Source organism: Bacillus rossius, chromosome 6, assembly GCF_032445375.1.
Source record: "Bacillus rossius redtenbacheri isolate Brsri chromosome 6, Brsri_v3, whole genome shotgun sequence".
Taxonomy (NCBI): domain Eukaryota; kingdom Metazoa; phylum Arthropoda; class Insecta; order Phasmatodea; family Bacillidae; genus Bacillus; species Bacillus rossius.
In genome coordinates this window covers 3,399,630-3,976,345 of record NC_086334.1, presented here as the reverse complement: position 1 = coordinate 3,976,345, position 576,716 = coordinate 3,399,630, and the positions used below count along the sequence as shown (strand labels likewise).

At 40.7% G+C, this 576,716-nt stretch overlaps 11 protein-coding genes and 3 long non-coding RNA genes across 27 annotated transcripts in view; 6 read left to right on the top strand and 8 right to left on the bottom strand.

Annotated features, from left to right (window-relative positions):
- LOC134532524 (protein retinal degeneration B) overlaps positions 1-6,946 on the top strand; it is a 104,095-nt gene extending 97,149 nt beyond the window's left edge. For 5 of the 11 annotated variants that reach the window (XM_063368995.1, XM_063368994.1, XM_063368989.1 and 2 more), the window contains 2 exons: positions 1,936-2,160; positions 2,806-6,945. In XM_063368995.1, coding sequence (XP_063225065.1) covers positions 1,936-2,071 — 136 coding nt within the window. In that variant the 3' untranslated portion in view covers positions 2,072-2,160; positions 2,806-6,945. The other 6 variants (XM_063369000.1, XM_063368993.1, XM_063368990.1 and 3 more) reach the window with 5 other exon arrangements.
- Positions 6,947-8,464: 1,518 nt separating this feature from the next.
- On the bottom strand, positions 8,465-9,425 carry LOC134532526 (uncharacterized). The gene is made up of 2 exons (XR_010075150.1): positions 9,272-9,425; positions 8,465-8,716 (listed from the first exon to the last, which is right to left on the bottom strand). It is a non-coding gene; the product is annotated as an uncharacterized LOC134532526 (long non-coding RNA).
- A 3,092-nt stretch (positions 9,426-12,517) lies between these two features.
- LOC134532525 (FACT complex subunit Ssrp1) lies at positions 12,518-30,717 on the top strand. Its single transcript, XM_063369001.1, has 15 exons — positions 12,518-12,722; positions 14,262-14,447; positions 15,246-15,461; positions 16,229-16,327; positions 16,513-16,592; positions 16,910-17,045; positions 22,249-22,352; positions 23,003-23,131; positions 23,411-23,569; positions 23,646-23,778; positions 23,939-24,117; positions 25,155-25,278; positions 26,258-26,446; positions 27,277-27,534; positions 30,098-30,717. The coding sequence occupies exons 1-15, from the start codon at positions 12,672-12,674 to the stop codon at positions 30,242-30,244; spliced, it is 2,190 nt and encodes a 729-aa protein (XP_063225071.1). The 5' UTR covers positions 12,518-12,671; the 3' UTR covers positions 30,245-30,717.
- Positions 30,718-36,199: 5,482 nt separating this feature from the next.
- Positions 36,200-90,034, top strand: LOC134532523 (huntingtin-interacting protein 1). 2 transcript variants are annotated; one of them, XM_063368987.1, is made up of 21 exons: positions 36,200-36,445; positions 56,583-56,646; positions 58,745-58,944; positions 59,645-59,802; positions 61,475-61,536; positions 63,077-63,217; positions 64,367-64,500; positions 66,463-66,656; positions 68,045-68,183; positions 68,831-68,915; positions 73,175-73,263; positions 74,049-74,243; positions 76,747-76,924; positions 78,374-78,463; positions 79,604-79,804; positions 80,839-81,077; positions 82,891-83,043; positions 83,759-83,859; positions 84,299-84,528; positions 85,916-86,082; positions 87,571-90,034. In XM_063368987.1, the coding sequence occupies exons 1-21, from the start codon at positions 36,362-36,364 to the stop codon at positions 87,589-87,591; spliced, it is 2,925 nt and encodes a 974-aa protein (XP_063225057.1). In that variant the 5' UTR covers positions 36,200-36,361; the 3' UTR covers positions 87,592-90,034. The 2 variants fall into 2 exon arrangements, with proteins under 2 accessions (XP_063225057.1, XP_063225058.1); XM_063368988.1 differs by lacking the exon at positions 36,200-36,445 and adding an exon at positions 55,772-55,886.
- A 26,540-nt stretch (positions 90,035-116,574) lies between these two features.
- Positions 116,575-228,674, top strand: LOC134532520 (uncharacterized). Of its 3 annotated transcripts, none has more exons than XM_063368984.1 (6): positions 116,575-116,697; positions 221,484-221,616; positions 222,501-223,473; positions 224,889-225,253; positions 226,737-226,869; positions 228,210-228,674. In XM_063368984.1, exons 2-6 carry the CDS (start codon positions 221,490-221,492, stop codon positions 228,253-228,255), a joined length of 1,644 nt encoding a protein of 547 aa, XP_063225054.1. In that variant the 5' UTR covers positions 116,575-116,697; positions 221,484-221,489; the 3' UTR covers positions 228,256-228,674. The 3 variants fall into 3 exon arrangements, with proteins under 3 accessions (XP_063225054.1, XP_063225056.1, XP_063225055.1); XM_063368986.1 differs by lacking the exon at positions 116,575-116,697 and adding an exon at positions 147,337-147,447; XM_063368985.1 differs by lacking the exon at positions 116,575-116,697 and adding an exon at positions 147,337-147,497.
- Positions 225,490-231,815, bottom strand: LOC134532521 (uncharacterized). The gene is made up of 2 exons (XR_010075149.1): positions 231,738-231,815; positions 225,490-226,908 (listed from the first exon to the last, which is right to left on the bottom strand). It is a non-coding gene; the product is annotated as an uncharacterized LOC134532521 (long non-coding RNA).
- Positions 231,816-232,175: 360 nt separating this feature from the next.
- On the top strand, positions 232,176-258,970 carry LOC134532519 (acylamino-acid-releasing enzyme-like). Its single transcript, XM_063368982.1, has 13 exons — positions 232,176-232,333; positions 232,834-233,054; positions 234,648-234,817; positions 238,531-238,685; positions 245,019-245,292; positions 245,720-245,865; positions 246,512-246,689; positions 248,405-248,656; positions 250,057-250,191; positions 251,617-251,837; positions 254,078-254,157; positions 257,035-257,244; positions 258,670-258,970. The coding sequence occupies exons 1-13, from the start codon at positions 232,322-232,324 to the stop codon at positions 258,779-258,781; spliced, it is 2,166 nt and encodes a 721-aa protein (XP_063225052.1). The 5' UTR covers positions 232,176-232,321; the 3' UTR covers positions 258,782-258,970.
- A 410-nt stretch (positions 258,971-259,380) lies between these two features.
- On the bottom strand, positions 259,381-275,705 carry LOC134533373 (uncharacterized). The gene is made up of 6 exons (XM_063370893.1): positions 275,370-275,705; positions 270,550-270,627; positions 270,066-270,500; positions 267,899-268,204; positions 264,970-265,041; positions 259,381-264,371 (listed from the first exon to the last, which is right to left on the bottom strand). Exons 1-6 carry the CDS (start codon positions 275,703-275,705, stop codon positions 263,979-263,981), a joined length of 1,620 nt encoding a protein of 539 aa, XP_063226963.1. The 3' UTR covers positions 259,381-263,978.
- Positions 275,706-275,737: 32 nt separating this feature from the next.
- Positions 275,738-300,801, bottom strand: LOC134533372 (uncharacterized). Its single transcript, XM_063370892.1, has 2 exons — positions 300,217-300,801; positions 275,738-275,794 (listed from the first exon to the last, which is right to left on the bottom strand). Exons 1-2 carry the CDS (start codon positions 300,799-300,801, stop codon positions 275,738-275,740), a joined length of 642 nt encoding a protein of 213 aa, XP_063226962.1.
- Positions 300,802-314,518: 13,717 nt separating this feature from the next.
- Positions 314,519-379,886, bottom strand: LOC134533371 (serine/arginine repetitive matrix protein 1-like). The gene is made up of 7 exons (XM_063370891.1): positions 379,805-379,886; positions 377,339-377,466; positions 365,721-365,905; positions 349,557-349,769; positions 336,929-337,015; positions 335,632-335,809; positions 314,519-314,677 (listed from the first exon to the last, which is right to left on the bottom strand). The coding sequence occupies exons 1-7, from the start codon at positions 379,884-379,886 to the stop codon at positions 314,519-314,521; spliced, it is 1,032 nt and encodes a 343-aa protein (XP_063226961.1).
- Positions 379,887-514,918: 135,032 nt separating this feature from the next.
- Positions 514,919-528,412, bottom strand: LOC134532518 (alpha- and gamma-adaptin-binding protein p34-like). Its single transcript, XM_063368981.1, has 6 exons — positions 528,141-528,412; positions 524,677-524,867; positions 524,002-524,125; positions 522,878-523,036; positions 519,728-519,847; positions 514,919-516,111 (listed from the first exon to the last, which is right to left on the bottom strand). The coding sequence occupies exons 1-6, from the start codon at positions 528,205-528,207 to the stop codon at positions 515,933-515,935; spliced, it is 840 nt and encodes a 279-aa protein (XP_063225051.1). The 5' UTR covers positions 528,208-528,412; the 3' UTR covers positions 514,919-515,932.
- A 311-nt stretch (positions 528,413-528,723) lies between these two features.
- Positions 528,724-552,410, top strand: LOC134532516 (glucosidase 2 subunit beta). Its single transcript, XM_063368979.1, has 11 exons — positions 528,724-529,075; positions 531,529-531,741; positions 532,967-533,142; positions 535,747-535,970; positions 538,909-538,987; positions 540,795-540,929; positions 542,537-542,620; positions 543,680-543,818; positions 544,607-544,797; positions 545,220-545,363; positions 548,037-552,410. The coding sequence occupies exons 1-11, from the start codon at positions 528,940-528,942 to the stop codon at positions 548,172-548,174; spliced, it is 1,659 nt and encodes a 552-aa protein (XP_063225049.1). The 5' UTR covers positions 528,724-528,939; the 3' UTR covers positions 548,175-552,410.
- A 3,477-nt stretch (positions 552,411-555,887) lies between these two features.
- Positions 555,888-566,287, bottom strand: LOC134532517 (GTPase HRas). Its single transcript, XM_063368980.1, has 7 exons — positions 566,071-566,287; positions 563,841-563,889; positions 561,832-561,860; positions 561,385-561,469; positions 559,555-559,697; positions 558,007-558,167; positions 555,888-557,658 (listed from the first exon to the last, which is right to left on the bottom strand). Exons 1-7 carry the CDS (start codon positions 566,105-566,107, stop codon positions 557,587-557,589), a joined length of 576 nt encoding a protein of 191 aa, XP_063225050.1. The 5' UTR covers positions 566,108-566,287; the 3' UTR covers positions 555,888-557,586.
- Positions 566,288-572,299: 6,012 nt separating this feature from the next.
- LOC134532515 (uncharacterized) lies at positions 572,300-574,427 on the bottom strand. Its single transcript, XR_010075148.1, has 2 exons — positions 574,221-574,427; positions 572,300-572,425 (listed from the first exon to the last, which is right to left on the bottom strand). It is a non-coding gene; the product is annotated as an uncharacterized LOC134532515 (long non-coding RNA).
- Between the last annotated feature and the right edge of the window lie 2,289 nt (positions 574,428-576,716).

Genomic DNA, 576,716 nt, shown 5'->3' with positions numbered 1-576,716 from the left:
TCGGGTTTCCTCGGGAATGTCCGGAAACGCTATGATATTTTATATTTATGATACATTAGTTAAAAAATAAAAGTACATAAAACCCTCCCGGCCGATCTGCCGTCACGTTGCACTTAGGGAATTTAAAACAAACAACACAATTATATATATTTATGTTTTTAGGGGTGCGGCGCACTGGCTCGACAGCGCCCTCTTGCCAGGCGAGCACACACGCACGCACACGTACGCACGGGTAGGCGGGAGGTTTGAATGGAGGGTGGATGGTGTTTGGGCGGTGGCATATCGGACTTACAGGGGGCCGTAGGCCCGAACGATGTCAAGATCCTATGACTTAACAGCTAAGAGAAGTACGTGACAGTTCGTAGGCTAGGCACGAGTTCATAGCAGATACGCCGACGGTGATATCCGTGCACAGACTACAACTAGCCGCAGTCGGACGGCCCTGCCTGTATTCACGGAAAACAATACTCACGAATCGCTTGTTCACTGGAATCAACGCTCACTACTTGTGCACTCACTCGGTCCTGTAGTGTGACTGCGCGCAAGGCTGACGACGGTGTGCTCGGAGCTCCCGCGGCGAGGAGTGGAGGAGAACTGACTACATGGTCCCCACTGGGCTTCCCACGCACGCTCTAAGTGAACGGGACTGAGCGCCTCGACCTGTTACAAGAAAACACTACATAAAAACAAATCACATATTGATTAAACAATGATTAATTACAAAGATATACAAGTATATACAAGTAGTGCCTGCTGTGGCGAAAGAATACATTTATGTTTGATGCAATGTGGGTTGCCACCACTGCAGGCCCCTCGGGCCATCCGTCGCACTCACCGTTGCACTCGGGTGCATTCGCTGCTCTGCCGCTCACTCACTCACGGTGCGCACGGGCAAAAGGAGCAACGATGTGCAACAGCGACCTTAGCGACTGGGGAGAGCACGACGGATGTCGTCAGTGTGATTCCTTGCAGTGGAAGTTTGTTAAGTAATGATTAAACTGCGAGTTTCAGCTGGCGACGTGCAATATGTCAACATTTCCTCACAGCTTCTCACATACAGCATCATCTCTCCTCCTCAGAAGGACGAGGTTTACCGTGCGGTACGCGATGCCAGCTGCAAGTGGTTGTGGGCGTGAACCAGGGAGGGGCGAGAGACTTTGCACGTGTGACGCGTGTGTTTCAGCAACGAGACCGCAATGGCTTCGCCTGGCCGTGGCAGCATCTACGTAAAGAGAAAAGTGTACATTAGTCATGTGTAGCCAGAAGGCGGGGCTCTCCACACGTGGTAACTATCTCTGTCTTACACTGTTTGTAGCTCACCACTTGCTCACGCTTGGTTCACATTACTGCACTGTAACACCGCAACCATAACTAAAACTGAAGCAAAAACTAAAAAAAAAAGAACTAAATTGGTTAAAGTGCTTACGCACAAATTAAAATGAATCATAGTAGTGATGTAACTCTGAACCATAAATTTTTTAATGAGTTAGCACTAAAACAGTTGTTTAAAAACTGGGAAACTAACTGCATGGTTAGAGTAATGAGAGTGGCTTGGGATCAGTCTGCGACACTGATCCGTAACAGTTGTGGCTTGACTGCATGCGCTGGATGTTAGCAACAAGTGGCTGCCGTAGTGTGGACTGTGCTCACCATCCACCTCGGGCTCGGGAAGTCTCGGCAGCTCCGTTGCTCGGACGTTGCAGGGCGGTCAGAAAGTTCATTTCGTGTAAGGCTTGCATTTTAAGTATTCACTTTGTCCTCCGAAGCAAACTCACGCATGTCGAATGCTTGCTAAGTAGAAGGCTAGTAGAAGCAGGATCTGTGCACGCCTGCCGAGGGGTTGCCGTTCTTCCCGAGCTCGCTCGTTCAGCAGATGTGCCTCGGGAGGCTGGCGAGGGGTAGCACGCCAGGGCGCTGATGTCTGCCTGCCCGCAGGTCGGCCAAGCGGGCCACCTCGTACCCGCTGATGGGCGGCGTGGGCTCGGGCGAGCCGGGGGCCGGCACCCCGCCCCCGCGGCCCTCCCGCCAGATGTCCGCTCGCCTGCCGTCGCTGCCGGGGGACAAGCTCTGACGACTGCGGCGGGGCTGGTCCTCCTCCGCCACCCGCCAGTAGCCCCGGGGACCCTCTCGCCGTGCCGGCGTCGCCCGCAGCGTGCCCGGGTGTGTTGCGACACGACAGTCTTCTCTCCCTCCAGTCACTCTCGCATTCTTCCTCGAGCACTCGGTTCAGATCTAACTTCTGCTGTTCCTCAAACATAACTGATATTCTGTGATGATTCATATATGCTTATAAAAATTTGCAGCAATAAAGTGTGCCATTTGTATTTATATTTTTTGACATGCAAAAAAAAATTTCCATCTGGTTCTTTTTTCAAGTGTTACAGCTTCCTCTACCTTCACGCTCCCATTTATGGTTCGCTATTTCAATCACTTTCTTGACCTATGTTGAAATCTTCTTCTTGCATACTCTTCTTCTTCTTCACCTTTAACTCCGATCCAAAGTGCCTGCACCATTTTCTTTCTTTTACAACCTCATTCTGTATTCTTGTCGTCTTTGGTTACTGCCATCGTTCTCTTTGCAAATTTGTTCCCATTTTCTCTTTTCCTCTCATTTTATGGTCACTGTCCACAACGTTTGGAGCATACATTATTATGAAAACGTGTTATGCTGTGTGTGTATAGTATCTGCTTGCACACCCAAGACTTATCCGTGTGTTCTCACCATCGTTCGGATCGGCGCGAGTGCACGGCGCACCAGGTCCTCGTAGCTCCCGGGTGCGTTGTAACCGTGTGTCTTCCTCGCAGATGCTCGGGCCCCTGCAGTCCGTGCAACAACCGTCGGCCGCCCACACGACACGACCACGCCCGCGCGCAGGATTGTTATATCTGTCGTCAGCTGAACAAACTGTTACTGTACACGAAACATGACGCTTATCAGTGTGTAATTAACTGTATTTTATCGATAAGGTGTCGTGTCTAATAGATTTAAGCAATGTGCTGTGCTATACTTAAAAAGAGTCACCTGCAGTGTACGTGTGTCCCACTAGTCACTTAGTCTCGCCTCGTTGTGCCACGTTGCGATGTCGTTTGTGGCAGTCACGTCGTTATTTCCTCCCATTCCAAGGCAGAAACAATCTCGGTCAGTGCCACTTTACCAATTTACAACGTGGTGGACACTCTTTGAGTGCCTAGGGTAGGGTTTTTATAGCAATATTTCAGAAGAGATGGATGCTAATCTTTTAGCTCCATGTGGAGCACTAGAACATGGCAGTGTTGATAACTTCAGGTGGCCAAACTTACTAAATAAATCATTATCATTCTGTTTTAGAGTCACTGTTTGCCAGACTAAATATGAAATAACTAATTAATCTTGGATGGGGAGCCAGGGGGTGTTTCTCCTCCTCCTAGCATGATTAAGACTCACCATCAGTAGAAACAAGTTAAATGGGTTTCTACCGATTTCCTTGCAAACACAGGGCAAGGAGCTGTAGTAAGAAAATTTGTAACCAATCATCACAAAATTTTGTTCTAAATCAATTTTTTTGAACAAATAATAATGTTCTTCCTTTTCTTATTGTTAATTATCATATGGTACCATGGACCCTCCTCCCCTGTGAAATAAATTGAATTTTGAAAATTTTTACCCCTTGAGCTAGATATGCTTTTGATTCTAACCCTGTTCATGCCATCAAATTTTATAATCAAATAGCAGAAGAGAAAATAATTATGGACTTTTATTAATGGGTTGTATGTAGGAAATAATTCTTTTAAAAATTCAACAAAACTGTAATGATTTTAGAATTCATTAAGTTATGATTGTCTTGAAGAAGTTTTGGTCCCGGGAAAACATTGCGAGATGTTCTTGCTGGAGTTCACGCACTCTTTTTGCTACTGGGTGTGGGTGTGTGTGTGTGTGTGTGTGTGTGTGTGTGAAGGGGAAGGGGGGGCTAGCAGGTATCCTACTGGACTAGAGCAGCACGTACGTAGACCTATCAAACAGTCACACACTCCTGAGGTTTTTTTCATGAAGCAGGTCATCATTTGTTAGCATTTTGGTATTTTCGGCTTATTGTTCCTTGCTGTGTTGATATGCATCATGTTAAGCAGTGTTCCACATAAGTAACAAATTTTGCATCCCTTTCGGCTTAAAAACCATAATTTTGTTAGTGTGTAGCTGTAAGTGAAACATGAATTAATTTTTTTTTTATCCAAAAGACAGTATTCACTTGACACGCTGAGTAGTTTCTAGTCTCAAGGCTACGTCCTCGGCCATGTTTGAATGGTGTGTGCTTGCCAGTGTGGCACAACAGGCGAGCGATTGTCTTGATTGTTCCTTGTTGATGCGTTGTCACTAGCCTCTCTGTTGGCCCGAGAAGAATCGGCACTCTCGCCCCACCTTATTTATTTTTAAAATAGTTGTTAGCAGCATAGGTGGTTCCAGTTGTCAGAAACTATGACTAAGATTAGTTTGTAAGAGTTTAAATATATTTCTGCAAGTAGCTCCAGGTTGATGAATGTTAGGCATCATCTTTCTCGTCTGCAAGATATTTAGAAATTATTGTGGGACATCTCAGATTGTTTGTTTCTTATTTTAGTCTGGAAATTTTTTTCTACTTTTCATTTTTTTATACAAATGTGTTATAATAGCTTTTGAGCTCGAAATGCTATTATGATAATTAGCACTAAAAGCTCTAAATACTGTTCCGTGCTTAATATCCCTTAAATACTCATATGAATAGTTTTTTCGCATTGTATGTGGCCAATTATTTTAAACTGAATTCTTGTCAAATTTGTTATTGTAACAAATTCTGAAATTGTTTACAGCAAAGCAGTGGGAATAGCATGTTAGACGAGGCCCGTCCTGTAAGTGTGACTGGGCGAGGGATGATAGTGTGGTTTGGGGGCTTCTTCCCCAGAAAAATTTTAGAAAATGTTAGTGAAAATATGATTGTATATTGTTGTTACTTTCAAATTTTTATTTAAAAAAACATACTTAAATGGGGGTTTAGAACTAAAATAATTCCCTGCAATAATAAAGACAATAGTCTCATTATTTGATAATAAAAACTTTTATTTTCCCTGAATGTGTAAAACATACACACATTGCGTATTAAGTTTTGGCAGAACATAAAAATTTACATTTTTAAGCTTAAATTTGCAACCATGTATTTCCTGCAAATGCAGCTCAAAAACTTTTTCTGCATAATAGTGTGCACATAGTAGATTAATAAGTCTTCTGAGCATTTTGTAAGTAACAATCACAACTATGTAATTTATGTGTGTATTCAAAAATTAATACAGCAACAAAACAATAGATTTGTTGAAAAGATAAAATGTTACAAAGTACCTACTCTAAAATTGACTATTATTCAATGTTATTGTTTTAAACAATTTGAATGTTTTCCATCTTACCTTCTCATCCTTCCAAAAATGTGTTAGTAAAATCCAGTGTCACAGATGTACGGCCGATACCGATAATAAATTGCATGCCACTGTTGATATTTGTAAAAAATTACTTTTCACGCATTTATGAACCGAACATAAAGCAACAGTAAAAGCTAAACGGAGTTCATGCCTACAAATTCCAAACTTGCCATACTGCAGTGATGGAGTGGGGAGGGGGAAACAGTTGGTTTAGCCAGACTGCGTGAGCAGATCACCTAGACAGTACATCTCTGTGCAGTGTACTTGCATCAGGAGCACGTTGGGGGCGCTCATACCCAGGGTCGTCGAGAGAAACTGAGGGCACAGGAGGCCCCCCCCCCCCCCCCCCGGTTGTACAATTGCAATATTTAAAAAAAAAAATCCAACTGCTAAGCGTCAGAGTAGCTATAACTGCTTGTATCACAAGGTCAACAATAAAGCAAGGGAATTCTGTCGTAATTAATGTCGTACAGACAGGCGGTATAATCTTTGTTACAGCAGCTTTGTTAATGTTAAACCTGGTATAGACAATATTCCACAATCCACATGTGTAAATGTAGTTGGTGGTACTGGACGATTGCCCGCCTAATGCATCGCCGCAGTGGTGAAGGTAAAATAGATAACATTAATTTTGTTTTAAAATTGTGGAGTAATTGTTCAAAAAGTGACGGTTGAACTGGAATACATATACAATGTGAAAAAATGTTCTGTAAATGTTGTATTGTTTGTGTTTGTGTTTGTGTAAGTGAATTGAGTTACATATGTTTCAAGTGTAAAAAGAGATCTGCACATTCTATGATATTTTATTTGTGATTTATGAATAAAAGCTGTGTGCTAACCTTTTTGCAATTCCCTCGTAGTGCATTAATGGACTGTTCAACAGGCCTAATGTCAGAAATGTCGGCAGTGATCGCAAGGTGAGCTAGAATCGCTTATTATTCTCGAGAGCTATGCAACTCTTTGCAATAGTACCAGTGAGGTTGTGGTTGAAATCTAAAATTGTTGATATCATTAAAGTATATTTTTATCTTGTAAAAATAGTGTGTTTTTCTTGATAAATTTGTTTAGTCTAGAAGAAAAGTAGAGTTCAATTCAAAAGCGTACTCTTATATTTTAGGCATGTTTATTCTGTGTAAATGTTGTTTTGTAAAATATAAATGTGGTTCCTAATTACAAACTGGATTCAGCTGGAAACTGATGATGGTGGTTTGGAATTATGTGTAGGTGTCATCAGTGTGTAAAGTGTATATCAGTTGGTTAAGATATTTTCTTACAGCAGAAAAAAAAAATTTAAGAACTTAATACTGATATTGTTATAAAGTGTTGAATTTGTTGAGTGTTGATTTATTGTTTGTATAGAATATAATTGACTGTTGACCAGAGTACAATGTCTTTTTATTATTTATTTGCAGTGGGAAATTTGCAAAACTGAAAAGAAAGAAATATCTTTTTTCCCATTTGTTCACAACTCTGTATTTTTATGTATGAAATGGAAATACATATTTACAGTGCAAGTTTGTTCGTTATTCACTGAAAATGTTTTGCACACTCGTCCTATCCTAGTGACTGCCTGTTTACTAGTGATGAAACTCATAATAGGGGCGTGTCGACGGGCCCTCAGCATGTGGACCATGTAGTATACCGGCAAGTTTCCGCGGCAGAGTTCTCCGACGCCGGTACCCCCTCGGGTCAGCAACACTGGGCTGGACGGTCCACTCTCCCCTCAAGAGAGTGAGGCTGCTCTTTCACGAGTTGGGACCGGGAAAAGAACAATCCCATCCTCTGCAAAGCGACGAAGCAACGTCAGCCACGTCAGCCACGTCAGCCACGTCTTCACCCCTCTGTCCGAGATGGGCCCATGTCATCATGTGGTTTTCCTTGCTTTACAAACTGAGTCCACATCCTCAACACACGGCTGATATTAAGCAAGTAATGCTTAAGAAAAATTTAAAAAGACTTGTAAAATTATTTTCCTCAAATTACCAAACCTAAATTTCAATGAAAATAATATAAACAAGGAATTAAAAAAAAAAAAAAAATGCAGGATCAAAATGGGTTGCAAGTCAAAAAAAAATCAAAATATTTAATCCAACTTAAAAATTATTACAAAGAATTATTAAACTCTCGGGAAAAAAACCTGTTGTGGCAGCGAGATGGCTATGATATTAAAAATTATATACCCATAAAACTGATTAATTATTACACCAAAATTTTTATATATTTAAACACTACACATTAAGATGCTACCAAAACTTAAGTATAAATTGCACACGACTGTAAAGGTTAAAAATCTTGAAGCAGTAATACAGGTGCCAGTCACAAACCCCTGTGGTACACAAAGAAACTTTGAAAATTACTTTGTCCAATTAAAATGTTTTTATGCGGGTCCAGGGGTGTAGCCAGGGGGGGGAGGGGAGGTAGGTTAGGTGTTCAAACATCCCCCCCCCCCCCCCCATCAAGCTACAAATCTTTAATTAATTTCTTATTCATCACTCAAACAAATTTCATATTAAAATTAATAAAGTTTTTTACCATTACAATATTTAAATTTAAGTACTGAAAACTGCTAAAATAGCACTATTTTACACCTTAAAATCCAAATTTTCCCGGGGAAGGAGCCCCGGACCCCTCGCTTTAATACAGGGGGGGGGAAGGGGGGCATGCTTCTTAACACCCCCCATACACAAATCCTGGCTACGCCACTGCGGGTCCAGCTGCATCCATATTGTGTGGACGTGTAGAGCACAAGAGTTCTCAGAGATCGGCATCGGCCACGTGGCCAGAGACAGTGGCACGTCGTAGTAGAGCTCCTTGACTGTTCAGGCCCTTCAGGATGCTATAGTTTCTGGAATTGTTATGTACTGTCAGCTCGGTTGGTAACATGGGTAGGTAAGGCTGAGAGTGTTGTGTTGTCTATGGTTCGTTAGTCAGCAGCTGGCATCATGGCGGACAGCTCGTCAGATAACCTGTGTAACTAATGTATCGCATAATGCACACACAGTGCGTGTAACGGGTACATAAAAGGAATAAACCCCGCGAATAATGTGACGTGTTTATTGGTACAAACATCCTTTACAATGCCGTCGCCCGGGTTCTCGTGTTCGAGACTCGGCGGGGTTCCCAGCGGGAAGGCTGTTTTCTTGCGGGGAAACGTGTCCGGGAGGGCGCCAGGCTAACGCGGTGGTTAGCCACGAGGTGGGTCGTGAGGTCCGAAGGCCCCTGCGTGGTCCACTAGGAACGGCGGCGGTGGTGATGATGTTAGGGATCCCTAATGGCTGCTGCACCACTGGCCCTACACAGCATAGGACTCTGATCCCTAACTGGATTGGTGAGGTTCAAAAATAACGTACACGGTTTTGCACTGTCGTTTACACGTCGTGCACGAAGTGTGCGGAGTGGACGTTTAATTACGTAGTAGTTACACTTGCAATTACATTCACACGATTTCCCTACATAAAGCACACTGTCATTATACACTGGGCGCTCTGACACGCCATCACTAAAGTTACGTCCTCACGCCAGTCGAGGTTGAGGGAGAAAGTTTGATTGGAATCGGCCAATCCCGTAATTTGTGAACGGCGACGCGCGGGCCCACCTGTGTGGACCGCGGCTCGCTATTAAATTAAATAAAGTCTTCGATTAGATGTAGCCAGTGCCTGTGCACTCGGCAGTTAATTGAAAGTCTGGTATGGCGGGAGTCAGCCCGTGCCGTATATTGCACGGCCCCGCGCAATGCGTTGTGCGGGGCGTGTTATGTTTACGCGGCTGAGATAGGCCCTACACCAGAAAAGGACCGGGCGCACACAGGGAGTAATTAAAAAAGGTTTCGAAGTTTGACTATAGTTACCAGAAGGAAGTTCAGTGATGATGTCTCCCCGTGGGACGTGCGTCCGTCCCGGTCCACGAGTCGCTCTGTACTAGCGTCTGGCCCTGGCACCAGGGGAGGGGTGAGCATCCTGTCGCGCCAGTTTCTAAAGTTCCGTTATTCGTAAAAAATTATATTAATAACAAAATGTAAGTGGCTCTAAATTCACACAATAAAACTAAATAATTAATACAATATACATATATGTTTTAGAAATTAGATGTAACAAGTTTATATGAAATAAGTTTGAATAAACAGTCACACTGGAGACTGTTCGTCGCTTGATGACTGCTCCAGTGGCGAATGATAAATGATAATTTGGGGCAGTTTTATTTAAGTTACATATTACGTTACTGAAATCAGGCTGAAGGCCGTAAGGGGAGCACTCATAACTGTATTATTAAAAAACCACACGTGAGTGACCCGGGCACTCCTACGTCGCACTTGTGTTGCACGGGGTTGTTAATTTAAAGTGGCGTATTCTTTAAAGTGTATTGAATTTACCGTGTACGTGACTCGGTTCGTCTTGCCCATGGGGTGGAATCCCTCTGTATTCTGTGGTCTTGCCGATCAAGTTAAGGGCGTTGATTATACCTATGTTTCGCAGCGCTCGCCTGACGGGTGGGCCATGGCTAGGGGCGCGTTCCGTTAGCGGGGTCAGATACTGGCGGTTGCAGGTCGGGCTTTAGGGTGGCCTTCCGACGGACGACGTCAACATGGTGCTGTCTTCTTCCTTGCCTGTTCTACTTTGGAGTCAGGAACTCGTCTTGGTGCACTGCATCCTGCTCACTCGCGGTATATTTGAAGTACAGGTGGTTTACTAATCTCTTTTCCACGGGCAGGGGGCAAGCAAAGTCCACGGAGCCAAGCGGAATACGTGGTAAAAACAAATACGAAAAGTTCGCTGAGAATTAACATATAAAGAACTAAAACACAAATAGAGACGTTTCAAGGGCTGCTGACCTCAATGACATACAAATTATAAACGAAAACTAATAATCCGCGCCGACACTGTGCGATCGGCACCCTATAGGAACACACGAGGCCCGATTTAACTAATGAAATCATGTGAATTAAAAACGTGTACAGGAGAAGCCAAGCACAAATAGTTAAGCGACCGGCGGTGTCTGGCCGAGTTGAGGGAGGCTGGCTATAGAGCAGATGAAAACGGATTCGAAAAGAGTCACACTATTGCTGCGATTCAATATGATGGTAGGAAGATGGAGGCTCTGTGGTGTGCGGAACTGCGGATACAGCCGGCCTCTGCACCGGATGAAGGGCGACTGCTGTGTCCAAAGGGAAGCACATCGCCCGGGGTCACTTTCGCAAGGAAAGCGAATCAGGCCTAAATTTAGACGTAATCGCACAGTTGACGTCGACCCAAGTGCCGACCCAGCTCTCACAGCCCGTTATGCCACGCCAACGCCTTCTCCTGCCCTGTGTTGCGTGTGCGCCGATGTGCAGTGCGACTACGGCAGGGGGGGGGGGAGATTCGCACGCTAGGGGAATTTTAATGTAAAATACATAAGAAACATTCTTATTTGTAAATTGTTTATATTATTATTTGAAGGGTCGTGTTTTCTTTATTGTAAATAGTTCATTATATTGTATGAAATGTTATGTAGAATAAGTTCTCACGTGTTCACCGGGTGCCAAGGCCGTGGCTTCTGCCTGTGACCAATCAGCGTGTTCCACGGGCTCGGGAGGAGGGGTGGGACGCGGGCGCTGGGTCGCGCGAGGCGGGGAGGGAGGCAGTCGGCAGCTGGACTCAGGAGGCGACAGACGTGTCTACGAGAGCTCTCTGAGACGGTGAGGACGGGCGCGGTGTCTCGCTGCAGTTCATGCATTGCCGAGAGGAAGTGATTCCTCTGTCATAGTCGTGTGGTCATTTAGGTGTGTCATCGTGTCATTCTTTCGCGGCGTGCAGTCAGTCACTTCTCTCGCGTGCGTGTTTTCTCCGGTAGTTTACGAGTCGTGGAGTTATTTTGCGGACTGGATTTTCGCCTTCGTTTGCACGGTAATTTTCGGGTCTTGCTCCTCTCGAACGGGACATCACGTATTTTCCCATACAGCAACAGTGCGCGGAACCGGGCTCCGCCCTACAGGATCTGTCACAGGCGGGAACGTGGCAGCCCCTTGTAAAGGGTTTGATTTTCCGTATATAAAGAACCTGGAAACTGTCTTTGAGTGTATCAATTGCTATCCTGGTGACTAAGTCCCTTGGCCACGCGGCCCGAACCCCTCTCTACCGAACACTGAGTAGCCAGCAAAATACCATCATTCAGGGAATAGTCGGCCAGGCGACGACACAGTGAATAAACATTACATTATTAAATCGCTATAAAATCATTAAGTGTATTTTAAAAAGTTGGAAATTACATTCAAACGTAAGAACACAAACATACCATTCGCGGAGTGATTGCTTTGAGATCGATAGTCACATGGGCGGCTATCGACACATGGCGGCGCGCGGCCGTCGACCCACTACACACATGTAATATCATCTATTCCAAGCCACCATAAAATGGTTTTAGAGTAAGAAAATATATTTATGAATTGTAAATACATTTTAATATACTCTTATATCAGCAAAAGCCACTAAAAATTTAAAATAATTACTTAACGAAATCATGAAACAAAATCAATATTTCAATCAGAGATTTTTTTTTTTTTTTTTTTTTTACTTTTCGTGAAATGTTCTTCCAAGTAGGGTATCTTAAAATTTCACATGATGAGAGTAATTCCGTATTCACTACTACTTTTAGTACTACACCATAACCTTTCCCAAGAAACATTTTTTCGCACAAACAACATATTCTACTGGGCTCTGATTGCCGCTTCCCTTAATTGATAAGGACAAAGATAAAATATAGCCATCTATGTTAAGACTTAAGTCATATTATGGTTTGCACACGAACCGTCAAAATTCCTACACGACAATTATAAACCATTCTACTAATATACATAGAGTTTTGCGTTAAGTACACTACTAATTCTTAATTCATATTTATTAATTTTCAATGGAAACCCACTTTTAAGTCAGAGGATGACGTCGTTTGAAAATTTCTAATTATATGGTTATTACATTACATGTTTTCTAAAAATGTTCCCTTAAAATGAAAGACAGTGCATCTTTTTAAAGGCATAATAGCGTATTAAAAAAATGTTCTTGTGTTTTTTTTTTATATTTCGTTCGCAAAGGACCTTAGCAATGGCATACCTTAAAGTCAATACATTGGAAAAATCTCGTAAACAGATTTCGGAAAATAGGTTACCCGCCATTTTTTTTTATTCAATGTTGTGAGACCTAACGCCAAACTCACGCTGTCGCTGTGTAGTTGTAAATTTATTATTAGCTTATGAGTTGGGGGAATGAAAAATAATGGATTTTTTGGAATATAATGATATTTCAGCAGAAGTTAAGGGGTCAATGGTAAGATTCTTATTACAATTAGTTTTGTAGTTTATTTTTAGATAAATATAAACATGTTTCCGGCAGATTAAGTGGATAGTGGTATTTGTAAGAAGTCTGTATGGATATGAAACTGTTACATTGAATAAGCAAAATCCTAGACTACTGATTTTATATTAAAACAAAAAAAAAAGTTTGAAATTGGCAAATTTTTTACCGCTAATATTACTTTAATTATTCCATAAAACAATTCTAACAACCAACCGTTCAACCTACAGTGGTTTTAAAACGTAACTAACCTAACGTTTCAATTATTCATTACTGTTAATGTCTGCAAACTAACATACTAAACCCTTTATTTTTCTTTGTCTAGTACAAGTGTGCATCTCATAAATAACAAATCAAAATCAGTATTTTAATCTAATTCCTGTCATTTTTATAACTTAAATATTAAATGGCAATGCAGTAAAAATTGTGACATCACAGCTTTTGTGTGAATAAAATCCCTGAATTTATTTTTCTAACACTGAAGACATTCCTTTGTTCACCCTGAAAACAGCATTTCTAACTTCCTTCTGGTTTTAGAGAAACTACCATGGTAGATCACATTAGCTGTACAATGATAGGGGCAGCAGCCATTGTGCTTTAGAATTTCAACTTATTCCTATGGCTCTCAATATGCAAGTTTGTGTATTTGGATTTTGTCATGCAGTAGAAGGTAATAAAAATTTTAAAAAATGAGTTCTTACTGTGCATCCAAACTTGTTACTGTAAGGGAAATAAATATTGTAATTATCATAAGGTAGTCTGTGGTAGCCGAGCATGTGTGTTCACTTCGTCCTGCTCTGAGTTTGTCTCCCTCATCTTCTGCCGGTAGAGGCGTGCTGCTCAGTCGGCACCTGACGATTGTGTAGGTTCCCGTATGTGGTTGAACGAGAGGTCACTTCTTACCGTTAAGACTTACAGTTGGAGTGAGAGCAATGATAATCGTACAGAGACACGCTTAAGACTTACTTCAATAGTAGAATGATAATTATTGAGTATTGCGAATTACCTACCCGATAGTCTCAGAATGTCCTGCACTCGGCTCACGCACGCTGTAGGTCTCTATTTCGATGCTAGAGAGGGTGAAAGCATCCGGTGGCCAAAGTTGTAAAGAGCATATCCGTGTGTCAAGGAAATTAATAGCGTGTTTATGGAACCGAACAGACATGGGACTAGTTTTTGATAATATCTCATGACTCTGCAGACTAAGGCAAATCCTTAAACGATAAGTTAAAGGCTCTAGAGATCCGAATTCCACCCACCATGATCGTTGTGTCTTCCCAATCTCATCCCCCGCTCCTTCCCCGTTCCCCTCCTTCCAAAGTTTACTCTGGTGGAGTCGGACATAAGAGAGAAACACCTATCCAAAGTACACCATTGCAAAAACGACTTACTTTACGCAGGCATGTGTTTCATTGCTTTCCTGCTGCTAAAATACAGTTATTATAAGCTAGCATGGAGGGCCATGGGGGCCAGAGGCCTGCAAGCCTGTAGAGCACGGTGCGGTGCCTGCAGTGTCCCGGCCGGCTCAAGCTGACGGACCAGCACGTCATCTTCAAGAACAGCAAGACGGGCAAGGTGGAGCAGATCTCGGCGTCCGACATCGACCTGGTCAACTGGCAGCGTCTCTTCGGGGGCTTCGGCATTCGAGTGTTCCTCAAGAATGGCACGCTGCACCGCTTTGGCGGCATCAAGGAAGGGGTGAGCACCCCTTTGCGATGAGGCCAGGTGGCTACATCCATCGTAGTTCTTGGTTTGTGGTATTTGCTCTTGTAGGAATTGAGACATAGTGGATTGGACTGAACCCCAGTCAGGAATGGGAGTCTCAAATGTACCATTTTTCCATCTCACTGTGTAAATTCAGCAATAATTTTATTGATGCTTTGAAAACCAATACTTTATAATGACAATATTTTATTAGTCTAAATATTATTTCAGAATGGTAGAAATTAGACATATCTGTATTACATATCTTCAGTATCTGTTGATTATAAGGTCAAGGAGAAACTAATATAAGTCATCAGACTTTTGTACTCTTTATGTGATGTTATACACGGTTCCTTGAAATTCCTAAAAATCCAATCAAATTAGGATTAACTCTCACTTTAAAATTTGCAAAAAAAATAAATAATAATAAGTTTTTAATTTTTTTACCTACCTATAGAAATCTGTGTACCTGTAAACAATGCCATGTGCATTTGTTTGCAAATGTGAGTGCAAAGGACTCGTGTGTTTGTTAATGTTATTGGATGTAAAGTATATATATATATTTGATACAAAACACATTTAAACTCACGGCTATTTAAAAATCACACCGCATGAAAACTCGGACGTACATAGTGCTATGAGGTTTCATAACCTCTTACACGCTCCAGCGGTCTGCACTTCCATTAGTATTGGCCACTCGTTTCGGCAAAGAAGCCGTGGTACGCCGAGAGCCGCAGATTGTTGACTGCGCAACTCGTCCCTCAGCCGGGGCTGACGGCGCGGGTGTTGCAGGAGCAGGACAAGATAGCCAAGTTCTTCTCGGCCAACTACAAGCTGGACATGCTGGAGAAGGAGCTGTCCTTGAAGGGCTGGAACTGGGGCACGGCCAAGTTCCTGGGCTCCGTGCTGAGCTTCGACGTGGGCAGCCACACGGGCTTCGAGATCCCCCTGAACCACGTGTCGCACTGCACCACCGGCAAGAACGAGGTCACCCTGGAGTTCCACCAGGTGCGTGCGCGAGGCATCACGTGTGGGCTTTCTCTCGAAGCTCCCGTCCCATCGCATCACCCTTCGCAGTCTCCTGACGTCCGAGACATTTCACCCTCGTGCGTTCATTCATTGTGCTCTGCAATTCTGCTCTTTACCTTCAGGAAGTGTAATAGTTCCCGTAATGAATATACTTATGACAGCTGTTTGTAAACTAGGTTTTCACGGATATGACATAGGTTTGGGAAGGAATGCACCAACCTGTGAAACTGCTGTCACGTAGATTTTTGCCTGGTGTGCCATTGTAGACTTGTGAACCTGATGCTTTAGCTTTCGTGTATACTTCTACGGCTTCATGTAGCTGTTTAACTGTTATCTTGTCTTGTGGGGTTCTCTTTAAGTTCAATAATTGTAGAAAAATGAAATATATTCATGTATATGTTACCCAGAGATTGTTGAAACAGTTTTGTATGTGTTAAACCAGCTGTTGAAACACAGAAAGTCAACTCGTAGGAAGTGGCCATAAAACACAGGCAAAATTTTTAATTGTGATTTATTTGTTACTGGTTACAAAATGCTATGCTTACATATTTGGGACGTGAAAGAAATGCTCTTGGATTAAAAAAAATTAAGGCACGAAAGCCTTTAGCCAGGTTCAACCTTAGTCGTGAAAGGATGAGTGGCGTAATGTAAAGTAATAGCTGATAGGGGAGTCACTTGTAAGTCGTGCTGATGTGTGTGGTGGGTGCTGGCGGAGGGTGCAGGAGAGACGTGGGGGACTGTTGCAGAACGACGAGGCCGCAGTGAACCTGATGGAGATGCGCTTCCACATCCCGTCGTCGGAGCTGGCGGGTGACGTGGACCCAGTGGAGGCCTTCCACCAGCAGGTACGCTCACGTGGCGTGTTACACATCCTACCTACTTTCTTATCAGATAGTTTACCAATTGGATATCCAGGACGTACATGTTTAAATAAACCTCTTAAATAAACTTTATTTTGTTAGGCTATGAATATCATTATTCTTTCGGTTTGGGGTGGACTAGCGTGCCTTGACAACTTTTTTTTTTGCAGGTGATGAAGCAAGCCAGCGTGATCAGCCTATCCGGTGACGCTATTGCCACGTTTAAGGAGATACACTGCCTGACACCGAGGTAAGATTTTCCTTCACGCTATCGAAGCAAAAGAGCTCGTTTCTTTATTTCTTGCATTCTGTTGGTATTGCAAAGGCTGGGACTCCTAACGGTTACCTATTATATTTCATCAGTTAGTGATAGCTGTATTTTCTTCCCCAGATTGTGTTAAACTTGTAGTAGAGTATTCTGTAAGTGACTTGAGTGTGTTTTTGAGGCAAAGAAATGTTTCGTTCCGATAAAAATCTCATGAGCGTCGTCGGTAAATAATTGAGGGGTTGTCAGCACATTCTCATGCTAGCATTGAGGAGGCGTGTGTACGTGTGTGTGTGTTGCAGAGGTCGTTACGACATAAAGGTGTTCATGTCGTTCTTCCAACTTCACGGCAAGACGTTCGACTACAAGATCCCCCTGACGACAGTGCTGCGTCTCTTCATCCTGCCGCACAAGGATGGCCGTCAGACATTCTTCGTGGTAGGCAACTCGTGGTTTTAACCACGCAGCTTGAAAATTTTGTATTGTACTGGAGAGTTAATGTTAGTTTAATGCATAACCAAAAGTCAATGTCTCATTTATTTCCATGGAAATTAGTTTCTCTTATCTTGAGCATATAAGTGTCACAATAATCCCAACCTCGCTTTCCAGACATATATTTCGTATTGTTAATCCTATATCAGTTTGTAGTTTGAAAACTTGGTCAACCGATGCAGTAGAATAAAATCTATAATTAAGTTGTAAGAAAAGTTGTATTTGTGAAAGAAATAAAAATTAATTTTTGTATATTTTTCTAGGGATGGGGCGACCGAACCTTAGATACGACAAATCCATCCAATCCTTGGGATTCAAAGATTCTCAAGATTCAATGTAGGATTGGTATCAAGATTTGTTCATAAATCAAATAATTTTGATTATGTGGCATTGGGGTTATATTTGTACAAGAGAGCTTATGATTTGCATGGTCATGAATTGACATACCAACTTAGAAATTATTTGAAAATATATTGAATGCTTAAAAAACAAAAATTAATTTTTATATCTTCAAAACTTGGAGTAAAAATGTGTCCCTTTTGGTAGATATACCCATTGCTACCATTTAACAAGCGTGAAATACAATAAAATTACTTCTCTCTTTCTCTTTTTTTGTGTGTGTTTATCTATTCCATTTCTGAATGAATCACACGGTACGTTATAGATATGTAACACAAGATATAAATTTTGGTATATTGAATGTAGTATTTTTTCTACTGCAGAACAAATTGATGGTATTGGTAAATTACACAAATGTGATAAGTTACTCTTTTTGCTGAGTGGTAACACAAAAATCAAACATCTTGTATGTTGATATATTTTGTTATTTAGTGAAATAGCAGTATGGCTTTGATAACAAGAGAGACTACCTTTTTTTTATATTCATACCTGACTTTATGCTACTTTTAGGTACAGTAAAACCCCGATTTTGCGAACACGGATTTAACGAAAACAGCGATTTAACGTAAAGGTTTTCAGGAACCATCAAAAAACACCAATTTACGTATTAAAATAATAATATAGATTTCCAAAAAATGAAAGTAAATTGTAATGGAATCTTATTAAAAAATACACTCTGTGGTGTCAGTAATAGAATGGAGGTACTATATATTAATATATGCCTTTGCATCATCTGTCCAAATACGAAAAAAATTAAAAAAATTGTTCAAATTGCTTAAAAACTGGGCGCTGTAACTGAATTGCGTAGGTGCGTGTCATTGCGCGCGCCTGGATAGATAGACTGTCCGCGACACATGACGTCATGAAGGGTTTCTTTGTCCGCATCCCCCTCCCCCTCCTCTATCCCTGGCTCGACTCACCACGTTATCTTCCAATCACGCCCGCATAGTAACAGTGCTAGCCAATAATCACACGTTTCCAAATACTCCCTTTCCCATCCTCCAGGTTTTTTCAACTTGTGGCCACGTCACACCAATACGCCATTATCATTATTCTATAGAGGTGTAAAAGTAACGGAAAAAAGCGAACCCGTATTATTATTTACCCCACGTCGTACTGTACGCGTACGCAATACGACTCGATTCGTTGCTGCAACATAACATAGCATGTTATGCGGTATCAGAAGTAACGAGTAATGTAATGTGATACGATAGTAACGAGTACTAATTTATTGTTATAGTAACGAATAAATCTCATTAGAATGGCTTTTTTTATAATATCTCTTTTAAGATAAGAACAAAAAAAAGTGAAAATACGTGATAATAAAAAACAGAAACATACAAATTTCTAATTTGTAAACAATACTTTCTTACTTTGTTTCTGTTCCAATCTCAAACTTTGTCTACACACACAATACCTTTAATAAACAGTAAAAAAATTTGACAACGATTTTCCAAATTATACTTTACTTAATAAACAAACATCGTTCTTTGTAACGCAAATTATTCGAATATGCGCGCGCATGCGTAAAACATACGAAAAATTTGAGTAACGAGATGCAGCCGTGTGTGACGTTTCGTTACTTGTTACTAGATGGCGCACCCGTTACTCAGTACCGAATACATACGGTTTGCTACAGTTCTATAATTCTAAGTAAGAGCTTTGTGCGGGGTGTTTAGTTTTTGGAATACGTTTTTTATAAGTGCTGCGCAGCTCAGCGAACAAAGAGTCAGCCGGCGGCTACGCCGCGCTGTAACAGCAGCTGACCGCGAGTTCTCCGCGTACGGCGCGCTATTGACGGTAAATTTTTTTTTTTAAATTTTTTACTGTGACGCAATGTGTATGTAGCTCGTATTTTTTATAAACGTGCAGGTTGCGACTGTATTTTAATAAACTTTAACGTATTTCTTACACTTTACATATTTTTAAACTTTTTATTTTTATTTTATGCCTCATTTTTCACGGTTTCTGAAAATCTGTGTGTACGACCGAGGTGTACGTACGAACCGGGGGCCGTACGAGTGAGATCAAAAATGTTGACGATGGAAAGTTGACGAAGTCTGAGATAGCACGGCAGCACAAGATATCAGTGTCGACCCTGTCTACGATATGGAAACCTGGGACGCGATTATGAGTGCGGGGGTCATTAAAAATCGGTAAATCGGATTTAACGAAACATCGATTTAGAGTAAACATTTTCGGTAACCATAGCACTTCGTTAAATCGGGGTTCTACTGTATATTTCAAAGAAATACTACTTACCTATTGTAGCCGTTACCATGGTGTGACAGAAAATTTTTATATAGTTTTTAGTTTCATATTCTATAAAGTTTATATTTATATATCTATCTACATATAGGACACAATTTTGTGGACACAATAACATAACTGCCACTATTTTTAACCAATCACTTCCAAATTGATACATAAAATCTAGTAGTGGAAAATCTGGGTAGAATTTGTTAATGGGCATGTTTTTTTTAAAAAACAAAAATCGCTGCAAATCCCATAACGTGGATAATATCTCATCCGTTTGAATGTATTATAACTTGTAGGAGTAATACTAAAATCTTTTGTCTGAATAAAGTTTTGATACAACCAACCATAACTAAAAGAGGTTAAAAAAACAAGGGTTGGAGGACAAAAAAATTCATACCTATTTACCTTAGTAGACGTACTATAAAATCAGTTCAAATTGTTCATAAAATGTATAAATACTATCAAAACTTTTGTAGAAAAAATATTTTTGATACAGCCAACCATTGTTGCAAGGGGTGGACAAAGAGAGATTAAAATACAGAAAGGAATTAATAATTCCCTTAGTAGGCATACCATCACATTGTTTGTAAATCTTATAATTCATATTGTAAAAAAAAAGTAATCCTTTGAAGTTTGGAATTCAAGGAATTTCCCCCCCCCCCCCCCCCCCCCCCCCCCCCCCCCCCCGAAAGATTGTACCAAAGTGTAAAGATCAGAAAAATTAATTTAATTTGTTTGGTCATGCGTTTCTTATTGAATCACTTTTAAACCACAAATATGTAGTTGCCAATTCATTTTTATTGTTCTGAATGTATCTGTTTTAGACCATTTTATCACAATTTTTTTTTTACCATATAAATGAAACACATGAAATGTTGCCACTAGTTTGTAAAATAAGTAGGGGTGTGCGAATATTCGTAAACACGAATAGTTGCGAATAGTAACTGACGAACTATTCACATTCGTAAGTCGAATAGCAAAATTTAAAATTGCGAATACCGTATGCCCGAATATAAGGCGACCTGCAGTTTCAGGAGGCCAAACAAATGTAAAAATAATTTTGGTAGAAATCAATGTGAAAATTCATTAGACATACATTTTGTGTTGATAAATCCTTTTTGCATTTATGTATACCGCATTTAACTTTCCGTTTCACAGCTACGTATTACTATTTAGTAGTGTGTTAAACGTAACAAAGCAAACAAAGAATGCAGCTTGCCGGAACAAAACAAGTGGCTAGCTGCCATGGTGAAGCACAGCATACGGCCATGAATAACTTCGGTGACGTGACCGCGAATATTTTTCCATATTACTCTCTGACAGAGAGTATCTGTCCTATGAATTTTAAAGAATAATCTAAGATAATTATGTTGTTTGAGAGTTTTTTACATAAATAAAGAGTGGATTACTGTGAAATTATTAAAATAGCTTTTGAAGCAACGTACCAAATTCCTGTAAATATGGCGTCTTCGTGCGTGTTCGTCAATGTTCGTTTTACAACAAAGAAATATTGTGGAAAGACAGTTGGCAGCCATGAATTTCCAAACATTACTTCCGAAATGTTTTGTAAACGTAAACAATCGTTCTGAAAATAGCTGTGATATTTTAGTACAAATTTTCCGTTAAAAATCTGAAATTAAATTAACGTAAATGTTAACACGCGATTGTACACAAAGTACAAATATGATATGTGTAATAAAATGTTTCCATTTTGAGATGCTTCAACATTCACATTTTTACTTAAGAACAAATATTTTAATTTTCAACGTTAAACAATTGTGAATTTCTGCAATATTGGGTGGATTTATCGTTTTCCCCCGTGTGAGCTAACGAAGTTTTTGTTAATATAAAAATCGTGAACATTTTGTTTAAAAATGTTTCTACTGTAGCTTTTAGCTTGGAACTAATGTTTGTGGTGCTGACGTCTTGGGTGCGAAAATAAGGCGACTTCCAATTTTCTCATTTCTCGTTTATGTAAAAATGGTCGCCTTATATTCGGACCAATATTTGCATCAAATATAAAATAGATAACAATTATTAAATATTATTATATATGAAATAAAAATTCATGTCCTCAATAACTCTTAAAAATACTAAGTGAACTTTTTTTTGTGGTTTCATTCACAGAAAATATCTTGTATAAACTAAATATATAAAAACCCGCCATTGTTCAGTGTAGTAACATAAAAAAAATATATATATATTACAACTATTCGACTTCGAAACTATTCGCATTCTATTCGAAAATTGTACTATTCGATTCGAAATTATTCGACCATCAAAATCCACTATTCGCACACCCCTAAAAATAAGCATTACAAAACAGCATTTATAAAAATAAAAGCACGGAAATGTTCTGTTTTAAGAAGGAAATCGGGGTAAGAATAAAGCCATGGAATCTTGTCCGTGGTGATGGCGGAAGCCCGGTGGGTTCGGACTGCGAGGGTGAGGCCTGGCGTGCGGAGGGCGAAGGTGAATGGCGTGCTTGCAGGTAAGCCTGGACCCGCCCATCAAGCAGGGGCAGACCCGCTACCACTTCCTGGTGTTCCTGTTCGGGCTGGACGAGGAGGTGACCGTGGAGCTGCCCTTCTCGGAGTGAGTCCCCCCCTCCTAGTAGCGTGCTAAACATTCCTCAGCAACTGTCGTGATTGAAGTTGTAGCCGTGTCCTTGGCGAATAATTCACAGACGTTTCGGTTGACATTGCAGTCGCCATCGTCAGGCACCTACTGGCGACCGACTGCAATGTCGACCGAAACGTCAGTGAATTATTTGCCAAGGACACGGCTACAACCATCATCAGGGAGCAGTTAGTAGGTAACTGCTCCCTGATGATGGCGACTGCAGTGTCGATCGAAACGTCGGTGAATTATTCGACAAGGACACTGCTACAACCATCATCAGGGAGCAGTTAGTAGGTAACTGCTCCCTGATGATGGCGACTGCAATATCGACCGAAACGTCGGTGAATCATTCGCCAAGGACACGGCTACAACCCAGAAGCCAAGCTACTTCAGACAATGGCCGTGAAAGCCTGCGAACGTTATTAACTGTTTGGGAATTTTGTTGCACTTGAAATAATGCAGTGTAGCATTTTGCTAATTAATTTTTTATCATCTAAAACTGGATACAATTATATCTTGTCTTTCTGCTAAGAATTATAATTTTTTAATGCTTGCAGACTAAATATGAAGAAAACGTTAAAATATGCAGTAGTTTATTTACTGAAGTGGGTTTGTGCTCGCAGGGAGGAGCTGAAAGAGAAGTACGAGGGGAAGCTGAAGAAGGAGATGTCTGGACCGACCTTCGAAGTGATGGGCCAGGTCATGAAGGCAGTCATCAATAGGAAGATCACCGTTCCTGGTGGCTTTGTGGGGTGAGTTATGACTTCTCTGACAACTCTAATGAGGTGGTTAGCAGATACAGTGTTGGTAGTATCCACACTCTTATGGCTTTGATTGATACACCTGGATCATAAATTAACAACTAACATATCTGAATATTTTGCTATATCTTGGGGTTTTACATTGCTTCTTCCAGTTTGGTTACAGAACTACCTCCTTTGCACGTAGTGAACATGGTAAAGGATTGAGGCCTTACAGGTGGACGTTGTTGTGTACTGTACTGTAATTTGTTGCTTGCGTGTGTGGTGCAGGAATTCCGGCACTCCGGCAGTGGGCTGCTCCTACAAGGCAGCTGCCGGCTTCCTCTATCCTCTGGAGCGAGGCTTCATTTACGTGCACAAGCCGCCCATTCACATCCGCTTCGACGAGATCACCAGCGTCAACTTTGCCCGCAGCGGCGGCGGCACCAGGTGAGGGGCTTCGTCGGTGCAGAGCGGGGGTGGCGGCGAACTGTCGACCGCGCCGGTCACGCTCGTCTCGTTCCAGGTCGTTCGACTTCGAGGTGGAAACAAAGTCGGGAGTGGTGCACACGTTCAGCAGCATCGATAAGGGGGAGTACAGCAAGCTGTTCGACTTCATCACCGCCAAGAAGCTGCGTGTGAAGAACCGTGGAAAGTCTGTGAGTACCATCTGGCTACGCCTGTTGTATTTGTAAACCATTCTTATCGGTTTCATGAATTACTTTTTTAGCTCAATTTTATGATACTGGGTTGTATTTATAGGTCCACACATTTGTACACTGAGCTCTAGGCTTGAAATGTTCCTGACGTGTGTCGCAGGACAAGCCGTCCTACAAGGACGACTTCAGGAACTCTGACGAGGACGAGCCAGACGCGTACCTGGCGCGTGTCAAGGCGGAGGCGGAGGAGCGCGACGAAGGAGGGGAGGAAGGGGAGAGCGATGAGTCCACGGATGAGGATTTCAAACCGGATCAGCAGGAGAGCGACGTGGCAGAGGAGTGAGTGCCCCTCCGGCGGTTGTGTGCCCGTGCATCGCAGCCTGCGGGAGTGCTCGGTCCGTGTGATGCTCACACGCTGAAGTGCTACCAGCTTGTCAGTTCATGAGTCTTCGCCATCTTGCCGTACCGATATAATATGCCATTTTTTTTTTTCTCTATATACCACAGCACCTTGTTTTGTTCTAGTTTAACTATGAGGTCATATATCTGCAGTTACTTGCATCAAATAACCTCACATTTCCTCTTGGCAGTGAAATTCTGGGGCCTGTTAATACCAAAATTCAGCAACGAAAATAAAATTGGAAATACGTACTTTATTAATGCTTTGTCCTAACAGTAATATTTCTATAAAAATAAAATTTAGAAGTTTTAGCAAAAGATTTTGAATATTCTAGTTGCCAAGGTTCTGGGTCACTTTATTTGCTAATTTTTCATGCTCACGTGACAAGAAGCGTTGTTCAAACTCAACTCCCCGGCATCACACATTGATGAGCTCAAATGGACATTTGCACAATCGTGACCCTCGACACGAGTTTCACGCATCTTCCTTTGAAAATATTTATATTATTCATCTGAATTTTTCATCAAACAAACTGGGTTCCCTCAACCAAAGATTGGGAATGAAAGTCCATTTAGTCATACAAAGCTGTGACAGTGTTGAATGAAAGGTTAATTTTTTTTTATTGGATAAAATATTTTTGACTCCATTTTGCCTGTAAAAGAATTATTTTTATGTAAAACTTATATATATGAACCAACTTCAATTCTAATATATAATAAATAATAGAATATATTAAATGTAAGACCACTCGCAACTCCAAATGATGTTAAAAAAAATATCTATAAAAACAGCAAAACTAACAGTAATAACATTATTTACTTATCATTTTAATCTTGTGAAAAGTATATAATTTTTAATTTTTTGTTCTCTTCAGATAATAAAATTTATCAGCAAAATGTTATACTGCATTATTTCAAATGCAACAAAATTCCCAAGAGTTGTCTCTAATTGAAGTGTGTTGCGATGTGTGTTGCAGATACGACAGTAATCCCACCCCAACAGACTCCGACGAGGGCTCTGATAATTCGGGTGGTGGAGGAGAGGGAGAGAAGAAAAAGGTGGAGAAGAAAGAGAAGAAGCCTAAGAAAACAAAGACAGTTGTGAGTGGTTGTCAGTTTCACAGTGAATTAGATGCTTGTTGTGTAGTTATAACTGTTTTCCTTTCCCTTGCGAGAGTAGTTAAAAATTTAATTTAAAAATGTCTCCATCACAATATTACGAACATTTCTTTGCAGTTTGAGCGGTTGGTATATTCTTTTGTTTGTAGTGGCACCCATGCTCTAAATAAAGGACATTATTGTTGTTATCTAACTAATATATTTATTTACAATGTATTATACTCAAAAAGGTTATTAAAACACAGGATGTTTTATAGTTTGATATGTGGCTGGCACAAGTAGCTAAGAAATGAAGGTCAAATTATGTAATAGTACGAAAAATGAAAAGGGTGACAGTGAACTTTTAGGTTATGACAGACACTTATTTTTCAGTAATATCGGCCGAAAATTAGTAAGAGTATCGTTAATCTGTAGCAACGCCAATTAAACTAAATATTGGCAAAATCTGCTTCTGTCAATTCATATTGGCACAGCTCTTTAATTTATTATTAATAACACTTGTTACATGTACAAATTTGCTTATACATAAATATTAAATTCCAGTGTTTATTATTTTAGAAATTGCTGTCACTGAACTAGATTTAAAGAAGTGCAATAATTTAGTTTGGTTCATCCGGCAAGAAAATCGTATTGCATCAAAGGAAAAACCATAGTAATTCAACTATATTTCCAGTTAAATGACTGATGAATGATATTATCTTTCATAACCAAGCAAACGCTTTTTTCATTAATCAAACCCTTGTTTAGGTTCTAATTGAAGAATCAACAAGAGACGGGGTGAATTGGCCCGTTACGCTGATAAATAAAACACTGTCCAGTATAAAATCTTGATTAATTGTGCTGATTGTTCGTACCTTAAAGCAGTAGTAAAAACTGAGCCATCTCGCGCCTGTGAATGACATCCGGCGGTGTGACCGTGCAGATGTGTGTGTAGTTCACGGGGTCGTGCGCCGTGTTTCAGTCGGAGAAGCCGAGGAAGAAGCGCGCGAAGAAGGACAAGGACGAGAACAGGCCGAAGCGCGCGCCGAGCGCGTACATGCTGTGGCTGAACGCCACCAGGGAGTCCATCAAGGCGGACAACCCGGGCATCTCCGTGACGGAGATCGCCAAGAAGGGTGGCGAGCTGTGGCGGGAGCTCAAGGACAAGTCGGTGAGCGCGTCGGCCGAGAGTCGTGGTCGTGAGGCCAGGCCACGCCCAACACACGAGTAGCAGCGCTTATTGTGAGGCACGGTGTGCGATGGTTCCATCTCTTCTTCCCGTGTGGCTTGTGTTAAGCATGAGCATCGAGTCTTCTCACGTTATTAGTATCTGTGTTGTTAGTTATTGTGCAAGTACAAAATTATTGTCGTCTTGAGCTTAAAATATGTAATAATGTATCCCACACCATGGAACACACTCCATTAGCTCTGCTGCTCTAAACAAGTAGCAACCAGATATTCACGTTCATTGGCCATCAGCAGGTGCTAACAAAGAGAGGTGTTCAGTGTTAGGTGCTGTCAGAATCAGTATTCACTATGTGTTCTGATTAAATTAGAAAAAGTAAAAAAAAACTGTTAAAAGCCTTAAATGTTGGGTGATTATTTTTTTCTTCAATATAAACTTACATTTCTATTAAAGTAAATGTAATGGGTTATACATTGCAGTTAGCAGAGTTTTTTTTATGTAAAGAAAAAATGTGTTTTGTGGGCATTTTTCTTTGAAAAACGTTTCGTATTTAAACAATAAATACGTACTTTAAACCGCAGAAAACTAATATTTCATCACACACCAATGAAAGTAAAGTTTTTCTTGAGTTAAATTTATTTAATGTTACATGTCTCAATTTGTTTTTAGCTTTTCCTTATAACCACACGCTACTTGAAGTACACAAGTCTTGTTGGCCAGTAATCATAAGACTCTCTGTGCATTGCTACGAGTATTTAATTTGTGTGTTGTGTGTGAAAGTGCCGGATCAAGGGAATGTTTGCCCGTGGTTGCAGGAGTGGGAAGCGAAAGCAGCCAAGGCCAAGGAAGAGTACACGGAAGCGATGAAAGAGTACAAGGCGTCCGGCGGGGGCGCGGCAGACCCTGCCAAGAAGAAGGAGGCGAAGAAGGAGCCGAAGGAGGCAAAGAGGAAGGAGTCCTCTGCGGCCAAGTCGTCGTCGTCTCCGCAGAAGAACGTGAAGAGCAAGGAGTACATCAGCGACGACGACTCGTCGAGCGACGACGAGGCGGCCAAGAAGAAACCGACAAAGCCGGTGAGTGGAGCGCGCTGGCTGTGACCCCCCTGTGCAGGCCTGCGGTGCAGTGGTCACAGCGAAACTGTTCACTTGTAGACATTTTTTAAGTGACTTAACTTCTAATACCTTAAATAATATATTTCTTACAGGGTTTTGCTTGATAAGCTGTCAGTCCAATTTTAATATTTTTGAAAGAAATTTCTTAATTTATTGCTGTGTCTGAAGTAGCTTGTAGCATAAAATTTTTATCATTGAACATTTTTCTTCTTATGCCTATGTGCATAAAACTTGAGAGTTCTGATTTGTGTCCCAAAATATAACAAAATGTACTTTGACAACTTATTGTGCTAACAACGTGCATTTTTTTTTTTATTATTTCATGAAAGTCATTTGAGAATTCTGCAAATAAATAGTGTTTCATGTACGGTAACTCAGAACCTTACAGTACTTTGCTAATCTTGGTAAGGTAGATTTAGAATGAATTAGTTCTGTATTATAAATCAATGCTAGGAAACTACAGTCACACCTCATTAATACAAATCCTCTTAGTACGAAATTCCCATTTATGCGAAATACTATTACAGTTCTGTAATATGAAGTATGCTTTCGTATGTTATTCAGTACCCTCTTTTATCGCATAATGGTCGCATGCGCGTAATCGTCGCATACTGTTTTTTGGTCCCGCTATTCGATTCCGAGCGCTTCGTGTGGGTATTTTTCCCGTATAAAACGATGTATTTAAAAAAAAATCTAATATATATTCGGACATTACCACTTACTTATTTAATTAACGGAAATACGAAGTTGACGTGTAAATTATCTTTTAAAGACTTTATAAACGTTATAACCTTCATCTGTTCATCAGCGTCGCCGCGGTGTATCCCGTACAAAACTGTAGCCACCGCTCGTTGCAATCATTAATGTTTGGTTATGTTGCTTTACGTATAGAGCGCACGCACGTAGCCGAATATCGATATCTCACGGAGTGCATGCGACGCGCACTCTCTATCAGGTGCTGAGTTAACTACATTTGATAGCCCACATTCTTTTGTGTTGTGTACTACAGTAGTTATGCGTTCTTTCGGCTTGCATTTGGATCACAGATGTTTTTCTATTTAAAGTTGCATAAAGGTTTTTGTTGGATGACTTATTAATTTAAATTGTTTGGCGTGCTCTTTTCTATGTTCCTTTTTAAATAAACGTACTTTCTATGAATGGGTTTTGTTTTCATGAAAAACTTTATCTAACAAAAAAAAATTTTTACGCATAATCGTCGCACCTCTACTTTTCAAACTTGATTTTAGAATAAAATGTGCGACAATTATGCGAGAAAACATGGTACTTTTAATATAAGATATGGTTAATGTGAAATTGGAAGTTAGTTTGATCCCTCAAGTTGCTGTGTACATGTATAAGTAAATGGTTGTCAAGAATTTCACTGCCCAAGTACAAAAAATAATCCTATTTTCATCACCAACAAGTAAACAAATGTTTCTCCAAAGATAGATGTATGTTTGTTTCCTACAGCGCAAATGGTTGAAAAACAAGAAAAAATGTAACCAGTGGCAATGTTAGTAACTAAACTAGAAAAGACACCATTTTGTAAACTGAAAAAAAAAACCCTCTCTATAAATTAATAAAATTATGTATTCATCAGAAGTGCACATACGAAGAAGTTTAGATAATCTAAGTTCTATAAGTTCTAGAATTTTCTTTTGTTTGGACGTTTGCCGTAACATGAATTTAGTGTTTTTTTGTATTATGAAATGACTGCAAAACACAATGATCTTAAATTGCAAGTTAAACATAAAATTACCAAAGAAGTTGAAAAAACTGCAATCGCTAGAGACAAACATCTTGCTATCATCCTTGTCAACAAAACAAAAAAAATCATGTAAAAATTGAATCTACTTTTGAGAATTCTTGCATGGTCCAAAACTTGAAGAAATGAAAGTTATCTTGTAGTATCAAGAAGTGCATGCAGCAAACTTGACAATTTCTGGACCTATGATGCAGAAAATGGCATTAAGGTTAGGGATTTTGGACTCTTTTTTTCAGTTCAGCAGTGGTTGGCTACAACGGTTTAGGGATCGCAACACTCTTGTCAAAACTACAAGTGGGAGTTGGCAGCTGTAGATACAACCAAAGTTAAAGATTGGTTACAGTCTGTTCAGCTATCAGTGTACATAATTTTCTTATGTTTATAATAATGATAGGCATTAGAACTTACCTCGGTTTTTTTTGTTGAGATGATTTCCCAATAGTTTGGTTAATACAAACCTTGCTTAAATTACAAAGTGCTAAAATTATGGTCCCTTCAGGTTTGTAATAACGAGGTTTGACTGCAAACATCCATTGATGTACATACACATGTTTGACCTTAAATAAAAGGCCTAAGATGTTGTGAACAGTTTTTTTTAAAACAATAACTACAATGCTTTAGTGTAAATATTGTGCTGTGAATACGTAGTTATTTCTACCTGTTTGGCAGTAATAAACAGCACTCCAAAGCCACTGTGGTTAGACGGGTGTGTGTTGTGTGTGCGTGGGGATAATGTCATGTGGGTATGTTACGTTCCAGGCTGCAGAGGAGAAGAAGACGGTGAAGACAGAGCCGGCGGTTAAGAAGGAGAAAGGATCTAGTGCAGAAGAAGAGGAGGAGGAGATCGCCAGCACTCCGGCGTCGAGCGATGCCGAAGAATCTGGTTCAGCGTCCGGCGACGACTAGGCAGCGCTCAGGTGCCGGCCTGCTTACGCTCGACTCTCCGATTCATTGGCCAAGCCATCGGAAAAGACTGGAGAACTTAATTTTTTTTATTTATATTTACTTAAAAATAAACATATTTGTTGATGCTTCTGTGGTGCATTGAAGAGTGGTAATTTACGTAAAATCTCATCTGAACCCGTTATTTATATGAGGTAACATTCCACTTATTTGCCCTCAAGCTCAAACTTTTTTCCTTCAAAGTAATGTTTGTATAGTTTCATAAAATAAAGCATTAAACTGTGAATGTGGCTTTTGAGAGTTGTATGAAAATGTTTGATATAAAACTAACATAATTTTAATTAATGGTTTCTCCTACTGGTGTTTACTAACTTGTCACTTTTTTTTATTAACAATAAGAACCATCACTGCCATCAACTCCTGTGTAATCACTATGCCAGTGTGAATATTCAATACTAACATCACAAAATAATGAATATTCCTGTATTTTAAATTGCGTACCTCATACTTCACAATCAAAAACATGAACAATAAGCAACATTTTAAACATGCAACAAGTATTCAAAGATTTTTCATTACTGTCTCGCTAAACAGTAATGGAGAAATTGCATGAATGATTTAAAAGATTGCATATTTGTGACATTGGAAAATCAAAAACAGTATATTAGTGGTATTTGTTTTGTCACACGTACCAATAGTGAGAATATAAACATCAACGACCATGGACTACAACACCACAAAACACTGACACTCCATTGTGATGGCCATTAAAAGAAGTGAACGCCATAGTTTCAATGGCGTATAAATCAATAGTTACAAACTTGCTGTATGTATGTGATGTATGTGATGAAACCGATGTTACGACTCAGAAAAAAAATGAAAGAAACAACGGAGAATAATGGTTTTGGATATCTGATGAAATTAAAAGAAATTTTGTTAGTAATAAGGTGGGAAAAAAATACGGTTCACCTGGTTGTGATTAACAATGAAAGCATGTGTTTACGGTTCGAATATGTAAGTATGAGCTCATTTAATCTCTAATTTGGGAATACTGCATTTAAAAAAAAAGATTCACAGTGTTTTGTAAACTGGATTGGATTTCACTGTATTTTGCGGTTCACAAAAGTTTTCTGAGTCAATGTGTAGAGTATGTAGTTGGTTCCTGAAAAATAAGGTGAGTAGGAACTGAAATGTAAGGTGTGTAGGTTGGTTGGGTTATGTTAGCTGCATAATTTAAAAAAGAAAAAAAAAATTCTTTCATAATTTAAATATTTAACTAAAATTTTACATAGTTTCATAGTTATTGTAGCTGACTTAACCTAATCCCAGGTCTTATAAATCAATTAACGTTGGCTGCACGCACGAAAAAGCATGAACATTGTCACGTTCCACCTGAGCCGAGCGTGCAAGAACCGGCCGACCACCGTGCGAGAAAATCTTTGATTATATCAAACAGGTTGAGGCGGCTTTTTTAACTAATTGTTCGTGATTATATTTGAAAAATTATTTTAATTAAATTTGCAAAAACTGTAAATATTTGAAAATTAAAAAAATATGCAATTTTCATCAATGTTTTCTTGTGGCATTATCAGTTCTCACGTAAAATTATCGTCCGTAAACTGACTTTACAGACAACCCCCTTTTTTTTCTCTTATTTATTTATTTATAAATTGTGACATGCACACCAACACTCTGAGGAGAGATTACAGGGGTGTGCACGATACAAAAAAAAACACACACACAATACATAAGAGAGACAACAGACAAAGGACACAAAACAAAACAAACAAAAAAATAATAATAAATATTAATAAATTCAAAAATACAGAAAATTAGTGGATTAAGAATACACATTACTTTTTTGTGCTCATCAGCTTCATTCCACCAAGACTCAGTTTTAAGTAACAAAGTTATGCTCAAAAAGGTGCAAGATGACAATCACCAATATTGTATTGGGCTTTAAGTCTTGTACAAGTGACAGGGGGCTCTAAATTAATGAATGATAGCCATTCCAAGGGTAAGAAATGAAAAATCATTCTTTGGCACATGACCAAGACACCTCAGTGAACATTCTCTCATTGCGTCTAAAAAATTTTGTATGATAAACATCTTTGATTTCCTTAAAGTAAATACGTATTTAATCTTTTAGTCACAATTAAGTTATTATAAACTTTGAAAGTCGGTTTTCATTTGAACCAACTGTTTCATCAGACTTGGAACGTGTGTATCAAAATATGGAATCAAGAATGTTCTGTATACAATACAGCAGTGGCGAAGGGTGAATTTCAAAGTGGGGGAACCAAGTATGTTCACTGTCACCCCCTATTATGGTGGGGGGGTCCGGGGGTCCTCCCCCGGAAAAATTTGATTTTAAGGTGCAAATTGGTGCTATTTAAGCGGTTTAACGTATCTCTTTTGTAGGAAATTTTATGCTCTTTAATTTTGTATCAAAATGTTTTTTTTTTTTGTTAAAACCCATAGTTTGGAAAATACTTAAGCAAAAGCTATGAATTGTACCTTTAAACAGCCATCCCACCTCTCGTTCACCACCGACCAATGGGTCTATTAGTATGTTTTCATCTATTTTTCTTTTGTTGCCTCGACTAATAAGGCGGCTTTCGCAGCAAAACAATTTTAAGTGTCGATGAAAGCTAGGCCTAAGAGTTTCTCTTCAAAATGTTAAGTCAACATTTCCTATATTATAATAAAATTAAAAAGCTGGTATGACTAAAACTTGAGCAATCGTCGTTACACGAAGCAAGATATTTTAATCAGTGAAACAGTGAAAGATACGCTCGGAAACACATCACCAGCATACCTATATCAAAATTCACGAAATTATGATTTTGGTAGTCACTTTCAAGCATGAGCATGTATGGTCATTTTGTTAGGCTATTTCGCTTATTAGATTTGAAGTGTCTTTTGCAATGCACACCGCTTGATTTAGCATTTGTTACCATACACGATATGTCTGTGGGTCTACCTTGCAAAATTAAAACTCGTTTTTGTTCGAAACTTTTAGCACCAAAAGATGAAACAAGTAAATTTTCTAGAGCTGTAGCAAACCGTATGTACTCGGTACTGAGTAACGGGTGCGCCATCTAGTACCGAGTAACGAAACATTACACACGACTGCATCTCGTTACTCGCAGTTTTCGTATGTTTTACGCATGCGCGCGCATATTCGATGAATTTACGTTACAAAGAACGACGTTTGTTTATTAAGTAAAGTATAATTTGGAAATTCGTCGTTCAAGTTTTTTTACTGTTTATTAAAGGTATTGTGTGTGTAGACAAAGTTTGAGATTGGAACAAAAACAACATAAGAAAGTATTTTTTACAAATGAGAAATATGTATGTTTTTGTTTTTTAGTATCGCGTATTTTCACGTTTTTTTTTGTTCTTATCTTAAAAGAGATAATATAATAAAGCCGCTCTAATGAGATTTAATTGTTTCTTGGCTAACAAAAACTGTTAATTATCAAATATTGTTAATTGTATATAATCTATTTATTATTATTTACGCGACGTCATCCTGTACGCGTACGCAATACGACTCGATTCGTTGCTGCAACATAACATAGCATGTTATGCGGTATCAGAAGTAACGAGTTACGTAACAATACGATAGTAACGAGTACTAATTGATATACTAGTAACGAATACATACGGATACGCTTTTTTCATTACTTTTACACCTCTAAAATGTTCTACCACGCAGTCACAAGCGCGTCTGTTTCCTGCCGCTCCCTCCCCTACTGCGACAGCCTCGTCCCACCGCACTCCCCTTAAAATCCCCTCCATGGCCAGGGCCCGCAGAATAGACTGTTGGTTCCCTTGGCCAAGCCTACCGCAATGAGCGAGTTCAACAATGCTGTAGCTATGTGGCCACTTTTGAATTTGACGAAACTCTTCACCAAAAACTTGTGACGTAATTAAGTATTATAAAGTACGTATTCTTAATGTAGTAAATCTGCTTTCAGGCTGTCAGGCGAGTTATTTTACGCAACGCGAAGCACACAATTTCTCTAGAGAATACGCCATGCGTCACGCGATGGAACCAGCCGTCTGGCTTGGTTCCCCAGGTCGGAAGCCGAAGCCGAGTGCTCACGGAAACACCCGAAGGCGAAGGCGGAGAGGAGTCGGCCACCAATGAAGGCGCAGAAAGCAATTGTATCCCTGGGGGGGGGGGGGGATGTGGGAGCAGGGAAGGCAGAGAGAGAAAGAGAGGCGTGAGAGAGATGAAGCGATAGCTGAAGTTCAACGCGCGAACGCGCCCACACAAAGTGTGAGGGCGAGCTGTTCAAAAAATACGAGTTGAATTATTTCCGACAGTAGACAAGTAGTAATATATTTATTTTATTTATTTGTCAGCAGTAGGGAACCAATGGTTCCCTTGGTTCCATGGAATATTCGCCCCTGCAATACAGGTAAGCAACAAGTGTTCTATCATACACGTGTAAAATCCTGATGGTTTAATTTCAGTGAACAAAAAATTATGTCTTGAGTAATTTGTTGCAATTTGACAGTTATGGTGAGGCAGAATGTGTACCTAGCCACTTGCTTCTCTTATGGTCTTCACGAGCTTGTATTGTCTCTCTTCCTTTAGTTATGAATCCAATTCCATGTATCCGGCACAGTTGCTAACTTGATTGCAATGGCCTCTATTTTACTCTTTTTCTGATCCACCATTCATATCTATGCTGCTTGTATTGCAGTAAGAAATAAGAGCCAATGCCTTATACTAAAGGTACCTACAAAGTCTTGCACTTTGTGGTAGTATGTCTTCTGTGTGACAATGGATCTACAAGCCAGTTTTCAAAGGAATATCACTGAAGAATCCTGTTCCTGGAAATTATGGAACATGATTTCGCTGGAAATCTGGTAAGTTCAGTCTCAGAATTATATTTTGTTTGTATGTTTCACTTTAGATTTGTGGCCACTAAACATAGGCATATTTTCCTGCGGAAAATTAAGTTACAGCCGTCAAACAAGAAGCATATCACCTTCATGTTAAGAAGTAATGAGAACTTAAAAATAAATAGTACTTAATTACATTAATATTTCTGCCTCATGTCTACACAGAATGCTAATTAAGTGGTTCTGTGCCATGTTCTGATTGCTGATGCAATTATCATTTTCCCGTGCTGTGGGTGTAATACAGCCCATAGCAGTTCATAACTATGTACTGCAAGTAAATATGTATAATGTAATTTGGGGCCTGGAACAATACAACTACTCCGGCAGGCCTGAACTTTTGAGTTAATGTTAAATGGGACATTTTTAACCAGTACATATGTGCATACAATTAACATATTTAAAACAAACCTACTTAAGAATCAATCAGTGGCGGATCCAGGATTTTGGTTTGGGAGGGGCTTGACCCTGCTAGGGCTAGGCTTTATCAAGGCAAACACTAAAACAATAGTGGACCCAGATGCTTTTGGAGGGGGCTTGAGCCCCTTAGCCCCCCTTCTGGATCCGCTACTGACAATCCTTCAAAAATGATTTTGCATTTTACCTACTAATCCCATACGGTGGATACAGTCAAATGGTCTTAAGTGATACATAGGCTCTTACAGTCGTGAAACTAATATAGTTATGATTTTAAAACTGTTTTTAATTATTTTTTTCACAACCGCTGATTAAAAGGTCTAGTCGATAGCTATGAGAATGACGTTAATACCGTGTGTACTACAGTACACACAAAAGCTATCCCGCGTCATTCATAAGTTTCATTCAAGGTTTTTCATTCAAAGTGTGTAATAAGTTCCAGTAAGTTTGTCTATAAATAGCTTTACAGATGTTTCAGGAACATAAAAAACATCACTTGCGATGTTATATTATTAATTAAATATGTAAATATCTCGTGTTTGGTAATTATTTCTTCACGCCGCCGTTATTTTACTTTTGCTTTGTGTAGTTGGCGAAAGTGAGCAAGCTGCCTCGAAGGATTTTTTTTTTTTTCCTCCACTGTACTGAAGTCGCTCGCTCCTTGTTCCTGTACAAGTGCTAGGTTTGTGAAAGTGAAGTGAGTCAGTAGTCTTTTTGAAGCTGACGGACTGTTTGTACAAATAATCGAGCAGTGGTAAAGTGCGCTTTTTCGTTGGGACATGAAACATGTCGTCCCTCTCCCTACCGAGAGTTCTGCATCAGCGCAAAACGAGCCTTGAGCTGGAGAGGGAACAGTTCGAGAAAGGGCAAGTAAGTTTCAACACAGCCTACCGTTTTGTATCGTTTACTTTTGACTCATGTATGTATTCCGTTCGTGGTTTCTATATTTCAACAGTATTTACCAAGTGTTTGCGTTATTTGGTTCAGTGCACTCCTAACCTTTTCGTATGTTTATATTGTACGATTTTTTTTATCAAATTGACATTGAGTCAGCTTCATAATTGGTTATTTTAATTCTCTCTGCGTTAATTTGAAGAACATTTATAAGCAAAGTGTCGTCACCTTGGCTGTAGTCTCCAGACGGTCTTGTTCGGTGCGATTATGTTATGTGCAAACGTAATGTTTATGTACATTAGACTGATTCAGATTTTTATTTCATAATAACAATCGTAATTATAGCTGTACAATGATTTTTTTTTCCTTTGTGAACACACCTTAATGTAACTTCGGCAGTGACCAGGTTATTTAAGTAAATTAAAGTTCTCAAATATTGGTGGCCGCGGCTTTGTTCGCGTTGACGTAAACTGTTGCTTTTCGGAGTCAATGCGTCTAGAGAGCCGTGCGTGAATCCAGGCTGCATTTCTCTGGAATAAGTGGACGTGTATATTTAACAGTTGGTGAACGTTATGGCAATCTGTAGTAGCTTATTCTGTCACATTTTTACGTAAATGTTCTGTAATTCCTTATTGGACTGTACATGTATGACATACTCGTTGTGAAGGGGGGGGGGGGGGAGTATTTGTGAAGTTTTTCTCGTGGTCTTCTAATTGAGGTTACTGCAAAACAATTTTACTTGCTGTATTTATGTATTTAATTTTAAATAAAGGCATGGGATTGGTTCTGTCGGCGCACCAAGAAAAGAAAAGGGGGGTCGGGCAGGATTGTTTGAAATAGCCGGAAGTCAACCCGCCATGCCTAAAGGCGCTCTAATCGACACTTCCTGTTTCGGGTGTCGCACCCTCCAGCCGTGGCGTTACTGCGCGTGTCATTGGCACTTGAAAATGTAGCCAGGGGGGCAGGCAGTCCGTGTCTTGTTTAGGCATATCCTGTCTAGTGCAGTGCTGAACCGTACCAAATTAGCTGCCGCGCACACTTAATTACTACATAATTGCCACAAATACGCACTATTTGATTCTTTGCATTACAAGGATTCCTTGCTTACATACATACATATAAGTCATAGTATGTTTGATTTGATCGGCTGTCTGTATGTCGCAAGAATTGGACCACGAAAAAATTTAACTTATAGTTTTTAGTGAGTCCATTTCACACTTTCAAGAAGTCTACTAAACATCCGTGGTTTATACCCCGGGTCGAGTATCTCTTCCCCCTCCTCCTCTACTAACCAGTCACAGCCACATTAATTGAAATGTGAGTAGTGTACCGTGCTGCGGGAGTGTAGCGTACAGAACATGAAGGTGTAACAGGGTTGTAAACAGGCGAACAAGGACGCCCCGCAAAGAGCCGCCAGGTGCCACAAAGCCCCCGTTTGTCCGTGCGTGGGGGTAGTGGCAGCACATGCCTGCTAATTCGTCCGCTCGGCCGATGCCTCCACCGAGGTACGTCAAGGCAGGGACTGTGGCCTTGTAGGCGGAGGCGCTTGTAACTAAGAAACACCGCCCCCCCCCCCTTCCCCCCCACCCCTCCAAATTCACGATTACGTATAAAAGTCGGAACAACGAAGACGTGCTATGCGGCATGAAAGTTCCCCAGTTTCCTTTTATCAGACTGTATGTTAGTCGCACGAAGTCTGGATGTAACTTATTTTTCTTACTGATAAAAAAAATAGGTAGGCCTACTTTTGTTTATATTTACAGATATGACATAACTGCGCGTAAATATAAATTCTACAACCGTTTCAACACTGTGTGCGTGTGTGTGTGTAGTGATGGGAGGCCAATTATTGTTCGATGCTAATTTATAAAATAAAAAAAAATTCGGAGAGGCGCATTAAATTTCTAGATGGATACCTATGTACCTTTGAAACAATGCTGTTTTAGGTAATTTATTGACGACGCCCATTCTCGATAAGAAGTTGGTTTTCGATGGAGCGACTTGCAGCTTCGAATAACGATTACTTTCGCCGTGAACCATTGCATACCATTTCAAGCATGATGATGTGATATATTTTTTTTTTACATTGGCGGCAAGTTGTGATAGTGTTGCAGGTAGGCTACTGTTTATAATTCTCAGGGTCATGCATCATGCATGACAGTAATAAAAATAGCCTGTTTCGCTGGTAACTCATCAGTGAGACGCCAGTTACGAGGGGGGTGGGGGCAAGTAAGTAATCTTGAGGGGGTATAAAGCGTACCTCATGCCTCCTCCTTCCTTAATCACATTTGTATCTGGACGGTGTTATGTAAAAATGGTTCAACATTTTCAACTGAGTAAATTGAACTCAAAGTTGAACACACAATAACCGGTATTGTGGTAGTGCGTTGAAAGTTTGGTCGCAAGATGGCATAGTAGCAAGGAATGTCGGTTAAAATTTTTTAGCTCAATTAAAAGTGTAATTTTACTTACACAATTATTTCAATGACTTTTTTTTTTCCTTTTGTTGGTTAACTCATTTGTGCATAACACCATCCATTTATACTTAAAAAAATAAAATTTAAATTTTAAAAAAAAATTAAATCTTTGCTGTATTGATACCCTTAATACATAATTTAATAAGACATAATTAAAAATGACACCCTGCCATAAAAACACTAAAAGATACCACTATCCTGCCCCCGCCCGCCGCCACTCGGAATAGCTGGCGTGTGCCTGGGCCTGTGTGACACCACACGGAGTCTGGCGCCGCAGACAGGCGCGCGTCACGGGAGACTCCGCCCCCCTTATCGCCGGAAGACTGCGGCCGGAAGGGGCCGTGTCGGCCTGTACTTCTCCCAGTCTGCAGTCACGGAGTATGGCGCCCGCTGTTGCCAGATTTACACTACTCGACTTTTTAACATTACAAACCATATTTGTATACGATCGTTAATTACTTTCAATATATATATATATATATATATATATATATATATATATATATATATATATATATATATATATTAGGCTGTTACTGTTATTATTTCTAGGACCATAAAATAGTTTATGACAGAAAAAAAATCCAACGCTTAACATCAATTATTATTTCACAAGGGGAAAGAACTATTTTGTAGTAGTCTGTCACTGATAACAAAGCATTACATTAAATTATGGGCTTTGCTCGAATAATAAAAAAAAAACATTTGAAACCTAGATGTCTTCTTTCGCTTACATATCTTTAGAAATAATAAAACTTTCGCTTACATATCTTTAGAAATAATAAAATAAAATAAAGAAATATCTCATGTTCTTGATGAAATGCAACAAGAAAATGTACTTCCATGATTATCATTCCAATACTTCCTTTACAAAATACAATGCTCCAGATATATTATAAAACATTTTCCATGAATTGCAGCGTTGTGTCAAACGTGCTCTGTGGCCTGTATCCGACAGTGGAGCACGCCAGCGCTAATGCAAGAAATCGTGCATCGGAAAGAGACATGAAGTGCCCATTAAAGTGCACACTGAAAACTAAGGACGATACACGCTGTAGCAATTGAATCAGGTATTTGCAGAAGGTCGCATGTCCAAAAACATGAATTGTGAGAAAAACACAAAAAACTGGGCTTCTTCACTTACTATAACGTACTGCTTACATTTCGCAATATCCAGGAGTTTTTCCTTCCTGATTGCTACATGTACTTCTGGATATGCGTGTCTTGTTGCTAGTGTAGGGATGTCATATTTTTATGGGAGGCATAGGTAAAACGTATGCCGAATAAGTCCATTAATATGTTCGCTCACACTTACAGTACCTTTTGCGTCTGATATGTATGTACAGTCATAATATTTGGAAATAGCGAAGTGCTCATTTCGATCTCTTGGTACTTCTCGTTTGGATGTTTCTAACGACGTAACTGTTCTTTTATAACACGAAGGCCACCGTCCCTTAAAATCTAGGATATCGTTCGAGTCGACCATTTTCACTTCAAAGTGGTTTTTGGCGGAAGAGCTGACAATGGTTTCTACATACTCTTTAGGAGTATAAATTCTATCAATGTGTATGATAGCTCTTTTAACAACTGCAAAATTCCTGTCGCGTGGCAGGTATGAATGCCCACGTGTGGAAAGTACTGGTGGATGTTCTGAAATTTGCCTGTATCAGTTACAGCCATCATAAACCCTGAAACTGTATTATTTCGGTTTTACGTCCCAATATAATCGAGAATGAATAAACACACCTCGTTTGGTCATTTGTGTGCTTGGCCTTCGTGATAAATATAAAACACTGACTTCCCAGTCCTCAGATCGTGAACGTTGCATACAAAAACCCACAATTGTCGCAAATAAAATATTTCCTGAATAGGAATATGTGGCAGTGGTACATGTTTCATGAAATCAATAACTATTCCTGCAATACCTTCATCTTTCACACACATTTCTGTAACAAGTTTCATTTGTTGGTGAAATTTGTTTGCTTTCCTAAGATGCACTAGTTTCTCAGTCTCCGCACCACCCTTCATACCAGCAGTCAGATTTGGATTCTTTAATGTGGCTGACAGTTATTCACATTTCGAACACGTATCTACTTGCGGTTGCCCGAATGAAAGGGAAAATTTGTCTCTAAAATATTTTGTGTAGTACTTGTAAGAGACTTTAGAAGTTGGATTCTGTTCTTTAAACATACCATACATTTTGGTCACATTAAGCCTAGCATCTAAATAAAATACATCTCTAGACGAGTAAAGAGACTCATGTACCGGAAAGGATTCAATATGTTCGTGTATTTTTCACAGCTCTTCATCTGCTATTTCTCTTCCATTTCTATGTTTTCCACGTTTTTCTTTTGGGATTTTACCTTGTGAAAGTAATGAACATAAACGACGTACGCGTTTTGCCGTAATACCACGTAAGGCAATAAAAGCATTACGGCAAACTTTGATCCTTTGAGTATCGCATACTACATTATAAATGAAAGAACTTGACTTTGTTGAGCCCTCACCACTTCGGGGTCGCCTCCGTTGTATAGGTACTGATTGGATTAACCCATGGACGTAAATATCTTGCTCATTATTCGTGTCGTAGCCATTTATCCTTTGGATCACATCAATTTGCTGATATTCAGTAAAATGTGCACAGCACCGTTTCTTGCATCTGTAAGAAACATATATTTCATTAGAACAACAAAATAATAATTTTACAACAGCACACACAAAAATGTCTACAGAAACACGATGATTTAGGTTCATGCAATAACATAATGTTAATATATTTACACATAGGTTATGTTGAATATGATTGCACTGTTATCTACTAAAAGGTTCACTTACTTGCATTGGAATCCCGTTTGTCTGGCACCAATTTCTTTTCCTGCATGGTTTGTGTGAGGCAAACCCTTTATTTTTGCCCTTTTTTTTTATCGTATTTCGCTTATAACTAGCATCATTTCTTACACCTTTTTGTTTATTAGTACCGTTGCTATCCATTTTCGACTGTATGTTTTCCATTTAGAAAACAAAACAATGTTAACTAAATGTAAACAAAATAATTACGATAAAATTCCATTGTTGCCAACTGTTGTTCCTACAACCATGGAGGATTTAATATATGGAGTGAAGCTTACATAACCAGCAATCATAAACATCTTTTGCTTATTTGTATATAATGATGTTACCACTCCATAAAATAATATATCTATGAAAGAACCTCACAAATATTTCATTTGCAAAAATTCCACGACATATAGGTAATTTTCATTTTCAGAAGGTGCCATGTCCAGGACATGAGTCCTTTTGCAAATTCCCTAAATATTCATAGTGCATTTAACTGTGCTAAATGAACTGGACTTTGGACTTTTTCCTGCTGAACAGATAGCCCTTACTTTATAGATCATTTACATGGTCATAACTCATTTTCGACAAAAAGTGGACTTTGTACCTTTTACAAATTCCTGATTCAATTGTAAACTCTTGAGACCAAGACGATGGAACACAAATGTAAGATAAGACGTGAGTTCTGAATCAGTTTTAATGTACACGCGGTTGATTGGGTACACAGATTTTCAAATCCCGCAATTAAATTTAAAAAAAATATATGGTTTCTCTCGGTGGACGCGAAGCGCTGTGACTCACCTGCAGCGCGCCGGCCCCGGACTGCCGGCCGCCCCTCCCGCGACGAGCGGTCGTCGCTAATCTCGTTATCGCGAGCCGCGCTTATCGGCCCGTCGGCCCTGGCGACAGTCCTCCTGCCATGGCGACCCCGTACGACTCGCCCTCGCGCGTCTTCTACCGATACGTGAGTCTGGCGTCCAGGCCGTGTCTCTGCTGTCTGGGAAGCCTTCTTTTCACAGACGAGAGAGTCCAAACTCCCGATCGTGCATCTTCGGTTTTTTTTTGTTCATTGTAAATAAATATACAACTCATGATAACTAATGGTCAATTAGGTTAGGTTAGCTACATTATAAATACTTTAAAACATTGTGGACGGTTGATTTGGTTAGGTTAACTACATTAAAGATACTATGAAATCATGTAAACGGTTTCCCCCAAATAAATACACATGTTGTGCATGAACTTCGGGGAACTTCAGGTGTGGCTCTCTCGTCTGTGAAAAGAAGGCTTCCCTTGCTGTCTAGTGTAACCGGGTAGGCGCCAGCGACGCTGATAACGTCTGAGCTAAGGACACAGCCAAATTGTCTGGTCAGCTGAGCGGGGCAGGGGGTGAAGGGTGGTGTCTATGCTGGGATGGGTGGTCTCAGCCCCTGGACATAACCGGATCTCTAACACGGGGAAGCCTAAGATGTACATCAAGTTCTGTCTCTGCCCGAACACGCCCGAATATTCACCTTCGGCCAACCTCGGGTTCATTTATATATATATATATATATATATATATATATATATATATTTCTCTTGTTTATATTAATGTAGCTATACTAACCTAACTAACCGTGCATAGTGTTTTAAAGTTTTTTAGTGTAGCTAACCTAACCGACCACTTTTAATATTTGAATTCATTTTCCCTGCGCAAAAATAAAACAAATCCCGAGGTTGGCCGAAGGTGAATATTCGGACGTGTTCGGGCAGGGACAGAGCTTGATGAACATATTAGGCTTCTCCTCTAACACCTCTCCTGTCTCGCGTATACGGCGTATCCGCGCCCGTGGGGGCCCCAGGCCGGCAGGGCCTAACGGCTAAGAGGGCTGGGTCAACGAATTAAAAAGGGGGAGCGATCCCTCAGACAGTTTACTTATGTCTAGTGTTACCATTCTAGTTGATTAGTCGTCTGTTCAGTCATAGTTGTTGCCGGGTTCTAACTCGAACCTTCCACAGACCGCTCGAAACCACTCCACCTGCGGCTGCTGGGTCGCACGTCCGCGGTGTTTGTTGGCTGAGTGTTCTTTCGACCGCTTTCCTCGCGGTGCCCGTTGCAGGTCCCGCAAGAATGCACTCAGTAAGATTCATGGAAGTCGAAGACGTAAATTAATCTAGAATGAATCACCGGGTGTAGGCTAGCAACTGCCCCTGATTCACCAGCGAAGCAGGGACCAGCCTGTCGCCTCGTGTGTTCTCTTGCTGTGGGCTCGTGGTGCAGAATGTACCTGCACATTAGTGCCGCGAAGATGGGCGCTATGACGACACAACTACTTTGATTGCTATTGGGGGCACACCAGTTTCTTGGCTGCAGCCATTTCGGATTGTCGGAACTCTAAAACCGTTCCGGTTAAGGCAAATATGAAGACTTTATACTGCCCTAGTTCCGGTTTTGTCCGTGAAAAGAGGAAATGTCTGCCACCAGGATCAAACATTTTTTGTTTAAAATTTTTTTTTAATGGTGAGGGGAGATTTTTTTTTTTTTTTTTTTTTTTTTTTTTTTTAAACGTTATCAAAAGTAAAGACTTCTTTTGCTCCTTTGTCTCGGATCGTTTTCGAGAGTTATTACGTGAGTGAAGAGGCCTGCGCGCCAGTCACGAAGGCGAAAATGCAATTATTCTAAGTGTGTAGGTCGACCTTATAAACATCCTTGACCGTGTCCTCCTAGCTACTTTGACTTAGGCCCCATTAATAGTTTCTTTGAAATTATTTTATGTCTTTCCATTGTAATGTTTTGGTTTGATACATTTATCGGAGATAAATTGTAATTAGGCTATGTTATGAGTAACCAAAAAAATTTCACCTTTCTAATCCTTTTAATTGTACTTATTACTGTAATCTCAAAATGTTATAAATGGAACTAGATAATTATGCAAAAAATGTATGTATTTTAATTAAATTTAATATTATATAAGGTTAACTGTGTTACATGTAAATATTAAGTTTTGCTCTAAAATTTGCCGAGCAAGTTTTAATGGACATAACTCCTTGTTGAAATATCATAAATTGCACTTTTATATGTCAAGACTTGAAACTACTGTCCTAAGTTCGCTGCCAACGTATACACCACATGCTATATATCTGAAAACCTAGCGATAATTCTATCTGTTGACTGGGGACGGTAATTATCAGTCAAGGCTGAGGCCGGGTTTTTTTTAACTACGCAAGAAACCAAGAACGCAAAATGTTCAGCAAAAACATTTTAGAATATCGATTCATAAACTCAACTTCCAACTTTCTTGCGTTTTCGACGGCCATGTTTGAAGAGGAATGTTCCGAAAAGTTTCAAAGATGCAGACGTTATGTGCATAGAAGCTCGCGGTATTTTTTTTTTAATTATATACATTATGTTTATATTTGTTAAAGTTTCATTTAGTGAAAGAAAATAAGTTTAAAATCAAATTATTGAGAATTTCTTTCCTGTTTATACTTGTTAAAGTTTCACTTAGTAAAATAAAATAAGTTTAAAATCAAATTATTGAAGATTTCTTTTGTTTTCAGGATAAATATGAATTATCGAAACACACCCGGGGTGGAAAAATGTTTTCTATTTTCTTACAATTTTAAGGTACATGTTGGGTGAAGTCTTGCGACTAGCGTGCTTCATAAACGACGGAGATATCCTTGCGTTGTTTTGCGTGTTGCGTAGTTGGTACGCCCGGCCCAACGGTTATGAAAGGGAAGCCTTCATTTCACAGACGAGAGAGCCACACCCTTAAGTTCCCCGAAGTTCATGCTGGGTTTTTTTTCCGTACCACAACGGGTGTATTTATTTGGGATGTAGCTTACTCATACGTCATACGCCGTTCTATCTCATTGTATAAACCGGTGTGGCATTACATTTTGCGGTCGATTAGGATAGGTTAGCTACATTATAAATACTACTTTAAAACATTGTGGATGGTTGGTTATATTAGGTAAGTATAGCTACATTAAAAATACTGTAAAATCATTTTATGGTTGCTTAGCAAATAACTTTTTAATATGTAGCTATCCAGGGCTAGGAAACCGTTTACATGATTTCACAGTATCTTTAATGTAGCTACCATAACCAAATCAACCGTCCACAATGTTTTAAAGTATTTATAATGTAGCTAACCTAACCTAATTGACCTTTAGTTATCATGAGTTGTCCAAAATAAACAATCACGGACACACGGCAAACGAAAAATATGGCGGCGTACAAATAAATACCGTTGCCTTGTTTATGGTCTTTCCTTTTATCAACACCTCCATGTTTATTTACACTGGACCAAAAAAAAAAAACCGAAGATGCACGATCGGGAGTTTGGCTCTCTCGTCCGTGAAACGAAGGCTTCCCGTTTTGAAAGCCCGAGAGTTGAAAGTTGGCTCCAGTGGCGGGGCCTGGCGCGGGGGGCGGTGTCCGGGAAGTGTCTTGCGCGGGGCAGGATGCTGCAATTGGCCGCGGTCGGCCTCCCGTGACTCGTCGCGTCTCACGTACGCCACTGCCTTCCCCCCGCGGAGTCCAGGCTTCTGGTCGCACGTGTTCGAAGTTACCACCTGCACACGTATTACAACATACCGTGGCGTAGCTAAGGTGACTGGCGCCTCTGGCGGCCCCTTCTGGATTAAAAGAGAAGGGGGGGAGGGTTCAGTAACCGCGAAACCGTTGTGGCGGCAAAACCCCCACCCCTCCTTCCCTGCGCCGGCGCCCCTGGTAGGGGCCACCCCTGCCACCCGCTTGCCACGCCACTGAAACATATCACCCGGGGATACACACGAGGTTTGTTTGACTCGAGGTCTCTCATGCTCCTCGGGAGTTGAAAGAGTTGGGAGCAAGTTGACCTGAGAGCAAAAAGAGTCGGTAACTTTTAATACACGAAGAAAACGCGATTTGTTGTAAAACAATGATGGCGGAAAATATAGCAGACATCGTGAGAAATTTGTTTGGAAATGAAGATTCATCTGAAGATGAAGTAGCTATTTATTTACCATATATTGGACTACAAATTATGAGAGAGTGTTATGAAGGTAAAAAAAAAAATATAAATATTGCTTTTTGACTTTAAACCGCCTGTGGTATGCATAAGCTAACCTGTACTAGGAAACTATTGCAAATCTTTTGATTGTTAAATAAAGGATGCCAAATAAGTTATATTGTAATGTTTTTCCGCTTCAATGTCGTCATCTATTAAAATATTACCGTCATCACCAAATGTAGCTTGATAACATATTGACTCCATCGTCAAAGTCGCGCCAAAACAACCAGCAGACGACTTGCCCTCGCAACTCTTCCTCGAGAGGAGGAGCATCGAGAGCATGACCTGAGTGACCTGAGAGCAACTTGCCCCCGCGAGTAGAACCACCATCCGCCAACTGCTTCCGGAAAAGGGCGCCCCGAGAGTTGACAGGTCAAAAAGAGACCTCGAGTCAAACAAACCTACGGTGTACACAACTCCGGGGGGGGGGGGGGGGAACCTCGCGATTTGAAAACTGTTCAAGATATCAAGAGTTGTGTTCGTTTACGAAAAGCATTTTAAGAACATCCTGAGAGTAGTTCTGTTTCTCTATTTTGTTTTATTATTTGAAAGAGTGAAACACCCGGAACATAATCTGGAAAGCATTCAAGGGACTTGCATTCATCTTCATTTCTCCGCCACGTCATGTTGCGATCCCGCACAAGTCTCGTAGGTGTCCCATGCACTGGGAGAAGACTGCGCGCCGGTCCAGAGGAGCGACGCCGCGCTAGAAGCATCAGCTAGTTCAGCCTTACTGATACAGATACGCCCCAGCCTTGAAGAGAGTTGGTGTTAGCTGGATGCTTCATTGTCTGGTTGGTGGAAGAAGCGAAGAGTTAGGCTGAATGCGGGAGGGAGCAATAGGTTCGAGCATATTTTTAGAAGTACAGTACATTCGTCACTCGCGTTAACTGCGTTTCGTACTCGCTTCCGTTACCCTGTGATTCTGATATTACTCTATCGGTTACATGGAAAGTTGGATTTCAAAAGATTTTTTTTAAAACATTTCACTTCAAACATGGAGGGTAGATAATTTTATAATTTACAATTCATCGTCTTTATTGGTGGCGAAGTTAAGGCGGTACGCCTTTTCTTACACTTAACCACTTTTCTGCAATTATATCAAATAGTGGAATATTATAAATTAAGCATGATATAAGCAGATGTTGACTAAATATTAAGAGAACAAATTAAAATGTTAACTTAATGTTCAAATATTAACTGTTACAAAAGATTCAACCATAACTAATTTAAAGTAATTAAAAATTAAGCATAAACATGCATAAAAAAGAAAGTGATTAAACATACCAGCAAATAGTATCAATAAAAAATAGGTGCTGCTACATTAAAGCCAGTCACTCGCACATTCACACACAGATTCAAGCAATGCGCAAGCAGAAACGCGGGAAGTTGATAGTTGGCCTACGTTTGCGTCGCGCGGTGCATGTGCGAGTGTTTGAAAGCGTGGTTGTTGAGCCTGTGACGTGTCGCGTGTGTCGGGTGGCTAGAGAACCCGGGCCTGAGCCCCCACGACGTGAGACGTGAGTAGGCAAGCGAGCGGTCCAGGAGGCTGAGTCACCGCCGGCGCCATCTGGCCCGCATCTGTCCCCGGGCCCAGAGAGGCACAGTCACGTCCTCCGGCCTTCTTTTCACAGACGAGAGAGCCGAACGCCCGTGCGGTGTTGATGAAAGGATACTAATGGTAAATTAGGTTAGGTTAGCTACATTATAAATACTTTAAAACAATTGTGGACGGTTGATTGGGTTAGTTTAGCTACATTAGAGATACTGAAAAAAAAAGCGAGCGTGAACTTGGGGTGTTGCTCTCTCGTCTGTGAAATGAAGGCTTCCCCATTTTTAAAGTTGTAACGCGATACCTCTGTCCCTCGCACAGACATTTCACGTGGTGTGATATGACTGTGTAAAAAAAGGCGCCCGAGTGTTCGTAACTGGTGAGGTCCCGTCCACTCCACGACCACCTTCCCTTGACGGGAGAACTACCAGTCTCCGAGAGCGACTGGCCGGGCTGTAGCCGAGCACTTGGGACTCGGCGGACCTGCAACACGCCAGTTAGCCGATATGACCCCGTCGCACACCAGCACGTGTGTGCAGTGCTGCCCTGGACACAGGCCCGCGATGCTGCAGGAGTGTGGAGTGTGCGCCGAGACACCGAGGTCTCGCCACACGGATCGCCCCGGTTGATGGGATGACGGATGGGGGGGGGGGGGGTGAAGGCCAGGGGGCGGGGCCGCGTGTGACGTGGTCTCCGCTCCAAGAAGTAACCCCCCCCCCCCCCCTTCTTGTCATCGTCTTCTCTTCTGCAGGCTCTGCTACTCGCCATGCATTACTGTTTATCTAACGTAGTCCACGACGAATCCAACCATTGGATATATTATATTGCGTGATAGATACGTGTTTTTTTTTAATTACTTCGTATTTATGAATATAGTTAACTGAATGTATGTATTTAAACTCTTAGTTAGCTTAAGGAAAAAAAAGATTTAAATTCGTAAATCCAATAAAATCTTTTGAGTATTTTTTATTTTCGTATCAAACCATGGCTTGACTTAATTGTCCTCTAAATACTTCAATATATATATATTTTTTTCCTTTTTGGTGTGTCGTACAGTACGTTTATCCAAGTTCAGCTGTACTAACGTCACGTGTGAAGTCCTTCTTAACCTATCGGCAGTTTTAATAAACTAGCAGGTACTTGATTGTAACCACGTACAAAATGGGATCAGGCGGCCTTGGCCGTAGTTTCCTCTCTGAGGGAGGCGCTTGCGCTTGTTACTGTGGTTGTGATAAGCGTTATCCCGTGGTCCCCCCCCCCCCCCTCCCGGTGAAGGCGGCCGTATCGCGGGACTGCCCAGGAAGTGTGCGGTGTCGGCGCTGTGACCTTGACAGCGGCTGGCGGCCCGCGGTGCGGTGCAGCCGGTCTTGAGCGAGAGCACACCACCATGATAGCAGGCCGTGCACACCACCATAGCAGGCCGTGCACACGACTATGCACACCACCTGTGCACAATCGGTTCACAATTGAAACGTTAAATGTTGATTTTAACCAATGAAATGTCAAGGTGTATCCGACATACGTTGGTAAATTAACTACCTTATGTTTATCTCGTGACATGTGACCAGCCAGCAGTGTGTGTAAGCCACAGTGACTGCTGCTCTGCGGGTGTCGGAGCTTCACACGTGCCAGTCGAGCTGTGCCTTGTTTACGTGCTAGCACCAGCTCTTTTACCAGATCACAAGGTAAACACCCAGATGGGGCCTGGTCTGCGTATCGAATGAATAACATCATAGGAAATAACCTAAATGATACAGAACATAAACAAGACAGAACAAGTAAATTTTATTAAATTTATCTAAATGTAAATATCAAACAAACACGGGGGGAAAAACTTTCCATAAACAATACAAAAATTATCAACCTGAACTTATTACTTTTTTCAGGTACAGCGAAGTTGATTATTTTGTTTTTAATCATACGAAATTATCTCCGAAATATTCTCAACTGTTAAAGATATGTATCTCAAGTTACTTCATAACAAATGTTTTTGAGCGATAAGTTCTTAAATGTCTGAGAATTTACACAATATACAATTAAAAATAATTTCAAGGCTTTGGAGAGTTCAGTTATTTTTACTACTCTGAAACAAATATGGCCACCAAGTAAACAGCACAGAAGGTGCAAACAAGTGCAGAGTATTATGAGCACCAAAATAACTAACCTTTTATTTTACTTCACCAGGTGCATCATACACAAACCAAGGAAAAAGGTATCAGAACACAATAGTGTAATTTACAAGTAACCTTGCACAACAGCAAACCTATCAAATTTAATATATATATATATATATATATATATATATATATATATATTGGCCATTAAATAAAATAACTAATACAATAATTATACTTAGCTCTCCAATAACCTCCTACTCTCGTCTCACTTTCAGCAGTAGCCTGTCTTACGACTTGTGATGTCTCTAGATGATGATACCACATGGTATTTTATCTCGTGTCCTTAAATGTTTTTAAGGGTGTGCCTCCCATTTCGGGTCTAGATTTTATATATAGACTTTTTCAATTGTTTAACTTTCAGGAAATGAAAAATATATGCAGCGCATACTTTTTGCATAATTAGCTGTCAGTTACATTTTTAACGTTTTTGGGTTGTACAAATAAGGATAATTTAATTTATTGCAGAAATGAAACTTTTTAGTTTTAACTTCAATTCCACTGGCTACTTCAACAAATGGTTTTAATTTCTTTCAGAAAATATTAATTAATTTAATTGGCATTTCAAAATTCTCAAATTTGTTACGACTTTGACAGCCAAGGAACATGAAATGAGTATTTGTGATAGAAATGCAAACCATTTCTTGAAGTAGCCAGTGGCATTGCAGTTAAATCTAAAAAGTTTCGGTTCTGCAATGAATTAAATTCTCCTTGTTTGTACAACCCATAAAACGTTAAAAAAAAGTAACTTTGGCAGCTAATTATGCAAGCAGTATGCGCTGTATAAATTCTTCATTTCGTGAAAGTTAAACAATTGAAAAAGTCTAAAAGTTGATGAGTGATTAATATAAATGTATAATCGTGACCTGAAATGGGAGGCACGCCCTTGACGTATGAGATGAACACGGAGTGTCTCGTGACCAGCACACACGCTTGACTGAGATGACCGCTGGGTGTGGCGAGGCCGGGTGGGGCGGGGCGGGGCTAAAGGCCGGTCCACACGCAACGTTTTCAGCAACGATCTATAGGGACCGGAAAAATTCGCGGATATAATTACCTCTAGGATAGCCTCCATTATCCTCTGCATTTCTCAAGTAAACACGCGTGTTCATCGGGTACTAAATTGTGAGGCGTCTCCACTGGGTAGCTTGTGATTCGACGCTTCTTTGGTCGATAGTCTCTCATTGGCCCAGAGAGCTCCAGTTAAACTGCGAGCCAATAGCAGAACCAGCAGAATTGTACACATGTTTGAATATCAGCCTATCACGAAATGAATCCAGAATTTTTCCGGTCTCTAACGGTTTACTTGCGCAGGTCACATCGTTGTAGACAAGACGTAGCGTGTAGACAGGAAAACTACGCAGTTTTGTGAACGGAGACGGAACACGGAACACGGAACACGGAACACGGAACACGGAACACGGAGAAGGAAAACTGTGGCCAAGAGCATTTATGTCCGCGCAGTTTAGTCGACCTGCACAGACTTGTAGCGTGTGGACACTTCCTCCGTCTTCTCCGTACACGGGGCTCAGTTCTCCCTCGGTATTTGTACCGGAACAGTGTAGTCTGTTCAATGATGACCGATTTGCGACAGTGTTCACGTGAATTTCTAACAGAGTTCATTGGTCTGTACAAGTCCTTTCCGTGTTTGTGGCGGGTCAAATCAAAAGAATATAGCGATAGGGACAAAAAAAAGTCAAGCGTATGAAGCACTTGTGAAAAAATACAAAGAGGTTGACATCGCGGCTAACAGATATAAAATAAAAAAAAAATTCTTTGAGGTTGGTATACCGGAAAGAATTGGCCGAAGTAAGGAATTCTCGCAACTGATAGGATGAAACTTGGTTGTAAACTGTGTTGTGTGGACACGGCTAAACTGCGACCTTTTGTTCGCACAGTTTTGCTCCTGCGCAGTCAAAACTGTGTACGAAACGTTGCGTGTGGACCGACCTTAAGACCCCGGGGGCCGGGGGCGTGTCTGCCGGAGGCCCGCCCCGGATGTTGGCTCTGCAGGCGGCGACCCCGACTGCCACGGCCGAGTTGCTGCGGCGCGACCATCGCCGTCTTCACTGCGTGTCTTTCCGTTCCCCTCCCTTACTGTCGACTCGAGGGCCGCGCTGTTTGCAGTTCTCAATGGGAACCCTGTGTTTTCACCAGGGGCGCAACAACAGGGAGGGGAGGGCCCAGGGGATTTTGCCCCCCCCCCCCCCCCCTTCTGAAACCTTGAAGTGGGGGCAAACGGGGGCAAAGAAAGTGCTGTTTAATCAATTTTTAGATAATAAAACTGCTTAAATAGCACAATTTTCCACCTTGAAATACAAATTTTCCCGGACCCCCCGCTTCAATAGGGGGGATCGATAATTCTTTATAAAAAGGTATATTGCGCCCCCCCCCCCCCCCCTTTTGGAAATTTAGATGTTGCGCCCCTGATTTTCACAGATGTGTGAACTTAGCCGACGTTGCCGGTGGTTTGGGTGGTTTCTCCAATTGAAATAAATGGAAAGTCTTACAGTGCTGTGGAGTTGTAGAAGTTGTGTAGCCTATCTACCAGGCACATTTATAATTTTGTGAGGTAGAAATGATTCCACGATTCCAAAAGTTCATATTTGCTGGAATTTTTTGCATATGCCCCTAAATATTATGTATTATATTTTTTGTATGTGAGTAATCAGCCGAAATTTACGGAATGGTAATAAAATTACCAGTTTCCAAAGTGTCTCGTTAATATTAGTTGGTGTGATCGTATTGAAAAAAATTGGTTGTCTGTAAAGTCGGTTTACGGGCGATAGTTTTAATGTGACAACGTCATAACAAAACATTGTTGAAATGATTGCATACTTTATGAATAAAATTGAATCCTTTTTATTTTAATAATAAAAGAATAAATACTTAAAATTATACTAGTAATCAGATTTTTAAAATGCAAGAATAATTAACCTTTATTGCCGAAATTGTTGTTGTAATAAGCAATGAAAACCACATTAACTTTTCACTTCACTTTATAATCAGTCGAGTGGAAGAGCGATAGATGCGGCGCATGCGTACAATGAGAGCAACGGAACACAGCGTAACGGAACAATGTGCGTAACGGGACACAGCATAACGGAACAATGTGCGTAACGGGACACTTTTTCGTGCGTGCAGCCGATCGATTTATTAGACGTCACTTCAAAAAAATCTTTTTAACGTGGCCTTCACTGCATGTTACGTCCACGTTGCGAGTCTGCTCCGCAATGTGGATGTCATTTCTGATTTAGAGGCAGTTCGTTGTAACTGTTATCGGGTGCAATGTTATCTCTGCTGCCAGTCATTTCTTAACTGTGTGTGTGCTTGCTGATAAGCTGCCGCATTGTATCCATTGCAGTTTTTTTGCCTTTTAAAAAACAACATTCCGGTTTAGAACTAACGACAGATGAACTAACGCTTAGCCGTGGCTAGTTTGTTTGAATGGGGGAGGGATATAGTCACCAGTTTTGGCTGATGGCAAATGGATACTATGTTTTTTTCGCATTGGGCTTCCGAGTATAGACTGATAATGGACAAGGTGATTCACATTATAAAAATTTCAAATACTTAACAAAGCCTTTTTTGCCAATATGATTTTCGAAACAATGTGTCATTGTGGATGGCCTTTATAATATTCCGTGTTACTTTGTACGTTATAAAGTTTGTGTACCTAGAGTGTGATATTTCATTACTGTAGTTCATTTAATTATGTCTTGTGTCAGATGACTGCATTATATTTAAAACGTTTAACAGAAACGAGTTTGTTGGTGTGGCAATGGTAAATAAGCCCCATGTCGTTGTTGACATTAGATGAATTTACATTTTTGTTGGCAAATCTCGAACCAGTGATGGCCTCGTGCGCAGATGTGTCTATATCGAAGTATTAGATGTGTCTATATCGAAGTATTAGATGTGTCTATATCGAAGTATTAGATGTGTCTATATCGAAGTATTAGATGTGTCTATATCGAAGTATTAGATGTGTCTATATCGAAGTATTAGATGTGTCTATATCGAAGTATTAGATGTGTCTATATCGAAGTGTTAGATGTGTCTATATCGAAGTATTAGATGTGTCTATATCGAAGTATTAGATGTGTCTATATCGAAGTATTAGATGTGTCTATATCGAAGTATTAGATGTGTCTATATCGAAGTGTTAGATGTGTCTATATCGAAGTATTAGATGTGTCTATATCGAAGTATTAGATGTGTCTATATCGAAGTATTACTCAAGAGTTCGGAACCTACAAACAATCCTTAAAATATTTTTAATAAAGACCAATAGCATGAAAATAATAGCTAAATGCTGGTATTTTAATTTTTTTTTTCTGACTTGACAGCAAACAACGCTTTTGCGCAAGCCTGTTACAATTGGAAAATTTCGGGCAACGTGATTACACTTTATGTATAAAAAATTGATTTTTTTTTTTCTTCGCCTTTTTGTATATCACCTTTAAACTAAAGACGTTTGTTTTGTTTTTGTTTACTGTCTTACTGTAAACTTATAAAGTGAATTTAGTTTTATCTAATTAGATATGACACAATTAGGTAATAAACAAAACCAGCGTAGCAAATAAGTTGCAAGATTTGAACGTATAATTTTTCTAGATCCTATAATTATACAGTGCATAAGCCCTATAAAAAGGTGTTGTAAATATGGAGGGTAGCGGCTTTTCCGTAAAACTAGAGATCAGTGGGAAAATGGTATTTCTGAGTTCATTGCTACAAAAATTATAGTTATTATATTCTTTTATATATTTTCCTCGTTTTTAATGTTTTTACTCACCATTTCCCTAGACTTTATCGCCCTCCACACTTAGTATTTCAACATCCAGAAGGAATTTCGAAACCCTATTTAGGGGGGGGGGGGGGGGATCAAAGAAGATTATAGAACACAAATTTTCCTTCTTTTGTAAATTTTTTTCCGTGGAAAGACCGTGACTCTCTTGAATTACCTTATCAAATTTCGCTAGTGCGTGCAAATTCACAATGGACAAGGGGGTAAAAAAAAAATCTAAATTTTGCAATAACATGCACTTCTCAGCAAACAAAATTTATAGCAGGCAACATCAGTTACCAGAGCTAACTTCTTTGTAGAAGGCATACGGGTTTTCTGAAGTATTTAATGGCGCGTTGTTGGCAAGCTACGCTTGCGGTTCAAGCAGCGAATCCCAGCGGCACGGCGGACGCATAAAGTACGTGTGATTCGCATACAAAAAGTTTGGTATTTTAAAGTATTCTACGTTAAATTGCATGGCCGAGTTTGGTATTATAAATTTATCTGCATCGTGAACAAAATGAGAACACATGAATTTGCACGTTATCAAGGTTAGATGTTTACTTGTATATTTTTTAAATTTTATTATTATGCTAATCGAGTGATTTGTGTAACTAGCGCCCAATTTGCGGACAAGAAACCTGTTATCCTGCCTTCGGCGTATTTCTTTCTTTAATAATGCAATATAATTAGTTCAGTGTGTAATTATTCCCAATTAATTTGCAGGATTAATGCTAATTGCGCCCACATCTATATTTTATTTGTTCTTTGTTGTTTCCAATAATTGGTGTGCATTATGTTTTTTTTTTCTCCGAGTGTTCTGGTTTCCCCAGGGCCGGCACGTCCATATAGGCGAACTAGGCAACCGCCTAGGGCGCCAAGTAGCTGGGGGCGGCGCAGCACGACACATAAGACATAACAGCTCATATAATATGTTTAACCATTATGGAAACTAGATGAAAATGTATTTTTGTAACAGTATGGAATGTTAATATTGATATAAGTAATTATTTAAAGTCCACGGTGACCTGTTTATGATTTGTAATAAGTAAAAAAGAAAAAGAAAACACAAGCCTGCTTACATTTGATTGTTGACAAAATCTTAGGCTTACGTGATGTATTTAGAGGCAAGGAAAAAAATTTTTGGGGTTGCGGCTTGGGGATGGGAATTAAGGTTTTTCGCCTAAGGCGCCAATTGACCTTGCACCGGCCCTGGGTTTCCCTTACGCCGTGTCTTCTTGTTCCAGGCCACGAGCATCAGCAAGGCCATAAACGTGATCGAGAACCCAGTGAAGGAGAAGCATGTACGGAGTATCCTTTCACAAGTGGCTCATCTTTCAGTTCGCCTGCGCCTGGGGTGTGCGGCAGCTGGTTGTTGACTGTAGCACTTCCAGGTAGAGAGAATAATTTATTGTAAGGGTAAAATTTTTTTGACGTGATGACGTCTCATAAATCGATGAACGCCGGCTGCACGCACGGAAAATGCATGACTCATTGTCACGTTCCGCCTGAAGCCGAGCGTGCAAGAACCGGCCAATCACCGTGCGAGAAAATCTTCTATAATATCAAACAGTGTTAAGGCGGGCTTTTTAACCAATTGTTCGTGATTATATTTAAACAAATTATTTAAAATTAAATTTGCAAAAAACTGTAAATAATATTTGAAAATTAAAAAAGTATGCAATTTTTCATCAATGTTTTCTTATGACGTTATCACGTAAAATTATCGTCCGTAAAACGACTATACGGACCACCCCTTTTTTCTATTATTTTAATAACCTAGGTATGTATTAATATATATATATATATCAGCATCAATATTTCAATCAGTGACGAGCCTTTTTTTAATTGGGTAGATGGGAAATTGTAGGATTATATAGACTATGGACCGGACAAAAGTGTGGACGATTGTTCGTGTCGCGAGCAGGTTCTGCCTGCGAGTCCCTTGCAGCGGGCCAGTGCCTCGCTTCCTGCGCATAGCCGCGTCACGCCTGTCTCCAAGGCCGCGCGGCCTTATCCCTTCCAGCCCCGCTTAGTCCTGTCGCGAGCAGCCGCTTCTGAGGCCGCGTTCATAAACCACGCTCTCTGTCAGACGCAAAGAAAAAAAATTGGCTGTCTGTAAAGTCGGTTTACGGACGATAGTTTAACGTGACGTCATAACAAAACATTGATGAAATGATTGCATACTTTTATGAATAAAATTGAATCATTTTTATTGAATTATCACTATTTTGTATGGATACAAAGAAGGAGTGAAATGAAATCTACAATTTAATTGATAATTTTACTTTTATTTGCACTCATTAATTTAAATATGTTTATTACTTTAACTAAGAGATTATTTTAACTATAACTTTTATACATGTTTGCTATTTAACTTATTCCAATCTGTGTTATTCTGTTAAGGATAGGACGATGATATGAAAAGTAGGAAACGAATGGGAGTGTTTCAAGTTTAATGTGCCTCGAAAAAGTCAAATCGATGGTTGTTCCAATCGAGTGGAAGAGAGATAGATGCGTTGCAAGCGTACAATGAGTGTAACGGGACACAGAGTAACGGGACAAAGTGCGTAACGGGACACTTTTTCGTGCATGCAGCCAGCGTTCATCGATTTATTAGACGTCACGTCAAAAAAAACTTAACCCAAGCGCCTTAACTTTGAACTTCTTACGTGTCCACCTTCTGTGTGTTCCGAGAACTTATACAGATGCAGACACGTGTACCTATAGGAGGCTACGATTTTTGTTATCACGCGAATCGCGTTTTCACTTTAACTGTCGCTCAGGGAACGTAAACAACTCTTTTTTAAATAAAATTTTTAAGAATTTTTGGACGGGTTTCAAATATTCAAGTCGTAGAGTTGGTAACGTCTTGCTGCTTGCGCGTTTTATAAACTACCATTGTTTGTTTGTGTTTTGGCGTGTGTTGCGTCATGGCCCCCTCCACCCCACCTTCCTGCTTTTCCCCTGCAAGTAGGCGTCGAACTGGTTGTACCAGCAGCGCGCACTGCCCACCTCCCAGCGCATGGCTTCTGTGCCATTTATTTCCCTCTCATTGTCCACGTAACGATACATAATATTAATTCTCAGTGTTGGTTGCAGAGGCGCGTTTGCGCAACCGTTGTCCGTTACTGAATGTAGATGATCACGTCACCGAGTTCGCTATAAAAAAATATATACATGTAGTTTGTTTAAATAAATTGAAGAAAGGTTTCAAGAATCACTAACAATTATTAGAGAAACTATTGAAAATTAAGTCTGCAACAGGAACACAGGCGCCTGTTTACAAAAGAACGCAGATCTCGGAAACTTCCAACATGGTCTCGCAGTCGTCGAAGCGAGCTGCGGGATCGTGCATGGTAGGAACGAGCAGTGTGGGCGGGCGGTAGCGACCCTTGACGCAGCGCAGGCACCATCATCGGCACCTTCCACGAGAAGGGCGCCAACACCTTCTGGGCGTGCGCGCTGCGCCTGCCGCTGCAGGAGAACCGCATCGTGGCGTGGAAGTTCTGCCACGTGCTGCACAAGGTGCTGCGCGAAGGACACCCCCAGGTGCTGGGCGACTCGCAGCGCTTCCGGCCGCGCCTCGACGACCTGGGCAAGCTGTGGGTGAGTTCCCGCGCCTCCACCCCTCCACCACCTGGGCAGGCTGTGGGTGAGTCTCCCACACCTCCACCCCTCCACCACCTGACCAGGTTGTGGGTGTCTCTCACACAAATACAATTATTATACGAAACTCAAACACAAAATTTAACCAAGATTTTTTTTTTTTTTTAAATGCTGAGCATTGTAAATATCCGCAAATTGTATTTTCAACTACATTTCTGGACATAAATAAATCACATGTAGTTCGGCACCTACCAATAGAATTCGCTGCCAGTGTAGCTACGTCGACAATCTAATCATTAAATTAACAGACACAATTTTTAAACTAAATAATGAACCGGCTCCGATTAAAAATGAAAATTACTTTAAAAAATATTCAACCCCGGTTTTGAGCCTGATTTGTTTCATGGAATTTTATTAAAATATTCACCATCTCTTTAAAAATTCATCAAACATTTAATACTGTTACATTTCTTTTTTGTCTTTGTGAACTTCGGTTCATAATCCACCACAGATGGCAGTATCTTGGTTGTTGCTCATTTCCGTTCCTCGACTTTCAGCGCATAGACATAATTACCCCGACCACAGAATGCTGTTTATTGGGAACTAAGATGATGCACAGTTAGAATTTGAAAAGTAGATTGATATTGGTAGAATGACTCTCTGTGATGTGTGGCCGAGGGCAGTGGGTGGTGGGGGGCAGGTGCACCTGCGGGAGGGCTACGGCAAGCTGATCCAGCTGTACTGCCAGCTGCTCATCTCCAAGCTGGACTTCCACCGCCGCAACCCGCGCTTCCCCGGCAACCTGCAGGTCACCAAGGAGGAGCTGGAGAGCATCGGCGAGAACGACATCAACAACTAGTGAGTGCCTCTCCCGGCGCACCTCAGTAGCTGACCACACTGGCTTTCCAGTTAGTCACAGGGGCGTACGCAACTCCTGAAATATCTAAGCTCACCGGCCAAAAAAATTAGTCACCTTACTTGGTGCACACACACACAGATGGATGGATCGTTAAGCCTGAACAGATGGCCACGAAACACGACATCAGAATTGTGGTCGGAAAAAAGATCCTGGCCGAGAGGGATCAGATGTGTGTTTCACGGCTTGTGAATCAAAATCGCTTCCAAATCCGCTAGGAATTGCTGCAGTCAGTGAATGAAGGTCCATCCCTACCTGTTATCGAGAGAACATTGCTAACATTAACTGCATGTAATGAACATTTGGAGATGGGTTACCTTGCATGAGGCCATTGCTCACACAGTCGCATAAAGCTGCGCGTCTTCAATCATCAAACATGGACAGTAGCTGTCTGGCAAATCATGTTTTTGCCTGTATTACAATGACGCACATCGCCGAGTGCCGCGAAGGCCAAACGAAGCATTTCATCCTGGATGTGTGCAGGGTCAGCTTCAAGCCGGAGGTGGTTCTGTGATGTTTTGGGGGTGTTTTTCGAATCGTGGATTAGGCCTGCTCACTGCAGTGACCACCAGCAGGAACCAGCCATGTTAATTTAAACATTCTAGATTATCTATCAGGTGTTGCCTTTCAGTCAGCATCTGCATGATGAGTACACCCTGATTTTTCAAGATGACGACAGCAAAGTTCATCAGGCTGGACACACATGTGACTGGCTGTATGAACACTCCCCCACCATATTATATATTGATTGTCTTGCGAAATCACCTTACTTGAACCACATGGAAAGTCTGTGGATCATGTTGGAACAGCGAGTAAAACGCCGACATCAGCATCACCGCAGTTTGGTGGAATTGCGCTATCAAATCCTCGGTGGAATAATGGCTTAACCTGTATGCGACTCTCTTCCTAACCGATTCCAAGCAGTTACCTAGTCCCGAGGCAGAGTTACACAGTATTAATGATGCTTGTAATGATTTCTCCAGGGGTGAATAATTTTTTGTCCGGTGAGCTTATATTATTCCCATCATTAAATGGAAAGAATTTGAAAAAAAGTGGTTTTAACCCCTCCCCCCACTGAAATGTAATTCTGTGTACACTCCTGGCCACTTAGTCAATAAATTATCAGCTACTAAATAATTCATTAAAAAGAGCATAAAGAATGATTTGTTGGTAATAAAAATTCACCAGAAAGCCAATCAGTTATAAAAAAATTAAAAAATTAACTACATAAAATTAATAGAAAAAAATGGTCAGATCATTTGCTTCATTCAAGACTTTGATTACCGGCGGGTTTTAAAGTCCTAGATTTTTCGCAAGTTTGAAGTATGGTGGACGTTGGTGAGATTTGGTTATTTTTTCTTAGGACAGTGTTGTCAACAATCAGTTAAATTGTCTCTAAAAGCATTCCAAAATGTAATTTTAGATTTGTTATTATATCACTGAGCACTTCCAATAGTTCTTAAATAAGAAATTATTAATTTAAATTCTTAATGATTTTGTTTTACATTTAGTCCTGTTGTATCCATGGTAACAGTTTAATATTTATTTAATACCTTTTATTTTCCTTCTAATTTTAAGTATATATCGTAAGGATAATAATGTTTTCTATTGCAGTTTCCAGATGTCTGTCGAAATGTTTGATTACATGGATGACATCTTGAATCTGCAGTCAGCAAGTACGTATTTATTACATTAGTGAAGTAGACTACTGGACTGTTATTATTATATGTCCATAGTAGTTGTAGTATAAAGAGAATATTTTAGTGTCTTTTTAAAAAATATTAATTCTAGTGCATTTTTACATTGGTGAATAATGTACAAATATTCTCTTTAGAAGGTGGATCTGCACAGATTTTTTTTATGCAAGACATATTCTTAAGTGTCCTGTGAGTTATATATTTTGTGACCTACATCTTCCAATAGAAAAGTGTCGTGTTTGGGTATGTAAAGGAGTCAGGGTTTTCAATATGTCTGCCTGCCTGGGCGGTAATGTGTTACAAGTAACGAGTTACTGGTAATAATTACTTTTTACAATAATCTTATAAGTAATTTGTTACATTTTAAAACCAGTAATTTTACAGGTAATTTGTTATATAATTTTCAATAAAGTAATTTTAGTTACAGTAATATGTTATAATTTATATTCATTTATTAATACTATTTACAAAAATCATTGTGTGACATGATGATTATTGTTACAACTCTTCTCGAGTGTAACATCTAAGTCACCTACAAAGATGTAAACTCTAAAAGCAGTGCTGCCAATTTAGCAATTTTCATCCAAAAACATAGAGTTGTAATTGCAACAACAAACTTTTAAACAAGTAATTGGCCAGCCTTATACCTTATATATAAAAATTAATGTTTATGTGTTTGTCTTCTATACGCTCACGCATAGTTCATTCAATTGAGTTGAAACTTTGCACACTTAACCTTTTAAACCATGGAGGTATTAGTCTATGAAATAGTTTTCTGTTCTGAAGTACCTGATTTAGTAATTGTATAAAGGCTAAAATGTTATAAATTTGTTTAATAGCTTGAAAAGAACTCGTTGGGAAGAATCCTAAATATGCCATTATGTAGTGAATATTGCTAAAGAGACATAATGCCAACACATCTGCAAGAAATTGGGATTAAACTTCATTATAACCAAAAATTGTTTTGCTATGCAGAAGCAAAAAAAAAAAAAGAGGGTTAGAGGTCATTCTCATTTTGACTGAAGTATTAAAATGGCAAAAAATTTTATACTTCAACTCCCTTACTTCTTACCTCCAAGTTTAAAACACGAGGAAGGTCACTGTTCAGGTGAGATTTCGATAATACCAACCCTTAAAGCAAAATCTAAGGTAGCGGGCTAGTAGTATCGGATAATTACCAGTAAGTACTTACGTCAGTTCCTCTTTTCCATGGACCGAATAATAATGGTGGCATGCGAGTCAAGAGAGAGGTAGAGAGATGAAAGAGAGATAGATATAGAGGAAGTGAGAGAAAGAAAGATAGACAGAGAGTGAGGGAGTGAAATAGAGAGGGATAGAGATAGAATGATTGAGAGATACAGTATGATGGAGAGAGAGATAGATCTACAGATATACAGAGAGTTATAGAGATGGATGTATAAAATAATAAAGAGTTAGAGATATGGAGAATTACACAGCGATATATGAAGATACACGCAGATTTATGCAGATGTACGGACTCCCGGGGCTGCTGTTGCAGTATTCGGGTCGCTGGACATGTCGCGCTCCAACTCCATGACGAGCTGCGGGCAGTGTCGCCTGGCCCCGCTCATCCCCTGCATCCAGGACTCGTCCCGGTTGTACGACTACTGCGTCAAGATCCTCTTCAAGCTGCACGCCAGTGAGTGGTCTCCGCTCCTCTCGCTCCTCTCCTTCGTCTGCGGGGGCGGCGGTACTCAGAGTGTACATCCTAGATTACTTCCAGCCGCACCCTGTGATATTCCATAGTAGCACGTGTCCAGATATTAAAATTAATGTAGTTACTCTACTCTGGTATACCATTCAGCACAGTGCTGTAGTCACTCTTTACTGTTTGTAAACAAGCCTGAATAAACTTAAGTTGCGTTTAATTTTTTTCTGTAATTTTTGACTTGTTATAACATACTTCTCAGAAATTTGTGTATGGTGTGCCTACAATTATTTGTACGATTTTAAATATGCCAGACTTCAAAAAGTAGTTCAAGAACCAGTACTGTAATACTATACCTATGTATGTATGTATTTATGTATGTAATGTATTATACAATTGGTATCTTGAGGCAGCGATTCGCAAACCCGGAGTGGCAGCCTGGTCCGTGGGATATTTTATATAAATATTGGTATGGTGAAGTGTCTTTTACAAAGCAGTGTTCTCTGTCTGTAAAAACAATCCGTAGAGCCGGAAAAAAATAGATACACCCATTACTTGTCTAAGAGCTCACTGAAATTCATCATTGCTTCATTTGCTGCTATTTAATTAAAAATTAAAAATTCGATTAATTGTACAAAGTTGGTGCTTAGGGTGTAGTGAAAGAAATTTTTTAGGGCCATTATAAAAAAAAATGGGGAATTCTAAATAAAAGTAGTTCAATCGGCTTCCAGTAAATGAATTCTCAAAGTGGACAAACAAAATGTAGGCTATTTTTAAAATAGACCTATAATCTGAGGAGTGAAAATAAAACCAGATATTTTTTTGTAGTTGAAGGTCAGTAGAAAATTAAGTCTTGTGTCATGTAACTTAATTTGATGCTTCTCAAAAGCAGTACCAGTGGACCCACTTGCCAACTGTCACTGTCAGGATGAAGATCACATGAAGTTGTTAACAAACAGTATTGACATAACAGTGACTCAAGGATTCATAGACCATTGGTTCTGATCTTCAGAAATGTGGTTTTTGAGGCGAGTTACATGGCACGGACTGTAGTTTGTTTTAAGGCTGTTTCGGCGGTAGTTCCCGACGGTTGGTGGGAACCCTGGAGTGCGGTACTAGGCGTGTGCTGCCGTGTCGCAGGTCTGCCCCCGGACATCCTGGCCGGACACCGGGAGCGCTTCCTCAAGCAGTTCAAGGAGCTGCGGCAGTTCTACCTCAACGCCAACACCATGCAGTACTTCCGCACCCTCATCCAGATCCCGCTGCTGCCCGACGTGAGTGGCTGCGTGTGCCATCGTCCCACTCGTACCGACAAGATGGATTTTTTTTATTTTGTTAATCCTACAAAAATTTGTAGGTTAAAAACTTTAGATCTACGTGTAAAAGTTTGTAGGTTAAAAATTTTAGATCTACGTGTAAAACTTTGTAGGTTAAAAACTTTAGATCTACGTGTAAAAGTTTGTAGGTTAAAAACTTATGATCTACGTGTAAAGGTTTGTAGGTTAAAAACTTTAGATCTACGTGTAAAAGTTTGTAGGTTAAAAACTTTAGATCTACGTGTAAAAGTTTGTAGGTTGAAAACTTTAGATCTACGTGTAAAAGTTTGTAGGTTAAAAACTTAGATCTATGTGTAAAAGTTTGTATGTTAAAAACTTAGATCTACATGTAAAAGTTTGTAGGTTAAAAACTTTAGATCTACGTGTAAAAGTTTGTAGGTTAAAAACTTTAGATCTACGTGTAAAAGTTTGTAGGTTAAAAACTTTAGATCTACGTGTACAGTAGTATTTAAACTAAAATAAATCTGTAGAAAATGTTGTTTATATGTGGAGCATATAAACATGTCTGATGTGCATTTCAAGGCATAGGTATTCGGTTTAATCTGGACTTCCTTGATCCGGACAGGTTTTGATCCATTCCCATCTAGTCCCTTCTGTGTTACGTTAGTGGTGTGTGGACTCGTGTTGGTAGTCCATGTTTGGAAGGCAGTAGCTTTAAAACTTGTTCTGGCAGTGGTGTGTGAGCAATAGAGGCGGTCTCCCACGAGCCCGTGGCCAAAAATATAAATGTCGTCAGTCACTTTTTTCACGTGTGAGAAAAGGTTGTACAGTGTTGTAAACCGGTGTGCAACATTTTAAATAAAAACATTCAGAAATTCTGTGGCTACCAATGCATGCTAATTTGAAGTGTATAAATGTATCTGGAAGTAAAAAAAAAAAAAAATCAGTTTTTTTCTACCCTTATGTATGCTGAGGATGAATCGCAAGCCCAATTGTCGGGAATTGAGGTAATACCTTGGTTTGTAAAATGTGTTTGATTGATAATAGATGTTTTTAGAAAGATACCTATCCTGGTGATGAAATGCCAATGTAAGATAAATTAATGAATTTAAAGCAGGTTTAGTGTACAGGTTGAGTGTTGATCCTACGGTTGTTTTAATTATCATCTCTCTGCTCTGCAAGAGGAAGCCATTGCCGTGTTTAAATGGGCCATTCCTCTCTGAATAGTTGTACGTAAATGATGTGTTGACAGTGACAGTAGACATGTACCTGAAAGAAATCTACCATAGATGATGCTACAGTGTTTTAACTGTAGGCTAGTCTCAAAATATCCTTTCCTTTTCGCAAAAAAAAAAAAGTTGTTGTCTGTAAAGTCGGTTTACGGACAATAGTTTAACGTGACAACGTCATAACAAAACATTGATGAAATGATTGCATACTTTTATGAATAAAATTGAATCATTTTTATTGAATTATCACTATTTTGTATGGATACAAAGGAGTGAAATGAAATCTACAATTTAATTGATAAATTTACTTTTATTTGCACTCATTAATTGAAATATGTTTATTACTTTAACGAAGAGATTATTTTAACTACGTATAACTTTTATACATGTTTGCTATTTAACTTCTTCCAATCTGTGTTATTCTGTTAAGGATATGACGATGATAGGAAAAGTAGGAAACGAATGGGAGTGTTTCAAGTTTAATGTGCCTCGAAAAAGTCAAATCGATGGTTGTTCCAATCGAGTGGAAGAGAGATATATGCTGCACGAGCGTGCAATGAGCGTAACGGGACAAAGTGCATAACAGGACAATGCGTCATCCTTTTTTCGTGCGTGCAGCCGGCGTTCATAGATTTATTAGACGTCGTCACGTCAAAAAAAATTCATGAGACTGCATATTCGTGGATGGTGGGCGGCGTGCTACAGCCGTGTGTGCCGTGTGTGTGCGCAGGCCCCGCCCAACCTGCTGATCCAGGCGGAGCTGCGCAGCTACGTGACGCCGGTGGTGGTGCTGCCCCCCGAGCCGCAGCCCCAGGAGGAGGTGGACGGCCAGCTGGTGGACACCTCGGACTCGGGGTCGCTGGTGGAGCTGGCGGAGCTGGCCCAGCGCAACGGCTCCGTGTCCCCGGACCTGCTGCAGGAGAGGTGAGCTCGCTGCTGCGTCCCCTTCCCGTTACTTCATGTGCAGCCTCTAACTCGCTGCTGCGTCCCCCCGGCCGTACAGTCAGGCTCCCTTCCCGTCACTTCGAAGAAGCTTCAAGAACAATGGCGGTTAGTTACGTCACTCCGCGCGACGGTGCCCTGGAGACCTGCAGAACCTTCCGGGCGAGCAGAAGAGAAGCGCCCCCGGACTCTTCGGGGGAGGCCGCTAATGGGATTCTTGTGTAGCGGTAGGGGAGGTTTACGGGTGGTACCCCGTGTCTCTCACAATCGAAACCAGACTGCGCGTTCTGGTTTGGTCGGACCTCAACTCTGGCAGCCTCGCAAGCACTACGTTACTTTTATTTTGACGTGATTTTCATTTTACTCTGTTCGACTTGACGTCAAAGGATGACAAATTTTCATGTGTAACATCTCAGCTCACAGTTCAAACCAAAAATATTAACACTAAACGTTACTGTGATCGCAGCTGTAAACGTGATCTGCACGGATTAGATAATTTGTAAGGTTTCCTGTGAAATTAATTAGCAATAGAATTTTTATTATCCTCCTGTTTGACTGCACAAAATCACAACACATTTTTACCGGATACAAGAATGTATTTTTCATCAAAAATCAACACTATTTAAAGAATACACTGCCGCCATCTTGCTTAGATTCCTCTACCACTTTTTTTTATCCATGATGCAAAGTACCACTGACAGTTGGTCAACATGATTCATGAGAAGAAGAGTCTATCTTAAGTTAATATCACGCATGCGTGAACAACTCCCACTATCAGGGCGAACACGAGCATAAAAAGAGATTTCTGAACTCAACCGGGCTGCCACTTTGTGCTCAACCCCATCAAATCCCTCCCCCCTTCTTCTCAACCTTCCCTTTCAGCTTATCAACAGCACTAGTAGTACATGCTTAAAGTTGGAACTGCTAAGCAACTTCTTTGGCTAGAATGTTAGAAAACATACATAATTAGATAGCAGTTCTTGTTGGAATTCTTTTTTTTTTTTTTTTTATTGAATTAATTTTTAAAACTTTTCAAAAATTCTTTTAGGTGTGAAACGGAACTTAAATGTTTTGACACACTTTTCAAAAAGTGTTCATAAATACTGTTTCACTAGCAAGTATAGAAATCACTTTTAAGTTACTGTTTTTTAACTATCCTTTTCGTTATTTAAGTTTTACTGTCATACGTATCAATGTACCATACTCTTCCTACGCTTAATCACCGGAACGTATTACATGTTTAGTTGTGTGGTGTCTGTGCAGAGAACACTGTTGTTGTAATTGAAGAACCGAACATGTTGCTTGGTGCAGTTCCGATGGGTCTGGTTGGAGACGTAAGCCCAGCGTGGACTGTGCCGGGGGTGTTGCAGGGACAGCCTGATAGAGCAGCTGCAGGGGGAGAGGGTGCGGCTGAGGGATGAGCTGCTCCGGCTGACCCAGGAGCACCAGGCGTCCTCGCAGCGGCTGGCTGACCGGATGCTGGAGCTGGAGACGCAGTTGGCCACCAAGGTAGTGCACCCTCTACCGCTCTCCTCCTCTCTCCTTGTTCGTCCTTTCTCTTCTGCTTTTCTCTTTTTATCTACCTCCCTCCCTCTCCAAGGATTGATTCACAGGGGTTCGTGCCCACCCCTCCACCCCCCTTCCCGACCTGAAGACGGGTAAAAAGAATCTTGAAGTAGATTTTTGGACAAATTTTATATTAAACAATTATCAAAGATGGATGTATAAACTATTATTAACTTAGCCTAGATATAGGTACTTTCTAGACCAAGTTATTAGTATTTGTATATTAAGTCTCGTTCCCCTGTTTTATTGGGGAGGGGTTTTTCTGACTCCCAGTAGCCCCTCCCAGAAGTCAGTCATGTATCCATTCTGGCGCCCTCTCACCCCTTCGCTTTTTGTTTGTGCTTTGTTTTTTCTTTCTTTTTGTGGTGTTTTTTGTTTGTGTATTTTTCCTTTTGTGTGTGTTTGTGTTTTGTTTATTGTTAGTTTTTTTTGTGTGTTTGTGTTTGTTTGTCATATGAGTGCAAATAATTTTTCTTGTGGTTATAGATGTTTTCGTAGACTTGAGTAAGAAACAGTAGACAGTATGGTATAAATTGTGTTGTGTGTTAGTCTTCTATCCTTTGTGATACATTCTTCTGTTGTGTCGGCAGGATAGCGAGCTGATGCAGGAGCGCCAACTGAAGGAGGACTTGATGCAGCACACGGAGGTTGCAGCACGCTGCCAGGAAACTGAAGGTACTTTTTTTTTGCCTATGATTATAAAGGAGGGCGTTACAGGCTTGCAGCAGTTCCTCTGGAGATCCCGCCTGTAGGGGGTGTAGTTTCATATGTTCATGCTTTTGTCTACTGCGCATAATTAATTAATATTTAATTACATTTTGTATCTACCGAACTTTACTGTTCACCATTGCTAAAAAAGTTAATATGTTTTAATGTTTTTATAAATAACGTGCTGCTGAATTCTCAGAAAAGGACACCTATTTTTGAATGCTTGATCAATGGGATGAATTGTGTAATAAATAGAGCCAAGATTATATGGTTTTAAGCGAAATCGCGAATTTTCACGCGAAATTCATCCCAAACCGCGAAAAATGCGAAATGTTTTCTAACCACAAATAAACACCTCAATATTGATTTAAATCGTTAACTACCGACTATTGGTTGATTGACAAAAATTCCGTATCTGTTTGTAGAAGAAATGGTCGTCATCCAACTGCAGTGTGGTGGTTATTTAATGTGTTAATTATTCATCTTAAAAAATTACAAGATATCACAAAAATTGACGATTTCACGAACAAAAAAAAGATCGTTATCGGAGTTAGGTTAGGGTTTTTAAACGCATCTAGCCACTAGAGATCACGCAATATTAACAACTGACGATCGTAAACTAAAATTAACAAGTTAACAAACACAACAACGTGAAAAATCTCAGCGCCTTGTTTGCTGTATCCTTTGAAAAATACACGTGAACAAAAACTGCATTCATTAAATAAATACGTATGAAAATAAAATAAAAGCGAACATTGATATTTAATGATCACTTGATATTTAATGAAATTTCACTGTAACGCAATTTTGTGTGCTTGTTGAATAAGCAGTTTACCGTGAAGCCTTCATTTTCATTTCACACTTCACAGGCGAGAGAGCCAAAATCGTAACATAATCGAAGTTTTCCGATCGCTAATGAAAAAGCACCATATTGCAAGGATTTATTTATTCTACGGTCATTAAATATTTTAAATAACGCTTACCTACCCAACCCTCCCGGAAAATAAATAAAAACATTTATTTCACTGACCTGAAATAACCTAACCTTTTACTTCGGGTTGAGTATATGGCTCTCTCGCCTGTAAAAAGTAGGCTTCCCGCGGTTTATTTTTTCGCTACAACTTCAGTAAATATTTTTTTTTTGGTACCTCCGGGCTTTGTTTACAAATGACGTGCATACATGAAAGCTAAATTTCTTAATCATGCCGAAAAATAAAGCTACTGCGGCATCACGTGCTGACGAGTTTAAGAATGAGGGATTATATGTCAGTGACGGAAAAATACTTTTCTGTAAATATTGTAATTGCCGTTTGGAGCATGAACGTAAGGACACTGTAAACAAGCACATAATTAGCGACAAACATGTAAAAGCTAAACGATTCCCATGCACTTTGAAACGACAGCTTTCTATCCCAGAAGCAGGAGTGGCGCAAATATGCGCAAAAAAACAAAAGGAAGATTTTGTTCTCGAAACTGTTGAAGCCTTTGTAGCTGCAGGTATTCCTCTTGAGAAACTTGACAACAGCAAGCTGACTGCATGGATGCAGAAGCATGTAAGTGGTGCTGGTTATCTTCCAACAGCGGATTGGATGAGGAAAAAGTACATTCCCCTACTTAGAGAGAAAAAAGAAGTGGAAATCAAGCAGCAGCTCTTGGGGCAAGATGTGGTCATACTCGCAGATGAAACCACTGACAAGAGTAATAATTGTGTTTTCAACATCTTGTTTAAAATTCTGAAACCAGGTGCTGAACAAGATGTTATCTTAGGGGCTTCTTGTGTCCTTGATGCAGCAAATGCTGTTTGTTGTTCTCGGGCAGTGATTAATGTATGCTCCAAATATGAAGTCAAGGAAAAAAACATAATTGCGTATGTTACAGATAGTGCCAGGTACATGACGAAATCTGCTGGCACCCTTGAAGGTGTATTTGGTGACCACATGTACCACATACAATGTTGGGCCCATAAAGTAAACATTGTTGGGCAGATCTGGCAAAACAACTTGGAAGAACTGAACCTCTTCGTTTGTAAGGTAAAGATGGCCTTTCTTAACACCAGAAAGAGGAGGCATGCATACCTTCAATTTCTTCTCCAGAAACATGGAGAAAACAAGGCTCTGGTCAAGTTATTCCCCATGCCAGTTGTTACACGTTGGAACACATGGTTTGAATCTGTATCATACCTCGCACTCCATCTGCACGACATTGTGGAATTCTTTGAGCAGCTTAGCGAAGATAACTCTGGTGCTAAATATATCAAGGGACTCCAGAAGGAAGAGTTACAATGTCTTGAGGCCACTCTTACATTTGTGGCTCAAAACTGTAACACCTTTGTAGAGCTAATTAATTTTCTTGAAGGAACAAAGTATCCTACTGCTCATCAGTTGTGCACAAAATTGAGTAAACTGCAAACTACTCTTGATGTCTTGGCTAAGGGAATTATTTCCTGAAAATGTTGACATTTTGGCTGAAATGAAAACTGTCAACTCTGCAGCCCTTAAAGAGCAGTTCAAGAACACAGCTAAACTCAGAGTCTTATAAAACTGATTGATCTGGTGAACACTGATCCATCTCGTCAACTATTTCTGGGAATCAGCGCTCTAATGAATCCTCAAAATGTAGGAAACATTCGTGTGGAGGAAAAATAATTCCAGAAACATATTGGGAACCTACCTTTCCTTTGCAAGGTGCAGAAGACCTCTGTAGCAACAGGCTACATAACACTCCAAAACCTGGTTTCCCAAGAGCAGAAGAAACCGCATGTGAACTACATAGACATGGTGGACATACTATGTAAAATGAAAGCGGATTATCCTGAATTTGCAGCTGCTGCTTTAAAGTTAATATGGATACCAGCAACGAATGTGGACTCAGAAAGATCTTTTTCTAAGTATTCTGTAGTTGTAAGTGACAGAAGAAGATCTCTAAAACCAGAGAATGCTGAACTGCTGACAATGGTGGCTTTTTCCTGAGCTTAATTATATTGCATTTATAGAACAAAAGTTTAACTGTAGTTTCTATTTTAGTTAATTTAGACTCTCTCCTGAACTCAGGAACAGTACTTACCTGCATAAGAATACTGAATATTTTAGTTGTTAATTTTTTATGTACTCTCAACATAGTATTGTTTAATGTGCATATTTTAAGTCTCTAACCACGAATTATTGAAGCATTTGATCAAGGCAGCTCTGCTAGGTGTGTACACGTTATTACATGTGTTTTAATTTTTTATGACGATAAAGACGAAATCCACAATTCTTAATGACGAAAAGTCCTTTTTCATAACACCATAAAATCTTGGCTCTAGTAATAAAGTAACTTGAATATAATCTGAACAAATCAGTGAGATTGAAGTTTGTATGTGTTATAATTCTACACACTGCTGTTAACTCAACCCCAATGTGAACTAAGAAGCAGGCTCTGTATACTTCATAGTGAAGCTCAACAAATAATATTTTTGTATCATTGATAGAGCTTCTTTCTTTTAGTACAAGTGGGTTTACAGCATTATTGTAAAGACCTCGTGGCAATTGTCTAGTTTTATTGGTATCCAGGAAAACCCACAGCTTCCTTTTCAACGTTTGTAAGTCTTTACATTATATAATATATTCAAAATTCAAACCATTAAATGTATTTTCTGCGTACAATGATGTTAGCAAGCATATGATATGCAAAAAAATACATATGTATATGTGTTTTTTTTTTTAGAGTTATAGCGGTATATAACTTTTTCAACCATTTTTCAGATTCAAGTTATTTTAAGCCTCTGTTTAGTTTGTATCCATGTGGCACCTCTATAAGGATATCATTGCAGCAAATTTGAATTTTTACAATGGTTGAGAAAGTGACTTGCAACACTGTAAATTTTACCCACCTAATTATGTAAAATATAGGTGAAATATAGGTGGTTGCACTGAGTGGCATAGCAAGCGGGTGGCAGGGATGGCCCCCGCCAGGGGCGCCAGAGCAGTGTAGGGGGGGTGCTACGGTTTCGCGTTACTGAACCCTCCCCCCCATTCTCTTTTAATCCAAGAGGAGGTGCCATTTTCAGTTCTGGCCAGGGATGCCAGTCACCTTAGCTACGCCACTTATTGCACTAGGCATTCTAACGGGCTTGGGCCACAGCGCTTGTAGATGGAACTGCCCAGTACTAGCTGCGGTGTGGTCATGTGGCGGTGGTGGGCGGTGGTGTGGAGCGAGGGTGCCTGAAGTGTGGCTGCTGCCCGCAGAGAAGCACCGGGCCGTGGAGGCCAAGTTCCAGAAGCTGAAGGAGGTGTACACCAAGCTGCGAGACGAGCACGTGCAGCTGATCAGGCAGGTGGGTGGTCGACCGGCATCCATGACCCATCGTCACGTTCACAGCTGATTCTTTCAATTCTTCGTCTCAATCTCATGTTCCACCAAGCATTGCCACTGCCCAGATTTCAAGCCACCACAGGTTCATCGATACGAATGGCAGGAGAGAGATGAAGGTGGTGTTTGGTTATTGTTGGTAATGACATTGACGAGTTGTGATGTTTACACTTGCTGACCACTTGACGGCTAGAACTTGAGGACACAATTTTTTCTTGCATTTATTTGGTTAAATGTTAGCAATTTTTTTTGCATGATTATGAATTTTTTTTTTTTTTGAGACTGCTCAAATACATAAAAACAATCTACAAGTACAATGACAGGATTATGTTAGAAGTTGAAATGGTTTGAACACCGATGTTGATGCTTGCTTCTCCTGCAGACAGTCAGTAGTGTCCCTAAGACTCTGCTGGGCCCTGGAGACCTTCCCCTGGAAAATTTGAAAAATTTACCTTCAAACATTTTTAACCCCAACCTGGAACTCAAATTTCGACGATGGTTTTGCTAATTTATCTTGGAACATTTTGATATTCTTTCCTGTTTAAATTATCCAAGGGTCAGTTTTAAAAAATGCTTGATATCAAATCTCCGGTATAATTGTGTCATTATGTATAGCAATAAATTTGAAACGATGAATTGAACTAGATATTGACACCACATTAAGTTACAAGTTATAAAAGTGTAACGCCAGGGCGGGACCCCGGGGACGGAGGAGCGGAGCGTGACGGCGCTGCGCGGCGTGTGTCGCAGAAGGCGGAGGTGGTGAGGCAGCTGGAGACGGACCGGCTGGCCGCGCTGGCCGCCCAGGCGGCGCTGGACGCACGGCTCCAGGAGGTCTCGCTGGAGAAGTCGCTTGCCCACGAGACCTTGCAGCGGTCCGGCGACCTGGAGGGGGAGTTGCAGTCCGTGCGCGCTGTGCTGCTGACCGCACAGGCTGACGCGGAGGTCAGTGCAGTGTCGGCGATGTGTTCTCGAGTCGGTGGATGGCCAAGGAGACCCGACAAATGAGGTGTAAAATATTTTATGTATTTAGACCATATCTCATTTCTATGCAGTTTACAGTCGTGTACATTACACATTCGTTTGCAAACTCCTGCCGGATCAACTTTTCACACACACATGGAAGCCAAAAACTTCAAAACTAATCCTCACTCACTCGCTCCTTTTCCAGACCTATCTTCGTTTACCTACTTTCCATTCTGTTACCTGTTTTCACCTGTTGTGGCCTAGGTACTTTTTCTGTATTTGCAATTTCCCTTGCTTTAGGTTTTTTTTTTCACCTATTCATTTGCTTTATATCTGCTGCATATGTTATGAAACAGTCAACTTTTATTCCTCTTCCAATTCTCGACTGGCAGCGGTAGTGGTTGTTTAACAATTTGAAGAGCTTTATAAAACCACTCGCCATTATAAAAACTGCTCAGATTACAAATAATGTGGTTTGTCAAAAATCTAACCTCTGATAAAAAAAAACTAACTGATGTCCACAGCTGCGCTACTAAAAGAAATGGCGTCTGATTTGATTCCACTAGACTTGCACTTAGCGACTGCTAGAAGCTCTAAATTATTGGTGCCAAATTAAATTTAACATATGTATTTATATTTTACACAAAATTACTTGTTCACACTAGGGAAGCAGTTAGGCAATGTAATGCACAAGGTAGTTTCGCTTCTACGCGTCTGGACCTTGGAAAAGCAGTGCCCATCACCCATTCCACTTCATTGTACCCTGGCTTGGTGGGGGGGTGGTAGTGACTGGAGGCAAAGGTAAAGCAACTATGAGGCGGGGCTAGAACCACCTGGAGGCGGGGCTAGAACCACCTGGAGTCGGGGCTAGAACCACCGGGCGGCGGGGCTAGAACCACCGGGCGGCGGGGCTAGAACCACCGGGCGGCGGGGCTAGAACCACCGGGCGGCGGGGCTAGAACCACCGGGAGGCGAGGCTAGAACCACCTGGAGGCGGGGCTAGAACCACCGGGAGGCGGGGCTAGAACCACCGGGAGGCGGGGCTAGAACAACCGGGAGGCGGGGCTAGAACCACTGGGAGGCGGGGCTAGAACCACCGGGCGGCGGGGCTAGAACCACCGGGCGGCGGGGCTAGAACCACCTGGAGTCGGGGCTAGAACCACCGGGCGGCGGGGCTAGAACCACCGGGCGGCGGGGCTAGAACCACCGGGCGGCGGGGCTAGAACCACCGGGCGGCGGGGCTAGAACCACCGGGAGGCGGGGCTAGAACCACCGGGAGGCGGGGCTAGAACCACCGGGCGGCGGGGCTAGAACCACCGGGCGGCGGGGCTAGAACCACCGGGAGGCGGGGCTAGAACCACCTGGAGGCGGGGCTATAACCACCTGGCGGCGGGGCTAGAACCACCTGGAGTCGGGGCTAGAACCACCGGGCGGCGGGGCTAGAACCACCGGGCGGCGGGGCTAGAACCACCTGGAGTCGGGGCTAGAACCACCGGGCGGCGGGGCTAGAACCACCGGGAGGCGGGGCTAGAACCACCTGGAGTCGGGGCTAGAACCACCGGGCGGCGGGGCTAGAACCACCGGGCGGCGGGGCTAGAACCACCGGGCGGCGGGGCTAGAACCACCGGGAGGCGGGGCTAGAACCACCGGGAGGCGGGGCTAGAACCACCGGGAGGCGGGGCTAGAACCACCGGGCGGCGGGGCTAGAACCACCGGGAGGCGGGGCTAGAACCACCGGGAGGCGGGGCTAGAACCACCGGGCGGCGGGGCTAGAACCACCGGGAGGCGGGGCTAGAACCACCGGGAGGCGGGGCTAGAACCACCGGGCGGCGGGGCTAGAACCACCGGGCGGCGGGGCTAGAACCACCTGGAGTCGGGGCTAGAACCACCGGGCGGCGGGGCTAGAACCACCGGGCGGCGGGGCTAGAACCACCGGGCGGCGGGGCTAGAACCACCGGGAGGCGGGGCTAGAACCACCGGGAGGCGGGGCTAGAACCACCGGGAGGCGGGGCTAGAACCACCGGGAGGCGGGGCTAGAACCACCGGGAGGCGGGGCTAGAACCACCGGGAGGCGGGGCTAGAACCACCGGGAGGCGGGGCTAGAACCACCGGGAGGCGGGGCTAGAACCACCGGGAGGCGGGGCTATAACCACCGGGAGGCGGGGCTAGAACCACCGGGAGGCGGGGCTAGAACCACCTGGAGGCGGGGCTAGAACCACCTGGAGGCGGGGCTAGAACCACCTGGAGGCGGGGCTAGAACCACCTGGAGGCGGGGCTAGAACCACCGGGAGGCGGGGCTAGAACCACCTGGAGGCGGGGCTAGAACCACCTGGAGGCGGGGCTAGAACCACCTGGAGGCGGGGCTAGAACCACCTGGAGGCGGGGCTAGAACCACCTGGAGGCGGGGCTAGAACCACCTGGAGGCAGGGCTGGTAGTGCCTGGAGGCGGGGGTGGCAGTGACTGGAGGGGCCGGTGTTGCAGGCGGCCAACAGCAGACTCCAGTTCGTGTCCCAGGAGAAAGGCGTGCTGGAAAGCGAGCTGCAGGACCTCCTGGCCCAGAAGGAGGCCTTGGATGTGCGGCTGCGAGAGCGAGAGGAGCGCCTTGCCAGTGCTGACGTCGCCTCGGAAGGCTTCAAGACGCGCTTGCAGCAGTTGTTTGGTACATAGTTTGTGTTCACCCGTGCCTTTTGGAGCAGGCTACCGAAGACTCGAGTCCTCAGCGTGGACTGTTGGTCGCTCGCTAGTCGCAGCTCCAAGAGAAACTGCTTATGTGGATTTAGCCTTTGGCTTTTGAAGGTGTGAGATGTTGTACATTAAATATATTAGCTTTTTATTCTTTTTATAAAATGAAGCTGATAAAGTTAAGCCTGCTTCTTTTCATGCTTACATAATTATTATATTCATTTTTGGAAGTTCAACTTGTTAATTTATGTAGGTATATATGTAATATATATAAAATATAAAGGGAAGCTGCAAAATCCTCTATATCTTTTTTTTAATTTATTTAACTGGGATATAACGTCCAGTGTTTAGTGAGATCTTTCGAGATGACACTGTATCGACCATAACCTACTGTAAGGAACTATCCTATCTCTTGTTATATTTCCGGTGGTAGAGAAAGAGAACATTACTTGGAGGATCTTATATCAACTTATGAAAAAACTGAATTTTGCACTAAAATTAGTGTTTTAACCAATTTTTGTAGATTATCCTGTGTGTAGCAATCAAACCATAGTTATTAAGTAATACATCACTAAACTACTATTTGCGAAAGTGGTGATTTGTTTTACTTAATTTTTTTGAAGCTTGCATTGCATCTACAAATCGTTGAAACTCATCTTGCTATGTATGGAATAAAAACAAAAAATCTATTTCTAAATAAGAATTATGCCAACAAGAATTATGCCAACTAACCTACACTCTTCATCCTCCATAAAGACAAAAAACACAGGAGCCAAATAGCATGATAGCAGTCAGACATGCCTCGCTATAGAAACATAATAAACATAACCAATAAAACCACCACACAGTAGTCAGCAACTCTCCACACAGTAAGAATTAAGTCATTTTTTCACATGAGAACCTGTAAAACAACTGACAATGCCGGGATATGTACTATTGTTTAAATCTCATTGTTTTAACCTCCACACAAAAGAATTCATTGCTTATCATTTTACAGCATGTTTCACACATCACAAAAAGTTATCAAATACGTGAATAGTTGACACACGAGTAAATAATCCAGACTGTAGGACCAGAAACTTTGGAACACTCAACAATGTGCAAGAACATAAAGTAACTTTACTTCAAGGGAATTCATGGGCAAAATTTTGGCCGAAGGTTAATGGACATTTTAAGAAGCTGCAACTTTAGCCAATCAGTTGTACAAGTATGAAGAGTGATCTAATATTCTTTCTTTTCAGTAGGTACATGTGTACTTCTGTCAACTAAGGAGAGACGTTGTTAATTTGTTAAGTATGAGCTATTTGTTTGATTGAAGAAAGTAAGGCGTAGGTAGTTTCATTGTGGGTGTTCTGGGCCTTGATTGGCACAGTGTTTCAAGAGCAAGCCTGCGAAGGTGGAGTGCTGTAGAGCGTGTCTGTTGCAGAGACATGCCTGGCCACTGCGGAGTCCATCGTCAAGAAGTCCGTGGCACAGGTGGGCGACCCAGCCCTGTCTGCCCTCAAAGGCTCTCCAGGTATGCCTTTACCCTTGTTCTCCACACACTTGTGTCTTCTACTCGTTAGCCATGTACTTCCAGTAAGTACTGGGATTTTATTTTTATTTGAGTAGGCAATAAACCTATGCTGTTTTACAGCTGATCTGTGGAATTCTCACTACTAAGTGTTTTCATTTGCAGAGGTGTTACCATGTGAAACCTGTAACTTGTTCTCCTGTATATTTTGTTTGGGTTAGACGTAAGACAAGACTGTTGAAAAGTGGAATTATAAGCAATTGTCGACAGGAATACTAAGGTTTTTTAAATTTTCCTTCGATTCAAATCATGTTGTGCTGGAGTGTCTTGTCGTAAAGAGAAAATAATGTGAATAATAAAAACCTATTGAATTGAATTGACAGGAATGGTTCTCGGAAGTCGATGCCAAAAATGTTCAGATCATCTGAAATGCACTATGCCTAGTTACAAAACAGCAGGGTGTCTACAGGTCACAGAAGTCAGGAAACTGGAGAACAGGTCACGTATGCCATAAAGTCGTGAAGCTGGACTGAAGTCGTGAAACTATGATTACCAGCACCCTTTTTGCTAGCTTGCACGTTGTTTGTTTTGACACCTCGTACATTAAATAATAATATTTAGAGACTTTCTACTTAAATCAGTTAGATATACTATTCACAGTTTAAGTTTGACTATTTCATATTCAATTTGACATATTTTTGACGTGACAACGTCTAATAAATTGATGAACGCCGGCTGCACGCACGAAGTGTGTCCCGTTACGCACATTGTTCCATTACGCTCATTGTACGCTTGCGCTGCATCTCTCTCTCTTCCACTCCACTGTTTATAAAGTGATGTGAAAAGTTAACGTGGTTTTCATTGCTTATTACAACAACAATTTCGGCAATAAAGGTTAATTATTCATTCTTTTATTATTAAAATAAAAATGATTGAATTTTATTCATAAAAGTATGCAATCATTTCATCTATGTTTTGTTATGACGTCACGTTAAACTATCGTCCGTAAACCGGCTTTACAGACAACCAAATTTTTTATATAAAAAAATCACCTTGTGATATAAAAACCATTCGGGAGAGAATGTTATAATTCTGGGACGGTGACGGATGTGCGAGGGAAGAGGCCGGGCGCGGGGGTTGCAGACTACCTGCGGGGCCTGGCGGAGCCGCTGGAGCTCGCCCTGGGGGAACTGGCGGCCAGCCACGACTCGTACCGCCGGGACCCCGCGGCGGGGGTGGACGCCGTGTCGCGCAACGCGGTGCTGCTGTCCCACCTCGTCGCCGACTACCTGCTGCACGGACGAGGCACCGCCAACGTGTCCCCGGACATTGAGCTGGGAGAGCGTGAGTGCCTGCGTGTCCCGCCTTGCAGCGTTACACTGTTAGACTCGGGGGCGCAACAACTAACTTTCCAAAGGAGGGGGGCAATATACCTTTTTATAAAAAATCGTCGATCCCCCCTGTTGATGCGGGGGGGGGGGGGGGGGTCCGGGAGTCCTCCCCCGGGAAAATTTGTATTTCAAGGTGGAAAATGGTGTTATTTAAGCAGTTTTACTATCTAATAATTTATTACACAGCACTTTCTTTGCCCCCGTTAGCCCCCACTTCAAGGTTTCGGGGGGGGGGGGGGGGAAATACCCTTGCCCCCCCCTCCCCCCCTTGTTGTTGCGCCCCTGGTTAGACTGTAAATACTTGTTTGTGTATGTATATAGCATTATCAGTTTGAAGTTGGTTTGATCCAACCGAGCGCTGGAACGTCCACAGTGACAGGACAAAGCCACCCGTCAAGACCAAAAAACACCAGTGACAAACAGCACCAAGGCAGTGTATCATTGTACCCCCCTCCATATCTCAGGAGAGTTTAAAGTAATTTTTTTCGCAACTAGCATGGTTCCCACAATTGTTGTGCCTTGTGGACTTCACATTTTTTTATTTTATTTAATTTTTATTAATTATCTTACATCACTGTGCTAAATTTTTTTTTGTTTGATCTATTGATTGAGCATTAATTAAATCATTGTTATAAATTTTTGTTTTAAAGTCAGTTGTTTTTAATGTATAAAGTGTCACTGCACTAAACTTTCGTGACCCGTGGGTTGGTTATTCTGGATTCCTGTTAAAAAAAAAATAAAAAAAGGAAATATATTATGAAATAAACTCGCATTTTGAAAGACGTAAATACAGTAGCTAACTTCAGAAACATTGCATGTTTCAAACATTATTTTCACGTTCTCATTACTAAAAAGTTTTAATTGGCTTATCAAAATTTTTTAGGAAGAAAATAAAATGCTGCAGACTGCAGAAATGTGCGTAAGAGGGAGAAGCGCGTGGACTCTGTGCAGTGCTAGGACCGGCACGGCGGGCTGGCGTGTGCGCAGGGCTGGAGCAGGCGCTGCGTGCGCTGGGGGCGGACGTGCTGGGCGCGCTGGGCGCCGTGCGGGGGAGCGGCCCCCTGGACCTGGGCCCGGTGCGGGCACGCCTCGGGGAGCTGCAGGGCCTGGTGGGCGGGTTGGCCAGCCTGCTGGCCGGGCACAGCCAGGAGCGGGTGGCAGACCTGGTGGAGCGCGAGCTGGCCGACATGGACAAGGCCATAGAGGAGGCTGCCCGCTCCATACAGGTGCGCTGCTCGTGGGGTGGTTGCAGTGGCGTAGCAAGCGGGTGACAGGGATGGCCCCCGCCAGGGTCGCCAGAGCAGGAGGGGGCGCCGCCGCGACGGTTTCGTGTTACTGAAACACTTCCCCCCCCCCTTCCCTCTTTTAATCCAAGGTGGGGGTGCCATTTTCAATTCTGGCCAGTGGCGCCAGTCACCTCAGCTACGTCACTGGTTGGTTGCCAGGAGAAATGTCAGGATTACTTGTTGGGAGCTGCAAAGTGGGGGATTGGTTTAATGCAGGGCTGCCCCTGGTTTCCAGGACTCAACACTAAAAAAAAAAAAAAATATATTAGAAAATACTGGAAACTTAAAGTAGAAATCCTTCAAAAATTCCTAGAAACTTAAAAACTGAAATTTTTGCGAAATCCTTGTGATCTAAGTAAATTAATCATACACCAACATTTTAACAAAAAGTTTAATAAAAATGTACTCACCCTTGTTACTATAAAACTGGTAAACTGAAAATAGGTCAATTAGAATAAACAAAAAAATTGTATGATTTAAATTTTTTAAATAAATTTTTGAAACAATACAAAAAACTATAATTTTTTTTTTTCTAACTAATAGATTGTTTGTGTTCATGAAGCTGTCTTGTTTGTCTGACCCGTTTTTGTGCGACCACAATGAAAGTTTTTTTTTGCTGTGTCACTGTCTGGGTAACATATTGGACACTGGTTAAGCAAAGTTATTCCTTAAACATATTGATAGGTTTATTTTCACAAACAAAATTTTTCCAATTTAACTTGTCATCAACCACACCATTATTTTCTTTCACAACAAAACTGGACAGTGATGAACTCTGTTCTGTGCCCCTTTGATTTGTTTTCGTGGCATTCAGTATTGCAGTGACATCACAGACACATCCCGACCATATTATCACATTACACACTGTGCACACTGCCAGGCTTTATCCATTCTAGTTGTTGTTCACCTTCTCGTTAATATTTCTGCTAAACTGTAGCTCAGTCTGGTGATGCCTTACTTGTTTATTCATCGTAATTTTCGGGACTTTGAAAATTTATTTTTTGATGCATTTCGAGGAATTTATAAAAATTTATTTTTATATGAACTTAAAAGTATAAAAATAAAATTATATTTAGAAAAACTAAAAGAACTTTTTTTTATGAACTAAAAAGTAATAAAATTATCTTTAAATTTAAGTAATTTTTTTCAACAGCCATAGAATCAACTACAACTCTGTATAGCATAATTTTTTTTAATAAACTTAAAATAATCAAGTAATAAACAAAACAAATAATTTTAATTAAAAAAAGCAAGGTGTGCTCTCTTCATTCATTTTCTTACTGACTCTGTCCTAAAGGTTAGCCATTAGTGGCAGAAAATTTAAGACACTTGTATCAAACATCCCAAACTTTTTTTTTTCATTAAAAAAATTGTTTTTGTTTATTACTTGATTCTTATTTTAAACTTATTTAGAAAACAAAAATTACATTGTACAGAGTTGTAGTTCATGCTATCGCTGTTGAACAAATTACTTAATTTTTAAGATTATTTTTTACAGTTTAGCTCATACAGCAAAAATTAAGTATGTTTATTTAGTTTTTCTAGAGTATAATTTTTTTAATCAAAATTCTATTTAGATGGCTCGGACTCGGATAATTTGTAAGTGACAAATATTGTAGGGTTTTCCTTCCCTTCTCGAGGCTTCCCTTCGGCCTGGAAGTGGAGAGATGTTTGCTCTGCACGAAGAGGCCTGGCTTGAAGCGTGGTCGACTCGGCAGCGGACGGGGAGTCGGGACGCCGGGATGCGTTGCAGGAGCTGCTGAGGAGCTCGCGGGCGGCCGACTCGGGCATCAAGCTGGAGGTGAACGAGAAGATCCTGGACTCGTGCACCACCCTGATGCAGGCGATCCGAGCGCTGGTGCAGAAGTCCCGGCTGCTGCAGGCCGAGATCGTGGCCCAGGGCAAGGTCGGTCCGCGACACCAGCGCATTTGCGAGCATTTGTACATGGTTTAGCGCAGTGGCAATAACTGGTTTAAGTCACGCATTTAAAATAAATTACAAACAGAGTATGATCTTGAATTTTTTAGTACTCTTTTTTTTCAGTGGTTGCAAACTATTTATTTTAATTTTCAAAATGATTGAAAAATTACAGGTTGATATTGTTCTGCTGTTAACTGTGCAGGTGTTAAAATCAATTATTTCTAATTATGTATATCAATGTTCAGGTCTTCATATTGGGAACTGGCTTGTTTTCAACCAATTAGATGTAGTTGTGTTTTGAACACCTACAGGAGTAGTTCCACTTTTTTGATAATTTATATAGTAAAGTGAAAATAATCGTTAGTTTATTGGATCTGATAATATTACATTTATAATGGGACACTGAAATTTCTTCTTTGAATGTTTGGAAACTTTATGCTAAGGTGATATGCGTTTGATAATCGGGTTTGGAAGGGTCAGTTAGAAATAGCTTGACAAATAGGAAATTATTTTAAAACTGGGATTTTAAAACAAGAATGTTCACGTTTGTAATTTAATTAAAAATTATCAGCTTACAAAATTTTTTCAAAATAAATAGAAATATCAGGACACTAATCAAACCGTGATGTGGGATGCTTGTTTGAATGTGGGCAATGAAGTGTGGGCTGCTAGTGACCTTGACGAGTGTGTACGTGGACAGGGCACAGCATCGGCCAAGGAGTTCTACAAGCGCAACCACCAGTGGACGGAGGGCCTGATCTCCGCAGCCAAGTCCGTGGCCGTGGGGGCCCAGCTGCTCTTGTGAGTCTTCCCCACCATCCACCATGCACCGTACTCTCCTTACAAGGAAGTGTCTCGTTACATTTGATATTTAACCGGCTGTTAAATTATGATTAATGGCGGTTTAGAAGGAAAAATAGCCTGTGCCATGCTTGCGCCTATTGGTCAACAAAACTGTAGAGAGAAAAAAATTTCCTTACATGTACATAATATGACTGCAACAATATGTTTAATACTAGAACATTCAGTCAAATTGTAGTAGTGCAATGTAAGTTATGATGATCTTGCCTCTTACGGTTACCTTGTACTTTGTTTTTGTGTTTCACCCACTCACATTTACATACTTTGGCGTTTTTCTCTTCCGTGTTCATTTTTTTTTTTATCCCTTCTCATTCCTTACTTTATCATTTTTCTCTCTCATTGTTTACGTTGCTGCTTGTCCTCCCCGGTGTGCCGACAGGACGGCGGCGGACGGCGTGGTGAGCGGGCAGGGCCAGTTCTCGCGCCTGGTGGTGGCGTCCCAGGAGATAGCGGCCAGCACGGCCCAGCTGGTGGTGGCCAGCCGTGTCAAGGCGGAGCGCCACAGCCCCAACCTGGGCGCGCTGGCCCAGGCGTCGCGCACTGTGACGCAGGCCACCGGCACGGTGGTCGCCACGGCCCAGTCCTGCTCCGAGCTGGTGCAGGAGAGCGGTGAGCACCGTCTTGCTCTCTGTTCCTGGTTGCCTGCAAATGACAAGTTCATTAATGACCGTCATGCTCTCTGTTCCTGGTCGCCTGCAAGTGACAAGTTCATTAATGACCGTCTTGCTCTCTGTTCCTGGTTGCCTGCAAATGACAAGTTCATTAATGACCGTCTTGCTCTCTGTTCCTGGTTGCCTGCAAATGACAAGTTCATTAATGACCGTCTTGCTCTCTGTTCCTGGTTGCCTGCAAATGACAAGTTCATTAATGACCGTCTTGCTCTCTGTTCCTGGTTGCCTGCAAGTGACAAGTTCATTAATGACCGTCTTGCTCTCTGTTCCTGGTTGCCTGCAAATGACAAGTTCATTAATGACCGTCTTGCTCTCTATTCCTGGTTGCCTGCAAATGACAAGTTCATTAATGACCGTCATGCTCTCTGTTCCTGGTCGCCTGCAAGTGACAAGTTCATTAATGACCGTCTTGCTCTCTGTTCCTGGTTGCCTGCAAATGACAAGTTCATTAATGACCGTCTTGCTCTCTGTTCCTGGTTGCCTGCAAATGACAAGTTCATTAATGACCGTCTTGCTCTCTGTTCCTGGTTGCCTGCAAATTTATTTCATTCTTGATTATTAAATATGCCTGATTAATATTTAGGATTAACAAGATTAAAATTTTTGAGTGTTAGTAACTACTTAACTGTTAACTTCACTAGTGTATGTTTACTGTGGTGCGAGGTTCAGAAATCCTGTATCCTATGGAGCACTTTGGGTGTAAAGCATATAAACTTTGCATTTGGCTAACATATGCTATGTGGTTGTCAACATGCCACCCCTGCTGCTTGCTTCCCTACAGGCATTGCTTTCAATCAGCGCTGTATATATAGTCCAAGGAGTGGCATGTTGTCAGCTAGAGCGGGATAGCTGTGGTACTGAGGCAGTAAAGTAGCTTGTCAGCCACCCTGTAGTATGTGTCGTCTTGCTTCTGTTGCGCACATGATCTTCCGTTATTTTTAAAATGTTATATTAATTACATGTTTTATCAACTGGTTTTTTCTTGTAGTATATGTCTAAACAGAGAAAGAAAATTAATTTATGAACTGGGTCTGTTACAGCAAGCACATTTTTCACATTCGAGACCAGATTTTCGGAAATATTGTTTTCTATACTAAGTGGTCGAGGACTGAAAGACTTCAGCTAGAGCAAGTTGCATTTTGATTTTTTTATAGGGCACCAATATTTTTGTGATCTTTGAAAAGGATTGAGCATAACGTCTCTTACTCTCATCGATATGGAGTAAATTTGAGGCGATGGAAGGTGGAGCATTGTGGGAATGGTTGTATCGGGAAGACCCGCTTGTCGAGGCTGTGGGGAGAGCGGAGCCGGCCGGTGGGTTGCAGACGACCTGGACGTGTCGGGGCTGTCGCAGCACCAGGCCAAGCGCCTGGAGTACGAGTCGCAGGTGCGCGTCATCGAGCTGGAGACTTCGCTGCAGCGCGAGCGCGAGAGGCTGGCGGCGCTGCGCAGGCACCACTACCGGCTGGCGGCCGACGACGGCGAGCCACAGGTTCCTTTCCTTGTCTCTTTTATCTCTTCTATTTTCCCAGTTACTTGTTAGCTTTTCTCTCTCCCCTTTCCGTTCCTCCCTTTCCTCACTCCCCTTTCCACTCTTCTCTTTCCACTCTTCCCTTTCCTCTCTTTTTTCCCCCTCATTCCTTTTCCCTGTTTCCCCCTTAACTCTTCCCCTAATCCTTCCTTTTTTTTCTGTCTCTTTTATTTTATTCTCTTTTCTTTCATTACCTTCCCTTTTTTACTTTTTCATCTCAATCACTCTCTTCCCTTCTGAGTGGGGGTGCGACTGCTCCCTGACTACGCAACTCGTGAAACGCTTGCCGGAGTGCAGCGCCTGCTAGACCCACTGAGGCTGTAATTTACCATTGTACGAGGGTTATTTTTTTTTTTACCTCCGATCGGCTGTAATAAAAAAATGGGAATGAATTGGGAAATTATTTTAATGTCAAAAGAAACGTACATATTTACTCTATTTTTCCACATAATCACCGTGCAGATTGAGGCATTTGTCGTACTGATGCACCAGCTTTCCAATACCCTCTGCATAAAATGATGCCTCCTGCCTATTCAGCCACGTTTTAACACACAACACTCATTCGGCGATGGATTTCTGCTGCAGTGTGCCCTTCTGCCTGTAAGAAACGGATGACTCCACGCAGCTCGCATTTCACCGTACAGTTTATCGTTGCAGCCATGTTGACATTCCCATAACCAAGCTTCAACTGAGGTGTGAGTTGGCCGCTCCACCTGGTTGGTGGAAGGGAGTAAACACTACGAGACGTGTCGATTCGTGTACGAGCGATTAGGGTATCGATTAATGGGCATGCCATGGAGAAATGAAACTGTAATCACACTGCAGGGCACTGTTAAAACGTGGCTGAATAGGCAGGAGGCATCATTTTATGCAGAGGGTATTGGAAAGCTGGTGCATCGGTACGACAAATGCCTCAATCTGCACGGTGATTATGTGGAAAAATAGAGTAAAGATGTACGTTTCTTTTGACATTAAAATAATTTCCCAATTCATTCCCGTTTTTTTATTACAGCCGATCGGAGGTTGAAAAAAAAATAACCCTCGTATAACATCACATATCTTATAGCCACTCATTTTTATATGAAAATTTAGTGGACATGTTTAGTGTAACAAAGATTTTTACTTTTACTTTTTTTTTTAAGCATGTCACATCATTTGGTCATCCAACGATACTGCCACCGGAATCATGCACTATAATTTTTTTTTTTTAATTCAATTTAAAAATAAAAGTTTAATTTAACTTTATTTTGCCTAACTGTTATTAATGTTTTAAAGTAAAAAAAAAAGTTTTTTTTTTTTATTCTCAGGGGGGATATGGCCAGTTTGTTTCACTCAAAATTGTAAAAAGTTTCACATTGCACTGGATGCATCTACGTTCTGCTCTGTGCTCACAAGTTGAGCGTTCGGGTGGTTTCATGTTCTCTGGAGCAGTGCTTGTCTCTCTTGCAGGACGCCCCCAGCCCTGTGTGAGCGGGATGTGCCCCCTCCAGTCGAACAAGTTAACCAGTGTACAGCCTCCAGCGTCTCCGGCTATCAGCACACAGTTCTGTGTGCGAAGAGCTAGGGCCTACTCTACTTCGCAGTTCTTGTACCACATCCATTCATTACTGTACTTCGGTTGGTACAGTCACGCCAACATTCGAAGTTCAGATTTTCAAGACTGGAATGACTCTGAGTGCACTGCTGTGAGAACTATACCGTCGACATCCGGAGTAACAAGTACAATTAGATGTGAGAAATGCATGTTACATATGTCGCAAACTATAATAGGTATTTGATTAACCATGATAGTGTAATACATAATTGTTTGTACTTATAATTTTTGTGTCATCCATATTTATTTTGATATGTTAAATTGGTGTTTTCATACTTCAAAATATTAACTACTGAAAAAAATTAGAACTTAACACAACAATTGACTTTCAAGAGGTACTGTCGCCTATTAAAATGTAAATTTTGTGATGCATATAGTACATGATAGGTGTAAGTGAGGTAAAATTTCGGGGAATACTTTTTGTTAGTGACAATTTTGGTGCCAGGTGCTAGCTAGTTTGCTTCATCGAGATTCCTTAAGGATTCCATTTCTGGTGTCAACTGCTGTAACTCGAGCATTGCTGAGTTTTGATCTCTTCCACCCTTAGGCCTTGCCTTTTTGCAATTTGCATATCCCTCATTGAATTTAGTTACCATTGGGCCAGTTACGTTCTAGGTGTGCCTTTTTATAGACTCATTGACTGATTTTTTTTCCCAAACTTTGTATAGTATGTCTAGCTTTAACAAGCACCTGATGATGAAGTGATCAAAAAATAATCCAGAGCGTATCTGTATGCAAACCTATGATAAATGATGTTGCAGAATTTTTTTTTATTGTAAAACAAAACTAGTTTCAAGGTAAACAGAAGTAGGTATTTGGTTTTTGTACTCACAAAGGCAGTTGAGATGCTTGACAAGAATTCAGCGATTTCAGTACAATTTTCGTAATTTTTCCCTGCTAGCCTAATGCTTCTAGTCGCAAGTAACTTGAGTTCTGCGACAAGTTTTCCAGAGTCGGGAGTAGAAGTCATCAGACCAATTGAAATCCAATAAGTCATCAGACCAATTGAAATCCAATTTAAATTTAAGCCAGCATCACCACTTTGTGTTTATCTAGTCGCCATTCTCGTGATCACACGGTTCGTTTGCATTTACGAGCTCTGTGTCGTCACCGCAGGCCAACGAAACCGCAAGTGTTTATGAACAACGATGAAACTTTGTGTGTTGCTATTGTTTCCCTCAAAAAATTACATAGGTAATTGTAGCCAAGTTAAGTGCATTTCTGTTAGTTTTTCTTCTTATTTATTCCATGTTCCTTCAATAAAGCACTGCTTGTTCATTTTATTTATAAGCTACCAAAGTGCCACCATAATCACAAAAGAAAATGGATTCTTGGACAGATGTCAGATGCAAATTTTTTTTTACATTATAACAAGAGGTCAGTAGTATAGTGCATGCCTACTGTTCTCATGTTGTAATCTGCTACCAGCAGCCATTCTCTATTGGCGACTGCACTAAACTCACACACACCCTGTCTTGCACATTTTCAACTGGAAACATATCGGAGCAAGAAATACTTGAAACCTTTCTTGACCCTGAGAAAACACTTGGCAAGAATTGAAGTGTGTCGAGGTTGGCTGGACTGCACGTACGTGGAGTTCCACGCCATTTTACATCGACTTGTCGCTTGCCTGCTATTTGTGCATTGTGTTGCATACTTTACAAGCGTGCCTTCACTGCACCGACATTGTAGTCACGTGAATGCACTTCCGTTAGTAGCGTCCGTTCCGGCAAGTCTGTGAGGGAAAGACATGCAGGTAAGTTACTCGCGTGTTAAGAGTGTGGTTCTACATTAATGTGCTGTCAGATCAGAGTCAAGGAAACCATGTTAAATATTTATGCTGCGTTTCCAAGTGTTGAACTCTGGGTCGACACTGGCTGGACTGTTCAGCATTATCTGAGGCAGCTGTTCACATTGTTAGCTTACAGTCAATCATCTAATTCACTAAGTCGCATTAACATTTTACTGTATGTGTGTTTTACAAACGTTTTTATTACTTCATTTTGATGAGAGAAAAGACTACAGTTTGTACAATTAAGTGGTATAATCATTGAACTTTTTTTTTTTGCTCTGTAGATAACTCAGTTTCAAGTATTTTAAGTAAATCAGGTGTACTTTGTATACTATACACCTGAAGTAACATCATTAAAGTTATTTATCTTTCACTTGCGGAAAAAAATCCCAGAAAATTGTAATTATAACTGCTTAGTTTTTTCTTATAGATAGAATTTTGTTAAATAATTGTGTACAGCGTAATAATTTTATCATTTTATGTAGTTACTATATTTGTAACTTTATTATTAATAAATATATTTACAAATGGTATGTATTATTTTTTTTTATTTTCCATTCTGCCTTTTTTTTTTAGCATTTTCAGCTTGTCATAGTGTTCAATTGAAGATGTATTCACATTATCTGACAGTCTTACTGCCATAATTATTTGAATTTATTTCTTATAAAACAATGAAACTCTGTACCGTATGTGTTTGAGCAGTCTAGAGCATTAAGTTCTTATAGAATCTTGTTATATAGTTTAAAATGGAGAATGATTAAAAACGCAAAGTCTCTTTTCTCTCACCGTCGCTTGTTCTCTCACACTGTTACTGGAGCAGTGATGGAAAGTGAAGGCACTTGCGTGGATTAGAGTGAGCTTTGTCCTATCAACCAACAACAAACCTGTATGCGAGCGGTATGAGTGGTAGCCGGACCCAGTGTGGTCTTGCCCAACACTTGGAGATGCCAGGCGGTGCATCACCGTCTTGTTGCTGTCTGCCGCCACACAGAATGGTCCTGTCATAGCTGTCGACCTGCATCTGTAGGGCAGCTCACTGACATGCCAACAAACTTTTGAATATACATTTTTGATTTTATTAAAACAGTAGGGTATATTAACTCTCGTGTACAGTTTTTACTTAATTTTTAAAAAAAATACACTTGTACAAGGAATATAACACTTACCCTGAAAGAAATGAGAGGAATTTAAAACATTGTTTTTTTATTTTTTTTTATTTGACAGTTTATTGCTTGCTAAAAATTTATTCAGACAAAGATTTTCTGTCTCGCTATTACTGAAAACAAAACACTGGGCTAAGTGTGTGAAGATTAAATCAAATACTCTCTCTCTAATGCCTTTATAGGGTCTGTTGTGAAGTGCAACCTAACTGAGGGAAAAAAAGTTTCCTGTCCTATACCAACTGCTATATCCTCCATGGCCATCATCGAATAATCTGCAGCACCATCTCACTTCTGTCGAGTGTTTATTCCGTGGCTATACCTTGCCTGTGTCCCAGCTGCCCCTTGCCAACCAACCTCAGCTGTCACCGACGACCTTCTTCGCCAGGGCCAGTCCGCACACTTGGCGGGCTCTGCCGCTTCGGGAACACACTTTCTTTAGAAGTCACCTGGTTTCACTGCACTTTGTCCCGAGTGTTGACCAGCATGTGTGATGATGCCAGGAGTAAAGGCTGTAGTGCAAGAGTGCAGTTATACTGGGATGTCTAGGAATTACCCTCAGACATTCTGCATAGTTGTGCACACATCAAACCAAAGTTTTCAATTTTACGCAAGTAAACACAGGAATTTATGTTTGCATGTTTTCCATTAGGATCAAAAGAAATAAAGAAATCAACTTGATTAAAAATTACTTCAACATTGATTTTCATCTTAACGAAATAGTGACATCTTAGCCAATGAATGAAAAAATATGTTAAATCTCATGCATACATATACAACTATTTATATCTTTATCAATACCTATATATATGTATTCTATATCTCTCTTCCCCCTTCAGAATGACTTCAATTCATGAGCAGGGATGCATGTATGGGGGAGAATAGGGAGGGGATGTATGTATATATGTGTGTGTGTGTGTGTGTGTGTGTGTGTGTATACTAGCTGCACGACCCGGCTTCGCACGGCTATACTAATGGAAAAAAAAATAAGCCACATCTCCCATTTAGTATATAGTTATATTATTAATATGATTTATGTGATATAACCCATATGTTGCGCATGGTGCATTTAGTCCAATCGTGGTAATGTGAGCACTGTGTTTTTACAAATTTGTTCTCTGAAAATATTTTTTATAAAAAATAAATTATATATTGCAACTTACTATAATTAGAATATTTAGGAAAGAAAAATGCCTAAAAACCACCTTTTTGCACCAAACCCCAGATTTTCCCGGGGGAGGACCCCCGGACCCCCCGCATTTTTTCCCAGGGGATGGATATTCTTCAACAACTAAATCTATTGCAGTCCCCCCTCCCCCCCCCCCCTCCAAAAAAATATATCCTTGCGACGCCCATGCCCATGGGATCTAATTTTCGGAAAATGTCATCCTGCGTAACATAAGGAACATTACTGTGAAGTTTCAAGTCTGTAAAATATATATACTTGAAAAAAAGGGCAATAAAAAACAAATTAAACACAGAGAGAGGAAAAAAAAATAGTTTCTGTTTGCGATTTAAAGTGATAAAAATTATTTAAATGCTAATTGAACTCTTATGAGGGTAATGATTGCTTCGTTGTTAATATCACACGGGTGTTTTTTACTTGTATGGGAAAATTAAGAATGATAAGGCATCTAGTGCGTGGCAACAATGTTAATAGGCAATAGGAAATAAACTTCTAGCGCCTGCGGCATTGTCAACACACACTTCGTACGTGTACTGCATGTTGTGTCTAAATCCCTCCAACGTATTTAATTCTAAATTGGACTTTTAGTAAGGATCCCTAATGTTATTGATAATATAATATAGCCTATGGCCTCCTCGATAAATGTACTATCCAACACTGAAAGAATATTTCAAATCGGACCAGTGGTTCCTGAGATTAGCGCGTTCAAACAAACAAACTCTTCAGCTTTATAATATTAGTATAGATATATACATATATACACACACATACGGAAATCCTACAAAAATGCACCAATTAACGTGGTACTTTCAGCGGGACCCTAGACAAGCACCGGCCTGGGACTCCGCCCCCGCCTAGGGCAGGCACGGGACATGGCGGAGCGGGGTGGCCCGGCCGTCCAGGCGGTGACCTTGTGAGGGTCAGCCGGCCACGCGCAGTTCCTGGTGCCGTGAGCGGCGGATAACCAAGCTACTGGGTTTCCAGACCATCATGGGCATTCAGTCGCGGCCGCGTGGTTTAAAAAAAAAAGTGGGAAAGGGGGATATCCGAAATTATAAAAAAAAAAAAACAATTATCAGTGAATGCAATATGTTATTTTGGGAGATGCAGGGTGAGCTGTTACAACACCTGCAATCAACCTTTTGTTTCACTGCACTGATCACAGCTATAGGATAAGTTCTAAGTCCTTGTGCATCGGTCTGTACGGCCGGCTTGCACTCGCCGGCCGGTTAACTTACACTCTACTAAAAAAAAAACATTCGAGCTAGACACTACTGTCTCTTGGATTGTTGCGATAATAGTGCTCTCTTGCATAATGATGTACGAATTAAATATATAATACATTTAGTAATATAGGTATAAATTAGTTGAAAAGAAGAATACATAAGTTTTATAGTAGCGTGCTTAAAACTTGTAAAAGTTATAAATATTGTGAAATTAAGTAAATTGTTTAAGTAATAATGTAACTAGTCAAAAGATGGTGAGTGGAACGAGTATTTAATCAGGTGTGCAATAATCTTTTATACAAAATTCTGGTAGCCAAGCGGTTGGCATATTTGCAACCTAACACAAGGTTCTTCCTAAAATATGTTTAGTTTAAATTACGTTATTAAGGACGTTACTATCATAAGCATTATGGAACATTCGAGCTAGACACTACTGTCTCTTGGATTGTTGCGATAATAATGCTCTCTTGCATAATGATGTACGAATTAAATATAGGCTATAGCCTAATACATTTAGTAATAAATGTTAAAGACATAGGTATACTTAGTCGCCATCATGGCTTATATATCGTTTATAAGTTATAGCATGCAAAAATCTTAAATCAGAAGCCACAGTTCTCGTTAGTTGTGATGTAATACAATATGAATGCATAATAATAATAATAATAATAATAATAGTGGAACGATAGAGCATGATAAAATTAAATCTAAGATGGCAGAATGTTCGAGAAAACAAAATGGCAGTTGTATAATAATGTGAAAATCTGAATCCACAAGCCCCCAGTTCTCATCAGTAGCTAATGAAGTAATCCAAAATGGTAGAATGTTCTAGAATCCTAGATGGTGGAAGGTTATAGAAAACAAAATGGCGATTCCATAATGAAAATCCGAATACACAAGCCACAGGTCTCAACAGTAATGATGTAATCTAAGATTGTATAAAGTTATAGAATCCAAGATCGCTGAAGGTTTTAGAAAACAAAATGGCGATAGAAAAAACATAATCCAAGATGGTGGCCGAATGTAATCCAACATAGTGGCAGTGATGTCAGGGGTCAGAGATATGATACATGAAACACCCGGCGCAAATTCTTGAAACTTGAAAGCACACCCAAAATAAAAACTTTATCTTCATTTCTCCTTCATATAATGTTATGGTTACCACCCAAATCTCACAGTTGTCCTATACACGACGAGAAGACTGCACTTGCGCTTAAAGGCGACACCGCACTATAAGCACCAGCGAGCGTCGCACTAACCATCCCGCCTCACTAACACATAGGGGGAAGAGAAAAAAAACAAGATGCCCGAACGCGAATTTTTCTCGCATCTGACTCGAGTTCAGTGAACACAGAGGTGTGCCTTGCCACACGACTGGCTGCCATACAGCACCGAGCGAACCGTTAGCTGCCACGGCTGTAAAAAAAACGGTCGTAATTGTGTCGGTTGGGCTGTGCGGGCCGTAAAAATAAACTTTATATTGTATTTTACGAGGCAGATTTATCACGTCCTACAAGCTCCTTCGAGATAAAAATAAATTCACGATCCCGCCATCCGACGACAGACGAATAAAAGAGGAACGGTTTTCGGCTCCTGGTTTATAAGGCTATGAAAGCTCGCTGTGGAATAAATCACGCTAAGGCGAAGAAGCTAAGATAAAGACACGTTGGCAGTGTTTTACCGCAAGTGACGCGACCCAATTCCACGCGGATTGCTAACGGTGAATCCCAGTTGCTGCACTGGCCTAGTGCTCGTTCCAGGCCAGCCATGCACTCGCTATAGTCTCTTCCTAACATTTTCCAGGATAAATACGTCCGTTATAAACACTTTTTTTCTAGTTTTTTTTTGACGTGACGTCTAATAAATCGATGAACGCCGGCTGCACGCACGAAAAAGTGTCCCGTAACGTACATTGTCCCGTTACGCTCTGCGCTTGCACCTCATCTATCTCTCTTCCACTCGATTGGAACAACCATCGAATTTACTTTTTCGAGGCACATTAAACTTGAAACACTCCCATTCGTTTCCTACTTTTCCTATCATCGTCCTATCCTTAACAGAATAACACAGATTGAAAGAAGTTAAATATCAAACATGTATAAAAGTTATAGTTCAAATAATCTGTTCGTTAAAGTAATAAACATATTTGAATTAATGAGTGCAAATAAAAGTAAATTTATCAATGATATTGTAGATTTCATTTCACTCTTTCTTCGTATCCATACAAAATAGTGATAATTCAATAAAAATGATTAAATTTTATTCATAAAAGTATGCAATCATTTAATCAATGTTTTGTTATGACGTTGTCACGTTAAACTATCGTCCGTAAACCGACTTTACAGACAACCAATTTTTTTTTTTTTTAGTTTGTCTTTATTAGGCCTGTTCCACAATGACACGGAAACGGAACAGACGGAAACGGAGACGAAAACGGAGTATTGTTTCGTTCCGTCCGTATTTTTCTCGTTCTACAATACACGGACCCGTAAGAAATCTTGGCCAATAAGAAATAGCAAGCGTGACGTAACTGAAAACTACGAGTATCAAGTGAACTACTTGTTAAATCGAAATGTATGGTTATTAACTTGGTAATGTAGTAAGTCGATTTGTTATTTTTTTTTTGCGTTGTGGCGGTGGTAAAGTAGTCCTTCTCCGTCTTGTCATATATAGCAGGTATATCTTTAACCATGAAAATTAAAAGTTCATCAAAATTCGTCATGATGAAACCCACGTGCACAATTCAAATTTCAAAACAAATCTTGTTTTGTTGTTCACGCATAAAAAAGATAGTCGAGAAATACGGAAACCAACATTAGTAAAAACTAATATCTTAATTAACATGAACGCGCAACTGTAGCTTGACAACTGCAGTGAATAAATGACGTGCTCCTATTGGTCTAACGGAGTAACGTAAACGGAAGACTTCAAATGATAAAAAAAAAATTCAAAGCAGCCATGAGGACTGCTGACAGAAGTGAAAACTTTTTCGCAATTTTTACAAAAAAAAATCACACAAATTTGTTTTATCATGTTAGTAAAATAACTCCTAAATTACTATAAAAAAGCATCGTATAGTAATTGTAGGTATTAAACAAATAAATAATGATGTTCTTAATTTTTAAGGTTATATTGCTACAAAGACTCCGTTTTCTTCGTTATTCAAACTATATACCTATATGAGAATATTAATATATTTTGTACTCACTTTTTAATGCACAGTAATCGTATACTTAAGATTTAAAATAAAAACTGAACATAAACACAATTTGAACACTGTATACACACATTCGATTCACATATGCACAACACTGATGTACAGGGACTGAAGACGCGTACTGGCTGCACGCGCACCACTAGGTGTGTGTGTGTGTGTATATATATATATATATATATATATATATATATATATATATCTGTGTGTGTGTGTGTGTATATATATACACTCACGCATATATACACACACATTCACGTCACGTGACCATGTCGATGACGACTTCCATGAATTTACTCCCTATCCAAACCTTCCTATAGAAGTTTTCACTTCAATAATGTACCGAACACAATCTTCAATAAGTTTACATTTTAGTTAGATTTATTGACATGCTCCCATCTGACTCATTTGTCTACCAAGTAATGTCAACGTCTCAAAGTTATTCTGCCAGAGATGACCGATTCAGGAAAATAAAATAAAAAAACAGATAAAGGCGCTCTAGATTATTCGTGAAAACGTTGGGATAAATTCATAACAAGTGTTTCGTATTAATATGTAATTTAATCATCAATCTCTTTAATACAGTGGTTACGCCGAGCAGTATAATGGTTACAGAATAGATCAAGTATTGTTGTAGTACCCCTCGCAGTGCAGCGAGTCAAGTGTCTAATGAAAGTCGTGTAGGAGTTGTTGTTGGGGCAGGAACCGTCACGGGCAACGTACCGACTTGTCATCCTGTGAGGATGATGCCACACAAGAATTCTGTGTTAAATTTGGTGTCCGAGTGTCGTATTGTAAGTGTGTTTGCAACAACACCGCTGGCCGAGAGTAGAGACTGCAGCAGCACACACTCCCTTAGTCGCCGACTAGCGGGTTGTCTCCGAACTAGCGGTTGGACTTAACGACCAAAACTTTCGAACCATCCTGTGGGCCTGTTTTCCTCGTGGAGCGCTAAGCGATAGAGCACGTCGTGTAACGAAAACAGCGAGTTATTTATAATGCGGGAAAAATACGTTATAAAAATGAATGATGCAATGGGATTTTTTTTAATTTAATACAATTTCTTGAGCGTACGCCATTGCAGTTTTGCGTTGTTTGTCATAGAATAAAAAAATTGTGGTGAAAATATGGTTCCAAATTATAAACTGCCAGGAAACTGAAACCAACGTTATGCAATTTAAATATAGCATTGTTGGTAACAAACAGACTTTGAAGATGCATTATGAGCACTTTATAATGAGAAATTTAATTGTTTATAGAACAAAGGACGAATTTTGATGACACAAGAAGTTGTCAAGAAGCTAGTCATCATTTCCCACAAAATCTTTCAATTTTTAGTGTCTCTAAGAAACTAATAAGATTGATGGATAAAGTGCTTTGTCGATATCACTTCGTACTCCATGCCTGAGTTTTTAACATTGATAATGGCAAGCGGTGGGGCCAAAAATTTCTGTATTCCTACGCGCTACGCAATTGTGATATTCCCGCTTTGCTTTTTGGCAAGTAAGAATCGCACAGCCGACATACTGCACTTGCAACGGCTTCCAGTTGCACGCGTCCAAGCTATACTCTCTTCGGACGACTCGCCCCGGCCCCACTCTGTTTATAATTGAAATACAGGGCTGACTTTTTTTGTAGAAGACTCGGTCCCGAGTGTGCATCCCATCAAGTGTTTCCTTTGTAGTCGCGGCACGCCTGCTACGGGAGCTGTTAGTGGCAGGAAACTCGTGGGAAGAGCGCGCTAATCGGCAACAATGCCTCGCGCAGGCTGAGTCACGCGCCGCACCCAGCACCGCGCAGTTGGCAGCACCGCCGGCCGCGTGGGCCCTGCATCTGTCAAATATGACACACTATCAAAGTTTATTTACTACTAGTCTGAGCACCTCCGTAGCGTAGTCGGATGCACACCGGCTTACGGTGCGAGGGGCTCTGGGTTCGAGTCCCGGGTAAGGCATGGGTGTTAATTTACAGTAAGAGATTTGATTGCTACGATATGATAAAGATTGGAATGATTTAGTTCTGGTTGTGGGCGAAAGCCGTTAACCATACAAACAGCTAGAGGAAAAAAAAAAAAAAAAAAAAAACTAGTCTGAGCTATCTCAAACTTTCCAATTTTGTTTCCTCAATGTTTAAATTAAATAATGCATTACAGTGCTGGACTGAATTTTTTAACTTGTAATTATGCTTGAGCATTTTTTAACTTTTTGAATATGAATTTAAATCATAATAACATTCGTTGCATAATGAAATGAATTTTCTAAGATTTTTTAAATTTATAAAGACATATTTTGATTTTTACGCGTAAAATGTTTTCGCATACGACATTCATATTAATACGATTATTTTTTAGTTATTTAACTTTTATAACATCTTTATCGGCAATGTGCTTTACGCCGTTTTGAAGAATCGATGAGACGGAAACTGTAATTTTCATTTCCGCTAGGCACAATTTCGATTGGCCGATCGCATCCAACATCCAACTGATTTGAAAACCCGTCATATAAGCAAAATATTTTATGGAAACTCAAGTCGTCGAACTTGTCTAACAAATATGGCTGCGCTAGTGAAGTTTTCGGTGACGTCATAACCGCCCGACTTTATTAGACCTAAAATATTGGAAAATTTGACAGAGTTGCACACCGAGATCAAATACACTAGACATACCGGACATCTCCAAGATCGCTGTGTGAACTCCAGGCGTTGTTGTCACGTCAGTCCGATAGATGGCAAACGTATATCCAGTACGAACATAGTATCTGTTTGATACACGTGGTACCAACATTATTACCACGGAAATAACTTTATTTTATATTAGAACACTGTTTATGGGAGATAATAAATATCCAATGCTTTAAATGTCTTTAAAAAGTTAACCAACAGATAATATAATGTGATTAAACAATTAATCTAAAAAATATTTTTGTAATCACGCCTCTTTCCGCTAGCTTATTTAACACTGTCTCGCCTGTGTTGTTAGTATAGACTATAGAGCTGCCTGTATTGGTCTCTAGTGCATTTGCCGGGATCAGACTAGTCCCCGATATGGCGGATTAATTCATCAAGCAGCGGTCGAGGGTTAAATAAATTAAAAAATTAATTTTAAAACAAGTGTTATTATTAATATTGAATACCCAATATTTATTTTTTTTAATTTGATCGAATTTATACTTTAACAACTATATTAATAATATCACTTAAGTCATTTTATTGTTTTATTTCTGTTAATTATTTTCATGCAGAATTAAAGTTAGTTTATTATTATGCCAAGTAAGTATAACTTCTAACGCGCGTGTACATAATTAAAAATGGCGACCATAACATTCAAATTGTCAAGGTCACGACCTAAGCTGCTTAGGGCGATTTGTTTTTAGGACTCTTAAGCCACTTTTAGGATATTTAAAGCCAATGGCAGTTTTGAGGACCAAAATGGTAAATGTTTTCTTCAAAACGGGAATTTTCCCCCAAAATGGAAATTTTTTTATTTTTATGATTTTTGAGATTATTTGGCGGATTTTTTCCCCAAAAGTTTTGGTAAATTTTGAAGATCAAGGGTCAATGTCATCCAACTTGGCCGTCGTGACGTCACAATCCAAGATGGCAGCCGACATTACTGACACCACACCTGGAACTCTATTCCCGGAGCCCCCAATATATACTAATCATGTAAATCAAATATTTTTCCATACTTGTTGGGCTTAGAATCATATAATTTGACATACTTATGGCAGTTATATGTGCTAATGGGATTTCCAAATTTAATTGCTCCAGCTTTTAAATTCTAAAATATTTAACATATTATTTTTTAGCAAAATATTCAAACTTGCGATGTACATTCAAAGTTGGTGTAGACCTTATTTGGTGGTCCATTGTAGTCAGTCTGACCTCAAAGAAAATACTGATCACATCATCGTATCGGATTTAACAATATCTTCAATTTTGATCCCATAATCTTGGTTAAATCTCATCGTGCAGTTAGAAAAAATTATGAGAGTGAATTCATACAATGCGCGCGCAACATGCAACAAATATTTACAGGATGAAAACAGGCTACATTAAATATATATATATATATATATATATATATATATATATATATGCTTTATATTGAATATTGGTCCATATAATTTAAAACAATTATTTATTGTTAATATTAGTGATAGGAATTGTGTTTATGAACTTGTTCAAGTGTATTTATATAAGTGAGGTTATGTTCCCGTATGCATAACGATGTCAGGTTGCTTGTAAGCTTCCATTATCGCTGGCAGGGAGTGTCTGTGGAAGGTTTAGTAGTCTTCTGGCCATTTTCATGGGATTGCTTGTGAGGTTGTTCCCGTATGTATAATCTATTTGCATTATAAATTATTACATCAATATTTAATAATCAATTAAAATTATAAATTAGAATAAACATTCATAATATTAATGATTTATATTATATATTTAAAATTTTTTCGGTTATTTTACTAAATTAAATTATTAATTTTATACACGTGTTTAAATTAATAACGAATGCCTAGTATTTATATTATTTTTGATTTTTGAATTAATTTATACTTTACCAGCAGTTTTTATAATTTTACTACTATCCTTTTACTATTTTATCTCTATTAACTATTTTCATGCAAAATTAAGGTTAGTTTTTTATTACGCCAAGTAATTATACACACACATTTTTCATTAATGTTCTTAGTTCCTCTTCGACTTCGGTTCTCATCTTCAATCACCCTTCATTTTCTCTCTCCGACTCGTCTGTTTGTGTCGAGTGTGGCAGTCACGGATCATGTTCGCGGCGCAGGTCGGCACGCGGCGGCAGTAGCGCGGACCGGTCCAGCTGGCAGGGAGTGTCCAAGGACAGCGCGCGGCGGCAGTAGCGCGCACCGGTTCTCCAGCTGGGAGGGACGTCTCCAAGGTCGCCCGGCCGGCCCCAGGTGCGCGCCGCGTCACGTCTCCGCGCTTGGCAACACCGCCCGCCCGCCGCTGGTTCCTGCCCGCGCCGCCAGGGGCGTGCGTGCGCTCCAGCCTCGTGCATCCACGTAGTCCACGCAACCAGTCTCATTTCTTTCTCTTAGCTCTCGGTACACGATATCATGTTCTGTCCCTGCCCGAACACGCCCGAATATTCACCTTCGGCCAACCTCGGGATTTGTTTTATTTTTGGAGACACACTTAGGTCCACCCCTAACCTGGACCCTCCCCTACACACTTAGAATTAACTTAGGCTAGGAAAAAAAAAATCGCGCAGGAAAAATGAATTCAAATATTAAAAGTGGTCGGTTAGGTTAGCTACATTAAAACACTTTAAAACACTATGGACGGTTAGTTAGGTTAGAATAGCTACATTAAAATAAACAGAGAAATATAAATATATATAAATAAACCCGAGGTTGGCCAAAGGTGAATATTCGGGCATGTTCGGGCAGCGACAGAACTTGATGTACATCTTAGGTTTCCATGAGGCATGCGGCAGGAGTAATTTCGTGAATGGAAATGTGTAACCACGGTGCTGCCATTTGTGGCCCATGGCTTGAACCACAGTTCATAGACACACAGGGAAACATTTTAGTATTAACTGTTTAATGATTGTTAACAAGATGGACAGCACTTTAATAAAATTCCTTGTCGGTTATCAGGTCCAAAGCCGGTGTTTAGTTTATTTTTTTCAAGTCTTTTATCGCTTTAATCGCAGCTGTTTCATTATATATGTTTATCTTTCGCTCTGCAAATCGAATGATTCTACAGTCTACGTAGCTGCTCCGGTAGCGAATTCTAGCGGCAGGTGCGGAAACTATGTGTGATTCGCGTCAAGAAACGTTGTTGAAAAAAACTATTTTCGTATATTTATCACGCTCGGCTCTATTTTAAAGAATTTTACGTTAAATTTAGTGACTGAGTTTCATATTGTGAGGTCATTTGCAACATGAGAACACATGAATTATTCGAAGTTATTATTTTGGCTCTTTTCCTTTTTAAGTTGGATATTAAGCGTGTGCCTCTATTTTTTACTACGGAATGTCCACACTAATCTGTAAAAAAAACTCCTCTGACTATTTCTAAAAAAAATTTTACCTTTTAATAAAAAAAAAGCCATCATCTTCCCATAGATGGCCTAGTTTTCTCCCAGTTTTATTTCAAACAAATCTTGCATACGCCGTTTTATAGTGTGTACGACTTTGCACTAAAACACCATCTGAATAAAACAGAAGCTTTCTCAGCCTGAGTGATGGCAGACTAGGGCATGAATAATTCCCCTTAAATATACTGTCGCTGGGGAATTGCCAAGATTTCTCCAGGATTTAAAGCAAATTCCCTGACTTTCCCTGACTAATTACAACTACGCTGATTTTCCAGAAAGTGAACATTCTGTACTATTATAATATTTTTTTTTAAATTTAGGAGACAAAATTTATTTCAAAATTTATTGCTTGATTTTTTTTCACGGTGTTATTTGTCATCATTTAAATTAACCTTGTTTTTACGCGAGTTCACGCGCCATTAAGTTAAACTTCTTTTTTATTAGCCATAGATTGAGATAATTCATCAATAACTGTACTCTCACACTTTTTGACGTCTCTTTTGGCCGTTTATTCCCACGTTGCCTTTGATAATTTCTCTTACCTCCTTTTGCTTTTTTTTATTATTTTCAAGCAAGATGTTAAATCACGATCTCCAGCTGAATAAAATTACATATTAAAAACAGCACACCAATCGAACATAAATTACACTTAAAAAGTCTGTCTCACAAGATTAGGAGTCCTTTTGACATTTCAAATCACAAGTGTTCATACACCAAAAAATTAATTACACTTATAAAGCTAAACTCTTAAGTCTATACGTCCTTTTTTTTTTTTACATTTTCAATCACACTATTCACATAAAAATGAATGATAAAGTTAATTGCACAAATCAATGACTCATTTCCACATTAATAAATAAACCGTACATATTGAAATTCATTAAAATAAATATGGTATCGTCAATCGTTAACCGTTACGAAAACTGAGGGGTAGACAATTCCGTAGCATCACTGCTGCGTCATTTCTCCCTCCCCCCTGCTGACTCGTCAACCCGGCCGTTACAACTAGCATGCAGTATGGTACGGTGCGTACCAATCCCCCATTCGACCGCTAGTGCGTGCGTTGGAGTGGCGTCGCCGCTGACGCACTCTCCTCCTCTACCGGTTCCCCCACCACGCACCTGACTGTTCCCCTCGCGCTGTCGGAATTTTCGTAACGCTCGAAAGTAAGAAGTGTCAGTAAATAAGTTCCACTTCAACAATAGCTTCTTCTCGGGCACGGGGGTGACAGTAGATAGGACGAACTGAATCCTTAAAAATTGGATCATACCATGTTTCACCAACATCGGGAAAAATAGATTACAAGTTTTGATCTCTTTAGTTTATTACATGTCCAGTTGTTATTAATTTGTGTTAATCTAAGCTGTGTAACCCTTCTTCCTCCTTAATTGGAAGAGGGGTTGCGTCCCCGACTCACTCTGGGCGCGAAGGGAAAAAATAAATATTAAAACCAGGCATAAAAAGCTAAACAATATAAATTCCCCACACCACTGCCCAGGGGTCAGGCCAAAAAATTCAAAGGCTATAATAGCAGAGTACCCATTAAACAAACAAGAGGCAAGACTTTGGACGTATGTTATTAAAAAATAGAAATTTGCAAAAATAATTTTTACTATACATAACCATACAAGCTTAGTTACGAAAGCTGACGTTAATAATGGCAGCATCTTATCCCCATTTACGATACTAACAATAACCTTTAAAAAATCGTAAAAATATAAATACTGATAACAAGTATAAAAATATATAAGGGCGTGAGGCGTGGCCACTATAAAATATCAAAATTTACTGACTGCCCTAATACCAAAAAATCAAACAAGACAATCAATACAAATATATAAAAAATCTACAAAAATAATACTGAAGTACAAACAAATTATTTAAATAAAGTTCTTAAACTCTCAATCAATGGTTTAGTCTTTCTTCAGATGTTCGTTGCTAAAGACTTGCCAAAAAAAACAAAGTTAATATCCTAGGCGTGCGCTGGCTTCCTGACCTTCCTCACCAACTCCAGAGTCTAATGCCACGCCGGGCCATAGGTACGAATTCACAAAGGCGTGAACGATGACCAAAAAAAAATTATCTTATTTTTAAGGGAAATGTAGCAAAAACTCTTCACGTAACATAACCATGTTACCACAGAAGTATTTATCATCAGCTTCAAACAAAGTCTTACTTCTTTATTAACTTGCCAATGATTTTATAAAAACGTAGAATGGCCGCACCAACCAACATCAGGCTGCGCATGTAGTCCAATACCGATCGCATACATTTAATAATACTGCACAAGCTGATATATTAGCCAAATGCCAACTTTACGTATGCAAATTCCGATGACAAAGTCTCAAAAACAAATTGCAAAATGTTCGTTTCTTCCAAACTTATACTTTTATTGCAACTACAGGCAAACGGGCGACCTTATTAAAAAATCCCACACTGGAACAACGTGTGAAACAAATGGGCCTCTTCACCAAACAGGCTAATAAAAGTTCCGTCCAAATAAAATTTTAGTATGGGAAAATACACAGTTCACTAGGTTTGCCAAAAACCAGTGCAGCACCACGAGGGTAAAAATCAAAATCGCGGCCTCTCTTTACCTTGATTTCTTCTGTACCACAGGGCAATCCATTTGCCCTGTCACCCATCGTGGAGCCTCCAACCCAATACTCTTCGTCGCCCGTTGCCGTCCGGCATACCAGTCCGCGCCGTCACATGGCTCTGTCCTCGATGGTCGCTCGGCACAAACCCTCTCTCCGGCCCAGCTGATTTTTTCTTCCCGGCAAGCCGAATGTCTGACGTCATCAGCCAACCGCCGGGCGCTCACCAAGTGGTATTTACGTGAAACACAATCGATATTCTTAAACTCATAATCGATAGCTACCAAACGGCGTATAACTAATTAACAGAAACAAATATAATTAAAAAAAATTTACAGATAAATTAACATTAATTAAAAAAGCGTAAAAATACGTGAAATAAAAAACCATATAAAACTAGAGACCAGAAACAAAAATAAATTACAAGTAAAAATGTGGCCCTGCCGGCCACAACCTCCGCCTTGAACAAAAAAAAAATTTAAACAGCAACCTTAAAAAACTAAAACGTCAAAAAAAAACCTTGGACTTGGAGACAAAGTATTCTCAAAAACTTCTAATCCAACAAACCAGCCCAAACTCAAACAAACAAACCTGCAACAAGGAAAACTTGCCTCCAAAGCCTCAGTCAAAATTTCAACGCTCAAAAAAAAAAAAACAAGAGAAGGATTTTCCAACAAGTAACGGAAAAGACAAACTAAACTCACAAACCGAACAAACGGGATCTAAGTATGCCAAAACAAACAAACAAGCTCCAAAGTCAAGTCCGAAACGTATTAAACAAAACCTTCTCTCTTAAAACAAAAAAAAACAAAAACTAAAGACCACTATAATTCCTGGTGCTGTTCTTGCTCCCGCTTCTTTTTAAAGCAAACTTTTTCTGAATGACCATTTTTGCCACAAAAACCACAAACAAATTAATTAACCTTCGAAACCGAGCAATCCTTAGCAAAATGCCCTACCTTATTACACTTAAAACAAGTCTTATCAAATTTTTCACTACCGGGCGTTTTAAAACAAACCGGTTTAAAATTGATTTTGCCTTTACACTTATCGAATTCACATTTAGCGTAAAAAATATTATCAACCTGGATAGCCCAAGTGTTGAGTTCCTCCACACTATTAGGTCTGCCAATAAATGCGCATTCGTGTCTGATGGCAGGATTTAGATTTTCCAAAATAATAGCTACAAAACGGTGATCATCTAACTGCAGACCAAATACATTAACGTGATTTCTAATATCCTGTATAAATTCTAAGGTGCTTTCATTTTCCCGTTGAAAACGGAAAATCAATTCCTTAATTAGATCGTCCTTCACCCTCTTAGGGCACAAATATTCCCACAAATTCTCTTTCACTACCGACCATCCAACAGACTTATTTATACCTGACGTAATCACGTCTCTAGCGATCCCGCTACATTTAGTCGAAATACACCTTAACAATTCTTGCTCATTTTGTAAACAACAATTAGTTTTCAAACTATCTACCCCCAAGCAAAACTTTATTAAATCTCTTGGCCCACCGGAGCATAAAGATGGCAACCTATCCAGTTCCTTAAAAAGCAATTTACTTTGCATAGCAGTATTCAATGAATTTACTTGGCTGATCTCCGAATTCTCCACATTTTCCTCAACAGGTTTTTTCCTCCCTTCTTTAATGTGGGTACTTAATTTCCTGCGTAAGGTATCAATGTCATCCTCCAGACCACTCTCTACTCCCGCTGCTTGCAAATTAGCGTAAACCTGTTCTTTGGGAAGTTTATAAATCCAAGAAACTGCCATTATTAAAAAAATCAAAAAAGTCAGCAAAATCGCAAAAGTCCAAAGTCTCTGCCAAGCAGAGTGGCGCAGGTTGAGACCCTTCTTCCTCCTTAATTGGAAGAGGGGTTGCGTCCCCGACTCACTCTGGGCGCGAAGGGAAAAAATAAATATTAAAACCAGGCATAAAAAGCTAAACAATATAAATTCCCCACACCACTGCCCAGGGGTCAGGCCAAAAAAATTCAAAGGATATAATAGCAGAGTACCCATTAAACAAACAAGAGGCAAGACTTTGGACGTATGTTATTAAAAAATAGAAATTTGCAAAAATAATTTTTACTATACATAACCATACAAGCTTAGTTACAAAAGCTGACGTTAATAATGGCAGCATCTTATCCCCATTTGCGATACTAACAATAACCTTTAAAAAATCGTAAAAATATAAATACTGATAACAACAAGTATAAAAATATATAAGGGCGTGAGGCGTGGCCACTATAAAATATCAAAATATACTGACTGCCCTAATACCAAAAATCAAACAAGACAATCAATATAATATATAAATATATAAAAAAATATTACAATAATAAAACTGAAGTACAAAAAATTTATTTAAATAAAGTTCTTAAACTCTCAATCAACGGTTTAGTCTTTCTTCAGATGTTCGTTGCTAAAGACTTGCCAAAAAAACAAAGTTAATATCCTAGGCGTGCGCTGGCTTCCTGACCTTCCTCACCAACTCCAGAGTCTAATGCCACGCCGGGCCATAGGTACGAATTCACAAAGGCGTGAACGATGATCAAAAAAAAAATATCTTATTTTTAAGGGAAATGTAGCAAAAACTCTTCACGTAACATAACCATGTTACCACAGAAGTATTTATCATCAGCTTCAAACAAAGTCTTACTTCTTTATTAACTTGCCAATGATTTTATAAAAACGTAGAATGGCCGCACCAACCAACATCAGGCTGCGCATGTAGTCCAATACCGATCGCATACATTTAATAATACTGCACAAGCTGATATATTAGCCAAATGCCAACTTTACGTATGCAAATTCCGATGACAAAGTCTCAAAAACAAATTGCAAAATGTTCGTTTCTTCCAAACTTATACTTTTATTGCAACTACAGGCAAACGGGCGACCTTATTAAAAAATCCCACACTGGAACAACGTGTGAAACAAATGGGCCTCTTCACCAAACAGGCTAATAAAAGTTCCGTCCAAATAAAATTTTAGTATGGGAAAATACACAGTTCACTAGGTTTGCCAAAAACCAGTGCAGCACCACGAGGGTAAAAATCAAAATCGCGGCCTCTCTTTACCTTGATTTCTTCTGTACCACAGGGCAATCCATTTGCCCTGTCACCCATCGTGGAGCCTCCAACCCAATACTCTTCGTCGCCCGTTGCCGTCCGGCATACCAGTCCGCGCCGTCACATGGCTCTGTCCTCGATGGTCGCTCGGCACAAACCCTCTCTCCGGCCCAGCTGATTTTTTCTTCCCGGCAAGCCGAATGTCTGACGTCATCAGCCAACCGCCGGGCGCTCACCAAGTGGTATTTACGTGAAACACAATCGATATTCTTAAACTCATAATCGATAGCTACCAAACGGCGTATAACTAATTAACAGAAACAAATATAATTAAAAAAAATTTACAGATAAATTAACATTAATTAAAAAAGCGTAAAAATACGTGAAATAAAAAACCATATAAAACTAGAGACCAGAAACAAAAATAAATTACAAGTAAAAATGTGGCCCTGCCGGCCACAGCTGCTGTTACAGTACTATAAATTACTTCTTTTCTAATCATAAATAGTTTCTTGTGATGGAATTTTTATAATTTTGTTGCGTTTGATTCTCTGTTCTGTGGTCGAGCTTCGAATTATCATACGGCCATATTTGTATTGTCTCGTGGTAATAATGGGATTTGAAAGTAAAAGCCTATATTTTTAAAATGTCACTTAAAACTAGATGCTGCGTGGCATATTGTCGAAAACGAAAATTAGAGTACGTTGGCCTGTCGTTCTACAGATTACCTGCAGAACCTACAAAGGAATGTTTTATAAACCTAAGTGCTAGCAAAGTACCAAGCTTGTGAACAAAGATGCCAACTATCACGCGCTAAACCTTCCTCAGGTTTGTATTTGGCTGTAATTTTTTCGTTGGCAAGTTGCAAAGAAATGGTATGATCGCAAGGGTTTTGTTTACAAATTTAAGCGAACGATCATTACTATGGGAATGGCGCCTCTCATTTTACTTACTCTATGTTCTCGGGACGACTTCCCGCCGGTCTGTCCGAGCGTGGCGAGGGGGCGGGGGCACCAGCGGGCGTGAGGCACGCCGCACTGCGGCCATTAGCGCCCGTGTCGTGCGGCGGAGCGCGGCGGACTGATTACCCGCGGCGCTGCCTTGCGCAACAATGCGCGGCTCTCTTCGCAGCACACGGGCCAATCACTCGCACTCGCCCGGGTAGTATCGAGTAGTTTCGATAGGGAAGTATCGTATTTATAAAAAAAATATCGAATGAAGAGTAGCGATACCTTATGTATCATTAAATTTAATGGTGAAATTATATTATTTAATAGTTTTTTTTGGAGATTGTTTTTAGTACTTACTTGTTCTTAATTTTTCTTTTATGTATTTAGTTGACGATTAATCGTTAAAGAATAATATCTCCATGAAATCATGGTTTACTGAACTCAAGAAACTATGCAATCGTTCTTCTGCTAGATTTCTTTCCCTGTAATTTAGATTTTTCTTCTTAGTTTTTTTATTCTTGATGAGAAATAAAATGCTATCAAACTGTGTTTTGTTTATTCTGAAATAATCCATAAAGTTTGCATCATATCCGAATATTTTATTTATAAATTGAGTTCAGAACTTTTTTTTTTTTTTTTCACGTTTACATACTGCAAGAGCCTGCAGAATGTTATCACCGTCGGAATCACCACTCGAAACTCGAATCCCACGGCATGCGTCTCTCCGACGCCGACGTCGCGAACTAGCCTACACTTGTAGGGATGTGTGTGCTACGGACGCATACCTATGTATTGCCCACTTCAGTGGACGAATAGACAGAGTGGTTGTCCAAGCAAGGCTCGGCTGTACCAGAACTAGCAGCTCTCGCGGGCTCCCTGTTGCGACAGATGATGCACCGGCGCAAAAAGGCAGCGACAAAAACACCGCGCCGAGTTCTCAGACAGCAGCCCCCGGCTGTCAGGCAAATGGAGGAATAATAAAAAAAAAAAAACCTCGCCGCAGTCACGCACATGGGAGACAAGAGGTATGTATACATCCGGAACGCGACCAGGAGAGGTGGCTGCACTGCTGCACGAGACAAGTGTGCCAACTCTGCAGGGACAAACACAACCGTCAGCGAATGAAAAAAAACAGCTCGTCTTCGCCACGAAGACACTCAGCGGTTCCGATATTAGCAAGCAGGGGCGCAACAACTAAATTTCCAAAGGGGAGGCAATATACCTTTTTATAAAGAAGCGGGACCCCGGGAAAATTTGTATTTCAAGGTGGAAAATTGTGCTATTTAAGCAGTTTTATTATCTAAAAATTGATTACACAGCACTTACTTTGCCCCCATTTGCCCCCACTTCAAGGTTTCAGAGGGCGGGGGGCAAAATACCCTTGCCCCCCCCTGTTAGCAAGCCAGTGGTTTCAGCGAGCTGTCGATCAGCACCCTGTGAGAGGTTACAAGGGAAGCACCCCGTGCGAGGCTATAAGACTCCCACAGAAAACTGGAAAAGTGGAGGTTGCGCAATGTGTAGCATCAGCGAAATTAGCTTTTGGCGTATCATTCAATTTTTATTGTCTTCTCTCAAACATATTTCTAAGTCGCAAAGTAAGACTTGCATTAAAAAAGTTCCTCACGTCGTATTTTAAAATTTGAAAATAATCAAATGCTTTACAAACAAAAATAATTGCTTTTAATAAAAGTATTTATTTTGTATTAATACCAATGCAAACAAAACATATTAGTATTCTGAAACATTTTTTAAAAATATATTACAAAATAAATTCAAATAAATAAAAGTTATATATATTTTTTTATTCGTGCGTGTTAACGAAAATCACTGCCGGGAGTTTCTAAACGATAGATTGTTGTTTGTTGTTCTTGATTAGGTATTGTTCACTTCCCATCGGTTCGTTATAGCAGACCATCACTACTTTTTCAGTAGTGATTTCGGTGCTTGTCAGCAATAACGGAAACCTCTATATCTGCTCCCGACGAAACCAAAATAGCTCGGCTTCCTCCTGTGGAAATCATGTGAACTGCGTCAGAACCACTTAACCATCAACCTGTTTCTATCTGGCTCGTAGAGTGGTACCGTTTTTATACCATATCCGGCACTGAAAGGTCTGGTATGGAAGACATTAGTGAACACGATGCTACAAAGTTATTAAGGCATTTAAGACACATTTAGTTGTTTGCGTTATTTTTATCAAAGTTATTTCTGATAATTTCCAAGGGATATTTCGTTGTGTATTAAATGTAAAAAATCATTTAAAAAAAACAACAACGTAAGCGTGGCCGCTAAACGCATAAGAAGCTAAATTTTACAACATAGAGTTATGAGAATGTTAAAATATGTGTAAATATACTAGTATGCAAGTATACAAAAGTGCAATAATGCATGTGTAAATGTAAATATGCAGGTGTGCTATAATGGAAACATGCCATCGAACGCCGCAGTCCTAAACTACCTCCAAATTTTCGTTACACTCTGATGATGTCATCGTCTCAACTTACCTCACCGACTATAAACGAGTTTTACTTAAAAAAAACTTAATTACGTCTAATTTACGTCTGAATATTATAATAGTTTCATACAGCAGGTGCTCCGTGAAAAAAATCCAAAGATATTACTTTTCAGTATTACTTGTTCCGTTAATGGGCCCACCTAGTCAGGAGTGAGTTTGTATTAGTAATGTGTCCAAACACAATCTTTGTTATGTAACGAAAAAACAGGTTTTACGACGCCTCTGAACAATGCACTGAATTACACAGGCTGAAACTCATATTTTGGCCTAATAAACTTGTTGCAGATAAGTACCTACTAATTGTATTTTAATGACGACCTGCTGTGAAGAGGTTTCATTGAAGTTTTACAGATTATTTAATAAACCTGGATTTTTTTAATTACCAATAGCGCTGATACAACTGTCTTATTAAAAAAAAAGGGGGGGGGGGGGGGTTTGTCTGTAAAGTCGGTTTACGGACGATAATTTTACGTGATAACGTCATGAGAAAACATTGATGAAAAATTGCATACTTTTTTAATTTTCAAATATTATTTACAGTTTTTGCAATTTTAAATTAAATAATTTGTTTAAATATAATCACGAACAATAGTTAAAAAGCCCGCCTTGATATTATAGAAGATTTTCTCGCATGGTGGTTGTCCGGATCTTCCACGCTCGGCTCAGGCGGAACGTGACAATTTTTTCGTGCGTGCAGCCGGCGTTCATCGATTTATAAGACCTTATCACGTCAAAATTGCTATATTTCTAGAGAATTCAAGTTAATACATATCCGTACAGTGTATCTATCGGTTTAGTTACCGCCCATTGGACGGTAGGGATGATGGAAGATGAACACGGTACCCAGCCATCGATACAATTGTCGACCAAGGCCGAGAACCAGGGTTATGCACAGCATCTCTCGATGCATTCGACGCAGATCTTGGCAGTCGGACTGAATGCTGCAACAGGCCATGCTCGCTACGTGCGGATGCAGGCTGGTTGATGTTCGGAGGATGACTTCCGACAGCGTTCGCTTTGCTGGGAGCCGACTGCAACAATCAACACACGGCACAGCTGCAAGACAAGTACAGCCTGTGTTATGACACCCGCCAGAGCGTGGGGATAAACAAACGACACGGAATGAAGTTACCCCGTGTATTCGTGAGAACGGAAAGGAACTACTTTCCCAAGCCTCAGCTCCGCACTGCAGACACAGCATGTAAAACACGGTGAACAATAGGCCAATTAATCGAAACTGAAAGCGCTTTCGTGAATTCTCTGAAAAGTGTAATTTTTACAATTGAATATTAAATTTGAAATAAACAAGTTACTCTCTCAAATCCAACTATTAAAAAAAAAAAAAAAACCCCCGCAAGCATGACGACTGTCACATGTTTGTTGCGTATCTAACAGCAAGAAAAATTTTATGTGCAAACGTTTATTTTTGGTTGTCGCGAGGATAAAAACCACATGTAAACAATAACGCGATATTTTGCTGTGGCATCGCGTGGTCGCGTCATTGTGATTCCAGCATCAGCAGAAGCAGCTTGGTTCTGTTTGCGGCTCCAGAGGTTCGATTCCCTGCCCCGAGGCCCTTAGCCGTTATGGTGACACAGCTTGGGTGAGCGACTGGTGGTGATGGCAATGATATACCGATACTTTGGAAACATCAATATTCCAGTTTCAAAATATCGATATTTTGGCATCGATATTTCAGCGCCATTATTTTTTCGATATCCATATTTTGTTCCAATAATATCAAATTCAAATAAAATATATTTTTTTATATAAAAATATTAAAATTTTATCTCTAAATAAATTTGGCAGAAAAAAAAAATGATAAAAATTATGGACCGAAGGCTTCGGGAAGAACAAATTATTATTTAAAAGGAGGGAAAAAATTGGAGTTGCTGTAGGGAATCTCATTGATTGGTAAGTTGAAGAATTGCAATGCAAAACTTTTAATACATAAAAATTAATTTTAAGAAATTTTGGAGAAAAAACTATGGAAACATTTATAGAAGGTATTATTAAATAATATTAATATAATAAAGAATATAATATTAAAAAATTATTGATTTAAATTTTGCTGGAAAGAGCTAAATTTGTATTATGTAATCCTTTATATTAGTTGAAATGTACATATCTTGAACTGAATATAAGATATACTTGAATAATTAAGCATGGGTAAAAGATAGAGTATACCAATATATCGATGTATCGAAAGACCGATGCAGCGGAGCCAGCGCGGGAGACGGGAAGCCTTCTTTTCACAGACGAGAGAGAGCCAAACCTCCGATCGTGCATCTTCGGGTTTATTTTTTTTTGTTCATTGTAAATAAATATGGCGGTGTTGATAAAAAGGATACTAATGGTCAATTAGGTCAGGTTAGCTACATTATGAATACTTTGAAACATTGTGGACGGTTGATTTGGTTAGGATAGCTACATTAAAGATACGGGAAAAAAAGCGCATGAACTTCGGGTAACTTCGGGTTTTGGCTGTGTCGTCTGTGGAAAGAAGGCTTCCCGCGACAGACAGCGCCCTGGTTGGACGCGCGCCCGCAGCTTCGCACAAGCGCGGAATAAGGTCGGGCGCGCCCGTGGTCTCCCAACTCTCCCTTTCCCCCAGGAGGGGGGGGGGGGGGTCCTAGCCGCGAAGGGAGCGCCTGCCCCCGACCCAAGCGAGGAGGGTAACGGGGTCACAGCCGCCACCAACCGGCACCAGTCAGAAGCCCAGGGTTTTCCCCGTGTCTGTGCAGGTTTTACCTGGGCTCAACTCATCTAGTTTTAGCCATAAGTTACCGGTTCCGGTAACTTTCTTCATTGTTTAGTTAGCTGTTGCCTACGCGAGTTTATTTTCTTTGAAGTGGACGTACTTTTATTTGGATGGTTTTTACGAGAGGTGCAACATCAGCCACTTAAGGCCGTGATTGCTCGAGACAGACAACAAACGAGTTCAATCATAATACCGTAAAAGTGCGCGCACAGGAACTATAGAGACTCAAGGACCTTTCATTTAATATTTTGTTTTGCCAATCAAGTGAATTAAATGTAAATGTAAAAATAGAGTTATAGTTTAATGTTCTTAGGAGTTATTTTGAATCATGCTACTCAGTAACAGCCATGAGAGAATTAAAAATATGAATCCTGCTCTTACATTGTTTGTTTTAAAGCATTTCACACTTGTGGAATGAAAAGGGGAACTATATTTTGTACAGTCACGTGCGGTGGGATCGTGCCACCAGCGCGAAGTGTGACCCTCTTTGGGGCAAGAGTGTGAGGACGGATTGTTGACCGCGGTGTTGCTGGAGTAAAGCAACAGGGCGGTTACATAGTATAGTCAGCGAGGGGAGTTAGTCAAGGCGCCAATCGCTGCCATGGCTGGCCAATCCCCCTCCTAGCACATGATGCATGCTACCCCCTCCTGCATGGCTAATACCCTTGCATGATTAGAGCGTATGGGCTTCGGCCTGAGACGCACTTAGTCTCCCTCCCTAACCCGGAACCCTCCTCTAATACACTTAGTTTTTAGGTAGTTAGTTAGTCTGATGGCCGCCAGGCTCCAGGTGTCAGCGGTCCATTTACTAACTGAAGCGAACTAATTCTGGTGACGTATCCACTACCGATCTGTTGCCCAAATTCTGCGCATGCTCACAGCTCACACACTTTTCCTTGATATCGGCGGACGCGCGTCTGGTGCCTAATGAAACATTATAATAGCGAAACTATCCTGGAATACATCCTGTACACTCTAATGGTCATTTACAAGAAACAATCGCAATTAAAAAAAAGTACTTGAGAAAATAAGAAAGGCGATTCTATTTTTGTGCGATGGTGCTGCTGGCTCTAGTATTTTTGCCACCGAAGGAGCTACCGTAGTACCTTTGAATATATATACTGTATATAAGTCGCCAGCCCAGGTTAAAATTTCTAATACGGTTTTGAGGTAGTTGGTTAATTCACCGCCGCAATCGCCACCATCTCTAGGGCATCGACTTGTGGTGGTCCCTAGCGGACAAGTGTCGAACTCTTCAAACACCCCTTCCCCCTCCCGTTGAACGACCTTGAGCTGCAGTGTGAATGATGGGTTGGAAGGGGGGTGCGGGGGAATGACAGCGGGCGTCAGTGCTGCGCCCTAACGGGTAAATAACAACTTAAGACGATACAGGGTGTTACGGCAGCGCACTGCAGCGGTGAAGTTCCCAAGCTGCTCATCATACGCTCCTGAAAAACGTAGAGTAAATCCTATCCACTCGCGACTTCTATACAGTATATATATTCAAAGGTAGTACCGAAGACCTGACGCGCCACTGCGGGAGCCACCGCAGTCCCTACGGGAGCCACCGCAGTCCCGACGGGAGCCACCGCAGTCCCGACGGGAGCCACCGCAGTCCCGACGGGAGCCACCGCAGTCCCGACGGGAGCCACCGCAGTCCCGACGGGAGCCACCGCAGTCCCGACGGGAGCCACCGCAGTCCCGACGGGAGCCACCGCAGTCCCGACGGGAGCCACCGCAGTCCCGACGGGAGCCACCGCAGTCCCGACGGGAGCCACCGCAGTCCCGACGGGAGCCACCGCAGTCCCGACGGGAGCCACCGCAGTCCCGACGGGAGCCACCGCAGTCCCGACGGGAGCCACCGCAGTCCCGACGGGAGCCACCGCAGTCCCGACGGGAGCCACCGCAGTCCCGACGGGAGCCACCGCAGTCCCGACGGGAGCCACCGCAGTCCCGACGGGAGCCACCGCAGTCCCGACGGGAGCCACCGCAGTCCCGACGGGAGCCACCGCAGTCCCGACGGGAGCCACCGCAGTCCCGACGGGAGCCACCGCAGTCCCGACGGGAGCCACCGCAGTCCCGACGGGAGCCACCGCAGTCCCGACGCCCCGACAGGCGGGTCGGAAGCCCGAACCGCGCGTGTGCGGAGGTCCGGCGCCTCCAGCATTGTCCGGACAGGTTCAGGTTGTTGACGAGGACGCTGCCTCGCGGTGCAGCTATTTCAGCCCCTCCCCCCCGTCTCACAGCCGAGGTGGGGAGAGGTGTCTCCCCTCCACGCCAGCCGGGTCCTGCCTACTGGCGGCTGGTCGAGTCGTCGAGTCGCTCAGTGAGCGAGCGAGCGGCGAGCGGCGAGGTGTCGCGAGGTGCAGTGTGTGCTCGGGCATCTCCCTGCGCATGTGACTGGTGGACCGCCGACACTCCAGGTGGGTCTCGGAACAAGTGCTCACTGTAGGGACTCGCACTTGGCGGCGATGCTCCCTGCTCCAAGGGCTCCCTAGCCCTGCGCGGAGTCGACGTGGCGAGCGACGACACAGCTCCGGCGCTAGCCCGGACAGCTGGCTGGCCTCCACCGGACCACGGGTTCCCTGGGTCCCGGTGTGATGTGGGAGAACGGGGTAGGCGCCAGCAACGCTGATAACGTCTAAGAGCTAAGGAAGCAGCCAATTGTCTGGTTAACTTGATTTAGGCGGAGTTTGGAGGTTTTTGTCTAAGCTGGGATGGGTGGTCTCAGCCCCTGGACATGGCTGGATCTCTAACACCTCTCCTGTTTCGCATATTACGGCGTATCCGTATCCACGCCCGTGGGGGCCCCAGGACTGCAGGGCCTAACGGCTAAGAGGGTTGGGTCAACAAACAAAAAGGGGAGCAATCCCCAAACAGATACTTCTGTCGGGTGGACCTATAACTACCCGTTGAAAGAAGTAAAGATACTTGGACGGGAGGTTCATATCAGAGGTTTTTTTTTTATGAGGGGTGCTCTTTCGGGGTCTCCGTCAAAAATACATTATTTATTGTAATACAGGTACATGGAACACAATGAAAACAATACATGAGCTTTTGTGTTAACTATTTTATTTCAAAGTACAGCAACGGAGCTCATCCAACCAAATTCCTTCACCGAAGTGTATGACGACTAATTTCCTAGTAGCATAGGTTTTTTTTTTTTGCCTGAGAATCCCGAGAACCACACATGTATTAATTTATTTATCGTCTTTATTGGTGGCGAAGTTAGGGCGGTACGCCTTTTCTTACACTTAACCACTTTTCTGCAATTACATCAAATAGTGGAATATTAAAAATTAAGCATGATATAAGCAGATGTTGACTAAATATTAAGAGAACAAATTAAAATTTTAACTCAATGTTCAAATATTAACTATTACAATAGATTCAACCATAACTAATTTAAAGTAATTAAAAATTAAGCGTAGACATACATAAAAAGGAAAGTGATTAAACATACAGCAAATAGTATCAAAAAAATAAATAGGTGCTACTACATTAAAACCAGTCACTCGCACATTGACACGCAGATTCAAGCAGTAGGGTAGCGGCGAAGTGGTCATGGTAAGCAGTTGTTACAAATATGTTTTTTTCAGCCTGTACTTAAAGGAAGCTAGATTTTTTGTTTGCCTTGTCGCTTGGTCTAATTATGTGGGCCCTGAGGATCCTTTGCATTTTTTCTTTGGAGCACCTGACCAAAGGTAGTGTGCCGCGTGTCTGTGATGGACGTATGAGACCAGAAGAGAAGAGGTCGTCCCCGATACCGATACCCCCCCCCCCCCCCCCCCCCCGAGGGGTGCTACCGTCAGGGTGAAGACACGTTTTGATATTGGCAGTTCACTCGATCTGTCACTCAGATGTAGAAGGCAGTTTGGCGACGAGACACCAACCGATCAGCCGAATTCCAAATCGGGCCAATCACGTTGCGCGGCGTGGACATCGATTGTCAATTTTCGGTCAACGGTCGCGTCGCGAGCGACGCTGGAGTGAGTTGTTGTCGTCTTGTTGTTTCTGTGGGTACTGCGGTTGTTTCGGGAAAAAAAAAATTGGAGAGGCGTGTCCTTGTAGATATATTTATTGGATCTGGATAAATCTTTTAATTTTTGCGCGCTTGTTTCCAACGAGCACTATCACAGAAAAATGCACGACCAGAAAGCTCCATCCATATTATTACGAAGACGGAAAGAAGTAGACCTAATTTCAAACAAACCATGGTTGAGTTTATATATATATATATATATATATATATATATATATATATATATATATATGCATCCGTCTGATTCTAGTTCTTTTTAAAGATTTATAAGATTCATATGACTTAGTGATTTTCTGCTTACGAGCATTTATTTTTTTGTACAGATTCTTCTCTTTATTTTTCTTTCTCTTCGGCCCAATTATTAACAAAAAAATATGGTAGTTAGCTTTACCATATATATGTGTTAAGTGGATGCGATTACTAAGAAACGAAAAAAAAAAAAAAAAAAAAACTATTCAAGTTTTTAACCAATGGTAACCACTGCACATGGAACTTTCTTCGGCGTCTACCGAAAAAAAAGGATGAGTCCTACAAACCCCCCCCCGTCAGGGCTGCAGATGGATTGTTCCTGACTGATCAATTTTGTTTTTCCCTCTCCCAGATTCAGTTGTCCCTGCGTCTGGGCAGCAGCGAGGGACAGTAGCGACTGCGACGCACAAGTAGGGACCAGGGGCGTCTGTGAGGGGACAGGGGTACAGTCGGGGAACTGTCCCAGCGCGCGCCTGTATGTAGTCCACCCGCACCGGGCTGTTGCGCGTGATTTAAGGGGCCCGCCTACCTGGGCACACATACGGTGTGCAGAGCTTCAGGAAAAACAACGCGATTTCAAAACTACTCAAGATAACCGAGTGGGGCCTATTTACGAATAGCATTTAAGAGTTCGCTGAGGGCCGAAAAGTACTTTTAATTTCGGATTAAGTTTTTAAACTGTATTTTTAGAAGCGTTAAAATGCCTAAAACGCGTGTTTTCAGAGTAATTTTTAGACATAAAAGAGTCAGTACATATTCTTGAAAGCACTTAAGGGGCTTGCATAACACCTTTATCTTCATTTCTCCGCCATATAATGTTACGGTCACCGCTCAAATTTCACAGTTATCCTGTGACGACGTGACGAATGCGCGCCAGTTCAGAGCCTTGCGCTTAGAGGCTATACCGCGCTGGAAGCACCAGCGAGCGTCGCGCTTATCATCCCGCCTCACTAACACACATACACCCCTGACGAGGCGGGCCCCTTAAGGGCGTGCCTCCCATTTCAGGTCATGATTATATGTTTATATTAATCACTGATCAACTTTAAGACTTTTTTTAATTGTTTAACGTTCCCGAAATGAAAAAAAATATATATACAGCCCATACTTTTTACATTATTAGCTGCCAAAGTTACATTTTTAACGTTTTTTGAGTTGTACAAGTAAGGGGAATTTAATTTATTTCAGAATTGAAACTTTTTATGTTTAACTGCAATGCCACTGGTTACTTCAAAAATGGTTTGAATTTCTATCACAAAAACTCATTTCATGTGTCTTGGCTGTCAAAATCGTAACAAATTTGAGAATTGGGAAATGCCAGGTAAAATTAATTAATATTATCTGAAATAAATTCAAACCATTTCTTGAAGTATCCAGTGGCATTGCAGTTAAACCTAAAAAGTTTCAGTTCTGCAATAAATTAAATTATCCTTATTTGTAAAACCCAAAAACGTTAAAAATGTAACTTTGGCAGCTAAAAATGCAAAAGTATGCGCACTATATATATTTTTTTCATTTCGTGAAAGTTAAACAATTGAAAAAGTCTACAAGTTTATCTGTAATTACTATAAATATTAAATCTTGACTTGAAATGGGAGGCACCCTCTTAAAGTTAGCCTCGAATCCAGGATTCATTTTCGAAGAGGTACCGTAGTTACAGAACCGTGCCATAAAACTCGGGTAAGTCGACGAAAGACTTCCCTGCAAAAACCGATTAATACAACTTGGCGGATTATTAATGTTATTCCCTTACGAAATGTTAAATTAACCTCACTGTAAACAAAAAATTACGACGTTCGCTACGAAACGAAGCATTTGTGGAATATTGACGTAACTTAACCTCACTTTACACGAAAATTATGCTATTACTCATATTTAACAGCATATTAAAAAAATATACAACATATAGCCATTGTGTACCTACGTTTATACACGCGTGGGTGTGTGTAATCTACACGTAAGAGGGAAATAAGAGAAAAAAAATGGGTGCGTATACTCACAAACGCGTGTTAGAAGTTACACTTGGCGTAATAAAAAAAAGCTTACTAATTTGGCATGCAAATAATTAACATAAATAAAATAATAAAAATAACTGGAATTATATTATTATAAATACTGTTTCTAAAGTATAAATTCTATCAAATTAAAAAATAAATAAATATTAAGTACTCAAATTTAATATAAGCACATGTATAAAATAAATTATTTAATTTAGTAAACAAATCGAGATAATTTTATTTAATAATGAAAATCAATAAATACGCAGAACACAAAAAAAAAAAATTTTGGAGAGCAGATGAACCGAACTGTTTGTATTATTGAAAGATAACGTACATGGATATCGTAAAATATTTAAAAACCAGTATTTTTCGCGTACTATCCAACTTGGGATTCATCAAAAAATAAATGACTGCAAATAAATCTATTTGTCATCTAAGTTGAATCAAAGATATTTAGGATTAACAATGTGGTGGCGATATGGGGTGTTGTCGGGAAGCGTTTTTGTTTGATTGGTTTGAAAGAAGTGAAGGGGGGAAGGGGGGGGGGGTATGCCGCGGGTGGAAACCGGTCCAAATCAACCGCCCACAATGTTTTAAAATATTTATAATGTAGCTAACCTAACCTTTTACAATGAACAAAAAAAAAACCGAAGATGCACGATCGGGCATTTGGCTCTCTCGTCTGTGAAAGGAAGGCTTCCCGTCAGGAAGACACCTGTGTTGTGTTCGGCGTGGCTGCCCGCAGCTGCACCGCACAATCGCAGGAACACGGAAGCGGAACTGGTTGCAGGCGGCGTGGCTGTTGGCTCTGGCGGCACACCCCGAACACAAGCACAAACACAAACACTCACACACTCACACACACACACACACACACACACATACACACGTCGTCAGCAGAGGGTAATGGCCGCGCAGCAGCTGAAGGAATCGGAAACAGAAACTGTGACCGCCCTGTTGCTTTACTCCAGCAACACCGCGGTCAACAATCTGTCCTCACACTCTTGCCCCAAGGAGGGTCAAACTTCGCGCGGGCGGCACGAACCCACCGCACGTGACAGCACAAAATATAGTTCCCCTTTTTATTCCGCAAGTGTAAAATGCTTTAAAACCAAACAATGTAAGAGCAGGATTCAAATTCTTTACTTCATGGCTGTTACTGAGTATAGCATGATTCAAACTAACTCCTAAGAACATTAAACTATAACTCTATATTTACATGTAAGTTACACATAATTCACTTGATTGGCACAACAATATATTAAATGAAAGGTCCTTGAGTCTCTATAGTTCCTGTGCGCGCACTTAAACGGTATTATGCATGAACTCGTTTGCTGTCTGTCTCGAGCAATCACCCACTCAACACTTGGCGTCCATTTAGCAAACGATTTCAGTTTCATTTTGGCATCCTAACGACATTGCTTTAACAAAATGACAAAAACCAATAAAAATGAATATTTTCTAATTGAACACAAAGAAAATAAACTGACGTAGGCAACACCTAATTAAACAATGAAGAAATTTACGGAACCGGTAACAAAACCCACATTCGTAGCAAAGCCACGCTCTTAAACGCCCAATTTTAAATCGTCGAAATGAAACCTATTTTGGTTTGATTCACTGCCATTTATGTTTCGCTTCTCTTCAGGAGCTTGATGATCAGAGGTGCCAACTGATGATCCAAAATGTCTGGATGCTGGTCATCGCACGAATGCCAAATAAGAACAACGGTAGGTTAAAAATAATACACAAAATTACTCTTGTAAACGCTGACAGGCATAGGCCTAAACAGCAAACCCTGGAAAGTCCCAAATAAAATAAAAATTACTCTGTCCACGATATGCTACTGTTATTTTTTTAATTTAACACAGTTGAGTTCTAGAGGAGTGCTAAACGTCTTTCAGGGTGTGTTTAAAATCTTCTGCCAGACAGATGAATCAATTCACGTCCAAGACAATTAGAACAGCCTTAAATGATAAGTTAAAAAGATTCTTAAACTTTGCAAAACGCATGCGCACAACGTAACCATGACATTTAGTAAGCCGTGCCTTCAGATCATAGCACCGGATACAACAATGGGATATGGGCAGGGGAAAGGTTAAATCTATAATGTTACGAATTTCTTACTTAAACTAGATTTGCATGGGGAGAATAACTCTTTACTAAAATAATTTCATTTCAAATTCTGGTCCATGATATTAATTCAAAATATAGCAGGAAATAAATGCTATATTATTACAAATATTTTCAACTGAAACCATACGATAAACTAAAAATGTCTGTATAAAATATTTCGTACGGTCTGATATGGACGTAAATTCCGGTCCAACATCGCCTGATCGTCACACCAGGAGCTGTTCAGGAAATGTGACCATCCATGTTCAACATCATGCTCATCCGGTTAACAAGAACAACGCATGCGTATGTAGAACAGCGGGCCAATAACAGATGACCGTCTAAAAGCGGGATGGAGTGCCACTGAATATTCCGAAGGTTACTTTGACCACCAGTCCTTTTTTTCCGGTCTTGAGAACGTGCTTTTTTTCCCCCATCGAGAACAGTCATTGTAACATATTGAGCGAGTAACTTATCTACGTAGGAAATATCTTGCTGTTGCGTTGATTTCGCTGGCAATCTACAACGATCAAATTTAACTTGGTTGTTTATTTTCCTTCTGGCGAGGGTAGAAATGTTGTTCTGGCTGAAGTGGTATCCGGGAGTAAGTAATTGTGTTCCGTATGTTTTCACGGGTCACGTTCAGACTCCACGAAGTAAAACAACAAATTGTCATTGGTTAGCAACACTGCGCCTGTGTTGTGGGTGCGTACTGCAACTGCTCCGCACGAACTCGAACACATCTAATTCGTGTTTCCAGAGGCCCGCCTAGTCAGGTGTGTATGTGTGTATGTGTGTCAGTGAGGCTGAATCATAAGTGCGATGCTCGCTGGTGCTTCTAGCGCGGTGTCTCCTCAGTCTTCTCGTCGTGCACAGGATAACTGTGAGATTTGAGCGATAACCATTAGATGGCGCAGAAATTAAGATAAAGGTGAAAAGAAAAATCTGTGAACTGGAGTTTGTGCCATGGCAAGCAAATGATTGAAAAACGTGTTTTCGGAATCATTTTTAGACACGTGTTTTAGAGAGATGATGTCCACAAGATAGCAGCTAGTGTGGTCGCTGCCTCGTCGCTTTTGATATTTAGTTACCGCTGAAAACACACGATGACATTTAAAAGCGGTTGCTAAACAAACTTGTCTGAAATATAAAAATGTTTTTCTAATAAAAAGCGTGTATTTAATATAAAAGTAATTGAAAGGCATATTAATGCATTAAAACAATTTAAACGTGTATTACAAACACAAAATTTAGAATGTGGTTGTAACGCCAAAAGAAAAGGTTTTTGATACTTTTATTGTATATAAACTTTAATTTAGTAATTTTATAATATTTACGCATGATTACAAAAATAACCTCGTTTAATTCCTTGCAAATTCCGAAACATGTGTTTGTGTATTCATATGTTTTGTTGTTTCTCTATGACATACAGTTAAAACCAGCAATGGGGTATGTCTAGGTTTAACTCATAGATCCCAGTGATCTTCACTCGGAAAGAAAGTGCGTCCGGACCATGACCAAGCCAGTTATTGACACGTGATGACGCCTGATGCAACTGGCCATTAGCAGTTGAGCTGCAGGGGATGCGGATGTTACGTCGCGTGTGTCGGCGGCGGTGGTTGGCGGGCAGGAAGTTTGCGCGGTACCTGTGATTCCTGGCGAGCCGGCGAAAGGAAGGGTGTAGGAGAGGGGGGAAGAAGTGGGGGGGGGGGGGGGGAGGTTGAAAGCAGGAAGTGTATTTGCAGTGGCCGACGAGAGGTTCGACGTAATACCATCAGCTCACATGGGGGTCATCACTCATTGCATAACGCCATTCAGTTGTCTTGCGAAAGAATGAAAGTTCACCGTAGCGCGCCTCTAAATTGGTTTGAATTTTCACAAACGTATTTCGGGCCGGTATTTCAAGACGTTCGGGTGAGGTGGCGAATAAGCACTGCCGTGTTGGGACGCAACCATAACCTAACTGGCTGCCCGTATTCTAGAACGTGTGCAAACTGAATCCCAGTAAGATAACAGAAAGGCAGCCCTTTTAATAAAATGCGCCTGCACGAGACTAGAAACTGGATGTGGGTGCCTCCCATTTCAGGTCAACATTTTATATTTACAGTAATTACAGATAAACGTTTAGACTGTTTCAGTTGTTTAACTTTCACGAAATGAAAAATATATACAGCGCATACTTTTTGCATAATTAGCTGCCAAAGTTACATTTTTAACGTTTTTGGGTTGTACAAATAAGGAGAATTTAATTTATTGCAGAACTGAAACTTTTTAGGTTTAACTGCAATGTCATTGGCTACTTCAATAAATGGTTTGAATTTATTTCAGAAAATTTTAATTAATTTTACCTGGCATTTCAAAATTCTCAAATTTGTTACGATTTACAGGCGTGAGTGTACAAATACATAGTTTCAGACTATAGTACTCCATGTAGGCTATCATCACATGTCGTGAAAAATTATAGACATCTAATATTAAAAGTACAACTATCATAAATTACAGTCACGAGTTTCGAGTATATCGTGTAGTAGTGTGTGTAACTACATGTGATTTTGTTTACACATTTACCATGGGTGTAAACAGTATTTGTGGAAGGGGAGGGCAGAAGCCAGTCACTCCTCCGGAAACTCTTTTACAAAGATAATGCTTGAAAATACATTTTTATGCTAAATGACGATCTTTTAAGTGCTTTTGAAACACCTGCCATTGTAAATTTTGTGAAATAAATTTTTTTTCTCTAAACAAATCTGGCCATTCTACCACCCCCCCTTTTTTTTTACTACGTTCTTGACACTTATTGTTACAAAAACCCTTGTTTGAATAGCTTTCCAGTATTAGCTGCGCATATTAAGCCCGGTAAAGAAAAAAAAAGCCAAAAGTGAAATAACAGGGTAACTTTTCTGTGGCTTTAAAACCAAATAAATAAAATTTTATACAATAACTTCATGCTTGTAAGCACACACATATTTTAACTGAACACACACTTTTAATATCTAACATTTATTTCAAAATAACTTTACCATCGGCAAGCTCTTGACATATTTATTTACTAGTCTATAGTTCTAATTAATTATTGTACAGCGGGACTGTAAGTTTGTTTGCAGAAAATCAACTAAAAAATTTCCAGACTAGTTATACAAAATATATTTCACTGTTACAGGGTTGCCACTGGTCCCTAAAAGTCCCTAAAAGTCCCTATTTTTCCGTAGGTCCCTTAAAAGTCCCTATTTTTTGATAGGTCCCTAAAGTCCCTTTTTTTAAAATTTTGAAATGGATTCATTGGAAAATTAGCATATTTATTTAATTTTTTATGAATGTGTCATGAACAGTGGCCATCAACACGCTTCCACACATCCATAAAGTTTTGCATCTGTCGAGCTACATTTTCCTGCATCTTACTACATGTAAGTTTTACAGTATTGATATTGTTTTATTATTCTTTCAATGTTTTTATTAAAAAATATTGTGTGATCAAATTAAAATTTTATGGGGGAGATAACATTCTTAAGCCCCAATGAAGATTAACTGAGGGGCACACATGCTCCAACTTGGTATAACACAAGTTGTTTGTAGCATTTTATTTCAGGTACCTTCTATATAGCTTATAATCTAGTTGCAGAACATATAATGACAAAGTCGTCATTACTTAAACCAATACTGAAATGTTTTCAGTGTCTTCAGCCTAACAAGAGAGTGTTAGACCAGAGTTCACTTGATATTGTTACCATCAGCAAAACTCTTCCATTGAACATAAATACAAACCTGCTTTTTGATGAGTGGAAGTTATTGCAGTCAGAACCAGATCAAGACATAATTGACAAGTGTGAAGTAAGAATTGACAAATACTGGTATCATTTCATGACATTAAAAAATGCTTTAGGGTCTCCAAAGTATCCAAAGGTTTCAACTGTAGTCGAGCTGCATTGGCAGTATCACATGGAAATTCAGATGCAGAGAGAGGGTTTTCAACTTCAGTGAGAATTTTAACAGAAGACAGGTAGGTCTTTGTTGTCAGAACGCACTCTCAATGCTGTGTTAATTGTAAAGTCAGCCTTAAAAATATATGACAACAAGCCACATTTGGTGCCTGTGACAAGAGAGCTCCTGAGTCTTGCAAGGTGTGCTCATCAGAAATGTTGTGCTTATTTAGAGGAGCAGAAAGCAAAAAAGGATTGGAAGCAAAAAAACTGGAAGAACAGAGGAAAAAGGTTGAAGAAAAGCAGCATACTATAATGTTCGAGAAAAAAAGATGTCTATTTTCCAAGCTGAAGAGAAGTTGAAAGATATGAGAAATAAAAAAGAGAAAAAAATGAAAACTGCTGAAAGGTTATTTTCAGAAGCTAATAAAAGACTTAAAGAGGCACTTAAGTCAAATAATATTGCTGCTTTAAAAGAAGAAGCAAGTCTTGCACAGGCAATGATTGAAGGGGTTATGAAAGTCGAGAATAAAAGTTATGGTGGAAAGGGATATGAGCAAAATATATAATTTTTTTCCCCTAAATTAATTTATAATCAAAAACAGCATTTATTTGCATTACTTGTTAGTATTTTTTGACAAAATGTTTCTTAAATATTTTCTAACACTGAAGATTGCAAGACTTTAAAAGAAAAATAAGAAATTGACATTTCTTACCGCAAAACTTCAAGGTAAATTCAACTATAAAGTATAATATTATGGAATGACATACACACATTGTATTTTTACTCATTGGGGAGAAGGGTGACCATTCTTTTAACAACGGTATTGAACACATTATCTATTGTGGTTTTGGTTGTAGCAGAACAGGGACTCAAGTTTTATATACTGGATTACTTGGTATGCTGAGTTAATACTGTGTTATTTGTTGTACTCGACCATAAAATTGTATGAAAAATTCTAGAAATATTAAGGTTTCCGCAAAATTTCAGTCCCTAAAAAGACCCTAAAAGGTCCCTTTTCTTATTCTGTCAGTCCCTAAAACACCCTATTTTTGGAGGTCCAGCTGGATGGCAACCCTGCGTGTTATGAAATTACATAATTCATAAGAACACATAAATTTGTTCGTTACCGAGGTTAGATGTTACTGCACGTGTTAATGATACACGAAACTACAGTACACTCGTGGAATAACATCAAGTCAGTGTTAAGAAGACTGCAAGTATCCGCTCTACCACTCTGGTTCTGGGGTAGAGCGCCTGCCTTGTGACTTGTAGGACCCGGGTTCGCGCCCCGGCTCCTCCAAGGCGGATTGCCCAGATAAAATGGTGGCATTTTCTCTGGTAGGAATACAATCCCTTGTAACAAGTCAGGCTACCAAAGAAACGGCGGGTGGAACAGAAAAAAACCTTCCAGGTGGCTTCCAAATGGGGAGCCCGTTTCTTTTCTTGGGCTCCCCATGCGGTGGCCATTCCGGGGGTTTCTCCGGGGGAACGGAGTTTTGCAAAAATATTTTTTTGTAATTTTGTAGCTTTTTAGTTTTTAGGAACTGTAGCATTATCATTCCAACATTAAAAAAAATTGGTTTGTACACAAAATATTTGAATTAAGTGTGTATCACTCAGTGAGTTTATCGGTATAAATTTTCTTGAAGTATTATTGACAGTTAAATTTTAGTCACAAACTATTCACCAATACCTCTGTTATGCAGTATTTTAGACGTTTTTTACGAAAAAAATATTTATAGGCACATGCATTTTATTCCTAAAAATATCATTTCTGAAAAACTACGTAGTTCAGCTCTTCTAAAAATACAGTTTAAGAACGTAACCCAAAATCAAAAGTATTTTTCGGCCCTCAGTGAATTCTTTAATACCAGACCCCACTCGAGTTATTATTTTTTTCCTGAAGCTCTGCGCACGTGTGTGTTGCAGGGTGTGACGTAAATCCTGCCTCTTTCTCTACCTACACGTATGTCAGCTCTGGAGACCTGGCTTTGCACACGGCAGACGCGCGCCAGTTCAGTTAGCGTCTCACAGACAAGAGAGGACGCCATCCACGATTCTCTGGCAAAACAGCTACAAACAGCGTGTAACGGGGGGCATAGGGCTCGTAATGTAAAGTTGGTAGTTGTTCTTGCTGGTTCAAGATTGGGAAGCCTTCTTTTCACAGACGAGAGAGCCAAGCGCCCGATCTTGCATCTTCGGTTTTTTTTTTGTTCATTGTAACTTATGATAACTAATGGTCAACTAGGTTAGTTTCATTAAAGATACTGTGAAATCATGTAAACGGTTTCCTAGCATGAACTTCGGCTCTCTCGTCTGTGAATTGAAGGCCTCCCTTCAAGATTCGTATGTAAATCATTGGAAATGTGACTTCCGGAAGTTACGTTGTACGCACATATTAGACGATATTAACTTCTAGCGTGTGCCAATGACGTACAGAAGGTGCAGAAAGCCTGGTGACGCCTGAATTTATCCTTGAACAAGAACGACTATATATTACTAGTCCAAGCTTGAAACTTCAAGTACTATTATAAACACCTTGCCTTTTATTTGTGGGTGGTTTTATATTTAAGTTTTCAGTGTGCCTACCGTAATATTAAATGGAATGTATCAAAAATTATTTATTTGTAGTTTTTTTTATATTGTTTACCGTGTAAAAAAATTGCAATAATTTTTGGTGTTTGCCAGATATATCTCAATTTCCCATAATATTCGAAATTGGAAATAGATTCAATTTATTAAAAAAAAAACCTGCTATTATTGATGCTCAAATTTTATTTTTTAAAAAATATTCGTAATTGAAAACAAATATAATAAAATGCGTGCAGCAGAAAGCGTGTGACGAAAGAGGGCAGGATCGCCGCGACACGCAGATGAGGCGGGCCAAACATGGCGCAGCGGTTGGCCAACTCGCCCGTCCTTCCGGAGCGGGGACTGGTCCGGAGTGAACGACCGCGGCGCCGGGCGGCCAATGGGAGCAGGTGGAGCCACGCCCACAGCCTCCTCTGGTCGATACGAGAGTTACAACTCAGTGCTACAACTATGACGCTCTTATTTCATTTTGGAAATATCCTAGAACTTTGTGGGATTCACAGGCAACCTAACGACCTGGAAGTCGTTAAATTTTCGAAAGTAATGTTAATTTTTTTTCCCTCGTGGTTGTTTGTTTCTGTGAGTGTTACCTGAGGTAGGATACTTTGTCTTCGAAGGGGGGGGGGGGGGGGGTGTATCTGGACAGAATTTCCTCTGAAACGACTAGCGACCTCCGTGTTTCTACTGCGTTCCCGTTTGTAGGAGCATGAACAATGACACGTAATAAAAGTAACATGACTTCTAATATATACCTTATTGTGGAAGAAGAAGGCGAAATTATGTTCACGACAATGTTGGCCGGTTTTCACGAAAATAATGAACGATGACTCTAGTGTTATGTACAGGCTACGTTCTGATGAGGGTTTCTCATTTGCTGATAAGACGTCAAGAATAATGTTCGCAGGCTTTCACGGCCATTGTCTGAAGTAGCTTGGCTTTTGGGTTGCAGCCGTGTGTCCTCGGCGAACAATTCACCGACGTTTTAGGTCGACATCGCAGTCGCCATCGTCAGGGAGCAGTTACCTACTGAGCTGCTCCCTGATGATGGCGACTGCAATGTCGACAGAAACGTTGGTGAATTAAAGGACGCGGCTGCAACCCAGAAGCCAAGCTACTTCTTACTTGAGATGACAAGAAGTTTGGATAATTCTTTCGTCTCGGTGTGGCTTCGAGTGTGTGTGTGCGGTAGGTACAGTATATCACCTCAGAAGGCCGTCCGGACACGTCAGGTGAACTACGATCAAGCTAATTGCAGCGCACACGGCTCGAGTGGACCTGCAGTTCTGCCGAATATTTGTGTGTGTGTGGTTCCGACCAATCAGCGTCGAGCTGGCCGCCCGGGGCCAGTGGGCGACGACCTTGCTGCCCGCCTGCAGACCACACCCGCCCGCGGTGTCTGGTTCGGGCCTGGGACCCGGTCCGTGCGAACACGGCTTCATCCGCGGGCAGACGGCCTCCTGAAGCGCTGCGCCGCGCACTCGGATCCCCGCATCAGAGAACACACGCGTGTCTCCTGAAAGTAACATTGCAGTTGTGGTCAGTTCAACACCAGACGCCAATGACTTCACAGTAATTACTTTCACTAGCAGCCTGTCACCATTTAATATCGGGAATTCCAATATGTTTTGTACTTTGGGCTTTAGCGAACCCAAATGTTGAAAATCGAACTGCAGAAATGTAATTCCGTGTAAATGGCCACAAAAAAAAACAACACTGGTTTGCGTCCTATCCAACTCTCTTCAGTAACATCAGTAAATGAAGTTGCGTAGCTTAAAGCTACTGGTAAGCTAGAATCTAGGGTAGGATATGGGGATGATGTACGCGCGTGTGCTCAGTTATCGTTCGGCCAGCACCGCAGACCTGATGCACGCACGAGTCAGGCACAGGCGCGCGTGGGCTCGTGGACTGGAGGCTTGGCGACTTCCTGTCCCGCCCCGGCTGCTCCCAGGACACCGGCTCGCCGCTTGTCGTCCGGTTATCGCCCGTCAAGGGGTCTCCACTTCACTACCTTGAAGGCTGGAGTAGCCGCTGTTATACGAGAAGCCTAAGATGTCCATCAAGTTCTGTCCCTGCCCGAATACCCCCGAATATTCACCTTCGGCCAACCTCTCGGGATTTGTTTTATTTTTGCGCAGGAAAAATGAATTCAAATATTAAAAGTGGCCGGTTAGGTTAGCTACATTAAAAAACACTTTAAAACACTATGGACGGTTAGTTAGGTTAGTATAGCTACATTAAAATAACCCGAGGTTGGCCGAAGGTGAATATTCGGGCGTGTTCGGACAGGGACGTAACTTGATGTACATCTTAGGCTTCCCCCTGTTATACGCCTCAGCCCCCCTCCCTCCCTTCTGGAATGGTCTCGCACCTCTTTGACGTGCCGCGTCATCAGGTTCCGACCCGACGTCCGAAGCTCCCAGAACAGGTGGCGTCCTAGTTACGCCACTCCTCGCGGTGGCTTCAGGGAGCCCGCAGGACCCTGATGGACGTCTCGGGGTCGATAACAAAGTGCCGTGAAAGGAGGTAGCGGAGGGGAAAATGGATAGTGAGGCAGTGCCAAGGTGCACCAGGGGGCTACAGGTCACGTGACCGCCAGAAGGCCCTGTTCGCCTCGCGACTGTGATCCCAGTACGTTCGTGACAAGCCGTGGATAAGAGCAGGGGGAAGCCTTCAGACTGCTAGCACTACCTCTGTCGGGGAAAAAAAAAAAAAAGATTCGTGTTTCATGCCGCAGATATTTGTAAAGCGTGGGGGTTTTTTTTTTTTTTGCATATCAACAAAACACTTGTACAACCCTCCCCCCGAATTAATTGTTATTACATTCTGCTTTGTAATACAACATAAGGATGAGCAAAGGAGAATCACCAATAAAATTACAGCTCTCATCTACAGCAACAGAAAAAAACAAAAAGTATGATTTTCAAATTGTTTGTTTAGTCGAGTTGTTTCCCGTTACACCATTGCACGAGCATATTTGACGCCGTACAAAATATTACGGGTGTTCGCTAGACTTTGTTTTTAATTAAGGCATTTGAACTGAACGAAGCCATCGTGGTGTAAAAGTTCCGGCTATAATTTGTTATCGTTAAATTTCCAGATTTGATTTCGTTATAGATAATAATGTGTTTGATGAATGATTTAAGTGGAAATAATACTATAAATAGACACTATTTCATGATGTATAAAAATCTTCTGGTTTTGTGATCTTGTTTGGTATTAGTTGACAACAAATTGTTACGGCACGTAATATTCAGAAACAAACGTGGCTATCGGTTCCTACTCCTCCCAGTAACAACGGGGTAATGGTTGTGAGTATTTACGACACGAAGGTCGGAAGCTCAGTAACAGCGGCGAGGAAGCCCGCTGGCAGATAGAGGCGCCACCGGCGCTATCTGCGCGCGCAGGCGGCCAGCATCCGCCGAGATGTCACGTGCTCTGCGCAGCTGCGGTGGTCTACCCTGGTCTACCCTGGTCTACCCTGCGGGAAGCCTTCTTTTCACAGACGAGAGAGCCAAACGCCCGATCGTGCATCTTCGGTTTTTTTTTTGGTTCATTGTAAAAGGTTAGGTTAGCTACTTTATAAATACATTAAAAAAACATTGTGGACGGTTGATTTGGTTAGGATAGCTAAATTAAAGATACTGTGAAATAATGTAAACAATTTCTTAGCGCTGGATAGCTACATATTAAAAATTTATTTGCTAAGCAAAAATAAAATGATTTTACAGTATTTTTAATGTAGCTATACTTACCTAATATAACCAACCATCTACAATGTTTTAAAGTATTTATAATGTAGCTAACCTATCCTAATCGACCGCAAAATTTAATGCCACACTGGTTTATGCAATGAGATAGAACGGCGTATGACGTATGAGTAAGCTACAACCCAAATAAATACACCTGATGTGTTACGGAAAAAAAAGCTAGTATGAACTTCGGGGAACTTCGGGTGTGGCTCTCTCGTCTGTGAAATGAAGGCTTCCCTGATTTTGTGTTCGGACTGCTTTCTACCGCGTGGAGGCGCCCGAAGTTGTTATCCACAGAGCCGTGGGCCGGGCAGTTTCCCTCGCCAAGCAGAGCGCGACTAGGCGGCGGACACGCCAGGGCCAGGGAGACTCGCCCCGACTCGCCCCGACTCGCCCCGACTCGCCCCGACTCGCCCCCGACTCGCCCGGACTCGCCCGGCCAGTCCCGCCGCAAGCTCGCTGCTCGCTCCTGCAACAACTCGGCCGGAGTATCTTTCGTTTTTTTGACGTGATAACGTCTTATAGATCGATGAACGCCGGCTGCACGCACGAATAAGGATGACTCATTGTCCCGTTACGCACATTGTCCTGTTACGCTCATTGTACGCTTGCGCCGCATCTATCTCTCTTCCACTCGATTGGAACAACCATCGATTTGACTTTTTCGAGGCACATTAAACTTGAAACACTCCCATTCGTTTCCTACTTTTCCTGTCATCGTCCTATCATTAACAGAATAACACAGATTGGAAGAAGTTAAATAGCATACAGGGTGGCCACTCACCGGGAAAACCGGGAAAACCGGGATTTATCAGGGAAATCACGTTGACCGGGAATTTTCAGGGAAATGTCAGGGAATTTTTTTTAATAACCGGGAATTTTTTGTGTCATGTATATTTCCGCAGAGCTGCCAACCATTACGGATTTTCCGTAATTATTACGGATTTAACACAATATTACGGAATTACGGAACATCGCTGGTTTATTACGGAAACGAGGCTTTGTGCTGCTGGGTAACTGAAAAAAATTCCGTTTCTGGTGTGCGTGTTTCGTGAACGCAGTTCGAATACATCACGTGGTTGCGCAGATAACGGAACTGATAATGTGCGCATGTACTGTCGAAATAAGTAGATTAATTGTTGTGTTTTGTAATAGAAATGGTACGGTATTACGTCCGTTGTACGATACAACTAGTACATATTCTCGGTCTTTTCGTTTGTTAGCTACTTACATCACGATAATTTTTGTACGGTACTTTGGCTAACCTGTCTTGTGTTATTTACTTTCTTGAAAGCCATTTTTTTCATCAAAGTGTTTTTGTCGTGTGTACAGACGTGAAACCTGTTTATGTTGTTCGATAGTGTTGTGTTCTTCAGTGCCGGTTGTAGAAATGAAGCGTGTGACAGAACAATGTGTATCTGGGGCAAAAAAAAAGAACGTTATTCTTCAGAACTTTCGACCAAATTATATAAAAGAATGGCCATGCTTGTCATCTTCAAATGTTTTGGAACGCCACGCTTTTTGTAATGTATGCACGTGTGACTTTTCGATTGCGCATGGTGGAAGGGATGACTGAGGACGGCATATTGAATCAAAGAAACATGCAGAACATTTTAAAGCCGTGACGAGCAATAAATCGATATCGTCGTTTTTCGCTACATCTGAAGAAACGAAAGTAACAAACGCAGAGTTATTGTTTACAAGTTTTTTGGTAGAACACAATTTACCGATAGCAGTAGCCGATCATTCGGGTAATTTGTATAGAGCTATGTTTCCGGACTCAAAAATTGCACATAAATACAGCTGTGCGAGAGCAAAAACATCTTCCTTAGTGGAGTATATAGCTGGTGAAACTAAATTGAAACTGTTGAATCTTTAGTAAGTGGACCATTTGCTTTAGCTATAGATGGGAGTACTGATTGTAATGCAGTGAAGATTTATCCATTAGTTGTTTCATTTTTAAATCAAACACAAGGTAAAATTTGCACTGTACTGTTATCCCTTGTTGAGAGTACTAAGACTAAGAATATTTCACAACTAGAAATGTTACACTTCAAAAATGAATTAAAGAACAGTTATCAAAAGTTGCGTGAAAAAATGATTGAGCGCTCGACACTGAAATACCCCATTACATAAAACAAAACACAGACTGCAGGTCATTGAACGGGACGCTATAATGTAAAGTGACATATTTAAAATGTATTTGTTATTTAACGAACATCCGTATGTATATAATGAAGAAAATACAGCAGGGTGCTAAAATATGAGTGATCTCTTTCTATAATATTATATTTTTTCATCAAAATTATGTTTTTTTGTAATTGTAAATATCAGGGAAATTTTGAATTTTTAATCAGGGAAATCAGGGAAAAATCAGGGAATATTTTTAGTGGCTGTGAGTGGCCACCATGAGCAAGCATGTATAAAAGTTATAGTTAAAATAATCTCTTCGTTAAAGTAATAAACACGTTTGAATTAATGAGTGCAAATAGCGGAACGCCCAGATGTCACGCTTCCACGTCAAACGTCACCGTGTTGCGATGTTGCAGCTACGGTGTAGCGTCGCATTAAGGCGGGTGGCCACATGTTGCATGTCATCAGGCGCGTGGCATCGCTAACGTGCAACCCTGTGACACCACACGGTGCAACGATGTTGGAATTCCCGTCGCGTCATCCTTCCGTCACAGCGCATCCGCGCCAAAACCTAATGTTACGTCCAGTAGACACACCAGAAGGGCAGTTCATCAGCAGCCACGAGCACATTTAAAACCTGCACCGGCCGCCTTTATATTTTTAAACACCTCTCGTTTGAAAGATGAAAGAAGTGAAAATAACCTCGTTGCGGTATGTCGCAAGTATTTACAAGAAGGGAGATGTACTGTGTTGGCCGATTTTAAGTTTCAGCCAGTAAGTGGACTGTACAGGAACTTTACGAGAATGCATCCGACGGAATATTTTTTTTTTCCTTTCTGTGTTCCACTAGACCGAGAAATGAAGAACGACACGCCACTCGTCCGCACGGGTTCTTTTCCGTCGAGCCGTGACTGCCTTTGTCGCGACGGCGGGGAAAAAAAACCCGACAAAAGGCGGATCGAGCCGATCGCGTGTCTTCCGAGTCGAGTTCTGACACGCAACGCTGCGCGTCCCGTCCACACGTGCACAGGCTGTCCACAGCTAGTGTCCTGTCCACACGTGCACAGGGTGTCCACAGCTAGTGCTTTCCTACTAGATCTAGTACTTTCATAAGTCTAGTACATTTACGCTTAGATCTACCTAGTACTTTTTTCTTTAATATAATAATATTACAGTAACTCCAATATGTTTTATTATCAAGCGTAATTATTTTTTTAAAAACAACTATAGAATGTATGTGTGTGTGTGTGGTGTGATATTTAAGTTAAGAGCATTGCAATGTCATAATAACTTCCTAAACTGTTGAAACAATAACAAATTATAATTTAGTACTTTTTTCTCGCCTAAGTTGGTACGAAATATTTTACCTTGTGGACACCCTGCACGTGCACATTTTGGTCAGGCGACGGGGCTACGTTGGTCGTCTGCGACTAAACCACGTTGTCGCGTGTCTGCGCGCTCCTCCAGAGACCCAGAAGACTCCTGGTTGGCGGCCGCAGTCCCTCTGCCCCGCCCCTTCCCCGGCCGCGAGGCGGCGTTGCGCGCGCACCTGTCCCCCCCTCCCCTAGCCCTTCCAGGCCACGTAACTCCTCCGTCTTGTTCCTCTTAAGGTGGGTTTACGATTGAAAATTAAGAATTAAGACTTAAGACTTAGTCGTGTACTTACCATATGACTCTATGTAAACTAGTGGAATGGTTTATGATTGTCGTGTGTGAATTTTGACGGGTCGTGTGCGAACCATATGATGACTTAAGACTTAACAGAAATGGTTATATTTTATATTTTTATTTAAGACTTAAGGGAAGCGACCAATCACAACAAACCGGAACCTTTCAACCGGAAGTTTATGTCTTATTATTGGACCGAGCAAGGCAGTATTTTGGGTTAGAATTCGTATATTTGTTATTTGTAATCATCATCCATTTCGAAAAATAGATATCCCATTTGTCAATAACCTATTTCAAACCTGCTTCTCCGTTTCGAACAATGGCCGACCATGTGTTTTGTGCTGTGATTGGTTAGAATTAACGACTTCTATGTCAATCATAAACAGGAAAATGTAGTTTTGACTTAATCGTGTGTTCGATGTTAAGTTATAATTCTTAAGGAAATCAATCGTAAACCCAGCTTTACTGGGAGAACCCTGCTAGCAAAGGACGCAACGACGCAGTAACGCAACTAAAGAAAATCACGATCGTTTTTATAAGCTCACAAGTCACACGCAAGTCTTCACCAACCCGACCACATTGTAAAACCGTTTTTTGTTCATTCTATAGTTTATCATGGGGAAAAAAATATTAAATTTGGAATGGTATGATTTAAAAGTGTTATTTTTCCCTCACCGAGAGAAAGTTTAATAAACTAAAAAGTCATGTTTATAATTTAAATAAACAACTTTGTAGTCTTTTACGCACGTAACGTCTGTGTGTTTAAAAGTTTCCGCGACAATTCTCCTCGAATACAGCTGTCTGGAGACGCAAGCCAGAACATGTTGAATGACGTCGGACAGTGAAGGATCGGTCCCCCGTGGTGAATGCAGGGGGCGACAACTGCGTGCCTCGCACACACAGCGCCGCTTGGTATGCGCGCGAGGTCTTCTGCGCACACGCGCCCGGTAGTGGTCGCACGCCTCGACTCCCGCACACGTACAGCTGCCGCAACTATAGGCCGTGTGCACACCTCCGTCCACCCACGTCGGCGCGTCTCCTGGAATCACGAACAAGTTTGAATGTGACCGTTGAAGAAACATATTTTGCAGCAGTACCTAATGAAAAATGTTCAGTTCCGAAAGCGTATTTCCAAACCCTAGGTTGACTCGCGTGCTGGTTCTTGAAGCGCTGGAATTGGTCGCGACACTGGCGGAAGGGAGGGGGGAGGAGGGTGTTCTCGGCTAGGGTCACCGCGGCAAGGGGGTCGCGCTCTGGCGAATTAACGGTTGTTTTTGGTCTTTGAAGGGGATGGGGAAGAAAGATGCCGTCATGACGTGTCTAAAGGGCGCAAAGCCAGAGTCGGCTTGAAAAAAAATAAATGCAAGTTAACATGCAGCTAGGGCGAGCATGATGTGTACTGCTGCAGATTCTGAAATAGACTTAGAAAATATATATTGAAGACTCCGACTGTTGCTCATTGAGATGAATTACCAATGTTGCTTGGCTCTAAGGGCCTCCTAAGCTTGCGTTAATTAAATGATTTGAAACAGGAAATTATTCTGCGTTAAAATATTAATTATTTTTCAAAGCTAAATTGCCCGAAACCACTTCACAAACTATATCTCAGTCCCGGCAACACTTCGCCATAGACTTGGGACACGCGTGTCGGTGTTCGGGAAGTTTCCTTCGCAACTGGTTACAACCGGTTACACCTGGTTACGACTGGTTACGACTGGTTACGACTGGTTACGACTGGTTACAACTGGTTACGAGTGGTAAGAGCGTCTCTTCGTGAATCATCGAGAGCTGTTGCGTGCTGCGGGCGTCGTGGTTCGAACCCTGCGAGAAGCAGGGCCGGATTGACTGCCTGTGGGCCCCTAGGCTGAGTTTGTGGTGCGGGCCCTATCTAGGGAGAAGGAGTATCCCCTTCCAGTGCCTCTTGTCTGGGTCTGGGTGGGTAGTTTGTTTTAATTGACCTACAAAACTCGTATTTTTGATCAATTTCCTATTAAAAAAAAAGTTTATTATCAAACAAGACAATTCAACCAAACAGTATTTAGAGGTTAAGGAATTAAGTGACACCAAAACCAAAGAAAATAATAGAAAATTTCTAAATGCTGACACAATTCATATATCAGCTTTCCACAGAAGAGTTTAGTTCGGCGCAATTAATTCACGCAAAACAACTGGACACTATGTCGACGCGTATTTTAAGAATATAAGAAGATCCACATTGCAGTGTCGTGTAGTGCGGGCCCCCATTTGTGGTGCGGGCCCATAGGCTACAGCCTAGATAGCCTGCACGTAAATACAGCCCTGGCGAGAAGAGCACGTTGCAATATGTTGACACGTAAAGCTCCAGAATGGCACAGTGCGATAGTAGTACCCAATAGACAATGGCGGTGTTGGTCTAGTGAGTGGTTTTCTGTAGCTGTGTAAAGTCAGTGTTGGAATTTTTTTTAATTACTTAAAATAATATCGCTAAAACAAAAAAAAACTATAAATGTCACCATGAAATGCCGAAGAGAAAAAAAAATACAAGGAGTTCTCCTTACCATATTTTGAGATGGATACGTTCTTGTCATCGTGTTTACAAAGAAATACATCAGCAAGGAATTAGTGTTAAGAGTAACTATGTATATAAAAAAATAATAGTTTTGCTATGAAGATGTGGAAGAGGTGTATTGTTATTATCGTGTCGCGGTGGGAGGGCCACACACGAACAGGGCCCAATGTACCGTGAAGCAGCCCTTCCTGCGCCGAGTACCTCACTTCCCGCCCTCGTGTTCCCACGGCAGGAAGCCCTTCCGTGCGCGAGCTACTAGCAGCGCCTGGGAGCGCCTAGGAGTCCCTCGCTTCCTGCCGCCTCCGGGCCAGCGTTGCCAGACCAGCTCGGGTTACCGCGTCTTAGGGATGCCGATTAAATATCGATTTTTCAGAAATCAATTAAATCGGCCAAGGAAATAATCGATTTTTAATCGATTTATGTAAAATCGATCTGTTTGCTCAGATTTTTATGCTAATCGATTTTATCTACTTCGATCTCAATCGATTAAATAAATCCATTTATTTCCTTGAGATCGGCATCCCTACCGCGTCTGTGCCCTGGCACCTGAGATGGTCAGCCCAGGCACGCACTTGTACCCGAATTTCTGTATAAGGGAAAAAAATACATAGTCAAAAAATATTCACTTGGGATGTAAAACTGTATTTGCCCTGACCGTAACGTACCGACAGTCTTGCTTTTCGAGAACAGCCTCCGGCTACGCCAGTACCAAGAAAACAGTAGGTCGGCGACACCACGATGACATATCTCTCTTTGAAAACAGTATCGGACCTACACCATTAAAGCACACCACAAATTTACGTTGCCATATTTATAATGCAGGTAATATTTACAATAATTTTTTTCATCGTTTACCTTCCCCGCCTCCTCTTGTTTTTCCTGAATCCTCCCAACGCCTCAAAGACGCATTTTAAAATCCTAAGCACGGGCCTTAGTGATAGATACAATATTGCATTTAATCTGTAATATTTTATGATGTCACACTATCACGAGATATAAAAGAACAATGTTTACATTTGTATTAAAGAAGACAGTTTGTTTTCATTTTTTTTTGTGTGTGTATGTACCTGAATGACACCGGAACTGAGAACTACTTGTGCCCGAATGTGCCCGAATGTACCCGAATGTAGAGGTGAGCGTGCCCACATTGCGTGTGCCATGGTTGGCAACACTGCTCCAGGCTCCCGTTCTGCCTTCGTCACGTGGCAGCGAGAAAAGTGTTTCTGCTCTGCAACTAACTTTTGGTTTGAAGGTTCTCATGATAGTTACTCGATGACGATTCTCGAAAACTTTCGTAATTTGGTTTTTTTTTGTATAATACTGCACGTGTTCCGGTCTTATAGTACAGTCTGAGTCATTAGTCACCACACAGATATTAGAGAAACATAGTCACGTGTTCGCCATTTTGGTTAGAGCGACTGCCATCGGGTGTCGACGTGGAAGGGAGACATGTGGAACATATCCCGTAACTGTGATGCATGATACAACTTGTATGAATAAAATAAACATTAATCGCCACTTTCACCATTTGGATGGCGACTTATGACTCACCTTTTATGATAAACCGTGTGACATAGCAAACCGCACACGTAACTGCCCCTGCAGCCTACCTTCCAGAGCGAGGGATTATCTGTGTCCCGAGTCAGACGCAAACCTGTACTAACGCAAGAAAGCAACGGTCGTTTGTAAAGCAAGAGACATCGCCAACCTTCTCGGGCTTCTATTGATAATTAATGTTTATTTATTTATTTATTTATTTATCGTCTTAATTGGTGGCGAAGTTAAGGCGGCACGCCTTTTCTTACACTTAACCATTTTTCTGCAATTACATCAAATAGTGGAATATTAAAAATTAAGCATGATATAAGGTGATGTTGACTAAATATTAAGAGAACAAATTAAAATTTTAACTTAATGTTCAAATATTAACTATTACAAAAGATTCAACCATAAATAATTTAAAGTAATTAAAAATTAAGCATAGACATACATAAAAAGGAAAGTGATTAAACACCGCAGTGCAGTCCTCAGCTGACTGGCTGGCCAGGCCTTCACACGCAGGCATCGCCTCCCGATAGGTCCGGTTCGCCCAGCAAGGGCCACTTGCCCTCTTCACCTCCCGCTGATCGCATGGGTTCAAGAGAATACTCCGAATCCGAACGCTAATTTATATTCAGAACTGGAGGTCAAATACCCGCAAGAGGTTCGCACGGACGTAACAAATATATTTACGTATAACAATTAATTGGTTGTCAGTAAAGTCGGTTTACGGACGATAGTTTAACGTGACTTCATAACAAAACATTAATGAAATGATTGCATACTTTTATGAATAAAATTGAATCATTTTTATTGAATTATCACTATTTTGTATGGATACAAAGAAGGAGTGAAATGAAATCTACAATTTAATTTATAAATTTACTTTTATTTGCACTCATTAATTCAAATATGTTTATTACTTTAACGAAGAGATTATTTTAACTATAACTTTTATACATGTTTGCTATTTAACTTTTTCCAATCTGTGTTATTCTGTTAAGGATAGGACGATGATAGGAAAAGTAGGAAACGAATGGGAGTGTTTCAAGTTTAATTTGCCTCGAAAAAGACAAATCGATGGTTGTTCCAATCGAGTGGAAGAGAGATAGATGCGGCGCAAGCGCACAATGAGCGTAACGGGACACAGCGTAACGGGACACAGCGTAACGGGACACTTTTTCGTGCGTGACGCCGGCGTTCATCGTTTATTAGACGTCACGTCAAAAAAATTTTAAGATACATATCGCGTAGGAAAAAATAGCATGTGATAAAATAATTAACGAAGCCAGAGTTATGTCGGGTTTATTAACTATACAAGAAACACGACGATACACACACACACACACACACACAAAACGCGTAAATGGCGTCGTAAAACATGTTCATTTATATCATAAAGTAATTAGAAACCAGTCTTCCTGTTTGAAAATGTAAAATTGCAGGGCAAACAATTTTTTTTCTCCTCTCGTTTGCGTAGTAACCGATGATATGGTTGATAAAAAAGAGAGAAATATGTGATCTGCTGGCACGTGATGTGAGTGGGTGGCTGAGACGAATTGAACACTTGCGTAGCCGGTCGCTGGCTTGATTATGCTGAAACGGCAATATGTTGTTTTCCTTCTTGCGAGCCAGAGGGCGAGGCGACCACATGTGCTCCTCCAAGGACGCTGCTTCTTCGGGAAGAAGTGCTGCAGCAGGCAAACCAACCGGTGAAAATTATTTCACTGAATTTTGGTAGCTACATATTTTGTGGCGTGGCAAACCAGAAATGTTTGCATCTCCTTACTCATTTATACGTAACATGGCCTTTTTTTTTATTATTACAAAACAGCAATAAGTGTTCTTCGCACATTTAAAATCGCTGCCATGGCTGGCCAATCCCCTCCTAGCACATGTAGCATGCCACCTCCCCTGCATGGCACGTAACCTGCATGATTAGAGCGTATAGGCTTCGGCCTGAGACGCACTTAGAGTCTTCCCTGCCCAGACCCCTTCCGCACGCCCATAGCTGTAAGATAGGTTAAGAAAAAAAAAACTAAGTAATTGGTTGTTATATAGATTAATTACATACAGTTTCTCCTCCATGCTTGCCAGTGATTGGCGGGAAGCCTAAGATGTACATCAAGTTCTGTCCCTGCCCGAACACGCCCGAATATTCACCTTAGCCCAACCTCGGGTTTATTTATATATATTTATATTTCTCTGTTTATTTTAATGTAGCTATACTAACCTAACTGACCATCCATAGTGTTTTAATTTTTTAATGTAGCTAACCTAACCGACCATTGAATTCATTTTTCCTGCGCAAAAATAAAACAAATCTCGAGGTTGGCCGAAGGTGAATATTCGGGCGTGTTCGGGCAGGGACAGAACTTGATGTACATCTTAGGCTTCCCCTCCGGGTCCGTGCATCTGTTCGAGTCGCCGGCGCAAAAGGAACTTCCTGTCGTTCCCCCTTGCTCCGTGCACAAAACCGGTTTCACACGACTATGTCCTCGCGTCCTGCACTGATCGACACATTACGTTCAGCACATCCCACATCCGCGCTCGGCCTCCAAACATTTATTACCGTGTCGTTTCTCGTGGGTGTCAGTTTATTAGCCTGTCCATCCGCATTTGGCAATAAACACTCAGTTATTATATTTAATGTGGTACTCATTAGCAACGTTTCATTTTCATAAAGTATACATACCATTTTACAACTAGTTCATTTTTAAATAATTTTTTAATTCAAATTTTTAAGAATATCTCTTGTGAGTAGAGCTGCATTTCTTTCATTTTGCCATTATTATTATTATTGCTTATTATTATATTGAAAATGTCCATTCACTGGAGTAGTGTAATTTGTCTGTAATTTTTTATGAAAAGAGTAAATTAAATTGCGGTTACTCAGGTGCATGCATACACTCCGCTAATTTGGATTGGGCAATAGTTATGTTGTTATAATTTATATTTTAAGAAACATAGTCCGCGTGAATAATGTACGCACAAGCTTTATTACTATTTTTTTTTATGGTACGGTGTTAATGAAAAGGCTCCAGCGACCACAACTGTCAGGAGGATATATCCCTTATTGTTTTAGCGGCTAGTTCGCTCATGTAATGAAGGCGAAAAAGACGCAGATACATGCGGGATTCATAATATAGCTCTCTCTCTCATTTCCACTCGTTCTTAAATCATGGACGAGGTTCACGTGATTGTGCTACCTACTTATAGGTATAGGATGTTATTATACTTATTATAGTATCGTCTGTACCTCGGCCCCTGGGGTCCGCTACTGGCGATGATGGTATCCCTGTTGGTCAGTCAGCATAGCGTGGCTGTCCGCGCTGGCCTACTTGGGGGGAGGTGGTGGTGGGGTGGGGTGGCCGGCCGAGAGGCGCCGAGTCTGAGTCATCCTCACCTGCACGTCTCCGCACCTGCCCTCCCCCCGACAATCAATACAGACAGCGGCCTGCTCCGCTTTATGCAGCGTGGCTTGCGGTCCGAGGTACCGCGTTCTGTTGGCACAGCTGCGTGGTGGCCGACTTCACTCTTTTGTCGAGGGCTGGGTGCCATTTCTTAAACTAATCCGTGCGTAGTTTCTTTAGCCGATATAGAGAAGAGACGACATGTAAAAACAAACTGTAAATTAGTAAGAGAGTTCATAATTTCCGTGCTGTAACAAACATACCTGTTGAGAAAAATTATACAAAAAATATATAAAACAATAAGATTATTTACTTTTATGGATGTCACATCACTTTATACGTTTTTTTTTAAACATATGGTCCGTGAACTTATGCATAAAGTTCTGCCATCATGGAAAAATAAATTCAAACAGTGTAATTTGCTTTTATTACAATAGAAAATAACAAAATTACTATTTAAAAATTGATTGTTCATGAATTATATTAGTCCCTACAGTCCCCCCCCCCCCCCCCAAATCATGGTGGTTTACTCAAGTAACAATCAACCGCGTCGTAAATATTGTGTTCATTTCATTGGAAACAAAAGGTCGGACAACAAAAGAATTCGGAATATATACCCAGTATATTTTCAAACAAATATATAAAGAAGACTGCCACATCGCACGCTGTCGAGAGGTGTGAAAGAGCAGCAAAAAGGTTAACAACAGTAAATATATAAGTATTGTGGATTATGAACCATTACATTTTTGGACGGCCATGGGGACTTTGGCAACACCTGTCTGGAAGCATACCACACGATGACGTAAGGCTGTGTTTACAAACTAAGCAAGGGATGCCAACGCGTAAACAAAAGTAAGAAAATAAAGTCTTTGTAAAGAGCACATAAGTCGCAAGATGTCACCAATCCTAAAACATAAAATTGTAAAACAGTAGCAAACAAATTACCACCCGGATTTCTTTTAATGATTCATATTTGTCATGAAAATGTAAGAAATCGTGAATTTAGGTGTTACATTTCTTTCTCGGTGTAAAGGTTTAACAAGTGTAAACATGATCTAGGCATGTAATAAAGATCATCTGCGCTCATAACATCTGCGTCTTTGTAAGTTTTCTGAACACTTCTATTCAAATATGGCCATCGAAACGCAAGAAAGTTGTTAGTTTAACAATACTTGCGTAGTGTTATTGCACCTTGCGTAGTTTCAAAGGTTACTGTTTCGTTGGATGTTAAGTTCCTGACGATTTCGTCAGAACAATCAAACAATGCGAATGAAATGGAAGTATTTACACTGCTTGCAAGCGTCACTTCACGTCAGAACTAGTTGGTTGTTGAAACCATTTAAATTTTTTCTCATTTAGTTGTGACGTCCACGTGCTTGTACGTCTATGGACGTAGAAAAAATTAATTAGTCTTGTATTTGAATATGCGAGATGCAAGTGGGATATGCAAGAAAAAAAATATGTAGGCCCTATCTATATATTCGAGCGTTGTAGATGTCATTCCAAAATACTATTAAAACTAGATTGGTTGAAAAAAAATATATTGAAATAGCATTTGATATCTCCTTTATCATCTCTTGTAGCCAACAATCCGTTATCGTATTCGGTTTTTACACTACTCATTAATAAATACTGGTGGATAGAAGCAAGCTGATATAACACGGCTGCATTGAAACCACTGTGTTCAGACTCTTATTTTACTGTATGGTTCAGACGAACATTTTTTTTATGTGACCTACAGCTCTACGCCAACGGCCAAAGGGTCAATTCGTTCCAGTTCAAATATCATTCGCAATTCGTTATCAAGTATCAGCATGTAAACGGTACACCCATGTCTTACCCAGGACCCTTCGCACCGTAAGCTGGTGTGTATCCGACTACGCTACGGAGGTCGGCTCAGACGAACAAATCTGATTTTTTTTTTAAATGGGTGACCCCCCCCAGGGGGTCCACCCCGCTAAAAAATGCCTCTTTATTTGAAAAAGAGAGAGTACAAAAATATTTACATGGAGGGAAAAATCTGAATACAGTACAAAGAAAAACAAAAATATTTACAATAAATTACATGGCACTGGGCCCCTTCCAACAAAAGAGTCCTTGGGGGCTGGTGGTGATGTTTGGTGTCCAATTGTTTGTTGGTGGTGATGGAGATGAAGAAACTGCAGGTGAGGCCAGGCCCGTTTGGCTCGGGTCTGGCCTGAAGATTGCTCAGACTGTTTGCTTATCAGACAACACTGCGACACAGTGTGCCGCAAACTGTATTGTCATCATAGCAGTTGCGGGCCTCGTGGTCCGTATGCCAGAACAAAGCATCGAACCAAGGGCCCGCGAAGAGTTCCAGGCCGCGGATTGCCGCCCACTACCTCTTGTTTTAAAATAGAGTTTATGTGTGGATGTCTGTGAAAATATGATGCTGAGTTACTTCTATAGTGTTGTTTAACTTGTATCCTTTGGTGGGGGCGGTCGGGGCTTTAAAAACCTTCCCCCTGCTGGGGGCTATTTGTGGATAAGAAAGTGGGAAGAGGAGGAGGAGGAGGAAAAAAAAAAAAAAAAAAAAAAGGAATGAGCTTTAGAAACGGGTTCGAGTCCCAATGTGAGCAGTTTCAGTCATACTGCCTGCCCGGTGCAGTATGGCCTGAAGATTGGCGGCCGGGTCTTATGGTCAGCGGTACTTGTGGGGGTGGGCAGCGGTGTGGATGATTTGTCCCGCAGTGCATTACCGTAGAGTTGCGGGCCACCGATGTTAGCCGTCGGCCCCCCTGGCATCGGCGGCGTCATCTCCGTCGGCGGCATCACCCAGGAGGAGGTGGGCAGTGGTGAAGAGGCGTCTGTGATGCGGGGTGATAGGGGAGGGGGGGTTCAGCGAGAAGTCGGATGAGAGGGTTGAGGTTGGTGGAGCATTTGTGTATGAATTTCTGCCTATTCTGATGAATTTTCTTCCTCTGTAACCGTCGCCTAACGAGTCGCAACACGCAAGGCGCAGGGTGCCACGACGGCACGGCGCGAGCCGGGTCGTCAGGTGGAAGGGGAAACCAGGAGAGGGGCGGTGATTGGCTGCGGTCGAGCAGGCAGGGAGGGGGAAGAGATCTCTCGAGTCGCCAGCCGCCAGTCGCGGCGAACAGCTGCGAGCTGACTTGAGTGTGTGGGCCGCGGTGCTGCGTCGACATTCAAGAAGACTGTAGCTGCGGTCGTCTTGTTCCAGAGGTAGGACCTGTCTCGTCTTGCAGATACCTCGCCCAGACCGGTCTGCTGAGGTATGTAAGGCCTTCCTGAATTCTGTTAAGAAAATCATCTCGAACAATATTTATTGCTGTACCTTTTATTACCTGATACGTTGACAGTCTTGTCGACAATAGGTAAATCCCGTATTAAATAATTCTAGCTAAGAAAATTTTTGTAATATTCGATTGATCATAATTTCATTTGAGCTTTGTCTTGTAAAAACATTTTTTTTTACCCACATAAGAAAAATATAGAATTTTTTAAAAATTTTTTTATTAGGTTGTCTTTGATAAATCAAGGAGGAAACAGTATCCAAGAAGACTTTCTTCTAGCTGGTTAATAAATAATTTTATTTTGCATTCGGCATCCAAAAGTCCTGAAACATTAAACAAAAAACAATTACACATCGTTTTATAGTTATATTTCTTAGATACATCTCTCAAATGTATTTTAACCAAAATATTAATATATTCAATGTTAATATTTCGAAATTAGGTATTTGAGCTAAGAATCGTGGTTAACTGTGATTAACAAAGTACTTTTACATTAATCACGCCAAATAAGTTTCAAATGAACCTCTAAACAAACAACTTTTTTTTTGTATCAATGTTTATACCGAAAGACCTAGACGTAACTTTGTGTTTCGTAATTGTGTGAGGTACGTTGCACACAAAAATACGAGGGGAAAAGAAAAAAACCGCAGTGAATACGGAAATTTCCTGCCGTAGCGACGGTTGCCCGGGGCTACAAAACTGTGACGTCATACTCAGCACGAGCAAGTGTGGTATTATAGCGACTATTATTTTATTGTGTTTTTTTTACTCCGAACTATGTTAATAACTTAACGGCATACTGCAAGTAAACTGAGTAAGAAAATGACGGTGGCTTATATAATCAAACCTAGCATTTGCCTGGGGTGATCTTGGCCTTTCGTGGACACAGAAATCACCATAGAATGGATGTTTCCAAATGCGATTTCAGCTTGTTACCTTTGTGTGGCCTTCATCCTTAAAATTCACTGTTCTGCAGATGCATTCAGTGGCGGCCGCATGTTTGAAAAAAAAAAAAAAAAAAGGTCGGTGGGGTACATCGCTCACTGAGTTGTAAAAAAAAATTAGAGATCTCGGTGAAGAATATGTGTTATTTTAGATTACAGCCACCTGGATGTTAATATACCTAGAACTACAAACCATGATGATCCTGTCTAAACCACTTGTCGCTGACGTAAGTTTTTGGTGTGTAAACATCTTAGCTCTCGGTATACGACATTTGGTAGGATTAATTCCGTGAATGGGACGGAAATATGTAACCGCAATGCTGCCATTTGGGACGCTGACGCGAACCAAAGCTCATAAGACACAAAGGAAACTTTATAGTATTAACTGTTTAGTGAATTTAATAAGTTGGGCATTATTCCAATAAAATCCCGTGTCGAAAATCAGGTGGTCCAAACCCGGTTGTTAGTATTTTTTCAAAACCTTTTAGCTTTTATCGGAGCATGTCGTTATGTCGACGTATCCGCCCCGGAAACGAAATCTAGTGGCGGGTGCAGAAACTACACTTGATTGGCGTTAAGAATTGTAGTTGAACAACACAATTTTCGTACATTTATCACGCTCGGGATTATTGTAAAGAAAGGTGCTTTAAATTTCGTGACCGAGTTTCTTATTTTAAGTGTATTTGCAACATTGGATCACATGAATTTGTTCGTTAGTTAGCACAGACACAGTTAATTAACACACGCACGTGAACTGTAATAGTGCTTCCAAAATTTAGTTTTTGCGCCAAATCCGAACAATACTGCGTGTCGCCTCTTTACCTTATCGAAGTATTCTCTTGCGAGGCACTTCCTTCCGTACCAGCTGGAGGTACGGCCCCATCCATGCCAACCCAGGCACGGACTGCCTGGCGCTGTGTCGAAGCATTATACACCTCTGCCCGCGGCGTAATTCCACCGCACGTGCGTCGGCGGCGACTCGCAGTCCATCGCTCCCCGAGGCTCACAGCTCACTCCCCACTCCCGCACTATGGGGCTGGTGACGTCAGACCGGGAAGCGACGATACCGCGCCCAGTAGCCGGCCATAGAACCAATATCGATGTACAGTATTAAAGAAACTGAATCAAACCAGAACAATGAATAATAAATAAAAGAATTATTCATAAAAATTAAACTATTAAAAATACTGCGACTTAGTTTTAAAGATTAAAACGGTAATTTAAAATTGAAATAATTGAGAAAAATCAGAATAGCCAAAATAAAATATAAATAATAATTGTGGCCTGGTGGCCACAACAACCCCTAACAAAAAAAACTTTGGTAGATAAATTAGCTAAAGATAAACGCCAAATTGATAAGTGAGACAAACATTACGTTTACAAATTTAGTAACTAAAAATATGTTTTGCTTAGCTCAAAAGATACCTAGAAAAAAATATGCAAATAGGAAACGTTAAGATTAAGAAAAATATAAAAGATTAGAAAACCTTAACATCACTAAGCACATAGAAGATATGACTAGATAGCACTACAAATAACTGCATATTAGCAGGTAAATCTTAAAAGCTAAGACAAAAAAAAAATCCAAATTTTAGTACATCAGTCCAAAAACATGATATTAGCAAAAATTGAAATGGTGTAGTCCAACAGTTAGGATCGATAAATTAACTTGGACACTTCGATCCAACAAGACGTACTCAAAAATAAATCAGGAATTTAGGTCCCGCCTTACAAATTTCTTTATGTGGCTTAAATGGGCCCCTTTTTTAAATCTTATTAGGCCTTTCGACGTCTTGCAACAGAGCGGTTACAGGTCCCAAAAACTTTAAGATCTTGAAAGGTCCATCATAATCATATTCTAACTTCGCAGTTTTGTACATAGCTTTATTACTTAGTACAAATTGCTTACATAAAACTTCATCTCCTATCTTAAATTCATCATTCACCCGTCCTTTGTTATAATATATACTTATTTTATTTTTAGCTTTTTTGCAAATTATCAGCTGCTTCGCCCCACATTTTTTCCTGCAGACGAGGACTTTGAGTACTCAAACATTTCGGATGCAAACCCCAGCAGTTAAGTAAAGGATGCGGTACGTTTCTCCCCAAAAATATTTCTGACGGCGTAAATTACACAGTCATATTGAAAGCCAAATTTAAAATATGGATGATACTATCCCACTTAAAACGATGATTGCGTTGTAGAAAAATAGTAAGACCGATCTTGATATTTTTGTTCATTCTTTCCACTAAATTAGGATTCGGGTAGTGATATGTTTGATACCCCAATGGAGGCATATGACTTAAAAAATTTTACTAGTAAAATAAGTGGCATTGTCCGACACAATCTGTCCCGGGCTACCAAACATGCTCCACACCTTACTTTCCAAAGCTTTTATAATATTTTCACTTTTCATACTACGCAAAGGAAGAAATATACAAAATTTTGTAAAAAAAAACCATCCACCAAGGGTGAGCAAACAACTATTACCAGCTAGGGATCTTGGCAAAAACCGCTGGTAGCGGGGTATATACCTTGTTTCAGTCTAATAGGCGTTCAGATATCAATCCCTGATTTCAGGACTGTGAAAATCGTGTCCATCTGTGACGTGTGTGTTTTTTAATGTTTGTTTTGGCGAGTGACAATTTCGATTGACTATTTCGATGGATGGAGCCAGTGGCGTAGCCAGGATTTGTGTATGGGGGGTGTTAAGAAGCATCCCCCCTCCGTATTAAAGCGGGGGGTCCGGGGGTCCTCCCCTGGGAGAATTTGGATTTTAAGGTGTAAAATAGTGCTATTTTAGCAGTTTTCGGTTCTTAAATTTAAATATTGTAATGGTAAATTTTTTATTAATTTTAATATGAAATTTGTTTGAGTGGTGAACAAGAAATTAATTAAAGATTTGGTGCTAAGGGGGGGGGGTTGAACCCCTAAACCCCACACCCCCCTGGCTACGCCCCTGGATGGAGCCACATAGGTCTCTACTGCGCAGCACGCTCCTCATCGCTAGTCCACGCACGTCACGTCACGTCACGTCAGTTGGGCCCGCCCGTCTGTCACGCGGAGCGACACGCGCGCATCCTGGCGGCGGCCGGCCGAACCACGCCGCAGTCTCTCCTCTGCTGCACGGGCGCGCGGGAGTTCTCTCCCCCCTTCGCTTTGGGCGTCCTTGTACTGGAAAACAATTTTTTTTAAAAACCCATTTAGAAAACGAACAAACAGGGCTACCACCGCAGCCAAGTAGTAGGCTTCTGTTGGTCGCACGTAGCAACGTAAACGGAAGAGCTGCAGCCAAGTAATCGGCTTCTAGACGTAAACGGGAGAGCTCAGCACTGCCGAGTTAATCCGCAAGGGTCCATCTCCGTTTACGTGTCACATATATGACGGGCCTTAGACCTGGCTTATAAACTACGCAAGAACGTAAGATGCAAACTATTGAACAACCTCATTTTAGAGTACCTGTTTATGAACTACGCAAGGTGCAATAGCTGGGGACCGGAAAGATTCGTCGGTCCAGTGTCCTCTGGGAAAGACTCTTTAAGACCTCTGTAGACACGGTGGCAAATACCACCGTTCATTGGCTGCCGACTTGTGAGACGTCAACAGGGTAGCTTGTGATTGGTTGCTTCTTTTGTTTAGTGTTTGTAATTGGATCAGTGACCTCCAGATTAACTGTGAGCCAACAGCAGAAGCAGCATAAGTAGGACCGGAAAAATTCGCGAATTCATTTCGCGATAGGCTAATATACAAATAGTTTTACCTCAGTGCGGCCTCTGCTATTGGCTTACAATTCACCTGGATGACTCTGGGCCAAAGAGAAACGCCCAACCAAAGCTTTATCGAATCACAGGCTGCTACGCTGGGACGTCTCACACGACAGCAGCCAATGAGTGGGTGGCATTTGACCGAGTGTACGTAGAACTGTGGAGTTCATCCTACAGGGCATTGAACCCGCGAATTTTTCAGGTCTCTAAGCATAAGTAGTACATATATGTATTTGAATTTCAGCCTATCGCGAGAGGAAACCGCTATATCTTCCGGTCTCTAGCAATAACGCAACGCAGCTTTCAATAAATTAAAACTATTTTAAATTCTTATGCCATTCACTGTAAGGTCGGTTCTGTTCATAGGAAGCTAGGAAATGTTATTCTATGAATTTTCACATAGAGTCTCGAGCTTTTCTTTTGTAAACTGTTGAACTTATTAATGACATTAATATAATAAATTTTAAACGGTTAAACGTATTACATCAAAACCATTCTATGCATTTGCACAAAAATGATAGTTACGTAGTTATAATAAAAAAATCCAGTAAAAAAATTTAAGCACTTTGAAATAAGTTCAGTAGTTCTTAGTAAATATTTTTTTATGTTCGTATGGATATACCAGTCACAAATACATTTTGTATTAGATCAGTAGGTAGACTTAACTTAACGGGTATTCCACATCCCATTAAATATGGGATGAGTTTTGGCAGTTGTTACGAACGCCTTCGAACATCAAAGGAGCGTCAAACACACACACCAAACACAACACAAAACACACATCACAAACAACAACTAAAACACACAACACACAACCAAACAAACAACTAAAACGTACAACACAAATAACCTAAAACACACAGAAAACACAAAACTCATAACTCAAAATACATAAAACACATATCACAATACACAAAAAACAAAAAATATAAAACAAACACAGACAAAACAATACATAAAATACACACACCACAACATGCAAAACACACACACACCACAACACAAAACACAATCATAACAAAACAGACACCACAAAACACAACACAAAACAGACACCACAAAACAAACAGCAAAACACACAACACCTTAAACACAAAACACAATCAACACAACACAAAAAACACACATAACACAAAAACTCTAAACAAGAAACAAATTTCAATGCAAAATACATAACACACACAACTCAAAACAAAAAAACATATAACACAAAACACACAAGCACAAACCACAAAACACACATCACACACCAAAATTCACTACACACACCACACCATACAACACATACTACACAACACACAACAGAAACCATATAAAAAACACATGACACAAAGCATAACACACAAAAAATATTTCAAAACCAACAAAACACACATCACATACAAAAACATAACACACAACACAAAAACACATAACATAAAACATAAACAAAAACCGAACACACACAAAAAACACCAAAAGCACACCACAGGACACATCACAACTCACTACTCACAACATATACTACACAACACACAACACAAACCACACAACATAAAAAACACACATGACACACTTAACACAAAACACACATCACAAAATACAAAAAACACAAAACACACATCACAAAATACAAAAAACACAAAACACACATAACACACAAAACACAAAAATACAACACACAAAATGCATTAAACAAAAACACAAAACAAAAACAATATGAAACAAAACAAATATCACAAAAAACACAACAAACAATTAAACTCACAACAAAAAACACACTACCACAAAAACACCTAAAAAACAAAACACAATACAAACTACACAAAAATACACTACACACAACACAATAAACACACACAAAACACACCATCCACAACTTAACAAACACCACATTCCATTCACCACAAAACACACACCACATAACACCACATTCCACACAACACAATCAACTCAACACACCCCACTCAACACACCCCAATCAACACACCACTACACACAACACACTCCACACCACACACACCAAATCACACTCCACACAATCACCACATTCCATTCACCGCAAAACATACACACAAACACACAAAACGACACACACAAAACACAAAACGCATAACAAAAACATAAACAACAAAACACCAAAAACACAAAACAAAACACACAACACACACAAAACACTTGACACAAAAAACACCAAACACACAACACATAAAACACACAACACATAAATCACACAACACATAAATCACAAAACACATAAATTACAAAACACATAAATCACACAACACATAAATCACACAACACATAAATCACACAACACATTAAACACAAACCTATAAATCACACAACACACAACACAAAACACATAAAATGCAAAACACACAACACGAAACACAAAACACACACAACAATACACACACCACATCTAACACCACATCACACATCACTCCTTACACCACACACCACAAAACACATAAGTCCACACACCACACACCACATAACATTCACCACACAACACACCAAAACTCACTACATACACCCCACCACACTACACAACAGACAACACAAAACACATTTCACAACACTAAAACACCAAAACATAAACCACAAAAAACACTTAAAACACACAACACATCAAAAACCATACACCACATCACACATCAGTCCAGACACCACAAAACACTCACCACACCACACACCAAATTAACTACAAAAACCCCAACAAACCACACAACAGACAACACAAAATGCAAATCAACATAACACTAAAAGCACCAACACAAATCACATTAAACATTTTACACATAAAAACATATAAAACATAAAACGCAAACACATAAATCACAAACACACAAAACATAAACACATAAAAAACAAAACACACAAAACAAAACGCATTACACAACACTAAAAACACTAAAACATAAAGCACATACAACACAAATCACAGAACAAATAAACAAAAAAACACTTATATACACAACACATAAAAAACAAAACACATAAAACACACAACACATAAAACACATAAAATGCAAAACACACACCAGAAAACAAACACAAAACAAACAAAAATAACACAAAACCCACAAACCAAAACACACACCACATCAAACACCACATCCAACACCACATCCAACACCACATCCAACACCACACACTCATAACATCAGTTCACACACTACACACCATATTACACCACAAAACACTCACCACACTACACACCAAATTCACCACACTCCCCACCACACTACACAACGACAACGTGAAACACAACTCACAATAATAAAAACAAAAACACACAAAACACATAAAACACATACAAATAAACACATACAACATAAACATACAACACAAACCAAATACAACACAAAACACAAATCACAAACACATAACATACAAAAAACATTAAAGACAATAAAAACAAAAGACAAAAAACACAAAACACAATACACAACACTAGAAACACCAACACATAATACATAAAACACAGTAAAACATATAAAACAGAACAATTAAAAAAAACACACATAAAACACAACACAAATAACACACAAAACATACAAACACAATTCACAAAACAAACACAAAACGCCAAACACACGCCACAATACACAAAACAAACACACACCACATTCAACACCACAGCAAAGACCACACATCATATTATACATCAGTCCCCACACCACATCACAACACCAAACACTCACCACACCCCACACCAAATTCACTACATACACCCCACACACTACACATCAGACAAAACAATACTCATATCAACATAACACTAAAAACACCAACACACAACACATAAAAACACAACACATAAAACATGCAACTCATAAAACACACAACACATAAAACACACAACACAAATCCAAAATGCAAAACACTTCAGAAGAAAACACACCACAAAAACACAACACTAAACACACCACACACCACAAAACACATACAACAACACACATAAAAAACAAAACACATAAAACACATATAATACAAACACATATAATACAAACACATATAATACAAACACATATAATACAAACACATATAATACAAACACATATAATACAAACTCATATAAAACAAACACATTAAACATAAATCACATTAAACATAAAACCCATAAAACAAAACAAAAAAACCATAAAACACATACTACATACAGCACATAATACACAACACATAATACACAACACATAATACACAACACATAATACACAACACAATACACACAACACATAATACACACAATACATAATACACACAATACATAAAAACACAAATCGAAACACACAACACATAAAACACACAACACATAAAACACACAACACATAAAACACACAACACATAAAACACACAACACATAAAACACATAATGCAAAACACATTACAAAAACACACACCACAAACCACACATAACAGAACAGAAAACACACACAAAACAACAAAAAAACACACGCAACACAAAACCCAAAACCACAACAGAAAACTCATTATACATAAAACAAATCACGAAACACAAAAAACACCAAACACATAAAACACACAACACAAAACATATAAAATGCAAAAACAATACACACGAAAACAAAATACACACCACAAAATACACACCTCACAACACAATATCACACCACATTCCATTCACAACACACACAAAACGCACATCACAACAACACCTAAAACACACAACACAAATAACACACAACACATATAACACACAACACACAAAACACTAAAATGTAAAACACACACCACTAAACACACAACACGAAACACAAAACGCATAACACCAAACACACGCCACATCACACACCACATCCAACAGCACAGCAAACACCACACACCATACCAAGCATCAGTCCACAAACCACATCCCAACACAAAACACTCACCACACCACACCACACACCAATTCACTACATATAACCCACCACACTACACAACAGAAAACACAAAACACATTACACAACACTAAAACCACCAACACACAAAACACATACAACATAAAACACATACAACACAAAACAATTACAACACAAAACAATTACAACACAAAACAATTACAACACAAAACACATACAACACAAAACATATACAATACAAATCACATAAAAAATTTATAACATAAAACACAAACACACAAATCACAAACACATAAAACTAAACACATAACAAACCAAACACACAAAACACAAAACGCATTACACAACACTAAAACATAAAGCACATACAACACAAATCACAGAACAGTTAAACAAAAAACACTTAAACACACAACACATAAAACACATAGCACATAAAAAACATAAAATGCAAAACACACACCAGAAAACAAACAGAAAACACACACATGTAACGCAAAACACACAAACCAAAACACACACACCACATCAAACACCACAGCAAACACCACACACTTAACACATCAGTCCACACACTACACACAACATCACACCTTAAACACTCAACACACCACACACAAAATTCACTACACACACCACACGACACAACAGACAACACAAAACACATTACACAAAAATAAAAACACAAACACACAAAACACATAAAAAAACACATACAACACAAAAGACATAAATCACAAACACATACAACACAAAACACAAACACATAAAACAAATTACACATAAAACACAAACACATAACACAAACACATAAAAACACAAAAATAACAAAACAGCATAAACATAAAACGCATTACACAACACTAAAAACACCAACACATAATACATAAAACACAGTAAAAAATAGAACAATTAAACAAAAAACACACAAAACACACACACGTAACACAAAACACACAAACCAAAACTCCACCACATTACACACCATATCCAACACCACAGCAAAAACCACACACCATACCAAGCATCAGTCCACACACCACAAACCACATCATACCACAAAACACTCAGAGCACCACACACCAAATTCACTAAATACTCCCCACCACACTATGCAAAATACAACACAAAATGCATTACACAACATTAAATACACCAACACATAAAACACATACAACATAAAACACATACTACACATAATACATACAACACAAATCACATACAACACAAATCACATACAACACAAATCACATACAACTCAAAACATGTACAACACAAAACATGTAAAACACAAAGCACATACAACACAAAACACATACAACACAAAACACATACAACACACAACACTTAAAACACACAACACTTAAAACACACAACACATATACCACATAAAAACACAGCACAGAAACACACAACACATAAAACACACAACACATATACCACATAAAAACACAGCACAAAAACACACAACACATAAAACACACAACACAAAAACACACAAAACACACAACACACACAACACATAAAACACACAACACACATAACACACAACACATTACAACACACAACACATTACAACACTAAAACATCAACACACAAACAACATAAAACACATAGAAAAACATATACAACATAAAACACATAAAATACAAAATATAGAACACAAACACATAAAAACACTAACCAATAAAACACAAATCATCATTACACTAAACTAAAACACGAACACATAAAACACATACAACACTAAACACATACAACACTAAACACATACAACACTAAACACATACAAAACAAAACACATACAATACAAATCACATAAAACACACAACACAAAACACACAACACATGAAACACATAAAATGCAAAACACACACCAGAAAACAAACACAAAACACATACAATACAAAACACATAAAACACACAACACAAAACACACAACACATGAAACACATAAAATGCAAAACACACACCAGAAAACAAACACAAAACACACATACATAACACAAAACCCACAAACCAAAACACACACCATATCAAACACCACATCCAACAACACAGCAAACACCACACACTCAACACATAGGTCACACACTACACACCACATTACACCACAAAACACTCACCACACCACACACCAAATTCACCACACACCCCACCACACTACACAACGACAACGTGAAACACAACACACAATAATAAAAACAAAAACACACAAAAAACATAAAACACATACAAATAAACACATACAACATAAAAAACATACAACACAAAACACATAAATCACAAACACATAAAACATATAATACATTAAACACAAACACATAACATACAAAAAACATTAAAGACAATAAAAACAAAAGACAAAAAACACAATACACAATACACAACACTAGAAACACCAACACATAATACATAAAACACAGTAAAACATATAAAACAGAACAATTAAACAAAAAACACACATAAAACACAACACAAATAACACACAAAAATACAAACACAATTCACAAAACACATAACACAAAACAAACAAGATAAAACGCCAAACACACGCCACATCCAACACCACAGCAAAGACCACACATCACATTATACATCAGTCCCCACACCACATCACAACACCAAACACTCACCACACCCCACACCAAATTCACTACATACACCCCACACACTACACATCAGACAAAACAATACTCATATCAACATAACACTAAAACCACCAACACACAACACATAAAAACACAACACATAAAACATGCAACTCATAAAACACACAACACATAAAACACACAACACAAATCCAAAATGCAAAACACTTCAGAAGAAAACACACCACAAAAACACAACACTAAACACACCACACAACACTAAACACACAACACAAAACACATACAACAACACACATAAATAACAAAACACATAAAACACATATAATACAAACACATATAATACAAACACATATAATACAAACACATATAATACAAACACATATAATACAAACACATATAAAACAAACACATATAAAACAAACACATATAAAACAAACACATATAAAACAAACACATATAAAACAAACACATATAAAACAAACACATATAAAACAAACACATTAAACATAAATCACATTAAACATAAAACCCATAAAACAAAACAAAAAAACCATAAAACACATACTACATACAGCACATAATACACAACACATAATACACACAACACACAATACACACAACACATAATACACACAATACATAATACACACAATACATAAAAACACAAATCGAAACACACAACACATAAAACACATAATGCAAAACACATCACAAAAACACACACCACAAACCACACATAACAGAACAGAAAACACACACAAAACAACAAAAAACACACGCAACACAAAACCCAAAACCACAACAGAAAACTCATTATACATAAAACAAATCACGAAACACAATAAACACCAAACACATAAAACACACAACACAAAACATATAAAATGCAAAAACAATATACACGAAAACAAAATACACACCACAAAATACACACCTCACAACACAATATCACACCACACTCCGCACACTACAAATTCACACCACACAACACACATCACACCACATTCCATTCACCACAACACACACAAAACGCACATCACAACAACACCTAAAACAGACAACACAAATAACACACAACACATATAACACACAACACACAAAACACTAAAATGTAAAACACACACCACTAAACACACAACACGAAACACAAAACACATAACACCAAACACACGCCACATCACACACCACATCCAACAGCACAGCAAACACCACACACCATACCAAGCATCAGTCCACAAACCACATCCCAACACAAAACACTCACCACACCACACCACACACCAAATTCACTACATATAACCCACCACACTACACAACAGAAAACACAAAACACATTACACAACACTAAAACCACCAACACACAAAACACATACAACATAAAACACATACAACACAAAACAATTACAACACAAAACAATTACAACACAAAACAATTACAACACAAAACACATACAACACAAAACATATACAATACAAATCACATAAAAAATTTATAACATAAAACACAAACACACAAATCACAAACACATAAAACTAAACACATAACAAACCAAACACACAAAACACAAAACGCATTACACAACACTAAAACATAAAGCACATACAACACAAATCACAGAACAGTTAAACAAAAAACACTTAAACACACAACACATAAAACACATAACACATAAAAAACATAAAACACACAGCACATAAAACACATAAAATGCAAAACACACAACAGAAAACAAACACAAAACACACACACATGTAACGCAAAACACACAAACCAAAACACACACACCACATCAAACACCACAGCAAACACCACACACTTAACACATCAGTCCACACACTACACACAAGATCACACCTTAAACACTCAACACACCACACACCAAATTCACTACACACACCACACGACACAACAGACAACACAAAACACATTACACAAAAATAAAAACACAAACACACAAACACATAAAAACACAAACATAAAAATACAACACAAAACACATACAACACAAAAGACATAAATCACAAACACATACAACACAAAACACAAACACATAAAACAAATTAAACATAAAACACAAACACATAAAACAAACACAAACACATAAAAACACAAAAATAACAAAACAGCATAAACATAAAACGCATTACACAACACTAAAAACACCAACACATAATACATAAAACACAGTAAAACATAGAACAATTAAACAAAAAACACACAAAACACACACACGTAACACAAAACACACAAACCAAAACTCCACCACATTACACACCATATCCAACACCACAGCAAAAACCACACACCATACCAAGCATCAGTCCACACACCACAAACCACATCATACCACAAAACACTCAGAGCACCACACACCAAATTCACTAAATACTCCCCACCACACTATGCAAAAGACAACACAAAATGCATTACACAACATTAAATACACCAACACATAAAACACATACAACATAAAACACATACAACACATAACACATACAACACAAATCACATACAACACAAATCACATACAACTCAAAACATGTACAACACAAAACATGTACAACACAAAGCACATACAACACAAAACACATACAACACAAAGCACATACAACACACAACACTTAAAACACACAACACTTAAAACACACAACACTTAAAACACACAACACTTAAAACACACAACACATATACCACATAAAAACACAGCACAAAAACACACAACACATAAAACACACAACTCATATACCACATAAAAACACAGCACAAAAACACAAAACACATAAAACACACAACACAAAAACACACAACACACACAACACATAAAACACACAACACACATAACACACAACACATTACAACACTAAAACATCAACACACAAACAACATAAAACACATAGAAAAACATATACAACATAAAACACATAAAATACAAAATATAGAACACAAACACATAAAAACACTAACCAATAAAACACAAAATCATTACACTAAACTAAAACACGAACACATAAAACACATACAACACTAAACACATACAAAACAAAACACATACAATACAAATCACATAAAACACACAACACAAAACACACAACACATGAAACACATAAAATGCAAAACGCACACCAGAAAACAAACACAAAACACATACAATACAAAACACATAAAACACACAACACAAAACACACAACACTTGAAACACATAAAATGCAAAACACACACCAGAAAACAAACACAAAACACACATACATAACACAAAACCCACACACCATATCAAACACCACATCCAACACCACAGCAAACACCACACACTCAACACATAGGTCACACACTACACACCACATTACACCACAAAACACTCACCACACCACACACCAAATTCACCACACACCCCACCACACTACACAACGACAACGTGAAACACAACACACAATAATAAAAACAAAAACACACAAAACACATAAAACACACACAAATAAACACATACAACATAAAAAACATACAACACAAAACACATAAATCACAAACACATAAAACATATAATACATTAAACACAAACACATAACATACAAAAAACATTAAAGACAATAAAAACAAAAGACAAAAAACACAAAACACAATACACAACACTAGAAACACCAACACATAATACATAAAACACAGTAAAACATATAAAACAGAACAATTAAAAAAAACACACATAAAACACAACACAAATAACACACAAAACATACAAACACAATTCACAAAACACATAACACAAAACAAACAACACAAAACGCCAAACACACGCCACAATACACAAAACAAACACACACCACATCCAACACCACAGCAAAGACCACACATCACATTATACATCAGTCCCCACACCACATCACAACACCAAACACTCACCACACACCACACCCCACACCAAATTCACTACATACACCCCACACACTACACATCAGACAAAACAATACTCATATCAACATAACACTAAAACCACCAACACACAACACATAAAAACACAACACATAAAACATGCAACTCATAAAACACACAACACATAAAACTAACAACACTTAAAACACATAACACAAATCCAAAATACAAAACACTTCAGAAAAAAACACACCACAAAAACACAACACTAAACACACCACACAACACAAAACACATACAACAACACACATAAATAACAAAACACATAAAACACATATAATACAAACACATATAAAACAAACACATATAAAACAAACACATATAAAACAAACACATATAAAACAAACACATATAAAACAAGCACATATAAAACACATATAAAACACATATAAAACAAACACATATAAAACACATTAAACATATAACACATTAAACATAAAACACATTAAACATAAAACACATTAAACATAAAACACATTAAACATAAAACACATTAAACATAAAACACATAAAACATAAAACACATAAAACACAAAATGCAAAACACATCACAAAAACACACACCACAAACCACACACAACAGAACAAAAAAACACACACAAAACAACAAAATACACGCAACACAAAACTCAAAATCACAACAGAAAACTCATACATAAAACAAATCACGAAACACAAAAAAAACCAAACACATAAAACACACAACACAAAACATATAAAATGCAAAAACAATATACACTAAAACAAAATACACACCACAAAATACACACCTCACAACACAATATCACACCACACTCCGCACACTACAAATTCACACCACACAACACACATCACACCACATTCCATTCATCACAACACACACAAAACGCACATCACAACAACACCTAAAACACAAAACCAAATAACACACAACACATATAACACACAACACACAAAACACTAAAATTTAAAACACACACTACTAAACATACAGCACGCAACACAAAACACATAACACCAAACACACGCCACAACAAACACCACATCCAACAGCACAGCAAACACCACACACCATACCAAGCATCAGTCCACAAACCACATCCCAACACAAAACACTCACCACACCACACCACACACCAAATACACTACATATACCCCACCACACTACACAACAGAAAACACAAAACCCATTACACAACACTAAAACCACCAACACACAAAACACATACAACATAAAACACATACAACATAAAACACATACAACACAAAACAATTACAACACAAAACACATAAAAAAATTTAACACATAAAACATATAAACATAAAACACATAAATCACAAACACATAAAACTAAACACATAAAAAACCAAACACACAAAACACAAAACGCATTACACAACACTAAACATAAAGCACATACAACACAAATCACAGAACAGTTAAACAAAAAACACTTAAACAAACAACACATAAAACACATAACACATAAAAAACATAAAACACACAGCATATAAAAAAACACACAGCACATAAAACACATAAAATGCAAAACACACAACAGAAAACAAACACAAAACACACACACATGTAACGCAAAACACACAAACCAAAACACACACACCACATCAAACACCACAGCAAACACCACACACTTAACACATCAGTCCACACACTACACACAACATCACACCATAAACACTCAACACACCACACACCACACGACACAACAGACAACACAATACACATTACACAAAAATAAAAACACAAACACACAAAACACATAAAACTCACACAACATAAAAATACAACACAAAACACATACAAAACAAAACTCAAACACAAAACAAATTACACATAAAACACAAACACATAAAACAAACACATAAAACAAACACAAACACATAAAAACACAAAAATAACAAAACAGCATAAACATAAAACGCATTACACAACACTAAAACACCAACCCATAATACACAAAACACAGTAAAACATAGAACAATTAAACAAAGAACACACAACACACACGTAACACAAAACACACAAACCAAAACTCCACCACATTACACACCACATCCAACACCACAGCAAAAACCACACACCATACCAAGCATCAGTCCACACACCACAGACACATCATACCACAAAACACTCAGAGCACCACACAACCAAATTCACTAAATACTCCCCACCACACTACGCAAAAGACAACACAAAATGCATTACACAACATTAAATACACCAACACACAAAACACATACAACATAAAACATACAACACAAATCACATACATCACAAATCACATACAACACAAATCACAACAACACAAATCACATACAACACAAATCACATACAACACAAATCACATACAACACAAAACATGTACAACACAAAACATGTACAACACAAAGCATATACAACACAAAGCATATACAACACATAAAACATACAAAACAAAAAAACAACACAAAAAACAAATCACAAAAAAAACAAATCACAAAACACATAAATCACAAACACATAAAACACAAAATCATTAAACACAAACATAAAAAACACATCACACAAAATTAAAAACACAAACACATAAAACACAAAAAACGCATCACACAACAATAAAAATACCAACACATATTACATAAAACACACAAAACACAGAACAATTAAACAAAAACACACAACACATAATACACCAAACACATAAATAACACAACATAAATCATGACAATACATTAAACACACAACACATAAAACACACAACACTTAAAATTCACAACACATATACCACATAAAAACACAACACAAAAACACACAACACAAAAACACACAACACATAAAACACACAACACAAAAAACACAACACATAAAACACACAACACACAAAACACACAACACAAAACACACATAACACACAACCTATAAAACACACAACCCATAAAACACACAACACATATAACACACTACACATAAAACACACAACACACAAAATGCAAAACACATCACAAAACACACAACACGAAACAAAAAAAAAATTAAACACCACAGCAAAAACCACACACCACATCATACATCAGTCCACACACCACACACATAACACCACAAAACACTCACCCGCACTCACCTAATTCACTAAATACACCCCACCACACTACGCAAAAGACAACACATAATGCATAACAACACTAAAAACACCAACACACAAACAACATAAAACAAATAGAAAAACATATACAACACAAAACACATACAAAACAAAACACAAACACAAAACAAATTACACATAAAACACAAACACATAAAACAAACACAAACACATAAAACAAACACAAACACATAAAAACACAAAAATAACAAAACAGCATAAACATAAAACGCATTACACAACACTAAAACACCAACCCATAATACACAAAACACAGTAAAACATAGAACAATTAAACAAAGAACACACAACACACACGTAACACAAAACACACAAACCAAAACTCCACCACATTACACACCACATCCAACACCACAGCAAAAACCACACACCATACCAAGCATCAGTCCACACACCACAGACACATCATACCACAAAACACTCAGAGCACCACACAACCAAATTCACTAAATACTCCCCACCACACTACGCAAAAGACAACACAAAATGCATTACACAACATTAAATACACCAACACACAAAACACATACAACATAAAACATACAACATAAAACACATACAACATAAAACACATGCAACATAAAACACATACAACACATAACACATACAACACAAATCACATACAACACAAATCACATACATCACAAATCACATACAACACAAATCACAACAACACAAATCACATACAACACAAATCACATACAACACAAATCACATACAACACAAAACATGTACAACACAAAACATGTACAACACAAAGCATATACAACACATAAAACATACAAAACAAAAAAACAACACAAAAAACAAATCACAAAAAAAACAAATCACAAAACACATAAATCACAAACACATAAAACACAAAATCATTAAACACAAACATAAAAAAACACATCACACAAAATTAAAAACACAAACACATAAAACACAAAAAACGCATCACACAACAATAAAAATACCAACACATATTACATAAAACACACAAAACACAGAACAATTAAACAAAAACACACAACACATAATACACCAAACACATAAATAACACAACATAAATCATGACAATACATTAAACACACAACACATAAAACACACAACACTTAAAATTCACAACACATATACCACATAAAAACACAACACAAAAACACACAACACATAAAACACACAACACAAAAAACACAACACATAAAACACACAACACACAAAACACACAACACAAAACACACAACACACAAAACACACAACACAAAACACACAACACACAACCTATAAAACACACAACCCATAAAACACACAACACATATAACACACTACACATAAAACACACAACACACAAAATGCAAAACACATCACAAAACACACAACACGAAACAAAAAAAAAATTAAACACCACAGCAAAAACCACACACCACATCATACATCAGTCCACACACCACACACATAACACCACAAAACACTCACCCGCACTCACCTAATTCACTAAATACACCCCACCACACTACGCAAAAGACAACACATAATGCATTACAACACTAAAAACACCAACACACAAACAACATAAAACAAATAGAAAAACATATACAACATAAAACATAAACCACAAAATATAGAACACAAACACATAAAACACTAACAGATAAAACACAAAACATCATTACACTAAACTAAAACACGAACACATAAAACATAAAACACATACAACACTAAACACATACAACACTAAACACATACAATACAAAACACATATAATACAAAACACATAAAACACACAACACATAAACACACAACACAAAAACATATACAAAAAACACATACAAAATCACACAACACAAAACACACTACACGAAACTCAAAACACACAATACGAAACACATACCACAAAACAAAACAACCCACATCACACCCCACATCCAACACCATACACCACAAAATACACCAAATCCAACACCATACACCACAAAATACACCACATCATACAAAATCCACACACCACAAAACTCACCACACCCTAAATTCATTACATACACCCCACCACACTACACAACAGAAAAATAAAATCATAAACAACACAACACTAAAAACTAAACATACAACACATAAAACACAACACATAAAACACACAACACATAAGACAAAACACATAAAACACACAACACACAAAATGCAAAACACACAACACGAAACAAAAAACACTCAACAAATCAAAAACCACAGTAAAAACCACACACCACATCATACATCAGTCCACACACCACACACATCACACCACAAAACACTCACCCGCACACACCTAAGTCACTAAATACACTCCACCACACTAAGCAAAAGACAACACAAAATGCATTACAACACTAAAAACACCAACACACAAACTACATAAAACACATAAAACATAAAACACATAAAACACATACCACATAAAACACAAAAACATAGAACACAAACACATACAATTCAAAACACATAAAACACAAAACACACAGCACATAAATAACAAAACACATTAAATCACAAAAACATAAAACAAAAACACAAAAAACACATAACACATTACCCAACACTTAAAACATCAACCTACAAAACACATAAAACACACAACGCATATTTCACAACACATAAGAACACCACATAAACACATAAAATACAAAACACACAACACTAAACACCAAACACACACCACAAAACACAAAACAAACACATATGTCACACACATCATCCAACACCACATCACACCACGAAACACTTACCACACCAAACACCAAATTCACTACATACACCCCTACACAACTACACATCAGACAACACAAAACCCAAATCAACATAACACTTAAAACATCAACATACAACACATATAACACACAATGCATAAAACATGCAACACATAAAACACACAACATAAAATGCACAACACCTAACCCATAAAACACAACATATAAAACACAAAACACATACAACACAAAACACATACAACACAAAACACATACAAAACAAAACACATACAACACAAAACACAAATAACACAACACATAAATAACAAAACACCTAAATAACAAAACAAATAAATCACAAACAATTAATCACAATAAACACAACACAAAACATACAACACATAAAAACACAACTTATAAAACACACAACACATATAACACAAAACATAAAACACACAAAACATAAAACACACAAAACATAAATCACACAAAACATAAAACAAAAAACATAAAACACAGAACACTTAATCACATAACACTTAAAACATACAAAACATAAAACAAACAACACTTAAAACACACAACACATATACCACATAAAAACACAGCACAAAAACACACAACACATAAAACACACAACTCATATACCACATAAAAACACAGCACAAAAACACAAAACACATAAAACACACAACACAAAAACACACAACACACACAACACATAAAACACACAACACACATAACACACAACACATTACAACACTAAAACATCAACACACAAACAACATAAAACACATAGAAAAACATATACAACATAAAACACATAAAATACAAAATATAGAACACAAACACATAAAAACACTAACCAATAAAACACAAATCATCATTACACTAAACTAAAACACGAACACATAAAACACATACAACACTAAACACATACAAAACAAAACACATACAATACAAATCACATAAAACACACAACACAAAACACACAACACATGAAACACATAAAATGCAAAACGCACACCAGAAAACAAACACAAAACACATACAATACAAAACACATAAAACACACAACACAAAACACACAACACTTGAAACACATAAAATGCAAAACACACACCAGAAAACAAACACAAAACACACATACATAACACAAAACCCACACACCATATCAAACACCACATCCAACACCACAGCAAACACCACACACTCAACACATAGGTCACACACTACACACCACATTACACCACAAAACACTCACCACACCACACACCAAATTCACCACACACCCCACCACACTACACAACGACAACGTGAAACACAACACACAATAATAAAAACAAAAACACACAAAACACATAAAACACATACAAATAAACACATACAACATAAAAAACATACAACACAAAACACATAAATCACAAACACATAAAACATATAATACATTAAACACAAACACATAACATACAAAAAACATTAAAGACAATAAAAACAAAAGACAAAAAACACAAAACACAATACACAACACTAGAAACACCAACACATAATACATAAAACACAGTAAAACATATAAAACAGAACAATTAAAAAAAACACACATAAAACACAACACAAATAACACACAAAACATACAAACACAATTCACAAAACACATAACACAAAACAAACAACACAAAACGCCAAACACACGCCACAATACACAAAACAAACACACACCACATCCAACACCACAGCAAAGACCACACATCACATTATACATCAGTCCCCACACCACATCACAACACCAAACACTCACCACACACCACACCCCACACCAAATTCACTACATACACCCCACACACTACACATCAGACAAAACAATACTCATATCAACATAACACTAAAACCACCAACACACAACACATAAAAACACAACACATAAAACATGCAACTCATAAAACACACAACACATAAAACTAACAACACTTAAAACACATAACACAAATCCAAAATACAAAACACTTCAGAAAAAAACACACCACAAAAACACAACACTAAACACACCACACAACACAAAACACATACAACAACACACATAAATAACAAAACACATAAAACACATATAATACAAACACATATAAAACAAACACATATAAAACAAACACATATAAAACAAACACATATAAAACAAACACATATAAAACAAGCACATATAAAACACATATAAAACACATATAAAACAAACACATATAAAACACATTAAACATATAACACATTAAACATAAAACACATTAAACATAAAACACATTAAACATAAAACACATTAAACATAAAACACATTAAACATAAAACACATTAAACATAAAACACATTAAACATAAAACACATAATACATAAAACACATAAAACACAAAATGCAAAACACATCACAAAAACACACACCACAAACCACACACAACAGAACAAAAAAACACACACAAAACAACAAAATACACGCAACACAAAACTCAAAATCACAACAGAAAACTCATACATAAAACAAATCACGAAACACAAAAAAAACCAAACACATAAAACACACAACACAAAACATATAAAATGCAAAAACAATATACACTAAAACAAAATACACACCACAAAATACACACCTCACAACACAATATCACACCACACTCCGCACACTACAAATTCACACCACACAACACACATCACACCACATTCCATTCATCACAACACACACAAAACGCACATCACAACAACACCTAAAACACAAAACCAAATAACACACAACACATATAACACACAACACACAAAACACTAAAATTTAAAACACACACTACTAAACATACAGCACGCAACACAAAACACATAACACCAAACACACGCCACAACAAACACCACATCCAACAGCACAGCAAACACCACACACCATACCAAGCATCAGTCCACAAACCACATCCCAACACAAAACACTCACCACACCACACCACACACCAAATACACTACATATACCCCACCACACTACACAACAGAAAACACAAAACCCATTACACAACACTAAAACCACCAACACACAAAACACATACAACATAAAACACATACAACACAAAACAATTACAACACAAAACACATAAAAAAATTTAACACATAAAACATATAAACATAAAACACATAAATCACAAACACATAAAACTAAACACATAAAAAACCAAACACACAAAACACAAAACGCATTACACAACACTAAACATAAAGCACATACAACACAAATCACAGAACAGTTAAACAAAAAACACTTAAACAAACAACACATAAAACACATAACACATAAAAAACATAAAACACACAGCATATAAAAAAACACACAGCACATAAAACACATAAAATGCAAAACACACAACAGAAAACAAACACAAAACACACACACATGTAACGCAAAACACACAAACCAAAACACACACACCACATCAAACACCACAGCAAACACCACACACTTAACACATCAGTCCACACACTACACACAACATCACACCATAAACACTCAACACACCACACACCACACGACACAACAGACAACACAATACACATTACACAAAAATAAAAACACAAACACACAAAACACATAAAACTCACACAACATAAATATACAACACAAAACACATACAAAACAAAACTCAAACACAAAACAAATTACACATAAAACACAAACACATAAAACAAACACATAAAACAAACACAAACACATAAAAACACAAAAATAACAAAACAGCATAAACATAAAACGCATTACACAACACTAAAACACCAACCCATAATACACAAAACACAGTAAAACATAGAACAATTAAACAAAGAACACACAACACACACGTAACACAAAACACACAAACCAAAACTCCACCACATTACACACCACATCCAACACCACAGCAAAAACCACACACCATACCAAGCATCAGTCCACACACCACAGACACATCATACCACAAAACACTCAGAGCACCACACAACCAAATTCACTAAATACTCCCCACCACACTACGCAAAAGACAACACAAAATGCATTACACAACATTAAATACACCAACACACAAAACACATACAACATAAAACATACAACATAAAACACATACAACATAAAACACATGCAACATAAAACACATACAACACATAACACATACAACACAAATCACATACAACACAAATCACATACATCACAAATCACATACAACACAAATCACAACAACACAAATCACATACAACACAAATCACATACAACACAAATCACATACAACACAAAACATGTACAACACAAAACATGTACAACACAAAGCATATACAACACATAAAACATACAAAACAAAAAAACAACACAAAAAACAAATCACAAAAAAAACAAATCACAAAACACATAAATCACAAACACATAAAACACAAAATCATTAAACACAAACATAAAAAAACACATCACACAAAATTAAAAACACAAACACATAAAACACAAAAAACGCATCACACAACAATAAAAATACCAACACATATTACATAAAACACACAAAACACAGAACAATTAAACAAAAACACACAACACATAATACACCAAACACATAAATAACACAACATAAATCATGACAATACATTAAACACACAACACATAAAACACACAACACTTAAAATTCACAACACATATACCACATAAAAACACAACACAAAAACACACAACACATAAAACACACAACACAAAAAACACAACACATAAAACACACAACACACAAAACACACAACACAAAACACACATAACACACAACCTATAAAACACACAACCCATAAAACACACAACACATATAACACACTACACATAAAACACACAACACACAAAATGCAAAACACATCACAAAACACACAACACGAAACAAAAAAAAAATTAAACACCACAGCAAAAACCACACACCACATCATACATCAGTCCACACACCACACACATAACACCACAAAACACTCACCCGCACTCACCTAATTCACTAAATACACCCCACCACACTACGCAAAAGACAACACATAATGCATTACAACACTAAAAACACCAACACACAAACAACATAAAACAAATAGAAAAACATATACAACACAAAACACATACAAAACAAAACACAAACACAAAACAAACACAAACACATAAAAACACAAAAATAACAAAACAGCATAAACATAAAACGCATTACACAACACTAAAACACCAACCCATAATACACAAAACACAGTAAAACATAGAACAATTAAACAAAGAACACACAACACACACGTAACACAAAACACACAAACCAAAACTCCACCACATTACACACCACATCCAACACCACAGCAAAAACCACACACCATACCAAGCATCAGTCCACACACCACAGACACATCATACCACAAAACACTCAGAGCACCACACAACCAAATTCACTAAATACTCCCCACCACACTACGCAAAAGACAACACAAAATGCATTACACAACATTAAATACACCAACACACAAAACACATACAACATAAAACATACAACATAAAACACATACAACATAAAACACATGCAACATAAAACACATACAACACAAATCACAAACAACACAAATCACATACATCACAAATCACATACAACACAAATCACAACAACATAAATCACATACAACACAAATCACATACAACACAAATCACATACAACACAAATCACATACAACACAAAACATGTACAACACAAAACATGTACAACACAAAGCATATACAACACATAAAACATACAAAACAAAAAAACAACACAAAAAACAAATCACAAAAAAAACAAATCACAAAACACATAAATCACAAACACATAAAACACAAAATCATTAAACACAAACATAAAAAAACACATCACACAAAATTAAAAACACAAACACATAAAACACAAAAAACGCATCACACAACAATAAAAATACCAACACATATTACATAAAACACACAAAACACAGAACAATTAAACAAAAACACACAACACATAATACACCAAACACATAAATAACACAACATAAATCATGACAATACATTAAACACACAACACATAAAACACACAACACTTAAAATTCACAACACATATACCACATAAAAACACAACACAAAAACACACAACACATAAAACACACAACACAAAAAACACAACACATAAAACACACAACACACAAAACACACAACACAAAACACACAACACACAACCTATAAAACACACAACCCATAAAACACACAACACATATAACACACTACACATAAAACACACAACACACAAAATGCAAAACACATCACAAAACACACAACACGAAACAAAAAAAAAATTAAACACCACAGCAAAAACCACACACCACATCATACATCAGTCCACACACCACACACATAACACCACAAAACACTCACCCGCACTCACCTAATTCACTAAATACACCCCACCACACTACGCAAAAGACAACACATAATGCATTACAACACTAAAAACACCAACACACAAACAACATAAAACAAATAGAAAAACATATACAACATAAAACATAAACCACAAAATATAGAACACAAACACATAAAACACTAACAGATAAAACACAAAACATCATTACACTAAACTAAAACACGAACACATAAAACATAAAACACATACAACACTAAACACATACAACACTAAACACATACAACACTAAACACATACAATACAAAACACATATAATACAAAACACATAAAACACACAACACATAAACACACAACACAAAAACATATACAAAAAACACATACAAAATCACACAACACAAAACACACTACACGAAACTCAAAACACACAATACGAAACACATACCACAAAACAAAACAACCCACATCACACCCCACATCCAACACCATACACCACAAAATACACCAAATCCAACACCATACACCACAAAATACACCACATCATACAAAATCCACACACCACAAAACTCACCACACCCTAAATTCATTACATACACCCCACCACACTACACAACAGAAAAATAAAATCATAAACAACACAACACTAAAAACTAAACATACAACACATAAAACACAACACATAAAACACACAACACATAAGACAAAACACATAAAACACACAACACACAAAATGCAAAACACACAACACGAAACAAAAAACACTCAACAAATCAAAAACCACAGTAAAAACCACACACCACATCATACATCAGTCCACACACCACACACATCACACCACAAAACACTCACCCGCACACACCTAAGTCACTAAATACACCCCACCACACTAAGCAAAAGACAACACAAAATGCATTACAACACTAAAAACACCAACACACAAACTACATAAAACACATAAAACATAAAACACATAAAACACATACCACATAAAACACAAAAACATAGAACACAAACACATACAATTCAAAACACATAAAACACAAAACACACAGCACATAAATAACAAAACACATTAAATCACAAAAACATAAAACAAAAACACAAAAAACACATAACACATTACCCAACACTTAAAACATCAACCTACAAAACACATAAAACACACAACGCATATTTCACAACACATAAGAACACCACATAAACACATAAAATACAAAACACACAACACTAAACACCAAACACACACCACAAAACACAAAACAAACACACATACGTCACACACATCATCCAACACCACATCACACCACGAAACACTTACCACACCAAACACCAAATTCACTACATACACCCCTACACAACTACACATCAGACAACACAAAACCCAAATCAACATAACACTTAAAACATCAACATACAACACATATAACACACAATGCATAAAACATGCAACACATAAAACACACAACATAAAATGCACAACACCTAACCCATAAAACACAACATATAAAACACAAAACACATACAACACAAAACACATACAACACAAAACACATACAAAACAAAACACATACAACACAAAACACAAATAACACAACACATAAATAACAAAACACCTAAATAACAAAACAAATAAATCACAAACAATTAATCACAATAAACACAACACATAAAACATACAACACATAAAAACACAACTTATAAAACACACAACACATATAACACAAAACATAAAACACACAAAACATAAAACACACAAAACATAAATCACACAAAACATAAAACAAAAAACATAAAACACAGAACACTTAATCACATAACACTTAAAACATACAAAACATAAAACAAACAACACATAAAAACATAAATTGCAAAAAACACAACACTTAAAACATACAACACAAAACATACACACATAACACAAAACACACAAATCAAAACACACACCAAATCACACTCCACATCCAACACCACACACTTAACACATCATTCTACACACTACACACCACATTACACCACAAAACACTCATCACACCACACACCAAATTCACTACATACACCCCACCACAATACACAACAGACAACACAAAACACATTACACAAAACTAAAAACACCAACACACAAAACTCATAGAAATAAACACATACCAATAAACACGTAAAAATAAACACATAATAACATTAAAAATATACAACACATAACACAAACAACACAAAACAAATACATAAATCACAAAACACATAAAACATATAACACATTAAACAAACAACATAAAACACAAGCACATAAAACATTAACACATAAAACATTAACACATAAAACACTAACATAAAACACTAACACATAAAACACAAAACATCATTACACAAAACTAAAACATGAACACATAAAACATAAAACACATACAACACTAAATGCATACAATACAAAACACATACAATACAAAACACATACAATACAAAACACATAATACACACAACACAAAAAACACATACAACATAAATCACATACAACACAAAACACATACAACACAAAACACATACAAATCAAAACACATAAAACACAAACACATAAAACAAAAACACACAAAACACAAAAAGCAACACAAAACTAAAAACACCAAAACATTAAACACAAAACACTAAACAATTAAACAAAAACACATAAAATACACAACACATAAAACAAACAATACAAAACACATAAAATGCAACACACACACCACAGAAAACACCACACACCACATCATACATCAGCCCACACGCCATGCACTTCCTCATCACAAAACACTCACCACACCACACACCAAATTCACTACATACACCCCACCACACTACACAACAGACCACACAAAACACATTACACAAAAATTAAAACAACACACACAACACATAAAACACATCCAAAAAACATGTACTCATCAAACAGATACAAAACAAAACACATATATAACAAAACACATATAAAACAAATACAGAAATCACAAAAAACATATTACACAAACACATAAACATTAACACATAAAACAATAATGCATAAAACACAAACACATAAAACTCAAAACACATAAAACAAAAACACGAAACACACAGCACATTAAACACAAAACACATAAATCACAAACACATAACACAAAAACATAAAACACAAAACACAGTACACAACACTAAAAACACCAACCCACAAAAACATTAAACACATACAAAACACAACACAAAACACACAATGCATTAAACACATAAAACACCACCCAAAAACACACAAAATATAAAAAACACTACACTCAAACACATAAAATTGAAACAAACACAAACAAAAAACACAACACGAAACACCAAACAGATACAACACAAAACACTTATAAAACAAATACATAAATCACAAAATACATAACGACATATAACACATGAAATACAAACACATAAAACAGTAACACATAAAAACAAACACCTAGAACACAAACACATAAAACTCAAAACACATAAAACTCAAAACAAAAACACATAAAACACAATACACACAGCAAAAACAAAAACTCATAATCACAAAACACATTTAATCACAAATACATAAAACACAAACACACAAAAAAACAAAAAACAAAAAAAAATACATTACACAACACTACAAACACCAACCCACAAAACACATACAACTCAAAAACACATACAACACAAAAACATAAAACACACAACACAAAAAACACAACACAAAAAACACACAAAACATAAAACACATCACACAAAACTCATAAAATGCTAAACACAACACAAAACATACAACACGAAACACCAAACACACACCACACAATACTCCAAACAAATACACACCAAATCTTTTACCGCAGAAAACACCACACACCACATCACACATAAGTCCACACACCACACACCACATCACAAAACAAAACATTCACCACACCACACACCAAAACTTACTTCATAAACCCACCACACTAAACAGACAACACAAAACGCATTACACAACATTAAAAACACCAAAACACAAAACACATAAAAAATAAAACACATTCAACTTAAAACACATACAACATAGAACACATAAAACACCAAACACAAAACACACAACACAAAATACAACACATAAAACACAACACATAAAACACACACCACATAAAACACACAACAGATAAAACACATAGCACATAAAACACACGACACTTAAAACACACAGCACAAATAAACAACATAAAAACACACAACACATTAAACACACAAAATACTAAAATGTAAAACACACCACACAAAACACACAACATGAAACGCAAAACACACAACATGAAACGCAAAACACACAACACGGAACACAAAACACACCCACAAAACAAATCACACACCACATCACACACCACATCCACAGCACAGCAAACACCACACACAACACATAAAAAACACAACACAAAACACACAACACAAAAAAACAAACACATAAATCACACAACACATAAATCACACAACAGATAAATCACACAACAGATAAATCACACAACAGATAAATCACACAACAGATAAAACACACAACACATAAATCACACAGCACAAATAAACATAACACAAAAACACACAACAAATTAAACACACAACAAACAAAACACTAAAATGTAAAACACACCACACAAAACACACAACACGAAACGAAAAACACACAACACGAAACACAAAAAACACCCACAAAACAAATCACACACCACATCACACACCACATCCAGCATCACAGCAAACACCACACACCACATCAAACATCAGTCCACACACCACAAACCAAATCACACCACAAAACACTCACCACACCACACACCAAATTCACTACTTACACCCCAGCACACTACACAACAGACAACACAAAACACCAACACACAAAACACCAACACACAAAACACTAAAATGTAAAACACACCACACAAAACACACAACACGAAACGCAAAACACACAACACGAAACACAAAAAACACCCACAAAACAAATCACACACCACATCACACACCACATCACACACCACATCCAACAGCACAGCAAACACCACACACCACATCAAACATCAGTCCACACACCACACACCAAATCACACCACAAAACACCCACCACACCACACACCAAATTCACTACTTACACCCCAGCACACTACACAACAGACAACACAAAACACCAGCACACAAAACACCAACACACAAAACACCAACACACAAAACACCAACACACAAAACACCAACACACAAAACACCAACACACAAAACACCAACACACAAAACACCAACACACAAAACACCAACACACAAAACACGCACAACACATAAAACACAAACACATAAGACACAAACACATAAGACACAAACACATAAGACACAAACACATAAGACACAAACACATAAGACACAAACACAAACACATAAGACACTAACTCATACAACACAAAACACACACCACACAAAACACACCATACAAAACACACAACACAAAACACACAACACAAAACACAAAACACAAAACACACCACACACCACACATCACACACCACACAACACACAACACACACCACTCACCACACAACACACACCACACAACACACAACACACACCACTCACCACACACCACACACCACACAACACAAAACGCACAACATAAAACGCACAAACCACACACCACAGTCCACACACCACAGACCACACACCACAGACCACAGACCACACACCACAAACCACACACAAGACACCACATACCATACCACATACCATACCACACACAAGACAGCACATACCTTACCACGCCATACACAACACACACCACATTCCTTACCACACCACACACCACACACATCACACACCACATCTAACAAAAATACCATACATCACACAACATAAAAACATACAAAACACGACATACTTTACACACCATACCATACTTCAAACACCCACACCACATCTAACAACACACACCTCAACAAACATCACATCACACCACACAACACACACCACAGCACAATATCACACCACATTCCGCACGCTACAATATCACACCACACTCCGCACACAAAATCACACTACATTCCATTCACTACAAAACTCACACACAACACACAAAACTCAATAACACAAAAAAACCACAAAACACAAAAAAACTTACAACACCAAACACAAAACACAACACAACACAAAACATAAAACATAAAACACACAACATAAAACATAAAACACACAACACAAAACACAAAAACACAACACAAAACATAAAACACACAACTCAAAACATATAAAATGCAAAACACACAACACTAAACACAAAAAAAAAACACCAAACACAATATCACACCACACTCCACACACCACAATATCACACCACACTCCGCACACATCACACCACTTTCCATTCACCACAAAACTCACCACAACACACAAAACACACACCACAACTACACCTAAAACACACAAGACACACAAAACACAAAACGCATAACATAAAAACATAAACCACCAAACACAAAAGACACCAAATTCACAACACAAAATATAAAACGCAAAACACACACGAGACGCCACATACCTTACCACACAACACATCAAACACCAACACCACATCTAATACCACAACAAACATCACACACCAAACAATACACACTACAACAAACACCACACACCACATCACACCAAACAACACAATATTACACCACACTCCGCACACCACAATATCACATCACACTCCGCACACATCACACCACATTCCTTTCACCACAAAACTCACACACAACACACAAAACACTCACCACAACAACACCTAGAACACACAACACACAAAACGCATAACACAAAAACATAAGATAAAACACCAAACATACAACATAAAACACAAAAACACCACAAACACATCATAACTCACTGCACCTTATCCTCACCACACTACACACAACACACAAAACACACACAAAACAACACACACAAAACAACACACAAAATAACACAAACTAAACAACACATGAAAAACAAAAACAACACAAAACACACAACACTGACAACAACAAAAACAAAATAATAAACACAAACACAACACACACAACGCAACTGCACGGGCGGAACATGACCACCAAAGGAACTGCGCGGTTGAGAAATACCAACATCTAAATTTAAGTTTCGAATTTGAGGGAAACATAAAACAATTCTTAAAAGTAATAACATAAATAAAAAATAATAATATTTACGAACATCCTTAGGTAAGAATTTATGGAATTGTGTATTAACGTAGTGGCGTTTTGATTAGAACGGCAAAATATTATATACTTTGGGATAATTTATGCTGAAATTAAATTATTTTTTTATCAATTAAATAAGCATGTGCTCGTGTGCAATTATTTTTTTTCTGCAATAGAAACTGACGTTAAAATTTTCAGCACTAATAAATTTGCTGCTATGCATGATTGTAATATTTGTAGGTAACAAAAGATAAATCATTTTTATGGTAGTAATGTTTTTGGTTGTTACGCAGTGAAAAAATAAATAAATTTACATTAAACGTAATGCGGTTAGTGTTCCTAACAACATGGTTCCTTGCTTCGTGCGCATGTTCCTGCGACTCGGCTGTCCACACGCCACTTCCGGTGCCTTACTTCAACAGGATGTCACGAGGGAAGGTTTGCGGGTGATAAGGTGTGAGAGCAAATTGTTTTGTCTCATTTTTTTTTGTTGACGTGGATGCTGCATTTTAAAGTACAAAACCAGATACGCTCAGAATTTCTGCACGTGTGCTATTTTTAAAGTGGAACGTTTGTTCCAATAGGCTGGTGATGGCCGTGGTCGAACTACTTCCCCTCTTGAGGCTTATTCGTTCACACGGGCAACCGAGAGGTGGCATCAGGCGCGCCACGTGGTGACGGCTCATTCATGCGACTGCGTGGTGAGACAAGAGACCAAGTAGCCCGTGAGCAAGGTTGCCTTAATGCCCTCCACCCCCCCACCCCGGCTTGAAGGGAAATCATTGTCGTCATGTTACTCCCCACGCGGAGTGACAGTAGTGTTTTTACCAACAGCCGTCGTGTTTTAACAAAGCATTGATGCAATTGCCAAGGATTCATAACCAACTGGACAAAGCTATATTCTGGCTGCGGGCACGGCGGCTCAAACAGAAAGGTTTAAGTTGTTTTCTGGTTGAGGCTAAAGAAATGGTATAAAACCATCCGAATCACGGCATATGTTAACATCAAAAGGCCAAACATCCAGATGCCATCGTACATCCGGTGACATCCGGAGGAAAAGAAGAAAAGTTAGTGCTCCTGGGAACACCCTGACGGGTTCAGTCCCAGGAGGTGGAGGTTGTTGAGGCTAGGCCGGGCTTCGGCCCGAAACAACTTGTCGTTATGCTTTTATTCATCGTGGAGTGGGCTCGGCCTATGGGAAGAGGGGAGATAGTACCTCGTCGGGCCTCGTCGGGACAAGAAGGTTCATGCCGAAGGTCACATCGCTACGGACCCGCGTTGCATCGTTTATGATTTCTTTATAACTTCATCGTGCACCCTCTCACGCTCCCTTACCCCCCCCCCCCCTCCAACACCTTCATTCACCTTCACCCCTCCACCTGTTCCACAGACCTCAGCAGCTTCGACCTTTGAATATATATACTGTATAGAAGTCGCCAGCCCAGGTTAAAAATTTTCTAATACGGTTTTGAGGTAGTTGGTTAATTCACCGCCGCAATCGCCACCATCTGTGGTGGTCCCTAGCGGACAAGTGTCGAACTCTTCATACACCCCTTCCCCCTCCCGTTGAACGACCTTGAGCTGCAGTGGGTGGGGGGTGCGGGGAATGACAGCGGGCGACAGTGCTGCGCTCTAACGTGTAAACAACAACCTAAGACGATACGGGGCGTTACGGCAGCGCACTGCAGCGGTGAAGTTCCCAAGCTGCTCATCATACGCTCCTGAAAAACGTAGAGTAAATCCTATCCACTCGCGACTTCTATACAGTATATATACTCAAAGCTTCGATGTAATTCGATCATTCTCCGGAGAGAGTGGCTCGTGTCAGGGTCGAGCAAGGGGGGGGGGGGGGAGGGGGAGGTATCCAGCTGTGATGTAATGTTCAATCCTATAACCTGATTCGTGCTCGGAGCCCCTTAGCGATGTGTGTCTGTGCCTGAAGGTGCCCCCGCCCCGTTTGTTCTATCGTAGATCTACTTTCGGAGGACATCGCCTCCATCTGACTTACAACTAGAGATAACAGTTAAAAAAAAATTATTTGTGGAAATATTTTTACTGTAACTCACCGGAAAAGCTTCTGCTAAATCGGAAAATTTTCCAACGAGTTACACTTTCACAGAAACATATAAATAAATTTTTTATCAGCAGTTTTATACAAACGTAACCAAATTAAATAAGTCAGTCATCAGGTAGTAAAGAAAGAGAAAATGTACACTCCACAGTTCTATGCCTAACTTTGTATTCAACTTTTTTTTTTTAACTGTTCTCTACAAAATATCTGAACGAATTCAATGTTGTGTCCACGAAGGGAGTTACGATTTTTTTTTCTCCAACCCTTGTTTATTCTACACCTAGTAACATTGATTGGTCACATAAAAAATATTTCAGACGAAAACTGTAGATAATTTAAGGTTTTACAATTAAACAGAACGGATTTAACAGTGTACACGGTAAGTAATTTATGACTTTTTTTAAAATTCTACAACTTTATTTTTTAACCACCCTGGAACAATGGTTCGTATTTTTTTAAATATTTTCAGACAAAAGTTTTAAATAAAAAATTATAAGATTTACAAACAATTTGAACGAATTTGATAGTGTACCTACTAATGGAGTTATATATATTTTAAATTCTACCCAGTAATTTTTAAACCCCTTGCAGTAATGGTTAGACTAATCGAAATAAAATATGCTATAAACTAAATCCATAACACTTCTAGAAAGCCATTAATCACGAGAGAATTGTTGGTGTAATAGTAAAAGATTAAATCTAAAAAAAAAAAAGGGGAGAGAGTTTTTTTCAGTTCTCCTCAGAAATGTGTAACATCTAACCTTGGTAACAAGCAAATTCATGTGTTCACATGTTGCAAAAACACTATATAAATCTAAACTCGTAAACGAAATTTAACGTAGAATTTTTCAAAATAATGTCGAGCCTGATAAATTCACGCCAATTTATTTTTTTCAACTACATTCATTGACGCTGATCACACGTAGTTTCCGCACCCGCCGCTAGAATTCGTTGCAGGAGCAGCTACCTCACTATTCAATCATTCGATTTTCAGAACGAAAAGATTAAACTGTATAATAAAAAGGTTCCTATAAAAGAAAAAAAAATAAATAATAAATCACGGCTAAGAACCTGATTTTCTACAAGGAATTTCATAAAAAATACCGCCCCTATCTTGTTAAAAATTCATCAAACAGTTAATGAAATGAAGTTTACCTTTGGCTTTGTGAACTTTCAGTTCGCGCCGCCAGCCACAGAAAGCAGTACCGTGGGTACGTATTTTTCTTTACGTTCAGTAAATTATTCCCACAAAATGCCGTGTAAGGCGAGCTGAAGTATTACACATCAAACGGTTTTACTTCCATTTTTTTTTTATAATAAGTGTGTCCACAGTGAAACAGCTAGGACGACGGCTGCTGGTCGGAGGTGAAGATATGCCAGAGGACCATGCCTACAGACTCCGCTTCTAAGGATACAGCCTGTCGGAGAAGTATCAAGACGCGTCGCGAGACGTTGAGACACGAGACGGAGACCGAAATGGATGAATACCATCGAGGGGAGATAAATTGGACCACCCACCGGAATCTATTCAATCCCGCGCCATGACAGCGCAATTATTATTTTTTTTTTCACACCCTTTCACCGCTTGTTTCGTCGACATACTCGTTGAGAGAATTTCACGACACTTCACCCCTTCTGCATCGAGTGTGACGCGAAGTTTCGCAGGATACCCGAGTGTAGGACACATTTTAAAGGATATATTTCCTGCTACAGTACTACACTACCAAGAATTTTAAATCATTTTTATTTTACCAAACAAAAAAAAATTAAGTCAGTTCGTAGTCCGTCTTCTAGAGAGGGTAAACAACCCAATTTTTCAAATAAGTAAAATAATACATATTTTTTAAGTTAACTATTAGTGTAGTTAAGCATAATATACATAATATTCCCTTTGAATTGTACTTAACTTTATTTTTTTAAAAAAGAATATTTAAACGTAAGTCTAAACCGACAACGTTGGGTACCACCGAAAATGTAAAAAAAAAAAAAAAAACATATACAACGCTTAAATTTCTTCCTTTTTACGTATATTTAACTAAAAAATACGCAAGACAACGTGCGTCAGCGCACTCGCATCGTGTGACGTCGCGCGTCACGTAATCAACTATGTGAATCTTTCTTTAAAAAGTTGAGCATTCATGCAGTCGATATTCACACACTCACACATGCACCAGAACCTTGCATGGGCGTGACAAGCGTAGAGCGCATGAATCGCTCGGCGATGGTTACACGGAAGCGCGGCTACTCGCATGTTTTAGCTGTTCGGGGGTCTTTGCGTTTCACGAGTGCGTACATGCGTCCAGACGTGTCACCGACACGCTGCGTGCCATGCGTCCTCGTAGAACAAAGCCCCCAGCTAAATGCTTCCACTGCATTGCTTCTCGTGAGGTCATGCTTCGCGAACATGCTCTGCGTACGCAGGTACTTACCCCCACCACTCATGCATGGGATTCACTCACTCACTCACTCTACGCCTGTAGCTTGGCGACAGCGTTGGTGCAAATTTTTTTTAAATAAAAATGTTTTATTTTAATTTTAATTTTATTTTACTTTAAATTTTTATTTTATTTTAATTTTTATTTAATTTTTATTTTTATTTGATATTAATTTTAATTTTATTTTAATTTTAATTTTATTTTATTTTATTTTAATTTAATGAATAATTCGCTGTGGTACCCATAATTGACTGCGTTTGATTTATGTTCATTTATGCGGCGTTCTGTTGCTCTCAGCATCATATATGCACGTCTGTATCTATGATAACACCTGATACTCGCTTTATCCTCGCCATATAGAATCCGGGAAAAGTAAAAAAAAAATATATACTTATATATATGTATATATATTCGTCTTGTACCGAGTAAAGTAAAACATTTATGTTCGTCTTGTTACGGAATTCAATAATGCTAACGTAAACATTTACAGTAGGCTAATTTTTTTTGACGTGACGTCTAATAAATCGATGAACGCCGGCTGCACGCACGAAAAAGTGTCCCGTTACGCACATTGTCTCGTTACGCTCATTGTACGCTTGCGCCGCATCTATCTCTCTTCCACTCGATTGGAACAACCATCGATTTGATTTATCGAGGCACATTAAACTTGAAACACTCCCATTCGTTTCCTACTTTTCCTAACATCGTCCTATTCTTAACAGAATAACACAGATTGGAAGAAGTTAAATAGCAAACATGTATAAAAGTTATAGTTAAAATAATCTTTTTGTTAAAGTAATAAACATATTTGAATTAATGAGTGCAAATAAAAGTAAATTTATCAATTAAATTGTGGATTTAATTTCACTCCTTCTTTGTATCCATACAAAATAGTGATAATTCAATAAAAATGATTCAATTTTATTCATAAAAGTATGCAATCATTTCATCAATGTTTTGTTATGACGTCACGTTAAACTATCGTCCGTAAACCGACTTTACAGACAACCAATTTTTTTGCTTTCGAATTTGATGTGTAAACATTTCAGCTCTCGGTATACGGCATTTGGTAGAAGTAGTCTCGTGAATGGAATGGCAGTGAAATGATCGGAAATGCGTAATCAGGGTGTTTTTTCTGCCGGGAAGTCTCATAAATCTTGAAAATAGGTCGGACCCACGTATAAATATGTTTTTATGTTTATTACCAAGATTGACACAATAACCTACAATTAAACATACATTTATTTTTATTCTGTTTTTTGACGCAAGTCAGATTTTTTTTTCTTTTTGATTGACATTAATTTGCATGTTTTTATTACTTATGTCTTACGTAATGGTCTTTTTTTTCAGGAAAACTACTGTGCTTTCTGTAGTTGCGCTATTTTTAATAATTTTTTTCTCCCCGTCCTTGGTGGTATGTGAGTAAATTTTCGCACGGAATTGAATACCACAATGAAGCCACTACACACTTGCTCACACCGTGCGGAAGAACAGCATCGTAGCTGTTACGAAACCACCCGAAGCGCATCAGATGTATTGACATTGAGAAAAACTGTAGGAATATAAAAAATATATATTTACCTAACATAAACTGGGTTGGGTGGTTGGGATTAGGTTCGTTTCAGTTAGGTAAGGTTATTAACATCTTGTTAACAGTAATTATAGTCAAGTTTTAAAACGGGGAAATGGCTTTTACATTTTTACCACATTCGGCATAAAATTAAAGAATTAAATTTTGAGTAATTGTTTCATATTATAAGTTTATTTTCAACGTGAGAACATATGAATTGGCTCGTTAACCAAGGTTAGATGTTACACATGTCTGGCGAGTAATGAGTGTTGTAACTTTTTTTTTGTGGCCTGGGCTAACATGGGTTATCTTTGTAAATGAAATGTCATATTTGTAATTCAATGAATTCTTGTCTTATAAAGAGATGAAGAGTACCTACGCCTTGATTCACAAAATAGCAAATTTCCAAGATAGCCTTAAAGGAATTGAATGTTATGAAATAATTATGACCACGCCCCTTTATGTTTATAATTACTTGCCCCTTAGGAGTGAAATTTCGTAACGATATCATAGCCTTTACTTAAATCCAGATTACGGCCTACCTCTGATCCAAATTTCATCTAAAACTGCTTCAGTAATAGAACGTTATTGAGTAATGCACATTTAATCATTCCAAATACGTTTTTTGTTGACGGAAGCAGGATATTTGTATGGCTTGCATCCAGAATGTGTAGGCAAATCATGCTTAGTACATAGGACGTTATTTAAATTTAATTTATTCGTATTTAACTCAAAGATAATGTAAAGAAAACCTTCTTTTACCATTGCCCTTTCTCTGAGGCAGTGCTAAAATCTGCAGCGCTTTGAGGGAATCTACATTACGCAATGGCGTCGCACACATCAACCGATTTTTTTCTAACTGCCGCACAAATAAAAAAAATTATCTCTAGAGTCTTCTAGGGTGCCAGCAAACCTATACCTGAAATCGATATTTATGTTAAAAAATCTCAGCAGACAAAATTGGGTGTACGGATAAGCAACAGCATTTTAAAAAATTCAAAATTATATTTTTAACATTTACTATAAAACAAATAACTTCTCTTACAGCAAAAAAAATGCAAATGGCCTTGAATAGTTCTGAAACACACACTTTTTAATAAGACTTAAACCCATTATAAACTTGCGTCTAAAATATGACTACAGAAAATATAAAAAAAAAAACACCAAGCATTACGGCAACCTGTTAAAATACTAGACATTAAGAATTAATTAATTACGCCCAGGCGGAGACAAATACATGATTTTTTTTAAATCAAGTCATTTGAACTTTCGCGTGTGCAAAAGAAAATGTTTATTTAAAAAAAAATACCGTTAAACAGGTCCGGAAAATGGCGGCTTTTCTTTGCTGATCATTACGTTCAAGTCCATTTCCGGGGGGAATTTTAAATACACTCCACGACGGCGTAGCGAAACCAAGACAAAAAAAACGTGTCGATTTTCTCTTCAGTGTACTTGTGAAATCACAAATACTTCGGAACAGACACGATCAGGCAAAGCACTAAGGGGGAAGGGGGGGGGGTTTATATGAAATGGCCGGCCAACACTTACTTTCGAGTCTGTGGCTTCTAGAAGCTTTCTTCTTCCGGGTGTTTGCTTGCCAGGGCAGCAAGCACACTGATGTAGCACCAACTGCACCCAGTTCTGTAGGACGCAAGTCAACGCTCTCGCCGATTCTGAAGGCTCGTCACTTCGGGGTGAAAAAAAAAACCGTCCAGTTTGCCATCCCGAAACGTAACGCACACTTATAATCGCGAAGCAGCGAACGCGTCATCCGCGGCGGCCATTGGCTATCTGTCAACTTCACCCTCCACCCTCCCGCCCCACCAACACGCCAACGTACGAAAGCACGGCAAGCCTAAGACAAGAGTCTAGCGGCAGCACCGCTACTTCCTGCAACTGGCTGCAAATGCCGAGCCTTTCCGAAGTTGGCCGATCGGGAGCGCCTACCCCCTGGATGTTTTTATTTTTTTATTTTTACGCGCGCGTTTTTTCTCTCCAGTATAAAAAAAAGCCACCATAGACTGTTTAGTGTATGGTTGGTTATATTAGGTAAGTATAGCTACATTAAAAATACTGTAAAATCATTTTATGGTTTCTTAGCGAATAACTTTTTAATATGTAGCTATCCAGCGCTAGGAAACCGTTTGCATGATTTCACAGTATCTTTAATGTAGCTATCCTAACCAAATCAACCGTCCACAATGTTTTAAAGTATTTATAATGTAGCTAACCTAACCTAATTGACTATTAGTTATCATGTCCTCACTTGAAAATTACAAGTTGCGTAAAATTGCAAGGGAATATGGGGCGCCCCGAGAATATTTGTGGAAGACAAAGACTTCCTAGAATTTATACGGTATGAAAAATACATAAATCCACGAAGTAAGTTTCTTCAATTAGGTATTTTCCTCTAAAAACAATTACAAATAAATACCATTGCCTTGTTTATGGTCTTTCCTTTTATCAACACCTCCATATTTATTTACGATGAACAAAAAAAAAAAAAAACGAAAATGCACGATCGGACGTTTTGCTCTCTCGTCAGTGAAAAGGCTTCCCGTTGCGGAATCGCGCCGCCGGCCCCGGAACGAGCGTGAGCGGTGCGGCATTTGCAGCCAGTTGCAGGAAGTAGCGGTGCTGCCTCTAGACTCTTGTAGCCTAAGATGTACATCAAGTTCTGTCCCTGCCCGAACACGCCCGAATATTCACCTTCGGCCAACGTCGGGTTCATTTATATTTCTCTGTTTATTTTAATGTAGCTATACTAACCTAACTAACCGTCCATAGTGTTTTAAAGTGTTTTAATGTAGCTAACCTAACCGACCACTTTTAATATTTGAATTAATTTTTCCTGCGCAAAAATAAAACAAATCCCGAGGTTGGCCGAAGGTGAATATTCGGGCGTGTTCGAGCAGGGACGGAACTTGATGTACATCTTAGGCTTCTCCGGAAGCACACGTGAACACACGTGACCAAATTGACGTCAGCGCACACGGCACGAAAATAGTTCAACCCCCCCTTCTTTTATAATAACTCGTGCCTATAACTCAGGTAGCCAAGTAATATATGAGTATTAAAAATCTCAAGCTAAAATTTTATGTAAATAATATTTTTAAGCATACTAAATACCCTACAACACGATTTGTAACAAACCACAAAGTTTTCGTAGCTTTCGGATCACGTGAGGTATTGCCAACTTAACAGTTACTTCCTTTTCTTAGCCTGTTTCCAGATAAATCGCTACATATAAAAAAAATTATAACTTAACATAAAAATTTACTTAGCTAAAAGGGCAAAAATATATATAAATTATAAGTGCTAAAAAACTAACTTAACTAGAAATAAATAATTAAACGTTAAAACCAATACTTCTATAGATATAAATTAGGAAAAGTATTTGATGTTCGCGCTAAAATACAATGAAAGTCATTTTGTATTTCATTTAGTTAAATATCGTTGTATATACACTTATTTAGGTTAATATGTTCAAAAAAGCTTTCGTATGATGGTTCAGTAAAATATTTGCCTCACGATTTGTTTTAGAATGTGATCTGGACGAGAGAAGAGTTTTTTTACGGGGAAAACCGTTACGAGAAAAAACGAAAGAGGCGGATTTTTTTGTTGTTTTTATGTGGTTAGCGGTAGGTTAGGTAAGGCCTGTAGCATAAACATCACATTCGGCAAAATTCGCTTTTTAGACTTCAATACCACGTCTTATATAAATCGGGATACCAGTCTCAAAGTTAAAATAAAATATAACGATGGATTTTTAAACATTATAAAAATAAACCGGGTTTGACATAGAGAGAGAGAGAGAGAGAGAGAGAGAGAGAGAGAGAGAGAGAGAGAGAGAGAGAGAGAGAGCGATTCATGGCTTTTCATGCGCCATTATAAACAGATTTGGTATAAGTACTTATAAGTCTGCACGAGTATTAGGCAAGTTTCTAGAACGATCGTGTCCGGTTGCCTCATATAATTTGACAGCTGATATTTGACACACGCGTTAGCCAAACTGAACGAGATAAAATAAATTTTGCACATAAAAATAAAGAACTACACTGTAACCAGTACAACTGTTTACAGTTATATGATTATTATTTTTATTATTATAACATTAATTGTATATTTCATGAGCGAATATTATGTATTTAATTGTTTTGATTGTAAAGAGGACAACCAAGGTATAACAGATATAACACATCTTATTGCCATAGACAACACACTTTCAACTTCAGGGTCTTCTAAGAATTATTCTTTGGAAACTTTATTCATTTGGTCTTAGTTCGATACTCTTACACTCTAACATCCAAGTTTTTATTTCACTATGCAGTTTATTCTGTTTGCTGATATCGATAGCCCCTTGGTTGCTAGGGACTAAAAGTAAATAGTTATAAGGAGGAAGGAGGGAGACGCCATCGCCATCTTGCAGCGGGAAGACGTTTCTCGGGCTGGGGCGAACCAAAGCCTTGGTTGCCGCCCGAGAAATAGAAGATTCGCGTCATCCGCGATCGTGTCCTACTTAGAATTCTCCGCTCTACGAGTTGAGAGAATTGTATCTGGACTAAATAAGTCCTAGATAGGGAGTATCGGCGACTTCGAGTGCCAACTTCCGCGTCGGTCCCGTTTTCGTCCCGTAGTGGTTCCAGACAACTGAGGTCAGCGCCAGGTGCGATCGGCCACGACGATTTGTGAGACCGATCCAGATTAAACCAGACTTTCTAGGACGAGAGGGAAGTCGAGTCTTCAGCAGATACCCGGCTACCTCAGACCTTCTGTAGTTCGCTAATTACAGCTTACAGCATCCAGTGTTCCAGTGTAGCAGCAGACCACCTGGAGGTCCTGTGAAGAGAGCCTCAAGCCTCCGACAACGTATAGCTAGACCCGGCATGGTATTCAATGTGTTCCAGTGACGTCATTTGCATCCAATTACCGACACCTAGGTTTGACACCTTGGTTGTTCTCGCTTAATCACAGGTTAACAGTAACTTCACACCCATATTCAAGAACCCATTAAAATCATATGTTTTTCAGTTATTATTATTTCATTTATATGCAAATTTCTACTAGTCACACAATACCAAATTTTCTTTTTATAATTACTCTCTGGTCAGTAACACAGGGCAGTGACGTGCTAGCTGGACTATCAGTCTGGGCAGACCATCCAGTAGCAGCGTTCCTGATATTTACTGCGAAGAGGGTAGGCGCCAAGAACCCCGTGAGAACACACCAATAATTAGAGAGAGTTGAACACCATATACTATAGAGCAAGGAGGTTTTATTACAGTGGCTACCACAACTAGGGGCCAGCAGCATAAAGAGTTATTAGAACACAAACCACGCTTGAAAGGTTAAAAATAAAATTTATTGGTAAAACTGTGAGAAAATAAATTACGAAATAAATTGTACCAAAAATTACAATGTCGGGGCACACAGCGAATATATACGATCGTAATTGCAAGAAACGGCGATTAAAGAAAGGGCAGCTTGTGATATTCACCGGTGCAGACTCTGAAAGCCAAAATGGCGGACGTCACCTTGCCTAGTTTTGAACTTCCCATTTACACGACGTACTCACGTTAAAAAATTTGCGGCTTCGTACCGATACAGTCTAAACTATTTTTGACGTGACAACGTCTAATAAATCGACGAACGCCGCGCCGGCTGCACGAACGAAAAAGTGTTCCGTTACGCTGTGTACCATTACGCTCATTGTACGCTTGCGCCGCATCTATCGCTCTTCCACTCGATTGGCCTATGCTTCCGAGGAGAAGAAAGACAGCGGCAGCACACAACTTACATCTACACGTGAACTGTTACGTCGACTGTTTATAAAGTGAAGTGAAAAGTTAATGTGGTTTTCATTGCTTATTACAACAACAATTTCGGCAATAAAGGTTAATTATTCTTGCATTTTAAAAATCTGATTACTAGTATAATTTCAAGTATTTATTCTTTTATTATTAAAATAAAAATTATTCAATTTTATTAATAAAAGTATGCAATCATTTCATCAATGTTTTGTTATGACGTTGTCACGTTAAACTATCGTAAACCAACTTTACAGACAACTATTTTTTTTTTAAATTTTTAGTAGTGTAGTTATCGCTAGTATTGACGAAGTTTGGTCATAAAAAAAGTGATTTTGAGTTACTCTTAAATGGAAAAAAAAGGGGGGGGGGGGAAATAGTCAAATGGTGCTTGATCTTTTGAAGTTGTTATTCTTTAGGCGCGTTATGTAAAAAAAGTGAGTGAATTTTTACGATGCTTGCGCACCTGCAAAGAAAATTTTCACAGGAAGACGGTGGACCTCACGTGTACGAAAATAAAAAAAAATCTTAATTTATTGTGAATATTAGTGATAGAAATAGTGTTTATAAACTTTTTCAAGTGTATGTTACTGTATGTACGTTTAATTTGTGCATATTATAAATTATTACATTATAAATAATAACATTTAATAAATTATTTATTGCTTTTCATTATTAATTAAAATTCATCTCGATTATTTTACCAAATTAAATAATTAGTTTTATACACATGTTTGTTGTATTATTTAATACTGAGTATGTATTTACTTTAATTTTTGTTATAGTAAACTTAAAAATAGTTCAGTGTCTCTAAACCAGAAGGAAATGTTAATTTGTAACGCGCTATTCCCACAGCGAAACTGCGCGAGAGACTTGCAGTTTGTTCAGCAATGCACCGCGGAGGGTCGTTGGAATTTAAGGCTCCTCCATTACGCGAGCGTAGGCCAGTCAACAAGAGGCAAAGTAAGCACTTTTCACCAGCAGACCTGAAAACTTGAAATAAGGGTAATTCGAGGATGCTGAATCGAATGGTGTTATTATTATTATTTTTAATCGGACGTGAAGTTTTTAGAGAAAAGGGTTGTTAAAAATTGGTTCGACTCAGTTTTTCTCCTAATTTAGGCGTTTAAGCGAAAAACGTTTCAAACAAATGTTGCGGAGAATTTAAAAAATACATAAAAAAAGGTTCTCAGGTCCATCTTCGTATTTGCAAACATGAGCGAGAAATATTGGACAGAAAGTAGTAAAGCGTAATTGTAAAAGTGGGGCTAGTGTGCATGCGAGCGTACGTGTGAACTGAACACAAACGAAGGGTCTTCGGCTATTCTCGGACCTATCTGTCTTTACTAGAGAGTGCGAGTGAGACGAAACCGTTTGTTCTCTTTTTCTATTTTTTCACGCGTTAGCGAGTAATTTTCGTCTTTGGCCGTCGAGTGTGGAGCGTTCTATATATCCATATCTGTGTGTGTGTGTATGTATATATATAAACGTCACTAGCATGTCGGTGACGCGAACCCGTAAGTTTTGCACGTACCAAAAATAACTTCGAATTAGAATAAATTAAGTTTTAACATTAAAAAATCTATGAACTTAACTCACAAATAAAATAAACATTCACTTCGTAAATAACTGAACAAAAGAAAATCGCTCAACGCAATCAATTTTAACTTCACTTACTGCTACTACAGCATGTCGGTGATGCGAGCTCACAAGATTTTACCCATACAAACAGAGTCCAACACGCACATGATACAGTCGAGTATATACGATGTATTAGTGTATATATGAGTATACATGTACACAGGCCGCTGCGCGTCGCCAGTCTGGCGCAACACGTCACGAGCATGTCGGAACCCTTTAAGTTTTGCCCCCTACAAAAAAAAAAGCTCAACGCGGCTAAAGAAGTTTTCACTTCAGAAAAAAAAAGAGAGAGAATGATTGGAACGCGTTAGTGTTAGCTTAAACGCACTGTGGGAAGCCTACAATTCACTCGTCCTTCTGGACATACCCGAATACTCACGTTGGCAAGCCTTCTTTCAACAGACGAGAGAACCAAACGCCCGATCGTGCATCTTCTGGTTTTTTTGTTCGTTGTAAATAAATATACAACTCATAACTAATGGTCAATTAGGTTAGGTTAGCTACATTATAAATACTTTAAAACATTGTGGACGGGTTATTTGGTTAGGATAACTAAATTGAAGATACTGTGAAATCATGTAAACGGTTTCCCCCAAATAAATAAATACACCGGTTGTGGTACGGAAAAAAAAAGTGAGCATGAACTTCGGGGAACTTCGGGTTTGGCTCTCTCGTCTGTGAAAAGGCGGCTTGCCAACGTGAGTATTCGGGTATGTTCAGAAGGACGAGTGAATCGTAGGCTTCCCTCCTAAAATATACCTCACTAAAGACCACTTATTATTACACTGGGATAGAAGTTCAAAACATGGGTAATGAACGGACGAGTGCCGACACGAAAGCATGCGCAGTTTCGCCGGCGTGGCTGCGGTATGCAGCTTGACCTGTTGACCTCGACGGTGACCTTGAAAACGCACTGCGCTGTCCCGCTTGCCGACTGCTGGCCGGCAGCCGTGTTTACTTCGGTCAATGCGTGACCGTTCCAGAGCGCAGGCGTGCCACTTTTTTTTTTGTTTACGGGTGTGAGCCCAATATGCATCGCAGATGACCCCTCTGCAGCGACTGTGCGCCGTAAGGCGTGCCCTAGACTCCGTTTCCCTCTGTTTCAGTCTTCATTCTTCTTGGTCTTTCATGACCTGCAACCTTATACATCTCTTCCCGTCGACATAGTTTTTGACGTGATAACGTCTAATAAATCGATGAACGCCGGCTGCACGCACGAAAAAGTGTCCCATAACGCACATTGTCCCGTTACGCGGTGTCCCGTTAAGCTCATTGTACGCTTGCGCCGCATCTATCTCTCTTTCCACTCGATTGGAACACCCATCGATTTTCCTTTTTCGAGGCACATTAAACTTGAAACACTCCCATTCGTTTCCTACTTTTCCTATCATCGTCCTATCCTTAACAGAATAACACAGATTGGAAGAAGTTAAATAGCAAGCATGTATAAAAAGGTTATAGTTAAAATAATCTCTTCGTTAAAGTAATAAACATATTTGAATTAATGAGTGCAAATAAAAGTAAATTTATCAATTAAATTGTATATTTCATTTCACTCCTTCTTTGTATCCATACAAAATAGTGATAATTCAATAAAAATGATTCAATTTTATTCATAAAAGTATGCAATCATTTCATCAATATTTGTTATGACGTTGTCACGTTAAACTATCGTCCGTAAACCGACTTTACAGACAACCAATTTTTTTGTTAATAAATTGTTTCCTTGTCATTGCTGTCATTTAAATGCTGTTTCGGAGACTTCAATAGAACACCTGTTTTGTATTATTCGTTGTTCGACTCGGCGCGACGGGGTGCCTCGCGAGGGAAACGTGACGGACGTCTCTGTCAGGGTTCTGTCCTGCTCTCGTGTCTACGTATTGGGACTTGATGTAAGCTTTTGGACATACGCCATTGCTAAGCACATGTATGTCTGTAGAAGAAAACTACAATAACCCAAAAACAAAAACACAAATTAAGCAAAAAAATTGCTGTTGTCAACAGGGTATAAACATCACGTAATATTCCATAACAGGAATATGGTCGCACCTGTGTTTTCGTCCCATGTGCGTCTCTGCGTGAGGACGGGAGCAGATAGCAGTTCCCGAAACGTCGCTTGTTTCTGTTTTGGAAAACTATTGTGTTTGTTTCGTCTTTTCGTCTTGTCGTGTTTTTGTCTCGTTTCAACTGTTTGCTGAATTTTTTTGGGTTCAATATTTTTGTGCTGTCATCATTTGTGGGTTTTTTTTCGATCTGTTAGTCCATTTTTTTTTGTTAGTTGACCGTGTTCCTGTTATGGAATATTATGTGGTGTTTATATCCTGTTGACAACATCAATTTTTTGCTTAATTTGTGTTTTTGTCTTTTGGTTTTTTTTTTTTTGTAGTTTTCTTCTACATACATACATGTGCTTAGCAATGGCGTATGTCCAAAAGCTTACATCAAGTCATGTACTCTCATTGCACAAAGCTTTCAAAGATAACTAGGTACGTATTGGGGTTATTGACCTCTTGTGTGATCCTTTCCGAGTGACAGATGTACGTCCCGTCCACCCCTGCTGTTTACCAACCACTGCCACTGCGCGGAGTAAACTCTCGTGTTTGACAGTTCTGTTCTGAATGCAGTACGGACTGTCTACGTGTATCTACCCTTGGGCGTAGATCCATGATGGGGGGGGGGGGGGGCGGGTTATCTTTGAAAGCCCCTTGTTAATGATGACAAACATATGTGGACTGTATCGAGATGGTTTTAACCGACGATGCGACATAAATTACACGATAGCGTCTGCCCGCACCATTGCGACCTACAGCCATCATGCCGATGAAAACGAAGACTGTTTTTTGTTTCTCACTGCAGGGATGCCACTCTCACGGTTTATGGACGCCAACCCTTACAGTGTTCCGACATGGTGCCAACTGTGAAAAGCTGTGGCGCGGGTGATTTAAACTGTGCCTATCACTTGGCCCGGTACAAGTGTCACAATGTCAACTCACAACACAGTTCTACATACAAGAGTTCACCCCAAGTACCAAACACCCCTCATTGTGGGGGCGCGCTGCATATTGCTCCACTATTTATAGTCAATTGAATAATAAGTGCGATAAACATACGCTGGTGTCGGCTCTCCTTACCTAGTAAACATGACGCATGTGATAATGAAGTTTTTAACTTAAAAATGTCTATACGCTCGTTACGGTGATAGTCGTTCTTTCTTGTGTGACAAATTGCTGTCAGATTTGAATCGCTACTAACTACGAGACTAATAATGCGTCAGCAATAGTTGAGCTCAAAAAGGGATAGATCATGTCTTGTTTGTCGCGCCGTATTTGTTTTACCGGTGACGTAATCGTACCAATGTAGGCGCATGCGCGTAATGGTCGCAAACGATAATGATACACTGGGTACAACATAAAAAAATACTAGCAATATTGTAATCTAGTGTTCAAAAAAAATTGTTCGCGAAAAGTATTGTGCTATAGCCAAGTTCGATATTTGAATATTTTTTTACATTGCACATTAAGACAGCTAGTAAAGGACTATCCACACACTATTTTTCTTTACAAAACATTTTTTAAGTGAAAACTTCTTTAGCCGCGTTGAGCGATTTTCGGTAGGGGCAAAACTTATGGGTTCGCGTCACCGACATGCTAGTGACGTGTTGCGCCACACTGGCGAATCGCAGCGGCCTGTGTACATGTATACGCATATATACACTAATACATTGTATATACTCGACTGTATCATGTGCGTGTTGAACTCTTTTTTGGATGGGTAAAATCTTGTGAGTTCGCGTCACCGACATGCTGGTGATATACCAAAAAACATTATCTTACGTACATTTGACGTAGAAATGATGTCATGTTACACATTTAAAAACAAGGTTTTCACTTATGTTGGCAGTCCCCATGGGGGAGCTGAATTGTTGCCCCTTGGAAGGGCAGCCTATCCAATTTCTAAAAACATGTTTCTTTAAGTGTTTAAATAATCCTGAAAACTTGCCCCTTGGAAGGGCAGCTAATCAGGATTTTTCTAACAGTAGTGTTTTTGAAAGGTTGTCTGAATTGTTGCCCCTTGGATGGGCAGCCCTTCTGGATTTTTCTGACAGTGGTTAGTTTAGGTTAGGTCACTTTACAAACTAACCACTGTCAGAGGGCTGCCCTTCCAAGGGGCAGCATTTCAGTCGCCCCGTCCCCATGACTGCATTTTCATTTCTTGGCTTGTGTTCTTGGGAGGGACGGGGCGGTCGACGGCGAAGGGCCGTGTCCTTGGGACCGGCTGTCGGCCGCAGACCGCAGCACACTAGTGATGGGCAGAACGGTTCTTTTAACCGAACCGGTACTTTCGGATCAGTTCCGTGAAAGATTCGTTCAGAACGATTCGTTCATCTCGGTCATTTCGTTCTTTTCTGTGAATAGGATCTGGCTCTTTTATCAGGTGTCGTAATTCGTTCATCCTTTAGAGTATTGGCTACGTGTTTGCTTCCAGCCTCCCCTCGTTATCGCGTGACCCGATAACGAGAGGAGGCTGGATCGCGTGGGTGGTTATCTTTATCTACTCTGCATGGGTAAATGAAATTTCAAACGTCTAGTTGTATACTGACTGTTATAAAATTATTGACTGTTGATCGCTGCAAATGCTTCATGCAGTGATTCTATATAATACGGGAGCATTAAATCTAAGAATGTTAGGTACGAAAGTGATCTTTCTTAACTTTAATTTGTAATCGCACTATTATAGCTAGTACTTGAACATTGCTTTTCGTAGCCAGTGAATCACAGTTGCGTATATGAAACAAGATTATTTATATTGTATTACTTTTTAAGTTACAAATATTAATATACAGGCTATTTACACTCTAGAGAGAGTAAAGTGTTTACATGTAGACCAACACATTTAGAGAAAAAAAGACAAAAATTGAATACTACTACTGCGATTCAGTATGAAGAGAGAAAAATGAAGTAGGTACATTAATTAACACCTAAATGGTAAGTGTGAACATTTGTAGTTACTTTCCCTGTTATTTTTAATTCATGTTTTTTTTTTCCCCCCCAAATTTATGTATGTGAATGTGAAAACGCAATTTTAAACCACTACTTAACAGTTGACATTTTCAGGTATAGATACTTTTCATGTTACCCTATTTTATTTGATCAGTTATCGTTTGCTCTTATGAACATGCTCACGCTGTGATTACTAATTCTTCAGACTCCTGACGTCATGAATCATTTCACGAACGAATCAGACCGGGCGCGTGGCCGGTTCTCTCATCTCGTTCTCTCGTTCTCTCCGCGTTTTCGTTCTTCCGAATCTTTCAAGGTACCGGCTCTCAAAGAGCCGGTTCTTTACATCGCGAACGAATCGCAAGATTTCGTTCTCTCAAAGATTCGTTCTTTTTGAACGAATCGTTAACGAACGACCCATCACTACAGCACACGGCATGTGGCCGACGCAAGGCAGTGATTGCCGCTTCCTGCGCCTCTCCGATCACTGCCCCCCCCCCCCCCACTTCCTAGGGCTATGCCCCCGCCTCGCCGAGACTACAAGCTGAAACCACGTTCGTTTGGAATCCAGTTCGTGTTGGTAGAGGCGCTTTCTCAGGGACGCGTGACAGGAAACCTTTTAGAGGGTCGTTACCACAACGCCGAACGTACAATAACGCCGAATACCATAACGCCGAATGCCAAATTGACCACAACGCCGACAGCTAGAAAACTGCTGTGTACCACAACGCCGAGATACAGTAACGCCGGAAAATGTTGCTGCGTGGAGGGGGGGGGGGGCACAGGAGCAAATTTAAGAACAACTGAATGAATTTGTGTGCAACCTTACCTAACCTAACCTTTGTGGCAGTCCTGCAATGACATTTTTCGGCGTTAATGTATTTCGGGGTTGTGGTAATTCGGCGTTGTGGTATACAGCAGTTTTCTAGCTGTCAGCGTTGTAGTCAATTTGGCATTCGGCGTTATGGTTTTCGGCGTTATTGTACGTTCGGCGTTGTGGTATTTCGGCGTTGTGGTGCGTCCCCTTTTAGACATAAATTTCCGACGGGTTGGTGTCACTTCGGCAGAGGTATTGACACCGCTTGAAATTGGTAAACTATGGAAAATACAGAGTTGACTTAAATATATCTAAGTAGCGAGAAAGAAAACTAGGAATAGCATTCATAGAGGTCACACACACATTCAGGCAGTAGGTAGGGTAAGTCGTGAAGTGATCTGTGAGCTACACACGTCATAGCAAAGGGAACACAATCTTTACACCCAGCTGGTATTGCAAATTAAATATTAAAAATATATAAATTTCTTCATGAACTTATTCTACCGAAATACCGACTCTATGTGTTAAAAAAATTATTGCAGTTTCCAAATAAACTAGGTTTCGACTTGGATATCTTTATAATATACACAACCTCATTTATTTGTATACAGAATTATTTATAAAAGCTGGTGAACTAGGACTTTTTAAATATAGCAATTCAAGTATCAGAATTTTTTAATGTCAACGTATCCTAATTAAGACGACAGTTTTGACACCGTCGGGTTCAATATCGCTGTACTATTCTTAGGAATTACTGAAAAATTTATGAGTGAAACATTTTATGGATTCTAATACATATATATGATATATATGTATATATCTTAATATATATAAATCCAGTGTCCTGATGTTTGTTTCCAGTGAACTCTTCACCGAGTCGACCGATTTCGATGAAAATTGGCATTTATGTGTAATTTTTTCCAACTTGAGAGATAGGATAGTTTTTATTTCGATTAATGGTCTTAATAATTTATAATTAAGATAATAAATAACTGATCGCCATGGGTAAACAAAGAATCATAGGTCATAGACATACAAACAGTAATTGTGTGACATTTCTCAATGTCCAACATACTGTCATATAGCGCTATCCAGTTTGCTTTAACTCACAGACAATAAAGCTCCATGTGTTTTAGCCCGGGCAACGCCGGGTACTGCAGCTAGTATACCTATATTTATAGACCCTAAAGCAGGTTGATGACGTTTCTGGGTGGGCTCGCCGCGGTCTCTCGCGCGATTGGCCAATGACAGCCGGTGCGTGGGGCGCTCTTGTTCCCCCAGAGTTACGCTCGCCGGGCAGCAGTAAACAAGCCAGTCGCTGTTGTGCAAGGGCTCCCCCCCCCCCCACACCAAGCGGCTGACTAACGCCGCTGTAAAAGGCGCTCCGGACGGCTCGATGGCGAGACGGCGCGCGTGGCTGCTGGGAACAGGGAAGCCTAAGATGTACATCAAGTTCTGCCCCTGCCCAAACACGCCCGAATATTCACCTTCGGCCAACCTCGGGTTTATTTATATTTATTTATATTTCTCTGCTTATTTTAATGTAGCTATGTACTAACCTAACTAACCGTCCATGGTGTTTCAAAAGTGTTTTAATGTAGCTAACCTAACCGACCTCTTTTAATATTTTGAATTAATTTTTCCTGCGCAAAAATAAAACAAATCCCGAAGTTGGCCGAAGGTGAATATTCGGGCGTGTTCGGGCAGGGACAGAACTTGATGTACATAGGCATCCCGTGGTTTATCTCGCCGCTGGAACGCCAAGAGCGACTCGCGGTCACGTGTGGGGCGAGTGGGCGGGGCTTAGTTCTCCGAACACTCGGTGCACGGAGAGTTACCAGCGTCGTTAAAAGTGAAAGGCACGTCGTAACTCCTGTATCGGGGGAACTGTAGGCTGTTAGACGTTAGAGAAGCCAGTGTAGCGGCCTTCAGGTATTTGAGAACGTGATGACCAGTGATGTATAAAAGGCCTACTTCGGGTTAAGCACAGCACTTAAAAGCCAGCGCAAACGTCACATAATTGCATAATTGCATCACAGCTCGTCGATGAATTATTAAACGGAAGACTGAGCTTTTGTCTCCGCCTCACAACAGATGGTGTGAATGAAGCTTGACTATCACGTGGTTTTCGAATAATATTTGCTAAGCAGAAGTGCGTGAATTAATACAATTACTAAACTGCAATATTGCCGAATTCAATGACCAGGAATGTTATGCATTCTATCAATATCAAGACTTTTGACAGAGAGTGTGTGTGTTTTTTTTTTAAATTGGAAAATGCGATTCACAAAAACATTACCGAACTGCTCGTCAAAAGTATGTTTTTAACGAAAGGGGTGAAAAGGGTAATTTTGGGTTTCCGTAAGTCTAATTAACTTTTGCCGATTTTTGTCCCACAAAGGTGTGTTCAGTACATCGTTAAAATATTTAACAGCTGAATTTACAAATAATTGTACTCGTAATAATTACTATCTAGTCACTTGTTCTCTATGATATGAAAATTTGTGTTAAACGTTTACTTTAATTTTTTTTTTGGTTAGTTAAGATTATGGGTTTCTAGATCTATGAAAGAAAGTGGTACAAATGTTATACATAATTATCTTTTATTGTAAAATAAACAGTTTGTATAAGAAAATAATTTTGCCACGGCTTATTTTTGATGTGAAATCAGCAAAAAAACCTTCCTGAAAAAAAAAAGTCAGAAATATTTTCGACGATTGTAATTAAATTGTGATACAAGTTATTAAGGATGAGTGAAATATTTAATACCTGTTCCACAAGACTCCACTGAAGAATTCCATGATAATTCGCGAAGAAAATTATATTTCACGGATTGTAATATGATTATCGAACATTCGAATCACCTCATGAATGTGTAAGAAGACCATAATATAGCTTCGATGGTATAGTTCGCAGCAAGAGACGATAAGTTATACCTGATATCCTACATGTGAACTAGAACATTAAGATTAGAGGTACTTTTAGAAGAATAACTACAACATGAAGACATTAAGAGCCCGTCTACAATAGTCCGAACCTGTGCGTGGTCCGTGTCCTTATCCGAATGTGAGTGACGTCACATTGTCTCACCGAAAACTGCCCTGTCCACAATTGCGATGTCCGATGTCCGAATGTATTGATTTCTAAAGTTGTTACCAGAGCGCCGTAAATGTGCCAAACCAAATGTTTTTGTTTATTGTTTTGATGCTTTGTAGTTTGAGATTGAACTTTTGAAAGTTGTGGAAGTTCAATTTTATATATTTATTCAGTAAGGCAAAGTGGCAAATGTAAATGCTAAAAAATGAACTCGTATCACAGCATTCGAACAGCACTAATTTAAATGTCGTCTTGCTCTTCTTGAATTACAACACCTTCCATTTCCTTCAATAACAACAAACAAACACCACGTTTTCAGACGGGAACCGGAAATTCAAATATCGTGAGTGTTGTGTTCTTTTTCTGTGTCCGAAGTACACAGGTTGGGATAAAAAGTACAAATTGACGAATGTCTTCGGACCAGGTAGGTTCGGACCTTCGCCCACTTGACGCATGACGTCAGAGGGTCACGTGGACCAATCAGCGACGAGTGTCCTTCGGACACAGTTTAGGACATTGCTATTGTAGACGGGCCATAAAACGTCCACGTCGACCGCAGGAAGGAAGCGCCATCGTGATGAATCGAAAGGGGAAGGTCCTCAAATAACAGTGGGACGGGAGGAAATAACCGGGCCACGAGGTATGCGAAGCGCGCGGCGCGTCTATTCGGAGCGTCGCGACGCCACGTGCGACGGCGTCCTCTCTTCCCCTTCCCTCGACCCTGCGTGACCAGGTCGGCGGCGGAAACGCCCGCCACGTTTCCCACTCGCCTTGGCTGGAGGTCCGTGGGCCCTTAGCATTCGCAATCCATTTTAGGATTATTTGCATAAGTTTTGTACCCAGCCATCACTTGCAAAAATACATTTTTTTTCCGTATTATACAAGATAACAATAAGTACACTCACCAAAAAAAATTGGTTTGTCTGTTTATGGTGGATAGTTTAACGTGACGTCATAAAAAAACATTGATGAAATAATTGCATACTTTTATGAATAGAATTGAATCATTTTTATTGAATTATCACTTTTGTATGGATACAAAGGAGTGAAATGAAATCTACAGTTTAATTGATAAATTTACTTTTATTTGCACCCATTAATTCAAATATGTTTATTACTTTAACGAAGAGATTATTTTAACTATAACTTTTACACATGTTTTCTATTTAACTTCTTCCAATCTGTGTTATTCTTTTAAGGATAGGACGATGATAGGAAAAGTAGGAAACGAATGGGAGTGTTTCAAGTTTAATGTGCCTCGAAAACGTCAAATCGATGGTTGTTCCAATCGAGTGGAAGAGAGATGGATGTGGCGCAAGCGTACAATGACCGTTACGGGAAAATGTGCGTAACGGGACACTTTCGTGCGTGCAGCCGGCGTTCGTCGATTTATTAGACGTCACGTCAAAAAAGCGTATTAACTAAACAAAAAAGCTTTGTATGAGAACCTCTATTGCTGGAGGTTATGGGCCCGCCCAGCAGATAGCGACACATGGTTTCAGTTCCCACTGTAAGAGTCGCACTTGTTCTGCGAGCACGCGTCTCCCTGAGAGGCAGTGTGTGGAGCTGGACCGGGAGGCTGCAGCAGGCCGGATCACGGCTGGAACACGGCGGTGGGCGAGAAGAATGCGACTGCTTGCCAAACTGGCTCCCGGCCCGGGGCGGGCCTGGTCCCCCCCCCCCCCCCCCTCCCCACTCCTGTCTCCCCTCGCTCACTTCCCCTTTCTCGTTCCCCGCTCGCATCCTCTGTGCACCGGGAAGCCTTCCTTTCACAGACGAGAGGGCCAAACTCCCGATCGTGCATCTTCGGTTTTTTTGTTAATTGTAAATAAATATGGCGGTGTTGATAAAAGGAAAGACCATAAACAAGGCAACGGTATTTATTTGTACGCCGCCATATTTTTCGTTTGCCGTGTGTCCGTGAATGTTTATTTTGGACAACTCATGATAACTAAGGGTCAATTAGGTTAGGTTAGCTACATTATAAATACTTAAAAACATTGCAGACGGTTGATTTGGTTAGGATAGCTACATTAAAGATACTGTGAAATCATGTAAACGGTTTCCTAGCCCTGGATAGCTACATATTAAAAAAGTTATTTGCTGAGCAACCATAAAATGATTTTGCAGTATTTTTAATGTAGCTATACTTACATAATATAACCAACCATCCACAATGTTTTAAAGTATTTATAATGTGGCAAACCTATCCTAATCGACCGCAAAATTTAATGACACACCGGTTTATACAATGAGATAGACCGGCGTATGACGTATGAGTAAGCTACATCCCAAATAAATACACCTGTTGTGGTGCGGAAAAAAAAAGCTAGCATGAACTTCGGGTGTGGCTCTCTCGTCTGTGAAATGAAGGCTTCCTTCCCATCCTCTGTGCACCCGTTCCACTCCCGCGCGCCATCTTGGATCCTTCATTGTCTCGTCACTTGCATTTGTTCTGCCCCAAGTATGATTACAACAGACAATCACGTAATGCAATGTAATGGGTGTGGAAATTTGCGCAAGCGAAAATATCTACGAACATTTTTTTTTTGAAGTGAGAACTTATATGGGAAGGTTTGGATAGGGAGTAAATTCATCTAAGTCGTCATCGACATGGTCACGTGACGTGTTAGCGATAACACTATATCTGTTCCTATTAGTATAACTTATTGCGCTTTTAAATCTTAAGTATACAATTACTGTGCAGTAAAAAGAATTAGTATAAAATATATTAATATTCTCATATAGATATATAGTCTGAATAACGAAGAAAACGGAGTCTTGGTAGCAATATAATCTAAAAATTAAGAAAATCATTTTTTTTTAATACCTACAATTACTATGCACTCCGTATTTTTATAGTAATTTAGGAGTTATTTTACTAACGTGATAAAACAAATTTGTTGTGTGATAATATTTTATCGTAAAAATTGTGAAAAAGTCTCTGATTTTTATCAAAAAATATTTTCCTATGTTACACAATTATATTTTACAAGTATTTCTTATTTCAAATTATATTTGTATTTTTTTAATTCTATTATTAATATTAATAATAGTTACTTTGATACACAAGTTTTAATTTAAGATCAAACAATTAATTTGTATATCCAAAATTAACAACTGTTGGTTTGTAGTTTATAGTTTTCACTTCTGTCGGCAGTCCTCATGACTGCTTTGAAATATTTTTACAGGGTTAAGTACCTACCAATTATAATTCAAGCAAAGTACAAACTTTGTTCACAAAGCCATAGAACAGGATACAAAAGGTTTGTGTAATTTTGAAATTTGATAAGGCGTTCGATACAGTATCACACAAAATACTTCTAGATAAATGGAATAAAGTACTAAGTAGGAATAAGAGGTTTAGCAAACACTTGGTTTAAAAGTTATTTGGAGGGTACGTCTCAGAGAGTAAACGTTAAAAATAAACTAGGAAACTCTGTATATATATAAATTTAGGTGTCTCACAGGGCAGTATTCTTGGGCCAATTTTGTTTCTAATATATATAAATTATTTATGTAACATCGACGTTGAGGGTCGAAAAGTTTTTTTTGCAGGTAATACTGCAATTTTATTTTCTTCTGAAAATTGGCATTTTGTATTTGAAACGATTAATAATAAACATAAAAAAATTGAAGATGTATTATATGATCGTTTCCTTCCTCTAAATATAAATAAAACCAAATAAAGTAATATATCTTCCCAAATAAAGTAATATATCTTACAACATTTCTTATCAGCCTATCGAACATGAACTTAAATTACATGTATGTAATGAAATAAGCGTTAACTGCGAAAAATGTAGAATTATAGAAAAAGTACAAAACATTTTATACTTGGGTACAGTGCTCAACTCTTTTCTGAAATGGGACAAACATGTTTCATACAAACAAAATTCGAAAAATGATGTATAAATTTGTTGAACTAAGATCTATATTATTTCTTGAAGAAATTAGAATGGTTTTTTTGCCTTTTTTTTCAGTCTGTTCTGCAGTATGACATTCTGGCATGGGGAGCAATTTGCAAAACGTCAATTTAACCACTTGAACTTTGAACACATTGCTCCGAAAGAGAGGTGACATAACAGGGGATAAAGTGGCTGATGGTCCAACAAAGACTTTTGTGTGGGTAAAGCCACGGTAGTATGAAGTCAAAACTGGGCTGTGGATGGTGAATTGGACAGTTAAGTACTTTGATATAGGCACACTTTGAAAAATTTATTGTTGTTTTTGAAACCCTGTTCCCAACGTTATCATTTATAAAATTGCAAATGGTACACATTTTCGCTTTGCAATTTTACAAGATATCGTTGTAAACTGAGTTTCTAAGATTTTCCTTTTAAAAAGTGTGTGTTTATGTATATATATACACACAACATAGTAAGGAGAATAACCTGTCTATGCTTGGAATATTTCGTTACGGACTGTACTTCGCTGTTAATGGTAGTGAATAAATTGGTTCTCGTACTGGTTCACCTTGCCATACATGTGACCGGCCTTTTCTTGTGCTCCCAGCTGATTGGTCTTGTCCGCTCAGTTCCGCGTAATCCTGTAGCTTCCAGCTATAGAGAGTTCCAGATGGTAATTTGCACGGCGCGGCACCCGTTTCTGTGCCTTTTCCTCGGAGATGAAATACTTCTTGTCATTATGTGGTTGGCGGCGACGCGCGAGTGGAGTGAAAATCGTTATTTTTCAGCGCAATTATGTAAAAATGAGAAAAGGGGGGGGGGGGGAGACTTCTTGGCAGTCGTGTGTGTCCTGTCTCAGCTGGGGAACCACAGAGACGAAGGCTTTTCGGCGAACTGCCGGCAGCGTCACTGCCGAAGTATGTCCGTTCTCCAGTTCTCGAGTGCGCGAATTTCCATACCGGCTCCCCCGTTCCGCCAAGTTTCCAGTGACTCGCCTGCGAATGCGTGCGTGCAATTTGATCGGCTCAGTGAAGCCAGGGTGCGGCAGACCTTCCTGCAGACAGCTCAGAGGTTACCGGGAACGCAGTTTCTCACTGATCGTCGAAAGAGAGGTCGATGGCCGCTGACATAACGCCGTAAGCGACAGTGCACCGTAGTGGACGCGGCCGGTATCCCTACAGTCGGAGTCGCTCTTGCAGAGAACATGCTTCCTGCTTGTCTTTAAGCCCTAGTTTATAAACTATGCAAGGGGCAATAACGCAACGCAAGTATTGTTCAACTTCCAACTTTTCTTGCGTAAATGACCTGCCTTTCCGACGACAATATCTGAAGAAAAGTTATCCGAAATCGCAGACTTTTTGTGCGTAGAAGCCAAGGATGTTCTGTTTAATACAAACAAAGCGTGTTCAAAATATAAACACTTTTAATAAATTAAATAATTCGCAATATCTTTGGTTTTCATATTAATATCAATTATCAAAAGAAGCCTAGGGTAAAATTTGTTTTGTACTGTTTTAAAATTGTAAGTTAAGGGTTGCTAACGTCTTGAAACTTGCGTGCTTCACAAACGACAGATTTTTCTTGCATTGGTTATGTGTTTTGCTTCATTGCACTCGTTGGTGTAGTTTATGAACCCGGTCTTAGTATTAAAACATGCTTTATAGTAATTTTTCTCCTGTTTTTGGTACCTTTTTTTTTTTAAAACGAAATACGTAAACAGAACTCCACTTCCGCCCTCGTGGATGTTCTGAAATTTGCTATTCGTCAACAGACACAACTGTGGTATCTTCAGCAGTTTTTTGAAGTTATACTTCTAATGCGACTTCCAACAAGGTTGCGTTAAACGTTTAACCCTACCATGTAGAATAACGCTACCATGGGGAATTATTTTGCATGCAATTAAAAACTTATTTTTTAATGATGCCAAAAGATGTATAACTTCTCACGCGCGTACCTAAGTACACGCACCCATTTTTTTATTTTCATTTTTTATTTCATTGATCCCCGAACATATACTCTATTGAGTATCGCTCAGGGACTCTTTGCCTTCACCTCCTGCCTAGGGTCTTCAGCAGGCTGTCATCTGAAGACGTGTGTGTCCAGGCCGAGAGCGCAGTGTCGGGGCACCGGGGCTGGAGGGGGGAGGGGGGGAGGGATGCACTCGTGTCCGGGGGACGTCGTCGCAGGCGGCGGTGAGGCAACGACGGCGGGAAAGTTGCGGGAACAGAGGGAGGTCGCGCGCATGCTTGGTTCATCCGCGGAAGGATACGACATGCGCATGCCGCCGCGTCCGAGCTGAACCGGGCGATGTGGCGTGGTGCATGAATGTAATCCCGAGTTAATGTTCTACCATGCGGCACCTCCCTCCCCCCCTCCCCGTTCAAGGATCAACCGAGGTTAATAGCGACTTGCTGCTACGGACTGTTTTTCCTGTGAAGTAATCAACTTTTATCACCCACAGAATGACTACAACTGTGATTGTAATTGTCAATAGATTCTACATACGAAATGGTCATTGAAAAACGTCCTGATGTGAGTTCTCTGCCTGAACAAATCGAAATTTTCAGTACTAAACGTTAAATAATGAAAGTATTTAAAAAGTTTTGACACGAACATGACGTCTTTTTGTTCCTAACTCTACCTCCCCACCTCCCCCCTCCCCAAACACTTTCAAAGAAAATTCATAAATTCATCTGTCCACAAAGCTAGCACATAGCTTCCTGCATTAAACCCGGGCACACCAGGTGTTGATGTGTTATTACCTGGCAACAGCGATGCGCCAGGACGCGTTGCTTTCGACAGTTCATGTGGAGTTATTGTTTTCCCTGACGTGTTTTGGGCCGGGATGTGAATGTTGGGAAGCCTTTTTACAGACGAGAGAGCCAAACGCCCGATCGTGCATCTTCGGTTTTTTTTTGTTCATTGTAACTCATAACTAATGGTCAATTAGGTCAAGATACGCTACATTATAAATACTTTAAAACATCGTGGACGGTTGATTAGGTTAGGATAGCTACATTAAAGATACTGTGAAATTATGTAAACGGTTTCCTAGCCCTGGATAGCTACATATTAAAAAGTTATTTGCTAAGCAACCATAAAATGATTTTACAGTATTTTTAATGTAGCTATACTTACCTAGTATAACAAACCATCCACAATGTTTTAAAGTATTTATAATGTGGCAAACCTATCCTAATGGACCGCAAAATGTAATGCCACACCGGTGTATACAATGAGATAGAATGGGGGAAAAAAGCGAGCATGAACTTGGGGTGTATCTCTCTCGTCTGTGGAATGAAGGCTTCCCGTGAATGTCTCTGAGAGGGCGCGGCACAGACGCTCAGCAGCGCGGAGCGGCTTGGTTACACTGGCCCGTGTGCGGACCGCAGCCACGGGCCTCTGGGGGGAAGAAGTAGGTCGCCAGGTGCCTCCCCCCTGTCCCCCCTGTACACCCCTCCGGCCGGCGCGGGTCACCAGGCACCAGCCGTCACCAGCCCCCTTCCCCCCTTGCTAGACAGGCACCGCCAGTTGCCATCCGTTCATCAAATATCATCTTGCAAAGCTTCACGTAATGCTTGGGTACGAACGACGACAACCAGGGGCGAACGCAGATTTTGAATTTGGTGAGGCAGAGCGAGAGAGAGAGAGGATAGAACCACTAGCTCTAGGTGTCCGACAGGGGACGCACCACAACGCCGAAATACCACAACGCCGAAATACCACAACGCCGAACGTACAATAACGCCGAAAACCATAACGCCGAAAACCATAACGCCGAATGCCAAATTGACTACAAATGTCATTGCAGGATTGCCACAAAGGTTAGGCTAGGCTAGGTTAGGCTAGCCTAGGTAGGTTAGGTTGTGGTATTTCGGCGTTAAGGGGCCCGCCTCGCCAGGGGTGTATGTGTGTTAGTGAGGCGGGATGGTAAGTGCGACGCTCGCTGGTGCTTATAGCGCGGTGTCTCCTCTGGACTGGCGCGCAGTCTTCTCGTCGTCACAGGACAACTGTGAAATTTGAGCGGTGACCATAACATTATATGGCCGAGAAATGAAGATAAAGGCGTAATGAAAGTCCCTTAAGTGCTTTCAAGAATCTGTACCGGTTGTTTTACGCATAAAAATTACTCTGAAAACATGCGTTTAAGCAATTTTAACTCTTCTAGAAATACAGTTTAAAAACTTAATCCAAAATCAAAAGGACTTTTTGGCCCTCAGCGAACCCTTAAATGCTTTTCGTAAGCAGAGCCCTTTCGGATATCATGAGTTGTTTTGAAATCGCGTTGTTTTTCCTGAAGCTATGCACACCGTATGATTTTATGGGTAGGCGAAACAGACACAAATTCATTCATTTGTTTTACATTTTGCTCGTGCTCCCCGCAGCAACATTTTTCGGCGTTACTGTATTTCGGTGTTGTGGTACACAGCAGTTTTCTAGCTGTCGGCGTTGCGGTCAATTTGGCATTCGGCGTTATGGTATTAGGCGTTATTGTACGTTCGGCGTTGTGGTAACGACCCATTTTTTTTTCTCATTAACTTTCGCTTTTATAGTTTCATTATATAGGTAGTTAAACCTTTCGCTCTGCAAATGGAATGATCCTATAGTCCACGTAGTTGCTCCGGCACCGAATCATAGCGGCGGGTGCGAAAACTATTTGTGATTCGCATCTCCTTGTTCATTCATCTGACGGCAGAACATGACCAATGCCTACGAATACATTGCGGTATGTCTATTTAGCCTATTGTCAAAATCTGTTGCACTATAACTCAGTGATAAGGTGATATTTGCGGAACAACAAAATCAGTCTAGAAAAATGCTCGTTCACATCTAATACATAAATAATATAAAATTAAATTAAACAAATTTATATATGATTACTTTGATATTTACTAAAACTTTTTCTTTATGCTTTAAGTATTTCGATAGTGAGTAATATTTATTTTAAATTAATAAATATTATTTTGGTTAATTAATGTTTCTTTAGAAAAAACATTGGTCGTCTGTAAAGTCTGTTTACGGACGATAGTTTAACGTGACGTCATAACAAAACATTGATGAAATGATTGCATACTTTTATGAATAAAATTGAATCATTTTTATTGAATTATCATTATTTTGTATGGATACAAAGAAGGAGTGAAATGAAATCTACAATTTGATTGATAAATTTAATTTTGCACTCATTAATTCATATATGTTTATTACTTTAACGGAGAGATTATTTTAACTATAACTTTTATACATGTTTGCTATTTAACTTCTTCCAATCTGTGTTATTCTGTTAAGGATAGGATGATGATAGGAAAAGTAGGAAACGAATGGGAGTGTTTCATGGATGATGTGAAGGAAAATGGCTTACCAAACACTAAGATGCAGTCAAAAATAATATATTTGCGCCACGGACTCTGCAGAAATGCTAGGAGGAACGGGTTAGCAAAGAGCAATAAATATGTTACATTGAAATGCATGGCATTTTTATTACGAGTCGAGGTTTGAATTGCGAAAAAATTTCACTTTTATCACAGTCATGTACCGAGTTAACACGCACCCTGTTTTTATTATTATTGCCAAAGAGATGCCTCCCCTCCCCGACGATTCATTTTTATTTGTCTGTAATAATGATGAATTTTTCATATATTATGGCTCGGACATATTTTATTAAAGCAAATCAGCAGTCAGGCCCGCAGCCGGTAAGGAACCAGGTTTGGCCTGTGATGTCCACTACCTCCTTCCAGATACTCAGATAATACTTGAAAGTTAAATAATAACTGACCAAAATATGCTAAACACAAGAGTCAAAAATGAAATATTGTTCAGTAGGCTTATGTGGGAGAGTAGCACTATCATTGTATCACACCCCCCCTCCCCCAATATAAAATAAATAAAATCCTAGATAATTTATTTATTGTTGTTAATAGCACAGAGGCTAACATAATCACATAAAAATAAAACAATAGGTTTCATACACCCAATACTGACAAAATTATAGCATCGTATACATACAAAATCACCTTGGTATACATATATACACCCTGAAGACATAAGAATTACTTAATATTGTCAGTTCTTTATTTATTCTACTTGTGTGATTTTTCCCACCTCTTAGTTCATCGTTAGCCTCCTATTATTTCGTCATTGCTCGAAGCCATTTTGATTGGCGCGTGTCGTTCGCTCTCAAGTCGCGATCAAGTGCTTACCGTTGCGGCCGCTAGGTGCGCCCAACCTTAGTTGCCGTGCGATGAGTGGCGCAACCTGTCGACGAGACGCGGTACTCGGTGGGTTGTCGCGAGTGCGCTTGGTGTTGCCAGACGTACCTAAATTACTGTCTACACGGTACCCAAGAAGATACGCTCGCGTAATGTACCAGAATTTAAGGGAAAATAATTAATAGACAAAAGATACTGGACAATATTCACGTGGAATGGAACACCAATTAGAATCGAAAACAGTCTTTGCCCTGACCGTTACTTACTGAAATTAACCATCCCTTCATATTTGAGAACAGCCTCGGCTACGCTAAATTTCTAAGGATCTCTGGAGAACCACAGGATCAAGTATCAAGTAAACCACCACATTTATATTACAATGATTTTTCACCAACCTTTAACCTGAAAATACCTTTTTTCACATGTGGCTGGACTAAGAGTATTCAACGTTTACATTCTAAACCCCAAACACGCTATTTAAAAACTACACGCGGACTTTAAGCCAATATTGCATTTACACTATAAAATGTTATGTTGTTATGCTATTGTGAGATTTAACAGAACAGTGCATATGTACTTTGTATTAAATAAGAGAGCTATATATTTTTTAAATTCTCTTTTGTGTATGTAACTGATTGACACCTGAACTGAGAACTTCTTGTACCCATAAGTACGTACCCGAATTGTGTGGACTATGGCTGGCTACAATGCCAGGCAATGCCCAAGTTATTTTAGTTTTTTCTTCGGTAGATAGCGCGGTTTGAAAATTGATCCTTATTACGGATTCGCCCGAAACAAAGGTGGGATCCAAACCCGTGGCCTCCTAGACTAAAAGTAATATAGTCTGCCTTTCCCCCACCCCCACAGCCGAGGACGGAAGTGATTGAATTAAATGACTAGCATTTTCGAGCAAGGGAATCTTCTTGCAGCTAGTTTATTTCCCGGAAAAAGAAAGTTGAAACGGGGGTGGAGGGGTGGGAGAAGAGGGTTGAACGAAAATACAGCTTATTTCAAATGGTAGTAATGCAACAGACGCGAAGCCGGAATGTTTTCTCTCGATAACAGCTCAGAAGCACAGGATGGCCACTCAGTGTTATAAATAATTGCAATAATTTTTAAAACAGGAATTACACCTCAGTATTGCAATATCTCGACAAATTTTTGTCACAGTTATATTGATAAATGAAAAAAAAATCTATAGTCTCGCCAATATGTCATCCTAATCTACTCTCGTTGGTTGTTGCTCTATGTGTCCGTCACATAAATAAAATATACGTTCTTTAAATTATTCATGTAATGGGAATTTTGGTATAATACAATTTCTAGGACATAACGCCATTGAAGTTTTGCACTGTTTATCATGGGAAAAAAAAAAATCAAAATTCGTAATTGCTGCGTTGTCAAAGTTTTGTTGTTCGTGTGCATTTTATGTTATTGTCGAAACTGTCACGTCTATGTTAGCCCATTGTGTTCGTATGTGCTGTTTGATTTTTAAGTGTGAATGTGTTCATCTGTGCTGCCGTTGTGTTCATAATAACCAGTTCAGGTTCATTGCTGGGTTTATCTGTTTGACATCAGCTGATTTAGGGTTTCTTTCTGTGGGTTTATGTTTTCATTTATATTTCTTAATTTGCACTTATGAATTTTTCCTATGGAAACGGTGCAAAACTGCAGTGACGCATGTCCAAGAAATTGTATTAGATCAGAAATATTAAAAAAAATTGGTGTCTGTAAAGTCGGTTTACGGACGATAGTTTAACGTGACAACGTCATAACAAAACATTGATGAAATGATTGCATACTTTTATGCATAAAATTGAATAATTTTTATTGAATTATCACTATTTTGTATGGATACAAAGAAGGAGTGAAATGAAATCTACAATTTAATTGATAAATTTACTTTTATTTGCACTCATTAATTCAAATATGTTTATTACTTTAACGAACATAGTATTTTAATTATAACTTTTATACATGTTTGCTATTTAACTTCTTCCAATCTGTGTTATTCTGTTAAGGATAGGACGATGATAGGAAAAGTAGGAAACGAATGGGAGTGTTTCAAGTTCAATGTGTTTCGAAAAAGTCAAATCGATGGTTGTTCCAATCGAGTGGAAGAGAGACAGATGCGGCGCAAGCGTACAATGAGCGTAACGAGACAATGTGCGCAACAGGACACTTTCGTGCGTGCAGCCGGCGTTCATCGATTTATTAGACGTTGTCACGTCAAAAATACGTTAATGTCCCTCTTGTGCACACGACCGTCATATCCGCTGTTGTGAATCAGCAGGTTGGAACACATGGCGGTCAAGTCTGGTGCGCACGAACTGCTGTTAATGTTACTGCTGGGCGCCAGCGGAACGGCCCGTGCTCGCTGTGATTGGCGGAAGGCCGGCCCGAGACCAGTGATGCCAACTTCTACGGAGTGTTCCCCCTATGACCCACTTCAAATACTTCTAGATTTCGATTGAAAACCCCTAAAGTTTTCACTCTACACCCTGTTCGAGAGCTAAAATTATTTTCTCTTGAACCTTACATGACCTTATTTTTCTGACCAAACAGAGCATAATAATTTTGAAAAATAACATTCAGTATCCACAAATTTAATACGAATAGAATTTATGTTTAAAGAATACATGTTTACTAACCCTGAAGTTCTGGATCGGTCTCCCAACATTTCAATTAATTTTGCTGATATTTTTTTTTTGCCAATCTGGAAAAGATTTGAACGCGAATAATTAATTAATATTATTATTATTTTTATTCCTTGGCACCACAAAAAAACATAAACGACTTACTTTGCATTCCAATAAAATTCAGTGGTACACAACAAACGGACACATCCTCAACCAGACAACTTAACAAAGTGAAAACGTTGAACGGTAAAAAGTAAAAACGTAATTCTCTTGACCAGCAAGTTGTTGTTGGTCGCAGTGCGAAATTCAGCCACCAGCGCCACTTGTGTTGCTGTTTTTTCTTCTTTTCAAGATATACACTTTAATTTCACACCCTCAAAAAAATTTCTTAAATAATGTACCCGCAAAAAAAAAAAACATTACATCGTGGTTCCCCCTAAATTTGGGTGTAAAACCCCCCAGTTGGCACCCCTGAGTGGCCGGGACTGGCCGCTGACCGGGGTCGCGCCCTGCTGGCCATGTGTGTCGCGGCTCGCGTGCCCGGCCAATGGGCGGCCGCTGCCAACAGCTGCAGATGCAGCTGCAATCTCACGAGATCTCCTGGCGTTCCAGATCCCAGCACTCTTCTCACATGCCGCTGTTTCCCGAGTGTTTGAATAACAACAGCCAACCTTTATATTTGTTTCAGTTTGATTTATGACCACTTCGCCGCTACCCTACTGCTTGAATCTGTGTGTGAGTGTGCGAGTGACTGGTTTTAATGTAGTAGGTAGCACCTATTTCCCCCCATCACCCGGTTTTGATACTATTTGCTGTATGTTTAATTACTTTCCTTTTTATGTATGTCTATGCTTAATTTTTAATTACTTTAAATTAGTTATGGTTGAATCTTTTGTAATAGTTAATATTTGAACATTGAGTTAAAATTTTAATTTGTTCTCTTAATATTTAGTTAACATCTGCTTATATCATGCTTAATTTTTAATATTCCACTATTTGATGTAATTAAAGTGGTTAAGTGTAAGAAAAGGCGTACGGCCTTAACTTCGCCACCAATAAAGAGATAAATAAATAAATAATTTTTTTCACACGGACCGGGGGGGACCCTTCTTTTCCCCTTGCCCTTCGTTAAATACGCGCTTGAATATGCTAATTGTAGTAAATAATATTAATCGCTAAGTAATTTACCGTAAAAATTTCCAATGCGTTGTACTTTCGCAGAAAAACTCAAATCTAACAACTGTTTTGTTCAAGCTTAACCAAATAACAAAAGAAATGAGCCAAATGTACGGAACATACGAGCATAGGTAACCACTTTTTTTAGCTTCAAAGTTTTTCACATGTACTGTTGTACAATGGTAACGTAAAACTTTGCAAGTGGTATAAATAGTTCGTAATAAAGGATAAATACTAATCACTACACGTGTGCACAGACGACAACATAGAGGGATTGAACTATTATCTTAGTATGACAGCATCTTTTAAATAATGTGAATCTATGTTGATATTGGGGTAAAAAAGGAAGGAAAAAAAACCCGGAAGAAACACGTGACTACATTTCACACTCGTATCACTACGTATCTGTACTTGAGTGCAGCGACTATTCGGGGTGTATTGGGCAACAAGACGTCTTGCTGAGTTGGGTATCCTTCAAGACCGCCTCGTTCTGCGTGGGGAAGCCTTCATTTCACAGACGAGAGAGCCACACCCGACGTTCATGCTCGCTTTTTTTTTTTTTCGTTCTATCATTGTATAAACCGGTGTGGCATTAAATTTTGCAGTCGATTAGGATAGGTTAGCTAAATTATAAATACTTTAAAACATTGTGTATGGTTGGTTATGAATCATTTTATGGTTGCTTGGCAAATAACTTTTTTTATATGATTTCACAGTATCTTTAATGTAGCTATCCTAACCAAATCAGCCGTCCGCAATGTTTTAAAGTATTTATAATGTAGCTAACCTAACCTTTTACAATGAACAAAAAAAACCGAAGATGCACGATCGGACGTTTGGCTCTCTCGTCTGTGTAAAGAAGTCTTCCCTTCTGCGTGAACAACAGCCGCACTTGGAGCTGATAATTAAGAGCGTAGCATTTTTTTTACGATGTGTGCACAAAGTGCAATGCATATTGAAAGAATGAAAAAAGGCTACATACAAATAAAAATTATATATGTGTTTTTATATAATATACTTTAGTGCTTGATACTGAATACTGGTCCATATTATATCTATTATAATATATATAATATATATTATTATATATATATATATAATAATAATATATATTATATATATATATATATATATATATATATATATATAAAAATTTACTGTTTATATTAGTGACTGAAATTGTGTTCATTAACTTTTTCAAGTGTTTTTATATTGGTTATGTTTCCGTATGTATAATTCATTTGCAATAGAAGTTATTATTTAATAAATAATTAAATTAAATCAAACATTGAGCATATTTATTGATTTTCATTATTAACTGAAATTTTTCTCGATTACTTTACTAAATTTAATTATTAATATTGAATGCTGAGAATTATTTTAAAAATTTTAATTTGATTGAATTTATACTTTACCAACCAAACGGTCCTTTTATTATTCTCGTGATAACGTGTTATAAATCGATGAACGCCGGCTGCACGCACGATAAAGCATGACTCATTGTCACGTTCCGCCTGAGCCGAGCGTGCAAGAACCAGCCAACCACCGTGCGAAAAAATCTTCCATAATATCAAACAGGTTAAAGCGGGCTTTTTAAAAGCAGCAATTAAATATTTTTGAATTATTTGTCCAATTTCGTCATTTCAAATTAACAATTTATTGACATTGATTTGATTTCAGTTTATTTATGTAACTAATTGTTCTTAATTATATTTAAACAAATTATTTAAATTAAATTTGCAAAAACTGCAAAATAATATTTGAAAATTAAAAAGTATGCAATTTTTCATCAATGTTTTCTTATGACATTATCACGTAAAATTATCGTCCATAAATCGACTTTACAGACAACCCCCGTTTTTTTATTTGACTTAATTATTTGCATGCAAAATGAAAGTTCGTTTTTTTTTTTTACTACGCCAACTAAGTATGACTTGTAAGGCTCGGGTGTTTGAACAGTGGTGCACTGGGTAAAAGGTGAAGGGTCCCTGTGTGTCCAGCGGTGTGCTGAAGGGTGTGCCGGTGGTGAAGGGTGTGCCGGTGTGCCGACAGACCGCCATGCGGCTGTGGAAGCGACGCTGCTCGGACCCCAGCCCGCAGCTGGTGAGCCTGTCGCCGCTCAGCCAGGACGAGCCACCACCCGAGCCGCCGCCCGCCGAGGCCCAGCCCCGCCCCGCTCGCAAAGGTGATTCCCCCCCTGCCCTGCCATGCCCCGCCCGCAAAGGTGATTCCCCCCTGCCCTGCCATGCCCCGCCCGCAAAGGTGATTCCTGCCCTGCCATGCCCCGCCCACAAAGGTGATTCCTCCCCTGCCCTGCCACGCCCCTCCCGCAAAGGTGATTCCCCCCCCCTGCCCAGCCATGCCCCGCCCGCAAGGAGATTCCCCCCCCCTGCCTAGCCACGCCCGCAAAGGTGTTTCCCCCCTGCCATGCCATGCCCCGCCCGCAAAGGTGATTTAGGTGATTCCCCCCCCTGTCCTGCCACGCCCCTCCCGCAAAGGTGTTTCCTGCCCTGCCATTCCCCGCCTGCGCGGCCCTGAGACGGGTAAACTTTCTGTACAGTTCACAGTTTCCTTCTCATTACGTGTGGGCTGTGCACTTGGGTCGGTTACAACATACGGGCCCCCTGACAACATTGCAATTTTAACACTGCGTGGTTAGTTACCTAGTTAATTTACTTAATAAAACTCGGACACTGACAAGACAACACACAGCTTAAACTTGCGGGTCTAGCAGCATTAAAATTTGCATAGGAGTTCCTTATGTAACGTAGGTGAGCAGTAAGAAAGGATGTTTGAAAATTCATTCCTTAAGAGGGTGAAATAGAGGATGAAAGTTTGGGAAATCCCATCGGACACACAGCTCGTTCCTAATAAATCAATTCCATTGTGTTTATAAAATTATGTATTCCTACCCTAGTTACCTAAGTTTTTTAATATGTATTTAGAATTGCATCATACTACATTTACCTGCAGAATAACAGATTCAGTTAGTTAATATAGAGATAAGTAATAAAGATAAAACAGTGAGATGCTCGAGCCGTCATGTGACGGTGGTACCGGGTGTTGCAGGGCTGGCCACGTGGGGCAAGAAGGTGGGGCGACGCTGGGAGCAGCTGAAGCGCAGCGACTCCTCGGAGCTGCTGGCGGTGACTCCGGGCCGCCGCCGCCACTGGTCGCCCAACAAGGCCGCCCCCGAGGGCACGCAGGCCGGCCGCCCGCGCCGCATCTCGCGGGTCGAGTCGCTGCGCAACCTGTTCGCGCGCTCCGGGGGCGACGCCCCGCGCCCCGCGGCCGACAAGCGGACCGGCGCGGAGGCGAGCGAGGAGTGTCGCAAGGGCCTCGCCGACCTGTACCGCCTCGAGGAGGCCCAGCAGAGGGCCGTGGAGGGCCTGCTCCAAGAGGCCGGCGGCCCGGGGACCTGTGAGGACCTGCTGGCCACCCTGAGGACTCTGCCCGTGCTGGCGGAGGAGACCCCCAGGCACGGCCGCCGGCGCCAGAGGGCCGTGTCCGCCGGCTGCGACGACCTGGGCGAGCTCTGCGCCCTCCTCGGCCACCTGCTGGCGCGCTCCGACGAGAGCGGCTACGAGAGCGACTCCACGCGCGCCGGCTCCGACTCCCCGCGCGGCTCCATCAAGTCCTCGGCCTCCGGGGTGCAGCCCCGCCGCGGGGTCGCGCCCTGCCCCGGCGAGGAGGACATCGGCGCCATCACGGAGGAGGAGTCCCCGGACACGTCCGACGACAGCCTCCAGGGCGACTGCCCCCGGCGCCCCAGGGCCGCCGTCGACGACAAGCCGTCCTTCTCGCGCAAGAGGAACACCGGCATCCGGAGGGGCGACGTGAAGAGCGCGGGGCTGGCGGTGTCGCGGCGCCCGCGGCCCGAGGGGGAGGGGGGCGGAGCCCCGGGCGCGGGGTCCGAGCCGGCGGGGCAGAGGCCGGGGGAGGGCGCCGGCGACCCGGGGCTGCACGTCGAGAGGAAGGACGCGCTGTCCAGGTCTGCGGGCTACGCGGTCGCCTCCGTGGAGCCCGGAGGACTGGCTCACAGGTGAGGTCTGGGCGCCACAATCCTCCCGCAGTTTGCAGTGGTCTCTTACTCCGCAAGTGATTGTGTGTAGCCGGTAGATACCAGCACATTTTGTATGTCTGAAAATAGAACCTTGAGCACCAAGCCCCACTTGAAAAATGTTGTTTAATTATTTTGAGTAATTCGTAGGGCCACATCTTGAAATATAATATTGAAAAACCTTATCATGAGCAATTAAGATTTAAGTGCTCATAAACCACTAACTACAGTGATTAGACGTGTGTGGTCTTAAACATGTTAGGACAGAGTTATTTGAAGAGAAAAAAAATATTTTTTGCGTAATCCAATTAGTTGTTTTGGTCATTTACTTGACTTAAGAATTTCATGATAATGTTTTCAAAATTGATCCATTAGAAGCGGCAATAACAAGGGAGTGTTTTTTTTTTAAATTAGGCAGTAGGCTGCTACATCGACTCCACAAAAATCCTGTGGGCAGCACTTAGTTGGAGCACCAGACCACAGCTTACTCCCACCTTTGATTTACCATGGCTTCAAACTATTTCTGAACTAAAGTTGGCAAATTACGCCACTATGGAGATGAATAGGATCTATTTCAGTGTGCTCCAGAAGCATATGATGTTGAACTTGGAGTAGTGATTATAGCAATCTTCACTTTAAGTTACCCAGATATAACACTGTCTCACTTGGTTGTAACATCCGAGAGGTTATAGCAACCTTTTAAAAGTTTATCATCACACCCTTTTAAAGTGATCTCACACCCTTTTTACAATGTTATCTTTAAACCGTTTTTACGAGGCTATCATTACAACCTTTTTTACAGTGTTATCATTGAACCCTTTTTATGAGGCTATCATTACACTTTATTTACAGTGTTTAGCATCTCACCCTTTTAAAATATTACACCCTTTTTACAAGGCTATCATTAAACCTTTTTTACAGTGTTATCATTCAACTCTTTTTAGGCTATATAATCACAACCTTTTTACAGTGTTATCATTAAACCCTTTTTACGAGGCTATCGTTACAACCTTTTTACAGTTTTGTCATTAAACCCTTTTTACGAGGCTATCATTACACCATTTTACACTGTTATCATTAAACCCTTTTTACGAGGCTATCATTACAACCTTTTTTACAGTGTTATCATAGAACCCTTTCTTACGAGGCTATCATTAAACCCTTTTTACAGTGTTATCATTAAACCCTTTCTTATGAGGCTATTCTTACACCCTTTTTACATTGTTATCATTAAACCCTTTCTTATGAGGCTACCATTACACATTTTTTATATCACAGTCTTTTAAAATATCACACCCATTGTTACGAGGCTATCATTACACCCTTTCACGAGGTGATCCAGTGAAGATGTATGTCCAGCGCCATCGAGGACTGTATAGCGAGGCGGGTGGTTGCAGGGACGGGCGCCTGCAGGCCGGCCCCGAGGCGCTGGCGGCGAGCGGGCGGCGCCTGCGCGGCCTCGCGCCGGGAGACGACGCCAAGGCGCTCACGGGCATGAGGAAGTTCTCCCAACAGCTGGAGCAGACGGCGCCGCGACGCCGCAGCTGCGCCCTGGCGGCGGGGGCGGGGGGCACCCTGCCGCGCCGCCCCAAGTCCCAGGGCCTGGCCATGTTCTCGGTGGCCTTCCGCAAGGGTCCGGGCCACAAGTCGCTGGGCTTCAGCGTGGTGGGCGGCCGGGACTCGCCCAAGGGCAGCATGGGCATCTTCGTGAAGACCGTGTTCCGGTCGGGCCAGGCCGCCGAGGAGGGGAGCCTCAGGGAAGGTGCGTGCCCTCCAGCTGTCTCTACTACTTGTGTGGATGTGATCATTTGACATTTATTGTTCTTTTTTGACAATATCTAATGTATGTATGTATTTAACACAGGGTTTAACAACCGGTGGTACAAGGCAATATTGCCGTTGGAATGCAATCAAATTCTGACATAAATTTTTTGCATTAGAATTAATGTCTATGATTATTTATTTTTTCAGAGTTGTGTACTATAAATGAAACTGCAATTTTGCAATAGGCATTTTTTTTTTAATTTCTAAAATAACCGTAGTTTATATATTAATATCTAAAACTAAAAGATTAAGTAGGCCTAGTGGTGCGCCAATGTTTCTGAAAATGTTGAGTGGTATGGAGTTGCTAAGACGTCGGGAACCCCTGTTTTAACGGATCAGTGAATGAAATAATGGGCGAACGTAGGGGAAAGACGTTGATGGGGGTGATATATCCCACCAACTTAAAGAAAATTTTTTTAAAGCTAACAGCAAAAATGAAATTCAGCATAATGCTCCTGCAGTCAATAAATACCTCAGCTCTCAAAGCACATTACTTGCACTTGGTTCTCAGATACTTGTATTAAATTAAACATTGCGCAATGAGTCGTCTATCCTAGTCTTCTTCAGCATCAATAAAAATTGTTTGTTCTTTGTATTTCATATTGGTTGGTTTTCATCTCGCTTTCAACACATGGAAACTAGTTATCATGAAAACTTCAAAATTTGCATGCATTTACTTATGCTCATTAATTTCCCCATTCATACATAGCCTACATGGGTAGTGAATTTCAAACTCGTAGAAAAGAATATAATTTACCTCCAATGGCAGAGGCACCAGGGGCTCAGCTTAGTTTGAATTTTTTTTTTTAATTCTTCTGTTTACCCTGATAAGACATAAATTATAGAGACCTGCAAAATTTGCGGATTCAATGACCTCCAGGATAGACTCTACTACACTCTACACACTCGGGCAAATGCCACCTGTTCATTGGCTGCTGACTTGTGAGTCGTCTCGACCGAGTGTCTGTGATTCGACACTTCTTTGAGCGAGGGTCTCTAATTGGCCCTCATTACTCCAGATTAACAGTGAACCAATTGCAGAAGCAGCGCTAAGGTATAATTATTTGAATTGTAGCATATCACGAAATGAATCCGCGAATTTTGCAATTCTCTAATTATAAGTACTTATATTGTTAACAGTATTGATAGGAACCCTTTCAGGTAATGTGATGCAAACAGACCACACCGATAACATTTACGGTGACAGAAAAGATTAAAGATTGTATTTAATTCTGGGAATTCGTAAAGTTGTACGTTTGATAATGGGAGAGCAGCCCGACGAAACATATTAGCCCCATGCCGTCGGTTTCTCTCGATGGCCTCTGCCAGTGGTGATGTTCGGAGCCGCGGTTGAGCGCTCGGTGAGGAGGAAGACAGCGGGAGCTGGGGAACGTCTGCAGCGTCGCCGTGTGTTGTCGCAGGGGACGAGGTCCTGGCAGTGAACGGCTGCCCCCTGCAGGGCCTGACGCATGCGGAGGCCATCAACCTCTTCAAGAACATCAAGTGTGGCGACGTGGTGGTGCAGGTCGGCCGCAGGGACCCTCAGCAGCGCAGGTGACCGTGCGTCCGACTGCGTGTTTCCCGGGGGGACATCTGTCAGCATTGTGCACCAAATATTACAAGAGCTCTTAATAAGTTTAGACCATTATTTCAACTTGGTACACGTTAACTATTACTGTACAGTATTGTCTACAAAAAAATATTAAAATATTTTTTTGAAGTGTGACTAAAATATAAAAAAAGACCTTCATATTAAACATTTCATGGGGAAGGGGGGATGTATTCTGATTTATGCAATATTTTGAGTATTAATCAGGGGTGGACACAGCAGGATGCTCGGGGCTTGTCTGAAAAGTTCCCGATATCCGCATGGAGATGGCAGCACTCTTGCCAACGAAGATTGAAGAATGTTTGTTGCTCATGCTTTGGAATGTACTCTCTGAAATTTCAGCCATTTGGGATGTGCATTAATTTTTTTAACATTTGTTTGCAGGAGTCGATGCATACGTTTTTGTGAAAATGGAAAAAAAATTTGATATTGAGTTATTGAATATTTGTTTTTGAAAGGCAATACGCCTACGCTAAAATAACGTATTGGGACTCTGCACCATCATATACCATAATAATGTTTTGGCTGTTGAATTCAAACATGGCTGTACCAGTTCGGGTGAAGAACTTTTGCAACACCAAAAACTGCAAAGGGGGAATCTACTCCAAAAAAAGGCAAAGACTGTTACTTTGGCCGGGAAAGTGGGATAGTCATACAATTTACTTAATGAATTATATTGAAAAGAAAAAAAAACATGACATGTGCATACCACACATAATTACTTGACAAGCTGAAGGCAGAAATTGCAGAAAAAAGTTTAATTTGCAGAAACAAAAAAAAATTTGTTTCGCCAAGACAATGCACCAGCTCACATCTCAGAGTTTGGTATGGCGAAAATCTGTTGCGGTTTGAACTGCTTGACTACCCTCCTTACCAGATATATTTTGCAGAGACTCATGCAAACAATTGTTAAAATACAACTGTGCGTCCTAAATGGCACACAATTTATACATGTTTCATTTGGGACTTGAGAAATATTTTGGGGTTGGAAGGGGAGAAGGGAGAGGCATAGATGATTTGATTCCTCATGGAAGCAGCAAATTTTAAATTCCTACTCTTTTTTGGAATGGTTGTGCTATCAGTTTTAATAAGTTAGTATGTAAACAGTATCCCAGTAAACGTTCCCATTAATGTTTAAGATGCCTTAAAAAAATATTTTTAAATAATAAGTTCTCACCTAGGAAAATCTCATTTAAAATAACTGATAAAATGGTTTTTATCATAAATTAACTGTTTACATAATAAATTACAATCGCCTTCACTGCCATGAATGTGTTACTTCCAGAGCCAGCAAGTCGAAATCCTGCGACGACCTCGACAAATTCAACTGACCTCCATCGGCGGTGCACGTTCCCCGGGGACTGAGCGCTCTGTTACCTCGGCTAGGCTGCAAACAGCTTGGATTTCCGAGGAGGAAACGTCAATCAGTTTTGCAGCTTCTTTGGCGCGCAACATGCGTTGTGCCGATAGCCACCACGGATATGGTTATGCATGTTGACAAGCGCATCCCGTAGCGCTATCTGTGTTTTTGTCGTGCGGAGCCATTCTGTTCTAATACCATTTTCATCCAGGCAATATGTTGGTTTTATATGACATCAATATGGTGAATAGTATTTTTTTTTATATAACTTCTTGATTTACTCTGTATTTTATATATGTACTTAAATCATGCTTAAAATGGTTCTACACATGATTATATAGGATTCTAAGTATTCATTTACTTCTTTATGCATATACTATTTTATAAGTGTCTACACACAATGTTCCTACACAGTTCACGTGCAAAATTAATTTAACTAAACCAGCATTCTTCAGTATGAACTTGTAGTGTGTTTTTTTGTAGCATTGGGTGCAAAAAAATATGGTGCATCAAAACAGACTGCTACAGAGTTTACCTAATAATCATAAACCAAATGGTGGTTATAGTTGCTAAATATTTTGTAGTTTTGATACAGTTGTGTTATGATTGTGCTTGTATTGTAGTTCATGTGCTTTATTATTGTATATTTTGTACTTTAAGTGAAACAGAATTTGATGAAAATAAATATGATTGCTATTTAAAAGATCGTGAACAAGTTTGTTTGTCAAGCTGCAAGGTTATCCTGTATACCTAGGAAGTGTTGTGTAAAAATACCCTTAAATTATGCTACAAATACCCCACGAGTCAGCTGATCCTGTACATTCGAAACCTGTCCATGTGCTGGATAGTGCTGCGACTGAAAGCGAAGGGGATCAGGTCTCCGGCTCAAAAACCAGCCAAGGTGCGCAGGGATCTCAGTCAAGAAATGTTACATAAAGAAAAAAAAGAACCATGGCCATTAAGTATCAATGAGGAACTAAAGATGCTGGAGCTACCCGTAACAGCGTCAGACCCAGATGGTGGCCGGAGCTGGACTGCATGCATTAACTCTGTGGTGTTACTTCTGCGCGTACGGAGCGCAAGTGAAATCGTGAAATAAACTTATTTTAAAATATAGTGGCCAGTCTGTTTTAAACATATGTATGCTGAAAAACACGTACACACTTTACATCTCAGTCTTGCATTTCGTTAAAGCTATCTCAGTGCCCAGGGAAGTACAACGTCGGACATGACCTTATGGATAAGCCTGGGTGAAGGCCGCCTTCACGCTCTCCCGGGGCAGCCGGATCAAGGTGCCATCTCCCTCGGCAGTCTCAGGTTATAGGCTGTCTCTTAACATTTAGGCTCAGCAGGTGGGGACTCGTACCTCATGCAGTTTACCATCAATTTATTCAGCACCGGCCCTATGACAGTTTTCCAACTGGCTTGGGGCTTTTTTTGGCTCTTCCACCCACACTCGAACTCTACATTGGCCAGGGACATGTCGTGGCCATATCCATCTAGGGTGGGGGAGGGTGGTTCTACTGCCTCTTAGCCTGCCTCCCAACAGAGGGCCTACCTCGTCACCGTCTGTGTGCAGCTCTGGTGTGTCCGTTACATCTGGATCCGCACCTTTGTGAGTCATCCCCATCCGCGTCGTCTCAGGGTGGTCGGTACAGTATTGCCTACCGTGCTACATGTTTTTCTTGGTGCGTCGGGATCTGAGGTGTGTCGAGCAGGATGACGCATGGCCCAGGGTGTTACATCTGTATCAATCTTAGTGTTCGCATTGCTCAGTGGTGACACTAGTGCCTGGTACCGCCTACCGGTCTCAGAGTGGTTGTGGAACCCACGTCGGTGTCTCTGACCCAAGGGTCGCAGTGAACAGGAGATGCCTGGCGGGGGGCGGTGCTTCCGTCCTTTTTCATGCTACTTTGCTGCTTGGTCCTCAAGAAAAGTGGTCTTCCAGGTGATGTCTTGGTGGATTGTCTGTAGTTGGCACTCGCCCAGCCGTGCCAAGTATGTACTGCGACCCAGTCATCTTGGTACGTGTGGTGTTCTACCCTATCCACCTCAGTCGGTTAGGTTAACCGCTTGTGGGGTGGACACAACAGGGAAGCTCCAGGACCTTAGGCTCAATGGCACTGCTTTGTATGTGTAGAGGTATACAAGTAGGGAGAATATGCCGACTGGCTCATCACGTGGCTCTTACAACCAACAGGACACCACAAATATTTATTAAATTAAATTACTAAGGGAACTGATTTTACATGAAATGACAACAGGTTGAGTACATGCAACGTTACTGAGTGCAATGGCACAGTGGTCCAGTCCACTGAGGACTCAGTCCTGCACAGTGGTTTCGCTGTGCGTTGGGAGAGAGGTAAGTCCTCGCATAGACAAGTTTTGGTTGCAGCTCTGGTGGCGGGTGAGTCATTGTGGCATGATGTGTTGTGTTGTTAACTATATAGTAATCAGTTAACACAAAATGTGTGAAGGACTTCCACACGGAACTATTTAAGTCCCTAACTTGTGTCTCGGGAGCACAAAATGGGTGCAAGCGCTAGCACAAAGCGGTGACATAAAAAAATAATGTGAGCAAGTCTTTAATTGAAATAGCTTAAAAAATTAGTGTAAATCAATACAGAGCATTAGCCTTATTCTCTTGAATTATAATTTTAGTGATAAAGGTTTAAATCTGTAACTGATGTTGATGCCGGCAGTGTCAGCATGTTGCAATTCTATGTCACGTTACTAGTTGATTGGTACCCGGAATTCAAATACTGCCCGAGGCAGAACGTCAGTATATATTTCTGACCTCTATAAATTTTGTAGCCAGTGGTGGTTTAAAATATATTAGAATAATTGAAATTAATGAATGTATTTAATTTGTTATTCTATCAGGGCCGGTGCAAGGTAAATTGGCGCCCTAGGCGAAAAACCTATATTGCCGCCCCTCCCCCCTCCCCCCCCCCGGGCCGTACACCCCAAAAAAAAATTTTCCTTGCCTCAAAATACATCATGTAAGCCTAAGATTTTGTCAACAATCAAATGTAAGCAGGCTTGTGTTTTTTTTTTACTTATTACAAATCACGGGTCTCCGTGGACCTTAAATAATTACTTATATAAATATAAACATTCCAAACTGTTACAAAAATCCATTTTCATCTAGTTTCAATAATCGTTACACATATTATATCAGCTGTTATGTGTCGTGTTGCGCCGCCCCCAGCTACTTGGCGCCCTAGGCGGTTGCCTGGTTCGCATATATGGACGCGCCGGCCCTGAATTCTATTAAAATATGTGGGTATATTATAACTTTGAAAATATATTTGTGTTAACCAATAGATACAAAAAAAAAACATCGTAGATGCAATAAAATGAAAATTGCTGAACTACATATAATAAATGACATGCAATACGTCACACCACATTTTAGGGTTGCCCATCGTATATTTTACCACCAGTACCTACCCATTCGTTACTAAATACGCCAAATTCGTGTGCAGAAATCGTAGAAGGTATGCTCTACGCCAAAAAAATCATAAAAAATATTAATTGTCGATTTATTGAGATCAGAATATCGATATTATATTGCAATAGGTTTATTTATAAATGTGTATCGAGTAATGACACCCTAATATCGATCTATTGGATTCAAGTATAAATGAAAACAAACACATGTGCCGATTTGTTTACAACTAAATTGGCAGAAATTGTAAATGGCATCGCACATAACGTAAAATAAGAAAATACGAAAACGTGCCCTGACTGCTCCCCAGATGATAAAGGCGTTATTTTATTTTTCAGTCTGTTAACTACTTACCAGCTTTGTTACCAATTTCTTTGCATGAGGTTATGTGGGTCGATATAACTTGTTAAAAGTAAAAGTCGACACAGCTCGAAAATTAATTAGAATTTTTTGCATACGGCAATGTAAATTGAAATACAGAAGTGTTTATTCGTTTGTTGTAGAAAGTACAGTAGGTACTCGAGACGCGTGAGTTGCGGAGTTGTGTAGCCGTCGATGCGTTTCAGTTAGTTTCGGGCGGTGTATAATGGCAGGCCAGGTAAATAAGCAATAAAGTCAGTAATATCAATACCAGAGAACTTTTAATTTGTTTCAATGCGGAGTTTTTGAATTGTTACCAATTTACTTTCTTATACGAAGGCGAAGTAAGCTTTAAATACTACCTTGGATTTTGGTAGCCAATTCAGGAACCTAAATCACTTATCACGTATATCTTGTGATAGAAAGAGGGGTCCAAAAGCTTGGTTTTGATATAAGTTTAACCTACTAGTTAATAATTTTAAGCCTTTTATCTATACAAATAAGTTAACATAAGTGAGTGGGAGTGTGGGGAAAGCTGGGACACAGGATACAGAGAGGGCATTATAGGTGTAAGGTACCACTGCAAAATAGTGGAATTTGGGAAAGTCTAACTGTAGACAAAATTATGTTTTCTGGGAAAAACTTTAATTTCGAAAAGTACGAACATCTCCTTTCGGAGTGTCACGTGGTGCCAGCGATGAGGAAAATGTTTGGAGTCGCGGCCGGGCTTTTCGGCAGGTTGACAGCGTTGTGGAGGCGTACCGGGCTGCGGTGAGGTACGCCGCCGTGACCTCCGCGCAGGTGCTGTCGACCGAGGGTGGCGATGGCTGTCAGGTGACCTCCAGGTGGTCCCAGAGGAACCTCGAGACGGAGAAGATGACCAAGTTCCAGCTGACGCACGTCCTGGACGGCTCCCTGAGCAAGGTGGCGGAGCTGTTCCCGGTCGACGTGGCGTCCGAGTATGTCCCGATTTCCATGGCTACTGCCTTGAAATGCTCTTTATATTGGAGAATCAATTAATGACAGAGTCTTTTGCTATGGAACAAATCAATTCAGCAGTCCTTGTGAGGACGGGGCGATAGTGGAACGAGCGTGAGCGGAGGACACTGGATCTGGGAGGAGGGAAGGACTTACGAAGGAGGCTCCAGAGGGGGGAGGCGTGAGGGTAGTTGGGGGGTGGGAACTCCTTGCCACCGGGCAGATGCCCAATTGCAGGTGTAAATTATTATTAAAGAGTACAGTAGTGTCCACTAATCCGGATCAGATAGGACTGGACCCTGTTCGGATCACCGAAAGTAAGTATAAAACTGAATTTGCCTTAAAATTCACAATAAAATCTTATATAACTATAACAATTGATATTTTTTCCTTCATAAATACAATTTTTAGTTTTAATATTACTTTATACAAGACCTAAGTTTTTTTACCTATTATAGAATTAACATAAAACATTTTTCTGAATACAATCCAAAATTTATTGATTGCACAGTACATACAAAATAACCACCGTACATTACTGTTTAATAATTTAAAAAAAGAAAGAAACTCTAATTTCTGAATAGGACTATGAAATAAAACTACAGTAAGTACTGTACTGAAAACGAAAAATAACATTTAAAAAAAAAACACTGTCCGTATTAATGTGATAGAAGTGAAACATATTTGGCAATTCAAACCTCGACTCCTAAGTACATCGTAAGGGATAAAACGGCAAAGGGAGAGAGAATGAAGACTATTTTCTAAATAAACTGAATTAACAAAATTATTACTCACTTCATAATAACTGCTCAGGATTTCAATAGTTATTGATAAATCAATAATGATTAATTTTGAATAAATATAACTCACTGTTAATACTCAGACCATAAAGAAAAACTGCATGTTACTATTTCTTCAAACAATCCAGCCATTCGGAACATGCCAAATCTCTGATTGAAATTCATGACAGGTAGCGAGCGCTGTCTATCCGGGAAATGCAGGGGCTGCCGCAACAGCACGCTCTACGTTGCTGGTTGAACAAGGATGAACTTTAGCACGTTGGTAGCAAATTTAAAATTCAAGGAACGATAGCTGACTTTAAGGATACCTGTATCTATTTTCTGAAACAAGTGCATGCACACTCTCTTTGTCTTATTCTTTTGATCCTCTATCTCTCGTGTTCCTATTTTTTTTTTTTTTGGCGGGGACAAATCATCGCGCAAAGAGGAGAACGAAAACGAGCCCAGCAATGTGTATAGCATAATGTTCTTTTCATATCTGTACGCTATCCGTTTTGCATCGGAAGCGTTTCACACAAATGTTCCACAAAAATGTTGCATTAAAATTCGGCCTTGAAATTTTACACTAGTTGTGTCCAAAGAAGTTTCACTTCAAAAATGTTATGGTTACCACTCAAGTCTCGTAGTTGCCCCGTGCACGACGAGAAGACCGCGCGCCAGTCCAGAGGAGACACCGCGCCAGAAGCACCAGCGAGCGTAGCTAACACCCACCCCCCACCCCCCCACCACTGACCGGGCGTGCTGCTGGGGGTGACGGCGACGACGCGTGTGCAGGCTTATCTCGGCCGTGTCGCCCTCGGGCCGGCTGCGCGCCGTGGTGCGAGAGCTGCCGGCCGCCGCGGGCACGGCCAAGCGCCAGCTGCTGGAGGTGTGGAAGCAGGCCGTGCTGTGGCTGTCCCTGGACCTGACTGCGCTGGACGTGCACGGCGACGTGTACGCTGATGGTGAGGGTCCCGTGTGCCGTGCGTCGCTCCAGAGTGGCCGGGCTCCCCACCAGTCAGCATTCTGAATACTGGATCATGGCACGGTCGTTCAAGTAGGGAATAGAAAAAATAAAAAAATTAAAAAAAATATGTGAATAAGACTTAGTCTGTAGTAGGCCGAAATTTTCAAAATCAATGATTCCTAAAAAAATAAGGAATTATGTCCGTAAAATAAGTAAAATAGTTAGTAAAAGCTAATAGTAAAAATTGCAAATTTTGATAATGGCTAGTAATTTATTGCTATAAATAGGGAAGATTTATGAAATATTTTAGTTTAGAAATCTTGTAAGAAATAAAATTGCCGGAACGTATAAATTAAGTTTTAAATTATTAATAATGGATATTGTTGGCAAAATTTGTCCTTGGGATAATATTCTCTGTAAAAAAAAAATTATTTGCAGGAGAATAAATGGTTAAATGTTATTAATCCAGCATGTTGTCATAATCAGTATTAATTTTGACTGTAACTTTTTGTCACTTAACTCTGTATAGTATGATTGTTATTATGAACAATGAGAAAACCATAACATAACTGTCTAAGAAGATGAAAATAAACTTTTTTTTTTAAAGCTAATGATCAAACCCACTTTGTGAATATTTGTTTGTTTACATGTAAAGTAATGTTTCCTTCTTATCTTGAGGTTTATTATTAATTTGGTTTATGAAGTTTGTTTGCTCGGTCAGCAGGGACGTTCAGTAATGGTGATAACTGACAACCAGTTACGTATCTGTGGGAACATCGGTCGCACACCTGTCGCATCACTCGCAGCGAGGCCCGGTGGCTACGTTGCCCGGTGCCAGCCTGCAGGACTTGCGACGTAGCTCGCAACCAACGGGCAAACATAACTTCACTTAGACTCCGCGAGGGACTCAAACTGACACTTCTCCCTGGATGGTTGAGTGAAGTTGGTTGAGCACAGGCTTCCCGCAGACAGGGAAAATCGGGAATATCACGGAAAACTCGGGGATTTCTAAAGATATCTTAAAAAAAACATGGAAAACACAGGGAAATCTACAAAACCTTGGTTGTTGCTGATTTACAATTGCAAAACAGTATCATCAAAGTTTGACCAAACGAATACTGTATGTCACCACATTCTTTGCTTTATGAACAGACCCCCCCCTAACCCACTTTTGATCTACTGTCATAAAACACAATTTTTTTTTCTAACTGTATTTTGGTGTTCTTAAAAGAGACCGTGATGTAAGTGGCACCAGATAGGGTCTAGTAAAAATGGAATAAATTTATTAATTTAAATAATTTTCAAGTGCTATGTATGTATATGAATTGCGATTTCCAATCCATGAAGTCTTTATCATAAACTCATAATCAAAATGTTTGGGGTCGCATTATGTTCAGTCACATTACTTTAGGGTAAATATGGTATAGCTGTTATCTTGCTAGATGTCCTGATGGGTGGAGAGGGGGGTGGGAAGGGGGGAGGGAGGGAAATGTTAGATGGCACAAGGAAAACAAGAAAAGTGAGGAAGAATGAGAGCAGAACAGCAGCCGTTGGTCTGTCTTGCCTTTCCTACTCTTGCTCATATCACATCCTTCCCACGTCCGAGACGTGTTCCTGTACTCGAGAAGTGAGGCGTGTGGCGCCGAAGGCTGTTTGACCCCACTGAGGGCCGGAATCAGTCTGCGTTGATCCTGGGCAAGTGGCAACATGACAGGATAGTGCCTCTCGACAACTAAAAAAAAAATCCTAGTAACCAATGCAGCACTGAGAAGGCGTACTAAGCCAGGAGTAATAAGGTTTTGTAATAGATATTTTTAATTTTTGTGTTAGATGTTAACAAATGTCTTTTTTTTTTTTTTTGCAGAAACATTCCTTTAGCCTGTGCTTAACTGCTGGTTGTATCTACTTTTCTTAACCATCTGAGGCTGTCTTGTTTTGCCGAATACCGTTAACTGTAGTGTAAATCATCGAGAACATTTCTGTTAAATGGTGAAGGTTGGGAGAACCGCTCTATGTGTGCTCATCAGGCTATGGTGTTTTAATGTTTATATGTTACTTGTGTATCTCGTGGACTGCAGGTGGTGTTGGCGTGCTTGCTTGCCGGGCCAGGACGCGCTGAGTTCCGCACTACTGTGCGTGCGAAGGTTGCCAGACAGACGTTTGTTAACTTGAACAGTTCAAAGTCTGAGTCTTGGTGCCGAAACACAGGTCGCCATTGTTCGGTTATTTGACTGAGTTACGTCAGGTGTCGATCTACATGCTCCATGTCATTCCTTCTGCTGTTAGTAGCTCATTAAGATAATAATGTTTGCAGAAAACATACATTTATACTGTTACTTCACTTGTGCAGAGTAGTATAGGTATATAACGGTTGAACCAGTTATTCAAATATTTGCTGTCAGGTACGGCTTTGCTGAAACGGGGGAGCATGCAAGAGTTTCGTGTGTCTGGCTTGTTATCAGATCTCAATTTCCTGCCACTGTCACACAAAAGAGTTTGACTTTGCTGTGATGTAACGTTTTGAGTTTATATAGAGAACACTTAATGTTGGACTGATACACCTGATTATTGGTTGTACATAGTGCATAGTTTATCAATTATTTGGGGTGCTTATCTGGCAAGTGTCCACAGCAACTGCATACTCAAGCTCTCAGTAGGCTTGGTGACTGATAGAGAGCATTGCTCCAGGGGCTCCGAGTGGTGACACAGCAGAAAGACTTGGGGGGGGGGGGGGGAGTGGGAGGGCTCTTATCTCACCTCGCTTCAGCGTTTATTGTTGCCTGGCACTCATTGTGTTATCACTCAGGTCGTTATCTTGCCAGCTGAATGCCCACTCCCTGTGCGCATGTGAACATGCTGATATTCATTATTTTCGTTTCGCCAAAACTGTAGCCAGGGAAATAATTTGAAATATGCTGATACGTCTTATTAACACAAAGTTGTGAAATTATACGTTTTGAGTGTAAATGCTTAATCAATTAATTTTTACAGATTAGTGATTAAATCATTTTTCAAATAAACTTGCAATATCTTGTTAAGTAAATATGTGATTAGTACAAAGTGTCAAAATTACAGTCCATGCAGGTTTGCATTAGTAAAGTTTAGCCCAACTTTGGAAAAAAAAAATCATTAATAAAAGTGTATTATAGTGAGTCCTTGTCATACAATATTCTCAGTGTAAACTTACTATTGAGTCCTATTATGCTCTAACCTTGAAATAGTACCCATGAAGAGACAGTAGTTAGATCAGGATCTCCAACTGTGAGTCAGTTTATCAGAAAAGAGATTGACGTTTACTATTGATGTCAGCAGCTGTGCACACTTACAGGTGATGCATAGTCTAAGACGCCGCCGTACAATCAAGGGCATACGGATCCAGGGAGACTCTCATTACAATGTCGTGACGTTGCCTGTGTGGGAAACGAGAGTCAAAAAAAAAACTGTGGTATATAAATTTCACGCTAAATAAATTACGTTCATTGAATATAATATTTAAAAGATTAGGTATTTGTCATTAGACTTAAGGTTTGATTGAAAATGCTGATTGGTTTCATGATTTTAATTGCATTTCGATGCTGTGTGGTGCATTAACTTGAATTTTGGAGTTATACGGTGTATTCACAAGATTTTCGGGGTTATATAAGTTTTATCACAATTCACCGTAAAATATTGTTCCCAGACGTAATGTGACCTGCTGGTAATGCTGTGCAGGGGAGTTTGGCTCGCTGGAGTGGTCGCCCTGCGAGCAGAAGTTGGTGTACGTGGCGGAGGAGAAGGTGCCAAAGTCCGAGCCCTTCTACAAAGTGAAGCCGCAGGAGAAGACGGAGTCCGACTCCAAGACAGAGTCCGACTCAAAGACCAGAAAAGTGTGTGGCGTCACCCGTCACGGCTCCTAGCTGCTGGGTTTCCTTTTGTTCTTACAAGCGTGCAATGTCTGATTTTTTTAGAAATTTACGGTTTCGTCTTTGATTTTTTTTTTTCCTCGCTGCTGTGTTAATTGTCTTTATATTAATGCTCAGTCTGATTTAGCTCTTGTAATCTTAATTAAGATTAATTATTTACTGTCAATAGCAAACATAGACTCGAAACTGTAGATTTATTGCATGGTAAAAGTTTAAAATGAGAATAATGAGACATTTTCAGTTAGCAAATATTATAAAGTTAACAGACTTTTAAAAAATGACGATGCAATTTCCTGTAAAGATAATATTTGATAGTTAATTCATATACATACATCTTTCTGGGGATAAAATTGACACTGATGTAATGATACATTTTGACACAAAAAATTCGTGTGACTGTAAAGAAGCAATCTATATATGAATATTAACAAGTTCATTGGGCAGTACAGGTCCACAATTCGTTATCCAAAATTTTCGGGTTAGGTTTTTTTAAATTAAGTTATTTTTTTAAATTTCAAAGATTTCATTTATAGCTAGTAATGGGTTGAGTCCAGTATTTACAGCTATCAGGGATAGATATGTTCCTGCAAGCAATCTTGAAAATTTTTATTTTTTAAAAATATCTTTATATCAGAGAATTTTATGATACTAGTTTCAAAAGAAAGGAGAAATAAGAATCAGTGAGATGCTAAAATATAACCTATGTTACATTAAAAGAGACAGGGTGTGAAGAAAAAAAAAACATAGTGTACATTATAAACACTATAAAAACTATATGAGCGTTTGACCAAATGGTTTGGCTTCATCAGGAACGGAAAAAAAAGACACTGCATATGTGTTTTTGATAAGTTGGGTAATTTTTTTTTTATGCCACATTTAATATATGTTGAAATTGAAATAAGTTTTAGTAACACACATCACTGTAAACCTGTGTGACGGTGAGGACGTAGCTGCCCCTCGAGCATGGTTCTTTTCCTCGCCACCGTCATAGCGACGACGCGTCGCCGGTATGACGGCGGAGTTATGACGGCCGCGGGAAAATGCGAGCACGGATCCCATCGTCATATCTCTCCCGTCATCGCTAAGGCGCCTTACCTACGACGGCTTGGCAATCGATTATATGCAGAGGTTGGCAGTGAATTTACAGAAAGGATGTGTTTTATTTGGCAGTTGGTGTATCTGCTAGCAATTTACAGCCAATAGAAAACTACCTACACGAAAACAAGATTGTGGACATTCGTAAAACTTAGGCATGATGTGACTATCGAATTATATATTTTCCACAACTATATTCAATATTTATATCATTTTCATTGTACGCCTGTTGGCGTTCCGTAAATATAAGTTTTACAGACTATTTTTTGCTCAGTAAAACACCCGTCACGTCTCAGTCTCAAAATATAATAAAATCATTTTACATAGCAAAGTCGGTTATAATTATTAAATAGTATATAAGAAGGTTAAGGAGTGCATTAGAAACTGTGAAAGTTTGTAGTTTTTAATATGAAAATATTATTTGGCGATCTTGTGAAATGTGTTGCCCGTTATTATTAATTTTGTTTTCAATGGTCAGTTATTATTACTTTAAATCATACGATGAAAAAAGAATTTCAAAACACTTTTGTGATTCGACGTGAAACATTACAATACTAGACCTGATTTAATCATTATTTGGTAATTTTCGTCACCGTTAAAGTTCATTTGCCGATTTGAAGGTACCGAAACAACTCGGTGTGCTATACGTCCCACTGTTCAAAAAATACTACTGTTATATTTAATTACATCATACTTAGACTTGTTTATAGCATATTTTCTAGTGCACTACAAGTTTTATTCACACTATTTTGTACCGTAGCATATGTATTGGGTGAATACGCTGATAATATTTATTTAGCATCTTGCAAGCTTGAAACAATATAACACGAAGTCGGTGTTGTTAATTAAATGCCTGAATATAATTTATTACGTAAACTGTAGTTGACAATATTGTGTCTGCATTTTATAACTACCAGAAGAGTATAGGAACTAAAAATACCCTTTAACGGAATTAATTACTTTCTTTTCACATAAGCCGCTCCTCTCACAAATTACAATTTTCGTATGAACTATAAACACGAAACCTCTCAACTCTACGTGAAACACTATTATTCCTACATTGTTACCATTTTATCATACTGAAAGTATTCGAGCGAATCTTAGGTGAATAAAATACGTTTCAATATGCGATACAGCAGGAGCAAACCTAGCCACCAACGAGGGTGGGGAGTAGGCCTAACCTAAAAGTCACTAAATGTTTGGAGGAAATGCTTTGTGTTTAAAATGCGATAAAACGAAGGTTTAAAATAACCATCAGACTACTGTGTATTTATCAGCGGCATTCTTGTGTATTTTCAACCTTATCAATGCATGTATTTTATTTTTACAAGTGATTTTTTTTTATTACACGTATGGAAGCTGAAGGGGAAATGAGTTGTTTTTAGAAGTTTAAGAGGCCGTGTCACAAATTTGCGCTCCTATCTATATCAATGTTATTTTAAAAGGCAGTTTTTCTCAAAGTCTATAAGAGGTAGGGGCCGGAAATTTTGCCTACTGAAAGTATACAATACATTTAACATAACCGCTTTTTTCAAATTTAGTTATCATATCATATATTATTTCTGTGATGAAAATAATATTATCAATATTTTGATTTGTCCAGATACATTGAAATTTTGCTTATATTTATAATTATTTAGCAAAAACTGAAAACGCCATTGAAATGTATTGCACATTACCTTCCGATCAGTGTCTTCATGATCATGATGGGTTTATAAACCTGGGTGTAATCAAGTCTTTAACAATTACATGACAACATTTATACTTAATAATTTGGAGATATGCCTTTTCTATCCTCAGCCCCTGAGCTTTTACTATCTGGTCTGGCGACCGACCTGACACTCTTCAACCACCCCAGGGGTCTCCGATTGCACATCTTATCAAAAAAAAAAAAAAAGCTGTTCGTTCATTTGTTTTTGTGTTCGAGCGAAGGTTTACTTCTCCATAAGTGCCACAGACTTCACACATTTATGCCAAGGGAATATTCCGCTGATGTGACGCTATACGAATGTATTATTCGCGACCATACAACTTTTTTGTTTGTCATCGGGAAAATGACGCCGCAGTTTGATTTTTTGTGGTGATATAAAATAAATTTTCTTGCTAGGGAATGTTCATTTTGAATTGAGCATTTTTAAATGTCAGCGTAGAATATGCTTATCTGCCCATTTTGTTTCTTTCCATAATAATGAGTAAAGTTAACATTGTCATAGACATTTTATTATATTCGTTTGCCGTCCAAGTACAAATGTCACACTATATCGCACGTAATTCTATTTTTTACTAATTTGTTAGTTGTCATTTTATTTAAGTTATAAATAACAGTAATAAAAATTATTACTTAATAGTCCAGAATAGAGATTGAGTTATTATTCATTTAATAGGAGTTTAAAATATGGTACTACATACATATTTATATTATCTTGTTGTCTTCTTTGTAACTTTACTGGAAGAATGGCATTTGGTATGTATGTTAACTCACAATGAAAATACTTCAGAAGTACTCAATTAACAGTGAACAACCTAGGGCCTATACTAATTTCATTATGTTCATGAAATATAATTGATATTACTAATAATGAACTGTATGTGTTTTGCGTAGAGATATCGTACGAACTGTATGTGGTACAGACCAACATTAGCTAAGACTCTGTAAATAAGTAATTTCAGTTAATGTGTAGAGAATATTAAAAGTTAGAAATAATGATATATATATAAAACAATGCAGAGTAATCAGCATAAAAATAGAAGTTGTTTTTACGTAGCGCCTACTGGAATGTATATTTTGTGTTGAATTATGTGGTATGATTAGTATTCTCTTATTGTAAGATGTGTTTTGTTAAAATCTTATAAAACATCACTTACTGTTGAAGGATTTTCATTTTTTTTGTGATGATCTTACTTAAACAAGTTTTAATTATATTACACATGTATATTTTAAAAGCATTTTAATGTATACTTATAGAATTGTAATAGGCTTTATACGGACTCTCACGATGCATGTGAGCATCTATAATTAATAGAGACCGGAAAAATTCGCGGATTCATTCGGCGATAGGCTAGAAGTCAAATACATATACCTTTTAGATGATTTTGCTATTGGCTTACTGTTCATCTGGACGAATCTCAACCAATTATAAAACACCAACCAAAGAAGGATCGAATCACAGACAAACAAGCTGAGACGACTAACAAGTCAGCAGCAAATGAACTGCCGTTATTTGCCCGAGTGTACAGGGGAATGTGCAGTCTATCCTGAAGGCCGTCGAAACCGCGAATTTTTCCGGTCCCTAATCTACATCAATATTATGGCCGTTTCACAAGATCAAATATTTATTGAATTCAATCTGTTGCATTCATTGTACATGATTTTCGATATGTACATTGAATTCAATACAAATTGAAGATGTTACTCAACTAAGCTTATTCTTATTAACTTATAAGTATTTTGTTTGTTCAGTACATAAAAGTAAAAGATTCGTTATTATTTAAATAATGAGCATCTTTAAGCAATAACGTTTTCAAAATATTTACATAAACATAATGGAATATATTTTTTAAATACTTTATATCTACGATCACATCAACGGCAGTATTATGTAATCAATGAGGTAATGAAATATCCTGAAAGGATATTTTCTTCTCTGTAAAGTAAATTTGTAATGCAGCCCTCTTAATGTTAGTCTTGTGAGTTATTTCGTCTTCTAATATGCTACAGCAATGTATAAAATTAAGTTTTGTTAGTGTTTTAGTCTTGTGTAATGTGATAAATTCAATATTTTTTTTGTATGTTCGTATTCATAAAGGTAGGCTACATATCGTATTAAGATAAATAGTAATATTTGTAAATTTAAATTCTTTGAAACAACGTCGATAAGAGGTTCACCTACCTCTGTTAAACTGTATGATGGTGCATTGTAAAAAATTAGGTAGTCTGACTTAAGTGAGATTGTATTTAGATTGTGTGTGATGCATATGCAATATCTAAGCATATGCATTTATGTTATTATCCTTTTAAAACGTTACATGATGAATTTTGTATACTTTTTAATGTCAACTAACATTATTTTTCACGGACTATTACATCCAGATAAAGAATAATTACCACATGTTTGAAGATTAATTGTATTCCGATACGTTTAAAGTATTAAAATTTTTAGTTTTAGTTTTAGATACGACTCATACTACATTTGTTAAAGTGAGGTTTCTTGATTCTGAATCCCTGCATCTGCAATTTCCTAGTGAGCCGCCGGTCAGATTGTCATCCTCTCAGATTGTCGAGGAACCAGATACATTTTTCGTCGAGTAAACTCGAGCTGTCAACCTTCCCACTAATCCTGTGATAAGGGTATAGTAGCTTTATCACGCGCTGCGGCTACAGTTCCTTCGGTTGAAAAAGCCACTAAATCTCACTGTTAAAAGAGAGAACTTCTAGAGCAGAATATTGGAAATAAACATTTACTGACACTGCCTCTTAATAAGCCACACGCGTATAGGTGTTTTACACTTAACTTTTATACAGAATAATTAACCAATGTGATGTTATCTTCTATCTAGTTGAAATATTACGTTATTTCGTCCTGACCTTTATTTTTTTATTAAGTGATATGACAAAAGTAGGCAGATTGGCAGTTTTCTTAGTAGGTATGATATATTTTGGTTAACTGAGTATTGTGCAGTTAAAAATAACGAGAAAAAAGAATCAATGTGTCTTATTCACACGAAACATAGAAACTAAGTATTTATTTATGCGGCGTGATTATTATCGGAAACAAGTTGTTTCGAAGTTTGTTCAGACAGAGAAAAACATAACCCTTTTTTTAGATACATCGTATAACTCACATACGTAATTTCTGAGTAAATATAATTATGGCAAAACCTTAAATTTCACGAAAACATATTATTTAACTCATTTGAAAGAATTATTTCCCAGTATTAAATGAAAGTTACACATGTAGTCGGCTGTATGACGGGGTTATGACGGCTATGACGGCCTTACGACGGGCAAACAATCCCGCCTTACCTATGACGGGTATGTCGTAGCTAAGGCGTCTTCCAGAAGGCGAAAATAGATCCATGCTCGCTTTTAGTAGCGAAGCGTCATACCGATGACGCGTCATCCCTATGACGGGCGAAAAAGAGAACCATGCTCGCCCGACTGGTGGTAAGGGAGAGTCACGGGTAAGGGGGCCGTGCGCGCAGGGGGAGGAGCACGTGTACCGCCAGGACTGGGGCGAGCAGCTGGTCGGCAAGCACCGCCCCGTGGTGGTGGTGTGCGACACCTCGGCGCCCGCCGCCCCGCTCGCCCTGCTGGGGGGCCTGCCCCCGCACCTGTGCCCCGGCCAGGTGCTCTGGGCGCCCGGGGGCGGCGCGGTGGTGGGCGTGGCCTGGGACTCCCGGCCCCGCCGCCTGGGGCTCATCTACTGCACCAACCGACCCTCGCTGCTGTTCCACCTGGCCCTCGACGGCGTCTTCAGTACGTACCGGCGTCTGCTGTGTGTGGCGTTGCCCGCCCTCTCGCTCTTTGTCGATCAACTTGTTTCACCCCCTTTGTTACAGTATCAAGTTAAACCTCTGTACAAAGTAAAAGGATCTCACCCGTTTTGTTTCATGGATGATTACTAAGTAATACCTCTTTTCCGTGAAGTAATACATTTTTAAAGTGATTTATTAAAAATTCTGGAATAAACATAAACCATATTTTAAAAGTAATATACTGGGTAGTAAATGATTGAGTATGTGTCAGGGTGATAGTTTTTTTTTTGAATGAGTCGGAGAAAAGGTTTGCTGTAAGAAGGTACATATTCTGGTTGCCGTTCTGAGCCACCAGGAGTTGTGGACCATTGAACACGCTGTGGTGTTGATGCTAGGGCTGCAGTTGTGGTTTGTGGTTGTGTTGGCAGCGCCGCTGACCGCGGACGGGTGGGCGGTGCGCTCCCCTAGGTTCAGCCCGGACGGCCTGACCCTGGTGTGGCTGCAGAGGAGGGCCGGCGGGCCGCACCACGGGGCACACAGCCTGATGCGCGCTGCCTGGGACTCCTCCCTCCAGGTACGCCCTCAGCCGCGGCGAGCGACGGCGACAACTTGCGTGGGGCTGATGATCACCCTCGGACTGGCAGACTACCAACCACACGGATGCAGAGTGGGACCACGCGATTTGACACGCATCACAAATCAAGCATTTGTCATGGGCGATTCTGGTAATCCGTGGAAAAAAACGGAAACTGAGATTCAAACCAGTATGTCAGCGATTCACCATTGTTTCCTCTCTTGGTTTTTAAGAAAGACATTCTCAATACTTACCTATGTTTATCTTTTCTCTTGACTGGTGTGTGCCAACGGTTCTAAAAATTAATTTTTTTGAATTTTTTGAATTTAAAGATTATTTTGATACTGGATATATGGTCATTAAACATTTTTTCTTGATACTAACTAAATATATGGTCATTAAATTTTTTTTTTTTTTTTTTCAAATCTTGAATGTTACAAATAGTTTGTATGCTTTAGTTAGGTTTTATTTTAAGTTTTAACAATTCCAACTTAATTTTTCATCTGAGTTATCGTGTACGTCTAAACTATGTAACTTTTAGCTCTTGATCACATTAAAAAGGTGAGGTTAAACTGTATAATAAATGGTATTAGGAGGAGGAGTGTGGCTTGTGGTCGGTGATGGTTGGTAGAAGCGTGTGTCGCAGGTGAAGGGGGAGGAGGTGGTGCCTGTGGCACGGCAGCCCGTGCCGCTGGCCGGTGGCGACGTCTGGCACGGGATCTACAACCAGCAGCTGCAGCGGCGGTGCTGGGCCGCCGACTCCCGCCGCGTGCTGCTCAGCTCGCCCCAGAAGCATTCCGTCGTCCTGTACGTCGTGGACACGGGTCGGTACTCTCGCTCTCGCACCTTCCCCCCCCCCCACCCCCCCTTCCGTCCATGTACCTCGCACCTTTACCTTCATTTCTCTGCCATGTATGGTTACAGGTACCGATGCGATCAAAAAGTTCTGTAACAAAAAACCAAAAGTCTGAAAAAATCACAATGTGACCGAAATTACCAAAATGTAATTTATTAAAAAAATCATACCAATATTTAAATTTTTTTTTATTAAAACTCTGCATGTATAAATACAGTAAAATAAAACCTGGACATGTTCTAGAATATAGTTATTTAGAGTTCACAGTGTTCAGAGCAGTATTGGACGGTAGTAATACATGTTTAGTTACAACTACATAGTACTTTCTTGGGAATCCATCTAATCACAATCTGATTTTCAGATTGCTTGCAGCAAAATAACATGTTCTTAATTTTGGAAAATAATTGTGTGTATATTTATTTTTAATCAAATAATACTTACCAATGTAATGATTATAACAAATTTTATTTAAAAAATGTTACTTTTCAAAATTTAAATTTTGTTACCTATTTAAAAATTTTTAAATTTGTTTTTTCACATGTTCAATATTTGACGACGGCTTTAATGTTATATGAAAAAACTAAATATAAAATTAATTATAATTGCGTTAAATGTTTATCCTTAAGTTTTGAAACTCATAACCCAAAAATTATATTGTTATATTTTATTTTAAAAATTTTTGTTTGTAATATATAAATTTTAGTTTTTTACATTTTAAAAAAATTAGTACATAAATGAAATTTTTTTCATCCCTTCAGCAGAGCTCAGTATCTAGGAATTGTAGCCAATGAAATGCAGATGTTTTAGCCTCATTAAAATACTAAAATTTTCCTTGATTCTGTCTTGCCGGACGTTGCAGAACAATTGACTAAATGGTGGGATTGCGGGTCGTCAAGCTGGAGGGTCACGAGGTCCCTACTTCAGCGTTGCAGAGCCGCTTGTGGAGGTCTCGTCCAGTGAATGTGTCTAAGACATACAAAATTTTAAAATATGTCACTACCTCCTGGGCCACGACTCCTCCTAATAACCGAAAATGACTGTGCTGAGGGGAAGACAAAAGGTCCGAGCGCTAAGATTTTCCCGGTGTGTCGTGGCCTCGATCGCCGAGAAATAAAAACTTTCGTTGCCCCAGACACTTGGGCGAGGCCTCGTTCGCTGGGAGAGTAACCTTGTCTCGGAGTATAAAATGTTCAGAATCCCAGACCTCCAGTTAAGGCCTAGATCACCCAAAACATTCATAAATGTGTCTAAAATCCTTCTGCCCTCATCTCCCCCCACTACATTTTTTTTTATCTTCTCTCTACCCTCTGTTTTATTTCCTTCTAAATACACAAAACTTCAGGATTTCCTCTTAATCTTTTAAATTCTCCCCTAAACCCTTTTCTTCACCTCACCGCAGCTTAATTTCCTTCCTCTCAATACCAAATTTTTTCCTTTCTTCTAAATTTAATTTATTTCCTTCTCTAAATACTCTTGTATAGAGAGTCCACTGTGGAACTCAATCTGTGTACACAGAGATAGCAAAGTTAAATGTTTTGAAAGTAGGCGTCTGGCGTAGTCTGAAGACTTTTCTTTTCGTGCTGAAATGGATTGCAGTTAGCTTAATTTAAACCGTGTAGTGTTTGAAACTGCCTGCACAAGGGGAGCGGGAGCCAGCGGCCCTGAGAGAGCGTTGTGGCGCAGACAGCGGCGAGGTGGCGAGCCTGGGGCTGCCGGAGACGGACCTCACACTACTGGACGTGCAGGGAGACACGGTGGTGTGCGCACGCAGCAGCTTCAAGTCCCCCCCCGAGCTGGTGGTGGGGCGGCTGCCCCCCGCCGGCCGGGAGGCGGAGGTGCGGTGGTCGCCCCTGACCTGCCCCGCGCCCCCGCCCGGCCTGGAGCGCCTGGAGTGTCGCTACCTGGAGCTGGAGCAGGACTCCGCCGACCCCTGCAGTGAGTGCCGCCCACAGAACAAGGAGGGGAATAAACAAGTGCGACTCCTACAGTGGGAACTGAAACCATGTGTCGCTATCTGTTGGGCGGGCCCATAACTTCCAGCAAATAACAAATCGGAATAGAGGTTCTCATACAAAGTTTTTTTGGTTATATTAAGTTATCTCCTTGGCGGCGCAAAACTAATTTAATCGATGCGAAAATACTTAATGCTGTTTTGTAATAAACCGTCATGTAATAAATAAAGGAGTAGGGGGTGCAAAAACTCATTGTATTACACACCACAAAATTAGTGGCTACCTAAATATAGTGAATTTTCACTGGTTTTTTTTTGCCTGATAATAGCTTATACATTACTTCTCCAATAAATTAATGTAGTTATGTCAGCAATATATTATGAAAACTACTATCCAGCGGACGGGCCCATAACTACTTCAGAAAACTAGGTCTCAGTCTCGGTAATTAGAGTTTCTCCCCCATGGTGCCGCCCTCTCCCTCGTACCAATCTACCGACAGTAACTATCCAGAAGATATGTGGGCCAAGTTTCCTGTTTTTTCCCCATAAATAAATCACATGAATCAATGGAATCATTTAAGCACTAATTTCTTCATTTGGACACTTATATTCAAATATTTAGTATGTAATTTTGTGAAAGGAAGGTATTAATCTTGTAACATTAGCAATTTAGTTACTAATAGCTTCGTATCACGTATCCAAGTGCATCCCTTGATCCTGATGGCATGATCATGTATATAACGATCCTTTGGCACATGGTGCTTGCTGTTTTAATTTTTTACATCGAAAGATCCTGACCAAAGATTCGACTGTCGCAATACAAACAAATAATGTCAAGTCTTGTGGAATTTTTTTTGTATTCAACTTAAAATTATGATTTATTGTTACGTAACAAGTTTTGTTACGTCCAGATCTTTCCACATACCGTCATTTACCTTGAGATCATGTCATCATGATCAAGGTATGAACTTGGATACATGATAGGGAAATGTTACCACAGTTTATCATACACACCTAAAGAAAAAAAAATACTGTGAAGTAAAAAAAGCAACAGTAAGATAAATGAAATGAAAAAGAAATTACAGTGGTTAACTGTCTGAGAATAAGAACTCTCATGTAAAACACTTTGTTATAATTGCGGATGTAATCTTTGGGGTAGTATCATCTAGGTATCTTTATTTGAGGATACATTTTGTGCATGTTGCTAGAAATTATTTAATTTCGTAACATGGTGCTAGGTGGCTGATGAAAGCATTGTTATTGGGTGTTCGACATGGTCATGCATTGTGGATTCTAGCAGCGGGAGTTATGAGGGAGCCCGTTGGTTGTGTAACGTGGTGGTGTGAATGGTGAGTGAAAGCGCAGTGTGACGGTTGTGTTGCAGAGAGCTTTAACGCCATATACTTTGGGCCGGGCGGCTCGGAGAAACAGGTGCCGCTGATCGTCTGGCCCCACGGTGGCCCGCACTCTTCCTTCTCCAGCAACTACAAGATGGAGGCGGCCTTCCTCGGAGCCCTGGGTTAGTCTCTCCTCCGCTCTGCAGTAGAGAGCCACAGGGACCTGTTCCGTTTCATTTCTCGTTACATTTTAATTCACATACCAATGTGGTGTTCATTAATGTTTTCTTCTTTTAAATCTGTATCTACTATTCTTGTCATTTTTGGTTACCAAAGTAATTCTTCCTTGTAGTAAGTAAATTGGTACCTAATAATATAACGTTTTCATCAAATATTATCTTTAGTATCTAGCCCATAAAATTTCAATGATTGTACAATTGAGTACAGCTGATGTTAGTGAAGGGCGAAGTGGTAAGACTTGACTTGCATTCCAGAGGTCTCGGGTTCGAATCCTGGTCCACTCATTTTGATCTTAGTTTTCCCTGGTTTTACCACTCCAGGCAGATGCTGGGATGGTACCTTACAAGGCCTGTGCGAAGCTTCAACTAAGCGAATCAATCAAAACTTTTTCCAATGTTCAATTTGACTTCACCAGGGAATGAAGCTTTCGTTGTGATGCAAAGCTTTGCATCTGATGTGAAGCTTCTCATTTGTTGCAGAGGTTTAAAACATGGATAACCTAATTTTGCTTATGAAATATTTAGTTCTTTTATTTTTTTGTTATATTTGTTTTTCTTGAATAAAGTTGCTTGCTAAAAAAATCACAAAAGAATAAATTCCATTTGCTTTTATTAATGCTCAGTATTAATATCATGCATTATAATTTTATAATTTTTAATGAATGGTGGTGTACTTAGCGCTCAATTGGTTTATCACTTAATCAGTTCAAACATTACAAACGTTAAATGATTATTTTTCTATTACTTCAATCCCTTATTTTATAAAATAAGTGTAATACAGCTTCGCCGAGAACAATATTTGCAATTCGATCTAACTTCGTGAATATTTATTAACATTCAATTTGATATTTGCTTCGCATCAAAAAAACTATGTATGTATTATTGGCACAGGTCTCTATACCTTACTGTAGGCCACTGGCGATTCCTTCCCCTCTATCCCTGCTTCAGATCCCTGTCATCCGTTAACTGTTTTCACATGACCTTTCTGTAAACAAGATGGGCACAAAATAAATTGTAAAAAAAAAAAAAATTGATACTGATGTAAACAAATGGCTGCCACATCTTAAACTCAAAAAAATTGTAAAAAAAAAAAGACATTTGATGCTAATATGAACAAATGGCTGCCACATCTTAAGCTCAAAATAAATTGTAAAAAAAAAAAAAAAAAAAAAAAAAGACAGAGTTGATGGTAATATGAACAAATGGCTGCCACATCTTAAACTCAAAACAAATTGTAAAAAAAAAAGTCAATTGATGGTAATATGAACAAATGGCCGCCACATCTTAAGCTCGAAGTAAATGGTAAATAAAACCCCCTGGTGGGTGGTGCTGCGAACATCGGCGAGCGAGGGCGGTGTCTGCTCGCAGGGTTCGGCATGCTGTTCGTGAACTACCGGGGCTCGACGGGCGCGGGCCAGGACGGCGTGGAGTCCCTGCTGGGGGGCATCGGGCGGGCGGACGTGAGCGACGTCCACCTGGCGGCCACGGAGGCGCTGGCCCGCCTGCCCCAGCTCGACCCCGCCAGGGCCGTGCTCATGGGCGGCTCACACGGGGGCTTCCTGGTGGCCCACCTGAGCGCCCAGTACCCGGTACGCCCCGCCCGCCCACCGCGTCATCACGGTCGGCGCCCTTCAATCTTACTGCGAAACTACCAAAACAATCTGGAAAGATACAGACGGAAATGAAATAAAACCACATGACGTCGGCTTACCTTCTAAAACCTCGTAAGTCCAGTCGGCGCTCCTTAATCTTACTTTAGGGCTACTGTAAATATCAATGTGAAATTACCAAAACAATCTGAAAAGATACAAATGGAAATGAAATAAAACCACATGACGTCGGTTTACCTTCCGTATACCTCGTGTAAGTCCAGGTTTTCCCAGTTTTACATTCAGGATGTGTTTGGTGTATTTTTTTTAAAATTTTTTTTTCCATAGTGCACGTGCTGATGAAACCTCGTGAGTCAAATCTACTCGGTCTCTTTTTTTTTCTATTCGCAAATTATAAAAACCTCGTATCTTTTGTCAGTCAAAACCGTGCTCCGAAAGCTCGTAAGTTCTCCTGTAAAATTGACTGAAATGGAGTTACAAGGTTTCAAAAGTAAGCCGACGATAAACCGAAAAACATCGAAAACTTAGTCGTTGAACAAAATGACTTGGTACAACTCTTTAAACAAGCACTGATATAGTTTATCACGTCTAAATCTTTTTTTGGGTGAATTTAAGGCGTTTGTTGACCTCGACCCAACGTTATATGAGACTTTTATAAAACAGTAATGGGACCAATAGTCTGAGCTTCGGACGTGGCAAGACGTCTCTCCTGCGTGGAGTGGTGCTAATGACACAGGCATACTGCATTGGAGACAGGAAGAAGCGTGATTACCGCAATTTTAATTAGATTTCGTCTAGAATTCAAGTTCTTGGACGTCTGAATTGTATTTCGATCAGACTTGGGTAGTCGCCACGGTCGTAGTGTACAGCCGTTTAGGGCGATGGCGGTTGTTTAGTTTCTCAAGAATTCTTCATAGCTCAGATGTTTACCTATCTTCGTTCCAGATGTCCAGAATCAACGAGGGACAATGTCCAGAGAACCTGAATTCCAAGAATCTTCATTTATACTCCCTGAGCTAAGCAACGTAAAATAAATCTGGAATTATGTTAAATACATACTCTAATCAGATAGTCACTCTAAGACCATATTGAACTATTATTGTATAGTTCAGCTGATTACTTGGGTCATTCAGCAAACTATCATAGTCCGTCAAACTATTTAAATATTAACTTTCATTTTAAGCAGTTACTTAAAATATTTAGTGTGAAACTTTTCTGTTATAAACTGCAAAGATTGTTTTAAACGTATGCATGTCATATGTGTTAACAACATTAATAAAATATATAGAAAACAGAACTAAAACAAACATTTTGCATTTCATTATTGTATTTATTGGTTTTGTTTGCTAATGAGACCTACATAAGGGGAGTACCTACTGAAATAATAAGGGTTCATTATGCAAGTCCATTGCTTATAGCCTCTTAGCCGGACACACTCACACAACTCTCCATTTTACATTTATCATATCAGGTGGTTTGAGGAAATATAACATTTCATTAAATTTCTTTATATTATTTCCATTATAGCATTTCAGTATTTCGATCAAAGTGTTTATTACTGAAGTTTTAATGAGATTTTTAATTAAAAAATGATAAATTCATTGATATCTTATAGCTGTATAATAACAAATAAAATAGAATAAATGAAATTGTCGTATTGCACATCGGGTTTTAGGCAGGGCATAGCCCTGGTCGACATCAAAGTTAAGCTAACCTTTAATGGCAGTAGTTTGTATTCGCGTGCTGATCTGTTGTTAATATAACAAAAAAGGATAACTGATGTGAAGCTAACATTTCCAGAGAACCGTCTTAAATCAGTCCTAACTTTTAACGTATAATTATATGAATAAATTAAAAAAAACTTAATGAAACAACCATTTAAATGGTAGAATGTTTTATCAGCATCACCATAGTTAATATATTTTTTTAATTTACTGCACATTATTTTATTTTTGACATTAACATCTAGATTCAGATTCGAGGGGTATATTCGAGGTGTATGCAAATTTGAGAACCGGAGTCGAAAACATTGGGATTCGACTTATCACTTCTCATGATGTACGTATACAAAAAATCGCTGCAGAGGTCATTGCAAGATACATACATGAGAATGTCGTGGAATCAGCCGTCCCAAGTGTTTGTGGACGTCCCGAGACGCGGCTTCGGGCCCGGGGGGGCCAGCACGGACGCGGTGCGAGGCACGTGCGTGTGTGTTGCAGCTGTTCTACAAGGCCGTGGTGGCGAGGAACCCAGTCATCGACGTGGCCGCCATGCTCTCCATATCCGACATTCCTGACTGGTGAGCACTGGGTCGAGTGGCTTCCTTGTTCGCTTCTGAAGTTTTATAGTTATCGATATATCAGTCTTTTGATAGTGTGTGTGTGTCTCTCTCTCTCTCTCTATATATATATATGTGTGTGTGTGTCTATATATATGTGTGTGTGTGTGTGTGTGCGTGCACGGGCGCGTGCACGTGGGCGTGTGCGTGTGCGTGTGTGTATCGCATGCACATAATCGTCACACCTATATTTTAGTGCGTCAAAATTTGTATAAAAAAAAACCTCCTGCATAAACGTCACATTATGTTTTTGGTCCCGCTATTAGATTTCGAGCGCTTTGTGTGGGTATTTTTTCTGTATAAAGCGATGTCTCAAAGTAGAAATCTAATATTTATTCGGACATTACCATTTATTTATTTAATTAACAAAAATACGAAGTTGTCTGATGTGTAAATTTTCTTTTAAAGACGTTTTTAAACGTTATAACCTTCATCTGTTCGTCTTCGTCGCCGAGGTGTACCGCTTACAAAAATGTAGCCAGCGCTCATTGGCATAATTCATATATAATATATATTATATACACACACACACACACGCACATCATAGTCATCAGTGACTCTGTAATGCTGTAAGTAAGAGCCTGCCTGCAGAATGTCAGCGTGCGGTGGGAAGTCTCCCACCAGGAGTCTGCGGCCGGCACTCTGTAGTTAGCCATGCTTGCCGCTTTACACACAGAAACACTTTCCTAAATATTTTTTTGCGCGTTAAGAAGCACATTTGAATTTTTTTTACCAAAAGATTGCGCTTCAAGTTAAAAGAAAAGTTTTTTAATTTGTGAGCTTTTTTATCATCCTTTTAATTATCAAATTTGATTAATAAACTTTGCAAAATAACTAAAATAAATTTTATCACTGGAAATAAATTTTGATTATGTATGTCTTTTTAATTCATTAAAGATTATTGAATGAGACAATTCACACACAATGTATATTTTCAATATGTTCTTCATTAAGAACAATTTCTAATGCAAAATATTGTTTTTTCCTTAAAAAGTTAATTTTTATTTGCACAATATTAAAATTAATCAAATATATATATTGTGTATATTAAATTAAAATGTTTGTTATATTTATTATTTTTCAATGGGTGCCTTAGGCACTTTACAACTAACTAGTATCAATAGTCTTGTGTTACTGGAATTCATACTGAACAGTGAGTTTATTGTACTCAAGTTAATCAGCAATGGCTAAGTCCACCTTATGATGTATTTCAGCTTTTGGTGTTTTATAAAGTATCAGAGGCATGTATAGTTGGTGTTCCCACATTAGAATGTCAAAATAAACAAAACTGGAAAATTTCAGGAATTATTGTATTTTGTGTACCACACAAGACTAAGGGGTTTGCTAACATTTGCAAAGTGACATCTCAATACTAAGAAAAAGGTAAATGCAATGATTGTGCACTAAACCATTGATATAAATAGGTGATTAATTAATTTTTTTAAATATAGATTTATGCTATATTGTTGGTCTGTCCCACTAACATATGTGCACTTTATGGACTAATTCACACGAGGCATAAAGCTGTCATTCTACACAAATTATTCCATTAAACAAAATAAAGTTCTTTGTTTTTATAAAGCACTGGGCTAGCCACCCATTAGCCGGCTCTTTTCTGGGGAAAGCATGGACAAAAGTTACTTTCAGTAAAGCGCACCTGTGTGTGGGGCGTGGTGCACCTGTGTGTGGGGCGTGGCGCACCTGTGTGTGGGGCGTGGCGCACCTGTGTGTGGGGCGTGGCGCTCCTGTGTGTGGGGCGTGGTGCACCTGTGTGTGGGGCGTGGCGCACCTGTGTGGAGCGTGGCGCTCCTGTGTGTGGGGCGTGGTGCACCTGTGTGTGGGGCGTGGCGCACCTGTGTGGGGCGTGGTGCACCTGTGTGTGGGGCGTGGCGCACCTGTGTGTGGGGCGTGGCGCTCCTGTGTGTGGGGCGTGGTGCACCTGTGTGTGGGGCGTGGCGCACCTGTGTGGGGCGTGGTGCACCTGTGTGTGGGGCGTGGTGCACCTGTGTGTGGGGCGTGGCGCACCTGTGTGGGGCGTGGCGCTCCTGTGTGTGGGGCGTGGTGCACCTGTGTGTGGGGCGTGGCGCACCTGTGTGAGGCGTGGTGCACCTGTGTGTGGGGCGTGGTGCACCTGTGTGTGGGGCGTGGCGCACCTGTGTGTGGGGCGTGGCGCACCTGTGTGTGGGGCGTGGTGCACCTGTGTGTGGGGCGTGGTGCACCTGTGTGTGGGGCGTGGTGCACCTGTGTGTGGGGCGTGGCGCACCTGTGTGTGGGGCGTGGTGCACCTGTGTGTGGGGCGTGGCGCACCTGTGTGGGGCGTGGTGCACCTGTGTGTGGGGCGTGGTGCACCTGTGTGTGGGGCGTGGCGCACCTGTGTGGGGCGTGGTGCACCTGTGTGTGGAGCGTGGTGCACCTGTGTGTGGGGCGTGGCGCACCTGTGTGGGGCGTGGCGCTCCTGTGTGTGGGGCGTGGTGCACCTGTGTGTGGGGCGTGGCGCACCTGTGTGGGGCGTGGTGCACCTGTGTGTGGGGCGTGGCGCACCTGTGTGGGGCGTGGCGCTCCTGTGTGTGGGGCGTGGTGCACCTGTGTGTGGGGCGTGGCGCACCTGTGTGGGGCGTGGTGCACCTGTGTGTGGGGCGTAGTGCACTTGCGTGAGGGGCGTAGTGCACTTGCGTGAGGGGCGTAGTGCACTTGCGTGTGGGGCGTGGTGCACTTGCGTGAGGGGCGTGGTGCACTTGCGTATGGGGCGTAGTGCACTTGCGTGAGGGGCGTGGTGCTCTAGTGGGTCTGCAGGCGGTGCGGGGCACGGGAGTGGAAGTGAGCTGCGCGTGCGTGCAGGTGCGTGGTGGAGGCAGGCTTCCAGTACTCCCCGGCCTCGGATGTCCCCGCGGAGGTGTACGAGAAGATGAGGGCCGTGTCGCCGCTGGCCCATGTGCACAAGGTGGTCGCGCCCACGCTGCTGCTGCTGGGCAGGAACGACCTGCGCGTTCCGTGCAGCCAGGGGCTGGGCTACTACCACCTCCTGCGCGCCCGCAACGTGCCTGCCAGGTGCGTCCGTCACCGTGCCGATGGTTGTCACTGTGCGTCCTTGGTAACTCCTTCGTAGCATACCGTCTAACTGACTTGTTCCTTCTCCAGAATCCTGTACATCAATAACTAACCTCGGCTTGTATTCTGTGCTGTGTACACATATTATCTTTCTGTCTTGACATCTCTGGGATGGACAAATGCTATGATATATAATGTATCTTTTGTTTGGAATACGATGGCGGTAAAAGTCATTGTACTTTTATTGTCACGTTGCAACAAGTCGATAAATATGGACCTGCTCTGTTTTTGGATTTCTCAGTTCGCTCAACATCAGAATGCGACAAGAGAGGGCAAAATGAAAGCACCCCAAGGTCTGATCAGTCATCTGGGAAAAGTGTGTGGGGGGGGGGGGGGGGGGTAAATAGACTTCTCAACGTTTATCGACTTTTAATGCTTTCCCAGAGAATCCGTGAAATATCAACCAGTACTCACTACAGACGAAGCTAGGGTCGCTTGTATCAACAAGTAGATAGTTCCAGCTAATGAATGGGGGGACATGTACAATTTTAATATACAGTACTACTATGATACAAACATTTAATTTTTCAGAATATTTTTATTGATAACCTGAAATCTACAAATTATTTTAGTTACAGCATTTGGGTCACTGCAAGTCCACTCTGGATGTGTCATTAATTGAACTAAGAAGATTTCTTTTATTTTGTAATATCTTATGAAATTGACCACTAAGAATGTTAAAATTTAAATTTTAAAATTCTTAATACGACAAGATTTTATATTAGAAATAGAAATTGTGTGTAATGTTTTTTTTTTACCTATTTTATTAGTGATTTTGTAACTGTTGTTGAATGGATTGCATTTTAAAAATGTATCAGTAACACATTGCTCGAAATTTCAGAACAAAAATTTTATTGTACTCTATAACTACTACGTATAACTTAACTACCCAAACCAGGTGTATAATTTCTAAGAAATGAATATGTTGTATATAACCTTCTGTATTTCTTGTATCTTCGGGAGTAAGAAGAATATTGTTAAAAGTTCACAAAACAAGGCTACAATCTAAGTTTTTCTTTTATTGATGCTTCATGTTTTTGGTTTTAAATTTTTAATGACTTCAGAAATTGAATTGCATTTCTTATTGCAATTTGTATTGTTAATGCAAAAAAAGAAATTTCAGTTTGAAGAAAAGTGAGACTTGTAGACTTCTAGCTAGCAAACGTAACTTTCCAATAACGTCATCTCAATAAATGGGACAGCAATGTATTACAATTGTCCATCTCAGCAATGATTTGCCGGCACCTGCTGGTTCGATGCGGTCAGGACAGGTGTCGGTTGTAGCGACGGTGTGAATGTACGGCAGCAGTCGAGCAGTGTGTGTGAGGAGTGGAGAGTAGCGTCGGAGCGGCCGCGTGTTCTCAGGGTGCTGCTGTACGACGACTGCCACCCGCTGGGGCAGACTCCGGTCGAGATGGACAACATCATCAACGCTGCCCTGTGGTTCCGCGAGCACCTGGGCCTGGCTTCGTCCTAGCGTCTCGCTCCCACCCCTCCGCCCTCGTCTGCTCTCACCAGCGGCTGGCGAGGGGACACACGTCTCGCTTCATCCATTTGGCGTCAATATCAGGCCAAGTTAGGGTACGGTTTGCTCAATTGCCATCGGTAGATATCATTTAACTGAACACATGTAATATTTTATCAAATAAAATAGTTTTTTCAGTAACAGATGTTTTTTTTTATTACACAGTCTAATTGTAAATGTTATTCTCACACAGCATGATTGGTAAAATGAGTGATCTAATGTAGTTTTTAAGTTTTAAGGGCCAAATGTTATAAATTTTGGTCTTAGCTCAACTTACAAAAAATCGACTCATGACACTTGCCCGAGAACACATGCTTATTGTAAGTCCGTAGTTCTCCGGTGATGTGTAAATGAGTGTACTGGCAGACAAATAATTAAAAATTTAATTTTGTACAGTTACTGGCTTAGTGTCAAGGCAGTGGGAAACTTGAAATCAGGAACATTCAGAAACGTTTAACTGGGAAGGATGTAAATCAAGGCTGTACAAATGTCAGATTTTAACAACATTTTATTCACCATTTTTATAATCACAACATTGTCAACATTACTTACATAATAAAGAAAGTTTTCTTTAAAGATAAATATGAAAATATTTTTTATCTTATTCTTACACAAATGGAAAGAACACATTAATCTCACATTTCTATTTCAATTTAGGATTTCATCCTGAGCACTATTCGTGGTGAAGAGAAATGAGGCAACATGGAAAAGTTGGAAATGTAATTTTTATCTTCATTGGTTTACATGTACACTACCCTAGAGTTTGTCGTGAGTGTCTCCGTTTAAGTTTCTGTGTACATTGTGCTATCCAGTTAGGTTTTATTTACATGATAAACACACCTAGTTACAAATGATTTGTCAGTGCAGAGTAATTTATAGTTAACGTGTTCCACTGGGAATAAAAATTAATGAAAATAAAGGAAAATATAAATTGGCAAATTAAACATTTAACTTTATCAACATTAAAAAAATCATTACTGAAGTTAAAATAAAATAACTTTGGCCCTATGACATACAGTTTATGATGTGTAGAAAAAGTTGGCCGGAACAGGCAGGTTGCTAGTTTGTGTCCTCCGATATACAGCAACACTTATCTACGAGAGCAGCATGGTGATGCTGGTATTTTTATTTAGTTATTTATTTTTTCAACAGGAGGATTGGTGTTGAAATTCTGAATATGCCATGTTAATTTTTAGAAATTTTTTTGCATCATTTTTTATATTGGGTAAAGATGTGTAAAGTTTCCAATTCACATGTTTAGGTCTACATTTTTAAATCTTGCTATTGTTTTCTCGGGCGGAATAGTAAGCTATGTGCCTGCGGCTCATAGTTGTGCTCATCTGTTTTGCCGAGATGTGGTTCGGAGACCAGTAGTGTGTCGGCTGTCCTGTGAAAGGCAGGGACCTGGGGGGGGGGGGGAGGGGAAGGAAAGAAGGGGGGTTTCAGGTAGTCTTGAGTTTTGACTGTAATTTGTTCAGCCTGGTAGTGGTTAATGTTTTTATAGTTGCGAGTTGTGAAGAATAGGTGGCCAGGGGTGGATCCAGGAACGCTTCTCGGGGGGGGGGGGGGGGGGTTGGGGGGGGGGGGGGCTATCGTACAAAGAAAGGCTGCAGTTGCAACACATGTAATTAAAGAAGTCTGACATTGACCTTGAAAATTCATGGTCACAGATACTTAACATTATTACTTTCATACAATATTTGATGAAAGAAAAGTTTCAACACATGATTTTAAGTACTTATGTTAGCATAAATGTACACTCCAAAATAAATATAAAATGAATTCGAGCTGGGGAGGGGCTATAACCCCCTGCCCCTTACCAGTGGCATGTGAGTTGTAAACAATGTAAACTTAAGTAGCATAACAGAAAACTGGGGTAAATGAACTTAAGAACATACGAGGTAAAGACTTTGCCTGCCACATTTTAACAGTTTTCCAAATCGACCCACAATACCATAGTGTGGGCTGTCCTTGGTTATTGTGGGAAACTTGTTCACGGCACTTAGATTGCATAACCAACTTACCACACACACAACATGAGTAACATGTAACAACAGAATTGAAGTGTAAAAAACATTTAGTGAGAGACACAACATGGAACACATCCAAATGTTAAAATGTTTTCCATTCAGTGATCTGCAGGTACAGCATTATGTCAGTTTCATGCAACACACTGAAACTTGTGTTGGTAAGAATGACTGGCACTATCAACAGTCTAGTAGTGTTGTGACCAACTACTGAGGAACATCATGTGCAGAATATTTGATACACTTGAAATTAAACATGTCCATGGGAACTATTTTACTTGAATCTCATTCACTCAAAAATTAGGTATGTGTATACATTAGCTCTATGGATTTTTAATGTAGGTGAGATTGTAACAATAATTTGTTTAAATGGCTCATGTTACTAAGGTTCGAACTTTTCCTACGAAGGTAAGTCATTTAAAAGAGCTGTTTGAAAAAAAAAAACTGTTAATTTTAGTGGTCTTAACTTAAGGCAGGTATATAATCGCTATTAAAGCTTGGCCTTCAACTAATGGCTATTGTCAGAAAGGTATCTAGAAGTTTAATCTGATATACCAAAATGGCTAAACTAATTTATATTTGTACTTGTAAAATTATTTGTCGGTATCCGTTTATGTTTACAAAGTTACTTTTATTACTAATTTGGCTAATGTCTTGTTTTTATTGTACACATAGTTGCTTGATAAATTATTTAAGTGTTGCTTAGTTGATCCCAAATTGTGGATTGGTGGTGGGGAGTTGGTTCACAGTGCCCTGGTTTTTGCTAAAGAAGTGACGAACGTTTCTCTCCCTAGTAATTCTGTGGTAAGTAATGTTCCTCCTTACAAAGTGGTATTTTTTACAGCTGAAAATAAACCAAATCACTGACCAGCCAAGACACCATATTGCTTTCCTTTTTGGGAAAATGATACGTTTCCAAACAAAATTACGCCCCTATTGTGGCAAATGTTACATATAGCTTACGTCTGTCCAGATTTGATAAATGCAAGGTTGTCTTCAAGGGCGTAATCAAGCTCAAAACACAAGGGGTGGGGAGCATTTATTTAATGTAACTCAGCCTCTTCCATGATGAAAAAAAAAAAAAAAAAAAACATAATTATTAAACACAAATTTTTTTGAACAATGTTTTGTAAGGATTAGATACAAATTTTTTCTTACTACAGTTTCTTGCTCCTTTATTAGATTTTTTTCACTTTGGAAGGGGGACAGCTGCCCCTTTGCCACTGGCTATGGCCTTGGTTGTATTCCTTCAAGATAAGCAGGAAACTCTAGTTTTAGTGTTACAATTACGGATGTGTTCATGGAAACAATAAATTCTCTTGTTTCATGAAAATATAAAATTTAAAGTGTGTTTTTTAGAGAATTATAAAACTGGGATTCTACGTGGAACTGTTTAGTGTCATCAAATATTCTACATCTTTTTTGTACAAAGTTAGTACTTAAGTCACACTGAACTTGGTAATGTTTGAAATAAATTCTGGATTTTACAATAGAACTGGTTTTATTTTTAAAATACATTTTACTTATGTGTACTAGACCCTAACAACAAAATTAATAACTTTATAGTAATATAACAGCTCACCATTTACACTGTTAAGCTGCACGAGGAGTAAAACCATCCACGTGGATGTGAGTTTAAGGGAGGGTGCTCACACCGTCAAAAAGGAATAGTTTCTCCGTGAGATTCATGAAGGCCATGTTCCGGTCGCTGCATGAACAATGGCTTGCAAACTTACAGAACGTTGTGCGCACTATTGCCCAGGGGTCCAGTTAGACCTTACCACCTGGGATTTGTCTCTCATGCAGCATAACACAAGGTAAACTGCCCTGTCTTACATGCTGTGCTGCATCTGCACGTAGTCGCACTCGCTTTGTGGCGTCTGCATCGCAAGATCATCTGCATCTGGCACCAATCTGGCAACTGGTTGTGACTTTGTGCGTGTCTAAGCCTACCACAGTGCAAAGTCAGGGCACAAATATTGCATTGCACTGTTAGGCAGCAGTATATCTGCTTAAAGATTAAAATCCTATGAATATATAAATGTTCCATTGAACTCCATTAACTTTAATACATTCTATACAGGTTGACAAAGGTACTTTTCCTGTTTATGGTTTTTATTTGATCTTGAGTAGGTATCTTTTCTAGACTCATATTTTGTAAGTGGCAGAAAGACCATGATTCACATTTCTGGAGTTTGTTTGGCAATAACTGCAGCTAGGAATAACATTTTTGATGAAATCATCATAAGTGAATTTTGTTGTGCCATCCAACATCAGCACATGCGGGCCTTGTGCAGTTGATGAACAATATTGGGTTAGAATCGAACAAATAGGGATTTACTTCCATGACGTGCTTGACAGTGGGAATTAAACTGCGCTCATCCAAAATCCAGGAACGGAAAACAGCTCAAGTTTTGTTTGGGCTCATGTACTATTGCTTAAATAAATCCATAACCTTACACCCTCAAGACTTTCCACACACAGGGATGCCGATGACCGAAGCATGCTCACGATATACAGAGAGAGCTTCTTGACATCCAGGAAATTTGCTCTGATCAATTTAAATCTTGTTGTGGGACATTGCAGTTACAATGTTAATAAATATGTTAATTTGTTTGTAGAAGAGCTGTTTGAAAGATGAAGGTGGAATTGCATCAATTAAAAAAAAAATTCTACATGTTTCTGATCACCGCTTCAAGCCACTAGTTCAGTTCTTTAAACTATGATTTTCGAAGGCAGGAATATTGTCTCTTGGTAACAACACTATTACTTCGGTTGTGAATGGCCCCGAATGTGGCTCTCTGACAGGGCTGGGTTGTATGGCCTGGTTTCGCCGTTGTCGACCAGCGACGTCCGGATGTTGGTGCACGGGGAGAAGGGGGGAGGGAGTTCGCGCTCTCCGCTCACACACTCACAGTGGTAGGACACAGCCAACTATCTGGTCAGCTGAGTGCGGTAGAGGGGCTGAGGCGGTGACCATGCTGGGTTGGTGGCCCCAGCCTCTGGTCGCTGCCGAAGCTCTAATACCCTCCCAATCAACAACAGGGAGTGATCCCTAACAGAAGAGAACTGGTGCGATACTCCCACACTGTTGGGAGGGGAGCGTTGAGAGATGTCGGCAGTCAGGGCAGGAAGTGCGACGTGGGGAAGCGCTGGCGCTCCTGGGGGCGCGGCACCGTGTAGCGCGGGTGGAACACGCCCAGCGCCGCCTCGTTGGTGGAGGAGGGCGGGGGGTTGCGGCGGCGGCGCGGCGCGGGCAGGCGGAACAGGCCGTGCTGGGGCAGGCGCGCCGGGTGGCGGACGCGGGGCCAGCGGAAGGGCGCGCACCCCTGCAGCTGGGGCGACTGGCGGTTGAGCAGCCAGTAGAGCAGCGGGTGCAGCGCGGAGTGGGCGTGGCCCAGCAGCAGCGTGAAGGGCAGGAGGGAGCGCGCTGCGGCCCGGTCCGTGTCGCCGGCCAGCAGCTCGCACAGCTGGCAGGCCGCGTGGGGCAGCCAGCACAGCGCGAACACCGCCGCCTGCGCGCGCACAGTGCAGTCAGTGGCCGGTTCACTATCCAGTACCACGTAGCAACTGTTATCTCGCTGTGCTGCTACAGGTACCACTTTATAATGTGCGTCATTCCATGACAAATATAAAAATGAAATTTTTTTTTGCTGCATGATTTTTTACTCCACCAAAACTTAGTTCGTGTTCACAACTACCTTTCCTAAGAAAAACCCCTAATTTATAAATTTTTATTATTAATACTTTCTGAAATATAGCTAATTTTCTTTTAAAAGTATGGTGTAAAAACCATCATTCTGGGGTATTTTTTTGATAGGCCATAAGTTTTGTATGTTAAGAGCTATACACCTCGTACACATATCATCGGAAATCTCATTGAATGTACCTTCTTTTTTTGGCTTATTGACATAGGATATTTTTTGCAAATTACAAATACTTTCAATTATAACACTTCAATCAAATAACATAGTAGTGATAGAGTTTAAAATTTAAGGTTATGAAATTTTGGGGTGAATAGAAACAATGAATGTTGGTGTTTCTGTTCACTCGGCACAAATGTGTGACATAACCTCAGTGAAAAATATGTTACAGGAAAATCAAAACATTTACGCAATTATATATTATTGACATCTCTTCATGGGTGAATATGTATTTAAAAAAACGTGGATTGAAACTGCACAAAGAAATGTTGTGTCGTATTTACATGTAAAGTTTACAAAACACTCGTAAACACAACAATTATAAATCCCTCATCAATTTTACAAGTTACAGTGCTAACAATCACTGAAACTAAATTTCTTTTTAAAATTTACAGATTAGCCAACGTGCAAAAGAATTATTAACCTCTTACTGATACATTTTCCCTTCATTATGAAATAGCAACAAGTTTTGTTTCTGTTCACCCCGTTTGATGGTACTTTAAAATAAACCTAAAATAGTTGAGTGGTTAGACCACTCACACCAATGAAGCGAATCTGTGTCGTTTCACTTAAATTTTTTTTAGGATAGGTACTTGTGGGTTTTGTAGTAGACAGTGGGTTTTTGGGGTTCTGTTTCCTTCGTCAATGTTTACTGTAATGCTACTTTTTAAAATTCTTGTCTCTACCTCATTGTTCACCAGGTAGAAAATTTTGTAAACACAACCATGGGGGCAATGATGTTACAAGTAGTGTTCAATGGATGACGTGGCCTTCTTTGTCGGCACTTAGCCCGCTGCCCATCTGCTGTGACGTCAGCTCAGATTGGAAGCTTGGCTTCGAGAGGTCGAAGCAAGGTATAGAGAGAATCGGGATGAGGGTCGACGAAAAGGCAGAGGTCAGCAGTGAGCATCGGAAAATAGATGCTGAACTATTTTAACTTTAAATAGTGACTGTGAATTATCAAAAATAGTTATATAAAACCATAGGGGTATTTGAGGCGTGTGTGGAGCCTATATACCAGTCCGCGTTAGGCATAAAGACAGGACAGAAGGGGTAAAGTACACGATTGGCAAGCAACACTTCACTTCATTAATTTTTGGTGGTCTACAGCGGTATGCCAATGGCCATAGGTTCATTTAATTTCGTATTCAAAGCCTTTTTCATTATCATATCATCGATCAAATTACCGTACGTATATGAACACCCATGCCTTACCCGGGACTCGAACCTAGAACCCCTCACACTGTAAACAAGTATGCATCCCACTACGCTACGGAGCAAGGAGTATAGAAATAGAGAGAGATTTCACTCCCAGGTTGAACCTCTTTCCTTATTTTTTTCTCGGATAACTGCCACTATGTAATGTATTAATACCAACAATCAGCGTGAAATAAACCATGCAAAAATGTATTTTAAATACGTATTTTATTAATGCATAATGTTAAATTATGGTTTTAAAATAGTTTTCGAATGGTTTTTTATTTATTAAATGTATGTACTTACAAAAATTGAATTCAATGTTATTGTTTAAGAAGGTAATTTTGTTTGTCCCAATACCGCAGGATTTAGGGCTCCATATTGTTTAGGATCTAGGGTGTTTTTTTATTCTAGATTAATGGAAATAATTTTAATTCCGCCTCCCCCCCCCCCCCCCCCCCCCCCAATTTTTCAAAATTAGAATCGTTCGGAGAATAACTTAGGTTATCATCTATCCATCAGATTAATAACTTATTCTGAAGTGCAATAAATACACATAACCTAACAACTCCATGTTTACTTGTAGATTGTCAAATATTTATTTTGAACTAAAATTTTTCACATCGTTTCTAGGCTTAATATTTTCACAGTGCGGCACCCAACATCTTCTTCCAAAAGTTTTATTCTTAACTTTTTCCATATCAAATTTTTAAATAACTCCAAGTAATACCAAATTGAGTTCGTTTCAAATTCAAACTATAACAGTTTTAAATTTTTAAACGAACAGTGACACCAACACCTACATTCAAAATATCAACGAAATAATGTATTTAGAATGAATGATTTTAAACAAGTAAACTAAAGTAAATTTTGAAAATAAAATCAGATTCCTTCATCAAAGTCAAATTATTCAATGTAAAATTATAAAATTATTTAGTTTAAAATAGCTTTCTCACGTTGACACAAGTCTTTTCCAGTCTTCAATGAGCCATCGTAGGCCCTATCTAGTGACTATCCCCTGCTACGGAGGTAGGCTCTCCCAAATGAAGACGTAAACTCTCTCAGCACCACGAAAAAAAAAAAAAAAAAAAAAAAAAAAAAACACAAATGATGAATTGAATCCCATTCTCTTAGTCAATTTTTCTTTGTTTTTCTTTGTTTGTTGACCATATTCCTGTTATGGAATATACTTAACTTTAAATATTGTAATGGTAAAAATATTATTAATTTTTTAATAAAAAAATTGTTTGAGTGATGAAGTAAGAAATTAATTAAAGATATTTTAATCAATCCAAGTGCTTTGTCCACGTCCACTCAAAATCATAAATAATGCTCGAAGCTCGACAGTACAAAAAAAAAAAAAAAAGGAATAAAAATGGTCGAGTTTCGGCAGAACTGGCCTATTCCTGGAAACAATTAGCTCTAGCTCCAAGAGTTACCCAGTCACCACCTGCTTATAATTACCGCGCTGGTTAAATACAATAGGTGTAAGATATTTGAAAACTTGGGACCCGTCACGGCGTCACAACCTTATAGCTTCTGCTCGTGACATGGGTAGGGGAAGGGAAGGAGAATCGGTAGGGCTCGCTTACTCTTTCCCTCCAGTGCAGTGGCCGGTGATAGCAGTAAGACACACAGGCTTTTAGCTAACCTGCTTTCAGATAAGAATAAAATGGTTGCTAAGTGGAGGGGGGGGGGGGTTATAACCCCTAAATCCCCCCCCCCCCCTTTTGGCTACGCCCCTGTATATATCCTGCTGACAACAGCAACTTTTGCTTAATTTGTGTTTTTTGTCTTTTGGTTTTTTGTAGTTTTCTTCTGCAGACATGCATGTGGTTAGCGATGGCGTATGTCCAAAAGCTTACATCAAGTCATGCACTCCCATTGCTCAAAGACAGTTGATTGGGGGAGGGGTGAGTCACCTGTAGGTAGAGGAGCCGCGCGAGGCGGCGGCGCGCGGCGGGCGTCTGGCCGCCCCCGGCCTTGGCGAGCGGCGGCGTGGCGAGGGGCCGCAGGCGGCGGTTGGCGCGAACGATGGCGCGCTCGGAGCGCGAGGCGCGGCGCGCGCGGCCCCGCCCCCGGCACGCGGGCAGGCGCCGGAGGCGGTGGGGGCGGCGCGGGGGCGGCGCGGGCGGCGGCCGCCGCAGCTCGTCCAGGTCGGCGCAGATCTGCAGGGCCAGCGCCTCCTCGTCGGAGGACGAGTCGCCGCCGCAGTGGAAGGGGATCACCTGCGCGCGCCCACTCGCTTCTTTATGTCTCTACATGTCTCTACGTGTCTCTAGATGTCTCTAGATGTCTCTACATGTCTCTACGTGTCTCTACATGTCTCTAGATGTCTCTACATGTCTCTACGTGTCTCTAGATGTCTCCGCATGTCTCTAGCAGTTATATCAATGGCATGAGGTGTTTCAGTTTTTGTTTTCTTTTCAGGTTTTCCAAATGTTATGATGTATTCAGGCAAGTAAAAATATCAAACATGCATATAGCTATTACGTCATTATATTTTACTCTAGTTAAAAAGTCAATGCAATGTTTCTGTTTTTTTTTTTAATTGAGTTATATCTCTTTTTAGATTTTCCAAATGTTTTGATGTATTCTGGCAAATAAAAATATCAAACATGCACATAGTTCCAGAAATGTTAAGTCATTAAATTTACTCTAGTTAAAAAGTCAATGAAATGTTTTTTTTTTAAATTCAGTTATATCTCTTTTTAGGTTTTCAAAATGTTGGAATGATTCCTGGTAAATAAAAATATCAAACGGACTAAAAGAAGAAGAAGGAAAAAACCAAACACATGAATCTGCCAATAAATCAGGGACTTATTAAAATCTTTTGGTAATACACCCAAGCCATTCCAGTTTGTGATACATTCTTTACACGTCATTAAATTACGTCATTAAATTTACTCTAGTTAGTAAGTCAACAAGAAGATGAGCGTTAGACGTAAACATAAAGAGAAACAGAGAACAAGTATTTCAGTACTCGCCAGGGATGTGTACACATCTAACCTCGGTATCGAGCAAGTTCATGTGTTATCATGTTGCAAATACACTTATAACACGGAATTCGGCGACGCAAAATTTAACGTAGAATTCCTTAAAAATAATGCCGAGTGTGATAAATATGTGATGCGTATTTAAACTACATTTGTAGACGCGGAACACACGTAGTTTCCGCAACCGCCGCTAGAATTCTCTGCCGGAGCAGATACGTCGACTATCGAATCGTTCGATAAAATCGAAAAAAATTTGTGGGGAAAAAAATAAAGCCCGGCTTTGATCCTAACTTTGGACGAACCATTTTATTCATATACAGCCCATTTTGTGAAAATTCATTAAACAGTTAATATCATTAAGTTTCCTTTAAGCTTTGTCAAGTTAGTTCGCGCTATCCGCCACAGATGGCAGCATCGTTACATTCACGATACCAATCCTACCGAGTGCCGTATGCGTATACCGAGAGAGGCAGCCATCACTTCACAGACGAGAGAGCTACACTCGAAGTTCCCCGAAGTTCATGCTCGCTTTTTTTTTCCGTTATATCTAATTGTATAAACCGGTGTGGCATTAAATTTTGCGGTCGATTAGGATAGGTTAGCTACATTATAAATACTTTAAAACATTGTGGATGGTTGGTTACATTAGGTAAGTATAGCTACATTAAAAATACTGTAAAATCACTTTATGGTTGCTTGGCAAATAACCTTTTTAATATGTAGCTATCCAGGGCTAGGAAACCGTTTACATGATTTCACAGTATCTTTAATGTAGCTATCCTAACCAAATCAACCGTCCACAATGTTTTTAAAGTATTTATAATGTAGCTAACCTAACCTAATTGACCATTAGTTATCATGAGTTGTCCAAAATAAACATTCACGGACACACGGCAAACGAAAAATATGGCGGCGTACAAATAAATACCGTTGCCTTGTTTATGGTCTTTCCTTTTATCAACACCGCCATATTTATTTACAATGAACAAAAAAAAAACCCGAAGATGCAGGATCGGGAGTTGGCTGTCTGGTCTGTGAAGAGAAGGCTTCCCGGGGAAAGGAGCGGTGGACGCCAGGCCGGGAGGCGGCTGACCTTGGACGGGCCGTCCCCGGCGACGCCGACGCCGCCCGCCACGAGGATGACGTTGCGGCGGCGGCGGATGACGGGCATGGGCAGGGGCAGCTCGCCGCGCGCCGCCGCCGCCGTCAGCGACACCTCGCACAGCTTGCGGCCCACGGCCACGTGGCAGGCGGCCACGGCGGCGGCGGGCCCCAGCCACACGGCGGCCACGCGGCAGGCGCCGAGCGCGCGGCGCGCCGCCCCCGGCGGCGGCCAGGCGGGGGCGCACTCGGCGCAGCAGGCGAGCGCGGCGGCCAGCAGCGCGCCGCCCCACGAGCCGCCCACCAGCAGCGCCGCGAGGTGGCGGCGGTGGCGCAGCTGGGTGAGCAGGCGCGGGTGCTGCACCGAGGCGTAGCGGTCCAGCGACAAGGCCGCGAGCGCCAGTGTGCTGGCGGCCACCGGCGCGCTCTGCGGCACAGTCACAGTCACACGTCACACGTCACACGGCACGCGTCACACGGCACACGGCACCAGGGGCGTAGCGGTCCAGCGACAAGGCCGCGAGCGCCAGTGTGCTGGCGGCCACCGGCGCGCTCTGCGGCACAGTCACAGTCACACGTCACACGTCACACGGCACACGTCACACGGCACGCGTCACCAGGGGCGAAGCCAGGGGGGGGGGGGTTAGGGGTTCAAACATCCCCCCCCCTTAGCACCAAATCTTTTATTAATTTCTTATTCATCACTCAAACAAATTTCATATTAAAATTAATAAAAAATTTACCATTACAATATTTAAATTTAATTACCGAAAACTGCTAAAATAGCACTATTTTACACCTTAAAATCCAAATTATCCCGCTTTAATACGGGGGGGGGGGGGGGGCGCATGCTTCTTAACACCCCCCCCCCCCCCCCATACACAAATCCTGGCTACGCCACTGCACGTCACAGGTCACACATTACAGTCGCGCGTCACGCGTCACAAACTCTGCTTACAAGTAGTATCCATGGCACCTGAACATCCACACACTGTGCTTGTTCATGCGCCAGGTTAAGTTGTTATTCTAGGTTACCACTACCTAACGATTGTGCCCCCTGAACGGCAGGACATCCGCGAAACGTTCGAGTCAAGAGGGTTGTATAACACTCGGGTATTGACAACTCCTACAGCTACAAGAGGATCGCTGGTAGCCACGTGCTTTAGTGACAGCGAAGCGAACGGCTATTGGTCGCTGATGCGGTCATCCGCCGAGGTCCGTGGTTGGATACGAATGATGTCATTTTCATTTCCCCCGAGTATAAGTAGGGGTCTCCTGATAAGTTCGATCGCAAGTAAACCTAACCCATTTCTCCTTTGGCATCTCTTGAAGAGCTGCTACAGGAGAGATAACAAGGTACACAATTATTTTAACTTAACGACCAGAAAAAATTTCTTAAAATGTTTTCGCTATAACAAAATCACTACGAATATTTCGTCGAAAATTTTCTCAAATGTGAGAGGAATAAATCAACCTACACGATTACTATACATTCTCCGGATACTTTCTCTTAAGAAGTAACCCTGCGGGGATTATTTGTTATTCGGCGAAAGTATCAGGCTATATATAATAAGGTTGAGGGAGTTTAGACAGACTTATTTCGACCAAGATTATTATAAATGTTATTTGGGCTGTAAATAAGAGGATAATATATGTTATGTAACACTTTTTAAACATTTCGCCTCATTATTAGTTATTATTTTTTTAGTGAAATAACATATTCTCTTTTTAACAACTTTTAGTAAGGAAGTTAATATTTCCGTATTTTGAAAATTACAAGACTATCGACACATATCACTCCCGAAATTATTCGTGTAAAGTTAGTAATAACTACTACAATAATTTTTAGCACAAACATTAACCGTGCAGTATTTATTCTATAACATTTCAGATAAATCACTATATGCATACTGCTTTGGTTCATCTACTACCGATAGTTCTCTAAAGTCACTGAAATCACTAGAATATGTAATCAATAACGTAAAAGAGTGAAAACACACGCTATTTTAGCTTATAATCATAAAAAAATTATAGTGTCTGGACATACCTAATTATGTCCTAGCTTTTGCAATTTGCTTTAAGATGACGTGTCCGAGCGGGTGTTATTGTGGTGTCGTTTATATTTGTGCACCTGAAATAGTTTTCCTCTCATAGAAACTACAGACTGGAGCATGTTACTAAATATAATTCTGAAACAGGTATAAATAAAGTTACCATACTTTCTCTTTTTATCGTGGCATGTCCTCTTTTTGTAGCTTCGTTAACATGCCGAGCGGGTTTTATAACAAACTAACAACTGTCTTCGTTTTTCACTGAAGAGGAAAAAAATATTAAAAAAATATAAAACATGTCCTATATTTTTTTAAAATAATTTACTTAAAAAGACACACATCAGATGCATTAAGTACCTCTTGATTCTGAAAATAACCATAATTTTGCTTCTAGGCCCTATGTCATTTGGTTTTACAGTTATTTGTTCATTTATTTTAAATATTAATTTTTGATCACAATATCCTTTTTTGTACACTTGAATAAACAATAGGCTATGAATGTTAATATTTTTGCTAATAAGTAAAAAATCACGTAGCCATTAAATATTTAATATATTTGTTTTTGATGTCATTTGCTTTTAATTGTTCTTATTTGTACTTACAATTTGGTGACTCAAAGTATAAAAACTTGCAGTGATATTACTTATGTTCTCGTGACCCTAATTATGTACATAACTGAAATTTAAAATTATAGAAGAAAGTGCCGAGGTGCTCTCAGAAAAATGCAAATTATTTTTATACATACTCAATTTCCTACATAACAGCTCAATAGCTACAATTATTTTGTGAACTGAACAGAAAAAACGAATGTTAAAGTTAGTAATATTATTTGGCCTATATTTTTAAATTGAATTTACTTGTAAGGTTGGCGCGTGTAGGCTCTATCACACAATTTGTGAGTATTATTAATTTATTGTATTCCTAGCCTTGTGAATTCAAACTAATACGAACAATTTTAATCCATGGTAAGTCATGTTTGTTAGTCCATCGGACGTTAATACATGCATGAAACTCGTTATACGAATAATTTTCCAGCCGGTATAAAAGTGTGAATCAGGTTATATTTTACACTAAAGGTGTTTGCAGTTGTGTACAAAGATGGATTGTATACATAACTGTGGACGTAATTTGAATACAAATGTTGGGATCATCTAGAATTCACCCCTCCTTCTTTAAGCCGGAAAACAAATGGGGTAAGCGTTCCTTTATGCTGTAGGCGTGCCTGTTGCAGGTGTGACAGACGAGTTGGTGCAGAGGAGGGGGGGGGGAGGGGGAAGGGGGTTGGTGAAACAAGAAAGTAGTAATTTTTTATAGCGCTGGGCGACAAGCGCCACAATGGCCTAGGTGTCGGCTAGGTAATCAATACGTGGGTTTGCGGGGGAGGGTAGGAAAAAAAAAGAGTATTTTCCGCTGGAGGTAAAAAAAAATTTGAAAGGAAAAAAAAAGGCGGAGCGAGAAGCTAAAAATAGTTCTTCCCTCATTTCCCCGCCGGGGAAATATAATACCTGGAGCAGTCGGGCGTGGCGGTGTCTGGTAGGACAGCCCGGGCGACGGGAATATGCTGCAAGGTCTCTCACGAGTGGGCAGTTCGCTCATGAGGAGGTGAGTGGCTCTGAGATCTACAGCCACCTGTCGCTCAAGCATCTACTGGCCCCAGCCCAACATGTTCAACAATGGACATCCTTGATTAACTGTCTCTTTTTATGCTCAATAATGGACTCTTCGTTGCCTCTCTCTTTCAGTGTTCAACAATGGACAAAATCTGTCAAGTATCTCGCTTAAAAGTTCAGCATGTTTACCGGTGTACCGTGACTCCGGGAACATGTGTGTTCCCAATACTGGACGTGCCTAGCCCCTGATGTGTCCGCAACCAGCCATACACCACCTATATACCGCGCGCTTCACCCTTGCGAGTTAGGCAGCCCGCTGTAGTGCAGGGGCGCCGGGTGATGGAGGGGGGAGAGGGGAGGGGACTCGACAGCGAAGAGGCGGAAGTCGTGGAAGAGGGCAGCGAGTCAGCGGAACTACTTGTCCTTGTCCTACATTTCATTTCATTTCTATTGTTACAATTAATTAATTTTGATACATTAATTTTCAATTTATTTCGTTTAATTTGGTTGTATTTCAATTCCATTTGTTTCGTTTCAGATTATTTCGATCGTTTCACTTTGATATGCAGAGTTAGGTAACATTTTAGTACATTTCAGTTTTTTTTTCTTCTTCGATTAATTTTGTTAGAATTCGTGCATTTGATTCATTTAAATTCGATTCAAATTAAAACAGTTTTATTTAATTACAATTGGTTTCCTTTGTTTCTGTTTAATGTAAATTCGCTTCATTTAATTCAATCAGGGAACAACAAGCTGAGAAGCTCCACTCAAACGTGTGACGTGTTGGTACGGAATGCACGTTACCACTGGAGTCACGATGATATCACAAACACAAACACACAATCGTCTCGCAAGCTACACAACTGACACTCGATGGATGATCAATTTTAAATAAAAACAAACAGTATTATTTGGATAGTTCAACTGATTAGGTTTTTCCTACTGTTTAAGTAGGTTTTTTTTGTAGTGCGAATTTAATTAAAAATATTTACAACAAAGTGATATTTATTTAATACTAAATTAATATAACTTTGTAATAATATTAATGATTTAAAGAACATTACGTAGCATTAAAGATAATATTTATTTACATTTGTTAGCACATGCAGTAAAAGTACCGCATGAAAAAGTAAAGTACTCAGTGCAACATGTCGATAGGTCATGCAGTAAAAGTACCCAGTCCAACATGTCGGGAGGTCATGCAGTAAAAGTACCCAGTGCAACATGTTGGGAGATCATGCAGTAAAAGTACCCAGTGCAACATGTCGGGAGGTCGTGCAGTAAAAGTACCCAGTGCAACAGGTCGGGAGGTCATGCAGTAAAAGTACCCAGTGCAACATGTCGGGAGATCATGCAGTAAAAGTACCCAGTGCAACATGTCGGGAGGTCATGCAGTAAAAGTACCCAGTGCAACATGTCGGGAGGTCATGCAGTAAAAGTACCCAGTGCAACATGTCGGGAGATCATGCAGTAAAAGTACCCAGTGCAACATGTCGGGAGGTCGTGCAGTAAAAGTACCCAGTGCAACATGTCGGGAGGTCACGCAGTAAAAGTACCCAGTGCAGCATGCCGGGAGGTCGTGCAGTAAAAGTACCCAGTGCAACAGGTCGGGAGGTCATGCAGTGCAGCACGTACCTGCAGGAAGGCGGCGGCGCGGCAGACGGGCTCGGCGGCGGCGAGGCCGGGGGCGGCGGCGGCGGCGGCGGCCACGGAGCCGCCCAGCGCGCACACCAGCAGGTCGGACACGCACACGTTGAGCAGCAGGTGGTTGCGCATGCGCGCGCTCTGCTGCGCGCACACGCATGCGCAGAGCACGGCGTTGCCCGCCACGCCGACCAGCAGCAGCGCGCCGTGCAGCGCGGCAACCAGCGCGGCGCGGGCGGGGTCCGCCCCCTCCACCGCCTGCTTCCCCTCAATCCCCTCCATCCCCTCCATCCCCTCCTCCGCCGCGCCCGAGGAGGAGTTCCACATGCCGCCGGCGGGGACAGCCTTAACACCGGCTGTCACGTGCTGCCATCTGCGTCGCACTGCGCGAACCAGAGGTCCATCAGGTTCTGTCCCTGCCCGAACACGCCCGAATATTCACCTTCGGCCAACCTCGAGTTTATTCATATATATTTATATTTCTGTTCATTTTAATGTAGCTATACGAACCTAAATAACCGTCCATAGTGCTTTAAAGTGTTTTAATGTAGCTAACCTAACCGACCACTTTTAATATTTGAATTCATTTTTCCTGCGCAAAAATAAAACAAATCCCGAGGTTGGCCGAAGGTGAATGTTCGGGCGTGTTCGGGCAGGGACAGAACTTGATGGACATCTTAGGTCTACCGTGGTTCACACAGACAACGAGCATCAACTGTTTAGTTAATATCAACAAGATGACCAGTATTTTAATATAATTCCTGTTCAAAAATAAGGTGCCACAACCGGGGTTCAGTATATTTTTTATTCAAGTGTTTCTAGCTGTTAATCATTATACTTATAGTTTAAAATTTCGGTCTGCAAATGAAATGATTCGATAGTCGACGTAGTTTCGCCGTGAGTATCGATCTCTCGCAGTGCGCGCGCTACAGCCACCACGCGCAGAAAGTCTGCGTGCTTTGGAAACACGAGGGCGAGTCTTTCATTGCTCCCCAATGATGTGTGAACATCCAAACTCGGTAACCAAATGTTTTTTAATGTTGCGAAATGAAAAAGGGGAACCTGACGTTTCGGCATGCCCTGATGCAACCATCTTCAAGGGCATTTAACATCTGCAAGCCTGGTGTTCTGGCACAGTATTACACAGGACCATAAACAGCCGATCTGTAATTGGCCCCAGTATACGGCCACATTTCCAAGAATACTGTGCCAGAACCCAATAATTAAGTTGAGATTGCATTTGAAGATAGCTGTAACAAGGCATGCCGAAACGTCACCGCCACGGACGTGTACTCAACCCAGAAGTAAAGAACTAATTATTTTTCTGTAACTGTAAATATTCGTATGTTTTATGAAATGTTCTGAAACAAGTGGCCACTTGTTTGACTCAGGTTAATAACAAAATGTCCACGTTATCGATGTATAAATACAGATCGGCAGGTCGATGGTCGATAGCATTGTTGTTGTTAGTATCGTGGGGTGACAAAGTGACACCCCCGGAGGAGGGGAGGGTTTCAAGTAGAAGCGAGAGTTCGAAACCGCTCGTTTGAGCGGCGCGGGCCGCGTCACAGACGCAATAACATGTAAATATGGCGTCCTTCTCGGGACAGTATCACTTCCCTTCTCACAGCCCAACACACGGCGTGCCACAACTCAGCTCATCGCGGTGCCGAGGACACTCCTGGGATGTAGCTCTCCCAGGTCACAGCTCATGATACTAAGTCCACAGCTCATGATACTAAGGCCATATATCATGATACCACGAGTAGGTATATAAAGTATGTATGAGGGCAGGGGAGGGGGGAGGGGGATCCGGGGATCCGATCCAGACACCTTAAGGCTTCGCTTCATCACCCATGTTGGATTACGTCACTTCCGCCGGCCATACACGCACGAAAAAGTGTCCCGTTACGTTCATCAGCCATGTACGCACGAAAAAATGTCCCGTTACGTTCATCAGCCATGTACGCACGAAAAAATGTCCCGTTACGATGGACAGACCAGCTCGCCAGGACGTCTCGCTTTGAAAAGTATTAGGCGGTAATAAACAGCCAGGAGGTAACGAATATAAGCCTACTTCTACACGTGTTATGAACGCCGGATACATACGGCCAGGCAACCGTGTGTTTTGGCGCGCTCTACTTCCACGACGCGCAACGGCACCGGCAAGTTTTTATTACTACCTCCTCTCAAGTTCTGATCTCCTAATACTTCACAGCAGAGAAGCGCTGTTGGTCGGAGCCCGTAGGTACTTCCTTCGCACGCCTAACCTAACCTAACCTAACCTAACCTAACCTAACCTAATCCATATGCTAATCTATGCTAACCTAACCTAACCTAAACTAAACTAAACTAAACTAACCTAACCTAATCCATATGCTAATCTATGCAAACCTAACCTAACCTAACCTAAACTAAACTAACCTAACCTAACCTAACCTAATCCATATGCTAATCTATGCAAACCTAACCTAACCTAAACTAAACTAAACTAAACTAACCTAACCTAATCCATATGCTAATCTATGCTAACCTAACCTAACCTAACCTAATCCATATGCTAATCTATGCTAACCTAACCTAATCCATGCCAATCTATGCTAATCCATGTCAATCTATGCCAATCCGTATGCCAATCTATGCTAATTCGTATACCAATCTATGCTAACCTGTATGCCAATCTATGCTAATCCGTATGTCAATCTATGCTAATCCATATGTTAATCCATGCTAATCCATTTGCCATTTTGTATTTCTAGTAATTTCCACCAACTTCGAATCATGTCGTCACCATTGCAATTTTCGTTACGGTCGCCATCTTGAAAATCCGCAATTTTTATGTTAGAAAATCGGGAAAAATTTTAAAAATCATTAAAAAAATTAAATAATCGAATTAAATAAAAATCTTAAAAACCACTGTTGCAGTTATTGTTACGGTCGACATCTTGGATTATATAAATGTTGCATATTTCGTTACACCCGCCATCTTGGTTGAGTACCATATCATTCTTACACTTTTCGTTAAGACCGCCATATTGGGTCCTATTAATGTTACAATTATCGTTATGGTCGCCATCTTTAAATTTAGACACCATCTTGAAAATCTTTATTTATTATACGATTTTAATGAAAAAAAAGTTCAAAATTCATCAAAAAATTAACTTAATAGAATTCTGTTTATATCGATTCCCGTCCTTGATTCGAAACCGGCGAGGGCAAAAAATATAAAATCAACAGATCCTTCCTCCACAGAAGCCACCTTCAGACTGACCTACCTCCACCAATAACAAGGTATTTACCATCAGCTGGTATGACGTCACCACACCTTTGACCTTGACCTTGACCTTTGACCTTGACCTTGAAATTTAACCTTAACCTTGAAATTTGACCTCGACATTGATCTTTGACTTTGACCTTGATGTCCATCACGGATCCGTCATTTTATGTTCAGTACATGCTAGCGGTCATTGCCACCATCATGTTTTCGTCTGCTGGAGGTCACCATATTGTGTGTACTTGTCTTACCATCATGCAAATTCTATTCTAACATGCTACAGTGCAGTAATAATTTATTATTGCTGAGGTGTCCACCATCTTGAAATTTGACCGCCATGTTGAAATCATGTAATTATTTAGTTAGAAATGCGGGAAAAATTCCAATAGTCTCCGAAAAAATCAATTATTAATTTACAAATTGAATCGATGGATCCATGTCCACGGTTAGATTCTTGACCAGTGACAGTTGTAACTAATTATTAAATAAATTTTAAATTCTTTTTTCCGTTACCTTTCGCGGAGTTTATTAATCATAAGTCAATATACCTAACCAAAGAATTAATACAGTGACGATAAGCCTATCATGAAAGTCTAATTTTTGAATAATCTGAATAACCTATAAGCCGTTCATGTACAAAACCGCACATAAAGAACAATTGTCTTCAGTCCATGAGACCGAGTCATGTCATTATCAGACGTATAGGCTAGTCATTTCAGGACCACATGACCTTCGTCGTTAGCTAATTACAGTCATTTAGACCATCATGAAATTTTTATACATACTAAAGGATTAAGCGACCTTGAAAATTATTTTAGTAACACCAAGAGGTTTTGAACTAGTAAATATTCAGTCACTACATATTTTACTACGCGCAATCAACAAAACGGAAGCACTATCAACGAAAAGGCAGCACCACCAACGAAAAGGCAGCACCGACTACGAAAAGGCAGCACATTTGGAAGCACCGACTACGAAAAGGCAGCACATTTTGGAAGCACAATCAATAAAGGCAGCACATTTGGAAGCACCATCAACAAAAAGGCAGCACATTTGGAAGCACCATCAACAAAAAGGAAGCACATTTTGGAAGCACCATCAACGTAAAGGCAGCACATTTGGAAGCACCATCAAAAAAGGAAGCACATTTTGGAAGCACCATCAAAAAGGCAGCACATTTGGAAGCACCATCAACAAAAAGGAAGCACATTTTGGAAGCACCATCATAAAGGCAGCACATTTGGGAAGCACAATCAATAAAGGCAGCACATTTGGAAGCACCATCTACAAAAAGGAAGCACATTTTGGAAGCACCATCAAAAAGGCAGCACATTTGGTAACACAAGTTACGAGAACTAAGTCTTAGTTAGAAATCAGAATGCAAGAAATAAAAACATTAAATTTTTACTTTTAATATTTAATTTATTTCTTAAGATTATACAAATAGAAGTAAAATAAGCCATTATTGTATTTAGCCAACTTTGCTCAGTTCTTCGAGTATGAAAGATATTTCTTTTATGCACAAATAGTTTCCTGCACAAAGTGAGCCATGTAGAAGTCTTAGCCGGTCAACCAATAAGTTTGGATCTTTCCATGATGTGTAATCAATCTCTTCTACCACCATCTTCCTTGCACCTTTATAAATATTACGATCTCTGGTGTCTTCCGTTTTACCACCAACCTCAGGGTAACTTTCATGTTTGAGACGGTGATCATCACAAGCTTGATCAGATTTATTTAATATATCACGTCGTTTCCACCGTTTCGGTCTCAGGACACCGCCACATTCTTCGATCTTGGCAGCTTTAGGTGTTTCATCATAGTCTATGTCTTTGTCAACAGCCTCAGAGTCACTGTAACATCACACGGAAAAGTTCAGAACTCCAATTCGCTGTGAAACCTTTCTCAAAGACACCTTTCTGCTTGGAGATTCTCACAATGTCACCAACATTAGCTTTATGCTTGCGTGTATCTTTCTTATTCGTGTTGGTGAATACAGTCCCAAGCAGACGATCATCCTTTACATCTGTCGATGGTACATCCTCCATCGAGTACGACGTTAAAGTCGGTAAAGATGCCATCGAAGTCTCAAGTACAGGCAGTTACGCGACTTATGCACCAGAAGAAACAAACTAGGTGATCCGTACACCGTCGACGGCAGTAACAAATTGGGCGTCCTGCTGTCTAGGACTCGTTTTTATACATTAACCGGTTTGAATAATACGCTAGTCAAATCAAGAACAATTTACTAAAATACTAGAGTCAAAAAAACATTAAAAAAATAGAAGTACCATCAACAAAAAAGGCAGCAAATTTGGAAGCACCGACTACGAAAAGGCAGCACATTTGGAAGCACCGACAACGAAAAGGCAGCACATTTGGCAGCACCGACAACGAAAAGGCAGCACATTTGGAAGCACCGACTACGAAAAGGCAGCACATTTGGAAGCACAGACTACGAAAAGGCAGCACATTTGGAAGCACCGACTAAGAAAAGGCAGCACATTCGGCAGCACCGACAACGAAAAGGCAGCACATTTGGCAGCACCGACAACGAAAAGGCAGCACATTCGGCAGCACCGACAACGAAAAGGCAGCACATTTGGCAGCACCGACAACGAAAAGGCAGCACATTTGGAAGCACCGACTACGAAAAGGCAGCACATTTGGAAGCACCGAATACGAAAAGGCAGCACATTTGACAGCACCGACAACGAAAAGGCAGCACATTTGGCAGCACCGACAACGAAAAGGCAGCACATTTGGAAGCACCGACTACGAAAAGGCAGCACATTTGGCAGCACCGACAACGAAAAGGCAGCACATTTGGAAGCACCGACAACGAAAAGGCAGCACATTTGGAAGCACCATCATCGAAAAGGCAGCACATTTGGAAGCTCCATCAACAAAAAAAGGCAAAAAGGAAGCACAAGTTACGAGATCTAAGTCTTAGTTAGAAATCAGAATACAAGAAATAAAAACATTAAATTCTTATAATTTAAATTATTTATTTTATTGCTTTACATTATACAAATGCAAGTAAAACAAGCCATTATTGTATGTAGCCAGCATTCCTCAGTTCCTTGAGTATGAAGGATATTTCTTTGATGCACGAATAGTTTCCTGCACAAAGCGAACCATGTAAAAGTCTTAGCCGGTCAACCAATATGTTTGGATCTTTCCATGATGTGTAATCAATCTCTTCTACCACCATCTTCCTTGCACCTTTATAAATATTACGATCTCTGGTGTCTTCCGTTTTACCACCAACCTCAGGGTAACTTTCATGTTTGAGACGGTGATCATCACAAGCTTGATCAGATTTATTTAATATATCACGTCGTTTCCACCGTTTCGGTCTCAGGACACTGCCACATTCTTCGATCTTGGCAGCTTTAGGTGTTTCATCATAGTCTATGTCTTTGTCAACAGCCTCAGAGTCACTGTAACAATCACCGTAGAAGGAATCGTCTTCACCCAATTTACCGTAATAATTCGATGTTGATGATGTTGAAGTGTCTTCTTCGTCTTCATGCTTCCTTTTTAGGAGTCCATCATTTTTACAAAGTAGGAAAGATCTACTTGAATTCGGCTGGAATATATTCTCACTTTTCACGTTAAGGATTCTTTCATTGTCTTCATTCTTCCGTAAATCATCAACCTCCTTCAATTTAAGTTCTTTGTCGAGATCGGAAGAGCCAAGAAAATTATTGTCGTAATGCAGATCACTCTTCCTTAGGATGGTAGATTCATCGTTGTCCTCTAGCTTGTACGCAGGCTTGGCGCTACAAGTTCTGCCATGTCTTTTTAGGCTCTCTCCCCGCGTAAACGACTTGCTACATCGAACACAACTTATCATATTACGCAGTGGATTTTTAACACAGTCATTCTTCTCGTGTTGTCTTTTATTCTTTCTCAAGATAAACTCTTTACCGCAAAACTTACACCTATGTTCTTTCGATACAGCGTCAGATCCCAAATCAGAATTCATATTAGTTACTGAGACTAATGCCAGATACCAATTGAGTGTTTTAAATTAGATCCAATACTTAAATAGAAATTTTTTCATATTTCATCAGCGAGAATTAATATATCTCATGCAAAAGTACTTTATGCATGTAGTTCTGCTTTTCAACAACAGATGTCGCCACATGTTGCTTGCAGGTAAATAATATTTAGTTCTTTTATGCAGGGTGCGGGATGCTCACTAACGATCGCAAAAGAAGGATGGCTTCGCTAGACTCCAAGGAAAAGGAAGTTCGTCTTGCATGTTGGTGCTCCACAGATGTCTCATGGCATAATATTAATTTGACTGAGTAATGATATGTGTTAATTCCACCTTATAAAAATATTGCAAGTTTTGATTTAGTAGCAGAAATTATCGAATTAAATGTAACTCCAAATAAAATGACATGTCTCATTAGACAAAAAAAATCCATGCAGAGAGCGGTTTCTCAGAATAGTCAGAAACACTTGAAGAAACCACAGGAATGATTGCAAGAACACGGGAAAACCCATCAAAATATTGACAAGAATAATCAGGAGCACACGGAGAAAACAATCAAAATATTGACAAGAATATTCAGGAGCACACGGAGAAAACCACCATAATATTAACAATAATAATCGGAAGCACACGGAGAAAACCACAATAATATCGACAAGAATAATCGGAAGCACACAGAGAAAACCACCACAAGTTTTCTTTGATATCATAAAAATACAGAAAAAAAATATTTAAAAATAAAAATAAATTAATAAAAAACATTAAATTCTTATAATTTAAATTATTTATTTTATTGCTTTACATTATACAAATGCAAGTAAAACAAGCCATTATTGTATGTAGCCAGCATTCCTCAGTTCCTTGAGTATGAAGGATATTTCTTTGATGCACGAATAGTTTCCTGCACAAAGCGAACCATGTAAAAGTCTTAGCCGGTCAACCAATATGTTTGGATCTTTCCATGATGTGTAATCAATCTCTTCTACCACCATCTTCCTTGCACCTTTATAAATATTACGATCTCTGGTGTCTTCCGTTTTACCACCAACCTCAGGGTAACTTTCATGTTTGAGACGGTGATCATCACAAGCTTGATCAGATTTATTTAATATATCACGTCGTTTCCACCGTTTCGGTCTCAGGACACTGCCACATTCTTCGATCTTGGCAGCTTTAGGTGTTTCATCATAGTCTATGTCTTTGTCAACAGCCTCAGAGTCACTGTAACAATCACCGTAGAAGGAATCGTCTTCACCCAATTTACCGTAATAATTCGATGTTGATGATGTTGAAGTGTCTTCTTCGTCTTCATGCTTCCTTTTTAGGAGTCCATCATTTTTACAAAGTAGGAAAGATCTACTTGAATTCGGCTGGAATATATTCTCACTTTTCACGTTAAGGATTCTTTCATTGTCTTCATTCTTCCGTAAATCATCAACCTCCTTCAATTTAAGTTCTTTGTCGAGATCGGAAGAGCCAAGAAAATTATTGTCGTAATGCAGATCACTCTTCCTTAGGATGGTAGATTCATCGTTGTCCTCTAGCTTGTACGCAGGCTTGGCGCTACAAGTTCTGCCATGTCTTTTTAGGCTCTCTCCCCGCGTAAACGACTTGCTACATCGAACACAACTTATCATATTACGCAGTGGATTTTTAACACAGTCATTCTTCTCGTGTTGTCTTTTATTCTTTCTCAAGATAAACTCTTTACCGCAAAACTTACACCTATGTTCTTTCGATACAGCGTCAGATCCCAAATCAGAATTCATATTAGTTACTGAGACTAATGCCAGATACCAATTGAGTGTTTTAAATTAGATCCAATACTTAAATAGAAATTTTTTCATATTTCATCAGCGAGAATTAATATATCTCATGCAAAAGTACTTTATGCATGTAGTTCTGCTTTTCAACAACAGATGTCGCCACATGTTGCTTGCAGGTAAATAATATTTAGTTCTTTTATGCAGGGTGCGGGATGCTCACTAACGATCGCAAAAGAAGGATGGCTTCGCTAGACTCCAAGGAAAAGGAAGTTCGTCTTGCATGTTGGTGCTCCACAGATGTCTCATGGCATAATATTAATTTGACTGAGTAATGATATGTGTTAATTCCACCTTATAAAAATATTGCAAGTTTTGATTTAGTAGCAGAAATTATCGAATTAAATGTAACTCCAAATAAAATGACATGTCTCATTAGACAAAAAAAATCCATGCAGAGAGCGGTTTCTCAGAATAGTCAGAAACACTTGAAGAAACCACAGGAATGATTGCAAGAACACGGGAAAACCCATCAAAATATTGACAAGAATAATCAGGAGCACACGGAGAAAACCATCAAAATATTGACAAGAATATTCAGGAGCACACGGAGAAAACCACCATAATATTAACAATAATAATCGGAAGCACACGGAGAAAACCACAATAATATCGACAAGAATAATCGGAAGCACACAGAGAAAACCACCACAAGTTTTCTTTGATATCATAAAAATACAGAAAAAAAATATTTAAAAATAAAAATAAATTAATAAAACAATTTATTTTTATTTTTAAATATTTTTTTTCTGTATTTTTATGATATCAAAGAAAACTTGTGGTGGTTTTCTCTGTGTGCTTCCGATTATTCTTGTCGATATTATTGTGGTTTTCTCCGTGTGCTTCCGATTATTATTGTTAATATTATGGTGGTTTTCTCCGTGTGCTCCTGAATATTCTTGTCAATATTTTGATGGTTTTCTCCGTGTGCTCCTGATTATTCTTGTCAATATTTTGATGGGTTTTCCCGTGTTCTTGCAATCATTCCTGTGGTTTCTTCAAGTGTTTCTGACTATTCTGAGAAACCGCTCTCTGCATGGATTTTTTTTGTCTAATGAGACATGTCATTTTATTTGGAGTTACATTTAATTCGATAATTTCTGCTACTAAATCAAAACTTGCAATATTTTTATAAGGTGGAATTAACACATATCATTACTCAGTCAAATTAATATTATGCCATGAGACATCTGTGGAGCACCAACATGCAAGACGAACTTCCTTTTCCTTGGAGTCTAGCGAAGCCATCCTTCTTTTGCGATCGTTAGTGAGCATCCCGCACCCTGCATAAAAGAACTAAATATTATTTACCTGCAAGCAACATGTGGCGACATCTGTTGTTGAAAAGCAGAACTACATGCATAAAGTACTTTTGCATGAGATATATTAATTCTCGCTGATGAAATATGAAAAAATTTCTATTTAAGTATTGGATCTAATTTAAAACACTCAATTGGTATCTGGCATTAGTCTCAGTAACTAATATGAATTCTGATTTGGGATCTGACGCTGTATCGAAAGAACATAGGTGTAAGTTTTGCGGTAAAGAGTTTATCTTGAGAAAGAATAAAAGACAACACGAGAAGAATGACTGTGTTAAAAATCCACTGCGTAATATGATAAGTTGTGTTCGATGTAGCAAGTCGTTTACGCGGGGAGAGAGCCTAAAAAGACATGGCAGAACTTGTAGCGCCAAGCCTGCGTACAAGCTAGAGGACAACGATGAATCTACCATCCTAAGGAAGAGTGATCTGCATTACGACAATAATTTTCTTGGCTCTTCCGATCTCGACAAAGAACTTAAATTGAAGGAGGTTGATGATTTACGGAAGAATGAAGACAATGAAAGAATCCTTAACGTGAAAAGTGAGAATATATTCCAGCCGAATTCAAGTAGATCTTTCCTACTTTGTAAAAATGATGGACTCCTAAAAAGGAAGCATGAAGACGAAGAAGACACTTCAACATCATCAACATCGAATTATTACGGTAAATTGGGTGAAGACGATTCCTTCTACGGTGATTGTTACAGTGACTCTGAGGCTGTTGACAAAGACATAGACTATGATGAAACACCTAAAGCTGCCAAGATCGAAGAATGTGGCAGTGTCCTGAGACCGAAACGGTGGAAACGACGTGATATATTAAATAAATCTGATCAAGCTTGTGATGATCACCGTCTCAAACATGAAAGTTACCCTGAGGTTGGTGGTAAAACGGAAGACACCAGAGATCGTAATATTTATAAAGGTGCAAGGAAGATGGTGGTAGAAGAGATTGATTACACATCATGGAAAGATCCAAACATATTGGTTGACCGGCTAAGACTTTTACATGGTTCGCTTTGTGCAGGAAACTATTCGTGCATCAAAGAAATATCCTTCATACTCAAGGAACTGAGGAATGCTGGCTACATACAATAATGGCTTGTTTTACTTGCATTTGTATAATGTAAAGCAATAAAATAAATAATTTAAATTATAAGAATTTAATGTTTTTATTTCTTGTATTCTGATTTCTAACTAAGACTTAGATCTCGTAACTTGTGCTTCCTTTTTGCCTTTTTTTGTTGATGGAGCTTCCAAATGTGCTGCCTTTTCGATGATGGTGCTTCCAAATGTGCTGCCTTTTCGTTGTCGGTGCTTCCAAATGTGCTGCCTTTTCGTTGTCGGTGCTGCCAAATGTGCTGCCTTTTCGTAGTCGGTGCTTCCAAATGTGCTGCCTTTTCGTTGTCGGTGCTGCCAAATGTGCTGCCTTTTCGTTGTCGGTGCTGTCAAATGTGCTGCCTTTTCGTATTCGGTGCTTCCAAATGTGCTGCCTTTTCGTAGTCGGTGCTTCCAAATGTGCTGCCTTTTCGTTGTCGGTGCTGCCAAATGTGCTGCCTTTTCGTTGTCGGTGCTGCCGAATGTGCTGCCTTTTCGTTGTCGGTGCTGCCAAATGTGCTGCCTTTTCGTTGTCGGTGCTGCCGAATGTGCTGCCTTTTCTTAGTCGGTGCTTCCAAATGTGCTGCCTTTTCGTAGTCTGTGCTTCCAAATGTGCTGCCTTTTCGTAGTCGGTGCTTCCAAATGTGCTGCCTTTTCGTAGTCTGTGCTTCCAAATGTGCTGCCTTTTCGTAGTCGGTGCTTCCAAATGTGCTGCCTTTTCGTTGTCGGTGCTGCCAAATGTGCTGCCTTTTCGTTGTCGGTGCTTCCAAATGTGCTGCCTTTTCGTAGTCGGTGCTTCCAAATTTGCTGCCTTTTTTGTTGATGGTACTTCTATTTTTTTAATGTTTTTTTGACTCTAGTATTTTAGTAAATTGTTCTTGATTTGACTAGCGTATTATTCAAACCGGTTAATGTATAAAAACGAGTCCTAGACAGCAGGACGCCCAATTTGTTACTGCCGTCGACGGTGTACGGATCACCTAGTTTGTTTCTTCTGGTGCATAAGTCGCGTAACTGCCTGTACTTGAGACTTCGATGGCATCTTTACCGACTTTAACGTCGTACTCGATGGAGGATGTACCATCGACAGATGTAAAGGATGATCGTCTGCTTGGGACTGTATTCACCAACACGAATAAGAAAGATACACGCAAGCATAAAGCTAATGTTGGTGACATTGTGAGAATCTCCAAGCAGAAAGGTGTCTTTGAGAAAGGTTTCACAGCGAATTGGAGTTCTGAACTTTTCCGTGTGATGTTACAGTGACTCTGAGGCTGTTGACAAAGACATAGACTATGATGAAACACCTAAAGCTGCCAAGATCGAAGAATGTGGCGGTGTCCTGAGACCGAAACGGTGGAAACGACGTGATATATTAAATAAATCTGATCAAGCTTGTGATGATCACCGTCTCAAACATGAAAGTTACCCTGAGGTTGGTGGTAAAACGGAAGACACCAGAGATCGTAATATTTATAAAGGTGCAAGGAAGATGGTGGTAGAAGAGATTGATTACACATCATGGAAAGATCCAAACTTATTGGTTGACCGGCTAAGACTTCTACATGGCTCACTTTGTGCAGGAAACTATTTGTGCATAAAAGAAATATCTTTCATACTCGAAGAACTGAGCAAAGCTGGCTAAATACAATAATGGCTTATTTTACTTCTATTTGTATAATCTTAAGAAATAAATTAAATATTAAAAGTAAAAATTTAATGTTTTTATTTCTTGCATTCTGATTTCTAACTAAGACTTAGTTCTCGTAACTTGTGTTACCAAATGTGCTGCCTTTTTGATGGTGCTTCCAAAATGTGCTTCCTTTTTGTAGATGGTGCTTCCAAATGTGCTGCCTTTATTGATTGTGCTTCCCAAATGTGCTGCCTTTATGATGGTGCTTCCAAAATGTGCTTCCTTTTTGTTGATGGTGCTTCCAAATGTGCTGCCTTTTTGATGGTGCTTCCAAAATGTGCTTCCTTTTTTGATGGTGCTTCCAAATGTGCTGCCTTTACGTTGATGGTGCTTCCAAAATGTGCTTCCTTTTTGTTGATGGTGCTTCCAAATGTGCTGCCTTTTTGTTGATGGTGCTTCCAAATGTGCTGCCTTTATTGATTGTGCTTCCAAAATGTGCTGCCTTTTCGTAGTCGGTGCTTCCAAATGTGCTGCCTTTTCGTAGTCGGTGCTGCCTTTTCGTTGGTGGTGCTGCCTTTTCGTTGATAGTGCTTCCGTTTTGTTGATTGCGCGTAGTAAAATATGTAGTGACTGAATATTTACTAGTTCAAAACCTCTTGGTGTTACTAAAATAATTTTCAAGGTCGCTTAATCCTTTAGTATGTATAAAAATTTCATGATGGTCTAAATGACTGTAATTAGCTAACGACGAAGGTCATGTGGTCCTGAAATGACTAGCCTATACGTCTGATAATGACATGACTCGGTCTCATGGACTGAAGACAATTGTTCTTTATGTGCGGTTTTGTACATGAACGGCTTATAGGTTATTCAGATTATTCAAAAATTAGACTTTCATGATAGGCTTATCGTCACTGTATTAATTCTTTGGTTAGGTATATTGACTTATGATTAATAAACTCCGCGAAAGGTAACGGAAAAAAGAATTTAAAATTTATTTAATAATTAGTTACAACTGTCACTGGTCAAGAATCTAACCGTGGACATGGATCCATCGATTCAATTTGTAAATTAATAATTGATTTTTTCGGAGACTATTGGAATTTTTCCCGCATTTCTAACTAAATAATTACATGATTTCAACATGGCGGTCAAATTTCAAGATGGTGGACACCTCAGCAATAATAAATTATTACTGCACTGTAGCATGTTAGAATAGAATTTGCATGATGGTAAGACAAGTACACACAATATGGTGACCTCCAGCAGACGAAAACATGATGGTGGCAATGACCGCTAGCATGTACTGAACATAAAATGACGGATCCGTGATGGACATCAAGGTCAAAGTCAAAGATCAATGTCGAGGTCAAATTTCAAGGTTAAGGTTAAATTTCAAGGTCAAGGTCAAAGGTCAAGGTCAAGGTCAAAGGTGTGGTGACGTCATACCAGCTGATGGTAAATACCTTGTTATTGGTGGAGGTAGGTCAGTCTGAAGGTGGCTTCTGTGGAGGAAGGATCTGTTGATTTTATATTTTTTGCCCTCGCCGGTTTCGAATCAAGGACGGGAATCGATATAAACAGAATTCTATTAAGTTAATTTTTTGATGAATTTTGAACTTTTTTTTCATTAAAATCGTATAATAAATAAAGATTTTCAAGATGGTGTCTAAATTTAAAGATGGCGACCATAACGATAATTGTAACATTAATAGGACCCAATATGGCGGTCTTAACGAAAAGTGTAAGAATGATATGGTACTCAACCAAGATGGCGGGTGTAACGAAATATGCAACATTTATATAATCCAAGATGTCGACCGTAACAATAACTGCAACAGTGGTTTTTAAGATTTTTATTTAATTCGATTATTTAATTTTTTTAATGATTTTTAAAATTTTTCCCGATTTTCTAACATAAAAATTGCGGATTTTCAAGATGGCGACCGTAACGAAAATTGCAATGGTGACGACATGATTCGAAGTTGGTGGAAATTACTAGAAATACAAAATGGCAAATGGATTAGCATGGATTAACATATGGATTAGCATAGATTGACATACGGATTAGCATAGATTGGCATACAGGTTAGCATAGATTGGTATACGAATTAGCATAGATTGGCATACGGATTGGCATAGATTGACATGGATTAGCATAGATTGGCATGGATTAGGTTAGGTTAGCATAGATTAGCATATGGATTAGGTTAGGTTAGGTTAGGTTAGCATAGATTAGCATATGGATTAGGTTAGGTTAGTTTAGTTTAGTTTAGTTTAGGTTAGGTTAGGTTTGCATAGATTAGCATATGGATTAGGTTAGGTTAGGTTAGGTTAGTTTAGTTTAGGTTAGGTTAGGTTAGGTTTGCATAGATTAGCATATGGATTAGGTTAGGTTAGTTTAGTTTAGTTTAGTTTAGGTTAGGTTAGGTTAGCATAGATTAGCATATGGATTAGGTTAGGTTAGGTTAGGTTAGGTTAGGTTAGGTTAGGCGTGCGAAGGAAGTACCTACGGGCTCCGACCAACAGCGCTTCTCTGCTGTGAAGTATTAGGAGATCAGAACTTGAGAGGAGGTAGTAATAAAAACTTGCCGGTGCCGTTGCGCGTCGTGGAAGTAGAGCGCGCCAAAACACACGGTTGCCTGGCCGTATGTATCCGGCGTTCATAACACGTGTAGAAGTAGGCTTATATTCGTTACCTCCTGGCTGTTTATTACCGCCTAATACTTTTCATAGCGAGACGTCCTGGCGAGCTGGTCTGTCCATCGTAACGGGACATTTTTTCGTGCGTACATGGCTGATGAACGTAACGGGACATTTTTTCGTGCGTACATGGCTGATGAACGTAACGGGACACTTTTTCGTGCGTGTATGGCCGGCGGAAGTGACGTAATCCAACATGGGTGATGAAGCGAAGCCTTAAGGTGTCTGGATCGGATCCCCGGATCCCCCTCCCCCCTCCCCTGCCCTCATACATACTTTATATACCTACTACCACGGTCTCAGCTCATGATACTAAGTCCACAGCTCATGAGACTAAGGCCATATCTCATGATACTAAGGCCACAGCCCATGATACTAAGGCTACAGCTCATGATACTAAGGCCATATCTCATGATAGGCCTCAGCTCATGATTCTAAAACCATAGCTTATGTTACTGAGGCCACAGATCCGGCATAGAGCATTTAACCGATTGAGAACATGCGAACATATGAATTTGTTCGTTACCGAGATTAGATGTACATAACTGACGAGAACTTAAATATTCGCTTACTTTTTTGAAAAAAAAAATATATTTTCATTAAAGAATGTATAAAGAAGCAATACAAAAATACTACACACAAATGCCATATTCATCCACAAAACAAAATGCGCCAAAATCCAAAAGACTGCATCAAATGTCTAAGTATAGGAAATTTTTGTACGTATTAAAAAAACAATAGTCTTGACTTGAAAGCGGTCATACTAGAAGGGTATAGTCTGTGTGTCCACAGCCTGTGTAACGCATGAAGCTTAATTATAATGTCCCATTTTATAAAAGCCAAAGTAAAAGAAAAAAGAAAGCAGTAATCCAACATGGCGGTGAATGTATAGAGCTCGAAAGAGGGAGAAGCGATTAAGTCGCGCGCCGCGCTAAGGCGCTTAGCCGTGGCGGGCTGTTGGTAAACAGCGTCTGAGGCGGTGCGTATCGATCGCAGCGCGCGAGGGCTGGGGGCGGCGGAGCGCGGAACTACTGCAAGTTCTTCTGTCGCCTCTCGGCGCCCCAGTGCTGCCAACCCGTGCGGTCGACTGGAAACACGGCACGGACGTCGAAAACGGAAATGTGTAACAGCCACGGTGCTGCCATCTGTGACGAATGGAGCGAACCAAAGTTTATAGTATTGACTGTTTAATTAATTTTAACAAATTTGGTAGTATTTTTTATAAAATTCCTTGTCGAGGTCAAAAGCCGGGGTTTTGTTAGTTTTTTTTTTTTCACGCCTTTTTCGCTTTTATCGAAGCCGTTTCATTATATAGTTGGAAATATCGGTCTGCTAATCGAATGAATTGATAGTCGTCGAAGATGCTCCGGCAGCGAATTCTAGCGGCAAGTGCGGAAACAACGAGTGGTTTGCGTCCAGAAATGTAGTTGCAAACACAATTTTCGTATACATATCACGGTCGGATTTATTTTAAAGAATTCTAAGTTAAATTTCGTGTCCGAGTTTCATATTGTAAGTGTTTTTGCAACATGGGAACACTTGAAATTGCTCGTTACCGAGGTTACATGTTACATATCACCGGCAAGTATTGAAAGACTCGTCCCTTTTTGTTTGTGTGACACCTTATATTTCATATTTAGTTTTTAAAGAGTTTAATTACTAAAAAAAGATGTATTTGCTACTGTTCTCAACTTTAAAGTTTTTCTACGTTTATAAATGTACCGTTACAGAGATTATCGTATTTTCACGATGGTAATGCGCAAGAAAAAAAAATGTAAAAATTAGAATTAATCTATTCCTGAGTTGGAACAAAATTCTTCAAATAAATCATCCGAAATATATATATTTTTTTTAAATAAAAAGAAGATATAAATTTTGTATCATGATTTATAGCAATCTTTTTTTAATAACACTAAGCTCAAGTCAAATTAAACTGTATTTAATGTAATGTTAGTATATGTTTTTGCAGTGCATTATTAATTAGTTTTATTGGTATCTTAAATTTAATTATTTCTACTTGAAAAATAGAAATCATGTTGAATAAGTTGTGACACTTTTGGAAGAAAACATTTTTTTTTTGGTTGGCCACTGACTAATAGCACATTGTTAAGGAGACCCGGGAAGCGTACGGGAATTGTACAGTAATTGTGTAACAACGGCCACACAGTTTTCACAGGAGTTGTTGGTGACCTTGAACAGGCTCGCACTAGCACAGCGGCGCGGCTGACGAATTCTATTGGCTGAGCGCACAGTGGGCTCGAGTCCTTCCTCGTGCGCTATTATCTATCGCTGAGCGGCCTTGTAAATTCCGCGGGCCGCCGCGCAGGGTGGCGTGAATGGGCACCGCCTTTCTGGACTTTTCGGGTATTGGGTCGACCCGGGATGACGTGACTAATCACAGCCGCTCTCGTCGGTTCTGGAAAGACGACCCACTAGTATAAAAGGGTGACGCCGGCCTTCGCGGGAGTTCCGAGCGTGTACCGAGATTTCGGAGCGTTCCTCGAGTGAAGTGAAGTGCGACATCGGCGAAGAGGGTGAGAGACCCCCTCGAGAGTGGCGCGACGCGGAGTGAAGGGACCGTGCGAGTGCGACTGAGTGGCGCGAGACTGTGTGTGTGTGTGTGTGTGGACAGGCGCGAGGTGAGGGGCGAACCACTGTCGAGCCTAGCTCCAGTGAGGAGTGCGAACTGTGGAACTTGACAGACATTGAGTGACTTGAGGATAAACATTCTTTAAGTGCCAGTGATCTGATATCGGACATTTTAAAGTACAATTATTTATTATTAATGTAAATATTGGTGATAAATTAGACTGTAATAAAACTTAATTGGGCTGGAAACAAACTAACGAACACTGATCTAGGGTGTAAAGATGATGAAAATCTCCTTTCCAGAGTTGATCGTAAGATGTGTTCATTATTACACGGTTACAATTTTCTGTAGGCCAAAAAATGAAGGTTCTTTTTTCCACTCATGACCTAAAAGAAATTCACAATAATGCTGGTTATCACTATTCACAAACGTCCTCGAGTATTGCTGAGTAAAACTTACCCTTCAAAATAATGATTATTTTTGAAAGTGGTCGTTGTTAATAACGCAAGTATAATATTAATGGGAGAAACGCTGGATAACATGCACGAGCCGTGTAGTCTCTGATACGGAGGAGTCTAGTGTCTCCAAAGTTCTTGTCTCGCAGAATAAACGCCCTCTGGGAGATACGCCGGCGGTGTTCTTCAGGCAGTGAAGCGAGCGGTGGAGAATCAAGTGCGAGGGAAGTCTTGCCAACTGAGCCACTTTTCTTCCCTGGCGCGGTTCTTCCTTGGAACTCCGCGTGGCAGGCTGCCAACACTCCCGCGAAGAGAAACTTCGTTTCCTCCTCCCCCCCCCCCTCAACCGGACAGCTTGTTCGCCTCTCTGTCCGCGATAGCCAAGGTCTAGTTTATAAACTGCCGCGGCAAGAGGCAACTCGCAAGTCGCAAGTGGCGCAAGTTAGTCACCAGCCAATCGGGAAACACATCGGACACAAGCTGTCGCCAACCTTGAAACTTCAAAACCATGGAACTGCAGGGGAGAAAATGAGGCGGAGTTTAATAATCACAATTGTTACATTTTGATAGCTCACGATGATCGTAAAAAAAAAAACATTCAACATCTTCATTAGTCTGATCACAAAAAAAAATGTTTACCCTTACAGTGCGGAAGTTAGCAAATAAAGAGAGCTATAACAAGACGACTAAAAGGTGTAGCCATTTGTACACGCCATATTCAAACGACAAGCTGAGCCGGCGACGGACATTTGAACTGCGCGCCTTTTCCGCGACGAGAGACTATCCCCTCACTTTTCTCCCCCTCTGTGAAGTAGTCGGTGTGTGCTTAACTTGAGGCACCAGCGAGTGTTGAGCCTTCTTCGCTGTGTTGCCTCCGAGTTGACTACATGCTCGTCAACTGACTTGACTTCCGGTTTGCTGGGTCGTAGCGACGTGCAAGTCGTTACAAGACTTAGTTATAGCTAGAGAACGGAAAAATTCGCGGATTCATTTCGTGATGGGCTGAAATTCAAACATGTGTACAATTCTGCTGGTTCTGCTATTGGCTCGCAGTTTAACTGGAGCTCTCTGGGCCAAAGAGAGACTATCGACCAAAGAAGCGTCGAATCACAAGCTACCCAGGGGAGACGCCTCACAATTTAGTACCCAATGAACACGCGTGTTTACTTGAGAAATGTAGAGGATAATGGAGGCTATCCTAGAGGTCATTGAATACGCGACATTTCCGGTCCCTAGTTATATCTTCAATATTTGCTTAATTGGCTTCTCGGCTCCAACGGTTTAAATTCCTTTTGGCATAAATATGATTTCATTGACGAGTTTGTCGAGTTGGACGCAGGTGTGGGCAAAATAGGACTTGTGAAGAGCAACAAGGCTCATTTCTGCCTTCGCAACTTGTTTCTAGGCCACGGGTCTGCTGCGCGTATGCCTATAGTCGCTGCCATGAGCGGTGGGCGGGACTTAGAGACATACCCTTGTAATTGGCATGTTCGGTCAAAGGACTTCATTCAGTCATGTCAATTAGTGTGTGGTGGTATTTCGCGCGGGCATGGACTCTGCCTCAGTTTCCCTTAGTTGTTGTGGGTCTCTCGTGCCTTACTTTCCTCATGTCGAGCTTCCAAAGGGCTTTAAGAATGATGTCATGCTCGCGGGTACGGAGACAGATCATGCGTACGTTTGTATGCAAGGCGTTAACATTGATTAGGGAGTCCATGTTGCATGTTGAGGTGCTGCGTGACAATCATTCGCACCCATACGAGAAGCGAATTTTTTTTTTTACCTGTATGTAATAAAACTATTTGTTTGCAGATATTTTTATTTGATGTATCTTCATAAAATTATTGTCACACGCTATGCGCACAAGTATTGTGCAAATGTTTACTTTTGCGGAATATGTTTGTTTGATAACATATTGTAATCGCATTTAATCTATTTCTATGTTACGCACATATTCGGACCTTCACATATGTGTTTTCCGATGTTGAGTAGGGAACTTGAGCTGCACACAAGGACATTTGTTCTCAGTCCTAAACTTTGTAATATTTTTAATACGATATTATTCCGCCTGTAGGCCTCTGATACTTCTTAAAGTTTGTACCGCCTATCATGTATGTGGAAATAATGTCGTACAAGTAATGCAAAAGATTTACGATTTTTATTTGGCAATATTAAATGTTTAATGATTAGAATGTTGATGTTGTTTCATGTGCCCTGTGGCCACTTAGTTAGCTGTAGATTTATCTAGATCACTTTATATTTATTTTTCCTCGTTCGAATAAAGAGCGTTTGTGAAAAGCTAGGGTTATAAATTGGCGTCAAGTAATTGACACAAACGAAATGGGAAGAGTAATTAAATAGTGTATAAGCTACTTTAATTACAAGCAGCGCTGGAGTGCACAGTAAATATTTGTCAGACACCCTGGCGCCAAGACAAAAGACAGACTGCAGACGTCTTTTCTTCTCTCTTTAGTGCGTGTGCGTGGGTTAAGGCTAGTGAGAAACTAAAACAAGACATGAGAAGATACATGCGGGAAAACACTCATTTTCAGCTATCTGAGTTCATTCGTAAAATTAATTTGATTTGTACTCTTCGTTGGCGCGATGGATTCAGATCTCGTAGCGAAGTTTACTGGTACACTCAGTTGCACATATTATTATTTTTATTATATTGGTTCTCATTTTAGGAACATTTCTTATGTCTGTGGCATGAAATAAATTACAGTGAACAAAATATTTCGGAAGTAGTGCAAAAAACCAATACTCGTGTTTGTGACAGAATCTACACACCTTACGGGAAAATATTAAAGTCAAAGCTCAGAGTCTCAGAAGATGCAAGGATAGTTAATAATTTAACGTGCCGTATGAAGGGCAGGGTTCAAATTGAATATTAAAAATGTTTTTTTGAAATAACATTCAATGGTTCTCCCTGAAATGTTAAAATTCTGTGTGCTGTACGAATGTAGATGAAATATTGCCAGAAAAATCTATGTAAATGAAACCTAGGTAATCATGGGACTGTAATTATAGTTATTTAAAAAAATTGCTTTGGTTTTAATTTTCATTTATTCCTAGGCCTATAATAATAATTATGGCTAATGATAATGTTAAATTTAGGTGTGTGAAAGTTGCGTATTTGTTGAAAATCGTCCCTTGGGCGATCTGTAAAGTTAATATATTATCAACTGTCGTTTTGATTTCCTAACCTGACTTCTTCTAAGTGAACTGAGTTGGGAGGTCTCTTAGTGTATCTCAGGCCTTATCATGCAGGCTGGAAGGGTAGCATGCATCGTGTGATTTAATCAGAGTTTGCCCTGCCATGCTGTGACTGACTCCCCTATCTCAACTCTAGAATGTAACTAGTTAAGGTGGGCCCAAGTAAAACCTGCACAGACACAGCGAAAACCCTAGGCTCAGTCGTACAGGCTGCAATGCGCATGCATTAACAATGTAGGAGAATACAGGAGACAGAGATGGTCTGGATCAAGGAGTTTAGAAGTAAACAGAGATATCACTCCCCGGTTAAACATAATTTTTTTTATGTCATCTGAAATCGGTCACTAACAAGTGACACTACCAACCACACAGCATAAAACCAAATAAATTTAGCTCTTTCCCGGATCATAACAGGGTATAGGTTATTTAACGAATCTATGTCTTCATATATTTTTAATAAAGTTTTTAATAAATCATCGTTGAATTGATTTTTTCGTGTTTTGATATTCATACGACTTTATTAGGGATGGAAGGCAGTGTTCGTTGAAGATCAAAAATATTTTTAGGTTATACTAGATATTTCAAAATACATAACCATTTTTGGCTCCTAAAATTGCAATTTTTATTTAGTTAAATGCCTATCTACATAATACACTACACAGTAATTATTACAAAATAAAAAAGACATGACAATAAATAATTAATTATAAAGTATTTAGAGTAGCTCAATTAATTAAAATTCAGTTAATTACATAAAATGTTTTACACCTCAGCTTAACTCGGGGAGGGCGTTACGATTTCATCATTCAACCTCGGGCACGAAAACTGTTCTCAGGTAAAAGTTCAAAAATTTTAAATAATTATTTAAATGCCTTTTTCTCTCAAAAAATATTCATTTCACTTCTTAGAATAAACCTTTTAATAAGTTCAATATTAATTTACTTTAATACATTGGACGACTTAATTTGTGTCTCAAATACAGTGACGTGGGTATGCGGTACTCAAGCAAAATAAAATTCTAGTATGGCGCCAATAAAAATCATCTCTCTTACTTGAGAGGATGCAATTCACACGCTTATAATTAGTAGGCACTCCATCACAATTTGCTTCGGATTTCAATTTATACCCAATAGAGTGGGTGATGGATCGCTTTAGCATTATAGTTGGCTGGATTATCCGGAGTTGTAGACCACAACCGTCATTCGAAGCCCCGACAGATTCAAAACTACAAACTTCCGCGCCACTTCGCTGAAGCCATGTCAGACGCAACGAGCCACGGCTGACGTAGACTTCCGAAGACGAAACAAAACACAAAAAAAAAAAAACTTTTAGTTTGAGAATAAAAAAAATTTAAAATGACAAGCTAAATATAAAACAATTCTTTGCGAATCACAAGTTCAAAAGGTCCGTGGCCGAATGTGAAACTGCGCGTGCTCTACCGTCACCAAAACAAAATCTCACACTGCATTATCTTTGACATAGTAAAAATTAAGTTTTCCATGGAATCAACTAAAATAAACCTAGAATGCTGAAAATAAAGAAAAGTAAATAAACAGAGTACTGAGGACCTATCTGTATCTTGCATACAGTATTACATTTTTGGTGAATTTTTTGAGAACAGGCTACAGGTATATGTAGAAGTCGGAGTACTTATTGTTTCTGAAAAGTTCTAGAAAAAACTGGAGAATTTAATTTAATTAACATTCTTTATATATAAACTAATATTCCAAAATGATCGATTAAACATTTTTTAATATTCCATGGAGCAAAAATGTTTCAAATGTCTTTAATTCAATGCATCCAGTATTTAATAAATTGGAAGAGATTTAATACTATGCCTAATAAGGTAGTTATTAATTTTTTTTGGACCTTAAACCTTTGTTTTTCTATCCCTCGCAGTTAAAGTTGCTCGTATAAAAATTGATTTAAATAAACTTTTTTGTTATTACTTACCTACCTTATTCCCGTATACGGATGTGATATTAGTCATACTAAGGGAGTTACAGTATTTTTTTCTGTTTTTCAAAAATAATTATTTGGTCGGATTCGTTCCATTAACTATATTTTGTGTATCAGTTTGGAAGTTATTTGTACATATTTTACGGAAGTTATAGTGCCCATAAAAATGTCATATACATGTATATATACACACACTTCTGAGTTGGCGATGGTTTTGAGGTCTATGTATCATGAAACGAAAAATAATGTACAAAATTACCGGAAATCGCTCCATGATAACGGCTACTATAGGTGGCCTTTCTTCGAAATCTCCCTAAATTTCAAACAAGTATTGCCTAACAACCCCATTGGCTTGTTGTGACTCGTACACCAATGAAACTGGAACACCAAATATTAATAAATGTCGTTTTAGAATCACGATTTAGAAAATAATGCGGTGGGGAAAGTTACTCTCATAGTCCGTGGTCAGGTGACGTCTAGAATTCTACAGCGGTACCCGTTCAACCGACTGTTCACTTGCAACGCAGCGCGTATGGTTTTTACACTTGCAAGGTAGCCAAAATAAGGTTTGTCCATTTGCAAGGCAGCCATGTCAATTTTGTACACTTGCAAGGCAGCAATGTTAGGTTTTTCCACTTGCAAGGCAGGCATGTCAGGTTTGTACACTTGAAAGGTAGCCAAAGTAAGATTTGTACACTTGCAAGGTAGCCAAAATAAGGTTTGTCCACTTGCAAGGCAGCCAAAATAAGGTTTGTCCACTTGCAAGGCAGCCATGTCAGGTTTTTCCACTTGCAAGGCAGCCATGTCAGGTTTGTACACTTGCAAGGCAGCCATGTCAGGTTTTTCCACTTGCAAGGCAGCCATGATATGTTTGTCCACTTGCAAGGCAGCCATGTTAGGTTTGTCCACTTGCAAGGCAGCCATGATAGGTTTGTCCACTTGCAAGGCAGGCATGTCAGGTTTGTACACTTTCAAGGCAGCTATGTCAGGTTTTTCCACTTGCAAGGCAGCCATGATAGGTTTGTCCACTTGCAAGGCAGCCATGTTAGGTTTGTCCACTTGCAAGGCAGCCATGATAGGTTTGTCCACTTGCAAGGCAGCCATGATAGGTTTGTCCACTTGCAAGGCAGCCATGATAGGTTTGTCCACTTGCAAGGCAGCCATGTCAGGTTTGTACACTTGCAAGGCAGCCATGTCAGGTTTGTCCACTTGCAAGGCAGCCATGTCAGGTTTGTACACTTGCAAGGCAGCCATGTCAGGTTTGTACACTTGCAAGGCAGCCATGTCAGGTTTGTCCGCTTGCAAGGCAGCCATGATAGGTTTGTCCACTTGCAAGGCAGCCATGTACTCACGACCACTGGAAGTGGCTGACAAGACAACAGCGGCGCAGTCTCTCGAGGACCGTGGAGACTGAGACGAGCTACGTGACTCGCACTGTAACCTGGCGCGCCCGGCGGGGGAGGCAGGGATTGAGAGCGGATGGAAGCCAAACAAGGACCGGGCTGCCGCGGAGTAATCCGGGGATCGAAGCACGCTGTTTGCTGAGGACATTCAGTCCCGGTTAATTGATTGCCGAGCGCCGGGTGGTAGGGGGAGGGGGGTTGTTTTTGCCTCCGCGTGCGGCGCGCCTCTCAATCTGGGTGTCTCCCTTGTCGGAGCCCTTTGAAGGAGCGAAGCCTGTAGCACACTGTGGCTGGAGGGATGCTGCATCGACTTGGCGACTGATTATACTGTGCTTTCTAACTACATGGATCCAGCTAGTGAACTTTTCAAGTTATCATGTTTAACTTTTCAAGATGTGGCAATTCTAGTTTTAAGGCATTTTAAATAGTATTTTATCTTCTCTATGTTGTTCTGAATTATTTGTATCTAAGTTACACGTTTCGACTGAAAATTGGTTTCTGAAATATTGTTATAGTGTTTCTTAATTACATTTAAATATGTAATGTTTATTATAAATCTGAATTTTCTAAGGTGAAGTCATTTAATGTTATGCAATGTGTTCTCAATCGCGATCTCTGTAGGATGTGTATGATTGTACCAGGCTTAAGTCAGGTTCGGGTTGTTTATTGCGAAATTACTCTGCCACCCGACGACACAAAAGACTGACTAAAGGTATACAAGCTTCATTAAGGCTAATATTCTTTCGATACTGAGTTAAAAATAGTTTATTGCCATGTACATAGTAATTATTTGCGCCCCATTCTGTGCAATATGCCAGCATCATTCACAGTGTGTCCTAGTCAATGATTATCTCACCCTTTTTTTATGAGGGAATGAAGCATTATGCATTGATAATAATAATTGTTTCATTTTGTTTAGCTCTTCTAATGTAAAAAAACGGCCTTTTCATTAAAAGATTTTTTTTTGACGTAGCAACGTCTAATAAATCGATGAACGCCGGCTGCACTCACGAAAAAATTGTCACGTTCCGCCTGAGCCGAGCGTGCAAGAACCGGCCAACCACAATGCGAGAAAATCTTCTATAATATCAAACAGGTTGAGGCGGGCTTTTTAAACCAATTGTTCGTGATTATATTTAAACAAATTACTAAAATTAAATTTGCAAAAAAAATGTAAATAATATTTGAAAATTAAAAAAATAGAATGCAATTTTTCATCAATGTTTTCTTATGACGTTATCACGTGAAATTATCGTCCGTGAACCGACTTTACAGACAACCCCCCCTTTTTTCAAAGAGCGATAAAGCTGAAACGAACGTACATATTTACAATGGTATTTTATGTGGAAAGTTTAGTCTAGGCTTCTGCCTCCCCCCTCCTTCTCTTCCACGATGAAGGCATGGCGCCGCGCGGCTCGCGACTGCCAGAGTTCAGTGACTACTGGGAAGTTCGTCCCTGCCGGCCGCAACAGGGGGGGGGGGGGGAGGTACACAGACCCTGCAGCCACACATTTCCTCTCACTCACACGTCACACACGCGGGACAGATCCACGTTCCCTCCTTGTTTTCTGACGTGAATCCGATGAACGTTTTATGTTTCGTGCGGCGGAGTCCTGACAGAATGATGGTGACACAGTAACCGCACCATCGTAAAGCGCGCTCTGACGGCGACGCTACCCCCTCCCCCCTGGCAAAGACGTAACCGCGCGGCAGCAAACGATATGAAGCGTAGCCGGCGCGGCTAGCATTCAGTCGCAACTTTTTTTTATAATAGACAAACACAATTGTGTATACATATTTAACTTATTTATTAAAGTTCCATTTTGTATTTTTTTTTAGTTTTTCAACGTGAAATCCATATATTCTACAGAAGTAGGTTCTCAAATTTAAAATTATTAGCTTGTATTTTAAAAAAAATTAGCTTAATTTGCATATATACTCGTAAGCAAACGGAAACGTTTCCTTACAAATTTCGCACTTCAAGAAATGGTTTGAATTTCTTTCAGAAAATATTAATTAATTTTACCTGGAATTTCAAAATTTTTCAAATTTGTTACGATTTTGACAGCCAATAAACATGAAATGAGTTTTTGTGATAGAAATGCAAACCATATCATGAAGTAGCCAGTGGCATTGCAGTTAAACCTAGAAAGTTTCAGTTATGCAATAAATTAAATTCTCCTTATTTTTTTGTAGAACCCAAAAACGTAAAAAATGTAACTTTGGCAGCTGATTATGCAAAAAGTATGCGCTGTACCTATATGTTTTTCATTTCGTGAAAGTTAAACAATTGAACAAGTCTAAAAGTTGATCGGTGATTCATATAAATATAAAAAAAAGACCTGAAATAGGAGGCACCCCCTTAACGAACTATTTCCAGCGCACGGCTTCATTACAGCAGGACACAGTGGCACGCCTCTCATTAGGAGCGACACAGAGGAGTCCTCCGCGCGACACTACCGCCGAGGACTCTCAGGATGTGCGGTCGAGGGAGGAACTAATTGCCGAGGCTGAGACCTAGATATCTGAAGTAGTGTTGGGCCCATCCGCTAGATAGCAGTTTTCATAATACACTACCAAAATTGAGTGAGAGAAGCTATTATCATCAGGAAAACAAACCAGTGAAATTTAATTCACTTTATTTTTTTTTTAGCCACATATTTTGTGATGCGGCATACATACTAGAAATTTTGCATCTCCTATTAATTTATATAGAACATATTTTTTTTTTTAATTAAAAAAACCGCATTGAGTGTTTCTCGCACAGTTTAAATACTTAGCAATTGGTCGTCAAGTAGTTAAATTAACACCTCCCCTTCCGAAATTTTTTTTTGCTAGTAGTTATGGGCCCACCCAACAGATAGCTTCACTTGTCACGCAAAACATGGTGTCAGTTTCCAGTGTAAGAGTCGCACTTCTGTATCTCCTTCCTTGTCCTATGCACCAGCTGGAGGGCTGGAGAAGCCTTCGTCCCCTCTTTCCCCTCGAATTAAAGATGGCGGCCACTGGGAAACTACCATACGTCTTGCAGCTTGGGACCAAGATGGCTTGCTGGTCCTAGCGAGTAGAGGCGTTGTGATCACACACTGAACAAACTGAACTAGTGAAGACAGTTCTTGCAATGGGGTAGATTGAACTTAATAATTATTTTGGTCGTACACTATTGTTATTTTGCACTGTATGTCACAGAGAATGCTCGAAGAACATACAAAGAACACAAGGAAAAAAAGTTTAAAATTAGTCGATGTTAAATGTAAAGACAATTCCGTGGAATAAGTCAGAACAACATTAAAATACAGACAGCAACGAGACAGTTGCAACAAAACCAGTCATTAAAGACGTTGGAAAATACTGCGCCAGAGGAACTCAGCGTTGTTACCATGGTTAGCAAAAACATAAAATAAAAAAATTATCTGTAGGACAGTCGTATTTTACAGAGTTGTTGTTTGCCTGTATGTACTGTTTATAGTTGCAACTGCCTGTACCTCACCATTGCCGTATTTTTACACTCTTAACATGACGGTCAGGGGTGTACGTGTGTTAGTTAGGCGGGATGATAAGCGCGACGCTCGCTGGTGCTTCTAGCGCGGTGTCTCCTCTGGACTGGCGCGCAGTCTTCTCGTCGTCACAGGATAATTGTGATACTTGAGCGGAAACCAATAAACTAAGATAAAGGTGTAATGCAAGGCCATTAATTGTTTCAAGTATTTGTACCGGATGTTTCGTGCTTAAATAATTATTCTGAAAACACGTATCTTAGCACTTTTTTACTCTTCTAAAAATACAGTTTTCCGCCCTCAGAGTATTTTTTTTAATGCTTTTCTCAAATAGACGACACTATTGCGCAGTTTTCAATTCGCGCGGCTTCACGTGAAGCTCTGAACACTGGACTTGCGAGCAGACAGGCGGGGTATACCTGGTTAAATACACTACCCTTCATATTATCTTTGAAAGATTTGTGCAATGGCAGTGCATGACTTGATGTAAGCTTTTGGACATACGCCATTGCTAAGCACTTTTTTGAAATATTGTGTTTGTTTCATCTTTTCGTTTTGTCGTGTTTTTGTCTCGTTTCAACTGTTGTGCTGAATTTTTTTGGGTTCAATATTTTTGTTTTTTCATCATTTGTGGGTTTTTTTTTCGTTCTCTTCTGTATTGGAAAACTATTGTGTTTGTTTCGTCTTTTCGTTTTGTCGTGTTTTTGTCTCGTTTAAACAATTGTGCTGAATTTTTTTGGGTTCAATATTTTTGTGCTGTCGTCATTTGTGGTTTTTTTTCCGTTCTCTTAGTCCATTTTTCTTTGTTTTTCTTTGTTTGTTGACCATATTCCTGTTATGTAATATTATGTGGTGTCTATATCCTGTTGACAACAGCAATTTTGTGCCTAATTTGTGTTATTTTTCTTTTGGGTATTTTTTTAGTTTTCTTTAACATAAAAAGTGCTTAGCAATGGCGTTTGTCCAAAAGCTTACCTCAAGTCACACTACCCTTCAGCCTGACATGTGGAACCTCCCCAGCAGGCCTCCGGACCGGCTCATAGGCGCGGGCGGGGACGGTAATGAGCCGGGGGGGGGGGCGCTAATTAGGGTCGGCCGGGTCCCGCTAATCCGGCCCGCCTGGCTCCTTGCAGCATGCCGCGCCATTGTCGCCCGAGGGTGCGCCCCTCCTGGTCCCTGTCCCGGGGACACGCGCCGGGGCAGGGGCGCAGGGTTGCCACCCGAGCGAACAGAGGCGCCGGCAGGTGCGAGCTCCTGAGACACTTCTGGCCCAGCGCGTCGGCACTCGGTCACGCGACGCTTTCAACAAACACGACCGGATTACAAGGTGAACCGCGGTAACACCGTGAAGCATGTCAATGCACCATTTAACAAGACATGCAAGTTAATACACAATAAATCACATAAATGCGACTAAAGTCATGAAATTAATAAGCATTTTTAATTAAATAAACATAATGTTTTATATCATAAATTAAATATCAATTTAATTTACATGAAATATTTACCAGAGAAAGAATAAAAGTTACTTGTTTTTTTATTTTTATCTTGTAACTGTTTCAGTAACAAATTTTAAATTACTACGTTGGATTTTTTTAAAAACACTAACACTGGCCTTTTTATTTTTATTGGTCCAAGTGGTTTTGTCCTGCACATACTTATTACAAACTAGCTAGTGCCTGGCATGAGTTGCAATTTCTCTATCAATTTGTGTTCAGTCAATCAGTGTTCAGGACGCTAACTACAACCTCCAGCAGCAAAAACGTCCATTTCTAAATGTCGAAAAATATTTTTATAATAGCCCTTTGCGGCTGAACTATGCGTTTTTCGCCCGTTTTATATAAAAAAAGATATTCCTATTAAAATCTTCCGCTCCGTCTAAAAATGTCAAACCAAAAAAAAATGCTTGTGGTTATAATGCCACGTTCGTAGTTGTTTTCAAATGTTCGTGGTTTTTTGCAAACGTTCGTGGAAAATTTCGTTCTTCGTTGATTTCCCACGTTCGTATTTGTTGTGGGGACAAGAAATGTTACCAGGGCAACAACAGTAAGAGGTTCGCTACCCGCAATTCCGGAGTGCTCGCCGCATTGCATATCCGGGCAGCTCCAGGCGGCGCATAGCTCGGGCATCACTTCTGCAGCAGTCGACCCTGCATACGCAATCTGACTTTTTCTTTCCTCCTTTCAAGTGTTTTGTAATACGTATTGTGTGTAAATATCAAATCAATCATATCAATCCCGAACATAATTTTTTTATTTATGGCTGGAAAAAATTGTACCTTAATACTTTATAAAATTTGTGATTACTTTTCAATGTTCGTTTGTGTTCTTAGGTGTTCTAAATTTATGTTTGTTTCATCATTCTCAGCGATTCTCCGGATGATTATTATAATATCTAGAGACGGAAGCTTATTTTTATAAGCTGTTCCAAGAACATTTCTTTTTATGTTTATCAGAGAAACTCGTTTCAATTTCGATCAAATATCCACTCAATATGAGATAGTTCCAAACCTGAAAAAAAGTGAATTGTTTTATATTTTCACACGTTTCTCTTGCAGCTATTTTTTTAATTTGTATCTTACAGGCACTTATTTCTAACCAGACTTTGTACCTATGACATGGTACGGCCTTGTCATCATGATGCAGCAAGTCAGAAAATTGACCACTTGTTTCTGACCGGAATCAGTTGCTGGACGAGAATGGGTGGAGGTATAAATGCTCAGGATGTCCATTGTCCACCAATGCATGTGGCGTAATAACGGAACAACTCTCATGCCGCATCGTGCGCTTTGAGAGCTACACTCGATCTCGGTTAAATACTGCATTCATACGCTTCCTGGTGTTGGTTTCATTGCCGTTTCAACCGTAAAATTTACATACCAAAAATAATTGTTTTTCTGTACGGCGTTTTCTATTACAGCCACGCAAAAACCTCGCATCCACTTGGAGGCAAAAAAATAATTCAAAATGAATTCCAGGCGTGACCATATCTCTGACCAAACAATTATACAAAAGCGTTTGCAATGCAAATATTTTATTTTTTATAGAAGAGCGGTAATTTTTAAGCGAGTAATGACGTACGGATGAGGACAGATTATCATGTATTTGAAGTTCTAAATGATTTTCACGGACAAATGGCTTTGTGCGTGACGCGGTGAGTGGGTCGAGGGAGATAATTGAAACTCGCCACTTCACAACTTGCGTGCTTTGAAATGTCGACACGGATCCGTCACCAAATAAATTATCAAACGCATGTTTGTACGCATTATACATAATGTCTGTTTGCTTCTAGAATTCGTCCCCGTCTATATAACTCATTTTGTTTATTTAGATTCACATTTTCTCGTTTCCGTTTAAATTTTTAAACACGTTTTCTACCAAACAGACAGCAAATAAACTTTCATAGGAATTATTATTTTTTGTTTATACTTCACATTTGTACAAGATTCATTCAAGATTGTCTTCTAACATATACAATCAATTTTCATCAAGTGTATTTTTGCTATGCTTTATTGCTCTCATCTTTTAAATATGCATAGTTAATTGATAGGTTACTAGCGTTTGAAAGTGTAAAAAGATTTTTTTCTTATGGTTTGGCGACTTTTATATAAGTATTATTTATATTCAGTGCTATATGACCGTGTGGCGAACACAGAGAAATGACATAAACTGTTTGTGAGTCTATGACCCCTCTCCTATGATTTTATATTATAAATTTACCCATTTTTCACTCCCTCAGGGATGGAATTTCATAATTACATGTAATTTATACCACTCTCCGGCCCATAAACTATCCATATGCAAAAAAAAAACATGACAACCCGTTGCTCCGTTGCTGCGTGAAAGAAAGACAAACAGACAAACACACTTTTGCATTTATAATATTAGTAGGGATTCTAATGTGCTTAAGTGTAAGAAAAGGCGTATCGCCGTAACTTTGCCGCCAATAAAGATGATGAACAGACAAACGTAATTATTGTTCCGTAACAGGTTGTTAAACGCTTGTCGCACTCAGACACGAGCAGTAAAGCGAACGGAACGCGCCCCGGGTCCCGTGTGACGCAAACACGTGGCGACAGCCAGTAATTCTCACGGCCGCAAGAAGAGGGCGCGCTGCTTCACAAATCTCGCCCCAGGACGCAAAAACTTCCCCGGAGGCAACCACAAGCAAAACAGGTAGCGTGTTTTTGTAACGGCTTTGGAACTTGTCGCTCTAAGGCCTCGCGGGTAAAAAAGAAAAGAAGCTGAATTTGCATCTTAGAGCCCTGGTGACTCTGGCTCATGATGTTACATTCAGACTATATGCATAGTTAATATATAAAATACTAGCTTTTACCCGCGGGATCACTCGCATTGAAGCCATTAAATAAGTATCAGAGATCATTACAATAGAAATGAATCAATAAAATATATTTCACTGTAGCAAAAATAAATAATTTTGAATTTTGAATTTTGACCGTCGATAATACAGTGCAACGGTATTACAGAACTCAGGGTTGGAACTTCATAACTGGAATGCTAGATGGCGTTAAAGTAGCTAGATTTTGAGATTTTTTGACAAACATTTTTTTATTTTTCGTAAAAAATATTTTTTTTCAATAAAAAGTATCCTATGTTACTTCTAATACCTCCAAGAAAATGTGTATAAAGTTTCATGATGATCGGTTAAGTAGTTCCCATGAGCCTCATATTTTCATGCGATTCTCTAAACTGACTTGGCGCGGATGATAGTGATTAAAATTTATTTATTTTTTGACGTGATGTCTTATAAATAGATGAACGCCGGCTGCACGCACGAAAAATTATCTCGTTCCGCCTAAGCCGAGCGTGCAAGAACCGGCCAACCACCGTGCGAGAAAATCTTCTACAATATCAAACAGGTTAAGGCGGGCTTTTTAACTAATTGTTCGTGATTATATTTAAAGAAATTATTTAAATTAAATTTGCAAATCTGTAAATAATATTTGAAAATTAAAAAGTATGCAATTTGTCATCAATGTTACGTTATCACGTAAAATTATCGTCCGTAAAACGACTTTACTGACAACTCCCTTTTTTTAAATATAAATTAATTTAAAGGAAAATAAACGGGCGGAGCAATGTTTTTCTGCCGTGCCCACGTAGATGGGAGGTGAGATCGGTGGCTCATATCTTATGAGCGCCATGTCGCCACGCGGGTGAAAACCGGCCGATAGTTATCTTGAACGTTGAGGAATATGAGCGGTACGGACAGCGTGACTATCTGCGATAGGTTCACGAGGCAGGAGTGGCCACAATTCAAGGCCAGCGACAGAGTGATCCGTTTAACTCACACCAAAAACTATATCTTATAAAAATATTGGTTGTCTGTAAAGTCGGTTTACGGACGATAGTTTAACGTGACAACGTCATAACAAAACATTGATTATTGCATACTTTTATGAATAAAATTGAATCATTTTTATTTTAATAATAAAATATTATATACTTGAAATTATACTAGTAATCAGATTTTTAAACTGCAAGAATAATTAACCTTTATTGCCGAAAAAGTTGTTGTAATAAGCAATTAAAACCACATTAACTTTTCACTTCACTTTATAAACAGTCGACGAAACAGTTCACGTGTAGATGACTTGTAATTAATTTTAAAAACTGGCGTTTAGCTATAAAGTTTGATTATAATTATGAACAAGTTTTCATATAAATAAACTGTAATCAAATAACCATTATCAATTATATGAATCACCATAATTTTTTAGTCAATTGTAACATAATCTATTATTACTGCACTCGCCGACAGCGTAAAGGAACACAGCGTAACGGAACAATGAGCGTAACGGAACACAGCGTAACGGAACAATGAGCGTAACGGGACACAGCGTAACGGAACAATGTGCGTAACGGGACACTTTTTCGTGCGTGCAGCCGGAGTTCATCGATTTATTAGACGTTGTCACGTCAAAAGAACGGTTGTGTGGCGCCGAAGACACAATAGCAACATTATCGCGACCTCGAACTGCTCCTACCTTCCTCCCAGAGCTTGCATCGGTGAGGGGTCGACAGAGGAGTCGGGGAACAGCTGCAACTAGCGTGGTATAGGACGGGACAAGACCAGAGCCCGGCCACCGGGTGTTGGCGAAGCAGAGGCAGCAGCTGCCGCAACTGCGGTGACGCGGTGACCCCAGCCAGGGGTGGCCAGGGGTTGTAGCTGGCGGCGCGCTACACACTGCCTCACGGGGGGGCGCGGGGACCCAGATTGCGGGTAATTGCAGCTGTTTATCCCCCGGGAGCCTCGTGCCCCCCACTCCACACCCCTCCACCCCTCTACCGCGACCCAGGGGTGCACATCTCCCACCCTGTTCCACACACGTTGCACCTTACGGCAGGTTTATCGCGTTCCCCTCCCACATATGCGCCCTAATAGGGCGGGGCGGGAGTAGCATTCCAGTTCTCTTAATTAAACATTCCAGAGCTTTTAAAGTAAACAGAACTGTGAGGGATCCCTCCATGTGCGTTTCTGCCTGAGGACGGGAGCAGATAGCAGTTCCCGAAACGTCGTTTGTTTCTGTTTTGGTAAAACTATTGTGTTCGTTTGTCTTTTCGTTTTGTCATGTTTTTGTCTCCTTTCAACTGTTGTGCTGAGTTATTTTGGGTTCAATATTTTTGTGTTGTCATCATTTGTGGGGGGGTTTTTTCGTTCTCTTAGTACATTTTCCTTGTTTTTCTTTGTTTGTTGACCATATTCCTGTTACGGAATATTTTGTGGTGTTCATATCATTGTTGACAACAGCAATTGTTTGCTTAATTTTGTGTGTTTTTTGTCTTTTTTGGGTATTTTTATTTATTTATTTATTTTATTTTTTAGTTTTTCTTCAACAGAAAAAGTTCTTAGCAATCAGCGGCTGGGACCACCAACCCAGCATAGTCGCCGCCTCAGCCCCTCTACCACACTCAGCTGACCAGACAGTTGGCTGTGTCCACTGCACTTCATGTCAGTCACCACTCAGCACCTCTACACTGCACATGTCAGTCACCACTCAGCACCTCTACACTGCACATGTCAGTCACCACTCAGCACCTGTACACTGCACATGTCAGTCACCACTCAGCACCTCTACACTGCACATGTCAGTCACCACTCAGCACCTGTACACTGCACATGTCAGTCACCACTCAGCACCTCTACACTGCACATGTCAGTCACCACTCAGCACCTGTACACTGCACATGTCAGTCACCACTCAGCACCTGTACACTGCACATGTCAGTCACCACTCAGCACCTGTACACTGCACATGTCAGTCACCACTCAGCACCTGTACACTGCACATGTCAGTCACCACTCAGCACCTCTACACTGCACATGTCAGTCACCACTCAGCACCTCTACACTGCACATGTCAGTCACCACTCAGCACCTGTACACTGCACATGTCAGTCACCACTCAGCACCTCTACACTGCACATGTCAGTCACCACTCAGCACCTCTACACTGCACATGTCAGTCACCACTCAGCACCTGTACACTGCACATGTCAGTCACCACTCAGCACCTCTACACTGCACATGTCAGTCACCACTCAGCACCTCTACACTGCACATGTCAGTCACCACTCAGCACCTCTACACTGCACATGTCAGTCACCACTCAGCACCTCTACACTGCACATGTCAGTCACCACTCAGCACCTCTACACTGCACATGTCAGTCACCACTCAGCACCTCTACACTGCACATGTCAGTCACCACTCAGCACCTCTACACTGCACATGTCAGTCACCACTCAGCACCTCTACACTGCACATGTCAGTCACCACTCAGCACCTCTACACTGCACATGTCAGTCACCACTCAGCACCTGTACACTGCACATGTCAGTCACCACTCAGCACCTCTACACTGCACATGTCAGTCACCACTCAGCACCTGTACACTGCACATGTCAGTCACCACTCAGCACCTCTACACTGCACATGTCAGTCACCACTCAGCACCTCTACACTGCACATGTCAGTCACCACTCAGCACCTCTACACTGCACATGTCAGTCACCACTCAGCACCTGTACACTGCACATGTCAGTCACCACTCAGCACCTGTACACTGCACATGTCAGTCACCACTCAGAACCTGTACACTGCACATGCCAGTCACCACTCAGCACCTCTACACTGCACATGTCAGTCACCACTCAGCACCTGTACACTGCACATGTCAGTCACCACTCAGCACCTCTACACTGCACATGTCAGTCACCACTCAGCACCTCTACACTGCACATGTCAGTCACCACTCAGCACCTCTACACTGCACATGTCAGTCACCACTCAGCACCTGTACACTGCACATGTCAGTCACCACTCAGCACCTCTACACTGCACATGTCAGTCACCACTCAGCACCTGTGTTTTTATATCTTTTTCATGCAGCAACACAAGTATGGCATAGATTATAATTGCAGTATGTAAGACAGTCATGGGTGGCTGTGATAATTTACTTTAAAATGGGTTTAATAATTAATGCCTTAGTATTAGATTTTTTAAAAAAATTTTTATGTTGGTTAAATGGGCTAAAAATATTTTTAAAAAAATTAGATATTTGTGGAAATTTTTATTGGATGATTAGAACTAGCTTGTCACAGATAGCATTCTATGGAAACAGACACTTTAATCAGTATTGTATCCGAAACTACGATAATTATTTAAAATGGTCCAGAAATAACCTTTTTTAAGACATGTTTATTCTTTTGATGAATTGTGTTGTATTTCACAGATATTATCCACATGGAAGTACAATGATTAGTTGAGATTAAAATAAGTAAGATGCATGTCAGTCAGTCACCGCGCGGCTAGACCTCACTGGACCGCTGCTTCCAGCTTCCGGCCCGCGGACGAATCCATCTGCTTCCGGCCCCCTCACCCCCCCCCCCTCCCGGGCTGTCCGCAATTAACGTGAGTGCCTCTCCTGTCTGGGCGGGAGGGGGCGGGGGGAGGGCAGACCTGTCCCCTTCACGGAAATTGATTTCATAACGGGCTACTTGCCTCGGAGAAGTAGCACCGGGGGGTTGTGGAGGGGGGTGGGGAAGGGTTGGTTCTTACAAGCGACCACGGACCATGTCTTGGCGAGGGGAGAGGTGGAGCTCCGAATTATGTCTACAGCAGTATGGGGGGGGGGGTGCCTCGCCGGGGTTGGAAGATTGCTTCTCTTCGAGAGATGGAAGAAAAGGATCGAAAATTGACCCGGAGGGGGGAGGGTGTGGTGGAGCGACCACCTCGAGGAGACTAGCTGAACGTGTAGTTTCTGTCCACAGGACTTGGACTCCGAGGGTTCCCGAACCACCTGTTCGTGGATTCGCTGATCAAACAATTAAGAGTTGTGCTGAGCTGCAGATTTAGAACAAAAAAAAATTGCAGTAGAGAAATTTTTGACGTGACAACGTCTAATAAATCGATGAACGCCGGCGGAACGCACGAAAAAGTGTCCCGTTACGCACATTGTCCCGTTACGCGGTGTCCCTTTGCGCTCATTGTTCCGTTACGCTGTGTCCCGTTACGCTCATTGTTCCGTTACGCTGTGTTCCGTTACGCTGTCGGCCAGTGCACTAATAATAGGTTATGTTACAGTTGACTAAAAAATTATGGTGATTCATATTATTTATGATAGATATTTGATTACACTTTATTTATATGAAAACTTGTTCATAATTATATTTAAACTTTATAGCTAAACGCCAGTTTTTAAAATTTATTACAATTCATCTACACGTGAACTGTTTCGTCGACTGTTTATAAAGTGAAGTGAAAAGTTAATGTGGTTTTCATTGCTTATTTCAACAAAAATTTCGGCAATAAAGGTTAATTATTCTTGCATTTTAAAAATCTGATTACTAGTATAATTTCAAGTATTTATTCTTTTATTATTAAAATAAAAATGATTCAATTTTATTCATAAAAATATGCAATCATTTCATCAATGTTTTGTTATGACGTTGTCACGTTAAACTATCGTCCGTAAACCGACTTTACAGACAATTTTTTTCCATCACATCCTAAAGCTTACTTTTTGTTTTTGTTTTAATTCCGTAGAAAACACATTTTTCCTTTCACAGATGACTCTAGAAAATATGACAGGTAAACGCCGATCCTGACGAGGCAAAGGGGGATCCTTATGTAAATAAATCAGTACGTCGCGATGACAACGCACAGGGTGTTCACGAAGCAGGTCGTCTGGCCGGACAAGCGACGTGTTACCGGTGACGTCAGCGCTCCCGCCACCTTGCGACCTCCGGCAGATGAAAGGTCCTGCGGTTTGGGAGGAGGGGGCGGGGCGGTGCAGGGCTGGCAACCACATAACCTCGTTACCCTCTCGCCGTTGTAGCCGCGACAACACCCGCGCACCCCCCACCTCTCGCCAGACTGCGCCCCGCGCGAACTGGGTCACGCGGCACCGCGGCGATGCCTCCCTGAAGCCTTCCCGAACACGCAGCGCGCAATCTGCGTCATTGTCAACTCCACGCTCATGCACGCCTATTAGTAGAGACCGGAAAAATTCGCGGATTCATTTCGCGATAGGTTTAAATTCAAATAGTTATACCTCAGTGCTGCCTCTGCTATTGGCTCACAACTCACCTGGATGACTCTGGGCCAGTGAGAAACACTCAACCGTAGCTGTATCGAATCACAGGCCGCTAAGTTGGGACACCTTCACAAGACAGCAGCCAATGAGTGGGTGGCATTTGACCGAGTGTACGTAGAACTATAAAGTTCTTCCTAGAGGTCATGGAACCCGCGAATTTTTCCGGTCCCTATTTATTGTTGAGGATTTCTAATTGGCTCTTAGTACCTAACCCACGTGCAGATTTGAGAGTCGGAATACCACTAATTACCTCTCTTCATGACGTGTAGGATTCGCGTTATAATTGCGGTAAAGGACGAGGAGTTTACGGCATGTTATTACTGAATTCATGTTGATTTAGCGAAGAATCACTCAGGGCTGGGTGTGTTGCAAACATCGTAGGTTAGACTGCAATACGGTATGCCCGCGTTAGCGACTGTTCCTTGCGATCGGCGGCCGTCAGCAAGTGTCCTGATTGGCCGGGCGGGTTCTGTGTGCTGCCATAAAGACGAACACGAAACACATCAGAAGATGCTACGAAGTTTTCAACGAGCACACAGCAGGAGTATAATTCCTCTCTAGGAGACGGTCGTGGATGGCCGGGGTGTTGCTCGCGAGATTGCGGGTTGGAATCCCCGTGTAAGTAGTTGCCGGCTGTCTCCGGGAGAGGCGCCGGGGTCGCCGATAACAGCCCGCCATTCGGAGCTTCACGACAGCGCGACTACCCCCGCAACGCACGCCCCCTCGCGCGCCGCTGCGTCGTAAAGTCGCGGTAACGATCCACGCACTGTTCGCGGCCCCGGGTGGAGGGGGGAGGGGGCTATTGTTCCTGCCCGGCCGCGCGGCTGTGCTGACCCGAGCTGACCCCTCAGCCGGTTCCAGGATAACACCTCGGCCTGGCAGTGCTCAGTGCTTCAGGCGCATCCACTTGGCGTCAGCCCCTGATCTGTAGTGCGGAACTTTCCCTTCTTCCCAGCGGGTTAATGGAGATATACACTCACAACTTTGAAGTATTACTTAATTTTTTTTTCTTGTTAAGGCTCATAGAGTATTGCCAGGTTGTTCTACTGATACCTTTGGCGTATCCCTTCTCTATGAAAACTGTATAAAATGCTTGTTACATTGAAATTTACTGAACATATTAGTAGGGATTCAATGACCTCTAGGATAGCCTCCATTATCCTCTGCATTTCTCAAGTAAACACGCGTGTTCATTGGGTACTAAATTGTGAGTCGTCTCCACTGGGTAGCTTGTGATTCGACGCTTCTTTGGTCGATAGTCTCTCATTGGCCCAGAGAGCTCCAGTTAAACTGCGAGCCAATCGCAGAACCAGCAGAATTGTGCACATGATTGAATTTCAGCCAATCACGAAATTAATACGCGAATTTTTCCGGTCTCTAGTTATATGATACTAGCTGCAGTACCCGGTGTTGCCCGGGCTGAACACAGGGTGATATACTCTCCGCGAGTCAAACCAAAATGGATAGCGCTACATGACAGTGTGGTGGACATAAATGACACACAATTGCTGTCTGTGTGTCTATGGCCTTTGATTTTCTGTTTACCCATGGCGGTCGGTTGGACGGTTTATAACTTGATGCGCTGCAGCACCATCAAGCGGCGAATTACAAAAAAAAATCAAGTGCATAAAAACCTTTCTCCATGGAAAAAAAGCTTCGATTTGCCAACTTTCATGGCGATCGGTAAAACGGTGTCGGAGTTTTACGACGTCATACATACCAACATCCAATTTTATATTTATAGATTAGGTAACTGGCATTCGCCTTCGAAAAGTTAGTCGGTTTAACTTTGATGATTGCTGCTTCAATTTAACTCTTTATGTGAATTGCTAATAGATGTATGAGACCATTTTTTATTTATCTATCTCTCAGTATATTCAAGAGGTGGTCCCTGAGTATTTAAATTTCTCTTGCGCTAGGAATACGGTTAGGGTATAAGTGTAGCATATTCAACACCTAAACCCTTATTTTTGACGTGATAACGTCTTATAAATCGATGAACGCCGGCTGCACGCGCGAAAAATTGTCACGTTCCACCTGAGCCGTGCGTGCAAGAACCGGCCAACCATCGTTGCGAGAAAAATCTTCTATAATATCAAACAGGTTAAGGCGGGGCTTTTTAACTAATTGTTCGTGATTATATTTAAACAAATTATTTAAATTAAATTTTGAAAAAAACTGTAAATAATATTTGAAAATTAAGAAAAGTAAGCAATTTTTCATAAATGTTTTCTTTTGACGTTAATACGTATAATTATCGTCCGTAAATCGACGTTACAGACAACCCCCTTTTTTTTCCTTTTGGAATACCGGTAACGTCATCTCGCCTACGAGCTCATTAGCGAGGGAAGCACTCGCCAGCACAGTTCGAGCAAACTGTCGAAGGAACGGGCCCGCTCCAGCAAGGAACCGTTACAGGGTTCCTCCGGAAGAGCGCCGGGAAACAATTGGAAACCGATACCGGAATGGCAGCGCCGGGATTGGAATAACGGCTTCCCGTAGACACTCCCGCCAAATGCTTGGGGCGGTTCGTCGCTATTTTGTTGTCCTTGTGATTTCATGAGCGGTTTAGTTTGTATTTTGATTTGTTTTTATTTTCATCGCTGCACTACTAGAGACCTGAAAATTTCGCGGGTTTATTTCGTGTCATGCTAAAATTCAAATAATTATACCTTAGTGCTGCTTCTGCCATTGGTCCACTCTTAATCTGGAGGACTGGGGGCCAATTAGAGACCCTCGCTCATAGAAGTGTCGAATCACAGACACTCAGTCGAGACGACTCACAAGTCAGCAGCCAAAGAACAGTTGGAATTTACCCGAGTGTGTAGTGGATATTGGAGTCAATCCTGGAGGTCATTGAACCCGCGAATTTTTCCGGTCTCTATATAGAGACCGGAAAAATTCGCGGATTCATTCGGCGATAGGCTAGAAGTCAAATACATATACATTTTAGAGGATTTTGCTATCGGCTTACTGTTAGGTACCGGAAAAATTCGCGAATTCATTCATGCGATAGGCTAGAAGTCAAATACATATACCTTTTAGATGATTTTGCTATTGGCTTACTGTTCATCTGGACGAATCTCAACCAATTAAAAAACCTCCAACCAAAGAAGGATCGAATCGCAGACAAACCAGCTGAGACGACTTACAAGTCAGCAGCCAATGAACTGGCGTTATTTGGCCGAGTGTACAGGGAAATGTGCAGTCTATCCTGAAGGCCATTAAAACCGCGAATTTTTCCGCTCTCTACCAATACATGTGCAAAGTTGCGGTTTGTTACGTGACGTAGATTGTGACGGCATACATAGACGTACCTAGGATATTTTTTTTTCGGGAAGAGAGGGGTCGGGGGTCGGTCCAGATCTTTAAGAAAAACTCCATGGACGAAAAAAATGAGACTGGGTGCGTTCCGTTACTCGCACAACGCACAACGCACAACGCACAACGCATACGCCCTCTGGGCAGCGAGGAGGCATAGAGGCGTGTGGGTGTAGAGGGAGTCACACGGGCGTCAACACAGCATGGAAATGAGTTTATAAACTGGTCAAGAATATGCCTTGCCAATGCTATTTCAAGTATTACTGATTTTTTTCTTTCCACAACAGACGCTATGCGCGCGGTGTTCTTACTCCAGGACAAATAACTACGGACAGGAAAAATTCGCGGGTTCAATGACCTCCAGGATGAACTCCATAGTTCTACGTACACTCGGTCAAATGCCACCCACTCATTGGCTGCTGTCTTGTGAGACGTCCCAAAGTAGCAGCCAGTGATTCGATAAAGCTTTGGTTGGGTGTTTCTCATTGGCCCAGAGTCACCCAGGTGAGTGGTGAGCCAATAGCAGAGGCAGCACTGAGGTATAACTATTTGTATTTTAGCCTATCGCGAAATTAATTCGCGAATTTTTCCGGTCTCTACAAATAACACTTAGAGTCGAGAGACACGCGATACGCTTCGCGAACAAGACAGGAAAGCCAATGGTCGGGAAGCAAATTTGCATTGCTTTGCGTAAACAACAAAGTCAGCAAAAAAAAAAAAATATAAATAAACCACTTTACCTTCTCTCTCTTTTGTGCTTCTCGACTGTTTTCATGTATACAATTCTGTACGTAGGACTGCATAGAATCTAATTTCCTGAGCTCGTGAAATTTTATGTCTCACACCGGCATTCGCGCGATGCAGCGGAGAATGGTGCAAGGTTATTCCTAGAGCCAGGCGTTCCTCGCGAGAATGTTTTTCAGACCAACAGCAGCATGTTAAAACTTCGAAGCATAGTCTGTGTTTCGGGGTTGGCTGGGTTTGTTTCAGGCACATTTCTTCTGTCAGCACACCTTTCATAATCATTATCATTTACTTATGTATTTATTTATTGTCTTTATTGGTGGCGAAGTTAAGGCGATACGCCTTCTCTTACACTAACCACATTAAAAATTTACATTTCTCTAGATTAACATTTCATGTTAAACAAAATAACAAATAAATAAATCATAGCAGAATAATACTTGATATAAAACAAACGTGAATGTAAACTAATTATTCAAAGATAAAAGACAAACATAGAAAACTAATTTGTATTGAACACGAAATTGGCATATACACACATGGACACATGCAGAGATGTAATTGAAGGATAAGAGTCATTAGTTGCCAATGTGATATAGTATTACACACACGTTCTTACAGCAGATAAGTCGTGAGGTGATCATGCTGAGTAGAGATGTACCTCCAGGCTCCAGCCTGTGCTTGAAGGTCGTTAGGTTGTCAGACTGCCTCGTCGCCTGGCTCAGTTACAGAGCTGCTGTTCGTAGCTGCAGGAGATCCTGATAAACATTTGGATGAATGCACGGGGATTGCTATCATAGAGTTGTTTGCGGATCGTGTCTCGTTGCTATGGTAGCTGAGTAGGTAATTTAAATTGGCCGACAAATAGCGAGGGGATCTCGGCTGCAGTGCATTATAAATAAGAAACAGCGTGTGCATATTATACGTCTACGTGTGAGTTTGAACCATTTCAACTGCTGATAGTACTGAGTTAGAAGGTCTCGTGATTTAAGATTGAAAAATAAATCTCACACAGCAGTTGTGGGGTTTCTGAAGCCGTCATGCCGGTTCATCTGTTATACCAGGAAACGAAACACCGCAGTGATCAAAGCGAGGCATATTCAGCCGTCCAGCGATGAAGAAAGCGCGGTCGAGCAGGGCCGTGGCTTATCCTGCAGACGGCCGCCAATCACAAGAGTACGATCGCTAGCGCGGGCATACATTGTTGCAGTCTAATGGGTAGAGAACGGAAATATTCACGGATTCATTTCGCGATAGGCTAAAATACAAACAGTTATACCTCAGTGTTGCCTCTGCTATTGGCTCACCACTCACCTGGATGACTCTAGGCCAATGAGAAACACCCAACCAAAGCTTTATCGAATCACCGGCTGCTACGTTGAGACGTCTCACAAGACAGCAGCCAATGAGTGGGTGGCATTTGACCGAGTGTACGTAGAACTATGGAGTTCATCCTGGAGGTCTTTGAACCCGCGAATTTTTCCGGTCCCTGCATATTCCTTACACTTAGGGGCTATATTTTTCGCCAAAAATTCCGAACGCTCATTACTAGAGACCTGCAAAATTCGCGGTTTCGATGGCCTTCAAGATGGACTGCACATATCCCTGTACACTCGGGCAAATAACGCAAGTTCATTGGCTGCCGACTTTTAAGTCATCTCAGCTGGTTTGTCTGTGATTCGACCCTTCTTTGGTTGAGGGTTTATAACTGGTTGAGATTCGTCCAGATGAACAGTAAGCCAATAGCAAAATTATATAAGAGGTATATGTGTTTGAATTCTAGGCTATCACCGAATGAATCCACGAATTTTGCCGGTCTCTACCAATCACGAAACACGGACGACGCCACAGTGTTTTAACACAGAGCTAGTCTCGACATCTTTCCACGTAAAATACTTGGCCCTTCCTATACACATTCTTATAGTTCGTATTTATTTTACTTGTTTATTACCGACTAACAGTTAACGTGCCTAGAAATTTATCAATTAAGGTTTATTTCAACTGTGATAAAGTCGTCACGAGTAAACGTAAATAGGACTTAGTAATAATATTTTAATACTACCAACAAAAGAAAAACAAAATATTCCACTCTGGTTTCACCTTTTGGCATCTTATAATATCACAATTTTAGATATTAAATTACGTACGTATTTTGCAGTCTAAATATTACTCAGCTATGGCACTTTTTAAAGCAGCTTGCAAATTCTATTTGCCCGTGGATTTTTTTTTACTTCTTTCGAGACATTTTTTTTCTCCCGCCATCTCTGACAATTGTGTTATTTAAAACTCAATTTAAAACAACGTCCTTCGTTAGGGAGTAAGGAAGAAGGGGGGAGAGGGAGGGAGGTAGGGGTCACGTTTAATTAGGCTTGTGTTGCCGCGCGCCAACTTCGTATTTGAACAGACTAACTTTCCAGGTTAAAAGGGATCTTCTTGCGTGTTTTTTTTTCCGCCTCTCATCTTCTTCCCCTCCCCCCACCCCATCCCCCCCCCCCCGGGCGCAGCTCTGAGACGATGAGATCGACCGAGCGGAATTACCCCCCTCCTCACGGGGTTCTCGGCTCCTGTCGGCCGGGCTGCTGGGGGGGGGGAGGATTGCCCCCCCGCAGGGCGAAAATGCGAGCCGGGGATAAACGCAGCGCCTGAGATAACGACGAACCAGTGGTGTCCCCACCTCCACGCAGTTCGAGCACAGCTAAAGAAAAAAAAAAAAAAAGAAAAAAAAATTGGTTGTCCGTAAAGTCGGTTTACGGACGATAGTTTAACGTGACAACGTCATAGCAAAACATTGATGAAATGATTGCATACTTTTATGAATAAAAAAGAATCATTTTTATTGAATTATCACTATTTTGTATGGATGCAAAGAAGGAGTGAAATGAAATCTACAATTTAATTGATAAATTTACTTTCATTTGCACTCATTAATTCAAATATGTTTATTACTTTAACGAACAGATTATTTTAACTATAACTTTTATACATGTTTGCTATTTAACTTCTTCCAATCTGTGTTATTCTGTTAAGGATAGGACGATGATAGGAAAAGTAGGAAACGAATGGGAGTGTTTCAAGTTTAATGTGCCTCGAAAAAGTCAAATCGATGGTTGTTCAAATCGAGTGGAAGAGAGATAGATGCGGCGCAAGCATACAATGAGCGTAACGGGACACAGCGTAACGGGGCAATGTGCGTAATGGGACACTTTTTCATGCGTGCATCCGGCGTTCATCGATTTATAAGACGTTATCACGTCAAAACGTGCGTGCGTGGAGTCATCATCGCGCTGACGGTATTGAAACTTCTTGCTTATTATAATATCAGGTGCAGGAAACAAAATTCTCTTTGACTGACGTCGCAGATAAAAAAAACTGCAAGTTAGCGAGCGCTAATTTATGCTATTGCGCAAGTAAGCAAGTATGCGAATGTGCATATCGCGCTATCGTTTACTTTATTATTACTTCTCCAACTGAAAGTTTGCCCACACCCTCGCGGATTGTGGTGTTTATTCTATCTGCAGTCCCTATCCATGGCATACAGTGCGATCATCAATGGCTAGAGACCTGAAAAATTCGTGGATTCATTTCGTGTTATGCTAAAATTCAAAAAATTATACCTTAGTGCTGCTTCTGCCATTGGTTCACTGTTAATCTGGAGGACTGGGGGCCAATTAGAGACCCTCACTCATAGAAGTGTCGAATTACAGGCCACCCAGTCGAGACGACTCACAAGTCAGCAGCCAATGAACAGTTGGCATTTTCTTGAGTGTGTAGATGATTTTGGAGTCTGTCTTGAAGGTCATTGAACCCGCGAATTTTTCTGGTCTCTAACAATGGCTAGAGACCGGAAAAATTCGCGGTTTCAATGGCCTTCATAATAGACTGCACATTTCACTGTACACTCAGCCAAATAACGCCAGTTCATTGGCTGGACTTGTAAGTCGTCTCAGCTGGTTTGTCTGTGATTCGATCCTGTTTTGGTTGGAGGTTTATAATTGGTTGAGATTCGTCCAGATGAACAGTAAGCCAATAGCAAAATCATCAAAAGGTATATGTATTTGACTTCTAGCCTGTCGCCGAATGAATCCGCGAATGTTTCCGGCCTCTAGCAATGGCGTGCAGTGCGATCAGCAATGGCGTGTGTCCAGGATAATGACCTAGATGACGTGTGAGCAGTTGTCGGTGGACTTGGCTCTCTCTTGCACCACACTGAGGATGGTAATGGATTGCAGCGTGGAGTGCTGGTGATGGAAGGAAGGTCCTGTGTGCACGGGGGGAATGGCCGACCCATAAATCGGCACAGAAGAAAAGGGGTTGGCCTACGCCCCGCGCAGTGATACACACACACAAGCCCCTAATACGCAGCTCAGCCCGGCGGAAGAGGACAGGGGATCACAGAGGATTAGTTCCTTTTTATTCCCCTGAAAAATCAGCTTTCTCGCGTTTGCGAAACACGGAGAATAAATGCGATATTGAATTCTGCCGGCGAGATGAAATGTATGAAACGGGAAAACATACTATTATTATTCGTCAGAGAGAAGGGGAAAACAATGCTAGTCTTCGTGCTCGAATAAAATGTACTGCCCCGTTATGCCAATACAGATTAATTTGACAGCAAAGTCAAGAGGTGAAATGGGGCATGGTGCAAATCGTTAGCAAATTAGAATCGGCTTTTGTTTCCGAGGCATTTTCACATTTGTGCATTTGGCTGTTTCGGTCTTTAGTGTGACCTCGGTAACGTTTATTTTTTAAACGCTTCTACGTGGCTGCTACGTAACACGCTTAATCTCAAACTTTTTATTTCTAAACGCAATATAAATTTTACGAAATCTTTTACCCCTTATAGTTTGTAATCAATGTGTTTCAAGAGGGAAAATGATTTAGAAGGCATTGTCACCATAAATTAATTAAATTCGCATAAAATAATAAATAATAGACGGTTTTAAAAATAATCCAAATATTTTAATACAAAAATAGGATATTGCTACATAAATTAACTTCGGTACAAGTTTTTTTGTATAATTTACACAAATGTTAAAATTTTTTCATAAAATATAAAATTAGTAAATAACTGAAAAAAATTATAAATTCGAGATAAATATAAAAAAATCACTATGTGATTCTGCTGTAATTTTGTTTAAGTCACAAAAATACAATTTAAGAAGTATTTAAAAAAATGTATTGACTACTTAAAATTAATAAAGTTTTCTGGTGGCATGTTTTTAAGCTTAAAATAAAAATTTTCATACCCATTAAAATAGGTATAATCTTTTAATTCTTTCATTTTGTATATTTTATAAAGGTGAATATTTCAATATATTAAAATATAAACTCTCAGTGTTGGTACTAAGTATTCTGTCAAATATTCAGTATAAGAAAATACAGACGTGTTTTTACGTGCAGTGACTAGTTACAATTTGCAACCACGTTATCTTATTTTTAAGTTTGGATTGTTAAACTGCAATATCATTAAATATATATGTATTTTTTTATTTTCACTTCCAGACTTTGTAATTACTAATATTGAATCAACAAAAAAAAAATGATTACCGCTATTATACGAGTAAAGATCGCCCAAATAAATAACTAACTATTTAACTATGTCTATACAAATAAATACAACATATAATTATGGCTAACTGTTTTTATGTTAATTGAACCAATTAAACGGACGTTTTATAATGGGAATATTCATAAGGCATTACAAAATTATAACACTAATTTCTTCTCTAATACACAATTTAAAATTTTATGTTTTTTTTTGTTAGTATCCTGGAGGTTCCTGAAGTGCTTATTTTTTTTAACAAGTCTTCCATATTTGTACTGGTGATAGTAGGCATGTTCGTGTACCTTATGGAATGAATATAAAGATATTCCTATACTGCGGTCTTCAATACTGACCCTCTTCAGCACGCGGCTACACTCCGTTTCTAAATAAGGTGAGACTTTTTGGAATGTTCTGCGAAAAAACATACATTATGACAGTTTAATATTGTATCATAAAAAATAAGCACATTTTTAAATGTAAAACCAGCTGAGCAATAGTTACAGACCAAGAAAATTAATTTTATTTTGTGGTCATAGGCTAGGCTGCACACACTTCTACACAAACAAAAACCGAAGACTTCCGTTAATTGGCTGCTGCCAAATTACACGTCATTTCCGGATTGCACGTTGTTGTATTATTCGGATTTACGTTATTTTCTTATTGCAGGGCGCATCAAATACCCGTGACACAATGAAAATGTTGCCGAAATGTATAATGGTATCCATTTTAGACTATCTCCAAACATAACCGACCAATCATTTTCACGACAGAACTTCCAGACCAGCTGCTTGTAAAACTTTGTGTTTCTTGTTCGGCTGGGTTCATTACAGGCTCATGACTAGAGACCGGAAAAATTCGCGGATTCATTTCATGATAGGCTGAAATTCAAACATGTGTACAATTCTGCTGGTACTCCTATTGGCTCGCAGTTTAACTGGAGCTCTCTGGGCCAATGAGAGACTATCGACCAAAGAAGCGTCGAATCACAAGCTACCCAGTGGAGACGCATCACAATTTAGTACCCAATGAACACGCGTGTTTACTTGAGAAATGCAGAGGATAATGGAGGCTATCCTAGAGGTCATTGAATCCGCGAATTTTTCCGGTCCCTACTCATGACTAGATACCTGCAAAATTCGCGGGTTCAGTAACCTCCAGGATAGACTCTACTACACTCTACACACTCGGGAAAATGCCACCTGTTCATTGGCTGCCGACTTGTGAGTCGTCTCGACCGAGTGTCTGTGATTCGACACTTCTATGAGCGAGGGTATCTAATTGGCCCTCATTAATCCAGATTAACAGTGAACCAGTGGTAGAAGCAGTGCCAAGGTATATTATTTGAATTGTAGCATATCAGTAATGAATAGTTAGTAGAGACCGGAAAAATTCGCGGATTCATTCAGAGATAAGCTTGAAGTCAAATACATATACATTTTAGATGATTTTGCTATTGGCTTCCTCTTCATCTGGACGAATCTCAACCAATTATAAACCTCCAACCAAAGAAGGATCGAATCACAGACAAACCAGCTGAGACGACTTACAAGTCAGCAGCCAATGAACTGGCGTTATTTGGCCGAGTGTAGAGGGAAATGTGTAGTCTATCCTGAAGGCCATTGAAACCGCGAATTTTTCCGGTCTCTAATAGTTAGTTTATTAATTCGACAAGGGACATGCAGTCGTGAAGAGTCGGAGAGGTGACGGCAGCTTGCTCTCGTCTCGAGTGGCGTGCGGGCTGGAAGTGCTCTGGCAGACGCGAGCGGAGTGTACTCGGGCTGACGTGTCACGTGTGAGGGGTGATGGGGGGTGGACAGCTGAGTGCAGGTGAGCGGTGATCAGCCAGGAGCGTCAAGAGTGGCTGTCGCCCGGCGCCTCTCTGCTCGTCACCGCTCAGTCCACCCCGGCGCAGGAGGTCGCTTCTTCCTCTGTGGCTGGTCCGAGGTGCGTGGCTGCTGACCAGACCTGGGAATAGGGACCGGATAAATTCGCGGATTCAATGACCTCTAGGATAGCCTCCATTATCCTCTGCACTTCTCAAGTGTAAACACGCGTGTTCATTGGGTACTAAATTGTGAGAGGCGTCTCCACTGGGTAGCTTGTGATTCGACGCTTCTTTGGTCGATAGTCTCTCATTGGCCCAGAGAGCTCCAGTTAAACTGCGAGCCAACAGCAGAACCAGCAGAATTGTACACATGTTTTAACTTCAGCCTATCACGAAATGAATCCACGAATTTTTCCGGTCTCTACTAATTATATATGCATTTTTAAATAATATTCTTTAGAAATGATATTGGATACTGGTCCATATAAATGAAAATATTTATTTATTGTGAATTTTAGAGATAGATATGTATTGTGGTTATAAAACTTGTTCAAGTGTATTTCTGTAAGTGAGGTCATGTTCCCGTATGCATAACGATGTCAGGTTGCTTGTAAGATTCCACTGTCGCTGGCAGGAGTATCTGTGGAAAGTTTAATAGTCTTCTGGCCGTTTTCATAGGATTGTTTGTGAGGTTGTTCCCGTATGTATAACTTTACATGATAAATTGTTACATAATTATTTAACAAATAATAATAAATTAATACATTAGAATAAACATTAAGCATATTTACTGATAGTCATTATAATTTAAATTTTATCTCGATTATTTTACCAAATTAAATATTTAACTTTATACACGCGTTTATATTAATACTAAATATTGAGTATTTATTTAATATTTTTTGATTGAATTTTTATTTTACCAACCGTTATTATAATATCACTCCAGTCCTTTTATTATTATTAGAGACCGAAAAAATTAGCGGTTTCAATGGCCTTCAGGATAGACTGCACATTTCCCTGTACACTCGGCCAAATAACGCCAGTTCATTGGCTGCTGACTTGTAAGTCGTCTCAGCTGGTTTGTCTGTGATTCGATCCTTCTTCGGTTGGAGGTTTATAATTGGTTGAGATTCGTCCAGATGAAGAGGAAGCCAATAGCAAAATCATCTAAAATGTATATTAATTTGACTTCTAGCTTATCGCCGAATGAATCCGCGAATTTTTCCGGTCTATAATTATTATATACCAAATATTTGCACGAAAAATTGAATTTAGTTTGTTATTACGCCAAGTAAGTGTAACGTCTAACGCACGTACATATAAACACGCATCCATTTTTTTTACATGTATGGCTTCGGGCAGTGGTGTATCGAGACGCTCGTGCTGAGAGCTGGTTGGGTTTGCCGGCAGCACAGACGCCATGGCGGAGCTGGTGATACAGTTACGACAGGCAAATCATTATGTCGCACAATGCACGGAGGTGGGAGGATACACGATACGCCAGCGAGGTTTCAAAATCGATACCCGCGACACAATGGCAGCTCCTCTGGATGTCTGCGGGCCTAACAAGGGAGGATTTCACCCCGAACAAGCACTGCAGCAGCATTGATAAAGCAGGGGCATCGAAGAATCACGCGATCCGTGATAACAAGTGAGCGCGTGTGCAGACGAGCAGTGGACTGTACCTGTTGCACGGGACTGTACCTGCTACACTGCGCTCTACATTCTGCACTGACTGTACCTGCTACACGAGACCGCGAGACAGACCATTAGCATCACATGACTATAGAGACCTGCAAAATTCGCGGATTCATTGGCCTCTAGGTTAGACTCCACAGTCCTTTAAATACTCGCGGAAATGACACCTGTTCATTGGCTACTGACGCGTGAGACGTCTCAACTAGGCTGTCCGTAATTCGGCACTTTCTTGGTTTAGTGTTTCCCATTGGCTCACAATTCCCCGGATAAAATGTGGGCCAATCGCAGAAGCGGTACGAAGGTATAGTTGTTTTGATGCTAGCCTATCACGAAATGAATCCTCGAATTTTGCATGTCTCTACACATGACACACTACCGTAAAACTTACCATCCAGATTTTTTGACGTGACAACGGCTGCACGCACGAAAAAGTGTCCCGTTACGCACATTGTTCCGTTACGCTCTGTCACGTTACGCTCATTGTTCCGTTACGCTGTGTCCAGTTGCGCTCATTGTTCCGTTACGCTGTGTCCCGTTACGCTGTCGGCGAGTGCAATAATAATAGGTTATGTTACAAGTAACTAAAAAATTATGGTGATTCATATAATTGATCATAGATATTTGATTACAGTTTATTCATATGAAAACGTGTTCACAATTATATTTAAACTTTATAGCTAAACGCCAGTTTTTAAAATTAATTACAAGTCATCTACACGTGAACTGTTTCGTCGACTGTTTATAAAGTGAAGTGAAAAGTTAATGTGGTTTTCATTGCTTATTACAACAATTTCGGCAATAAAGGTTAATAATTCTTGCATTTTTAAAATCTGATTGTGTACTAGTATACTGTCAAGTATTTTTCTTTTATTATTAAAATAAAAATGATTTAATTTTATTCATAAAAGTATGGAATCATTTCATCCATGTTTTGTTATGACGTTGTCACGTTAAACTATCGTCCGTAAACCGACTTTACAGACAACCAATGTTTTTTATTTCTGTTGCGGACGCATGGCGCAACAACCAATGAGAGTAGAGTAGGAAGTCATTTTGGCGGAACTAGAGAACTGTTTATATTTATTAATCATATTGTGGCAAGAAACTGTCGAGGTATTACAATGCTCAGTTATAATTCCTGCTTTAAAAATTAACTAATGCTATTACTTAAATCAATGGCAAAAATTGTAAATAAAAATTTGTCTTGGTTAGAGTGGTTAACTCAAAAAATTATATAACCCTTATTTATATATTGAAAAATTGTGCTAAAAAAAATTTGCTGGTCAGATTTCACGGTCTCACGGATAATAATTTGATAGTTAATACAGTTACTTACTAACACTGCCGACAGATATCGGATAGATCGCGACATTTCATTGGCTGGAATCAACAGTAGGATTCCAAACGTGAGCCCACTTCGCAAAGTCGTACGAATGGCCTGCCGTGAGCTCGCTTATTATCGTGAACCCAGCTTGAGATCACGTTGCGTGCTGTGACGCCACAGCTGCTGTGTCGCCATTGGCTGACAGGCGTCGATGGGCGGGTGAGAAGGGGAGGGGGGTGGTGGATGTCCTCCCCGCGGACAGGTCATCTGCGGGTGACAGCAGTCAGGGCAACAGTGACGCAACTGCGGTCACGTGACGGCGCCGTGTGACTCGTCTCGAACTGACAGTTCCATCGCTGCTGTTCCGTCCACGGTTATTCCAACCAACTTCGTGCGAGCTGCAGTAATTATTTTTGATGTGACAACGTCTAATAAATCGATGAACGCCGACTGCACGCACGAAAAAGTGTCCCGTAACGCACATTGCCCCGTTACGCTGTGTCCTGTTAAGCTCATTGTGCGCTTGCGCCGCATCTATCTCTCTTCCACTCGATTGGAACAACCATCCATTTTACTTTTTCGAGGCACATTAAACTTGAAACACTCCCATTCGTTTCCTACTTTTCCTATCATCGTCCTATCCTTAACAGAATAACACAGATTGGAATAAGTTAAATAGCAAACATGTATAAAAGTTATAGTTAAAATAATCTCTTCGTTAAAGTAAGAAAGATATTGTAATTAATGAGTGCTAATAAAAGTAAATTTATCAATTAAATTGTAGATTCCATTTCACTCCTTCTTTGTATCCATACAAAATAGTGATAATTCAATAAAAATAATTCAATTTTATTCATGAAGTATGCAATCATTTTATCAATGTTTTGTTATGACGTTGTCACGTTAAACTATCGTCCGTGAAAGGACTTTACAGACAACCAATCTTTTTTAAAAAAATTTTGACGAGAGTGCACGCCGATGTTCCCCCTGCGAACGGAAGGAAAGTTTTTTCCGAGCAGTTGGTACAGTTGGTATGCGTGTTCCGGTGGTCACGTGGCTAGCGTCTGCTCCGCGCGAGGCCAAATCCCTCTGATTGGCGGCTTCGTGGGCTCGCTGCGCGAACATTCGCAATCAATGGACCCGGCGCATTCGGGGTATTATTTATTTATTCACTGATTAACGCATCTCATCACCAGCTAGGCCATCAACGGCGGACACACACACACACACACACACACACAATGAAAAAAATAAATTGGTAGCCATCCAAAATGTGTTGTCAATAAAAACACACAAAAAAAATATTTGAGACGGGGCAATTACTTTGTAGTTCTCACAAATTTTTTAGGGTGTATATTCGTTGATAGTACTTTTAGTTGCTGCCGAAAAAAAAAGTTTTTTTTTTTTTGCAGAATAACGCAGATGAGGTAGAGTGAATGCAACACGGACCCTGAAGTGATCTAGAAAACCGTGGAAAACCGTAACCCAGAAGGTAAGGCCGTTACACCTCGCTCCGCCAGTTATGATGTTAAGATTGACCTTACCTGGCTTACCACCGGCGCTTTGAACCTTATGGCTCAACGTCACGAACTCTCAGAGAATATATTTTTTTTCGCTTAAAATCCAAGCGGGTTATACAATTCTTTGTAAATTAAAAAAAAAAAAATTGGTTGTCTGTAAAGTCGGTTTACGGACGATAGTTTAACGTGACAACGTCATAACAAAACATTGATGAAATGATTGCATACTATTATGAATAAAATTGAATCATTTTGATTGAATTATCACTATTTTGTATGGATACAAAGAAGGAGTGAAATGAAATCTACAATTTAATTGATAAATTTACTTATATTTGCACTCATTAATTCAAATATGTTTTTTACTTTAACGAAGAGATTATTTTAACTATAAATTTTATACATGTTTGCTATTTAACTTCATCCAATCTGTGTTATTCTGTTAAGGATAGGACGATGATAGGAACCGTAGGAAACTAATGGGAGTGTTTTAAGTTTAATGTGCCTCGAAAAAGTCAAATGGATGGTTGTTCCAATCGAGTGGACGAGAGATAGATGCGGCGCAAGCGTACAATGAGCGTAACGGGACACAGCGTAACGGGGCAATGTGCGTAACGGGACACTTTTTCGTGCGTGCAGCCGGCGATCATCGATTTATTAGACGTTGTCAGGTCTAAAAATTACATAAATATTCAAGCGATAAAAGTAATGAAGACTGAAGCACTACGTGGCTGAGTTCTGGATAACGCTTTAAAAAAAAACTTCGTCCAATCTTTTATTTTTTTTAGTCAACTCAAGGATAAAATGCGAAATTTCTTGTTCTTTGTGTTGTTAATTGCTGATAGCTTTATGCTAATGTCAAGCTTCAGTAAAATCTTCTACAGTTGAAGAAAGCCGAAATATTCATTGATTGATTTTTTGAAGTGCTCATTTCGTCTGTAATGCACTGTAGCGCCATTAGCCTGAAAGCTCCAGGCGGAAATGCTGGGTAGGTATCGATTAGCCCCTTCAAACCAAACCCACGCGTATTGAGTATGATGGCAAAATATTACACTTTGTAATAACTTTTGACAGCGGTGAATTATCTTGGTAGTAGAGACCGGAAAAATTCGCGGTTTCAATGGCCTTCAGGATACTGCATATTTCCCTGTATACTATGCCAAATAACGCCAGTTCATTGGCTGCTGACTTGTAAGTCATCTCAGCTGGTTTGTCTGTGATTCTATCCTTCTTTGGTTGGAGGATTATAATTGGTTGAGATTCGTCCAGATGAATAGAAAAATCATCTAAAAGGTATATGTAATTGACTTCTCGCTTATCGCCGAATGAATCCGCGAATTCTTCCGGTCTCTACTAATTGCTAGGGGCAGGCATTTTTCGCTAATAAATCTAACAGCCTATTAGACTGCAACAAGGTATACCCGCACCTGTGGTTTCTTCCTTGTGATTGGCGGCCGTCCGCGAGAGTAGTAGGTGCCTTGTTTGGCTGAGCCACTCAGGACGCATTTGCTTCCGCAATTAATTACTGTGATTGGTGTTGTAACAATCATCATGTTCCTGAAAGAAACTCACACAATCACGAAACACAGACTATGCTACAGTGTTTTAACTTTCAGCTACTCTCGGAATCTTTTCGCGAAATATGCATGGCCCAACTAATTGCAATCGTACATTTTTTTCTTTTTTGATTGTTTTTTTTTTTAACTTGGGCACGAGACACACCGCTACGCGTGGTTGTAAAGCCACACTAATCTCGGCGGGGACTCCGCTACCACGCGTGCACATTCTGTGTTGAATTACACAATTAGCGGAATTCCGGAGTACGTTTAATCCCTCTTCATGTCCAAAGGCGCGGAGGGAAGTTTCAGAAGCCGTTAAAACTTTCAGAGGAGAAGCGTGTGCCGCAGATGTTCTCAGTTTAGTTTTGGGGGTGATAAGCCCGTAGGCGGGGGGGGGGGGGGGGGGGGGTAATCAGGGTCACGTGGTGGGCCGGGCTTGTAGCGATCAGAGGTTGTCAGCGCCTCCAGCGACCAGGCGTGGTACTGCCCAGGGGCCCTAGCACGCGGGAAGCCTTCTTTTCACAGACGAGAGAGACAAACCCCCGATCGTGCATCTTCGGTTTTTTTGGTTCATTGTAACTCATGATAACTAGAGGTGGGTTGTTACGGCAATTTTCGATATCAGTTCCAACCAGTTACTGATACAGTAATGTACTAGTTACAAGTAGCTGATTCTTCTGTATCAGCTAAGCAGTAGCGGTCCCAGGAAGGAACAAGGTATCAGCATTCTCGTTACACGTTACACATCCTCCGTGCCGTCATCACCAGCGTAAAAAGGTATCAGTTTTCTCTTTCCACGTTCTTCGTAAAAAGGTATGAGTTCTCTCATTCTACATTCTTCATAGTCGTAAAAAGGTATCAGTTTTCTCATTCTACATTCTTCGTAGTCGAAAAAAAGGTATCAGTTTTCTCATTCTACATTCTTCGTAGTCGAAAAAAGGTATTGGTGTTCTCTTTCCACGCCTTTCGTAATCGGAGTCTTCAATCTTTGCAAGGAGCACGCACTGCGCACTGAGCGTACTGTGATGAGAAGCCTAAGATGTACATCAAGGTTTGTCCCTGCCCGAACACGCCCGAATACTCACCTTCGGCCAACCTCGGGATTTATTTTATTTTTTGCGCAGGAAAAATAAATTCAAATATTGAAAGTGGTCGGTTAGGTTATCTACATTAAAACACTTTAGAACAATATGGACGGTTAGTTAGGTTAGTACAGCTACATTAAAATAAACAGAGAAATATAAATAAACCCGAGGTTGGTCGAAGGTGAATATTCGGGCGTGTTCGGGCAGGGACAGAACATGATGTACATCTTAGGCTTCCCCCTCCCCTACATTCTTTCCCTTCTTTATCCCTTATTCGTCGTGCCGCTCCCTCCCCTTTCACAAGCTCCGCCCAAGTGACCGTCATCTGCGATCGGGTTCTGCGCTCATTGGCCGTGGTGTTGTTCCAGGTGAATTCTAAACTGATACTAAAGTACTTGATACTTGAATAGTGTACTCATTTGCAGTACTTGATACAAGCGTGTATAAGTTACAAAGTAGCAGATTGATACTTTGCAACCCACCTCTAATTGATAACTAATGGTAAATTAGGTTAGGTTAGCTACATTATAAATACTTTAAAACATTGTGGACGGTTGATTTGGTTAGGATAGCTACATTAAAGATACTGTGAAATCATGTAAACGGTTTCCTAGCCCTGAATAGCTACATATTAAAAAGTTATTTGCTAAGCAACCATAAAATGATTTTACAGTATTTTTAATGTAGCTATACTTACCTAATATAACCAACCATCCACATTGTTTTAAAGTATTTATAATGTAGCTAACCTATCCTAATCGACCGCAAAATGTAATGCCACACCGGTTTATACAATGAGATAGAACGGAAAAAAAAGCTAGTATGAACTTCGGGTAACTTCGGGTGTGGCTCTCTCGCCTGTGAAATGAAGGCTTCCCCTCGCACGCTAGCACGTTCTAGCGCATGCAATGGCGCGGGAGGTGGGCGGGACCGGCTGGAGGGCTGGAGACGCCGATTGGTTGTGCGGGCCGTGCGTCACCTCGGCCAGGAGGCCGCAGTGGAGGGGATACCCCCCGCCCCTAATGGCATCTGATTACAGTCTTTCAAGGAAAAAAAACAACTAATATACTAACTTATTCTCAGTTTTAAGATATATGTTTTTAAGTGTTTTGACGTGATAACGTCTTATAAATCGATGAACGCCGGCTGAACGCACGAAAAATTGTCACGTTCCCCCTTGAGCCGAGCGTGCAAGAACCGGTCAACCACCGTGCGAGAAAATCTTCTGTAATATCAAACAGGTTAAGGCGGGCTTTTTTAACTAATTGTTCGTGATTATATTTAAAAAATGTATTTAAATTAAATTTTCAAAAACTGTAAATAATTTTGAAAATTAAAAAGTATGCAATTTTTCATCTTTGTTTTCTTATGACGTTATCACGTAAAATTATCGTCCGTAAACTAACTTTACAGACAACCCTTTTTTTAATTGGTTGTTTTAGTAATGCCTTAGTATAGCATATATTACATTATATAATATGGTTAATGCATATTCAAACGTATAGTTATCTGACAAATATACAGTTACTGATAATGTTCGCAGGCTTTCACGGCCATTGTCTGAAGTAGCCTTAGTTACCTACTCAGTAGGTAAACTGCTCCCTGATGATGGCGACTACGATGTCGACCGAAACCTCGGTTGAATTATTGGCCAAGGACACGGCTACAACCCAGAAGCCAAGCTACTGTGTATTTACTGATTGCCATGATTTCATTAAACCTAAAATTTCAAGGATAATTAATAGGGACAGGAAAAATTCGCGGATTCAATGACCTCTAGGATAGCCTCCATTATCCTCTGCATTTCTCAAGTAAACACGCGTGTTCATTGGGTACTAAATTGTGAGGCGTCTCCACTGGGTAGCTTGTGATTCGACGCTTCTTTGGTCGATAGTCTCTCATTGGCCCAGAGAGCTCCAGTTAAACTGCGAGCCAATAGCAGAACAAGCAGAATTGTACACATGTTTGAATTTCAGCCTATCACGAAATTAATACGCGAATTTTTCCGGTCTCTGATAATTCATTATTCTACCGTGCGTGGATGTTTCTTTATTGTTATCTTCAGAGTGATGGTCTCGCAGGAGACTGTCTCCGAGCCGCCACACTCGTCTCCAGTGCTGCCCGCCCCCTCCAGCCGCCCCCGCGGCCACTTCTGGAGCCTCTCGCTGGAGCTGGAGTGCTGTCTTTGTCTCCAGGGCACCGGCCCTCCCCTCCCAGCCCCGCCCCTCCCACGCTCTGCTGCAGCTCGCGAGAGTGTTTTCCCACGGACGTGACAATTTTTCGTGCGTGCAGCCGGCGTTCATCAATTTATAAGACGTTGTCATGTCAAAAGGCAAAATTTATATAACATAATTAAACTATCAAATGTTCAAAAGGGTCTTACTTATTTTTCTACACAGTCGCCAAAACGATCGAGGCATTTGGCATATCCTAACACGAGCTTCTCGATGCCTTCTAAGCAGAATAGAGATACAGGGCCAGCGCCTGGATATCCCTCTCCCACAACATCGCCGCTGTGTGGCGGGTCGACTAACCGCGCGGCGCACTGATTTAAGACTTATCGCAAGTTATGCGAACAGTGCGGTACAATGCACCACGCGATTAATTATGCCTCTCCTAAGTTGTGTGTTACTTAGTTATGATCTTTTTAAACTGTGTGGTTCGTCAATGTGTGTTTATAAGTTACGTGTTTCAACATGTATAAAAGTTATAGTTAAGATACGTTATGTCAGTTATAAGTTGTGTGATTCTAGCTTATGATAGTTCTAAGTAAAGATTTTTCTAACTTATGACGTTTCTAAGTTATGTGGTTTGGCGTTGTGTTTCTAGCTAAGTTACCATAGTTCTAAGTTACGTTTTCTAAGTTACGAAGTTTTTAAGTCGTGTGTTTATACGCTTGTGTTTCTATTATGTGTTTCTAAGTTATGATCGTTCTAACTAATGACTAGAGACCGGAAAAATTCGCGGATTCATTCGGCGATAGGCTATAAGTCAAATGCATATACCTTTCAAATGATTTTGCTATTGGCTTACTGTTCATCTGGACGAATCTCAACCAATTATAAACCTCCAACGAAAGAAGGATCGAATCACAGACAAACCAGATGAGACGACTTACAAGTCAGCAGCCAATGAACTGGCGTTATTTGGCCGAGTGTACAGGGGTATGTGCAGTCTATCCTGAAGGCCATCGAAACCGCGAATTTTTCCGGTCTCTACTGATGACAGTTCTACGTTATGTGTGTTTTGTCGAGACTTGAAAGCTATGGCAGTTCTGAGTGATGTGTCGCTCCTGCAGGACGTCTTGGCCGCAGAGAGACCGCGCTCACGCGGAGTGGGGGGATAGGGTCAGCCGCAGACGGCGTGTTGGTGTTGGCCGGGGGCGGCTGGGGGCGGCTGGGGGCGGCTGCGCGGGCCTGCGGTCGGACAGCGGTCGGCTCGCCTTTGAGGCGGATCAAAACGGGGTATTTCCGGCGCTACTGACGAGCGGCCCGGCACAGGAGAACTGCTACAGCGACGCCTCACGTCGTGCAGAGCATTTTGAAACTTTCCGACACATTTTCTGTGCGATATATCTACGTGCAATACAAAACTAATTATTAGGGACCGGAAAAATTCGCGGATTCAATGACCTCTAGGATAGCCTCCATTATCCTCTGCATTTCTCAAGTAAACACGCGTGTTCATTGGGTACTAAATTGTGAGGCGTCTCCACTGGGTAGCTTGTGATTCGACGCTTCATTGGTCGATAGTCTCTCATTGGCCCAGAGAGCTCCAGTTGAACTGCGAGCCAATAGCAGAACCAGCAGAATTGTACACATGTTTGAATTTCAGCATATCGCGAAATCAATACGCGAATTTTTCCGGTCTCTACTAATTATCATGGTCACGGTATTTGTTTTGACATGACAGGAGTATTAATGACTTTAATCTCGGGTTGGGTGTCACTTCGGGTAAGGATTTGACACCGCTTTACCATGTACTGCTAGTTCACTGGTGAGATTGATAAGAATGTAGATTTTTTTTATGATCTTAATCTCTAGATGTGTTTCATTCTGTATCGTTAGAGGCCAGTCTGTGACTATAACAAGGAATCCATGCAATTTTTCCCAGTCACATTTCTTTGAATTCATGAAACTTTCGTGTCGGTGTTAACGTGATTGTCATAATAGTGACGTAAATTAAGTTCATCCATGCGGAAGATTATTGTGACATTAGAGTTGTCTCGTAGCAAATGTAATTCGACTGTATGTCTGACACAAGTAAACAGCCTACTTTGGCGTGTCTACCCGTGGAAAAGTACTCTTGAATTATGCCTTGCTTCTCACACACAACGTCGTCAAAATACCATTACTGAATTTGCTCTTGCTTCACTAGTAGGCAGCACATATGCATTAATCATCAAATGGAAAACACTCTAGGACTTCAAACGATCGCAGAAACGCAGTTAGGCGCTGGTTCTTTGGCCGTTGCAACAAATTTGAATAGAGGTACACATTTTCGAACCTAAGAGCGTTTGGTTCCTCCAGCAAACTCAGTTAACGCACGTTTTGCCGCAGTTGGACGGGCCTGCCATTATGCTTCGTGCGGCGGATAGCCGTGTCGCGACCAGCGCGCACTGGATGCATCGTTTTGCGTAATGCGCGCGGGAAAACACACCTCTGGCTTGACGACTTGCACTGCACCGACGAGACTGTATAAAAGGCAATATCATTTATACTTTCGGCTCAGTTGTCCGTAATGTCTCGAAGAGGTAAGATCAAAATAAATTGGTTGTCTGTAAAATCGGTTTACGGACGATAGTTTAACGTGACAACGTCATAACAAAACATTGATTAATGATTGCATACTTTTATGAATAAAATTGAATCATTTTTATTGATATGTCACTATTTTGTATGGATACAAAGAAGGAGGGAAATGAAATCTACAATTTATTTGATAAATTTACTTTTATTTGCTCTCATTAATTCAAATATGTTTATTACTTTAACGAAGAGATTATTTTAACTATAACTTTTATATATGCTTGCTATTTAACTTCTTCTAATCTGTGTTATTCTGTTAAGGATAGGACGATGATAGGAAACGTAGGAAACGAATGGGAGTGTTTCAAGATTAATGTGCCTCGAAAAAGTCAAATCGATGGTTGTTCCAATCGAGTGGAAGAGAGATAGATATGAGAAAGCTTACTATGAGCGTAACGGGACAATTAGCGTAACGGGACAATGAGTCATCCTTTTTCGTGCGCGCAGTCTGCGTTAATCGATTTATTAGATGTTGTCACGTCAAAAACGCATAGGTGCAGGACTCGCGAATTCGCTGATAAACAAATTATCTTTCGAGTTACACATTCCAGGCCACAGGTTCTGCGGTCCAGGCACGAAACTATCCAAACAACTAGCCCGAGGTAACGTGGGAGTTATGTGCTCTTGACGAGAAGTGCAAGCAGCGCGATATTGCCCATTCCCTCAGCAAGGATCTGGAATCAAAGCTCCGATCTGACAAGATACTGGCACAAGAAGCCGAAGCCATAAGTAAACCGACAGACGCAGGTTTCGAAGAGAAAATCCAAGGTGATGTCGGGCAAGACTAAATAAGGAACGGGTGTTCGTCGAGTTGGGTCCCGCGAGACTGGTGCAGGCGTGCAAAAAGCAAAGAAAAGAAGTCAGTCAGTAGAATAGTAATGTAGGTCCGAGGACAGGAGTAGGAGTGAGAAGCAGCAGTCGATGTCCTCCATCTTGGATTGCGAGAAATATTGAAATGAAAAAGAAGAAGAATAAAAAGATCCCAGCCGGTATTGAACCCGAGTAATGAGGGTGTTCCACATTGTTCAGAGAGGAACACGTCAGTAGAGACCTGCAAAATTCGCGGTTTCGATGGCCTTCAGGATAGACTGCACATACCCATGTACACTCGGGAAAATAACGCAAGTTCATTGGTTGCCGACTTGTAAGTCGTCTCAGCTGGTTTGTCTGTGATTCGATCCTACTTTGGTTCAGGGTTTATAACTGGTTGAGATTCGTCCAGATGAACAGTAAGCTAATAAAAAAATTATCTAAGAGGTATATGTGTTTGAATTCTAGCCGATCACCGAATGAATCCGCGAATTTTGCAGGTCTCTACACATCAAGTCTCGAGACCAGCGATGCACTGGTTGATCGGGGAAACAATACGCCGCTCGTGGATTTTATCTCCCCTGGACTCGAACCCGCATCGCCTTGGCGAGACGTCAGCGGTCTGGTCCATGCACAGAAAAAAAAATTCTGTGAATTTACAAAAGATCCATTTGTAAACCAGCTGCCAACCAAATCGTTGGTATTAGCTACTACAAAAAAGTAAACTTAAATTCGTACAACACCTGGCTATGGTTATTTTTGCATATATGAAATACTTTTTTTCGAATTAATACTGAATAATAATTACGAAAATCGGTCCATGATTTTATATTTTAATTCATGTTTCAAACAAGCATTTTTATAACCATGGAAAATATAATGGAATATTCAATTATTTTGTTTTATTTTGTTTCATTGTGCTTATTATTGTGCATAGTTAATACCGGATAGCTACTCAGGGCACGGTTAAACAGTTGGAGGTACTGGGACAATACAAATGTTAAATTCCCGGGTAAGAATCCGAAACCAGTATAACTGCGAACACTATTTTTTATTGATGCAGTTTTTTTTCATGTAATGATCTGTAATCTGACATGAATATTTCTGTTCCATTTACAAAAAAAAGGGGGTTGTCTGTAAAGTCGGTTTACAAACGATAACTTTACGTGATAACGTCATAAGAAAACATTTATGAAAAATTGCATACTTTTTAATTTTCAAATATTATTTACAGTTTTTTGCAAATTTAATTTAAATAATTTGTTTAAATATGATCACGAACAATTAGTTTAAAAAGCCCGCCTTAACCTGTTTAATATTATAGAAGATTTTCCCGCACGGTAGTTGGCCGGTTCTTGCACGCCTCGGCTCAGGCGGGAACGTGACAATTTTTCGTGCGTGCAGCCGGCGTTCATCGATTTATAAGACTTTATCACGTCAAAAAAAAACAGTGCGTGTATCCTGTACGTATTGTTTTGCTCACCAGTTGCTGGCCAGAGTGACTTCGACTCCAGGACTGCGCGGGCTACTACCTCCGCGGCTAGGATGGCTGATGTCCCCCCACTAGCGGTCACCAGAGATGACCAACATACCCCCCCCCCCCCACCCCGGGACGAACTCACGTCGACCAAGTTTTAATCTGCGTGTTTCGCGAGGACCGACGTCATTACAGGCACGTTAATGCCCCTGACATCGATCGCGCCGGTCCATTAGTTAGTGCGTCCTGCCTAATTAGTGGTCATCAACCCGAGTGGGAGCTGACACGCAGATGAGGGGTCGTCCACGGCGCTGTTACTGCGCACTTCGCTTCGCTTCTCTTCACTTCGCTTCACTTCGCTTCAGTCGCCCGGACGAGCAATATACTTGCCGCAGAAATAGGGGCAGGCATTTTTCACGAATAAAGCCTTTGAATATATTATATACTGTATAGAAGTCACGAGTGGATAGGATTTACTCTACGTTTTTCAGAAGCGTATGATGAGCAGCTTGGGAACTTCACCGCTGCAGTGCGCTGCCGTAACGCCCTGTATCGTCTTAGTTGTTATTTACACGTTAGAGCGCAGAACTGTCGCCCGCTGTCATTCCCCGCACCCCCCACCTATCATTCACTGCAGCTCAAGGTCGTTCAACGGGAGGGGGAAGGGGTGTTTGAAGAGTTCGAGACTTGTCCGCTAGGGACCACCACAAGTCGATGCCCTAGAGATGGTGGCGATTGCGGCGGTGAATTGACCAACTACCTCAAAACCGTATTAGAAATTTTAACCTGGGCTGGCGACTTATATACAGTATATATATTCAAAGATAAAGCTGAACGCATATTAGACTGCAACAAGGTATACTTGCACCAGCGGTTTCCTCCTTGTGATTGGCGGCCGTCTGCGAGAGAAGTAGTTGCCTTGTTTGGCTGAGCCACTCAGGACACATTTGCTTCCACAATGAATTCCTGTGAATGGTATTTTAACAATCGTCATGTACCAGAAAGAAACTCACCCAATCACGAAACACAGACGATGCTACAGTGTATTAACTTTCAGCTAGTCTCGGAATCTTTTTGCGAAATATGCATGGCCCTACGCAGAAACTATCATAAAACAAAACCACACATACCAATCTCTGTTCCAGATTTCAAATAAAATATAGCAGTATATGAGAGCTATAATGTGCCTCGCAGAGATGCAGCAATTTATATCAATTAAAGACTACATTTATTTACGTACCTAACGCAATTTCAAACTCATAAAACTGCACAATTTTAGTCCGTTTCAGGGTAGGGAATAGCAGTCACAACGGATTTTCTTGGGCTTGTCATTACATTACTAGGTAGGTGAATATGTGTAGTACCTATATTTGACATTATAGCTGTGTCTTTCTTTATGAGAAAAAAAATGGGTACGTAAAGGTAGGAAGCACTAAGAAAAGTCACAATTAGTTTTTTTATATGACATACTTCGCGACAAATCAACCCTTTTTAAATACTTAACTATCTTTATCTTTCGTTACTAACTTCCGTTTAGTCGAGGGTTTTTTTAAAAAAAAATATTTAGTCCTATTTTGATTACAACATTTACATCCACCGTGGTCTTTTTTTCTTCAGAATTTTTTATTTTGCTTAATGTTTTTTAATGAAATGCTACTCGTTACTGCATGTTATAAATGAAATAAACTGAAGATAAATTTATATTAATTTACTCGTTCGCCAAAGCTCTACAAATTGTTTAAAAATTTTCACACCTATGTACTAATTTGTCTCCCGCCCCCCCCCCCCCCCCCAAAAAAAAAAAAAATTCCGCGCCCTTTTTATTTTGCTCCTCACCACCTACGGCTATCAGATAATAATTGTTATATTCTCAATATTCAACATCTATTTTAGATTGATAACTATGTTATAATTAACTGCTTTCATTTAGATTCCACAATTTTTTTTCTATTCCTACACTTCTTGCTTTCAATTGTGTTTTACAGTTGGTGTCCTGGAACGGAGCTCACTGTTGAACAATAGATCTGCTCGCCGCTGTAATTAGCGAGGGTCGTGATAAGCGGTGCGGGCGGATCTCGTATGTGTCCAGGATGTTTAAAGGAATGTTACAAGGCTGACTGCTAATTAGAGTACTGTAATGAATTGCAAACAAAGTACTGCAGCTCTTTTTATTAAGATAAAAAAAACCTGCTAAAACCTGCTAACCGTGGCTGAAAAAAATGGGGCAAATTAACGTGCGTGGATAAAAATGTTGAATAATTCCAGCTTTCAGTTAGTGGGTTGTTTATTTTATAATGTCTCTCTGTTTTAAAGTAGCAAACTATTTATGTTTCTACTCGTATTCACTTTGTTTTTTCTCCTCTCTCGATATTAGAAAAACAATGCATCAAAAATCTGAATTTTTTTAGGAGAATGTTTTTTTATGAGTATGGCTCTTTCTTATAGACAATATTTTATATTAAAACTGGTATATTAGTAAACTGCATTCGTTGTTTGGCAACCATGAACAGGGAATTCAAACTGTTTGGCTGAGCAGTGCTTGAATGCAAGAAATACTTTTCGATGTGTAACATCTTAGCTCTCGGTATACGGCATTTGGTAGGAGTAATTTCGTGACTGGGACGGAAGTAGCATGGGACGGAAATGTGTAACAACGGTTCCGCCATCTGTGGCTGAAAGCGCGAGCCAAAGTTCACAAAGACAAAATGTAACTTTATAGTATTAACTGCTTAGTGAATTTTAACAAGACAACCTTAAATTAAGTACGAAGAAAAAAATTATATGCGCGCCTTTAATGGGCTTTAACTTGCTAGCGGTATTCGCATCCTCTAATAAAGTTTCGTAATACGTAAGGACCCGTAGGATTCACGTTGTTTTCCTCGAGCCAGAACAGAGTGCACAGACGCGTGCATAATCACGTCACGTGCTCATTGGCTGCTGTCGCAAACAACCTTCCTTCTCTCTGGGCCCCGCGGGATGTGGCCAGGTGTTTTTAACACGCTTTCATCAGCTTCACTTTTAATTAACTAACTGACGATCTGTGCACAAAAAATGATGGATGTCGATTTAAACCTACTTAATTGTCATAGCGATTTAAATCTTGGTAAGTATATCCGGTAGAGACCGGAAAAATTCGCGGATTCATTCGGCGATAAGCTAGAAGTCAAATTAATATACCTTTTAGATAATTTTGCTATTGGCTTACTGTTCATCTGGACGAATCTCAACCAATTATAAACCTCCAACCAAAGAAGGATCGAATCACAGACAAACCAGCTGAGACGACTTACAAGTCAGCAGCCAATGAACTGGCGTTATTTGGCCGAGTGTACAGGGAAATGTGCAGTCTATCCTGAAGGCCATTGAAACCGCGAATTTTTCCGGTCTCTAATGATTTATAAGTAGAGACCCGGAAAATTCGCGGGTTCAATGACCTCCAGGATAGACTCCAATATCCTCTACACACTCGGGCAAATGCCAACTGTTCATTGGCTGCTGACTTGTGAGTCGTCTCGACTGGGTGGCCTGTGATTCGACACTTCTATGAGTGAGGGTCTCTAATTGACCCTCAGTCCTCCAGATTAACAGTGAACGAATGACAGAAGCAGCACTAAGGTATAATGATTTGAATTTTAACATAAAACGAAATGAACCCGCGAATTTTCGGGGTCTCTCTTTATAAGTGCTTAGCCTACATTGCTGTCAAACAAAGCGGCCCTCACAAGAGCAATATTGTATCCCGTATTTAAGCCTCCTCATCAGTAGTCAGGATCCAAGTGGAGACACATGGTGTGTCGTATGTCAGTCGGCCAGTTGACATGTGGATAGGCGGTGGAAGGGCCATTGAGGGCCCAACTTTAGTCGTCGGTTCTTCACCAGCGACGGGTCAGCTTCAAAAGGTCTGCTCGGCCTTTGTGACTGCCGGCACGAGCATCCCGTGTGTTCGCTCGGCAGCAAAGTGGACTTGAAACACGTGTACGTCTGCTCCGCTTCGATGACTGGATTACACTTCTCTCTCCTCACCCTGGCTGACCCCTGTGCCAGTTGCGAACAGAGAGACGCAGTGTGGCTCAGTCACACCCGACACAGTCCAAAAGTATCAGAGCCCTCTGATTTCTATATCGATCGATGAACAAATCTACATATCTTGAACACGAGTAAAACCGTTGAGTTAAAACCTTGAAAGAAAAAAAAGGCGCAATAATGGTGGGCCTACCGGTATTACACACGAAGAACAGAAAGAAGTGCAGTGATAACCACGTGAGCATGTGAAAGAGAATAACAGGCAATTAGCAAAAACAACAATTAATAAATAATGTGTGTGAAGTACAAGCTGCTAGTTAAATATTCTGCGAAATGGTAGTAATCTTCAATAGGCGATAACCATTAAAATTACATTGATTGAACTACTGTTATATAAATGAGAATCAGTAACGTATTTCAAAAAAAAAAATATATATATATATATATCACTATACATTTCTGCTGATAACTGAATACATCCTTTATCTGATAAGTTTACATTGAAGTTAAACAGAGTCACGTGTGAAATTTATGACCAGTAAAATCAGTTTTTTGCTAGATGGAAGATTACAGTTGTGTTTTTACATTCTCAACAACTTCTCGTCTCAGGCATGATCAACACGTGGCTACTAGTGATTCTGACGGCCTTATCAACTTACAATCCAAACTCGGGGCACAAAGCCACGCATTGAGCTGTTGCAGTGTCCGCTTCGCAGGGTTGCCCAAAGAGTTCTGGCATGAATACGCAGTATGCTTACAGTTCCTAGCGACTGGCGCGTACGAACATACAGCTAGTCCCACGGCAACAGCTGGCCGGATAACATCTGTACCTCAGGACCAAACGAAGCTAAGTCACAATTGGACAAAATTGCATGCGAGTAAAAATACCCTGCTCTTAAAATTATACTGTATTTTCCATCAACCTCCATATGCGTGTGGCTGGGGAGAAGGTACTTAAGATAAGTTTCTTCCGAATGGGAGACTTTTTCCAACAGCCGCAGGTACGCAACAGTGTAACTGGACTCACGTTTGTCTAGCTCAACTAAAGGTTTGGACTTAAGGCGCTGATAACTCTCAAAGTCAAAATTTCCGAGGTTAACACTTATATTTTTATTGCAAACAAACTTTTAAGACATAGTATGTAATTAGATAATTTTTTCTTACGCTCATTTGACTCAGAAAATATAACTTAATTGATTTAAAAAGTTTAGACATGCTGTGGTGGGAACACCACCGCTGAGCTAAGATCCCAGTTCAAGTATAAGCCACAAGTTTCTTGGTGGTATACGATTTTTTGGAAATATTTGTTTTGAAAATGCGACTGAAGAAGTTAAAATTGTGAGCTTTGCACAGTTGTGGAAACGCAAATAATGAACCAATAGAGTTACTGCGGCGTAAACAGACCTACAAAAATTGTAGTCATTCATAACTGCCTGGATGTTTACACATGTCAGATAGCATATATCTGCAGTTGCAACCTAAGCTTGAATACTTTTGGTGAGGGCGAACTATATCAGAGGTTTTTAGGTGATATGGAAAAGTTCTCAGTTAAATGTAGTGTCGCAAATTTTGAAGGGAATAAAACGTATTTCCGACGTCTTGGAAAGTCATCAGAACCTATGGCTTTTACCTGATTTTAAGAGTATTAAATTAAAAAAAAAATACACACGCATAGTAGCACTAAAATATTCAAATTAAAATTTAAAATAAATAACTGACTTTAAAGGAGTATATATATTTTATATACTTCCGGTTTTTTTTAGTTCGCACTTCCCATTGGATTGCTACTTTACGATTGGTGATAAAATTATATATAAAAATAATATGCATTGATTGGTTATATAGTGAAACATCCGGAGAAATTGTTCTTACACGAAGTTGTAACATGTAGATACAATTCCCCAGCGCTGAGGGCTTAGCGGAGACATAAGGTCCTTGATCTCAACTGTGCGGTGGTCTGTGAGGAAACAACACGGTCGAGTTTTAAAGCGACCATCGCTGTTAAAGCGCCCTACCTACCTGTGATGCTGAGGGGCGCGCTCACCTTTATAAATACGTTCGTTATTGGGAAAATTACTCGAATTTCTCGCTACCTCACTTTCACGTGCACCTTATAAGCGTTACAATAGATAGCTCTGATGATTTTACATCAATGATAAATTTCATTACAACATGCATATTTTTTAAAATATAAATTGGTTAAGGCATACGAAAATTGAGAACTCGGAACATTAAAATCACCGCAAGTACATAGAACAAACCTTAATAGTTTGTCTTGGGCTATGAAAGCACAGGGCACCGTAGCTCCACGCAGTGCAGCCAACACACATCCCCGGCAGTGCCTGCGCATTGTCGCGATGGCTCACCCCACGCGCGTAGCGTTACGCCCTTACGCCCTTACGCCCGTATGCCCTTACGCCCATACGCCCTTACGCCCCTTACGCCCTCTCGATCCGTGAACCTCAAACGCCCTTAAGTAAAGTTTCAATGACTTAAAATTCACGTGAATACAATTATTTTTCGTGAGGGCCGGTTTAAAAAAAAAAAAATTCCTTTCGGCACAGTTTACAAGCGTAGTTAGATTTCGAAGTATCTATTCTGGAAAAGTTTTTGAAACTTTTATAAACTCCTGGAACATTTTAAAAACTTAATGACAACATTCAAAAAAGATCGATTTAATATTTTCTCATGTTCCATGCAGAGAAAAATATTTTGACTGTTTCTAACTGTTTTCCGAAGAATCTGATAATAAGAAAGTTTTTTTTTTTTTTTTTCAATTTTCAATCCCTGTGTTTACGGTAATACTTCCTTCCAAATTTTTTTTTCAGTCAAAAGGTTTTAGTTTAAGTTTAGGAGTTTTACAGTAAATTATAATGGATTGATAGTATATCAATTTTAAAAAATATAATGACTGTTTTGTCTTTCTATCCTTGTTATTTCCACCCCTTGCAGTAATAATTTGTTACTTAAATTAAAGTTAGACAACAGTTTTCAACCATTACTAATAAAAAATTAAACACAATATCATTAATTCGATAGAGTACATGATAGGGAAGTTTTATTTATTTTTTTATTTCAATCCAACCCTTGCAGTAATGGTTTGTATTATCAAAAATAGTTTCAGACAATAGTTTTATATATAAAACTATAATATTTACAAACAATATGAACGAATTTAAAGGCGTGCTTTCGAAAAGATTTGTGTGTTTTTTTTTGTTCCCCAAACCTTGTTTATTCACCCCTTGCAGTAATGGTTGGTCGTATAAAAAATTATTTCAGACGAAAATTTTAGATAATAATTTAAGTTTCTACAATAAAACATAACGGATTTAATAGTGTACATATTACGAAATATATGAATTTTTTAAACCCTTTTTTATACCCTTTATTTTTTAACCCCCTTCAACAATGGTTCGTCTTATAAAAAATTGTTTTAGGAAAATTTATAAGATTAACAAACAATTTGAACGGATTTGATAGTGTTCCTACTAAAGATATAACGATATTTTTTAAATTTTTACCCATGATGTTTAATGCCTTGTAGCAACGGTTACTATAATCAAAAATTGTTTCAGACAAAAGTTTTTTTATATAAAAATTATAACATTAGCACATAATTTGTCCGAATTCAATGTTGTGCCTACGAAGGGAGCTATGATTTGTTTTTGTCCTCTAACCCTTGTTTTTCAACCCCTTGCAGTTTTGGTTGTTCGTATCAAACAATTATTCGGACAAAAGATTTTGGAATTACTCCTACGAGTTATAATACTTTCAAATGGATGTGATATTTTCCATATTATTGAAGTTAGAACGATTTTCTGTTTTGTTTTTTTAATTCACCATTTCTACCTCTTGCTTGGATATTTTCCATTAGCGAACTCGACCGAGATTTTCCACTACTAGAGTTTATGTATCAGTTTGGAAGTGATCTGTGAAAAATTTTGGCAGTTATCGGGTCACCAAATTTGTGATTATATAATATATATAAATATATATAAACTTTTGAGTTGACGATGGTTTTGGGCTCATGAAACGAAAAACTACATAAATTTTTTTCCTGAAATCGCACCATGGTAACGGTTACAATATGTGGTATTTCTTCTAAATCTACCCTAAATGGGATATTCGAGGTAATTATTCTGGAATATTCCTAAGATCTCGATCAAACGGTGCGAGATTCGCCACGAATGATCATCAACGGGAATTTTTTGTGTTTTAATTCTTAAATTTAAAAGATTTTTTTAGAAGTGATTATTGGCGTAGAAAACCTATAACGAATTTCTCGTAACCGCGTTCTTTTTTTATTTTATATTTTAAAAATAAAATTGATTATGAGTTAACATCACAGTCTCTATAAAAAAAAATACTTATCCGCAAAAACGTTAAACTCAAAGAGCTAAGAAAAATAGACTTATGATTCGTGGCGAACTTAATGGCAGAGGGGATTCGGTACTTAAACAGAATGAGATTGCTGATCCGTGCAGGCAGTAGTGTCCCTAGACTTTGCGGGTCTTTGGGCAGTTTAATTTTTTTGGTGGTCTCTCTACCCCTCCCCAAAAATTAAAAAAAAAGGTCAACCTACAACTTAAATTCTGACTATGGTTTGGCTAGTTTATCTTTATACAAACACACCGTTCCAGTGGGAAATAAAAGCATTAAATTATTTTTTTTCTAATACCAGCACGTAAAGTTACAAGATCATAAAAAAAATTACATTTACTCTTCCCGTTAATGCTCATATTTTTGAACAGAACACTGGACAAACAATATTGAATAATGGAAAGCGTCCCCCGGGGGGCTGGGCAGCTCGGCAAGGGGGGGGGGGAGTGACGCACTCACCGTGGCTTCCAGACGAGCTGCGGCGCCGACCGCGCGACCCTGCAGCGGCCCGGAGCCGACTGGCGCCTACAGGCCGCTCGGCCGCTCTCGGCCGCGCTCGGCGGCGCTCGGCCCCGCTCGACGGTGCTCGGCTCCACTCGGCTCCGCTCGGCTCCGCTCGGCCGCGGTCGGCCCCGCTCGGCTCCGCTCGGCTCCGCTCGGCCCGGGCCGCACCTGTTGCCGAGCGCCGCGCCCCCACGCACCAGCAACCCCTGCGAGCAGATTATTAATCGTGTCTTGATGATTTATTCTGCTAATTCAAAATGGTGCCAGGCACGCAAGGTGTGTGGTCGGCCCCCGGGGGTTCTCTGCCTCCCGTGCCAGACCCACGCAACCCGCCTGGCAGAGCGCTCTGGAGTGGGGAGCTCGATGGCATACATGGGGCAAGCGTGCAAGCGTTAGCGAAGCTGAGCTACAGTGTTGCATTTTCTGTAATGCTGGAAACGACAAATAATTATATTTTCAAATATTCAATTATAAATTGAAATTTTTTTTTATGCATTTTAGGTATGTTAATGTGTACTTTTGGAATACAAAAAAAGGGGTTTTGTCTGTAAAGTAGGTTTACGGACGATAATTTTACGTGATAACGTCATAAGAAAACATTTATGAAAAATTGCATACTTTTTAATTTTCAAATATTATTTACAGTTTTTGCAAGTTGAATTTAAATAATTTGTTTAAATATAATCACGAACAATTAGATAAAAAGCCCGCCTTAACCTGTTTGATAATATAGAAGATTTTCTCGCACGGTGGTTGGCCGGTTCTTGCACGCTTCGGCTCAGGCGGAACGTGACAATTTTTCGTGCGTGCAGCCGGCGTTCATCGACTTATAAGACGTTATCACGTAAAAAAATTAGTTTTTTTAAATAAAAATACATAAAATTTTAAATTATATTTAAATGACGAGGCAAATTCGTTATCACGAACTAAACCTAAAACTCTTAGCGATACGCGCGCTCTGCCGATCGGCGCTGGTAACACACGGGTCGTCTCCCAGCAACGTACCGTGCTAGTGATGGCGTGTAGTGCGTCAATGCTCAGTTTACTCTTCCAAGGGAATTATTAAAATGGGTTTTTATTGTTCGAGTGGATTACTGAAGGGAGATGTTTCTCTTCTATCGCACGAAGCGACCAAGCTCCCAATGTTTTTGTTAATTCTTTAATGTGAGTTTTTATCAGAATTTGATGTATTACAGGGAATAAATTATATATTTCCAAGGTTTTTTCATCTTTTTTAAAAAAAGAGAATTATATAGTTTGTAACCACTGTGAAAAAATGACAGATATAATGGGAATAACTACAACTCTCATAATTATTACGCCACCATTGTAATTTTAAAGTTTGTAAATGCCTAAAACTTATTTTTATACCATGTAAAGTCAAAATAGAAAAATTTTAAGCTGATGTACGAACAATAGCTTCATGTTTGAAAAACTCACTAAATTATAAATGAATAATTTATGTAAATAAAACTATTGTAAACATTTATTTTTGCCTTTAACAACCGAAAAAAGTTCTAATTTTTTTTAAATGTTTATTTAAAATTAAACAGTAAAAGTTATAAACATAGTGCATTATTTGACGAAACACTTAACGTAATTTAAGTTTTAGTTTGTATCATATGGCCTTTACTAATAACACCTAACTTATGATTTAATTTGGTCATAGGTAGAAATATACGTCTTTCAGTCCACATGAGCTTCATTTATTTATAGGGAATATAATTTACAACCAATCTTACCAACGTTGAAAATTTAAACATGTCTGAAGGCAAATAAAATTTGAGGGGTTTGTAATCCTGTCCTACAATTCGACATCTTAGAACTTTCTTCCCTGGGGTAATTCTGCAGTATTATTTAATATTCTATACTTATTCCACTATCAGTTTTCATCCGTTTTCTGCCGCAGTTATCTTGGCTTCTCCCTCTTCCTCGCCCAGAAGAATTTTATCTGGCTCTCCTCCTTTTGTTCGCCGTTTCTCTTATCATAATTAATTGTCAGTCTTTTCTTTGCTGTCCTACCGTTAAGAGTAAGCTCACTCATTACTTATTTTTCTTGTTTTTTATTTTTCTTTCTCATTTTGCATGACTTTTCATTAGGTTTGAAAAATCATATACCATTTCCGTTTTGGCGTCGAGAGTTCGTTAAAACAAGGGGAAAATAATACTATAAATCTTACCTGAACAACAATAATTCCGTTCTACGCAGGACCATTAAAAGTCCAATTTTTTCCCGGGAGAAATTCGACCTTAAAATTAGTAGGTCCGTTATCTTGATTTTTTAAAAAGTCAACTATCCAAGAGTGATAAAATAAGCTCTGGCGCTCCTTTTTTGCTTTTTGTTTAGAAGCTTTCGGTGGATGTCATTTAACAGAACGAGGCGAAATGAACAGTGGCTGAATTACTTGAGGAGTTGATATTGAAGAATAATTATGAAGAACTGACGAAAAACAAATTTCATAGCGTACGAAGCTGACACATCGGTGAGGTCAGCCAATATCACAGGTGTTCGCACCTCCGAGCTCAAGGAAGTGACTTGTGCACAGCGTCAAATTAAACATGTAATAATTTAAATAAAGTGCAGCTCTAGTAGAAAGCCAAACGTAAAGATACTAATAAAAAATTTCAATTTTTTTTTGTCGGCGCAATGCATTTAAAACAACTTATTTTCAGGACTGAACGCTTGAGAAGGCTTTGTTAGTATATAGTTAATAATGGAATGCGTGATAAAAAAAAGTTTATTTTGATGTAATAAAAAAGTTATTAATATTACTTCCATTATATTTAATAGAATTAGACTATTATCTAAAGTATCAAAAACGTTTATGCATCATACAACAAAATATATAAAAATAAGATAAAATTAAGCTAATGGGTTCATACCTCATCAAAGGTTTTAAACCCTTTTTCTAATTATTAGTGAATCTGCAAACACACAGCTGTGCTCTTCGCAGCCTTCGGAGACACTTCTCGGGGATAAACACTCAGGGAAAGCAGCGAACGAGCAGAGTTGTAATGCGAGACAGAGAACCACGTCTGAAGCTCCGGCGAGTCTGTGTAATTATCGCCGAGTGGCAGAAACTTGCTTTGACAGAGGCGAGGTAAACACTTCTCCCGTCGCCTTAACCGCTCCTTCCCGCGGAATTCACTCGTGACCAATCAGCGCAGACACAGCCAGTTGGACGGCTGGCCTTGTAGTTCTCTCAGCAACAAACCCGACAACACGCCTCTCGCCTGCAGTTCCCTTGTGCGAGCACGCGCTCAATAAACTTGCAGTTATGTTCGCGAACGAAGTTGAGGACGCACGCCAGTTCATTATTTTTTATCCATGCTGTAGAAAACACTCTAGCTTCTACGAACACGAACAAAGGGTTGATAATTTTGCATGTAACGTAAGTTGTTTTTTTTTTGTCATGAATTGAAAACAATCCATTACGTTATTAGCGTGACAGTGAAAATGATTCATTCCAAAATTTAAAAAAAAACCGAAAGTGATCTCCAATGAAATAAATATGAAGCATCCTTATTTGTAAACAGAATGTTTAAGTTTGAAGGAAAATTGTGTCAGACTTTTTAGATTATCAGTTGTGAAAGGTATCAAGGTTATTTCCCATTGCCATCCGAGCCTACGCTGGCTTCGCAACTCAACTGAAGGTGACATTAAAGAGAAATTACTGTTGCGGCAGGTCGTTGCAGCACCGAGCCCAGATCTTGATGACGTAGTAATTCATGTCCTCCCCCTTCCTTAGCCTCGCCGCTGTCCAGTGTTCCAGATCAGGTTCCTGGACTCAGGGCTAGTGCCCGCCTCCAGGAGAGCTTCCAGGCCGGTCACTACCTGCCGTCATGTCGAGGTCACCTTGCACCTGCAGAGGAAAGGTCATTGTTCGAAGGTGCGAAGTTCAGAGGTTAAAAGTACATCGGCTGTCGGCGTTCAGATCCCTGTTTGCGCACTGCCGTAGTGTGCTCCTCACACAAACTTTGCAAGGCGATAATCAATAGTCACAAAGTTTCGTGAAGTATAAAAAAAACAACTACAAAGAAAAGAGCGGGCTACAATTTTCGAGCGTTACGAAAATTCTGATCGCATGGAACTTTCATGTTTTTTCCACCCTCGTTAGAAAACTCCGTTATGCCTTTAACAGATTTCGCCTTGGTTATATGTAACAAGATAAAAAAAAAGGTTCAAAAGGTAAAGCCATTCAACTTCATGCGCGCACTGGCTGCAGAATCCATCTGTGACGGCTTCTCATTCACTCAGCCGTATTTTGTATTCCCTTTCTTCATCACAAGTTTGTGTGCAAAATATAAAGATTCAGCATTTTCCACAACTATCTTGCCAAATTTAAACACAAAATAAATGAAAACTAATTGTTCATTGAGACTATACAAACAGTCGCGTTTCTTTGTCCAAGGGGGGGAAAAAACTTTTTCTTTAAGATTTACGTATACAACGAAAAATCACAGTCCTCAATCGTGAATGAACACACAAAATCATTTTCTGATCACTATTGTTTGAATATAAAGTTCAAGTTAAAGATTAAAATATTTTTCAGCAAATGTATTTAAAACTGTACGTACACAATTAAAAATTTTTTACGAGATTTTTGCTAAAAAAATATTTTTTTCTCTTTTATTTTAATTTTAAAATATAGCCACAGGCATTTTGAGGAAGTTCGCCATAATTAAACACAAGCAAAATTCACATTACAAAGTTATTACGTATCCCCAGTTTAATAAGTTTAATAAGTGTTTCAATTAAAGCAAATACTATGTAACACGATGAAAAAAATACAGTTCCGTGTGATCGTCACTTCAATGCAAGTTATCCAGTTAAATGACAGAGTTCATTTAGACGTGGTCGTTGGCCAGAATTCTCATAAGAATTATTTTGCATCAGTATATTGACGTAACTATGACGCATCGCGTGCGAAATCATTCAAGTTACAAACATAACTTACATTAATTAAAAATTAAAAACAATCTCTATTGGTGACAACTTACATTTAATCTACATTATTTACCACTTTATCAATTTAAGTGGTATTATGTAGGTATTCCATCACGTAACAATAACTATGTTTCCAGGGCTGTGTCTGCTTAAAAATGTATTTGTATCACAATTCATCATATTTATATTTTAAAAACACTTAAAACGCTGGCCCAATAACATTTTCTGTAATAATATGTCAGGCCTGCCCTCTTGCGGACAGTAGCATGAGCTGTCTGACAACCAGGCGACGGATACCTGCCCGCCCAGCACACGTGTTGTGCGGGGCGCCTGCCTCTCCAGGGAAGCCACTCAGACGTGGACCTCCATGGCGTGAAGGGGCCGTTGGCAGCCCTGGGCCGCGCGAAGCGCAGTTGCCAGCACTGCTCGCAAACAAACCACTTCATGCCACGCAACTACTCAAAACATCTGGGAAGTTAAGGGGATAGTGTACTAAATTATTTTGCTTCCCTGATTTCTTGTCTTTGCTCATTATTCAAAATATAACCATCCTTGATTACTCAAGAAGTTTTTTTTATAGGTTTATCATGTATTTTTAATTTTTTTTAGTAACTTAAAAGCCGATTTTATGTCAACCCTAGGCTGCACAAAAGGCATGAAATCGTGTTGTATAAAGATTTAAATTAATTGTCTGTATGGAACCTTTACTTAATTTTTTGTATATCATTCAGTAATCAATAAAATTTTTTGAATGCAAATAATTAATACAAATAAAAAAATACTGTACTGATATTATAAATACGTTTGGTAAAGTATAAAATATTACAAATGAAAATTTTAAATAAATACTCAGAATTCAATATTAATGTAAACATGCGTATAAAATTAATTATTTAATTTAGTAAAAAATCGGTATAAATTTCAATATGTAATTAAAATCAAAAATTAAGGTGAATCTTGATTTTAAATTATTAACTTTAATCATTTATTAAATATAAGGTAGTAATTTGCAATGCAGTTGAACCATACATGATTCCACTTATATAAATGCACTTGAAAAGTTTGTGAACACAATTTATATCATTAAAATTTACAATAAATACAAGTTTTTAAGTATATGGACCATTATTCAATATAAATTATTAAAATCTATTTTTTAAAAGCACATGTATATTTTTTATTTGCATGTAGCCTTTTTTTCATAATTTTTTTTTTGCATTCTGCGCGCGCATTATAAAAAATCAAATTTTTTTCCCCGTGACGCGCCTAAAGAAGCACAACTGAAGGAGCTCCTGCACCGGAGAAGGGAACGAGCTCGCCTGTGTCGAGCCAGCCAATCAGAGCTCGTGACAGTCGCGACTGCGGGCGCGCGCCCTAGAGTCGAGGTATAGGCTGGCTGGCAGCCGGGCGGGAAACGTCAAAAAGTCGCCCCCGAAACAACCAGTGCCACCAAATGAAATGCGGACAGCAATGTCCAAGTTTCCGCCCCTTTTGCTCAGTAGTTTATTTATACTCTGTCCAACTCTTCTTCCGGAACCATCTTTCTGTTTCCTGTAACCAACCTGCTTGTTATCAATGCACGAAATTTTTGCATCCCACATGTAAGTGCCCCCCCCCCCCCTGTCACTGTGCAGGTTTTACCTTGGCCCAACTCATCTAGTTTTTATTCTGGAAAAGTCAGTGAGGGGAGTTGGTCATGGCGCCAATCGCAGCAATGGCTGGCCAAACCCCCCTTCTGGCACATGATGCATGCTTACTCTCCTGCATGGCTTAAATCCTGCATTATTATAGCGTATAGGCTTCGGCCTGAGACGCACTTAGAGTCTTTCCCTAACCCGGATCCCTCTCAAACACACTTAGTTTTTTGTTAGGTTAGGAAAAAAAATTGGATGTCTTTAAAGTCGGTTTACGGACGATATAGTTTAACGTGATAACGTCATAACAAAACATTGATGAAATGATTGCATACTTTTATGAATAAAATTGATTCATTTTTATTGAATTATCACTATTTTGTATGGATACAAAGAAGGAGTGAAATGAAATCTACAATTTAATTGATAAATTTACTTTTATTTGAACTCATTAATTCAAATATCTTTAATACTTTTTGGAAGAGATTATTTTAACTATAAATTTTATACATGTTTGCTATTTAACTTCTTCCAATCTGTGTTATTCTGTTAAGGATAGGACGATGACAGGAAAAGTAGGAAACGAATGGAAGTGTTTCAAGTTTAATGTGCCTCGAAAAAGTCAAATCGATGGTTTTTCCAATCGAGTGGAAGAGAGATAAGATGCGGCGCAAGCGTACAGTGAGCGTAACGGGACACAGCGTAACGGGACAATGTGCGTAACGGGACACTTTTTCTTGCTTGCAGCCGGCGTTCATCGATTTATTAGACGTTGTCACGTCAAAAAAATATATATAGTTGAAACTCCTTGTAGAAGCTGCGAGGTGGATGTCACAATGCAGAAATGCGACTCTGGAAGACGCGGGTGCGATCCGGGGCGCCCGATCTTTAGCTGGTTCGCTGCCAGATTGATTTCCATCCAATCAAATACTGGAGCAGTTCCTTTACACATAACTTCCCCACCCCCTGTTCATCACTACACCGGCCAGAATATAACGTTCCAACGGTGCACGAATGTTCAGAAGAACCCAAGGAATTTTGAAAAACTGCTCGAGATATCCGGATGTTGAATGTATAATAAATTGCATTTAAGAATTTTTAGGAGTATCATAAAAATTTATTTTATTAGATATTCATCTTCACTTACCTTTATGGTCACCTCTATGCACGACGACAAGACTGCGCTCCAGTTAAATAATTGCGCTGAGAGGCGACAACGCGCTGGAAGCACCAGCGAGCGTCGCACTTATCATCCTGCCTCATCGACACACATTCCCCTGGCGAGTTGGGCTTCTTAAGCGGTTTACTTTATTGTGTTTATAAAGCATGCCAAAACGCATGCCTAATATATCCTTTTAAATTTTATGTTGCCCTCGTCCTAAGCTTGTTAAATAAAAGGTTTTATTTCCATTTCGTTTTATGTTTTTACGCGTACTTCTTGGAAATGCAAGATGCTGTGGTCAATGGGGCGCAACGCAAGATCCTGTAAGTTTTTTTTAATGAACGTGAAGGCGGGGATTATATTTTTGCCGAGAAAAAAATATAAAAAAATACAAATCATGCTTTTGGGCTGATCAGGTTGAGATTAGTAAGAGAGGCGTAGTTCGGGTTAAAAAAAAAAAAAAAAAATTAGGCGGTTAACTGGCTGTGTGTGGAGCAACGCGCCGAACAGTTCGAGACTCGTGCGAGCGTTTGAAGTTCTGCAGAATGTTCTGGCACAATCTCCGCGCACCCGAGCTGGTGCTGTGTGTGGACTCCCATTAAGGGAAGCCAGGCATGCGTTCATAATTAACACTTTAGCTTCCCGACCACTTAGTGCCTGCCCACGGGGAATTCTTTCCATTTTCTGTGAGGCATGTTATTAAACATCTAAAGTACTATTTTAGAAAACCATATTTTTCAATTATATTCTTGAATAAGAAAAATCTCAAAGAACTCAAACTGTTAAGAGAGGCTGAAGTTTAATTGCTTAAGTACGCGCGTTAGAAGACTCTGAAAACTATTTTGAAATTAATTGTGACAAAAATTAATTAAATAAATACTCAGTATTCTATATTAACATATACATGAGTATAAAATTTATTATTAAATTTAGTAAAATAATCGAGGTGAATTTTAATTATTAGTGACAATTAATAAATATGCTGGTTGTTTTTTACAATATATTAATTATTTATTGAAAACAATTTTATAATTTATAATTCAAATTAATTATACATAAGGGAACATAACCTCACTTATATTAATACAAATGAAAAATTTTTCTAACAAAAATCATGTTACTAATATTATAAATAAATAAAGGTTTTTAATTATAGTACCATATTCAATATCAATCACTGCACTTTTGAACGCGACTCACTATAGTTCCTCACCTGCCGCTAGAATTCGCTACCGGAGCAGCTACGTCGAATATCAAATCATACGATTTTCAGAGCTAAAGTTAAAACTATATAAAGAAACGGATCCGATAAAATTGAAAAAGACTTGAAGAAATACCAAACCATGACTTGAATCAGATTTTTGACAAGGATTTTTATTAAAATACTACCCGCCTGGGTAAAATTCATTAAAACGTTAATACTATATAGTTTCCGCACACGTTAGATGAATATATATAATTAAGTATTGAAGGATAGTTGAACTATTATACAGATTTTTATTACCTATGCAAATTCATAGAAATTTATTCCCTGTCAAACTTAATTAATTTAATATTACTATTTTCATTTTAAGTCAAAATATAAGATTTAAGGTACTTTGCAAGAAATAACCAATCCAATGAACTTATCTATTTATAGCAATACGTTAAACAAATAAAATGTATAGATATATAATTCCTTAAAGCATAACTTGTATAATCAAGATATCTGTAATTAAAAAAAAATAAATAAAAGTTCACGATCAAATTTTGAACAACGTTCGTGTAGCTTATTAGCCTCACACTATAACCATTCCTCTATGAAGCCAACAAGTAACAAATATGTACTGTAGTTCTAATATGTATATCCTTGCGTTTTTTAAAACTTGAAATTACTAGTTACTATGTCTAATTTAGTTTACCAAATATGTCGCAAATTAGTTTTACTATCATGAAGTTTCATTTGGCACACCAATACGTTATGTATTTCCCCTAATTTTTATGAAAGTAACTATACATGGGTTTAAGTTCATACACGTGGGTCCGCCATCTTCCTATGAAAATTTCTTTGCACGGTCCGCGCGCATGTAAAAATTCACTCTCATATATTTTTTTTCCATAACGCGCCTAAAGAAGTGTAACTTCATAAAAATCAAGTCGATCCGTAGCTCCGCGTCTGCGTGAAATAAGGGCAGATAAACAAACCAACAAAACACACTTGAACATTAATAATATTAGTCAGGATAATGATTACGGGTAAACATGAGGAATTCGTAAAGACCGGAAAAATTCGCGGATTCATTTCGTGATAGGCTGAAATTCAAACATGTGTACAATTCCGCTGGTTCTGCTATTGGCTCGCAGTTTAACTGGAGCTCTCTGGGCCAATGAGAGACTATCGACAAATGAAGCGTCGAATCACAAGCTACCCGGTGGAGACGCCTCACAATTTTGTACCCAATGAACACGCGGTGTTTACTTGAGAAACGCAGAGGATAATGGAGACTATCCTAGAGGTCATTGAATCCGCGAATTTTCCCGGTCCCTAGGAATTCGTGATGTCGTCCGCGCGGACTACTGGTGACGAAGAGCAGAACTGTCTCCGTGCGAGGAAAGAATTCCTACTCGCTTCTCTCCCAGCCCCCCCCCCCTTACCCCCTGGTCCTGTTCCCCGCCTTCCCCTCGCTCGACCCACACAGACTCGCAGGACGAGGATTTATAGAGTTCTCGGAGGAGCAACGCCGCATCGGTTATTGAAGCAGGAAGAAGGATCTCCGGTGACGCAGCAGTCGCCGTCAGCTCCTCGCTTCCCGCGACTCCATGATCCCTCTCTCTCTCTCTCTCTCTCTCTCTCTCTCTCTCTCTCTCTCTCTCTCCCCCTCGTGCTCGCATCTCCGAGCTGCTCGCACGGGCGTGAACACTTCTGGAGCCAGCCGTCGCGAACATGCGTGCCTCGCCCCGCCCTCCTTAAGGCGGACCAATCAGCGCTTGGCGACCAGATAATTAAATCAATTGTTGGCTCGTAAAAAAAATTGTTAAATCTCGTCAGCAAGCAGTTAAAATTCGTTTTACCACGAAGCTTTTTTTTTTTTTTTTTTTTTGCCACGGGTGTAATTTTGTACATTTCCCAACACACCTATGTAGGACATATAAAATTCCTGCTGTAAGTAGCTCCATGTTTATAACGATTTGGAAGACTATGGACAACGTCTAACAAATCGATGAAAGCCGGTTGCACTCACGAAAAAGTGTCGCGTTACGCACATTGTCCTGTTACGCTGTGTCCCGTTACTCTCATTGTACGCTTTCGCCGCATATATCTCTCTTCCACTCGATTGGAACAACCATCGATTTGACTTTTTCGAGGCACATTAAACTTGAAACACTCCCATTCGTTTCCTACTTTTCCTATCCTTAACAGAATAACAAAGATTGGAAGAAGTTAAATAGCAAACATGTATAAAAGTTATAGATAGTTAAAATAATCTGTTCGTTAAAGTAATAAATAATTTTAATTAATGAGTGCAAATAAAATAAATTTATCAATTAAATTGTACATTTCATTTCACTCCTTCTTTGTATTCATACAAAATAGTGATAATTCAATAAAAATGATTCATTTTTATTCATAAAAGTATGCAATCATTTCATCATTGTTTTGTTATGACGTTGTCACGTTAAACTATGTCCGTAAACCGACTTTACTGACAACCAATTTTTTGATATCTTTTAAAATGAGGCGTCGCTAAAACCCGACTCCAGTGCGGGGGAGACAGGCGCGAGAATGCAGTTAGTCCCCTGCGCCCGCGGCCACGTCCGCCGGCCTCGCTTCGCGGCGGAAGGATACGAGAACGAGTCTGGAGCAGAGCTGGCCTGGGAGGTCCACCTCCGACGCGAACCGCAGAGGGAAAAGGAATTGTGTGTGGGGGTCCAATCTCGCCGACCGTTAGGATCGATGTGTTCGGGGGGTGGGGAGGGGGCAGAATACAGCCAGACTATTCCTGGAGTCGCGCGAGAATCGCAGGAGAGAAGCTTGAAAGAGCGCCGTAGAAATGTAGTGAGCTGACGTGCCCCCCCCCCCCCCCCTTTTTCCTTATGGGCAACCGCCCCAAGTCTTCTTTCTTGTCGATAAACTTTTCCCTTCCACTCGGAGGGAGCTAAAAATAAGAGTCACAGAATAAGAACTACTCTGCGATCTAGACCCGGTTAACTGAGACAAAGCAAAAAAAAAAAAAAAAAAAATTGGTTGTCTGTAAAGTTGGTTTACGGACGATAGTTTAACGTGACAACGTCATAACAAAACATTGATAAAATGATTGCATACTTTTATGAATAAAATTGAATCATTTTTATTGAATATCACTATTTTGTGTGGATACAAAGAAGGAGTGAAATGAAATCTACAATTTAATTGATAAATTTACTTTTATTTACACTCATTAATTCAAATATGTTTAAGAGATTATTTTAACTATAACTTTTATACATATTTGCTATTTATCTTCTTCCAATCTGTGTTATTCTGTTAAGGAATGGACGATGATAGGAAAAGTAGGAAACGAATGGGAGTGTTTCAAGTTTAATGTGCCTCGAAAAAGTCAGATCATTGGTTGTTCCAATCGAGTGGAAGAGAGATAGATGCGGCTCAAGCCTACAATGAGTGTAACGGGACACAGCGTAACGGGACAATGTGGGTAACGGGACACTTTTTCGTGCGTGCAGCCGGCGTTCATCGATTTATTAGACGTTGTCACGTCAAAAACTCAATTGCTTGTTGAGATAAAAATTTCTTTTTTTTATATAATCCTCCAAGAGTGAGTAAGGAGTTCTGGACGCTCCCGAACACACACGTGCTCAGAAAAGACACGTAAAACGCGCTTACGAAAACCTGACATGTTGGATGGGTGAGCGCTATTGTTTAGTTAGGATTAGACACCGACATATATGTTTATTTTTTTTGTTTTAGTTATAAATTTGTTTTTGACAAGACGTCTTCTCGTGCTTGTGTGATCTATAACTGTTCTATATTAACAAACAGGGATACAGTCTGTGGCGCTGAGTGTGACACAGCTGATTATTTCATGAAGATATCGCTAAACGCTACGTGTGGCTTAGAGTTTAAAATCATTCAAGATGGCGGGTTCTTCTTTGTCTTAACGTCCGGTCGGCACTGAGATCATTCAACACAGATGAGGAGGTGTCAGGGAGACAGTGGAGTTCGCTGGAGGCTGGAGTGAGTTGCAGCGTCGTCCGCCATGTTTTCCGCTACCGAATGATGTCATGCCCATTTCCCCCCTTCTAGTTTATATTAATTTTAAGTTTAGGGAATATAGGAATGGCGCGACAGTAATATCTTTCTTTTTATTTTTTTTCTTATTTCGTGATCAAAATTTTTTTTTCTTGATCGGTAAAAACACGTTTTTGAATAAAAACACGCTTCAATGCCATTTGTTTGTTTTTTCCTTGTGTCGGGATTATTTATTTTTTTCTATTAATTTATTTGCAGAGTTTGATTTAGAATAAAATGTAAATCATGTTTTGGTTGTATTTTGATATATTTAAACAACTAGTGCTGAAGTTTGTTTTCCAGAATATTTCATCGTGAATGCCATCATTGTTTTGTTTGGTTGTTAAGTTTGAACAGCAGGTGAAGAAAAATGCTGTGAAATGTCGGTGTGGGTCGAGGCTCATCACGTTAGAAGAGCCTGCGATGTACATCCTGTATCGCACAGACCCGAACAAGCCCGGAATATCCACCTTCGGCCAACTTCGTCAGTTTTTTTTTTGTTTATTACTTTACAAAATTGTGGATGGTTGGTTGTGTCAGGTTAGTATAGATACATTAAAAATACTGTGCAAGTCATTTTAATGCCGATGTTGGCCGAAGGTAGATATTCGAGCTTGTTCGGGTCTGTGCAATACAGGATGTACATCGCAGGCTTCACATCGCGTTGACGTCGTTTTTTTTTTTCCTAACCTAAGTTAAAACTAAGGTGTGTAAGGGAGGGGTCTAGGTAGGGAAGACTCTAAGTGCGTCTCAGGGCAAGCCCTATACGCTCCAAACATGCGGGTTTTTGACCATGCAGAGAAGGTCACACGTGCATCACGTGCTAGGAGGGGATTGGCCAGCCATGGCAGACGTCGCCGCCCGCACAGACGTCAGCCAGATAAGTGAATCTGGGAGAGCGAGCGACGGAGGGACGACCCAGGGCGACCTCGCGCGCCCGTCGTCGGGGCTTTATCGCCCTGGGGGGGGGGGAGGGGGGGGGTTTACGGCCGGCGAGCTGCGCGGCAGGGTCGCCAACTTGGCCGGGTCGTTGCCTCGCGCCCGGCCGGCGACGGGGAATTTTTCCCTCGCAAACTTTTTTTTTTTACGACGGCTGCGGCGGGCGGGAGCAGCCCCCCCCCCCCCCCCCCCCCCGGGACATCATTCTGTGCTAGAAGTCATGATGCACCCTCCTTCTTTTTTCTAACAGAGATAAAAAATAGTTTTTTTTCCGTTTATGTACATTGTTTTAGTTATATATATATTTTTTATAACGTTTCCACAATCATTTTTAAAACACATTAAAACAAATTTCGAGTCGGTGTTTCGATCGTCAACGTAAATTTATTTCGAATAATGGCGAATAGACGAGTGTAAGTGTTCTTCTGCACTGTCAACATGGTGTCACGTCAACTGGTGGTGGGTTTTTTTTTTACTCACAGTTGTAGATTCAGACACGTTCTGTACGCGCAGCATATTCCGAATAATATTACTCCGGTGTGATATTTCATCGGTAGGTAAATTTAGGCCTTACTGTTTGATTGTTTTCTATGATTTATTTAAACCTTTAACTGCTATATACTTGGATGGTTTTGCAAACCCCTCAGTGCTGGAGTATTTAAAGCAAAAATGTGAAAAAAACAAAAATGTAAAAAAAATTAAATTACACTAGTTTTTTTGCTATATTTCTGTTCTGTTTTTAAATATTATTTTCTTAAAACAAGATTGCACTTTATTTACACAATCCTAAAATTTATTATTTGTTTTTACAAAATTGTATTTGTTTTACTAGCTGCGTACATGCGGTTGGCAATAAATGTGGATTTAAAATTATATTTTGAGAAAGTGCTAACCAAATAATTAGCTTTACGTTAACCGCTCCTAAGATAAAAGAAACGAAATCATGTTACATGATAATCTGCAACTGATGCAGCATCACAATGATCGCGTCCGAGTTATCTCGATCGTCGCATTGGTGTGCATGTTAGAGCACATCGAGTTAACTCGATCATTGCAGTTAAAGGGTTAAAATTGTCGACTTTTTTTTTAAGTTGTTTTTTTTTCTTTCCTTCGCAGGCCCCCTAGACTAGGGTGACCAAATCATAAACTTGAAAAAACGGGACACAACCAAGGAAGGTGTGGGGGCGATACCCTCCAGCTAAAGGGGGGTCCGATGGGCTTCCACCGAGACGTAATCATTGAAACATGCTCTTTTTTGCTTATTTGAGACCAAAAAATATTTTTCAATTTACCTATGAATATGTAATTTAATTTAAATTGTGAGGCGTATAATAAATAAAAACAATTTTGCAGTGAATACTTATTTATTATAAGTATTATGACATACTTCAAAACATAATTAATCAAGATAACTAAAATTGTTAGTCAAAGTTATGTTAAAAATCTTTATGATTTCAATTGGGGATAATTTTCTTTCGTTCCAGCCAATTTTAAAACCTCTTTCTTTTCCAATATAGAGTTGTAAAAACTAGAACAGTCCATTTTTAAATTGTAGAGTACCTGCAAGATTGCAGAAAGAGTATCCATTCCCATCTTGTTCCTTTCCACCGTCCATTGAATGTTCATAAGCGAAAAGATTCTTTCAGTATTACCATTATGGGCAGGGATCGTAAACACATAATGACATATCTTCAAAAATTCAGAGTACTGTTCTGGCCTGGTATGCGTTTAAAAAAACAACCCCTTTTTTCGTGACACTGAGGTGGTTTTTTTATCTTCATCAGTCCATTCTTGAATTTTTTCACTTACAAAATCCACTAATGGTGCCAGTTGATCAAATAGCGAAGTATCATTTATGTCAATACTTTTTTCATTGAAGTAACAAATAGTTTCTTCATTTGTTCCCAAATGGGGATCTCTTTCAAAAGCATCCATTCAAACTTTGAGAAAGTAGAGAATGGTCCACTCCATTTTTCAAGATACTGTATGCAGAGTTCAACTGTCGTGGCAATGGGCAATGGGCGAGTTCAACTGTCGTGGAGAGGGGAAGACGGCCCGAGGATAGTGTATCATCAACCCAAAGTAAATACGGGACATTCAGGCGTCCCGGGAGACTTTTTCGGGACCCCGTGTACGATTGTTAAAAAAACGGGACGTTTGGTCACCCTACCCTAGACCCACGGGCCCCGTTACAGTAGCAGCGGTAGCAGCGGCCATGTGGGGGCCTGGGCGGGGGTGAGGCTTGCTCCGTGCCGTCGCCTCGTAGCGACGCGAGCCGTTGGGTCCGCGGCTGTCCGTGACGGGTCTGGACGGAGCCGCCCTCGACCTGTCCGCGTCCGTGTCCGTGTCCGTGTCCTGTCCGAGTGCCGCCGTCAGGGCGCGGGAACACGGCACGTCGCACCGCAGTTGCTCTCAAGTGTGTTCCGCTACGAGACCGAGTTCACGGACGTACGCCATCGGAAACAAAAATTCAAGTACGCAAATTAACAATTTTAAAAAAAAAATTGGTTGTCTGTAAAGTCGGTTTACGGACGATAGTTTAACGTGACAACGTCATAAAAAAAAAACCATTGATGAAATGATGGATGCGGCGCAAGCGTACAATGAGCGTAACGGGACACAGCGTAACGGGACACTTTTTCATGCGTGCAGCCGGCGTTCATCGATTTATTAGACGTTGTGACGTCAAAACTGGCGTATAGCTATAAAGTTTAAATATAATTATGAACAAGTTTTCATATAAATAAACTGTAGTCAAAAAAATATCTATCGTCAATTATATGAATCACCATAATTTTTTAGTCAATTGTAACATACCCTATTATTACTGCACTCGCCGACAGCGTAACGGAACAATGTGCGTAACGGGACACTTTTTCGTGCGTGCAGCAGGCGTTCATCGATTTATTAGACGTTGTCACGTCAAAAATGAAAACACTGACCCACAGAGAACAAGCCGAAATCAGCTGCTACTGAATATCGCAGGCTTTAGCGGCCGTTGGCTGGAGTTTCTTGGCTTCTTCTGCCTTTCTAAATGCTCTCGCCTGATAGGGAAGCGTTTCCCTATTGGCTGCAGCCGTGGGGCTAATCAAAGTCTTCCTTTCTTCTGGTTGGCCTGTAACCCTTGTGATTTATCGCTTTCCAGTTTTCCTATATAATATTTTCTTTTATATACACATCAGTACTATGCATTAATAAAAATATTGCTAAATAATCATTTTAGTAAGCTTTACTAGTGTAGTATCTTTACCGAGCTCGTGTAGAAATAAATTATTTTCTGTTATTTTTGTTGACATTATATATATAATATATAATATGTTTAGCGACGTGTCTCTCTGAAAGTGACACACTAAATAAAATCCTTACAGTGCTGCAACTTGGAATACGAATCACTTTGGCGGGCTGCATAAACTACCAGGCGCCAGCAGCCCGCGACACAGATAGGACAGTTCGGCAAACTTGACACAGCCGTGTCACAGAGTATCTTATTGTTTAGGCACGAAGACTGAATTTGTTTTTCAACTATAAATGTTTTCCTTTCAGCCAACATAAATATAATTACAAACAACCGCATAACAGTAATAAATCAAAGCAAACTTCTAGTTAAATTAAAAATTATGATACAATATAGCAAAACATTATATGCAAGTTTATGTACCAAGGTTTATTTAGAAACATTTACACTTGTAACAACATTTACATGACATTCGTTTGTCTAATCTTAAATTATATATTCCAAATTCGGGAAACGAAATATCCACCACCCTTTTTCTTTCTTCCTGCTACAAGCACATTAATTTTTGTATGTTGTTTGTAAACATCAAACGTAGCCTAAATAATTGTCTTCCGCGTGAGTAATGATTAAATACGCAATGTTGGTCCATTATCCACAGAAAATAATCTATATTCAATATAAATTCAAAAAATAATTGCGTAGTTGGGAATTAGCGTATGGGCCAAAAAAAGCCACTTATTATTTTAGTTGGTTAAAGCCCAGTCACAATCAAAAATTAGTTTTTTTACAAGCTTAACACTGTATTTATTGTACATAACTAACTTTGTGTGATTTAATCTGACTAGCTACAATCGTACACTGCGATAAGCATTTACACAACCCCTGGTATTTATTAAGTTGAGTAACTGTATGTTTAAATCTTGCTTAATACTGTGCTATCACAAAAACTGTGATATTTTTTCGACTACTCAGAAGCTCTGGACGTCCTACTTCGTTGTCATTTGAGAAATTTATTTGATGCATTAGAAAATTCATGTGTTGACTATATTATGTGGAATAGTATTTTCTTTTGTTTTTTTATGTTTGCAAGACGGAGTTACGGATAAACATCATGGTATAAATTTCGAAGGAGAAAGAATTTATTTCTGAATTTAATTTTGCAGTTAATGTGGTTTTATGGAATTTGATCTGTTAATAATATTTTTTTCCCTTATAAATACACATTACAAACAACAGAAACCTTAGGTATTTTAATGCTAAAACAACTAAATTAAACAAAGAAAGGGGGTTTAGTTTATATACCTTGAACCCAGGCCGCTGTACTGGATTTGTAAGTGATTATCGCTGTAACTATCCATATGTTAATACTCGGTTTATTGTGTCCGGGCCTTCAGTTAAGCCCCCGTCATCGGTATCACCCGTGCGTCCGTCAATCACGTGACTTGCAGCCAATCAGATGGCCAAGAATATTCCATCCGTCCGTTCATCAAAACCTTAACAAGCTTTAACGTTCGACGGATAGACATAACCTCCAAAATGTTAGCAAGATACCTATTTCAGACAACCTTTACTATCTTAAAATATATTCAATCATGTTTATATGTTTAGCTGCTTTAATTAAAAGTTATTACCTTATTTTTCAACATACTTTCAACAATTGAAAATAATTTAATAAATATTACAACGAAAAAAAAATTGAATGCTTTAGCTGCCATGTTCGTCAATACAATATAAATATTTACCAGTGTTTAAAATTTAAAGTTTGTTGGCAGCATTTTTAAGATGGAAAACTATTTGACGGCCGCACGGATCATTGTGAACGGGGATGCACTACAACGCCTAAATACCACAACGCCGAACGTACAATAACGCCGAAAACCACAACGCCGAATGCCAAATTGACTACAACGCCGACAGCTAGAAAACTGCTGTGTACTACAATGCCGAATTACCACAACGCCGAAATACACTAACGCCGAGAAATGTCATTGCAGGACTGCCACAAAGGTTAGGTTAGGTAAGGTTAGCACACAAATTCATTCAGTTGTTTTTCATTTTTCGGCGATACTGTATTTCGGCGTTGTGGTACACAGCAGTTTTCTAGCTGTCGGCGTTGCGGTCAATTTGGCATTCGGCGTTATGGTATTCGGCGTTATTGTACGTTCGGCGTTGTGGTATTTCGGCGTTGTGGTAACGACCCATTGTGAACCGCACGGATCGTTGACGGACGGACGGATGACGGATGATTGTGAGTCATCGTGGAACGGGCCTCGCAGGAGTAGAGGTACTTAGGTATCAACGAGCATACAATCATTCTGAAAGAGTGGAAACTCCCATGTTAAACGCGTGTCACGATAAGCAGACTGCTATCATGGCTGCTATGGAGCGTTTGCAGCGAAGTTGACGCTGGCACGGACAAAATAAGAACTAACAACTTGCGCATGCGCAGTGGGAAGCTGTCACGCACGCACACATTCATGTTTTTTTTTTGTTTGTTTATGTTTGGTAGCGGTAACGTAACCATGAAAATGTTTTTTCTTGTCAAAGCATAATGGAGTTTGGATCAGCTTCGGATGTAATACTTATTTGCTGCTAATCTTATGACGTGATATACATGTGGGTTCTAACATGTTACATAATTAATTGCTGCCGCCTCCGTATATTAAAATTATTAAGACGCATCGTGACATTGTTTCAAGTTGCAATAGATTTGACATAGGATATTGATATATTCCTTTTGTAAAAACTTGTGGATATCACGAGAATTTTGCTTAAAATGTAAATTACATGCCATAACATAGTAAACGAAATTATTATTAAATATTCTAGAAACTCTCATACAAAAGTACATACACAACTTTTTATCCCAGATTTACAACTTTAATTTACTTACAAATGCTAATTTTAAGGGGAAAGGTTTGGGGAGAAAATAACACCTCTGTTAAAAAGTTTCCCTAATGAATATAAAAACATGTTTACAAACATCAAAAGGGTATACCATATACTAAAAAAATATGTTCTCATCTGGGAATATGAGTTAGCATTCTAATTGAATTGGTATGTACACTATTTAATTAATTAGTATTTTTATGAGTTATATTATCTTGTTTTAGCAGAAAAACCTATATGTGCTATTATTTTAAATATTAATTAACAGAAGTTTTTAACAAATTAGTGGAGCAAAATATTCTGCTTGTCAGGTTACACTACAGGTTGATAAAAAAAGGAAATTAGATTAATCAAAAAGTTTTAATGCAAGTGTAGAGAAAGTTTATTTGCAATGTGACACATCAACAATGTAAGAATTTCTGACAGCTATATTTGTGAAGCACCATGGTCACCAATGCAACTACAGTTCAGAAACGACTTTTATCACTCTGATAAGACAAAACACAAATATTTTTAGTCAGGCAGCAAGGCACTGAAATAAATAACATCTTCATAAGTCTCTGTAGTATATACACTCATTTAACAAGTTCTATTAAAACATGAAAATGCAAGCAAAAAAAACCATAAGCTCTCACAAATGAATAATATGTTAAATGAAAGAATATATTTTACAAAAGTGGCTTATAAAAGTTAACATGTGAACATATAAACTTGACAAATTTAAGCAACCGATATTACACATAATCAATACATGTGTAGGGAAACATGTTGAATATACAATCTCAGAAACAGGATGGTAACAATTAAGGATATGATTCCAGAATAGCAACCAAATAACCAGCGTCATCTTTACCCCTCTTCATAACACAAACTACGTAACCACAAAAAAAAAAAAAAATTATTTTAAGAAATATATTAACACCAATGTCAAGTTATAATAAATGTTGATCAATGTCATAACCTACAAAAACGTACAAGAAATGACAAGTGACTTCAATTAAACTTTAGTAACCAATTGAGATTTTTGAAAAAATAAGTTTAGTTTCAAGTGACCTACTTGGAGGTATGTTATACGAAAAAATAAGCATAGAAAAAAACCAATCTTCACATAATTGGGCCCCTACTTAGAACCTGTCATAATAAATCCTCCATGTTAGTGAGGGCTGGGTTGTACATGAACTACAATTTAAATTTCAAATATATTACATTTGTTTCTGTGGTTGGCAGTGTCGAACAGTTTCTTAAATATTAACAAAACAAAAGTTATACTGGGAATTTTTCTTTACCTACTTAACATTAAATTGAATACGGACTATTCCATTGTTTCCGCAAAACACAATCCATTTTCCATGCTAAATATTACAATAAATGTGTCAAAATATCATGGGGCTGAACTATAGTGGCAGGCTAATATAGACTATGCACATTTATCTGTAAAAAGGTATACCTTTTCCGAAATTTTAAATAACTCTCAATTGTCCCGTTACATACAAATTTTGCACAATTATAATCGAGTGTGAAAATAACGGTATATGTTTTACCCATATGTATCTCGCAAACCTATCCTAAATTTCTGCCCTGCACATAGGCACATGTGGAAAGTATCATTAAAAACAAAAGTCACCAATAAAAATCCACATGTGACAAAAAGTTATATTCTCAAAGATCTTGATAAATATGTACATTGATTGTTTCGCAGAAGCTGCTAAATTAATGTCTACCAAATTACTCCCGCAACAATTGCCAAGAACTTGTACATAAGTTATCATTTTTGTAGTTACTATGAAATTGGAAATCTGTAAACATTTTTATAAATGTTTGTGTTTTCATAGTACTTTCCTCAAGAATTAAATTTTACATATGCAACATAGGATACAATTTTTCCCAGCACTAAATGTAATTTCTTTTCATAAAGGTCAATGGAATTTTTCATTTCTTGTCCGTAGGTATCGTCTATCAACAAGAGCAAAGAAATGAATACGAATGGAACTATTGGATCATTCCCCTTGAGCTAGGGTCGCAGACCGTGGCTCGCAAGCCGCATGCGGCTCTTTTCATAGGATATTACGGCTTTACAATTCACTGCTCTGCCAGAGCACAAAAACATGCCTAACCAAACCAAACGGCACAATCACAACGCATGTCCTCAACCTGCATGCCACTGCACTCGCCTCCCTCTCCATGCAAAGTCTGGCTTTAGTTTCATGTTTTATCAGTAGGTATATCTCCAACTGTGTAAATTAAATATTCCAAATGAAAAATAATTGTTTGTTCGTAGATGCACGTTATTCCAACTTACAAACACAAACAAACACACTACTATGACTACATGTGTCAAATATATAATTACAAGATTACTTATAACTTAAGTAAAACATAGTTTTGAATTTAAAAATAAAAATTATTAATATTTCTGTTAAAAGCTACTTATTTACGTTAATATGTAAAAATATAATTGTCAAAAGTCTCCAGTATGATCTAATATGTTACAACTAGCGATACTTTCCGCTGGCACGGGAATAACAGAAACTACCAAAAAAAAGGCTACATAACATTGCAACCGATTCCTATACCAGTTTCCTCCCCATGTTAGGTATTGAGGTACCGAGTCGGCCACGGGAGCTGTTAGTTGCTCCGCGCGCCCACAGATGGCAGCACCGAGTCCTCAGCGCACGGGAGCCACGCAAGCGCGCAGCCTCCAACACTGCTAGCTGGCGACGATGTCGTGGACTTACGCCGGAATAAACGGTGAACTCACAATGACTAGTCTTTATCCGCCCGTCACCCGTTCGTCCGTCAAAACGCTCGGTAACTTCGTTCTTTTAACGGACGGACGGGTGAATTTATAACCTCCATATGTCATCTAGGTGTTTGCGTGTCAAGTCTTGCTATAATAAATACAAGGTATTAAAGTTTAAATAATTTTTAGCTGCTTCCAAAATTATTTTTTAACTTACTTTTGAACACATTTTAAAAGCTGTTTTTTTTTTTAAAGAAAAAAATTGTCTGAGTCACATAAGTGTGTTAATCACGCATGGTAACACTGAAAATGTGAAAATAAATACAAGAGTGAAAAAAATAATTAGTTTAATCAGTTATAAGTGCTTAGTTTGCATGATTGCTTAACTAATATAATTACTTTTTTTTAAATTTAATTTTTCTCAACAGTTGTCAGCATTGAAATGAAAAAAAAAACATTAAGACGGACGAGCGGTTAATTTCCCGGCGGCTGACTTAAGGATACGACGGGCTATTGTAATTACGGCTTATACAGACATTACGGCACTGAAACGTTGCAACGGTGCGGGTTGCTACAATTTTAAACGTGGTTGCAGTGTTGCCTTGAAGTTGCTATAACATCCAGGTGTCCCACCTGTGCAACGTTGCACAACATTGCAGCAACGTATTAACCGCGACTTGGAGACTTCCAGATTTCCTACTTCTTCAACAGTGAATGTGGGAAGTGGACGCTAAGTTCCTAATTTTAAAATGGGATGTTGATTCAAAGTTGCTAGTGGGACGTTGAGACAAAGTTTGAAACATGGTAATAAGTTTGTGAATATAACGGTGACAAATTTGCACATGGGCCATTGTTGCTCTCAGAGACATCGACTTGGCTCAAAGCCAAACGTGGAGGAACACAAGAGTAAAACAAGGACTGAGCCACAAATATATATATAAACTTGTTTAAAAAGAAAAATTTTGGAATGATTTTATAAACTTCTATATTAGCATGTGCTTTGACCAACACAATGTTGTTTCATATACCATAAATCAGAAAAATTAATTTTAGACATTAATGGACAATTCTTGCTATCCTTTTTTTTACATACCAGAATTTTTGAATTGCTTGAACTGTAGAAATGTGGAACCTTATTTAAGTGTGATGAGGTATTTAGGAAGCATGTATTAGGTTAGTTATTACTGTATGAAAATTATCGAATGTTCATTACTTTTCTGTATTTTAATTAGTCATACCAAATAATTTTCCATTTCCTTCCCCTCCAGAGACCCACGTGATGTGGGTGAGGGGCCATCGTACATTTTTGAGTTATTCTTCTTTAGGCGCGTTATGAATAAATGATGAGATTGAATTATTACGATGCGCGCAAAACATACAACCAAAATTGACAGAATGGAAAAAAAGGCTACACACAAATAAAACTATATATATTGGCTTTTAAATCATACACTTTATTTATTGATATTGAATACTAGTCTATACAATTATAAACTTTTATTTATTGTTTAATACAAGTGAATATTCAAGTTTAATCATGTAAGTGAGGTATGTTCCCGTACGTATAATTTATTTGCATTAGTAATTAACAATTATTACAATATTATTTAATAATAAAAAAGAATAATTTAGAATAAACATCCAGCATACTTTATTGATTTTCTTTATCAATTAAACTTTATCTCGATTATTTTACTAAGTTAAATAATTAATTTTATAGACATGTTTATACTATTATTTGATACTGAAAATATGTTAAATTAAATTTTGTTAGCTTAATTTGCCAAAATAGTTTAGTGTCTTAATTTAAAAAGAAGTATAACTTCAAACGAGCGTACGTAAGTTACTAAATTATTACTAAACTAATATAAAGTGAAAATAATTTCACAAGTTTTTAAATTACTCGAATGTGTATACAAAAAAACAACAAACCTTTTTCAAGATGGCGACGTTTCCTTGGCTCCTTGGCTGCCGGCAGATGTATGTTATGAGGTGAAGTACCGAGATTGGTAAATAAATAATTTATTTGCATTAGTAATTAACAATTATTACAATATTATTTAATAATAAAAAAGAATAATTTAGAATAAACATCCAGCATACTTTATTGATTTTCTTTATCAATTAAACTTTATCTCGATTATTTTACTAAGTTAAATAATTAATTTTATAGACATGTTTATACTATTATTTGATACTGAAAATATGTTAAATTAAATTTTGTTAGCTTAATTTGCCAAAATAGTTTAGTGTCTTAATTTAAAAAGAAGTATAACTTCAAACGAGCGTACGTAAGTTACTAAATTATTACTAAACTAATATAAAGTGAAAATAATTTCACAAGTTTTTAAATTACTCGAATGTGTATACAAAAAAACAACAAACCTTTTTCAAGATGGCGACGTTTCCTTGGCTCCTTGGCTGCCGGCAGATGCATGTTATGAGGTGAAGTACCGAGATTGGTAAATAAATAATATATGTGGGGGGGGGGGGGGGAGAGGGAAAGAGAGACCCCGTCGTCAGACGGGGCAAAAACCAACATTCTCCAGATTTGTCACCTCGCGATATCTGCATGTGGAGCGCTCTATAGGAACAGGTGTGCAGCATTAAGCCTCACTCGCCCGGAGAACTCTAAAACTCAGGCAGTTACTCACACATTATCTTCACACGTTTTCCACGAGGTCTCTTTCATAACACACACCCCACACAGAAAAAAAAAATGCTCCGTACTTTTACAAAAGACTCCTTTGGAAACCATTTGCCAAGAAACAGTTTGACTTGATGTAAGCTTTTGGACATACGCCATTGCTAAGCAATAAGGCTTACATCAAGTCATGCACTCCCATTGCACAAATCTTTCAAAGATAATAAGAAACCGTTTATAATACGACAAGAAAGACATTGTAACTTTGTGCTACATATGCATTTTTTGCATACGTGAAATACGTTTTTCCTAGATAATACTGAGAATTTATTACGAGAATTTGCAAATAATTTTAATTTTAATTGATTTTTTTTTCATTCAAGCATAATGATTCTAAACCATGTAAAGAAATCGAATATTCAATCATTGGAATTTTTGTATGTACGCAGTTAATACTGGAAAGCTATTCAGGGAACGGTTTACAAATAACACTGATTATTGGAGGTACTGGGACAACACAAATCATACATGCCAGGGAAATAATACTATCCCAGTACAACTGCAAATAATAATTTGCAGTTATACAGTTGTTTTAATATAAATAAACAAATTATAAATATATGCAATTCACACCAATAATTCTGTTCCATTTACAAAAAAAAAATTGTATGTGTGTGGAGTCTAAGTGTGACAGAAGTGCAACTTCTTGCTTATTAGGTTTTAATAGAGATAAATTACTAGTATCTTTTTATTGTACAAAATATAATAATTGAGAATGGTAAGGATGCGGTATGATCGCAAACAATAATAAAAAAATACTCACATAACAATATTAAACAATACTGATTTTCACAAGTAATTAAATTAATAATACATACATGAAAAAAACAATATTTTATTGCGAATATGTCCCGTGGCACGGTGCACAACAATAAGCTAAAATCCCGTTGTGTTGCCCTCTGCCCTTAACTAGACGCCAGCAAGGCGACCCGCCTATCCCTGCAGCATGGCGGAGTTCAACCTGAGACGCACTAAGCCACGTGGAGCCCGCTCAAGGCTGCTCCAGCGACCACCGCCCGCACCAACGGCCCCGGAGTGGGGATAGCGCGACGTCCACGCGTCCAGGCAAACAACCGCGCACATCCAAGTGCGCAAGAGCGAGAGGGCGCGAGTGCGCAAGATGGGCAGAGCGCAAGAGTGCAAGTGTGCAAGTTTGCATGTTTGCAAGTGTGTACAAAAGTGTGTAAAAGTATGGAAGTGCGCAAAACTGAGGAAGTGTACTGAACTTAAGAAGTGTGCAAAAATGTTCAAAAATGTGCAAAAAGGTTTTCATTAGTGTGCAAGTGTACAAAAGGGTGTGCAAGTGTACAAAAAGGTGTAAGTGTGCAAAAGTGTGTGCAAGGGTGTGCATTCACTTCAAAAATATTTTTCCATTGATGTAGTGCGAGTGAAAGTGCACGTGAAAGTGTTTGAGAAGTGATCCCGTGCGAGGTAGTGAAGCATGCGCCCGCCAGATGCCAGCTCTGTCGCCGCGCTGTGCCGTGTCCCTGCTCTCGCCTCGCCAACCTGTGTCCACGTGCCAGGGAAGTCGTTTCTCATCTCATTTTTTTTTTACGTGACAACGTATAATAAATAGATGAACGCTGGCTGCACGCACGAATAAGTGTCCCGTTACGCTGTGTCCCGTTACGCTCATTGTACGCTTGCGCCGCATCTATCTCTCTTCCACTCGATTGGAACAACCATCGATTTGACTTTTTCGAGGCACATTAAACTTGAAACACTCCCATTCGTTTCCTACTTTTCCTATCATCGTCCTATCCTTAACAGCATAACACCGATTGGAAGAAGTTAAATAACAAACATGCATAAAAGTTATAGTTAAAATAATCTCTTCGTTAAAGTAATAAACATATTTGAATTAATAAGTGCAAATAAAAGTAAATTTTTCAATTAAATTGTAGATTTAATTTCACTCCTTCTTTGTATCCATACAAAATAGTGATAATTCAATAAAAATGATTCAATTTTCTTCATAAAAGAATAAAATAATTTCATCAATATTTTGTTATGACGTTGTCACGTTAAACTGTCGTCCGTAAACCGAATTTATAGACAGCTAATTTTTTTTTCTGTGAGGCTGATGAGTTCAGGTCGCTGAATGCTCGCAGAAGGTCAAGTCGAGGGCAGGGAAGCCTCCAGCAGAAGAAGAAGGCTCCTCTGGAGCGAGAAGGCTGGAGTGTTATTCCTGGAGCGCCGCGCGTAGGGGCCAGGTCTCACGGCCTGGAGAGCTCCCAGGCGCGGGCGGATCCTGGAGCCAGTGAAGAGGTCCTCGAAAGGCGCTGAAGAGTGGAGGAACATCCTGAAGGACTCCCCGCGCGGCAGGTCCCGCCGCAGGATGAGCCGTGCTGCGAGGGAAGAACAGTCCATCCCAGACGTGAACACCGAGGAGCTGAGACCGGGAGTTGCGAACAACACAAACCCGATGACAATTGTTTGGGACGAAGAAAAAAAAAATCGGTTGTCTGTAAAGTCGTTTTACGGACGATGGTTTAACGTGACAACGTCATAATGAAACATTGATGAAATGATTGCATACTTTATGAATAAAATTTAATCATTTTTATTTTAATAATAAAAGAATAAATACTTGAAATTATACTAGTAATCAGATTTTTAAAATGCAAGAATAATTAACCTTTATTGCCGAAATGGTTGTTGTAATAAGCAATGAAAACCACGTTAACTTTTCACTTCACTTTATAAACAGTCGAGTGGAAGAGTGATAGATGCGGCGCAAGCGTACAATGAGCGTAACGGGACACAGCGTAACAGAACAATGTGCGTAACGGGACAATTTTGGTACGTGCAGCCGGCGTTCGTCGATTTATTAGACGTTGTCACGTCAAAAAAAAAAAAAGTGAGCGAGTCTTTCAGTTACTCGGCAGAGACGTGTATACATCTGTGATGAGAAGTTGCAAATACACTGATAATGCGAAACTCGGACACAAAATTTAACATAGAATTCTTTGAAATGATGCCGAGCGTGATAAATATGCTCGAACTGTGTTTTCAACAACATTTCTGGACGCGAATCACACGTAGTTTCCGCACCCGCCGCTAGAATTCGCTGCCGGAGCAACTACGTCGACCTATTGAATATTTTATTGCCAGACCAAACTGTTAAACTATATAATGAAACGGCTCCAATAAAAGCGAAAAAAAAGTCTTAAAATGATACTATACCCTGGCTTTGAAGCTGATTTTATACAAGGAATTCAATTCTTGTTCAAATTCACTAAACAGTTAATACTTAAAATTTTCTTTTTTCTCTTTGTGAAATTTTTTTCGCGCCATCCGCCACAGATGGCAGCACTGTGGTTACACGTTTCCGTTCCACGTGACTTCCGTTCCAATCGCGATATCAGTCCTACCAAATGCCGAAAGCTAAGATGGTACACATAATGAACATGCACAAGTCACGCGTGTTGGAATTTAAAGTTATGAATAATTATAAAAATTGATTATGAACTATGCCGAGGAATGAGGGGAGGGAATCTCCCCTACCCACTAAAAGACAAACCAGCTCCCACTCAGCCCGCTGTGAGTGCGCCAGTGGTCGGGGTTGACCTGTTTGTAATACGTGTCAGACGTTTCGGCTCGCCAGGTGCGTCCATCTTCAAGAGCGATCAACAACTGAAGGTCCGGAGACGTGCCGTTAGTTGCGCGGGTCTCAGAGGTCCACTCGACTCCAGAACGCTCAGGTCGGATGCGATGCCAGGTGGTCGGTGATCCGGCTACAGCTGCCGTCGTGTTATTTGTAGAGACCTGTAAAATTCGCCATTTCAAATCCCTAAAGGATAGCCTCCATGATCCTCTATGCACTCGTGCAAAATACATCTGCTGATCGGTTACCGACTCGTAACACCTGTTGACTGGAATGATCGTGATTCGCTGATTCTTCTGTTAAAGATTTTTCATTGGCCCAGAGTCCTTCAGATAAACTGTGGCCCAATGACTGAAGCAAAATAATGTCAAAAGTATTTGGACTCTATCCTATCGCGAAATGAATCCGCGAGTTGTTCAGGTCTCTAGTTATTTGAGGCAGTGACGAGTGCATTACGCACGCGCAGTGACTGAGCAGCGACCTGGCGGGCGAAGGAGGGGAGTAACTTGTAGTCAGACACTAGCGACTCAGTGCTACCAACCTCCAGGGGCCACCCGTGGCCTCCCGACAGCGCCCTCGAACAATATTACAAACTTAAAATATCAAAAGGAACTGTTGGTAAGGTTTCGTTATAACGAATATTCGAAAAATATTGAAGTCGTTTCCTATACGGAAGATATTTGATAGAAACTCAAGTGATACAAATTGTGAAACAAATGCGGTGTCGTCATAGATAACCTCCCAAAATTATTCTACCAGCTGTATTGGAAGGTGCTGTAACCGTAAGTTAAGTACAATAACAGGGGCTAAATGCTAATCTCACACTCACCTGGCTTCAGAATGTCACCGACGCCGGCACAGGCTGAGTGGAGCTTCACGCCACAAGTAAAACCAATTACAGGGACGCACAAGGCGCGGTTGTGTTTCGCCAAGGCCCCCCGGGTTCGATTCCCCCAGCGGGTTTTTTTTTTTTCGCAAGAGGGAAACGTGGTGGGCGTTGCCGTGGCACGTGGTGTGTTTTCTCGGGGTGCTCCCGTTTTTTTCCCCCAAACCAGTCCATTCCGTCGCTGCTCCGGAACCATGTCCCGCCTCGCAGAACCTCATGTCTGTTCCCCGGGTAGGGCTGCCGGCTCCTGGGAGCGACAGCGCCGTTGCATCCATGCAGACCCTGCCTCAGGGAGCTACGTGTCGACTTCCATTTTCCTCGGTGTACATTCTGTACACTATAGATAGAGACCGGAAAAATTCGTGGATTCATTCATGCGATAGGCTATAAGTCAAATACATATACCTTTCAGATGATTTTCCTATCGACTTACTGTTCATCTGGACGAATCTCAACCAATTATAAAACCTCCGACCAAAGAAAGGATCGAATCACATGACAAACCAGCTGAGACGACTTACAAGTCAGCAGCCAAATGAACTGGCGTTATTTGCCCGAGTGCACAGGGGAAATGTGCAGTCCATCCTGAAGGCCATTGAGAACCGCGACATTTTTACGGTCTCCAACTACAGACCACATCCACGCCTCCTGGGAGCTGTCGGCTATACACCCTCACCTCCGGTGCGGCGCCCGACAGACGGGCAGGTGTGAGTTAGGCATTAACGGCCCGACTGCGCATGCGCGCTGGACGGCGGCCAAGACGCCGTCGTCGGGTCGCGCAACCGAACCACATCTCTCGTCTCTCCACTCCCCTTCACTCCTCCTCGCCAATTAAACACTTCCCCTCGCCCGCAGGGACCATCGTTCCTTCCTTTCATCGGGTGTGCGAACTTTTTCCTCCTGTCCCCCCCCCCCCCCCCCCCCCCCCACCACGGACGCCAGGAGAAGCCCCGTCGACGCCTGTATTCTCGCGCCTCCTTAGCGCCGCCATGACCCGCGCCGCGGTTACGTAAGAGCCGCGGGAGAGGGGGGAGGGGGTCGGCGACCTGGTCCTAGCGCCGGTCGCGCTTTGGCCTATCCGCCCATTGGCCGACCCCGCCGCGGGAAGCCTTGGGCTCGAGGGGACTTCTCGAAGGACAAACAAGAAAAAACAACGTGAAGGCCCTGTCACGCTGCCAAAACTCCCTGTTTCCAACAACTTCCAAACAACTTCCAAAAACAATAATTTTGAAAGGTTAAACGGTTCGACACAGAAACGTAACAAGCGCTCGTTTTGACCAGTTGGATAGCTTCAGTTTCCGTCAAATATTTGCGCGTGTGTTTGGATGTTTGGCAGCCGAACAGAATAGTGCGTTTCCATCTCAAACGAATTATTTTCAAAATAGCGAAGGACAGGTGGGAGATTAAAGAGGTTTTAGAAGTGAAATAACGCTCGTGTCAGTGTCATCTGTAAAGCTCTGTATCTGGAAAAAGAGAATAATGTGTCTATTACTTTTTAAAGATCACGGGAAATTTAATTCGAATATGTAAGTATTTAAGTGATTTAAAACCACAATTATTTTAAAATATTGAGAGACATGTTCGAATCTTTTCATTTCAGCACTGCGATGCATAATTTTTATTTTAACAGAAAGTTAAAATTGAAAAATTGTGCTGGCTGAGTCCAATAATTAACTTTGATAGCGTGACAGTAGACAAATTGGAAGCAATATTTTGTCCAGTATAACCACTTCAAATTTGCTGTCAAATATAAATTAGTTTGAGATGGAAAATGTGACAGTGTGACGCTGCCTTTAGAAATTTGTTTGAGGACTTTTCTCTTGAGCTCCGGTATAGTAATGGTCACTGCTGTACGCGGCAATGGGTCGTTACCACAACGCCGAAATACCATAACGCCGAATGTCAAAATTGACCACAACGCCGAAATACCACAACGCCGAAAATCAAAATTGACCACAACGCCGACAGCTAGAAAACTGCTGTGTACCACAACGCCGAAATAACAACTCAATGAATTTGTGTGTGTTTCTTAATGTACCTTAACGCCGAAATACCACAATCAAAACTAACCTTACCTAACCTAACCTAACTTAACTTAACCTAGCCTATCCTATCCTAACCTAACCTAGCCTAACATAACATAACATAACCTAGTCTAACCTAACCTAGTCTAACCTAACCTAACCTTTGTGGCAGTCCTGCAATGACATTTTTCGGTGTTAGTGTATTTCGGCGCTGTGGTAATTCGGCGTTGTGGTACACAGCAGTTTTCTAGCTGTCGGCGTTTTGGTCAATTTGGCATTTTGGCGTTGTGGTGCGTCCCCCGCGGCGATATATGAATGTTGCTTGTAAGTTCAGGAGCTTGGTTAAGGGGGAGACGTGTGCTTCATTCTTACCACGTCCTGGATGCTGTGCCTCAGGAGCTTACCAGCAGGGACACATCGCCACGCGCGGAGAGCTCTCCTGAAGATTCAAGAAATCGTTAATTTGCCATTTCATTCAGACACACGATCGTAGCTGTGAACATCTGATGAAACACAGTGAACACGAGGAAAAACGTGATCCGAAAAAATGTCCTGTATTACGTAATAATATAATCAGAAATCGCAGTGAAGTATAGATTGGCTTTCTGGGTTGCAGCCGTGTCCTTGGCGAATAATTCACCGACGTTTCGGTCGACATTGCAGTAGCCGTCATCAGGGAGCAGTTACCTAGTAGCAGTAGGTAACTTCTCCCTGATGATGGCGACTGACTGCAATGTCGACCGAAACGTCGGTAAATTATTCGCCAAGGACACGGCTACAACCCAGAAGCCAAGCTACTTCAGACTATAGGCGTGAAAGCCAGCGAACATTATTAACATCAATCGCAATGTTTAATGACCTAAATTTAAGAGCACTTCTTTACTATACGTTGTAACTGTGATTAAACTAAAATTTAATTTTGTATAATTTTTTTTAATTAACGTGGTATTTTTACACGTGTTGAAGCAAATTATGGCGGGGAAAGAAGGAAGCGCCTCTCTAATTACTATCCTGTTTGGTACGCCACTTTTTCCACCATTTTAATTGAAAATAAAGCCAATGACGCTGAAAATTGCTTAAAAAGCTAAATTCATGTACTTCCATGACATCCCTACAATTATATCAGATGCATAGGCCTATACGTGCATAAAGCGGTACGTTTGTATGACAGACAATTCGCAAATTCATTTTTTTTCGCTTTTCGTAAAATAGTTGGCAGTAATTATGTAGTTAAATTGCAAACAGGTTGAATAATTGTAAATAAAATACCTTGTCTATCTGTATCAGTCATTGTTACTGTTATTTAAACGTATACAGGCAGATATAAAAAAAAACTTTCATTAATGAAGATTGTCTATGAAAATTTTATGTTTATTTCTTGGGTTTGTTATCTAAATACTATGCCACAGCTTGCGTATTGTATTTAATGGCTCGACATGACATAGGACATAGCTTTTGCCACTTGTTGATGTCAACATAAGTTGACTGTTGGAATGCTGATGATTGAAGAAACTTTAAGTCATTGCTAGCTCCGATAAAAAAAATATCGAATGACAGTAGGAGCCCAAATAAGATTATTTTACAATTATTTGTATCATGGACTGGAATCTTAATAACATTTCATCTTTAAAAAGCATATAACAAAGTCGCTAATTGTGTATGTTTTTCATTTACTTCTTCTAAACTACCCATTAGATTTTGACTCGGTTTTCACTATCATTTAAATGTTTTTGCGTATAATATAATTTTATTATTTATATTATTTAAAGATAGCAGAGATCTAAATGTGTTGTAACTTACATGGTGCTTACTTACATGGCTTACGCTGACTCATATACCTATGACTGTTACATAAACATAATTGTAGGTCTTAAATAGGCATGTATTCCAATCAAGGATGATTTACGGTATTTATTTTTATCTTTCAAAATTGGTTCAAAAAGGAGTTATTTGCACAGTATTAAACTCCGGCGGTGAAATGTACTAAATATTAGACTGCAACAATTTACTCTGTTTCAGTCGCGAAATTGGGGATGAACAAGACCAACGTGAAGACATATAAAAAGCCAATCTGGCGGGGCGTAATCCCTCCCTAGCAGGTCTGGGCGGGGGACTGGGTAGTACTGCAATGAAAGTTTCGGAAGACTTCGCAGAGGACGATTTTCGCGCCGGCTAGTCTGCCCGCCTCGTTACTAGCGAAGTGAAGAGCTACTGGGCCGCCTTCGGGCATTTAGGAAAGTGCTCGGCCCCTGAGTGGAAAGCGGGTGTGTGGGGGGGGGGGGGGTAAGGGGAGGCCGAGAAGCCGGCTAAAAGAAGTTCGCTTCTCGCTTTAACATGCAATAGCACGCGGAGAATCAAGTGGAGGAGCGTGGGCGAGGGAGGGGCTGGGGGAAAGAGAGTCGAGGGGAACACAAAAGCTGCTCGTTAGTTAAACACGAACCGTGAGAGTTTTCTTTTTTTTTCTTTATCAAAGAAAAATTTCTTACCGAAGAAAAAAAGAAATGTTGCGATACAGTTCGCAAGTGCGGCGGAACTCCTCGGTCGGTAATAACTGCCAAATAGAAAACAAAACAGTTTCCCTCGCCGACTTGGAAATGTTTCGTTTATTCGCCTTGTGAGAACCAGGCGCTTGGAGCAGACTCCGAGGGTTTCCTAGCCTGATGCGGAGTCGACGTGGCGAGCGACGACACAGCTCCGGCGCTAGCCCGGACAGCTGGCAGAGGTTGGATAGGACCTCCACCGGACCACGGGTTCCCTGGGTCCCGGTGTGATATGGGAGATCGGGGTAGGCGCCAGCAGTGCTGATAACGTCTAAGAGCTAAGGACACAGCCAATTGTCTGGTTAACTTGATTGAGGCGGAGTTTGGAGGTGGTGTCTATACTGGAATGATCAGCGGGGACGCACCACAACGCCGAAATACCACAACGCCGAACGTACAATAACGCCGAAAACCATAACGCCGAATGCCAAATTGACTACAACGCCGACAGCTAGAAAACTGCTGTGTACCACAACGCCGAAAAATGTCATTGCAGGACTGCCACAAAGGTTAGGTTAGGTAAGGTTAGCACACAAATTCATTCAGTTGTTTTACATTATGCTCCTGTGCCCCCCCCCCCCTTCCACGCAGCAACATTCTCCGGCGTTACTGTATTTCGGCGTTGTGGTACACTTCAGTTTTCTAGCTGTCGGCGTTGCGGTCAATTTGGCATTCGGCGTTATGGTATTCGGCGTTGTTGTACGTTCGGCGTTGTGGTATTTCGGCGTTGTGGTAACGACCCGGCCTTATGGCTAAGAGGGCTGGGTTAACAAACAAGAAGGGGAGCAATCCCTACACAGATACTTCTGTGAGAAGAGAAGAACATTGTCAGGACGAGAAGTACGGCCTGGTCGCGAGGAACGAAGGAGCGGAAGACCGCAGACGGAATGTAATTACTAGCTTCATCGAGGTGGACGAGGTACACACAGGCAGCATGTCCTTGTCTGCAACCAACAAACCCCGTTAAATAAACCCAGAAGAACACTAACCAACAACGAAATACGAAACTAAAAACTGAAGATGATTAAAGAAAGTAAGACAATGTTCTATCCACCAGCTTTGGAAGTTATTTATTTATCATAGTTATGGATAAGTGTTTCTAATTATCAGTTTTTTTTATTTTGGATATATATATAAGCAAATTCTGCCAGTGCTATGATCTCGAAGCATGATATCTTAATATATATAAATCCAGTGTCCTGATGTTTGTTTGCAGTGAACTATTCACCAAGTCAACGGATTTCGATGAAAATTGGCATTTATGTGTAATTTTTTCCGATTTGAGAGATAGGACAGTTTTTATTTCGATTAATGGTCTTAATAATTTATAATTAATAATAAATAATAAATAACCGATCGCCATGGGTAAACAAAAAATCATAGATCAATAAACATACAAACAGTAATTGTGTGACATTTCTCTATGTCCAACACACTGTCATGTAGCGCTATCCAGTTTGCTTTAACTCGCAGACAATAAAGCTCCATGTGTTTAACCCGGGCAACGCAGGGTACTGCGGCTAGTGTATATATATATATATTTATTAAATTAAATTAATCTTACGTAGCCTTGATTTGCAATCTCATTGGTTGCCTTTTTTTACGTTGCTGTGCGTCATGAAATCAGCAGTCGCGTTGGGGGAAAATTCAGGAAGATCCGTCTGTGTTTCCGTGTAATTGCAGAACGGGTATTAAGCAGGGTGCACAATTGAAAACATTACAGTAACAGTAACAGCAGATCGTGCGTTAAAGTCTTGACCGCCATGTTTTGCAACCTACTGATTCACAACAGCGCTTAGGACGGCCGTGTTCTTGGAAGGGAAATGCATATATTTTATTTCTTTTGCGGATGCATGGCGCAACAACCAATGAGAGTAGAGTAGGAAGCCATTTCGGCGGGACTAGAGAACTGTTTGTATTTATCAATCATATTGTGGACAAAAAATTGTCGAGGTTCCAGGTGTGATTCCTGCTTTGAAAATGAATTAATGATATTACTAATAAGTCACTAGTAAATATTGTAAATTAAAAAAAAATGTGTCGTAGTTAGAATGGTCATCTAAAAATTTTATATAACCCTTAGTTGAAAAATTGTGCTCACAAGTCGCTGGTCAGATGTCACGGGATAATAGTTTGGTAGTTAAAAGGGGGTGCTTCCCATTTCAGTTCAAGATTTTATATTTACAGTAATTTCAGATAAACTTGTGACTTTTTCAATTGTTTAACTTTCATGAAATGAAAAATATATACAGCACATAATTTTTGCATAATTATCTGTCAAAGTTACATTTTTAACGTTTTTGGGTTGTACAAATAAGGAGAATTTAACTTATTGCAGAACTGAACCTTTTAAGGTTTAACTGCAATGATACTGGCTACTTCAAAAAATGGTTTGAATTTCTTTCAGAAAAAATTAATTAATTTTACCTGGCATTTCAAAATTCTCAAATTTGTCATGATTTTGCCAGCCAAGAAACATGAAATGAGTTTTTGTGATAGAAATGCAAACCATATCACGAAGTAGCCAGTGGCATTGCTGTTAAACCTAAAAAGTTTCAGTTCTGCAATAAATTAAATTCTCCTCATTTGTACAACCCAAAAACGTTAAAAATGTAACTTTGGCAGCTAATCATGGAAAAAGTATACGCTGTATATATTTTTAATTTCGTGAAAGTTAAACAATTAAAAAAAAATCTACAAGTTTATCTGAAATTACTGTAAATATAAAAACATGACCTGAAATGGGAGGCACCACTTTAAATACAGTTACTAACTCTGCCAACAGATGTCGGATGTATCGCGACGTTTCCTTGGCTGGAATCAACAGTAAGATGTATTCGTGAGCCGATTCCGTTCAGGCCGTGCGCTGGGGACTGGGGACTGGAAGTCTTCTTTTCACAGACGAGAGAGCCAAAACCCGAAGTTCCCCGAAGTTCATGGTTTTTTTCCGTATCTTTAATGTAGCTATCCTAACCAAATCAACCGTCCACAATGTTTTAAAATATTTATAATGTAGCTAACCTAACCTAACTGACCATTAGTATACTTTTATCAACACATTTACAATGGAACAAAAAAAACCGAAGATGCACGATCGGGCGTTTGGCTCTCTCGTCTGTGAGAGAAGGTTTCCCGGGGACCGGGGACCGGGGACTGCAGCCACAGCAGCTGGAGCTGGTTCCGGCGCGGCCGCCAGGGGCGCGCGCCTCGCCCCGGCTGAGTGATGGCGCGGTCCACCTTGGAGGAGGACACCTGCGCGCGTGACTCTCTCTGCTGGCCAGCTGCGGGAACTGCCTTGGAGCTGCTGGTTCGCTGCGTGGCGCGCGCCGCCTGGGAACTGCTCGACGTGTCCGAACATTGTCTGTCCACGCAAGGGCGGGCCAGTGTTCTTTTCCAATCTTTATTTTTTGAACGCGTGTGCCCAAGGTAATGAAACACCCGGTGCAGATTCTTGAAAGCATCACTCAACGGACTTGCATTGCGCCTTCATCTTCTTTAGGCGACCGTAACGATAATTGCAACGGTTAAGTTATGATTAAAAATAATGACATCCTAGTGGTCGCGATCATGACCTATCCGGCTAAGATCAGGCTTGTCGAACGGGAATTTAAGCCGCTTTGGGGGATTTTCAAGCCATTAGAATTTTTTTGAGGACATTAATGGGAAATTTTCCTTCAAAACGGGAAATTTTCCTCTAAAAGAGATTTTTTTTTATATTTTTATTTTCTTTGGATTTCTGGTGGATGTGTTTTTTTTAATTGAAATTTTGGCAAATTTGGCTAATTTTGAGTAATTTTTGGCAATATTGGGCAAATATTAAAGTTCAAGGTCATCCAAGATGGCCACCGTGACGTTACAATTCAAGATAACGGATACCGGCGATACATTGTTCACCCAGAACCCTGGGCTCGGACCGGCCAAGCTAAACTACTTACCTCAATCTTTCAAATCGGAAGAAAAATATTGTATACAACTGTAGAGGTAGTACTATCTTTATAGTCATGACCTTAACAGTGCTTCACTTGGTTGCACTGGAAAAAAAAAACAGACTTGTTCATGCCAAAAACATTTTCTGTAGTATAGGCCTAAACGTTACCAAATATTTTGCGGTGAAAGTATACAATAATTTTTTTTTGTCTCAAACAACTATTTATTAGTGACAATGAAATTTCGCTATCATTGACAATCCATTTCGTTGACTATCTAATATTCAGTAGGGTCTACCCAAACGAGATAGTTTTGTAGTCTAAAAAAACTATTTGTTAGTGGCAATGAAATTTCGTTATCATTAATAATAAGCCATTTCGTGGATAATACATAGTTATTTTGTTTGTCAACACAACATATTTAGTTTAGTCTATACTGATAAGATTATTTTATGACTCTGTCAAAACAGTTTTTGCCGTATGCCCCACTTCCAAACTAAAAAAAGGGAGTTATCTGTAAAGTCGGTTTACGGACGATAATTTTACGTGATAACGTCATAAGAAAACATTGATGAAAAATTGCATACTTTTTAATTTTCAAATATTATTTACAGTTATTGCAAATTTAATTTAAATAATTTGGTTAAATATAATCACGAACAATTAGTTATAAAAATAAACTGAAATCAAATCAATGTCAATAAATTGTTAATTTGAAATGACGAAATTGGACAAATAAATAAAAAAAATTAAATTGCTGCTTTTAAAAAGCCCGCCGTTCTTGCACGCTCGGCTCAGGTGGAACGTGACACTTTTTCGTGCGTGCAGCCGGCGTTCATGGATTTAGAAGACGTTATCACGTCAAAAAATTGGATACTCTACTGATTATTATTTCTGTATTGTCATCCACGTCTCTAAATGGTTTGTCTTGTCAGCGGTGACAAGAAATAAACTGTTGATTATCATGCATTACTTCAGCCGAAATGATTTTGCAAAAGTCATCCAGTTCTTGCGAAGATATTTCCTTGGCACAGGCGACCGATCAAGAACTGTGCGAAACAACCTATCTTCGCTCCCGAAAAGAACAATATAATGGTGGTAACGGCTCAGAAAGTCGAATACGATGCGACACGCTGTTTTGAGAAAGACGACAAAGCGAATCCACTCGAGGAAGGAAAAAAGCGAACCACTGCCAAGGATTTGAAGAACCGGGAAAGATAAACTTTGATTTGCGAGGGTCGTAGAAACATCTGACACTTGAAGAGAATTTCCGACACGCAAGTAAACATTTCTTGTCCCGAGAGAAGTAGCCAACTTATCAGGAAGCAAAGTAGTGTCTGGGAAGTTTCGAAACACCACTGGCTTGAGCAAACACTTCGTGAAAGAGCTGTTCATTTGCCAGACTGAAACATTTGAAAACGGCTGTTCTTAGGTCCATGGTACAGCGCATATTTAATTTCTAGAGACTCGGTTCCAATGGCCTTCAGGATAGACTGCACATTTCCCTGTACACTTGGCCAAATAACGCTAGTTCATTGGCTGCTGACTTGTAAGTCATCTCAGCTGGTTTGTCTGTGATTCGATCCTTCTTTGGTTGGAGGTTTATAATTGGTTGAGATTCGTCCAGATGAACAGTAAGCCGATAGCAAAATCATCTCAAAGGTATATGTATTTGACTTCTAGCTTATCGCCGAATGAATCCGCGAATTTTTCCGGTCTCTACCAATGACGTTTGGTCGTACATCTTCGGTTCAACTTGCTTGGGAGCAGAAAATACACTTAAGTTGTCAGGTGATATTAGTGGCGTTGTTTTAAGAGATAAGTCTTTGCGGCCAGGGACATAATTAACCACGCTGGCACGAACATTGCTTAAACAGGTATTTTCAAGCGAAACAACACGTCGCTTGAACTGAGCAACGATTTATAGTTCAAAGATTCAAAATCATGTTCTATATTAGTACGAAATTATTTATAAAAAAACCGTATTTTACGTAATTTTAAGTTTAAATTTTCCTTGCCTGAGAGACGCTTGCCCAGTTATCAGTGCATAAGAGTCTAGAAACATCTTGGTTTTGGAAGAAATAAAAAAAATGTTAAGCAAGACCTAATTATTGGCCGTTTAAGTGTGAGAAATGTGACGAAAGACATCATCTTTATTTAAATAGTTTTTAGGTCGTAATAATTTTCTTTTCTATCTTTAGATTTCATAAATTTGGCTTATATCTTAGTGGAATGCCTGAAGTTAAATTTTACTGGTAGCTTCAAATAGTTTTCCCTGGCGTTTGGTATTGTATTAACTTTTTTGGAATGATTCATTGTAATATTTCTGTGATACCGGCAAAATGAAGAACAATTCTCAATATTTAAGCTAAAAAAACAATTTAAGATAAAAAAATGTTGAAACCAATGAACCCTTATAGCCCCGCCTCCTTGAGCACACATGCGGTGAGATGTGCGTCAGGGAAAACCACACGATTTAAAAACACTCTTGATATCAGAGTGGTCTCTGTTTACATTTAAGAATACGTTGAGGGCAGACGAGTAGTTACGTATCCACGCGACGAGGCGTACGCCCGTTACGTCTTTTTGCCGACTCGCCGAGCGAGTCACCCGATTCTGAGTCGGTGAACGTGCCGCAGGAGCGAGTATGATGGGAAGCCTTCATTTCACAGACGAGAGAGCCACACCCGAAGTTCCCCAAGTTCATGCTCGCTTCATTTTTCTCTTCCGTTCTATCTCATTGTATAAACTGGTGTGGCATTAAATTTTGCGGTCGATTAGGATAGGTTAGCTACATTATAAATACTTTAAAACATTGTGGATGGTTGCTTATATTTGCTAAGTATAGCTACATTAAAAATACTGTAAAATCATTTTATGGTTGCTTAGCAAATAACTTTTTAGTACGTAGCTATCCAGGAAACCGTTTACATGATTTCACAGTTTCTTTAATGTAGCTATCCTAACCAAATCAACCGTCCACAATGTTTTAAAGTATTTATAATGTAGCTAACCTAACCTTTTACAATGAACAAGAAAAAAAAACCCGAAGATGCACGATCGCGCGTTTGTCTCTCTGGTCTGTGAACAGAAGGCTTCCCGCGGCTGCGCAGAGCCGGAGCCGCCCACGCCCGCTCCGCGCATGTGTGCGTCAGGTCACGTGGTGGGGGAGGTGGGGTGGTGGGGGGAGTTGCTGGCCTTGTGGCGGCCAGACAAAGGAACCACCAGACACGGCTGGAGCGCCGCCGCAGCCCTTGCATTGGTCCATTCACTCGGCGTTCCCACAGTCCCATCTGCCCCCGCGACCCCCCACTACCACCTCCTGTCCAACCCCGCTGACAGTTGGCACGACACCTCGCGGTGCCTCGGCGGTGTAGCTTCCCTGAGAGGGACACATGATGGACGGGTCGTTACCACAACGCCGAACGTAAGATAACGCCGAAAAATGTTTGCTGCGCGGAGGAGGGGGAGCCACAGGAGCAAAATGAAAAACAACTGAATGAATTTGTGTGCTAACCTTACCTAACCTAACCTCTGTGGCAGTCCTGCAATGACATTTTTTCGGCGTTAATGTATTTCGGCGTTGTGGTACACAGCAGTTTTCTAGCTGTTGGCGTTGTAGTCAATTTGGCATTCGGCGTTACTGTACGTTCGGCGTTGTGGTATTTCGGCGTTGTGGTGCGTCCCCATGATGGACGTCTTCCTGGGCCGATGGGTTGCATCGGGGTACTGCCGCTTGGCCCCACCCTTTCCACACCCCCCTCCCCCTTCAGTTTTCTATCTCGTCGCCCCCACACCTTCCACCCGTCCCTGAATGCCGTTATTCCAAGACACAATGACGAGGGTTCAGGTGTGGAGTATGCCACACCTGTACCCGAACCGTATTCCTGGCGCAAGATAGGGCACGGCCAGTCCAGTGTTTTTAGGGAACGGATTTTTAGCGTCCTATCCGTTGCCCGTATTCCACGCATGCGCAGAGCTCACTTCTTAGTTGATTTCGTCCAGATGGCAGGTGTGCTGTCACAACTTAGAAAAACACAACTTAGAAACACATAACTTAGAAATACACAAGATAGAATCTTCTAAGTTATGCCTGTTCTAAGTTGTGTTTCTAAGTTATGACGTTTCTAAGTTGTGTGGTTCTGCGTTTCGTGTTTCTAAGTTAAGTGTATCTAAGTTATGGCAGTTCTAAGTTGTGATAGTTCTAAGTTGTGATAGTTCTAAGTTATGACTTTCTAAGCTATGACGATTCTAAGTTGTGTGGCTCTGCGTTGTGTGTTTGTAAGTTATGGGTTTCTAAGTTATGATCGTTCTAACTTATGACAGTTCTAAGTTACGTGGATTTTTTCGAGGTTTCTAAGTTATGACTGTTCTAAGTAGTGCGTTTCTAAGTTATGTGTGGTTCCCAGATGGCGGACCCGCGTCTCACGCCGTTAACTCGTGTATAGTCACTTTTGTGTACATAGGGGGAAGTACCAGTGTTGGTGTGCCAAATTAAACTTTATGACAGCGAAACTATCCTGGAATACATTCTGGTCATAACAAAAAAATAATAGCAACCTAAAAAAAAAAATACTTTAGGAAATTAGAAAGGCGGTTTAATTTTTTGTGCAATGGCGGTTGCTATCTTTTGTAATTTTTGCCGTAACAATAATTGTATCGATGATTGCGAAACGTCCGGTAGAATGCGTTGAAACCAGTTTCTAGCCTCGTGCAGGGCACCGTTTATTGAAACGGTTGCCGATTTTTGGTTCCTTGCTGGAGTTCGGCCAGCGAGTTAGGTCACACACAGTTGTGTCCCAACACGGCAGTGCTTATTCGCTACCGCGGAATACCGCCATAACAGAGTCGTACACACCAACAAAAAAAAGGGAGTTGTCTGTAAAGTCGGTTTACGGACGATAATTTTACGTGTGATAACGTCATAAGAAAACATTGATGAAAAATTGCATTCATTTTTATGTTTTCAAATATCATTGACAGTTTTTGCAAATTTAATTTAAATAATTTGTTTAAATAAAATCACGAACAATTAGTTCAAAAGTCCGCCTTAACCTGTTTGATATTACAGAAGATTTTCTCGCACGGTGGTTGGCCGGTTCTTGCACTCTCGGCTCAGGCGGAACGTGACAAAAATTTTCGTGCGTGCAGCCGGCGTTCATCGATTTATAAGACGTTATCACGTCAAAAAAAAAAAAAGATATTTGAAAGCAAACAGCGGCTGAAGTTGTTCCATCGCCCCCACCATTTTCCCCCGCCCATTTCCCCTTCCAGAAATTAAATTCCGCGCACGCTGTTGGTCACTGGTCACCACGAGTACGACGGGACAACTGGAGGAGACCGTTATCCCCGAGATCGGGAGAGTTAGAAACTTCTTTCCTCGTATGTAATTAGTAGGGACCGGAAAAATTCGCGGATTCAATGACCTCAAGGATAGCCTCCATTATCCTCTGCATTTCTCAAGTAAACACGCGTGTTCATTGGGTACTAAGTTGTGAGGCGTCTCCACTGGGTAGCTTGTGATTCGACGCTTCATTGGTCGATAGTCTCTCATTGGCCCAGAGAGCTCCAGTTAAACTGCGAGCCAATAGCAGAACCAGCAGAATTGTACACATGTTTGAATTTCAGCCTATCAGGAAATTAATACGCGAATTTTTCCGGTCTCTAGTAATGAGAGCTACTGGTAGGTACAACCTCTCTCTCCCCTCCCCCCCCCCCCTCCTTGTATCTCACCAACCCCTGAACCATCTTCACCTACGACTACACCTCCCCTGGACAGTTACTAAGCAACGAGAGGCAATGCAGGTAACCACTGGAACTACTATCATCTTGCGAAGATGAGTTTCAGCTTGCGCTAACGTCTCTTAGCTGGGACAGCTTCGCATCCTGAATGGTTTGTCGAAAGCACGTTTTCTTTTAATATTAATGTTTGGTAATTAAAAGCGTGGATACGGTTCGGAAGCAAAGTTGATGCGTTTGAACGCTTTATGCAATCCACACAAAATCTTATCATTTCGTAAGAAAAAAAATTTTACAAACAAATAATCTCATCACGGTCATATAGACAGGTCTGGCAGGCTTGCAGGAACCTATATATTGAACCGTGATTTAAAATTTGACTGGAAACTTCAAGCGAAGGAAGTGGTTCTGGAGCAGTCCGCCAGATGGCTCTGCCCGTCACTTGTAGGGTTTCAGTCGCTGGAGAACTCTCTATCTCTCTCTCTCTTTCATTCTATTTTATTTTCCCGATGTTACGACGTGGAACGCGCACGGCCGCCTGGGTTTTGGCGGGAAGACGTGGTTGTGGTTCTTACTTCCCCCTGACCGCGCCGCCATCCCACCTCCCTTTCTTCTTCTCAACACACTTCATCAGTTCTCTCCCCCCACACCGCCCGTCTCATAGGGCGGCCCAACGGCTTGGCGCGTCTTCGCTTCGCTCTTCCCCCACCACCTTCGCTCCTCCCCCACCACTTCGCTGCCGCGTTTTATGGCGCGTGCTGGAGGGGGGAGACAACTGAAGGCTGATGCGGGTTTTCCGAATCCTCTACCTCGCGTCCGGCTCGAACAGGTAGACGAATTCCTCCCCAGAGATACCATCCGCCATGTTGGGTTATTTCATTCCGATGACATAATTATTTCATGTGTAAACATCTTAGCTCTCGGCAGACGGCATTTGGTAGGAGTAATTTCCTGAATGGAACGGAAGTCGCATGGGACGAAAATGTGTAACCAGGCTGCTGTAATCCGTGTCGGATGGCGCGAACAAAAGTTCATAGAGACAAAGGGAAAACTTTACCATCGAAAATTAGATCCAATGAGGTGTTTAGTATTTTTGTTTTTTGACGTGACAACGTCTAATAAATCGATGAACGCCGGCTGCACGCACGAAAAAGTGTCCCGTTACGCACATTTTCCCGTTACGCTGTGTCCCGTCACGCTAATTGTACGCTTGCGCCGCATCTATCTCTCTTCCACTCGATTGGAACAACCATCGATTTGACTTTTTCGAGGCACATTAAACTTGAAACACTCCCATTCGTTTCCTACTTTTCCTATCATCGTCCTATCCTTAACAGAATAACACAGATTGGAAGAAGTTAAATAGCAAACATGTATAAAAGTTATAGTTAAAATAATCTCTTCGTTAAAGTAATAAACATATTTGAATTAATGAGTGCAAATAAAAGTAAATTTATCAATTAAATTGTAGATTTAATTTCACTCCTTCTTTGTATCTATACAAAATAGTGATAATTCAATAAAAATGATTCAATTTTATTCATAAAAGTATGGAATCATTTCATCAATGTTTTGTTATGACGTTGTCACGTTAAAATATCGTCCGTAAACCGACTTTACAGACAACCAATTTTTTATAGTTTATCATTTTCGCTCTGAAAATCGAATGACTCGATCGTCGATGTAGCTGCTACAGCGGTGAATCCTAGCGGCGGGTGCGGAAACTACGTGTGATTCGCGTCCAGAAATGTTGTTGAAAACACAATTTGCATACGTTTATCACGCACGGCGTCATTTTTAAGAATTCTACGTTTACTTTCGTGTCATCAGCGTATTTGCAACACGAGAAACTGAGTTTGGATGTTCACACATCACTGGCGAATAATGAAAGACTCACTCACATTTTTTTTTGTTATTTTTTACAACCCTACGGACTTCTCACTGCAAGGATGTTTAGTGATTATATGTTGTTCCCAGATATTTCATACTGGTTATATGTTGTTCCCAGATATTTCATACTGGTTATATGTTGTTCCCAGATATTTCATACTGTTTATTGTAAAAAGTTAAGTTTTTGTTTCTAACTTGAAATTTGATGGTAAGGTAATACATACAACCAAAAAAATAATAATTGTTCTTTCAAGCTTGAAATTAGGGAGCATGGAAATAAGTTTAAATATAACGTGGAGGCCGAGATATAGACCTATGAGCCGGAGTTTTTTTTTTTGCATGTCCAAGGTCTGAAAATTTCGCCATGACACCGCTGCCTAACTTTGTTACGTTACTATTTTGACATTTCTGAAGTGAATACAGCTTTAATAATGGTTACTCTATACGCCATCAAAGGTTACTATAGGTTGTGTTTAGTAAAGTTAAGGAACTGAATCTTATCAAACCGTGCACATTGCGCAAAATCTGCGATGCAAGTTGAGGATGTACAAAACTACGTGGCAAAATTACCCGATAACGTTTTCTTTATAACCTGCTCTTCCGCATTTAATTCACTCTTCACGTCTATATATAGCTATATTTTTTTTTTCATGTCGTTTTCAAATATTTATTATTTTGGAAATTAAAATGCCTGAAACGAAAGTTTCGCCGTCTTTATTTTGGGGCACCGGATTTAAGTCCTCACCGTATTGCCGTATTGCCGTATTGGTAGAGACCTGAAAAATTCGCGGGTTCATTTCGTGTTATGCTAAAATTCAAATAATTATACCTTAGTGCTGCTTCTGCCATTGGTCCACTGTTAATCTGGAGGACTAAGGGCCAATTAGAGACCCTCACTCATAGAAGTGTCGAATCACAGGTTACCCAGTCGAGACGACTCACAAGTCAACAGCCAATATATATTTGGCATTTGCCCGAGTGTGTAGAGGATATTGGAGTCTATCCTGAAGTTCATTGAACCCGCGATTTTTTCCGGTTTCTACGTATTGGAATGGTTGACGTTCAGTAGGGACTCGTGACATCAGTTTGCCTTGATTGTTCCGAAGTTGGATGATGAGAAACCGCCTGAAGTCTCGTAGGGACTTGTCGACCAAGAGACTGCGCGTCAGTTCAGTGGCATGCGCGCTGAGGTCACTGGACACGTGGTGCGCGTGTCATTGTCGCCCTTAGCGACTTGCACCACGCAACCCACCCTCCCCCCGACCCGCTCCGCAGACCCCACACAGAGAAAACAGCGCCGAGGAAACCGGAACAATTATCTAAACGTAACAAAAACCTATCTTCCAAAAACCATCAAGTATAAGAGTATTTTAATGGCAAGGAAAGGAGGGGAAGAAAGAATTCTTTTCTATATGCGATGGCCGAAAAATAACTAAGAACCACTTTGGAAAACAACTCGCCACTGTACACGCAAACGGTTGGCAGAAGAAAAGGAGAAGGAATTTCCAACCAGATTTTATTCTTAAAGCAGAAAGGGATAAAGAAAAAAAAGCTAGTCGCCAAAATACTGCCCGAGAAAAATAAACGAAAGAAAATGATTTAATACGTAATGAAACAAGACTCCAGGCAACAAGTTTTAAGAATGGTTTCAAAATAATATTCCAAGGTTACACAAGAAGAAATAAAAATTAATTAATTAATTTGGTAGTGAATTATTACCCTAAAATACCACTTTATAAATTTTGTGACAAGAAAACTTTTCGACCAGCCAAGTCAAATAAAATAACGTTATTAATTATGCTTTTTGGACTTGTGTGTACTTGTTTTGCAAATGCAAATTTTATGTCCAGGCTAAATGCTATCTTGCATGACTTTGAAAACTGGGAGTGTTCGCTGATTTTGTTTTCCCAGCCCAATATTATCGAATTTCGTTGAATTTTAATACTTCGCTCTCACGCAACCCAAATCCGCCTCTAATTGGAGCACTGCTCTGGTTACGTCATGACCGGAGAGGCAAGAATTTTGTGAATTCGTTCTTTGGCGGTATAAACTTAAAAGACAGCACATTTTCGTTACCTGATTAATTTAATGATTGGTTTTCAGAACTTTTTAATGTATGCTGCACGTATTTAAGCCAGGAATCAAAAATGGGGGCGTATCCTAAGTAGTTGAATGCATTTTGAGCTATATCGGGCCAAAGGAACACCAAGTAGAGTCCACAAACCACTTCATTGTTAGTCTTTCTAAACGTTCTGTGCCTTCCTGTTTCTCCAACATCCAAACTTTTATTGTTTGGCTTCTCCGTTTATTCCCCGTGGACCAGGCATCTCTGCTCTCTGCTCATGAACACTGCAAATAAGTGATGTACTGTATACTACTACACGCATTACCTGTGCCGTATTTATTTCCTTCCATCTCTTTTCAGGGTTGGAACATAAATTGTTGGCAGTCACCATATTTTGTAGTATCTTCGTCACCTCTCTATTATGAATTGTTTTCGTCCCACGACAGGTCCACTGTTTACGAGCGTTGTCATGACTTTACTTCATGTAATGACTGTACTTCATGTCATGACTTTACTTCATGTCATGGCTTTACTTCATGCCATGACTTTACTTCATGTCATGGCTTTACTTCATGTAATGACTTTACTTCTCATGGCTTTACTTCATGCCATGGTTTTACTTCATGTCATTGCTTTACTTCATGCCATGGCTTTACTTCATGTCATGGCTTTACTTCATGCCATGGCTTTACTTCATGTCATGGCTTTACTTCATGTAATGACTTTACTTATCATGGCTTTACTCAATGCCATGGCTTTACTTCATGTCATTGCTTTACTTCATGCCATGGCTTTACTTCATGTCATTGCTTTACTTCATGTCATTGCTTTACTTCATGTCATGGCTTTACTTCATGCCATGGCTTTACTTCATGTCATTGCTTTACTTCATGCCATGGCTTTACTTCATGTCATGGCTTTACTTCATGCCATGGCTTTACTTCATGTCATGGCTTTACTTCATGTAATGACTTTACTTATCATGGCTTTACTTCATGTCATTGCTTTACTTCATGTCATTGCTTTACTTCATGTCATTGCTTTACTTCATGTCATGGCTTTACTTCATGCCATGTCTTTACTTCATGCCATGGCTTTACTTCATGTAATGACTTTACTTCTCATGGCTTTACTTCATGTCATTGCTTTACTTCATGTCATGGCTTTACTTCATGCCATGGCTTTACTTCATGTCATGGCTTTACTTCATGTAATGACTTTACTTATCATGGCTTTACTTCATGTCATTGCTTTACTTCATGTCATGGCTTTACTTCATGTCATTGCTTTACTTCATGTCATGGCTTTACTTCATGCCATGTCTTTACTTCATGCCATGGCTTTACTTCATGTGATGGCTTTACTTCATGTCATCATGTCATGGCTCTACCTTAAACTTACCTAGAAACTAGTCGCTGGAAACTAGGCGGGTGGTCGCCGAGACGAGGCCAGTGCAGCTTGGAGCCGAGCGCCGGCACATCCTGCCCCTCGAGCATGGTTCTTTTCCTCGCCACCGTCATAGCGACGACGCGTCGCCGGTATGACGGCGGAGTTATGACGGCCGCGGGAAAATGCGAGCACGGATCCCATCGTCATATCTCTCCCGTCATCGCTAAGGCGCCTTACCTACGACGGCTTGGCAATCGATTATATGCAGAGGTTGGCAGTGAATTTACAGAAAGGATGTGTTTTATTTGGCAGTTGGTGTATCTGCTAGCAATTTACAGCCAATAGAAAACTACCTACACGAAAACAAGATTGTGGACATTCGTAAAACTTAGGCATGATGTGACTATCGAATTATATATTTTCCACAACTATATTCAATATTTATATCATTTTCATTGTACGCCTGTTGGCGTTCCGTAAATATAAGTTTTACAGACTATTTTTTGCTCAGTAAAACACCCGTCACGTCTCAGTCTCAAAATATAATAAAATCATTTTACATAGCAAAGTCGGTTATAATTATTAAATAGTATATAAGAAGGTTAAGGAGTGCATTAGAAACTCTGAAAGTTTGTAGTTTTTAATATGAAAATATTATTTAGCGATCTTGTGAAATGTGTTGCCCGTTATTATTAATTTTGTTTTCAATGGTCAGTTATTATTACTTTAAATCATACGATGAAAAAAGAATTTCAAAACACTTTTGTGATTCGACGTGAAACATTACAATACTAGACCTGATTTAATCATTATTTGGTAATTTTCGTCACCGTTAAAGTTCATTTGCCGATTTGAAGGTACCGAAACAACTCGGTGTGCTATACGTCCCACTGTTCAAAAAATACTACTGTTATATTTAATTACATTATACTTAGACTTGTTTATAGCATATTTTCTAGTGCACTACAAGTTTTATTCACACTATTTTGTACCGTAGCATATGTATTAGGTGAATACGCTGATAATATTTATTTAGCATCTTGCAAGCTTGAAACAATATAACACGAAGTCGGTGTTGTTAATTAAATGCCTGAATATAATTTATTACGTAAACTGTAGTTGACAATATTGTGTCTGCATTTTATAACTACCAGAAGAGTATAGGAACTAAAAATACCCTTTAACGGAATTAATTACTTTCTTTTCACATAAGCCGCTCCTCTCACAAATTACAATTTTCGTATGAACTATAAACACGAAACCTCTCAACTCTACGTGAAACACTATTATTCCTACATTGTTACCATTTTATCATACTGAAAGTATTCGAGCGAATCTTAGGTGAATAAAATACGTTTCAATATGCGATACAGCAGGAGCAAACCTAGCCACCAACGAGGGTGGGGATTAGGCCTAACCTAAAAGTCACTAAATGTTTGGAGGAAATGCTTTGTGTTTAAAATGCGATAAAACGAAGGTTTAAAATAACCATCAGACTACTGTGTATTTATCAGCGGCATTCTTGTGTATTTTCAACCTTATCAATGCATGTATTTTATTTTTACAAGTGATTTTTTTTTATTACACGTATGGAAGCTGAAGGGGAAATGAGTTGTTTTTAGAAGTTTAATAAGCCACACGCGTATAGGTGTTTTACACTTAACTTTTATACAGAATAATTAACCAATGTGATGTTATCTTCTATCTAGTTGAAATATTACGTTATTTCGTCCTGACCTTTATTTTTTTTTATTAAGTGATATGACAAAAGTAGGCAGATTGGCAGTTTTCTTAGTAGGTATGATATATTTTGGTTAACTGAGTATTGTGCAGTTAAAAATAACGAGAAAAAAGAATCAATGTGTCTTATTCACACGAAACATAGAAACTAAGTATTTATTTATGCGGCGTGATTATTATCGGAAACAAGTTGTTTCGAAGTTTGTTCAGACAGAGAAAAACATAACCCTTTTTTTAGATACATCGTATAACTCACATACGTAATTTCTGAGTAAATATAATTATGGCAAAACCTTAAATTTCACGAAAACATATTATTTAACTCATTTGAAAGAATTATTTCCCAGTATTAAATGAAAGTTACACATGTAGTCGGCTGTATGACGGGGTTATGACGGCTATGACGGCCTTACGACGGGCAAACAATCCCGCCTTACCTATGACGGGTATGTCGTAGCTAAGGCGTCTTCCAGAAGGCGAAAAAAGATCCATGCTCGCTTTTAGTAGCGAAGCGTCATACCGATGACGCGTCATCCCTATGACGGGCGAAAAAGAGAACCATGCTCGCCCGGCTGGAGGTCGCCGCAGACGCCGGGCGCCGGTCCCGGCAGCGCCGCTCGCCGAATAAGGCCTACGCCGCGGTGCTCCAAGGACGCGTGACGTCACCACGGCCCCGTCACGACTCGAGGCTGTCCCACGGAGACGCCATGTTCCGGACGCACACAGATGAATAGCAGTTATCGAGCGAAGAAAGCATTCTGCTACTAGTCACGAGAGAAGCAATGGATACTTTACTCAAAGAAAAGAATCCCCATTTTAGAGTTAAACAACGACGGTGGTGTATATTTTTATGATTGGCTGCTTCCAAATTTGCGCCTTGCGGCCTGGTCGAATGTAACTGAGAAATAATTTGTGAAAGTCACAGGTAGGGGAATGCACTTTTCGCGAAAAGATTCCGAGACTAGCTGAAAGTTAAAACACTGTAGCATTGTCTGTATTTCGTGATTGGGTAAGTTTCTTTTAGGTGCATCTAATGTCATACAACCAATCGCAGTAATTCAATAGGGAAGCAAACGTGTCCTGAGTGGCTCGGTCAAATAAGGCAACGACTTCTCCCACAGACGGCCGCCAATCAGAAGAAGGAAACTGCTGGTGTGGGTATACCTTGTTGCAGTCTAATAGGAGTTTAGATTTTTTCGCGAAAAATGCCTGCCCCTAGTTATAGGTATTATTGGTAGAGACCGGAAAAATTCGCGGATTCATTTAGTGATAGGCTGAAATTCAAACATGTGTACAATTCTGCTGGTTCTGCTATTGGCTCGCAGTTTAACTGTAGCTCTCTGGGCCATTGAGAGACTATCGACCAAAGAAGCGTCGAATCACAAGCTACCCAGTGGAGACGCATCACAATTTAGTACCCAATGAACACGCGTGTTTACTTGATAAATGAGGATAATGGAGTCTATCCTAGAGGTAAATGAATCCGCGAATTTTTCCGGTCCCTAATTATTGGCGTCCAGTCGTTCACAGATTGTCAAATACATCATCGTTCAACGCTAGAGGTCTTTAAGATACACAACGCTTGGGTCCGCCGTCTAGCCACCTCTGGCTCGTGGGTGTAACGCTGTTTCCCGGCATGCAACACTAGTGGTCCGCAGCTCGGAGGCTGCAAGCAGGCGGGAGTTGTGATGTCGGGAGTCTGAGAGCACCGCTACTGGCGTGCGACCCAGGGCTTCGGACCAAGCACACACGGAGTGAGGAGTGAAAATATTTTATGTATTTCTTTCCAGGCCAACATTGTTCCTAGAACAGGAGAGTTCGGTGTTTTTTTTTTTTTTGACGTGACAACGTCTAATAAATCGATAAACGCCGGCTGCACGCACGAAAAAGGATGACTCATTGTCCCGTTACGCACATTGTCCCGTTACGCTGTGTCCCGTTACGCTCATTGTACGCTTGCGCTGCATCTATCTCTCTTCCACTCGATTGGAACAACCATCGATTTGACTTTTTCGAGGCACATTAAACTTGAAACACTCCCATTCGTTTCCTACTTTTCCTATCATCGTCCTATCCGTAACAGAATTACACAGAATGGAAGAAGTTAAATAGCAAACATGTATAAAAGTTAAAGTTAAAATAATCTCTTCGTTAAAGTAATAAACATATTTGAATTAATGATTGCAAATAAAAGTAAATTTATCAATTAATTAGTAGATTTCATTTCACTACTTCTTTGTATCCATACAAAATAGTGATAATTCAATAAAAATGATTCAATTTTATTCATAAAAGTATGCATTCATTTCATCAATGTTTTGTTATGACGTTGTCACGTTAAACTATCGTCCGCAAACCGACTTTACAGTCAACCAATTTATTTTTTCCCAGAACCGAACACGAAACCACCTGAAAGTCGACGTGCGTCCGATGACGTCATGGAAGTTGGCCATGAGGTCGGCTGCGATGCAGTTGATAAGAAGTGTCACGCCCCTTAATACAATTTTTCACTTGAATACGTCTCTTCGTTCACCATCTACAATGAGTGATATTCACGCCAACGAACAGTATTGTTCAAGTAAACATTTCCCTGCCTTTCCAGGTTTTTTTAATGTTTCTTTACATTTTGATATTTCTCTCTCTTTTTTTCCCCCCGTGCACTTTCTATTCCTCCAAGCTCACACATTCTCTCTCACTCTGTTTCCGCTCCCGCAGTCAGCAAACACAGGTGTTCAGTGGACTGGAAGAATTCCAGTGACGAAGTTAGAGTTTTGGACTCGAAATTGTTGAGAATGGAAAACAACCGATCAGTTGTCAACATTAATATTGCTCTAGTGTTAAGAATCTATTCGGAACTGTCAGTCAACGTGAAAGTTGGACACGAGAAACACGGAATGTGTTTTGTAGTAGACGATCCATGATGCTCAAGTTTTTATACGCGTTGTTTGTTTGGCAAGCTTTTGACCCTCAGCCCCCTTTTTGTCGATATAATTTTCCCTTGTTTAGATCATGGAAGTAATAAGTTAAGGTATAGTTCTGTGCGATATTTGCCATGTTTATAATTGAAATCCCAAAAGTTCAAAGTACAAGGTTGGATTGCAAAATATTTCTTTGGTTTTAATGATGGTTTAATGCTAATTAATTGTTGATAAGTGTTTAGCATCTTTTTTGTGAAAATATTCACTTCATGGTGGATTTTTTAAATTATTTCAAATTATCAAACAAACTTGTAGTATTAGTTTGTATACAGGTGATACCCACTCCAGAGATAATACCCACATGGTTCAGAAATTATAAAGTAGCTACACACTTGGTCGATTTCTGAAAATTTGGTGGGAGGACAGGGTAAGAAGTAAAATACACAAGAAAGTTTATTGCAAGGGCCGAAATTTTATGAAACAGATTATTGACTATGTAGGTATTCATAGTTATAATGTAAGCTTCTGCAAATACTGTTTGTTTTATTCGAATCGAATATCACAAATTCACGAATATCAAGTATTTTTCTAATAGAATTTTAAAATACAGTGAAATTATTTTTCACACTTCACAGGTGTCCAAGAAAAATTGATTCGAAGACATCAAAATAAAAAGAGAGTAATATAGATGTTTTTAGAGTAATTAAAGTGTAAATTTTAATAAATAGTGTGCCGGAAATTAGGTATTTCGACACTTTTTTTTAATTTTATTATAATTTTAAATTATTTTTGGAAATTTTATTTGCTTTATAATTTGGTTACTTTGGGTGATTTTCACTTTGTTAGGCTGGTGTACTCTCCTTAGTTAAACTTTGTGCCAGTTAGACCGAGGCACCCTTTCTCAGAGACCTATCTGAGCTTTTGCAAATCTAAGACTTCGTTGCCAGCCCGTTTAACATTTCCCTCGCTGGCAGGCACGTCCCAGGTTTGTAATATTACTTCACTTCATGACTAAAACCGCCTACAACAGCTCTGGACGAGTTGTTACCATTTCTCAGAGACGAGCTGACCATAGCCTTTACCGTCACGAATACGTCTTAGGTTCACTCCTCAAAAGTCACGGCTAGGAGGCCTCGTTCCCAGCGTCGTTGCGCTTTTGCCCACACCCCCCATCCCCTTTTCAGTTCTGAGAATTCAGCTCCGGAGCATTGCCCTGCCGTTAACCCCGCCAAGTGTTGGCCGGCGTCAAGGACGCCTTGCATAAAAAATGTGTGTGCAAAGTTGTAACACCCCACGGCATCTAGCGGCAGAAACAGTAACTTCTTATCTTGGCCACCAGGGTGCTGCACCAGACTGCACCCTTTATCCCCTTGTTATAGCAGTCGTCTTGGGCGAGACGATTCTTTTTTATTTCAGACACCCCTCACAGGTAGCGCTAAAGTCGGCCTGTGCTACCAACTTCAAGACATCAAAGTCAGAGTTTTTTATGATCCTCACTCGGGGAACTTCGGAACCTTTCGGTCCGGACGCCCCAGCCCCGCCCCCCCCCCCCCCAACTTTTGGTTGAACATTTACTTTTAATTACGAGACGCGGTTCTTCGCGTGACACTTCACGTCGCGACTGCAGACGGACCGTTTGTGATTATCGGCGGATCGACGAGACACTGCAAGACTTCCATCCGGCCGCAAACGACGATGTAGTCGCTTAAATAAGGGATGCTATCCCTGTAATCTTCTTCAAGTAGTTTAGACCGTCTGCATAGTACAAGAGTAATAGTTATTTTTCTTTTAAATCATTTCTTTTGAAATGATGAAAACGTCCGCGCACAGCCGCGTATTCGCGGGATCCAGTTCCTGGCTGGTGACGCATCGGTAAATAGAAGCTGACTTCCCTGTCTGACAGGGTCCGAGAGCCGGACGCCGAATTAGCATTTTCATCTCCCTTCCACAACAGGACACAAGCGCCCTGGCATCATGTTCCCGCGTGATCTCCGGGAAACGAAGCCCCGACCTCCGGTGCTACTGTATCTTTCAACCTTTTTCTGAACTTTCCTAAATTACGCCGTCAGACGTTCACCAGATAAACATCATTTATGGACTTTAAGAATACTGGGATGGTTTAAATATATTTGTATTTCTTATTGGTTTATGTAATTTTATTTTAATGAAACCTTTTTATAATTTAATTTAGGGCTAGCCCATATTTCTTTTTAAATATATCTGAGAGCTAATTAATTAAGTAATTGAAATTGTATGTTAATGACTTTTCTATCTGTTATAAATTTTCCTTTAATAAATTTGACGTGATTATATTCAGACGGAATCACACCTTGTTTCTGTTCATTTCTAATATCATTGATAAACCTAAAAGATCCCCAGCACAATAGCTCAAAATTAAACATAATGATTAAAAAATAATTTTCGGATTCCAGTTTTTTTTTTTTTTCGTTTCTTTGCATTTTCTGAGAACATTTACCATAGTAATGTATATTTTTTTTTTACACCATCAGAAAGTAGAGATTTCAACGAACCTAAAGCCCGCCGACTTTTTTTAAAAAAAGCTGACATTTTGACGGGAGAATTTTCAATTGAAAATTAGGGTGTTTTTTCGATGAAAAAATTAATATTCTAAATAAAAAAAATTACAGTGTGTTTGGAACATAAAAAGGTAATTTTCACCAAATTCCGTGAAAAATATATTTTTTTTGTAAAATAAAAATAAAAAACCAAAACCTTGGTTAGTTGAATTTTTCACATAAATTTTGAGGTTATGTAAAAAAACGTGTAGATCTTTTAATTATCTACAACTTTGCCGTTTAACTTTTTTCCATAGGACTTGTAGTATTGCCGGAAATCGAGATAAACAGTTTTTTTACCCTTAAAAACTCACCCCCGTCCACTTCCCGACAACAGATCGCCCGTAAATTATTTTTCCTTTCATTTTCGTTATATTCTCTTCCTTTCCAATGGGTTTTATTCTACTATTATTTTTGTTTCACTTTTTACCATTTTTAAGGCTTCAGCCCTGGTCTATCTTGCGTATCCCGTGACGTCACATCACGTCTCTGTGCTCAGCCGTGTGATGCAAGGCCCTACTTCAACCTCTGGGGATACATCAGAATATTTGAAGGGCGCATGGTAAGCATGCAATACATATAAGTAGAGACCGGAAAAATTCGCGGATTCATTCGGCGATAAGCTAGAAGTCAAATACATATACCTTTTAGATGAATTTGCTATTGGCTTACTGTTCATCTTGACGAATCTCAACCAATTATAAACCTCCAACCAAAGAAGGATCGAATCACAAGACAAACCAGCTGAGACGACTTACAAGTCATCAGCCAATGAACTGGCGTTATTTGGCCGTGTGTACAGGGAAATGTGCAGTCTATCCTGAAGGCCATTGAAACCGCGAATTTTTCCGGTCTCTACATATAAGTACGCCGAGGTAAGCAGTGAGCCGTAGCTAGCGACGCGAGGAGTCAGGCGAAGTCATGACGCACTCACTGGACGCGCGGAAGTTGACATTCTTCGGCCACGCCCTTTTCGGCACCTGTCGACCTCGAGTGTAATTTGCCGCCGAAACTGGACCTCACTGGTCTTTCGGTGTCGAGCGCAGCACAGGAAAACCTACTGCTAGTAATGCGCGATACTTGTTTCAAAATGTTATACCATACGTATCTGGATATGAGAAACAACCCAAACTGATTGTGGGTATTGAATGTTCCTTCACTGCCAGTGCGCTACCAAAACGTTTGCAGCATCTGATTCGCTCGAGTTATTTTGGCGAGTTTGTGGCATTAGCGACTAATTCGTGCAGAATCGTACGTTGAAGCAACTTAATTCAGTTTAAAGTGCCACTGTGAGATTTCCAATCTTACCTGTCGTTTGAACTCGGTACTATTAATGAGATGGAACGAGAGCCGTCGCTTCTTCTCAAGATGGTATCGCTTGCGAATCATGGTCACCGAGAAGCTATAAGATAATTACTACAGCATAACTGGTGTTTAAAACCCATTAAAGCTCAGTGGCAACTTTATTTGCCATACCAATACCAGCTGTGTGCTTTGCTAACTATGAATTAGAATTTATTTCTCCTTGGCATAGCTACGCATTGAAACTTCTGCCTGAAGAATATCTCTTTGGTGGAGCTCAGTTCTTCACAGTCTGTGCTGCAGTGAAGTTCTTGTAAGAGACTGCGTATGCTTGGATATCATCATCATGGCATGGTCACCTTCAAAGTAAGTTTGTTTTTTTTTATCTTGTTTATAATTTTACTTTACATATTACTCAAATAAACAGAAAAAATGATTTGAGATATTTGATTACGTGCGGAGTTGAGTTGGATGGGATTATTCTCTTTCATGCCGATGCAGAGTTAGACGCAAAGTTATGAAACCATGACCACCACATGCGAAGGAAACTGCATCGCGACAGCAATGTTGCTGCAGTCGTGACTGCAACTTGGTGTGTGGCACTTCTCCGTTGACGTGGTTTGATGGTTGGTCGAGTAATCCGAGAACTCGCCTCTCGCAAAAGGTGACTAAATTCCGATTCCCGCTGGGATTAGGAGTCGAATCAGATACCTCGAGTTGCTGGTTTTCTCGGAGTGCTCTCGCTTTCCCGCCCTTGCATTCCGTTAACGCTCCATTATCCTCACTTATACCTTGATGTCTACGAGTCATTAAGCCACATTTCATCTATTCATTCATTCTTTGCCCCTCTCTAAAAATGAAGCACAAAAAGAATGTAGTCTGTATCATCTAACTTGTCTCCAATTTTACAATTCTAGAAAGTAGTACCTACTAGTGGTACTTATTTTCCATATTTCACTTGCATAGCAACGCTTGGTGTATGTTTACGAACACTGACAACCACATGAAATTGTTGACAAACACTATTGACAACGACAGTGGCAGAAGTATAAGTCGACCGTTGATACTACTTCTGAAAAATGTTCAAATTTGAGACCAGGGCATATTTCCCGTGGTTCCTCGACGGCATACCAAGACTGCTGAGAGTTGCGTGCGTGTGCCTATCAGCATAAGGCCGGGACGGCAAGATCCTCCAAATGAAAATAAAATCAGAACTTCGCCCGAATTCGTTGAGCTTTCCCGCCGACAAAGCCATGTTACGGCAGTCTGCGCAACTCTGCCACAATCATGCGGGTATAATTTGTTTGGTTTCAGAGGATACGAGCATTTCCACCTTGTAAAAAGACTAAATACGTGTCAGCAATACCTAACCGTGGTTACACTTGACCTCACGACACGACCGCAGAACTGTAGCACAGACCAGATACTCCTGACACTTTTTTTTTTAAATTCCGGATTAGTGTTCATTGGCCGTCAGAAAGGAGTTAAATGGCGGACCTACTTGTCCAGCTGAAAGTACATGAGATCTACGGCCTTTACAGCGAAGATTTCAGCTCAAGTAAATTAATAGTTGTTAGTATCTCGTAGAAACTATCAGAAACACCTACTTCAAGGTTCGGTTGTATTCCGTTGACAAATGAGGAAAAATCATGTGGAAGGAAGAAAATTTTTTTTTTGCTATATAATGAAATACTCCAATATGAAACTTATGAGTTCCTATTTTTAAAGCAAGGAATGACAGTACCCATACACTTACAAACGTCCCTGGATAATTTGTAATCAATATAGACCGGAAAAATTCGCGGATGATAGGCTGAAATTCAAACATGTGTACTATTCTGCTGGTTCTGCTATTGGCTTGCAGTTTAACTGGATCTCTCTGGGCCAATGGGACTTATCGACCAAAGAAGCGTCGAATCACAAGCTACCCAGTGGAGACGCCTCACAATTTAGTACCCAATGAACACGCGTGTTTACTTGAGAAATGCAGAGGATGATGGAGGCTATCCTAGAGGTAATTGAATCCGCGAATTTTTCCGGTCCCTAGTAATCAGCGTTCTTCGTAAATTTCAGCTGAAAATGTCTAACGTTGTAAGACAGGCTCTTTTTTGATAGTACTTTAATGTGTAGAGACCGGAAAAATTCGCGGATTCATTCGGCGATAGGCTAGAAGTGAAATACATATGCCTTTTAGATGATTTTGCTATCGGCTTACTGTTCATCTGGACGAATCTCAAGCTAATTATAAACCTCCAACCAAAGAAGGATCGAATCACAGACAAACCAGCTGAGACGACTTACAAGTCAGCAGCCGATGGACTGGTGTTATTTGGCCGAGTGCACAGGGAAATGTGCAGTCTATGCTGAAGGCCATTGAAACCGCGAGTTTTTCCTGGTATCTATGAATGTGGACATTGTGCGCGGGAATGCAGCTACAGCAGAATGCTCCAGTCAGCTGGGCCGCACCGAGGGGAGTGGCGCCTGCGGCCTGACTCCTGCAGTGCGCCACTCTGCCGGCTCCGCCCACCAAATGACGGGTGATCGTCGCGGCCCTGGGGCTCGCCGCCTCCGTCAACCCGCGCGTCTGCAGAGTGGCCGAGCAGCAGCTGTCGCCGGGCTGATCCTCCTGACCCAGTGCCTGTGAGGAGCGGCCCTGGAGCTCACAGCCTCCGTCAACCCGCGCGTCTGCAGAGTGGCCGAGCAGCAGCTGTCGCCGGGCTGATCCTCCTGACCCAGTGCCTGTGAGGAGCGGCCCTGGGGCTCACAGCCTCCGTCAACCCGCGCGTCTGCAGAGTGGCCGAGCAGCAGCTGTCGCCGGGCTGATCCTCCTGACCCAGTGCCTGTGAGGAGCGGCCCTGGAGCTCACAGCCTCCGTCAACCCGCGCGTCTGCAGAGTGGCCGAGCAGCAGCTGTCGCCGTGCTGGCCCTCCTGACCCAGTGCCTGTGAGGAGCGGCCCTGGGGCTCACAGCCTCCGTCAACCCGCGCGTCTGCAGAGTGGTCGAGCAGCAGCTGTCGCCGTGCTGGTCCTCCTGACCCAGTGCCTGTGAGGAGCGGCCCTGGGGCTCACAGCCTCCGTCAACCCGCGCGTCTGCAGAGTGGCCGAGCAGCAGCTGTCGCCGTGCTGGCCCTCCTGACCCAGTGCCTGTGAGGAGCGGCCCTGGGGCTCACAGCCTCCGTCAACCCGCACGTCTGCAGAGTGGTCGAGCAGCAGCTGTCGCCGGGCTGGTCCTCCTGACCCAGTGCCTGTGAGGAGCGGCCCTGGAGCTCACAGCCTCCGTCAACCCGCGCGTCTGCAGAGTGGTCGAGCAGCAGCTGTCGCCGGGCTGGTCCTCCTGACCCAGTGCCTGTGAGGAGCGGCCCTGAGGCTCACAGCCTCCGTCAACCCGCACGTCTGCAGAGTGGTCGAGCAGCAGATGTCGCCGGGCTGGTCCTCCTGACCCAGTGCCTGTGAGGAGCGGCCCTGGGGCTCACAGCCTCCGTCAACCCGCACGTCTGCAGAGTGGTCGAGCAGCAGCTGTCGCCGGGCTGGTCCTCCTGACCCAGTGCCTGTGAGGAGCGGCCCTGGGGCTCACAGCCTCCGTCAACCCGCGCGTCTGCAGAGTGGCCGAGCAGCAGCTGTCGCCGTGCTGGTCCTCCTGACCCAGTGCCTGTGAGGAGCGGCCCTGGGGCTCACAGCCTCCGTCAACCCGCGCGTCTGCAGAGTGGTCGAGCAGCAGCTGTCGCCGGGCTGGTCCTCCTGACCCAGTGCCTGTGAGGAGCGGCCCTGGGGCTCACAGCCTCCGTCAACCCGCACGTCTGCAGAGTGGTCGAGCAGCAGCTGTCGCCGGGCTGGTCCTCCTGACCCAGTGCCTGTGAGGAGCGGCCCTGGGGCTCACAGCCTCCGTCAACCCGCACGTCTGCAGAGTGGTCGAGCAGCAGCTGTCGCCGGGCTGGTCCTCCTGACCCAGTGCCTGTGAGGAGCGGCCCTGGAGCTCACAGCCTCCGTCAACCCGCGCGTCTGCAGAGTGGCCGAGCAGCAGCTGTCGCCGTGCTGGTCCTCCTGACCCAGTGCCTGTGAGGAGCGGCCCTGGGGCTCACAGCCTCCGTCAACCCGCGCGTCTGCAGAGTGGCCGAGCAGCAGCTGTCGCCGTGCTGGCCCTCCTGACCCAGTGCCTGTGAGGAGCGGCCCTGGGGCTCACAGCCTCCATCAACCCGCGCGTCTGCAGAGTGGTCGAGCAGCAGCTGTCGCCGGGCTGGTCCTCCTGACCCAGTGCCTGTGAGGAGCGGCCCTGGAGCTCACAGCCTCCGTCAACCCGCGCGTCTGCAGAGTGGCCGAGCAGCAGCTGTCGCCGTGCTGGTCCTCCTGACCCAGTGCCTGTGAGGAGCGGCCCTGGGGCTCACAGCCTCCGTCAACCCGCGCGTCTGCAGAGTGGCCGAGCAGCAGCTGTCGCCGTGCTGGCCCTCCTGACCCAGTGCCTGTGAGGAGCGGCCCTGGGGCTCACAGCCTCCGTCAACCCGCGCGTCTGCAGAGTGGTCGAGCAGCAGCTGTCGCCGGGCTGGTCCTCCTGACCCAGTGCCTGTGAGGAGCGGCCCTGGAGCTCACAGCCTCCGTCAACCCGCGCGTCTGCAGAGTGGTCGAGCAGCAGCTGTCGCCGGGCTGGTCCTCCTGACCCAGTGCCTGTGAGGAGCGGCCCTGGGGCTCACAGCCTCCGTCAACCCGCACGTCTGCAGAGTGGTCGAGCAGCAGCTGTCGCCGGGCTGGTCCTCCTGACCCAGTGCCTGTGAGGAGCGGCCCTGGGGCTCACAGCCTCCGTCAACCCGCACGTCTGCAGAGTGGTCGAGCAGCAGCTGTCGCCGGGCTGGTCCTCCTGACCCAGTGCCTGTGAGGAGCGGCCCTGGAGCTCACAGCCTCCGTCAACCCGCGCGTCTGCAGAGTGGCCGAGCAGCAGCTGTCGCCGTGCTGGTCCTCCTGACCCAGTGCCTGTGAGGAGCGGCCCTGGGGCTCACAGCCTCCGTCAACCCGCGCGTCTGCAGAGTGGCCGAGCAGCAGCTATCGCCGTGCTGGTCCTCCTGACCCAGTGCCTGTGAGGAGCGGCCCTGGAGCTCACAGCCTCCGTCAACCCGCGCGTCTGCAGAGTGGCCGAGCAGCAGCTGTCGCCGTGCTGGTCCTCCTGACCCAGTGCCTGTGAGGAGCGGCCCTGGGGCTCACAGCCTCCGTCAACCCGCGCGTCTGCAGAGTGGCCGAGCAGCAGCTGTCGCCGTGCTGGTCCTCCTGACCCAGTGCCTGTGAGGAGCGGCCCTGGGGCTCACAGCCTCCGTCAACCCGCGCGTCTGCAGAGTGGCCGACCAGCAGCTGTCGCCGTGCTGGTCCTCCTGACCCAGTGCCTGTGAGGAGCGGCCCTGGAGCTCACAGCCTCCGTCAACCCGCGCGTCTGCAGAGTGGCCGAGCAGCAGCTGTCGCCGGGCTGGTCCTCCTGACCCAGTGCCTGTGAGGAGCGGTCCTGGAGCTCACAGCCTCCGTCAACCCGCGCGTCTGCAGAGTGGCCGAGCAGCAGCTGTCGCCGGGCTGGTCCTCCTGACCCAGTGCCTGTGAGGAGCGGCCCTGGAGCTCACAGCCTCCGTCAACCCGCGCGTCTGCAGAGTGGCCGAGCAGCAGCTGTCGCCGGGCTGGTCCTCCTGACCCAGTGCCTGTGAGGAGCGGCCCTGGGGCTCACAGCCTCCGTCAATTCGCGCGTCTGCAGAGTGGCCGAGCAGCAGCTGTCGCCGTGCTGGCCCTCCTGACCCAGTGCCTGTGAGGAGCGGCCCTGGGGCTCACAGCCTCCGTCAACCCGCGCGTCTGCAGAGTGGCCGAGCAGCAGCTGTCGCCGTGCTGGTCCTCCTGACCCAGTGCCTGTGAGGAGCGGCCCTGGGGCTCACAGCCTCCGTCAACCCGCGCGTCTGCAGAGTGGCCGAGCAGCAGCTGTCGCCGGGCTGGTCCTCCTGACCCAGTGCCTGTGAGGAGCGGCCCTGGGGCTCACAGCCTCCGTCAACCCGCGCGTCTGCAGAGTGGCCGAGCAGCAGCTGTCGCCGGGCTGGTCCTCCTGACCCAGTGCCTGTGAGGAGCGGCCCTGGGGCTCACAGCCTCCGTCAACCCGCGCGTCTGCAGAGTGGCCGAGCAGCAGCTGTCGCCGTCTGGTCCTCCTGACCCAGTGCCTGTGAGGAGCGGCCCTGGGGCTCACAGCCTCCGTCAACCCGCGCGTCTGCAGAGTGGCCGAGCAGCAGCTGTCGCCGTGCTGGCCCTCCTGACCCAGTGCCTGTGAGGAGCGGCCCTGGGGCTCACAGCCTCCGTCAACCCGCGCGTCTGCAGAGTGGCCGAGCAGCAGCTGTCGCCGTGCTGGCCCTCCTGACCCAGTGCCTGTGAGGAGCGGCCCTGGGGCTCACAGCCTCCGTCAACCCGCGCGTCTGCAGAGTGGCCGAGCAGCAGCTGTCGCCGTGCTGGTCCTCCTGACCCAGTGCCTGTGAGGAGCGGCCCTGGAGCTCACAGCCTCCGTCAACCCGCGCGTCTGCAGAGTGGCCGAGCAGCAGCTGTCGCCGTGCTGGTCCTCCTGACCCAGTGCCTGTGAGGAGCGGCCCTGGAGCTCACAGCCTCCGTCAACCCGCGCGTCTGCAGAGTGGCCGAGCAGCAGCTGTCGCCGTGCTTGTCCTCCTGACCCAGTGCCTGTGAGGAGCGGCCCTGGGGCTCACAGCCTCCGTCAACCCGCGCGTCTGCAGAGTGGCCGAGCAGCAGCTGTCGCCGTGCTGGCCCTCCTGACCCAGTGCCTGTGAGGAGCGGCCCTGGAGCGCCTCAACACCTCTGTGTTACCCGCTCGTACATCTTCTCTGAGATAGTTGGCAGGAGGAACAATTAAAAGGTTAGTAACATTCAATAAACCTTTCTGTTTTACTCGCTCGTCTAGTTCCTCTGAGACAATAATGGACATGGTTGGGAGGAGGAAGTATTAAAATGCTAGTAACATGCAATAAATAAACCTTTTTGTTTTACTCGCTCGTCTAGTTTCTCTAAGATAATAATGAACATAGTTGGGAGGAGGAAGAATTGAAATGCTAGTAACATGCAATAAACCTTTTTGTTTTACTCGCTCGTTTGTATACAGGTGATACCCACTCCAGAGACTAATACCCATATGGTTCAGAAATTATAAAGTACACACTTGGTCGATTTCTGAAATTTTGGTGGGAGGACAGGGTAAGAAGTAAAAATACACAAGAAAGTTTGTTGCAAGTGCCGAAATTTTATGAAACAGATTATTGACTATGTAGTTTTTCATAGTTATAAGGTAAGTTTCTGCGTGTACGTTTTTTTTTTTAATTCGATTCGAAAATCACAATATTCACGAACATAGAATATTTTTCTAGTCGAATTTTAACATACAGTGAATTACATTTTATTACATTTCAATTACAAACTCGTCTAGTTTCTCTAAGATAATTATGGACACAGTTGGGAGGAGGTATAATTAAATTGCTAGTAACATGCAATTAACATTTTTTTCCTTCATATTTCTATTTCTAAACAAATTCTTCAAAGTTTTCATTGCCTCAAATATAGATGTTATTTCATAGAAATTTAATCGTTGGCATTTATCAAACTAACTCAAGTAAAGTTTATCAGGAAAGAATACTTACATTTTCTAACATAAATTAGCAACGCCATTGTCAAAATTTAAATCCCAGTTTGGGTGAAAAAAGTTTTGTTTTAAATATGTGTACATTTTCGAAAGAAAGTAGGCTACCGTGATTTATCATACTTATGTTTAAAAAAATATATTTTTGCACATATTGTCTAAAATTGATGTTACATGCTGTTCCATTACCTCCCCGATAAGGTCCACTCCTCATCACAGCTCTACAGAAGAATTAATAATAATAATAATAATAATTTTTTCCCATTTTTTTCATTTTGTTAACAATTTTCGTTTAATTAACCAGGAAATTTAGCACCCACAAAAGCAAGTTTGTATATGACTGTATCTAGTCACTTCAAATTAGGTACATGCGGTATTTTGACGATTGTAAACATTTGTAAATGAATAATAACTGAGAAATAAATATATAAAATATAACCTAAGGGACTTTACATTAGTTGTATAAAGATGAAAGTTAAAAAGAGCAATTTATTAAAATTCAATATTATTAGAGACCGGAAAAATTCGCCGATTCATTTCGTGATAGGCTGAAATACAAACATGTGTACAATTCTGCTGGTTCTGCTATTGGCTCGCAGTTTAACTGGAGCTCTCTGGGCCATTGAGAGACTATCGACCAAAGAAGCGTCGAATCACAAGCTACCCAGTGGAGACGCCTCACAATTTAGTACCCAATGAACACGCGTGTTTACTTGAGAAATGCAGAGGATAATGGAGGCTATCCTAGAGGTCATTGAATCCGCGAATTTTTCCGGTCCCTAAATATTATGTATAAACAAAAAACGTATAAATTATAACATTGTTACATGAATAAATGAAGAGGGGTGTTGGTCATCTGCGCCGCCTCCCTGCAGTAGCACCGCGGTCTGGGGAGTAGAGCGCAAGAGTAGAGCCCGCGGCTGAAGGACGGCTGAAGGATGGCTGAAGGATGGCTGAAGGATGGCTGAAGGATGGCCGAACAGCCGGACGACGTGCCTTCAGCGCCAGGACGTCTCACGAAGCCTCGCGTGAACTGCGCATGTCCAGGAAGCTGGCCGCCACAACTGGGGAAGCCTTCTGTTCACAGACGAGAGAGCCAAACTCCCGATCGTGCATCATCGGGGGTTATTTTTGTTCATTGTAAAAGGTTAGGTTAGCTACATTATAAATACTTTAAAACATTGTGGACGGTTGATTTGGTTAGGATAGCTACATTAAAGATACTGTGAAATCATGTAAACGGTTTCCTAGCCCTGGATAGCTACATATTAAAAAGTTATATGCTAAGCAACCATAAAATGATTTTACAGTATTTTTAATGTAGCTATACTTACCTAATATAATTAACCACCCACAATGTTTTAAAGTATTTATAATGTAGCTAACCTATCCTAATCGACTACAAAATTGAATGGCACACCGGTTTATACAATGAGATAGAACGGGGAAAAAAAGCTAGCATGAACTTCGGGCAACTTCGGGTGTGGCACTCTCGTCTGTGAAATGAAGGTTTCCCCTACAACTGACCTCCAGACTTGCAGGCTGTACACGTGCTCGAATACTTCAGGGAGTGTGGAGGACGAAACAAATCAAAAGAAAAGAATCAAATATATTGAAATGACATCTAACTCTTCATATCAAAGTGCAACAATCGGAAATAATCTAAAACGAAACAAATGGAAATGAAATATAATTCAAACGTAACGAAATCGATTGAAAACCAATGTATCAAACTAAATGATTGTTAACAATATAAATGAACATAAATTTACCCGAATGAAGAGAAATAAATGAAATTTAGTGAAACTACATAAAATGGAATCGAAATAAACCCGGCAGAGTGGTTATTACTATATATATTTTCTTGAATATCGTAGTGTTAAAAAAAAAGAATTTGGAGTGCAGATGAACTGAACTATATAGCTGTAAATATTGAAAGATACATACATGCATATCGTCAAGTATTTAAAAATTAGTATTTTTCGCTTAATATCCAATTTTCGACGTAGGTGCATGTTTTAAAAATGTGATGGCTCCAAATAAATAATATTTATTTACTACCTAGGTTGAATACAAAAATATCTGGAACAGTGGAATTAATAAGTATTGGCGAGATGTGTTGTCGGGAATGGTTTTTGGTTTGGTTTTGGTTCGAAAAAAAATTAATTGGGGTCGTCAAAATGAGTTCTTACTCCGAGTCTAAACTACTCCAGTTGCGTCCCTGCAAACACTTGCTTCATGCCAGAGAAACTAATTCAATTAATAGGTACCGGAAAAATTCGCGGATTTAATGACCTCTAGGATAGCCTCCATTATCCTCTGCATTTCTCAAGTAAACACGCGTGTTCATTGGGTACTAAATTGTGAGGCGTCTCCACTGGGTAGCTTGCGATTCGACGCTTCTTTGGTCGATAGTCTCTCATTGGCCCAGAGTGCTCCAGTTAAACTGCGAGCCAATAGCAGAACCAGCAGAATTGTGCACATGTTTGAATTTCAGCCTATAACGAAATGAAACCGCGAATTTTTCCGGTCTCTATCAATTAACATAACAACAATAAAGAAACGAATATTAATAGATGAAAAAAATTTGTTGACGGATTTTTTAAAATTTTTGTATTAACATTTATTTGTGTTGAAAAATCCTTTGGCTTATAATTTAAATTTAAACGGGTATCGTATATACCAATTGCAAATAATTTAATCACAGAGAGCGACTTTAAACTATTTTTATTACAGTGCAAGTTTGCGCTTTTACTGACAGTATTTATTTCAAACTATATTTTTTCCTTCGTTGTAAAAGTCAAAAATCTCTTTAGGCTTGTATTTTTTTTTGTTTTGTTTTTGCATCCTCGTTCTAACCAACACATTAGTTATTAGGAGCCAAGAGTAACAGGCGATTTGCCTAAAGGCGGTTTGCCTAAACATGAATTCGTTACGGTGATTTGCCTAAAGTCATTTCGCCTAAAGGCGTTTTGTCTAACATCGAATTGCCTAACGGCTATTTGCCTAAAGGCGATTTGCCTAAAGGCGATTTGCCTAACGGCGTTTTCCCTAACGGAGTTCTGCCTGACGGCGAGTTGCCTAACATGTTACTATGATGACAAAACCTCTTTTTGCCTAACGGCGTTTTGCCTAAACGGCGTTTTGCCTAAAATTAGGCAAAACGACACATGCCCGGAGCCAACGCACTCCCTGCTTCCTGGAAGGACGAAATGACAAATGGTACGGTAATACATGAACATGAATTATAACTTAAGTGCCACTGAACTTTCAAATTTCGCCACGTCCGAAAATTCAATTTATTCCTTTGACGTCGTTAAGTCTAGTACACGAGAGAGAACTGAGTAAACAATATCAAACCAATTGAAACAAAAAAAAAAGGTGGAAATAATTAAAGCGCTTTAATTTTGCATCACCGCGTTGGATGCCCCGCGGCATATATAAAAAAATTGTAATTACAGTAGGTTTTTTTCTGTGTTTGAATAAAGAGTAATTATAAGCAAGGTCATTAGTATTTCATAATTTCACAGCATTAAAGAACGTATGCAGGTCATTACGCGGTTAAGATTTTTAATTTTGCGTGTGGTGAAGACTGAGGGAATTAAACGAAATTGGACTTCCTAAAGTCTCCTGTAAGCCAAACATAAAATACAATCGATTCGCTAGTCCCTTCAGACCGATATAAAGATTTGACCTTCGTTGTTAAAACTATTTCTGATGTTAAATAGGCAAACGTTGTAACAAAAACCATTTACGTTATTCTGATACAACGACCTCTCAGTTCTTAATGGCTAAGCTCTGGATCCAATTATAATACCTAAAACCGATAAAAAAGTTTTTTTGGGAAAAAAATCTTTAATTCAGGATATATTATTAATTTTATGTTTTTTCCCCAACTTTTTAATATCTTGTATAAAAACACTGATAATTAAATACAAAATGAGGCCAAAACCAATACGATTACCCCATTTGAAAGAACGTTAGACTTTCTTTCAGGTAATCTTCTTTTCAATCTTCATAGTCATTTAAAAATTTGGTCAATATCAGTTTAAACATTTTAAAATTTTGAACCGTGAAAATATTTGTGCACTAACTAGATTAAAAAAAAAATTATCTACAATTAGTCAACTTACAAATACGTCATCAAATAGATTTCACATTAGCATACAAAGATATGAAAATAACATTGTACACATGGTTAAAAAAATAATGACGAAATGTTAAAAATATGTTGTTTAAAAACAATTTTTTATTGAGGTAATGAGGTAATCCAATTAATAACAGCTAATTAGTAAAGAAGCTCAAGCTTAATGATAACATTGAAAATTAAAATGGTTCTGATATCTGACACGGAAGATTGAAAACCAATTGGTCTGATGGGTAATCTAACGCTTTTTCGAATGGCGCATTTTGTTATACGATAAGGTAGTGAAAAATCTGAAAAAAAAAAACAGATAGCGTAAAATATCTCCTCAACCAAGGATCCTTTATAAAAAGAGGGGAAAGGGGGTTTGTCTGTAAAGTCAGTTTACGGACGATAATTTTACGTGATAACGTCATAAGAAAACATTCATGAAAAATTGCATACTTTTTAATTTTCAAGTATTAATTACAGTTTTTGGCAAATTTAATTTAAATGATTTGTTTGTATATAATAAAAAAAAAAGCCCGCCTAAACCTGTTTGATATTACAGAATATTTTCTCGCACGGTGGTTGGCCGGGGTTCTTGCACGCTCGGCTCAGGCGGGAACGTGACAATTTTTTTTCGTGCGTGCAGCCGGAATTCGTTCGATTTATAAGACGTTATCACGTCAAAAATTTCTTACTGTGTATTTCTGTTGCTTTTTGAACTGTACAATAATTGATTCCATTATTTTTGTCCACTATCATGTATGTAAGAACCAAGACGTCTTTCACAACCGACCACGCCTGGATGTTCCCGCTGGCGAAGTGATCCGAGACGCAGCGGACAAGTGAGTGAAGCCGCAGGCATAGGAGGAGGAGGGGGAGGGGGAATGGAGGGGGGGGTTGGGTTTGGAGAAATGAGATGTGACGTTCGCCGGCAAATCGCGTTACTGAAAATCGACACGGGAAGCGGGAGCCAAGCCGCGGCGAAGCAGCGCAAACCTGGTTACTGGTTAGGGCGGCAGGATCTACCGGCGCGCTTTCAGGCGCCGCTACTCGCCGGGCGACAAAGGACTCGTCACGGCGGGGTAACACACTTGCCGCGGATACTCCGTCTGGAGTTTCTAACGCTTGTGAACCGAACTCCAATCTCTACACAAACAAATATAATAAAAGTTTTGCTTGAGAAAATAAAAACAGAAAAATTTTCTAATTTGGTTTTCGACGTGACGACGTCTAATAAATCGATGAACGCCGGCTGCACGCACGAAAAAGTGTCCCGCAACGCACGTTGTCCCGTTACGCTGTGTCCCGTTACGCTCATTGTACGCTTGCGCCGCATCTATCTCTCTTCCACTCGATTGGAACAACCATCGATTTGACTTTTTCGAGGCACATTAAACTTGAAAACACTCCCATTCGTTTCCTAATTTTCCTATCATCGTCCTATCCTTAACAGAATAACACAGATTGGAAGAAGTTAAATAGCAAACATGTATAAAAGTTATAGTTAAAATAATCTCTTCGTTAAAGTAATAAACATATTTGAATTAATGAGTGCAAATAAAATTAATTTTATCAATTAAATTGTAGATTTCATTTCACTCCTTCTTTGTATCCATACAAAATAGTGATAATAAATAAAAAAGGATTCAATTTTATTCATAAAGGTATGCAATCATTTCATCAATGTTTTGTCATGACGTTGTCACGTTAAACTATCATCCGTAAACCGACTTTACAGACAACCAATTTTTTTGTAAATGAACCAGATATATTCATATAACAGGAACAAGTAGATTTGTACATTGACGTCAAAACAACTGTAATCACAACACAATAGTGTTCGCAGTAATAATGAGTTCGGATTCTTACCCGAGAATTTATGCTTTGTGTTGTCCCAGTACCTCCAGTGGTTAAATTTATTTGAAAACCGTTCCCTGAATAGCTTTCCAGTATTGACTACTCACAAATAAGGATTATAAAAAATAAAAAGTCCAGTTTTTTTAATGTTGTGTTAACTTTTCAATGGTTAAAGTGTAATCTCGAAAAACATATTTCATATGTGCAAAATTAACCTTAGCCCTGTGTTGTACGAAGTTACAATATCTTTCTTGAAGTATTACAAATTATTATTGTCTTCTGGTTCAGAATGTAATTTTAAAATATATATATATATATATATATATCGGAATTTTATTTTCTGTGTGAAAACAGGTTTAATGGGATGAGTTTGGAGTGTATGTGAGAGCCAGACACCACAGTTCCACGGAAAAATTCGCGGTTTCAATGGCCTTTAGGATAGACTGCACATTTCCCTGTACACTCGGCCAAAATAACGCCAGTTCATTGGCTGCTGACTTGTGAGTCGTCTCAGCTGGTTTGTCTTGTGATTCGATCCTTCTTCGGTTGGAGGTTTATAATTGGTTGAGATTCGTCCAGATGAACAGTAAGCCAATAGCAAAATCATCTGAAAGGTATAATGTATTTGACTTCTAGCTTATCGCGGAATGAATCCGCGAATTTTTCCGGTCTCTAGTTATCATTCGCGTTGTTGTAATCACCGACTTGTGCGGTGCGGCTGCGAGTGTGTGAAGTGTTTCCTACGGAGCGCAGTGGTTCCAGAGCGAGGCAAGGGACCTCGGAGGCTGGAGCGCTGGAGCGCTGGAGCGCTGGAGGGTGTAGCCAGCCGCGCAGGTACGGCCTGGGACGCGCCGGGGCTGCATTCCAGCTCCAGACGTTCCAGCGTCCACACACACACAGTCGGGAGAGGCCCTCGTCAGACCGGTTATGGAAATGGCGGGGTCTCGGCGCTGCCAACCTGGCGGAGGTATAATGCTTCGTCTCGGCCGCCCGCGCGCTGCGGGACGGACGCTCGTAAAAACCCTTACCTCCCCCCCCCTCCAACTACCCCCCGTCATCCTCCTCCCTCTCGAACACAAACCACGAAACTCTTTTGAACCATTCGACCGCTGTCTCAGGCGGTGGTCCCGTCGCTTCTCGGGAACCTACCTTCCTCTGTTCTTCTTCGTCCCTCTCCGTCTGAGTGGCGACTGCAGCCACCCCGCAGGGGAGAAACACTGATTACCGAGACTGAGACTGAAGTAGTTATGGGCCCGTCCGCTAGATAGTAGCTTTGAATATATATATATACTGTATAGAAGTCGCCAGCCCAGGTTAAAATTTCTAATACGGTTTTGAGGTAGTTGGTTAATTCACCGCCGCAATCGCCACCATCTCTAGGGCATCGACTTGTGGTCCCTAGCGGACAAGTGTCGAACTCTTCAAACACCCCTTCCCCCTCCTGTTGAACGAACTTGAGCTGCAGTGAATGATAGGTGGGGGGTGCGGGGAATGACAGTGGGCGACAGAGCTGCGCTCTAACGTGTAAATAACAACTAAGACGATACAGGGCGTTATGGCAGCGCACTGCAGCGGTGAAGTTCCCAAGCTGCTCAACATACGCTTCTGAAAAACGTAGAGTAAATCCTATCAACTCGCGACTTCTATACAGTATATATATTCAAAGATAGTAGTTTTTATAATATATTGCTGACATAACTACATTAATTCATTAGGATATGTAATGTATAAAACTACTATCAGGCAAACAAACCAGTGAAAATTCACTCTATTTTGTTGGCCACTAATTTTGTGGTGTCTAATACAATGAGTTTTTGCACCTCCTACTCCTTTATTTATTACATGACGGTTTATTACAAAACAGCATTAAGTATTTTCGCATCGATTAAATTAATTATCGGCCCGTCCAACAGATAGCGACACATGTCGCGTGAAACATGGTTTCCGTTTCCACTGTAAGAGTCGCACTTATATTAAAATATATTTCCAGTAGTTTTACGAACTATTTCTTGGCAACCGGTTTCAAAAGGAATCTTTAGTAAAAGCACAGAAAATTTTTTCTTGTACATGGATCTGGTTTCTGGTCTAGCCTGCTTGGTTTCTTGAAACACTCCAGGATAAAGCTGAGGGGCTTTGCTTGCAATCAGGGGTGTCCATGCGTGCTACTACATGGCTACTGCGCCGTGTTTGGGCTTGTTTTTGGGGAATTGCAGGGCATTGTGGACACAGTTTTAAAGGTTTGCATTTTACGGTAGTGGCTGGGCTTGACGATGGAAAGCCTAATTTATTCTTGTTAACTTTCATCAAGCGTGGTCAAGCACCATTTTCCGCAATGATTTGGATGATTCAATGAATGTGGTGGTGGTGGTGCATACAGTGACTTCAACTGCGTCACTGCATATCATCTCCTGACGATTCCTGAATCAGTTGCTAACTACAGACCTCGGCGGAACACGTTTCCCCGACTTGCAGTGCGTGTGCAGGACTTTAGTTGCCTATTCGACGAGATCTCCCCACGTCGACTGCCGAGGTCTTTCTCTGGAGATCCGCGACCCAGAGAGATCTCTGGGCGGGAACACAACTCAGTGCTATAACTAAACCTCTTATTTCCTTTGGAAATAAACGAACTTTGCGGTGTTAATCGGCAACTTAACAACCTAAACGTCGTTAACATTTCGATAGAAAATGTTGGCAGTAGTTTATAGGTAATAAATAGTACCTCCTGCGCCTGGAGTCAAGAGTGTGGTGCCGGTGCCAATGTTCGCCATCTTGGATTATGACGTCACGGTGGCCATATTGGATGACATTTACCTTGACCTTTGACATTGACCTTGACCTTTGACATTTACCTTGACCCCAGCAGGAGTCTTGGATCCGTAATCTTGGATTCGTCATATTGAAATCAAGCGCCCACTCACTGATGTTGCACTTTTCGTTACGTGCCTCATCTTGGATATGTATGAAGTCATCGTTGCACTTTTCGTTACGGCCCCGCCATCTTGAGTTCTAATAAAATATCCACCATCTTGGATATTATGTCACAGCCTCTATTTTCGATTCTGACAATATGTACCCCATTTTGTTTTCGTCTGCTGGAGGCTGTCAAATTGGATGATGTCACGGCCGCCATTACGTTTTTTTTCCCTTGTCTGCTGGAGTTGCCATTTTAAACCTGTGGTGTCGTCTAGACGGACTGAAAAACAAACAAGAGTAATTTTTATTCCGTCCAATGTTCGTCTCTAAAAGCGAGAGGTAACATTACTAAGTACAATTTATTGGAAAGAAATGTTTATATCTGACTTAAACGGCATTTCGTACACAAAGTGAAACACAGTACTCATTGTGAAGGATGTACTTTAGAATTCCTGACGTGTGCGCGTGTATAAGAACTTCCAGATCTCTTACCTATAATTGCATTCTCGGTGAACTCTCAAACCGCTACTTTCTTTTTTTGGTAATTTCTGCAACGTCGTAACCTCTCCTTCGAACTCGCGAGTTTTACGACAGCGAAGAGTTTCCGACTCTTTTTATGACTCTCCCATTCTTCACTTAACCTGGTCCCCTGGAGGACAAATGTCTTGTCTCTCTTCATCTTTTTTTTTCTTCACCCCGCTCACAGCAGGAGACACCCCCCCCCCCCCCCCCACCTGATTATATTAGTGCCTTCTCCTGTTCGCCCGCAGACATTTTGTCGCCACTTTATTTAAGTAGAGTATTTCCTTTTCGCGTCGTCTCTGACTGTTATTCGTCACCGACCACCTAATTCAATTGTGTCTCCAGGTTTCCGGTGGCCGGGTCAAGGTAATGATGCAGGAAGTTAGCGCCTTCGATACTTGTATCATTTTTCAAGAATCATGTTCGAACCTGTGCCGGCTTTTGAAATCCTAATCGAACTGCGTACTCGCTTCCAAGCCCTCTGGAGAGACCATGTTCCCAATTACCACCAGTTTTAATCCCACACGTACTCATATTACCCCCTCCCCCCTTAACACCACAGACACACTCAGGGGGGCTGTCACTAGACGGGGCCTACGCTGTGTTAAGCACATTAAACAATTATGTTTTATATATTTTATAATGGGATTATTAGTAAGCCAACTATAGGTTATGTTACTTACTAAAACGATTATCTTGACTCATAAACCATTTTAGTGTCGAGTAAACCATCTTGCACGAGTTTAAAAAATAAAGCTATTATCAGCGAAATAGACACCGTTAGGTTGGTGTCCTACTTTATTTAAATCCCCCTCGTCAAAGATCGTTTGGTCTTACACGAAGCTGCTGCTCGTAAACTTATATTCCGTTCGACAGATCGCCACGAAAATTTGTATATTGTGATTTTTACTGTCCTTAATCGTCATTAACAACAAATAGAGATTGTGACTGTGATAAGTAGATATTTGGCGAATGAGTTAAAAGTGGAATACCATTTCAAACACTTTATAGATTCTGTATTACATACACAACCATCTATTTTTAGGTACATAGAGGTGAATAAATAAACACTGGCAGGACAATGTCTGTCGGGAACTGCTAGTATATTTTAAGTGCAGTCTTTGTTGAAGAGTCTGTAAACGTACCGTAATTTCCAACAGTGCATAGGCACGTCATCGAAGCGGCAGCCGCCTGAACGAGACTTGCCAGTCCTGTCACGTGGCGAGGGTCGCGGGTTCGAGCCCAACACCCCGGCATAGATACCGGAAAAATTCGCGGATTCAATGACCTCTAGGATAGCCTCCAATTATCCTCTTTCATTTCTCAAGTAAACACGCGTGTTCATTGGGTACTAAATTGTGAGGCGTCTCCACTGGGTAGCTTGTGATTCGACGCTTCTTTGGTCGATAGTCTCTCATTGGTCCAGAGAGCTCCAGTTAAACTGCGAGCCAATAGCAGAACCAGCAGAATTGTAAATTATAAATTGTAAAATATATGGTTTCAAATACTGAAATTTAGTATTTTCGTACAATTTTTGGTTGAAAGAAGAGTTCAGCACATTAACGAAAGTATTTAAGTTAACATTAATATTCCCCGCAAAGAAATGAGAGGTGAAATGTGGGCTCGGAAGGGGCTATTGCGCCCTCCCTCAGGAGCCGTGCTCGGGTCTCGCTGGTCTCTTGGAGGCGAGGGCCCCGGACAGCCGCGGCGGGCAGCGCTACCTGGAGCCCGCCCAGAGGAATGCTCGTGTGGCCTGGATGCTGCGCGAGATGCGAGATACCGAGAACCTGTTTGCCCCGGCCACAGGGTGGGTGCCACGGCCCGCCGCTCGCCGCTCGACCGCGCCCGCAGACCAACTCAGCACAGCGTTTACCACGTAGACCATGTAGACCGGACTGTTAGGGAATAGCTAGAGACCGGGAAAAATTCGCCGATTCATTTCACGACAGCCTGAATTTCAAATAGTTATTACCTTAGTGCTGCCTCTGCTATTGGCTCACAACTCACCTGGAAGACTCCGGGCCAGTGAGAAACACTCAACCGTATCTGTATCGAATCACAGGCCGCTACGTTGGGACACCTTCACAAGACAGCAGCCAATGAGAGGGTGGCATTTGACCGAGTGTACGTAGAACTATGGAGTTCATCCTAGAGGTCATGGAACCCGCGAATTTTTCCGGGCCCTAGGAATAGCACAACAATGATTATGGGTAGAGACCGGAGAAATTCGCGGATTCATTCGGCGATAAGCTAGAAGTCAAATACACATACCTTTTAGATGATTTTGCTATCGGCTCACTGTTCATCTGGACGAATCTCAACCAATTAAAAAACATCCAACCAAAGACGGATCGAATCACAGACAAACCAGCTGAGACGAATTACAAGTCAGCAGCCAATTAACTGGCGTTATTTGGCCGAGTGTACAGGGAAATGTGCAGTCTATCCTGAAGCCCATTGAAACCGCGAATTTTTCCGGTCTCTAATTATGGGATAAGAAAAAAACATTAACGGATAAAAGAGTTAGACAAAAATTATTAGGGGATATAACTACAATTATTAGGGGTCAGACGAAATTATAAGGGGAAATAAAAATTATTAGGGTTTCAAACAAAAACTATTATGAGAGAGGCTAAAACCTATTAGGGGATCAGACCAAATGATTATGGGATAATGTTACATTTCATGGTGATTAAAAAAAAATATTAGAGATTCAAAAAATAATTTGGGGTACGTAAAAAAATTAGAGGTTCATAAAAAAGTATTAGGGTATCTGACAAAAATTATAAAAAGTTCAGAAAATAATTATGATGTGGTCAGACAAAAATCCTACCAGGGGATCAGACGAACTTATTAAAGGATAAGAAAACAAATTATTATGCGATCAACAAAAAATATTATGGGATCACAAAAAAGAATAATAAGGGGATCTACAAAAGTATTAGGTGTTCAGGAAATATTAATTATGAGTGCAGAAAAAAATATTAGGAGTTCAGACAAAAATTATAGTGAGATATGAGAAAAACTATGACGGTTTCAAATAAAAAAATATTAGGGGGATCAGAGAAAACCTATCAGGGAATTAGGCAAAATTGTTAGGAGATCAGATCAAAATTATTAATGGCTCATAAAAAATTGTATGGAGATTAGAAAAAAATATAAGGGGTTCAAAAACATTTTTGGGGGGTTGTTCCTGCACTTGCAAGATCGTGACAGTGAAACGAAATTGATGAACGTAAACGTCAAAACTATGATTAATGGAAAACCTTCTGTATATTTTAAAAGGTTATTTTTTTTGTTTGATGTATGCATACAGATAAAAAATAATAAGCACACAGAGAAAAATGTTTGTTTGAATAAAACAAATATTTGTTTATATATGGCGAAACAAATATTTACTTGGTGGGAACAAAATATCTTGTTAGTTTAACCAAACTCGGTAAGTAACAAAAATAATTTGTTACACCTAACCAAACATACATTTGAGTTGACAAAATCATTTTTTTTTGGGGGGGGGGGGGGGGTCAACAGAATCTTTCCTACCGCAAAATATTTGTTTTGAATTAACAAAATCCACACGCAACCCAATGCTATCTGTCCCAGTGCACTCATCCAAATGTCTGTCGGGATCTTTTGCAACCATGAGTAGCAGGCTCTGGAAAAAACCAGACCAAGCGACAAGGCAAACAAAGAATCTAGCTTCCTTTAAGTACAGGCTGAAAAAACATATTAGTAACAACTGCTTACCATGCTTTATAACAACTGCTTAACATGACCACTTCACCGCTACCCTACTGCTTGAATCTGTGTGTGAATGTGCAAGTGACTGGTTTTAATGTAGTAGCACTTTTTTTTTTCGGTTTTGATACTATTTGCTGTATGTTTAATCACTTTCCGTTTTATGTATGTCTGTATGCTTAATTTTCTAATTACTTTAAATTAGTTATGGTTGAATCTTTTGTAATAGTGAAAATTTGAACAATAAGTTAAAATTATAATTTGTTCTCTTAATGTTTAGTCAACATCTGCTTATAGCATACTTAATTTGTAATATTCCACTATTTGATATAATTGCAGAAAAGTGATTAAGTGTAAGAAAAGGCGTACCGTCTCAACTTCGCCACCGATAAAGACGATGAATAAATAAATACTTATTTCGCCATATATAAACAAATAGTTTGATGAGGCAAACAATCCTTTCTCTCGGTGCAGCACACAGCATGCAAGCAACACTGTCCAGGGATGACTTACGTCGGGTGGAACACGCGCGAGGCTGGCCGCCGGGGAAGGAAGGGGCAGGCAGTTGCGGCACACCCGGTGCACCAGAAGGCGGTGGGGCCGTCGTGGGCAGCGGTGGAGGCGGCCTGCCCCCGAGGTCCCTGCGCCCCGCCGGACTGGTCCCGGCGAGTTCCCGCGTGCGGGCGCGCCATCTGCGGCGGGCGGCACCAACCACGGTTCGCGAAGCCAACCATGTTGCCAACCGTCTGATTCATTTCAACAAGACAGGTAGCATTTCAATAATGTTCCTTGTCGAAATACAGGTCCAAAGACAGTTTCCAAGTTTTTTCTTCTCCTCTCGAATGATTCGGGGTGCTGTCACAACTTAGAAACACACAACTTAGAAACAAACAAGATAGAATCTTCTAAGTTATGCCTGTTCTAAGTTGTGTGTTTCTAAGATGTGATGGTTCTAAGTTATGACTTTCTAAGTTATGACGTTTCTATGTTGTGTGTTGCTACGTTGTGTTTATCTAAGTCATGTTATGTCAAGTTATGATCGTTCTAACTTATGACAGGTCTAAGTTACGTGGATTTTTTCGAGGTTTCTAAGTTCTGACTGTTCTAAGTTGTGTGTTTCTAAGTTATGTGTGGTTCCCGAATGATTCGACAGTCGACGCAGCTGCAGCTGCCACGGATTCGAGCGAGTTTGAAAACACAACTTGTGTACATTTATCACGCACTCGGCATGATTTAAAAGGTATTTTGATTAATTTCGTCGGGTTGTATCAGTCCGATTAGCGAAAAAAAAATTTCTCCCCCCCCCCCCTTGGTGTGTTGGTAAACGTGTCTGAAAAGTATCTGCAGGTACATTGTTACCCGTATCGCATGGCGGACGCCTGGTGGGCGACTTCCCGCCACGCGCTGGCTTGCTGCAGTAGCCGCACTTGCTTGTCGTCCGAGCCTGAGTGTTCCTGCCGCTGAAACAATAACATTGCTACTCTTTATTCCATCCTTACATATGATCCATTCTCTTACACAAAACAAAAAAAATTGGTTGTCTGTAAAGTCGGTTTACGGATGATAGTTTAACGTGACAACGTCATGACAAAACATTGATGAAATGATTGCATTCTTTTATGAATAAAATTGAATCATTTTTATTGAATTATCACTATTTTGTATGGATACAAAGAAGGAGTAAAATGAAATCTACAATTTAATTGATAAATATACTTTTATTTGCACTCATTTATTCAAATATGTTTATTACTTTAACGAAGAGATTATTTTAACTATAACTTTTATACATGTTTGCTATTTAACTTCTTCCAATCTGTGTTATTCTGTTAAGGATAGGACGATGACAGGAAAAGTAGGAAACGAATGAGAGGGTTTCAAGTTTAATGTGCCTCGAAAAAGTCAAATCGATGGTTGTTCCAATCGAGTGGAAGAGAGATAGATGCGGCGCAAGCGTACAATGAGCGTAACGGGACAATGTGCGAAACGGGACAATGTGCGAAACGGGACACTTTTTCGTGCGTGCTGCCGGCGTTCATCTATTTATTAGACGTTGTCACGTCAATAATTAAAATATCAAATAGCCGATGTTACCGAAACGCATTTAAACTCTTTAACAGCTGACAACAAACTAAACATCCTATATGGCTAACAATTTTCCAGATACTTTTCAGACATGTGAACCGACAAAACGACGAAAAAAAAATTGCGTGAATCGGACTTATGCAACTCGCGAAATTACAAAATTCCCGCTACTCGTATATTATACAGGATGAGTGTATATGTATGAATGTATGTATGCACAGGTTAAGTCTTTTAAAAGAGACCCCGAGGAACACGTGTGAAAAAAATGAGCGATGTAGTAACTGTGAGTTCTTAGGGTTCTTCGAGTATTTGAGGATTGTTGCCATTCACGACTTTGAAATTTACCTTGGCCACCATATTGCATACGCCATCTTGGATTCAATATATTGGAGCCTAAAGAACTCCATACCTGCATTTTGAATACCAGAAAATTACATACCTTCCCATATTGGATGCAATCTTGGTTTTTAAATAACTAGTTAAACTTATATTTACAAAATAAATAAAAGTTATTTATATAATGGACTTTACAGTTCTTTCTTGGAACTTGAAAAGTGCAAATTCGAATGATTTAATTAATATGAATAAAATAACTCATAATTATTGAAATATATAATAAAATTTTATTTTAAAAAACTTACCTCACGAACTTTTGAGATTCAGCGTTTGATCTTCAATGGTTATACTTGAAAGCACATGGTAACTTGTCCTTCCTGTATGAAGTATACTGACCTCTCGTCACTACCATAAATTCCTCCCATAAGTTTGACGTCTAGATAGCTATACCTATCGGCTACCATATTGGATTCTCTTTTCGTATGCTAGAGTATTATAGTGACGATCGCGATGTTTTTTCACTTGTTCTCTGCTAGAGCGCTCTACTACCAATCACCAGATCTCAGACACCTTTTCGACCACCATTTTGTCAACCATCCTAGCCACAAAAAAAAATTCGTAACAATTAAAAAAAATTGATTAATCAGCTATTAGTATATTTATTGATTTATTTTGCGGCTGTCTGTAATTAGATTTATGAGTAGTGTAAAAAATTAGTTTAGGCTTTAAATTACCAATAAAGTTGAATTAATCAAACATCGCATTAACTGATGTTATTACACTCTTTTATCGTAAAAAGCAAAGGCCTTGTATTCAACTGTGGCCAAAACCAAAAAATTAAATTTTCTAAGTTCATTAGGTGCAAAACCATTTAGATTTGGAATTGTGTAAATTTTTTAACTTTTTTATTTTAAGTGTGTACTACGTCTAGAAATTTCTTTATTTCCCGCTCTACTGTATTATTAGGAGATGTTTTAAACTTTGAACGAGTTACTTTTCCCCTCCTTCTAAAGTCGAGTAAGAAGTGGATTTTAAGGGGGGGGGGGGAAGTAAAACACGTATATTTATGCGGTGTTGTCTGAAATTTTTATTTATTTATTTAACGTCTTTGTAGGTGGCGAAGCTAAGTCTCTACCACTTTTCTTTTCCAACGTAACAATTACATATGCAGGGAAACACACTCTTGCGTAAGCAGCCACGCTATTGTAAATTACAAGTTGTTTCGGGCCGAAGCCAGGCAGAGCCTCACCACCTCCACCTCCTAGAACTGAACCCGTCAGGGTATACCAGGAGCACTAACTTTTCTTCATCCAGATGTCAACCGGTGGTTTGAAGGCATCTGGATTTTTGGCCTTAGATGTTCCATATGCCAAATTTTTAATGGTGTGTAGCATTATTTAGCCCCAACCAGAAACAACTTATCCATGCTGTTTGAGCCGCCGTGCCCGCAGCCAGAATATAGCTTTGTCAATTGATTATAATCCATGTAAATATTTACTTGTAAATATTGTAAATTACAGTAAACTTGCGGACTTTCCAACGAGGAATTTTTAACTCATATAAATCAAGTGTTCTTCGTAATTTCAAATAACTGAATCTTCATACGCCGTATTTTGAATACCGAGTTTTTACCTTTAGTTCCGAACGAAGGTAAACTCACACGTGGACAAAAGAAGAGAGTTGTTCTTGCCGTGGACTTGACCAGTTTTCGAATGTTTTGTCAAATACGCCAAGAATATTTCTTTTTGGACTCGTTGCTCGAAGTAAGTGAACTCCAGTGTCCGGAAGTTCACGAATATCCCAGGATGATTTTTAAGCAGTGTTCTTGTTGAACTGAGTTTGAGAGGGGTGCTGTCACAACTTAGAAACACACAACTTAGAAACACATAACTTAGAAACACACAAGATAGAATATTCTAAGTTATGCCTGTTCTAAGTTGTGTGTTTCTAAGTTATGACGTTTCTAATTTGTGTGTTTCTACGTTGTGTGTTTCTAAGTTATGTTTTTCTAAGTTATGATCGTTGTAACTTATGACAGTTCTAAGTTACGTGGATTTTTTTTCGAGGTTTCTAAGTTATGATTGTTCTAAGTTATGCGTGGTTCCCAGTTCGAGACAGTTGTGAGCAGTGCGCATGCGCAGAAGACGGGCGCAGGTCAATGACCCCGAGCGACGCGGCGGCCATTAGCCTCGCAGATCGGGGCGTCGCGGCGCGCGTCGCAGCCAGCCGGAGGCGAGACGCAGAACACATCCTCGGGTGTTCATTTTTAAATTTAATTTTAACGAGAAAAAGAATGAGCGAGTCTTTGGGCAAGTGTCGTTTTGCCTAAAGGAGTTTTGCCTAATTTTAGGCTAAACGCCGGTTAGCAAAACGCCGTTAGGCATAACACCGTTAGGGAAAATAACGTTAGGCTAATCGCCATTAGGCAATTCACCGTTAGACAAATTTCTTTTTCCTCTGTTAGGCAAAACGCCATTAGGCAATTCGGCTTTAGGCAAAACGCCGTTAGGCATATCCCGGTTAGGCAAATCGCCGTTAGGCAAAACGCCGATAGGCAAAACGCTGTTAGGTTAGGTTAGGTTAGGCAAAACGCCGTTAGGCAGATCGCCATTAGTCAAAACACCGTTAGGCAATTCGCCGTTAGGCAAAACGCCGTTAGGCAAATCGAGGTTTTGTCATCATAGTAACATTTTAGGCAAACCGCCGTTAGGCAAAACGCCGTTAGGCAAATCGCCGTCAGGTAGAACTCCGCTAGGGAAAACGCCGTTAGGCATATCGCCTTTAGGCAAATAGCCGTTAGGTAATTCGACGTTAGGTAAAACGCCTTTAGGCGAAGTGACTTTAGGCAAATCGCCGTAACGAATTCATGTTTAGGCAAACCGCCTTTAGGCAAATCGCCTGTTACTCGAATCTTCCATCGCTCGCCAGTGATGTGTACACCCTTGTTAACGAGAAAATTTCACGTGTCCGCACGTTGTTCAAGTTACAAATGAACTTGTGATACGAAAAACCGGACGCGAAATTTTTTTACGTCCAATTCTTGAAAATAATGCCGAGCGTGATAAATAATACTGATGGATAAAAAACAATTTGCTTTTAAAATAACAACATGTCTGGACGCGAATCACACATTTGCTTTCCGCGCCCGCCGCTAGAGTTCGCTGTCTGAATCGTAAGCGTTGTTTGCCACCATTTCCCGCAGATGGCACAAAGAAAATTTTCACAAACGAAAATTTTAAACCATTTGAAACAGCACCGTTTTAAGTGAAAAATACTTGGAAAAATCATAAATATCGGCTTTGAGACCTGATTTCCAACAAGTAATTTTATTAAAATTCTGTCCATCGTGTTAAAATTCATTAAAAAGTTAATACTCAAACGTTTCCTTACACGCTAGAAGTTATAGCTCTATGACATTACTAAAATACTAACCTGTAACATTATAAAACACGTTTGGTGATGTTCTATCATGTGTAATAAAATACATTTCAATCGGTTCAACTATTAAACTGTTTCGATTTCCCTGGTATTGAGGCTGTTAATAAAAATATCATTTACAACTTCACTAATTCTCTCTAAGAAAAACTTATATCCAAGGCTTTTTAATACTTGGTGATTTCAATGTTCCTGGTGTATTGGACAAATAATCGCTTTGATAATGTTTGACATCCTCACGTCATCTTATTAACCTTACCTCTAGTCTTGAACTTTCTCAATTTAAATATACACTGCCTTCAAATAATCTTTTATATCTCTGCTTAACTAACATAAATCAATGATCAGTTTATCATGCTGTCGACTTCCTTATCAAAGAGGACCCACTTCATCCACCATTAAATATACATATCATAAGTTACATTTCTCAATTCAATGACAACCACAGTCTATATTTATAAATTACAAAGATGGTAACTTTCCTGCCTTCTATAACTCAACATAAAAAAATATTACTGGTCGGATTTTTACATTTACAATTATGTTAACTACCTCGCAGACAAGTTAACTAGCGCATTTACTGAAAGAAAAAAAAAAAACCAACACTTTTATTCCAACTTCTACTTCCAAACGACAAAAATATCCTCTCTGGTTTTCACAAAACCTAATCCAAGACATTAAATTTATAAATTAAAAAAATATATATAGAAGAAACAATAGTATGTTCGATTAGCATTATTTCTAATATTCCCGTAAACAAGTGAAAACTCTTATCAAGCGAGATAAAATTCAATGGTTACGGTCAACAAACAACATCATGATCAACCTTATTATTTTTGGGCGTTACATCAAGCTAACGAAAGAGGTCATACACTCTAACACAGCGGTTCCCTTTTTTTTTTTTTCGACCAGGGATCCCTATGATCGACTTTCTTTTGGCGGAATCCCAATTCCTCCAAAGAAAGTTAATTGACAATAATTGTGAAACTTGATGTAAGCTTTTGGACATAGGGCCTACGCCATATCTAAGTACTTTTTCTGTAGAAGAAAACTAAAAAAATACCCAAAAGACAAAAACACAAATTAAGCAAAAAATTGCTGTTGTCAACAGGATATAAACACCACTTAATATTCCATAACAGGAATATGGTCAACAAACAAAGAAAAAAGGACTAAGAGAACGAAAAAACACCCACAAATGATGACAGCACAAAAATATTGAACCCAATATTTCAATATTTTTGTGTTGTTATTTTTGTGCTGTCATCATTTGTGTTTTTTTTTTTCGTTCTCTTAAACCATTTTTCTTTGTTTTTCTTTGTTTGTTGACCATATCCTGTTGACAACAGCAATTTTTTGCTTAATTTGTGTTTTTGTCTTTTGGGTATTTTTTAGTTTTCTTCTACAGAAAAAGTGCTTAGAAATGGCGTATGTCCAAAAGCTTACATCAAGTCATTCACTCTCATTGCACAAATCTTTCAAAGATGATAATAATTGTGAACTTTCAAATCAAATTTATTATATTTACACCATATAGTTACAAGACCCCATGATACCTAATTGTTTGCATGTTGTAATGTTTCAAGATAGTACGCCACGCAGTGATTTTAAGGTTTGGCAGATGATTTGGTTCAGTATTCGTTATCGAAGGATATTTCTTTCCAGATGACACTAGAAAGGTAAGTAATGTAAGCATGCGGAATGTGTATTAAGGATCAAATATGATAAATGCGTTTACTAATCGCTGGCGGACGTGGCAGCAGCCCAGAACCACCTTGTTTGTTCTCGTGTCCGGTACACGCACTTGCACGGCGGTGGCTGCTTCGAAAAAACTGTCTCGGAAAATGACAAGGCTCTATTCTGGCTGCTGGCACGGCGGTAAAACAGAATGGACAGGTTATTTTCTGGTAAAGATGAATGGTATGATACACCATTCAGAGGAAACACGTAACACCTGAGGCCAAACCACCCAGGTCCCATCATCGATAGTCCCTGGGTGGAGAAACAAGAAGAAAAGCAGTGCTCTTGGCACGCCCTAACGGGTTTAGTTCCAATAGGTGGAGGAGGAGAGGCCAGGCAGGGCTTTGCACGGAAATAACTTGTCTCGGAAAATGCTTTTGGTTTTCAGCATGTTTTGCTGAGGAATAAGCGCTCAGGAGGTCGTGCACTTCTACTGTGCGCATGCGCGGCCCGGAGCCGGTACAAGCGCCTGCTTCGTGCGACATACAGTCGCTGACACAAGTTTAAGACCACAGGCTCACATCACGTAAAATAACCCTGGTTTTAGATTATTTTTAAGCTATCGTTTCTTGAATATTTTGTGAACCGTGCAGACCGTGAGACATCCTTCTACCCAAAAAGTATTGCGATACGACGTTTAGTTTTCAAGATAGAATTTTTTTTTTAATATATCATATAATGCTAAGTAGAAAAAAAAACCTACATTTTAAACTATTAAAATTATTGTATATATTAAACAATCTGGTTAATTTCAGTACCATTTTTCCTTTTCTGTATCGTGACTGTTTAAAATCATTTTGAAAAAATAACCGTAAAAACTATGTTCATATAAGAATAATTTTTTTGGTACATTTAGAAAAATGTAAGGTGAAAGTAATAAACTGTATCTTTCGTGTTTAAAATTAATTAGAAATATTGTCGAGTGAGCTAGCGAGAGTGTATGGGCACCATTCAACAGCTTATACTTTGCTGTGGTAATCGGGGCCGCAACTAGGGGGGAGCAAGCGGGGCATACGCCCCGGGCGCAAAGCTGTGGGGGCGCCGAAATCGCTTGCATTGTAATTCCTTCCTACTACAACTGGTAACTGGTAAAAAGTTTTTTAACTTGCATGCCAGGAATGTCTAATCTGATTTACAATATAACGTCTCAACATATTTAATGAACAAGTCTAGTGATTATACGGACTACTTTATGGACATAGTAGGTTCATGCATGGAAGGTACAGTAGCACAGTAACTGTTACATGTAGGTATGGAAAATGCTTAAATAGCACCATTTTTTCCGTGGGAGGGCCCCCGGACTCCCCACTTTATTGGTGTGGTATGTGCAAATAAGAGGGGGGGGGGGGGGGGGGGGCGCATGAATCCATTCATGCCCCGAGTGCCAGAGACTCTAGTTGCGGCCCTGGTGGTGATTCTTCCACGCCAGCTGCCACGGAGCAGCTCCCGAGGAAAGGTCCGAACATGTCACAGGTCTTCGGGTTGCCGCGCTCAAGCCAAACACGTATCCACCAATCAGATGAATAGGTCGTGTTCTCCCCGGGTTAAAAAATGGAGGGTTTGAAGTTTTCTTGATTTTTTTATTTGGAATGCGACGAACCTGTGGTCTGTTGAAGAAATTACAGCATTTTGCAAAATCTGTTGGAAACACCCATGTTTGTACGATACAAAAAGTAATAACTATCATAACAAAAGGTAGGCCCACACCAGTCACAATACTACGTGTGATAGTTTCTTCAGTAGAAACACCCATGACGGCTTGGCTAGCAGTTTTTAGCGGAGCCTGTATAAAACCTTCCATCGTGTGACACAGGCTGGGAGGGATGCGACGTGGAAGAGGCGAAGATGCACCTGGTGGCGGGATCATCGCCGCACCGCGTGCATCACAGAACAAGGAGGGAAATAGAGAAGTGCGACTCTTACAGTGGAAACTGAATCCGTGTTTCACGCGACACGTGTCGCTATCTGTTGGGCGGGCCCATAACTACCAGCAAATAAAAAATCGGAATAGAAGTTCTCATACAAAAATTTTTATACGTTTTTTTGGTTATATTAAGTTATCTCCTTGGCGGCGCAAAACTAATTTAATCGATGCGAAAATACTTAATGCTGTTTTGTAATAAACCGCCATTTAATATATAAGTGGGAAGGAGGTGCAAAAACTCATTGTATTACACACCGCAAAATTAGTGGCTACGTAAATAGAGTGAATTTTCACTGGTTTGTTTGCCTGATATTAGCTTATACATTACTTCTCCTAATAAATTAATGTGTGTTATGGCAGCAATATATTGTGAAAACTACTATCTAGCGGACGGGCCCATAACTACTTCAAAAAACTAGGTCTCAGTCTCGGTAATCAGAGTTTCTCCCCCGTGGAGTGCATTGAAGTAGGAAACGGAACGAGCGCGGGCAGGGTCGGCTTCGCGGTGATTCAGCGCGCCGCGCCTTCCAGGAAGATCCCTGCCTCTTGCAGCCGCCCCCCTCCCCGCGGCCCGGCGGAGCCCCTCCCCCTTGACGTCACGGCGGGAGCGCGGTTCGAACGGACCAATGGCGAGGGCACGCGAAGGCAAAGTGGCCGGTAAATGTATAAAGGTTGTCGGGCGGGCGGGATAGTGAGTCGTGCGTGTTAGTGCGAGGAGCAGTGGCGTGTAAGCGTCTGTACATCGGCGGAGACGCGCAGGCCCAGGTAGGAGTTTGAGGTTAGTGTTCTATACCTTCATTCAAGTCTCCTGTTCCTTCACGGGCGCGGCAGCTCTGTGGACCGTGCGTTCCACTGCGCGTTCGTTAGCTGTTGCGTAACGTGAGTTGACGAGATGAATCTGCGTTGTCGCCAGGAGCCATCACTTCCATACCGTAGTCACCCAGGCACGTTTCACGTCCATTTTCTTAAATATTGCAGTATTACATATATGTGTCTAAGGCCATGTACATAAACAACGCAAGAAATTCAAGATGCAATAAGTTAAATGACGTTCAAATACCATTTTATGAATTACGTAACGCAAGCAACGGCCAACTTTCAACTTTTTTTTGCGTTTCTGCTTTCTTTCCCGCCTTCTGTTTTTTGAATTGAAGATTTCCGAAAACGATATAGGTGCAGACGTAACCAGAATTGATTTTTTTATTTGTATTTTATTTTAAACATCAGGTTTTAACTTATAATAGACTCCACGCTGGGGAAAAAAAATTACGTATTCAAATGATTAAAAATTACCCACGTTTTCACGACAAAAATTAATTCATGAATAGAAGCCGATGAAGGAAAAATCTTTTACAGTTAATATTTCAAGTTATAGGATTTTTTTATATAATCTACCGCAGGTTCACGCGAAGTTTATAAAACTTGCCTAAAACCTTTGTGCGTATTAAGAAAAGTATGGCGTGATCTTTTCGAGACATTGCAGCACTACAGAAACGTGTCTGAAACTTCAGTTCTTACTGGGCTGTACGATTTAATCATAACACGTTAGTGTTCATCACCTTTGTGAAAGTTTCCAGTAACCATACGTAGCATTTCATCGCACTTGTGAGCTGTGGTCAGGGCAAACTGGCTCCATCATCCATCTCCCTTGCCACTTTTCCTCAGTAGCGCGTGTGCAGGGACCTGTATAACATAAAAGTAAATAGTAAGTTTTTGATTGTTATTTATTTTAACCAAACGTTTAAATACTTCGAGATACTTAACATCTTTGAAACACCTACTTACCTTGATCTCTTCGCTCCTTACCTATTGACTTAATCTGTGTGTGAATGTGTGAGTGAATGGTTTTAAAGAACTGCTACTTATTATTATCTTATTTTGGCAATGCCGTTTTATTTAAGTGTTAATTAATTTTCAGCATGTGTATGCTTGTTCATATTTTTAGGTTACCTGTGAAATAGCCTTGGTTAAATTTTTTTAATGGTTACCTCTTATCTTTGAACATTTAAAGCTCAAATCTGCTTTCTATCTTATTACCTATTTTATCATTTATTATGTTTATGTTATGGTTATTTTTGAAAATTTCAATGTATGATGTAACAGCAGAAAATGTGGTTAGGTGTAAGAAAACTTCGCCACCAATAGAGATGATAATAAATAAATTCTTTTACAATCTTGCGGCTGTGGTATCTCCATACAGGTCACTGGGAATTTTTTCTAATGTGGACAGTGGAAATTTTCAAATTGTCGCGAGTACCCAATAGACTAGGTTCTGTTCTCATTCTGTCAAAATTAAATATTTCATTGGGACTGACGAGCCTTGATATATTCTCATAAAAATAACTTGCATACAGTTTACGGACTCCATCGTTCGTAACTGACCAAGTGTAAAAATCGCAAATTTGTCTTCGCTTCACGTCCGAAGCTCCGCTAACCTATCAAAGAACAGTAAACTCCTATGCTTGAGTATCTTCGTGTCAGTAGGTACTATTGGAGCGGCAATTACGTAAGCCCGTCGCGTCCGTAGTCCGTTTGTCCGTCATCCGCCGAGCGATTTGCAACTTTCCGTTCGTCCGTCACAATATTTTTCCATGTACACACTGCCAACTGTGGGAAAAAAAATGTCTTGTACATAATTAGATTAGTTTGATAATCATATTATCTAATCACACATAGCTCATAAAACTCAACTTATTTTCACTCTGGTATTTATTTCACAATTTTCAGAGTTACGGTGCGTAATTAATTACACTTCTATGAATGGGACGATGTTTGTTTCAAGAGACAACCTTTAAAGTATATTAAAAACTAAGTAAAAAAAATATTATGTAAACATTTAAATAATTAAACAAACTTCAAAAACTTCAAACATAATAAAATTTGACACGCAAAACCCTTGCAGACATTTGGACGTTATAATTTCACCGGTACGTCTGCGTCAGAAGTATGAAGTTACCAAGGCTTTTTACGGACGGACGGGTGGAATTTTTGGGCCACATGATTGGGTGTAGGTCGCGTGATTGACAGAAGGACTACTGCAATTAAGGCTTAACTCTACTTAAATGGGCTTTCTGAAGGAATTGCTTTACTTTCACGGGTACCACTTACCAGGGTTACACCTACATTGATTTAACAATGTAATCTCAATAAAGTCTTCATCGATTCAGTACTTGCGTGATTTATCTGCAATCCTGGTCCATCACATCTGAACAGAAGGATGCGTTCCCAATGCATTACTCTCCCATGAATCACAGCTGTGTGACTGAGGTCATATTTATATATTAAAAAACACAGAAAAAAACGGATTAATGCAAAAAAAAGGCAATCTATTCATTACATTTATTCTTATGTTTATTATCTATGCTTTTTTGTGTTTTTTTAGACGTTTATGATTTCTGGACTTTAGTTTTTAAGTTGTTAGGTTAGTTATTGGCAGATCATGTAACATGATTTTGTGTAGTTTTCAAAATGGCTAAGTGTAAGATGAGGCTAAAAGTCTTAAACTTCACTATAAAGTCGTTAATGAATAGATGAAAACATAGGCCGACGACGATATTTCATCCGTGACCGAGGACGAAGCGCGCATTGATGGGTTGATAGGTCGAGACCGGAAAAATTCGCGGATTCATTTCGTGATAGGCTGAAATTAAAACATGTGTACAATTCTGCTGGTTCTGCTATTGGCTCGCAGTTTAACTGGAGCTCTCTGGGCCAATGAGAGACTATCGACCAAAGAAGCGTCGAATCACAAGCTACCCATGTGGAGACGCCTCACAATTTAGCACCCAATGAACACGCGTGTTTACTTGAGAAATGCAGAGGATAATGGAGGCTATCCTAGAGGTCATTGAATCCGCGAATTTTTCCGGTCCCTAGTGATGGGAGATCTGTTTGGAAGCCGCTCAGTTGAGCCGGTGGTGAACGGGTGGTGAACGGGGCCAGAAAGCGCGGCCCGGGCAGGTTAGTGACCAGTGCTGGTGTCACGTGGCTGTGCTCCCGTCCGGGAGACCTAACATGCACATCAAGTTCTGCCATTCCCGATCACACCCGAACAATTCACCTTCGGCCAACTTCGGGATTTGTTATATTTCTGCGCCAGGAAAAATTAATTCAAATTTTTAAAAGTGGTCGGTTAGGTTAGCTTCATTAAAACACTTTAAAACACTATGGACGGTCAGTCAGGTTAGTATAGCTACATTAAAATAAACAGAGAAATATAAATATATATATATAAATAAACCCGAGGTTGGCCGAAGGTGAATTTTTCGGGTGTAATCGGGAATGGCAGAACTTTATGTGCATCTTTAGGCTTCCCCTCCCCATCCAGCGAGTGCAAACAGTGCGAACCCTACCAGTGCTTCAAGTCGACACGACAGATAGCGCCAGTGTAGCTAGCTAGTTCTTTTGTGCGTTTATAGAGAGCGCAAATACTTATAATAAAATAATAATTTATATTAAAAAATAAATAGTAGTAAAATAGATTATTAAAAAATATTAACGTTTGTTAAATATGAGTTTTTTATGATCTTGTATTTTATTCTATAATAACTGAAGAAAATGAATTTAACAGGTATAATAAAGTCCATAGTATAAAAAAGAACTGTTTTGAAACGAAAAAAAAATTTCAGGGTTTTTGAAATTGCTTCGAGCATCCTGGCAATAATCAAGTGTTGGGGCGTTTAATACTCTACGATGCGAGACTGACAGATATCTCAGTGCCTCGTTCAGGCCCATACAATCTATCGACACGCACCTTCGATCACGTTGCTGTATTTGTAGATTCATACATGGCAGTGTGGTCGGTGATCGTATGCGGTACAGAAAAAAAAATTGTCTGTCCGTCAAGTCGGTTTACGGACGATAGTTTAACGTGACAACGTCATAACAAAACATTGATGAAATGACTGCATACTTTATGAATAAAATTGAATCATTTTTATTTTAATAATAAAAGAATAAATACTTGAAATTATACTAGTAATCAGATTTTTAAAATGCAAGAATAATTAACCTTTATTGCCGAAATTGTTGTAATAAGCAATGAAAACCACATTAACTTTTCACTTCACTTTATAAACAGTCGAGTGGAAGAGATATATGCGGCGCAAGCGTATAATGAGCGTAACGGGACACTTTCGTGCGTGCAGGTGGCGTTCATCGATTTATTAGACGTTGTCACGTCAAAAAAAAACAACGTTGAGTTTCTCATCTTTCAGATGTCATGCCTAATCGCATTGCCGGGGCGAAGCCAAGAGAAACATCTGTCGCGCTACATTGAAAATAACTTTTTTTTTTTTGCTTTTGTCCATAAGAAAGCATTGACTTAGCAATTTGACCTTATGACCATCATGAACAAATGGCCGGTCGTTGCCTGGCAACGCTCCAGTTTGTTCGACCTGGTTTTCTGCTAGCACATGCTCCATCAAAACCCTTCCGATGTCATTGATTCGCACATCCTAACTGCGAAGGGGTTGGGGGGATGAATCACCCCTTAAATCTGTCCTGAACCTGTTAGGTGGTTTTTTGCTAATCTCAGCGATTTCAGAATTAATTTTTAGAAGATTAAAATACGATCGTAGCTATAGCTATAGCTATAGCGTTAAATGATACATTCTGAGTCCCTTTTTTTAGTGTTTCCATACATAGACTACTACTTTAAAAGTGTGAAAATACTTGTCTTTATATTTTGCCGACGGTATTGATTGTACCACAGATAACTTTTCAGTGACAATGTAATTGCTATGGACTGAGTTTAAATTTAATTATGTTGATTCCAAGTGTTCCGATAAAGTCCCGGCACAAATTTCGTCTGTAACATTTCCTGATATAAATCCAATTAGTTCACAACTTCGTGCAGAAAAAAATCTGACTGCTTTTCATTTAAAAAAAAAAAAATGTCTAATTTAAAAGTGAGTATTGACAGGAACCAATGAAATAACACTAAAATATAAATAATCATAATAATTTCACGGATATGACATGAACGCCGTATGGTTTTAAGTAACTAGACCCATGACAATAGATTTTTTTTCTTCAAAATTGGCTAACAGAATATTTAGGCTTTGCTTGTTTAAGATTGTTTTGAGGAACATGAATATTCATTACTGTTAGCCATCAGAAAACAATAGAAAGAAATATTTATTCATATTAGTGCATTTTAATGTTAAAACTACAATATGTGCCATTACATTCTACATCAGCATACAGATTCATCCTCAGAACGTCTTCGTTCAGATACTCCTAAAATAATTTCATTTATAGCGATACATTTTAATTCCACGTTTCCTTTGAATAAGCATGGCAAGTTAAAAAAAAAAGAATGTTACCTCAAATCTATACTAATATTATAAAGCTGAAGAGTTTGTTTGTTTGTTTGAACGCGATAATCTCAGGAACCACTGGTCCGATTTGAAAAATTCTTTCAGTGTTGGATAGTACATTTATCAAGTAAAAAACACCCGTGTGATATTAACAACGAATCATTGTTCATGCCTTCTGCGTCTCCATGGCAACGGGCATCGCGCGGCAGTGGCGTACCCACAAGGAGGGGCATGTATAATGAGCGGTGCAAGAGTGATATGCCTGTAGACTGCCGTAGCGAAGTACGGGTACATCAGTTGAACGTTGCGTGCACGAGTCGGGAAACCATCGGTGCTATTCATTTTCTCTCCGGTACATTATACAGCATTGTAATAAATTTTCACAGAATTTTTTTTAATTTACAATTACTGTAAATGGAAGATGTGGCTTAATTTTTTTCCATTAGTATAGCCGTGCGAAGCCTGGTCGGGCAGCTAGTATTTTATATGTGTTTAACCTGAAGTAGACACTTGCTATTATAAAGGCAATATAGAATTAAAATAAGTTTTATGCCACTATTCAAACGATTAAGGATTGTTAACTAAGTTTTAATAAAATACTAGCTTCTTAAGGATGCAATCTGCTGTGGCGTCATTTAGGGTTAATAATTATGTAAGTAGGCCCTACATACTTATAATTATCAAGTTTTCAAAAATTTTATACCTACTAACACGTTCTGCTCATAACTAAAGAATTTCTTTGTATACAATGTTGACAGCATTTTTTCTCTTGAGACATTACAAACAATTTTTAAATCTGTGGTATCTTCTAAAATATTAATTAAATGACATGGTTTGATGTGGATTTTTATCTAAATTGATTGTCTAAGATAACTAAAATATTTAATTTAATAAGAATTAATTCTATGTCTGTCGAAATAGCTTCGCAAATAGCAATTTTAAAAAATAAAAATAGTTTGTGTCATACTTAGTAAATATACATATGCTATCGGGGAATTTTCAGTGGTGTTTTTAAGACCCAAAATTCTGTAGTATATTACTATAATGTACGTCATGTATGTCAGCGTAAGCCATGTGAGAACCCTAAAAGCGTCTTTTTACGTCTTAATTACGAACTATTGAGAATTCTCTACTGTATTAAACTTTAATCCGATTTTTTTAAAAAAACGTAAATCTTCAGAAATATATTCTCTAAATTATGGTGAAAACCGCATCAAAATCCATTATGTAGTTTAGAAGTAAGCGAACAGATAGAAGCGGATAGCAACTTCGTTTTAAACTATTTAGAGATTTAGGTATTTTGATAAATGCATACCTAGACAATTTATTATTTAACCCTGGATGGTTTTATTAAAAAAAGAAGTGATTTTGATTTATTTGCGTCTTGAAATAGGACATCGTAACAGTAAAATACTGCATTGCGTGATCATCATCAAGCAGACAACTCAGACAGAAATAAAAATTGATATTACTCTCTGAAAACTGCAATATTTGTTGCTATTTCTCTCGGGTTCGTGCCGTAATAAAAAGTTTATAGTTGTAATTTTAAATTCTTCACGTTCAGTGACGCAGCATTTCTTTGCCAGCTTGAAATATACTTCAACCAAGTTTCTATACAAATGTTCTTACGAAACTAATGCTGGATCGACCATCGACCAGCCTACTAGGTCAAGCGAAACGTACGTAACATCCCGTTATAGTCCGGTCGGGTCAACAAGTCATGAATAGTTCACGGGGCGGACGTCTTCAGGTCCAGGAAGTGCCCAAGAATAGGCTGCTTGAAAAACACTGCATTTGAATTTCAAGTGGTTTTGGAATGAGCGACCTCTTGCGTCACAAAGACGCGCAGATTCTGCTTCTGAAGCAGTTGCCGCCGTCTGTAGCCCAGACAGAGGACCGAGAACCGAGAAGTTACGCCATTCGGACTCAGATTGGAAGCGAACTGACTGCAATTAGTACGAGCATTTTCGACGCGAACGATGTGACCGAAGACTTAAATAAACATGACTTCTCTAAAACAATTATAATTCTATGCAGACTCAAAAAAAAAAAAAAAAAGGAATGTTTGTTCCTGATACCCTTGACTATCATTCTGAAATCTATTTAAAGAAAATTTTGGAAAGAAATTCCCCACGATGGTCTATAGTTCCGAGCATTTGCCTAAAGTGGCTTATAAAAAAAGGTGTTGCGAAAGATTTTTTTTTAACCATTACTGAAAGGATGTAGCAAGAATGATCAATTGAACTATTTTCTCTAATTATGTGAATAATGGCATATTTAATAAGAAACTTCGTCATTTTAATTAAATTAATTTAATTTAAATTAGTTATGGTTGAATCTTTTGTAGTAGGTAGTTAATATTTTACAATTAAGTTAATATTTTAATTTGTTCTCTTAATATTTAGTCAACATCTGCTTATATCACGCTTAATTTTTAATATTCCTCTATTTGATGTAATTGCAGAAAAGTGGTTAAGTGTAAGAAAAGGCGTACCACCTTAACTTCGCCACCAATAAAGACGAAAAATAAATAAATAAAATAATTAAAATTTTCTGTCAACGTCCACGAGGAATATCTAGTAGGCCTAATCACCACGCTTGTTTCAGACGTGCTGAGCACCCGCGCGGAGTTGCTGCGTGCGTGATAATGGAGTGACTCAGATCACATGTTATCAAAAGAAAGACACTGCACGGATAACAGACGGAACAATTTAATTCCAGCAGAGAAATTTTAACCGCTTTTTTGCACTGCTTAAGTGCTTTCAAGAATCTGTACCGGTTGCTTTATACCTATAAATTGGCCTGAAAACACGCTTTTTGGCCATCTTAACTGTTCTAAAAATACAGTTAAAAAAATTTAATCCGCAAAACAAAACTACTTTTCGGTACTCAGCAAATTATTAAATGCTTTTCGGAAACAGAACAACTCGTATATTTTGAGAAATTTTCAAATCACTTTTTTTTTCTCCTGAAGCTCTTCAAACCGTGTGTGTACCCTGGTAGGCGGGGCCCTTACAACAGCTGTTTAAAATTTTTCGCTATCCAAAAAGTACACGTTATAGACGATACCCAGGGAAGGAAACACGAATAGACAGGCGCAGCGGATGCCATGCTGTCCGTGACTAGACGCGACGAGAGAATGCCGAGCTCTGCAGGCGAGTGTGCTCGTCGCACGCCGAGGAGACGGCGGTCTGTCGGCGCCCGTCGCTGCAGAGGTTTTTGGCAAGCCGCGGCGACCTTTCCCGCCGAATTGAGGTCGCTCGCTCGGCTGGAAAGCGGACCGCCTTTCGCTACAGGTCCGACGAGACCCGCCGAGTGTCTGGGGGCAGTTGCGACACCAGGCGCCGCGGCTTTTCCCCCGCTGCAGCGAGGCGGCGGCTCAGGCCGTGCCCTGTCGCCGCGACGCGCGCCTCTCCAGCCGTGCCCTGTCGCCGCGACGCGCGCCTCTCCAGCCGTGCCCTGTCGCCGCGACGCGCGCCTCTCCAGCCGTGCCCTGTCGCCGCGACGCGCGCCTCTCCAGCCGTGCCCTGTCGCCGCGACGCGCGCCTCTCCAGCCGTGCCCTGTCGCCGCGACGCGTGCCTCTCTAGCCGTGCCCTGCCGCCGCGACGCGCGCCTCTCCAGCCGTGCCCTGTCGCCGCGACGCGCGCCTCTCCAGCCGTGCCCTGTCGCCGCGACGCGCGCCTCTCTAGCCGTGCCCTGCCGCCGCGACGCGTGCCTCTCCAGCCGTGCCCTGTCGCCGCGACGCGCGCCTCTCCAGCCGTGCCCTGTCGCCGCGACGCGCGCCTCTCCAGCCGTGCCCTGTCGCCGCGACGCGCGCCTCTCCAGCCGTGCCCTGTCGCCGCGACGCGCGCCTCTCCAGCCGTGCCCTGTCGCCGCGACGCGTGCCTCTCTAGCCGTGCCCTGCCGCCGCGACGCGCGCCTCTCCAGCCGTGCCCTGTCGCCGCGACGCGCGCCTCTCCAGCCGTGCCCTGTCGCCGCGACGCGCGCCTCTCTAGCCGTGCCCTGCCGCCGCGACGCGTGCCTCTCTAGCCGTGCCCTGCCGCCGCGACGCGTGCCTCTCTAGCCGTGCCCTGCCGCCGCGACGCGTGCCTCTCTAGCCGTGCCCTGCCGCCGCGACGCGTGCCTCTCTAGCCGTGCCCTGCCGCCGCGACGCGTGCCTCTCTAGCCGTGCCCTGCCGCCGCGACGCGTGCCTCTCTAGCCGTGCCCTGCCGCCGCGACGCGCGCCTCTCTAGCCGTGCCCTGCCGCCGCGACGCGTGCCTCTCTAGCCGTGCCCTGCCGCCGCGACGCGTGCCTCTCTAGCCGTGCCCTGCCGCCGCGACGCGTGCCTCTCTAGCCGTGCCCTGCCGCCGCGACGCGCGCCTCTCTAGCCGTGCCCTGCCGCCGCGACGCGTGCCTCTCTAGCCGTGCCCTGCCGCCGCGACGCGTGCCTCTCTAGCCGTGCCCTGCCGCCGCGACGCGTGCCTCTCTAGCCGTGCCCTGCCGCCGCGACGCGTGCCTCTCTAGCCGTGCCCTGCCGCCGCGACGCGCGCCTCTCTAGCCGTGCCCTGCCGCCGCGACGCGTGCCTCTCTAGCCGTGCCCTGCCGCCGCGACGCGCGCCTCTCTAGCCGTGCCCTGCCGCCGCGACGCGTGCCTCTCTAGCCGTGCCCTGCCGCCGCGACGCGTGCCTCTCTAGCCGTGCCCTGCCGCCGCGACGCGTGCCTCTCTAGCCGTGCCCTGCCGCCGCGACGCGCGCCTCTCTAGCCGTGCCCTGCCGCCGCGACGCGTGCCTCTCTAGCCGTGCCCTGCCGCCGCGACGCGTGCCTCTCTAGCCGTGCCCTGCCGCCGCGACGCGCGCCTCTCTAGCCGTGCCCTGCCGCCGCGACGCGCGCCTCTCTAGCCGTGCCCTGCCGCCGCGACGCGCGCCTCTCTAGCCGTGCCCTGCCGCCGCGACGCGTGCCTCTCTAGCCGTGCCCTGCCGCCGCGACGCGCGCCTCTCTAGCCGTGCCTTGCCGCCGCGACGCGTGCCTCTCTAGCCGTGCCCTGCCGCCGCGACGCGTGCCTCTCTAGCCGTGCCCTGCCGCCGCGACGCGTGCCTCTCTAGCCGTGCCCTGCCGCCGCGACGCGTGCCTCTCTAGCCGTGCCCTGCCGCCGCGACGCGTGCCTCTCTAGCCGTGCCCTGCCGCCGCGACGCGTGCCTCTCGAGACCCTGTCGCCGCGACGCGTGCCTCTCTAGCCGTGCCCTGTCGCCGCGACGCGTGCCTCTCTAGCCGTGCCCTGCCGCCGCGACGCGTGCCTCTCTAGCCGTGCCCTGTCGCCGCGACGCGCGCCTCTCCAGCCGTGCCCTGTCGCCGCGACGCGCGCCTCTCCAGCCGTGCCCTGCCGCCGCGACGCGTGCCTCTCTAGCCGTGCCCTGCCGCCGCGACGCGTGCCTCTCTAGCCGTGCCCTGCCGCCGCGACGCGTGCCTCTCTAGCCGTGCCCTGCCGCCGCGACGCGCGCCTCTCTAGCCGTGCCCTGCCGCCGCGACGCGTGCCTCTCTAGCCGTGCCCTGCCGCCGCGACGCGCGCCTCTCTAGCCGAGCCTTGCCGCCGCGACGCGTGCCTCTCTAGCCGTGCCCTGCCGCCGCGACGCGTGCCTCTCTAGCCGTGCCCTGCCGCCGCGACGCGTGCCTCTCTAGCCGTGCCCTGCCGCCGCGACGCGTGCCTCTCTAGCCGTGCCCTGCCGCCGCGACGCGTGCCTCTCTAGCCGTGCCCTGCCGCCGCGACGCGTGCCTCTCGAGACCCTGTCGCCGCGACGCGTGCCTCTCTAGCCGTGCCCTGTCGCCGCGACGCGTGCCTCTCTAGCCGTGCCCTGCCGCCGCGACGCGTGCCTCTCTAGCCGTGCCCTGTCGCCGCGACGCGCGCCTCTCCAGCCGTGCCCTGTCGCCGCGACGCGCGCCTCTCTAGCCGTGCCCTGCCGCCGCGACGCGTGCCTCTCTAGCCGTGCCCTGCCGCCGCGACGCGTGCCTCTCTAGCCGTGCCCTGCCGCCGCGACGCGTGCCTCTCTAGCCGTGCCCTGCCGCCGCGACGCGCGCCTCTCTAGCCGTGCCCTGCCGCCGCGACGCGTGCCTCTCTAGCCGTGCCCTGCCGCCGCGACGCGTGCCTCTCTAGCCGTGCCCTGCCGCCGCGACGCGTGCCTCTCTAGCCGTGCCTTGCCGCCGCGACGCGTGCCTCTCGAGACCCTGTCGCCGCGACGCGCGCCTCTCTAGCCGTGCCCTGCCGCCGCGACGCGTGCCTCTCTAGCCGTGCCCTGCCGCCGCGACGCGCGCCTCTCTAGCCGTGCCCTGCCGCCGCGACGCGTGCCTCTCTAGCCGTGCCCTGCCGCCGCGACGCGCGCCTCTCTAGCCGTGCCCTGTCGCCGCGACGCGCGCCTCTCTAGCCGTGCCCTGCCGCCGCGACGCGTGCCTCTCTAGCCGTGCCCTGCCGCCGCGACGCGTGCCTCTCTAGCCGTGCCTTGCCGCCGCGACGCGTGCCTCTCGAGACCCTGTCGCCGCGACGCGCGCCTCTCTAGCCGTGCCCTGCCGCCGCGACGCGTGCCTCTCTAGCCGTGCCCTGCCGCCGCGACGCGCGCCTCTCTAGCCGTGCCCTGCCGCCGCGACGCGTGCCTCTCTAGCCGTGCCCTGCCGCCGCGACGCGTGCCTCTCGAGACCCTGTCGCCGCGACGCGCGCCTCTCCAGCCGTGCCCTGTCGCCGCGACGCGTGCCTCTCTAGCCGTGCCCTGCCGCCGCGACGCGCGCCTCTCTAGCCGTGCCCTGCCGCCGCGACGCGTGCCTCTCTAGCAGTGCCCTGCCGCCGCGACGCGTGCCTCTCTAGCCGTGCCCTGCCGCCGCGACGCGCGCCTCTCTAGCCGTGCCCTGCCGCCGCGACGCGTGCCTCTCTAGCCGTGCCCTGCCGCCGCGACGCGCGCCTCTCTAGCCGTGCCCTGCCGCCGCGACGCGTGCCTCTCTAGCCGTGCCCTGCCGCCGCGACGCGCGCCTCTCCAGCCGTGCCCTGTCGCCGCGACGCGTGCCTCTCGAGACCCTGTCGCCGCGACGCGCGCCTCTCCAGCCGTGCCCTGTCGCCGCGACGCGTGCCTCTCTAGCCGTGCCCTGCCGCCGCGACGCGCGCCTCTCTAGCCGTGCCCTGCCGCCGCGACGCGTGCCTCTCTAGCCGTGCCCTGCCGCCGCGACGCGTGCCTCTCTAGCCGTGCCCTGCCGCCGCGACGCGTGCCTCTCGAGACCCTGTCGCCGCGACGCGCGCCTCTCCAGCCGTGCCCTGTCGCCGCGACGCGTGCCTCTCCAGCCGTACCCTGTCGCCGCGACGCGTGCCTCTCGAGACCCTGTCGCCGCGACGCGCGCCTCTCCAGCCGTGCCCTGTCGCCGCGACGCGTGCCTCTCGAGACCCTGTCGCCGCGACGCGCGCCTCTCCAGCCGTGCCCTGTCGCCGCGACGCGTGCCTCTCGAGACCCTGTCGCCGCGACGCGCGCCTCTCCAGCCGTGCCCTGTCGCCGCGACGCGTGCCTCTCGAGACCCTGTCGCCGCGACGCGCGCCTCTCCAGCCGTGCCCTGTCGCCGCGACGCGTGCCTCTCTAGCCGTGCCCTGCCGCCGCGACGCGTGCCTCTCGAGACCCTGTCGCCGCGACGCGTGCCTCTCTAGCCGTGCCCTGCCGCCGCGACGCGTGCCTCTCGAGACCCTGTCGCCGCGACGCGCGCCTCTCCAGCCGTGCCCTGTCGCCGCGACGCGTGCCTCTCTAGCCGTGCCCTGCCGCCGCGACGCGTGCCTCTCGAGACCCTGTCGCCGCGACGCGTGCCTCTCTAGCCGTGCCCTGCCGCCGCGACGCGTGCCTCTCGAGACCCTGTCGCCGCGACGCGCGCCTCTCCAGCCGTGCCCTGTCGCCGCGACGCGTGCCTCTCTAGCCGTGCCCTGCCGCCGCGACGCGTGCCTCTCGAGACCCTGTCGCCGCGACGCGTGCCTCTCTAGCCGTGCCCTGCCGCCGCGACGCGTGCCTCTCGAGACCCTGTCGCCGCGACGCGCGCCTCTCCAGCCGTGCCCTGTCGCCGCGACGCGTGCCTCTCTAGCCGTGCCCTGCCGCCGCGACGCGTGCCTCTCGAGACCCTGTCGCCGCGACGCGCGCCTCTCCAGCCGTGCCCTGTCGCCGCGACGCGTGCCTCTCTAGCCGTGCCCTGCCGCCGCGACGCGCGCCTCTCTAGCCGTGCCCTGCCGCCGCGACGCGTGCCTCTCTAGCCGTGCCCTGTCGCCGCGACGCGCGCCTCTCCAGCCGTGCCCTGTCGCCGCGACGCGCGCCTCTCCAGCCGTGCCCTGTCGCCGCGACGCGTGCCTCTCGAGACCCTGTCGCCGCGACGCGCGCCTCTCCAGCCGTGCCCTGTCGCCGCGACGCGTGCCTCTCTAGCCGTGCCCTGTCGCCGCGACGCGCGCCTCTCTAGCCGTGCCCTGCCGCCGCGACGCGTGCCTCTCGAGACCCTGTCGCCGCGACGCGCGCCTCTCCAGCCGTGCCCTGTCGCCGCGACGCGTGCCTCTCTAGCCGTGCCCTGCCGCCGCGACGCGCGCCTCTCTAGCCGTGCCCTGCCGCCGCGACGCGTGCCTCTCTAGCCGTGCCCTGCCGCCGCGACGCGTGCCTCTCGAGACCCTGTCGCCGCGACGCGCGCCTCTCTAGCCGTGCCCTGCCGCCGCGACGCGTGCCTCTCTAGCCGTGCCCTGCCGCCGCGACGCGTGCCTCTCTAGCCGTGCCCTGCCGCCGCGACGCGCGCCTCTCTAGCCGTGCCCTGCCGCCGCGACGCGTGCCTCTCTAGCCGTGCCCTGCCGCCGCGACGCGTGCCTCTCGAGACCCTGTCGCCGCGACGCGCGCCTCTCCAGCCGTGCCCTGTCGCCGCGACGCGTGCCTCTCTAGCCGTGCCCTGCCGCCGCGACGCGTGCCTCTCTAGCCGTGCCCTGCCGCCGCGACGCGCGCCTCTCTAGCCGTGCCCTGCCGCCGCGACGCGTGCCTCTCGAGACCCTGTCGCCGCGACGCGCGCCTCTCCAGCCGTGCCCTGTCGCCGCGACGCGTGCCTCTCTAGCCGTGCCCTGCCGCCGCGACGCGCGCCTCTCTAGCCGTGCCCTGCCGCCGCGACGCGTGCCTCTCTAGCCGTGCCCTGCCGCCGCGACGCGCGCCTCTCTAGCCGTGCCCTGCCGCCGCGACGCGTGCCTCTCTAGCCGTGCCCTGCCGCCGCGACGCGCGCCTCTCTAGCCGTGCCCTGCCGCCGCGACGCGTGCCTCTCGAGACCCTGTCGCCGCGACGCGCGCCTCTCTAGCCGTGCCCTGCCGCCGCGACGCGTGCCTCTCTAGCCGTGCCCTGCCGCCGCGACGCGTGCCTCTCTAGCCGTGCCCTGCCGCCGCGACGCGCGCCTCTCTAGCCGTGCCTTGCCGCCGCGACGCGTGCCTCTCTAGCCGTGCCCTGCCGCCGCGACGCGTGCCTCTCGAGACCCTGCCGCCGCGACGCGCGCCTCTCTAGCCGTGCCCTGCCGCCGCGACGCGTGCCTCTCTAGCCGTGCCCTGCCGCCGCGACGCGCGCCTCTCTAGCCGTGCCTTGCCGCCGCGACGCGTGCCTCTCTAGCCGTGCCCTGCCGCCGCGACGCGTGCCTCTCGAGACCCTGTCGCCGCGACGCGCGCCTCTCCAGCCGTGCCCTGTCGCCGCGACGCGTGCCTCTCTAGCCGTGCCCTGCCGCCGCGACGTGTGCCTCTCTAGCCGTGCCCTGCCGCCGCGACGCGTGCCTCTCTAGCCGTGCCCTGTCGCCGCGACGCGCGCCTCTCTAGCCGTGCCCTGCCGCCGCGACGCGCGCCTCTCCAGCCGTGCCCTGCCGCCGCGACGCGCGCCTCTCTAGCCGTGCCCTGCCGCCGCGACGCGCGCCTCTCTAGCCGTGCCCTGCCGCCGCGACGCGCGCCTCTCTAGCCGTGCCCTGTCGCCGCGACGCGCGCCTCTCCAGCCGTGCCCTGCCGCCGCGACGCGCGCCTCTCTAGCCGTGCCCTGCCGCCGCGACGCGTGCCTCTCTAGCCGTGCCCTGTCGCCGCGACGCGCGCCTCTCCAGCCGTGCCCTGTCGCCGCGACGCGCGCCTCTCCAGCCGTGCCCTGCCGCCGCGACGCGCGCCTCTCTAGCCGTGCCCTGTCGCCGCGACGCGTGCCTCTCTAGCCGTGCCCTGCCGCCGCGACGCGTGCCTCTCTAGCCGTGCCCTGCCGCCGCGACGCGTGCCTCTCGAGACCCTGTCGCCGCGACGCGCGCCTCTCCAGCCGTGCCCTGTCGCCGCGACGCGCGCCTCTCCAGCCGTGCCCTGCCGCCGCGACGCGCGCCTCTCTAGCCGTGCCCTGCCGCCGCGACGCGTGCCTCTCTAGCCGTGCCCTGTCGCCGCGACGCGTGCCTCTCTAGCCGTGCCCTGCCGCCGCGACGCGCGCCTCTCTAGCCGTGCCCTGCCGCCGCGACGCGCGCCTCTCCAGCCGTGCCCTGCCGCCGCGACGCGCGCCTCTCTAGCCGTGCCCTGCCGCCGCGACGCGTGCCTCTCTAGCCGTGCCCTGCCGCCGCGACGCGCGCCTCTCTAGCCGTGCCCTGCCGCCGCGACGCGTGCCTCTCGAGACCCTGTCGCCGCGACGCGCGCCTCTCTAGCCGTGCCCTGCCGCCGCGACGCGTGCCTCTCTAGCCGTGCCCTGCCGCCGCGACGCGTGCCTCTCTAGCCGTGCCCTGCCGCCGCGACGCGTGCCTCTCTAGCCGTGCCCTGCCGCCGCGACGCGCGCCTCTCTAGCCGTGCCCTGCCGCCGCGACGCGTGCCTCTCGAGACCCTGTCGCCGCGACGCGCGCCTCTCCAGCCGTGCCCTGTCGCCGCGACGCGTGCCTCTCTAGCCGTGCCCTGCCGCCGCGACGCGCGCCTCTCTAGCCGTGCCCTGCCGCCGCGACGCGTGCCTCTCGAGACCCTGTCGCCGCGACGCGCGCCTCTCCAGCCGTGCCCTGTCGCCGCGACGCGTGCCTCTCTAGCCGTGCCCTGCCGCCGCGACGCGCGCCTCTCTAGCCGTGCCCTGCCGCCGCGACGCGTGCCTCTCGAGACCCTGTCGCCGCGACGCGCGCCTCTCCAGCCGTGCCCTGTCGCCGCGACGCGTGCCTCTCTAGCCGTGCCCTGCCGCCGCGACGCGTGCCTCTCTAGCCGTGCCCTGCCGCCGCGACGCGTGCCTCTCTAGCCGTGCCCTGCCGCCGCGACGCGTGCCTCTCTAGCCGTGCCCTGCCGCCGCGACGCGCGCCTCTCTAGCCGTGCCTTGCCGCCGCGACGCGTGCCTCTCTAGCCGTGCCCTGCCGCCGCGACGCGTGCCTCTCGAGACCCTGTCGCCGCGACGCGCGCCTCTCTAGCCGTGCCCTGCCGCCGCGACGCGTGCCTCTCTAGCCGTGCCCTGCCGCCGCGACGCGTGCCTCTCTAGCCGTGCCCTGCCGCCGCGACGCGCGCCTCTCTAGCCGTGCCCTGCCGCCGCGACGCGTGCCTCTCTAGCCGTGCCCTGCCGCCGCGACGCGTGCCTCTCTAGCCGTGCCCTGCCGCCGCGACGCGTGCCTCTCGAGACCCTGTCGCCGCGACGCGCGCCTCTCTAGCCGTGCCCTGCCGCCGCGACGCGTGCCTCTCTAGCCGTGCCCTGCCGCCGCGACGCGTGCCTTTCTAGCCGTGCCCTGCCGCCGCGACGCGCGCCTCTCTAGCCGTGCCTTGCCGCCGCGACGCGTGCCTCTCTAGCCGTGCCCTGCCGCCGCGACGCGTGCCTCTCGAGACCCTGCCGCCGCGACGCGCGCCTCTCTAGCCGTGCCCTGCCGCCGCGACGCGTGCCTCTCTAGCCGTGCCCTGTCGCCGCGACGCGCGCCTCTCTAGCCGTGCCCTGCCGCCGCGACGCGTGCCTCTCTAGCCGTGCCCTGCCGCCGCGACGCGTGCCTCTCTAGCCGTGCCCTGCCGCCGCGACGCGCGCCTCTCTAGCCGTGCCTTGCCGCCGCGACGCGTGCCTCTCGAGACCCTGTCGCCGCGACGCGCGCCTCTCCAGCCGTGCCCTGTCGCCGCGACGCGCGCCTCTCCAGCCGTGCCCTGTCGCCGCGACGCGTGCCTCTCCAGCCGTGCCCTGTCGCCGCGACGCGCGCCTCTCCAGCCGTGCCCTGTCGCCGCGACGCGCGCCTCTCTAGCCGTGCCCTGCCGCCGCGACGCGTGCCTCTCTAGCCGTGCCCTGCCGCCGCGACGCGTGCCTCTCTAGCCGTGCCCTGCCGCCGCGACGCGTGCCTCTCTAGCCGTGCCCTGCCGCCGCGACGCGTGCCTCTCTAGCCGTGCCCTGCCGCCGCGACGCGTGCCTCTCTAGCCGTGCCCTGCCGCCGCGACGCGTGCCTCTCTAGCCGTGCCCTGCCGCCGCGACGCGCGCCTCTCTAGCCGTGCCCTGCCGCCGCGACGCGTGCCTCTCTAGCCGTGCCCTGCCGCCGCGACGCGCGCCTCTCTAGCCGTGCCTTGCCGCCGCGACGCGTGCCTCTCTAGCCGTGCCCTGCCGCCGCGACGCGTGCCTCTCGAGACCCTGTCGCCGCGACGCGCGCCTCTCTAGCCGTGCCCTGCCGCCGCGACGCGTGCCTCTCTAGCCGTGCCCTGCCGCCGCGACGCGTGCCTCTCTAGCCGTGCCCTGCCGCCGCGACGCGTGCCTCTCTAGCCGTGCCCTGCCGCCGCGACGCGCGCCTCTCTAGCCGTGCCTTGCCGCCGCGACGCGTGCCTCTCTAGCCGTGCCCTGCCGCCGCGACGCGTGCCTCTCGAGACCCTGTCGCCGCGACGCGCGCCTCTCTAGCCGTGCCCTGCCGCCGCGACGCGTGCCTCTCTAGCCGTGCCCTGCCGCCGCGACGCGTGCCTCTCTAGCCGTGCCCTGCCGCCGCGACGCGTGCCTCTCTAGCCGTGCCCTGCCGCCGCGACGCGCGCCTCTCTAGCCGTGCCCTGCCGCCGCGACGCGTGCCTCTCTAGCCGTGCCCTGCCGCCGCGACGCGTGCCTCTCTAGCCGTGCCCTGCCGCCGCGACGCGTGCCTCTCTAGCCGTGCCCTGCCGCCGCGACGCGTGCCTCTCGAGACCCTGTCGCCGCGACGCGCGCCTCTCTAGCCGTGCCCTGCCGCCGCGACGCGTGCCTCTCTAGCCGTGCCCTGCCGCCGCGACGCGTGCCTTTCTAGCCGTGCCCTGCCGCCGCGACGCGCGCCTCTCTAGCCGTGCCTTGCCGCCGCGACGCGTGCCTCTCTAGCCGTGCCCTGCCGCCGCGACGCGTGCCTCTCGAGACCCTGCCGCCGCGACGCGCGCCTCTCTAGCCGTGCCCTGCCGCCGCGACGCGTGCCTCTCTAGCCGTGCCCTGTCGCCGCGACGCGCGCCTCTCTAGCCGTGCCCTGCCGCCGCGACGCGTGCCTCTCTAGCCGTGCCCTGCCGCCGCGACGCGTGCCTCTCTAGCCGTGCCCTGCCGCCGCGACGCGCGCCTCTCTAGCCGTGCCCTGCCGCCGCGACGCGCGCCTCTCGAGACCCTGTCGCCGCGACGCGCGCCTCTCTAGCCGTGCCCTGCCGCCGCGACGCGTGCCTCTCTAGCCGTGCCCTGCCGCCGCGACGCGTGCCTCTCTAGCCGTGCCCTGCCGCCGCGACGCGCGCCTCTCTAGCCGTGCCCTGCCGCCGCGACGCGCGCCTCTCGAGACCCTGTCGCCGCGACGCGCGCCTCTCTAGCCGTGCCCTGCCGCCGCGACGCGCGCCTCTCTAGCCGTGCCTTGCCGCCGCGACGCGTGCCTCTCGAGACCCTGTCGCCGCGACGCGCGCCTCTCTAGCCGTGCCCTGTCGCCGCGACGCGCGCCTCTCCAGCCGTGCCCTGTCGCCGCGACGCGCACCCCTCGAGCCGTGAGTTGCAGTTTCCCCTGACGTGGCAAGCTCTTTAAAGATGCAAGCATATCATGCGAGCTACCCACCAGATAGGCTGGGCGAACCATGGAATTAGGTGGAAGATAACAACTCATGGCTTATGTGTTGATGTCCTTGAAAATTGCATGAACAGAAAGAGGCGAAATTTTCGAGTTTGTTGAACACACATACACCAACTTTCTTACCTAAACGACTATAATTAACACATAATATGCAAATATGCACATTATGCACATGAACAATGCCATGCATTGACTTCTTAGAGGACGTTAACACCTTTGCAGAAATGTGGGAGGTATAAGGAAAGAACTATTCACAGAAGAAGAAATAACTTACAATTTATTCAGTAAACCTGGTGCGTTTACTGGCAAAAAATATTTTTGTCGCACGGTCTGTTTTCCCATGGGACAACCTAGGCTGTGACTAAGGTTTCAAATATAGCAAGTAACGGTAATTCTGTAACAAGTGATAGACGGCGCTATACACTACATTTGTCTTCAAACAGTTTTCCACTTTCAGTTGACTGGTTTTAATTCAGTAAGCGACGGAGTAGCATGGAGAGTGGAATGATGTTCATTCTTGACCTCTTGTAGAGATAAAAGCGCGGTTGCTTACTTACCCATGCTACCCCTTTCCCTCTTTATCATGGTATAACGTTCCTGTGATTTATTAATTTTTTTACAACTCAATGATCGTTTGTCGCAACCTGTTTTCTGTTGTTACAGTAATAATAACCTTTGTTTTCCGCCAAGCTGTGCTGAGGACACTTTCATCCTTCCATTCTCTTGGATACCTTTGCTTCCTTTTTGTACAGTTTCACTTTCCCAGAATAACCCCCTCCCACCCATCCGTTCAAAAAAAAATTGGGCTGCCTTTATATCTTTAGCTGGGAACATATATCCGTGTCATATTAGACTTTTTGATGCGTCAGTACCTGTTGAAGTGATCGCCATATTTATTTTTCCAGGAATTCGTTTAAAGTTTGTGTTGAAACTCAAAAACATGTTTGCATAGGATTCTCGGAACCACGCACGAAACTACGTTGACATCCAGCGAGGTTAAACACCGGTAACTCACCGCCTCCTTGACAGATGGCACTTCAAGTCAATATTGCCGCCATCTATGGCACTCGTATCTGCAGCCACCAAATTCGAAGTCTTGTCTCGAACATGGAGCACTTAACTAAATCGAACACACCGCCCTTGAAAAAAAAAACATTGTTCCTGAGACTAAAGTCTATGCTCTTACCACGTGTCTTATTGCTTGTTCAAAAGACGGACTTTGCAATAGTTTGTTTTGCCACCCACTCCATCGTCGAAGGAATGAAAACCTGCAGACAGGACCAGAATCTGCTTTGGAGAAGAAACAGCCTGTTACTAACGCCTTCCCCTGCCAGTCCTGATGTAGCAAGGAGAAATGTTTCTGCACCGCAACTTCCAATGGAGCAGTTAGTCCACGGAGTGGATGTCTGTTTCCATTGAGGTTAGAAGTAAGAGTTGGTGTCATCCAATGGAGCAGCTAGTCCACGGAGTGGATGTCTGTTTCCATTGAGGTTAGAAGTAAGAGAGTTGGTGTCATATTTGTCATATTAAAACTTCAAGTCAGAATTAGAACGACCCCTCAACCCCCTAAAGAAACTAACTGGGTAGCAAAACAATTTTTGTTTATAATGATGTTTAACGCTAATTCCTTGCAGATGCGTTGCATTCATAATACTCACTGCACTATGGCATTTTCACGATTATTCCTAGGGAGATCCTGTCAAGCTACTAAAAAAAATACATGGTATATTAGGATTTATATTATACGGATATGGTATATTTTGCTAATCTTTTGACTTCAACTAAATATTGTATAAGACAATATAGGAAACTCAGGCATGTTAATAAAGGCAAAGCACGAGACGGGCTACTACAGCGATCCTAGCGGCGTGACTTGTAAGCATACGCGTGAAATTCAAATTTGTATACGTTTTAATGGGTGATTTAGGCAATGGAGGTAATGAGTAATTCCTTGATGTTTAACTTCTTACCTCCATGGCACCAACTCCCTAACTTCTTTACTTCCATGGCACCAACTCCCAAACATCTTACCTCCATGGCACAAACTCCCAAACTTCTTACCTCCATGGCACAAACTCCCAAACTTCTTATCTCCATGACACAAACTCCCAAACTTCTTACCTCCATGGCACCAACTCCCTAACTTCTTTACCTCCATGGCACCAACTCCCAAACTTCTTACCTCCATGGCACCAACTCCCAAACTTCTTACCTCCATGGCACAAACTCCCAAACTTCTTACCTCCATGGCACAAACTCCCAAACTTCTTACCTCCATGGCACAAACTCCCAAACTTCTTATCTCCATGACACAAACTCCCAAACTTCTTACCTCCATGGCACCAACTCCCAAACTTTTTACCTCCATGGCACAAACTCCCAAACTTCTTATCTCCATGACACAAACTCCCAAACTTCTTACCTCCATGGCACAAACTCCCAAACTTCTTATCTCCATGGCACCAACTCCCAAACTTCTTACCTCCATGGCACAAACTCCCAAACTTCTTACCTCCATGGCACCAACTCCCAAACTTCTTACCTCCATGGCACCAACTCCCAAACTTCTTACCTCCATGGCACAAACTCCCAAACTTCTTACCTCCATGGCACCAATTCCCAAACTTCTTTCCTCCATGGCACAAACTCCCAAACTTCTTATCTCCATGGCACCAACTCCCTAACTTCTTACCTCTGTGGCGACGCAGCGTCGGCGGAGAAGGGAGCTAACGGGCCGGAAAAAGGAAATCGAACAGAGCTGTCGGAAGTGGCCAATTAGGCGGCGGACCGCGGCGCTGGCCCGGGGCCTGGAAAGTGGAAGGCGGTCGTGTTTGTGGACACGCGCTGGTACGCCGAGGGGGGAGGGGGGCTCCTCCAAACACGCCTCGTCGGCGCTGGAGCAGAACTGGGACACGGAGGTTGCGACACCTCGTCGCTGGTCGCTCAGCTGTCCCAGTCGCCGTGGTTACTTGTTTGTCCGGGGCTACTTATTTAACATATGGACTTTGATGGGCAAAGGAAAATCATAAATTTACTAGCAAGAAAGTTTAAGGGCTGGGCAATATAAATTTCAATTCATGATTTCAAATTAGAATAATTTTCAAAAATTTTATTGTGTCGTATAAATACGTGATTCCACCGGAATTTGATCGTAGGCTAGAATAAAACTGACCCGGGGGTAACATCAACATTTCTTAAGATGAATTACCAATACCGTCGTCGTGTTTTAGGTCGCAGATTACCTTAATATTTTGTTTCAAAGGGGTGTTTTTTTTTTCCAGTTTTTTTCCGGGGAAGTCCTCCTTGAAAGTGAAAGGCTCAGGGTCGCCAATGCGCCGTCTGTGAGTCCTGTGAACGAGGAGGTCCTACTCGGCTACTCCCGCAGACAGGGAGGACTCAGGGAATTGAAAAAAAAAATTGTTTGCCTGAAAAGTTGGTTTACGGACGATAGTTTAACGTGACAACGTCATAAAAAAACATTGATGAAATGACTGCATACTTTTATGAATAAAATTGAATCATTTTTATTGAATTATCACTATTTTGTATGGATACAAAGGAGTGAAATTAAATCTACAATTTAATTGATACATTTACTTTTATTTGCACTCATTAATTCAAATATGTTTATTACTTTAACGAAGAGATAATTTTAACTATAACTTTTATACATGTTTGCTATTTAACTTCTTCCAATCTGTGTTATTCTTTTAAGGATAGGACGATGATAGGAAATTAGGAAACGAATGGGAGTGTTTCAAATTTAATGTGCCTCGAAAAAGTCAAATCGATGGTTGTTCCAATCGAGTGGAAGAGAGATAGATGCGGCGCAAGCGTACAATGAGCGTAACGGTACACCACGTAACGGGACAATGTGCGTAACGGGACACTCTTTCGTTCGTGCAGCCGGCGTTCATAGATTTATTAGACGTCACGTCAAAAAATATGCCTTGATAACATGAAACACACAGGGAAAAATAAAATATCTTAGTACAAAACTATAAAACCCTATAGGCTAGAGGTAATTTTTCATGCAATATAAATACAACCTTGATGTTTTTTTTTTTTTAAAATGAATGTACGAAAATCATAGATTAACGTTCAATTAATAATCTCTGGTTAATTTTGCTAACATTAATTGAATGTAAATGGTGAAAAAACAAGTATTTATTCATTAGAAGCAAGTCAAATATATTTTATTGTATTTCGCATGATCACATTCAATGCTGTATGTGTAGAGACCGGAAAAATTCAGTGGCCTTCAAGATAGACTGCACATTTCCCTGTGCACTCGGCCAAATAACGCCAGTTCATTGACTTCCGACTTGTAAGTCGTCTCAGATGGTTTGTCTGATTCGATCCTTCTTTGGTTGGAGGTTTAAAATTGGTTGAGATTCGTCCAGATGAACAGTAAGCCAATAACAAAATCATCTGAAAGGTATATGTATTTGACTTCTAGCTTATCGCCGAATGAATCCGCGAATTTTTCCTGCCTGTGTCATTATTTGATAAAAAAATTACTAGACTGGCAGGTTTAGTGAGTTACGTAGTGTTTACGGAAGTGTTAACAGTACGAACGCTCTATTGTGCAGAACTTGGCCGTAAATCTTGTGGGGGGGGGGGGGGGGGAGCCCTTGCTTGCCCTTGTAACGTCGTGACTGTGAACCGGGGTTGATACACGCACACGTCAAAACTGTGTTTTACGGATAAACTTTCTGTACACTTTTTATATATATTTCTGCTTATTGTATGCGTATATGCCACAATATTGGCGGTATACAACATACAAGCCCCCTATCCAGAAATGACTCACGCGCAACTCTCTCTCCCCAAACCTGTTTTTTTTTTCTTTTTCAAATCCCACTGTTTTGCTCCCCGGGTGCAGGAAAATATTCTACAGGCAATTTAGCAATTTATGCATGTTCTTGAAATTTTTTTTGACAGTAATTGCAGTATATCTGTAATCTTGCCAGATAGATTAGGAAAATAGGGAAGAAACAGGGAAATTGGTGAGCCAAGAGGAACCTGATAGTTCGTGATTCGTCAGTAAAACAGATTAAAATACTAATCATATATAGAGGCTGAGCCAGAATGAGACCCACCAACTTCTACAGCAGGTTCCTCGCGACAAAGTGAGTTGAAAACACCTATTCCACTTATTGTGTAAAGTGCTTCTCAAGGCTTCTTCTGTACGCCTTTGAAGTTGAGGTTGAACAACATTTTTTATTGTAAATAACAGAGAAAGAATCTGGATCATGTTTTTATTGAAGTAAGTTTTGCAACCGTCATGGATTTGATTGATGTCGCAATAACGACTTCATGGAAAAGTTGACGGTATAGCTCATCACACAAAATATATGTGAAAAATAAAGGTGTTACCCACAATTATGCCAATGCAATCATTTTCGGACAGTGGCCAAGTTTTGCTGTGAATGTATACATCGGTTAAATTTAACATAATTCAGATGCCCAGTGTCCCATTTTAAATACAGCAATTACAACGCCGTTTCGAATTACCTATTTCAAAATGTTCTACAAAAAATAATCGCGCATTAACCTCAATTTGGTTTCAATAGGATGTTAGTTTTGTCACTCATGAGAAACTGGGTTGCTTCGTACCACTTGGCACAGAGAAAGATTTCAATAAGCAGTCAATACGCACCTAACCATTATTTCGGGTTTGTGTGGCGTGTTGTGTACACGCGCGAATAGTCTTTGTGCGAGTGACTTACTGTCAAATGTATCGATGCGTCGATGAAGCTCAGCTACCGTTATCCTGCCGGCAATGTCCTAGGGTGGCTGGGAACTCGTCTGCTATCTTACGGTCCCATTCAGATTAGATTTCTATGTGTGTTTCCAACTTCATTTCAAAGTTAGTTGTTATTACCAAAACAACATGCCCTATTTTCTTTATATAGAAAAAAAATTGTAGGGTTTTTAATAAAAGTCATAATATTTACATGGCTAATGTTAATGGTGTCACGTCTGTACACCCACCGTCAAACTAAGCTATTTGAGTTATTTTTATTTCTACTTCAAACCGTCCCCAAAATTAGTGTTTCTTTTATTTTTCGAGTCAGGGGGATATATTCAATCCTTTCCAAGTTATGGAAAAAAATTTGCATGATATCAGTGAAGACAGTATGTTACTGTGTGGGAAGCCACGCAGCCTACACAGCTACTACTGTAGGCCCGTATGTCAGCGTGTTAGCGTCAGTAGTAGAGACAGGAAAAAATTGCAGATTCATTTCGTGATAGGCTGAAATTCAAACATGTGTGCAATTCTGCTGGTTCTGCTATTGGCTCGCAGTTTAACTGGAGCTCTCTGGACCAATGAAGCGTCGAATCACAAGCTACCCAGTGGAAACGCCTCACAATTTAGTACCCAATGAACACGCGTGTTTACTTGAGAAATGCAGAGGATAATGGAGGGTATCCTAGAGGTCATTGAATCCACGAATTTTTCCGGTCCCTATCGATCGCTTACAAGCTGCCAAGGCCTGTCGACTGCAGTTACCACGCCGGACGAGCAGGCGTCGCGCACCGCCATCGCCCGGGTCCCAGCTGTGGGATGGCTCAGTGCTCGCTCCGGGGCCCGGCGTGGCCGTGGTGTTGGGCAACTGCTCTGAGTCAGTCGCTGCTGGAGGCGGGGGTTGCGACACAGGCTCGCCTCTTGGCGCAGCGCGGGCCGGCGACCTTGCGCTACCCGGATCCCGTCTGGCCCCGCGGGCTGCCAGCCGCCTGGGTCTTCCAGCATCCTCTTGGCCGATATCGGTAGGCTACATTAAAGTATCGGTAGCTTGAAATATCGCTATCTTAAATATCGGCATTGCTGATATCGGTATATTAAAGTATCGGCATCTTAAATATCGGCAGTGCTAATATCGGTATATTAAAGTATCGGCATCTTAAAGTATTTGCATCTTAAATATCGGCATTGCTAATATCGGCACATTAAAGTATCGGTATCTTGAAATATCGGTATCTTAAATATCGGCATTGCTAATATCGGTATATTAAAGTATCGGCATCTGAAAGTAATTGCATCTTAAATCAATCGTCAAAATACCGCATGTAATTTGAAGTGACTAGATGCACTCACATACAAGCTTGCTTTAGTGAGTGCTAAATTTCCTGATTAATTAAGTGAATATTGTTATCAAAGTGTGAAAAAAAAGGGAAATAAAAAATATCGGCACCTTGAAGTTTGTATTTGCACCTTAAAAAACGGCATTGCTAATATCGGTACATTAAAGTATCGGTATCTTGAAATATCGGTATCTTATAAATCGGCATTGCTAATATCGGTATATTAAAGTATCGGCATCATAAAGTATTTGCATCTTAAATATCGGCAGTGCTAATATCGGTATATTAAAGTATCGGCATCTTAAAGTATTTGCATCTTAAATATCGGCATTGCTAATATCGGCACATTTAAGTATCGATATCTTGAAACATCGGTATCTTAAATATCGACATCGCAAATATCATCTTCAAAATCGCCATTTGAAAACATTTCCACAGCTAATATTGGTACAGGGAGATTTGCACATTAAAGCACAAATTCAGAAATGTGGATGTGGGAAATACATTGCACATGACACCTACGTAAGTAACGAGAATTTCAGATGTAAAGAAAAAAACACTTTTATATGAAATCGCAATCAGAATACATTGATAGATATAGAAAACATTGCTTTGATATCTCAAACACCAACATAACTCTTCATGCGTTGGACCTACAATGAAAGTATCGCAGTAAAAGTAAAATTTTCCACATGATATCGTGTTTGCGCTTTTTTTTTTTTTTTTTAAATATTGTAATGTGATTGATTAATGGTCCTCAAATCAGGACACAACCGCCCAGCTTGAAAGCATGTACAGTAAATGCAAGCCAATTTGAACACGTTTGGACGCACGCTAGGTAGAGACCTGAAAAATTCGCGGATTCATTTCATGTTATGCTAAAATTCAAATAATTATACCTTAGCGCTGCTTCTACCACTGGTTCACTGTTAATCTGGAGGACTGGGGGCCAATTAGAGACCCTCACTCATAGAAGTCTCGAATCACAGGCCACCCAGTCGAGACGACTCACAAGTCAGCAGCCAATGTACAGGTGGCATTTGCCCGAGTGTGTAGAGTATTTTGGAGTCTATCTTGGTCATTGAACCCGCGAATTTTTCCGGTCTCTAACGCTAGGTGTTTTTTTTTTTTTGCCAAGATTTCGTTACGATAAGACACTATGTACTTATCCTGACATGTAGTAAATTGAAAAAGGCATAAGAAGCGGACTGTGTTTGAGTTAGAAGTTAGCGCAGTTGAGGACAGGAATTGCTACCGGTAGTCGATGCCAACATGATCAGCAGGTGTACTGCACTAGCTTGAAACCAATAATCCATAAACGAAGGATTGGTTTGAGGCGCGCTCTTCTCTCCCCCCCCCCCCCCCCCTTTTCCCCGGCACACAGAGCGAGGCAGAGCTTCAGGAAAACGCCTTTTTTAAACTTCTCATGATATCCGTGTGGTGTGTGTTTTCGAAAAGCAATTTAAGAGTGCGCCGAGGGCGGATGTGCAGTTGTGTTTAATTTTTTTTTTAAACCGTTAAAGTGGCTAAAATGCGTATTTTCAGAATAATTTTTAAGGCATTAAACACTCGATAGAGATTCTTGATTAACACCTTTACCTTCATTCCTCTGCCGTAGGACGATATGGTCACCGCCCGAACCCTCACAGCAACGACAGCACAGACGAACTCACTGATACTTAAGTTTGAATGTGTTCGTTTGTGCTGTCGTTGTATTGTTGTCTATATTACCTGTTTGGGTTCATCGTTGGTTTTATCTGTTTGACTTCAGCTGATTTAGGCTTGCTCTCTGTGGGTTTGTGTTTTCGTTCTTAATAATGTAGTACGAGAAGGAACATATCAAGGAGTACACACTAAAATAGTAATTAAAGGATTACGATGAGGGATATTTCTATTTATTATCTTAGAAGTATTCTTCTTTTTATCATTTTTCTGAGCATTTTTCCATAGAAGATTATCATCAGCTGTACACATTGGAACACTATGACCTCTTATAGGAATTTATCCTTTCAACCCTATACAAATCCCGTTATTAGAGACCTGCAAAATTCGCGGGTTCAATGACCTCCAGGATAGACTCTACTACACTCTACACACTCGGGCAAATGCCACCTGTTCATTGGCTGCTGACTTGTGAGTCGTCTCGACTGAGTGTCTGTGATTCAACACATCTTTGAGCGAGGGTATCTAATTGGCCCTCATTAATCCGGATTAACAGTGAACCAGTGGTAGAAGCAGCGCTAAGGTATAATAATTATTTGAATTGTAGCATATCACGAAATGAATCCACGAATTTTGCAGGTCTCTACCCATTGTTAAATACTATAAATCTATTAACATCAGGGGTTACTGTAACATGAGCTCGCCACAGATTTATCAACAATAATTTTAAAGAAATAAATCAAAGTTTAACTATTACAATTATTATGTCTAAGAATTTGTATTTAATCAGAGTTCACCGTTGCACGAATCATTTAGAGGACGTTGGAGGTTTCTCTGAAAGCTCCTCTGCTCCTCCGGGGCTAGGGCGGGACCACGTGTAGAGGTGGCAGTACCACGTGTTCGCTGACAGAACTGTGACATACACACACCCGTGTCTTGCTCACCCCACACATTGCTGAGCTCGTACTGTCTCATGGCGGCGGGCGGGCCCTAGTTTATATGGGAAGCCTAAGATGTACTTACATCAAGCTCTGTCCCTGCCCGAACACGCCCGAGTATTCACCTTCGGCCAACCTCGGGTTTATTTATATGTATTTATATTTCTCTGTTTATTTCAATGTAGCTGTACTAACCTGACTAACCGTCCATAGTGTTTTAAAGTGTTTTAATGTAGCTAACCTAACCGACCACTTTTAATATTTGAATTTCATTTTTCCTGCGCAAAAATAAAAAAAAATCGCGAGGTTGGACGAAGGTGAATATTCGGGCGTGTTCGGGCAGGGACAGAACTTGATGTGCATCTTAGGCTTCTCTAGTTTATATCCAGACAGTGTTAGTTCGCGAATAGTGCCAAGAGCGGATCCCAGGGGCGCTAGTGGCGATAGCGCCTCGCGTACCCAAGTTTTATTCATTTTTTTAATATTTTAATTTGTGGGATATAAGTGTGTTAACTTAAATAATTAAATTCAAGTGTTAAATCCTTTTTTCCATCAAAAGTAGTATTAAACTATTTAAAGTTCAGCGTTTGAGACCATACATTTGTAAATATTCCAAGCTCTTTGTACGATAGCCTCTCCCCGAAAAGTCTTTCTGACCAGTGCATATTCACAGAGTTAAACTATATATTTTCTTTTAATAAGTTAATAAATTATGTAATAGCCAAAAAATATATATGTGACATCTTGAATTTTTGACGTGACGACGTCTAATAAATCGATGAACGCCGGCTGCACGCACAAAAAGTGTCCCGTTACGCACATTATCCCGTTACGCGGTGTCCCGTTGCGCACATTGTCCCGTTACGCTGTGTCTCGTTACGCTCATTGTACGCTTGCGCCGCATCTATTTCTCTTCCACTTTATTGGAACAACCATCGATTTGACTTTTTCGAGGCACATTAAACTTGAAACACTCCCATACTTATCCTATCATCGTCCTATCCTTAACAGAATAACCCAGATTGGAAGAAGTTAAATAGCAAACATGTATAAATGTTATGGTTAAAATAATCTCTTCGTTAAAGTAATAAACATAATTGAATTAATGAAGTGCAAAAAAGTAAATTTATAAATTAAATTGTAGATTTCATTTCACTCCTTCTTTGTATCCATACAAAATAGTGATAATTCAATAAAAATGATTCATTTTTATTCATAAAAGTATGCAATCATTTCATCAATGTTTTGTTATGACGTTGTCACGTTAAACTATCGTCCGTAAACCGACTTTACAGACAACCAATTTTTTTTTCAGTTCAACATCACAAGCCAATAAGACCAGTCTAGTTCCAGCTTTGGGACAGGCTCATGATCATCAATGTATGTAGACCTCGTATCATGATAGTGGACTTGGGTCACTAACGAAAATAACTCTTTGTTGCAGGCGGCGTGGGAGTACGGACAAAAACTTCGCCTGCCCACCTTCGAAGATGCAGATCTGAACAGGTTAGTCTCCACTCGCACGTCCAGGTGTCTCTCTCTACGCCAACGCTTGGAAGATATCATTAGATGTCCGAAACCCCCCCCCCCCCCCCCCCAGCCCTTCGTTCGGTCCGCAAGCTACTTACAACCCCCGCGCGCCAGAGCCATTGTGGACAGGGAATAGAGAGTCGAACTTAAGAAAGGGGAAGCCTTCTTTTCACAGACGAGAGAGCCAAACTCCCGATCGTGCATCTTCTGTTTTTTTTTTGTTCATAGTAACTCATGATAACTAATGGTCAATTAGGTTAGGTTAGCTACATTATAATTACTTTAAAACATTGTGGACGGTTGATTTGGTTAGGATAGCTACATTAAAGATACTGTGAAATCATGTAAACGGTTTCCTAGCCCTGGATAGATACATATTAAAAAGTTATTTGCTAAGCAACCATAAAATGATTTTACAATATTTTTAATGTAGCTTATACTTACCTAATATAACCAACCATCCACGATGTTTTAAAGTATTTATAATGTAACTAACCTATCCTAATGGACCGCAAAATTTAATGCCACACCGGTTTATACAATGAGATAGAACGGAAAAAAAAAGCGAGCATAAACTTCGGGGAACCTCGGGTGTGGCTCTCTCGTCTGTGAAATGAAGGCTTCCCTTTAGAAAGCGCCCTGAACGTGACTATAGACAAGGTACAAGCTTGAGAGTGTTGAGTATACAGACACAGTGGCTCTGAAACTTACGGGAAAGTAGAGTTTTATTGTTGACTCATTAATTTATCTAGAGTTTTTTTTTTAACCTAAAAGGTATCACGAAGCAGAACGATGTTGGTAGATTTTTTTACTGTCTTTCAATGAGGAAAATCATCATTTTGGACACAGGTCATTGCTAGTTCGCATTGTTATGTGATTAAGGAAACCCGAATAACTGACTGAGGAATAATGAATACACAAAGACGCAGAAAAACCAGCAAAAAAAAACGATGTCTAAATGTTAAATGTAAAGACAGCACACAGAGTCATCTGTTTATTATCGTCGTTGGGTACCTCTGTTGTCATTAGGGGGTCCAAAGTCTTTTTATTTTATTTGAAAATGTCTCGTCGTTAGTCCACTGTGTTAGTCTGTGCTGTGATATCGTTCTGACTAATTCCTTCCACGACATTCTCTGAACTGTCTGTACATTTAACATTTAGACATAACCTGATTTTAGCTTGTTTTCCGAGTGTCCATCTTTCTTTGTTCGTTCTTAGGATTTTCTCTACATGCAGTGAAAACTAGCAATGACGTACATCCAAAATAATGATATATATTTTCCCCACCTACTAGCATCGTTCTTATAACGATCTGATTCACGGTACCTTTCAGGTTTGCACCCAGACATAAACAAAATTGAACGGATCAAAATGAATCTCAGCTTTTCCGTGTGTTTCAGAGCCACTGTGTCTGCATACCCAACACTCTCAGGATTGGCTTCTCTTCTGGGTTGTAGCCGTGCTGGCCTTGGCAAATAATTCACCAAACGTTTCGGTCGAGATTGCAGTCGCCAACATCAGGGAGCAGTTACCCTACTCTGATGATGGCAACTGCAATGTCGACCGAAACGTCGGTGAATCATTCGCCAAGAACACATGTCTACAACCCAGAAGCCAAGCTGCTTCAGACGATGGCCGTGAAAAGCCTGCGAACATTATCAACTCTCAGGATTGTTCCTTGCGGATTGTTCAGGGCTCTATCTCTAGAGACCGGAATTATTAGCGGGTTCAATGACCTCCAGGATAGACTCCGCTACACTCTACACACTCGGGCAAGTGCCACCTGTTCATTGGCTGCTGAAGTGTGAGTCGTCTCGACTGAGTATTTGTGATTCGACACTTCTATGAGTGAGGGTCTCTAATTAGCCCTCATTACTCCAGATTAACAGTGAACCAGTGGTAGAAGCAGCACTAAAGTATAGGGACCGGAAAAATTCGCGGATTCAATGCCTTCTAGGATAGCCTCCATTATCCTCTGCATTTATCAAGTAAACACGCGTGTTCATTGGGTACTAAATTGTTAAGTGTCTCCACTGGGTAGCTTGTGATTCGACGCTTCTTTGGTCGATAGTCTCTCATTGGCCCAGAGAGCTTCAGTTAAACTGCGAGCCAATAGCAGAACCAGCAGAATTGTACACATGTTTGGATTTCAGCCTATCACGAAATGAATCCGCGAATTTTTCCGGTCTCTACCTGTCTCTCTGTCTTCCCTGTGAGGAGGAGGTTCTGGTGGCCCGCCGGGATCTCGAAGCGAGCGCCGAAACAGGCGCGAGCTCGCCTTGCCCCGCGCCGCGCGGAGACTTCGACGCACGACCAAACAAGGCAGAGACGACGGAGCGCATTCACGCGTGTTCCCGCTTTGTGCTGCTTTACGACTCGAAAGCGGAGACGTGCGGCCAAGGGGAAAACCCATGAATTCGACGTCTTTTTTTTTTGTTTGTTTCGGGCGGTCGTTAACTCTTGCGGCGCGGACCGCGAGGGTTTCGGCGGGCGGACTACAGGGTCGTAAACCACGAGAGCGGCCCGACCGCGACGACAAAAGCACCCGGCGCTCTTTTAGCCCAGAAAACAAAGGTTTCAACCTGTGAAAAATTTGTCCAAAGCTGAATTTTTGCACAGTGGTAGAGTCGACTATGCTTAATAACATGCCGAAAGTTTACCGCTGTAGACCTTGTGCGTATCACTGAAAATTTGCAGTTAAGTCCTAGATGACAGCGACTTGCAGCAGTTCATTAAAATGCTTCCCATGTTTGCACTTTTTACCGTAGACACTCGATAGCTATATGAAAATAATCTTAAAGCACTACTACTCACATTGATAATGAATAAAGTTCTAAAAGTTAATATTAAAGTTAAGAAAAAAAATGTTAAATTAATGAAATAAGTTTTTTTACATCAGTCAAGGCAATAAAAAGACAATTCACTTACAAATAAAGGGTCTTACGCAAATATTTCTTTAACAAAAGTTGTTGTATAGTTCTTAAGCTTTACAGGGACATATCTTTCAAAAGTCTAGCTTAATTTATAGGATCACTAGAGACTCCCGAGCTTATCAATGTCGTCTACGCACTGCGACAGAGCCACAGCCGCAAGCGCTGTGGCCACTCTCACTCCCACGAAATCGAAGATTTTTAATCTTTGTAAAATTTGCTCCTAACTGAAATTTAAAACAGTGGTAACATTCAAGTTTTCTAGCAACATTTGAAATGTTTACCTCCGCAAACCTTGCGCGGAACACCGAAAACGAGAAGTTAAGTCCTAAATAATACTTTATTGACCACTCAACAATATGGCACTATAACGTAATTACTATAGTATACTTTCAGAATAGCAAACCAAAACTTACTCAAAACATTATTCTCAATGATTAAATTTAAAAATCTTTCACTACGTTTGACTAAATATGATATTTATTCAATAATATTAGAAGAGAGGTGTTCTGAAAAAAAGGGCACAAACGAAAATACGTATTACAAAAACACGTAGAGCCCGATTTGAAAACATTAAATAAAAGTAGTTGCAAAGTACTTAAAATTTAAATTAGTTTATTTGTTGAGAGCTAGGTACAATGTGCCTGACCGCTAAAGCGATCCGAGCCGCGTAGTGTATACTACTGCGAGGTTGTCGAAGTAGGCTAGGGTCGGGACGAATTTCGCCGTAAAGAAACAAAGGTTTTTAATACATGGAAAATTATCCCAAAGAAGAAACTTTGTACAGTTGTAGAATGAACGTTTCTTGGTAACATATCAAAAGTTTACCGATGCAAACCTTGTGCGTCACGCCAAAAACGAGCAGTTAAGCCCAAAATGTCAATTTTTTGCAACGATCCACAATAATGGATATTGCAAATGCAGTTTGTGGAGTAGACTGACAGTATGGAACCCAAAATAATCTAGAAACATTGCCCTATCTGAGTATAGTGATAAAAAGTACGAAGTTTAAACATCTTTCTATAAAATAGACAATTTAAATCATTAAAGTTAACGAATTCACTTTCATTCAATTTTTAGGAAATATAAATACATTTTACATAAACTGAAAGAGCCCAACATGGAAATCGCTTAGAGTAAACGTTGTTGCATATTTATTCATCTTTAAATTGGTATATATTTTTTAAGTGTCTCATACAATTATTCTGACCGCTGAAGCGATCCGAACCGAGTAGTGTATACTACTGCGATGTTGTCGAAGTAGGCTCGGGTCGGGACGAATTTCGCTGTAAAGAAACAAAGGTTTTTAATACATGGAAAATTATCCCAAAGAAGAAACTTTGTACAGTTGTAGAATGAACGTTTCTTGGTAACATATCAAAAGTTTACCGATGCAAACCTTGTGCGTCACGCCAAAAACGAGCAGTTAACCCCAAAATGTCAATTTTTTGCAACGATCCACAATAATGGATATTGCAAATGCAGTTTGTGGAGTAGACTGACAGTACGGAACCCAAAATAATCTATAAACATTGCCCTATCTGAGTATAGTGATAAAAAGTACGAAGTTTAAACATCTTTCTATAAAATAGACAATTTAAATCATTAAAGTTAACGAATTCACTTTCATTCAATTTTTAGGAAATATAAATACATTTTACATAAACTTAAAGAGCCCAACATGGAAATCGCTTAGAGTAAACGTTGTTGCATATTTATTAATCTTTAAATTGGTATATTTTTTAAGGGTCTCATACGTTTAGTCTGACCGCTGAAGTGATCCGAGCCGCGTAGTGTATACTACTGCGATGTTGTCGAAGTAGGCTCGGGTCGGGACGAATTTCGCTGTAAAGAAACAAAGGTTTTTAATACATGGAAAATTATCCCAAAGAAAAAACTTTGTACAGTTGTAGAATGAACGTTTCTTAGTAACATATCAAAAGTTTACCGATGCAAACCTTGTGCGTCACACAAAAAACGAGCAGTTAAGCCCAAAATGTCAATTTTTTGCAACGATCCACAATAATGGATATTGCAAATGCAGTTTATGGAGTAGACTGACAGTAGGGAACCCAAAATAATCTAGAAACATTGTCCTATCTGAGGATGGTAATAAAAAGTACACAGTTTTAACATCTTTATATAAAATAGACAATTTAAATCATTAAAGTTGAGAAATTCATTTTCATTCAATTTTACGGAAAAGTTAATACATCTTACATAAATATAAAGAGCCCTACGTGAAAATCGCTTTCAATAAACGTTGTTGCATATTTATTCTTCTTTAAATGGGTATATTTGTTAAGGGTCTCATACAATTTGTTTGACCCCTGAAGCTATCCGAGCCGTGTAGTGTGTACTACTGTGAGGTTGCCGAAGTCGTCTTGGGGTCGGGACGAATTCGCTGTTAAGAAAGATGGAAAATTATCCCAAAGCAGAAACTTTGTACAGTTGTAGAATAAACGTTTCTTAGTAACATGTCAAAAGTGTACCGATGTAACCCTTGTGCGTCACACCAATAACGAGCAGTTAAGTCCTAAATGATAATTTCCCAAACGATCCACAAAATTGTGTTTCGTAAATAATTTAATAACTCTATAAATACTTTTTTTTAAGTATGCTCCCAGTATACAGCAAACTTGGTTTGTTCTCAAACGCCATACTACTACGGTAATAGGAATATGAAATCACTACAGACAAGATTTTGTTCTGGTGAAACCAGAGCTAACCGAGAAATGACCGAACGTCCCGGAAAGTTGTGATATTTGACGATATTGCGCGAGTAACACACCCGTACGTAACTACAGAGAATGGATAGTTTCCTTAGCCGTTAGGATTTCTGGTACGAACACCCTCTCACAGGTAGCGTCATAAAATACGGTCAAACTCTTGCAAAACCATCCACCACCGCTCTTTGCCACTAGCAATCCAACGACGTCAGCTAGGCGCAGCACTCAAATACATTAACTTATTTAAATAAAACTGAATATGTAATGCTACCTATACGTTTTACGACACAAATCGTGTTTTATTTATTTTCTAAAAAAAAACCTATTATTATAGGAATTATGTTTTTTAAGTGAAAAAAAAACTCAGAGTACATTTACGATGTATCGTTTTATTCTATTTTTATGTAGTAAACTGATTTTAAAGAAGTAAATATATAATTTTTCATTTTGTCGAATACAGGCTACATTCAAATTTTGCATTGTTCTGATCGAAAATAAAACGATGTATCAGAAATAAAAAAAAATTTTGTTGCTAAAAAATAATTTTTAATAATAAAATTTTTGAAACAGAATAAATCCATGCAGATATAAAACCAGAGATCCTCTAGAGTTTTTCATTTACAAGTTCCAAGCAGAAATCGTTTATTGTTAATTTTTTGTATCAAAAAACATTCATATAAGAAAAAAATGCATATCTCATTACATGTAACATACACCCTCTCATATGAATTAGCTATGTTTTAAGTAATCCCTAAATAAGACCCAGTTGAATGAGTGTCGCAGTACGCAGTGTGTCGCAATGCCGCGCTGGAACGGCGGTGGCCGTGAGAGATCAGTACGGCCGCAGTACACTGCAACGCTCGGGCCGCTTTAATGAGCCAACTAATTACGTTAGACTCTTTATAAATATACTGTCTTAAAGCTAAAGGTATAACCAAAAACATTTATTTGGTCATTTTTCGCATTGGACTCTTCAAATTGGTGTAAATAGTATTTTTATCTGAGTGGCAAAGATAAAAAATAATGTCATGAATTAATCGCTTAATATCACATCTATAATATTAACAATTTATGCTTTGTACAACATTAATGGCTGTATTAGAGTCTCAAGATTATTTTGGTAGTTTTATGGACAGTCTAAATGAAAAACTGTACAAATGGGTAGCATTTTAATGGACTGATGTAAGTCGCTGTCATCTAGGACTTAAATGCAAATTTTCGGCGATACGCACAAGGTCTACAGCGGTAAACTTTCGGTATGTTATTAAGCATAGTCAAATCTACAACTGTGCAAAAATTCAGCTTTGGACAAATTTTTCACAGGTTTGTGCCTTTTTAAGTCTTGGTTTCCTGGACTATTTGTGGCCCGTCTCCGGAGAGGCCGGCTGATTTCACGTTTCCTCCCCGCCGCGATGCTGTATGTTGTCCTTCCAGCCAGAATCTCCGGCGCTGCGATTTGTATCTCGTGGCTGATTTTGTCCCAGAGACGTATTTATTTTATTTATTTATCTATCGTTTTCATTGGTGGCGAAGTTAAGGCGGTACACTTCACCACTTTTCTGCAATTACATCAAATGGTGGAATACTAAAAATTAAGCATGGTATAAGCAGATGTTGACTAAATATTAAGAGAACAAATTAAAATTTAGCTTGTTCAAATATTAACTATTACAAAAGATTCAACCATAACTAATTTAAAGTAATTAAAAATTAAGCATAGACATACACAAATAAAGAAAGTGATTAAACATACAGAAAATAGTATCAAAAAATATGTGCTACTACATTAAAAAACCAGTCACTCGCACATTCACACACAGATTCAAGCAGTAGGGTAGCGGCGAAGTGGTCATGGTAAGCAGTTGTTACGCAAAGCGCAAGTATTGTTCGTCTCCCAACTTTCTTACGTTTTGGTTTTGCGTTTTTTGACGGCCATATTTGAAGAGAAGTGTCCAGATATTTTTAAAGACGCAGATCTTATAGGTATGCAAACGATGTACTATATATTATACACATTATTTTTAAACTTGTTAAACTTGCACACAGTCAAAAAAATAATAATTAAAATCAAATTATTGACAATTTCTTTTGTTTCATGATACATATGAATTATGGAAAGAAGCCCGGTAGTATATATTCGTTTTGTAGGTCCAAGCACTTTTCGCAACGCTCTACCAGTTTATTTGACCCCTCTTAGTTAATAATAATAATGAGTAGAGACCTGAAAAATTAGCGGGTTCATTTCGTGTTATGCTAAAATTCAAATAATAACACCTTAGTGCTGCTTCTGCCATTGGTCCACTCTTAATCTGGAGGACTGAGGGCCAATTAGAGACCCTCACTCATACAAGTGTCGAATCACAGGCCACCCAGTCGAGACGATTAACAAGTCAGCAGCCAATGAACAGTTGGCATTTGCCCGAGTGTGTAGAGGATATTGGAGTCTAAACTGGAGGTCATTGAACCCGCGAATTTTTCCGGTCTCTAATAATGAGAAAACGAAAAAAAGTGGCGTGTGAAAACCAGCTTTAACATTTCTGCCTCCTCTGATTAACGTCGTCAGAAGCCACAGTTGTGAAGCGTATGTGTAGCACAAGTTTCCCCCGAGACAGACTGGCGTGGACAGACCGACAGACGGGAGGCACAGCTGACTGCTGGGAGTGAGGTGGTCAAGGGGGCGTCAAGGTCGGTGGATTGTCCGGCATGCACCGCGCAGCCGCGGCGCAGTACCGAAGTTACCGCTTCTCCGGTGCGGCGGCGCGCCGTAACTGTCGCACGTCACGTAGCGCAGCCCAGACCGCGCGCATGCGCACAGCTCACCTTTCTTTTGATTTCGTCCATACGGCTGAACCGCACCTGGAAGCCTTCTTTTCACAGACGAGAGAGCCAAACTCCCGATCATTAGAGACCGGAAAAATTCGCGGATTCATTTCGTGATAGGCTGAAATTAAAACATGTGTACAATTCTGCTGGTTCTGCTATTGGCTCGCAGTTTAACTGGAGATCTCTGGGCCAATGAGAGACTATCGACCAAAGAAGCGTCGAATCACAAGCTACCCAGTGGAGACGCCTAACAATTTAGTACCCAATGAACACGCGTGTTTACTTGAGAAATGCAGAGGATAATGGAGGCTATCCTAGAGGCCATTGAATCCGCGAATTTTTCCGGTCCCTACCGATCATGCATTTTCGGTTTTTTTTGTTCATTGTAAAAGGTTAGGTTAGCTACATTATAACTACTTTAAACATTGTGGACGGTTGATTTGGTTAGGATAGCTACATTAAAGATACGGTGAAATCATGTAAACGATTTCCTAGCCCTGGATAGCTATATATTAAAAAGTTATTTGCTAAGCAACCATAAAACGATTTCACAGTATTTTTAATGTAGCTATACTTACCTAATGTAACAAACCATCCACAATGTTTTAAAGTACTTATAATGTAGCTAACCTATCCTAATCGACCGCAAAATTTAATGCCACATCGGTTTATACAATGAGATGGAACGGAAAAAAAAAAGCTAGCATGAACTTCGGGGAACTTCTGGTGTGGCTCTCTCGTCTGTGAAATGAAGGCTTTCCATCTGGCACAACTTACCCGTATATCGTCATTTTTTTGTGATCCGTTCTGGGGACTACCGATTGTTTTGGTGTGCCAAATGAAACTTTATGATGGCGAAACTTACAAGGTGGGCTCTTCAGTGTCCTGTTGACGTCACCGGCCAGCGCGCGCTTCAAGCGGGGGGAATCCTTCTTAAGGATTTATCCCAATATTTGGCATGTAAAGGCATAAATCATTCGTTTTTGTTGCAACCACATTTACTAACATGCTCTAGCCCGTAAGTGCCGCGAGGAAATAACTTATTTCTAGCTGGTGACGACGAATATTAGGTATTATAACCACACCAGTTTACAAGTGTTGACTTCAACAAGTAGCAAATTGAAAGTCATCGTCAATACTAGTGTCATTTAAGACGGTGAGGAGGGATGGAGCACTGGCAGAATGATTGGGTATGGGTCAATGGGAATACCCCCAGGAAACCCCCGGCTGACGGTAACATCCGCCACGTATCCTATTTGCGAAGAATACAGTGTTTAACCCCCCCCCCCCCCTTTTTTTTTCCATCTGCCTCTCCAACCTGCTCGCGATACGTCCATTCGACCACCGTTGATTTTAAGAAAATTAAGTAATATATATATATGACTGACATACAATATTCTATATCTAAATGCCAAACAACTCGATACCCGTCTCTAATTACTAGGGGCATGCACATTTCGCGAAAAGATTCCGAGACTAACTGAAAGTTAAAACACTACTTATACCATCGTCTAGGTTTCGTGATTGGGTGAGTTTCTTTCAGGCACATGCCGATTCTTACAGCACCAATCACAGTAGGTCAGTGCTGAAGCAAACTCATCCTGAGTTGCCTGGTCAAACAAGGCAACGACTTCTCTCGCAGACGGCCGACAATCACAAGGGAAAAAAACCGCTGGTGTTACAGTCCAATAGGCGTTCAGAAATGTTCGCGAATATTGCGTGTCCACACTTGTGTGTCATTATCTCGGTACAGTAATGTGAGGAGACAATGTATGTTAGTATAGTGCCATAAATACGTTGTAGTATTGGTAATTACGTTACTAAGATGTTCTGCAGCGAGCTATTTTATCGGGATGCCCTAGTTTCTCACGCCGTTCTGTGCATTAGCTGCATTTTTGGTTCGTGCGGCTTGTTAATGGCCGCTTCAAATCTCGTCTCGAAGTCACTTGTCGGAATCAACGTCGCAATGGGCGTATTGGGATATGTTCCTGCTATCGCCAGTTCCGGCTTCAATTGACTCTCATGAGAAATTACACTAACAGTTATTACATCACACATAGCCAAACAATAAGCCTGTTAGAAACTATGAAGTAGTTGTCAGCGCACCCATAGTCGCGTGCTATACTTCCATCTCGGGCACGGATTATTTTATATCGAGTTAATCATTTCCTCACAGCGCAGGACGTTAAAATAAGATTAAGTTTTGTTAATTAATGGTCGTTATTTCTACTAGATAGGTCTAGGTAGCAAGCAATGCAGTACGTGAATTATTGGTTATATGTTATAACGAGTAGTTATTTAATTCGAAGGGCATTGGGTGTTCCACGTCTTTACTTATTATACAAGTAGATTTCAGGTCTTTTGAGAGGCGTTGTGGGTTATTTTCATTAGAAAACACTTTTGAATGCTGCGTAACTTTTGTATAGTTATCTGTCAAAGTCAACTATTTTAATAATTTTTTTTAGCGTAACTAAGGAAAACGTCCATAAGACAAATTTTTTATTCATACTGGGAAAATTTTAAACTATCACAGGGTGTGTACGTAATAAAAAATTTTATATTAGTGAAATATTCGTAGTTGATTTGGCATTACAACATTTTCATATGGCGATGCCATCCATCTTCAAATTTACTGCAGTTTTAACTTTCATTCGTTATTGTTTCAGGGTGACTAGAGCTTTGGGTTTTCCATTTTATACAGCCAACTAACAACAAATTGCGATTTTAAATCGTAACTATCAAAAAATTATAAACCACACCTGCTTATTTCGTCAAAACTGGTTTTCTTACATAGCTCCAAAATCGGGATTAGTTTGTAATAGGGCCTTCACGCGCGTTGGAAGTGAAAATTCACAGTTTGAGGGATTGAAATTTTATAGGATGAACAAATGGTTTAAACACGTATTCAATTGTACAAGTATACAAGCCTACGGGCGAGTTATGCGCGTGAATAAGAATGTGTGCAAGTTTCCGAGTGGGAAAGTACTCGAGTGAAAAAATGTGCTATTGGCGCAAGTATACAAGTGCGCTGATAGAGCTGCTGCTGTCATATGTTTTTTTTTTCCGGCAAGTGATTTGATAGACGATATATGATACATAAATTCACCTCCAATACGGTTCTCAAATCGTAACAATCATGATGATAATACAAAACCCGCAAAGAAATCATGGAGTTATCTGATTTTTTATTTTATTCGTTATTGCCCCCTTCCCTTTTCGCCCATCGAGTGCTCCACTCCCAGGCGTCTCAGCTTCAGTTCCTCGCTAGTCAAATTACAGAGTTAACAGTTATGAATAAATATACATTTTTTTATATAGCAGAAGCAATTTTGGATAAAAGGACCCCGAAAAATAAAGTAAATTTCATGCATAAATAATAACCTCCTCTCCAAACGAATTTCCTAATCAGCCTAAATTTAACATTAAAATTTTAACTTTTTAACTTTCATCTTTATATAACTAATGTAAAGTTTCTTAGGTTATATTTTATATATTTATTTCTCAGTTATTATACATTTACAAATGTTTACAATCGTCCAAATACCGCATGTAATTTGAAGTGACTGGATGCACTCACATACAAGCTTGCTTTCGTGAGTGCTAAATTTCCTGGAAATTAAGTGAATATTGTTAACAAAGTGTAAAAAAAGGGGAAAATAAATTATTATTATTATTATCTAGACCTAGCTCGCCGGCCGAAGGGAAGTTTCGCTCGGAACGCGCAACCGCCGAGCTGGAACCGGCCGCGCGCGCGCCGGAAGTGCAAGAGCCCCGGGCGCGGGCAAATGGAGTGCCGGGTTTCCGGTCCCGCGCGAGACCCCGGCTGGCGGAACTAACCCGAGGGCGGTAATGACAGGCAGCCGCGCGCGCGCCTTTACACGCTCGGCGTAGCGCGAACAGAGGTTAGTGTTCTTATCATTCGCGCGAATCTCCAGGCCTCAGACCGCGTCGCTGGCTTGCTCTACGCGCCTGAGGTTGGCCACCGCAATTTCATACAGAAATACCACATTTTGAATTTCTGGACAAAAAAAAAATTGTTTGTCTGTAAAGTCGGTTTACGGACGATAATTTAACGTGACAACGTCATAGCATAACATTGATGAAATGATTGCATACTTTTATGAATAAAATTGAATCATTTTTATTGAATTATCACTATTTTGTATGAATACAAAGAAGGAGTGAAATGAAATCTACAATTTAATTATTGATAAATTTACTTTTATTTGCACTTATTAATTCAAATATGTTTATTACTTTAACGAACAGATTATTTTAACTATAACTTTTGTACATGTTTGCTATTTAACTTCTTCCCATCTGTGTTATTCTGTTAAGGATAGGACGATGATAGGAAAAGTAGGAAACGAATGGGAGTGTTTCAAGTTTAATGTGCCTCGAAAAAGTCAAATCGATGGTTGTTCCAATCGAGTGGAAGAGATAGATACACCGCGTAACGGGACAATGTGCGTTACGGGACACTTTTTCTTGTTTGCATACGGCGTTCATCTATTTATTAGATGTCACGTCATAAAAAGGAATAATCAAGGAAACATATATTAGACAAATGAGGTCTAATTCCATCTGTTGTGTCGCCTTTTATATAAGTAACATCATTTCTGTTACTGTAGGAACAGTTTTGTCCTGGTACTTAATAATTCACAAGTTAGTTTTGTATTAAAAGTATTAGGATGTAATGCAAAAATTTAGATTGATATTTTTCTATAGAAATATCACGTATATTGCTACGCGAAAATTTAGAAGAGATCCGAATAATTAAGGAAACTATGTTTGTGGGGTTTGCTGGGCTCTCTACACTTGCAATAATGCGTACCATCATTTTAAGCATTCGCGAAAATATCCGATTTAACAGTTTTTAAGATTTAGAAGTAATAAATTTCTACACATTAAAACGTGAAATCTGAATCGAATTTTTGTTGATGGTCGAAATTAATTAAATGCAATTTTTTTTTTTAAGGCGCATCAACTCATCAAGCCCCACACGCCGTTAAAATTTAGTATGCCTACGGAAAACAATTTAAAACTAGAAGATAATTTTATTTACATAATCTGCTTTATTTGGGACTTCCCAGTCCTAGCTAACTCCATCAGTTTCGGTTAAATATATAGTCTCACAAGAGATAGAAATTTGTGATCACGTTAACAGTATTTTTAGTTTATAGGCCACTGATTCGTAAGCATAATTAATTCTTTTCATGCCGGTTGGTTCATTATTTGGACGTTGGTATTACCAGAGGGACTAGCTTCAAACAAGAGCCTCGTAGCGCGTGTCGGTCCCTGACATAGACTACACATAATTACGAAATTTCATCCCGAAGAGAGTGGAAAAAGTTTTATAATAGAAACTCATAGGCAGGTCATAGACACACAAACACGTCATTTCTCTATGTCCGCCACACGGTCATATAGTAAGGCCTGGCAGCTTCCTATCCTTCTTGGCGAGACCCGACGGCTTAGTGAAGCTCGCGGCTGCTAGCGAACTAAAGGCGCTAATAACAGTTTAGAACTTCGTCAATAGATGGCGTTGCCTTGAATTTGTAACACGCTATCGTTTGGTGCGTCCGTGACGTGTTTCCTAGGGCTATACCACCGTCCCACATAATGAAGCTGAAGAATAGCGTCCCTTGAAGCACCGAGATTGTGCAATCAATGGGACTTACAAAATCGAAATTTTCCCGTTTTTTTTTTTCAAGTGTATCCTGCAGACTTGAAACTCGGTGGTGATGTTTCTTGTACCGTGACGTGGTTTAGCCCGGGGCAACACCGGGTACTACATCAGCTAGTAAACAGTATCACAGACGAACCGAGTTACAGTTGTAACAGATGTCGCGGTGCGCACAGACACGGCACAGCGACCCCCAAAAGCGCTGACTGGAGGCTCAGGCTTGCTGCTCAATCAGGCAACACCGCCGCAGGGTGAGCTGCAACTGTACTGTCATCACAGACACTGCGGGCCTCGAGGTCTGAGTGCCAGATCCGGGCATCGAACCAAGGGGCCCCCGCGTAGAGTTCCAGGCCGCGGATTGCCGCCCACTACCTCTGGTTGTGAAAATAGATATCAGGTTTCAATGGTGATGTAGATAACGGATGTTCGGTGACCCTGAGGTGTTGTGAGTTGGGTGGTTTGGCGGGGTTGCAGTCAGGACTCGAACCCGTGCCGTGCTGAGGTTTGACCGGAGGTCCGTGGCAGCAGAGGGGCTCAGGAGGACGAGGTCTGGCAAGGTCGTGGCGGGCGTGGTTGGGGGGGGGGGGGGGGATGATGAAGGGGCGGCCACAAGAAGAGGGCCCGCGGCCAGCCCCATTGTCCGCGCGGCCAGCGTCCCCCAGGTATGTACAGCAGCGCGCAAGCGGCCTGCCTCGCCCGCACCTGTTCTCTGGGGGGAAGCCTAAGATGTACATTTTTTTTTTTTTTCTAACCTAACTAAAACTAAGTGTATTTTGGAGGGGTCCGGGTTAGGGAGGGACCTAGGTGCGTCTCAGGCCGAAGCCTATACGCCTAGTCATGCTGGGATTAGCCATGCAAGGAGAGGGTCGCATGCATCATGTGCTAGGAGGGGATTGGCCAGCCATGGCAGCGATTGGCGCCATGACTAACTCCCCTCACTCTTAAATCTAGACTATAACTAGAGATAGGTTGGGCCCAGGTAAAACCTGCATAGACACAGGGAAAACCCTGGGCACATTCATGCGGGATGCAAATTGGCATGCATTACGTGTAGGAGTTTACAGGAGACAGAGGATGGTCTGGATGAAGTGTTGGACAGAGTAGAAAAGAGTCTACCATGCGGGGGTTGGGCACTTGGACTCGTAGTCCGCTTTGCTTTTTATCCAGGACTGGATTTAGTGACCAGGGACGCAAGCGCCCCTGGTGGTGAGTGGTTGCACTGACCACTCACTCCGCCGCCAGTCAGCACAGGATGTACATCAAGTTCTGTCCCTGCCCGAACACAACCGAATATTCACCTTCGGCCAACCTCGTGTTTATTTATATATATTTGTATTTCTCTGTTTATTTTAATGTAGCTATACTAACCTAACTAACCGTCCGTAGTGTTTTAAAGTGTTTTAATGTAGCTAACCTAACCGACCACTTTTAATATTTGAATTCATTTTTCCTGCGCAAAAATAAAACCAATCTCGAGGTTGGCCGAAGGTGAATATTCGGGCGTGTTCGGGCAGGGACAGAACTTGACGTACATCTTAGGCTTCTCCTACAAGATACTTAGAAGAAAAAAACTGCGAGCTAGTCTTTCAGCACTCGCCAGTACCTCGGTAACTCACGTGTTCTCACGTTGTTCATGCTGCAAACAAACTTTTCGACAAGGAATTTTCCTAAAAGACTATCCATCTTGTTAAAATTCATTGAAAAAAGGATAATACTTAGAGACCGGAAAAATTCGTGATTCATTTCGTGATAGGCTGAGATTCAAACATGTGTACAATTCTGCTGGTTCTGCTATCGGCTCGCAGTTTAACTGGAGCTCTCTGGGCCAATGAGAGACTATCGACCAAAGAAGCGTCGAATCTTAAGCTACCCAGTGGAGACGACTCACAATTTAGTACCCAATGAACACGCGTGTTTACTTGAGAAATGCAGAGGATAATAGAGGCTATCATAGAGGTCATTGAATCCGCGAATTTTTCCTGTCCCTACTTATTACTAGAGCCACGGAATTTTCGCGCATTCATTTAGTCGCAAGCTAGAATGCAAACCTCCACACTGTCACACTGTGTTCATGATTGGACCGCAGTTATCTGGACACGCCCCTCTACGACCGTGAGCCAATGATGCCCAGCTAGGAGAGAAGTAAGCGAATCAGGTAGTGCCAAATAACAAGGATAAAAATGTTCTCGCTAAGAAATCAACCAATGGGAAAGTAAACATGGGTCGAGCACACCTATAACTTTGAATTCTATCCTGAGGCCAGAGGAATCCGCGAAATTTCCGGGACTCTACTTATTACTCATATCACCCGTATTGTACGGGTTGCCCTTGATCGCAGCCCGTCTCGTCGTGGCCGGGAGACCAGGGGCGGGCAGGCGGAGTCTCGGGGAAAGCGCGGCGGAGAGAGCGGAGAAAGTGCGGCAGCGGCTCACACACACGGCCGGAGCGACCCTTCTCCCCCGTCCACGCATCTCCTCCGAGGCCCCGGAGAAATGTTTCCCGATCGCGGTGACCAGGTATGTTCCACATCGAGCGGTGCTGAACACTCGGGTATACTCCGACAATGGCTCGCAGCCGTCCCAATGGCGGCTTCAGGATGACTTTTCGGGAGGGGCTATCGCACATAGAAAGGTCGTATGTAGTTGGAAAAAATTAAAAGTGGTCAGATATTGGCCTTGGGATATTATTTACAAATTACAGGTTTCAAATACAGAACCTTAGTAGCTCCATGCAACTTTCGATGAGATAAAAGTTTAACATATGAAATTAAATATTTAAGTAAACATAAATATACACTAATCAATAAAATTGGTCTCGGGACGGGCTATCGCCCCCACCGCCCCCCTTCTGGAGCCGCGCTTGAGCCGTCCAAGCATTTGCCTGCAGTGAATCCGCTAAACCATGTGGAACACAACAATCAAAATGGCTTGACCTAGATTCGAACCCAACTCTTTCAGATTGCAAACGATAAATAGCTACGCTTTTTTTCTGAATGAATCGACAACTTTTGCCTTAGCTATTTAACATATTGATTAATCGTCTTTATTGGTGGCGGAGTTACACTTAGGCCTACACTTAACCGCATTAAAATTATATCTACATTAACATTACATATATAAAAATTGAAAACAATTAAGCATAACAAAAATAGATTTCATGATAATGTAGGTACGATGATAGAAAAATAAACTTGAATGATAAGCAGAAAATTAATACATACATAACTTGAAATCAGGAATTAGCCCACAACTGGAATATAATTAACGGTTAAAAGAAATTCGTTGCCAATGTACAGAAATATGAGACATCATTTTAATTAGGACCGTTCTACAATGACACGTAAATGGAGACGCATCTGTCGGAACAGAGTTACTACGGTAGCACGCAGACGGAGACTGACCCGCTAGTATTAGCTCGGCAGTGCTGAGTTCTTCCTTTACGTTGCTCCGTGCGACCAATAGAAGCCGAACACTTGGCTGTGGGGGCAGCTTCAAATGTATCTGATTAGTTTATTATTGCAGTGTGTATTTAATTTAATTTATTGCTATCTTTGATTTCATATTTTTTTTTTTCTTGAAACTTAGTTCTCATGTTGACTGTTGTACTACTTGAAGAAAAACAGAATTTTTTTTTTTTGGTTGGTCAGTAACTAGAGACCGGAAAAATTCGCGGTTTCAATGGCCTTCAGGATAGACTGCACATTTCCCTGTACACTCGGCCAAATAACGCCAGTTCATCGGCTGCTGACTTGTAAGTCGTCTCAGCTGGTTTGTCTGTGATTCGATCCTTCTTTGGTTGGAGGTTTTTTAATTGGTTGAGATTCGTCCAGATGAACAGTAAGCCGATAGCAAAATCATCTAAAAGGTGTATGTATTTGACTTCTAGCTTATCGCCGAATGAATCCGCGAATTTTTCCGGTCTCTATCAGTAACAACACATTTCAGGGGGCGGGGGCAGTGTGCCGTAATTTCACGCTAATTTTGTGACAACGGCGCCACAACGGCACCGCAGATGTTGGCAACCTTGGCGGGCCTCGGCCTCGGCGATTGGTCGAACCAAGGTCGCGGTCATGCGGGTCCCTCGCCATCTTGTTTTGGTTCCGCTGTACCCACCCATGCAACCACCAGCTCGCCTGCCGCTGTTTGTCTCGTGAACGAGCGCACATTCAGCACTACAGTCAGCATTACACAACAATTTATTCCATTTAATAAAAATATCTGTTTGGTTCTCAAAAGCACTTCGCTTCTCTACCGTCTGTTTTACCAGCATTTTCCTCATAAGTGATGGAATGATATTCAGCTGTCATACCGAAACCCTTTCGTGGGATGTAATGTAAGGTACTTATTTTCTTTTGAGGTGATAAAGTCTTAAAAATCGACGATCGCCGGCTGCACGCACGAAAAAATGTCACGTTCCGCATGAGCCGAGCGTGCAAGAACCTGCCAACAACCGTGCGAGAAAATCTTCTATAATATCAAACAGGTTAAGGCGGGCTTTTTAACTAATTGTTCGTGATTATACTTAAACAAATTATTTAAATTAAATTTTCAAAAAATTCTAAATAATATTTGAAAATTAAATAGTATGCAATTTTTCATCAATGTTTTCTTATGACGTTATCGCGTAAAATTATCGTCCGTAAACCGACTTTACAGACAAAACCCGTTTTTCATTACAAACTTAGTTTGCGTCAAGTAGCCAGAGCTAAGTCCTATGCCGTGTCGACTGACAGGAGACTCAGCAAAAAAACCTTCGTTGCGAGCAAAATGGCGAGGCCTGATGCTCCCACGCGGGTCGTTACCACAACGCCGAATGTCAAAACTGACCACAACGCCGACAGCTAGAAAACTGCTGTGTACCACAACGCCGAAATAACATCTGAATGAATTTGTGTGTGTTTCTTAAATGTACCTTAACGCCGAAATACCACAATCAAACCTAACCTATCCTAACCTAACCTAGCCTAGCCTAACCTAACCTAGTCTAACCTAGCCTAACCTAGCCTAACCTAACCTAGTCTAACCTAACCTAGCCTAACCTAACCTAACCTTTGTGGCAGTACTGCAATGACATTTTTCGGCGTTGTGGTGCGTCCCCCTCCCACGCGGACAGCGAGCAGTCCCGGGAAGTGTCGCAGCGACAGGTTGGCGGCCCTGACAGGAAGCCCCTCAGCGGCCAGGGGTGGCGGGTGGCGGCACTTCAAAAGGCTCCAGCCACCCCTAGCGAGGCGAGGCACGCACCCCTAACAGGCTCGTTACCGTCGCTTCAGTGCCGAGAATAACGGCTCGTGGGAGGACAACAAGGATTTAGGGAGGGGACAGAGGGCAGGAAGTCCCTCAGGGCGGGAACCTTCTTTTCAGAGACGAGAGAGCCAAACGCCCGATCGTTAGAGTCCGGGAAATTTCGCGGATTCATTTCGTGATAGGCTGAAATTCAAACATGTGTACAATTCTGCTGGTTCTGCTATTGGCTCGCAGTTTAACTGGAGCTCTCCGGGCCAATGAGAGACTATCGACCAAAGAAGCGTCGAATCACGAGCTACCCAGTGGAGACGCCTTTACAATTTAGTACCCAATGAACACGCGTGTTTACTTGAGAAATGCAGAGGATAATGGAGGATATCCTAGAGGTAATTGAATCCGCGAATTTTTCCGGTCCCTACAGATCGTGCATCTTCGGTTGTTTTTTTTGGTTCATTGTAAATGTGTTGATAAAGGGATACTAATGGTCAATTAGGTTAGGTTAGATACATTATAAATACTTTAAAACATTGTGGACGGTTGATTTGGTTAGGATAGCTACATTAAAGATACGGAAAAAAAGCATGAACTTCTGGGAACTTCGGGTTTTGGCTCTCTCGTCTGTGAAAAGAAGTCTCCCCCTTCGCGGCAGTCCCAACAGGCAGTCCATACTCACCCCAATTAGGCACAGGCCTTCCCGGGGTTATCATATATTCAAAACATTCTACTTATATAAATATAATTGTAACATTATTCATTGTTAGAGACTGGAAAATTCGCGGATTCATTCGGCGATAAGCTAGAAGTCAAATACACATACCTTTAAGATGATTTTGCTATTGGCTTACTGTTCATCTGAACGAATCTCAACCAATTAAAAAACCTCCAACCAAAGAAGGATCGAATCACAGACAAACCAGCTGAGACGACTTACAAGTCAGCAGCCAATGAACTGGCGCTATTTGACCAAGTGTACAGGGAAATGTGCAGTCTATCCTGAAGGCCGTTGAAACCGCAATTTGTCCTGTCTCTATTAATTGTTATTGAAGTTAAAACTTATACATGAAACATTTTTTAACTGACATTTAACTAAATACAAGGATAAATGATTAGTTAATAAAATAACACATTACTTAGATATTACTATATAAGTATACGCATATATGATACAACCGAAATAAACTAAATATTCCACACGGCTTTGATTATTCTGTAACTCAGTATAGTACCAAATAAGCCGTCAGAGGTTTTTTTTTGCATAGGACGTCAGAGATTTTTTTTTTAATGGCTGGATTCCGGCTTTGGATCTTGGCGCCAATAACTGCGCTGCTGGCCTTCGTTATTTCGCTCAGAGTTCATCGTCGCTGTCGGGTTTTTTCATTTCAGTGCCTGTGTTTCCTGTTTCATGAGCTACCCGCCACGTTGTCTTTCTGCGTTTAGTCGAGATCCAACAAACGCAACATTTGATTAAAAAAAAAATTGTCTGTAAAGTCGGTTTACGGACGATAGTTTAACGTGACGTCATAACAAAACATTGATGAAATGATTGCATACTTTTATCAATAAAATTGAATCATTTTTATTGAATTATCACTATTTTGTAGGGATACAAAGAAAGAGTGAAATAAAATCTACAATTCAACTGATAAAATTTACTTTTATTTGCACTCATTAATTCAATTATGTTTATTACTTTAACGAAGAGATTAATTTAACTATAACTTTTATACATGTTAGCTTTATAACTTCTTCCAATCTGTGTTATTCTGTTAAGGATAGGACGATGATAGGAAAAGTAGGAAACGAATGGGAGTGTTTCAAGTTTAATGTGCCTTAGTCAAATCGATGGTTGTACCAATCGATTGGAAGAGAGATAGATGCGGCGCAAGCGTACAATGAGCGTAACGGGACAATGTGCGTTACGGGACACTTTTTCGTGCGTGCAGCCGGCGTTCATCGATTTATTAGACGTTGTCACGTCAAAAAATAAATAAAGTAACATCGGCGCCTGTCTGTCTCTCTCCAGGACGCCAGCTCTCGCAGTTCCGTGTGTTGGGTCGACCTTGACGTAGAGACCTGAAAAATTCGCTGGTTCATTTCGCGATAGGATAGAATCCAAATACATTTGCCTTTCTTGCTGCTTCAGTGATTGCTGATTGGGCCACAGTTTATCTGAAGGACTCTGGACCAATGAAAAACGCTCCACAGAAGAAGTATTGAATCACAAGCTTCCCAGTTAACACGTGTCACGAGTTAGTAGCCAATCAGCAGGTGTAATCTGCACAAGTACATAGAGGATCATGGAGTCTATCCTAGAAATCATTGAAAAAAACTAATTTTTCCGGTCCCTACCTTGACGACGCGACACTCCTGAGGAACACGAGACTACTCCAAGACCGGGAGCTCGCAGGCGAACAAGATGGCGGCGACCTCCAGTGAGCGACCCCTGGGCTTCGCGTGCAGGTATGGGGGGGGGGGGGGGGGGTGTAATCGCGTCGCAGCGGTTGCTGGGGCCGAGGTGATTGGTAGTATACCAACGTTATAGAGAACTAATAATGTTCGCAGGCTTTCACGGCCATTGTGTGAAGTAGCTTGGCTTTTCTGGGTTGTAGCCGTGTCCTCGGCGAATATTTCACCGAACGTTTCGGTCGACATATTGCTGTCGCCATCATCAGGGAGCAGTTACCTACTGCGGCTCCAACTTCGACCGGATCGTCGGTGAAATATTCTCGCCAAGGACACGGTTACAACCCAGAAGCCAAGCTGCTTCATTATAGAGAACTGCTGTCGAGTCATGCTCCAGTGAGGAGATTGTGATCGATCTGAGGACTGACAAATTTTTTTTCTTCACAATTTAACTAATAGCGCAAATATCAGCAAACAAATGAAACTGCGTTAAAAATCCACCCGCAACATTACACACATTGGCTTTGTAAGTTTTTTTTTTAATTTTCTTGTTCGAAAAGGTTCGACTCAGCTTGCATCAGCAACCGGAATGACGGGTTTGTCTCGACGGCCCCGTGTTTTTTTGTCCAGCCCTGGAGCGACCTACCGCGAAGCAACTCAGGTGCGCTCGGGGCTGGACACCCCTGCCCGCGTAAAGCCGTAAAACCTCTGCGTGATTTACGACGGCCGGGGAAATTTTTTTTTTTTTTTTGCTTGCTGCTGCTGGAACAATTCGGACAACTAATAACAGCGCGCGCCGAGCGGTTTTTTTTTCGCGAAGTAGCCGCGCTCTTTTTGGTTTTTGGGGGGGGGGGGGGAGGGGGAAGGGAGACTTCTCGCCCGCGGTGAGGAGGAACAGGTCCTGTCTGGGAGGGACCATCGTCCCTGCGTGTAGCCGGGGGGCTTGAGGGGGGGGGGGGGAGGCTCCTAACGAACCAGCGGGGGCGCGCCCCAAGAGGCGGCCACACTCCAGCCGAGGAGGCGAAGCCACCGAAGGAACCACCGAGTGGATGCGACTCCGGCAGCCGCAACAACCTCTCCACAGTCGGAGCTGATGTTTTCTTTGGTTATCTAGCTGTATGAGTGCGTGCGACGTCATAAAGCTAGGTTACCGAAGTTAAGACCAGCACCTCCCCTGCGCTCGCATCGTCGTCGTCGTGGCGCCTCGTCGGTCCACCGGCCGGCGACGACTGCTGGTGAGTGCGACGGCCGCGGAGGGCGCGCGACAAGCGTCGCTGTCGCGTCAGTCGTGCTCCGTGCTAGGCCCGCTCTGCTGTGACACGCAGTCGTAGACGGGTCTCACACAGAGCGAAACAAATATTTACTCGGTGGAACAAAACTTTTTGTTTGCTTAACCAAACTCGGTAAGTATTAAAAATGTTTTGTTACACCAAACCAAATATGTACTTGAGTTGAAAAAATCATTATGTTGGCCCCGCCCACCCGGGCACACACACGGTGCGCAGAGCTTCAGGAAAAACAACGCGATTTCAAAACTACCCGAGATATCCGAGTGGGGGTCTGCTTACGAAAAGCATTTTTAGAATTCGCTGAGTGCCGAAAAGTACTTTTGATTTCGGTTTACGTTTTTAGACTGTATTTCTAGAAGAGTTAAAATAGCTAAAACGCATTTTTTTTTTACCGTAAAAACAATTGGTACGGATTCTTGAAAGCACTTAAAGGAACTTGCATTACACCTTTAGCTTCATTTCTCCGCCATATAATGTTACGGTCACCGTATAAATTTCACAGTTTGCTATCCTGTGGACGTCGAGAAGACTGAATGGCAGTTCAGAGCCTTGCGCCTACATAGATACCATAGCCATCACGCGATCCACACGCAACCCAATGCTATCTGTCCCAGTGCACTCATCAAATGTCTGTCGGGATCTTTTGCAACCGTGAGTAGCAGACTCTGGAATAAATTAGACCAAGCGACAAGGCAAACAAAAAATCTATCTTCCTTTAATTAAGTACAGGCTGAAAAAAAATCTTTGTAACAACTGCTTACCATGACCACTTCGCCGCTACCCTACTGCTTGAATATGTGTGTGAATGTGCGAGTGACTGGTTTTAATGTAGTAGCACCTATTTTTTTTCCTTCCGGTTTTGATACTATTTGCTGTATGTTTAATTACTTTCCTTTTGTGTATGTCTATGCTTATTTTTTAATTACTTTAAATTAGTTATGGTTGAATCTTTTGCAATAGTTAATATTTGAACATTAAGTTAAAATTTTAATTTGTTCTCTTAATATTTATAGTCAACATCTGCTTATATCATGCTTTTTTTTTTTTAATATTCCACTATTTGATGTAATTGCAGAAGAAAAGGCGTACCGTCTCAACTTCGCCTCCAATAAAGACGATAAATATATAAATAAATAGAGGCGACACCGCGCTAGAAATACCATCGAGCGTCGCGCTTATGATCCCGCCTCGCTGACACAGTTACGCCCCAGACGAGGCGGGAACCAACCAGCGCTGGTCGCCGGCCGCCGAGGAGATTCCGCGCGCATCGCGGCCCGCCTGTACAGTTGGCATTGTCTCGAGAGACATGTCCTCAGGAGCACGTGTCCGAACTGGCGATGTCCGGAACAGCTGTGAACAGCGAGGGCACAGTTATGACACAGTGAAGGCCAGAACACCACCCGAACACGACAATGCGTAACAGTTAAGGTGTGTGTGTGTGTGTCAGTGAGGCGGGATGATAAGCGCGACGCTCGCTGGTGCTTCTAGCGCGGTGTCTCCTCTGGACTGGCGCACAGTCTTATCGTCGTGCATTGAGCGGTGACCGTAACGTTATATGGCTGAGATATGAAGATAAAGGTGTAATGCAAGTTCCTTAAGTGCTTTCAAGAATCTGTACTGGTTGTTTTACGTCTAAAAATTACTCTGAAAACACGCGTTTTAACCATTTTCACTCTTCTAAAAATACAGTTTAAAAACTTAATCCGAAATCAAAAGTACTTTTCGGCCCTCAGCGAACTCTTAAATGCTTTTCGTAAGCAGACCCCACTCGGGTATCTAGAGTAGTTTTGAAATCGCGTTGTTTTTCCTGAAGCTCTGCACACCGTGTGTGCGCCCGGAACACAGCGGTTCGAATAGTTCTAACTTTTTTCTCCCCTCATTTACTTGTCAAATTTTTCTGTTTAAAATGTTTGAATTTATAAATTTATTTTCAAACCCGGCCCAGGCCGAGTTTTCATTTAGAATCTCAACGGTTATTGGTACACACATATATATGAAGGTTTATTTCAAAATGTTTGGATCATCGTGAATGCACTCATTTGGCCGCATTTTAGTCTAAAATATTAGCAGACCTGCCAACTTGTAAAGTTGCTTATCAGTAAGATTTTAAAATTTTCCGAAAAGTGCGTAAATAGGTCGCGGCATTTCATGTCAGTTATACACACCAGTTGTTCACCATAAATAAGTGGGAAAAATGTGTTATACACATATTTACACACAAACATCACATATTATGCAAATGAATGCTATTCTCCGTAATTTAAACAAACAAGATGAAAAGTAATTTTCAAAACTTAATTTTCTTATGCTGAACATAAAATTCACTATTTCTTTTAAGAATTCTTGAAAACCAACTTACCTACCAATCTTTTGTATGATGTTTGTTATTTTCCCCCCTGAATTTTGCCACACTCAAGTTAAAATTATGCCAATGCAAACACTTGTAAAACCTTAATAAAATATGTCACCACGAGGGGATGAAGTTTGGAACAAGAATCTGTGAAAGGCAAAATGGCCCATTTTGCAAACGGTCAACAATATTAGAAACTACATCTAAAGCCATTTCATTAACAATGGCAGTTGTCTTAGTTCTACCACAGCTATATTGTTTAGCCACATCACACTTAGGAAACATTTTTCTAAGCAGTGGGCCAATATGATCTGCAACACTGAAGGGTATGTTGTGTTCCACAAAATAACCAGTGAACAAACACTCAGCCTGAATAACCTCATTTTCAACACTATTTGTACCAAAGTAAGTTTTATATCTTTTTATTTTCCTGTTGGTATATGAAATTACTTACATGTTTCGCACACTTGATATGGATAGTGGGTAAATATGTACTTAAGTGGTATTTGCGAAAGAAAATTTTAAAAATCTGAAAATACTTTTATTATATGCTCTTTAAATTCCTCTTTTCATTAAAGCCGGCGAAGATAAGAAATTCTAAATACTTTATGAGATATCGCCGTTCTTAATTATGCTATAGAAGATGTGTGTAATCATTCGACCGTTGCCATTTTTGTTATTTTGCCGTGTGTTCGTGAATGCCTAATTAATTAAAATGGTCCGCCGGCTTTAATGAAAAGATGAATTTAAAGAGCATATAATAAAAGTATTTTCAGATTTTTAATATTTTTTTTTCGCAAATACCGCTCAACTACATATTTAAGCACATTTTATACCTTTTGTTGGCACATAAGTACTATATTAAGGAAAATAATCGACGCCTTGACTCAAACAACTTTATTTCTTTCTTGCTTCACTACATAACGAAATGTATGTGAAACTCAAATACACTTCCAAACATAACTGTATCGTAAATATTTTGCTTTAACTGAACCACTATAGTTTTTAATTAATGTACACCAAACCACTATTTGTTATCAAACACAACACTACACGCGTGGACATAACCTGCAATCTCGTACACGACGGGCTCATCTACAACAGTCCGAACCTGTGGCCTCTGGATGGTCCGTGTCCTTATCCCATTGATAAAGGTTACTATCTTAAAGTGAATGAATGACGTCACATGTCGCACATACGACTGTCCAGTCTACAATTACGATGTCTGATGTCTGAATCTAACGATTTCTAAAGTATTCACCACAGCGCACTAACGTGGAAGCGCGGCAAAAAATGTCGCCGGGTCAGTGCAAATATATGGTATTCTGTACTGTAAACTACAGTACATGTACCACAAAATGCAGTTAAAACAATCTTGCAGCACGTTAAAATCGGAACTTCCTTTCTTCTTGCCGTAAAAACCATTACAAAACTGTGGTATTGTACGTGACATTTACGGCACTGTTCCAACAAAAATACGGTACAAAAACTGTATATATGGTATTTACCGATGCAAGTACACTATTTTATGGCACGAGATTGAAAACGCTAGCCCGTGGCCCGTGAGTCAATGTAGAATTTCAGGCCAGAAGAAACGTAATGCGTAAAATTAATGCCGCTCCCCGTAAAAACGTAAGAACTGCAATCACCCGTACAAATTACGGCAGAATCGTACAAGTTGGCAGGTCTGTATTAGTAATTTTGAAGCAAACTGTGTTTATTATGAAGAAAAAAAAGATACGTTAAGGGAAAATAATTCAAGGAGGGCCAATTGAAAATATAACTTTTTTTTTTTAGAAAACCATTTAGTATTTTATTTAATCCTTTCTCCTATTAACAACATAATTTGTCCCTCGTCTGTTTTTTGTATTCTGATTTGATGCAATTTCGAATTTTGGAAAGAAGAAAAAAATACGTAGGTACATGAAAATGATATTTGCATCAGTAAATAACATCGCCTGAATAGTGATGTCCCGTTGGTGTCCCAGACTTGACGTCTCTCCAGAGTAGCGCTACCAATGGTCTGTTTTCTTCTGTCGACAGAGAGTGTGGCTGTGTAAGCAAGGGCGCCCATATAAAAGTTTGTAAGGAAGGGGGGAGGTGGCAGAATTTGTAGGGGGAGGGGGGGGGGGCAAACAATCACAAATGACAAAAAAAAATGGCCTTAAAGGATTCAAAATTTGCCCCAAAATGCTCAAGAACACCTAATTTTTTTCTCATTGCCTGAAAGCCAGGGGGGAGCCACGGACCCACACTGCCCATAGGTATGGGCGCCCTTTTTTTTTCGCAAATACCGCTCAACTACATATTTAAGCACATTTTATACCTTTTGTTGGCACATAAGTACTATATTAAGGAAAATAATCGACGCCTTGACTCAAACAACTTTATTTCTTTCTTGCTTCACTACATAACGAAATGTATGTGAAACTCAAATACACTTCCAAACATAACTGTATCGTAAATATTTTGCTTTAACTGAACCACTATAGTTTTTAATTAATGTACACCAAACCACTATTTGTTATCAAACACAACACTACACGCGTGGACATAACCTGCAATCTCGTACACGACGGGCTCATCTACAACAGTCCGAACCTGTGGCCTCTGGATGGTCCGTGTCCTTATCCCATTGATAAAGGTTACTATCTTAAAGTGAATGAATGACGTCACATGTCGCACATACGACTGTCCAGTCTACAATTACGATGTCTGATGTCTGAATCTAACGATTTCTAAAGTATTCACCACAGCGCACTAACGTGGAAGCGCGGCAAAAAATGTCGCCGGGTCAGTGCAAATATATGGTATTCTGTACTGTAAACTACAGTACATGTACCACAAAATGCAGTTAAAACAATCTTGCAGCACGTTAAAATCGGAACTTCCTTTCTTCTTGCCGTAAAAACCATTACAAAACTGTGGTATTGTACGTGACATTTACGGCACTGTTCCAACAAAAATACGGTACAAAAACTGTATATATGGTATTTACCGATGCAAGTACACTATTTTATGGCACGAGATTGAAAACGCTAGCCCGTGGCCCGTGAGTCAATGTAGAATTTCAGGCCAGAAGAAACGTAATGCGTAAAATTAATGCCGCTCCCCGTAAAAACGTAAGAACTGCAATCACCCGTACAAATTACGGCAGAATCGTACAAGTTGGCAGGTCTGTATTAGTAATTTTGAAGCAAACTGTGTTTATTATGAAGAAAAAAAAGATACGTTAAGGGAAAATAATTCAAGGAGGGCCAATTGAAAATATAACTTTTTTTTTTTAGAAAACCATTTAGTATTTTATTTAATCCTTTCTCCTATTAACAACAAAATTTGTCCCTCGTCTGTTTTTTGTATTCTGATTTGATGCAATTTCGAATTTTGGAAAGAAGAAAAAAATACGTAGGTACATGAAAATGATATTTGCATCAGTAAATAACATCGCCTGAATAGTGATGTCCCGTTGGTGTCCCAGACTTGACGTCTCTCCAGAGTAGCGCTACCAATGGTCTGTTTTCTTCTGTCGACAGAGAGTGTGGCTGTGTAAGCAAGGGCGCCCATATAAAAGTTTGTAAGGAAGGGGGGAGGTGGCAGAATTTGTAGGGGGAGGGGGGGGGGGCAAACAATCACAAATGACAAAAAAAAATGGCCTTAAAGGATTCAAAATTTGCCCCAAAATGCTCAAGAACACCTAATTTTTTTCTCATTGCCTGAAAGCCAGGGGGGAGCCACGGACCCACACTGCCCATAGGTATGGGCGCCCTTGTGTGTAAGGCTGGGTTCACAATTGAAAAAATAACAGTAACAGTAACAGTATGTCGTGTGCATAGGATATTAACGCCATGTTTCCTAACCTAACGATTCACAATAGCAGGAAGTTGGTCGTGTGCATGAGAGCGAGGTCGTGCGCATAGGAGTGAAATGAATATATTTTATTTCGGTGGCGTACGCATGACTCAACAGCCAATGAGAGAAGAGCAGGGTGTTTTTTGGCGGGACTAGAATTATGTTTATATTTATTAACCAGATTGTGGTAAGAAAATGTCGAGATAATAATAGTTTTATCGTTATTTTGAAAGTTAATATGTTTATTTACTAACACTGCTAACAGATGTCGCATAGTTCACGAAATTTCATTGGCTGAAATTAACAGTAAGAATTCAATTGTGAACCAATTTCGCAGTTCGCACAGGTCGTGTGCATGGCTTGCTATGCACTCGCTTAATTTTTTTAATTGTGAACCCAGCTTAAGAGGTGGCTGGCACATGGGCTGGTTCTGAGAACTGCTGACTGTGAGCCGAGCCGCCAGGGGCGGACTTGCCCGGACGCGTGATGGCCGGAACTGTACCTGCGGAGGGGGGTGCAGGGTACTGGCGGTCAGGGCAAGAGGCCCGACTACCTGTGAGGCAGGGCTCTTCCAGGAACAAGGGCGCTGCGGCCCTCGGCCCTTCTCCCCCCCCCCCTCCTCCTGCTCTCCTGCCCCAGGCCACTGAGGAGTCGCTCACACCTTCAACACGGCTCCCGCTGTAGCCCTTACCGCGGTGCGACTTTCCGGAAATATTTATATATATATATTTTTTAGTTTCGTGAGTAGCAGGCTCTGGAATGAATTAGACCAAGCGACAAGGCAAACAAAAAAAAAAAAAAGAACTAGCTTCCTTTTAAGTACAGGCTGAAAAAAACATCTTTGTAACAACTGCTTACCATGACCACTTCGCCGCTATCCTACTGCTTGAATCTGCGTGTGAATGTGCGAGTGACTGGTTTTAATGTAGTAGCACTTTTTTTTCGGTTTTGATACTATTTGCTGTATGTTTAATCAATTTCCTTTTTATGTATGTCTATGCTTAATTTTTAATTACTTTAAATTAGTTATGGTTGAATCTTTTGTAATAGTTAATATTTGAACATTAAGTTAAAATTTTAATTTGTCAACATCTGCTTATATCATGCTTAATTTTTAATATTCCACTGTTTGATGTAATTGCAGAAAAGTGGTTACGTGTAAGAAAAGGCGTACCGCCTTAACTTCGCCACCAATAAAGACGATAAATAAATAAATAGACCCCAAAAACCATCGTCAACTCAAGTTTATATATATATGATAACTTTATGGACACAATAACTTCTCGCAATTTGTCACAAATCACTTCCAAACATTGTGTTTGTTTCGTCTTTTCGTTTTGTCGTGTTTTTGTCTCGTTTCAACTGTTGTGCTGAATTTTTTTCTGGGGTTCAATATTTTTGTGCTGTTATAATTTGTGGGGGTTTTGTCGTTCTTTTAGTCAATTTTTCTTTGTTTTTCTTTGTTTGTTGACCATATTCCTGTTATGGAATATTATGTGGTGTTTATATCCTGTTTACAACTGCAATTTTTTTGGCTTAATTTGTGTTTTTGTTTTTTGGTTTTTTGTAGTTTTCTTCTACATACATACATGTGCTTAGCAATGGCGTATGTCCAAAAGTGTACATCAAGTCATGCACTCCTATTGCACAAATCTTTCAAAGATAATACCAAAAATGTATCCCCCGATTTGGTTACAATTCGTTGGTTTTTTGAATTGCCTCCCACTATGGAAGCAATTTTAAAGACGTATCCACGTCAAAAAAGTCGCATATTTTCCCGGTCTGAGATGAGGAAGACGCGGCCACCCCGTGACGCCGGCATGGCCCTTCCAGGAACACGGATTTAAATTAAATTTGCAAAAACTGTAAATAATAATTTAATATTAAAACGTATGCAATTTTTCATCAATGTTTTCTGATGACGTTATCACGTAAAATTATCGTCCGTAAACCGACTTTACAGATAACCCCCCTTTTTTGTTCTTTTTACAATCGCACCTGCTGGTTGACACTGCATGTCATAGAGAATATGTCACAGGTAATATGTCAATCTCAGAACAAATAATTCCACGGAAGGAACAGCCATGCGAACACAATAGACTTCACAAGAAAATAGCTACGATGTTTGGGCGACTGACATCTGCTCCTGTCATCAGGCAGAGACAGACAAATGGATCCGTGTAATTCAAAATACAAAAATTTTTCTCTGCCCACAACTATTTTTTTCTGATTTGAACCTTTTTTTGCCAATAATACTTTCAACAGTTATTCAAGTAATGTAATATGGCTGAAAGAAGTCTTTTAAATTGTAATCACGTGACTTTTCACACCCATGGTGTTACACAGTGTGTAATGGTTCTACTCCCGTCAAACACCCATGTACTGCAGGTGGCATATCTCCCAGGCAGACCACCAGGAACGTCACTGTGGCCGAGCACAAATAGAGCATCGAAAGTGGACTTAGTCTCTGGGACTGGTAATCTCAACTTGCATGTTACTTTAGTTTTAGTAATCGGACTTGGCCCAGTCGTCGAGTAAGGGCCCGAAACCTGGGCTGCGGCGAACGACTTAGCAAAGAAGGTAATCTTCAGTGATTTGATGCGTCTACTCGTGGACCGAGTCGGGGACTCGTCGGGCGAGTTTTATGTGAAAAGTCGCTCTGCTGTTTTTGGGGACCTGTCGATGGTGGACAGTAGCACCCGAGGTCTGAAAATGCTCGCCGTTGATATGTAATTTTTTTTTTTTTTTACTCGCTGAGCGAGTACGAGGTAGTGAGCAGAAACTTTGATGGAAATACTCGTGGCTTATGTGTGTGGATTGTGGTTGGTTTGTGGCTGGCATGTCATGGCAGTGTAATGGTGTATCCGACTTTGGATTTGTTCCCGACGAGTCGCTCTAATCTCGAGGCAACTGTTATTGATAGGGCCATGCATTTTTCGCGAAATAATCTGCTCACTCGTTAGACTGCAACACGGTATGCCATTGTTCCCTTGTGATTGGCGGCCGTCTGCGAGAGAAGCCATTGCCCTGTCTGGCCGAGCCATTCAGGACGAGTTTCCTCCCGCACTGGCTGGCTGTGATTGGTGCGCCGACAGTAGACATGCACCTGGAATAAACCCAGCCAACCACGAGACACAGACTCTGCTACAGAGTTTTAACACACAGCTGGTCGGAATATCTGTTCGCGAAAATCACATGGCCCTAGTTATTGACTTTGTGTGAGAGTGCTGAGGGTGTACAACCCCCTGGTCTGAGTGCGACAGGGGCGGACATCTGGACGTGGACGAAGAGGGCTGCGGCCTGTTCTTCTCGTCGTCGGGGCAACTCGCTCCTGTTTGGGAGCGCGCCACTGCAGTCCGGCTCTAGCGCTGTCGGGGCAGCAGAGCGCTGGTCGGCGGGCGAGCTGGTGGCAGAGACAACTCGTCGAGCGAGCCAGGGACAGGACGCCCTACGAACTCTAAGGCGTGTGCAGGGTGTCCACAGTTAGTACTTTCCTACTAGATCTAGTACTTTTATAAGTTTTTTAGTGGTCTAGTACATTTACGCTCAGATCTAGTACTTTTTTTTCTTTAATATAGGCTAATATTATTACAGTAACTCCAATATGTTTTATTATTATTAATGTAGTTATTTTTAAAAACTATGGAATGTATGTGTGTGTTTGGTGTGATATATTTAAGTTAGAGCACTGCAATGTCATAATAACTTCCTAAATTGTTAAAACCATAACAAATTATAAATTAGTACTTTTTTTTTCAAATCTAGTACTTTTTTATCGTCTAAGTTGGTACGAAATATTTTTCCTTGTGGACACCCTGGGCGTGTGTCCGGCCAGTCTTCACCCACAGACTCGATGTGTTTCATTTCGAGTTGGTAGAGCTATTTGTGGGTAAAACATTGAAGTTTGACACGTTGTACACGCAATCTAAATGTTTGAGGTTAGTTGTAATGTTGTTAATAGTTGTTGGTTCAGTTAAATGTAATTTTTCTCAAGTCATTTTGACATTTGTTTGTCTCAGATATTTTATTCTTAAAATATTACTCTCATGGCTTAGTCTCTCATTAAATGTATGCGAGTTTTCTACTTATGCCAGCCTTGCTGTAGTAAATATTGGAGGCAATAATTATTTCAAACATAATTATTCACTTAGTTTATTTTTCAGAATATCAAATATTTCACTATATGTTGAAGTAGATGCACGACTTGTTGGTAATAATCAAAATGCTTTTGTTGATAGGCACATGCTGTGCGCGTCCTTGAGCGAGTCAAGAAACAAGGAGCATGAACACAAGACCAACTGAGTGCTCGGGATTTATCTGTTTGTCTTTGCTAACCATATATTTGCAGATAGTAAAATGTGCGACCCTCACAAGCCTTTTTCTATAGTTTCGCTCGAACACATCCCTTTCTTGTTTCCCCTCCCGGGGGGAAACATGTTTCAATGATATCAACTGAAATATTCCTCACTTATGCATGTTGAGAATTATATTTTACGTGATAATTAGTGCCTACTTATTTATATTATAAATGGTTCCTCAGCTCCTTGTGACACTCGTATTCTTGTCTTTGGGAGCATGATGTTGATTGGGACTGGGGAAGCCTTCTTTTCACAGACGAGAGAGCTAAACTCCCGATCGTGCATCATCGGTTTTTTTTTTTTGTTCATTGTAAAATGTTAGGTTAGCTACATTATAAATACTTTAAAATATTGTGAACGGTTGATTTGGTTAGGATAGCTACATTAAAGATACTGTTAAATCATGTAAACGGTTTCCTAGCCCTGGATAGCTACATATTATAAAGTTATTTGCTAAGCAACCATAAATGATTTTACAGTATTTTTAATGTAGCTATACTTACCTAATATAACCAACCATCCACAATGTTTTAAAGTATTTATAATGAAGCTAACCTAACCTATTCGACCGAAAAATTTAATGCCGCACCGGTTTATACAATGAGATAGAACGGGAAAAAAAAGAAGCGAGCATGAACTTCGGGGAACTTCGGGTGTGGCTCTCTCGTCTGTGAAAAGAAGCCTTCCCTTGGGACTGAATGTACATTCCATAGGTATTTTTGACTTTTCACAGTTTTATTGGTGCGATGGAGGTGGCCGCGACCATAAAGCCCTCACTTGATTGGGCCGGGCGGATCCACATGGCGCATGCACGCAAGTTGGGCGTACTTCGAGAAGACTCACTATATCACTATATCAGTGGCAGCTCCCCCGCATATAGATACCTCCAACAAATAAATATTAGTTACACTATTATGCAGTAGCAAAATTTGTTTGAAGTAGAACAAGTTGTCAGCTGACACTTTTCAGTAGCCACGAAATTTTCACAGAAATATTCAAAATAATGATTTATAATTTTGTAACCAAAATATTGTTTCTGCTTGGATTTATTTATTTCTTGGTAAGATATATTTCGATGATTATTTTTCTTTACTTCATCATTGCCTCATACAGTACATTCCCGATTATCCGCGAAATTAAGTGGCAGGGCCACCGTGGATAGTGAAAATCGCGGGTAATCCGCACAGAGCCGAAAATGGGAAACAAAAAAGGAAACATTAATTTCAACTTTAAAATCTAAAAATGTATGTACAGTAAACGTTACAATTAACAGTAAAAATTTTTTAATAATGCTAAAATTTTTGTATTTTACTGAATAATTACGCATGCCAGCCTACTGCGTGAGTTCCGAGAAGGCCTGTGGCGTTTTACTGCATACTGCACACAATACACTCGTCAGTAGAGTTCAAATTTGCTCACTTGTAATAAAATACAGATTAACGTATTTGCTATATTTTTTTCGTAGCATGCGCGGATAATCCACCCGCGGATAATAAGGGAGTTTACTGTACTTCATATTTATTAGTTAACTCTACATAATAATTTATTTTACTTACCGCCTTTATTGGTGACAAAGTTAAGGCGATACACTTAAACCACATTGAAAGATTCTCAACATTAACATTGCAAATTTAAAAAGGAAGCAACAGATAACAACCAAAATACACTTGATAAAAGTATCCATTACCTGTGATAGAAAACAAGCTTGGATGCTAATTTAATGTTCAAAGAAGAAGGATAAAAAGAAAACTAATTCATATGTAACTCGAAATTAACATAGGCATGCACCTCCAGGAATGTATTAGTTGCCAATAAAGGATAATATTGTTTGGTATTACAATAATACCACTCACTCACATATTCATTCATAATTACATAGCAGGTAAGACGCGAGTTGATCATGCTTATTAAGATGTACGTTATTTTTTAAATTACTACTAATTCATTTTTGTGCCTTGGCCCGGATAAGCTGCAAACATGTATGACCCAAAAAAAAGAGTGAATTTGAGCACTCATGCACTAGACAACGAAGAGTCCAGATTGTGTCTCTTCCTTTCGAAGGTTGACCTCTTATCTTAGTGGTTACATCTTCTGGCCGGTGAGTCACAATAGGCATACTACGGAAGGCACCTGGAAACCACAGATGCATTACTTCTCACTTGACGTTTCCCCTGCTTTGCCGGCAGTCCGTACTGCTTTCAAGCATAACCCTGATCATTGTCGTCATAATCATCATGATCATCATCATCATTCCACCTTTTGAGTGATTTCTGACTGCGATGTAGCGTAGCTGAGAATTGGCTCGAGAGTGTTCCCAACAGTGTGAAACATATTTGAGTTAATACTTACATATGTATTATATTTGGTTTAAAAAAAAAGTCCGTCAGAAACGAATCCAAGAGTTGTCAAAAGAAAAATTAGAAGAAGAAATATATTTTTCTGTGAAATTTTCTCTAAAGTGCAATGCAATGTGAAAGTCCATTTGATTTTAATAAACAAAATTCTTGGGCCTCAAGATGCTAAATAGCATAGCTTCTCACCCTTCTACCTGTTCTTTGAAGAGTCACTTGTTTACTCTCGGTCGTACACGCCATGTGGATTTTTTTATTTTTTTTCGTCATTACTTTTATTAAAGAGTTATTTCTACAACCTTGCATTTGTTGTTCTGCCACAGCAGTATTTATTGGGTCCCCCGTGAACTGGAGTAGGAGTGAGGACTGAGGTCAGGGTCAATGACCGACCACCATGACGTCACGACGGCCATATTGGCCTCAAAAACGACTCAAAATTCTTCGAAACTTCCCCATTAAGAGGGGAAATTGCATTACACTAAACGAATATCTGTTGATAATATATGTGGCATAAAAACAAATGCAAGGGTGGTATCGAGTTAAAAGTTTAAGATTAACCCTTGTATATAGTGATAACGGAAAAAAAAAATCAACACGGCGGGAGAGACCGGGCTTTGCAGATGCACTGCCCACGGAGTAGAATCCGTCACGAAAGCAGCGCGGTGTTGCAGAGCAGATCGAGCCCCGGACAGACCACCTGGCACCAGCCGGTGGGGGGGGGGGGGGGGGGGGGCTGGCGAGGTCTCGCCCCACTCGTACTTGGACCTGCCGCCGTGTCTGCGTGGGTAGCGCGCTACCCAGCAACTACCACGCGAGTAGTCCCGCGCCCTAAAGCCTGTGTTACACCATGGCAGGTCCGCTAGAAGCTAGCCAGGCCTCCGTGGCACCAGGTGTGGGTGCTTCTACGGAAGAAACTATCACTAGAGACAGGAAAATTTCGCGGTTTCAATGATCTTCAGGATAGACTGCACATTTCCCTGTACACTCGGCCAAATAACGCCAGTTCATTTGGTTGCTGACTTTTAAGTCGTCTCAGCTGGTTTGTCTGTGATTCGATCCTTCTTTGGCTGGAGGTTTATAATTGGTTGAGATTCGTCCAGATGAACAGTAAGCCGATAGAAAAATCACCTGAAAGGTGTATGTATTTGACTTCCAGCTTATCGCCGAATGAATCCGCGAATTTTTCCGGTCTCTAACTATCACAGGAGTAGGCCTAGTTCGTGCCAATGGTTCTGTCTTGCATAAACACATTTGTCGCATAATACTGTAACTGATTCAACAAACCACACGTTTTACTACAACTTTTCAAATCGATATTAAAGAAAACACCAATCCCTCCAAAATAAATTATTATTATTATTTTTTAACACTAGGGGCACACCACCCGTTTATTCTGATCGGGTAAAATTTCCATCTTCTCCGAAACCTTGTACAGAAATTCGAACATGACCGATTAAAAAAATTTACATGATAACGGCCAACGCTCCGCTAATTCGCCCACAGAACCTTCCATACCTGCTTCCAGTGAAGGACCTTCCAAGAAAACTCACATCTTCCACGAGTCCTTTCCGTCTTTCCCCCACCCCCCTCTATCGCTCTCCCCATTAATCATGTCCTCCGCTGCAGCCGTCAGGGGATATTCCCTCCTCATCGAGTATTCAATCACATTCTTTCTCCTCTTCTCAATCAAAACCATCGATCTTCCCGCTTCACTCGCTCTTTTTAAAAATATCTCGACCTTTTTTTTTTAATCTTCGCTTTCCTTCCGTGGCTCTTCATACCCGATGTCGAAAAAACCCGATGGTAATGTAAAATAATTTCTCAAATTTGGCACAGGTATTTGTTTGGCGTCCGCGGCCGATGCCTCAATGCGCCAGTTAGAAATGCCCGCGCCATCTCGCCACTGATTGGTGGCCCACGCTCGGAGTCAAGATTTAAATAAAATTATAGTTAACTATTAAAAATATAAATATTCTCTAAATTCAATATTTAATCCATTACTTTGTAATTCCCTTGGCTTATAAGTTTTTAATTTAAGGAAATATGCAAGAGATCAAAAGACTAAAAACTACACTGTGAAAGAAACTCTTCAATAAAAACTTCTCGTGGCCTGATTATGAAAAAAAAGTGCCAACACGCAGGACTTCTCTAACGGTCTTTGGTGTACAAGGAATAAAAGGGGGGGGGGGGGGGGGGAGGCTGTCTGCAGCGCTCGGAGGAAGCGCTAAGGACTTCAGCGACGTACTCAGGACAGTCCTCATTACAGGGATAGCTCTCTTGCATTTTGTTCATGTTTCGTCTATAATCTTCTAAACAGATATAAACTCGAAAACAAACGTTCGGTAAATATTCGGTGATGATATTTTTGACACTACAGCAAAAAAAAACTATCGAAATACATAATAATGACAAGAAAATGGAAAAGTGTGCCTGAGCCTTAGCAGTGATACTAAATGTATCTACTTAATGAAACTCTAACTCAGACTGACACACAACGCTCAGCTTAAAACCGCTGGGTCCAGAAGCATGAAATTTTTGCAGTTGAGCACTACGAAATATTTTTGAAAAATCCATCCCCTAAGATGTTGTATGGAAATTGGTAATTTTTGAAGTCAGGAATGTGGAAATTGGTGAGTAGGCTTCTGTTCATAAATAAAATTCAGCTGCATCAGCGTTTTTTTTGTGATTCGTCAAAAATGAGGATCTAATACTTTCCCATCTGGCACACGGCTAGTCTTACACAATAAGTAACAGATTATTCCGACCTTACGGCCGGCATTCATACGTTCCCCTCCCACATGTGCGCCCTATCAGGGTAGTGTGGGAGAAACTGCCAGCTCGATTTATTTACATTGCAGAGCATGATTTAGACAGAACTGTGAAGGATCGCTCCGTGTTGTTGATCGGGAGGGAATGATAGCTTCGGCACCGACCAGAGCCTGGGGCCACCAACCCAGCATAGTCACCACCTCAGCTGACCAATAAGCAACAGACTGAGATGCAGTTGGTGAGTGTAGTGAAGCAGGTAGGTTTATTCTTGGACCAGTGTTCACAGGGGACCAAGGGCTCCCCGGAGCGCCGCTGGCGGGGGACCCGAGGGTCTGCAAGCCGGGGACTAACGAGCTGGACCCAGCCCCCTCCCCCCCGAGGCCCCCCCGGCCCAGGAATGCCCCCCTGCTGGTCGACTGCCCGCCGGGAGAACCAGTAGAGCCAGGCCAGTAGAGCCAGTAGAGCCGCACGCAACGGCGCTACTCCCACAGAACAAGGAGGGAGATAGAGAAGTGCGACTCTTGAGCTGGGTTTACGATTGATTTCCTTATGAATTATAACTTAACATCGAGCACACGATTAAGTCAAAACTACATTTTCCAGTTTATGCTTGACATAGAAGTCGTTAATTCTAACGAATCACAGCACAAAACACATGGTCGGCCATTGTTCGAAACGGAGAAGCAGGTTTGAAATAGGTTATTGACAAATGGGATATCTATTTTTCGAAATGGATGATGATTACAAATGACAAATATACGAATTTTAACCGAAAATACTGCCTCGCTCGGTCCAATAATAAGACATAATCTTCCGGTTGAAAGGTTCCGGTTTGTTGTGATTGGTCGCTTCCCTTAAGTCTTAAAGAAAAATATAAAATATAACCATTTCTGTTAAGTCTTAAGTCATCATATGGTTCGCACACGACCCGTCAAAATTCACACACGACAATCATAAACCATTCCACTAGTTTACATAGAGTCATATGGTAATTACACGACTAAGTCTTAAGTCTTAATTTTCAATCGTAAACCCACCTTTACAGTGGAAACTGAAACCATGTTTCGCGCGACTTGTGTCGCTATCTGTTGGGCGGGCCCATAACTACCAGCAAATAAAAACGGGATAGAGGTTCTAGCATAATTTTTTTTTTGTTTGTAATGACTAATTACTTCGTAAAAGAGATTTAAACTGTGCGAAGCACACTTTAATGTTGTTTTGTAATAAAAATGTCATGGTACGTATAAATGAGTAGGAGATGCAAAAATTTCTGGTTTGGCCACACCAAAAAAAAAAAAATTGTAGACACCAAAATGGAGTGAATTAATTTTCACGGGTTTATTTGCCTGATAATAGCTTCTGCATTACTTCTTACTATTCAATGTAGCTATGTTGGCGATATATTATGAAAGCCACCATCTAGCTGACGGGCCCAAAACTGCTTCAAAAACTAGGTCTCAGTTTCGGCATTTACAGTTTTTCCCCCATGGCTACTCCCCACCAAGTGCTCGGGGTTTGTTCTAGGGCCTGTGTGTGTTCCTAGACGTCCGGGAAAGGCAACAAAAATAAATCAATGCCTCGTTGGGCTACAACCGTAACCTTAGGGCGCGGTTACACCGGGACGCCTAACTACTTCAAGTGGACACGTGACACACGCGAAGGTGTTCTGTTGCAGGGCAGTTGGTGTTGTGTGTTCACTCCGAACCGTTCGTCTACTGTCATCGGATGAATGTGTTGTGGATCATATTTATTTGAGCAAGTGTGTACCTCTGTTAGAGCATTGACATTATCATCAATTTTTGATACAATAAAAATATTTTCATCTGTTGAATTTGTTGCATTCAGTAACATATTACACGGACTTGTGCCCGGAACATTCTCCGACTTGGGTTTTCCGCAAAGGACAGTCTATACTCTCACCACTCAACAGCCAATCAGAGGCTTATGTACAAGAAATGTCGTTTTCAACTACTTTGCCAATCAGTTTAGTTTGAACTATGTTCACATAAAAATGACGAATTGTATTCTACAACTTGCAAATAAAGACGGTTAGCACACGATATTGTACCTGGCCGTGCTTCACTGAAACGCCATTCAGGTTTGAAATAGAAGAAATTGACGGGTTCTTTGTTAAGTTGCTTTTATATTTTTTCGACGACTCGTAAACAATATGGAGCAAGTATACTATGTAATGTTGCAAAATATAGTTTTTTTCTTTATCGTTAGTGAACAGTAAGTTATATTTAAGGATTTTGTTTATTACCCATATTACCTGGATTATAAGCACGTTTTATATAGGCTTACAAATGTATAGTAGATTACCTAAGCATGTAACTGCTGAAGTAAATTTGGAAATATATAACAAAAAAATTCATAATATGTTTGAAAATAAATGCTTTTATAGCATACAAGAAATATGCGATTATTTGTAATTTTTTTTAATTTATAAAAATAATGTTTGAATTATAGTCTTGTGTGTTTCAAGTAAAGCCTGAAACAATGTATCCTTTATGGTAAATAAGAGCTTTCAAGATTAACTTATCAATTTTTAACATGCATATTGATTTGTGTTAGTTTTATCTACAATTTTTTATATCAATGTATACGTAAATCTACCTATGTATATGATATTGTCTATAAGTCATGTATATATTGTATATGTTTTAATTGTTATTTACTTATTGTAATGTATATAAAACTGACAAGCCCTACATTCTGTGAACATACTGTTCAAAGCTATTGGGTGCAAATAAAATAAATAAATAAATAAATGTCCAGTTGGTCCGGACGAAGGACCGAGTTATCCTCAAGAGCTTGGGAGCTCGGCGCTGCAGCGCTCTTGGGCGCGACTGTACCTGGGGCCGCCGCAGACCTGCTGCGTGGCATTCCAGGGGCGCCCCTCCCGGACCAGGTAGGGGAGACCCCGGGTCCTCGCCCCACAGGCTGCCCTGCCCGCGCCTTCACGTCCTCCGAGACTCGAGCCTTCTTTCACAGACGAGAGAGACAAACACCCGATCGTGCATCTTCGGTTTTTTTTTGTTCATTGTAAATAAACATGGCGGTGTTTATAAAAGGAATGACCATAAACAAGGCTACGGTATTTATTTGTAATTGTTTTTTTAGAGGAAAATACCTAATTGAAGAAACGTACTTCGTGGATTTGTATATTTTTCATACCGATGAAAATCAAGGAAGTCTTTGTCTTCCACAAATATTCTCGGGACGCCCAATATTCCGTGAATGTTTATTTTGGACAACTCATGACAACTAATGGTCAATTGGGTTAGGTTAGCTACATTAGAAATACTTTAAAACATTTATGGACGGGTCATTTGGTTAGGATAGCTACATTAAAGATACTGTGAAATCATGTAAACGGTTTCCTAGCGCTGGATAGCTATATATTAAAAAGTTATTTTCTAAGCAACCATAAAATGATTTTACAGTATTTTTAATGTAGCTATACTTACCTAATATAACCAACCATTCACAATGTTTTAAAGTATTTATAATGAAGCTAACCTAACCTATTCGACAGCAAAATTTAATGCCACACCGGTTTATACAATGGGATAGAACGGGGAAAAAAAAAAGCTAGCATGAACTTCGGGGAACTTCGGGTGTGGTTCTTTCGTCTGTGAAATGAAGGCTTCCCAACTGCTCGGTGTTCACAGGCAACGTAACAACCTGCAAGTCCAAAACTTTTCAAAAACAAAAATTTTGGCTATCCTGATTTTATTTTTTGACGTGATAACGTCTTATAAATCGATGAACGCCGACTGCACGCACGAAAAATTGTCACGTTCCGCCTGAGCTGAGCGTGCAAGAACCGGCCAACCACCGTGCGAGAAAATCTTCTATAATATCAAACACGTTAAGGCGGACTTTTTAAAATAATTTATCGTATTTATATTTAAACAAATTACTTAAATTCAATTTGCAATAACTGTAAATAATATTTGAAAATTAAAAAGTATGCAATTTTTCATCAATGTTTTCTTACGACGTTATCACGTAAAATTATAGTCCGTTAACCGACTTTACAGACAACCCCCCCCCCCCATCCTTTTTTTTTTGGTAAGTCGTTGCTGGGAACATTCACCATAAATGTTTCCGATCATCTATTTTCCAATACGGAACATAAACACTATGTTAAAACTCGTTATTTTTTGTTTCAAAACTTAAAAAGAAAACTGCATAGCCACACAGCATTAGTGTTACAAATCATACCTTCAGTTTAATTTGCTAAAAAATAAAAGGGGGTTGTCTGTAAAGTCGGTTTACGGACGATAATTTTACGTGATAACGTCATGTCAAAATTTTTAAATTGCTGCTTTTAAAAAGCCCATCTTAACCTGTTTGATATTATAAAAGATCTTCTCGCACGGTGGTTGGCCGGTTCTTGCACGCTCGGCTCAGGCGGAACGTGACAAAGAGTCATGCTTTTTCGTGCGTGCAGCCGGCGTTCATCGATTTATAAGACGTTATTACGTCAAAAATTCACACGTGCACATGTGTGGATATGGCAGCCATGCTTATTTCATTGCCACCAAGATATTTCAACAATGACACAAATTTTTCCGAAATATATTTTGCAATTATACTCAATACGCCACTCAGGTAATACACCACTCCATAAATGATGCTGAAAACTTATTCAGGGAAAACCTGTTAAGAGGGAAATACTTCAAAATCACTTGCTACATAAAAACAAAGGTTACGTGCTATTTGTTCAGCTTTATCTTTTAAAGTTTGGCCGTTTGTGGGGATTTCATTAGCACAAATATTTGTTGTTTAGAAAGCCTTGCATCATACTTTAATAACACAGCTTGTCATATTTGAAATTATAATAACTGTTTATTATGGACTTTGGTAACTCTCAAAATTATGAATTACTTCTTAATATTTTATGTTAAACTAGTAGCATTCTTGGCACTGCTGTTTACCTCTGCAATTATTTTTTGCATTTTTTAGTCTTGCCTCAAGAGTAGGTACTACAAAATGTTAAAATGTTTCCAGTAACATTCTTTGTTGTAAATATATGTATCTAAATATAGCAGGTGGTAAATATTTTATTAACGAATGAACTGTGAATTATAACACGTTTAAGCTGATGCAACGGAAAAATTATCATGGATGTAATGGCTACCAACTGCAGCCATTTTGTTTACAGCAGTGAAGCGCCATAAACATCTTGGTCACAGATGACCAAAATCAATGTCATGTTTAAAGATTATTAACAAAATACAATGGAAAAGTTCTGAGGAAGCACATGCTACAAAATCTGACATTTCAAATAAAAATTTTTTATTGCATTACCATCATAGTTTAAAAAAACTTTTTTTCCTCGCCAATCACATAAAATATCTTCCCTGTCAATGTTTTTCTTCTTCTTACCAAGGCCTGAGATTTCATAGTTTGAGTTTTTATCATTTTAGGTTTTTGCAGCAGCCGTAGATGAACGCTTACCACAAACTTACAGCAATTATTGTAACATCTCACAGATAAACCAACTCGCAAAGCACAAACCACATGCAAGATGTCTGTCATTCCTTAAAGCAGTAGCAGGTAAACCAAACTTGAAGCTTGAAGGAACCTTTGCTATTCAGGTTACCATGCAGCATATTCAAGTTTTGAATAAGCCTGGTAAGTTACTGTGATTTTTCGAAACACATTTTACGAAAAATTGGACGTTATTAATAAGAAATTATAGTAGGTATACTAAAAAAAAAAAAAAAAGTCTGACATAAAATGGCATTAATAGCAAGAGATGTAAATTAGAATGTTCACCATTATGTCCACCATATGAAAGTTCTTACTACAGTGCTCAATAAACAGTGAAACTGTGATTAGTTCCTCAAATTGTTATGCCAGTTGCACGCCAACAGGTCAACGAATGGGGAGTAGTTTATTGTATATTCATAAAACGTTATACCGCGAATAAGGGAAATGGTGTACTGATGAAACAGCCTCACAAGGATGATACGAATTCAAGCAGATGATTGGTCAGATAATACAGCATGCAGCATGTGACATAAGCTTAACGGTCATGTTTGTTTGGAAATATATGTTTAAAAGTTTAACGATAAATATTGTTTAAGAGTTTAAAGATCAACATTATTAAATTATATTTTCCCTTAAAACCCTGAACGTTATATGTAAGAAGCATATATAAATGCAAACATTTTAAATAGGAAAAATAAATATATGGAAGTGATGAAGGGAATAATTTTGTGGACGTAATGACGGGAAAACATTGGATGCAGAAACGTCATGAGCATGTTTTACTGTATTTCACAATTTTTTTATAAAATAAATAATAAGACAATACATAAAACAAAATATTTTATTTTTAACAATTTAGAAAGCAAAATGAAAACAAATCTTTCTACTGAAAATTTGTATTTGAAGACAAAATAAAGAAATTCAAAACTATGCCCTAATTGCTGATAACCTTTTGATGAGATAGCCAAATATAAATTACTATTTAATATACAGTACATGGACTATTCGGCCACATCCAAGCACATGTTGGTTGCATGGGTATCTTTCAATTTACAATAAATTAAAACTATGTGAGAACCAGAAATGAAATATATTTTACAAAATCCAGGAATATACATAAAATTAAATTATTTGATGATTACATGAGTAAAATACCAATTGTGTTATTCATATACACATTACATTGTAATACAGACATGCAGATAGCAATGAAAAAAAAAAGAGGTAGAGCGGTGTTGAAATTGCAGGCAAGATTACATGGTAAACAGTAATAAAATAATTAAAAACATTTGTGTACTGAATACCAATAAAAATATTCCTTAAGACAGAGAAATGTTTAAGTAACAAGTGTACACATTTTGCTAGCCAATCAAGAGTGGAGTGAGTTTGACGTCATGCAGCAAGGTCAAGAAGTACCGTGACAGGAAATCTTTAGCACGTTCCACTGATTGGCTAACGACTGCACTTGCCACTTAAAAAAAAATTATGCTACTTAAAGTTTCAACTAGTTTTATAATTACAATCAGAACTATTCAAAGATTTTCTACATTTTTTAATACACATTTAAAGGATCAAAGCACTAAACCACAAAAGAAACATTCACATCAATGCCAAGAAAATATTACAAAATTACGTATGAAAGACATATGCACCAAAGGAAAAAAAAATATTTCAACTATGCACACCGAATAAAATGACAAGGGATCATTTAAATAATCACATATCTTTTGCCAGATACATAATTTCAGATACCGTATTTCTTAAACACGGCACCTAATCGAAGTTCTGCCATAACCGTCTCTTGCCACGTCATCAAGTGTGGGAATATATTTAAAAAAAAAAAATTTAACGGTTTCACATCTAGATATGTCATAAACTGGAAATTAGAAAAGATGAAGAATTTATCCTATTATCTAAGGAAGGTTTTAACGTTTTAAGATGACAGATGGCCACTACAATTATCGCACTGAGTAACAAGTAGGATGTTTGTTTTCGGGAGGAATAATACTCAAACGAAGCATCTGCTCAGAAGAAATACTGATGAAATGCGTCCACGACGGGTGCAAGCCGGCGGTCTCGGCTCGCCTAGCTGCTGAGCTCGTCCTCGTCGCCGCCGATGGCGCGCCAGAACGCCAGCACCACCTGCTCGGCGCATGCCTTGCGCTGGTCGCTCGGCAGCCCCTGCACGTGCTGCTTCATGGAGGACAGCTGCTCAAACAGCGAGGAGAAGCCCGCCACTCCGCCGCTGTCCCCCAGCAGCTCGTCTGGAACAACAACCACCACCGTCCGTCCGTCCATCCGCCCCTCCTCGGAGCAGGGGGGGCAGCAGGGGCGAGTCGCCCCCGTGCTGTCATGCACGGGGGGTAGGGGGAGGTTAGTAGCATTTCGCCCCCCCTCCTTTCCCCAGAATAAAATTTTTGGTCCTAGTAGCACTTTTTCTCAACCAGTCAGTAGTTACAAACGCGTTGCATTGGTGATCGCATTGATTGAGAAAATCGTATCCATTGACATTAAATTCCAAGACCGAATCCAAGGGGGTAGATCACACGGGTTAGGTTATTTGCCACACCCACTACCCACGATATTTTAATCTCCATATTTAATACATACTATGTCATCAAATTCTTTGGTTCGGAAACTCATTAAATAACACAATTTTGCATCTAAAATTCCAAATTTTTCCGTGGGGAGAGCTCTAGGACTGAGGTAAGTGTGATACATCTTCCCCCCCCCCCCCCCCCCCAACTCAAGAAAACATTCCGACGTCCCTGACACCGCTCGTAGGCACATTGGCTTCTTTCAAAAATACAGAGCGAGGTGGCGTAGAGGAAAGACCCTGGTTTGAATCCTGGCCGTACACCATCTAAAAAATTAATGCGGATGCTTTCTAATATCTCTTACGACTAATTAAACGCTTTTGTTGAGAAACGGCAACAAACTCAACTTGACACTGCAAACTTAAATTCAATTGGTTTTCTATTCCAATTTTGTTACAACACTGGCAGGAAAAAGACTATATGCTGAATTGCAATAAAGCCGAACAAACACTGAAAAACTTGTAATACACCATAAAGCACCAAAAGCTAAAAAAAAAAAAAAAAAATCATATTAATCAGCATATTTAATGAAAACTCAACTTAGATTAAATAAATGTAATCTTTTAATATATTAAATTCAATAAATGTAAATTATTTTTTACATATAGTAAGTCCCAAAAAATATAATATGCTAAATAAATTGGATTTTTTTTCTTATGTATTGCAACTATCAGTTACTAGTTTTTACAATGGTAAATTTTTCAATCTCCCATATACTTGCAGATATATTGGTATTGTTCCCAAGAAGACTGACATGCTTATTACAATTATTGTATTGTTAAAGTGCATCATGTATTAGTCAAAATGACACTATTTTGGTAAAGTATCATTAAACAAGCAAGTGGTGTATTTGTTGTAAATGGTGCTATCTTTAAGAATAAACAGAGTGTAATTTCAGGGAAAGTATTGCATTGCATTTAATGACATGTAAATGAGACCTAAAGAAATGTTGTTAATTGCAGGAAACGTAAATACCGAGAACGCTAATGTGGGGTTTCACTTAACACTTTGTATCATCAAATGAAACTAGTTTTGGGCCATAATGAAACTTTGAATTACATATCCGGTATATTGTAATATACACACAAATTAACACTGAATATCCTATTCATATTGCCCGGGATTTAAACGGGTTTGTAATAACGAGGATTTTGGTTTAACTGATATTGTATTAATGAGGTTTCACTGTAGTTGTATAACTGCATTCAATTACACATAAACAAAATGCTCAGTGTCCTATCTTAAAAACTTTCTCTATTATTTACTATAAAATCATTGCTCAGCTTCAAAGACACATACAAACTTGTGAAGCACTTGGTAGACCTTAAGTCATATAGATGATTTTTTACTTATTTGAAAGTGATAAACCAGCAACCGAAGTTTGCAGTCAAATTCAGACACATGCTGTACATGTATCCCCGATAGTGGTGTTTAATGTGATATACAAAAAAAAAAAAAACTTGCAAAGCATTTTCTTAAACAGGGAAATTTTAAATTGTTTGAAAATTGTTCAATGGATTAACTGTTTATATAAACTTAAAAACCGTATTGGTCCGAAAATAGGCCGACCTTTTTTGCCAGTTTTGTCAACCTTGAAATCTAGAGTCGGCCTATAATGGGGCACTAGCCAAAATAGTATAATTAAACACATTTCAAGGAGAATCACTTATAGCATAAAAATGTTATCAGATATACAATTCATTGACCTAAAATTACGCCGTACTTACGTGTAATTAGTAATTTTTCCAACTTATAAATTTAGTAAACACACTTAACCCCAATAACGTATCATATTTTAAAATAAGTACACAGATGTGGTCACTTGTAGCACATAGCTTTTAAAAGCTCGGTCTGGTTATTTTTTAACTGTATTTAACAGGCTGCAGTAATTTTATTTGCTTGTAAAATGTGGTATTTACAGTAAACAATTAATAAAAACAGCAATTATTTTGCCGTAAGGTTATTTACCATATTCTCCGTTCACTCTTACCGGAGTTTTGGAATAAACAAAGCATCTTGTAAACAAACATTTTCATTGGCTGCCGGCCGCCGCGCACATTATTCGTGTGCAAGAAATAGTCCCTTGGTTACGTACTATTTGTAAGTATTTTTACCATGCCTTTTTTATAACAATTGTTGTTATATAGCAATATAGCGTTTCATCATTGATATCCAATACAGTTTAATGTGTCAGCAAGTATTTACTTACAATTTTATGTTAGCAGACGCAGTGTGTGTATACAGTTAATGCCCGGCGCAACAGTTGTATTTTGGATTTGTGCGCGCATGGTTTATTATGGCTGACGCCGGACCGAGTTTTGTAAAACACAGAATGGGAAAGCCTTTGAAAAGTGCACAGAAAAAACTATTGTGTTGAATGTTTTTAAAAAATTTTCAAATATCCGGATTGTCGTGTAAACGATATCGCGAGTTTAAATGCGGAATTTACGGGTGTTTCGAATCGTAACACTATCATAATTATTGTTGTCTTACGTTACGGTGCTATTTTATCGATTATTCAAAAAATAAACATTGTTTGCTTTTTCTCTGCCAATTTCAAAAGTGTGATAAGATATGCAGAAACCACAAATAATGTGGAAGCTGGGCGGAAATATGGTGTTGACGAGAAGAATGTGCGTCGCTGGCGGGCTCAAACAAATAAATTGATAAATGCAGTTTTCCCTGATTTTGAGTGTGCTGTAGAAGGGGTCGGCCTATATTCGAGGTCGGCTTATTTTCGGGCCAATACGGTAGAGTATTTTAAATAATTTTTAATCATGATCATAAAGCTTTGTTACATATAAAAAGGATGGTAGGTACTATGTTGTAGAAAACAAATACCATGTTCTACATAAATTTTCTTGGCTGCATTTGGATCCCACCTGCCGTTAAGTACCGGTAACTAATAATAAAAATAAAATTATGAAACGTTGTGTGTACCTGCGTACACATGCAAAGGTTAGTGCCCCTGACTTGTCAAAGAATACCACGAGGACCCCGGCATATTTACGACACATGTCAGTTTTGAGATTCAATGCAATACGTGTTTGTGTTCTCGGGCTCGTTAATGAGTTGTTATCGGAATGAATTCTACTCAGCAGCTGATTTCTGGAACCACCCGCAAACGTTCTTTTTTCCTCCTTGTTGGGGTTTTCCGATGTTTTTTTAGTAGAACCCGTGACAGTTATTTGGTTTTGAAATGTCGACTCAACAACCGGGTTATTCCCGAACACGCGCGGACGCTGGCGGGAGCACAGGGTGGGCCAAAGACGAGGTCCCTCACCTATCCTGTCCTCCAGGTGACCGCTGCCGTATGCGTGTGCTGCGTTGTCCAGCGGCACGGCGTCCGTGTCGTTGCCGTTCAGCATGGACTGCACGGTGCGAGACAGCTGCTGGGACTTGCCTGTGCGTTACACAGCACAGGTTCACACTACACAGTCTTGTAACATTACACATGTTCTTTTCTTTACCATAGATAATGATATAAGTTTGAATTTTTTTAAATTTGTTGATTTTTCTAAGACCATACAATAGAATTTTTTTTTGACAGTATTATTACTAGGGACCAGAAAAAATTCGCGGATTCGACGACCTCTAGGATAGCCTCCATTATCCTCTGCACTTCTCAAGTAAAACACGCGTGTTCATTGGGTACTAAATTGTGCTGAGGCGTCTCTCCACTGGGTAGCTTGTGATTCGACGCTTCTTTGGTCGATGGTCTCTCTCATTGGCCCGGAGAGCTCCGGTTAAACTGCGAGCCAATAGCAGAACTAGCAGAATTGTACACGCGTTTGAATTTCAGCCCATCACGAAATGAATCCGCAAATTTTTCCGGTCTCTAATTATTACAGTTCTGAACATTCTGATATAAATATATCTGATGACAAAAAACATTTGAATCAAGATGGCATCTTTCAGTTACTTTTCCTTAGAAGTAAGATTTAAATATCATTTGACAGTCTTAATGAAATGCAATAAATATTCATATTTACAAAATTCTCACTCTTTTACAAAATAATTTTTTTTTAAGTATATCATAAAATTCTGTTTAAAACATTTGTGCTCTATGGTTACATTTGGCAACAGAGCACACTGAAATAAGGTAAACTGCAAAGAGAGAGTAACTGCCCATTAAAATGCACACTGTGAACTAAGACTGTGACATGCTATACAACACACTCACTGCAGTCACATTGACACAACACTTCTGTTTTCTGTCATTTCAAAATTACTTTACCCATGATTGTTACACATTTTAAGCTATCACATTCCTATAATATTTCCAGGAAAGTCATTTAAAAAGTTCAAAAAAGATTTAACACATTTGAACTTCATTTTTTTAAAGTCAGGAACAGTGAAGAACATGTTGCCAGAATCAAAAGTCATTTTTAGCATTTTCACATGATTCAATTATATAATTACACAAGTCACCAGTTCTGCCAAATAACCAATATTTATAAATAGTAGTTTATGATTTAGCCTCAACTCCTGCATGTTGACATATTTCATTATCGTGACACAGAAAAATGTTAGAGTGCAAAAAAAAATTCAGAACTATGTTCATTATCAATATTTGATATCTTTTTATCATCAGTTTTTCTAAAGATGAGTAATGAAAATAATGGTATACATTATCACTTTCAAAAATGTCTAAATAAAAATCTGAAATTTGCAAGATATCCCAGTTCTTTCTCTAGCTAGGTAAGGCTAAAGTTCTACATGCTTTTCCAAAACACGGGTCTTGTGAAACAAGCTTTGTAAAAGCTCAACGTTGCCACTATAACCTCCTCGCCACTATGCTCGCTGAGATGTCTGGAAAGTACTACAGTTACGTACCGTGGGATGTTTGACGAAACAAGCAGGCGAGGAAAGACATGAGATGACATCCACAGGTAAACGTATGCAAACAGCTAGTGAACTAGTTTTAGGACTTATTTAGAACCTTTTAATTTGATTTACCTTCAACTATTTATAAATCATAGGATATTTAGTTCATAATAAGAAGCAAAAATAAACATAAAAAAAAATATTTACAGCAATGTGTCGATTTTAATGTTAAACAGCTACACTACAGCCCTGCTAATTCGAATCCAGATGAAAAGAAAAAAAATATATATATTTATTAATTTTTTACAAACATGTTTGTTTCAGTTTGAAGGTTATAAAATTAGGTAGCATTAAAAATTTTATTTATGAAATAAATCTATTTACCTATAATGTTTTTCCTATCCCAAACTAGTATTACATGGATTTTAAGGCAATTTCAGTTTTGTCTAGACTTTTGGTGAGCCCGATAGGGTCTGGTCTCATTTAGTACAGTTTAGCGACCCTATAATGAAAACTTTTTCGAGGTTATTTCCAAATAATTTAATTTAGTCTCTTAACTTTGCACGGGTGCAATGCTGATACTAAATATACAAATTATAATTATAAATATAAATATAGACTAAAAACATAAGATAATCAACAAATATCAACAACAAAAGATACCTATTCTATTCAGTTCTTTTTTGAACTTAAATACCTTTCCTTAAACTAGGCTTTCCGATAATTAAATTAAAAATTTTTTTTACTTACTATTTGTTTGACTAAAAACCAAAGATGATCAAAAATTATCAACATGATCTATCTCATAGGGTTCAGCCAGCGTTTATTTACGACATCACATTAAAAAACCTCTAAAATTATCAGTGTTTCTCTACTATATTATAAATGTATTATACGTATAAACCTTCCTCTTGAATCACTATCTATTAAAAAATTGGTTGTCTGTAAAGTCGGTTTACAGACGATAGTTTAACGTGAAAACGTCATAACAAAACATTGATGAAATGATTGCATACTTTTATGAATAAAATTGAATCATTTTTATTGAATCATCAATGTTTTGTATGGATACAAAGAAAGAGTAAAATGAAATCTACAATTTAATTGATAAATTTACTTTTACTTGCACTCATTAATTCAAATATGTTTATTACTTTAACGAAGAGATTATTTTAACTACTATATATTTTATACATGTTTGCTATTTAACTTCTTCCAATCTGTGTTATTCTGTTAAGGATAGGACGATAAAAGGGAAAGTAGGAAAGGAATGTGAGTGTTTCAAGTTTAATGTGCCTCGAAGAAGTCAAATCGATGGTTGTTAGAATCGAGTGGAAGAGAGTTTGATACGGCGCAAGTGTACAATGAGCGTAACTGGACAATGTGCATAACAGAACAATGTGCGTAACAGAACAATGTGCGTAACATGACACTTTTTCGTGCGTGCAGCCGATGTTCATCGATTTATTAGACGTTGTCAAGTAAAAAAACCGCATCAAGATCCGTTGCGCAGTTTTGAAGAGCTAAGCATGCACAGGGACAGACAGGCAGCGGGAACTAGGTAGTACAAACACGGGTCAGGACGCGACGGGGACTCAGGACCCACCCTTCATGCGCAAGTTGGGCCAGAGGTGGGCGTGCAGCGCCTGCACCACCCGCGGGACGCCCGTGGTCTCCAGGAAGTCCTGGTCGGCCTCCCACTCCGGGTCCAGCTCGGGATTGCGCTCCACCAGCTCGAAGCCCCGGTCCACGCACCACTCCTGGGCTGCCGGCACACACGGAGACCCTCTCGTGATACAGCCACCATCTTCCTCATGTGATACTCACAACTCAATACGAAAAACAAGGATGTATGTATACCGATTCCAATAAAATAAACCTCATTTCTGTAACTTGCTCCTTTTTTTTAAACGCCTTTCAAAACTGATACACACCTTTTGCCCTATCCTGTATAAATTAATATTTTTTTTTAAATAGTGCAGCTGATTTAATAGGTTTGAAGAGCCATACTAAAATTACTTATCAATATGAATTACTTATTTAAAATGCAACTAGGTAACTTAACCAATCATCCCTAATGTTTTAATATATTTTTAATGTAACTAAGCTAACCATTTTTCTAACACCTTATTACAGAATTTTTTTTTATGTATCTACCTAACCAACTGTTCACACGATGACATAGTATCTTTGATGTATGTAACCCATTAACTTAATAAACTGGTTAAATTACCATACGTATGAAAACTTTCTTAGAGAATGATTGGGAGGAAAAAAAAAAGGAAGGAAAAGATGCATTTTTTATTCTATTTTTTGAAAAGGAGGTTTTTTCCCCCAGAATCACCCCAAAGGTTCAAAGTTTCAATCCACAGTTTATATACAAAACAATTTTTAAGGAAATAAATGGCAAAAGTGAAAATTTGATATTAAATTTTAGAAGCAGAGTTAAAAGTTTTTACACGTATTTTTTTGCACCGCTTTAATGTTTTAGCACCAAATTTTTTTTGCACTGCTTTTGACTTATTTTAAAACCACTTTAGATGAATTTTAGTAATAGTTTTGCAGGGTCCCTACAAACTTGTTATTTTGTTAGGCCATGTTTGTTACAAAACAAATATGAAGACATGAAATAAGCCGTTACATTTATCAACTGAACGCGATCTCGGCGACATGCTACCAAAGAGACGTGGGGAAGGAGCAGTTGTCGCGGCGTCGCGGAGGTGGCGTTACCTGCGACCTTGGACACCCCCGTGGCCGGGTCCTCCCAGCACCGGTCGCACAGCAGGATCTGCACCTCCGGCTCAAACTCCTTCAGGAAGCTGAGCCAGCTCTCCGCCACGGCCAGACCCTCGTCCTGCAACGCACGCCGGCTCGCAACCTCTGACACTCACCGCAAACACAAGAGCAGTGCCTCCAACGAACCGGGACACAAACGTACAATGCAACCTTCATATGAATGACCGACCACACTCCAATTTACAATCAGTCGTAGCAGGTTGATAAATTACAAGATAAAAAGCAGGTCTATATAATTAATTAGAGACCACTGACATTATATAATAAGACTCGTACAATATCTTTGAGCTAACTTTTACAGACCAATTAATATATAGGGGATGCAACTAAAAAAAAATCATTACATAATTATATAACACTAATTTTTTGTTTAAAACAATTCTACTACCAACATAAGGTTATGACCCCAGGCTCATAAAATGGAGGAATGCACACTAAGCAGGTCTGCCAAAATTACATCGACTGCATAAATAGCCTAACAACACATTCTAACATGGATAGAAGTAAATAACTCTGCAGCAACAAACACACTGGCAAGAACTGCCTCTACGATAAAAAGCACAGCGTTACAAACTGGCAGGCATACGAGAGCCCTCAAGCTGAACCCACGATGGTGCTGTCGAAGTTTATCACGACCGCTTCCACCGAGACGGCGAACTCCTCACTGCCGAGCGTCTTCTTCTCCACGGAGCACAGGTTGACGTCGGCGGTGTAGTACTTGGTGTCTATGTGCCACGGGAACGCCTTTATCCCGTCCTCGAGCACCACTGGTTCCGGCAGAGCGTCCACCCCCAGGATCACTGGACGGGGCAACAGGGCAAAGGCTAACTTACCAAGTGCAAGCGTTTACAACAAGAAGGTTAAAAGGTGGTTATCAGGATTAAATAATTCTTGGTCATTTTCCGGAGAGTGGGTAAAGTTCAACTGCAGAATGTAAAATAAAATGTTTAACTATTCATGTAGAACTTGTAACACAACACTTTAGTAAGCAGTAAAGAAACAAGCATGTATAGGTAAAGGTAAGCCTAAGCGAAATGTTTCTTAGCCTCAAAACTAGACTCCCAAAACTGCATGTACAATATTTTTTAAATAAATGACATATTTTTAGAACTCTAAAGGCCCCAGGCACAACTAAACTGCTGTTGCTCTGCTAAAAAGATGAGTAAATTAGCATACATTAGTTATCAGAGTGTTTGTCACTTTATTTGATTGCTTAAAATTCACCCAGAGACAAGGAGTACCCTCTACTACACTCTACTATTTATTTTAGTTTTCTCTGCAGGTCCTTCGCACCCCTCATTTTCAATACATTCCCTGTCCCGTACTCACCTGGAATGAGAGTTTCTCACTTTCTGCTTGCCTCCATGCCCTCTATATCTTCCACTAATGGTCTCTCCACCTTCTATCTCCCAGCTTCCACAACCCCCCTCGGTAACACTAGGATATAGCAACTTTTTAGGATGAAAAGAATCGGAAAACATGGTTTTCACACGCTACCCTGAAGGAATGGTTTCTTAATTCCTACTGGTTCATGGAAAATAACGGTTTAAAGCTTACATTACAATACCTGTGTTTTCACACTGTCACACCATTCTTTGTCTCCCCGCAATCGTATCTCTTCGTTTAGCACAAATGGCAAAATACAGAAAATTAAAAATACACTAATTTATCCATTTCATGTATTGAATTTTATCCCTGGATCCTGAAGGCTTGATCCTGTAGTACATGATGCTTGCTGTTTTAGTTCAGTACGTCAGAAGATCCTGCATGTACAAAAAAACATTGTCATATAATAATGAATTATGATCGTAAGTCAAGAGGATTCTTTTTCAACCTACAATCATAATTCTTTTTTATTTCACAATTTCTTTTATGTGCAGGATCTTATGACATACTGAAATAAAACCGCAATCATCATGTACCACAGGATCAAGCCTTCAGGATCCAGGGTTAAACTGGGATACATGAAACACCAGCCATAATAAACACAGAATATACGATGCCTATAATCAAAGGATTCCCTGAAAAGACTGCAAAATTCAATGTGTCAGCTACTTCAATGCACAACACATATTCCTCAAAGAAAATGAACAATGTTAACAATTCAATTCAAATGTTAGGCTCCCATAGCCTCATTCGTTATGTCATTCAAAGTAGTGCATACTTATTCTAATAAAACAACAAACATGAAATACAAGCATTATAAATTCCTTACAACTGCAATACAGTCGTTATTTAAATGAATTTTTTTATTGCAACACCTACATTGACTTAAGGGTAAATATGTAGTTGGGCGGTATTTGCGAAAAAAAATTTTAAAAATCCGAAAATACCTTTATTTTATGCTCTTCAACGTCCTCTTTTCATTAAAAGTGGCGGAGGTAAGAAATTCCAAATATTTTAGGAGATATCGAATTTTTAAATTTCATCATATGTAGTAGAGCGGTATTTGCGAAAAAAAATGTTAAAAATCCGAAAATACCTTTATTATATGCTCTTCAACTTCCTCTTTTCATTAAAAGTGGCGGAGATAAGAAATTCCAAATACTTTAGGAGATATTGAATTTTTAAATTTCATCACAATACCAGTGCCGTGATGTGGCAGTTAACATTGTTTCTTGTTTACTTACGAGGTACGAGTATCTACTTTTTTTATTGGATAATGGATAATGATGTCGCGTGATTGTTCGTGATAGGCCAGAATTCAAACGAACCAATACGTGATTATTTAGTTCATTTATTGTTTAAAACGGTGTTTAATTACCGCCTCCAATTTAGGTGAGTTTTTAACGTTTCTAATTTTAAAGTCTTATTTGTGTTTTTGATATTGTTGCGCAAGTAATAAGTAACAAAAAATTTTTTACGTGAGTTGTTACTGTGCATCCTTTGTTACGGGTTTGTTAGGTAAGGTCAGTTACATTATAAATAATTTAAAACTAAAGAATAATTAAAATTAATTCACATTATTTTTAATGTCGGCTTAGTTTGAAAGTATTAATAATGTAAATGACCTGACCTAATCAACCATTTTATTAATCACGCATTGACGATTCACGTATTCACGAACACACGGCAAAATAACAAAAATGGCGTCGCTCGAATGGTTCCACAGGTCTTGTATTGCAAAATTAAAAAATTCAATATCTCCTAAAGTATTTGGAATTTCTTATCTCCGCCGCTTTTAATGAAAAGAGGAAGTTGAAGAGCATATAATAAAGGTATTTTCGGATTTTTAACATTTTTTTTCGCAAATACCGCTCAACTACATATGATGAAATTAAAAAATTTGATATCTCCTAAAGTATTTGGAATTTCTTACCTCCGCCCCTGGTAATGAAAAGAGGACGTTGAAGAGCATAAAATAAAGGTATTTTCGGATTTTTAACATTTTTTTTTCGCAAATACCGCCCAACTACATATTTACCGACTTAAGTTCTAAAATAAAACTAAAAATTAAAAAAATAAAATAAAACACAGGTAACACAAACAATGAATGTCTGTGATTAAGTGAATACCTAGGTATTGTAATGTAAGCTGTAAACTGTTATTTTTTTACAAACCAGTAGGAATTAAGAACCTTCCTTGCATTATTACTTCAGGAACGTCTCTAGTATATGGAAAACATATGTTCCTATTTATTGCGGGTAAATAATGAATGGGGGCAGCTGCGTAAATGCACAGGTATTGTAATGCAAGATATAAAACTTTAATTTCTTCACAAACTAGAATGAATTACAAAACCATTCTTGGGAGTAAATTAAGAGACATGTGTAGTATGAGGAAACCATGTTACAAGAGATGTCTGAACTGTGAGTGACGTATGTAAGTAAACAAAAACAAGGCCACGCAAGGTTGGAGTACACAACCACATACTTGAATTCGAACTCGGCCTAACTTCATACAAAACAAAACAAATTATATTAACTTAATATTCTCCGCTCCAAACCCCCATTTACCCGAGATTGTCACAAGAAAATGTAGGGGTGGTAATTACGTCATCGACATTAAGGTATCGCCTCGTATACTAATCCCAAATTTACTATGTATATTCCAGGTTGTCATAAAATACTTACGTTTAATTATTTCTTCGGGGTGAGTATCTGTGCAACTAGCAACAACAGCACAAGGCTTGTTTTCCATTGCTGATAATATTGAAGCAGACTGATTTATAACTACAGTATTTGAAATATTATTCCCTTATCATGACACGTTCCCTTTTCTATAGTACTAAATATACAGTACTAAGGTTAGCTGTACTTAACGTGCTGTCAATTATTGACAATTCAATATCGATGTGAAAATGGGGCATTAGTTGTTCGCGTAGAATTAACATTTTGAAATTATGCACTCAAATCGTTCTTTCCGTTCATAATATATATCAGAAGTTGTGGTCAAAAGTAGCATGTGTTCGAAATGCCTTGCCATCGGGCAGGGTTTAATTGGAATTTGTGTATACCTCGCCATATTAGGTTTGGTAATATTTTGTAATATTAAATGTTTTAAATTTGATTTCCTAATATTTGTTGCAAAAAGGCATGCAAAATAATTTTACAAATACTTCTAAGTTATTATCGTCTCGTAGTAATAAACAGGCAACTGTAGCACGTAACCGCCCAGAGGAAATCTCAGATTATATCACGTGTACGAATTCAGTTCATGTAAACGTACCTTATGCCACGAATGTGAACAGTTTCCAAACATAGCTACACTTTTTCAATTTCATATAATTTTTTATGAAAGCTAAAAAAAATTCAATATGACAATTGAGAGTATCCGTGTTTTTTTTAATGTTCTTTGGTGCAATTAAATGACGTGGACTTGTCATATTTGTTTTGCGGCTTTTTTTTATTTTGTACAGCGGGAAGTGCTGATATGGCAGGGTATCGTTTGTTAAAAGGTAGCAGCGAAATAAATAGTGTTGTGAGTGCAGCTTTACTGTTTTTCACTCTAATTACCATTAATAATGTGAAATCAGAAATTGTTCGTCCGCGTGGGGTTTCTATTTCAAGTAAGTATTAGTACTATATTTAATGTCTCATAACCTAAAAGTGTCATTGGCCTAACTATGTTAGTAAACCACCCTCGAAATTATTATTTTTTTTTTTGGTTTACGTGCCGCATTGTGTTAATGAAATTTGGGCCTCGTAGTTTCTTTACATGTATTTGTTCTGACTAGCCGCAAAGTGAAAAAAAAAAAAAAATTTTTTCTTAACCTTATCAGGTTTCATGTGATACAAACTTTGGCCTGTGCCAAATTACTCTTGTACTCGCACTTCCTCCCTTAACTTAATGATCAAGGAGAGTGGCGGATCCGAAAAATCAAATAAAATTTTGAAAATGTATGTTTTAGTCGCTGACATTTTTTTCTAATAGCTTAATTATTTAATATAAAGGCTGCTGAAATTGGGCACAAGTCTGATGACAAAAATTTACCCTATCTTTGTCTCATGCTTCTCCTGACTTGAGCCACACACCTTCTAAACATACACTCCTCATCCAAAACATTGTATTTCCGTATCTTTCTCACTACCAAAAAGTTTTTTTCTATTTCCGTTCTCGTTCTCTCCTAAAAAACTTTCCTAGAGTTTACCCTCCTACTTCCAGGCTTCCCCTTTGCAACTTGATGTCCCAGCTTTCCCCACCCTTCCATCCACTCAACAGTGGTGGCCCTAGACTTTGCAGGGCCCTGGGTTCTTTAATTTTATGGAGACCCTTCCCTGTAAAAATTGAAAAATGAACTCTTTTAATCAAAATTTAAAGCCAACCTGGAACTTAATTTTTGATGATGGTTTTGCTAATTTATGTTAAGAAATGTTGACATTCTTGCCTGATAAATTATCTTTGGGTCAATTTTATAAATTCTTATGATCAAATTTTGGTGGAATCGCATAATTATACGTGGCAATAAAATCTTTTAAAGTTTTTCTAATACAAAATCATGAATTGACATTGATATTGACCAGATGTTTAATTTATATGCTAATGAAATTTTAATTTACCTTTTCCTATTAATGTCTATATTTTAAAATGAACACTAGACAAACAAGTAAAATAAAAATTATTGTTGCGGGGCCCCGCTAGTCACGCCTTCTGCTCAATACTCGATACATCCTAACTAGCCTCTCCATCTGCCTTCTGTCCTTTAGGCTCTTCCACTCCATCTCCTTCATCAGTTCTGATTAACTGTTAGAATAGGTACTCTCTCCCTTCATCGCTATCAGTTCTACACTTTCACTTCACCCACCTAGCTCTACTGTATCTGAGTTCCATACTGCTGCAACATACTCCAGCATAGTGCCATAAGCATTTTCTTTTATAATGCTGCTTCCCCCCTAAGCACCTGTACCTGTCTGCTGTACAAGGGCATTGCTAAATTGTAAGTAGTTAAACAGAAACTAACAGTCCTAACGGTCGGTTGGGGTGAACAATTGGTTAGGTTAGCTACAATAAAAATAATGTAAAATAGTGTTACAGAATTCACTAGGCATATCCTACTTAGCTAATCCAACCCAACCAACCATTCACCGAATTTACAGTATTTTAAATGTAGCTGATCCAATCTAACCATCTGTTCTCACAATTTTATTGTATTTTTAAAGTACTTAACTGAACCGTTATAATTGCAAACAACCAAAAAATTATTCAACTTATAACAATGCCAATTTTCAAAGTGATTTTGTAAAATGTCGAGAACTAAAAATGCAATTTGGGGTTTTTGTTTGCTTATTTGTGAATGTGCCTTTTTTCCTTGACAATTACCAAAGTGGCTTTTAAAAAAGAGCTGGTTTTATAAAAAAGTAATTTTAAGGGATAAAAGGTTTACTATTCCTATTTAATCCTATCTTGAGCACTAGCCGAGCCAGCAACTATGTCTCACATTAACCATGAACATTATTGCTATTCTATGATGTGTAAACATGGTAGAAAAAATGTATGTTGTAACAAAATAAACGGGTCCAGGGAAATCACGACGACAAACTAGGCGCAGTCCCAAAGCAAGGGCATTAGGGGTAATAGCCCCTCTCGAACCCCATTTTTTACTTTTTTAATGTTATTTTAGATGGCATATTTATCATGTATACAAATACTTAAATTCATTTGTTAAACTTTTCTTTCATAAAGTCTTACTTATAAAACTATTAAATGTTAGTACCACATTTGCAACCATACATTTTGTAAATATACCATGACCAATATAGGACTTAATATCATTTTCTGCATCTGCATCCTATTTTCGTAAAATAGCCCCTCCCGAAAAGTCTTCCTTGCACCACCCTCGGGTTAAGTATACTTCTTGACACATGTATGCCATGGTCTTTGTTTTATACAGTTCTCTTGTCAAACATTCTGTTCAATTTGGACATGTGGGAAGACTGTTTGGTTTTTATGCTGGCGTGCACTCACTGCCTCATACACCCGTCATGGTTTGAACCAGTGGCACTGGTTTGCTATTGTGTGCAGAGGCTTCGTTGTACGCAGGGGGCAAAGACTTTACGTGCTTTGATGGCTCCTTGACCGTGCCGTTCACGTACGTGAACGACGACTACTGCGACTGCCCGGACGGGAGCGACGAGCCGGGGACGCCCGCCTGCCCCAACGGCACGTTCCACTGCACCAACGCCGGCCACCGCCCCCTCAACCTCCCCTCCTCGCGAGTCAACGACGGCATCTGCGGTGAGGCGTTCTCCCCTCGCGTGGCTCAAGGAGTTGGAAGTGGTGCATTTGAAAAGTTTGTTTGGGTGTCGCAGCTTTTCTGCTCAAGAAAGAGTTATATATTGAGAAAAAAACCATTTAAAGTTTTAAATTGAGAAATATTTAATAATTTACTAGCTTTAACTCTCCTTTACATTTATTGGGTGCTTTACAATTTTATTCTTAAAAGTGTGCCCACTTAAAAATTTGCTGCAGTTAGAAGTAAAACAAGTACATTCATTATTTATGAAGTATTTTCTGGATGTGATGGTATTGACGGAACACAATGAAATGCTGTAATCACCAAAGTAGTATTGAAAATAAGTTAGCTTTAGATCTCAATTTAAAAAAAATAACTAAACTTATGGTACAGCGGCCAAAATGTGCTGAAATCATCCTTTGTGCAAAAACATCATAACTTACATTTTCAAATTGCAAATATTTTTAAGGGCTAAAAAATGAAAACATAATTTTGTACATTATAGAGAGGCACACTATCGTAATTCTGAACTTGGCTATATGGACCAAGGACGGTCCATCTGGACGTAACCGTCCTTACTCATGCTTCTGATGGCCATGCAGTTCATCACTCTGCTACAGAGACACAACAGGAATGGAGAAGAAACTATTGGTGTTCAAAGATGTTATTATTATTATTTCCTCAGGTATTTTTTTAAGTTGTGATTGTATCTTGTTATGACAATTAAAGTGTACAAAATGCATTCCAGGATAGATTCGATATCATAAAGTAAATATATACCAGTTAATGGCATCCGACATGGGTCCGCCATATGGACAAAATCACCGTAAAAGGGCACTCTGTGCATGCACAGTAATTTGGGCGACAGATGTGTCATGTATACGCCACCAAAAAATCCATTTCCTGGAACGAAGGGACTGGTGGTAACCTATCTTATCCCTTTGTTTCCTAGTGGTATTTCTATGATATCACTTTATAAATATGTTACTATTTGCATAGTTTCAGTGTTATTGCCGAAATACCTCGCGTGAGTAAGCCTTGTGCTGCTATCTGGCGATCCTAACAAGAACAAGCAACATTGGCTGCGTTAATTTTTCCTTAAAAGTTACACAATAGATTCTAATTTATTTTTAATATATTTCTGTGTGCCTCAAAGGGTTAAGGGTTAGGAGTGTGGTTAGGGGGCACAGCTCCTGGTGGTTGAGAGAGGCTGGACGGTGCCTCCAGACTGCTGCGATGCGTCGGACGAGTACGGGGGCCGGGCGACGTGCAGCAACAACTGCAACGAGCTGGGGCTGGCTGCACGCATCGAGGCCCAGAAGATGGCGGAGGTGGCGAAGCAAGGCAGCGAGCTGCGCGCCCAGCTCAGCAAGAGGGGTCACCAACTGCGTCAGGAGAAGCAGGTGCATGCCGCGGTCTCACGCTTGGTTCCGGCCGGCGGGGCCATCATACCGTAGCCACATTAAACCCTCTCGAGACAATTAGACTCAACGGACACTTTTCCGAATAAACAATTTACCTACCCCATACCATGCTGTGCTAAGTATCTTTTATTGCAATGGCTTAAATATGTATCATATACATACTTGATGATTGAAGATGAGATTACGAAATGCAGGGGGAACATGACAGTTACTTTTATTTTATTTAGCATGTTGAATAAGAATAAAACAATGTCTAAAAAGTATGATTATAGTGTATATTAGTTTTTTGGAAACTATTAAATATCAGTAGGTTACACATTCACTTCAAATAATTAGGTTTCTAGCTGAGGCCATCATTCTGATAAAGATAAAAATGTAAACATCAGTTTACAAATAAGATAATTTTTCCTACTGGATCGTAACCACGATGTTTCAGTGACGTCACTGAGGTCCGTGTACGTTCACGTGATTGATTTTTTTCCGCTCTATTTAGGCCAGCTGTGTTCCCCAGGTGTGACTCCACCTCCATTCCGGGTGAATGCTGTAGCGAGTGGAGCCTGTGCAAAGTGCGATGTGAGATGTGTGTGGTGCGGCGTGGCTGTGTGTCCGCAGGAGAGGCTCCAGCAGCTGGAGAGGGAGCGGTAGGAGGCGGAGGGGATGTAGCCTGGTGGCGGTGTGTCCGCAGGAGAGGCTCCAGCAGCTGGAGAGGGAGCGGTAGGAGGCGGAGGGGATGTAGCCTGGTGGCGGTGTGTCCGCAGGAGAGGCTCCAGCAGCTGGAGAGGGAGCGGTAGGAGGCGGAGGGGATGTAGCCTGGTGGTGGTGTGTCCGCAGGAGAGGCTCCAGCAGCTGGAGAGGGAGCGGTAGGAGGCGGAGGGGATGTAGCCTGGTGGTGGTGTGTCCGCAGGAGAGGCTCCAGCAGCTGGAGAGGGAGCGGTAGGAGGCGGAGGGGATGTAGCCTGGTGGTGGTGTGTCCGCAGGAGAGGCTCCAGCAGCTGGAGAGGGAGCGGTAGGAGGCGGAGGGGATGTAGCCTGGTGGTGGTGTGTCCGCAGGAGAGGCTCCAGCAGCTGGAGAGGGAGCGGTAGGAGGCGGAGGGGATGTAGCCTGGTGGCGGTGTGTCCGCAGGAGAGGCTCCAGCAGCTGGAGAGGGAGCGGTAGGAGGCGGAGGGGATGTAGCCTGGTGGCGGTGTGTCCGCAGGAGAGGCTCCAGCAGCTGGAGAGGGAGCGGTAGGAGGCGGAGGGGATGTAGCCTGGTGGCGGTGTGTCCGCAGGAGAGGCTCCAGCAGCTGGAGAGGGAGCGGTAGGAGGCGGAGGGGATGTAGCCTGGTGGCGGTGTGTCCGCAGGAGAGGCTCCAGCAGCTGGAGAGGGAGCGGTAGGAGGCGGAGGGGATGTAGCCTGGTGGTGGTGTGTCCGCAGGAGAGGCTCCAGCAGCTGGAGAGGGAGCGGTAGGAGGCGGAGGGGATGTAGCCTGGTGGCGGTGTGTCCGCAGGAGAGGCTCCAGCAGCTGGAGAGGGAGCGGTAGGAGGCGGAGGGGATGTAGCCTGGTGGCGGTGTGTCCGCAGGAGAGGCTCCAGCAGCTGGAGAGGGAGCGGTAGGAGGCGGAGGGGATGTAGCCTGGTGGCGGTGTGTCCGCAGGAGAGGCTCCAGCAGCTGGAGAGGGAGCGGTAGGAGGCGGAGGGGATGTAGCCTGGTGGCGGTGTGTCCGCAGGAGAGGCTCCAGCAGCTGGAGAGGGAGCGGTAGGAGGCGGAGGGGATGTAGCCTGGTGGCGGTGTGTCCGCAGGAGAGGCTCCAGCAGCTGGAGAGGGAGCGGTAGGAGGCGGAGGGGATGTAGCCTGGTGGTGGTGTGTCCGCAGGAGAGGCTCCAGCAGCTGGAGAGGGAGCGGTAGGAGGCGGAGGGGATGTAGCCTGGTGGTGGTGTGTCCGCAGGAGAGGCTCCAGCAGCTGGAGAGGGAGCGGTAGGAGGCGGAGGGGATGTAGCCTGGTGGCGGTGTGTCCGCAGGAGAGGCTCCAGCAGCTGGAGAGGGAGCGGTAGGAGGCGGAGGGGATGTAGCCTGGTGGCGGTGTGTCCGCAGGAGAGGCTCCAGCAGCTGGAGAGGGAGCGGTAGGAGGCGGAGGGGATGTAGCCTGGTGGCGGTGTGTCCTCAGGAGAGGCTCCAGCAGCTGGAGAGGGAGCGGTAGGAGGCGGAGGGGATGTAGCCTGGTGGCGGTGTGTCCGCAGGAGAGGCTCCAGCAGCTGGAGAGGGAGCGGTAGGAGGCGGAGGGGATGTAGCCTGGTGGCGGTGTGTCCGCAGGAGAGGCTCCAGCAGCTGGAGAGGGAGCGGTAGGAGGCGGAGGGGATGTAGCCTGGTGGCGGTGTGTCCGCAGGAGAGGCTCCAGCAGCTGGAGAGGGAGCGGTAGGAGGCGGAGGGGATGTAGCCTGGTGGCGGTGTGTCCGCAGGAGAGGCTCCAGCAGCTGGAGAGGGAGCGGTAGGAGGCGGAGGGGATGTAGCCTGGTGGCGGTGTGTCCGCAGGAGAGGCTCCAGCAGCTGGAGAGGGAGCGGTAGGAGGCGGAGGGGATGTAGCCTGGTGGTGGTGTGTCCGCAGGAGAGGCTCCAGCAGCTGGAGAGGGAACGGCAGGAGGCGGAGGGGGTGCGGCAGGAGAAGGAGCGCTTGAAGCAGGCGGCAGAGGCGCTGGAGAACTCTGCGCTGGACAAGTACCGCAAGCTGGAGGAGCAGGAGAAGCAGCAAGCGTCTGCCGTGGAGCGCAAAGCCGAGGAGCGGGAGGCCTTCGACCACTTCCACCGCCTCGACTCCAACCAGGACGGGAAGTGCGTGCATCGCTGCTACACCCCAAACACTCGTCACCATCCTCCCAGCCTGCATTATCTCTTCCTCGGAGCACTTTAGCTTCATTTCCGTTTCCTCTAGTAGTACCTAGTGGTCCTGGTAACATCCCATTACTGGAAGATGAAGTTAGCATTGTCCAGTGGTTCACAGTGTATTGAGCTCGACAAAACTCTTTAAAAAGTTGTAAACTTATAGTTTTGGCTTAAACCATCACAAAAGGACCCCATATTCGTTTGTTGCTTTCTGTGGTTCATTCTTATTTCCATTTTGTTTTATTGTATGCTTGCAGTCCATTTTTTTTCAGTCCTACATTTTTTTCAGTCCTAAAAACTCTGGAGCCGGAAAAAGCAAACAATAAGTTTTTTGTGTGACACACAATGAAGCAAAATTTTCAGCATTGTCATCTCATGAGCAGCAGGTATTTCTCTTATCTTCTGTTATCTGCAGGTAACAGTAATTCCTCGAAAAACGGCAGTGAAGTATCATGAAGTATCACTGAGTGTCACAAGTGTTTCTAGTATAAAATAATGAATTGTCAGGTTTTTGACTGCTCTGTCACTGAATTTCTCTCTTGAATAAACAGCTTCGGCCTAGTCTCTTCATGTGGTATGAGTCCATGTGATAAAATTACATAACAAAAGTTTTGTTGATCTAGCCACAATAGTAAAGGAAATTATGTCATCTTGCTTGAAGTTGCTTATACTTATTGCGATAGTTTGTTTGCTATTAGGATTGTGTATCCAAATATTGCTTTTTAGAGCCCTAATAGCTTTCAAAGTATTACTAAATTTAAAGTTTAACTGCATATAAAATTGTCTTCATGTCGGAAGCAATGCTTTTCAACTGTTTAGTAGCAGTTTCTGGCAAAATCAAATTTCACTCAACTGTTATTCAGGGATGTAGCCTGGGGGAGGTCCGTAGGGTCTGGACCCTTCCCCCCAACTTCCAGGATTTAAAAAAAAAAAATTCGTCTGTAAAGTTGTTTAATGGACGATACTTTAGCGTGACAACGTCATAACAAAACATTGATGAAATGATTGATCCAGAAGAAAAGGAAATATCATCGGCCTGAGACTGAGCCGTAATAGGTTTTTGCAACCAAACCATTTAGGCATTAAAAATATTAGATATATTCTTTGAGGAAGAAATTTGTTTTTAATTTTTCTATCTTTTGTATGATAAAATCTACCTCTTTATGAATAAAATTGAATCATTTTTATTGAATTATCACTATTTTGTATGGATACAAAGGAGTGAAATGAAATGTACAATTTAATTAATAAATTTACATTTATTTGCATTCAGTAATTCAAATATATTTATTACTTTTGAAATGTTGCGTGCGCCGTATTTATTTTTACAAGTACAAAAAAAAAAATTTCGCCGCTGCCGGGATTCGAACCGACAATCTTTAAATTGGAAGTTGGAGATACTAACTGCATGGCCACGAGGCCATACTCGAAAAATCATAGTTTCAGATATTATATACATATTTAACTTACAAAAATTTTGTTCACGGTAGAGGAATAATATTATTCCGTTTTCATAGCACGATTTTATAACAAATACGCATCCCAAATACACCAAACTTATTTATAATGTGTTACAATATTTTTTTAAAACATTATGCAAAAGATCCCGGGTGTAATTTGAATTATTATGTGTAACTGTAAAACATCATTGTTGGTTCAAAACGTATTTGAAAATTCAACATTACTTTTAAATAACCGTACCGATTGTGCTGATAATCGGTGGACGACCGTTAAATTACATAATATTAATAATTCAAACGACGAAAATATGATTGAAAAGTCAAATCGATGTTTGTTCCAATCGAGTGGAAGAGAGATGCCGCGCATGCGTACAATGAGCAAACAGGAACATCCGTAGTGGGACATCCGTAGTGGGACACTTTTTCGTGCGTGCAGGTGGCGTTCATCGATTTATTAGACGTCACGTCAAAAGCTCAGATAGAATAACACAATCATAGCACCTTAGCTACTCAAGGCTACAGAGATATTATTTTGGAAGGATTATTGTTATCCTTGGTGGACTACAAGAATGTATATCCTTTACATTATAGCCCTACATGCCTCACACAAAAGCACTGGGACATGTTTCCAATTAGTCTGTACTGAATTCCAGTTGCACACGTGTTTTTGTAAGCGTTTCTTTCTTACAAACTTGACACAAATTATGATGTACTTAATAATATGTATTTATGACTTGTTTTAACGAATTCTTCTAATAATTGACGTAAGAACAAAGTATTAAAACTAGGCCTTTGCATATATTTGAATAATATAATTATTGTAAACTTAACCAACCTTTCACTCGGCTGCTCTAAGAGGTACGGTGAGCGAGGCTCAGCTGCTGTTGGTTTCGCTAGGACATTGACTGTCTTTACCTGGCCGAGGGCCAGCCTTTATACCCGTCCTGAAGGCCCGGGAGTGACATAGGTAAGGGACCGATTCCACGAACTCCAGCCGGCAGTAGTGCTGTGCGCACTCGGCTGGCCTAGTGGGTGAGTGGGTATTTGGGGGGGTAGCGGCTGTTCGGGGAGAGTTAGCCAGCTGTGCCGGCACTCGGCGTGGTTGCCCCGGGCAACCGGAGTCACAGACGTGGTCACGCTGGCAACAGACGACGCACTATTGGCCGGGCGGTGCCAGCTATCTTGGCCGTCTGCCATAGCCCGCACATGTTTTTAGGAAAAGAGGGTATGACGGTTTTGGGATTATAGACGTTTGCGGCACATCACACGTCAAAGAAAACTTATTCATAAAAAATAATGGTTAAACCGTACCCCCTCCACAAAATTCTGGCTATGGCTCTGAGTTATTGTTGTAACTACATATTTGATCATGTATTAGTTAACCTAATTATTTGTTAGTTAAATGTTGAATAACATTGTGTTTTCAGGTTGGATATAGCAGAGCTAAAGACACAGCAGACGTTTGACCAGAATAAGGATGGAGCTGTCTCAGACGATGAACTGCGGGTGAGTTGTGTCTTTGTGAATCTTCTGTCTGTGTTGGGCTGCTAGCTTCGTTTGGCACCAGGTTCTAGATTTTTTGCAAATGTAAAATGTGGCAAATGTTCACATGGCGGCTGGTTTTATCAGGGTTTTCCGTTTTCCCTACCAGTGCTTTTCGTCACTGCTTCATTGCAGTACTTCACCACTCATTTGTTTTAAATGACCTTAATTTTGAACCAGACAGTAAATCACAGTAATCAATACATTTAGTCAAAAAGCAAATTATAAATCTACATGTACCAGATCATAGACATAACATATTTAAAATTTCAAAATACAATCTTTTTTAAAACTCCCAATTTTTTTTATGTTTTATATACTTTACAATATTCTGAAAAAAAATATTCACACAGATTTAAACAATCTCACTTTTTATTTTTAGTCTTTTCAGATTTCTCAGCTTTTTGACATTCCTCGAAATGTGTTTAAAATAAGTTCAAATGTATCTTACAAAAATGTTCGTGAAAGTGTGCAAGGAACACTATAAGGTATGTATTGTGGTCCAATGTTGATGCTCAGAACTTGTGCTTCATACTATTACAATATGTGAATTTGTGTGCTCCTTCATATATTTTCATTTAAGAAAATTTTGAAGAAAAATATTATTGTGAAATTAACTTGTAATGTGTGTACTATATCTAGTGAATTAGTCTACTTATGTGAGTAATGTATCCCTTGAAATAGACTTTCTTTATTATTGCCCTTACTTTGATATAATATTGTGATATTTCTTTTCATTTTTACTGAGCATAATTTTCCTAATGGTGGTTACAAATATTTGTCACAACTTAAAATGGTAACATAACTGATTACTCCAAGTACATTGCTACTTTGTTAAATAAGTATCACAATGGAACAAAGTGTCTCCAAAGTGAGAGAAAGACTGGTAGATTATTTTTTGTCTGTACTATCTGCTGAGAAGTGGATATGAAAAATTCACCTAGCCCTAGCAAAAATATTGTTTGTTTGGATACAGCGGAAATCAATTTTTATAACTAGAGATTTTACACTAGTATTTCACACTGCTTTTCACTATAAATTACCCCCCTTATTTTACACTTTCCTACATATTACTTCAATTACTTGTCATCCCAGTGGCTAGTTATTCCAAACTATGGATGGGACAAGGCAGCACAGCATTCTTGTTTACATTTCCCATGGTATTCTGAAATCATTCCAGGCAAATGTTTGCTTATAGCAGATCATGAGGGATCTCTTCCCCAAGTTTCATGTAACTGCGGTATATTTCTCTCCCTTTCTCTCTCTATTTCTTCCTTTATCTCTCTTTCTAATTCACCCTTTCTCTCTCTTTCTATTTCTTCCTTTCTATATATTTCAATTTCTCTCTTTCTATTTCTTCCTTTCTATATATTTCAATTTCTCTCTTTCTATTTCTTCCTTTCTATCTCTTTCAATTTCTCTCTTTCTATCTCTTTCTATTTCTCCCTTTCTCTCTCTCTATTTCTCCCTTTCTCTCTTTCTATTTCTCCCTTTCTCTCTTTCTATTTCTCCCTTTCTCTTTCTATTTCTCCCTTTCTCTCTCTTTCTATTTCTCCCTTTCTCTCTCTTTCTATTTCTCCCTTTATATCTCTTTCTATTTCTTCCTTCCTCTCTCTTATGTGTGTTTGTGTGTGTGTCCATGTGTGTGTATGTGTCTGTATGTGTGTGTGTGTTTGTGTGTCTGTTTGCATTTGCGAGTGTTTTTTGTACACCCCTGTGCGACTGCCCTACTGTCGAGCCGGGCTCAGCGGCGAGTGTGCTGGTGTCGCAGGCGCTGCTGGACGGCAAGGATGAGATAGCGTGGGAAGACTTCCTGGGCACGGCCTGGTCGCAGATGAAGCCACTGCTGATGCTGGACCGCGGCCTGTTCCAGCCCCCCGCCACCGAGCCGGAGGCTGGCTCCGAGGTCGGTACCCGCTGGTCACAAGAGTCACGAAAAAAAAAACCAAACTGAAGGACTGGTCAGAAAAGTCACAAGTCCTGGAATGAACAGCAACAGCACTGGAAGTAACAAAACTTTAATTTCTATCAACCTTTTGCTAACTCACTTTTGGTTTTATGTTGCTTTACTTGAGTTTATAGATGCAGGTTAAATATAAATAGTTTTTGACCATCCATTTGAATCATGGGCACGTTCTGGTGAATAGTGGATCTCCCAGTTTTTGTTATGTTTGATTTTAGTGGTTGTTTATAAAAAGATCCTTTTGTGTAAAAATGTTTTAAGGAAACTTTATTAAAAGGCCTTGAAATCCTAAATTTGGTTCACCCGTTATGTTAGACACCCTAATTAATAATACATATTTGAAATGATGTAACTGTTCTACAGTTCCAAATTGCAGAAAAGTATGTGATTTATATGTACTTACTTTTTGGCTACATTACACACCATAGGTACCGGAATAAGCCATACGCATGATTAAGCCTTGTAGCCCTAATATTTAGATCATAACCACTAATATTTGTTGTTAAGAATAAGCCTTAGCCAAACTTTAAAACCAGAACTTGTGACCATATTTCTAGTTGCTAATAAATATTTATTCTGGACTAGTAACTATTCAAAAATACCATATTTTTCCAAATGTAAAATACGATTTTTCCAAGGGTACCACATAGGTATATTTAAAATGGGGTGTAAAGACGAGATTCCTATTTAAGATATTCTTTTCTTGCTTGCCACTTATATAATGTTAGTTACTTCACTAACCATGTATTTCAGATACATAAACAATAACCAGGATAAAATTAATTAAAGTTTATCGTAACACGTGTTTGAAAATGATTAAGTGATCAAGGAATATTAACAGTACATACAACCTGTATCAGCTGCAGTGTTTGTTTTATCAGATTTCCATAGTATAAATATTTTAAAATTATTTTCTCCTGATGAAAGAGGAAAATGTGGGCCTCGTCTTGCATTCTAGTCATTTTGCATTCAGGTGAACACGGAAATTGTCTTTAAGGTTTTCTGTTAGACATTAACATTCTCTGTACCACTGTAGACCTTCCCCAGTAATTATTTTTCAGCGAGTTAGATTGTATTCAATGTGTGGTTCGTGGATATTAGCGCATAGTGTTGGGGGTTGAGGGCACGAACTGTGCACTTAGTGATAAAAGCAAGCCGTCCAGAATGATTCTATAAGCGGTTCTCCCCGGTACCCCTTCGGGGTAGTGTTGCAGTTGTGCTTCCTTGTTCGTGGGTTCTGTAGTCGGGCCGTGTGTGTGTGTGTCCGCAGGCGTATGTAGTCGGGCCGCGTGTGTGTGTCCGCAGGCGTATGTAGTCGGGCCGCGTGTGTGTGTCCGCAGGCGTATGTAGTCGGGCCGCGTGTGTGTGTCCGCAGGCGTATGTAGTCGGGCCGCGTGTGTGTGTCCGCAGGCGTATGTAGTCGGGCCGCGTGTGTGTGTCCGCAGGCGTATGTAGTCGGGCCGCGTGTGTGTGTCCGCAGGCGTATGTAGTCGGGCCGCGTGTGTGTGTCCGCAGGCGTATGTAGTCGGGCCGCGTGTGTGTGTCCGCAGGCGTACAGAGAGGAGGCCGAGGAGGAGGAGCGTGGTGAGCTGGCTGGTGACGGAGCGGGCGAAGGCGAATATGCCGGAGAGGAGGTAATGCGCTGTAGTGCTTCTGCTTGTACTCATTTTCCTGTAAGTCATTGGCTCATTGCATTCCTGCATTGTAACTCCATTATTACAGTACGTGTAGAGTACATTTTGAAAAATATTCTTTTTCTATTTTATTTTGAAATAAAATGTTGTGTTGCATTTTGGATGTATAAAAATAAGATTTTGTAGCAAATTTGATCACACATCATTTTCAGAAGTTTATCTATTTGCATTTGTTTATAAAGTTATTTCGCATTGTTCTATTGTTAGTCAGAATACTTAATCATAGTTTGTACCTAACTTCAAACTTTGTCCTTTTTTTCTGCATCATCTGGAATTTTCATAAATGTTCAAGGATACAAAATAGAAAACACATGATAATCCAACCATAAGAACACATCCATAAAATGAAAGTTATTGTTATTGCTAACTAAGTCATAATATTTAGTTTTTCATTGATGTATATTTGTGATAAAACCAAACCTTGTGGACAGCAAGTTTATGAGCATTCTTTTCCTTTGTAAACTAATGTAACATTTCTGTGAATTTTATTAGTCTTAAACTAGTTTTTAACAAAATGTTTACCATCTATTTAGTATTTATAGCTATTTATATTATTACATAACTTTACCCACGATCTCATGATATAAAACTGCAGTTAGTGTTAATTCTTAATTTATATGGTGGTGATATGACTAGATGTGATTTTATTTTCAATTTTAGTGGTTTGAGTTTATGTAATGAAATGTTAATGTTTGATCTCATCATCAATCAGTATAGAACCTTGTAATGTTACACACAGGCTGTTTTCTGGCCATTTAGGTTTAATTCCTGAATTAAAGGGTCAGGTTTCTTGAGGAAATAACTTTTCTGAAACTACGTTGTGAAAACATGGCTGTGTCGAGATGTGCCAGATGGTCTCTCATATCTGGCAAGCAGGCAGTTAATGCTGCATGCAACAAGGGTGTTATTCTGATCAGTTTATAGCTTATTATGCACATGAACATATAGTATTTTAAATCTTACTACATGTTGTCTGAACGGAGGGAACACGTGTGGCAGGAAGAGGAAGAAGAGGAGGAGGAACAAGAGGAACAGGAACAAGAGGAACAGGAACAAGAGCCGGCACAGCAGGAGGAAGAAGCTAAAGAGGAGGAAGAGAAGAAGGTCTATGATGAGGAAACGCAGCACCTCATTGACGGTAAGAAGTAGGAACAACAGTAACTTTAGTGCTTCAAAGCTAGCCTACATACATATTTTGAAATTAACTTAAATATCCTTGCGTTAAACTGTTTCCTTAAATCAAGCTTGTCGGATTTGTGATATAAACTGCAGGTCTTAGGGTGTATCAGTTAAAATCCAGAGGATATGGTTGTACTTGACAAATAATAGGTGTTGACAAAATTGTGATATTCAGTATCTTCAGGCTCAGGCTAGTTCATATTTTTATTAATGAAACCTTGGGAAAAAAGTACCTTACTTTTTTAGGATTTCTCATCTTAAATTATATGTTTAAGGACACACTACAGGATGTTTTTACATTTAGTTACAGTTCACTTTAAAGTAGTTACATTATTATGATCAGGGGTGCAACAACACGGGGGGGGGGGGGGGGGCAAGGGTATTTTGCCCCCCCTCTGAAACCTTGAAGTGGGGGCAAATGGGGCAACGAAAGTGCTGTGTATTCAATTTTTAGATAATAAAACTGCTTAAAAAGCACAATTTTCCACCTTGAAATACAAATTTTCCCAGGGGAGGACCCCCGGACACGCTTCAATAGGGGGGGATCGATGATTCTTTATAAAAAGGTATATTGCCCCCCTTTTGGAAATTTAGTTGTTTCGCCCCTGATTATGACCCAAATTGTTATTTTTTCACCGTTACTGTAATGAGATTTCACAGGGAACCCTTGTGTTTGCTGGTGAATGCAGTAAACATGTATTGGATAAAACTGTACGGGGTGAGCTATGGTTGGTGTTGGTGCTCCAGAGGCCACCAGGGCGCGGTCGCAGTTCGAGGAGGCGGACCGCCGGGCCCGCGACCTTCAGCGGGAGATCGACGACATCAGCGAGTCCCTGAAGAAGGACTACGGGACGGAGGACGAGTTCGCGTCGCTGGCGGGGGAGTGCTTCGAGTACACGGACATGGAGTACACCTACAAGCTGTGCCCCTTCGACCAGGTGACGTGAGGGTCGCATCGCGCGGAACCGTCTCGTTCACTTAGCGTTTTTACAGTTTGCTGCTTACAAGTACAAGGATGAAAATTTTAGGCTTTACTGTTTTCAGCTCTCATTCGTTATTCATAGCGGAGACACGGTAACTATATCAAGCAGCTGTTTAGCTAGATAAGAAGATTATTTTCATAAATGAATCTTAGGCTTCCGATGTTTTAAAGCTTTGCGACAAATGCATTAGATGTGTAGCGTTGCATCACAATCGAAGCTTCAAATAAAACAAATTGCAGATTTCGGGTAGAAGTCGAGCAGAATATTCGAAAGAGCTATGGTTGGTCCGCGCAGTGGAAGCTGGGCTCGGGGCCCAGGCCGGCAGCCGAGTGCGGAGGCGACACGGAGGCGACACGGAGGCGTGTGGTGGTGTGCAGGTGACGCAGCGCTCCAAGGGCGGCGGGGCGGAGACCCGGCTGGGCACGTGGATGGACTGGGCCGGCCCGGAGAGCGACCGCTACCAGGTCATGCTCTACAGCAAGGGCCAGTCCTGTTGGAACGGGCCGCAGCGCTCCACGCACGTGAGTCTCCCCTCGCGAGCTAGCATTCCCACGGCATTTCTCCTCACTTCTGTCCTGGTGCGGTTTATGCAGATGTTTCGCTAAGTTAAACTAGTTGGTTGTAAGGCACCTGAGGTGTCCGCTGAAAACTGATGAATATAACTATCACTGAAAACTGCTGAAACTATCGGCCTTGTTCAAATATATGATGCTATGGCCCCATGCACATTATCTTTGTGCCACAGACTCTGCAGCAATGCTAGGAGGAACAGGTTAGCAAGGAGCAATGAAAATGTTACACTGTAAGCGCATGAAAACAGAATTCATTCAGTGTTACAGAGTCAGTCAGTGAGTGTAATTATATTATTAAATTAATATTGCACCGTGTATATTCCACACATAACTGCTAAAGAAGGCCGCACTCTTAGATTTTTGTACAGAGTAAATTTTTCCCACTGTTGCATGTATACTATTGTTTATTATAATAAGCTTTAATATATATATTATTTTACTGTTTGTTAATTGTTCTAAGACCATATTGTCACTATTCCATATTAAGGTTGTAGTAGTTATTTTGAAAGAAAATAATTCGTTGCTAAACACCAATTTTCATTTCACAGGAGAAACATTTGTAGCAGTCATTCACTATTAATAAAAAGGTATTCCATTAAATTACCTGCTATGCTTAAACAAAGCCAAAAATTTTAATATTGAATGATATACCGTGTTTTATCGCATGATCGTTCCACTGGAATTTTAGGGCGTCAAAATTCCAAACAAAAGAATTCTCTTGTAAAAATCTGATGAAATTTTTGGTCCCGCTGATAGATTCCAAGTGTATTGAGTAGGTAGTAAAAATGACAGGATAAAGCACCTTGCAACAGCAATCGGTTTTCAAGTTGCTGACAGGCAGTTTGGTAGTTATAATGGGAAAATACAGTAATTACAATTGCAGTAAAACTTAATTCCTATTGTTTGTCATTAAAAGTTTCAAATATGAATTTGTTCTGTCATTAACATAGAGATAAAATATTAATACATTTGAGCCATTTTAAAGAAAAAATCTATATGCATTTATATTTCTGTCCGTCTGTTATAAAATAATTTTATATTTGAAAGAGAAGAAATATGTTTTTTGTATAGAGATGAAAATGCCTTCTGTTAGATACAGTTTTGAATGAGATTTAACAAACAGTTTGTTATAAGGAGGTTCATATTTAGGGATTTTACTGTATATTTAAAAATGTTCATCAAATTGCTACTTTATATATATTTAATAATTTTAATGAAAATTGTGCTAGGGTACCTTTTGTAAGTACATAAATTTTAATTGCCTTATTTACGTTAGTTGATATACCATATTTACTCGCATATTGGTCGCCATCGCAGATAGGTCGCACCCATAATTTGAGGTCTTGAATTTGGTGTTATGATTCCCCCCATATAGGTCGCACCAGTAATTCATTACCGCGCCGTGCGTGGAGAAAGGTCATTGCACTCGATCATCAGCTGCTGTTACGGTGCGCCTGCTGGCTCTCTTTGTTCACTGAGCTGCGCATGTGCAGTATAACTCACTCAACGCTCCGCCCAGACTCGTGACCTTGCATCAGCAGCCAGGCAATAGATGCGAGCTTAGCGGATAAAAATATAAGCTCCACCTCCCGTTGAACCAGTTTTGTCCAGTTCTAACACCAGTTTATTGGTATACGCACCAGTTTTCTCGCTGCCGTGACACGTTCAAGTTTACGTCCATCTTGATATCTTGATACCAATAATTAATTAATTACGATCCCCAGAAATAAATTGTTAGTTTAAAAAATATGCGTCAACTGTACAATACTTCCAAAATTATAAAATACGTATAAAACAGTTACCAAGACTCAGCTCATTTTATCTTGTGAAGTTTGTCTCGTACCAGTATTTCGGCTAAGTTGTGACATAAATACAGTATCAGAAATTAACAATCAGCCACGTTCATACATTCGTGAGTTTACGTTTTTCCCTCGTGCATTTTAGGTTGTCTCCTGCTATAATTACTCGTACTTTTACACGCCTAGGCTTGAATTATTACATGTTTAGAAATAAAAGCAATTTTTCATGTTATAAAATATGTATATTGTGCGATTTAAAGTGTTCATTTCCGACTATAAACGTTACATTATTCACGATGTTTTTAGGCCTACTAGTTAATATGTAGTACCCACTGTATTTTCTGGTTGTTTATGGTTGTTACGTGACGTAAATAGCGGGATGGATTCGATTTTTGAGTCGTAATTTGTGTGAAAGTATTGTATTGGACTAAATGGGAACGAAACGGGACCTGAAGAATATAGTGCAAATAACGGGAAAATGTAAATAACGGTAACGTAAATAAGGGGTTTCGCTGTATGTGTACATTGTAAATAAATTTGCCTATACCTATATATACTTCTTTTTCGCATTTTAAAGCAAAATATTGCAGAAAAAATTCTTCAAAAATTTTTCTTCACATATAGGTTGCACTTCATTTTTCCCCCATCAAATCTGGTACAATTTCCGCGACCTATATGCGAGTGAATACGGTAAGTATTTTGTGGAAATATTTTGTATTCGTGTACAGAAGACAAGAATCTGTGATTCTGAAGTCTTGCTGGCTTAAAGGAAAGCCTGGTTGAGGTTGCGTGTGACGAGGCGTGGGCCCTCGGCTGGTCGCAGGTGAGGCTGAAGTGCGGGACGGACAGCGCCGTCACACACGTGTCCGAGCCCAACCGCTGCGAGTACGAGATGCAGTTCTCCACGCCCGGCGCCTGTCGGCTGCCCGCCGGCCAGCCGGGCTCCCACGACGAGCTGTAGCCGCCCCCCTCCACATTCCGCGCTCGCTCCCGCGACTGCTCCGCCCGACCGCAACTGTCCGCACCTTCGTTCGGCCAAACACTTTCACCACGTACACAACCAAGAACGAGTTGTGTGCTGTTGTACGTAATTTTATGGGATAGTGCAAATAATTTAAAGAAATTGGTATTTTGTATTAATTGGAGGCAAAAATTTTTAACAAATATTCAACTAGCAGTTCATATGATCAGGATTGTACTCATTGGAAAAAAAGTGACATCTTCAACGATTTTAGCATTTCTTGGGGAAGATTAATGTCGTTTAAGCTATAGGCTATATTGTTAAATAATAATAATAATGCAAAGAAGTGGTCTAGTCAGTAATTTGTATTAAGTTGGGTTTTCCTGAAGAACCTGACAATACGTATAAAGTGTGATCAGTGACGCGCATCAGTTACATTTAACATGTTAGAAGCTGATCTGACGGTCGTGGGTTTTATATCTTATCCCAATACACAGGGCATGAGTCAGTTCTTAAGCATCATGTTGGTACTTTGTGTGGTTTGAAACCCACCAAAATTTTTGCGGTTCCATTTGCCTTGAGTCCTTGTGCATAAACGTACAACTTTATAAACTCCAGGTTCACCGTTTGGCAATAGTCGCGAAAGTTTTTGCTGTCCAAGATTAACCAGAAAATGGAGCAATGCTGAATTAATTCTTTTACTGGTGTTAAAATCCCCCGATCAGCCGCGTGCAAGAGCGAGTAGTTTCAGCAGGCAACAGCGCGTGAGCCAGCAGCAGTTGCGGGAGCCAATACGTCGCGCACTCACCGTGCACCGAGTCGTTTTCCGTCTGTGCAAACGCTCTTGTATTTTGTGATTAAAAGCGTGCAGGAGTTGGGTGTTAGTAAATTCATTGTTTGTAAGTTTTGTAGGTGGGTCGAACAATAGTTAATGTAAAAAAAAAATTATATTGTTATATATTAATGGTTTTAAAATGGGGAAATGGGTGTGAAATTCCTGGAAAATAGTTTGCAAAAACAAATGATAGCTGAATTGACTAAAGTTTTCAAAATAATTATTGTTTGTAAGTTGAAAGGCCGTGTGAAAGCAACTCTTCCAGCTAGGCATTGTTGCAAAACAAATCTGATAAAAAATTAAATTCAGAAAACAACCCGTTTTTAGTGATCACTGATAAACATTCATAGTTACAAGTAATTTTATTTTACGTAATTGAAATTACGTATTTACTTTACTTTTTGACATAATCGCTGTACACATCCAGGCTCTTGTCATAATGTTTGATAAGTTTTGAACGCCTTCTTAAAATATATACTCGCCAGTGATGTGTGGACATCTAATCTCGGTAAACGAGCAAATTCATGTGGTCTCATGTTGCAAAAAAAAAAATTACAACACAAAACTTCAATTAATTCCCTTGAGAGACTAACAAATGCGCGCTCTATCACTTTGCTACCATGCCTTTGGGAATTTTGGAGAATTGTAATGCCAGTTTTTGTACGTATTTTAAAACTTGGATGGTTTCACTACCATAAAGTTTCATTGGCACACAATATATTTGGAATGACCCCTAATGTTTATGAAAATTACTATATACTGGTTTATGTTGTTACACGTGGGTCCGCCATATTAGTTACACATTTCCGTTCTATTTTCACAAAATTACTCCCACTAAATGCCGTATACTGAAATCTAAGGTGTTTACACATCAAAATTTGTTTTCTGGAAATGAACCTACATTGTAGCAACACTACAAAATGCTTTGTCATCGCCGAAGCCACTGATTCAAGTGCTGAAGGAGGCGGTAATTACTCGGTGCCAAATCTATGGAACTTGAGCTGTGCGGCTGAGCATTGTTGTGAACCAACACACACTGGAAGTCAGTTGCTCCGACGCTTGCTCTGGATGGCAAGATTCACAGAAAGTCTGATTTACTATGACAAGCATTTGTTTGCAACTGATGTAGTGTATGAGTTGTGGCAATACAATCTGCTAATTCAACTGCCCGATATGTTCTGATCACCTACTCTTAGTGCCACAAGAATTATGTTGCTTCCTCCGCCCATTTCTTGCTCACAGGAGATTTGTTCATGAATTACGCTCATAGAAATTAAAATACTTTATCAATAAAGTTTGTGTGTATTTTTAGTGCTAGTGAGATAATGGTTGTTTTATACAGGTTTAATTTTGCTGATAGTGTCAGAATATCACAGTAAGGGTTTAAGAAACACTTAACTCTTAAAAATTTTATGGCGCACATAATTTTTTAAATTACAAGGTACGGTATTCACCATGTATCTATCCTCCTTTCCCTCCATTCCTATTTTCCACATGAAAACTTGAATCTGAATTGTGCTGTTTGTGTATGACTGATCTCTGGGCTCAGTCACCACCTTGAAACACGCAGTGGAAAAGCATAGTGCTTTTTTTAAGTTTTGCATTCCAGATTGCATTTCCGCATGGATACATAATCACGAAAAAATCCAAGGTAACGGTTATAATGTTCGGAAAAAGAATTGGTCTCCATTAGTTGAGTGTACTTCTATATTTTGTCGAGACTGTTTTTCACTCAATGTCTTAGATGAACATGCAGGGTGTATATTAGAAGATGGGGTTGTGTATTGTATTGAGTGAATTCATTTTGAGACTGATTAGATTCAATCAGCATTAGTAACTTCAGAATTCATCATAATTTTTATTTTCAATCAAAGGATGAATTCTTCCACTGTAGTAAAATTATGTTATGAATATTTATTGTACCAAAACTTTGTAATTTTTATAATTTGTAAAAAAAAAAATAAATAATTTCTTGTCACCCAAAGCTGTTAAATTACAAGGTTTTACTACAGTGCTCAGACATGAGAGACATATTAATTTGTTATTACTCCATTTAAAAATTTTTGCAAATAGATGAATAGTGGATTTTTTTGTAACTTTTATGTATTCTAAAAGATTGATTTGAAATAAAGTTTCGGTACTTATTTTTACGGGTATCTCGCTGGTTAATATGGCATCCAGTATGTGTATTACATACCAATTAAGTTACCAGTACAATTTTTAAATAATGAAAAAAATTGTCTCAAATAAAATGGTAGAAAACAAACTGTTTTTTGATGTTTATGTACAGTTTTTTTTTTTATCAGGGAGGTTGAGACTACAACAAACTACTCAGAACGAGGATATAGTGGAAATAATCAACCACGACCTACATTTAAGAACCATCCTGGCATTTGAGTAGAGTGATTACGGGAAACTAAAATCAGTATGGCCGGACCGGGCTTCGAACCCGAGCACTCTGGAAAGCAAGTCCAGTGTTATTACCGTATGTGTATAATGTATACTATATTCATACATGATGTTTCACACTTACTATAAGTTCAGTTTAAAGCACCAAAACTGTGTTTTTTCTTCAGGTACATTGTAATGAGCAATAGAATTGACTCATTATCGTTAAAATGCAAATCACTTTTGCAGATATGTATCAGTATTTTCATTTAGTTGTAAATACTGAAATTGAAAGCAATAGAATTTACTCACTATCGTTAAAAAAAAAATAAAAAATGCAAATCACTTTTGCAGATACGTATCAGTATTTTCATTTAGTTGTAAATACTGAAATTGAAAAAAGGCCAAAAAATAGTGCATTTTACTATCATATTAAAATATTCATTTGGCATTTTTCTAATACTGCATAGTCAACAGAAACAAAAATCCTACATTGATTGCCATAATTGTCTATCGAGCTAAGCTACATACATGTGGTTATACAAATGCATACACCACATTCCCAGCCGCAACTGAACTTGCCAAGCTAGTAAAATAAATTATATGTTTAAATATAAACATCTATTTTCTTGGACTTCACACTGTCTGCTTGAGACTGTATGTTTTTGGTTTTTTTTTTACTTTGACACATATTGCCCTTCTTAAGTATTGATTTATTTGGAAGATGATCTGTATTTAAGTAAATTATTTTTGACTAATATTGTTCAGTGATTCTGCAAGAAATCAATAAATGGTCATAGTAAATATTTCAAAAGCGTAGGATTAGATGCATCATTAGAACTGTGTGTTGCAGGAACATTAACTTCGTGTATTTTTTTTGTATTACGGTTAAAACAATATTCACATTTAATAATCTGGCAAAATTGTTAAGCCGGCGCAGCTGTGGATTTGAGCGCAGTTACTGTACCTATGTACGCACAATTAAATTTGAATAAATAGCATTATGTTCAGTTGATGATGTCATGGCAGCAGAAACAGTAGTTTTTGTATCTGTCCACAAACAAATGTTGAAAATTACAGTTATCATTAATTATTTATATTTGTCCACTGAACAAAAAGTAATTCACTGAAGTGCCAAGCATCCTTGAAATCCTGAGAAGCTCTGAATTCGAAGCATTTTCAATTCAACCATTTCTAGTGTAGCTGTAGTGTTGATAAAGCACATCAACAGTCGACTCTTGTTTCGTTGTGAAAGGAGAGGTTGTGATCCAGAACGCTGGTTAAACCAACAAATTATGAATATTACCATAACTGCCATATATAATTTTTCTTCTACAAATTTCTCATAAAAATAAGCAATTCAACTGCTTTTGTGTCTCAACATGAGTTTATTAATAGGCCCGTGCGAATATTTGATCATGAATAGTTTAATATTTGTATATGATTAAACTTTGAATACTAGCACTTAAAAACTACGAGTATCCGATTGTTTACAAATATTTGACAATTTATCTCGTGAGTGAAGGAGAGGCTACATACACAACAGAATGAGAATAGCAATCATGCACTACAGTTCAATGCACAAAACAGCAGCTACATTGTAAAACAACATGAACACAGTACACAGAAAGTTCTCTAACTTCTAAATCTTCTCTGTTTCTTGGGCTACATAAGAGTAACTAACGATAGTTTTGATACGTGCATTTCAAGATAAAAAGTGAAACTATTATAATTTGAATATTTATTTGCGAAGCAAAGCTTCCTAGTTGTAAAAATACAGAATTCAAGATGAAATAAGTGGATTTAGGTAAACGACTGCATAATCAAACACATAATCAAAATTCAAATACCGCAATATTTTTTAAATTGGGGGCAAGGGGGAGTGGACGAATTTAAATGTTATGAATCACTGCATTGAGTGCATGTGCTGTTTGCCCGCTAACGCGATTGGAGCCAAAGCTTTTCCCCTACACCAACCTTGTCTGTTGCGGTCGATGTACAAATACCCAGTTAAATGTTTTAATGGATCCGCACTATCGAAAACTTGAACTATACTTGCATTTCAAACCATACAAGACACAATAAGTATTCTCAGCTATTTCACCATAGTCCCTCAAACAGTAGTGGAAAATTTCAAGCAGACAATTAAAAATTATCACTTCCCCCCCCCCCCCCCAACACATTTTAAACTTCAAAACTAACAATACTTGTTCTTGTTTTGTCACGTGCACCAGTAGTGGGAAAAATAAAATCGCTTACAATCAAAGAACTAAAACACAAAACATGGCCATTAAATAGTGAATGCGATAGTTCCAATGGTGTACGATCTATGTATTGTCACGAGTGTAAATAATTTGAGAGGATACTGGCAGAAAATGTGGTAGTAATTTTGGTAAACTACTTGGCCGAGCTAATTTCAACACTATTTCATGAATAATTTGTGGTTTCCGAAAATTTCCTGAACCAACTTTCGGGAAATAAGTCAAATAATAACTGGAATGAAAAGTTGGTTAGGTTAGTTTAAAAAACAAATAGAGAAAACTAATATTTTTACTAAGATCTTACATATTGTTGTAGTAGCTAACTTAACATTTCACTTCTGTTTACCCCTCCCAAGTCATTACTCAACATATTTGTTGTATAATGCAATTAATTTTTTTAATGGTAATTGTATGACCTATTCTAATTACATCCAATACGTTGTAACCTCGTTAGTCCGAAAACTCCGATAACCCAAACATAAATTTGCAAAAATTAAAATTACACATGCCGAAATGAGTAAATATCAATGACAAATACAGGTAGTTTTTTTTAATACGTATTATATTTTACAGATAAGTGAACAATAAAGCAATTACATTTACTTAAAGATGTATTAAGATAAATTTACAGAACATAAAACTGATATTCGCATGGGCCTAATTATTGTTTCATAAATTTGTCAATTTGATGTTGGCTTTTGTGAGGACATTAATTACCTCCATTCAGTCTCTCCGACAGACATTGCAATTATTGTGGATATTAATAACATAAGTTACGACAGCATTGAAGAAAGCCTGCTTGCAAGCAAAACAATGTCAATTCCTTGAATGTACTCACCACTTAGCCTATTTAAAAATGTCATAATGAAGGATGTTAACAACATTTTAGCTCATTATATAATACTTATGACTTTAACTTTAGAATTTTTAAGAAAATTGACGTTTACCGTGTTTTCTCGCATAATCGTCGCACATTTTATTCTAAAATCAAGTTTGAAAAGTAGGGGTGCAACGATTATGCGGAAAAATTTTTTTTTGTTAGATTAAGTACTCATAAAAACAAAACCCATTAATGGAAAGTACGTTTATTTACAAAGTGAAGTATAAAAGAGCACGCCAAACAATTTAATTTAATAAGTCATGAAACAAAAACCTTTCTTCAACTTTAAATGGAAAAACAAAATCTGTGATCAAATGCAAGCCGAACGAACGCGTAACTACCGTAGTAAACACCACGAGTGAGCGATATATCAAATGTAGTTAACTCGGTTCCGCATAGAGAGCGCGTGTTGCATGCAATCGGCGAGATATCGATATTCAACAACGTGTGCGCGCTCTATACGAGAATCAACATAACCAAACAGTAATGATTGCAACGAGCGCTGGCTACGTTTTTGTAAGCGGTACACTGCGGCGACAGAGACGAAAAATGAAGGTTATAACATTTAAAAAGTCTTTAAAAGAAAATTTGCACATCAGACAGCTTCGTCTTTCCGTTATTTAAATAAGTACGCGGTAATTTCTGAATAAATATTATATTTATACTTTAAAATACATTGTTTTACACGGAAAAGATACCTACACAAAGCGCTCGGCATCTAATAGCGGGACCAAAAACATCATGTGAAGTTCACGCGAGTTTTTTTTATCCAAATTTTGACGCCCTAAAATATGGGTGCAAATTTACGCGTGTGCAAGGATTATGCGATAAAAGAGAGTACTTTAAACGTGGTAATAAAAAACTTTTAGGTTTTGTTAACATAATTAGATGTAAACACCTTATCTTTAATAAATTACAGTACTCAATCTCTGAAGTAAATTAAGAGCTACTGACTACTTTATGATAAAGCTCAAATTAATTAAAATATATTTATTTAACTATTCATAATTACATATATGAAATTGTTTTCTCTATTTTTATTAGTACTGTACATCTAATTATTTTTAAAAATTTGACTTTGTCTATTATGCAAACAAAAAAGGAAGATGATTATTTTCATGCCACTTAAAAAGTCTACAAGTTAAATGTAAGTTTACATAAATTTTCACTGAAACGAAAGAAGGTCCCACATGCTATAAAGCAGACAACCCACCCGTCAATGCTAAAGAGTTAATTGTAGCACTTCGTTGTTAACACCAAAGTTATAAAAAACTCATTGGTGCAATACCATGATTATAAATAATGTTGTACTGTCAGTGCGTAAGATGTTAACAAAGTTACAAAAACAATAAACAGAAGAAATTTATTGTTATCTGTAAAGGATAAATAGTAAATACGTATATATGTAGGTTCTCTAAGATGGCAGTCAACCTTCAATACTCGGGAAAAAGCCAATTAAAAAAATCTCTTGAAACACACTACAAATGATGAATGCCAAAGTGACTAACATTCAAGTAAGCATGTGTTTACTTTTCATTACCAATAACACAATGTACTTTCATACTTCTACCCTGAGGTATCAATATCATTTTAATATCACTAATTTCATTCTCTTAAGCAAAAAAAGAAATGCAGTACATTTACAGCTTCTGAGATATTTTAAACTGACTCCCAATATAAACATCAAAATTCAGCTGCATGTTTGGTAGCACAATAAACATAGCTCTTGACAAAATCAATATTTGTAACATTTTCATTACTTCACAGCATACTAAGTGCACATTATCTTTAATAAACTATGAATTACTAGCTGTCTTCAACAAGAAACCTTTGAGTATTTACATACACTTAAAAAACATATGTAAAAATAAAATAAAATTAAAAAAAATATTTTTACGAGTGACATACAAACTTCTAAACACACTATAAGTCTTTGCACCCAAAGCATTGAAAAATGCTGCAGTACACATTTAATCAACCACTAGGCTGCAGCACACTCTCGTAGCGCACACGCACACATACACACACACACACACACACAAGACCATATGTCTGGTGCCACTTAGCTTTATCATGTGCTTGATCATTTTCACTGCACATGGGAATTAACAGAGTATAATTTCACTGTGCGTAAGTACTATGTAGGTATTTTACTATTTTGTCATCACATGAAACACTAATTTTAAAGTTATGATTTAAATCGTAATTTTTGGCAAAAAGATATTCTTCAAAATAAACAATTTGTAGGCAAGTGACTTGCCACAAGTCATATTGTCCTTAAAACTGAGAACTTGCAGCGTTCTTGATTTGAGTGGCAGCAGAAGTGGTACCAGTTTAAACATGTTCAACTCTTATTGGTTCTTAACAAATGTGCTGGGAATTTTTTTTTGAAAACCAAAGTCTTGCCAGCACCAACAATTCATACTTTATAATTAGAGATATCTTTCAACCAGTGTATATGTAAACAACACCAGTTCAAACAAGCAAAGCTGGAAAACACGTAAAATAAAGCATGATGTAATTGGTGTCACAATTTCGATAGTCAATATTGGTGTGAACTATACGGTGACGATTTATCATCTTCGAGCAAGAAAGCACAACTTCAACATCTTATAAGATGAAACGAAACCCATTCTCCAATTTAGAATGCATAAAAATGTGATGAGCATACATCATCACAAATGTGTGATGTACACAATGAACTACGAGAAGTCGGCCCATAACGTTCTTTCACCGCGCTCGATCCGAGGTTACAAACGACAAGAGTGACATTGGGCATATTGTTCGTACGCTCGAAAGAGAGAGAGAAAGACGAGAGTTAAACAGTAAAACATGCCACAATAAAGTCAAGGATGATAATACATGTAAAGTGAAACTTGCAAACAGAACTCGGTCTTCCTCCGGGCACGGCGCGACGCAGCCGTCGCGCAAGACAGAATCAACTCCGTGGAGTGGCGGCGGTGACACCACCGACCAACACAGCTGCCCGTTCGTTCGTCACCAGCTCTCTCCGTCACCGTCAACCTCCTGGCCAAGTCCGCACGCGAGTTACAAGAGGCAGCACCTGCCGCCGTAGCCTATCCGCACTCTCTTCCGCTTGTCCTTGCCGCGATGCTCCTTCTGCAACACACACCACGCCGACACAAAACTACTGGTGGGATCTGGGTCCAATCACCCGGTTCTTGCCTGATAGGCTTCCGCCTCCACCTCGTCAATTCCAGATGGGCAGGTTACAATCATGCATTAAAAAGACTTAATTATACTTGCGTACATGTCCCTGACAAAGTACAAATGCAGGGTGTCAGGTAACAAAGTATACAAGACAAGGTTATTTTTTTCCCCATTTTGTAACACAATTTTGAAAACTGTAAATATAAATAATGTAGTACATATGTGATATTTTATAAATTAATGTTATTTCAAACTACTTTAACCGAGAAAAAAAATATTATGTTTATGTGCACTCACGTCTTTCTTGATCTCGCGCACCAGGGTGTAGAAGGCGTCGTCCACGCCCAGGCGAGTCTTGGCCGACGTCTCCACGAAGGGGATGTTGTACTGCTTGGCCACGTCCTGCGCTTGCGCCATGTCCACGGCCCGCGTGGGCAGGTCGCACTTGTTGCCAACCACTGCAACAACACCCCGGCACCTGCACCGCCTCGCCGTCCAAGCTGGAGTCGCAATGCCGCGACAGGCCCGACACAGTGCCCCGACGGCCCGCATCTCATTTCGTCGTGACGTGCCACGTGACGGAAAGCCAAACGCAAACCTTAAAAAAAACCAAACTTAAAAAAATATATTTACTTACTAGGTAAATCTTTACGATGAAAAATGAGATTTCGCTTCACATATGCCTTCATCTGTTCATGTAAACGGATACATTGTTGTTTACGTTCAATGTGATTATTGTACATTGGTCAAGAATTAACTTAAGAATGGATGAGTTAAGCGAAGAACTTTTAGTTAATTAAGTTCAGGCTTATGGTATTTTATATGAGACTGGGTTGAATGACTACAGAAGTCAGCAAAAAAAAAATAAAGCATGGGCTGAGATTGCATCTTCTTTTTCTCTTCTGCACTGTTTTTAACACATTCTATACTTACTGCATTTTATACATGTATATAGGTTCAGAAAAAAGGTTTTCGATAAAAAATGAAAAGATTTACAAAAAATTTAAACGGATTCGATTGAGAGCCCACTTAGAGAGTTATAATTTTTTTTTGTTCTCCAACGCTTGTTTTTTCCACTTTTTTGCAGCTTTGGATGGTCGTATCAAAAATCTTTCAGTCAAAAGTTTTAGATAGTATTTATTCAGTCTACAAACAATTTGAATGGATTTAATAGTGTGTATATTAAGGGAGTTATGAATTTTTTTGTTCTTTTGCAGTAACTGTTTGTTGTATAAAAAAATTATTTCCAATGAAAGTTGTAAATAACAATTTTAAGGTTTTACAATAAATAAGATTGGATATAATAATGTACACAATAAGGAAATTATGAATTTTTTTTTTAGATTTTACCCTTTATTTTCTAACTACTTGAAGCAACGGTTTGTCTTAGCAAAAATAATTTCTTATAAATTTTTTTAGATAAAAATGATAAGATTTACAAATTTGAACGGATTTGATTTTGGGCCAACTAAAGGAGTTAAATACCATCTGGTCACAAAATATGCTACAAAAACATAAATTCAAAAGTGTTATTGTTATAAATTCACACTAATAGCCCTTCTACAACAGTAATGACAATAAAATAAAATAACCAACATTGTGTGTGTGTGTGTGACTCAAAAGGCCATACCTCAGTGCAGTTTAAAGGATAATTTAACTAATATTGGTTGTTAATAAGATATTTATTTATAACAATATTCAAGCTATCGGTTATGACTTCTCGTAGCTTTTAACAGAGTCCATCAAGATTCCATCCACCAGACTTGAGATGGCCGTCCAGACACAACAGTTTTCGGGTGAATCTTTTAAGCTTGTGTCGTTACGGAACACAGGGCTCATACTCACAAACCATGGGCACCTCCTCTGCGTCCTTCACCCTCTTGATCTGTTCCCGGTACATGCTGATGTCCTCGAAGGACTTGGCGTTGTTGACCGCAAACACCAGGAGGAATCCCTCGCCGGTGCGCATGTACTGGTCACGCATCGCACTGCGGGACAACAGACACTCAGCCACGGAGTCAACACCGGGCAGCTAGCTAGCTTTCACCTCAATCATCGAGATCTAGCGAAACTGCGTCTTACGAAATCCTGTTCACTGAAAAATACATATGTTAATTAAAGTAGTGAAGTTGAACTATGATTTACTGTATTTGAAGCGGCATCTGCAAAACAGTCAATTATTACTCCCGGCTGATACAATTTAGGAACTGTTTGGTTAAAAAAAAACTGAAAAAAAAAAAAAAAACTTGACACGCTATAATTTATGCTAGGTCAAGTCCAAAATGTTAAATATTAATGCATGATAGAAGTGAAAAATTTATCATATCAGACAGGTTGAACATGATTCTACGTTTACAATAATTTATAGCAAAAAATGGCTAATTCTATGTAAAATACATACACACTGACAAACGTAGAAATGTTAGATTTCCAGAAAAATATTTTTTGGGAAAATTTTCTAACCAGCTATACTGTCACAGAAACACACAAATAAATTTTATCAAATATTTTATTGAAACAGAACCGCAAAAACACATTTTGTCTTTCTTTACCAAATAATGACTCTCTCAGCCTTTGAGAGCATGGTTAAGACCCATGCTACATTCTACCAACTAATAGGAACAAAAAAATGTTTAAACAGTATTCATCAATCTGAAGAAAATAAATAATTGTAAAGCAATTATTAATCCATCTTCTACTTTGTAAACTTACGTTGGTAATGGAAAAAAAAGGGAAGTTTTCTTGAAAATTGTGGTTATATTTTAGCAGAAAATTTTTCATAATAATCACATCACTATAAATATGACTCCAATTTTGAGGTACGAATTGGTAAAAATATAAGCTGGAAATTGACAATACCAATGAAATAAATTAGCGATTCTTTCAAAACTTGCCAGTGAAGTGTAAACATCTAACATGTGACAAGCAAATTCATGTGTAACCAATTTGTTTATGTTGCAAACAAACTTATAATACAAAACTCAATAGAAGTTATACTCCTATGTCATTACTAAAAATTAAACTGAAACATTTTTAACATCATATTAGCTATATCATTAAGTACAGGTTTTTATATTTGTTTTTGCCTGAACAAATGAAATAAGTCTTAAAATATGTCCTACAAGAAGTCTTAAACATACTGGGCTGATTCAAAATTATTATAATTATTATTTCCAGTGTGAGATTTGAACCATGTACTTTCAGATTAACAAGCAAACACTCTACCACTCTGCTAGCAAGCCTTTTTGGAAAATTAAGGGAGAATATGTGTTATAATTGTAATGCCAATTTTATTAGGTATGTATTCCAAAAATTGGGATTACTTATTACTATGACTATTTTAGTTTACCAAATACATTCCAGGGTAGTTTCACTATCATAAAATTAAACCTGGCACACCAATACATTTGGTACGTACGTTTACGAAAGTGACTATATACGAGTTTATGTTGGTACACGTGAGTCTGCCATCCTTGTGTCACATTCCCGTTCATCGACTTCCGTTCCATTTTCATGAAATAACTTCTATCAAATGCCGTAACGGAGAGCTAAGATGTATACACGTCAAAAACCTTAGTTTCTTCATAAACAGTAGTGGTGCATGCAGCAATAATGGCGTAGCTACGCGAGCTGGAGCATAGCGATGAAGAGAACCTCGCCAGCGCCCAGACCAACCTGTACTCCTCCTGGCCGGCCGTGTCCAAGATGTCGAGCAGACACGTCTCCCCGTCTATGACCACCTGCTTGCGATACGAGTCCTCTGAAACAGCAGAGCGTGTTACGCTGGGGCCCTTTCACCGCGACTGGGAGGGAGAGAGAGGCATGCTGTTTGCTTCAAGTTCTTTCAACTTGTCGCTGAGAATCACACATTTTTTTTAGGATTTCGGGAAGGATGGGGTGAAAATCCCTCCTCCCCCCACTCACTGGCATAGCCTGAGACATGTTCCACCAACATCATATAAAATAATCACATACTTGCAGAATTTAAAAAAACTTTAACATTTACAGACAGCACTCAATTGTAATGGAGCCTAAAATAAATGGATAACTGTTCCTTAAAAAAAATCTTATAATATTTATACTATTAATTTCTACTTATAGTAATACAAAGTTCATCCTTACCTATCGTTGGGTCATATTCGTCCACAAAACTGAAAAAGATCAGAAAAAAAAATTAAAACTTACACCAGTCTTATCACAGATCAAGTTGAAGCTTACGGCCAACATAAGTTAACAACCCACAAAGCTATTTTTTTTTGTGCAAAGCCACATATACAAAAAGCCTATTGTTTTAATCAACCGATTAGGCCATGTAATGAGGCAAGTCACAGGCCAGGAACACTGCCCTATCTCTTGCAGTGAATGATCCGCAGAGTGGATCACTGCCTCGCAGTTCCATCACTGGTTGCCAGCCCCCCTAGGGCACCCACAGTGACCGAGATCAAATACCAACAACGACCACACAGTTGCAAGCTCTGTTCAGGTCAATGCTCATCAGTAGCAGAACACTGGCCGCCACACTGTATATGTAAAATCGGTTAACATATTTTGAAATAAAATAATTTAAAGATATTAGTAGAGCACAGTGTTGCCAATTGCCAGGCACACACATCTGTAATCACAATCATGCATACAATAAAATACGTGTCAAACTAACGCGATTAAGTTCACGTCAAATACTAGACTCTACAAAACAATTAGCACTCACCTCAAGTAGCTAACTAACTAACCAACCCATCGATAATATATTTTTTTAAATTATACAGTTTTGCAAATAAATAAAAATTTAGAAAGCTAAATTATGTTTTAAGGATTTATATTTATGTTACTTAAATATATTACTAAAGGTTTGCGTTCATTTTCGTAAAAAAAAACACACACAACACACTGGAGTTTCGCAACTGGACGACTAAATCAGTAATAATTAGGTAAAATCCACAAAACTTGATCGCACTGGTAGAGGGTTAAAAAGAAAGGGAAAGAAAATGCCAGAATGGATCTACTTCATTGCTATTAAGGGTTCAAGATTTAGAGTATTTTGAAAACCCTATTTCACCTTTCCCACCCAACGCACCAATCTTTACACTGCTGTGGGCCTAAGGATTGGTATTGATAGCTTTAATAAGTGAAAATGCTATAAACTTGGGCGTTGTTCTTGCAGGTTGTACCAGAAGTAGTATTTAACTTGCTGCAACCAAATCGTTCAACCAGTGTGCAAGCCTATGATTCTTGCATGTAGCCTTTACTAAGAGTTAAGCATAGCAAAATATGTGGTTCAATTTGCAATTATTTATGTAATATTTATAATATTTATGAAAAATTTAATTTTAAAAACAAATTTAAATACATAAACAAAGACACAAAACAAATTTAAATATTCAAGCAAATATCTTACATGCCTAATTTTAATATGTATATACTGTAGATAACATATTTTATATATTACTTGATCAATATTTTTTTATATAAAATCAAACTGCAGATTATAAATCATAATAATTATATAAATTTTTATGCAAAAATGATTTATTTTAAAAGAACTATACATTCTTTCACTCATTTATTACACTTTTGGGTGCAGGAGTTGCATAAAGCTAATGCAATTTAGGTGAAACATTTCCAAGAAAACTTTGTGACTTATACTACCAAATTATATTTACTTACTAAGCAGGTAAACTTATGGATTTTAACGTGTATCAACTCTTACGCCAATGCACATCCCAAAACTGATCCAAGCATTATAATTTAAGGTTAAGATCCGGCAAAGCTATTCCTTACTTGCTTTTAAGCTAGTGTTTGTGCGTTGAAGGAAACATGCAGTTGCAATGGTCAGCCCAGAATACATGCACTACATTAAAAATGGTAAATTTATGGATACGACCTAATTAAAATGTTGTGGCGTGCCCGGACATATTTCAGCAGCTACACATATTATATTTTACTGAAAACACATTTCTGTATATAAATATAAAAAATTTATTTTCGGAGAGCTCACACCAACATCTCAAAAACTTTAAAGAGGATGGTTTGCATGGTAACTAATGTGTTAAACTCTAGGTGATCAGTTGGCATGTTCCCAGGGAACCGAACTGAGCCGGGGTGAGACGGGGAGGGAAAACGAGGTGACTCACTGGTTCTGGATCAGCTGGATGGTCAAGGCACTCTTCCCCACGCCCCCGGCTGCAACAGACACGGACAGAGACGGTGAGTCACGCGTGCAGCTGCCGCGGTAATTGGGGTCAACTGCCGTGTCAGCACGGCGCTCACACCACACCGTGCCGGCGCGGGAGGAGACCAACAGCTACAACCGGAAATTTCCAACCCGAGAGGGGATGCAGTTGCAGGGACTGTAATTTAGTTTATTGGTGACTTCTGGGAAATACGGAAACTGATGAATTTAAAAAAAATGTTGTAAATGATATGTAAATTGTATTATTAATGTAAATTACCTAACATCCATTTCACTTTAATTATAATTCACCATATTTCAGAGAATTTGATAATTTGCAGAATTACTGTAGGACCTATAACTAGTAGGTAGTTGAAATAGGGATAGCTAAAATACTTTTTTTTTTGTTGGTAGAATGGATCTATCCACAGACAGAACACTAACAAAAATAAACTGAGTGAGATGTCACAGTGGTAAGACACTGGAGAAAGAACATTCCCAAGGACTTGTGTTCGGTAATTCTAATAATTCTACTGGAGAAGCACTTTTCAGATGAGAAAATTTTTTTTTTAAAATCCCAAGATGCTTTTTTTTTAATTCCTTATTACATGACTTTGAATCACTTCCTAAGAGGGTGTTGTGATAATTCAAGTAGTTCACCAGAAGTTTACCATTTTAACCAGTGGTTGAATACTACTAGGTACACAAAATTTTTTTATTCCAAAATGCATTTTAATTACTTCCTAACGTGTCTAATTATTCTGTAAAACAACATTTCATTTGAACGAGTGGTTCCACCGCAAAAACTATATTAAGTATGGTAAGGTTAAGGTAGCCATATGTGAAAAATGGTATTTTAGGGTTGGCGGCTGGTGTAATATTATTGAAAATATTACCTGTAATGTAACTATAGTTAAACCAATTTATGTTGTACTTAATGTAGTCAAGACTGTTTTCCGCGAGAGATTGCACTGATTTTTGTAAACCTATTGTTTTCTTGAAACTAGCTGCAACTTGAACCTGTGGTTCTCCAGAGATCCTTAAGAATACAGGATAATCGAGACTGTTTTCAAAATTACAGGGATGTTTAATGTTAGTGTGTTACAGCCTGTACCAACACTGTTTTCCACCCTCATTTGTTGTCCACTTCAAGTGAAGATTTTTCAATATTTGGCAACATTCACTTTAAATGGAGAACAAATTAGGGTAGAAAACAGTCTTGGCCCCTGAAATAACATCCTGACATTAAATATCCTTGTATTTCACAAAACAGACTCTGCTATGCTGTATACCTCAGGTTAGCTGGAGAAGTTCAAGTTCCAGCTAGCATCAAGAAAACAGTAGAGCAGCGACAAAAATCATAGCAAGTTCTCGTGGAAAGTGGTCTTGGCTTTGCTATTAAAGCACAACAAAAACATACATCACTCAGTTTTAATGATTTTACATGTGGAAGTTCTTCAAATATGGGAATACCATTTCACAGAATGATTAGAAATAAAACAAAGAGCTGAATAAATAGATTTCAAACTACTATTGCCATACTATCACAGTACTTGTTATTTAGAATACCTAACCTAACCACTCATTAAAATGATTAACTACTTGAAGTATCATAACACCCTCTTAGGAAATATTAAAAATCATATAAAGAAAATAAAAAAACTATATATAGATTATATATATACATATGTAAATACATATACATACTTTTTTTTTTCAGAAAAGTTGCTTTCATACAGAATTACCTTAAGATCAAATTCCCATCCAGCCAACCTGGTTTACAATTTTTTTAAATACTTTACTAAATATCATAGCCTATTTTTTTTTACACAATACATATGTTAAAAAAACCTATTTTGTAGTTCATTATCAAATTTGAATACAATCATTACTTTTGTGAGTCAGCAGTATAGTGTTTAACTTAACAAATCACACAAGACATATCAAGGATTGGTTAAATTTCAACATTTACCAATCTTACAAACCAATAGTGCAGCTGATAATTACTTCTCATTATATGAACTAAAATCAGTCCCAACTGATTAAAAACATTTGATCATATTTTTCCTTGATTTGAAACAATTTCAATATTCAGTAATGGCAAATACTTGAGAACTATCCATCCACACCTTGCACAACAAAACATGGAAACACAAATACAAATTAACTAATTTGACAACCAAGTTACTCACCTCCCACAACAACAAGTTTATATTCTGTCATTTTCATGAAAGCCGATGCACCGGAATTACCAAGCTAACCAGAAAAAACGAAATCGCTTTATATTCAAGGTGGAAAACGAGCCTTCATCAGCACAATAACATTTACATGCAATGCAAACGAAATTCTAGCCTATACGCCAACACCCCTCCAAACACTGACAGTTTAAACAACACAACAAAACAAAAATATTTTTTGCAAAACAGTACCAACATAATAACGTAATTATCTCTTCCTTGTGGTCTTGTCAAAAAACCTAAAAGCCACAAGCTATAACACATTCCTATAGTTAAATAATATTTTACTTCCATGAATAATTGAAAATTAAAAAAACCAAGTTTTTAAAATTATGAAAAATTATAATTTTTCAGGGAAATATGTATAAGTATTTGTTATTTTATATTGTTTAATTGTATTTTGATTAACAAAGGCTCATCTCCAAGTGATGGGGACTAGGGGGACATAGCTCGGTGACTTTTTTGAGGATGGTATTGTTTGCCCGGCACCAGTTCTGTGTAAACAAAACCTCAAATTATGATGCGGGAATGAACCATCCGGCCCAGAGAGGCTGACCTAAGACACACCCGCGTCGGAGAACTCTGTAATGAAAACGTATCGACTACTATTTGGTCCACGTGTTGAGAGCCTGTGAACACGCCCTTATGAGACCAGCTTCGTCATTCTGGTACACAGGCAATAACTAGAGTAGGAAAACGACTATGTGATACGGCATTACTCACAGTTTAATGTCTAACTGGTGAGCCATTTATTTCAGGCAAGACAACTGCGAAATGCCACTAAAAAACACACTTGACTGACTACACACTCAAACCCTGTCACTAAGTTTTTCTTTACATCTATATCCTAGAATCAACACAACACGAACAAAAAATCTATTGAAGCGAATGCATGCTTATAAACAAAAGAAGGTGGAGCACCTCGCGATCATTTCTAGCCTCGGCGGTCGCAAAACAGGACTGGAGACAAGGTCACCAGATGCAACTTTCAAGTGCACAGCTGATGTCATTTATACATTTAAATCCTGAAACCCCTCTGGCGAGTCTATTTGCTTCGTGATGTAGACGAAACCGGCAGGGGTGATAAACAGGTAATTCAGATGGCAGTGAACCTTCTTCAGGCCAGGTGTGGAGCTGCGTTGGTGCACGATGCTGCTAGATGGGTTTTGGCATTTGTGAGCGGGAGTGGTAGCCAGCTTCATGGCAATGGCATACAGAGGATTAAGGCGACAAGACCTTGAAAATTTTAGTGGTCTCTGGACCACATGTATATTCAACAGATATTTAGTTTGTGTCATATATTCTTTAACCACGCATTTTAGGCCCACAGAGGTGCCGTCGTCCGGGGTCTCGGGCCCGAGTCCCGGTGCGGCTCCTAGCGGGAATGGCTGTTGTGGATGTAATGTTTCCGGGTGGGCGCCAGACTAGCTCTGTTTCTAGTCGATAGGTGGGTCGTGGGGTCGAATGCCCTGCGTGGCCCACTAGGACCGTCGGCGGTGTTGCGTGGGTTATGAGGAATTCCCTACTTGGCGGTGGTTGGGAGTCGTATGGTTAATTAATCAGATGCTGAAGGGATGCAACAAATGACGTGTGTCGTTTATTCATGCGACTGTGGTTTTGGTTTAATACCGTTGATTACACGCCACGTCGTACAGAGGGTGACGTCACACAATACAGAAGTTACAAATTACACAAAGTTAGTTTGAAAGTTACGTAATAAGACGTGGCACAAGTTCACAAAAAATGTTACGCGAAGGTGCGTTGCACAAGTTTATTGAATGTTACGCGGTGACGCGTCGCACAAGTTTACAAAAGAAAACGTTCTAGATTCAAGGCGTCGCACAAAGTTACTAAATATTACGTATTAGCGTGGCACTAGGCGGTTCTGAGCCTGGTTACTCAAAAGAGAGGTGAGGGTGATTGGAGGCGGCCAATCCCGTATATCAACATGACGTCGTACCGACCATGGCCTTTAAGCCCGTGCTCCGCACCGCCAGTACCGTATCCCGTTTTCGGAGCGCGCCCCTTGCCTAGCCGGATTGAGTCAGGCGAGCGCCTCGGGCGTGACCCCAATAGACAACAAACCAAATTAACAGTCACCGCGGCCACTGGCCTTAATTAAAATGCCCGTGAATGTCGGAATAGGAGAAGTCCCTCTAAAACAATTCACAGTGGGACAACATGGTAGTAAATTTACAATCGCCAACTTGATGTCACATTTTAAATAATTAAATACATTAAAACTATTGTTAAGCCTTAAGCACCAATTACCAGGTGCTACATTTTAATTGGGCACCTGGAACATGTTTTAACTGGTAATATAGTAAATTAAATTAATATAAGTTTTTCGACGCCGACTCACAAAGAAGAGAAAGTTTCTCTTCCTTGCGAGGCGGCCATGTCCGGCAGTCTCGAACCACTCCGCGCCGGGAACAGACGTGTGTCCGTGGGCAGCATCCAAGTTTCTTTCATTTTATTACTTTTTATTCTGTACTAAATCTTTAAAATTAAAACCTTTTGTTAATTCACCGCTGCCCACGTCGACTCGGCGCGTATTTTGCGGAGCCGGGCCTATCCCGACCGTCTTCAGTGTGATACCGCGATACGTATCGTAGCACAAAACGTACGGTACTGGCCGATTCCAGCGAAAATGTTTTACTTAAGGACGCCGTGCATATGCCTGCCGGCTGCACACACGTAAGTGTTTCGCCGAATTTAGGAGCCCGCTCATAGAGCACCCCCTGCACCCATTAATGTTCGGCGCTGGCCGTCTCCAGCGAGCATCGACCCGCGTCCCGCGAGACTGCCGCGGTAACCATTAATGTCGCGTAGCGTTATGTTTTTTCTGTATTAATCGTGTAACGGCTAGACGTCGCCAAGTGTTGGTGAGAGTGTTTGTAGCAGGACTAGATTAAAGGTAATTCTCACCAACTCGTGTATACTAATTTTCCGGAGTCTCCCGTCCTCCACACGGCCGAGCGGCCTTCACAGTCAAGAGAGAACCATTCAGGGTAGATTCAAGCCGTGTACCTGGCGGGGCACGCGGGGGCAGAGTACCCACGACCCAACACCAACGGCCTAGCAGCCCGCTAGCCTGGCGCCCCTCCGGACAACAAGAGCACCGCGACGCCCGTAGCGCCCGTCAGGTACCCCCCGGGCCTTTCACATAGGTCGGGTGACGGCAAACATCTCGAGGCGGTGTTCGCGTCCACTGTAGTGGAGCACGGACCGCAGCTAAATTCGCTCAAAGTTCCCTTACGGGGTTGTGTCAGCGCCGGAGCGACTGGTTTTAATTAAAGTTCTGTTCTTCGGGAGGCGGCCCGTGCCGTATGCTGAAACTACCCCGCAGACCAAGTGTGGTGCAGGGGGTTTTAAAATTTATGCGGCCGGATTAAGTCCTGGACCGAAAATTGGACCGGGTATGCACGGAGAGATAAGTAAAAAGAGGTTTCGAGGAAGTGACTACCCATACAGCACAGTGACGTAGAAAAAACGTGAAATATACGTTGTATAGGAAACCTGCTGACGTTAAATCATCATCTATTACACGTATATTCAACGTTTTATCAACGTAGAAAGAACATCGAAATGTCCGCGACAGGCGACGTCGCCAGATGGACGTTAATTCTACGTCGATCGGAGGACGTGGATACCACGTTGGTTGGGCGACGTTGATGAAACGTCTATCGGAAGTCGTAGAATCTACGTGGCCATGTGGACGTGAATTCAATGTCAGTTGGTGGAGGTTGATTGTACGTTTGGTTGAGGCCGTGGATACCACGTCGGCTAGGCGACGTTGATGCTATGTCTATCGGAAGTCGTAGAATCTACGTGGCCATGGGAACATGGATTCAATATCAGTTGGTGGAGGTTGATTATGTACAACAAACATACCAATTTTCTCAGGGAAAAAATATTTTTTTTCCTGCCAGTGATATTCTCTACATTGAGGCATGAAAATTGCTTAAAAAGCACATATTGTAAGTGTTCTTACAGTGCCTAAGAATGACATCTCAAAAATTGATACTCATTTAAAATAGTTATACACTGATTTTAACAACCCCAGCCCCCCCCCCCCCCCCCCCCCCCCCATCCAAAACCAATACAGTTGCATTTAATTACATTTTCCATATTTAGTCAGCTGTAAGCATCAGTAATTGCAAAATGCATGCTTTTTTTAAAATTAAATACCATTTCAATTAAATTGGCAAACGTCAAAAAAAAATTTCACACTGAAACTTAAAGTATTAGTACACTCCATGACACAATTTAATTGAAAATATTGGGTGCTAAGTAACCTTAAAAAGTGTGAAGGTAACATGATAATTAAATATTTTCACAAATATAACTTTTTCATTATTTTTTTTTTACAAATTACAACTCAAAATCACTTAAACAAGTAACGCAAGGACAGATCAGAGGATGTCGTCGGTATTTTTCTTGATCTGTCCAAAGATTTTGACACAGTAGATCATAAATTACTTATTGATAAATTATATAATTTGGGAATTAGAGGTGTAGTCAATAAATTGTTGAAGTCTTATCTCACAAACAGAATGCAGATAGTTCAAGTTACTAGAGTCAATAGTAACAATATATTAGAGTCTTATAATTCCCTACCTAAACTTATGAATGTAGGAGTTCCTCAAGGTAGCATTTTAGGGCCACTTCTTCTTCTGGTCTATGTAAATGATCTAAGTTATCATTTTACTGATATTCCTATCATTTCTTTTGCAGATGATACTAATGTACTGGTTAAAGCCAATCCAGCTTCTAAACTTGATGCTCTGGTTATGAATACACTACATACATTAAACTCTTGGTTTACAAATAATAAACTGCTACTGAATTATGGTAAAACAAATTTTATTTTTTTTCCCTCTAAATTAAATCAAATAAACCAAATACTCTGTTAAAAAATACTAACTTGAGATTGATGAATTTTTCTCATGGAACAAACATACGTTTGGTTTGCTAAATAAATTAAACAGTACCTATGTGTTATATGTTTATTGTACTTTCTCATATAACTACCAAACAATGCCTATGGTCTGCCTACTTTGGCTATGTTTATTCTTTAATCAGCTATGGAATTATGTATTGGGGGAGTAATAGACATCATCTACAATCAGTTTTTATTATACAAAAAAAAATTAATCAGAATTATACTCCACATGAAACGTTTGGACAGTTGTCGTAATATTTATAAATCCTTAGGTCTTCTTACTGTGCCCTGTATTTATATTTACAAAGTATTATTGTTTATTCATAAAAACAAATTAATTTATATAAAAAATACTAATATTCATGAGCATTTCACGCGAATTAATGCAGATTTTCATCTGCAAAGGGTTCATAAGAAAAAAAACTTTACAGTCAGTTAGAAATGTTGGTATTAGATTATTCAATATATTACCATCAGTTCTAAAAAATATGGACCAATATAATTTATCTAAAAAGGAATTATTTATTTATTTATCTATCACATAAGGCTTTTTATAATATAGATGATTATGAACAGGGGGTAGCTTTTGTTTTTATTTATTACTTTTTATATATAATATTATCTAAATAGTAGGTGCTTATTCATGGAATTGCAGCTGTTATATTATATTATTTTAATATTGTAATGCTTTTAATACTGTTCTTGTACCTGTTTATGTGTTTGTATTTATGTTTATTTGTAATTTTATTTTGACATATTCTATACCATTATGTACGGTCTATTGAATGAAATTAAAAAAAAGTGGATATTATTTACATAGTATTCAAAGCAGTTGAAAACAAATTAATATAATTCAAAATATCAAAAATTGGCAGCATGTTGACATTTCACAATTTTTCTAACGACACGTATTTGAGGGTACAAGCCCAAGCCATAATTTAACTTATAATGATGACTGGAGGCCCATATCACAAATAAACACTAAACAAAATATATTACTTATTAGAGTGCTACATGTAGAGTTTATAAAAAAAAAATGCTTTTTTTAAGCATTTTTTCTATAAAAAAACCTGTTTTATTTCACAAAAAACAAAAAAAAAAGTATTTTTTTCACAATAAAGATTAACTGTAAAGTATGAGCTACAGTATATAAAATAATAAACAAACCTGAAAAGTGGGGGAAAAAAACTAGGGACAAAGTTTTTTTCTAAAAAAAAAAAAAAACATTTATTTGAGAGAAAAAAACACATGCTTTTTTTTATTTACAACACTAGCTACATCTCTTCTTCGCATGTTTTAACCAATTAGAAATAATGATGAACACTTCAGTCTCGGTAGCAGACGGATAATGGAAACGAACCACCCCTGAAACAAATTTTTGAAGGTAAATGAGTTCCACATGAAGTAAATATTGTTTTGTTACAGGGAATCAGTGCCTATACTACAAACATTTATTTTGGTATTTTGTTGCTTTTACGTTATATTTTAAGGCCTGATATCACACGGGATGCATTATGACAAATTTTCTAAACTCACTATTACAATAATTATAAATGCAGATGAATTTACTCAGTATGTGAATGGCCAAAGAAAAAATTGAAATTACAAGGGGTTTAGCATATCTAAAAACTTCGGAAACATCAGGTCACAGATTTACCATTCTTGGACGTGGCAGAGGAGGAACAGATCCAAAAGGAGTGGCAAAAATAGAGTGATAACTGTAATTGAAATCTTCTGCTAATACCAACTCTCGCTTGCTTCATAATTTACTGCACAACAATAATTCCCATGGCAGCAAAATCAAGCTACACATGAAATTGTTCCTCAGCTGTACACAAATACACATCTGTTTATACTTGACTAAGACACTGCAATTATTAATTTTTTAACTAATTGAAAATTTTTTTTGGCTAACCAAATTAATACTGGCTACTCACTCATAACATGTGAAAGTTCCAATTTTCTGAAATTTTTCTTCCCTTTTGCTCCCCACCAACTGTACTCTGCAGCCAGTTGATTTGTCAACATTCTTTTGAACAAATTTGCGACACTTCCTTGTAAGTGATTTCCTCTAATTACCTTCAGCGATAATACGCCGTTTTTAGTCAGCATGTAAAAGTAATTCCGTACAATTCATTTTGTACGTCATGATCACAATATTAATATCACGGTAAAAGTTTCGTATTGCGTATCCAAGGAGATACCTTCATTATGATGGCATGTTATTCAAGTATACTTAATGCAGCTGTACTAACCTAACAAAACGTGCTAAATCACAACAGCAAGCATCATGTACCACAGCATCAATATTTACAGGATCGTGTCCTCAGGATCAAGTGATCTCCTTGGATACGCAATACGAAACTTTTACCAATATTACAAATAAATGTGTGACATCATAAGAATAATAGTTTATATGAATTTACAGTACCTACGTGCATTAAAATATGGTAAAACTGGAGAGTAACGACATCTGTTAAAAAAAAATATATTAAAAATCCCAAATTAGTGTCATTTTGAGTTCCTTGACTTCCTCTTTTCATTAAAGGCGGTGGAGATAAGAAATTCCAAATATTTAGGAGATATCGCCGTTTTTGTAAAACTGGAGAGTAACATTGTGTTTTTTTTAAGGAAATACAGCTAATCTACATATTTACCCAAATATTACCCACAATTCTTGTATTGATACTGCAATGGGATTTTTTAATGGTAGCACATCAGAACTTCAAAGTATAATTTCAGTAGGTTAAAGTGAGCTACTGCCCCTATTTTACCTGTAACCGTTTACCACTGCAACAGGAATCATAAACATGCATTATTCCGATTTCCTACGTAACAACACGCAACGTAACGTACCCAACCTAACTTAACCTTTGTTTGTTTGTTTGTTTGGTATCGTATTCTACAATACGCCTGCAAATGCTTTTAAAAACTAACAAAATAAGTCCTCAATATATTATTCACAAAAAGTGACGGGAACTTTTGTGTACACAAGTCCAACATTTTATATTCGAAAACGGCCGCACGTGAAGTGTGTCTATGGAGGTTATGTATAGAACATGGGATTCGCGAAACCACAATATAAAATACACTTCATCATTCTAAACATAACAAACAAAACTGCATTAAATAGTACATAGCGTTACAAATCTAAACTTACCAAACTAGTCCAGAACCACAGAATTCAGAACAACGCCAATAATATTCCAAAAACACGCCATTAACCGTTAATGACCAACTGCGCAGAAACAATTCAAACATCCGTTTAAATCTAATTTTAAAAAATACTTATTACATTTAGTAAAAAGGACAATGAACATTTATTAATGTTATATTATTATAATTTTACATTAATTAATTATACAGTTATTACTTTCTAAAACGGAACATGATGGTCGAAAGATAGACGTCATGCCGACGTCTTGTAGGCGACTCGAACCTCAGGGAAACTGAAAAACACGTCGCTCCGACGTGGACAACGTACACTTACTTCATGGTTTCAAAGACCACGTCGATTCGACGTCGGTTTTAGTGACGTGACCACATTTCGACATTACCACGTCGATGCGACGTTTCTTACACCAAGTGTGCTGTATGGGTATAATAACCAGGAGTGAGTTCAATGCAGACAATGGATGATGTCTCTCCGTGGGACGTGCGTCCGCCCCAGTCCACGAGTCGCGCTGTATTGGCGTGATGTCATGGTGCCCGGCCGAGGCTCGTTGGCCCTCGCGCCAGTGTTGACCTCATTACGTTAGTTTCTAATGTGACACGTTAATAAGAGATTTTTAAGGGCGCTAAATTCCTACATTAATTATTAGGGCTGAATTTACATCACTCGTCCCTTCTACAAATTGGAGTTAGTATGTTTACGAATTATGTCCTCTAAATATACGTCACACCAGCGACTGTTCGCCTCTTGCCGGACTGCTCTGATGGGGGTTAATAACGAACACAAGGGTTTAATAATTATGTCACATGGTTAATTAACTAATCTAGGCAGAAGGCCGCCAGGGGGACACTCACACACGTATCGACGTATTTACACACGTGAGTGCCCGGGCACTCCTACGTCGCACTTTCGTTAATCAACTTATAATTTATACATAATATTGTTTTTGCAACGTGGTCGGATGTAATGTCGGTCTGTTTATTAGGGGCCGGGTTCTACCTTGGTTGCTGGTGGCTCGCCTGACTCGGGTGGGCCATGGCTAGGGGCACATTCCGTTAGTGGGGTTGAATACTGGCGGTTGCAGGTCGGGCTTTAGGGTGGCCTTCGGTCGGACGACGTCAAAGCTGTGGCACACTTGCCAATGTAGCCTTCCAAGACGCAGAACATCATGGTCTAGAAGATCGCGAGGGCATCCATCAGCCCGAAAGGCATGGTGCAGAACTGAAAACGCCGACCATCAGGCATAGTGAACGCCGTCTTGGGGTGGTCGGCTGGACTGACTGGCACCTGCCGGTAGCAGGATTTGATATCAATGGTCGTGAAGATCTTAGCATTTCCTAGGCTGGCCAGGGCATCGGTGATGTTTATTAGCGGGACGGGGCTGGAATAGTGAGGCGATTTATCGGTTTGAAATTCATACAACTATGTAGCGTGCCATACATTTTGTTAGCCATCACTATTCGGCAGTTATATAAGGAAGTGTTGGGGACGATGACCTCATCTCACAGCATTTCGCGAATTACAATACTATTGTTGAGAACAACAAAACTGCACGATTTATGTAAGTTTGTGATAATTTAATTTAAGACAAAGCAGACAGAAAACAGAAATAAGTTTCTACGCTCAAAAATGTTAGAGATAGAGAAAATAGGTTTCCATTACAGAACTATTATTTTTGGTCATATGTTTATATTGCCGTCGTCCGGGGTCTCGGGCTCGAGTCCCGGTGTGGCTCCTAGCGGGAATGGTTGTTGTCGATGTAGTGTTTCCGGATGGGCGCCAGACTAGCTCTGTTTCTAGTCGATAGGTGGGTCGTTGGGTCGGTTGCCCCTGTGTGGCCCACTAGGACCGTCGGCGGTGTTGCGTGGGATGTGAGGGATTCCCTACTTGGTGGTGGTTGGGAGTTGTATGGATAATTGATTAGGCGCTGAAGTAATGCAGCAAATGACGTGCGTCGTTTATTCATGCGAATGTGGGTTTGGTGTAAGACCGTGGATTACACACCACGTCGTACAGAGGGTGACGTCACACAATACATAAGTTACACAATTACACAAAGTTATTCTGAAAAGTTACGTAATGAAGGCGTGGCACAAGTTTACTGAATTGTTACGTGGTGGCGCGTTGCACAAGTTTACTCAAGAATGTTCCAGGTTCAAGGCGTCGCACAAAATTACTAAAATGTTACGTATTAGCGTGGCACTAGGCGGTTCTGAGCATGGTTACACAAAAGAGGGGTGAGGGCGATTGGAGGCGGCCAATCCCGTATATCTATGTCTCGAGGCGGTGTTCGCGTCCACTGTAGTGGAGCGCGGACCGCAGCTAAATTCGTCCAAATTCCCTTACGGGGTGGTGTCAGCGCCGGGGCGACTGGCTTTAATTCAAGTTCTGTGGTTCGGGAGGCGGCCCGTGCCGTATACTGAAAACTACCCCGCAGACCAAGTGTGGTGCAGGGGGTTTTAAAATTTATGCGGCCGGATTAAG

Coding starts and splice junctions, on each gene's coding strand:
- LOC134532525 (XM_063369001.1), top strand. CDS start 12,672: ATGGATTTTTTGGAATATAATGATATTTCAGCAGAAGTTAAGGGGTCA. Junction 14,448..15,245: donor TTGGCGGCATCAAGGAAGGG/GTGAGCACCCCT, acceptor CGGGTGTTGCAG/GAGCAGGACAAGATAGCCAA. Junction 25,279..26,257: donor CTAAGAAAACAAAGACAGTT/GTGAGTGGTTGT, acceptor GCCGTGTTTCAG/TCGGAGAAGCCGAGGAAGAA.
- LOC134532523 (XM_063368987.1), top strand. CDS start 36,362: ATGTCGTCCCTCTCCCTACCGAGAGTTCTGCATCAGCGCAAAACGAGC. Junction 63,218..64,366: donor CCTCTTCAAGCTGCACGCCA/GTGAGTGGTCTC, acceptor GCCGTGTCGCAG/GTCTGCCCCCGGACATCCTG. Junction 78,464..79,603: donor TGCCCTCAAAGGCTCTCCAG/GTATGCCTTTAC, acceptor CGGGGGTTGCAG/ACTACCTGCGGGGCCTGGCG.
- LOC134532520 (XM_063368984.1), top strand. CDS start 221,490: ATGCGGCTGTGGAAGCGACGCTGCTCGGACCCCAGCCCGCAGCTGGTG. Junction 223,474..224,888: donor CCCGGAGGACTGGCTCACAG/GTGAGGTCTGGG, acceptor GGGTGGTTGCAG/GGACGGGCGCCTGCAGGCCG. Junction 226,870..228,209: donor AGGGACCCTCAGCAGCGCAG/GTGACCGTGCGT, acceptor TGTTACTTCCAG/AGCCAGCAAGTCGAAATCCT.
- LOC134532519 (XM_063368982.1), top strand. Junction 233,055..234,647: donor CCGGTCGACGTGGCGTCCGA/GTATGTCCCGAT, acceptor ACGCGTGTGCAG/GCTTATCTCGGCCGTGTCGC. Junction 234,818..238,530: donor CGGCGACGTGTACGCTGATG/GTGAGGGTCCCG, acceptor AATGCTGTGCAG/GGGAGTTTGGCTCGCTGGAG.
- LOC134533373 (XM_063370893.1), bottom strand. CDS start 275,705: ATGTGGAACTCCTCCTCGGGCGCGGCGGAGGAGGGGATGGAGGGGATG. Junction 265,042..267,898: donor CGCGGCTCCTCTACCTACAG/GTGACTCACCCC, acceptor CACAACATTTCT/TTGTGCAGTTTCAATCCACG. Junction 264,372..264,969: donor TGTCAATAATATATAATTGC/GTAAATGTTTTG, acceptor GTGCGCGCGCAG/GCGGCGGTGTTCGCGCTGTG.
- LOC134533372 (XM_063370892.1), bottom strand. CDS start 300,801: ATGGCTGCCTTGCAAGTGGACAAACCTATCATGGCTGCCTTGCAAGCG. Junction 275,795..300,216: donor CTGACATGGCTGCCTTGCAA/GTGGACAAACCT, acceptor GTGTTCGGGCAG/GGACAGAACCTGATGGACCT.
- LOC134533371 (XM_063370891.1), bottom strand. CDS start 379,886: ATGGATGCAACGGCGCTGTCGCTCCCAGGAGCCGGCAGCCCTACCCGG. Junction 365,906..377,338: donor GCCTGGGAGCTCTCCAGGCC/GTGAGACCTGGC, acceptor GCACTCGGACAG/GACACGGACACGGACACGGA. Junction 335,810..336,928: donor ACCCTATCCCCCCACTCCGC/GTGAGCGCGGTC, acceptor CGGGGCTGGGAG/GGGAGGGCCGGTGCCCTGGA.
- LOC134532518 (XM_063368981.1), bottom strand. CDS start 528,207: ATGGAAAACAAGCCTTGTGCTGTTGTTGCTAGTTGCACAGATACTCAC. Junction 524,126..524,676: donor TAAACTTCGACAGCACCATC/GTGGGTTCAGCT, acceptor CGTGCGTTGCAG/GACGAGGGTCTGGCCGTGGC. Junction 519,848..522,877: donor GCCCAACTTGCGCATGAAGG/GTGGGTCCTGAG, acceptor TGTAACGCACAG/GCAAGTCCCAGCAGCTGTCT.
- LOC134532516 (XM_063368979.1), top strand. CDS start 528,940: ATGGCAGGGTATCGTTTGTTAAAAGGTAGCAGCGAAATAAATAGTGTT. Junction 540,930..542,536: donor AGCCGGAGGCTGGCTCCGAG/GTCGGTACCCGC, acceptor GTGTGTCCGCAG/GCGTACAGAGAGGAGGCCGA. Junction 545,364..548,036: donor GGCCGCAGCGCTCCACGCAC/GTGAGTCTCCCC, acceptor GGCTGGTCGCAG/GTGAGGCTGAAGTGCGGGAC.
- LOC134532517 (XM_063368980.1), bottom strand. CDS start 566,107: ATGAAAATGACAGAATATAAACTTGTTGTTGTGGGAG. Junction 561,861..563,840: donor ATCCAGCTGATCCAGAACCA/GTGAGTCACCTC, acceptor GATCTTTTTCAG/TTTTGTGGACGAATATGACC. Junction 557,659..558,006: donor TGCGCGAGATCAAGAAAGAC/GTGAGTGCACAT, acceptor TGTGTGTTGCAG/AAGGAGCATCGCGGCAAGGA.